The 576,716-nt window shown below is 42.2% G+C and overlaps 3 protein-coding genes across 4 annotated transcripts; 1 reads left to right on the top strand and 2 right to left on the bottom strand.

Annotated features, from left to right (window-relative positions):
- Positions 1-214,033: 214,033 nt before the first annotated feature.
- Positions 214,034-460,835, top strand: LOC126106456 (uncharacterized). Of its 2 annotated transcripts, XM_049912742.1 has the most exons (7): positions 214,034-214,167; positions 278,522-278,666; positions 295,213-295,461; positions 367,173-367,340; positions 374,208-374,456; positions 454,355-454,651; positions 460,247-460,835. In XM_049912742.1, exons 2-6 carry the CDS (start codon positions 278,573-278,575, stop codon positions 454,639-454,641), a joined length of 1,047 nt encoding a protein of 348 aa, XP_049768699.1. In that variant the 5' UTR covers positions 214,034-214,167; positions 278,522-278,572; the 3' UTR covers positions 454,642-454,651; positions 460,247-460,835. The 2 variants fall into 2 exon arrangements, with proteins under 2 accessions (XP_049768699.1, XP_049768700.1); XM_049912743.1 differs by lacking the exons at positions 454,355-454,651; positions 460,247-460,835 and adding an exon at positions 378,241-378,706.
- LOC126106455 (uncharacterized) lies at positions 418,824-422,901 on the bottom strand. The gene is made up of 2 exons (XM_049912741.1): positions 420,326-422,901; positions 418,824-420,043 (listed from the first exon to the last, which is right to left on the bottom strand). The coding sequence occupies exons 1-2, from the start codon at positions 420,610-420,612 to the stop codon at positions 418,915-418,917; spliced, it is 1,416 nt and encodes a 471-aa protein (XP_049768698.1). The 5' UTR covers positions 420,613-422,901; the 3' UTR covers positions 418,824-418,914.
- Positions 460,836-530,295: 69,460 nt separating the features above from the next.
- LOC126106226 (uncharacterized) lies at positions 530,296-530,877 on the bottom strand. The gene has a single exon (XM_049912454.1). It carries the CDS (start codon positions 530,875-530,877, stop codon positions 530,296-530,298), a length of 582 nt encoding a protein of 193 aa, XP_049768411.1.
- Positions 530,878-576,716: the final 45,839 nt, after the last annotated feature.

Raw genomic sequence — 576,716 nt, 5'->3', positions numbered from 1 at the left:
TCTCTTTGGCCCAAGCGTCAGTATTTTTACCGTATAAGATACGATAAACGGCACATTCTTCTGACAAAATGACCTTGGAACGGTTCACGGCATCTGGAAATTTAGTTAACAAAGCACGCATGCTAAATCGCGCTCATTCCGGTCTTTATCCGATAACTCATTTACCAGCGTCGGTCCAAAAGATCTGACCTTCAGGTCTTTTCTCACGCAATCTCGCGTAGAATATATTTGCCATTGACAGAATACGAGAAAGCGATCACAAGCAGATAGTCAAATGTAAAATTATTAAAAAATCGTAAGAACTTTCTATGAAAATGTTTAAAACTTTCAAAAAGTCCTATACAGGGTGAGTCACCTAACGTTACCGCTGGATATATTTCGTAAACCACATCAAATACTGACGAACCGATTCCACAGACCGAACGTGAGGAGAGGGGCTAGTGTAATTGTTTTATACAAACCTTACAAAAATGCACGGAAATATGTTTTTTAACACAAACCTACGTTTTTTTTAAATGGAACCACGTTAGTTTTGTTAGCACATCTGAACATATAAACAAATACGTAATCAGTGCCGTTTGTTGCATTGTAAAATGTTAATTACATCCGGAGATATTGTAACCTAAAGTTGACGCTTGAGTACCACTCCTCCGCTGTTCGATCGTGTGTATCGGAGAGCACGAATTACGTAGGGATCCAAAGGGAACGGTGATGGACCGTAGGTACAGAAGTATGTGGTATCAGCATAATGGTGCACCTGCACATTCCGCAATTAACACTAGGGTGACCCTTGACAGGATGTTCGACGGGCGTTTCATAGGACGTGGAGGACGCATAAATTGGCCAGCCCGTTTTCCTGATGTTACACCTCTGGACTTCTTTCTGTGGGGTACGTTAAAGAAGAATGTGTACCGTGATGTGCCTACAACCCCAGAGGATATGAAACAACGTATTGTGGCAGCCTGCGGCGACATTACACCAGATGTACTGCGGCGTGTACGACATTCATTACGCCAGAGATTGAAATTGTGTGCAGCAAATGATGGCCACCATATTGAACATCTATTGGCCTGACATGTCGGGACACACTCTATTCCACTCCGTAATTGAAAACGGAAACCACGTGTGTACGTGTACCTCACCCCTCATGGTTCAAATGGTTCAAATGGCTCTGAGCACTATGGGACTTAACATCTATGGTCATCAGTCCCCTAGAACTTATAACTACTTAAACCTAACTAACCTAAGGACATCACACAACACCCAGTCATCACGAGGCTGAGAAAATCCCTGACCCCGGCGGGAATCGAACCCGGGATCCCGGGCGTGGGAAGCGAGAACGCTACCGCACGAGCACGAACTGCGGACTCACCCCTCATGGTAATGTACATGTGCGTCAGTGAAAAAGACCAACAAAAAGGTGTTAGCATGTGGACGTAATGTGCTGTTCCAGTCTTCTCTGTACCTAAGGTTCACCACCATTCCCTTTGGATCCCTACGTAATTCGGTGCTCTCCGACACACACCATCGAACAGCGGAGGAGTGGTACTCAAGCGTCAACTTTAGGTTATAATATCTCCGGACGTAATTAACATTTTACAATGCAACAAACGGCACTGATTACGTATTTGTTTCTGTGTTCAGATGTGCTAACAAAACTAACGGGGTTCCATTTTAAAAAAACGTAGGTTTGTGTTAAAAACATATTTTCGTGCATTTTTTTATGGTTTGTATTAACCAGTTACACTAGCCCCTCTCCTCACGTTCGGTCTGTGGAATCGATTAGTCAGTATTTGATGTGGTTTACGAAATATATCCAGCGGTAATGTTAGGTGGCTCACCCTGTATATTGTCTCAATCCCATTTAACATTGAATTTTTCTTTACAAGGTGATGATTTGTTCCGATAGCTTAACTAGCATCTTCAGATCTGAAAACAGACAAATCAAACAACTGCGTAAAGTAAGAAAGATACGTAAAGATTGCTATTGGCTCATTAATAAAAAATTAGAGGGAATTAACATAGCACACGCAGTATTATAAATGCACTAGCGGTGTACAAGACCGTTGCATCGTCCATGTAAATTGTCAGGTAAAATGTGCTATGTACAGCGTAAAACGAACGTACGGGAAAATACCTCATGTACTGTCAAATAAACAAGAATAATAAATAATTATTGAGAGAAAAGACTGGTTTGTTGAACGTACCACGCTGTCTATGACATCTGCGGTTCACCTCTAAATGATTATTTCTTATTCTTAGTTGTCTGCCAGTGCATAGTATGTTTTCCCTTACGTTCATTTTAGGCTGTACTTAGCACATTTTACGTAAATGTTTAAAATAAGAATGTTATGAACGATGCAATGGTCTCGTGCACTGCGAATTCATTTGGAATACTGCATGTGCTACCTTAATTCCCTGTATTTTTTTAAAAAAACTAAGCCAATAGCAATTTTTACATACCTTTGTTACTTACGACATTTTTTTCTTTTTATTTGTCCTATTATAAGATCTGAAGATTATAGTTAAGTTACTGAAACTAGTCATCACTTTATATTCAAAAAATGTTAAATGCGATTGAGGCAACATGCAGAAAATTTTGAAAGTTTTAAAAAGTTTTATAGAAAGTTTGTAAAATTTTTATAATTTTACAGTTGGTGATCTCGCATTATTTTCCCCGGTACCCGGAGGTCTGAAGCACGTTTACTTCTCGACTTCATAATAGACTGTTCAATAGAAGCAGCAGAGACACTGCTACGTGCGTCTTTCCACTCTATGACCTGTTCTTGACACTGTCAAAAGCCAAACCACGTCTCTCCCTACCCAGTAGTGTTGCCTTTCGCTATGGAGCCTTACTAAATCTTTTCTTGGCTGCTCCCATAATCCGTCTCATTGTCTGCCCTGTGTGTTTTCGTTCGTTGCACCCACACACTTGTCACTAGGCGCTCCTCAGAAGCGTAACTGCGACCGCTCAAATCTGCCGTGGCTACAAATTAAGACTTGACTATGACTGTGACTGCGCAAACACCTAAAAGTGAATCCCGACAGTTGATTCCAACTCCTGATAAGAGTTAGAATAGCTACCAACGTGCATAATAACATTTGCTGCCCTGTAGGTTGTAATGGTCGCCTAGTCGTAGATATTGCTAATTGCTATAATCGCACTATTTCACTCCCATTTACGGAGCTTGTTAGCACTTGATGTTATGTTGGCGCCATTAAAATGCACTGTGGTAATCGGTGCTGCTTGCTGGATCGCTGCTGTGTCTCGATGCTGATGCTGGCTCCAAATCTGGTTGTCTAGGGTTAAAAACATGAGGTCCCGCGTTTTTTATGTGCTTTTGATGATAAAGAACGAGCGAAACCAACAAATATGTAAACTTCAAATATTTATTACTCTGGTGGCCATCTTAATTCCACTGTCCACCAAAGACCATGACACAACACAAAGTAGTACTTCCTTTACATGTTCTTTGCATTGTTTATCCATCTCAGACAATAACACACATAGTACGCACTTTACCAGAGTGACATTCCGACTGCGCCCTCAACCCTTCTTGCTGCTTGTATTTATAGCCTTGTCAAAGAACTACTAAAAAGAGATATAGTTTATAAGTCACATGTATATCTGTTATAATGTGTGCAGAAAAGTTATAATTTGCATCGAGTGACATAATTTAACATGTTATTAAAATGACAGACAGATTTGTTGACTTGACAGAATAATTATTTGTTACAAAAAGGCCGTTTTTTAGAAGTTTGTCAATTGACTTCTCTAATTTGCATAAATAAGCAAATAACATGAATTATTAAGAATTACATTGGTTTTCGTCTAAAATAGGATTGATTACGTGAATACTGAGTGAAAACGCTCCTAGTGAACAAATAGGTTTCACTGGGTGATTTTTATTTAAGGAGATCCAAAATACCTAAGTTGGCCACTATTTTTCGTACTTCACATTAATTATTTAAGATGAACTTAGTGTTTTTACATGATGACATTTGCTGTATCAGTGATCAAGTGATATTAACTTTTGTGTGGGTCAGTTATTCAGTATAATTTAATGGGTTGACTGTTTATGGAGACATGTTATGCAATCCTTGTTAACATACACAATAACTTTTCTATAATCATAAATACTCGTTAAACTGGTTACATTTGGAGGGTATCGCATACTTCGGTACAGTAAAGCCTATAATATGTTCCGTTACAAGGTGTACCTAGACTTAAACGGGTATAGGAAGGGCTTCAGCGCTGGGACAAATGCACTTCGAGGGGATGTTGGGGGAATACTGACAGACCCCAGTGCTATATTAAGTAAATGGAGGGCGCATTTTTAGCATCTATTAAATGTACACCAGCAAGCAGGAAATGAGCAGGCGTACGAAATACATACAGCAGAACCCCAGATACCTGAGCCAACGTTAAAGTAAGTAAGAGATGCAATCAACAAACTGAAAAACCAGATTGCATAACTGCAGAATTAGTTAAAAATGGGGGACAGAAATTGGTGGAAGTAGTTCACGAAGTGATAACTAAAGTATGGAACTCGGAGATGATACATGAAGAGCTGCAGGAGTCGATTCTGATCCCAATTTTTAAGAAGGGCTACAAAATGGATTGTAGTAATTATAGAGGGATATCGCTATTACCAGTATGTTCCAAAATTTTCTCGAATATTCTGGTAAGCAGGCTTACACCATATGCAGATGAAATTGTGGGGGATTACCAAGCCGGCTTTCGGAGGAACAGATCAACTATAGACCAAATATTCACCATGCGTCAAATTAAGGAAAAGAAATGGAAATACAATAAACCAGTTCATAATCTTTTCATAGATTTTACAAAAGCATATGATTCAGTATTGCAATCAAAATAGTACAGAATTCTTTTGGAACTTGGAATACCAGAGAAGTATGTTAGACTTATAGAAGCGAGTTTGAAAAACACAAAAGGTAGAGTACGCATGGGGAAATTGGAGTCAGGAGAATTTGTAATAAAGAACGGACTTAATCAGGGAGATACCCTGTCTCTGCTACTTTTTAATTTAGTCCTAGAATATACTGTACGAATGGCAGCAGGTAATTCAGAGGTTGTGGACATAAATGGAAATATTAAGATATTACGGTACGCAGACGATCTAAACATCATTAGCGATAGGAAAGAATCTGTAATAGCAAATGCGAATGTGTTAATCAAGGCTAGTGAAGATGTAGGTCTAAGGATAAGTGAAGACAAAACTAAATATCTGGTTACTACTGGAATGCCAACAGCAGTAGATCAGGAAATGTTAAGAGTTGGAGACATGCAGTTTGAAAAAGTGAACACATTTAAGTATCTAGGCGTGGACAGCACTTCGAGAAATGAGATTGAATTCGAACTGAAGAAGAGATTACGGGCGGGAAATGCGTGGTTCAAATGGTTCAAATGGCTCTGAGCACTATGCGACTTAACTTCTGAGGTCATATGTCGCCTAGAACTTAGAACGAATTAAACCTAACTAACATAAGGACATCACACACATCCATGCCCGAGGCAGGATTCGAACCTGCGACCGTAGCGGTCGCTCGGTTCCAGACTGTAGCGCCTAGAACCGCACGGCCACTCCGGCCGGCGGAAATGCGTGGTACTTCTCACTGAATAGATTAGTTTCATCACGGAACTTAAAGATTAGAATATACAAAACTATTATTCTACCAGTTATGCTGTATGGGTGTGAGACTTGCTCTCTCACTGTGTAAAATGAAAAGCCGTTTCCAGTATTAGAAAACAAAATTTTGAGGAAAATTTTCGGAGCAAAAAGGGATGACATTAGCGGAGAGTGGCGAAAACTGCATAACGAAGATGTTCACGATCTCTATTCAAGCTCTGACATAATCAGTATTATCAAATCACGTAGGCTGCGATGGGCGGGCCACGTAGGTCGAATGGATGAGGGCAGGGCAGAGCGCAGAGTACTGGTAGGGCACCTAGAGGGAAAACGTCCTGTGGGGAGACCGAGGCGTAGGTGGGAGGACAATGTGGAGGCTGATTTGAGGAGCCTAGGTATTGAAGGTGAATGGAAGGAAATAGCCCAAGACAGGGACAGATGGCGAAAATACGTTGCTGCGGTAATGGACTCTCGAGTCCGGTATGAGCAGTAAGTATCCTGTAGGTGTAGAACCACTCTATCGTATAGCTGCGAGTGAAAAGAAAAATGACTTGTCAGGGAACACAGTATGTGGGAGTACCAGCTTTCGATCAGCTCCCCCCTCCCCCCCCCTACCCCTTCTCAGGGAGATAACACATGGAGCCGGGCTGCTGGCACACTTTCGCCGCGCCGAAATAAATGTCTGCTGTCTTAAATAGCGCTCTGGCAGCGACCACGACGCGCGGCCGGCGTGGTCACCCAGGGGGCCAGCTTTCATTTTTCTATTGACCCGGCGCTCGTGGCGGACCAGCCGACCAATGAGAGGGCGCCACAGCCGTCTCAGCACGCTGTTCACATGTCACCGAGGCGAAAACATGTTGCACTCCCGTCTTCACTTTATTAGCAGACACTCACAGCTGTGCCGACAGTTGGTGAGGGGGGGGGGGAGGGGGGTGTTGTAAACTGCAGCTACTGAAACCGTGCCCTACGGAACGTGTTGGCAGCGTGCAACCGAAAGCCAGCAGTTAATCATTCTAAAAGTTGCCCTAATAGGTCCTATACTTAGATTTATTACGACGTTGATGCAAATCTATTAAAGCTTATTTTGCCACATAACCACACGCACTGATGGTTGATGCGTCTCTTTCTACACTTACTTTCTGAGCGTGATTAACAAGTTACCACTGAAGGTGCTGCAAAAGTACATTGCTGAACGGAGCATAGTTCAGGAGATATGTCATCATAAACAATGAGATGCCTGAAAGACTAGCTTCTCTAAAAACGCAAGACATGAATTTCTTTAAAAATCTGGGTGGGTTGGTGGGTGGGGGGGGGGGGGGGGGGGGGGGGGACGGGGGCCGTGTTACATGCCCGGTATCTGTATAGCGCAGGAAGTAACATTTAGCTTCTGCACTTCATCAAAAATGCGACAGAACGAATATACTCCAATATTTTACAGTGGAACAGCTAAATCTTGCTACATTCGCTTATTAATGCCAACAATGTTCTACTTAACGGGCCAGCAACAACGTATTTTCAACGCCTACCATGTGAAATTTACTGCTAGATAACAGCGGCTACTATGCGTCTTCAGTGCTTAAACTTTGTACAGGGGCTGAACAAAAATACGGAAACGCCAAAAAACACAACACATTACCATGCTTAAGACGGTGCAGGAAAAACGTTAAAACGTTGGTATTCAAAACACTTTCCATCGCCTTGGAATGTATAAATAGGTCCTGTATTGCTTTCAAGGGAGTGTGATACGACTCTTTTCTTATTTATATGACATTCCGAGAAGCAACTCGATTTAACCACCAATAACACATAGGTACAAAGTACATAGAATTGAACGAAATAGAACAGAAATGCACATTTACAAGTAGAGAAATCTCAAACCGTCACAGCTGCGTCCATTATATTTTTACAACAATTACATTAAAATGTAGCTAAAATTCTGCCGAGTTACAGTTCACACCATTACTGAAATATCTCCTGGGGCAAAACAGAAAAACAGAATTTGAACACCATTAAAAGCTACAGATTGTGCCCAGTACTCTTAAGGAAGTTGACAATTACTTTATAAAGGCCAATGTCTTTGTTAAATAAAAGAGAAGTAGCTGATTGAGGAAGGTGGTATTCCGTGCTCAGCAACGTCACCAGAAAGTCCAACCGTTCGCAGTCAGATCTGAGACACACAGACAAGTGGTGGTTGGCGTCGATTCAGAGTCACACCCACGTTGACGCGATGTAGGTGTTGAGGAAAAGAGGCGTGATTGAAGCGACGTGGTATGATAGTGGAAAGCGTGGATCGATCCAAACAGGCCCTCATGAACCACAGGTGTGAAGAAATCCAAGGTTGGAGTACTGCGTAAAAACCGCCTTTCGTTTGCTGGGAAGCGTTCCACATCTCTTGCCATTGTTGGTTTGCGTGATCCTTGACATCACATAAGTAGTCACTGTAAGAATATTTCTGGTCCAGGTGCATCTACATCTACATCTATATTTATACTCTGCAAGCCACCCAACGGTGTGTGGCGGAGGGCACTTTACGTCCCACTGTCATTACTTCCCTTTTCTGTTCCAGTCGCGTGTGGTTCGCGGGAAGAACGACTGCCGCAAAGCCTCCGTGCGCACTCGAATCTCTCTAATTTTACATTCGTGATTTCCTCGGGAGGTATAAGTAGGGGGAAGCAATATATTCGATACCTCATCCAGAAACACACCCTCTCGAAACCTGGACACCGCGATGCAGAGCGCCTCTCTTGCAGCGTCTGCCACTTGAGTTCGCTAAACATCTCCGTAACGCTATCACGCTTACCAAATAACCCTGTGACGAAACGCGCCGCTCTTCTTTGGATCTTGTCTATCTCCTCCCGACCTGGTACGGATCCCACACTGATGAGCAATACTCAAGTATATGTCGAACGAGTGTTTTGTAAGCCACCTCCTTTTTTGATGGACTACATTTTCTAAGGACTCTCCCAATGAATCTGAACCTGGTACCTGCCTTACCAACAATTATTTTTATATGATCATTCCACTTCGAATCGTTCCGCACGCATACTCCCAGAAATTTTACAGAAGTAACTGCTACCAGTGTTTGTTCCGCTATCATATAATCATACAATAAGGAATCCTTCTTTCTATGTATTCGCAATACATTACATTTGCCTATGTTAAGGGTCAGTTGCCACTCCCTACGCCAAGTGCCTATTCGCTGCAGATCTTCCTGCATTTCGCTACAATTTTCTAATGCTGCAACTTCTCTGTACACTACAGCACCATCCGCGAGAAACCGCATGGAACTTCCAACACTATCTACTAGGTCATTTATATTATATATATAATATATATATATTGTGAAAATCAATGGTCCCATAACACTTCCCAATGGGTCGCCAGAGGTTACATTAACGTCTGTAGACATCTCTCCATTCAGAACAACATGCTGTGTTCTGAAACTCCGCTGCAGAGTGAAAATCTCATTCTGGATGCTGTGTTCTGCTTGCTAAAAACTCTTCAATCCAGCCACACAGCTGGTCTGATATACCGTAGGCACTTACTTTGTTTATCAGGCGACAGTGCGGAACTGTGTCGAACGCCTTCTGGAAGTCAGGGAAAATAGCATCTACCTGGGAGCCTGTATCTAATAGTTTCTGGGTCTCATGAACAAATAAAGCGAGTTGGGTCCCACACGATCGCTGTTTCCGGAATCCATGTTGATTCCTACAAAGTAGATTCTGGGTTTCCAGAAACGACATGAAAAATGAGCAAAAAACCTATTCTAAAATTCTACAACAGATCGACGTCAGAGATATAGGTCTATAGCTTTGCGCATGTGCTCGAAGACCCTTCTTGAGTTAAAACGTACCAAGGTGCAGCGCAGGTGGCTTCAAGGTGGAAGGCTGGACCAGGAAAACATGCAAGGGCAGCAGCATTCACAATTATATGCACTGATTTTATTTTAAAACAGATTACAACAAAAAAATTCGCTTTCCAGTTCATTAGAAGCAGTGTCAAACAATAAGCAATTTTTCTCCTACATTCAAGACAATGAAATTGACACTAGAAGTATCGTACGTCAAAACAATTACTCGTAATAATAAGATTGAAATGTTTTCTTACAGGACAACTATCCAAGGAGTTCCACCCAATAATATCCAAACAGCAGACTCTGTACACAATTTATTAAATTGCCAATACAAAACTCTTTGAAATAACAACAAATTCATATAACTTACAAAACTTAACAAATGGTTAGAGAGTGAGCTTTAAAAACAATAACGGCGGCTTGCCACCATAAAATGAAGAACCTTTTACAATAGTCCCTTTAGAGGTTACCCAAAAGACAAAATCCAATAATAAGTTAACTTGGCATTACAATTTAAAATGATTTATATAAAAAACCCTGACAAAGATAATGACGCTTGCCACCTTAAAATGAAAGAAGCGCAACACACAACCAATAAATATAATAACAAAGTACTAATTTGATACAAGCAAAGGGCGAGGACAACTCCCAATGCAATTACAGACGAGCGAGCTCTCAACACTCCGGAGCCTTCCCACTAGAAACGGTCCCCGAAATAAACCGCTGAGAGCTCCCCGACGTGCCTCCCACAACTGCCCATCACTTACGCACCTTGGTTATGTTCTGTAACACACGACAGATAATATCAACACAAGATAAAATTCAAAAATACAGTATAACATCCCGACAGCACATGATAACCACGGCGCCGTTAACTCAGTCGCTCTTAGTAAGTGCCGGAAGCCAACACACACGAATCTGAAACAATTCTCGCTTCCTAAAACGAAACAATAAAAGCCAAGCGCACATGAATAGTCAAACCACAGTCTTAGAAGTGCCTTAACGACACCAAACGCGACTATTCCACCAAGTTAACAATAACACAGTAAAAAAATACAGAACATACCACTAAATGCTGTTACACAACCAAACTGACTAGATCGTGTTGTTCAGGTCCCAGAAGATCACCTATACCAAGCTATGTATATACTGTACAAAACCGCTCTTCTTAGACAGACTTTACCTAACACATCGACTGCCAAATGCACCATACATGAACGCAACTCCGGGCAGGACTCCAGTTGAGCAAATAAATTAGTACCAACAAATATCGTAACGAGCCACACACACAGCAAAAAGTTCCAACAACACCGTCCCACACCAGAAAAGTTCAGAAACCACTGCTGGAGCTTCCAGGGGGAAAATCTGAAGAGCCAACCGAGCCCACACCCTAACCTGGCAGACGACTCCAAAATTCAGCAACTAGTTGTCTCCGGGCCAGAGTATCACAGGACCCCACCGGACCTCCACATCGGACAGGCAGGCAGAACAAGTACGCCGACTCCAGTTAATCACCACCGCACGGCCAGCACAGCGGCGAGTCGCCTCCGCCCCAGACCACTCTGCTCTTATTGCGAGGCACAACAACCTTAGCGTTAGTCACCAGCAGGTCAGGCAGAGCGAACTCCACGTTCCGTGCAGTTCCCGGAATAACCAACTACCCTCTCGCTTTCCGCCGGCCACCGCAAACACACGCCAGCGACGTCATAGCAAATCGCCACCGGAGCGCCACCCGCACCAGGACAGCCAACTATAATCGATTACAGTGCGCGTTCTGAACAAGATCACAGGTTAGCGGCGCGCGCCATATCAAAGGTATTCAGACCATCAGTCGTTTTAAATAGCCAAAGGTCATATCAACAGTGACCAGTTAGTGATTTTGCCACACAAGTAAATGACACTCAGTCAGCCCTTTCCAATAACTAAAGGTTGTGCTAACAATAAACGTTTCGTGATTTTATCCCACAACAATAAATGACTCGGTAAGCCTTATTCCACAACAATAAATGACACTCAGTCAATCCTTTTGCATAGCCAAGGGCTATGAAAACGATAGACAGTTACTGATTTTACGGTGTATTGATAATTTTTACTTGTGGACCTTCTGACAGCAACTGAATAAAACACAATTTTAGTGCCATACGCGTTTCGCCTTTATTTTCAGCAAGGCATCATCAGTGGCAGGTTGCGTGGACAATTTCTTACATATTAAGCTCCTGTTGCATTTTTGGTGTTGTCCTTCTTCTTATGAATGCCAAATTTGCGGTTTTTTCCCACATTCCACAGCACTATGAACTGAACGCTTGTTTGAAATACCGGGGGCCGAACCGCACAATAACCTTGAAAGAGTGGTTCGGTGTGCGACGGCGGAAAGGTGAAAAAAAGTGGACTGCGGTAGTCGTCGTGGGGTTGTGGACCACTGCGGCTGCGGCGGGGACGCAGCTTCTCCGTCGTTTCTAGGACCACGATTAACAAACAATACAATACTTACAAAGGTCTTAACTTTGTCCTGTGCTACTGAGAGCTTACATGCGTTCAAACACGCACTCAAAAATTATTAAACTCGTCTGATAGAGTTGGTCGCAACCCCCCCCCCTCCCTCCCAGTCCCCAAGAGACGGCTACTTGCACTCTATAAACCTGCAACGCGCCACGGACTGTCTTTCTCGGTTTCGCGCAATGAAATGGCCCCTCAACCTGAAATTGGAGGAAGTGGCGTCACAAAACTTGTAGAGCGACACGTCAGCATTAGCAAACTCGTCCTGTGTGCTGACGGCTGTAATGTATGTGGACGCCATGGCGTGAATTGTAAAATAAGTGTAGGACAGAAGACTGCAAAGTGAAAGTAAACTTGTTTGATGTACGGGTGAAGGCGGTTCTCTTTGCGGACATAAGTAGGCGTGCCAGACGGGGTTTAGCGCCTGAGTGCTTCGTAAATACAGTTTACTTCGGCCGCCGAGATACTGACGCTGCATGAAGCAATTTCTCGCGTCGAAAACACACTCCTAAATCTCAGAACTTGTTGCGCGTGTCACCTATGAGGCCAGAATGTCCAGTAAAAATAGTTTGACTGACTTTGTTTTGCAAAGCGGACGGAATAGGGGGTAATAATTTCCAGCTGCCACTAGTTTGCTACACATCTGTTTGTGATGCGTACGGTACGTCTTGTTGTAATAAACATTCCAACAATAAAATAAAAAACCGATGGAATGAAGTCACCATTCATTGATTACAGTGGTGTTGTCTACACTATATGGTACGAGTATAATAAACTGTGCAGAGCACTAACGACACCAAAAAATTCTTAGGTTTTTAACCTACAACGCTTATAATAACTTTCTGACGCGAAAGAAAGGCGACAATGGAGCGTGTTTATTTTCTGTTGACTACACCAGACATTGACAAATAAAATGAGACAATGATTACGTCCATCTGCGATCTACAGGGTGTTTCAAAAATGACCGGTATATTTGAAACGGCAATAAAAACTAAACGAGCAGCGATAGAAATACACCGTTTGTTGCAATATGCTTGGGACAACAGTACATTTTCAGGCAGACAAACTTTCGAAATTACAGTAGTTACAATTTTCAACAACAGATGGCGCTGCGGTCTGGGAAACTCTAAGGTACGATATTTTCCACATATCCACCATGCGTAGCAATAATACGGCGTAGTCTCTGAATGAAATTACCCGAAACCTTTGACAACGTGTCTGGCGGAATGGCTTCACATGCAGATGAGATGTACTGCTTCAGCTGTTCAATTGTTTCTGTATTCTGGCGGTACACCTTGTCTTTCAAGTGTCCCCACAGAAAGAAGTCACAGGGGTTCGTATCTGGCGAATAGGGAGGCCAATCCACGCCGCCTCCTGTATGTTTCGGATAGCCCAAAGCAATCACACGATCATCGAAATATTCATTCAGGAAATTAAAGGCGTCTTCCGTGCGATGTGGCCGGGCACCATCTTGCATAAACCACGAGGTGTTCGCAGTGTCGTCTAAGGCAGTTTGTACCGCCACAAATTCACGAAGAATGTCCAGATAGCGTGATGCACTAATCGTTTCGGATCTGAAAAATGGGCCAATGATTCCTTTGGAAGAAATGGCGGCCCAGACCAGTACGTTTTGAGGATGCAGGGATGATGCGACTGCAACATGGGCTTTTCGGTTCCCCACATGCGCCAGTTCTGTTTATTGACGAAGCCGTCCAGATAAAAATAAGCTTCGTCAGTAAACCAAATGCTGCCCACATGCATATCGCCATCATCAATCCTGTGCACTATATCGTTAGCGAATGTCTCTCGTGCAGCAATGGTAGCGGCGCTGAGGGGTTGCCACGTTTGAATTTTGTATGGATAGAGGTGTAAACTCTGGCGCATGAGACGATACGTGGACGTTGGCGTCATTTGGGCCGCAGCTGCAACACGGCGAACGGAAACCCGAGGCCGCTGTTGGATCACCTGCTGCACTAGCTGCGCGTTGCCCTCTGTGGTTGCCGTATGCGGTCGCCCTACCTTTCCAGCACGTTCATCCGTCATGTTCCCAGTCCGTTGATTTTTCAAACAGATCCTTTATTGTATCGCTTTTCGGTCCTTTGGTTACATTAAACCTCCGTTGAAAACTTCGTCTTGTTGCAACAACACTGTGTTCTAGGCGGTGGAATTCCAACACCAGAAAAATCCTCTGTTCTAAGGAATAAACCATGTTGTCTACAGCACACTTGCACGTTGTGAACAGCACACGCTTACAGCAGAAAGACGACGTACAGAATGGCGCACCCACAGACTGCGTTGTCTTCTATATCTTTCAAATCACTTGCAGCGCCATCTGTTGTTAGAAATTGTAACTACCGTAATTTGGAAAGTTTGTCCGCCTGAAAATGTACTGTTGTCCCAAGCATATTGCAACAAACGGTGTATTTCTATCGCTGCTCGTTTAGTTTTTATTGCCGTTTCAAATATACCGGTCATTTTTGAAACACCCTGTACATACATAAAAAAAAGTTTTGCATCAACTCGGTTCCGAAAGTTCCTGAACCTGTACAGAAAATTGGAATAGAGATCATCATAAACATCACCTCCGCCCTTTTTATTGCTCATGAATGCCGGCCGGAGTGGCCGTGCGGTTCTAGGCGCTACAGCCTGGAACCGAACGACCGCTACGGTCGCAGGTTCGAATCCTGCCTCGGGCATGGATGTGTGTGATGTCCTTAGGTTAGTTAGGTTTAATTAGTTCTAAGTTCTAGGCGACTGATGACCTCAGAAGTCGCATAGTGCTCAGAGCCATTGCTCATGAAAAAACACATTGCATGTTGTACCACCATATAACGAAACTTTCAGAGGTGGTGGTCCAGATTGCTGTACACACTAGTACCTCTAGAACCCAGTAGCTTGTCCTCTTGTATTGATGAATGCCTGTATTTGTCGTGGTATACTATCCACAAGTTCATCAAGGCGCCGTTGGTCCAGATTGTCCCAATCCTCCACGGCGATTCCGCGTAGATCCTTCAGAGTGACTGGTGGGTCACGTCGTCTATAAACAGCACTTTTCAATCGATCCCAGGCATGTTCGATACGGTTCATGTCTGGAAAAGATGCTGGCCTCTCTAGTCGAGTGATGTCGTAAACCTGAAGGAAGTCACTCACAAGATGTGCACGATGGGGGCGTGAATTGTCAGCCATGAAGGACGAATGCCTCGCCAACATGCTGCCGATATGGTTGCACTATCGGTCGGAGGATGGCATTAACGTATCGTACAGCCGTTACGGCGCCTTCCATGACCACCAGCGACGTACGTCGACCCCACTTAATGCCACCCCAAAAGAGCGGGGAACCTCCACCTTGCTGCACTTGCTAGACAGTGTGTCTAAGGCGGTGAGTCTGACCGGGTTGCCTCCAAACACGTCTCTGACGATTGTCTGATTGAAGGCATATGTGACACTCATCGGTGAAGAGGACGTGATGCCAATCGTGAGAGGTCCATTCGGCATGTTGTTGGGCCCATCTGTACCGCGCTGCAACGTGTCGTGGTTGCAGTGATGGACCTCACCATGGACGTCGGGAGTGTACTCGCGCATCATGCAGTTTGAGTCGTAACACGACGTCCTGTGGCTGCACAAAAAGTATTATTCAACATGGTGGCGTTGCTGTCAGGGTTCCTCCGAGCCATAATCGGTAGGTAGGGGTCATCCAATGCAGTAGTAGCCCTTGGGCGGCCTGAGCGAGGAATGTCATCGTCAGTTCACGTCTCTCTGTATCGCCCCCACGTTCGCATAACATCGCTTTGTTTCACTGCGAGACGCCTGGACACTTCCCTTGTTGAGAGCACTTTCTGGCACAAAGTAACAATGCGGACGCGATCGAACCGCGATATTCACCGTCTAGAACCGGTTGAACTACCGACAACACGAGCCGTGTACCCCCTTCCTGGTGGAATGACTGGAACTGATCGGCTGTTGGACACCCTCAGTTTAATAGGCGCTGCTCGTGCATGGTTGATTACATCGTTGGGCGGGTTTAGTGACATCTCTGAACAGTCAAAGAGACTGTCTCTGTGATACAATATCCACAGTCAACGTCTATCTTCAGGAGTTCTGGGAATCGGGCTGATGCAAAACTTCTTTTGATGTGTGCATATTACAAGGTGCATTCAAGTTCTAAGGCCTCAGATTTTTTTTCTCAGGACTGGAAAGAGATAGAAACAAGCGCATTGTTTTAAAATGAGGCCGCGTTCATTGTCAATACGTCCCAGAGATGGCAGCACCGTACAGCAGATGGAATTTTACCGCCAGCGGCGAGAATGAGAACTGTTTTAAATACTTAAAATGGCGACGTAATCCTTACTTAAACAGCGTGCAATCATTCGTTTTCTGAATTTGCGTGGTGTGAAACCAATTGAAATTCATCGACAGTTGAAGGAGACATGTGGTGATGGAGTTATGGATGTGTCGAAAGTGCGTTCGTGGGTGCGACAGTTTAATGAAGGCAGAACATCGTGTGACAACAAACCGAAACAACCGCGGGCTCGCACAAGCCGGACAAGCCGGTCTGACGACATGATCGAGAAAGTGAAGAGAGAATTGATTTGGGGGATCGCCGAATGACTGTTGAACAGATCGCCTCCAGAGTTGGCATTTCTGTGGGTTCTGTGCACACAATCCTGCATGACAACCTGAAAATGCGAGAAGTGTCATCCAGGTGGGTGCCACGAATGCTGACAGACGACCATACGGCTGCCCGTGTGGCATGTTGCCAAGCAATGTTGACGTGCAACGACAGCACGAATGAGACTTTCTTTTCGTCGGTTGTGACAATGGATGAGACGTGGATGCCATTTTTCAATCCAGAAACAAAGCGCCAGTCAGCTCAATGGAAGCACACAGATTCACCGCCACCAAAAAAATTTCGAGTAACCGCCAGTGCTGAAAAAATGATGGTGTCCATGTTCTGGGACAGCGAGGGCGTAATCCTTACCCATTGCGTTCCAAAGGGCACTACGGTAACAGGTGCATCCTACGAAAATGTTTTGAAGAACAAATTCCTTCCTGCACTGCAACAAAAACGTCCGGGAAGGGCTGCGCGTGTGCTGTTTCACCAAGACAACGCACCCGAACATCGAGGTAACGTTACGCAACAGTTTCTTCGTGATAACAACTTTGAAGTGATTCCTCATGCTCCCTACTCACTTGACCTGGCTCCTAGTGACTTTTGGCTTTTTCCAACAATGAAAGACACTCTCCGTGGCCGCACATTCACCAGCCGTGCTGCTATTGCCTCAGCGATTTTCCAGTGGTCAAAACAGACTCCTAAAGAAGCCTTCGCCGCTACCATGGAATCATGGCGTCAGCGTTGTGAAAAATGTGTACGTCTGCAGGGCGATTACGTCGAGAAGTAACGCCAGTTTCATCGAATTCGGGTGAGTAGTTAATTAGAAAAAAAATCGGAGGCCTTAGAACTTGAATGCACCTCGTACTAAATGGCTAAAATCGTGCACGGACCCTGCAGCAGACTGCATATCTACTGTATTCCAGGTGCAAAGTAAAGGTATGATATTCAAAGTTACATATAGCTACTGACCGAATTTAAAAATTTTAGATGCTGTAATTATTTATTCATTAAGAGGCATACTATTACTTTATAGGTTTAACACAATATGTCAACCACTACAGTTAGAAACTGTCTATACAGAGTGACAAGATAAAGTCTGAGGTCCTTACGAGGATAATGTAGATGACGTTGAGAAATAATTTGAGCCGTGTATCGACTCGTGCTACACCCTGTGTTTAGATTGCATTGGATTTCCTTTTCTTCCCCTGACATGTTCGTTTGATATGTTGTCTGTCATTACGTGGCTGTTTGGTTGTCTTTTCTCTCTGCTATCGATATCTGCGTTTTTGCTTCCGGGCAACTGCTATGGAGGAAGTGAGATCTTTGACCGGTTGTAACCTCGTGTGGTGGCGTGGAAGTAGGGGCGTTGCGCTCAGAGAGAGTGTGGTGGACACGGGAGGGCAGTGTGGCTCTCCAGCGCGGACCAGGCGTGGTCGGTTGTACCGAGTCGCCACGTGATATATGTCGGTTGTGTGTAACCAGCGGGTCGAGTTGACGGAAGAGCTCCCCGCGTGTTGGTTGTATACAGAATCGCCCCACGAGAAGTTGCTGTTCATTTCACCTTGGTGGGACGTTAACAAGCTTCTTTAAGTCCTCCGTTTCTACACTGGAGTTTAAAAGGAGACACCTAACATGAAGGAGCGGTCACTACCCGTCAACGTTGCAGAGAAGACGTGAACTCCGGTGACAGAGCGTGTTGTCGCGTGACCGTGGCGTGTTGGGTACGCTGGCGACGCGTACGCGGTCGGATGTGTGGATCCTTGCCATCGGAGGTCGTGTACTGCCTGTTCAAGCATAATTGCAAGTTAAGTTCGTAGAAGGTTTAATCATTAAGTAATAATTTTGTGTAACCAGCGTCTCTTGTGCCCTGTGGCCTCCGGCGACCGGCTTTCCTGTCCCTGGCACCGGTGTAATTGAAGACAGTGATCTTTCCTCCTATTCTCGTCACTGTCCGATGGGAGGTGTAGTTTTGACAGTTTCATTGTTTCGCTATTATGTCGTGTGTTATGAGTAAATTCATGCTTCTTGTTGGTTGATCATGTGGTCGCTCATTCAGGACTTTGTGGTGTAATGTTTCCTTGCACGAGGTTAGCTCTAATTCTGTCAGCAAGTTAAGCCATCTTATAGCAAGTTTTCGCTGGCTAAAAGTCGGTACAGTGACCAGCCTGAGAGTGGCAATTGTGTTTACGGGCGTATTTAAATTGGTCAGTATTCTGCCTAGCCTGAGCATCCCTGAGTGGGTGATTTGTGGCCGCCTTACACGGGTCCGTCATATCTGTTATGTTCTAATGATATTCCAGGACACTTATGTTTAAATTTTTTTTAAATTCCTCCAAGTTTGTAAATGTCTTTTATTGCCGTTAATCGTGTGTTTGCTAAGACCTGCTTAATTTTTTTTAATGGCGGTGTTGGTAGCTTCACTACCTCACCGTACTTTGTTAATAAAGTTCTGTATTTACTTTAGTACCCTGTTTACTAATGTTCTTAAAATTTTTTTAAAACTGTTGTATTGCTATAAATTACTTGATTGCCGTTAGCGGCGTGTTTTAAAAGGTTGTTTATTGCCGTACTGCTAGCTTCTGTGTTTTTTAAAAGAAATTTTTTTTAAATTGTTGTATTGCTACAAATTAGTTTATTGCCATTAGCAGCGTGTTTAGAAGGCTGTTTATTGCCGTACTGCTAGTTTTTGTAAGATACGAATAAAACATTTGTGAAAATCTCAACTCGACAGTAAACTACTAGAAATTTGGCCCCGTTTCCCAACTTGTGGTGTGGCTTGTAGTAACCGTAACCACTGTGTGTGTCATAATTGTTAAGAAAAAACAAGATACTTTGTGCCGTTTTCGAGTTATTTAGAACTGCAGTTAGTCAATCAGATCTCTCCGCGTGCAGCCTGCCAGATACCATTACTGTCAGCTGTTATCACAGTGCAGATGACAGCGCACGAGACTGCTCAACCTTTGGCACGGGTTGGGTTCCTACTACCGCCCCATGTCCAATTTTTGTATTGCACTCTATTTTGATCTCAGCAAACAAAACCATCTGTGGCGAGCTGTTTGAAATAGCACGCGCGACGGCCTGATTTAGTAACTTCAATGCCAATTAACTCGGAAATTGAGAACGTATCGAATTTTTATCTTAACAATTATTTCTCAGCACTACCTCTACTGCAACACCCTTACAAGCTTTTCATACTGTTTCTGTATATATATATATATATATATATATATATATATACAGCCTACAGTTGCAGGTTAACTTTATCGTTTACCTAGGTTTCAACGTTAGTAATAACGTCTTCTTCAGAACATAAAACATTATTTAAATATTTGTCTAAAGCTAGCCATGTCCTAAGTCACTTTATAAAACTTGATGCATAACCATATGGTTATGTCACTTCTATTAAAACACGCTGTAGCAACTTCACTTTAAGCCCGTTGTATGGGCCTCGTCGTGTGACTACAGACTGGCATCAAGTTCTATAAAGTGACTTAGGACATGGCTAGCTTTAGGCAAACATTTAAATAATGTTTTATGTTCTGAAGAAGACGTTATTACTAACGTTGAAACCTAGGTAAACGATAAAGTTAACCTGCAACTGTAGGCTGTATATTCTTATATAAACAATATCAGTTGCTGTCGCTGCATAAAAATGTTAAAAATTATGACACTCTGTATATGTAACACATTGATTGAAGTACCGAATTAGTTGGCCTTACTAAAAAATAATCTTTTCACGGTGTCGTTTTTGACGTCATGTCATCAGTCTTCTGACTGGTTTGATGCAGACCGCCACGAATTCCTCTCCTGTGCCAACCTCTTCACCTCAGAGTAGCACTTGCGACCATTGTCCTCCATTATTTGCTAGATGTATTCAAATTTCTGCCTTCCTCTACAGTTTTTACCCTCTACAGCTCCCTCTAGTACCAGGGAAGTTACACCCTAATGTCTTAACAGATTCCATATCATCCTATCACTTCTTGCTGTCAGTTACACCAACCGCTCGTAAGCTCTCCCGATACTAACTCAAATTCCACGAATTCTACAGAACGAGTCCCGACAGTTTCTACTTTTTGGAGCAAATACCATCAGCTACTTTGACTAATCAGGACAGTAATTTTCGACCTGCTACTGCTCCTGACGAGTAACTACTCATTACAGTAAAGAGAGTACACCACATCTGAACAGTTTTATATCGACAGCAATTTACGGGTGCACACAGTATTTCCTTTGTTTTTCATCATATGAGCTTTAATAACCATAACTCACAATAACATCCTCTTCAGAAGAGCTCATAACTGGAATTGAAACAGAAACGTGATTCGTGCTGTCGTGCTGTTTGTCATATGACGAGCGACATCTCGCATTGCATTGTTACATGACAATTTGTTCCAACACCATGATGCAACATATAATGTAGCTACCGGTCACTCATGGCTGCACTTGCATATCAGTAGTTTTGTTATGATGAGGGATGGTGGGTAAGTTTCTAGTAATTTATAAATGTCTGTGTGTGCAGGGGGATTTCACTGTCCCTAACGATCCTTTTTATGCAGCCAGCACTACATCCGGTTTGAGGAACCGGATCCATGTAGGGGATACCCACGTAATCGATGTGTTCTCTCGCAGAGCTATGAGCGACTGTCCGCAAACGGAATCGTACTGTAAAAAATACAAATGATGACTGGCCATGGGTTACATCGTATTTTTGGGCCAAGATACATCTTATTTCTGTCAAGTTTATCCAAGTGTCTCCAGTCTTTCTTTGTGTAATTATCTGTGTATTCATAAAGGTTCTAGATTCTCTGTAAGTTTATTCCGTTTAGAGAACTTAATCTTTCGCAAATTGTTCAGAAATGTTGCTTTATAATGTTCTTTAACCATCGGAAAGAACGAAATTAACAGAAGATATTAAAATAGGATGCATGAAAATAATTATTTTCTGTTACATAACCAAATGAAAATGTTAATATATAACTCGCTGCGTTAATGTGGTAAAGAAGTCTCATAAAGTTTGTACAATAGGTCTAAGATGTCTTCGTATACTTTATCAGTTATTCTGTGACATTTCGACAGTGTGCTTCGCATGGCAGAAGGAAAGTATATCTTGGTCAAACTGTCCCACTACTTTGTTCTGTCTTGTGGGGTAGCATAAAACTACATCGGTAGGGCGAGCTAAATCACCCTTTGTTTCAGTTGCTCCTTTGGGTGATAAACCGGCAAGTTGTTACGTCCTCACTTCCCATTTTGGTAAGTCCTGTTTGTTTTTTGGCTTCAATGGCATAACACATTTTATAAGGCAACGTTTCTGAACTATGTAGGAAAGATCATACGCTTGCAGATACACCCAAGGCTGAATAGTGTGATGTACCTTTTGCATTTCCTGCCTTTATATTTTTGTTTTCTTCAAAGACAAGGAGAAAAGGGGAAGTGGTGGCCCAGCGAAGAGACTGCGCCTTCCGTAATGTATTTTCGATTTTCAAATGTTAAAAAACGTATGTTTTTCCTGTTCCTCGGTAAGAGGAAGGGCTCACTCCTTGTTAAGCAACGAAGGTAGACGCACGTTATTTTAGAGCGAAATCGGCGGTAGCCATTTTGGTTGTGAGAAAAAGTAAAAAGTCTGTATTTGTGATGTGTGTAGAAGTAATACAGTGATACTTCACAAGTCAAAAATTGACTTATTCTTCCAAGTAGTACCGTAATATAAAAAAAATCCAAGAAACCCACCTGTCTACTTCGGAGCTATTACGAAGATCAGATTACAAAATCAATGATGGACATGGTCAAGATTTCGTAGGTGGATACGGGTGGCGATCGGACGTAGTATTATTAATTAGTAAGCATAAATCTACAACAAGAGAAAGACTATTTCGTTAATGCGGACCTAATACGAAAAGATTGTTTACAAGTTACAGGCATAGCTCAGTTTATTGCGCTTGTCCGACACGCCGAAAAATCAATCTAATTATTTCCATATTGTATTTTCGACACTATCATTCCATATGATGAAGTCGGCCAAAGGTGAGAAAGGGAACATATACTGATTACGTGGCTATCGCCTGTCTGAATGCATCTCTCAATACAGATGTAGTGTGGGTTGCATAAAACGGATCGCCAATGACAGTTCAAATTGTCTGTAAGTGGAGTAGAGACGTATGTATACAAATGTGTGCTGTTCACGTATGTAGGTATATGTTGTTGTTGTTGTTGTTTCAGTCCTGAGACTGGTTTGATGCAGCTCTCCATGCTACTCTATCCTGTGCAAGCTTCATCTCCCATTACTTACTGCATCCTACATCCTTCTGAATCTGCTTCGTGTATTCATCTCTTGGTCTCCCTCTACGATTTTTACCCTCCACGCTGCCCTCCAATGCTAAATTTGTCATCCCTTGATGCCTCAGAACATGTCCTACCAACCGGTCCCTTCTTGTCAAGCTGCGCCATAAACTCCTCTTCTCCCCAATTCTATTCAATACCTCCTCATTAGTTATGTGATCTACCATTCTAATCTTCAGCATTCTTCAGTAGTACCACATTTCGAAAGCTTCTATTCTCGTCTTGTCTAAACTATTTGTCGTCCATGTTTCACTTCCATACATGGCTACACTCCATACAAATACTTTAAGAAACGACTTCCTGACACTTAAATCTATACTCGATGTTAACAAATTTCTCTTATTCAGAAATGCTTTCCTTGCCATTGCCAGTATACATTTTAAATCCTCTCTACTTCGACCATCGTCAGTTATTTTGCTCCCCAAATAGCAAAACTCCTTTACTACTTTGTCTCATTTCCTAATCTAATTCCCTCAGCATCACCCGACTTAATTCGACTACATTCCATTATCCTCGTTTTGCTTTTGTTGATGTTCATCTTATATCCTGCTTTCAAGACACTGTCCATTCCGTTCAGCTGCTCTTCCAAGTCCTTTGCTGTCTGACAGAATTAAAATGTCATCGGCTAACTTCCAAATTTTTATTTCTTCTCCATGGATTTTAATTCCTACTCCGGATTTTTCTTTTGTTTCCTTTACTGCTTGCTCGATATACAGACTGAATAACATCGGGGATAGGCTACAACCCTGTTTTACTCCCTTCCCAACCACTGCTTCCCTTTCATGCCCCTCGACTCTTATAACTGCAATCTGGTTTCTGTACAAATTGTAAATAGCCTTTCGCTCCCTGTATTTTATCTATGCCACCTTCAGAATTTGAAACAGAGTATTCCAGTCAACGTTGTCAAAAGCTTTCTCTACGTCTACAAATGCTAGAAACGTAGGTTTTTCTTTCCTTAATCTTCTAAGATAGGTCGTAAGGTCAGTATTACGTCACGTGCTCCAATATCGCTACGGAATCCAAACTGATCTTCCCCGAGGTCGGCTTCTTCCAGTTTTTCCATGCGTCTGTAAAGAATTCGCGTTAGTACTTTGCAGCTGTGACTTATTAAACTGATAGTTAGGTAATTTTCACATCTGTCAACACCTGCTTTCTTGGGGATTGAAATTATTATATTCTTCTTGAAGTCCGAGGGTATTTCGCCTGTCTCATACATCTTGCTCAACAGATGGTAGAGTTTTGTCAGGATTGTCTCTCCCAAGGCCGTCAGTATTTCTAATGGAATGTTGTCTACTCCCGGGGCCTTGTTTCGACTCAAGTCTTTCAGTGCTCTGTCAAACTCTTCACGCAGTATCCTATCTCCCATTTCATCTTCACCTACATCCTGTTCCATTTTCATAACATTGCCCTCAAGTACATCACCCTTGTATAGACCCTCTATATACTCCTTCCACCTTTCTGCTTTCCCTTCTTTGCTTAGAACTGGGTTTCCATCTGACGTATATAATGCATGTGTTTTTTTTATATTTGCTGTGTCGACTACGAAGTAATGCATTATATTTAAAAATGCCTCAATTCATTATATTCGTAGAGAAGTACAGTTTTCAGGGGTTCCTTTGGCTCGCCTAGTACTAGAATAAGATTTTGCCACAGGAGTGACACACACTGTTTCCTCCTTCCATTTCAATTCGTTACAGTGCTTGTATTTTTTCCCATCACCAAAAGATGACTAATATACAGTATGATTAACATAGGCCATTTATAGACCATAATCAATAGGATCCTCGTAAGAACCCTGCAACATTCCATGTGTAAAGGTACAGTGATTCTTTTTGTCTTACAGAATTTAAAGGACGCTGTAGTTTTGAGTCTTCAGGCGTCTCGGAAGTTGTAACAGATACGTGACACCCAGCGTCTTACAGGCGATGAGCCTATTATGACTGTTCTACTGCCACTGCAGCCCTCAAAGCCGCCTGACTTTCTGCATCCAAGTTCCGGCGGAGCCGACTGTTAAGAGGTTCGTTGCATTTATATCTCGAGCTTACGTTTACACGGCATATTTTAATAGTTTTAAATACGTTTATCGTGCATAACATCGGATATTATTATTGCATCTCCATAAAAAAAAACACTCTCAAGTGATGCCAGGCGTCGAACATTGGATCCACACTGTCACGGAATCCACACACACACACACACACACACACACACACACACACACACACACACACACACACACACACACACACACACACACACGCACAAGCGCGCGCGCATATGTATGCTCCTGTCAGCATAGGACGAGGAAGAGACCAATATGTCCTCCAGAGTTAGGGATGTAATAGAAGGGAACTTCTTCTTCGACATATATGGCAGCTTCAAAGACATTTAAATAAAAACACCTTGATATAAACGCACTTTTTTCCTTGTTAATACTAGTACCCATATCATGTAATATACACTAGTGGCCATTAAAATTGCTACACCAACAAGAAATACAGATGATAAACGGGTATTCATTGGACTAATATAATATACTAGAACTGACATGTGATTACATTTTCACGCAATTTGGGGGCATAGATCCTCAGAAATCAGCACCCAGAACAACCACCTCTGGCCATAATAACGGTCTTGATACGCCTGGGCATTGAGTCAAATAGAGCTTGGATGGCGTGTACAGGTACAGCTGCCCATGCAGCTTCAACACCATACCACAGTTCATCAAGAGTAGTGACTGGCGTATTGTGACGAGCTAGTTGCTCGGCCACCATTGACCAGACGTTTCCAGTTAATGAGAGATCTGGAGAATGTGCTGGCCAGGGCAGCAGTCGAACATTTTCTGTATCCAGAGAGGCCCGTACAGGACCTGCAACATGCGATCGTGCATTATCCTGCTGAAATGTAGGGTTTGGCAGGGATCGAATGAAGGGTAGAGCCACGGGTCGTAACACATCTGAAATGTAACGTCCACTGTTCAAAGTGCCGTCAATGCGAACAAGAGGTGACCGAGACGTGTAACCAATGGCACCCCATACCATCACGCCGGGTGATACGCCAGTATGGCGAATACACGCTTCCAATGTGCGTTCACCGCGATGTCGCCAAATGCGGATGCGACCATTATGATGCTGTAAACAGAACCTGGATTCATCCGAAAAAATGACGTTTTGCCATTCGCGCATCCAGGTTCGTCGTTGAGTACACCATCGCAGGCGCTCCTGTCGGTGATGCAGCGTCGAGGGTAACCGCAGCCATGGTCTCCGAGCTGGTAGTCCATGCTGCTACAAACGTCGTCGTCGGACTGTTAGTGCAGATGGTTGTTGTCTTGCAATCGTCCCCATCTGTTGACTCAGAGATCGAGACTGGCTGCACGATCCGTTACAGCCATGTGGATAAGATGCCTGTCGTCTCGACTGCTAGTGATACGAGGCCGTTGGGATCCAGCACGGCGTTCCGTATTACCCTCCTGAACCCACCGATTCCGTACTCTGCTAACAGTCATTGGGTCTCGACCAATGAGAGCAGCAATGTCGCGTCACGATAAACCGCAATCGCGATAGGCTACAATCCGACCTTTATCAAAGTCGGAAACGTGATGGTACGCATTTCTCCTCCTTACACGAGACATCACAACATTTCACCATGCAACGCCGGTCAACTGCTGTCTGTGTGTGAGAAATCGGTTGGAAACTTTCGTGATGTCAGCACGTTGTAGATGTCGCCACCGGTGCCAACCTTGTGTGAAAGCTCTGAAAAGCTAATCATTTCTTCATATCACAGCATCTTCTTCCTGTCGGTTAAATTTAGCGTCTTTAGCACGTTATCTTCGTGTCTTCGTGGTGTAGCAATTTTAATGGCCAGTTGTATGTATATATATATATATATATATATATATATATATATATATATATATATATATATATATATATATATATATATATATATATATATATATATTACTCCTGTCATCATAGGACGAGGAAGAGACTAATATGCCTCCACAGAGTTAGGTATGTAAAAGAAAGGAACTACTTCTTCGACATGCATGGCAGCTTCAAAGACATTTAAATCAAAATATCTTGATATATTCGCACTTTTTCCTTGTTAGTACTAGTACCCATGTCATGTAATATAACACACTGTACCAAGTAAAGTAAAATGTCATATAACATATCAGATGGCATGTCATCCAAAACGGCATTTTTCATGTTGTACAATATGATACAACGTGTCATTAAAGTTTACGACGCACGCATCCTCGTTCTGGGATACTTCCTTGTTGCAGATACACCTCCAGTCTCGGACACTTCCTATTATAGATAGATCCTACTATCTAGGAGCACATAAATTCAAGTCTATTTCTTGTTACACTGGTCGCTGTACATTTATCAGAGGTGGGTTTGGGGGACAATATGATCCCCTCGGGAAAAAAGTCAACACCTCCAACCAGAAATAAAAAAATTTATTTAGCGTTCCCTCCTGAAACAAACGCCCTCCTCCCCCTCCCCCTCCCCCCCAAAAAAATATTGTCACTCTCAGAAAAAAATTTTAGTTATTTCATGTAGGCTCGTCAGCCATATGGTACTATATATCGTTTACAATACCTGGTAAATCTTCTGGATTTTGGGTACAGGATCAGGGACTTAAACCTATAAATCGTACATTGCATGTGTGTCAACACCTTGCAGATAAGACAGCTCACTATGCTGGGAAAGTAGGGTTAACCCGTGAGAAATCTGTATGTCATGATGTTTTGATTTAAATGATTTTCTAACTGCTAAATAAGTCGAAACGCTAGTTACCTTCTCTTACATCCCTAACCCCGGCAAGGAAATATTCACCTTCTTCTTGTGCTATGATAGAAGCATTTTTCATTCTAGTTCCATTGTTCCCAATTTTCACTGTACCATAATTTTTACGCTAGACTGGCACAGCTCGGCATTGTTGACTCGGGCGACTACTGATCTGGTGCCAAATAAGCTTTTTTTTTTCTTTTCGAGCTATGTTGCGTAAGTTGAGCATCGTTTCTCTGTCTCCTCTACAGTTACCTGCCTGACATGGTCGAACCTGTCTAGTCTAGTCTACTGTGTGCTCAGTACATACAAGCCTCACAATCACGCCAAGATGTGACTCTCATGAGAGGATTTTTGTTTCATTTTTTATTTTTCATTTTTTATTATCTTGATATTTTGTTTTATATTCTTAATTTATTTAATTTTGTTTCATTTTTTAATGTTTTTAATTTTTTTCATAGGTACACACATTTTATTCACATGCGTATGAAACTCTTACGCAGATATATGACAAATCATCATAAACACTTAACAGAATACCGAAAATAATGGTTCACATAAATAAAATATCGAACGAAATGTTAATATATTGCCAAGTTTATGTTGACAATAATATATGTAAATAATTTATATGACGTAGATAAACCTACAATACAACTAAATTACATAAATAACCTTGGTTAAACGCTTTCTGTATCGCAAGCTTAACGATTTGCGCAACAGATAAGTTACAGAAAATCATTAATCTATACATCTTGTTATTCTTTCTTAAAACCATTTTCATTGTTTATTTAAAGTGTGCAGTAATAAAAATTGAAAATTTAGTAATTGCCTATAGAAAAACTCACGTGAATAATTTTGGCGCGAAATGATGGAGCAACGAGTCCGAATTAAGTAAGATTGGTGGAAGGAAGCAGAAGAAATGTAAAATAATGTATGCACGACAAAGTGCTGCCAACATTACAATCCTGTGCAAACTTAAGCTTGTTTCGTTCGAAAATAAATTTTCCACTACATGCTAGTTTTTAGAGAAAGCATAGTAAAACATTTTACGTTGGTTAGAAACAAGGTAACCTTTTTAGTGACAATTATTTTTATAGCAGTTTCCGGTTAGTTTAATTTCATGCGTTTTCATCGATAAAGTTTTAAATGCTCGATCAGTGTATCATTTTGTACGTGGCTGGATATAATCAGGTATATGCATTGTTTTGCACGTCAAAAGATTTTTCCATGATTTGAGCCACTGATGATTAAAATCTTTAACGTATAACCTACGAAACTACAAGCAACTGCAATATCTAGTTGTTTAATTATATCTAAATGTAGCGCTTAAAAAGCAAAGCAATTCTACGAAACAGAGATTCATGAGCAACGCATGGTTTTTCTCTTGTATAACCCGAACGATGAAGGAGTCTAGCAAACATTTCATATAACTACCCTAAGAATATATTTTTTATTACCATATGTATCACTTTAAACCGTCTCACCACGTGCGATTCCCGTAAAACCGGATTTTTCGTTTTTTTTATGTGCAAATTTAGATCGCTATATGGTGGCAACGTATAAAGCTTTCACAAAACAGGAAGGCCGTTAATTGCATATCCCTGTCTACCTTCTCACAAAATTGGAACCGAATTGCGCAAGTTTGAAACAGAAGTGGCGCGCGTAAAAAGAACTCACCAAAATTTTTCTCGTGTAAAATCTGAATGAAGATAGATTCCTTAAAACCAGTTTCCAATTTCATTCTAAGGCTGTATTCATTTATTTCATTTATTTTAAAATATTTCCGCGCATTCAGTTCACGTAAGAACGAATTTTACGTGGTAGGCTACGTTTAGCTGGACTGTAAACAATCGTATCTCGATAACGGATGAGGATTACTGGAAAAAAAATCATTCTGATTTTATCCATTTAACTATCTTTCTGAAAAGTTGGAAAGTGCTCCAAAAATCTTCCAGAAAAGGCTTTTTTGTATGAAAAAAAAAAACAAAGCAAGATTTCTCAAACGGTTAAAACGTATCTTAGTCAAGGCCCGATATATCAGTGGACCAAATTTGAACCTTCAGTCTCGAGTTATTTAAGGGAGACTGTTTTTCTACGTAAAATCCGAGCGGCGCACATACAAATTAGCTGTGCATTGCTTTCAGCCCAATTAAAAACTTTTGCAAGGTAAATTAATACATTCACGCAATGTGCCCGGGTGCCAGTCACGGTTGGTCGTTCAAACCTTGTTTAATGTACTGTAACATGTCTACACTAAGACAGATCTTCGAATCGTACAAATGGCTGCTGGTCTGGGCGGAACCAAAACCTTTTTCTCGCATGTTCCTTGCTCAAATTGGACCTCTGAGTGGCGTCTACCTCAAGCGGTCTTGCTTCGACTTACACTTTCCAGTGTATTATCAAATTCTTATTTCAGAAGCGTATCTCACACATCATCTTCATCTAATTCCTCTTCTTTTTAGATGATACTGCATTCAGATTCGTTTATATAACGCTTCTACCCGTGCTGATTAGCTAAGCTGTTCACCTCTGATGTTTCCTCAACTGCATGGGACGTCGTAATTCCGTTTTCACCTAGATTATTTGTGAGAAAGTTCTCACTGATAGACGTATAATCTCAACCTCGGTTCTACTTGATTCTGGCGTCTATGAAATTCCCAAATTTTTCGAGTGCGAGGGATGTAAACCTATACAGGGTGAAAATTATTTAAACCGACAAACTCTGGGAGGGACATCAAAACAAATATTTTCCCTAATGTCATTTTTTCCTATGAGGTGTATTTAAACCGGTAGAGGGATATTTCTCTGGCGGCAAATTAATTAAACCAACAAACTCTTTTCAATTTTTTTATGTCCAAGAGACAACACATTAACACAACCCAATTTCAATTACAGTAGATTTTCAAAACTGCCTCCATTGACACGCACACAAAGGTGTTCTGTCTGACACGGGCAAAAACCCCAGGAGTATCCTGAATTGTTCATGCTGCTGCTACTATCCGGGCAACCAGATCCTCTTTTGATGCAACAGGGGTTGCGTAAACAGGGTTGCGCTTCTCTCCCTACACAAAAAGTCCAGAGGGGGCATATCTGGGGACCGAGCAGGCCATGGTACAGGACCACCTCTGCCAATCTACGTATCTGGGAACCTTCGGTCCAGGAATCGACGCACGCGACGACTGAAATGTGCCGGCGCTCCGTCATGTTGGAACCACATGCGTTGTCTTGTAGGGAGCGGGACGTCTTCCAGCAATTCTGGCAATGCTCTGGCGAGAAAATTGTAATAGTTCCTGTCATTTAATGGCCTAGGTAGCAGAAACGGCCCAATTAAACAGTCCCCAACAACACCGACCCACACATTAAAGAAGAACCGCACTTGATGAGCGCTAGTATCCTCACTCCAAACGTGTTGAAGACTCCATAACGCCCGAACGTTGCTTCATCGGTAAACAACACAAAGGATAGAAATGTATGATGCATTTCACACTGTTCCCGGAACCAGTGAGAAAACTGTGCTCTGGGTGGATAATCAACTGGTTCCAGGTTGTAGACACGCTGTAAGTGAAATGCACGTAATAATTGCTCTCGAAGGACTGTGCTTACATTCGTCTGATTCGTCCCCATGTTACGTGCAGTTGCACGAGAGCTGATTGAAAGATCCCCCTCCACATGCTGCAAGACAGCTTCCTAGAATTGCAGCGTTCTTACCGTGCGACGGCGTCCCTGTCCAGGTAATCTGCTAAATGACCCGGTCTCACGCAGACGTTGGTACACAGCAGCAAAGGTCGTATGATGCGGGATACGGCGATTAGGATATTGTTGTTGATAAACCCGCTGTGCAGCTCGTCCGTTGTGGTGTGCTACGTAGTACGCACCAACCATATCAGTGTACTCACTCCAGGTGCATCGCTCCATCAGTAAACAGACAGCGCACTACTACACTGGTGGACAGCAGTTGCCTACAACTGAAGAGCGTAATATGCCCTCTAACAACTGAAATCGGTATATGGCCTCTAACAACTGCAGAGCATAATACAGCCTCTACTGGTTTAAATAATCCTCATAGGAAAAAATGACATTAGGGAACAATATTTGTTTTGATGTCCCCTACAATCTCCCCGAATTTGTCGGTTTAAATACTTTTCACCCTGTATATCACCTTCCATGATTAAAGTTGTGTAAACAAATAAAATAACTGACGCACTGAAGGTTAATTAAACTTCGCATAACGACTAAGAACTTCCTTTGAATATTTCTCAGTTTCAGGAATAATCACTGAAATGCTTTTTTTTTTAAATGAGCAATAAATGGTTGAAACTGGTATTTACTAGCTAAATTCTATTGCCAGCCTTACGGCTGCAGTTTCCCAAGCAGAAAATCTAAAATCTCGCTGTGACTTCCCTTGAAATTTGCAGACAAAACGTAGTCACCACTCCGTATTTCCGTACGTCTGTTATTTAGATACTTCTTTACCTGCAGTCGCTTTTGTCTGTTCTATTTCTGTCGCCTTTTGATCACAAGAAACGCAGTATAAGGTTCCCCCATGCATACATGCGTTTTCCCCGCAAATTTTTGTGTATTCCTGTACGTCTACGTTTGCGCGCGACGAAAGAGACATCGTGTAGATATACCTTTACTTTTTAAGTGGGGTAGGACGTCAAACGGGCCGACTTGGAGCAGGAGAGGCATCACAGGACATTTTAGTTTACAGTGTCTACAATTTTACAAATAAATTCTTAAAACTTTGTCAGCAACACCAGGAAGGATTCAGGCTTCACACTCATTGCAGTGGAAGTTCGAAAACATGGCAAAATATTTTTTTTTTCGTGAGAAATTTCATCTTTTTTTTCACTCACTAGTGGCTGCATTTGTTGCTATAGGTACACTTTTCTTCATAAGTTAGACAGATTCTTCGATGAATTTTGCACAGCATACATACCATACTCATAGGTGCACGAAGCTCTAGAATTTATTTAATTTATGAAAAAACCGAATGAACTGTTATAAACTTCATGTTTAGAAAAAAAACACAAATTTTATAGTTGATTGCCTCAATTTTTACCACAGTTTTTAATAGATTTGGAAAATTCTAGAGTTTCATACACCTTTAATATGGTTTGTCTGCTGTGCAAAATTCATCGAAGAATCTCTTACTTATGAAGAAAAGTGTACCCATAGTAACAAATACTGCAATTAATAAGTGAAAAAATGATGAAATTTCACATGTAAAAAAATCATTTCGTTATGTTTTCGAACTTCCACTCCTATTAGTGTGAATTCTGAATCCTTCCTGGTCATGCTGACAAAGTTTTATGGATTTATTTGTAAAAGTACAGACAGTGGAAATTAAAATGACCTGTGGTGCCTCTCCTGCTCCAACATTTGACGTCCTACCCCCCTTAATTGTGACCTTGAACTAACACCGTACAACGGTTTCAGTTAAGTATATTAAAATTCGTATCTGGTATGGACACACTGCATTCACATAAACGGATTTCGTGGTCCGTTTCGTCAGTGTCAGATTTCAATCAATGTGAAATGACCACGGACTATTTTGGCAGTGTCAGATTTCACTGAACAAGAAGTAAGCAACGAACTTCAACAAGACGACAGCCTCCGCCACTGGCTACTGGCCATTTACCCAGAAGTAAAATTATTCGCGTCGGACACATGATTGCTGGACTTCTGTTTCATAATTTCTACCACTGCTATCTCTTGTAAGGATATGGGACACTTAAAAAAACATCCCGTTATATCACAAGCGGTAAACATAACTGGCAGCCTGTTCTATTTCTTTCTAGAAAATAAAGATGGCCTAATTTCCGATGTTGCAGTTTCCACAGAAATAACTTTGTCGTGAAAGAGAAAAACGGTGCCCCACTTCTCGCAGAGGGGTTTCGCAACTCCCACGCATTGCGGTGGCGCTGTGTTTTCGCGAGTTTGCGTGGCGTCTGTCGTCGCTTGTGAAAATCGGTCGCCATTCCGTTTTCTGGCTCCATGGCTGTTGAGCCGCTTAGGTGTGGAGCAGGATGAGGTAACATATCCCGAGGACGTGTACGAGCTGTTGAAACGTGCCGCAACGTGATTTGTGAGCAGGCAAAAATATCCGGAACGAGGCTCTGCCTGGTAAGAACACATGTTCTTCAAAGAATTATTACGTGTTTCTCTTACTTAACTTTGAAAAAAGAAATTATATCGTATATTCAGTTCTGTACAACTGGATTGGGAAATTCTTTGTAGGAATGGAGAGTCATCGACAGATGTGGAAGTAATTTCTGCAGGTATGGCCCAGAGCAAACTTGGGTATTGCGCTGTTCTTGTCTTATATTAATAACAAAACAGACAATATTATCAGAAATTGAGACTTCTCACTAATGATGCAGTTGTCTACCATGAAATAATGTCTGAAAAGAGCCGTGGAGATATCAGTCAGATGTTGGTAGCAAGTAGTGGCAACTTGCTCTAAATATTCAGAAAGGTAAAATTGTGCACTTCGCAAAACTAAAAAAAAGAAAACATAGTATTGTGTGACTACAATATGAATCTTCTATCAGTTACAATCAGTCAAACCTTCCAAATATCTCAACATAACAATTTGAGGACATATGAAACTCAATGGTCACATCTCCGTTGGCAGTGGTTCCCAACCTGAAGATAATTACCCACTGAGGGAAAAAATGAAATTTTCTGAGGGATAAAAAGAAAAGGGTGTAAGTGTGTTAGGGTCACGAAACAAAATTATTCTTAAATGACCATTACTATAATCACTATCTCTAAGACTGTATACTGATTACACAATCCACCAATAAAACACACACTTTTTGCTTTGTACAGCGCATCTATGGCAATAAAATTGAGACATATACGCACATACGTGTGCTTCAATACAGCATGAAAATGCCTTCTTCAAATTTTATGTATTTTCCACAACAGAGAAATTGCTTGATTATTCATTTCACAACAATAAATGAACGAACTGATAGTACAACACAACAGTAACTTTGTAATGGCTAGTGTATTATTATCGAATTATTATGGAATTATTATTCTTATAATAATAATAATTATTATTATTATTATTATTATTCGTGGGAGAGGTCAGGCACAGGGCACTGCCAACCTGAAGTCTTCCAATTTCTGCCAGTCTATAAGTAAGAATACCAATAATCAAGTGTTTCACAAACAGTAAGTATAGTGCACACTGCTCAACATGGCTGATTTTAAATGCCAGTGCTGAATGTGAGTGAATCAAGTGTTGCTTGGAAGACGAGATGTGCAGAAGCATATTTTGTAACAATTATGGACCCCTCGCTGTGGATTGTTAGCATTCTTTACTGAGAAGGAATTACAGGTGGCACTCACGACACACTGAGAACTATTTCGCATCGGTCTCATTGATCCTTAGTTTGTGATTTAATAAAACACCCACAATACTAAATATTATTTATCTTCTGTCACTTAAAAAATAAGTTTTCAGAGAGCATTGTGTTTCATTCCAAACTTTAGTTACGCACTCATGTTAATGATGTTAGGGAAGGGGTGGGGGCTGTATGTCTGTGTGTGTATTAAACTGGGGACCTAGAAACGACGGAGAGGCCTCGTCCCGACCGTAGCCCTCAGTCGTTCACAACCCCACAACAGGCTACAGCAGTCCACCCACCCCACCGCCGCCCCACATCGAACCCAGGGTTATTCTGCGGTTCGGTTCGGCCCCTTGCCCACCCCCCTCCCCTCCCACAGTAACGTTTCATACCAGTAGAGTGTAACCCCAAATGTTTGCATGGTAGAATAATTACGGTGTACACATACCTGAAAATGGTGTTTGTACAGAAATCGCTGACGTGTTTAACGGAAGCAGAACATGGGGAACCAGCCCGCATTCGCCGAGGTAGATGGAAAACCGCCTTAAAAACCATCCACAGGCTGGCCAGCACACCAGACCTCGACACGGATCTGGGACCAGCATACCTTCCTGCTCAGGAAGCAGTGCGTTAGACCGCACAGCTAGCTGGGCAGGTTGGGGAGGGGGGCAGGTACCAGATATTATCTGGTTGCACTCTGGGATAATGGTCTCAGAACGGTTGTGAACCATTGCCCTGTGCTAACTCAGGGATAAAGCGAGTAGAAGATTCCTTTGTAGAACACAGGGGAAAACTGAATCATTGCACAAAGTACCTCGTATTCAACAGCCAACAACATTATTCAAGTGTGTGGTGCGTACAAAAACTCACTGTCCGGACACCCCTATATAATGTCGAATTGACCATCACCACATGTCAACAGATGTAGACCGGCCAGTATAAATGGCGAGCGGGGAGTACCGTGGTGTTGGTTGAGAAGCAGTAACAGCTAAATGGTCGTCAGGAGAGCTCAGTGACTTGGAATGTACCCTGGTCAGTGGATGTCACCTGAGTAACAAATCCACCAGGGACATTTCACCCCTTCTTCAGCTGCCCAAGTCGAATGTTTGTGATGTGACTGTGAAGTGTAAAAGCGAAGGAAGAACCACAACTAAACTACTGAGACCAGGCAGGCCTCATACACTGATGGACATTGAACGTTGAGCATTTCCAAGGGTGGGTGGAAGAAACCGCACAGAATCAACACAAGGACAGTCGCGAGTCCAAAGTGCGACCAGCAGTCCAGCTAGTCCAGTGACTGTCCGTAGGAGTTAAAAAGACTGGGATATGATGGTCGAGCAGCTCCTCATAAGCCACACATTACCGTAGTCAACGCTAAGCGATGCTTGTAGCAGTGTAAAGTCAACGCCACAGGATGGTCGGTTGGTTGATTATGGGGTGTGGCCAAACAGCGAGGTTATGGGCCCCATCGGCTAAGGCAAGGACGGGGGAGGCAGGAGGTCAGCTGTGCCCTTTCAAAGGAACCACACCAACGTTTGGCTGAAGCGATTTGGGGGAATCACGAAAAACCTAAATGAGGATGGGCGGAGGTGAGGTTGAACCACCATCCTCCTTAATAAGAGTCCAGTGTGCTGGACACTGCACCAGCTCACTCAGTCAACGCCAGTAGACAGTGGATGACTGTGAAACGAATGATTTGGTTTGATGACTCGCAATGCAACCCATTCGAAAACCGGTGGAACGTCCTGACTTGGTAAATATCTGGAGAACGTTGCACGCCATCATGTGCAGCGCCAGAAGTGAAGTTTAGAGGAGGCGGTGTTACGGTTGTAAGGTGGCTATAATTTCGCACCTTACAAGCACTCATCGACACACTTTGCCGTGAACTACAACCACAATTACCAGGTGTACCGGTATGATATGAGCGTTAAGATACAAATGTGTCGATAGGGAACATTTGTTGTGAACGAGCCTTAATTTTTTTTTGGTTGGTATGACATCTGTCAAAGATATTTAGTATGCATCAAGACATGGAACAAACATCATCATACGTTTTCATTGTGTTAACAATGTCGAATTTTGTGTCAGAAAGTGATGATTTGCGGAAAGCATTGTTTTCATTTGGAAAAAAGTGCTGCAGAGTCGCATCGAATGCTTTTCGAGGCATATGGTGATCATGCTCTATCAGAAGCAACATGCAAAAGATTGTTTCAACGGTTCAGAAATAATGATTTTGATGTAAGAAATGAAGAACATGGAAGACCACCAAAAAAGGTCGAAGACGCCCAATTGCAAGCAATATTGGATGAAGATGATACTTTGAGTCAGAAGCAAATGGCAGAAATGGTAAATGTTGCACGACAAACAATTTCTGACCGTTTGAAAGCTATGGTAAAGATCCAAAAGTGTGGAAAACGGGTGCCACATGAATTGCATGAAAGACTGATGGAAAACCGAAAAGCCATTCGTGAAATTTTGCTTCAAAGACATGAAAGAAAATCAATTTTGTATCTAAGTGCTGGAGATGAAAAATGGATTTATTTTAAGAATCCTAAATGGGGAAAATCATGGGTTAATCCGGGACAACCATCAACATCGACAGCAAAACCAAATCGATTCGGCAAGGAGACAATGCCCTGTGTTTGGTGGGATCAGAAAGGGGTGGTGTATCATGAGCTTCTAAAACCCGGTGAAACTGTGAATACTAATCGCTACAGACAACAAATAATCAATTTGAACTATGCATTGATCGAAAAGAGACCAGAATGGGCCAGAAGACATGGCAAAGTAATTTTTTACACGACAATACACCTGCACACAAAGCAAAACTGGTTCAGGATACAATCAAAACACTTGGCTGGGAGCTGCTACCCCACCCGCCGTATTCACCAGACTTGGCCCCTTCCGACTACCATTTGTTTTCATCAATCGGACACGCATTGGCTGAAGAACACTTCGATTCCTACGAAGAAGTCGAAAATTGAGTGTCTCATTGGTTTGCTTCAAATGACGAACATTTCTATTGGCGTGGTGTCCACAAATTGTCAGAGAGGTGGTCAAAATGTATAGAAAGCATTGGTCAGTCCTTTGAATAAAATGGTTTTACTTTTCAATTCAAAAATGCTCATTTCATACCAGTACACATGGTAGGTATCATTTGATAGGTTATACATCGCATATATGAATTTTTAATGGAGACTGGCATTGTCACGTACGCCTTGTAAATAATTGTTAACGCTTATTGCATGAAAGGTGACGGATTTTCTCTATTACCAGAACGACGTAATGAATGATTGTACTAATAGAGGTTGGAACGCCAGTGGAGATGAAACGGCAGGCAGAACTTAAGCGATGACCGGCAGGCCCGCACAGGTGTTGGTCCTGCATAAAAGCAGTACGTAGCCAGACGGACGTCGTGGCACCCGAGCTCTGGAGCACAATAGGGTGACGGCCGGCCGCTATTGTATCAGGACCAGAAGGATAACCGGGAACTCTGTAAATCTTGGACGCAGGTGAGAGGAATGAAGAAGTGGCAGCTGGGAAACCACACAGACTGCGTTATTTCCAAGGATTTTTACTCAGAAGCGTACCATTGTATGAGTGTAGGTACACTACTGGCAATTAAAATTGCTACACCACGAAGATGACGTACTACAGACGCGAAATTTAAACGACAGGAAGAAGATGCTGATTAGCTTTCCAGAGCATTCACACAAGGTTGGCGGCGGTGGCGACACCTACAACGTGCTGGCATTAGGATAGTTTCCAACCGATTTCTCATACACAAACAGCAGTTGACCGGCGTAGCCTGGCGAAACGTTCTTGTGATGCCTCGTGTAAGGAGGAGAAATGCGTACCATCACGTTTCCGACTTTGATAAAGGTCGGATTGTAGCCTATCGCGTTGGCCGAGATCCAATGACTGTTAGCAGAATATGGAATCGGTGGGTTCAGTAGGGTAATACGGAACGCCGTGCTGGATCCCAACGGCCTCGTATCACAAGCAGTCGAGATGACAGGCATCTTATCCGCATCGCTGTACCGGATCGTGCAACCACCTCTCGATCCCTGAGTCAACAGATGGGGACGTTTGCAAGAGAACAACCATCTGCACGAACAGTTCGACGACGTTTGCAGCAGCATGGGCTATCATGGCTGCGGTTACCCTTGACGCTACATCACAGACAGGAGCGCCTGCGATGGCGTACTCAACGACGAACCTGGGTGCACTAATGGCAAAACGTCATTTTTTCGGATGAATCCAGGTTCTGTTTACAGCATCATGATGGTCGTATCCGTGTTTGGCGACGCCACTGGTTACACGTCTCGGTCACCTCTTGTTCGCATTGACGGCACTTTGAACAGTGGACGTTACATTTCAGATGTGTTACGACCCGTGGCTCTACCCTTCATTCGATCCCTGTGAAACAGTACATTTCAGCAGGATAATGCACGACCGCATGTTGCAGATCCTGTGCAGGCCTTTCTGGATACAGAAAATGTTCGATTGCTGCCCTAGCCAGCACATTCTCCAGATCTCTCACCAACTGAAAACGTCTGGTCAATGATGGCCGAGCAACTGGCTCATCACAATACGCCAGTCACAACTCTTGATGAACTGTGGTATCGTGTTGAAGCTGCACGGGCAGCTGTACCTGTACACTCCATCCAAGCTCTGTTTGACTCAATGCCCAGGCGTATCAAGGCCGTTATTACGGCCAGAGGTGGTTGTTCTGGGTACTGATTTCTCAGGATCTGCGCATCCAGATTGCGTGAAAATGTAATCACATATCAGTTCTAGTTTAATATATTTGTCCAGTGAATACCCATTTATCATTTGCATGTCTTCTTGGTGTAGCAATTTTAATGGCCAGTAATGTATTTCCTCGCAAACGTTCCACACTGGACGAGAAAAGACTAAAATATGGTTGGTCGGCGTTCGGAAGAATCTGTAGAGAGGGAGAATATTACGTGGTTTCGGGAATATGATTCGTTTTCGGAATTCCGAGGGTGGGGAGCCGAGCCTTTCTGGGAAGCCAGCAGTGGAGAGACGAGGTTCTTCTGTTGTGAGCGCCCGTGTGTGACGGTCGCTCAGTATCAGCTTTGTTGGTACAGACGGACTTGCTGTCTTTGCTGACAGGAGAGTTTTTACAACAGTTAGGCACTGTACTGTTGCGAACCTATACGATTCTGGGCATCACCCACGGTTTGCAAGTCGTCGTCGAGTACGCAGCGTTCAGTAATTGAGAGCACTCCTTCGGCCTATACTTACGTTGAAACGTTATCTGAACTCCGTCCTTCTGGCTGGGAGTTCGCGTTTCTCGTCTGTGGATCACAGAGCGGAGAAGACAGAGTATATTAGTCAGAGGACCGCTTTCTGCCGTCCTAGTGTCTGAAAGAGTTTTATTTTGTGGCTGGAGTTCTTCCATCATCCCAGACGAATATGAGAACCATCACTTCGATGCACCGGACGCAGTACATACAGTGATATGGCAAATTGTTTCGGCTTATTAGGGCTATAAAGCTAAACAGCTGTGATCATGCTAGTGTATTACCACTGAGGTTCCACACCACTGTAGATCATCTTTGAAAGTATTGTCTTCTAGTGTTTGGTACGTAGATGATGTCAGTCATTTCGCGTTAGTGACATTAGACCGTGCAGTCATAATAAGCAGCAGAGATGGGCAATTGATTAATAATTTCAGTTAGAAATTAGACAATTGTACTTAAAGGGTTTATTTTAATGTATAACTAATATATATTGAACAACAACGTTTATGATTTAGTACACTACTGGCCATTAAAATTGCTACACCAAGAAGAAATGCAGATGATAAACGGGTATTCATTGAACTAATATATTATACTAGAACTGACAGGTGATTCCACTTTCACGCAATTTGGGTGCATAGATCCTGAGAAATCAGTACCCAGCACAACCACCTCTGGCCGTAATAACGGCCTTGATACGCCTGGGCATTGAGTCAAACAGAGCTTCGATGGCGTGCACAGGTACAGCTGCCCATGCAGCTTCAACACGATACCACAATTCATCAAGAGTAGTGACTGGCGTATTGTGACGAGCCACTTGCTCGAACACCATTCACCAGGCGTTTAAGAAATGCCGAACATCATGATGGAAGTGCGGTGGAGCACCATCCTGTTGAAAGATGAAGTCGGCGCTGTCGGTCTCCAGTTGTGGCATGAGCCAATTTTCCGCGGGCTACGCGTGAAACTTGCCCGCACGCGTTCAACCGTTTCTTCGCTCACTGCAGGCCGACCTGTTGATTTCCCCTTACAGAGGCACCCAGAAGCTTTAAACTGCGCATACCTTCGCCGAATGGAGTTAGCAGTTGGTGGATCTTTGTTGAAATTCGTCCTGAAGTGTCGTTGCACTGTTATGACTGATTGATGTGAGTGCATTTGAAGCACGACATACGCTTTCTCGGCTCCTGTCGCTATTTTGTCTCACTGCGCTCTCGAGCGCTCTGACGGCAGAAACCTGAAGTGCGGCTTCAGACGAACAAAACTTTATGAGTTTTTCTACGTATCTGTAGTGTGCCGTGACCATATGTCAATGAATTGAGCTACAGTGAATTTATGAAATCGCTTCAATCATTTATAATAGCCCTGTACTTTTCACCCTGTATAATCCAATATACAGTGAAAGAAAATCTACTGTGCTGGAGCGATAGTACGTAAAAACAGTATATTCGTAATTAAAAACTTTTATTGTATTTCTCTGCATGATAACTGACAAATTTTACGTAGTTCATGAGTTTTATGTAATCTGGAAACTTAGCCAATTTGGTAGGTTTTGTATTGAGTGAATTCCTAACGGACCAAGCTGCTGAGGTCTTCAGCCGTAGGCTTACACACTACTTAATCTAACTAGGCTAACTTACGCTAGGGACAACACACACACACCCATGCCCAACGGGGGACTCGAACCTCCGACGGGAGGGGCCGCATGAACCGTGACAATACTGCCACGACCGCTCCGCTACCCAGCGCGGCCATGCCTTCAGAGATACTGCATGCAGTGCACAGTATTGTAAATTGTGTTCACATCCTCCCGCTTTTAGCGTTTTTCAAAGTCCAACAAGCGAACCACAGCCTAACCACGAAAAATAACGCAATACCGTCCAAGATGCTACTCTAGGCGGGTGTAAAATGAATGTGCACAACGGAAAATAATAATGATGATTTGGCCTCCTCTGACTACCCCCTAAGCAGATCTCAGGATCTCTTAATGCTCTTATTTACATATAAATTACAATCTAAACATAAATGAATGATGAAGGCAACTAATACTACACTACTGGCCATTAAAATTGCTACACCACGAAGATGACGTGCTACAGACGCGAAATTTAACCGACAGGAAGAAGATTCTGTGATATGCAAATGATTAGCTTTTCAGAGCATTCGCACAAGGCTGGCGCCGGTGGCGACATCTACAACATACTGACGCGAGGATAGTTTCCAACCCATTTCTCATACACAAACAGCAGTTGACCGGCGTTGCCTGGTGAAACGCTGTTGTGATGTCTCGTGTAAGGAGGAGAAATGCGTACCATCACGTTTCCGACTTTGATAAAGCTCGGATTGTAGCCTATCGCGATTGCGGTTTATCGTATCACGACATTGCTGCTCGCGTAGGTCGAGATCCAATGACTGTTAGCAGAATATGGAATCGGTGGGTTCAGGAGGGTGATACAGAACGCCGTGCTCTATCCCAACCGCCTCGTATCTCTAGCAGTCGAGATGACAGGCATCTTATCCGCATGGCTGTATCGGATCGTGCAGCCACGTCTCGATCCCTGAGTCTACAGATCGGAAAGTTTGCGGACAACAACCAGTTGCACCAACAGTTCGACGACGTTTCCAGCAACATGGACTATCAGCTCGGAGACCACGGCTGCGGTTACCCTTGTCGCTGCATCACAGACAGGAGCCCCTGCGATGGTGTACTCAACGACGAACCTGGGTGCACGAATGGCAAAACGGCATTTTTTCGGATGAATCCAGGTTGTGTTTACAGCATCATGATGGTCGCATCCGTGTTTGGCGACATCGCGGTGAACGCACAACGGAAGCGTGTATTCGTCATCGCCATACTGGCGTATCACCCGTCGTGATGGTCTGTGGTGCAATTGGTTACACGTCTCGGTCACCTCTTGTTCGCATTGACTGCACTCTGAACAATGGACGTTACATTTCAGATGTGTTACGACCCGTGGCTCTACCCTTCATTCGATCCCTGCGACACCCTACTTTTCAGCGGGATAATGCACGACCGCATGTTGCAGGTCCTGTACGGGCCTTTCTCGATACAGAAAATGTCCGACTGCTGCCCTGGCCAGCACATTCTCCAGGTCTCTCACCAATCGGTCGTGGTGGAGATCATGATAAGCAATTCATGTCATGGCCTCCACACTCTCCCGACTTAACCCCATGCGATTTCTTTCTGTGGGGTTATGTGAAAGATTCAGTGTTTAAACCTACTCTACCAAGAAACGTGCCAGAACTGCGAGTTTGCATCAACGATGCTTTCGAACTCATTGATGGGGACATGCTGCGCCGAGTGTGGGAGGATCTTGATTATCGGCTTGATGTCTGCCGAATCACTAAAGGGGCACATATTGAACATTTGTGAACGCCTAAAAAAACTTCGAGTTTCTGTATGTGTGTGCAAAGCATTCTGAAAATATCTCAAATAATAAAGTTATTGTAGAGCTGTAAAATCGCTTCAATCATTGGTAATAACCCTGTATTTAAACCGACAAACTCTGGGAGGTTGTAGGGGACATCAAAACAATATATTTCCCTGATGTGATTTTTACTATGAGGAGTATTTAGACCGGTAGAGGAAAATTTCTCTGGTGCCAAATTAATTAAACCTACAAACACTTTTCCATTTTTTTTTTTTTGTGATCAAGAGACAACACATTAATACAACCCAATTTCAATTACAGTAGATTTTCAAATTGCCAACATTGACACGTAAACAAAGGTTACATCGTCGGATCATGTTCTGCTGACACGGTCAAACACCCCAGGAGTATCCTGAATTGTTCCTGTTGCTGCTGCTACTATCCGGGCAACCAGATCCTCTTCTGATGCAACAGGAGTTGTGGAAACAAGGTTGCGCATCTCTCCCCACACAAAAAGTCCAGAGGGGACATATCTGGGGATCGAGCAGGCCATGGTACAGGACCACCCCTTCCAATCCACTTTTCTGGGCACCGTCGGTCCAGGAGTCGATGCACCCAACGACTAAAATGTGCCGGCGCCCTGTCGTGTTGGAACCAAATGCGTTGGCCTGTGGGGGGCGGGACGTCTTCCAGCAATTCTGGCAATGCTCTGGTGAGAAAATTGTAATACTGCCTGCCATTTAATGGCCTAGGTAGCAGATATGGCCCAATTAAACATTCCCCAACAACACCGACCCACACATTAATGAAGAACCGCAATTGATGAGCGCTAGTAACTGTGGTATGTGGGTTATCCTCACTCCAGACATGCGAATTGTGCATGTTGAAGACTCCATCACTCCCGAACGTTGCTTCATCGGTAAACAACACAGAGGATGGAAATGTAGGATGCATTTCACACTGTTCTAGGTACCACTGCAAAAACTGTGCTCTCGGTGGATAATTAACTGGTTCCAGGTTGTGGAAACGCTGTAAGTGAAATGGATGTAACAATTTCTCTCGAAGGACTGTTCTTACATTCGTCTGATTCGTCCCCATGTTACGTGCAATTGCACGAGTGCTGATTGAAGGATCCCGCTCCACATGCTGCAAGACAGCTTCCTCAAATTGCAGCGTTCTTACCGTGAGACGGCGTCCCTGTCCAGGTAATCTGCAAAATGACCCGGTCTCACGCAGACGTTGGTACACAGCAGCAAAGGTCGTATGATGCGGGATACGGCGATTAGGATATTGTTGTAGATAGACCCGCTGTGCAGCTCGTCCGTTGTGGTGCGCTACGTAGTACGCACCAACCATATTAGTGTACTCACTCCAGGTGTATCGCTCCATTAGTAAACATAGACAATGCACTACTACACTGGTGGACAGCAGTTACCTACAATTGAAGAGCGTAATACGGCCTCTAACAACTGAAGAGCGTAATACCGCCTCCACCGGCTGAAATAATCCTCATACGAAAAAATGTCATTAGAGAAAAATATTTATTTTGATGTCCCCTACAACGTCCTAGAGTTTGTCGGTTTAAATGCTTTTCACCCTGTACGACGTTGGACTATTACAGTAACTGATAAATAACGCCGCTTTTTTCTATTTTTACTCGAACTTTAAATTCGTTTATTATCGTATGTACATACATATTATTCCGATGTTTATTTCATTTACATTTCACTTTTTTCGCTACATAACAAGGAGGGAAACGTGTTTTAATTTCCTGTTCAAAATAGTTCCAAGACGTCGGGTCTTTGCGTGTGCTGCAAATTGCATAACATCGTTTACGCACGCAGTGGCTCTTCAGGCGTATTAATTTTTCTAGGGACATCATTTTGCTCCTCCTCTTCTTCCTTTGTTTCTTCTTCATTATCCTCTGTGTTGCGTATTTCTATTAAATCTGTTGCTGAAGTGGAAGTGGAGTGAGCTGATAGAAAAAATTGATCAAATGGCTCTGAACACTATGGGACTTAACATCTATGGTCATCAGTCCCCTAGAACTTAGAACTACTTAAACCTAACTAACCTAAGGACATCACACAACACCCCGCCGGGAATCTAACCCGGGAACCCGGGCGTAGGAATCGAGAACGCTACCGCACGACCACGAGCTGCGGGCAGTTGATAGGCAGTCATCACTTCGAATGTAATCGTCTGCACTACTTGAAATGTTTCGCTTTTTCATTAATTGAGCAATGTCTGCTGCGTTGTCTTGAACTTCGATGGTCACAGAAGCGTTATATTGTGGACCCCCAAACCCGCTTTGTTGAAGCACTTGGTGACAGTTTCGGGGTTTTATTTCCGTTCCTGCCAGGCCAATGCAATTTGCTGCTTCCAGGACTGAAAGTGACCGTACAAGATCAAACGCATTTTCGGCCTCTTCAACAGTAAGATTAAGAGTTGCATCAGTAATCGCTTGTAATGGCTCTTGAATGTGTAAATAAAACGTTGCTATCCGGTGGCAGGTTGTACTGTCTAGGAAAAGGAGAACTTGGCGATTTCTTTTTTTCATTTTGGTGCTAAAAGAGCCCAACCATTCTTCCATAAGACTATTCACCACCCACACCTTTTTATTGTTTCGCCATTTGACTGGAAGCTTACTGACGTGTGTGTTTTTGAAACAACGCGGTTTTACCGCCATTCTCCATTTCACCTAATATGTATCCACACAGGAGTACAGTGAGTCTTTCCTTGGACATTTTTCAGACGGTGCACTTCTCATCTCGAATTGCTAGCGATTTTGAAGGCAGCCCAGTTTTCATCGGCATTGAACACGTATTTCGGGTCATAATTCACAATTAAGTTGGACAGTATTGTCTTCGAATCTGTTGCTACACTTCCCTGCACGTCCATAGCTTCCCCACACGATGTTGTGCCTAGTTTTGAATCTGTCCAGCCGTTCTGTGGATGCCTTAAACTCCGTAATTTCAAGTGCTTTAGCGGCTTTCAGAGCCTCGCTCCGCAACATGGGTCCAGATAAAGGTACGTTTTCAGCCCGCGCACTTACGAACCATACCGACACGATTTCGTTAATTTCTTCATTTCCGGTCTTCTTCGTCTTTCTTTTCATCTGCCCATTCCCTTTCATCCAGTCTTCCCCAATCTTATCCTTGCTTCTGAATGTTTTATAAATTTATGCTTTACCGCGTTTGAAACGCAACATAATTTCGCGCCAAAGAGTTTGTCTCTCTCATTCTCCTCGATAACATTAATCTTTTCGTTAAGTGTTAACGACACATACAGTTTGTTCGACATCATGTTACCGTATCCCTTAAAGTGCTACTAGTCAACTGAAACTGGCAGATAATAATGACCTTGCCGGGTAAAACCATTGTTTAACGGAACGATATCCACCTCTTTCAATGCGCACATTGCAGCAGAGCGTTGGTAGATGCGAAACAGTGTTCCTGCATCCTCCGGCGTGCGTCAGTAATGAAGAAAACGAGAAAGCCGACGAAAAGAGCGCTGACGAACGAACCGTTTCCTTTGTTGTACGTTACCGACACTGAGCGTAACTTATTCGTTGTTGCACAGAGCAGCGCGGTTTTAGGCCCACACCATCAGCGCCGCGCTGTGGTCGGCCTGTTTTCTTGGTTTTGCGCCGCTTACTACAAGTGTGAAAAGTAACGTCCTTGTGGAGTCGTGAATAACTAATGAACTTGAGCCGTGTGTCGACTCGTGCTACACCTTGTGTTTGGATTGCATTGGTTTTCCTTTTATTCCCCTGACATGTTTGTTTGATATGTTGTCTGTCATTAAGTGGCTGCTTGGTTGTCTTGCTTGCTGTGTTTTTGCTTCCGGGCAACTGCTATGGAGGAAGTGAGATCTTTGACCGATGGTAACTTCGTGTGGTGGCGCGGAAGTAGGGGCGTTGCGATGAGAGAGTGTGGTGGACACGGGAGGGCAGTGCGGCTCGCCAGCGCGATGCAGGCGTGGTCGGTTGTACCGAGTCGCCACGTGATGTATGTCGGTTGTGTGTAACGAGCGGGTCGAGTTGACGGAAGAGCTCCCCGCGTGTTGGTTGTATATAGAATCGCCCCACGAGTAGTTGCTGTTCATTTCACCTTGGTGGGACGTTAACAAGCTTCTTTAAATCCTCCGTTTCAACACTGGAGTTTAAAGGGAGACACCTAATATGAAGGAGCGGTCACTACCCGTCAACGTTGCAGAGAAGACGTGAACTCCGGTGACAGAGCGTGTTGTCGCGTGACCGTGGCGTGTTGCGTACGCTGGCGACGCGTGCGCGGTCGGACGTGTGGATCCTTGCCATCGGAGGTCGTGTACTGCCTGTTCCAGCATAATTGCAAGTTAAGTTAGTGGAAGGTTTAATCATTAAGTAATAAGTTTGCGTAACCAGTGTCTCTTCTGCCTTGTGGCCTACGGCAACCGGGTTTCCTGTCCCTGGCACCGGTGTAATTGAAGACAGTGATCTTTCCTCCTCCTCTCGTTACTGTCGGATGGGACGTCTAGTTTTGGCAGTTAATTGTGTCTCTATTCTGTCGCGTGGTATGAGTAAATTCATGCTTCTTGTTGGTTGATCATGTGGTCGCCCATTCAGGACTGTGTGGTGTAATCTTTGCTTGCACGAGGTTAGCTCTAATTCTGTCAGCAAGTTCAGCCATCTTATAATAAGTTTTCGCTGGCTAAAAGTCGGTGCAGTGACCAGCCTGAGAGTGGCAATTGTGTTCACCGGCGTATTTAAATTGGTCAGTATTCTGTCTAGCCTGAGCATCCCTGAGTGGGTGATTTGTGGCCACCTTACACGGGTCCGCCATATCTGTTATGTTCTAATGATAACCCACGACACTTTTGTTTAAAAACTTTTTTAAATTCCTCCATTCCTTTATTGCCATTAATCATGTGTTTGCTGAGACCTGTTTAATTTTTTTTTAATGGCGGTGTTGCTAGCTTCACTACCTCACCGTACTTTATTAACAAATTTCTGTATTTACTTTAGTAGCCTGTTTACTAATGTTCTTTAAATTTTTTAAACTGTTGTATTGCTATAAATTACTTTATTGCCGTTAGCGGCGTGTTTAAAAGGCTGTTTCTTGCCGTGCTGCTAGTTTCTGTAAGATACGAATAAAACATTTGTCTTCTCAACTCGACAGTAAACTACTAGAAATTTGGCCCCGTTTCCCAACTTGTGGTGTGGTTTGTAGCAATCGTAACCACTGTGTGCGTCGGAAGTGTAATACAATAATACTGTATAGGCCTTTTTCGGCATTATACAGCCAATTATTAAGTATGTTCTAAGATTTTCTTTCAGTTCCCGCGTTAGGCACGTTCCGTTTTATACAAAAAAAAACAGCATATATAAGTTCACTGAATGCGTCGTGACTGAAATACTTGTACGGTTTTGGCAGATTATGCATGAGCCTATTTGAGCAAATTTTACTGTACTTAGCCTGCGTTCTGTGAGTAGTTGGTTCAAATGGCTCTGAGCGCTATGGGACTTCACATCTGTGGTCATCAGTTCGCTAGACTTACTCTCTTTCAAATTCTAAAGGTGGCAGGGGTAAAATACAGGGAGCGAAAGGCTATTTACAATTTGTACAGAAACCATATGGCAGTTATAAGAGTCGAGGGACATGAAAGGGAAGCAGTGGTCGGGAAGGGAGTGTGACAGGGTTGTAGCCTATCCCCGATGTTATTCAAACTGTATATTGAGCAAGCAGTAAAGGATACTAAAGGAAAATTTGGAGTAGGTATTAAAATCCATGGAGAAGAAATAAAAACTTTGAGGTTCGCCGATGGCATTGTAATTCTGTCAGAAACAGCAAAGGACCTGGAAGAGCAGTTGAACGGAATGGACAGTGTCTTGAAAGGAGGGTATAAGATGAACATCAACAAAAACAAAACGAGGATAATGGAATGTAGTCGAATTAAGTCGGGTGATGCTGAGGGAATTAGATTAGGAAATGAGACACTTAAAGTAGTAAAGGAGTTTTGCTATTTGGGGAGCAAAATAACTGATGATGGTCGAAGTAGAGAGGATATAAAATGTAGACTGGCAATGGCAAGGAAAGCGTTTCTGAAGAAGAGTAATTTGTTAACATCGAGTATAGATTTAAGTGTCAGGAAGTCATTTGTGAAAGTATTTGTATGGAGTAGTATAGCCATGTATGGAAGTGAAACATGGACAGTAAATAGTTTGGATAAGAAGAGAATAGAAGCTTTCGAAATGTGGTGCTACAGAAGAATGCTGAAGATTAAATGGGTAGATCACATAACTAATGAAGAGGTATTGAATAGGATTGGGGAGAAGAGAAGTTTGTGGCACAACTGAGGCATCAAGGGTTCACCAATGTAGCATTGGAGGGAAGCATGGAGGGTAAAAATCGTAGAGGGAGACCAAGAGATGTATACACGAAACAGATTCTGAAGGATGTAGGTTGCAGTAAGTACTGGGAGATGAAGCAGCTTGCACAGGATAGAGCAGCATGGAGAGGTGCATCAAACCAGTCTCAGGACTGAAGACCACAACAACAACAGACTTAGAACTACTTAAACCTAACGTATCTAAGGACAGCAAACACATCCATGCCCGAGGCAGGATTCGAACCTACGACCGTAGCAGCAGCGCGGTTCCGGACTGAAGCGCCTAGAACCGCTCGGCCACAACGGCCGGCTCTGCGAGTAGTAATAGTGTATGAAAATACTTACGTGTAGGAATCAAAGAAAGCAATTATGTTTCTTTTCTTTTTAGAAATAAATTGTTCTGCTAATTTGAAAGTGTTATGTACAGATAATTTTGGATTCCTGCCCCAGCCATCACAATTTCTATCCTTCCTTGTTTGTGTCGGTGCTGACTCCCACAGTAGCCAACACAACAAGGGGCAGGCAGTCTTTCAGATCGATCTTAAAAGCTAGACTTCTACTTACTGAGATTTGAAAGTTGTCGGCCTAAAACGATAGTAATATCACCCAGGAAGTAAAAGATGATCAGCTTGTTCCAAATATTACAAGTACGTTGTTGGTCTTTCGCTCCAGGAGCGTCCAGGCCCTTCGTTACACGACTTTATGAAGTTCGCTGCGTGGTTCCTCGTTGCACGTAAAGCGCTCAGTCCGCAGGTTTGTTGACACAGCCGTGTTATCGCCGGCGCTCCTCGGGCTCCTATCCGGGGAGTAAACTGCCGAAGTGCTTCTCGCAATAAACACTTGGCCACCTGGGATCGCTGTTCAACAATATTAATGGCGGCGATGAAAGCCGTGTTGTGACCAGGACAAACTAATACTCGGTAAACGGTATAAAGGGCGATTCTAGCAACAGGCGAAAATAACAGCCAATCCCACTGAGCTCTCGCTGATCGTTCAGGATTCGCTTGGGCCATTAAAATTGCTACACCAAGAAGAAACGCAGATGATAAATGGGTATTCATTGGACAAATATATTATACTATCTGACATGTGATTACATTTTCACGCAATTTGGGTGCATAGATCCTGAGAAATCAGTACCCAGAACAACCACCTCTGGTCGTAATAACGACCTTGATACGCCTGGGCATTGAGTCAAACTGAGCTTGGATGGAGTGTACAGGTACAGCTGCCCATGCAGCTTCAACACGATACCACAGTTCATCAAGAGTAGTGACTGGCGTATTGTGACGAGCCACTTGCTCGGCCAACATTCACCAGACATTTTCAATTGGTGAGAGATATTCAGAATGTGCTGGCCAGGACAGCAGTCGAACATTTTCTGTATCCAGAAAGGCCCATACAGGACCTGCAACATGCGGTCGTGCATTATCCTGCTGAAATGTAGGGTTTCGCAGGGATCGAATGCAGGGTAGAGCCACGGGTCGTAACACTTCTGAAATGTAACGTCCACTGTTTAAAGTGCCGTCAATGCGAACAAGAGGTGACCGAGACGTGTAACAAATGGCACCCCGTACCATCACGCCGCGTGATACGCCAGTATGGGGATGACGAATACACGCTTCCATTGTGCGTTCACCGCGATGTCGCCAAACACGGATGCGACCATCATGATGCTGTAAACAAAACCTGGATTCATCCGAAAAAATGACGTTTTGACTTTCGTGCATAAAGGTTCGTCTTGAGTACACCATCGCCGGCCCTCCTGTCCGTGATGCAGCGTCAAGGGTAACCGCAGCCACGGTCTCCGAGCTGATAGTTCATGCTGCTGCAAACATCTTCGAACTGTTCGTGCAGATGGTTGTTGTCTTGGAAACGTCCCCATCTGTTGACTCAGGCATCGAGACGTGGCTGCACAATCCGTTAAAGCCATGCGGATAAGATGCCTGTCATCTGGACTGCTAGTGATACGAGGCCGTTGGGATCCAGCACGTCGTTTCGTATTACCCACCTGAACCTACCGATTCCATATTCTCTAACAGTCATTGGTTCTCGACCAACGCGAGCAGCAATGTCGCGATACGATAAACCGCAATCGCGATAGGCTACAATCCGACCTTTATCAAAGTCGGAAACGTGATGGTACGCATTTCTCCTCCTTACACGAGGCATCACAACAACGTTTCACCAGGCAAAGCCGGTCAACTGCTGTTTGTGTATGAGAAATCGGTTGCAAACTTTCCTCATGCCAGCACGTTGTAGGTGTCGCCACCGGCGCCAACCTTGCGTGAATGCTCTGAAAAGGTAATCATTTGCATATGAGAGCATCTTCTTCCTGTCGGTTAAGTTTCGCGTCTGTAGCACGTCATCTTCGTGGTGTAGCAATTTTAATGGCCAGTAGTGTATAGAGCTTTGAAGGCTAATTTAGTGAAACAGTTTTTTTGTATGTACAGTCCTCGTTTCATCTAGCTACGCCACTTGTCAGTGACACGTCATGCCAAAGTTAGCTTAGAGGTTTTGCACAACGGTGTAGGTGTAGATGGTAGGACTGAGCGACCGGGTCGCGTCGTAGTAAACGAGTGTGGCCGGTGTTTACCTGCCGGGCGCCGGGTGTGCGCAGTTTGCGTGGGCGTAGGCGCGTGTGGAGCTGACAGGATGTGCGCCTGGCACGAAAATAGTTTAATTGTGGAGCCACGTTTCCGTCGCACCAGCGGCGCACTGCGGTCTTGACCTTGGCCCTCAATGTCAGCTCAGCCAGGGATGGGCAAAAAGTACCGATACGTCAAAATAATGATATTTTTTCTCATTTTACTAAGGATTCAAGCTCCTCTTTTCGTTCTTCCGTGTTTACGATTTAAAAACTAATATCGGTATTTATCGTCGATATTTCTGTTACCAATATATTGATTAGTACGCATTAGTGTTTATTATCGAAACCGATGTTTTTATTACCTGTATGTTCTCATCAGCAGATTTCTTGCCCATTCCAACTATTACTAATCTTTGCAATCCCACAGTAAGTGTATTACAATGCACTTCGTCTTCAGGCCACGAGTGGCCTACCGGGACCATCCGACCGCCGTGTCATCCTCATTGGAAGATGCGGTTAGGAGGGGCGTAGGGTCAGCACACCGCTCTCCCGGTCGTCATGATGGAATTCTTGACCTAAGCCGCTACTATTCGAGTAGCTCCTCAATTGGCATCACAAGGCTGTGTGCACCCCGAAAAATGGCAACAGCGCATGGCGGCCTGGATGGTCACCCACCCAAGTGCCGACTACGGCCGACAGCGCTTAACTTCGGTGATCTCACGGGAACCAGTGTATCCACTGCGGCAAGGCCGTTGCCCAAATATATTACAATGGGGTGAATTTAATTATATATTCAGTAATAAATGAGCATGAGGTTTGAACATGAATATATCTATGGCGCTTATTCACGAAAGCTTGTTACTTCCGTGTGTTATTTCTACCATTCCAAATGACAGGTATACGTTTGGTGACAGCATTGTATGAGGAGGTTGGAAATTACCCATCCCTGCTCCCAACTGTCAGGCAGAATGTGAACTCTCCTTGCCCTTTGGCTGCCTGGATCGAGAAAAGTAGACGCACTGAAAAAGTAACGTCTACTCAGCACAAAAAAAACATACACAGTACTGCACTGGTATTTAATGGAAAATGGACTGTTTGCCGCTGCTGGCCTACCTTGTCTAAGGTTTCAAAATGACACTGAAGAAAAAAAAAACCGGCGAAGTGTGACAGGACCGCTGTTCTCCTCTAGGTACATAAATGATTTGGCAGATTGGGTGGTCAGCAATCTGCATTTGTTTACTGATGATGCTGTGAGTTGAGTGTCTGAAGGAAGATACACTCCTGGAAATTGAAATAAGAACACCGTGAATTCATTGTCCCAGGAAGGGGAAACTTTATTGGCACATTCCTGGGGTCAGATACATCACATGATCACACTGACAGAACCACAGGCACATAGACACAGGCAACAGAGCATGCACAATGTCGGCACTAGTACAGTGTATATCCACCTTTCGCAGCAATGCAGGCTGCTATTCTCCCATGGAGACGATCGTAGAGATGCTGGATGTAGTCCTGTGGAACGGCTTGCCATGCCATTTCCACCTGGCGCCTCAGTTGGACCAGCGTTCGTGCTGGACGTGCAGACCGCGTGAGACGACGCTTCATCCAGTCCCAAACATGCTCAATGGGGGACAGATCCGGAGATCTTGCTGGCCAGGGTAGTTGACTTACACCTTCTAGAGCACGTTGGGTGGCACGGGATACATGCGGACGTGCATTGTCCTGTTGGAACAGCAAGTTCCCTTGCCGGTCTAGGAATGGTATAACGATGGGTTCGATGACGGTTTGGATGTACCGTGCACTATTCAGTGTCCCCTCGACGATCACCAGTGGTGTACGGCCAGTGTAGGAGATCGCTCCCCACACCATGATGCCGGGTGTTGGCCCTGTGTGCCTCGGTCGTATGCAGTCCTGATTGTGGCGCTCACCTGCACGGCGCCAAACACGCATACGACCATCATTGGCACCAAGGCAGAAGCGACTCTCATCGCTGAAGACGACACGTCTCCATTCGTCCCTCCATTCACGCCTGTCGCGACACCACTGGAGGCGGGCTGCACGATGTTGGGGCGTGAGCGGAAGACGGCCTAACGGTGTGCGGGACCGTAGCCCAGCTTCATGGAGACGGTTGCGAATGGTCCTCGCCGATACCCCAGGAGCAACAGTGTCCCTAATTTGCTGGGAAGTGGCGGTGCGGTCCCCTACGGCACTGCGTAGGATCCTACGGTCTTGGCGTGCATCCGTGCGTCGCTGCGGTCCGGTCCCAGGTCGACGGGCACGTGCACCTTCCGCCGACCACTGGCGACAACATCGATGTACTGTGGAGACCTCACGCCCCACGTGTTGAGCAATTCGGCGGTACGTCCACCCGGCCTCCCGCATGCCCACTATACGCCCTCGCTCAAAGTCCGTCAACTGCACATACGGTTCACGTCCACGCTGTCGCGGCATGCTACCAGTGTTAAAGACTGCGATGGAGCTCCGTATGCCACGGCAAACTGGCTGACACTGACGGCGGCGGTGCACAAATGCTGCGCAGCTAGCGCCATTCGACGGCCAACACCGCGGTTCCTGGTGTGTCCGCTGTGCCGTGCGTGTGATCATTGCTTGTACAGCCCTCTCGCAGTGTCCGGAGCAAGTATGGTGGGTCTGACACACCGGTGTCAATGTGTTCTTTTTTCCATTTCCAGGAGTGTACGAAACGACTTAGACAAAATTTCCAATTCGTATGACGAATGGCAGCTAGCTATAAGTGTGGAATAATGTAAGTTAATGCAAATGAGTAGGAAGATCAAACCTGTACTGATCGGATACAATATTACTAGTGCCGTGGTTGACACAGTCGAGTCCGAGTCATTTAGATATCTGGGCGCAACGCTGCAAAGCGATATGAGGTGGAACAAGCCTGGCAGAACTGTGGCAGGGAAGGCGAATGGTCGGTTTATTGGGAGAATTTCAGGGAAGGGTGGTTCACCTGTAAAGGAGACCCCACGTAGTGGCGCTGGTGCGACCTACTGTTGAGTACTGCTCATGTGTTTGGGATCTGCACCACGTCAGATTAAAGGAAGACATCGAAGCAATTCAGAGGCGGGCTGCTAGATTTGTTACCGGCGATTTCGAACAGCACTCAAATGGGAGTCCTTGGAGGGGAAGGCGACGTTCTTTTCGAGAAACAGCATTGAGAAAATTTAGAAAACTGGCATTTTAAGCTGGCTGCCGAACGATTCTACTGCCACCAATACACATTGCACGTGAGGACCAGGATGACATATGAAATTAGAACTCATATGGATTCATGTAGACAGTCGCTCTATTTGCGAGTGGAACAGGAAAGGAAATGACTAAGAGCGGTACAGGTTACCCTGCGCCACATACAGTATGGTGGTTTGTGGAGTATCTACGTAGATGTAAGTGACGTCCGCCGCAAAGAAGCATAGATGGTCTGAGGTGTGGGGCTGATCTGTTATTCTGTTATTCTGCGCAACGGATTAATCTGAGATGTACCCTTTACCCTGTGGCTCCTGCAAGATGCAATTTCCACCCCCACACTACTACAGAAGTCAGACAGACGCTCCTAACTTTCTAAAGAGAAATGCCTGAAAAACTTTCAGCAATAAATCTCTTCTGGAGTCGTCTGCTGTAAGGTAATTACACAAAAATTCACAAAATTTCTTACGTAATTAGTGGGATACTTGGGTACTGCGGTAGTGCTAGTTAGTGTAAGAAAAACACGAACCTAACGAAAGTTATTATTTATTTTGCAAAAATTCTGAGAAATAACAATGGCACTTTTAGTTATAAATTGAACAAGTATATGTCCTGCTTCTTTTCGGAATGTGAAGTTACCTCTCAAGGATAGGATTCGCTAATGAAATTTCTATACAAAGTTTAAGATGGTAGTTAACTTGGCAGAATGGATGGGAGGCGCGCCTACTCAACCTGAATAATTATCCTTTAGACTGTTGCTAGGTACGGCCGAGGCATTAGTGTGTGAAATGCAGTGAAGTGTACTGTTGTGGAGGAAATATGGAGCTCGCAATAGCTGTAGCGCACAATACCGTAAGCTGCGATGACTGCTGTCTGCTCCGCTCGATGCTGCCAATTAAGATAACTCTCGTTCTATCTGGATTGACCTTCGCCAATCAAACTCTTCCTATGCCTTGAGGAAGTCAAGGATTCCTATTCGCCCCTAGTCTAACTATTGGCGTGGTACACCGGTCAGAGAACCAGTCCACCGTGATGCCACTCAAAATTCGCTCACAGGCGTTTAGCTATAACTCTGTCCATTCACACCGCACAATAAGTGTGTTGGCCAACACAGTGAACAATGCTTAATCGCAAGGACTCAATATAGAGTAGCACTTCGATTTGCTCTCGACAGAGGTGCTCTCCCAGTGAAGTACTGAGGAGAGACTTGTTCCTCGCTCCAAGAGCGACAACGAAATGGCGCCTCTCCATGCCAGACGTGAAGGGGTATATCTTTCGGTCTCTTCCATTATTCCTTCTGCTCAAGGCGTCAGAAATATCGTCTGCCAATCAGCACTGCTCTTCTAAAACGGGAGAATGACGTTTCGTTTAAGGCGACCAATCCGGGAACCTGTAGCACTGGCGTTTGGCGTTTGCTGTCTCCCTGTGAAAATCTCTGAAACTGCGTGCTATGTGTAAAGAATGCGTAGGCTGGCCACTCCCACACAATGTAGCGGAATTTGCTTTTAATGCGAACACAGGGTTGTTCCCCCCTTTCACTCGGGCCCACGTTGTCCGCTACATGTGTGGTCACCAGCCGACATAGGCTGAGTCGTCCTCTGAAGGGACCGGCGTCCAATTGTGCGGTTTCTCTCCCAAACTAAAAGCTTCTGTGACTGTTGTCTGGAACGTATGTGTGTACGCCAGCCTCGAGTATTTCAACCACGGTACGCTTACCTGTTAATTGCATATCATTTACATAAATTCATACAACACTGACTTTATCTTATAGAGTTTGGGTTCGAATGAAGCGTCTTGATGTGCGGAATATGATTGTGAGGGCGGAATATGTAAGCAGTGAAGGTCAGGAGACCACGACGTCATACAATGGTAGTAGAACTTTATCAGCTGTGTGAATTTTATCAAGTAGACTTTTATCAGGATATGAATACGTACGGAGTGCCTTTTATGTTTCGACTTTATGTAATGTACAAGAGCTATTCGGAAAGTAAGGAACGATAGGTCGCGAAATGGAAGCCACAGTGAAAATCAAAACTGTTTTATTTTCAACAGTTAGGTACAGCTTCCTGCTACTTATCTCCATAGTCGCCAACCCGACGTTTGTCGTAGTGTTGTACCAACTTTCCAATACCCTCGTTATAGAAAGCAGCCGCCAGTGATTTTCGCCAATTCTCTACGCTGGCCTACAGCTCGTTGTCTGTACCAAAATGTTGTCTTCATAGCTAGCGGTTCATGTGAACAGAGATGAAACTCAGAGGGAGACAATTACGGGCTGTATTGTGGGTAATCAAACATTTCCAGTTGAAAACGATGCAGGAACATATTCATTGCCCCTGCAGAATGCGGCTCAGAATTGTCTTGAAGAAGAAAATGCACGACAGTTATGTAATGTTGGCTGCATAGCTTCAGGCGAAATTTCTCACCAGACCCTCGTATTTGGTGGGAGACACTGTTGTTCTAGGTATCTTTATGTGCTCCCTAAGTGCTCAAAACTAAAATGAACTACGTAACGCGATTGACGGACATACTAGAGACACTGCCCAACACACCTGTGCAAAACTTCATCGTATTTTCACTGTGGTTGCCATTTCGCGAACCGATCGTTGATTGCTTTTCGAATAACCCTCGTAATACGGCCGTTTTGATAACAAGTTCGATAAGATAGTTGAAATTTGTGTATTGTATGTAATACATGATATGAATTGTAGTCTCCCTACGCCCCTACCTCCTTGTTATCTCTATAGGAGGTGACTTGATTTTTATTCATTATTGTTTAGCTGCACCACAATCAAGAAACGCAAGTAAGAGACTGATTGTGTCGGTCATTAAATAAAATTCCGCAGAAGCTATCTACAGACCGCATCAACAGCACACAATCTAATGAGTCACAGTACATTACAAGATATTGAAAACTTCACATGACCATTCACCAAGGATCTGTTCAAAACACATGGTGTATACGACCCGGGACAGTCGGAAGATCCGAGAAAAAGCCGCGAACTTTTTCATCTGGGAGAAAATCGGGATAAACCCGGGAATTTTTCGGAATTCCGGGAATTTTTTATTGTTTTAGTTTTCAGTTAAATTTTTGTTATTTTGTCGGGTAAGAACCAATACCCTAACAAAGGATATTACTGTATCCCGCTTCTGCAGTATAATACTGCAGCAACAAAACATGAACGGGAGAAAAACAAACTCAAGTCGCAAAAGAAATACGCCATATGCAACAATAAAACACAGTGCTCATACAAGCGTTTGCCAACTGCAAAGTATGTCAAAGGCTTTGGGAAGACTACGCAATGGTTCCTAACAACAAATTGTCTCCGATGAGCGTGACGTCACAACTGTTTACTTTAGATTCGTTTCGGCAGTTGATTTTTATTCATTATTGTTTAGCTGCCCTTGTGCGTATGCAGTTGAGTCACGTATGAGAAGCACCTTTTCCGGCTTCTCGCTAGACGTGTGGCTGGGCACCACTACCTAATATTGCCCCGGTTCGGAAATATCGGAGATCCGGGACTGATTCATAGAGCAGTCTTGAGTTCTAGTGGGGAGTCTCCACGTGACCTGTGTTTACGTTTAGTGATTTTGCTGTTTCCTCTTCATTTATTGCTCTCACGAAAACAAAACGGGTATCTATGCCCGTGAGCTATCAAATGAATTAAAATACGTTCGCATAATTATGGAAGGCTAATTAGTTTAAGGTTTTATCTCCACCTTTCTGACAGTCAGGCATTAATCGCCTTGCAGAACAATGAAGTTATTTTTGTCGGTTTGCTACAGAAATTTAGCTTTTATTAATCTTTTTCGCTGGGGCAGTCAATTTATTTGAAACGTAGTGTTTAATTCCATTCTATGGGCTAGTTTCAACTGTTCGCTGCATGTCAAAAGTGCATGTTTTCATCTTCTAGCACGTATGGCATTATACCATAATAAAGAACCAAACATGAGATAATACAGTGTCGGTACTCAAGAAAATTTACGTCCGAATCTGGACATACGAATGTGCACTTTAAGCCGAATTACGCATTGTAGAATGGTTCACGAAATTCCGATGTTCTTGGAGTATCCTCTAATGTCTTGTTTCTTTTATGACGTAGTGTAAGACCTTTCAATGTTTTGCACCTACGAACATACGGGCTTCTTGAATCATCGTAGCTGCGCAAGCGCGGTGACGCCTGTTATCTGGCGCTCTCTGGCAACTGCTGAAACGAACCTATTTCTAACAGGTCACGGAAAAATATTTCGAATGGTTGTTTCAAAAGCGTTACTTTCAAAGTAAATTTCCTTTTATGCGAGATGAATTATGTCCGAGGATGAACGATGAATTTCTTAAATCACAAAGCGTTTGACTCTCATGTAAAAATAAAGTCTTGGAGGATGTACATTTAGAAAAATTTCGAGCTCAGTAGATCAGACATTAATGTCTTTATTACAAATTTTACCTCAAAGTGTAACACGCACAAAAAAAATCTCCGAGACCAATATTGTATGTGAAAGCTTTGCTTTTCTTGTAGTAACGCTGTGTATGTTAATTTAAACCATTAACTTTTGCTGTTTGTGTGTACACGCTACTTCACACTGATATTGCTATTGGCTGACTACATCACGTATCCTACGCTAGAAGATCCGCTGTCATCGGCTGGCGAGATCACGTGATGAGCTATGACTGGCTACAAAAGCGCATTGCAATCTTCATTTCAGTGCTTTGGAGAGTAACATGCGGCGTTTGGTGGAATTTAATTTTGCACTATGTAATACATACGAAAATATGCAACGTACATATTGCTGCACATCAAAGATCTTTCCAAAACGTGTTTTTTACTATAACCATTCAAAGGATTGATAACTTTCATAGTTCCGAGGAAAAGTATACTGTCACTTGACAGGGAAAAAGTGTATTATCACCCGGGAGGAAGTGTAATTTTAACCGGGAAATCCGGAAATTTTTTTTCTTGTCCGCGTATACACCCCGAAACAGCAAATGATCTTCGGTAACTCGTCGCAGTAAAAAGCCCAAAGCAGGTGTTGCATTTGTTCACAACTGATGTAATACCTCTAATGAGTTGTTACACACAAAAGGTTTCCAAGGAAGTGTTAATTGCGACAAATAATTCTCGGTACCATAGTCCACCTGACCTCACCGGCACGTGTTGCCTCGGTCATACCGGGTAGAAGACTCGTAGTGAGTTGCAGTAACAGTTGATTCAAACGGTTCAAATGACTCTAAGCACTATGGGACTTAACACCTGAGGTCATCAGTCTCCCAGACTTAGAACTACTTAAACCTTAGTAACCTAAGGACATCACACACATCCATACCCGAGGCAGGATTCCAACCTGCGACCGTAGCGGTCGTGCGGTTCCAGACTGAAGCGCCTAGAACCGCTCGGTCACAACGGCCGGTTAGTAACAGTTGACGCCTGCTTATTAAGTACCTGTTTCTGATGCGTCCACTGTCTTCCACCAATAACGACTAAGTTAAAATGTTCTTCTCCTTTGCGTTTTTACTTTGGTTAATAATTTTGTTAAAGTATTATTAACCCTTCATGAGTGCAACTGATGTTGGCTGGAGGCTCGAGGAGCATAGTAGTATTCAAATAATAAATATTGACTAACAACACTGTACTGCTTCGCGCCACGTCCAGCATATGGTTCTCGACTGTCTATACGGAACCACCAAGCAAGGTGGCGCAGTGGACTCGCATTTGGGAGGACGACGGTTCAAACCCGCGTCCGGGCACCCAGATTTAGGTTTTCCGTGATTTCCCTAAAACGAGCCAGGCAAATGCTGGGATGATTCCCCCGGCCGCTGTGGCCGAGCGGTTCTTGGCGCTTCAGTCTGGAATCGCGCGACCGCTAGAGTCGCAGGTTCGAATCCTGCCTCGGGCATAGATGTGTGTGATGTTAAGTCCCATAGTGCTCAGAGCCATTTCAACCGTAACCCAATCCGAACCTGTGTTCCGTCTCCAATGGCCTCGATGTCGACGGGACGTTGAACGCATTGTTCCTTCCTCCTTTCCTTGTATATGGGGCTCCAGCAGAAACACCACAAGTTCTTGTTGTAGGCGGTCCATTCCACCACCAGCGTGGTTCCCAACTGTCGGGTTGACGTTGGTGGATGTGGACGTGTTTCAATACGTCTTCCCAACGCATCCCACAGGTGCTCGTTGGGATCGGGAAGACCAGGCCATTCGCCGTATATTCCCTCGTTCCAAGACCTCCTCCACCTGCGCTGTTGGAGGCGGTCGCGCTTTGCCACTCATTAAAATGAAGCTAGGGCGGAAGGCTCTCCTGAAAAGACGCAGTTTGGGAAGCAGTACAATCTCACGATAACATTGACTAGTGAGCATACCGTGTGCAAAGAATGGACGTCAGTACGTCCAAGTAACTTTTACCTTCCCACATCACAACACCTGGACCACAAAACTCTCATTTTCGGCAATGCTGCACGTACCATCATATGACGAGATGTGGGAACACGTAATCCAACCAGGAACAATGTCGAACCTGATGGTTTTGGTGGTCCCCATGTTGTGGGACAATACTGCATACACACTACTGGCCATTAAAATTGCTACACCACGAAGTTGACGTGCTACATTTAACCGACAGGAAGAAGATGCTGTGATATGCAAATGATTAGCTTTTCAGAGCTTTCACACAAGACTGGCACCGGTGGCGACATCTACAACGTGCTGACATGAGGAAAGTTTCCAACCGATTTCTCACACACAAATAACAGTTGACCGGCTTTGCCTGGTGAAACGTTGTTGTGATGCCTCGTGTAAGGAGGAGAAATGCGTACCATCACGTTTCCGACTTTGATAAAGGTCGGACTGTAGCCTATTGCGATGGCGCTTTATCGTATCGCGACATTGCTGCTCGCGTTGGTCGAGATCCAATGATACTTAGCAGAATATGGAATCGCTGTGTTCAGGAGGAACGCCGTGCTGGATCCCAAGGGCCTGGTATCACTATCGGTCGAGATGACAGGCATCTTATCCACATGACTGTAACGGATCGGGCAGCCAAGTCTCGATCTCTGAGTCAACAGATGGGGACGATTGCAAGACAACAACCATCTGCACTAACAGTCCGACGACGTTTGTAGCAGCATGGACAATCAGGTCGGAGACCATCGCTGCGGTTACCCTTGACGCTGCATCACAGACAGGAGCGCCTGCGATGGTGTACTCAACGACGAACCTGGGGGCACGAATGTCAAAACGTCATTTTTTCGGATGACTCCTGGTTCTGTTTACAGCATCAAGATGGTGTTTGGTGACATCGTGGTGGACGCACATTGGAAGCGTGTATTCGTCATCGCCTTACTGGCGTATCACCCGGCGTGACGGTATGGGGTACCATTGGTTACACGTCTCGGGGTCACCTCTTGTTCGCATTGACGGCACTTTGAACAGCGGACGTTACATTTCAGATGTGTTACTACCCGTGGGTCTACCCTTCATTCGATCCCTGCGAAACCCTACATTTCTGCAGGATAATGCACGACCGCATGTTGCAGGTCCTGTACGGGCCTTTCTGGATACATAAAATGTTCGACTGCTGCCCTGGCCAGCACACTCTCCAGATCTCTCACCAACTGAAAACGTCTGGTCAATGGTGGCCGAGCCACTGGCTCGTGACAATATGCCAGTCACTACTCTTGATGAACTGTGGTATCGTGTTGAAGCTGCATGGGCAGCTGTACCTGTACACGCAATCCAAGCTCTGTTTGACTCAATGCCCAGACGTATGTAGGCCGCTATTACGGCCAGAGGTGGTTGTTCTGGGTACTGATTTCTCAGGATCTATGTGAAAATGTAATCAAATGTCAGTTGTAGTATATTTGTTCAGTGAATACCCTTTTATCATCTGCATTTCTTCTTGGTAAAGGAATTTTATTGGCCAGTAGTGTGTGTTCTGACCCCCAAGTCGTTGAACACGGTACACTAACCGTCAGTGTTACTGTGTCAATTTACCCCTTACGAATGTGCGCCTTTTCAGGGTGCATTCTGCCCTGAGTCCAGTTGTATGGATGGGAATTCGCGACTGCGTCCAACTGCAGGTTGGAGGAGTTCTTGGAATCAGAGGATATTCGGCGACTGGACTGGCCTGCCTGGTCCCCCGACGCACCCTTTAGAGAACTTGTGGGATGACGTCCACATCCACCAACCATCATCCACAGTATCTCTGTTTGTCCATCATGGCCATCTGACATCAGATGGAAAGTAATTTTCAATGTCAACAGAATTCACCAACAGCCATATACATTAACATATTTTATTTTGTTCTGAAAGAAACCAGTTTCCGCAATTAATAATCTTCAGGCTCGTACGAAAAGATGTAGGTGTTCCTCCTTTCCGCGCGCTATACGAGATTGGAATAATAGAGAATTGCGAAGGTGGTTCGATGAACCCTCTGACAGGCACTTAAATCAAATGGCTCTGAGCACTATGGGACTTAACATCTGAGATCATCAGTCCCCTATAACATAGAACTACTTAAACCTAACTAACGATAGGACATCACACACAACCATGCCCGAGGCAGGATTCGAACCTGCGACCGTAGCGGTCGCGCGGTCCCAGATTGAAGCGCCTAGAACCGCTCGGCCACCACGGTCGGCGCCATGCACTTAAATGTGATTTGCAGAGTATCCACGTAGATGTAGATGTAGGACCAATACTCTACTATCCAAATAAACGAACTTGTCGCGTACCGCCATAAGTCACTGGATATTGTGAATTCCAATCGTTATACAATTGCTACATACCAGACGTGACAGCAGTCGTCAACCGCACTGGCGTAGGAATGAAACGCCTACCAAAAAACTCGTTTGCAACCTGGTGGTGAAAATGGCAGAAAGTTGCGGAATACGCACTGTCGTCCATTCTGACCCAACATCCAATTAAGAAACGTGTCTCGGTTTTTGTAATATTAGAGGAACGACCGTAAATCACAGTGACTTCTCTCTAATAATTAATAATTATTATTATTATTATCATCTTTTAAAAAAGTGTTACTTCTGTCGGCAACGCTGCGTATTTCTATCAGTTACCCTCAGTACTTGACTTCAGCACAGCTATGCTGGCACAGACATATCAAGTTAAAGTTACTTTCGTCGAAAAGTTTTGTATACCATTGTACGCCGAATGCCTGGCTAGATGTAAGAAGTGTCCTCATATAGCTAATATTTCCAGGGTAAAAAAAGCAATAACGATGTAACCAGCGTCTCTCTTCACTTACGACGATCTATATAAGTATTCATTTCTCTATCATTTGATGCAGGACATCTTCATTACTGACCCTACCAACGCATCTGATATTCGACAGCCTCCTGTGATATTTCAGCGCTTACAATCATTTCATTTCTGTCTCCCCGTATTGTTCATGTTTAGCAGTTGTACATTGTTGTTGTTGTGATCTTCAGTCCTGAGACTGGTTTGATGCAGCTGTCCATGCTACTCTATCCTGTGAAAGCTTCTTCATCTCCCAGTACCTACTGCAGCCTACATCCTTTTGAATCTGCTTAGTATATTCATCTCTTGGTCTCCCTCTACGATTTTTACCCTCCACGCTGCCCTCCAATACTAAATTGGTGATCCCTTGATGCCTCAGAACGTGTCCTACGAACCGATCCCTTCTTCTAATCAAGTTGTGCCACAAACTCCTCTTCTCCCCAATCCTATTCAATACCTCCTCATTAGTTAGTGATCAACCCATCTAATCTTCAGCATTCTTCTGAAACACCACATTTCGGAATCTTGTATTATCTTCTTGTCCAAACTATTTATCGTCCATGTCTCACTTCCATACATGGCTACAGTCCATACAAATACTTTCACAAACGACTTCCTGACACTTAAATCTTTACTCGATGTTAGCAAATTTCTCTTCTTCAGAAACGCTTTCCTTGCCATTGCCAGTCAACATTTCATATCCTCTCTACTTCGACCATCTATTATCAGTTATTTTGTTCCCCAAATAGCAAAACTCCTTTACTAATTTAAGTGTCTCATTTCCTAATCTAATTCCCTCAGCATCACCCGACTTAATTCGACTACATTCCATTATCCTCGTTTTGCTTTTGTTGATGTTCATCTTATATCCTCCCTTCAAGACACCATCCATTCCGCTCAACTGCTCTTCCAAGTCCTTTGCTGTCTCTGACAGAATTACAATGTCATCGGCGAACCTTAAAGGTTTTATTTCTTCTCCATGGCCTTTAATACCCACTCCGAATTTTTCTTTTGTTTCCTTTACTGCTTGCTCAATATACAGATTGAATAACATCGGGGAGAGGCTACAACCCTGTCTCACTCCCTTCCCAACCACTGCTTCCCTTTCATGTCCCTCGATTCTTATAACTGCCATGTGGTTTCTGTACAAATTGTAAATAGCCTTTCGCTCCCTGTATTTTACCCCTGCCACCTTCAGAATTTGAAAGAGAGTATTCCAGTTAACATTGTCAAAAGCTTTCTCCAAGTCTACTAATGCTAGAAACGTAGGTTTGCCTTTTCTTAGTCTAGCTTCTAACATAAGTCGTAGGGTCAGTATTGCCTCACGTGTTCCCATATTTCTACGGAATCCAAACTGGTCTTCCCCGAGGTCGGCTCCTACCAGTTTTTCCATTCGTCTGTAAGGAATTCGCTTTAGTATTTTGCAGCCGTGACTTATTAAACTGATAGTTCGGTAATTTTCACATCTGTCAACGCCTGCTTTCTTTGGGATTGGAATTATTATATCCTTCTTGAAGTCTGAGGGTATTTCGCCTGTCTCATACATCTTGCTCAGCAGATGGTAGAGTTTTGTCAGGACTGGCTCTCCCAACGCCGTCAGTTGTTCTAATGGAATGTTGTCTACTCCCGGGGCCTTGTTTCGGCTTAAGCCGCAAGAATCACTAAGCACGTTTAATACAAATCCACGGCGTGTCGTGCTAAGACGCCACGTCATCTGCTACGTAAAGACAGTCTGCTGTAACCATTCCATTCCTGACAAGCCTTGCAACCAATCACTGTCTGGTTCACGAGACGCCAGCGAGCCAGCGGTGTCGTCAACTGAAAGCATTCAGGACAATCAGTACCGCAGCAACGGGTTTGACAGGCGAGCTCAGAATGCAAAGTGATTGTCTGCGGCGCGGGCTCTGGCATTGACGTCTCGGCAACACGGAGTCCTGCCAAGAGCGGCCGGCTTTTCTTGGACGACGAATGGCCCGCCTCGCAGCTGCGCCAAGAATTACTTAACCGCACCGAACCGATGCTGACGAAAACTAACGTCACCGGCAAACAGCGGATACCTAACTGTTATCTGCCAGCACTTGGCAGGCTTCAGTTTCTCGGACGACCTTCCATCACTAACTCTGCGTTATTTCACGTGCTTCTAAAAAAAAAAGTTTAAATTTCCCTGCGGGCACCATTGATTCTGCTGAACATTAGGAATAATGCCCACCGCGTGACCAAAACATTTAAAAAAATCTGTGCAAACAAGTAGTCAACAATCTACATCTACATACTGGGTGATCAAGAAGTCAGTATAAATTTGAGAACTGAATAAATCACGGAATAATGTAGGTAGACAGGTACAAATTCACACACATGCTTAGAATGACATGGGGTTTTATTAGAACAAAAAAAAATACAAAACTTCAAAAAATGTCCGACAGATGGCACTTCATCTGATCAGAAGAGCAATAATTAGCATAACAAAGTAAGACAAAGCAAAGATGATGTTCTTTACAGGAAATGCTCAATGTGTCCACTATCATTCCTCAACAATAGCTGTAGTCGAGGAATAATGTTGTGAACAGCACTGTAAAGCATGTCCGGAGTTATGGTGAGGCACTGGCGTCGGATGTTGTCTTTCAGCATCCCTAGAGATGTCGGCCGATCACGATACACTTGCTACTCCAGGTAACCCCAAAGCCAATAATCGCACGGACTGAGGTCTGGGGACCTGGGAGGCCAAGCATGACGAAAGTGGCGGCTGAGCACACGATCATCAACAAACGACGCGCGCAAGAGATCTTTCACGCGTCTAGCAACATGGGGTGGAGCGCCGTCCTGCATAAACATCGTACGTTCCAGCAGGTGTTTATCAGCCAGGTTGGGGATGATGCGATTCTGTAACATATCGGCGTACCTCTCACCCGTCACAGTAGCAGTTACAAAACCAAAATCACGCATTTCTTCGAAGAAAAAAGGCCCGATAACGGTAGATGTGGTAAATCCAACCCATACCGTGACTTTCTCGTCGTGCAATGTTCTAGGATTTTCGGTAGCCCAAATTCTGCAGTTGTGGGCGTTGACAGACCCTCGGAGCGTGAAAAGAACTTCGTCAGTCCACAACATGTTACTCAACCAATCGTCATCTTCCGCCATCTTTTGAAACTAAGAACATTCTTTACAGTGCTGTTCACAACATTATTCCTCGACTACAGCTATTGTTCAGGAATGATGGTGCACATATTGAGCATTTCTTGTAAAGAACATCATCTTTGCTTTGTCTTACTTTGTTATGCTAATTATTGCTAATCTGATCAGATGAAGCTCCATCTGTCGGACATTTTTTGAAGTTTTGTATTTTTTTGGTTCTAATAAAACCCCATGTCATTCCAAGCATGTGCGTCAATTTGTACCTGTCTATCTACATTATTCCGTGATTTATTCAGTTTTCAAATTTATATTGACTTTTTGATCACCCGGTATACGCAACAAATATGTAACGTAGCTACAGCGAATATTGCTTATGTTTGTCTGTGAAACTGGACTCAATAAGCAACCTGAGCTATCAGCAAACGGAATCTAACCCACATAACACTGTCTGCGTGTTGTATGAGTGCCACTTTCACTGCCATTTAAGCAGTCGACAGATGGCTACACGAAAAACCTAAAACTAACATTTGGATGACTTGTCTGACTGGGTACTTGAACAAGAATTTACAAGTGAAACAGAATCTGACTTGCGCAACGGAATTTAGAGTACACAACAAGTTGTGGTGTGTCAGAGTCTTCTGTTTTGGCACGAAGTTTTGCACTCACCTCTTTAGATGACTGCCTTTTTCCAAGTGTTTTACAGCAATTCGCAGCAGCAACTGCTACAGCTTACTGTTATTCTAAGTGAATTTAATATAAGAGTTTCCTTCGGTCCTGTTAACTACTGAATATTTTTTGAGAAGGGCTTTCATCAATTAAAACTTCAGAATCGTCATGAACAAGTATTAATAGTGACATAGTGGAATGACATGTGTCAGTAACGGCAGATTAACAAATTATTTCAATTTCAAAGTTACATTAACATTTAGTAACCACAGCATAATATTTAGATGTGGAAAATAATTATTATTATTTGGAGGATAAGGAGGCTTCTTTCACTGAGAACCAAAAGATGCGATTATTGCAAACTCCGACTAACAATCACGAACCTAACACTGCAATTGCTTTCGCGCTGTGCTTGCGAATTTTTCCTTGAATTCCATCTTCAAGCATGTTAAAGCCATCTGAATCTCTCCTCGCTGTATAAATAACCGCTGGCTCACAGAAAGATCCGTGCCTAAAGAATGGATAATTACGCAAGTCACACCAATACCCAAAAAGTAAGCAGGAATAATTCGCTGAATTACAGCCCCATATCACTAAAGTCGATTTGCAGTAGGGTTTTGGAACATTTACTTATTCGAGCATTATGAACTACCTCGAAGAAAACGTTTTATTGACACAGTCAGCACGGATTCAGAAGATATCGTTCATGTGAAACACGACTGTATCTTTATACACATGAAGTAATGAGTACTATCGACAGGGGATGTCAAATTGATTCCATATTTTCAGATTTCCAAAAGGTTTTCGACACCGTTCCTCACAAGCGTCTTCTAACTAAAGTGCGTGCCTATGGAATATCACCTCAGTTGTGGGACTGGATTCGTGATATCCTGTCAGAAAGGTCACAGTTCGTAGTAATAGACTGAAAGCTCTTTATTGTTTCTGGTCTATATTAACGACATAGGAAACGATCTGAGTAACCGTCTTACATTTTTTGCACATGATGCTGTCCTTTACCGTCTTGTAAAGTCATCAGACGAGCAAAACGAATTACAAAATGATTGAGATAAGATATCTGTATGGCGCGAAAAGTAGCAATTGACCATGAATAAAGAAAAGTGTGAAGTTATTCACATGAGTACTAAAAGAAATCCGCTAAATTTCGATTACGCGATAAATCACACAAATCTGAAAGCTGTAAATTCAGCTAAGTACTCAGGGATTTCAATTACAAATAACTTAAATTGGGACAATGACACAGATAAATTTGTGGGTAGAGCAAACCAAAGACTGCGATTCATTGGCAGAACACTTGGAAGGTGCAACAGGTCTACTAAAGAGACTTCTCCGCTTGTCCGCCCCGTTGTGGAGTATTTCTGTGCGGTATGGGATCCGCATCAGGTGGGACTGACGGATGACATCGGAAAAGTAGAAAGAAGGGCACCTCGTTTTGAATTATCGCTAAATAGGCGAGATAGTGCCACAGACACGGTACGTGAATTGGAGTGGAAATCATTAAAACGAAGGCGTTTTTCGTTGCGACGTGACCTTGTCATGAAATTTCAATCACCAGTTTTCTCCTCCGATCGCAAAAACATTCTGTTGACATCCAGCTACATAGAGCAATCAGGGCTCGCACAGAAAAATTTGAGTGCTCGTTTTTCCCGTTCGCCGTTCGAGAGTGGAACGGTAGAGAGACCGCTGGTTCATTGAAGGTGGTTCATTGAACCCTCTGCCAAGCACTTAATTGTGAATCGCAGAGTAATCTCGTAGATGTAGCAGCCAGACCTCGAGTGTGGGAAGATCTGCCATCACCTACGTGAGGCCAGAGTGACACGTCTTCTGTCTCCGAGCTCTCGACCGACACCACTCTTCCACTATCGGAGACTGACCTGTAGACTTGGCCACTGTTTCTATGTTTCGATACAGTGTATCGATACGTGGAACTGTTTCAGTGTTTCGGAACGGCTGTGGTTCACTGTTTCGAAACAGTGGTGTTTCATTCCGCCCCCGTCTCAGATAACCGGACCAGATTCGATCTCGAGCCAGACACAGACACTGTATCGTTGTTTCAAAATAAGGCTGTTTCAGTCCACCTGTGCTTGGAACGGACTAATTGTATCGAAACAGTGATGTTTCATTCCGCTCTGTGTCTGGCGAGATTCGGGCTCGGCACACATACTGAAACACAACATAACACTTCATGAAACACTTTAGAGTGTTGAAATCTTTTTGACAAGCAATAGCATGAAGCTTAAGATATCCGTAAATAAAGCTTCGTTTCTAGCTGACTGTCCTATTACGAAATGGCGTAACATCTGCCTGGTCTCACGACAATGCTTAGAATCGCGCTCCCATGTTTCGCCCTCAGATTGTTACCATTGATATCTGAGTGCTTAAACAGTGCAAAGAATAGCGTTAAGTTGGATATACTGTTTTATGTAATGGAGAGTTCTGTCACACTCCTTACAGTATTCATTCGACCCCTTCACCGGGAGAAATTTTTGTAGAGATTGTTGCGCAAATTGCAAACACAGGTTGATTATAAATGCCATCAAACATTTTAAACAATCGGAATAGTTGAAAGGCTTAAGATAACGTTACGGCGATATACAGGGTGTAACAAATATGCATGGCACAGATTGCAGGACACATTCCTAACAGGTAGACGAAATTATGTTACATAAACATGGGAAACGAAACACTTTGTTTCCATGTCATAACTCATTTTCTCCAATTCATTAATCATGTGAAACACACGAGACAAAACGTTACAATCATGGGGAACACGCACTCTTGGCGATGTCTGTGCACAGCCCCTGTTGCGATGCGACGTGCGTCATTATTTGTTTACAGATAACATCAGCGATCAGTAAGACCTTTGCAAGCACACGGGTTACTGCGTAGAGTTAATCGCAGACTTTGTTCGTGCAATTGCAGAGTACTGAAATGCAGACAAGGCAGATGTCCATTTGTTGTAGGACGGCAATGGCGGTCGCACTCGACGTTTGTACCGCGACAGATTTCCAGGACGAAGGTGCCACGACAGGGAAACGTTTGAAGCCGTTGATCGCCGTCTTGGGGAACGTGGAGCATTCAAGCAAGTGCTCTACCGTATGAGCTACCCAAGCACGACTCACGCCCCGTCCTCACAGCTCTCCTGCGAAACTTGCAGAATTAGCACTCCATTCTTTCAGGAGTGCTGGTTCTGCAAGTTTCGCAGGAGAGCTTCTGTAAAGTTTGGAAGGTAGGAAACGAGATACTGGCAGAAGTAAAGCTGTGAGTACCGGGCGTGAGTCGTGCTTGGGTAGCTCATACGGTAGAGCACTTGCCCGCGAAAGGCAAAGGTCCCGAGTTCGAGTCTCGGTCGGGCACACAGTTTTAATCTGCCAGGAAGTTTCATATCAGCGCACACTCCGCTGCAGAGTGAAAATCTCATTCTGGATCATCATCATCAGTTTTCTGCTATATCAGCAGGTCCTTTGCCTCTCCATTTTCTGCGATCCATTGCTTCCTTATTAAGGCTGTTGTATGTTGTACCGTCCATCAGATCATCCAGTATCTGAAATCTCTTTCTTCCTCGCTTCCTTTTCCATTCTACATAACCTTCTAAAACTGTTTTTAGCAGTCCATCATTCTTTCTTAATATATGCCCAATCCAATTTCTTTTTCTTCTTTTTATTACATCTAGTAATTGTCTTTTCTCTCCCACTATTCTCAGTAACTCTTCATTTTTTACTCTGTCCATACAACTTCTTTCCATCCTCCGCCATGTTGACATCTCAAAACCCTCCAGCCTGTCTTTCTTCCTCAAAGTCCATGTTTCAGCGCCATATAGAAGAACACTCCATACAAGACATTTTATGAGTCTCTTCCTGAGTTCTCTGTCCACACCGCTGCAGAAAGTTCTCCTTTTCTTATAAAATGCCTCTTTTGCCATTGCTATCCTCGTTTTAATTTCTGTGGTGTACTTCCAGTCGGTGTCTAACCTGCTTCCAAGATACTTAAAATTTCGCACCTGTTCTAGTATTTCTCCGTTCAGCATAATTTTTGTTCCTTTATTTCTTCCTAGTGCCAATACTTTTGTTTTCTTTGTGTTAATTTGCATTACATAATTTTTTTCCTTTACCTTCAATGGTGTTCACCGAATCCTGCAATTCTTTTTCCCCTGTGGCTAGAAGAACCATGTCACCAGCAAACGCAAACACCCTACTCTTCTTCCGCCAATTTCTACTCCTTTGACATCTAATCAACATTGGTCAACAAGACACGTAGCTGGAACACTGAATATTGACCACATGACTGTGTGGCGAGTGTAGACGAGGGCCAGCTGTATCCATACCATTTACAACATGTGCAGGCACCATCAGCAGCTGATTTTTCCTGGACAGGTACTCGTCTGCAAATGGTTCATTCAACAATGTGTCAGTTCCAATTTTAGTGGAACGGTGCTATTCACAGATAATGCGTCGTTTCAACTAGATCATATTGCATATTTTTACAGTCGGCATGTATGGGCAGAAATCAACCCTCACGTAACTGTTGAAGCAAGTGATCAACTAAGACTTTTTTTGTGAATGTTTGGGCCGGCATTGTTGGCGTCTGTTTGGTAGGGCCTCACTTTCGTCCACTCTGGGTCATTCGTAGAGAATGTTCAGCCTGATCTCTTAGCAGATGTACCTGTAGCTGTGCCACAAAACATGTACTTCAGCACGATGGAGTACCTCCTAATTTTAGTGTTAATGTCCGTCGGCTTCTAAATACCAGATTCGGTGATAGATGAAGAGATGGACCAATTTCCTGGCCTATAATGTCTCCGGGCCTCAACCGATTTCACTTTAATTTGTGGGGCCATTGGAAGGCTGTTGTATTTTTAAACCAAGTTCAAGATGTCGAGAGTCTCCGTGCTCGTATTATGGAACACTGCGATACCATACGCAACACTCCCGGGTCACATCGGCGCATCCGAGGTTGACTGCGACGGCGGGTTGATGCAGGTACCAATGCCCACGGACGGCATATTGAACATCTCCTGTGAGGATGGCTTCCAAGTAGCGTTCTGTTCGTGTGTGTTTCCCATTATTGAGTTGGAGAAAATGAATTGTAACACGAAAATAAAGCGTTTGCATACCCACGTTCATATAACATAATTTCTTCGTCTACGCGTGAGTAATGTGTCCTGTAATTTCTGCCGTGCGTTTTTTGTTGCAGCCTGTACTACGTGGAAGGCTGTCTCCCAAAGGAGGTTTTTTTTTCAAAAAAACATGTTACAAGCCGACACCGGCACCACTGCCTGTAGTTGCTGAAATTGGCTGGCGGCGAACCACGTAAAAAGCGTTACGAGGTGCATTCAAGTTCTAAGGCCTCCGATATTTTTTTCTAATTAACTACTCACCCAAAATCGATGAAACTGGCGTTACTTCTCGACGTAATCGCCCTGCAGACGAACACATTTTTCACAACGCTGACGCCGTGATTGCACGGCAGCGGTGAAGGCTTCTTTAGGAGTCTGTTTTGACCACTGGAAAATCGCTGAGGCAATAGCAGCACGGCTGGTGAATGTGCGGCCACGGAGAGTGTCTTTCATTGTTGGAAAAAGCAAAAAGTCACTAGGAGCCAGGTCAGGTGAGTAGGGAGCATGAGGAATCACTTCAAAGTTGTTATCACGAAGAAACTGTTGCGTAACGTTAGCTCGATGTGCGGGTGCGTTGTCTCGGTGAAACAGCACAGGCGCAGCCCTTCCCGGACGTTTTTGTTGCAGTGCAGGAAGGAATTTGTTCTTCAAAACATTTTCGTAGGATGCACCTGTTACCGTAGTGCCCTTTGGAACGCAATGGTAAGGATTACACCCTCGCTGTCCCAGAACATGGACACCATCATTTTTTCAGCACTGGCGGTTACCCGAAATTTTTTTGGTGGCGTTGAATCTGTGTGCTTCCATTGAGCTGACTGGCGCTTTGTTTCTGGATTGAAAAATGGCATCCACATCTCATCCATTGTCACAACCGACGAAAAGAAAGTCCCATTTATGCTGTCGTTGCGCGTCAACATTGCTCGGCAACATGCCACACGGGCAGCCATGTGGTCGTCCGTCAGCATTCGTGGCACCCACCTGGCTGACACTTTTCGCATTTTCAGGTCGTCGTGCAGGATTGTGTGCACAGAACCCACAGAAATGTCAACTCTGGAAGCAATCTGTTCAACAGTCATTCGGCGATCCCCCAAAACAATTCTCTCCACTTTCTCGATCATGTCGTCAGACCGGCTTGTGCGAGCCTGAGGTTGTTTCGGTTTGTTGTCACACGATGTTCTGTCTTCATTAAACTGTCGCACCCACGAACGCACTTTCGACACATCCATAACTCCATCACCACATGTCTCCTTCAACTGTCGATGAATTTCAATTGGTTTCACACCACGCAAATTCAGAAAACGAATGATTGCACGCTGTTCCAATAAGGAAAACGTCGCCATTTTAAGTATTTAAAACAGTTCTCATTCTCGCCGCTGGCGGTAAAATTCCATCTGCCGTACGGTGCTGCCATCTCTGGGACGTATTGACAATGAACGCGGCCTCATTTTAAAACAATGCGCATATTTCTATCTCTTTCCAGTCCGGAGAAAAAAATCGCAGGCCTTAGAAGTTGAATGCACCTCCTATGTGTGCTACAATTTGGCCGTTGCACGTCGGTAGCGACTGTGCAAAGAGCTCTTCCGTGGCAAGTTTTACCATTTTGCAATATCGTAATGAACTGGTACAAAAAAGTCCAGGAGAACAGTTGATGTTGCCATGCAAGATTCTCAGGCTGACAGGGCGTGTCGCAATATTCAGTGGATCGCATGAGGGATGGGATGTTGTTGCCAAATTGCACAAAGCCTACTAATCGAGGTAGCGGAAAAGTGAACATCGCTCAGCCAGCACTGTGGAAAATCCTTCGTAAGCGACTTAGAGTGGATGCGCACAGAGTGCAGGTCCTGTGTGTCACAAGCAACGACGACAAATTCCGCCGGCTGCAGTGCTGCAGTGATACACAGAATTCGATGACGATTTCAAAAGCAAATTAGTCCCCAGTGACGAAGCCATTAGTTAGACAACCAGTCGTCATCTTCCGCCATCTTTTGAAACGCCCATACTAAATCGCCAGGTAGCAGTTCATGATGCCGATGGATTTTGTACAGATAGCATCGGAGGGTGCCAACCAAACAGTAGTGTATGGAATGCCGGTGCGACGTGCGACTGCACGAGCGCTGACTTCCCCGTGCATAGACGAACCCGCTACAGTCTCGATTTCCTCCTGAACTGTCTCAGCAGCATTACGCCTTGTGCTCGGTCGGCCACTACGGGGCCTATCGTCTAAACAACCCATGGCTTCGAACTTCTAAATCATTCTCGCCACAGATGCATTTGTCAAGGGACCTTTACCCGTTCGAATCCCCTTCCTATGGCGGTAGGATTGAGAGGTGGCATGAGCCCCCTCTCATATTTCTATCTTACGATTTTCCCCTCTAATTGCATGCAGTGAAAAGTCGCTATTCCTTCACACGCGGACTTCCCACGCAGCGTCTCTCGTCACCCGGGTGGTCCGGTGACAGGCGGGCTCTGCTGATCTGGAAAGGGTTAAGCCGACGGGTGTGAGGAAGTCGAGTGAATGCTTTGCAGACGCCGACATTGTCAAAAGACACGCCCGGAGGGGTCTGAAGTAGCGGCTGGGCTAGAGGTTCCGTTACTTCGCAGAAACTTAGCGAAAACACTTTCTGGCGGGCTACCAGCGAGGCGTGGGAATGACTTGTGTACCCAGGCAGTTGTGGCAGGAAAATTCCCGCGCTTTCTGCAAAATAGTAACTGTGATTGGCTTGCTCAGGGCATAGCTCCGTGACGTAGCAAAATCAGCGCAGAAATTGGCGCCAAGAATCGCCATTGGTGGAATGGCAGTGCTCCGGCAATAGAGTGGAATTTTCCGCCGGTTTTCGAGTTGCTGATTGGAACGTTTAACCACGGCCATTGTCGTGGGGGCGGGAATGTTGTGTGTTCGGCCTGTACAGGTGCTCTAGGTAGTCGGCTCTCGCCTTTCGGTCGAGGACGCCGAAGCAACCAGCCATCGCCTCCGGTACGCCAGATCGTGTTCTGGCAGTTAAGAAGACAGATTGGTAAGGTATGTCCGCAGCACCGGCAGACAGGGATTTTCCTAGGTGATAATCAGAGCTCAGCAGAGCCCGCCTGTTCGTCTTTTTCTAACTTTGTTCTGTCTTGGGTAGAAGCAATTAATGTTGGGTTGGTTATGTGTTTTCTGTTAAGATTTGAGTTGCAAGGAATTGGCTCCACATACCACTTCGTCATAATCCTCACAATCTAGTTTAGGGACAACTTCACATTCACAGCGTTTGTTTGAGTATCCAATTTGAGCCAATTTGATGTATTGTAAATGTTTCATGTGTTTTTGTTTATTATTTTGTGTTTAGTCTTAATAAATCATATTGTTATTTTGGACAGAACTTTCATTCTGTTAATCGGTAGAGCAACCCTATCATTCCTCAATGAAACCTTCGTTTATTTAACTTATTTATCAAATTAAATTATTGCAGGTGCCAAACTCTCTTCTAATCCACTGGCAGGGTTGATTAGAGTCAGTTCGCGTATTTTTTTTAATCCTTGTGCAACAGCAAAAGTCGGAATTAGAATGGGGGGGGGGGGGCTTAGAGCATCATTTACATATGTAGATTCGAGAAGAATTGAGTGTTAAATACACTGCTAGCCCCGGCACCTCGCAGGATCGTAACGCTGATCTAGCACATTCCCCATTCGGATAATACACTTCACTAAAAGCGCCTTTTCAGGTAACGTCAACATGCTGCGACTGCTGGCGCATCTGATTCTCTCTCTCATTGCAGCTCCTTTTATACACGATTGTCACGCGCAGTCACTCACATTTTGCTGTCCAGCGCCATCTGTCGGACATTTTGTGAAGTTTGTTGGTTTTTTTGGTTCTAATAAAACCCCATGCCATTCCAAGCATATGTGTCAATTTTTAGCTCTCTACCTACATTATTCCGTAAGTTTTCACATTTATACCGACTTTTTGATCTCCCTGTATATTCGACGAACTGCAGTAGTGTCAAATAGAAATTTGTTTCCCTGATGTTCTACAACTACACTGGCGAAAGTAACTTTCGCTTGATGTCTCGCTGCTAAGTAAAATAGTAACATAGGGCGATGAAAATCTGGTTAGGCGGTATTGTGGTAAGGTGTCCCATTCCACCATCAGAGCGGCTGAAAACTACTTGTTGACGGTCGCTGCCTGTGGATGTGCTGAGATACCTCTCTCCAACACCTGCCACTTGTGCTCCATAGTGTTCAGGAAGGGGGAACGGGCAGGTTGATCCATTTGCCGAACATCCCCTCATTACAAGAGCCCCTCCACCTGCGCCGTTCGATACAGTGAGTGGACTGGCCTCTCGTTTCCCCACCTGGGGGATGTACTGGGGAGACGTACATTGAAGAACCAAAGAAACTGGTACACCAGCATAATACCGCGGTAGGGCCCCCACGAGCACGCAGAAGTGCCGAAACACGTCGTGGCATGGACTCGACTAATGTCGGAAGTAGTGCTGGAGGGAACTCACACCGTGAATCCTGCAGGGCTGTCAATGAATCAGTAAGAGTACGACGGGGGCAGATCTCATTTGGGATTCCATTTCGGTTTTACAAAGAGTACGCTACTGCATTGGCTCCTTACTTAGCTTGCATTTATCGCGAATCTCTCGCCAAACATGAAGTCCCGGGAGACTGGAAAAAAGCGCAGGTGACGCCTGTATATGAGAAGGGTAGAAGGACGGGTCCTCAAAATTACAGACAAATATCCTTAACATCGGTTTGTTGGAGGATTCTCGAACATATTCTCAGTTCGAATACAATGAATTTCCTTGAGACAGAGAAGTTGCTGTCCATGCATCAGCACGGCTTTAGAAAGCATCGCTTCTGCGAAGCGCAACTCGCCCTTTTTTCACATGATATCTTGCGAACCATGGATGAAGGGTATCAGACGGATGCCATATTCCTTCACTTCCGGAAAGCGTTTGATTCGGTGCCCCACTGCAGACTCCTAACTGAGGTACGAGCATATGGGATTGGTTCCCAAGTATGTGAGTGGCCCGAAGACCTCTTAAGTAATAGAACCCAGTACGTTGTCCTGGATGGTGTGTGTTCATCGCAGTGCCCCAGGGAAGTGTGGTAGGTCCGCTGTTGTTTTCTATCTACATAAATGATCTTTAGGATAGGGTGGATAGCAATGTGCGGTTGTTTGCTGATGATGCTGTGGTGTACGGGAAGGTGTCGTCGTTGAGTGACTGTAGGAGGATACAAGATGACTTGGACAGGATTTGTGATTAGTGTAAAGAATGGCAGCTAACTCTAAATATAGATAAATGTAAATTAATGCAGATGAATAGGAAAAAGAATCCTGTAATGTTTGGATACTCCATTAGTAGTGTAGCGCTTGACACAGTCACGTCGATTAAATATTTGGGCATAACATTTCAGAGCGATATGAAATGGGACAAGCATGTAATGGCAGTTGTGGGGAAGGCGGAAAGCCGTCTTCGGTTCATTAGTAGAATTTTGGGAAGATGTGGTTCATCTGTAAAGGAGACCGCTTATAAAACACTAATACGACCTATTCCTGAGTACTGCTCGAGCGTTTGGGATCCCTATCAGCTCAGATTGAGGGAGGACATAGAAGCAATTCAGAGGCGGGCTGCTAGATATGTTACTGGTAGGTTTAACCATCACGCGAGTGTTACGGAAATGCTTCAGGAACTCGGCTGGGAGTCTCTAGAGGAAAGGAGGCGTTCTTTTCGTGAATCGCTACTGAGGAAATTTAGAGAACCAGCATTTGAGGCTGACTGCAGTACAATTTTACTGCCGCCAACTTATATTTCGCGGAAAGACCCCAAAGATAAGAGAGATTAGGGCTCGTACAGTGGCATATAGGCTGTCATTTTTCCCTCGTCCTGTTTGGGAGTTGAACAGGGGGAGAAGATGCTAGTTGTGATAGTACCCTCCGCCACGCACCGTATGGTGGATTTCGGAGTATGTATGTAGATGTAGAACAATATGTTGCAAGGCATCCCAGATGTGCTCAATAATGTTCATGTCTGAGAAGTTTTGTGGCCTGCGGAAGTGTTTAAACTGAGAAGAGTGTTCTTGGAACCACTCTGTAGCAATTGTGTGGATTGTCGCATTGCCTTGCTGGAAGTGGCCAAGTCCCTCAGGCTGCACAATGGACATGAATGGATGCAAGTGGTCAGACAGGATGCTTACGTAGGTGTCGGCTGTCAGAGTCGTATCTAGATGCATCAGGGGTCCCATATCGCTCCAATTGAACATGCCCCACACCATTACAAAGCCTCCACCAGTATGAACAGTTCACTGCTGACATGCAGAGTCCATGGGTTCATGATTGTCTCCATACCCGGTACACATCCATCCGCTCGGTACAACGAGACTCGTTTGAGCAGGCAACACGTTTCCAGTCAACAGTCCAGTGTCGATGTTGACGTTCCCAGGCGAGGCGCAAAGCTTTGTGTCGTGCAGTCATCAAAGGTACACGAGTGGGCTTTCGGCTCTGAAAGGCCATATCAATGATGTTCCGTCGGCTCGAAAGCTGACACTTGTTGATGAAGCAACATTGAAATCTCCAGCAATCTGCGGAAGGATTACACTTCTATCACGTTGAACGATTCGCTTCAGTCGTCGTTGGTCCCGTTCTTGCAGGATCTTTTTTCGGCCGCAGCGATGTCGGTCATTTGATGTTTTACCGGATTCCTGATATTTAGGGTAAACTCGTGAAATGGCCGTACGGGGGAAATCCCCAAATCACCGCTACCTCGGAGATGCCGTGTCCTATCGGTGGTGCACCGACAATAGCACCACGTTCAAAGTCATTTAAATCTTGATAATCTGCCACTGTAGCAGCAGTTACGGTCCTAACAACAACTCCAGACACTTGTTGTCTTACATAGGCGTTGCCGACCGCACCGCCGTATTCAGCCTATCTTTGTATTTGAATACGCATGCGTATACCAGCTTCTTTGGCGCTTCAGTGTATTTCAGCATATGTCCACAGGCAGTAAGGACCGTTCTGTAGCTGTCAGTTGCTCTGGTGGGGGAAATGGATCGCCCTCCGAAGAACTCCGACCCAACCTTGTGGTCAGCGTGGTAACACGTTGCAAAGGAAGCATTACCGACCGTGGTCATTACGCACCCTTTCAATAACCATATCCTGCCTTTTGTAGCGTCCAGGTGAGCATCATAAATGGTGGTGACCTCAGTGTAATTATTACCTTATTTTCTGTTCGCCTCTTTCCGTATTACTTTCAGTTACTTTCTGTACTATAGCAATTCTTTGTATGTGTGGTCCAAGTTTCATCGAGCTATGTTGCTTGGGAGTGACGCATCATGTGAAGGTACTATTGTGTTAACTGGGGGCCTAGAAACGACGGAAAGGCTCCGTCCCCGCCTCAGCCGCAGTGGTCCACAACCCCACGACGACTACCGCAGTCCATTTCACCCCTCCGCCGCCCCGCACCGAAACACTCGTTCAGGGTTATCGTGCGGTTCGGCTCCCGGTGGACACCCCCCCCCCCCCCTCCAAGGAACGTCTCACACCAGACGAGTGTAACCCCTATGATTGCGTGATAAGAGTAATGGTGGTGTACGCGTACGTGGAGAACTCGTTTGTGCAGCAGTCGCCGACAGAGTCTAGATGAGGCGGAATAAGGGGACCCAGCCGGCATTCGCCGAGGCAGATGGAAAACCGCCTAAATACCATCCACAGACTGACCGGCTCACCGGACAGCGACACAAGTCCGCCGGGCGGATTCGTGCCGGGGACCAGGCGTTCCTTCCCAATCCGGAAAGCTGTACGTTAGACCTCACGGCCAACCGGACGGGCATGTGAAAGTTACTTTCATCCTTAACGGGGGTAGGACGTCAAACGGGCCGACTTGGAGCAGGGGACGCACCACAGGACATTTTAAATTGCACTGTCTATACTTTTACAAGTTAATTCATAAAACTTTGTCAGCATGACCAGGAAGGGTTCAGGATTCACACTCGTAGCAGCGGAAGTTCAAAAACATAACAAAATAATTTTTTTACATGTGAAATTTCATCATTTTTTCACTTACTATTGGCTGCATTTGTTGCTATAGGTGCACTTTTCTTCATAAGTAAGAGAGACGGTTAGATGAATTGTGCACAGCATACAAATCATACTTACAGGTGTCTGAAACTCTAGAATCTATTTAATTTATGAAAAAATGAATGAGCTGTTACGTTTTAAACTTTATGTTTAGAAAAAAATCAAATTTTGTAGTTAATTATCTCAGTTTTTACCATAGTTTTTAATACATTTGGGAAATTCTAGAGTTTCATACACCTGCTATTATGGTTTGTATGCTGTGCAAAATTCATCAAAGGATCTCTCTTACTTATGAAGAAAAATGAACCTATAGCAACAAATGCAGCCAACAGTAAGTGAAAAATGATGAAATTTCATCTTTAAAAAAAATTACTTTGTTATGATTTTGCGCTTCCACTGCTATGAGTGTGAATCCTGAATCCTTCCTGGTGATGCTGACAAAGTTCTATGAATTTATTTGTAGAAGTAGACAGTAGAAAATAAAATGTCCTGTGGTGCCTCTCCTGCTCCAAGTCGGCCCGTTTGACGTCCTACCCCCCTCAAGTTTCGTACGCCAGTGTATTTATCGCCGTTTCTTGTCCCAGCGCAAGGAAGGGTGGGACATAACTGTCCCACTAGTGCTTCGACGTAAGACCTAGCTGTCCTACTTGTAATGAAATGAATGATTATACTGTGTTTTCGTTCACGATATTTATTTTTTGACAACCTTTAGGCTCGTATTTACCATTACAAATGCTTGACATTTCAATAGATTATTTCAAATGACAAGATCTTTATTACAGCATACAGTTCTGAGAGTACATTCTCACTGTCATATCGAACATCCCACTTGTGGTATGGCTTGGAACAGTCCTTGCGCAAAATACGAGAGCATAGTTGCTTTTCCTTTTTTTGCTTTGTGTTAGTACAGTGACGTGTCAAAGGTAATAGGATAGCGACATCCATATATACAGATGACGGTAACAGCGCGACAATAAAGGCAGCGCATTGGCGGAGCTATATTCTGTGCTCAGGTGCCTCAGGTGAAAAGGCTTCCGACGCAACAGGGGTATTAACAGACCCTGAAAGCGGAAGTGTAATTGGAGCTACAAGCCTGAGACATTCCATTTCGCAAATCGTTAGGGAATTCAAAATTCGGTTCTAGGCGCTTCAGTCTGGAACCGCGTGAACGCTACGGTCGTAGGTTCGAATCCTGCCTCAGGAATGGATGTGTGACATTTTCTAGGGGACTTATGACCACAGATGTTAAGTCACATCGTGCTCAGAGCCATTTGAAGCATTTCGAATTCAAAATTCCAAGATCCACAGTGAACCGAGAATACAAAATTTCAGGCATCACCCCTCATCGCCGACTACGTACTGGCCGACGGCCTTCCTGAGTAGTCTTGTCAGTGCTAATAGACAAGCAACATGGCGTCAGGTAACCGCAAGCTATAATATGGTTCGTACGCCGAACGTGTCCGCTAGGACACTACGGAGAAATTTGGCAGTAGCAGCAGACGACCGACGCGAGTGCCTTTGATAACAGCACGACATCGCCTGCAATGCCACTCCTGGGCTCGTCACCAAATCGGTTGATCCCTGTTGTTTGATCTGGTCTTCAGTCCAGAGACTGGTTTGATGCAGCTCTCCATGTTGCTCTATCCTGTGCTGGCTTCTTCATCTCCCAGTACCTACTGCAACCTACATCCTTCTGAATCTCCTTAGTGTATTCATCTCTTGGTCTCCCTCCACGCTGCCCTCCAATACTAAATTCGTGATCCCTTGATGCCTCAGAACATGTCCTACCAACCGATCCCTTCTTCTACTCAAGTTGTGCCACAAACTCCTCTTCTCCCCAATTCTGTTCAGTACCTCCTCATTAGTTATGTCATCTACCCATCTAATCTTCAGCATTCTTCTGTAGCACCACATTTCGAAAGTTTCTATTCTCATCTTGCCTAAACTATTTACCGTCCACGTTTCACCTCCATACATGGCTACGCTCCATACAAATACTTTCAGAAACGACTTCCTGACTTAATTTTTACTCCATGTTAACAAATTTCTCTTGTTCAGAAACGCTTTCCTTGCCATTGCCAGTCTACATCTTATATCCTCTCTACTTCGACCATCATCAGTTATTTTGCTCCCCAAATAGCAAAACTCCTTTACTACTTTAAGTGTCTCATTTCCTAATCTAATTCCCTCAGCATCGCCTGATTTAATTCGTCTACATTCCATTATCCTCGTTTTGCTTTTGTTGATGTTCATCTTATACCCTCCTTTCAAGACAATGTCCATTCCGTTCAACTGCTCTTCCAAGTCCTTTGCTCTCTCTGACAGAATTACAATGTCATCGGCGGACCTCAAGGTTTTTATTTCTTCTCCGTGGATTTTAATGTCTGCTCCGAACTTTTCTTTTGTTTCCTTTATTTCTTGCTCAATATACAGATTGAATAGCATCGGGGAGAGGCTACAACCCTGTCTCACTCCCTTCCCAACCACTGCTTCCCTTTCATACCCCTCGACTCTTATAAATGGCATCTGCTTTCTGTACATTTAGTAAATAGCCTTTCGCTTCATGTATTTTACCCCTGCCACCTTCAGAATTTGAAAGAGAATATTCCAGTCAACATTGTCAGAAGCTTTCTCTAAGCCTACAAATGCTAGAAATGTAGGTTTGCCTTTCCTTAATCTTTCTTCTAAGATAAGTCGTAAGGTCAGTATTGCCTCACGTGTTTCAACATTTCTGCGGAATCCAAACTGATCTTCCCCGAGGTCAGCTCCTACCAGTTTTTCCATTCGTCTGTAAAGTATTCGCGTTTGCAGCTGTGACTTATTAAACTGACAGTTTGGTAATTTTCACATCCGTCAACCCCTGCTTTCATTGGGATTGGAATTATTATATTCTTCTTGAAGCCTGAGGGTATTTCGCCTGTCTCATACATCTTGCTCACCAGATGGCAGAGGTTTGTCACGGCTGGCTCTCCCAAGGCCATCAATAGTACCAATGGAATGTTGTCTACTCTCGGGGCCTTGTTTCGACTAAGGTCTTTCAGTGCTTTGTCAAACTTTTCACGCAGTTTCATATCTCCCATTTCATCTTCATCTCCCATTTCATCTTCATGTACATTCTCTTTCATTTCCATAATATTGTCCTCAAGAACAATGCCCTCGTATAGACTGTCTATATAGTCCTTCCACCTTTCTGGTTTCCCTTCTTTGCTTAGAACTGGGTTTCCATCTGAGCTCTTGATATTCATAAAAGTGGTTCTCTTTTCTCCAAAGGTCTCTTTAATTTTCCTGTAGGCAGTATCTATCTTACCCCTAGTGATGTACGCCTCTACATACTTACATTTGTCCTCTAACCATCCCTGCTTAGCCATTTTGCACTTCCCATCGATCTCATTTTTGAGACGTTTGTATTCCTTTTTGTCTGCTTCATTTGCTGCATTTTTGTATTTTCTCCTTTCATCAAATAAATTCGGTATCTCTTCTGTTCCCCAAGGATTTCTATTAGCCGTCGTATTTTTACCTACTTGATCCTCTGCTGCCTTCACTCTTTCACCTCTCAAAGCTACCCATTCTTCTTCTACTGTATTGAAACGTCCCCTTAGAAAAATTATACAAGACTGTGCTTAAACTGACACACAATATTTTTTAGCGCAACGCAATCTGACTTTCAGAAATCCCTACAAAGGAATGGCCCTGACTAACATTAACCTGTACCTTTCACAAATCACTTACCTCACCAAAAATCTTCGTTACTCGAACTACTGCAATACAGCGAGCGCCACTACTGCCAGCTAAATAAAAGATTCAAACTACTGAAGGCACTAACTACTGATAGGCATAGTTAGCAAATGAAAGATTTTAATAGAGAACAAACAATGTATTTACCTTAATAATCATAATATATATGCCATCCAGTCTTACAAATTTCAAATCTCCGCCATTTCTCTCCCCACATCCACCACTGCTGGCGGCTCACCTCCAACTGCGCAACGCTACGCGCTGTTCACATCCAGCTGCCACTACCCAACACTACAATGGCAGACAAAAATGCAAACTAGCTACAGACTGCACACAGCACAGACAGTGATTTTCTTACCGAGCGCTACGTAACGTTGCCGATAAGAAAACATAAACAGCCTACTTACATAGCCCCCATGCTCCCCACAAAAAGTTTTACAAATTGTTTTGGGCAGTGGCCAATAATGATTTGATAAAATTTTTCATAATTACAATAACAAAGAAATCAAATGCACACACTTATTGATACAATGTTGGTCAAAAGCTAAAATTTTCTCACAGTCCATAAAGATAGTCCTGATCATTCATCATAATAGGAATTACAGTTTTTTTCACAAAGTCTCATTAGTAAAAGAAATTGCACACAGAAGTAGTGGATTTCCATGCAGTCTTGAAGAAGTAGTGTTGTCCTCCCAACAGAAAGACAGTGCTGACTCTTGACATGCAGACAGGTAATGGGCCACAACAGAGCAAACCCACAGCAGAGTCAGTCGAAGTTTTGAAGAATATTGGTAGGTAGGTCATCACAGAGTAGACCCACTGTAGTCCTGGTAGAGATTACGGTATTGGTGGGCCACCAGAGGTGCAGACCCACTGCAGTCCTTGTAGAAATAATGGTACTGGTGAGTCAGCAAAGGTGTAGACCCACTGTAGTCCTTGTAGAAATAATGGTATTGGTGGGACATCAAAGGTGTAGACCCACTGTAGTCCTTGTAGAGATGGCCAGCAGCCATCTGCTGCGACTGTGCAGGTGCACAATCACCAACGAAGAGTCTTGCAGAGAAGATAGCAAGTCCATAAACCACCACTTGTGCACTCACAAAGTTTTTGGAATTGTCCTTAGAACCAGCAATGCTGTTATCCAGTCCCTTGCTGAATTAGTAACACACGTGCAAACACTAACAGTCCCAACTTCTCACATATTGTGCATTACTATGACCAACAGAAATGTGTGCAGTGAAATGAATGCTTACAAGTTACTTAATTTGATGAACTGGTGTCAATTACAATATTATAACGTGAGAATACAATTACAAATGTACAAAATACATCATTAAAAACATAACAATACAGATAACATTTGTAGTAATACAGGCTTTACAAAAGAATAGAAATAACATATACATCAGTGTTACAGGAATTATGACATAAGTACATACATAAAAGATCAGAATAACTTGCGAAACATCAACTTCACACATGAGCATTAAAACAAAACAGAATAAATAATGTCTAAGCATATTTACGAGGTAAATAACATATTATTAATGCCAATTATATTTGAGGATAACAGTATTCCTCATCATAGTGAATATAGCTTAGTATTAGAAGAAGAAAAACTTCTATGAAACTACACAGAGACAGGAAGAAAACAAATACACAACGGTGCACAAACACATAGTGGGATAACACAAATGGAAAGGACAGGGTTTGTTTTCAGTGTAACATTTGGTACTGCAGTCCAACCCAAAACTTCATTCCATAGATCTTTCGCCTTATTTCAACCTTTGCTTCCACCAAAGAAATCCTATCCAAGCATGCTTTCTGTATTTTTCTCGCATAACCTCTCAGTGCATTTCTTCAAATTCCTCACAACTCATTCTCTTATGGGCTACTCCCTCTTAAGCTAACTTAAATCTACTGAGCTCAGATGCTAAACTAAAGGACGAAGCAATGCAGCAGCACAAAACAATTAACATGAACAGCAATGACAAAAAAATTCAAATTGGCAAAGTAAGCAACAATATTACAACTAATATAAGGCAATGAGCAGCAAACAAGAAAAATAAATCAGTAATAAACTGGCTTAGCAGAGTAAAACAAAGTCAAATTCAGTAACACTATGCCTGGCAAACAGCAGCAGCAAATGAAATAACTTATATCTAAACATGACATAGCTCAAGCAGAAAAAAACATTACACTAAAGACAACAATGCAGACAAGGGAAATGTATATTCACATCTTAATGTCTATGTAATTAAAGTGGTGCACCACAAATTATTCTACAAAAGAAATTACCAAGTACTTGAAAAGAAAATTCTGTATGCAATTCCTGTGAAGGGAAATGTGTTTTTGTGCTCCTTCGTTTATTTTGAAGTACATCAAAGTTATTCTTTACTGGGTCTGTAGGCATAAAATATTGATATTAGTACATCTATAAAATTTTATTTTAACCAATGCTGCAGGGCAGCTAGAAACTAGATATTAAACAAAATGAGTAAATAAATACATAAAGCAAGCCATATGGCATTTCTCTCAACTAGCAAGACAATAGCCGTGAAATGTTTCTCATCGTTTCATTAGCCATTTTAGTAAATCATAAATTAAGAGCTCCACAGGGTAATCATATGTTTTCAAGCTTGAGCGTGTCGTATTTGCGATGCTTTCTACAAAGGAATGTCAATAGCGGAGTTAATGGCCTCCCTTTTTTTTCTGCCTGTGCCTCTGAAAACGCACACACTAATGGCTTTTTCTCCAGGCGCTTGACGCAGCTGGGTGCCCACGACGCATTACGTGCAGGTGGTCACTTAACTTTCTTACGGAAATATTTACGACAGCAGTTTCCGCTACAGTGACAGTCTCATGTACAAAATTTCACGGGTCGAGAATTTGTGTTGCAAATGTGTAGAAACAAAATCTTATGAATATAACAGTGTCCAAAAAATTTTCGCCGGCATTGTAATACATTCACGCATTTACACACATTTCATAACTCTTAAAGTACGATTCTTGGTTTCCAACATCCTTTTTCACAAGCCAGAGTCCCTAACCACTACTCATTATTCCTTACCTTATTCGTCGACACTTCAATATTTCATCATAACAGATACGTAGCATAATCAAATAACTCATATAGCATCAGCTTATTGATCATAAACATACCGCAACAGCATAATACACATAGTCATCGTAATAATAACATCATAACACCTCAGTCAACTCTCAAAATCGTCGTAGCTTCCTCCAACAATTAAAAAAATTCTCTGCTCATGTCAAAAGTGTCATCTGCCTCAAATGTACTTTAAAAATCGTGATCCCATACCTAAGATATCATTCAAAGCTCTCATAATGTCACAATGGGTCTGAAAAAATATGAACAGTTCACAAAGTACAAACAAAATACAATTTCGTAAGTGTTAAGTTATCCAACGGTGTAATTACGTAAACATCTGTCACTGTCGTAGTAAAAAAGTTTCTCTGTCTTACTTAAATGATCAGATAGCTGTGTAATTATGTGTTAGAGAAATATGGTACCAATGTGTGAAGTTGTGTAAGCAAATACCATATTAGCTAGGGCTCCTTGTGCTTGCCAAACACATGATACACAAAGTAAGCGTGTACCCCCCTGAGGATCAATGTAATTATACCCTCAGGTGTTACAGATTACAGCAATGGAATGAAATGTATCACGGAAAACTTTCTTTGTAATTCAAAAATCTTTAAAAATAAATGTTTTAAGTACAAAATTAATCACTGAAATGCGTGTCCTGTAGCGCTAAATGTGCATCTTGTTGTAAGATAATCTCTGTGGAAGTGTCGTAGTTATTTTCCTCCGAAAGCTGAGTTCTGCAGAAACCAATGTACTTACCTCATGATAAACAAAAGTGAAATGCTTTGCGTAGAGATATCTTAGTTATTACGCTTATTGTTGTGATGATGAAAGTACTGTGCTGTAACGTATTGTTGTGCTACGGAAAAGGCTGTCTCCTTGTAGCTATACCACAAAAGTTACTACTAAAACATGTTTTACTTTCCAGAAGAATTCAGAAAAACTGTGCAGATATAAAACAGATAAACTGCAAAAGCAACATTGTAAATTGTCACTCATTAGTAACGTCGTGATATAATCGTGTAGCTGTCACATAAACTATCCACTGTGTCATCTGGTATCTCTCAGAAAGTACTTTAATTCAGAATGTATTTTCAAGTAAACCAAAATGTTGCATTAAAATCTCATTAGCAGTACTGGTAAATGTTCTAAGTATGTGAGCCTTATAGTCGTTACGTAATCGTGCAACTAATAAGCAAGAATGTACACACACAATAACACTGTGTCGTCTGTTCGCAATAACAATGCAGTGGTAATTTATGTTTAAATAAGTTCTCTTGGTTCTTGACTGGATATTTAACTTCAAACATTGTTGCATGTTAACAATTTCTAAAGCATACTAGTAACATGAAGTGGAAAGTTGTATGGCAAAGACAAAGTTAAAAAACAGATTATCTTTCAATAAACGGTTTTACATGTGAAATGTGGTGCAACCCTTTGCACACAGTACACAGAATTTCAACTTAAACGCAATTATCATGTGGTATACGTCAGTAAGGAATCTTGGAATTTTTTTTCAAGGTTAGCGTCTATGTTATTTTTCTCTGAGCCAGCCGGCGCACGCGGCAGCCTGCGGTGCGAGTCATTGTTTGTTCCTTTGTTGGTGCGCGTCGTTACTGGGATTAGGAGACCTAACTTCTACAGATTCGCCTTGCCGAGAGGGCCCAGCCCTGTTTAAATCCCGCCAGTTCTGATGAAATTCACGTCTGTCGTTACGATCACATCGTCTGTCGTCATGTCGGTAGTTCCTGTAGTTTCTTTCTTGTCGGTTAAGTGGTGGAGAATTTCTCCCTGAATTATCACTGCTCGGTGGACCGTTGCGTCTGAAGTTATTCTGTCTCCCGTGATAATAATTGTTCTGGTTGCCAAATTGTCTGTTTCTATGAGTGTCTCTGTCATATTCATTACTACGGAAATGCGATCTCTCTCTGTAACTATTACTCTGCCAGTGGTTGTCATACGGGTGGTGTCTCTTTTGGTCACGATTTACGTTGTAAGAATAGAATTGTCGTGTCCAGTTATTGTTTCTGTCGTCACGGAATTGTGATGGATGTGACCTGTAGTGATTGTTTATCTGTTTTCGCATCCCGCCACTATCTGTGTCAATTTCTAATTCTTGTAGGAGTCCCTGAAAAGCTTCAATGTCGTCTTTGCAACGCCCTGCCAAAATAATATTTCTTGAATGTTCAGGCAATTTCATTAAGCAAATGCGGATGAGTTCTGAAGGGCTGTATGGGTTTGACAGGTACTGATTCTTGTGCAACATGTCTTCAAAATATTTCACAAGACTGGAAAATTCAGATTGTTCGAAATGTTTCATCATTATGATGCTATGTTTTACTCGGTCTTGTGTAGCTTGAGACCAATATGCTGAGAGGAAGGCATGGTAAAATTCTCCTTCACAGTGGCAATCGTGATTGACAGATCGCATTCTTACAGCTGGTTCATTCTCCAAGTAGTCACACATAAATTCTAACATGTGCTCCAATGACCAGTTGGGAGGAAAGCAATGAGAGAATTGATGGAGCCACGCTTGTGGATGAATGTCGTTGGCAGAATTTTTAAACTTTTTGAATTTACGTGTAGTAATGAACAGCTTATAGTCAAAATCATCGTGTCGGCGAGTAGCATATCGGTCATTGTTATGTCGAGTTGGCGGTTCCATCTCAAAATTCGGTGTACCTTGCCAATTTCTTTCATAATTTCCGAAGTACCCTGAGTTATTATTTTGTGGCTGTTCCATATTTCTATGTCCCTCTTCTCGTATTGGAGTGCGAGTGGCCTCTGAAGTATGTAATTCTTGTATTACCTGTGTCAGCTGATCTTGTACTTCCCGGATTTCTCTTTGGTGTTGCGTATTAATTTGATTCTGATTTTGTTTGAATTTCCTAATTTGTTCACACTCTTCTGTGTCAGTGATGGCTACAGGTCTTGTGTCATTCAGATCATCATCTACCTTTTCAGATAAGTTAGTGAACTGATCCAAAAGTTCGGATACTTTCTGCGATAGTGTACTTATTTCCTCAGTGTGTTTTTCTGAACCAAATTTCAGAGTGTCCATTTGTGTTGAAATCGTATCTACTGTGTCCTTTAAGTTTTCTTGAGTTTTTGCAAGTTGCGTAACCGAATCGGCAGATGCAACTGAGTCAATTTTAGCTTGCAAGGTGTCGTTATTTTCATGAACAATAGTTTGGAGTTATTTTATGGCTGCTTCGTGATTCTGTAATGCATTTTCATGCCGCGAAAAAATAGGTTGAAAATGCTCACAAATTTGTGTTTTTACATCATTACAGACTTTTTGACATTTCGATTCAATGTTATGTAACTCAGTAGTTAAATCTTCACGTGTTTGTTCAAGCTTTTGTTCCATTGTGTCTAATTTTTGAAGCTTTTGTTCCATTGTGTCTAACTGTTGCTGTGTTTGTCTCTGATTTTGTTCCATTGTGTCTAACTTTTGAAGCTTTTGTCCCATTTGTTGCATTAATTGTAATAACAATGCACTGGTGTCTGAAACATGTTCCTCAGTGCTTTTCGGCAGTGAATTTGCACCGGCAACATTCACATTTTGACAAGCGGAAAATGTGTCTTGACTCAATTGAGAAAACGGTGAGAACCCAAAACCTGAGTCTACAGTATTTCCAATATTGTGTTCTGTCCTTCCCGATTCCTGAGGCGAGCTGTTGCCAACCGATCGATCGATAGTGCTTCCCTGTTTACTACCTGTTTCACTGTCTAAACCATTATTTGACGCCCGCTCCATTTCCCTATGCGCAGTTACCAAATTACTACTTTGAATATTAGTTAATTCATTACATGGTGGCGTTAGCACACTGCTTTCGTCTTCACTGTCATTTCTCAGTTTACTTTGGAGCCTAGTGTTACGTTTTTCACACGCCATTATTGTCACAATAATTCACACGACAACACAGAAAAACACAATTTGAAGAGCAAAAATAGGGGAACACATTAACATAGCACTGAAAATAATATCTAGTTAATTGCAAGCGCAGCTGCGAAATACTTGGTGCAAATCTACATGCATGCCACAACTGTTTTACTGTACAACAATGAAAGACTGCAACTACAAAGGAGATTCTCTCTACAATTACGCAATAGCAATAAACAAAATCTACACTAATTACACAAACTACAAGAAAAAATCAGAAGATTCCAGTGAGGTATCCTGGCAGGGTCGTCATATGAAACGTCCCCTTAGAAAAATTATACAAGACTGTGCTTAAACTGACACACAGTATTTTTTAGCGCAACGCAATCTGACTTTCAGAAATCCCTACAAAGGAATGGCCCTGACTAACATTAACCTGTACCTTTCACAAATCACTTACCTCACCAAAAATCTTCGTTACTCGAACTACTGCAATACAGCGAGCGCCACTACTGCCAGCTAAATAAAAGATTCAAACTACTGAAGGCACTAACTACTGATAGGCATAGTTAGCAAATGACTATGTAAGTAGGCTGTTTATGTTTTCTTATCGGCAACGTTACGTATGAAAATCACTGGCTGTGCTGTGTGCAGTCTGTAGCTAGTTTGCATTGTTGTCTGCCATTGTAGTGTTGGGCAGCGGCAGCTGGATGTGAACAGCGCGTAGTGTTGCCTAGTAGGAGGTGAGCCGCCAGCAGTGGTGGATGTGGGGAGAGAAATGGCGGAGATTTGAAATTTGTAAGACTGGATGGCATATATATTATGATTATTAAGGTAAATACATTGTTTGTTCTCTATTAAAATCTTTCATTTGCTAACTATGTCTATCAGTAGTTAGTGCCTTCAGTAGTTTGAATCTTTTATTTAGCTGGCAGTAGTGGCGCTCGCTGTGTTGCAGTAGTTCGAGTAACGAAGATTTTTGGTGAGGTAAGTGATTTGTGAAAGGTACAGGTTAATGTTAGTCAGGGCCATTCCTTTGTAGGGATTTCTGAAAGTCAGATTGCGTTACGCTAAAAAATATTGTGTGTCAGTTTAAGCACAGTCTTGTATAAATGTTCAAAAAGGGGACGTTTCAGTATTTCTTTCTCCCATTCTTGTCAATTGTTCCCTAATGGTCTCCCTGAAACTCTCTACAACCTCTGGTTTAGTCAGTTTATCCAGGTCCCATCTCCTTAAATTCCCACGTTTTTGCAGTTTCTTCAGTTTTAATCTACAGTTCATAACCAATAGATTGTGGTCAGAGTCCACATCTGCCCCTGGAAATGTCTTACAATTTAAAACCTGGTTCCTAAATCTCAGTCTTACCACTATACAGGGTGTGGCTGAACACTTCCTTTTTCCTTAAATAACGTAAATATACGGCGAACAGTCCGGACACTTGGATGATGTCGTCCATGATACCGAGCAGCATACATAGCACACGCCCGTCGGTCATTTTGATCACAATAGCCATACATCAACACGATATCGACCTTTTCCGCAATTGGTAAACGGTCCATTTTAACAGGGGTAATGTATCACGAGGCAAATACGGTCCGCACTGGCGGAATGCTACATGATAGCACGTACTTATACGTTTGTGACTATTACAGCGGTATCTGTCACAAAGCGAAGAAAGTGGTCAAACTAAAACATTCATAGTTCTTTACTTACTACACGAATATGTAATAAAAATGGGGGTTACTATTTAAAAAGCGCAGTTGATATCTCTTTGACCTATAGCAGCGCCATCTAGCGGGCCAACCATAGCGCCATCTGGTTTGCCCCTTCAAGGTAGACAAATTTCGTTCTTTGTAGTTTTTTCGTTTGACGCTTATTTCGTGAGATATTTGACCCGGCCACGATCAATGGACCACACTGTATAAGGTATCTGAAACCTTTCAGTATCTCCAGGCCTCTTCCATGTATAAAACCTTCTTTCATGGGTCTTAAACCAAGTTGGAAATCAGTGGTCCTGATTTCAATTGGTATGAGCTAATGGTATGGTTCGAGTGTGGCACAGATCCGACGAAACCACGAGCGCAAGTTGTCAATAAGGTACAGGTGGTGGCACCATAATGGTATGGGTTGTGTTTACATGGAATGGACTGCAAATGGTAGTGTTCGGCTACTTGGAAAGCTTTTGCAGTCACTCATGCACGTCATGTTCCCAAAAACCGGTGGAATTTTTATGAATGAAAGTACTCTACGTTGCCGAGTCACAATTGTTTGTGAGTGGTTTGAACAACATTGTGGAGAGTTAGATAGCATGGTTTGGCCACCCAAAACGTGAATACTTCGAACTTTTATTCGGCGTAATCGAGAGGTCATTTCACGCACGAAATACTGTATCGGCAACGCTTCAGCCGTTATGGACGGTTATAGAGACAAGGTTCAATATTTCTGCACGACATGTTGAGTCAATTCCGCGTCCAGTTGCTGCCGGGGAAAGGAGGTCCGACACCGTATTAGCAGGAATCCAACGACTTATGTAATCTGTTTTATTACACTTACAGGTTATTCCAGTTGGTTCTCTGATAACCTATCGTGAGACACATACGCTCCGATGGTAGTGAAAGGATTAAAGAATTGGCGGTTGAGGAAGTTAGTGGTTCGTGAGGAAAACGGGGAAGGTGGGAAAACGTTGTTGTTGTTGTTATGGTCTTCAGTCATGAGACTGGTTTGATGCAGCTCTCCATGCTACTCTATCCTGTGCAAGCTTCTTCATCTTCCAGTACCTACTGCACCCTACATCCTTCTGAATCTGCTTGGTGTATTTATATCTTGGTCTCCCTCTACGATTTTTACCCTCCACGCTGCCCTCCAGTACTAAATTGGTGATCCCTTGATGCCTCAGAACATGCCCTAGCAACCGGTCCCTTCTTCTTGTCAAGTTGTGCCACAAACTCCTGTTCTCTCTATTGTCTTCTTGCCTAAACTATTTACCGTCCATGTTTCACTTCCATACATGGCTACGCTCCATACAGACTTTGAGAAACGACTTCCTGACACTTAAATCTATACTCGATGTTAACAAATTTCTCTTCTTCAGAAACGCTTTCCTTGCCATTGCCAGTCTACATTTTATATCCTCTCTACTTCGACCATCATCAGTTATTTTGCTCCATAAATAGCAAAACTCCTTTACTACTTTAAGTGTCTCCTTTCGTAATTTAGTTCCCTCAGCATCACCCGACTTAATTCGACTACATTCCATTATCCTTGTTTTACTTTTGTTGATGTTCATCTTATATCCTCCTTTCAAGACACTGTCCATTCCGTTCAACTGCTCTTCCAAGTCCTTTGCTGTCTCCGACAGAATTACAATGTCATCGGCGAACCTCAAAGGGAAAACATTGTGGTACTCCAAATTTCCTCGGCCCGACACGGTAAGATGTCTCGGGAAGTGCAGTCGTAGCTGTAGATGCAGACCGCCCTCGGCGTTTGTTTGAGCGGGGCGGGCGGTTGGGGCAGAGGCGGATTGCAAGGTGTGGGAGTGTCCACGCCGGTGCGTGCGTCGGCGGCTCACGCGCGGCCGTCGAAAATAGCCGCGGGGACAGCTCGTCAGCCGTGCCGGCGTCTCAAAGTGGCGGCGGCAGCTGTCACACAAGCCGCGCGACAAAAGCGTCCAGCAGGGCAGCGAGCAGCCGTGTGAAGGACGCGGCCCAGCAGGTGTCTGGTGGGGGAGGCTGCCGACGGACGGAGATAGAGGGGGCGTGGGTGGCGCCGCTGCTCAGCCGAGCCGCGCTCCTGAGACTTCCTAAGGCCGGTATTACACTATCAAATTTCTTTGTCAAACAAATATTTGATCAAATATTCCGTCAAATATATTTGACAAACATCTTTGACGTAGCGCTAGAAGGGTATTACACTGTCATCATATTTTTCGTCAAAGTTCGGTATGGCTGACAATAACAACCTGTTATTAACCGCAGCAGTTGCATGTACCGCAATTGCACTGTGTGCACATGCAGAAGAGAAGCGGGGGAAAAAAAGGAAACACACCTGGGAGAAGCCGTAGGTTTTTCGACGACATGATAAAAGCATTCAACAAAACTTGTTCGTGAGCTTATAGTAGCAGACGTCAAGTCGTACATCAATTACTTAAGAATGGATGAGCATACATTTCTGTATGTGCTCAATGAAGTGTATCCACATATCACAAAGCACAATATTCACTTAAGAACTCTTTGTAACACTCCGATACCTTGCTACAGGAGAGGGTTAGGTTAGGATAGGTTAGGTTAGGTCAGGTCTCCAATCTACGTAATCTGTTTTTGTATTCAGCGCGCCTCACGTTGTAAAGCGCCTCATCAGCGTCATACATCTCTATTAATTTTGTAGTTGTCGGCAAACACCAATTGTATTTACCGGCAATGTTTATAAAAACACTACAGACGACAGAACGCTGCAGCGATGCTAGCGCTCCATGTGGTAACATGTCAGATTGCGGTGAACAGAAGACAAGCGACTTCTTTGATCAAATCTACAGCGAGGCCCTAGATTTGATCAAATATTGGACGACATTTGACATAGTTCCCTATTACACCGTCAAATATCTTTGACAAAGATATTGAACAAAGAAATTTAATAGTGTAATACTGGCCTAACTGGTCAGCAGTGGCAGACTCATCTACAGTCTTGGAAAAAAGTATTTGCACACTGTTGCTTCTGTAGAATAACTCTGCTTATCACAACCAGAGGTTTTGTTTTGCAGACTCAAAGTGTGGAGTTCTCTACCTCATCTGTACATATAAAAGATTTGACTAAGTTATCCTTCTGAAAAAAGTAAACAAATATTCTGTTTGGATTAGATTAAATTAGTACTTGTTCCATAGATCATGATTACGACACTTCAGGTCACAATAATGTTTTAGTTACGGATCGGTAGCATCCCCTTTACAGGAGTGTGCGCATTGATCACACTACTCTACGACTCTCACTCACCAGACATCACATTTTCCTTCTCATTCAATCCATTAATACACTAACAGAATAGATCTAGAAGTCAGCTAACCTTAACACCACCACACTCACGACAACATACCATACCTTTGCTCCCTTATACTCAACCACATAACACATGAAGCTGCTTCGGAGATAGCATTCCAGTTTCCGAATTCGTCCTTTCACTCTGGCACCTCTCTCCATCGGCTTACCTCTGCATTCAATTTACCTATTATTCATCCTGCTAAATATCAACTTAGAATTGCGACATTTCATCTAAGAACAAAAAATACACAAATTATTCATCCTGAAAAATAACTGAACACATTCTTGGTACCGTTTTGATTAGTTATACTGGTACCAGACTTCAACAACAAAAAATATTATTTTCGCCAAATTGCATATCTTATGGTAAGAATTAGATTTACACTTATATTACATCCTACGTCAGTATTCCACAACGTTCACCATCTGGATCTCATACTCCCTTTATGTCCTTTCACATGGTGCAGTTGTCCTCATCTCTTCATTCGTATTTCGGCTCTCCGTCCGTCCATTACTCCATCATTTCCTGGTCTTCCTTCGCCATTGGCATCAATCTCTATTGCAGCATACATAGGACCCTCTGTAACATACATCTAAGACATCTCCACATTATTAATTCTACTCACCTTTATTTACCACTGTTTCATCACGTCGAATCTCTTTTTATTAATCACACTGCTTCACGTCGCTTCTCTCCTTAAATATCACCTTTATCCTCTACTATTTATCACGTCGCTTCTCTATCTACCATCTTTATCTACTCATTAATCACCACGTCGTTTCTCCTTGATCCTTATTCATATGACAAAAAATACGTACATACACCACTCTGTCGACTCCTGTTCATGACTCATTCGACCAGTCTATTCCGTCATACTTCCTGACATCCCGCCTGAAAATTGTTATGTTCGATTTGACCCTGCACAACGTTACACACCACAAATAAATACACTGACTATCTACCATAAATTGCCTACTTTAGATCTATCCTTAACTTTTCCATAATTTGATGTTAGAAATGTGATGAAGCCCACGAGATTGTTTTCCCTTGATCGTCTCAATCAGTACAGCATTTTCATGGACAATCCGCCTCACTCTGAATGGTCCACTACACACCGTAAAGAATTTGCTAGTTAGGAATCTGTGCTTCTTTGATAATCGATGAGTTTTAATTAGAACCTTGTCTCCTACTGCCACTTCGATCTTACGGATCTTTCCTTTCTGCTTCTCCTGCCTATCCTTAGCTGCTTTCTTAATACGCTCTATCGCAACCTTGACAATTTCTGTGTGCCTCTGCTTTCCTGATCGCGGAAAATCTACCAGCTCCCTGACTCGATCTGGTGGTGGTTCATTCTTTAGTACCGTAATTGGTGATAAACCAGTTGCTCCATGTGGTAGCTCATTGAGGATGTCCTGAAAATCTTTGAGAAAAATACTCCAACTTCTATGTTGCCTATGGCAATAGATCTTACACAACTTTCCCAGTTCTTTTACCACTCTTTCACTGGGGTTACTTGCAGCATGGTATCGGGATATGAACACCGGTTTTATCCTTCTTCTCTTCAGTGTGGTTAGCCATTGTCTGGATCTATACTGTGGTCCATTGTCAGCTATGAACTTTTCTACAGTTCCTACTTCTCGCAAAAAGTTTTTAACGATCGCTGCTGCTGCTGCTACTGTCCTACCCGACGCACGTTTCAATGCGGTAAAGGTCACATACTTTGAAACCAATTCCACTGCTACTAAAACATATCTATATCCCTGCACTGACTTAGGTAGCGGGCCAAACAAATCTGTTGCTCAGAATTCCCTCAATCTACCTGGCACTATCGGAAAAGCGGTGCTTTGCATGAGATAGTTAACGATTTTGCCTTCTGGCACAATTTGCAACTACCAAGCACATTCTTGATCCTCCTCTCCATACTAATGAAATAAACTGATTCCCTTAACTTCTTACAGCATTTCCTTGCCCCGTAATGCCCGTAACTTAGGTGCGTGTACCAGATCAACTTGTTGACCATTTCATTTGGTATACACAACACCCAGTCCTGTGTGTTCGGATTTCTACGGTAGAAAAGGACCCCGTTCTGAATTGTATAAAAGCGCGCTATATTGGCAACTAAGTTCGCTCTAACTCTGTCCTTCACCATTCTCCATGACGCGTCTTTATCCTGCTCTTTCGCGATATTTGTGAGTACCGCCCCTATGTACTTCTCGAACGGCACGCCCTGCATATACAATATATCATATCTGTTCTCGTTTACCTCCTCATCAAATCATTGACCATGACCTACTGGGTTCCTTGACAACGCATCTGCCACTATATTCTGTGGCCCAGGAATATACATGACCGAAAACTGAAACTCCTGTAAATAGAGTGCCCACCTAGCGAGTCGTCTATGGTTAAGTTTGGCCGACATCAGAAACTGTAGTGACTTGTGGTCAGTATAGATTTTAGTATGCCTTCCATACAAATAGTATCTAAACTTACTAAAACTCCATACTATTGCCAAAGCTTCAAGCTCAGTTACCGTGTAATTTCTCTCAGCTTTGCTAAGCACTCGGCTCGCAAATGCAATAGGTTGTTGTATTACTTCTCCTCCTTGCTCTTGCTCTTGGAACAATGTTACCCTAAGTCCACTGCGGGAACTGTCCGTGGCCATACAAAACTCTTTCCCTAGGTCTGGATGCTCGAGAAGAGGTGCCGATAGCAGTGCCTTCTTTAACGCCTCATACTCTTCCTGTGCGACAGAGTCCCAATTCCATACCGTTTTCTTCCCAGTCAGCTGACATAGTCTGGGAGTCACTGCAACCCCAATCTTAATGAACCTCCTGTAAAAATTGATTAATCCTAAATAACCCCGTAGCTGACGTTTTGTTCTTGGCACCGGAAAATCTCTGATTGCTTCGAGTTTGTCTGGATTTGGTTTTATTCCCTCTGGTGTCACAATGTGACCTAGAAACTCGATTTCTTTACGTCCAAATTCTGACTTTCCCAAATTCACGGTTACCCCATGTCTCTCCAATGCACCGAGCAATATGCTTAACGTTCTATTGTGGTCTTCCCAGTTTCTTTCGGCTATCAGGACATCATCCACGTACTGTGTTACCTTATCTTTTATTTCATTAGGAATGACGGTATTTAGCGCTCTGATAAATGCCGCGGATGATACATTTAACCCAAATGGTAGTTTCCGGAATTGATACGATTTCCCGTAGCACAAGAAAGCAGTGTATTTTCTACACCTCCCATCTAACTCCACCTGCCAGAAACTCATTCTCAAATCAACTGAGCTGAGAACTCTGATCCCGTGGAACTTTTGTAGCAATTCGTCAAGTGTCAGCGGCCGATCTGTCTCTGGCTCTATTATCTTATTAATCCTTCTTGCGTCCAAAACTAATCTAATTGACCCATCCTTTTTTTCAACACAAACTAAAGGGCTGTTGTACGGACTGGATGCTGGTTCGATAATCCCTTGTTGTAGCATGCTTTCGATCTCAGTTTCACTCTTTCTTTGTACACAACAGGTATCGGGTACGCTTGGGCCCTAAACTGTTTATGTGGCTTGACCTTGAATCTATACACAAAATGTCTTATTGTACCCGCAGCATGTTTAAATACACTCCTGGAAATGGAAAAAAGAACACATTGACACCGGTGTGTCAGACCCACCATACTTGCTCCGGACACTGCGAGAGGGCTGTACAAGCAATGATCACACGCACGGCACAGCGGACACACCAGGAACCGCGGTGTTGGCCGTCGAATGGCGCTAGCTGCGCAGCATTTGTGCACCGCCGCCGTCAGTGTCAGCCAGTTTGCCGTGGCATACGGAGCTCCATCGCAGTCTTTAACACTGGTAGCATGCCGCGACAGCGTGGACGTGAACCGTATGTGCAGTTGACGGACTTTGAGCGAGGGCGTATAGTGGGCATGCGGGAGGCCGGGTGGACGTACCGCCGAATTGCTCAACACGTGGGGCGTGAGGTCTCCACAGTACATCGATGTTGTCGCCAGTGGTCGGCGGAAGGTGCACGTGCCCGTCGACCTGGGATCGGACCGCAGCGACGCACGGATGCACGCCAAGACCGTAGGATCCTACGCAGTGCCGTAGGGGACCGCACCGCTACTTCCCAGCAAATTAGGGACATTGTTGCTCCTGGGGTATCGGCGAGGACCATTCGCAACCGTCTCCATGAAGCTGGGCTACGGTCCCGCACACCGTTAGGCCGTCTTCCGCTCACGCCCCAACATCGTGCAGCCCGCCTCCAGTGGTGTCGCGACAGGCGTAAATGGAGGGACGAATGGAGACGTGTCGTCTTCAGCGATGAGAGTCGCTTCTGCCTTGGTGCCAATGATGGTCGTATGCGTGTTTGGCGCCGTGCAGGTGAGCGCCACAATCAGGACTGCATACGACCGAGGCACACAGGGCCAACACCCGGCATCATGGTGTGGGGAGCGATCTCCTACACTGGCCGTACACCACTGGTGATCGTCGAGGGGACACTGAATAGTGCACGGTACATCCAAACCGTCATCGAACCCATCGTTCTACCATTCCTAGACCGGCAAGGGAACTTGCTGTTCCAACAGGACAATGCACGTCGAATGTATCCCGTGCCACCCAACGTGCTCTAGAAGGTGTAAGTCAACTACCCTGGCCAGCAAGATCTCCGGATCTGTCCCCCATTGAGCATGTTTGGGACTGGATGAAGCGTCGTCTCACGCGGTCTGCACGTCCAACACGAACGCTGGTCCAACTGAGGCGCCAGGTGGAAATGGCATGGCAAGCCGTTCCACAGGACTACATCCAGCATCTCTACGATCGTCTCCATGGGAGAATAGCAGCCTGCATTGCTGCGAAAGGTGGATATACACTGTACTAGTGCCGACATTGTGCATGCTCTGTTGCCTATGTGCCTGTGGTTCTGTCAGTGTGATCATGTGATGTATCTGACCCCAGGAATGTGTCAATAAAGTTTCCCCTTCCTGGGACAATGAATTCACGGTGTTCTTATTTCAATTTCCAGGAGTGTACCTTTCTATTCTCGTATAAAATTTTCTGCAATTCCCCGTAGACCGTGGTCCCTCGTAAATGCCAGATTTTCTCCCTGATCTTCTCCTCCAAACATTTATGAATTTCCTTCTTCTTTTGTTCCAACCCCGTATTTTGTGCCTGTCTACCGGACTTTACCGCCAGGCATAATGCTAAATGTGCGTTATCTTTAGCATATAAGCAATCGTCGAATCTTAATGTAATTTCCTCCGAATCTCGTTTTACCTCCATCGATCCATTTCCCATGTTAACGACTGCTTTATATTGGTTTAAAAAATTAACTCCTAATATCCGTTCAACAATTAGAGATGACACAATCATGAACACTGTACTAAACCTCTTCGCCTGGCACACAAAGTCTACCTGCGCTTGTAACTTCACCTCAATTCCCTTTCCTGTAATTGCCCCTCTCACTGTTGTCCTTTGCAATGGCTACGTTGGCCATGGTTTTGTAAGACTACAACACTTAAACACATCTTCCCTCAAAACACTCATTACACTGCCTGTGTCGATGACACAAGGTACGATTATATTATTTATTTCTACGCTAATTATTGGGTGGACTTCACTCCCCACATCTCCTACCTCCTCTAACTGATTCTCCCTTAGTTTTCCGTAATCGATATACTTAATATTTACATCATTAATAGTCCTGGCTTGTACCCGTCTATCATGTAGTCACCTTCTTGTCCCTTCGTCATTGTGAGAGTGATTGTCCTCTCGTGAACCCAATGACTGCCTATCCTCTCTTCGCCCATCATTTTCATTTTCCCTTCTTCTTCCATCTCTGTCCCATCTTCTATTTTCCCGGTTTGCCGGTCGATATCCCCATGAATTCTGCCCCCTATTTCCTCGCCATCTTCCATTTCCGTCATTCCTCTGATTCCATGCTCTCCCGTCATTATGATAGTTTCTGCCGTTCCTATCCCCAACTCTGTCTGACCTATGAGTCGTGTCACCGTTCACAATGTTACTCTCATTACCCAGTTCCTGTAACAAGTGCTGAAATGACGCGGAATCGTCTATGCCTCTGCCTGCTATCACTATATCTCTGCGCAATCTCACTGGCAACTTCATTATACAGATCCTAATGAGCTCCCCAGTTTCGTATGGCACATCCAAATACCTGTTTCGTCTCAGCATTTCCTGATAGCACGACACTGGATCTCTTATACTACCTTCGTTACAATTTGGCATCATCAATATGCTTTGCTTAACCTGGTCCTGCTTACTTTTCGGCCAGAAGTCATTTAAAAACTTGTCACAAAATATCTTGTAGCTACTACAGTCTTTAATAACTTCCTGCATTTTCGCTCTAGCCTCATCCCTCAAATGGTTACACACAAACTTCATTTTGAGGAGCGGTCCCCACGATGAAGGTAATGAATCTTGAAATTGAGACAGCCACAGGCATGGATGTTGGTAATTATCAGGATCCGGAAAACAAGTGTACGTTTGTACCGACACGAAGTGCCTCCTACATTCTTCTTCCGCACTTATGTTTTCCGACCTTGGACTATACCCAGTTGGGTTTGCCACCTGTTTTATCCGACACAACCGTTCTTCTAGCTCTCTGAGTTCGTCTTCCTCTTTCTGCCTATTTTCGTTTTTTGAATTTATCTCACTCTCCCTCTGCAGTCTACCTGGTGGTGTCTCACCTTCGCTTCTGCACGCTAATTGCAACTGTGCAAGTTCTTCCCTATGTTTCCTATTTGTTTCTAATTGTGCCTCTTTAAACTGTAACAGTGATTGTATCTCCTCCTGGTCGGCATAAACCTCTCGCTGCGTACTGTCAGAGCCTGTTTCGCCTCTTATACTGATCTTTTCTACATCTGCGCTAATCGTATTCATTCTGAGCACTACCTCCGCAATTTCATCCCTGTATTTAGCGCCATTTCCTGCCGTGTGACTTGAGCTTCCACGCTGTCTAATGCCCCTTGTTTATCTGCAAGTAAGTTCTCCACTATCTCTTTGATTCGCTCATCCGGCAACACGTCCCTACGTTCTGTAATATCGTTCTCTATTGCACTTATTCGTACCTCCAAATCATTGGCTTTTTCTTTCACGGCATCACATACTTGCTTCAACGCACCCAGATTCTTCTCCCCCTCATCTAACCGATTATTAACTGCGGACAGACGCTCATCGATAACTGTTTGTAGCTTCCTCATTGCCTCTTTATTTCCCTTATCCATTGCCTCCAATCTTTCCTTATTTGCTTCCAATCTTTCCTTAGTCTCCCTATACATTGCTTCCAATCTTTCCTTATTCTCCCTATCCATTGCTTCCAATCTTTCCTTATTCTCCCTATCTCTCTCCTTAGCCTCCCTATCTCTCTCCTTAGTCTCCCTATCTCTCTCCTTATTATCTCTATTCATCGCTTCTAATCTTTCCTTATTATCTCTATTCATCGCTTCTAATCTTTCCTTATTATCTCTATCCATCCTCTGTAAAAACTGCAGTAGCACACTGTCATTTGCTACTTTCGGTGCGCTCACCTCGTTCGCCTGAGAAACCGTAGCTTCGCTAAGGGTAGATGCACTCTCACTGCATACCTGACCTAGTCCTGGCTCGCCCGCGTCGTCGGGAAAAGCCCCCGATAGTGAACAAAGCCCGCCGCTCAAAGGATCACCTTGCAGCGGTCCACTGAACAATTCAGCCCCTTCCAAGTGTTTGCCGTCCCCGCTCATTAACCCATGGTCAACAGCTACTTCCTGCTGCACTGCTACGTTCACCCCAGAATCGCTATTCTCCATGGTGGCTACACTTTTCGACTGTGACCTAGTTACTACGGACATCACGCAAAAAAAATTATACCACGATCTTCCAGCCTTGGACGATATAGCAATTAATTACATTAAAAAAAATAAAAGATCCTCACCAATCCAGAAGGAATTTGCAAACAAACAAAATTTTTACTTCTTAGCGCTATCACAATATATTCCATCAAAAATAAAAAAAATCTTAACAGCAAACCCTAACAGCAAAATATCCTGGCAAAATATCCTGGCAAAATAAATCCTGGCAGGATCGAAATTATGAGAGGCACCCACATGCCTTGCTCATACTGTGGCATCAAGCAGTCAGGCCTGCAAGATGAGTGGTCTGCCAAGCGAGTGGATTCATTCTTATTTATCGAGTAACATGAACTCTCGTACTCACAATTAAGTTACAAATTGTCCTCCTGTATGATTAATACGCAACGGAAACACGCATCTATCAGTAATTTACAGAACTCTGACTGTACACTACGCACTGGCAGTACCACATTTTCTTTTTGTCTTTTATTTAACGGCTTTTGTCAACACGTGGCCACCGCACTGAATATGAATGGCGCACACATTATAAATTCGGGACATTATGGCAACATACAATTCAATGGAAAAGTCCACCAATCTTTTTCTTTTCACTATCTTATTTATTCCGATAAATTCTCTAACCTAAACACACAAATTCTATAACCTACAACAAGAACACATGAGAAATTCCGCCCAGTGGGCATGGCTTTACATTGGTGAATCTCTATATTATGGTCTCTTAATTATTTAACGCTACAGTGCACTTTCTGGATAGGATGGTGGATCTTTTATTATGTCTCACACTTCGGCTCTCACAATCATCATCACGAAACTTTCCTCCAGACCGAGCGGTGCAGAAGGAACAAGCATAACCCACTAATCTTTTGAAGCTACCTTGCTACTCCATCATGCAAACCACACATACCCAAATTACATGACATACACCACACTACGACATGAAATGCTACACAGAGAATGGTCACAACATTATCACTTTCAGCTTTCCCACTTCAATTAATATTTATCCCAGTTTTACACGACACTGCCCCACTTCGTAATTCTACTTTCCTACTGTGAACTCTGGAGATATATGCACGTCTTCCTGTGCAATGCAAGCCAAGTGGCGTTGCTGGATAGACGGCCGACTCACCTTAATTCTTTCTCAGAGTTTAAATCTAGCGTCACACGGAATCATATCACGCAAAGTAATATTAAGGACATATTCATCACACACGCGAGTCCTCAACTGATACAATGGACGAGTACTTCTCTTTATCCTTTGTCTCATACACAGATTGAGACTCACACAGTACTCACCACGTGGAAGTACTCGTCTCTAATTTCAAGTCCTGAACACGCCATTACTTAACTATTTCAGCTTATGGTACACACGCTATTTCTTAAATATTTCAACTTATTGTACACACGCTAGTAATTCAGCTTAACTTAAGCACACGGAAGTATTTCAACTTATTGCTACACGTGGTTTCATTGTGACCGTTGGTCACTTCCGAAGATTACTACAATCCCATTAATGTTACCTGCCTGACATTTAATTCTCCCCACAAAAGTTCCTGAAATAGAGAAATTATTATTTCAAACTACTCTTAAATATTCCACATGCATACCATGTCTCCACTCTTTCGTCATTACGGAACACAACTAAAACAGGTCTTAACAGCACAAGATCCAGCGGCAGAGTGCTGAAACATGGCCGTTCTCGAGGTCATCTCGCACCTATCTCGAGGTGGGGGAAGACCATGCTACCGTATTGGTCAGCCACATTTCAGGCGCTCAAAGCTCAGGTAAATTTCATCTCTTTGGTACCACCAAAGGTGGCCAAAGGATCGACTCAAAGATGATCATATATTCACATTCACTATCTGCGGTTAGCAGACGACCATACATTCATTCATTTCACAGATCTCACCAAACTGGATGTAGGGATTTACTTTGTGGGAGTGCACATGTGATCAATTAAATAAATAAATTGTCATTCTTTCCCACACTGGTATCCGGCTTCGCTGTATTAACTGAAATTGAGTTATTTTACAAAAAAAAATGTGTTGTTCTGACAAAAATAATGAAGTATGTTGTACCTATTTTCAATGTCGGGCGGTACTGTACCCTTTCAAGAACAGCAGAGGACCCAAGACCGAACCTTGTGCAACCCCATTCTTGATTGTTCACCTGATTGAGAAGTCACCAGTTTTTCGCATTTTATATGAACTGCTTATTTCAACTTTCTGCACTCTTCCAGTTAGGTATGATTTAAACCATTGGAGCACTGTCCCATTCATACCACAGTACTTGAGCTTATCTAAAAGTATTCCATGATTTACACAATCAAAAGCCTTTGATAGATCACAAAAAATCCCAACAGGTGCCTTCCGGTTACTCAGAGCATTTAATATATTAGTGAAAGTACATATAGCATTTTCCGTTGAAAAACCCTTCTGGAAACCAAACTGACATTTTGTTAAAACTTTTTTACAAAGGTGTGAAGCTACTCTACAATACATTACTTTTTCAAAGATTTTGGATAAGGCAGTGTCACACAATGGGGTACCAATTAATCATATGTGTAAAAAAATTAAAACGTAAAAAAAATACACTGTAGTCACAAAGACAATGGTACACCTGCCTAATACAGTGTAGATTACCCGCGAGAACACAGAAGTGCCGCAACACGACTTGGTATTGACTCTACTAATGTCTGACGTAGTGCTGGAAGGAATTGACCTACTCCGTAGCAATTCTGGGTGTCGCATTGTCCTCCTGGAATTGCCCAACTCCGTCGGAATGCACGATGGACAGAAATGGATGAAAGTGATCAGGCTTGATGCTTACGTACGTGTCACCTGTCAGAGTCGTATCTAGACGTATCAGGGGTCCCATATCACACCAACTGCACACACCCCACACCATTACAGAGCCTCCACCAGCGTGAACAGCCCCTGCTGACATGTAGGGTCTATGAATTCACGAGGTTGTCTCCATACCGCTCGATACAATTTGAAACGAGATTCCTCCGAACGGGCAACATGTTTACAGTCATCAACAGTCCACTGTCAGTGTTGACAGGCGAGGCATAAAGCTTTGTGTCGTGCAGTTATCAAGGGTACACGCGTGGGCCTTCGGCTCCGAAAGCCCGTATCGGTGACGTTTCGTTGAATGGTTCGTATTCTTACACTCGTTGATGGCCCAGCACTGAAATCTCCAGCAATTGGCGAAAGGGTTGCACTTCTGTCAGGTAGAACGATTCTCTTCAGTCGTCGTTGGTCCCGTTCTTGCAGGATCTTCTTCCGGCGGCAGCGATGTCGGAGATTTGATATTTTACCTGATATTCACGGTACGCTCGTGAAATGGTCGTACGGGAAAATCCCCACTTCATCGCTACCTCGGAAATGATGTGTCCCATTGCTCGTGCGCCGACTATAACACCACGTTCAAACTCACTGAAGTCTTGATAACCCGCCATTCCAGCACCATTAAACGATCTAACAACTGCGCCAGACACTTGTTGTCTTATACAGACCCTGCCGACCACAGCGCGGTATTCTGTCTATTTACGTATATCTGTATTTTAATACGCATGCCCATACCAGTTTCTTTGTAGCTTCAGTGTGTAATGACAATTTTAGTATTTCGTAGCCATTCTTCTTGTATTTATCATTTCTGTTGTCCTCTTTGCCAAGGTAGTCACTGAGGTAATGTTTTGCCATTCAGGGTGCAGACACTGTTTCAGAGCAGTCGTACTTCGTATTCATGTTTCCTGGCCTTTCTTTCAAGCGTGTAGTCAAGATATTCAGGTGGATTAAGATTTCCGCTGTGTGATGGACATGTGAAAACTTGGAGTGTGGTACAAGAAATTCCGCCGAAAATGCAGCGATTTATTCTCGCCTGGCTTGTTAACGATTTGTAACTTTCAGAGAAGTGTCACTAATGGTGAATTTTGAGTAAAACCTACACATTTTTCTCGTTTCCATTTGAAAATTTCCTCTGTATCATTAGGGTCCCCGTCTTGTTCAAAGGAGCAATGTGTACCTAAACCGAAGCCAGCAATAGTTCTTTGCAGATTTGCCTTCAGGGTATTTAAATATTGACATCCGTTCATGTTATCTCCAACAAAAGCAGGTCGCCCAACACCAAATATAGCCGCACATCCCCATACCATAATTCCTCCACCATGCTACGGTCGCAGGTTCGAATCCTGCCTCGGGCATGGATGTGTGTGATGTCCTTAGGTTAGTTAGGTTTAAGTAGTTCTAAGCTCTAGGGGACTGATGACCTTAGAAGTTAAGTCCCATAGTGCTCAGAGCCATTTGAACCATTTTTTCCTCCACCATTGTGGTTTGCTGTGGGGTGAATGTGTGTAGGATCAAACTCAGTATTTGGTCGTTTTCACACCAGAGATCCGCCATCATTTACTGCTACGTGTCGATAGATGATGGTAGTGGTCAGAATTTAAGTATCCTAAAGGCAAATCTGCATAAAAGTGTTGCTGGCTTCGGTTTAGGCCAAGATTACTACTTTCAACAAGAATCGGACCTTAAACATACAGCGGAAATTGTTTACCTGTTCCTATTGTACCATACTCTCCATATTTTTATGTTTCCATCACGTAGCAGAGATCTTAATCCACTTGAACATCTTGGCTGTACGCTTTGGAAAATGATCAGAAAACATAAAATACGAAATAAGTCTGTTCTGAAACGAAGTCTGCACCATGAATGGCCAAATATTACCTCGTATCAGGTCCAGTCCTTGCCAAATAGGACAACAGAAGTGATAAATGCAAAGGGAATGAGTATGAAGTATTAACATTGTCATTATATTTTACATTTTACTTTTCTTTGCATGTATGGATACTTTTCCCCCCCATCGTGTGACACTCGCCGTTACAGAATATTTAATTACTTTTTGGATAGCCCTAGTTTAGTTAATCGTTTTGTATGTAGACATTAGGAAGGAAACCCCGTACTGTCAGTTTTCCAAACAACATCTTTGGCTGTGATCTTTATTTCCGACAAACACAGTTATTCTTCATGAACAACGTTATATGAATGTTTTTTTTTTCCATGACGGTGTGCTCGAACGATGCTGCCTTACACGATGACAGTCACAAAGTTTTGATTATCGCTCCGAAAAAATAGTGGTAAGCGTGCCACTCCTTTTGTAACTCTTAGAAAATCAAAGTCTCATGGAACTGATGGCTTTACACAGCTGGTCTGAATCATAGTTAAACAGAATGCAAAAAGCTATGGTGAATAATTTAGGCAGTGCCGTAGCGGGAGAAAATTTTTCTGACTGGGGAAAAAAAAAATCCAAAGGGGTTCCGCCAGGGTTCAATTTTGGACCCACTCCTATTCCTTACATATATGAATGTCCTTTCACTTACAGTTCAACAAGCAAAACTGGTACTTTTTACAGACGATGCTGATAATAAATCCCATTAGAGAGAAAACAACAGAAGAGTTGGTAAATAATATTTTCCGAAGAATTATTAAGCGGTTCTCTGCAAATGGACTCACACTTAATTAAAAAAAATACACTACATTCAGTTCTGTTAAATAGATAGAATCATCATACCAACCACTTACGTAGCATCTGTGCGGGCGTAAGTAGGGTAGAATGCTCCAAATTTTTGGGTGATGTCCTACATAGCCATGAAAATTTGAATTACAAGATGCATAATACCGAGCTTCTCAGTTAAGTTCAGCTATTTTCGCTTTTCATATAATTACTAATCTTTAAAACAAACGTATCAACCTCGTGACATATTTCTTATTTCCACTCAATAATGTTGAATAGAATAATTTTCTGGGGAAAGGAAATATTGATTAGACAAAAGCTAACAGTAAGAATAATATGAGATGTTCACCCATGCACATTATGTAGTGTCCTCTTCAAGAACCTATGCATTTTAACTACGCCGTCACAATACATGCATTCGCTAATAATGTAATTCGTCATAAACAATCTCTCACAATTTCAGAAGACTAGTGGTGTACACACATAGAATACTAGAGGGAAAAATTACCGTTGTTACCTACTGTCAAAGCTGTTGGTAACTCTGAAAGGAGTTCAATACGCAATAACAAAAATTTGTGATCATATGCCCCATAACATAAAATATCTGACCGGCAGCGAGGCAAGTTTCAAATGTAATTTAAAATCATTTCTCTTCGACATATCCTTTTATTCCATTAATGTATGTTTGCTTAAAAACTCGTTGTCAGTAAAAAAAATATAGTAACTGAATCTTAGTTTTCATTAACCTGTTTTCCCTGAAATATACTGCCAGACATTGAAACTGACCCATTACCAACGCAATCTGACTACAAATTCTATTGGGCTTCGAATCGCCTCAAGTGCTTTAAAATCCATCGGCTCTCTGCCCAGTGCTCTCCAGACATTATTTGTTAGTGATCCAGCTTTTATGCAATCTGCAGTGCCTTAAAACACCACACATGAGATTTTCATACTCTCACACTTGCTACAATAAGACTATTAGCCCTAGAAAAATTGAACGAGACCTTTTGGTAGGAAATTTAATGTAGTTACATGTGGTACTGGCATACATTTTTGCTGGAGGCTACGTTTTTCGATTTATTCAAGAAAAACGCGTTTGAAGTTCACGTTTGTACGTTTTTCTTGAATAATTCGAAAACTAGTGCCTCTGTCGTAAACGTATCCTAGTATAAAACTGAACTGCATTAAATTCCCTACAAAAAGATCCTGTTCATTTTTTCTGTAGGACAAACATTTTGCGCATAGCAAACGAGAGAACATGAAATCTTCCACATAGTATTTGAAGGCGCAGTGGGTTGCATGACACCCATTGGTAGGAGCGGCTGGAGCACCTTGTGCAGTGGTGCTGCCTTCTGTGACGTCACTGGTGCTCACCCCTGCGCCAGATACGGTAGTGTTTCCGCTCCGCACACGCTGCGCCCGCTTCAACCTTCCGATGGCCGAGTCCCAGGCTGTGCATAGCTGCAGGCTGCCGTCTTTATTGTGGCTGTTGACAAAAAATTTTATCTCCATCGCTTCGTTTATTAGGAGTTAGTGCTCAATTAGTGTTTAATCTGTGTAAACATACATTAGCACAAACCATTTCATATGAGAATAGCTTCAGGTTGTACCGAGACCTCATCTGAAATAGGTAGAAATAGGCCATTGTCAACCAACATTCTACTTAGACTAGTACACTACTGGCCATTAAAATTGCTACACCACGAAGATGACGTGCTACAGACGCGAAATTTAACCGACAGGAAGATGCTGCGATATGCATATCATTAGCTTCTCAGAGTATTCACATAAGGTTGGCGCCGGTGGCGATACCTATAACGTGCTGATATGAGGAAAGTTTCCAATCGATTTCTCATACACAAACAGCAGTTGACCGGCGATGCCTGGTGAAACGTTGTTGTGATGCCTCGTGTAAGAAGGAGAAATGCGTACCAACACGTTTCCGACTTTGATAAAGGTCGGATTGTAGCCTATCGCGATTGCGGTTTATCGTATCGCGACATTGCTGCTCGCGTTGGTCGAGATCCAATGACTGTTAGCAGAATATGGAATCGGTAGGTTCAGGAGGGTAATAGGGAACGCGATGCTGGATCACAACGGCCTCGTATCACTAACAATCGACATGACAGGCATCTTATCCACATGACTGTAGCGGATCGGGCAGCCACGTCTCCCTGAGTCAACAGATGGGGACGTTTGCAAGACAACAACCATCTGCACGAACAGTTCGATGACGTTTGCAGCAGCATGGACTGTCGTTTCGGAGACCATAGCTGCGGTTACCCATGACGCTGCATCACAGACAGGAGCGCCTGAGATGGTGAACTCAACGATGAACCTGGCTGCACGAATGGCAAAACGTCATTTTTTCGGATGAATCCGGGTTCTGTTTACAGCATCATGGTCGCATCGGTGTTTGGCGACATCGCGGTGAACGTACATTGGAAGCGTGTATTCGTCATCGCCAAACTGGCGTATCACCCGGCGTGATGGTAGGCAGTGCCATTGGTTACAAGGTTCGGTCACCTCTTGTTCGCATTGACGGGACTTTGAACAGTGGACGTTACATTTCAGATGTGTACGACCCGTGGCTCTGCCCTTCGTTCGATCCCTGAGAAACCCTACATTTCAGCAGGATAATGCAGACCGCATGTTGTAGGTCCTGTACGGGCCTTTCCGGATACAGAAAATGTTCGACTGCTGCCCTGGCCAGCACATTCTCCAGCTCTCTCACGAATTGAAAATGTCTGGTCAATGGTGGCCGAGCAACTCGCTCGTAACAATACACCAGTCACTACTTTTGATCAACTGTGATATCGCGTTGAAGCTGCATGGGCAGCTGTACCTGTACACGCCATCCAAGCTCCGTTTGACTCAATGCCCAGGCCTGTACAACTACCAAGAATCAAAGCAATTGGTTAAGACACAATGTACGTAGTCTTTTTTGTAGAATCTGATTCTGCAATAAAAAATGGGGGTTTCCATTTGAAATCTTAAAGTTGCCTCCCGCCCCAACCCCCAAGGAACTGGGGTGGCCGGCTAATTTTAGCACCAGCAGATGTCCCCCTCGAAAATAATCAACTTTTGATTCCTCACATTTTTTCGTGTGAAGCTTATTTTTCGAGTTATTCTGGTTTGTCAACTTAAAATTTACACCCTGTATAGTGGGAGCTGATGGGAACAGCATTATGCTATGAGAGACATTCTCCTGAGCTCGCATGGGACCTGTGGTAGTGTAAAGTTGATGCATTAAGTTGTTCTGAAAGCGGTGCTGATATTCAAGATAATAAAAGTCACACTGGGCGACCATGCCGGTGGCGAGGATGAAATGATGAGGACAACACCCAGTACATGAGCGGAGAAAATCTCAAACCCGGCCACGAATCGAACGCGGGCACGCTGCATGGGAGGCAAGCACGTTACCACTCGGCTAAGCAGGCCCGAGGAGCTAGGCAGGCGGTGGGAATTAGTGAAGTTCGCTGGCAGGAGGAACCATACTTCTGGTTAGGTGAATACAGATTTTAAATACAAAATGAAATAAAGGTAATGCAGTAGTAGGTTTAATAATGAATAAAAAATAGGAGCGCGGATAAGCTACTAGAAACACCATAGTGAACGCATTACTGTAGCAAAGATAGACACGAAGCCCACTCGTACCACAGTAGTACTAGTTTATATGCCAACTAGCTCAGCAGATGACGAAGAGATTGAAGAAATGAATGATGAGGTAAAAGAAATCATTTAGATAGACGAAAATTTAACAGTCATGGGGGACTGGAATTCGATAGAAGGAAGAGAAGGAAAAGTAGTAAGTGAATATGGAATGGGGGTAAGGAATGAAAGAGGAAGCTGCCTGGTAGAATTTTGCAGAGAGCGTAATTTAATCATAGCAAACACTTGGTTTAAGAATCATGAAAGAAGGCTGTATACGTGGAAGAGGCCAAGAGACACTGGAAGATTACAGATTGATTATATGATGGTAAGACAGAGATTTAGGAACCATATTTTAAATTGTAAGACATATCCAGGGGCAGATGTGGACTCTGACCACAATTTATTGGTTATAAACTGTAGATTAAAACTGAAGAAACTACAAGAAATTGGGAATTTAACGAGATGGGACTTGGAAAAACTGAAACAACCAGAGGTTGTAGAGAGTTTCAGAGAGAGCATTAGGGAACGGTTGACAAGAACAGAAGAAACAAATACAATAGAAGAAGAATGGATAGCTTTGAGAAATGAAATAGTGAAGGCAGCAGAGTATTAAGTAGGAAAAAAAGGCGAGGGCTAGTAGAAATCCTTGGGTAACAGAAGAGGTATTGAATTTAATTGATGAAAGGAGAAAATATAAAAATGCAGTAAGTGAAGCAAGCGAAAAGTAACCCAAGCTTGTAAGAAATGAGATCCTCAAGAAGTGCAAAATGGCTAAGCAGTGATGGCTGGAGAACAAATGTAAGGATATAAAAGCATGTATCACTACGGTTAGATAGATACTGCCTACAGGGAAATTAAAGAGTCCTTTGGAGAAACGAGAACCACCTGTACGAATATCAAGAGCTCAGATGGAATATCCATCCTAAGCAAAGAAGGGAAAGCAGAAAGGTGGAAGGAGTATACAGAGAGTCTATACAAAGGCGATATTCTTGAAGCAGTATTATGGAAATGGAAGAGGACGTAGTTGAGGATAAAATTCGAGGTCTAATAGTGGGTGAAGAATTTGAAATAGCACTGAAAGACCTAAGCCGAAACAAGGCTCCGGGAGTAGACAACATTTCATTAGAATTACTTATAGCCTTGGGAGAGCCAGCATTGACAAAACTCTTCCATCTGGTGAGCAAGATGTATGAGACAGGCAAAATACGCTCAAACTTCAAGAAGATTATAATAATTCCAATCCCAAAGAAAGCAGGTGTTGACAGTTGTGAAAATTACCGAATTGTTTATCTAGTAACTCACTGTTGCAAAATACTAACACGAATTCGTTGCAGACGAAAGGAAAAACTGGTAGAAGCCGACCTTGGGGAAGATCAGTTTTGATTCCGTAGAAATGTTGTAACACGCGAGGAAGTACTGACCCTACGACTTATCTTAGAAGATACGTTAAGGACAGGCAAACCTACGTTTAAAATACAGGGAGCGAGAAGCTACTTACAATTTGTACAGATACCAGATGGCAGTAATATATCAAGGGGCATGAAAGGGAAGCAGTGGTTGAGAAGGGAGTGACACAGGGTTGTAGCCTATCCCAAACGTTATTCAATCTGCATATTGATCAACCAGTAAAGGAAACAAAAGAAAGTTTGGAATAGGAATTAAAATACATGGAGAAGAAATAAAAACTTTGATGTTTGCTGACGACACTGTAATTCTGTCAGAGACAGCAAAGGAGCTGGAAGAGTATCTGAACGGAATGGACAGTGTCTTGAAAGGAGGATATAAGATGAACATCAACAAAAGCAAAACGAGGCTAATGGAATGTTGTCGAATAAAAATAAATATTGAGGGAATTAGATTAGGAAATGAGGCACTTAAAGAAGTAGATGAGTCTTGCTTTTTGCGAAGCAAAATAACTGATGATTGTCGAAGTAGAGATGATATAAAGTGTAGACCTGCTATGGCAAGGAAAGAGTTTCTGAAGAAAAATTTGTTAATATCGAGTATAGATTTGTCAAGAAGTCTTTTCTGAAAGTATTTGTGTGGGGTGTAGCCATGTATGGAAGTGAAACATGGACGATAAACAGTTTAGACAAGAAAAGAATAGAAGCTTTTGAGATGTGGTGCTACCGAAGAATGCTGAAGATTAGGTAGATTGCATAACTAATGAAGAGGTACTGAATAGAATTGGGGAAAGGGGATTTTGTGGTACAATTTGACTAGAAGAAGGGATCGGATGGTAGGACACGTTCTGAGGCATCAAGGGAGCACCAATTTAGTGTTGGAGGGCAGCGTGGAGGGTAAAACTCGTAGAGGAGACCAAGAGATATATAAAGTAAGCACATTCAAAAGGATGTACGCTGCAGTAGTTATTCGGTGATGAAGAGGCTTGCAAAGGATAGAGTAGCACGGAGAGCTGCATCAAACCAGTCTCTGGACTGAAGACTACAGCAAAAACAACAACAACGAGGGATGACGAGTTACGCTTGAAGTTATCGGAGGCTATAAATATGGCGATAAGGATTAGCTCAGTAGGCAGTTCAATAGAAAAGGAATGATAATTTTAAAAAAGGGCAATCACAGAACTTGGAAAGAAAAACATAGGTAGAAAGAAGGTAACTGCGAAGTAACCATTGGTAACAGGAGAGTTACTTCAGCTGATCGATGAAAGAAGGAAGTACAAAAATGTTTGGGGAATTTCAAGAATACAGAAATATAGAGACTTAGGAATGAAATAAGGAGAAAGTGCAGGGAAGCTAGGGCGAAATGGCTGCTTGGAAACTGTGAAGAAGTCTAAAAAGAAATGTGTGTCGGAAGGACTTACTCAGCATATAGTAAAGTCAAAGCAAATGTCGGCGAAATTAAAAACAAGGATGATGTGCAAGGATTGCCGAGAAAGTAATTCACGGCATGTTTTTCTTCACCAATTCTTTATTGAACTTAATGAGAATTACACACACGGAATAATGGTATTTTATATCCACATCCTATTTTTCCACGTAATCTGCACCCGGTTTAATGGCTTCCCTCCATCGCGAAAGAAGGGCGTTATGCTAGAATTCAGATGTCCTGCTCTTCCACCCAGAAACGAGGGAGAGTCGTTTATCAACATGTGACAAACCAATATCGTAACAACATAACTCAGTTATGAGTAACAGCCTACAATAATGAACGCAGTACAAACAACGTTTTATTGGCGCGCACTACAGTATTGCGTGTTAGCACTGTATGATAGCGAAACAAGGACTGTTGGAAAACTGGAACAGAAGAGAATCGAAGCATTTGAAATGTGGTGCTACACAAAAATGTTGAAAATTAGGTGGACTGATGAGGTAAGGAATGAGGAGGTTTTGCGCAGAATCGGAGAGGAAAGGAATATGTGGAAAAGACGGAGAAGGGATGGGATGATACCACGTCTCTTAAGACTGCTGGGAATTTCTGCCACGGCACTAGGAGCTGCAGAGGGCAAAAACTGTAGAGGAAGACAGAGATTGGAATGCATGCACCAAATAACTGAGGACTTTTGTTGCAAGAGCTACTCTGCCATGAGAGATTGCACAGGAGAGGAATTCGTGTCGGGCCACATCAAACCAGTTGGCAGACAGATGAGTCAAAAAAAAATTCTTGCACCTTTTACGCTTCTTTCAAAAGGTTCCCGAGGTTATCTCTGAAATTACTTAAGGTACTTTAAATCCATCTTTGCAACTACAGGAAAGTACTTTTTTTACTAAATGCGCTTCGTTTTATTGAACTAAAACATCAATGGTCTGTAGTAAAATATATTTACAATATGGCTTGCGAAAACAGACATAATGTCTGATGGGATAGCAGCAATCAGTGATTGTATAATGTTACTTGATTGCAAAAATTTGTTTATTCATATGCCCGGTTTCAGTTCATTCAGAACCATCTTCAGATCTGTAACGATAATGATACTAATTTATTATTTCACGAAAGCATATCTTTTTCATCCTATCTAATGAACATCAAAGGTACCAGAACGTACCTGATATTTCAGTTACAGGAGTAACCCGTCCAAATCCAGCAATCTTCACATGCTGCGTCACATAAAATTGGTAGGCTGAATGCACGTCATTTATATTAATTATAACACTATTACCGACAGGTGGCGTCTGGTACATTTGTTACATTCCATTTGCACATATTGTATTCAGTAGATTTTTTTGATTAACTTTTATCTCCAAAAATACTTAATTAAAATCTGTAGATGTCAAGGCTAAAATCTGTACTTATCAAAATTAAAAAACAGTACAATTATCATTTTATACGATCTAAAAGAACATAGGGCGATTTCTATCTCTATGGCGCTGGTGTGGACTTGTTTTCCTCTATGGTCTGCTTCCGTGGTTCCCGCCATTTCGGTCTTGTGCCGCGATCCGCTCAGTTGTCTGATGTTTTTTAGATCGTATAAAAATGATAATTTTACTGTTTTTTAATTTTGATAAGTACAGATTTTAACCTTGACATCTACAGATTTTAATTAAGTATTTTTGGAGATAAAAGTTAATCAAAAAAATCTACTGAATACAATATGTGCAAATGGAATGTAACAAATGTACCAGACGCCACCTGTCGGTAATAGTGTTATAATTAATATAAATGACGTGCATTCTGCCTACCAATTTTATGTGACGCAGCATGTGAAGGTTGCTGGATTTGGACGGGTTACTCCTGTAACTGAAATATCAGGTACGTTCTGGTACATTTGATGTACATTAGATGGGATGAAAAAGATTTGCTTTCGTGAAATAATAAATTAGTATCATTATCGTTACAGACCTGAAGATGGTTCTGAATGAACCGAAATCGGTCATATGAATTAAAAAAAATTTTGCAATCAAGACGGATTATAAGTAACAATATGGCTTGCTTTGCTATATCTGATTTTCACTCACATTACGAAACGCCGTCTGTGTGAATGTTGTTTCTTGAACCATAGTTGCAAAGATGAATTTAAAGTACCTTCAAGTATTATAAAACAGCTACGGACAATAAGTTCACACAAAAGAAAAAGTTTTCTGAACCTTTATTTCAAATTTCTTAGCTTAATTTTTGTAATACTTTGGTCCACAGTTGGAATATCGTCTCCAAATGTTGCAACCCTGTCTCACTCCCTTCTCAACTTCTGCTTCGCTTTCACGTCCTTCGAGCCTTGTAACTGCAGTCTTTCTCTGCATGTTATAGAGAACCTTTCCCCTTCCGTATTCTATCCGAAAGAACAGACACCACATATAACATTAAGGTGCTGACGGCCAATGATCTCTTCAGTGCAGATTTATAGCAAGCTCGAACTCTTACATCATTTGGCGAAATTAAATTAAATACTGCAATCATTCTCAATTCTATAACGACTGAAACACGAAGTCTCTTTACTTTAATTACTTATCAACTTATAAAATTTATTATTTTTACTAGTTTTGCATATATTTATAAAACTTAAAATAAGTATTGTTTTTCAATGCCAATTTCAAGTTATATTCTTTTATTAAAATAATTAATTGCACTTACACAAAAAATGTGAATTAAATAAATAAATAAATTGTACCTTGTAATGTTATGTGTGCCTCACTGCTTTTTTTTTTTTCTTGAACTAATTTGTGCCTGATTTTATTCTGAGAAGCTCAGTAATGTATGTAAATACCGAAAATGTAAACGTGATTCAAAAAGTACTTAAAGTACTTGAAGTGAAGCGAAGCGAAGCTGGACAGCAAGAAACTCTTTAGAGCGCAATCCCCGCAACGATATTATTAGAGAATCTTTGAGTATGGACTAAAAAAAATTGGTTTTATAAAAAAAAGACTGTTAATCTGTATCTTGTGGAAAGAGGACGTGTTGCTAGGCCGTCGCTCAGAACGTATTGTTACATTTGATGAAAATTGATATTTTAGTGATAAAACGGAGTGAAGTATGTGTAAGAGTCGCCAAACATTTATGTATACAAATTTTCTGGAGGTGAAGAATAGAAATATCTTGTTTTTGGAAAAGGAGGTGAACTTCTATTAATTGACAGAATTGTAAGTGTACAAAGTTCACTAAAATACAGGAAACGAAATACATTCTCTATAGTTTTCGTTCAATAAGTAACAACCTCTCATAATTTCTCAATTACAGTAATTGGCTTATGTTCTTGTACAGTAGTATGGTGCTGGACTCCACTGACAAATTTTGATGTAGCAGGACGTGTAGTTTGAAGGAAGTTTGTGTGTCAAGCAATCTCCTTTTCTCACGAAAAGCAGATTGCTGTTTGATCTTACTTACAACAGTGGTCCCTTAGGTATGAAAAGCTACGAAAACTTGGGCTCAAAGCTATCCGCAATACGGCCAAGTAACTAACAGAGTCGTATTTTAAATCTTAAAGAACAAAACTTCGTCCAAATTGCAATACGTCAACAACTGGTACAGAAGCTGATCATTCAAGGAGGCAGTAACCAAAAATTCAGGTACCAGTTACGACTTAAAGTAAAAATCTCAACCAAAAATCAATCTCTCTCTCTCCAAACACATATATAAATATTCATAATATTATTTTTTTTAAATGTCATTTTACATTGGCGCCCGAATAGGGACGCGAAACGAAATTAAAAATATTTCACGCTATTGTTCGAAACGCCTTGTATTTGTTAGTCTTGAAATATTTGAGATCTTAAAAATTTTTTTTTCTATTTCATCGTTGCTAATCGATGTCACTTATTTTCATGTACCACGACAAAATTATGCCGGAAACAATACTGATTTGCTGAGCTGGTAACTAAAAAGCGGGACGGATGATAAATTTTGCCGTGAAAAGAACATTTGGACTTTGAAAACTTCTTCAGCAGTTGCGTACACGCAAGAGTGTGTACCTTTTTTATTTCTGTTGATGTAGCAAGCTTTTGTGGTTTTTCCATCAACCTATCCAAATCCAGTAGAAAGTGCATGGAGGTATTTTGTGGGTAGACATTTTGTAACATCGTATAATTTCAGGTATTGTTACAGTCAGTATTAGCTTTAAAAAAAAAAGTCATTTTACAACCTGTGCATAAAAAGATTGAAAAGGATGGTGCAAGCCCTCAAGCAACCCGCCTGTCCTCCTAAGGGAAGAGAATGACAACTGAAAAAGGAGCACCTGACGAAGACTACCAGTTACCCAGTTACACATCGAGCGAGAGAGACACGGACAGCCGGCAGGAGACCTGATTATTCAACATCTAAAAAAAAATGGCTTAACTGCTTATGATTAGAGTAGTTGTACGCAATCCGCATCGTACGAAATTTGTAATGCTACCCATTCGCAGTTTAAAGCTATGCGAAATAATGTCATTGAAGATGTTACTGTCAGCCTCAGCAACTGTAAGAGTTCTCTCTCATTCCCCGTTAAGGCGAATAAACGTTGTGTTCTGCCTTACGGCAGGTCCTGTCATGGAGGAAGCCTCGTCAGAGAGGTCCACCGCGTTAGCGTATAGGGAAGTGATTCCAGTGGTGGTTTCCCGTTGCCTTCCACTGGTGATGATGAAATGATAATGAGGACACCACAACACCCAGTCCCTGAGCGGAGAAAATCTCCGACCCAGCCGGGAATCGAACCCGGGTCCCTTGGCTTGACAGACGCTACCGGGGCCCCTGCGATTTATCCATTCAGTCTAAGCGAATCAAGATGTCATTTGCAGTAACTAGAAAGAAGGAATAAGGACATTGGAATTGGTTGACAATGCTGTGTGCACTTTCTCTAACTCTTTTTTTTCCTTTTTCCATCAGTCTTCTGGCTGGTTTGATGCGGCATCTGAGTAGCATCTGACAGCAGCACTTGCAACCTCGTCCTCAATTATGTGCTGCATGTATTCCAATCTCTGTCTTCCTCTACAGTTTTTGCCCTCCACAGCTTCCTGTAATACCATGGAACTCATTCCCTGATGTCTTAACAGATGTCATATCATACTGTCTGTTATACTAGTCAGTGTTTTTCACATGTTCCCGCCCTCTCCGATTCTGCGGAGTACCTCCTCATTCCTAAATTATCAGTCCACTTTCTTTCGTAGTATCATATCTTAAATGCTTCGATTCTCTTCCGTTCCAGTTTTCCCACAGCCCACGTTTCACTACCATACAATGCTGTTCTCCAAACGTACATTCTCAGAAATTTCTTCCTCAAATTAAGGCCTGTGTTTGATAGTGGTACACTTCTCTTGGCCAGGAACGCTCTTTCTGCCAGTGCTAGTCTCCTTTTGATGTCCTACTTCCTCCGTCCGTCATGGGTTACTTTGCTGCCTAGATATTAGAATTGCTTAACTTCATCTACTTCCTGACCATCAGTGCTGAACATTAATCCTGATGTTAAGTTTCTCGCTATTCTTATGTCTGCTACTTCGCATTACTTTCGTCTTTCTTCGATTAACTCTCGGTCCACATTCTATACTCATGAGACTGTTCATTCCATTCAGGAGATCATGTGATTCTTTCTCACTCACTCACTCACTCACTCACTCACTCACTCAGGATAGTAACGTCATTAGCAGATCGTGTCATTAATATAGTTTCACGTTGAATTTTAATTCCACTCCTGAATCTTTCATTTACTTCCGTCATTGCTCCTTCGATGTACGGACTGAAAAGTAGGGGCGAAAGACAACATCCGTTTTTTTACACCCTTGGCATACACTCTTGACATACAGTATCTCAAAAACTATACACTAGGAAACCCGGCAATGATTGTCAATTTCTAAATACAGAAACACCGAAAAACAATTAATGTAGAGTAATTAAATTTCGGGAATGCATTTACGTACGTAACATACTGAAGTGATTTAGTTGATATGTCACTGCCAGGAGATCCTATGGATAATCTGGCTGCCTGTAATCACTGTTGCTCTAGCCGTAAAACACCAAGAAATGAAGACAACAGAAAAGATTCTAGCCAATGACCTGTCTGCATTAGATAATTACTTCAAAATCTGGAGACTTCAACCCAGTGTGAGTGAAACAGAAGTGTGTTGCTTCCATCTAAATAACCGGTTGGCGAACGTAAAACTGGAGGTAAGTTTCAGAGGCAGAATTCTTCGTCATAATTGGAACCCAAAATATCTTGGTGTCATCCTGGATAGTGGTACACTTCTCTTGGCCAGGAATGCTCTTTCTGCCAGTTCTAATCTGCTTTTGATGTCCTCCTTGCTCCGTCTGTCATGGGTTATTAGCTCAAAAGTTGAGGACTCGAAACAACATCCTCCATAAGCTAAGCGGAACTACCTGGGGATCTTCAGAAACCACCCTGCGATCTTCAGCTCTGGGCTTTGTGTAATCAAGTGCTGAGTATTGTGCACCTGTTTGAATGAACAGTCATCATACAAGGCTTGTTGATACCCAGCTGAATACGAGCATAATATCTGGCGCAATCAGATCTACTCCAGTTTATTGGCTTCCACTGTTAAGCGGTATAATGCCTCCTGATCTACGCAGATGTACTGCCCTTATGAGAGAATTCCACAAGATCTCCAGGAATTCTAACCTACCCGTGCATAGAGACCTGTCGCTTTTAAATCGTAAGAGACTGAAATCACGCCATCGAACTCTGTGTGATGCTGCTGACATGGTTGCTAAGGATTTCAAACCTCCTGAAGAATGGAAGGGTCGGTGGGAAGCAGTGACAGATGTGCACCTGCATAACATCTTCTCAGGTGCTAAACTTCCAAGTGGATTCGACCTACCACGCAAGACCTGGACTACTCTCAACAGAATCAGTACCGGCCATGGCCGATGCAGGGATGCTCTCTTTAAGTGGAAGAAGCTGTCTGATCCAGCCTGTGACTGCGGGGCTCCATACAAGACTGTTTGCCAGTGAATGCAGGATTCGAGCCTATCACGGCGCCAAAGAGGACTTCCTGCTAGTAACTCCAGATGCAGTGCGCTGGATTGAAGGACTGGATGTTCAGTTGTAAAGACAAAGTTAAGTTTCTTGTGTGTCAACTTGTACATATGTATATGTAATTTAATTTCATGATATGTCTGTATTAGCCATACGCTAAATAATAAAAAAAATGAAGTGATTAAGAAAGCAAGATCAGAAATTAATGTAAATGAGAGATAAGCAAAAAATGTGAAATGCTGGTACATTAATAACCGGTATCACCGCCAGAGTGTTGAATGCAAGCGTGTAAACGTGTATGAATTTTGTGGTACTCGTGACGCAGTCAGTTTGTGGGATGGACATCCACGCCTGTTGCGCTTCGTCAGTCAGTACGAGGACTGCTGATGCTGTTTCTGGATGACACACGAGTTGCCGTCCGGTGATGTCCCACGCGTACTCGACTTGAGACAGATCTGCTGATCGAGCAGGCCAGGCAACATATCGACACTCTGTAGAGAATGTTGGGTTACAACAGCTCTATGCGGACTATCGTTATCCTGTTGGAAAACACTCCCTCGAATGCTATTCATGAACAGAAGTGCAACAGGTCACATAACCAAACTGACAAACAAATTACACTACTGGCCATTAAAATTGCAACACCACGAAGATGACGTGCTACAGACGCGAAATTTAACCCACTACTCGGAGCATTCACACAAGGTTGGCGCCGGTGGCGACACCTACAACGTGCTGACACGAGGAAAGTTTCCAACCGATTTCTCATACACAAACAGCAGATGACCGGCGTTGCCTGGTGAAACGTTGTTGTGATGCCTTGTGTAAGGAGGAGAAATGCGTACCATCACGTTTCCGACTTTGATAAAGGTCGGATTGTAGCCTATCGCGATGGCGGTTTATCGTATCGTGACATTGCTGCTCGCGTTGGTGTAGATCCAATGACTGTAAGCAGAATATGGAATCGGTGGGTTCAGGAGGGTAATACGGAACGCCGCGCTGGATTCCAACGGCCTCGTATCACTAGCTGTCGAGATGACATGCATCTTATCTGCATGGCTGTAACGGATCGTGGAGCCACGTCTCTATCCTTGAGTCAACAGATCGGGACGTTTGCAAGACAACAACCATCTGCACGAACAGTTCGACGTCGTTTGTAGCAGCATGGACTATCAGCTCGGAGACCATGGCTGCGGTTACCTTTGACACGGAATAAGAGACAGGAGCACCTGCGATGGTGTACTCAACGACGAACCTGGGTGCACGAATGACAAAACGTCATTTTTTCGGATGAATCCGGGTTCTGTTTACAGCATCATGATGGTCGCATCCGTGTTTGGCGACATCGCGGTGAACGCACATTGGAAGCGTGTATTCGTCTTCGCCATACTGGCGTATCACCCGGCGTGGTGGTATGGGGCGCCATTGGTTAGACGTCTCGGTCACCTCTTTTTCGCATTGACGGCACTTTGAACAGTGGGCGTTACATTTCAGATGTGTTACGACCCGTGGCTCTACCTTTGATTCTATCCCTGCGAAACCCTACATTTCAGTAGGATAATGCACGACCGCATGCTGCAGGTCTTGTACGGGCCTTTCTGGATACAGAAAATGTTCGACTGCTGCCTTGGCCAGCACATTCTCCAGATCTCTCACCAACTGAAAACGTCCGGTCAATGGTGGCCGAGCAACTGGCTCGTCACAATACGCCAGTCACTACTCCTGATGAACTGTGGTATCGTGTTGAAGCTGCATGGGCGGCTGTACCTGTACAAGCCATCCAAGCCCTCTTTGACTCAATGCCCAGGCGTATAAAGGCCGTTATTACGGCAAGAGGTGGTTTTTCTGGGTACTGATTTCTCAAGATCTATGCGCCAAAATTGCGTGATAATCTAATCACGTGTCAGTTCTAGTATAATATATTTTTTCCAATGAATACCCGTTTATCATCTGCATTTCTTCTTGGTGTAGCAATTTTAATGGCCGGTAGAGAAGTAGTCAGGGTGCATGGGATAACCATTGGAGTGCTCCTGCTGTCATACGAAATCGCACCCCAGATCATAACTCTAGCTGTAAGTACAGTGTGTCTAGCGTGCAGATAGATTGACAGTAAACTGTGAACTGGCTTCCTCCTAACCAACACACGGTCGTCATTGGCACCGAAACGGAACCAGCTTTCGTCAGAAAACACAACAGACCTCCAATCTCCTCTCCAAAGGGCTCTCGCTTGACACCACGCAAGTCGCAAATGGCGGTGGTTTGGGGTCAGTGGAATGTGCACTAAGAGGCATGTGGCTCGCAGCTGTCCTTGCAGTAACCGATTTGTAACAGTCCATTGTGTCACTGTGGCGCCAACGTTGGTCAGATTGCTGCTGCAGATACAGAGCAATACGCAGAGCCATACGACGAACAAGATGGTCTTCCCTCTTGGCCGTCCAGACACCGGTCTTCCTGCGACCGTACATTCTCGTGACCATAGCTGCCAGCAGTCACGTACAGTGGCTACATTGTTTTCAAGCCCTTCTACACGTTGAGTGGTACTTAAGATAGGTAAATAAATTAGTGAAATCAGTGTGAAGTAGAAATTAGAAAATAAATGAAAAACTTAGTTTAGTTTAGAAGAGTTACACACTGGCAAACAGTGGGCAGGGCAGCAGTGACAGAAGAGCCAATGGCCACGAAGTTAGCAACTTCAGGAGAAGCCATCGCCCTCCCCACATAAGTGGAAGCTGTAGATTCAGCCGTCAGGGCATTGCCTGACTGGCTCACGTTGTAAGTAGGCTGTTTAGGTTCTTATATTGGAAACGCCGCCGCCACGTAGCGCTCTCTGTATGAAAATCACTGGCTGTGCTGTGTGCAGTCTGTGGCTGGTTTGCATTGTTGTTGGCTATTGTAGTGTTGGGCAGATGGATGTGAACAGCGCGTAGCTTTGCGCAGTTGGAGCTGAGCCGCCAGCAGTGGTGGATGTGGGGAGAGAAATGGCGGAGTTTTGAAATTTGTAATTCTGGATATCATGAACTGCTATATATATTATGACTATTAAGGTAAATACATTGTTTGTTCTCTATTAAAATCTTTCATTTGCTAACTATCCCTATCAGTAGTTAGTGCCTTCCGTAGGTTGAATCTTTTATTTAGCTGGCAGTAGTGGCGCTCGCTGTATTGCAGTAGTTCGAGTAATGAAGATTTTTGTGAGGTAAGTGATTTGTGAAAGGTATAGGTTAATGTTAGTCAGGGCCATTCTTTTGTAGGGATTTTTGAAAGTCAGATTGCGTTGCGCTAAAAAATATTGTGTGTCACTTTAGTGAATGTTTGAGTACGTTCATTTTTGCTCAGCTGTTTGAAAAGCAAATAGTGTAAGAGGTTTATCAGCACAGTAATTCAGAAATTGTTCTAAGGGGACGTTTCATAACGTGTTTCTCAATTGTCACATGTGATCAAAGGCCCTCGCCTACATTCCGAGAGCCAATGACCGACATTAAGAAGATTCTTCGAGAAGCTTTTCAACGTGTCAGAAGAGGCAATGACCGTGAAGTCGTTCACCTCCAGTGAACTGAAGTGAATAAATACCCGAGACGCAGTGGGCCCGACAGGAGGAGTAGTTTTCAGTTCCAGTACAGTTCTGTCGGTGCTGAAGACCGTCATGCAGGAAGTGACTACATCGCACACAGAAGCACGAAGTCCGCCGCTGTAATGGAATAGCAAGCAGCAGCCTCGCCGCCAGAAGACAGAAGTTAGAAGGTATTTGAAGACTGACTTTTACGTACCCGGGTGACTCGTGAGGACGGGAAGGAGACGGCCTCGCATCAGCAGTCACCTGTGAGTTGGTGATGAAGATCTGACAGCCGAAGACTGGCAAGCTGGAGTCCGTTGTTCGAGTCCGGGACACTGGCCTTCCCCCGCCTCGCCGCTCCGCTGGCCGACGCACAACACTGACACACGCGGCCGCATAGAGAAGAGAAACACTGGGACGCCACATCCAAGGTATCACCTTCCGATTCACGACATCGTTCTCAATAATTAAACGGGCCACCTCACAAGGCGCGTCTCCAGTCAACTCGGCGAGACGGCGACACGAGATACACACCGCCAGGCGTAATCAGACGCCGCCGCTGCCGCAGCAGAAGGCTTCACAAAAGACACAGCTGCCGCTCTCCCAGCCAGAACATCCAGTAAGGAAACCGTTGTACGAATCTTTCAATAAAAGTTATCTTATGTAAAAATGCTGTTTCACTCTACCTCATACCGGAGCCAAGGAAGAACCCACCCTGCCCACATGTTGTTAAGAGAGAAAAAGTAATTTATTTAGTGTTTTTCACCCTGACATAATGCTTTAGAATCAAATGCCCTTTGCAATAATGCTCATCCTGACAATTGACAAGCATCGAAAGAGGAAACCCAGTTACATACAGTAGTTCAGAAGGAACATCCAGCTTGTCGTAGTGCGCTGCAAGACCTCGTTCAAACTAGCTGGTGTGCTGACAATGGCGTTTTTGCCGCCTTGAAGGATTTCTTGACTAACAAGGGGAGGCCACGACGTGTGGAACGCGGATTTACTGTAAACGTCGCACACTCGTAGTACTCCATGAGGGCAACAAAACCTGTAAGCAGTAGCGCGTACTCCTCAAGCGTTATTGAGAAATGCAATTTTGTCATATGATGACATGATGGAGACCGTGGCTGTAGTTTGAATGTTGATGGTGTTAGGACAGCAACCAGCCACAAATTTACAATCAGTTCCTTTCTTCAAAGGGGACCGTTACCGGTTTCGAATCGATGTGATTCATCCTCAGATGGTTTACACGCTTTCTTTATGACATGTGGTGTGTTTTTTACAGATTAGCCGCCCGGAGTGGCCGAGCGGTTCTAAGCGCTGCAGTCTGGAACCGAGCGACCACTACGGTCGCAGATTCGAATCCTGCCTCGGGCGTGCATGTGTGTGATGTCCTTAGGTTAGTTAGGGTTAAGCAGTTCTAAGTTCTAGGCGACTGGTGACCTCAGAAGTTAAGTCGCATAGTGCTCAGAGCCATTTGAACCATTCTACAGATTAATTGTCCTAAAATAAAACTAATACACACAGATGGTTGCGTTACTGATTTTCGTTGCATGTGACTTACGTGAAACGTCGGTTTCGAGTGTTTGTTCTCATAACATTCGTCCAAGAGATGTAAATGCATTCCCACTGCGTTCTTATTGTTGCACACGTAAATTGTTCTCACTGAACACTTTAGATTTGTCACTGAGAAGATTTCTACCACGCACCACTGGTTTTGATACATACAAAGAGCTTACAAACATATGAGTATCACATGCTATGATATATCGTAACATTGGACGATGATGTCCTATGTTTGGAAAGGATCATATATTCATTTACACCACTGCAATGCCTTTTACACTAGTACAGAGCCATAGAATTTTTGAGTTGATATTGTCAAATTAATTATAAAGTTTTTTATTTTTAATATATATATATATATATAGAACTGTATAGGTAAAATAGTATATTTTTAATTACATTTAGCATCATGAGAATTATAGTAACATATAAATTTGCTACTCCATCTGCAGATAGGTGTACTAATATTACTTGCTTTGGAGGCTGGAAAGTAATTTTTGGAAATTTTTCAGGAAAGGGGTGTTAGCAGACTATATCCTTAATGAACAAACAGCGTTAGCTAACACCCATTTCCTGAAAAATTTCCAAAAATTACTTTCCAGCCTCCAAAGCAAGTAATATTAGTACACCTATCTGCAGATGGAGTAGCAAATTTATATGTTACTATAATTCTCATGATGCTAAATGTAATTAAAAAATATACTATCTTACCTATACAGTTCTATATACATACATATATATATTAAAAATAAAAAAACTTTATAATTAATTTAACAATATCAACTCAAAAATTCTATGTCTCTGTACTAGTGTAAAAGGCATTACAGTTGCGTAAATGAATATATGATCCTTTCCGAACATAGGACATCATCGTCAAATGTTACGATATATCATAGCATCTGTGATACTCATATGTTTGTAAGCTCTTTGTATGTATCAAAACATGTGGTGTGTGGTAGAAATCTTCTCAGTGACAAATCTAAAGTGTTCAGTGAGAACAATTTACGTGTGCAACAATAAGAATGCAGTGGGAATGCATTTACATCTGTTGGACGAATGTTATGAAAACAAATACTCGAAACCGACGTTTCACGTAAGTCACATGCAACGAAAATCTCTAACGCAACAATCTGTGTGTGGCGTATTTATAATTATGTATTATTTATATTTTAGGACAATTAATCTGTAAAAAAAAACACATCACATGTCATAAAGGAAGCCTGCAAACCGTCTGAGGATGAATCACAACGATTCGAAACCGGTAACGGTACCCTTTGAATAAAGGAACTGAAAGTAAATTTGTGGCTGGTTATTGAGAAAATCGCAAGATTCTTCTTCTTCTTCCGTGTCCGGATGCGCCAATTATATCTTCCCTTCCCAGTAATTAGCAACGTAGATTGCTTTGTCATTGACTTTCAAAATATCATCTTTAGTGCATGTTATAGACATATCTGGGCAGATCAGTAGGTGGTCAAAGTCCTGTATTGCTCCGCATTCACACCTGTCGCCATCACTGTAACCCCATTTAAATAGGTTTGATTTGCACCCAGTTACTCCAGTGCGCAGCCGGTTTAATGACCTCCAAGTTGTAAAAGGTAGTTGAAATCCTGCAGATCCCTCCTCAAGTAGTTCCATTGTGGAGTGTGGCACCATTTCTTCCCAAAGAGATAGCCGCCTTGCGGCGGGCTTGGTGGCGAGCTCTTCAGTAGTTTCAATGAAACTCCTGCGGGATTTCAGCCGGACACGTTGTTTTCGGTGCATATGCATCGGGTGTCGAGGATCATTCTTTTGTTTTGATCTTTCGATCTCGGCGGAAGCTAACAGGTTCATCGTGGGGAGCTCAACCACATGTTTTGCGCACCACGGGTCTGGTGCTGAGTATCTCAGCAGCGGAATACGCGGCGCCAGTTTGGAGGAACTCTGCTCACACTAAGCAAGTTGACGTCGCCGTAAACGAAACTGTACGTATTGCCACAGGATGCCTCAAACTAACTCCCACAGACATCATTTACCCCATCATAGGCATAGCACCACCCACTATCCGCAGACAAGTAGCCGCCGAGATCGAAAGATCGCAAGATAATTTCGCTCGTCAAATATACACCTGTGCGTGGCCAGTGATGCCACGCAGCGGCGCCAGCCAATTAGATTAGATTAGATTAGATTAGATTTACTTTTAGCATTCAAGCCCCGTAATCGCTGGACCGATGGATCGAGTCCCGTTCGTCAGGTTTTTTTAAATTTCCAACACAGTAATTTTGTTTACTATTTATATTACAATCGATATAATGGGAAAAATACGCGTAATCGGATGAACTTTTATTAAACTTACAATTTTATTTGGCAGTCTACAAGTTTTTACTATCACAAATAATGTAATATTCGTAACTATCGACTAGTAAACGACCAAACGCATAAAGTGATACTGAAAATGTATGCTTGTCCGTGATTTGAGAAATCCCTTATACCTGGAAGGAGCCCCCTAAACGACTTGTCACCTCCAAGTTTTGGCCGGCACAGACTGCTTTCGAAAGATGTACAATTAATCGTCGCTTTCGACATTACGAGTACAAGTTTCAGGATGGTAATTTTCGTAAAAACATGGAATCCAAAGTTAAACGACACCAGCTGAATAACAGTTATTTTTCTGCATACGCAAGGTCTTTTGAGGTTTTCCTTGGAAAAACAAACCTCGCTAAAATCTTCAAAATCTCTCTTTCAGACGATAATTTGGAAGTAAAAAATGCATAACGCAACATTTCCTTAAATATCGGCGCTGATAATTGGTCATGCAGTATCAACTATATTTTAATAGCGTCTTCACGAGAAGCAGTTTCTCGTTCTCTTTTGATTAAATACGAACAATTTTGAAGACACGGACAAGCATACATTTACAGTATCACTTTATGCGTTTGGTCGTTTACTAGTCTATAGTTACGAATATTATATTATTTGTGATAATAAAATTTTGTAGACTGCCAAATAACACTGTCAATTTAATAAAAGTTCATCCGATTAATCGTATTTTTCCCATTATATCAATTGTAACATAAATAGTTAAGAAAATTACTGTTAGAAAGTAAAAAAAAAAAAAAAAACAGACCAACGGGACTCGATTCATCGGTCCAGCGACTACGGGGCTTGAATGCTAACCACTTTTTTCTTTATATTTTTTTATATTTTTTTCCCCTGGGAGGAGAAAATTCCCCGACCCAGCCGGGAATCGAACCCGGGCCCAGAGGATTGGCAATCCGTAACGCTGACCATTTTTCTTATATTCTTTCAAATAAAATTGAAAAATTTGATCGATTTTGAAGAGAGAAAAAGTACACGAGCAGGACTCCAACACGGTACCTCCAGCGCGGTAGCTGTAAACCTTTTTTATCTCTTTTTTTGTTTTTTGTTTTTTCTTTTTTTATTCTTTTTAATTCGTTTTAATTGTAATTTTTTTCTCTACCAACTTTTTTAATGGAAAAAGGCGTCTTTCATTTACGACAAACAAAATTAGAATGTACATCCGTAGCAACAACAGAACAAGAGTTCCTTCTAAACTATGAAACAGAATTGATACTAATAGTATGATGATAGATAATAAAGAAAGAAAAATGTAAACAAATCCCGCTCGCCATTCCATGTTCATGGCCAATCTGCGTACAGATTCCATGTTCCAAAATGATAAAACATTTGGCAGCGTGTGGAGCTCCATGACGGCGGTCATCCTCTGCCCGGTACTCCCCAACTGTGAGGGAGGTTATCGAAGACACTGCGCAAATAGTTCGCAAAGAGTTGTCGGTATCGGCGTGTACACTCAAGTGTGCTACGACTGTCCTGAAGAAATTGCCAGTAATCAAGTACCATCTTCTCATCATCTCGAAAGAGGTAGAATATGGACATGCCTTTAAACTATGTGAGAGCGTGAGTCTTCGCAGGTGGGAAATAAGTATCCTCTGGACAAAGGAGGAGCCGTGACTCAATTGTGCGAGGCGCGATACGTAGGTAGCAGGCGAGGATCTTCTGCACTAGCAGCCATACCTCCAACGCCGATCCACATGTTAAACGGTGTTCGTCATTATCCACGAGGTGGCAACGTGGGCAAAGGGGGGAATCCGCCATCCCAATAGCGTGCAGCCTTTGTCGTATTACAACCTTCCAGTTGGACGTTGGAAAGGAAAACATAGGTATAAAGAAGGTATCTGCGAAGAAACCATGGGTAACAGAAGAAATACTTCAGTTGATTGATGAAAGGAGGAAGTACAAACATGTTCCGGGAAAATCAGGAATACAGAAATACAAGTCGCTGAGGAATGAAATAAATAGGAAGTGCAGGGAAGTTAAGACGAAATGGCTACAGGAAAAATTTGAAGACGCCGAAAAAGATATGATTGTCAGAACGACAGACTCAGCATACAGGAAAGTCAAAACAACCTTTGGTGACATTAAAAGCAACGGTGGTAACATTAAGAGTGCAACGGGAATTCCACTGTTAAATGCAGAGGAGAGAGCAGATAGGTGGAAATGATACATTGAAAGCCTCTATGAGGGTGAAGATTTGTCTGATGTGATAGAAGAGGAAACAGGAGTCGATTTAGAAGAGATAGGGGATCCAGTATTAGAATCGGAATTTAAAAGAACTTGGAGGACTTATGGTCAAATAAGGCAGAAGGGATAGATAACATTCCATCAGAATTTCTAAAATCGTTGGGGGAAGTGGCAACAAAACGACTATTCACGTTGGTGTGTAGAATATGACTCTGGCGATATACCATCTGACTTTCGAAAAAGCATCATCCACACAATTCCGAAGACGGCAAGAGCTGACAAGTGCGAGAATTATCGCACAATCAGCTTAACAGCTCATGCATCGAAGCTGCTTACAAGAATAATATACAGAAGAATGGAAAAGAAATTGAGAATGCGCTAGGTGACGATCAGTTTGGCTTTAGGAAAAGTAAAGGGACGAGAGAAGCAATTCTGACGTTACGGCTAATAATGGAAGCAAGGCTAAAGAAAAATTAAGACACTTTCATAGGATTTGTCGACCTGGAAAAGGCGTTCGACAATATAAAATGGTGCAAGCTGTTCGAGATTCTGAAAAAAGTAGGGGTAAGCTATAGGGAGAGACGGGTCATATACAATATGTACAACAACCAAGAGGGAATAATAAGAGTGGACGATCAAGAACGAAGTGCTCGTATTAAGAAGGGTGTAAGACAAGGCTGTAGCCTTTCGTCCCTACATCGAGGAAGCAATGATGGAAATAAAAGAAAGGTTCAGGAGTGGAATTAAAATACAAGGTGAAAGGATATCAATGATACGATTCGCTGATGACATTGCTATCCTGAGTGAAAGTGAAGAAGAATTAAATGATCTGCTGAACGGAATGAACAGTCTAATGTGTACACAGTATGGTTTGAGAGTAAATCGGAGAAAGACGAAGGTAATGAGAAGTAGTAGAAATGAGAACAGCGAGAAACTTAACATCAGGATTGATGGTCACGAAGTCAATGAAGTTAAGGAATTCTGCTACCTAGGCAGTAAAATAACCAATGACGGACGGAGCAAGGAGAACATCAAAAGCAGACTCGCTATGGCAAAAAAGGCATTTCTGGCCAAGAGAAGTCTACTAATATCATATACCGGCTTAATTTGAGGAAGAAATTTCTGAGGATGTACGCCTGGAGTACAGCATTGTATGGTAGTGAAACATGGACTGTGGGAAAACCTGAACAGAAGAGAATCGAAGCAATTGAGATGTGGTGCTACAGACGAATGTTGAAAATTAGGTGGACTGATAAGATAAGGAATGAGGAGGTTCTACGCAGAATCGGAGAGGAAAGGAATATGTGGAAAACACTGATAAGGAGAAGGGACAGGATGATAGGACATCTGCTAAAACATGAGGGAATGACTTCCATGGTACTAGAGGGAGCTGTAGAGGGCAAAAACTGTAGAGGAAGACAGAGATTGGAATACGTCAAGCAAATAATTGAGGACGTAGGTTGCAAGTGCTACTCTGAGATGAAGAGGTTGGCACAGGAAAGGAATTCGTGGCGGGCCGCATCAAACCAGTCAGTAGACTGATGCCAAAAAAAAAAAACCTTCCCGTTCACCACCTGGTACCACGCGGCTCGTACCCGCGTGCGGGCCTCTCGGCTGCCGCCGCTTCATGGTAAAAATGGCCACGCACCGGTATATAATTGACGACCGAAATTATCTTGCGATTTTCTCAATAACGCTTGAGAAGTACGCGCTACTACTTACACATTTTGTTGTCCTCGTGGAGTACTACGAGTGTACGAAGTTTACAGTAAATCCGCGTTCCAAACGCCGTGACCTCCCCTTGTAAGATCAATCACAAAGGTAACTAATGCTCACGACCGTTACAACGTGTATCTAAAGCAATCCTGATTTGCAACCTCGTAGTGCCGCCGCTAGCGCCACTCACATGCGATTGCGCGAAACTGGAACAATCATCTTTCAGCTAGCTGTACGAACACTTCAACAAACATTCGTTTACTTCGCACAACTCCTCCTTGGTGTTGCGATTTTTTTTTCCGTCAGTGTAGTTATTGAGTATTAAAACTCTGTTCACTATGTGAGGCCTTTTGGTCAAAAAATTTTACATTGAAAATTATACAGGTGAGACTTCCAAAAATCAGCAGCCAATATGGCCTTGTCATTTGCCTCCCATAAGTCATTCATTGTGCAGGGCTGGTCTAAATATGGACAGATAAGCAGGTGTTGAGGATCCTGGACAGAATCACACAGACACAGAATGTTCTCATTCTCTTTTTGGAAACCCCACTGCTGCAGGTTTGTCTTGCACTTTGTCACTTCTACCCTCATACGGTTTAGGGTTCTCCAGACTGTGTATGGTAGGTCTCCACCAGGCGCCAGTTCTTCTTTTACATCTTTATGGGGGTTTCTCAGGTCGATTTCCCACCTTTTCAAACGATTCTCTGCAGCCGACCCTTCCAGGGCTCGGGTACGTGTCAGGAAACTCTTCCTCGAACAAAGCCGTCGGTCAGCAGGCTGGTGTCCATATCAAGGGTGACGCACGTCCTCTTCTTGCTTGGTTCTTTCGGCTTCGGCAGCGATGTCACGCCGTATATTGGGCGGTGCGATCCCCGTGGTTAAGTACATCTTGTGCACTGGGGTTGGCCTCGAGCATCGGGTAACAATCCGTGCCATTTTATTCGCCCGGACATGAACTTATCTCGCGTGTGTTGATGCAGACCATACTGGAGCGGCATATTCCGCGGCTGACACACTGAGCGCAAGGGCTGAAATTCTCAGGACTTTTGGATTTTCACCCCAGGATCCGCTGGTTAGTTGCCTGATGATGTTGTTTCCAGTTGAGACTTTTTCCCTTGTGGCATTACAATGATGTTTATAGGTCAGCGTGCGATCCAACGTGACACCAAGATATTTGGGCGTTTTACAATGCTCGAGACGTTCACCTCTCCATATTACATTTAATCACGATTTGCCTCCCTGTTCTTTAAATGGAATGCACAGACCTGCGTCTTGGAAGGGTTCGGCCTTAGGTGGTTTGCCTCATAATACTGGGAGAGAATTTCCAAGGTACTGGTTAATTTCTCCTCTATATCCATAAAATTGTTACCTTGGGCTACGACTGCAGTGTCATCGGCATACATACACTGGCGCGTGATGTTTGGCCCTGGTTGGTCATTTGTATATATATTATACAGAGCTGGGGCTAGGACGCTTCCCTGAGGTACGCCATTCCTCTGATTTCTCCACCTGCTCTTCTTACCCTGGAGACAGACGAAAAATCTCCTACTATGCAGGAAAGTACCTATCAGTGATGTTAAATAGTAATCTCTTGTCACATTATATACTTTCCTAAGGAGCCTCCGATGGTTTACAGTGTCATATGCAGCTGAAAGGTCTACGAATGCCACTCCCGTGATCTCTTTCCTCTCAAACCCATCCTGGATATGTTGGGTCGGTTTCAGAACTTGACCGCAGCACGATTTGCCTGGTCGGAAACCTGCCTGCTGTGGGATGATCTGTTGTTCCAGGGCGCTTTCTATGCGACTTAGCGTCAGGCGTTCAAAGACCTTAAAACAGTGACATAAAAGAGAGACAGGTCGGAAGTTTTTTGGATCATCAGAGTCATACAGGTGATTATTAACAGTAGATACAGTTATTTAAATCACAGCCCACTTGATTTTTCAACTCTCAGAGCACAAATAGTCGTTGAGCCTTTGATCTCTATAGGACGCATGTCAGCTCCCACAGTGACGGATGATTCGCCACTTCCTCAACAAGATTTTTGCCATTTGCTTCAGGAAACGGAGTAGTCATCATGCAGGTGCTCTTCCACGACGGAAATCGCCAGCGACTATCGACTCCAAGTAGGCTTCTCCTGCACGGCTATTCGAGATTTAACGATCGTCGTTAACTCTGTCTCGGCAGACACTCGAAGCATCACAGCTCCGTAAGAAATGTAAAGCACTGGTGCTCTACGATTATCACTGCACGATCATTGTTGATCAGTATTCGCGATAGTCGCACCGAGCAAAGCGCACCTTTAATGCTGACCCGTATGTACAGAAACGTTTAAAGGTCAGAGAATGTGAACAAATATATGGCTGAAACTTCCTGCCACAGGGATCAGTGTTGGGGCCGCTCCTGTTCCTTATTTATATAAATGATACGCCCTCTAGTATTATGGGTAACTCTAAAATATTTCTGTTTGCTGATGACACTAGCTTGGTAGTAAAGGACGTTGTGCGCAACATTGACTCGGTTTCAAATAGTGCAGTACATGAGCTCAGTTCATAGCTTGTAGAAAATAAACTAACGTTAAATCACAGTAAGACTCAGTTTTTATAGTTTCTAACACACAATTCAACAAAACCTGACGTTTTAATCTCACAGAACGGGCATATGATTAGTGAAACTGAACAGTTCAAATTTCTAGGTGTTCAGATAGATAGTAAGCTGTCGTGGAAAGCCCACGTTCAGGATCTTGTTCAAAGACTTAATACTGCCATTTTCACTATTCGAACGATATCAAAAGTGAGTAATACTTCGACACGTAAATTTGATTACTTTGCTTATTTTCATTCATTTATGTCGTATGGTATTATGTTTTGGGGTAACTATTCCCATTCTAAAAGGATATTTTTCGCTCAGAAACGGGCTGTTCGGGCAATAAGTGGTGTGAGTTCACGAACCTCTTGTCGACCTCTCTTCACGAGTCTCAGTATTTTGACATCGGCCTCTCAATATGTATATTCCTTATTGTCGTTTCTTGTTACCAAGTTTATTCTTAAGAATTAGCAGCTTTCACTCGGTTAATACTCGGCAGAAATCACACCTCCATTTGGATCGGACTTCCTTAACTCTTGTGCAAAAAGGTGTCCAATATACTACTGCATCCATTTTCAATAAGCTACCATTCGAATTCAGAAATCTTAGCAGTAATCCACGCGCATTCAAATCGAAACTCAAGAGTTTCCTCATGGGTCACTCCTATTCTGTCGAGGAGTTCATTGAAAAATTAAGCTGACTCTTTATTGTATTGCTGATAGCGCTTACTTAAACTTATATATTGACTTTTTGTCAGGTTCATGAACATTTATTTTTATCTGTTTATTATTTTTATGTTGTAAGTTCATGTACTGACACGTTCCATGACCCTGGAGATTTGCTCCTCAATTTGGTCCTACGGAACTTGACGTGTAAATAAAATAAAATAAATAAAGTTAAAACCGAGCGATGTGGCGCAGTGGTTAGCACACTGGACTCACATTCCGGGCGACAACGGTTCAAACTCTCATCCGGCCACCCTGATTTAGGTTTTCCGTGGTTTCCCTAAATCGCTTCAGGCAAATACCGGGATGGTTCCTTTGACAAAACACGGCCGATTTCCTTCCCCATCCTCCCCTAATGCGATGGGAGCGATGGATCAAATGGTTCAAATGGCTCTGAGCACTATGGGACTTAACATCTGAGGTCATCACTCCCCTAGAACTTATAACTACTTAAACCTAACTAACCCAAGGACATCGCACGCATCCATGCCCGAGGCAGGATTCTAATCTGCGACCGTAGCGGTCGCGCGGTTCCAGACTGAAGCGCCTAGAACCGCTCGGCCACAGCGGCCGGCTGGGAGTGATGACCTCGTTGTTTGGCCCCTTCGCCAAATCAACCAGCCAACCAACAAACCAAGCAGATTAAAACTGTCGGGGACCAAGACTCGAACTCGGGACCTTGGCCTTTCGCGGGCAAGTACTCTAGAGATTGAGCTACCCGTGCACCATACGCGACCGCTCCTCACAGCTTCACTTCCGCCAGTGCCTCGTCTCCTGCCTTACAAACTTCACAGCAGCTCTCCTGCGAACGTTGCAAGATTAGCACACCTGGAAGAAAGGATATTGCGGAATGAAGTTTGCAAGGCATGAGATGAGGTGCTGGCGTAAGTATGCCTGTGAGTATTGGTCTTGCTTGGGTAGTTGGCAGAGCACTTGCTCCCGAAAGGCAAGGGACCCAAGTTCGAGTCTGGGTCCAGGTCACAGTTTCAATCTACTAGGAAGCTCCATATCACCGCGCACTCCGTTGCAGAGTGAAAATTCATTCTGGAAACTGTATGGCTATTTTCAGCAAGACGCACCGACGGAACACACTACCTTAAGAACCTTTCTGACGAGTGTATGAGGTGTTCGGCGAAGGGAGTATAATCAGCAGAGGCAGTGCAATCTCCTGATGTCTCAACCTGTGGAGGAAACTGAAGGGTCAAGTGTGCTCACCGGAAGAGCTACAGCAGAACACTGAAAACGCTATTGCTGCTATCCCTCAGGCAGTGTTGCTACACTTCTCACACTACAATAAATCGAGCACAGCGCTGCATCGCCGTCAGCGGTAACCATTTACAGCGTCATGTGTGATGTTCATTCACAAAAACAAACATCGTGTGAACAGGCCTCGAATTCCGGACGATACCAATCTGCCGCCGTGTCATTCTCAGGCGACAGCCGTAACGGATGCGGATACGGAGGGCCATGTGGTCAGCACACCACTCTCCCTGCTGTTGTCAGTTTTCCTGATCGGCGCCGCTACTTCTCGATCAAGTAGATTCTCAGTCCACTTCACGTGGACTGAGTGCTCCCCGCTTACCAACAGCACCCGGACCATGACCCACCCAAATGCTATCGAAATCTGAGAGTGCTCAACTTCGGTGATCTACATCTACATCCACATCTACATCTACATATAGCCACCCAACGGTGTGTGGCGGAGGGCACTTTACGTCCCACTGTCATTACCTCCCTTTCCTGTTCCAGTCGCGTATGGTTCGCGGGAAGAACGACTGTCTGAAAGCCTCTGTGCGCGCTCTAATCTCTCTAATTTTACATTCGTGATCTCCTCGGGAGGTATAAGTAGGGGGAAGCAATATATTCGATACCTCATCCGGAAACGCACCCTCTCGAAACCTGGACAGCAAGCTACACCGCGACGCAGAGCGCCTCTCTTGCAGAGTCTGCCACTTGAGTTTGCTAAACATCTCTGTAACGCTATCACGGTTACCAAATAACCCTGTGACGAACCGCGCCGCTCTTCTTTGGATCTTTTCTATCTCCTCCGTCAACCCGATCTGGTACAAATCCCACACTGATGAGCAATACTCAAGTATAGGCCGAACGAGTGTTTTGTAAGCCACCTACTTTGTTGATGGACTACATTTTCTAAGGACTCTCCCAATGAATCTCAACCTGGTACCCGCCTTACCAACAATTAATTTTATATGATCATTCCACTTCAAATCGTTCCGCACGCATACTCCCACATATTTTACAGAAGTAACTGCTACCAGTGTTTGTTCCGCTATCATATAATCATACAATAAAGGATCCTTCTTTCTATGTATTCGCAATACATTACATTTTTCTATGTTAAGGGTCAGTTGCCACTCCCTGCACCAAGTGCCTATCCGCTGCAGATCTTCCTGCATTTCGATACAATTTTCTAATGCTGCAACTTCTCTGTATACTACAGCATCATCCGCGAAAAGTCGCACGGAACTTCCGACACTATCCGATGGAAACCTGTGTTACCACTGCGGCAAGCAGGTGGATTACTTATAACAAATGTAGTGGTCAAAATAAATGTTTCATATTGCCAAATCTTCACTAATGAAAGTTGTGATCTAGAAACACATTGGTTTGCTTGAAGTGTAAATGTAGCAGAAACAGTCTATGTTTTTTGTCGCAAGGGGCAGTGTGTGCCGTCTGTGGCAGCTGCGTCACCTATAAACATTGCAGTACTTGTGCTATGTGTCATTACGAGAGTTGCGTTACCAAGGACATAGCCAGCTTTTTGTCAAAGGCTGGGGGGGGGGGGGGGCGGCGGCTCCCATTTGATAAAGTGGACTTTAATAGAGTCAAGCTTTTCTTAAAAAAGTATAAAATACATTCTCAACAGCGTATATCGCTAGTGCTTATCCATTTTTCGTCGTATGATTGAAAATCAGAATTTAAGGGTCGATCATAAAGTTTCCCTTCGACTGCCGTATATTTCAGAATTAGTATGCGACTTGTGAGCGTGGGATAGATCTGAGATTATGTTATGCTGCGCAACGGATTAATCTGAGATGTACCCTTTACCCTGTGGCTCCTGAAAAAGCAATTTCCACCCCCACACTACTACAGAAGTCAGACAGACGCTCCTAACGTTCTAAAGAGAAATGCCTGAAAAACGTAGAGCAATAAATATCTTCTGGAGTCGTCTGCTGTAAGGAAATGACACAAAAATTCACAAAATTTCTTACGTAACTAGTGGGATACTTGGGTACTGGAGTAGTGCTAGTTAGTGTAAGAAAAACATGAAACTAACGAAAGTTATTATTTATTTTGCAAAAATTCTGAGAAATAACAATGGCACTTTTAGTTATAAATTGAACAAGTTATGTCCTGCTTCTTCTCGGAATGTGAAGTTACCTCTCAAGGATAGGATTCGCTAATGAAATTTCTATACAAAGTTTAAGATGGTTGTTAACTTGGCAGAATGGATGGGAGGCGCGCCTACTCAACTTGAATAATTATCCTTTAGACTGTTGCTAGGTACGGTCGATGCTGTCGCGTGTGAAATGCAGTGAAGTGCACTGTTGTGGAGCAAATATGGGGCTCGCAAGAGCTGTAGCGCACAATACCGTAAGCTGCGATGACTGCTGTCTGCGCCGCTCGCTGCTCACAAATAAGATAACTCTCGTTCCATCTGGATTGACCTTCGCCAATCAGACTCTCTCTACGCTTTGATGAAGTCAAGGATTCCTATTCGCCCCTAGTCTAACTATTGGCGTGGTACACTGGTCAGATAACCAGTCCACCGCGATGCCACTCAAAATTCGCTTGCAGGCGTTTAACTATAACTCTGTCCATTCACACCACACAATAAGTGTGTCGGCCAACACAGTGAACAACGCTTAATCGTAAGGACTCAGTATAGGGAGTCATACTTCGATTCGCTCTCGACAGAGGTGTTCTCCCAGTGAAGTACTGAGGAGAGACTTGTTCCTCGCTCCAAGAGCCACAACAGAACGGCCCCTATCCACGTCAGATGGGAAAGGGTATATCTTTTGGTCTCTTCCATTACTCCCTCAGCTCAAGGCGTCAGAAATATCGTCTGCCAATGTGCATTGCTCTTCTAAAATGGGAGAATGACGTTTCGTTTAAGGCGACCAATCCTGAAATCTGTAGTATCGGCGTTTCGCGTTTGCTGTCTCCCTGTGAAAAACTCTGAAACTGCGTGCTATGTGTGAAGAATGCGTAGGCTGGCCGCTCCCACACAATGTAGCGGAATTTGTTTTTAAGACGAACACGGGGTCGTTCCTCCTTTCCGGCGAACAAGCGTACTGCAACCTACTTCCTTTGTTTTCGGATTCCATTCTTAGGATTCTTCCAATGAATCTCAGTCTGGCATCTGTTTTACCGACGATCAACTTTATATGATCATTCCATTTTAAATCACTCCTAATGCGTACTCCCAGATAATTTATGGAATTAACTGCTTCCAGTTGCTGACCTGCTATATTGTAGGTAAATGATAAGGGATCTTTCTTTCTATGTATTCGCAGCACATTGCACTTATCTACATTGAGATTCAATTGCCATTCTCTGCACCATGCGTCAATTCGCTGCAGATCCTCCTGCATTTCAGTAAAATTTACCATTATTACAACCTCTCGATGTACTACAGCATCATCCGCAAAAAGCCTCAGTGAACTTCCGATGTTATCCCCAAGGTCATTTATGTATATTGTGAATAGCAACGGCCCTACGACACTCCCCTGCGGCACACCTGAAATGACTTATGTCGGAAGACTTCTCTCCATTGAGAATGACATGCTGCGTTCTGTTATCTAGGAACTCTTCAATCCAATCACACAATTGGTCTGATAGTCCATATGCTCTTACTTTGTTCATTAAACGACTGTGGGGAACTGTATCGAACGCCTTGCGAAAGTCAAGAAACACGGCATCTACGTGGGAACCCGTTTCTATGGCCCTCTGAGTCTCGTGGACGAATAGCGCGAGCTGGGTTTCACACGATCGTCTTTTTGTAAACCCATGCTGATTCCTACGGAGTAGATTTCTAGTCTCCAGAAAAGTCGTTATACTCGAACACAATACGTGTTCCAAAATTCTACAACTGATCGACGTTAGAGATATAGGTCTATAGTTCTGCACATCTGTTCGACGTCCCTTCTTGAAAACGGGGATGACCTGTGCCCTTTTCCAATCCTTTGGAACACTACACTCTTCTAGAGACCTACGGTACACCGCTGCAAGAAGGGGGGCAAGTTCCTTCGCGTATTCTGTGTAAAATCGAACTGGTATTCCATCAGGTCCAGCGGCCTTTGAGCGATCTTAATCGTCGATTTCTATATCTACCATTTTGTCATCTGTGCGAGAATCACGTTCTTCATCCCCCGATGGATGTCCAACCGTATTTCCCTCTCGGCAGCGAAGAAAAAAATTACAGCACGTTGGTCTTGTTTGGACGCATTTGGTAACAGTTCACATTTCCGCATTTACCGCACACACGTCGGAGAGACTAAAACCACACTAATCCTTTGTCTTCATGTCGATGCTTATATACCAGCATCAGAGACTCGCCACGTTGCATATACGTTGCAGTAACGCCCTCGCCCCTTACATCTTTCAGTTTCACTATACGGCCACCCGGCCGTGTGTAATTTCATTTAGCTGATAGCGGGGGTCCAGACCCACTGGAAACACCCCCCCCCCCCCCCCCGCCCGCCTTTGGCTACTTCTATAGTAACGTACTGATAAGAGGCGCCGTATAGTCACTGCAGTGGGGCAACGAATGAGACAGGCGGATGTCGCAGCGAAAGTCGCTCTGAATCAGATGGTTCAAATGGCTCTGAGCACTATGCGACTTAACTTCTGAGGTCATCAGTCGCCTAGAACTTAGAACTAATCAAACCTAACCAACCTAAGGACATCACACACATCCATGCCCGAGGCAGGATTCGAACCTGCGACCGTAGCGGTCGCTGGGCTCCCGACTGTATTGCCTAGAACCGCACGGCCACTCCGGCCGGCTCTGAATCAGAGTGATGTCTCTAGGGTCTGGAAGAACTTTCTAGTGACAGGATCAGTTGAGGATCGTCACAGCAGTGGCGGCAGAAGGAAAAAGAACAGGTGTGCATGACTGGTGTCTGCGTATAATATCAAGTAGACACCCTCAACACAATGCGACTCCTCTATGGCGGCAGTGCCAAACAGATACAGGAGTGCAGTTGTCAACATAAACGAAACGAAACAAGTGCTCTACCAACTGAGCTACCCAAGCACGACACACGCTCTCTCCTCACAGCTTTACTTCTGTCACTACCTCGTCTCCTACCTTCCACTTGCCCGCGAAAGGCAAAGGTCCCGAGTTCGAGTCTCGGTCCGGCACACAGTTTTAATCTGCCAGGAAGTTTCATATCAGCGCACACTCCGCTGCAGAGTGAAAATCTCACTCTGGAAACATCCGCCAGGCTGTGGCTAAGCCATGTCTCCGCAGTATCCTTTCTTTCAGGAGTGCTAGTTCTGCAAGGTTCGCAGAAGAGCTTCTATAAAGTTTGGATGGTAGGAGACGAGGTAATGGCAGAAGTAAAGCTGTGAGGACGGGGCGTGAGTCGTGCTTGGGTAGCTCAGTGGTAGAGCACTTGGCCGCGATAGGAAAAGGACCCGAGTTCGAGTCTCGGTCCGGCACACAGTTTTAATCTGCCAGGTAGTTTCATATCAGCGCACACTCCGCTGCAGAGTCAAAATCTCATTCGGGATCTCGAGGCTTTTCCTCCAAATCAGATTACATCAGGACACGAGGCCACTCTTTGTGGACTAGACAGCAGTGGGCCACAACGCTCTTTTCTGATGGGACCACTCTCGGAATGCACGCTGAAAATACGGATGATATTCGTGTGTAAAGGCATCACGGACCAAGTTTACACCCCAACTGTATCGCAGACCACCACCTTTATCAAGGCGGTTGAGTCAAGTTTTTGGGGTGGAATCTGTACGACCACAGAACACACCCTGTGCCCACACATGAGAGATACTTGACGTGAAGAATTATCTAGATAAAATCCTCGCAAACGTCGCGGCTCCATTTGGTGAACATATTGGAGTGGGATTCACACTGATGGACGACAACGTACGTGCCCATCTTCACAATCGTGAGAACACCTTTCTAGGGGAGCGTATATACCGGGTGATCAAAAAGTCAGTATAAATTTGAAAACTTAATAAACCACGGAATATTGTAGATAGAGAGGTAAAAATTGACACACATACTTGGAATGACATGGGGTTTAATTAGAACCAAAAAACAGAGTTCACAAAACGTCCGACAGATGGCGCTGGACAGCAAAACGTCAGTGACTGCGCGTGACAATGGTGTATAAAAAGAGCTCTAATGAGAGAGAGAATCAGATGCGCCAGCAGTCGCAGCATGTTGACGTTACATGAAAAGGCGCTTTTAGTGAAGTGTATTATCCGAATGGGGAATGTGGTAGTTCAGCGTTACGATCCTATCGCCAAACGAAGAGGATTCGAACGGGTAAAGGTCCATTGACAAATGCAGCTGTGGCGAGAATAATTTCGAAGTTCGAAGCCACGGGTGTAGTGGTCGACCGAGCACAAGGCGTAATGCTGCTGAGACAGTTCAGGAAGAAATGGAGACTGTAGCGGGTTCGTCTACGCACGGGGAATTCAGCGCTCGTGCAGTCGCACGTCGCACCGGCATTCCATACACTACAGTTTGGTTGGCACTGAGGCGTACCCTCCGATGCTATCCATAGAAAATCCATCGGCATCACGAACTGTTACCTGGCGATTTAGTGAAGCGGAGGGCATTTGCGGTGTGGGCCGTTTCAAAAGATGGCGGAAGATTACGATTTGTTGAGTAACGTGTTGTGGACCGACGAAGCTCATTTCACGCTCCGAGGGTCTGTCAACGCCCACAATTGCAGAATTTGGGATACCGAAGATCCTAGAACTGTCGTGGAAACTCCACTGCACGACGAGAAAGTCACGGTATTGGTTGGATTTACCACATCTATCGTTATCGGGCCTTTATTCTTCGAGGAAAATCGTGATTCTGGTTTTGCAACTGCTACCGTGACCGGTGAGAAGTACGCCGATATGCTACAGAATCGCATCATCCCCAGCCTGGCTGATAAACACCTGCTGGAACGTACAATGTTTATGCAGGGTAGCGCTCCACCCCATATTGCTAGACTCGTGAATGATCTCTTGCGCGCGTCGTTTGGTGATGATCGTGTGCTCAGCCGCCACTTTCGTCATTCTTGACCTCCCAGATCCCCAGACCTCAGTCTGTGCGATTATTGGCTTTGGGGTTACCTGAAGTCGCCAGTGTATCGTGATCGACTGACATCTCTAGGGATGCTGAAAGACAACATCCGACGCCAATGCCTCACCATAACTCCGGACATGCTTTACAGTGCTGTTCACAACATTATTCCTCGACTACAGCTATTGTTGAGGAATGATGGTGGACATATTGAGCATTTCCTGTAAAGAACATCATCTTTGCTTTGTCTTACTTTGTTATGCTAATTATTGCTATTCTGATCAGATGAAGTGCCATCTGTCGGACATTTTTTGAACGTTTGTATTTTTTGGTTCTAATAAAACCCATGTCATTCCAAGCATGTGTGTCAATTTGTACCTCTCTATCTACATTATTCCGTGATTTATTCAGTTTTCAAATTTATACTGACTTTTTGATCACCCGGTACAGTGACATGTAACAGCCTCTATATTGTCTCATATATGATCCTTCTTTACAGTATCAAAACTATGGTTTAATCTAGCCTGATACACCCTCAGACACTTCCATCCTCCTCGACAGCTAGTAAAGCTCACAAGATACCTGTCTGACAGTCTTCAACTGCTCAGAATTACCTGGTTCGACCCATACATGAAAATAGAGAAATATTCTCCATACGTCATCTGCATTAAGAATACATGGGTTAGGCTGAAACGAGCGGTCAGCAATCGTCTTGGCACACCATAGAGCACGTAGAAATGGGTGTGTAGGACCGTAACAACATCCCACAGGCTTCTCTCGGCAATATCTTCCTCCACAGCTCAGTAGTCAGCGCAGCAGAATGCTATGCGAGGAGCCCAGGTTCGGTTCCCGGCTGGTTCGCAGATTTTCTCCTCTCGGGGACTGGTTGTAGTGCTGTCTTCATCACCATATCATCCTCATCGACACCCTCGTCGCCAGAGTTCCGTAAATTAAAAAGACTGGCACCAGCTGATCTGTCTACCCGACTGGAGGCTCCAGCCACACGTCATTCCATTTCAGTTCCGCAGTTTGGTAAAGAGTATGCATAACCGCATTCATAAGTGTATCTAGTTACTAGGAGGGCCAGTTGGTTCAAAAACAATGGTCCGTAAACACTACAATTTCTTCTCACGTCTTATAAGACATCAGAATGAGAAAAAACAGTAGTATCAGCAATGGAATCCTCTGTAACGTTTTGTTTATGATTTTTGTTTGTGTTCATCAATGGAAAATGTGTTTATCTTCTTTACCTTGGTTTTCTTGTGACTTTATCAGACCGAATAAAGCCACTTTTGTTCCTACAATGTCCAGTACTGAGAATAAAACAATACACAACATTTAGTATCATCAATGTATTTTGCGGCCTAGTTTCATTTACTGTAAATGAAGATCAGTACATCTACGTGGATACTCTGCAAATCGCAATTAAGTGTCTGACTGAGACTTCATACAACCACCTTCACAATAATTCTCCATTGTATCGGTCGCGAACAGTTCACGGAAAAAACGAACACCTATATCTTTCCGTGTTTTCTTTCATATTCGGAGGGAAAGTTGGTGATTGAAATTCCGTGAGAAGATCCACCGCAACGAGAAACGCCTTTGTTTTAATGGCGTCCACCCCAAATCCTGTATCATGTCAGTGACAGTCTCTTCCGTATTTCTCGATAATACAAAACGTGCTGCTCTTCTTTGAACTTTCTCGATGTACTCCAGTAATCCTATCTGGTAAGGACCCCAGACCGTTCAGCAGTACGCCAAAACGAGGATGCACGAGCGTACTGTAGGAAGTCTCTTTAGTAGGTCTGTTGTACACTATGTGATCAAAACTATACGGACACCTGGCTGAAAATGACTAACAAGTTCGTGGTGCCCTCCATCGGTAATGCTGGAATTCAATATGGTGTTGGCCCACCCTCAGCCTTGAAGACAGCTTCCACTCTCGCAGACATACGTTCAACCACGTGCTGGAAGGTTTCTCGGGGAATGGCAGCCATTTCTTCACAGGGTGCTGCACTGAACACAGGTATCGATGTCAGTCGGTGAGGCCTGCCACGAATCCGGCGTTCAAAAACATCCTAAAGGTGTTAGCACTCAGTTCAGGACCTCGTGCAGGCCAGTCAATTACAGAGATGTTATTGTCGGGTAACCATTCCGTCACAGGCCGTGCTTTATGAACAGGTACTCGACCGTGTTCAAAGATGCAATCGCCATCCTCGAATTGCTCTTCAACAGTGGGAAGCAAGAAGGTGCTTAAAACATCGATGTATTCATGTGCTGTGATAGTGCCACTCAAAACAACAAGGGCTGCAAGCTCCCTCCATGAATAACACGACCACACCATAACACCACCGCCTCCGAATTTTACTGTTGGCATTACACACGCTGTCAGATGACGTTCACCGGGGATTCGTCATACTCACACCCTGCCGTCGGATCGCCACATTGTGTACAGTCATTCGTCACTCGATATAACGTTTTTCCACAGTTGAATCGTCCAATGTTTACGCTCCTTATACCAAGCGAGGCATCGTTTGGCATTTACCGGCGTGATGTCTGGCTTATGAGCAGCCGCTCGACTATGAAATCCAAGTTTTCCCACTTCCCGTCTAACTGTCATAGTACTTGCAGTGGATCCTGATGGAGTTTGGAATTCCTGCGTGCTTTTCTGAGTAAATGTCTGTCTATTACACATTAAGACACTCTTCAACTGTCGGCGGTCTCTGTCAGTCAACACACGAGGTGGGCCTGTGTGCTTTTGTGCTGTACGTGTCCCTTCAAGTTACCACTTCACTATCACATCGAAAACAGTGGATCTGGGGATGTGGAAATCTCGCGTACAGACGTATGACACAAGTGACACCCATCCACCTGACCACGCTCGAAGTCCGTGAGTTCCGCCGAGCGCCCCATTCAGCTCTTGCACGATGTCTAATGACAACCGAGGTCGCTGATATGAAGTACCTGGCAGTAGGTGGCAGCACAATACACCTAATATGAAAAACATATATTTCTGGGGGTGTCTGGATACTTTTGATCACATAGTGTATGTTCTAAGCGTTCTGCCAATGACGCAGTCTTTGGTTTGCCTTCCCCGCAACATTTCCTGTCTGTTCCTTCCAATTTAAGTTGTTCGTACCTGTAATTGCTATGTATGTAGTTCAATTGACGGCCTTTAGATTTGACTGATTTATCGTGTAACCGAAGTTTAACAGATTCCTTTTAGTACTCACGTGGACGGCTTCATAATTTTCTATCTTTAAGGTCAGTCGCCAGTATTCGCGCCATATAGATATCTTTTCTAAATCATTTTGCAGTTTGTTTTGATCTTCTGATGACTTTGCAAGACGATAAACGACAGCCTCATCTGAAAGTAACATAAACGGTTGCTCAGATTGTCTTGTAACGTCCCCTTAGAACAATTATACATGACTGTCCTTAAACTGACACACAATATTTTTAGCGCAACGCAATCTGACTTTCAATAATCGCTACAAAAGAATGGCTCTGACTAACATTAACCTATACCTTTCACAAATCACTTACCTCACAAAAATCTTCGTTACTCGAACTACTGCAATACAGCGAGCGCCACTACTGCCAGCTAAATAAAAGATTCAAACTACGGAAGGCACTAACTACTGATAGGCATAGTTAGCAAATGAAAGATTTTAATAGAGAACAAACAATGTATTTACCTTAATAGTGTTGAAAAATCATAATATACATAGCAGTTCATGACATGCAGTCTTACAAATTTCAAAACTCCGCCATTTCTCTCCCCACATCCACCACTGCTGGCGGCTCACCTCCAACTGCGCAACGCTACGCGCTGTTCACATCCAGCTGCCCAACACTACAATGGCAGACAACGATGCAAACTAGCCACAGACTGCACACAGCACAGCCAGTGATTTTCATACAGAGCGCTACGTAACGTTGCCAATAAGAAAACATAAACAGCCTACTTACAGTCTTCTAAATTGTTTATATAGATAGATGTGTGTGTGTGTGTGTGTGTGTTGGGGTTTATGGGCGCTCAGCATTATATAGATAGAGAACAGCAGACTGCCTATAGCACTACCTTCGGGAACGCGAGAAATCATTTCTGTTTCACTCGACGACTTTCTGCCAATTACAACGAGCTGTGATCTCTATGATAGGAAATCACGAATCCAGTCACATTTTTCGTCCTTCTTAGTTTACGATATTAATGACCGCTTGTGTATGTTGAAGACAAAAATCCTGTACTGCGCATCCGATGCTCACTCCATAGATATTGCTGCTTTACGCGTCCCGCCAAAGGTTTGACACCTTAGTTCCTCGAAAATAGCGGTCTACGCCACTAAGCTACAACAGCGACAAACTGAAAGCTATACTGCCCGATCTGCGAGCGCCTGCGAGATTAACGGCCGACAGGTGAGCTCATGACATTCGGCGGCGAATGCACCTGTCGCCGTTCTATCGCCTACTAACGATGCGAAACTTGCCGCCACGTCAAAAAGGCGTGAAGGCCAGCTTAATATTATTCATGTGCAAATCGGCGGCGTGATTGTGATTTATTGTTATTTATTTCCACACAAATATAAATCTGAACCAAGCTATTACTCGGAGTAGCATTATTATCTCGTCAAATAAATTTTTACTGCTATTGACGAAGAAAGTCTGTATAGTATTCACGAAGAAGAAATAAAATCTTTGATAGTTGCCGTCGATATTGTAATTCTGGCAGAGATGGCATAGGTATTGGAAGAGCAGATGACCAGAACGGATAGCGTCTAGAGAAGAGGTCTTAAAATGGACATCAACAATGAAGCGCGTGGAGACTTCGGGAAGTGCGTTACACATGTCAAATGCTAAGACCATTCCGAAGCAAGAGTGGCGCATGGTCAGAGGAGACTACAAGGTACGGGTTTCCTGCAGAACAAAGTCCGCAGCTCTACGGATAACAGGGCCATCACAGTGTGCGATTCAAGTGGGGCAGCGATTGGAAACTTACTCCAAAATTGAAGTAAGCGGGACAGTTCGACTCAATTGGGCAAAATGTCCCAATTCCGTAGAGATTGACTGTGAAATTCTGGTGGTATATGGACAAAACACAAAGTAAGTAGACACTTTTTTCTCGGCTAATTTAGGATGAAAAAATATGTAATTTGTTTGGGACGTCGTGGAATATTTACGCTTCAGCCCCTATAGTTTCATGAAGTTCCGATACGTGGCGGGGCTAAACGTAGCCTTCAGATGGTTCAAATGGCTCTGAGCACTGTGGGACTCAACTGCTGTGGTCATAAGTCCCCTATAACTTAGAACTACTTAAACCTAACTAACCTAAGGGCATCACACACATCCATGCCCGAGGCAGGATTCGAACCTGCGACCGTAGCAGTCGCGCAGTTCCGGACGTAGCCTTCAAAATGGCGTTTGTAACAGAAGTGTATTCCAAGTAAAGGGCTGTCATTTTCTTTTACCAAAAAACTAGAGCATCGAAGTTGTTCATAAGCGCTTGCGCTACGGATGGCTGGCAGTGAACAAAAGCACGATGAGTCGTTGGGCGAGGCGTCTGTCATCATCGCAACAAGGTCGTGGAAACTTGTCCGATCTGCCGCGTGCCGGCTGGCTGCTCATAGCTGTGACTGCTGCAGTGCTAGAACGTGTGGACACTCTCATTCGTGGTGACCGACGGGTCACAATGAAACACCTCGCTGCACACCTAGACGACTCTGTCGGTAGTGCTCCGTTGGTAGCGCTACCTGACTTGCTTCTCTTTGGCCCTGTGAAACATGTACTCCGTGACAAGCAGTAGGTGCACGATGGGGAGGTTATCGATGCATCGAGACGTTAGTTCCGAAGTCGACCATTAGAGTGGTACCGTGTGGGCCTGCAGGCCCTGTCAGTAACGTGGCGTGAAGTCGTCGCAATGAACGGGGGTTATGTTGAAAAATAGGATTTTGTAGGCAGAAAAGTGGTGAATAACATGGTGTATTGGAATCCTGAATGAAACCAATCTGCTTTAACAAAAGAAAAGGAGATTACTCATTGAACGTCCCTCGTACAATATCAAGTCAACCAATAGTGAGATGGTGTCGATTATTTGACCAAGGTCACACAGATATTTATTCTCTAATGAGATTCACGAGAAATAATCCATCACAATTGCAGAATAGTGATGTCCCTACCTATAACACTGGAAGAAAAAATGATCTTTATTGCCCATTACATAGACCAACGAAAAAACTTTTTTTGTAAAACTTTTCTTATTTTGATAGCTGATCTTTATAGATTTTTATGAGCTGAATACAAATCTAGCCTTAGGTTTTCTGCATCACCCATAGTTTTCGAGCAATATGCTTTTTATTCTATAGTACCAAAATCCTATGCTATACAGTAAACGAGGATATTAATGAAATGCTTTCTTAAAACATAAGCATGGTTTGTATTTACAGTAAGCTACTTTCAGCAATGATATGTGTTAATAGACGTTTCAGTTGTCAGCTGGAATTGGTTTGTATTTTCTTTCTCTTTTCCCTTTGAAGTTTCTTGTGTAGCTTTCTCCACGATGAGTCGCTCGCTTGCTGAACTTCTTGGTGAAGTGAGCAACAGTAGTCCCCCATCATGTTGGTGTTCCAGCGGCCTTGGTAGCGTTTTTCCATCACTAGTATTGGATGAATCAATAAACAGCCTCCAGTCTTCCTTATTGTATTCAATACCAAACTCATTCATTAGATCGGGAATGTCTGAGCAGTACACTAAATCACCTACTTATGGAAAAAACTTGGGAAATTGCTGCTCTCTATTTCTATACTTGTATATGCTGGTTCCAACTGCCAGTAAGTTCTTTTCTTTTAACCTAGTGCCAAGCAGTTCAGCTTTTTCTTTCGTTAAGCCCAGATTCCTAACCAAATCGTTAAGCTCGGTCTGAGTAAACAATTTGAGCTCTAGACTTTCAGTATTAGAATGGAATTCATCATCATTTGGCTTATCTAAATCAGATTGTACATCAGAAAATACTTCCGTTGGAATAGAATTTAAATCATCTGGTGGTTCAGGAACTGGCAAATCTACACCATGTCCTACAGGTGGAATGGCGGACGGAAGATTAAGGTATCTTATTACCTTCTTGTTTTTCGAATTATGACCAGCAATATCAACACTGCAAAAGTGGCAATCATTGGAATGATTTCTTGGCTCCCTCCATATCATACGAACAGCAAATCTAAAGGCTTTTTTGTCCTTTTTGGACCATTTTCTCAGATCTTCAACACACACATAACATACCTTATGTGGCGCCCAATATTTATCTTATCATCAAATTTAGATCCAAAGTATGATAGATAAACCTGTTTCACAAAGTTTGTAATGTTTGTTTGGCGTTTTTAATCACAAATTCACCACAAATATAACAAAAACTGTCAGTAAAGTTTTTATAACCTCGATTAGACATTGTAGTGAGCACATGTACAGGAAAGGGGAAAGTGTGGTTAGGTTGACAGTAAACAAAACACCATCTGTTAACACAAAAATGGAATCGACCTTTTTTGGGAGCAGATGTTTTTCACCAGTGCTAGCAACATCATCTACATTCATTACACCTCCTTTTTAAATTATTTTAACTACATAAACACTGTTAAATTCTTTAAAAAATCGCTTAATTTAATAAATTTAATCCTTAAAATGTGAAGAAATTGTGGGTGATACAGTTTTTTATGTGTCATATTAGGATTTCCCACGCTAAAATATATAAGAATAAGGTATTTTTAGCTAAAAAGTTTTTCCATCTTTGGTCTGTGTTATTAACGCTGTCGGTGCATTATAATGGAGTTCAACATGCAACAACAAAAATTTTTGCTTGTCTGACCTAAAATCATTTCTCCTGGAGAACTGCTACTCCAAAGACGAATTTCTATTTAAAAATTGGTAACCTGAAGAAAAGGCAGCCAGCTTTTATGTGTGGAGTAGAAGTAAAAATAATGTCTTCATTAACGTTGATACTAATCATGTAATTGAGTCGTTCCACATCATTTCGATAAAAGAATCGTTCAAATGATTTATGCAACAGGTAAATAATTAAATAAGTATGTATTTCGGCGATAGTAAGCGAATTACATTGAAAGGGTACAGTACCGCCCGACATTGAAAATAGGTACAACATACTTCATTATTTTTGTCAGAACAACACATTTTTTTTGTAAAATAACTCAATTTCAATTAATACAGCGAAGCCGGATACCAGCGTGGGAAAGAATGACAATTTATTTATTTAATTGATCACATGTGCACTCCCACAAAGTAAATCCCTACGTCCAGTTTGGTGAGATCTTTTGAAATGAATGAATGTATGGTCGTCTGCTAACCACAGATAGTGAATGTGAATATATGATCATCTTTGAGTCGATCCTTTGGCCACCTTTGGTGGGACCAAAGAGATGAAATTTACCTGAGCTTTGAGCACCTGAAATGTGGCTGACCAATAGGGTAGTAAGGTGCTCCCCCACTTCGACAGAGATGGGAGATGACCTGGAGAACGGCCATGTTTCAGCACTCTGCCGCTGGATCCTGTGCTGTTAACACCTGTTTTAGTTGTGCTCCGTAATGACGAAAGAGTGGAGTCATGGTATGCATGTGGAATATTTAAGAGTAGTTTGAAATAATAATTTCTCTATTTCAGGAACTATTGTGGGGAGAATTAAATGTCAGGCAGGTAATATTAATGGGATTGTAGTAATCTTCGGAAGTGACCAATGGTCACAATGAAACCACGTGTAGCAATAAGTTGAAATACTTCCGTGTGCTTAAGTTAAGCTGAATTACTAGCGCGTGTACAATAAGTTGAAATATTTAAGAAATAGCGTGTGTACCATAAGTTGAAATATTTAAGAAATGGCGTGTGCAGGACTTGAAATTAGAGACGAGTACTTCCACGTGGTGAGTACTGTGTGAGTCTCAAACTGTGTATGAGACAAAGCATAAAGAGAAGTACTCGTCCATGGTATCAGTTGAGGACTCGCGTGTGTGATGAATAAGTTCTTAATATTACTTTGCGTGATATGATTCCGTGTGACGCTAGATTCAAACTCTGAGAGAGAAACAAGGTGAGTCGGCCGTCTATCCAGCAATGCCACATGGCTTGCATTGCACAGGAAGACGTGCATATATCTCCAGAGTTCATAGTAGGAAAGTAGAATTACAAAGTGGGGCAGTGTCGTGTGAAACGGGGATAAATATTAATTGAAGTGGGAAATCTGAAAGTGATAATGTTGTGATCATTCTCTGTGTAGCATTTCATGTCGTAGTGTGGTGTATGTCATGTAATTTGGGTATGTGTGGATTGCATGAGAGAGTAGCAAGGTAGTTTCAAAAGATTAGTGGGTTATGCTTGTTCCTTCTGTACCGCTCGGTCTGGAGGAAAGTTTCGTGATGATGATTGTGAGAGTCGAAGTGTGAGGTATAATAAAAGATCCACCATCCTATCCAGAAAGTGCACTGTAGCGTTAAATAATTACGAGACCATAATATAGAGATTCACCAATGTATAGCCATGCCCACTGGGCGGAATTTCTCATGTGTTATTGTTGTAGATTAAAGAATTTGTGTGTTTAGGTTAGAGAATTTATCGGAATAAATAAGATAGTGAAAAGAAAAAGATTGGTGGACTTTTCCATTGAATTGTATGTTGCCATAATGTCCCGAATTTATAATGTGTGTGCCATTCATATTCAGTGCGGTGGCCACGGGTAGACAAAAGCCGTTAAATAAAAAAGGAAAGAAAATGTGGTATTGCCAGTGCGTAGTGTACAGTCAGAGTTCTGTAAATTACTGATAGTCAGATGCGTGTTTCCGTTGCGTATTAATCATACAGGAGGATAATTTGTAACTTAATTGTGAGTACGAGAGTTCATGTTACTCGATAAATAAGAATGAATCCACTCGCTTGGCAGACCACTCATCTTGCAGGCCTGACTGCTTGATGCCACAGTATGAGCAAGGCATGTGGGTGCCTCTCAACATAGAAGTAAGTTGGTATCACGTGACTGCCTGGGAATTCCTATAGAGGGATGTTTCATTTGGACGCCAGTTCGGCACCTTGCACGCCCTTAACCTACTCCAGCAATGATACTGGGGAATGGGAAGCTACAGTTTAACGTGGAATCCGAACCAAGTATTATACCTGGCATATCTCGACATCAGTAGATGTGAAGGCTAGCGCAAAGCCAGACTGGAGAATTCCGGTGTCTGACAGGGATACGATCCCGCAACCTTAGTATCTATAGGCTCACACTTAAACGCCACACCACCAAGCCTGACTGAGAACTGAATTAGGAAGTGAGACATTACAAGTGGTAGACGAATTTTGCTATTTTGGCAAGAAAATAACTTATAATATACGAAGTAAAGAGAACATAAAATGCAGGCTGGCAACAACAAGAGAATCTTTTCTGAAAAACAGAAATTTGTTAACATCGAATTCAAATTTAAGTGTTAAGAAGTATTTTCTGAACGTACTTGTCTGGAGCGTAGCCATGTGTGGAAGTGAAACATGAACGATAAACAGATGAGACAAGAAGAGAATAGAAGCTTTTTAAACGTGGTGCCACGCAAGAATGCTGAAAGATTAGATGCGTAGACCGGGCAGCCAATGAGGAGGTACGGAATCGAACTGGGGAAAAAAAGGAAATTCATGCCACAGCTTGACTAAAAGAAGGGATCAATTGACAGGACACATTCTGAGAAATGAAGGGTTCACCAGTTTAGTGTTGGAAGGGAGCCGGCCGCTGGGGCCGAGCGGTTCTAGGCGCTTCAGTCCGGAACCGTCTACGGTCGCAGGTTCGAATCCTGCCTCGGGCAAGGATGTGTGTGATATCCTTAGGTTAGTTAGGTTTAAGTAGTTCTGTTCTAGGGGACTGATGACCTCAAAAGTTAATCCCATAGTGCTCAGAGCCATGTTGGAGGGGAGTATTGGGGAAACATTTTAGGGTCATCCCAAGGCCTGATTCATATCGTTGCATTTGTGGTTATTATGCAGAGTTGAACAGCCTTGCACAGGATAGACTGGCAAAGGAGTGCTGCATCAGACTGGTCTTCAAACTGAAGACCACAGCAATCGCAAGGCGAGATGGCGAAGTGGTTAGCACCTAGACTCGCGTTCGGGAGGACGACGGTTCAATCCCGCGTCCGGCCATCCTGATTTAGGTTTTCTGTGATTTCCCTAAATCGCTCCGGGCAAATGCCGGGATGGTTCCTCTGAAAGGGCACGGCTGACTTCCTTCCCCCATCCTTACCTAATCCAATGAGACCGATGACCTCGCTGTTTGGTCTCTTCCCCAAATAACCCCAACCACAGCAATCGGTACGTTTCTAGATATGCATCACATGTTGCAGATATATTTTGTAACGCCATATGCTCCTATAAATTTTATTTACGATATTTATGTTTCTTGCAACGAGATATTAAAGCGTTTCCAATCTTCTTGTCACAAGGGCAGTTCCCAGCATCACGATACGAAAGCAAATGTACGTGGTGCGGCGCTGAAATCCGGACAAAAGAAACTTTCTTTTAAAAGCAAATTTGTTAAAACAAAATACAAATGAAAATCCTTTCACATACAATGGAATCTTTCAAGAGTAACATTACTCGATGTAACGCCCTTAAACCGCAATGACCGCCTCCAATCTTGTCCTGAAGCAATTTTTAAAACAGCGCTGTCCATATTCGCGAGTGCTGCTTCGATAGCGGCGCGTGGAGATGCAACATTGAGGTGCCTCGTCTTATTGGTAACTATTTCAAAAATGCTCCAAACATAGCAGTCGAGGTGTTCGGGGGCCAGAATCCCTTTGACCAGAACACGTCAACGTTATCCGTGAGCCAGTTTTGGACTAAACGGCTCGTTGAGGTCCTCCTTTGCCGTCCGACGTATTGTTAGCTCACTGACATTCAATGCTGACGCCAGTTTCCTCAGTGACTGCCCCGGGTCCTCCGAAACCAGAGCCTGAGCCTTTTCGATAACTTCCGCAGTTCGCGACACGCGAATGAAGTTTCCTCGCCGGGTCAGCGAAGCCATCCCCAGACTTCTCCGAAGCATTGTACTTTTTTTTTTTTTTGGTCATCAGTCTACTGACTGGTTTGATGCGGCCCGCCACGAATTCCTTTCCTGTGCTAACCTCTTCATCTCACAGTATCACTTGCAACCTACGTCCTCAATTATTTACTTGACGTATTCCAGTCTCTGTCTTCCTCTACAGTTTTTGCCCTCTACAGCTCCCTCTAGTACCACGGAAGTCATTCCCTCATGTCTTAGCAGATGTCCTATCATCCTGTCCCTTCTCCTTAGGAGTGTTTTCCACATATTCCTTTCCTCTCCGATTCTGCGTAGAACCTCCTCATTCCTTACCTTATCAGTCCACCTAATTTTCAACATTCGTCTATAGCACCACATCTCAAATGCTTCGATTCTCTTCTGTTCCGCCAATGATTTTAGAAATTCTGATGGAATGTTATCTATCCCTTCTGCCTTATTTGACCGTAAGTCCTCCAAAGCTCTTTTAAATTCCGATTCTAATACTGGATCCCCTATCTCTTCTAAATCGACTCCTGTTTCTTCTTCCATCACATCAGACAAATCTTCACCCTCATAGAGGCTTTCAATGTATTCTTTCCACCTATCTGCTCTCTCCTCTGCATTTAACAGTGGAATTCCCGTTGCACTCTTAATGTTACCACCGTTGCTTTTAATGTCACCAAAGGTTGTTTTGACTTTCCTCTATGCTGAGTCTGTCCTTCCGACAATCATATCTTTTTCGATGTCTTCACATTTTTTCTGCAGCCATTTCGTCTTAGCTTCCCTGCACTTCCTATTTATTTCATTCCTCAGCGACTTGTATTTCTGTATTCCTGATTTTCCCGGAACATGTTTGTACTTCCTACTTTCATCAATCAACTGAAGTATTTCTTCGGTTACCCATGGTTTCTTCGCAGCTACCTTCTTTGTACCTATGTTTTCCTTCTCAACTTCTGTGATGGCCCTTTTTAGAGATGTCCATTCCTCTTCAACTGTACTGCCTACTGCGCTATTCCTTATTGCTGCATCTATAGCGTTAGAGAACTTCAAACGTATCTCGTCATTCCTTAGTACTTCCGTATCCTACTTCTTTGCGCACTGATTCTTCCTGACTAATGTCTTGAACTTCTGCCTACTCTTCATCACTACTATATTGTGATCTGAGTCTATATCTGCTCCTGGGTACGCCTTACAATCCAGTATCTGATTTCGGAATCTCTGTCTGACCATGATGTAATCTAATTGAAATCTTCCCGTATCTCCCGGCCTTTTCCAAGTATACCTCCTCCTCTTGTGATTCTTGAACAGGGTATTCGCTATTACTAGCTGAAACTTGTTACAGAACTCAATTAGTCTTTCTCCTCTTTCATTCCTTGTCCCAAGCCCATATTCTCCTGTAACCTTTTCTTCTACTCCTTCCCATACCGTTGTCGCTTCCCACGCCCGGGTTCCCGGGTTCGATTCCCGGCGGTGTCAGGGAGTTTCTCTGCCTCGTGATGACTGGGTGTTGTGTGCTGTCCTTAGGTTAGTTAGGTTTAAGTAGTTCTAAGTTCTAGGGGACTGATGACCATAGATGTTAAGTCCCATAGTGCTCAGAGGCATTTGAACCATTGAACCTTCCCCTACAACTGCATTCCAGTCGCCCATGACTATTAGATTTTCGTCCCCCTTTACATACTGCATTACCCTTTCAATATCCTCATACACTTTCTCTATCTGTTCATCTTCAGCTTGCGACGTCGGCATGTATACCTGAACTATCGTTGTCGGTGTTGCTATGTCGTCGATTCTGATTAGAACAACCCGGTCACTGAACTGTTCACAGTAACACACCCTCTGCCCTACCTCCCTATTCATAACGATTCCTACACCCGTTATAACACTTTCTGCTGCTGTTGATATTACCCGATACTCATCTGACCAGAAATCCTTGTCTTCCTTCCACTTCACTTCACTGACCCCTACTATATCTAGATTGAGCCTTTGCATTTCCCTTTTCTGATTTTCTAGTTTCCCTACCACGTTCAAGCTTCTGACATTCCACGCCCCGACTCGCAGAACGTTATCCTTTCGTTGATTATTCAATCTTTTTCTCATGGTAACCTCCGCCTTGGCAGTCCCCTCCCGGAGATCCGAATGGAGAACTTTTCCGGAATCTTTTGCCAATTGAGAGACCATTGCCTTCTGCATCCTCATGTCGTTGATCATTGCTGATTCTTCCGCCTTTAGGGGCAATTTCCCACCCCTAGGACAAGAGAGTGCCCTGAACCTCTATCCGCTCCTCCGCCCTCTTTGACAAGGCCGTTGGCAGAATGAGGCTGACTTCTTATGCCGGAAGTCTTCGGCCGCCAATGCTGATTATTTATCAAAATTTAGGCAGTGGTGGGGATCGAACCCGGGACCGAAGACGTTTTGATTATGAATCAAAGAGGCTACCCGTAGACTAGGCCGCAATTTTGTAAGCAGTTGATCTCAGGTACCCAGAGAATGGAATTATTTCAGTGGGCGAAATCCAAGCGCTAAGACTTCCGATAATCGCGGCTCTTCTGTTGCACTCCGTACTTTTCGTAACATCGCTGCCATTTTGAGCTCTGACTGTTTACTGGATGCCTATGGCTTTTAAGAACGCCAACCACGATCTCTGGTGGAACTACGATATGGCAGGAAATTCAAACTGAAATTTGTCCAAATTCAAGCGTCGCACCCTGTGTAACTTCTACATGCCCCATCCGTAGAAGAGTATGAGGAGGCTCGATAGCTACCCCAAAGGAACCAAAGAAATACTTCAGACTGACTAATCGGCGTTATAAGCATTTACATTCAGTTTATATAAACTCACAGGTATTGTATTGTATTGTATGTTAACCGCGAGCCTAGAAACGACGGAGAGGCTCCGTCCCCGCCGCAGCCACAGTGGTCCACAGCCCCATGACGACTACCGCAGTCCACTTCATCCCTCCACCGCCCCACACTGAACCACTCTTTCAGGGTTATTGTGCAGTACTGCCCCCGGTGAACCCCCCAGGGAACATCTCACACCAGAGGTGTGTAACCCCTATCAGTGGTAGAGTAATGATGGTGTACGCGTACGTGGAGAACTTGTTTGCGCAGCAATCGCTGACACAGTGTAGCTGAGGCGGAATAAGGGGAACCAGCCCGCATTCGCCGAGGCAGATGGAAAACCGCCTAAAAACCATCCACAGACTGGCCGGCTCACTGAACCTCCACACAAGTCCGCCGGGCGGATTCGTGCCGGGGACCAGGCGATCGTTCCCAATCCGGAAAGCTGTGCGTTAAGACCGCACGGCTAACCGGGCGGGCTCAGACACATTTCTACAATATCAATAGTGGATAAATGTAATATTGTGCAGTCTGGTGTTTGTGAACCATAACATGATTTTGCCGCATACGGAATTGTCCTGTGCTCACTGCAATACCCGGTTTCCTGATCGTTGGTCTTTTTAGGGTTCCGTACCTCAGTCGGTAAAAACGAACCTCTTAAAGGATCATTTCGTTTTCCGTCTGCCTTTATATCCGTGTTAAAAACCCATTTTCTACGAATTGAAATTTATGTTAGATTCTAAAGCCTACGATCCGTTGGCAGCGTTCAAAATTTATGCTTCTTAGTCACTGCAATGAAAGGATACGGCCACTTATGTCACATATTTTGTATCTGCAACCTCTGTTATCAAAGCCTGTAGGATGCTTCCCGTTGACCTAGAACCATTAAATTAGGTAAGAAACAAGGTTTCACAATACAAGCAAAGGAAAAAGATACTAAAATTGTGACTTAATAATTACATCACGTGAAAAAAAAATTGTCCTCGCTGTCCGCCCGTCCGTAAATTAAGACCTTCTTTTCTAAATTAAATGGTCCAGTAAAACAAAAGTAATATCCGGCGTTCCCCAAGGAATTGTTATAGGACCTCTTCTGTTCCTGATATATATTAACGACGTAGGAGACAATCTGAGTAGCCCTCTTAGATTGTTTGCATGTGATGCTGTCATTTACCCATTTACTGTCTTATAAAGTCATCACATGACCAAAACGAATTGCAAAATGATTTAGATATCTGTATGGTACGAAAAGTAGCAATTGACCCTGAATAAAGAAAAGTGTGAAGTTATTCATGAGTACTAAAAGAAATCCGTTAAATTTCGATTACACGATAAGTCACACAAAGCTCAAGGCTGTAAATTCATCGAAATACTTATGGATTGCAATTACCAATGACCTAAATTCGAACTATCTCATAGACAATGTGCTGGGTAGAGCAAATCAAAGACTGCGATTCACTGGCAGGACACTTAAAACGTGCAACTGGTCTACTAAATAAACTGCTTACACCGCGCTTGTCGGTCGTATTCTGGACTATAGCTGTGCGGTGTGGGAACCGCATCAGGTGGGACTGACGGATGAAATCTAAAAAGTTCAGAGAAGGGCAGCTCGTTTTGTATTGTCGCGAAATAGGGGAGATACTGCCACAGACACAATACGTGAATTGGAGTGGTAATCGTTAAAACAAAGGAGTTTTTCGTTGCGACGGGATCTTCTCATTAAATCTCAATCACCAGTTTTGTCCTCAGGTTGTGAAAACATTCTTTTGGCACCCACCTACATAGGGAGAAATCAGGGCTCGCACAGAAAAATTCAAGTGCTCGTTTTTTACGCACTCCGTTCGAGAGTGGAACGGCAGAGAGACAGCTTGAAGGTGGTTCATTGAACCCTCTGCCAGGCACTTTATTGTGCAGAGTAATCACGTAGACGTAGACATACACCGCTTTATTTTCAAAATTTTTATGTAGAACCACACCTCATAATGTTTCGATTCTCATGTGTTCCTGCTTTCCCACAGTCAAAGGATGTCTACTGTGCTCGAAACTACTTTCTCAGAAATTTCTTCCTAGGATTAAGAACGATATTTCATAACAGCTGGCATCTATTGACCTGGCATGCCCTCTTTGTCAGTGCAAATCTGTTTTTTATTCCACGTGCTTCGTTGATCATGGATTATTTTGCTGTCTAGGCAGCAGAATTCCCTCACTTCGCCTACTTAGTGCTCATCAGTTTCGATGTTTACCTCTAATGTCAACCTCTAACGCCACTTCTTTGGTCTTTCTTCTGTTCACTTTCCGTCCGTACTACGAGGTGCATTCAAGTTCTGAGGCCTCTGATCTTTTTTCCCCCGGACTGGAAAGAGATAGAAACATGCGCATTGTTTTAAAATGAGGCCGCATTCATTGTCAATATGTCCCAGAGATGGCAGCACCGTACCGCAGATGGAATTTTACCACCAGCGGCGAGAATGAGAACTGTTTTAAATACTTAAAATGGTGATGTTTTCCTTACTTGAACAGCGTGCAATCATTCGTTTTCTGAATTTGCATGGTGTGAAACCAATTGAAATTCATCGACAGTTGAAGGAGACATGTGGCGATAGAGTTATGGATGTGTCGAAAGTGCGTTCGTGGGTGTGACAGTTTAATGAAGGCAGAACATCGTGTGACAACAACCCGAAACAACCTCAGGCTCGCACAAGCCGGTCTGACGACATGATCGAGAAAGTGGAGAGAATTGTTTTGGGGGATCGCCGAATGACTGTTGAACAGATCGCCTCCAGAGTTGGCATTACTGTGGGTTCTGTGCATGACGATCTGAAAATGCGAAAAGTGTCATCCAGGTGGGTGCCACGAATGCTGACAGACGACCACACGGCTGCCTGTGTGGCATGTTGCCAAGCAATGTTGACGCACAACGACAGCATGAATGGGACTTTCTTTTCGTCGGTTGTGACAATGGATGGGACGTGGATGCCATTTTTCAATCCAGAAACAAAGCGCCAGTCAGCTCAATGGAAGCACACAGATTCACCGCCACCAAAAAAATTTCGGGTACCCGCCAGTGCTGAAAAAATGATGGTGTCCATGTTCTGGTACAGCGAGGGCATAATCCTTACCCATTGCGTTCCAAAGGGCACTACTGTAACAGGTGCATCCTACGAAAATGTTTTGAAGAACAAATTCCTTCCTGCACTGCTACAAAAACGTCCGGGAAGGGCTGCGCGTGTGCTGTTTCACCAAGACAACGCACCCGTACATCAAGCCAACGTTACGCAACAGTTTCTTCATGATAACAACTTTGAAGTGGTTCCTCATGCTCTCTACTCACCTGACCTGGCTCCTAGTGACTTTTGGCTTTTTCCAACAATGAAAGACACTCTCCGTGGCCGCACATTCACCAGCCATGCTGCTATTGCCTCAGCGATTTTCCAGTGGTCAAAACAGACTCCTAAAGAAGCCTTCGCCGCTGCCATGGAATCATGGAGTCAGAGTTGTGAAAAATGTGTACATCTGCAGGACGATTACGTCGAGAAGTAACGCCAGTTTCATCGATGTTGGGTGAGTAGTTAATAAGAAAAAAAATCGGAGGCCTTAGAACTTGAATGCACCTCGTATGTGGTCATTAAACTATTCCCTCCTTTCAGCAGGTCCTGTAACTCTTCATCACCGTCCCTGAGAATAGCAACGCCATTAGCGAATCTCATTGATATCCAGGCGAATCTTTCTTTTATTTCTGTCTTCGATGTGTAGATTAAACACGAGGTGCAAAGGACTAGATCCCTATCTGCACTGCGTTATTAGTGTTCTGTTCTTACAACACCCTCTTGTTTCTTGTACATACTGCGCATTACCAGCCTTTTCGCATCATTGTCTCGTGTTTTTCTCAGAATTTCGAACATCTTGCACCATTTTACATTGGTACATTTTTCTGGGTCGACAAATCCTACGAACATGTCTCGATTTTTCTTCAGTCTTGCTTCCATTATCAAATACAAAGTCAGAACTGCCTCCTTGGTGCCTTTGTCTTTCCTAAAGTTAAACTCATCATCATTTAGCAGATTCTCACTTTTCTTTTCCATTTCTCTGTACATTATTCTTATCAGCAAGTTAGATGCATGAGCCGTTATGCCTATTGTGCGATAGTTCTCGCACTTCACTATCTTGGGAATTGTGTGAATGACGTTTTCCCGAAAGTCTGATGGCATATCTGCAGACTCACAGATTCTACATAACCGCTTGAATAGTAGCAAGGTTGTCACTCTCCCCAATAATTTAACAAATTCCGGAACCTCTTCCGATCTATTGGATCGCAACTTTTCAGTACTTTTATTATCCACTCTGTTTCTAACACTGGATTCCATATGTGGGCCATTTCGGTCATTACACAGTTAAAATACTTAATCATCTATATATATATAGTTCATCCATCTCAGGAATGGAGAATCTCGACGAATATTGCCGGTTATGGATACCAATACAGGTAGGATGTGGGTCCGAGTAATTCCAATATTGTAACAAAATATCTACAGTAGGGAATTCAGTTTTAATGCGTAGAGAGAGGATTTAATGAAATTTTTTTTTACTTACGTAGTAAAACGTGACTATAGCTTCCAGTTTATGTTTGCATGCAGTAGTACATTTCTGTTGTGATTCTCACGGGTGACGAATGCAATGTGAAATCTAACCTCAAAAGATATTTTTCGTATGATATAATTGCCCGTTAACAGTTTTCGGAATGTCTACCTTACTTGCACAGTCAAAACTTGCGTCTTGTCAAATTTCATTATTTTAGGTGAAAGAGAGGTACCTTATAGGTCTTGATGCGTGACTTCTCGAGTATCAAAATGTGTGACATAAATAGCTGCAACTTTTGACTGCATAAACTTAAATGGCCGTAACTTTTGAGTGCACTGACTTGTAAGCTTAAATGTTTAATACCGCCAAAAGACCGTAGGCATTAGTACGTGACATTAATTCCAACCTCATACAACTGTCCGTTATTATGGAAAAGGTTTTTTACATTCGGACAGACAGAGGGACGGACAGCAAACCGATACTGTAAGAGTTCGGTTTTTGCCGACTGAGGCACGGGACCCCATAAAATCATTTTATGTATCAACTGATAGGGGAATACAGTGACGACAGGTGTGGTGACGAACGAAGATGTTGCGCATCTCGAGATCGGAAGAGTCCAAGTCACAGTTTGGGTTCCTTAAGGTTTCCGGTGTAGAGAAGGCTATTTACACGTACAGTAAGAATGTACTTAGTTCATTAGCTAATAAATTAGATGCTACTGGTATTTTCTGTGACCTGTCAAAAGGCTCTGACTATGTGAACCACAGTATTCTCTGAAGTAAATTAGAATATTGTGATGTCACCGGCAATGCTGCGAAATGGTTTGAGTCTTACCTACCTAGCAGGAAAAAATGAGGTTGTTGCGAAATACCTGTGCAGTAAGCAGTCAGTCCTCATCTGACTCGGAATTAATTATATGGGGTGTTCCTTAAGGTTCCATCTTGGGTCCACTGCTTTTTCTTGTGTACATTAATGACCTCTCATCTGTTACATTGCGAGATGCTAAGCTTGTTTTATTGGCAGATGATACAAACATTGCAATAAGTAGCAACTCAGGTACAGGTTTAGAAATAGCTGTTAATCAAATAGTTTAAAGCTAATTCACTGTCATTAAAATTTGAAAAGATCCAGTATATGCAGTTTAGAACCTGTATAAGATTTCCTTCTAGAATGTATGTTACGTGTGAAGGCACGCAGATCAAAGAGACTGACAGTGTTACATTTCTGGGATTAGAAGGTTGGTTGGTTGGGTGGTTTGGGAAAGGAAACTAGACAGCGTGGTCATCGGTCTCATCGGATTAGGGAAGGATGGGGAAGGAAGTCGGCCGTGCCCTTTCAGAGGAACCATCCCGGCATTTGCCTGGAGTGATTTAGGGAAATCACGGAAAACCTAAATCAGGATGGCCGGACCCGGGATTGAACCGTCGTCCTTCCGAATGCGAGTCCAGTGTCTAACCACTGCGCCACCTCGCTCGGTCTCTGGGATTAGAACTCGATAATAAATTCAGTTGGGAAGCTCATACCATAGAATTGGTGAAGCGCCTAAAAAAGTTTGTATTTGCAATGGGAATGATGTGAGATGTAAGAGATACAAATGTAAAGGAACTTTGGTACTTTGCTTACTTTCATTCTATTATGCCATACAGGATCATATTCTGGGGTAACTCGTCAAACCGGTCGAGTAAAAGTTTTTAGAGTGCAAAAGTGTGTAGTAAGAAGATCATGTAGAAATCTATTCAAGAAATTTCTGCATCTCAGTATATTTATTCCTTAACAACATTTCTTGGAAATATGTCTCTACTTCCAACCAACAGGTCGATACACAGTATCATTACTAGGAATTACAACACTCTACATAAAGACCTAAAGTCACTTACCTTGGTCCAAACAGGGATCCACCATTCAGGAACACACTTTTCAATAAATTGCCAGCAATCATTAAAAACTCGGTTTCAGATGAAGCACGTTTAAACAGAGTTTGAAAGACAGGCAACCCCTTCTACTCTGTAGATAAATATCATAATAGGGACTATTAGACCAACTCAAAAACGTCTGTTAGATTTCAGCACGTGGTCACAACAGTCAATATAAGGTAAAAAAATTTGGAAATTTGTGGTAGGATCTTATGGGACAAAATTGCTGAGGTCATTGGTCCCTAAGCTTACACTTACGCTAAGGAGAACACACACACACACACACACACACACACACACACACGCCCGACGGAAGACTCGAACCTCCGACGGGAGGAGCCGCACGAACCGTGACAGGACGCCCCAGACCGAGCGGCTACACCATGCGGCAGTCAATACAAGGAATTGTGTGTATTACAAATTTATTAAAAGTGCCTACTATGTTCCATTCTGACAGTCTTTTACTCTGTAAATATTAGAGATTCCACTTTACTGCAATGTATAATATTTTGACAATCTCCTGACATACGATCAGGGAAGTGGGTATTATATTCAAATGTTCTATGTTTCTTATGTCACACTTTCTGACATGCCCCACACCCACGAGGATCATCTCATTTCTGGGTCTATGGAACGAAAACTGAATCACCATCACCATCATTTAAGACTGATTATGCCTTTCAGCGTTCAGTCTGGAGCATAGTCCCCCTTATAAAATTCCTCCATGATCCCCTATTCCGTGATAACATTGGTGCCTCTTCTGCTGTTCAACCTATTACTTCAAAATCATCCTTAACCGAATCCAGGTACCTTCTCCATGGTCTGTCCCGACTCCTCCTACCCTCTACTGCTGAACCCACGAGTCTCTTGGGTAACCTTGCTTCTCTCATGCGTGTAACATGACCCCACCATCTAAGCCTGTTCGCCCTGACTGCTACATCTATAGAGTTCATTCCCAGTTTTTCTTTGATTTCCTCATTGTGGCCACACTCCTTCCCTTTTTCCCATCTACTAGTACCTGCAATCATCCTAGCTACTTTCATATCCGTTACCTCAACCTTGTTGATAAGGTACCCTGAATCCACCCAGCTTTCGCTCCCATACAACAAAGTTGGTCGAAAGATTGAGCGGTGCACAGATAACTTAGTCTTGTACTGACTTCCTTCTTGCAGAAGAGAGTAGATCGTAGCTGAGCACTCACTGCATTAGCTTTGCTACACCTCGCTTCCAGTTCATTCACTATGTTGCCATCCTGTGAGAATATGTATCCTAAGTACTTGAAACTGTCCACCTGTTCTAACTTTGTTCCTCCTATTTGGCACTCAATCCGTTTATATCTCTTTCCCACTGACATTACTTTCGTTTTGGAGATGCTAATCTTCATACCATAGTCCTTACATTTTTGATCTAGCTCTGAAATATTACTTTGCAGACTTTCAATCGAATCTCCCATCACAACTAAGTCATCCGCATATGCAAGACTGCTTATTTTGTGTTCACACATCTTAATCTCACCCAGCCAGTCTATTGTTTTCAACATATGATCCATATATAATATGAACAACAGTGGAGACAGGTTGCAGCCTTGTCTTACCCCTGAAACTACTCTGAACCATGAACTCAATTTACCGTCAACTCTAACTGCTGCCTGACTATCCATGTAAAGACCTTTAATTGCTTGCAAAAGTTTGCCTCCTATTCCATAATCTCGTAGAACAGACAACAACTTCCTCATAGGAACCCCGTCATATGCCTTTTCTAGATCTATAAAGCATAGATACAATTCCCTGTTCCATTCATAGCACTTCTCTATTATTTGCCGTAAGCTAAAGATCTGGTCCTGGCAACCTCTAAGAGGCCTAAACCCACACTGATTTTCTTCCAGTTGGTCCTCAACTAATACTCGCACTTTCCTTTCAACAATACCTGAGAAGATTTTACCCACAACGCTGATTAAAGAGATACCTCTGTAGTTGTTACAATCTTTTCTGTTTCCATGTTTAAAGATTGGTGTGATTACTGCTTTTGTCCAGTCTGATGGAACCTGTCCCGACTCACAGGCCATTTCAAATATCCTGTGTAGCCATTTAAGACCTGATATTCCACTGTATTTGATGAGTTCCGACTTAATATCATCCACCACAGCTGCTTTATTGCACTGCAATCTATTGACCATTTTCACCACTTCCTCAAACGTGATCCTATTTTCATCCCCATTCCTATCCCATTGTACATCGAAATCTGAAACATTACTGATCGTATTTTCACCTACATTGAGCAACTCTTCAAAATATTCCCTCCATCTGCCCAAGGAATCCACAGGATTCACCAGCTGTTTTGCTGACCTGTCGAAAATACTTGTCATTTCCTTCTTACCTCCCTTTCGAAGACTGCTAATTACACTCCAGAATGGTTTTCCAGCAGCTTGACCCAAAGTCTCCAACCTGTTTCCAAAGTCTTCCCACGATTTCTTCTTGGATGCTGCAGTTATCTGTTTGGCTTTGTTTCTTTCTTCAACATAACTTTCTCTGTCTACCTGAGTTCTAGTATGTAGCCATTTTTGATACGCCTACTTTTTCCTTTTACAGGCTGCCTTGACTGTCACTCCACCAAGCTGTTTGCTTCATTCTACCTTTACACACTACTGTTCCAAGACATTCTTTAGCCACTTCTACTACTGTGTGAAAACTGAATCTAAGAGTTAATTTTCGGATTGAGCGCGGGCGTCATAACGGTGTGTCCATAACCCCAGGGATAAACAGAGCCGTGGCCAAGGAGAAGGGGGACTCCTGGGCGCATATAGGCCGCACGTGCCCGAGGAGTCTATTCCGGGACTGAGAGGCGGCAGCGGGAGTCGACACCGCGGCGCACAGCACACTATTTTCTGGACACGCCCAGCTGATGTCCGGGACGCCCGCAGGTCGCAGTGGCTTGCGTCAGGCGGTGCCTCTTCCACCAGGCCACGGCCTAGAGATCCAGACAAGTGCCTGCCGAACACAATGATAACACAGCGTAAACACTGAGATATCACACCTAGAAATAGACAGTCTTGTTCATAGTTCACTGGTGAATGGCCCATTTTGGGACCCGTTCATTTTTAGTCGTTCATCGTTCCATTTCTTCTCCTTTTGCAATCACTCAGTACAGTATGTCACCATCAAATTTTAATTTATTAGATTGGTGAGTAAGTTCACGGCATTTTTCCATAAGTTTAATAAACACAACAGTGATCAACAGTATATTCTCCTTCAGTGTTTAAAACAGTCTGCGAAAGCCTGGGTTACTTTTTATCTCGGCGACTGTAAAAATGAGATGGTATTGGGACGAAGAACTCATCCAGCCGTGTTTGGTTGGTTGGTTGGTTGGTTGGTTGGTTGGTTGTTGTTGTTGTTGTTGTTGTTGTTGTTGTGGTCTTCAGTCCTGAGACTGGTTTGATGCAGCTCTCCACGCTACTCCATCCTGTGCAAGCTTCTTCATCTCCCAGTACCTACTGCAGCCTACATCCTTCTGAATCTGTTTAGTGTATTCATCTCTTGGCCTCCCTCTACGATTTTTACCCTCCACGCTGCCCTCCAATGCTAAATTTGTGATCCCATGATGCCTCAGAACATGTCCTACCAACCGATCCCTTCTTCTGGTCAGCTTGTGCCACAAACTCCTCTTCTCCCCAATTCTATTCAATACCTCCACATTAGTTATGTGATCTACACATCTAATCTTCAGCATTCTTCTGTAGCACCACATTTCGAAAGCTTCTATTCTCTTCTTGTCCAAACTAGTTATCGTCCATGTTTCACTTCCATACATGGCTACACTCCATACATATACTTTCAGAAACGACTTCCTGACGCTTAAATCAGTACTCGATGTTAACAAATTTCTCTTCTTCAGACACGTTTTCTTTGCCATTGCCAGTCTACATTTTATATCCTCTCTACTTTGACCATCATCAGTTATTTTGCTCCCCTAATAGCTAAACTCATTTACTACTTTAAGCGTCTCATTTCCTAATCTAATTCCCTCAGCATCACCCGACTTAATTCGACTACATTCCATTATCCTCCTTTTGCTTTTGTTGCTGTTCATCTAATATCCTCCTTTTAAGACACTGTCCATTCCGTTCAACTGCTCTTCCAAGTCCTTTGCTGTCTCTGACAGAATTACAATGTCATCGGCGAACCTTAAAGTTTTTATTTCTTCTACATGGATTTTAATACCTACTCCGAATTTTTCTTTTGTTTCCTTTACTGCTTGCTCAATATACAGATTGAACAACACCGAGGAGAGGCTACAACCCTGTCTCACTCCCTTCCCAACCACTGCTTCCCTTTCATGTCCCTCGACTCTTATAACTGCCATCTGGTTTCTGTACAAATTGTAAATAGCCTTTGTTGTTGGTTGGTAGGTTTGTTGATTGGGGGGAGGGATCCAAACAGCAAAGTCATAAGTACCCAAAGACTGGAAAGTTGCACAGGTCACACCAATACTGAAGAAAGGTAGTAGGAGTAATCCACTAAATTACAGGCCCATATCATCAAAGTCGATGTGCAGCAGGATTTTGGAACATATGTTGTGTTCGAACATTATGAATTACCTCAAAGAAAACGGTCTATTACACAGTCAACATGGATTTAGAAAACATCGTTCCTGTGAAACACAACTAGCTCTTTACTCGCATGAAGTGCTGAGTGCTATTGACAAGGTATTTCAGATTGATTCCGTATTTCTCGATTTCCGTAAGGCTTTTGACACTGTACCACATAACCGGCTTGTAGTGAAATTGCGTGCCGCGCGGTATTAGCCGAGCGGTCTAGGGCGCTGCAGTCATGGACAACGCTTGTCCGTCCTCTTTTAGAATACTGCTGCGCGGTGTGGGATCCTTATCACATAGGACTCACGGAGTACATCGAAAAGCTCAAAGAAGGGCAGCACGTTTTGTACTATCGCGAAATATGGGAGAGAGTGTCACAGAAATGATACAGTATTTGGGCTGCACATCATTAAAAGAAACGCGTTTTTCGTTGCAACAGAACCTCTCACGAAATTCCGATCACCAGCTTTCTCCTCAGAATGCGAAAGTATTTTGTTGACACCGACCTACATAGGGAGAAACGATCACCACGATAAAATAAGGGAAATCAGAGCTCGTACGGAAAGATATAAGCGTTCGTTCTTTCCGCGCGCTATACGAGATTGGAATCGAGATTGGAATAATAGAGAATTGTGGTTCGATGAACCCTCTGCCAAGCACTTATTTATGATTTGCAGAGTATCGATGTAGATGTAGATGTAGATAAGTGCCATATGATTAGGGTAGGCTGGGGAAGGAATTCGACCGTGGCCTTTCAAAGGAGAGCCATGTTGGGAGCGCATTTTCATCCGGAAAGCAGCTTCCTTGAAGGTTTTTCGATAGAGAGCGGAAAATGTGGAAATCGGGAGCTTTGGGTCTTTCTATTTTGGTTTCAATAACTCGGTCTCATGGTAACGATTTTTTAAACTCTTTTGATTTATCTTTATGTTAAAGTAGTTACACTACTGGCCATTAAAATTGCTACACCAAGAAGAAATGCAGATGACAAACGGGTATTCATTGGAGAAATATATTATACTAGAACTGACATGTGATTACATTTTCACGCAATTTGTATGCATAGATCCTCAGAAATCAGTACCCAGAACAACCACCTCTGGCCGTAATAACGGCCTTTATACTGAGTCAGAGTTTGGTTGGCGTGTACAGGTACAGCTGCCCATGCAGCTTAAACACAATACCACACTTCATCAAGAGTAGTGACTGGCGTATTGTGACGAGCCAGTTGCTAGGCCACCATTGACCAGACGTTTTCAATTGGTGAGAGATCTGGGGAATTGCTGGCCAGGGCAGCAGTCGAACATTTTCTGTATCCAGACCTGCAACATACAGTGGCGCATTATCCTGCTGAAATGTAGGGGTTTCGCAGGGATCGAATGACGTGTAGAGCCATGAGTCGTAACATATCTGAAATGTAACGTGCACTGTTGAAAGTGCCATCAATGCGAACAACAGGTGACCAAGACGTGTAACCAATGGCACACCGTACCATCACGCCGGGTGATACGCCAGTATGGCGATGACGAATACACGCTTCCAATGTGCGTTCACCGCGATGTCGCAAAACACGGATGCGACCATCATGACGCTGTATTCATCCGAAAAAATGACGTTTTGCTATTCGTGCACTCAGGTTCGTCGTTGAGTACACCATCGCAAGCGCTCCTGTCTGTGATGCAGCGTCAAGGGTAACCGCAGCCACGGTCTCCGAGCTGATAGTCCATGCTGCTGCAAACGTCGTCGAACTGTTCGTGCAGATGGTTGTTGTCTTGCAAACGTCCCCATCTGTTGACTCAGGGGTCGAGACGTGGCTGCACGAACCGTTACAGCCATGTGCATAAGATGCCTGTCATCTCGACTGCTAGTGATAGGAGGCCGTTGGGATCCAGCACGGCGTTCCGTATTACCCTCCTGAACCCACCGATTCCATATTCTACTAACAGTCATTGGATCTCGACTAACGCGAGCAGCAATGTCGCGATACGATAAACCAGTAATCGCGATAGGCTACAATCCGACCTTAATCAAAGTCTGAAACGCGTTGGTACGGATTTCTGCTCCTTACACGAGGCATCACAACAACGTTTCACTAGGCAATGCCGGTCAACTGCAGTTTGTGTTTGAGAAATCGGTTGGAAACGTTCCTCATGTCAGCACGTTGTTGGTGCCGCCACCGGCGTCAACCTTGTGTGAGTGCTCTGAAAAGCTAATCACAGCATCTTCTTTCTGTCGGTTAAATTTCGCGTCTGTAGCACGTCATCTTTGTGTTGTAGCAATTTTAATGGCCAGAAGTGTAGTTATGACTGTTTTTTTTTTTTTCACTAAACAATTGTTGGTGGTTGGTTCATTCTTTGACGTGTGAAGGTGCAAGATCATATGAATCAGGAGGGTAAGGAATGACTTCCCAAGCCAACTCCAGTATAGTCTTTTGAATCACTCTAGCACGATGTGGGCATGCGTTATCGTGGAGTAGTGTCACTTCATGCAGTCCTCCTGCTCGTTGTTCTTGGATTGTGTCTGTAAGACTCAGTTGTTGACAATAAAAGTGAACAGTGACGTGGTTGCAACTCGGGGAAGCAGTTCTTAGTACACCACACCGCCGCTGTTGCACCAGATGTATAACGTTATCTTTTTTGGATGCACGGCGATCTTTGCATGGAAAGTTATTGCCTTTTTTTGGGAGAATACTTCCCTTTCTTTTCGTTATGTTAGCATAAAGACAAAGTATTTCGTCGCCACTAACGACAGAGGATATGAATGGTTGGTGTTGTAAACGAACCGACTGATGACGAGCAAGCAGAGATGCACATATGGCCACCCACTGAATTTTGTGATTTTCGGTTAGAGCACGCGGTACCCATACATCCGATTTTTGAATCTTCTTCTCTGCATGCAAATGTTGCGTGGTAGTGGAATGATCGGAGTTCATCACATTTGCCAGTTCTCCAGTACACTGAGGTGCATCGTTGTGGATTAATGCATTTAAACGTTCTTCGTCAAACCTCGAAGGTCTTCGAAAGCGGGGAAAGTAACTAATGTCAAAACCAGCCTCACTGAAACGAGAAAATCATTTTCTTGCCGTTTTCTGTCCATTGAAATTATCACCATACAAGACTAAAATGTTTCTGGTTGCCTCCCGCGCTGTCACTCCTCTATTGAACTCAAACAGAAGAACATGTCGGAAATGTCCAGATTTCCCGCTCGGCACTCCATTTCCTTGCGTCCACAGCTCCACTCACTATCTGCAAACGACAAAATGACAATATGTGTACTCAAATAGCAACAGTGAACTACAGATAAAAACTAACATTCGATAAACAAACCCTTAACAACCGGAATAACACCGCGTAAAACAAAAGCAATACGACCTTATGAATCAGCCTAGAAGCGGGTGGTTACAATTAAACTTTCCCTATTATAACACGGAAACTAATCAACGTTTGAGGACAAAACTTGGTTGCATTAATGTCATGGACATGGGGAATTCAATCTGTATATTGAGCAAGCAGTAAAGGAAACAAAAGAAAAATTTGGAATAGGTATTAAAATCCAGGGAGAAGAAATAAAAACTTTGAGGTTCGCCGATGACATTGTAATTCTGTCAGAAACAGCAAAGGACTTGGAAGAGCAGTTGAACGGAATGGACAGTGTCTTGAAAGGAGGATATTAGATGAACATCAACAAAAGCAAAACGAGGATAATGGAATGTAGTCGAATTAATTCGGGTGATGCTGAGGGAATTAGATTATGAAATGAGACACTTAAAGTAGTAAAGGAGTTTTGCTATTTGGGGAGCAAAATAATTGATGATGATCCAAGTAGAGAGGATATAAAATGTAGACTGGCAATTGCAAGGAAAGAGTTTCTGAAGAAGAGAAATTTGTTAACATCGAGTATAGATTTAAGTGTCAGGAAGTCGTTTCTGAAAGTACACTCCTGGAAATGGAAAAAAGAACACAGTGACACCGGTGTGTCAGACCCACCATACTTGCTCCGGACACTGCGAGAGGGCTGTACAAGCAATGATCACACGCACGGCACAGCGGACACACCAGGAACCGCGGTGTTGGCCGTCGAATGGCTCTAGCTGCGCAGCATTTGTGCACCGCCGCCGTCAGTGTCAGCCAGTTTGCCGTGGCATACGGAACTCCATCGCAGTCTTTAACATTGGTAGCATGCCGCGACAGCGTGGACGTGAACCGTATGTGCAGTTGACGGACTTTGAGCGAGGGCGTATAGTGGGCATGCGGGAGGCCGGGTGGACGTACCGCCGAATTGCTCAACACGTGGGGCGTGAGGTCTCCACAGTACATCGAAGTTGTCGCCAGTGGTCGGCGGAAGGTGCACGTGCCCGTCGACCTGGGACCGGACCGCAGCGCCGCACTGATGCACGCCAAGACCGTAGGATCCTACGCAGTGCCGTAGGGGACCGCACCGCCACTTCCCAGCAAATTAGGGACACTGTTGCTCCTGGGGTATCGGCGAGGACCATTCGCAACCGTCTCCATGAAGCTGGGCTACGGTCCCGCACACCGTTAGGCCGTCTTCCGCTCACGCCCCAACATCGTGCAGCCCGCCTCCAGTGGTGTCGCGACAGGCGTGAATGGAGGGACGAATGGAGACGTGTCGTCTTCAGCGATGAGAGTCGCTTCTGCCTTGGTGCCAATGATGGTCGTATGCGTGTTTGGCGCCGTGCAGGTGAGCGCCACAATCAGGACTGCATACGACCGAGGCACACAGGGCCAACACCCGGCATCATGGTGTGGGGAGCGATCTCCTACACTGGCCGTACACCACTGGTGATCGTCGAGGGGACACTGAATAGTGCACGGTACATCCAAACCGTCATCGAACCCATCGTTCTACCATTCCTAGACCGGCAAGGGAACTTGCTGTTCCAACAGGACAATGCACGTCCGCATGTATCCCGTGCCACCCAACGTGCTCTAGAAGGTGTAAGTCAACTACCCTGAAGAGAATAGAAGCTTTCTAAATGTGGTGCTACAGAAGAATGTTGAAAATTAGGTGGGTAGATCACGTTACTAATGAGGAGGTACTGAATAGGATCGGGGAGAAGAGGAGTTTGTGGCACAACTTGACGAGATGAAGCGACCGGTTGGTAGGACATGTTCTGAGGCATCAAGGGATCTCAAATTTAGCATTGGAGGGCAGTGTGGAGGGTAAAAATCGTAGAGGGAGACCAAGAGATGAATACACTAAGCAGATTCAGAAGGATGCAGGTTGCAGTAGGTACTGGGAGATGAAGAAGCTTGGACAGGATAGGGTAGCATGGAGAGCTGGATCAAACTAGCCTCAGGACTGAAGACCACAACAACAAGAACAACATGGGGAAGAGAAGTAACGCATAATCAATTCAAGTGAAACACTTTTAGTGAACTGCCATTATGTACCGGTACCATTACTGCTACAAAAGGGGCTCAATATGGCGGACTTCAGTGTCCAGAAGAGTCTGAAAGAGCAGTATTACATTCTGCACAGAGGAACGAGGCATGTCTGTAGGTTTGCTGACTCCCTCTTTTGATATGCTGCTTTTCAGATCAGCACATGTGTAAATGTTCCACTGGTAAACCCTGTCGCATTTGGAAACGGTCGGCTGATAATTCGATCGTCTCCAAATGTGTTTCGGAGGAGCAGGTGAACTTCACGAGCGACGTGTGTTGGAGCCCCATCTTGCACCAAAACCGTCGAGTTCAAAAAAATGGCTCTGAGCACTATGGGACTTAACATCTGAGGTCATCAGTCCCCTAGAACTTAGAACTACTTAAACCTAACTAACCTAAGGACATCACACACATCCATACCCGAGGCAGGATTCGAACCTGCGACCGTAGCGGTCGCGCGGTTTCACACTGTAGCGCCTAGAACCGCTCGGCCACCTCGGCCGGCCCTGTCGAGTTCAATGCGTCTCTCACCTGTAGGGCGGGCATGATATACTGGCGAAGCATATCGCAGTAGCGCTGGCCAGTCACACTCCACATCTTTGGTCCTTGAGCGCCAGCCTGTTCAAAAGAGATTGGGCCAATGATGAACGTAGCCGTGAAGCCCTGCCATACGATGACACGTTCATCATACGGAGGAACTTCATGCACAGTGACTGGAGGTCAAGATCGCCACACTCGGCAGTTCTGTGCGTTCACCTCACTCCGTAAAGAAAAATGAGCTTCGTTTGGCCGTGGGGTGGTCCAGGGGCAGTCGTCGTCAACTTTAATCCTTGCAAGAAAGTAGAGAGCGAAGTCAACACGTTGTTGTGCATACCGTGGTGTAAGCTGCTGCACGATATGGATCTTGTACGAATACCATTTGAGAATGGTTCGAAGCACCTTCCGTACAGTGGACTGTGGGATGTTCAACTGTCGTGACGCAGCACGCAGACTGCCTGAAGATCGGGAATTGCGCGCAGCGTTGTCTGCCGTAGCAACAGCGATTTCATCAACCACCTGTGGTGCAACCGGTCGTCTGCCTCTTCACGGAGCGAGACCCAGTTCTTCAAATGGTTCAAATGGCTCTGAGCGCTATGGGACTTAACATCTGAGGTCCTCAGTCCCCTATAACTTAGAACTACTTAAACCTAACTAACCTAAGGACATCACACTCATCCATGCTCCAGGCAGGATTCGAACCTGCGACCGTAGCAGTCGCGCGGTCCCGGAGTGAAGCGCCTAGAACCGCTCGGCCACCAGCGGCTGGCGCCCAGTTCTCCAGTTGATTCTAACTTCTCCATGACGCTCCACACAGCAGGTAACAAAGAGGACCCCTCTGTAATCCTTCCAGCTGGCGATATCCTCCAAGTGCAGCTGCAGCATTGCTGTTTTGATAATAGAGCTTCACCAATAATGCCCAGCTCATTCTGTCCAAGCTCACGTTGACTTGTCAAAAAGTGTACTGTGACTGCTCATGTGTGTGAGACTACGAATCACGATGACTGATCGCAGGACTTGGTGGCCGTAGTTTGAACTGGACGGTGGCGCTGCGAGGCGTGGAAATGATGCACCCCATACTCTGGACATTAATGCTACCAAGTTTGGTACTTGTACGGTAACTATTTTCCGTCTTATAAATAGGGAAAGTTTAATTATAACCACCCAGTATTTTCATGTTATCAGTAATTAAAGATAAAAGACGTTATTTTAATTAAAATGTACCTCAACATTTGATAATTAACATTTAAATTCGTTTATTATTATTATTTTCTTGCTGCCATCTAGGACCATTTAAGTGTTGTAGTGTCGCGGAATAGTAAAGAGTTGGAAACCTGGAATATTGTCAAAGTTTCGTTGCCTATGCCGAGAGCCAGAGGCAGTAGGTTAGCCAAGAGGTAAGAGGATTGCACATACATCGGAATGTGTCGTCACGCAGGGGCAGTGACCTGGTTACACACAACAGGTGAGAGAGAACTGCTTAGCACGCGGGTTTGTGTTAGACGGAAACTTTCGTAGAGTGTAAGACAGAGGTATAGCGTCAGCTGTACTACATTTCACAACTTCATGTAAGTCTGTCGTAACAACAAGTAACTCTGTCACAAGAACACCTAAGGGGCGAGTACGACAGATGAATCAGCAGTATAAGTGGAACGAATGCATTCATTACAAACGAACATGAAATCAGGACTTCGCTCGTCTTCCTTTAAATACGCCAGCTTAGATAGCAACAGGGCACTCGCAGTTAGACTTGCAGTTAGATCTGTACTGGGTAGCTGCGCAGCGCTCAGCTCGGTGATAGACATGTTAATCTTTATTAAGGAGATGTTGCAGTAAGGGCGGCGCATCCAGCAGCAGACGTGAGGGGACAGTACCAGCTCTGGTCCTCTCTGCTGCCGCTGTCAATCATCGACCCAGGATTATCAGACATCCCGGCCGACTCGCTCGCCGCCAATGCTGACCACATCAGTGAGCCGTCGTCGAGATCGTGCGGGGCCTAGGCCCTGTGCATCCGCCGTCACAACCGGGTGAGCCGACGACACTGGGGGACTGCAGCCCGTTCCGCCCGTCCTCCGCGGACGAGCCACCAGGAGGAGCAGGGAAGGAGACGGGGTGGGATAGAGTACACTCAGCACTACGAGAACGCTTCTCGTGCTGACAGCGCCGGGACTCCAACCCGGAGCCTCCTATTGTCGGAGCGACTTTGACAATATTCCACATTTCTAACTCTTTACTATTCCGCAACACTACAGTGTTGTTGCTTTTGCCAGTGAACCTTGCCTTCTTTGAAGCTCGGATTTCCTTCATTCTTCGTGAGTGGGCTCGCTTAGGCCCCTCCATCCAAGGAGCTCCACGGCTTCCTCATACACTCCTGGAAATTGAAATAAGAACACCGTGAATTCATTGTCCCAGGAAGGGGAAACTTTATTGACACATTCCTGGGGTCAGATACATCACATGATCACACTGACAGAACCACAGGCACATAGACACAGGCAACAGAGCATGCACAATGTCGGCACTAGTACAGTGCATATCCACCTCTCGCAGCAATGCAGGCTGCTATTCTCCCATGGAGGCGATCGTAGAGGTGCTGGATGTAGTCCTGTGGAACGGCTTGCCATGCCATTTCCACCTGGCGCCTCAGTTGGACCAGCGTTCGTGCTGGACGTGCAGACCGCGTGAGACGACGCTTCATCCAGTCCCAAACATGCTCAATGGGGGACAGATTCGGAGATCTTGCTGGCCAGGGTAGTTGACTTACACCTTCTAGAGCACGTTCGGTGGCACGGGATACATGCGGACGTGCATTGTCCTGTTGGAACAGCAAGTTCCCTTGCCGGTCTAGGAATGGTAGAACGATGGGTTCGATGACGGTTTGGATGTACCGTGCACTATTCAGTGTCCCCTCGACGATCACCAGTGGTGTACGGCCAGTGTAGGAGATCGCTCCCCACACCATGATGCCGGGTGTTGGCCCTGTGTGCCTCGGTCGTATGCAGTCCTGATTGTGGCGCTCACCTGCACGGCGCCAAACACGCATACGACCATCATTGGCACCAAGGCAGAAGCGACTCTCATCGCTGAAGACGACACGTCTCCATTCGTCCCTCCATTCACGCCTGTCGCGACACCACTGGAGGCGGGCTGCACGATGTTGGGGCGTGAGCGGAAGACGGCCTAACGGTGTGCGGGACCGTAGCCCAGCTTCATGGAGACGGTTGCGAATGGTCCTCGCCGATACCCCAGGAGCAACAGTGTCCCTAATTTGCTGGGAAGTGGCGGTGCGGTCCCCTACGCCACTGCGTAGGATCCTATGGTCTTGGCGTTCATCCGTGCGTCGCTGCGGTCCGGTCCCAGGTCGACGGGCACGTGCACCTTCCGCCGACCACTGGCGACAACATCGATGTACTGTAGAGACCTCACGCCCCACGTGTTGAGTAATTCGGCGGTACGTCCACCCGGCCTCCCGCATGCCCACTATACGCCCTCGCTCAAAGTCCGTCAACTGCACATACGGTTCACGTCCACGCTGTCGCGGCATGCTACCAGTGTTAAAGACTTCGATGGAGCTCCGTATGCCACGGCAAACTGGCTGACAGTGACGGCGGCGGTGCACAAATGCTGCGCAGCTAGCGCCATTCGACGGCCAACACCGCGGTTCCTGGTGTGTCCGCTGTGCCGTGCGTGTGATCATTGCTTGTACAGCCCTCTCGCAGTGTCCGGAGCAAGTATGGTGGGTCTGACACACCGGTGTCAATGTGTTCTTTTTTCCATTTCCAGGAGTGTAGCTGCTCGTCTAGGTACATGTCTTTCGTCACTGTATAACGGATCATTTTGAGTCAGTCTCCATATCATATCATCCACTGTGCAGTTTTTTTTTTAATTTGGGGACTTTGAAACAGAGATGTAGTTTTACTGTCTGTTTTAGCTCTTTTTTTCCAATCAATTTCGTCAGCTTGAGATACAGTATATAATACTTTTTTATTTTAATTTATTCATTAGTTATTGCAAAAAAATGTGAGCAAAAACTCGGGCATGTGATGTTATTTATATGTATTTGACGATGCTGGTGCTGATTCCGCATTTAACATTTGACGATGCCACTGTGGCTGCAGTAGATTAGGACTTTGTTTTTATGAAACAGATCTGATGATGGTCATTAAAGACCGAAACCGGTAATCTGTTAACGAAAAGTTTGTGACCATGGACGTAAATTAAAGGAAACTTTGTAAGCGAAAACAGTTTATATCTCCGTTTCAACCCCTGTCGTTTTGTTTTTTTGTGAAATTTCAAGAAAAAATTGTGTTATTACTCCGTGCACAGAATCCTGCAGAATAAGAGAACTGTTTGATTTTTTATTTCAGATAAGATCTGCAGACTAGCAGGACTTCCGCCATGGACGCAACTCAGTTTGGACACAGCAACCTTAAATCCTCGGGTAGGAGGGTTAATGATAACTCATCATCATCATTTAAGACTGATTATGCCTTTCAGCGTTCAGCCTGGAGCATAGCCCCCTTATAAAATTCCTCCATGAGCCCCTATTCAGTGCTAACATTGGTGCCTCTTCTGATGTTAAACCTACTACTTCAAAATCATTCTTAACCGAATCCAGGTACCTTCTCCTTGGTCTGCTCCGACTCCTCCTACCCTCTACTGCTGAACCCATGAGTCTCTTGGGTAACCTTGCTTCTCCCATGCGTGTAACATGACCCCACCATCTAAGCCTGTTCGCCCTGACTGCTACATCTATAGAGTTCATTCCGTTTTTCTTTTATTTCCTCATTGTGGACACCCTCCTGCCATTGTTCTCATCTACTAGTACCTGCTATCATATCCTTAACCTCAACCTTGTTGATAAGGTAACCTGAATCCACCCAGCTTTCGCTCCCATACACCAGAGTTGGTCGAAAGATTGAACAGTGCACAAATAACTTAGTCTTGGTACTGACTTCCTTCTTGCAGAAGAGAGTAGATCGTAGCTGAGCGCTCACTGCATTAGCTTTGCTACACCTCGCTTCCAGTTCTTTCACTATGTTGCCATCCTGTGAGAATATGCATCCTAAGTACTTGAAACCGTCCACCTCTTCTAACTTTGTTCCTCCTATTTGGCACTCAATGCGTTTATATTTCTTTCCCACTGACATTACATTCGTTTTGGAGATGCTAATCTTCATACCGTAGTCCTTACACTTCTGATCTAGCTCTGAAATATTACTTTGCAAACTTCCAATCGAATCTGCCATCACAACTAAGTCATCCGCATATGCAAGACTGCTTATTTTGTGTTCACACATCTTAATCTCACCCAGCCAGTCTATTGTTTTCAACATATGATCCATAAATAATATGAACAACAGTGGAGACAGGTTGCAGCCTTGTCTTACCCCTGAAACTACTCTGAACCATGAACTCAATTTACCGTCAACTCTAACTGCTGCCTGACTATCCATGTAAAGACCTTTAATTGCTTGCAAAAGTTTGCCTCCTATTCCATAATCTCGTAGAACAGACAATAACTTCCTCCTAGGAACCCGGTCATATGCCTTTTCTAGATCTATAAAGCATAGATACAATTCCCTGTTCCACTCATAGCATTTCTCCATTATTTGCCGTAAGCTAAAGATCTGGTCCTGACAACCTCTAAGAGGCCTAAACCCACACTGATTTTCATCCAATTGGTCCTCAACTAATACTCGCACTTTCCTTTCAACAATACCTGAGAAGAATTTACCCACAACGCTGATTAAAGAGATACCTCTGTAGTTGTTAACACCTTTTCTGTTTCCATGTTTAAAGATTGGTGTGATTACTGCTTTTGTCCAGTCTGATGTAACTTGTCCCGACTCCCAGGCCATTTAAAATATCCTGTGTAGCCATTTAAGACCTGACATTCCACTGTATTTGATGAGTTCCGACTTAATTTCATCCACCCCAGCTGCTTTATTGCACTGCAATCTATTGACCACTTTCTCCACTTCCTCAAATGTGATCCTATTTCCATCATCATTCCTATCCCATTCTACCTCGAAATCTGAAACATTACTGATCGTATTTTCACCTACATTGAGCAACTCTTCAAAATATTCCCTCCATCTGCCCAAGGCATCCACAGGATCCACCAGCAGTTTTCCTGACCTGTCCAAAATACTTGTCATTTCTTTCTTACCTCCCTTTCGAAGACTGCTAATTACACTCCAGAATGGTTTTCCAGCAGCTTGACCCATAGTCTCCAACCTGTTTCTTCTTGGATGCTGCAATTATCTGTTTGGCTTTGTTTCTTTCTTCAACATAACTTCCTCTGTCTACCTGAGTTCTAGTATGTAGCCATTTTTGATACGCCTTCTTATTTCCTTTTACAGGCTGCCTTGACTGTGTCATTCCACCAAGCTGTTTGCTTCATCCTACCATTACACACTACTGTTCCAAGACATTCTTTAGCCACTTCTAGTACTGTGTCCCTGTACCTTGGCCATTCCTTTTCCAATGACTGTAATTGACTACATTCAACTAACTGGTACTTTTCTGAGATTGCTGTTATCTACTTGTGCCTGATTTCCTTATTCTGAAGTTTCTCCACTCTTATCCTCCTACATATGGACCTGACCTCCTGCATTTTCGGCCTCACAATCCCAATTTCACTGCAGATTAAATAATGAGCAGTGTCATCAAAGAATCCCCTGAATACACGTGTGTCCCTCACAGCCTTCCTGAATTTCTGGTCTGTTATTATATAGTCAATGACAGATCTGGTTCCCCTGCCTTCCCAAGTATACCGGAGAATGTTCTTATGTTTAAAAAAGGAGTTTGTGATTACTAATCCCATACTGGCACAGAAATCCAAGAGTTGTTTCCCGTTCCTGTTAACCTGCATATCCTCTCCAAATTTACCCATAACCTTTTCATAAGCTTCTGCTCGATTTCCAATCCTGGCGTTAAAATCACCCATGAGCAGAACACTGTCCTTGTCCTTTACTCTAACAACTACATCACTGAGTGCCTCATAAAAATTATCCATCTTATCTTGATCTGTCCCTTCACAACGCGAATATACTGACACAATCCTAATTTTCTTGCTAGACACTGTCAAATCTATCCACATCAGTCGTTCGTTTACATACCTTATTGCAACTACACTGGGTTCCATTTCTTTCCTGATGTAAAGCCCTACACCCCATTGTGCTATTCCTGCTTTGACTCCTGACAGGTAGACCTTGTATTCTCCCACTTCCTCTTCTTTCTCACCCCTTACCCGAATGTCACTAACAGCTAAAACATCCAGCCCCATCTTACTTGCAGCCTCTGCCAGCTCTACCTTCTCCCCAGCGTAGCCACCATCGATATTAACAGCTCCCCATCTCATTACCATTTGTTTGCCAAGTCGTATCTTAGGAGTCCCTGGTTTGTCAGTTAGAGGTGGGACTCCGTCACCTCCAAAGTTCCGAGGCATTTTGCTCTGATTGTTGCCAGCATCATATTTAAAGTACCAGGGAAGCAGGTTGCTAGCCGTACTTGCCCCGAGTCCCATTGGGTTTTACCCCTAACGGTTGAGGGACTAACCAGTGGATTTGGTAGTCTTTGCCGTATGAGCACAAAGGTGACCACGACTCAGAATATGTCCGAGATGCCCAGCCTTATTCCAAAGTAACTGGTATCCCGACTGTCGGGACCACTTACTTGGCCACTCATACATTGCCCGTGGTTCATGAACTAGGACATGACTACTGGAACCCACACCATGAACCACTAATGATAACTGAATTTCTTTAAAAAAAAAATCAGAAAATGTTGCCCAAGAATCAGTATAGAATGTGTAAAAATATTTACGTTGATCGCTTCATTATTTTTTACCGAAACAAAATCGTAGAAGTCGCTTATATTATAGGCTGACTGAGGAGGATGTGTTCCTAACGCCGCCCTGGGTCGTCCGACCCACCCGTCGGCTTCAACCCGTGACGTAAGGCTGTTGTGGTGTGTGACGTCACGACGGCGCGGAATTTAGTTTGTGCAGTGGCGTGTTTGTAGGTGTCGTTTTGATGCGATCGGTGGTGCTTTCTGGTGGTGTTTTAGGTGATGTTTTGGTTTAGTTTGTGAGTGTGGTCTCCTGTGTGAATTTTGGTAAATTCCTTTTTTTATGTCTTTGATAGGTATGGATATGACTGACAGGGTCAACAGTTTTCGGTTGTCGGCTATGATGGGGGACAGTGCGTTGTCTCTAATAAAAATTTCTTCAACTATTCGAATTTTTGGATGAAGTCGTGAAGTGTTCAGTATGTCGTGAAGAAATGAGGCTTACTTAAAGTTCCGGCGTCTCGGACCAGGTACGGCTGTATGTGGAGATGTCGTAAGGATAACAGGTCAAGGGAAGTGTTCGATCCCAATGTGTGGCTGAATTGTATCGGTATATTGGTATCGGGATATGTTTTTGAGCTTTATAGGTCAAGGGAAGTGTTAGGTCCTAATTTATGGGATCGGGAGCTGCTGCTGAGCTATGTAGGTCAGGGGAAGTGTTCGATCCCAATTTATGGGATTGGGAGGTGCTGTCGAGCTATATAGGTCAAGGGAGTGTCCGATTCCAGATGATATTATGTTTAGTGGTATTTGGGGAGATTTGTAATTTCGGTTTTTTTCGTCGTTTTGCGTGGTTTTGTATGCGGGTGGGTGTCTAAATTTCTTTATATTTACTTTGTCCCCACCAAAAAACCCCCTATTTCCCGCGCTTGTCCCGTTAGTGTCATTAGGCTTTTTTGTGGAACGTGTGTGTGTGTGTGTGTGTTTATTTTTCGATGTATTTTCGTCCTCATAATGTGTACGTAACGACTTTACATGCGCCATATTGGAATCGTGGATTTTGGTCGTTTCCTCCATATTTGTGACGTCATGGGTCATAGCAGACGGGCGGCATCGGACCCTTCCGTATTTCCCGCCGCCCCTTACCACTGTTGGTGACAGATAACACAACTTCCTGGCGGTTACGTCCTACACGGACGCTACAGTCAACTGCCGCAGTCGAGAAGCATTTTGAGCGAAAATCTACACTGCCAGTCCGTGAACTGCGTGCCTGAGAAATGCGATGCTCGAATCTGGTACTGTTTCTGCTATGCCATACCTACAGAAATTAGAGGAAGGGTCGACTGGTTGATCCATATGAACTCGTTTGCTGAGTATCTTTATGTGCAGGCTGTGTTTGGAGCTATTTGTAGTTACCTGCTGTGCGTTTTACGCTTCGTTTAACCCCATTGCCGTTAAGAGGCGTTCACCGGTAGTTATAACCTTGCCTTTATTTCACACGTATCTCTGGGTGTGTTGCTTGATAATCTGTGAATATAATGTAATGTGCATTTATCAGAAAGGCAAGTTCCACTTCCTTAGTTGAAGTCGCGTGGAGGTTCTCATTCAATTCATTGCTATATCTCCACCAAGAGGTGGAATTTGAAATCAAGCCACGTACACTGCTAATGATCTCTGTTCACTGTACATTGTCTGTTTACTAGATGCGAACCCATGTTATAATTTAAGAGTATCATTTACGCTGGCTTGGCTACCCAGGGTTAAATATGTCACTTGTCGTTGAAGCCAACTCGGTGTTTTCCTTTTAAATTTTATTTTACTGTCTTTTGTCGTTGCCCATTTGTTTTACAGTGTTCTTTAGTAATGGTGCATTGCCTGTCCTGAGCTGATAACTAAGTGTCCAATTTACGCTAGTTTTCAGAATGAGATTTTCACTCTGCAGCGGAGTGTGCGCTGATATGAAACTTCCTGCCAGATTAAAACTGTGTGCCGGACCGAGACTCAAACTCGGGACCTTTGCCTTTCGCGGGCAAATTCTCTACCAACTGAGCTACCCAAGCACGACTCACGCTCCCTCCTCACAGCTTTACTTCTGCCAGTATCTCGTCTCCTACCTTCCAAACTTTACAGAAGCTCTCCTGCGAACCTTGCAGAACTAGCACTCCTGAAAGAAAGGATATTGCGGGGATGAGGTACTGGCAGAAGTAAAGCTGTGAGGACGGGGCGTGAGTTGTGCTTGGGTAGCTCAGTTGGTGGAGCACTTGCCCGCGAAAGGCAAAGGTCCCGAGTTCGAGTCTCGGTCCGGCACACAGTTTTAATCTGCCAGGAAGTTTCATATCAGCGCACACTCCACTGCAGAGTGAAAATCTCATTCTGGAAACATCCCCTAGGCTGTGGCTAAGCCATGTCTCCGCAATATCCTTTCTTTCAGACTTCGTCAGACTTACTAAGGCTCTGCTAACGAAATACATACGTATCTGCAGTACCATTTTTTTTATAAATAAGTTTTTTTCTGGTTAAACATTATTTTTAATTTGGCACATTACGACTCCCAGCTTCTCCCTAGTTATAGCATTTCAGTGGCAGCAACTTTTCTACAATATCACGCTGTCCATTAAAACTGCAACACCAGGCAGGTTAGCAAATAACGAAATTGTACTTATTCTCCATAAACATTATTGCATGAAGCATACAAGCATAATTTTGTTGGGTGCGGAATTTAGTACACGGATCTGACAAGACTGGTAGCAGTAACGACCCTAAGCCGGCTGTTCACCGATTCGAACTGAGCTTGGACGTCTTTTCATTCCGCTTCAACTGCATGTGAGAATTCACCGTCCTTGGTGATTGGCGAGTGGTGGCCTGCAAGTTTCTCGTCAGCCCGCAGTGTGATGTACTGACGAGTCTGAAGATTGTTCTGGTCAGTGAGTAACAGCCGAACACCATCTGTATGGAGGTAGGATAGGACTGCACGAACAACATGGGGTCATGCGTTATCTCGTTGAAAGATAACGTCAAGGAGACGTTGAAGCCAGGACACAGTCACTGGCTATAACAAGTCAGAAATCTAACACCTGCTTGCTACCCCAGTTACCGGCTATGATAATCAAAGGTGATCGTCGATAATGGTGGAAGCTGAAGAAATGAATTAAAATTTCTCCCTATATTGTCACTATCGCCAGGGCTCTCCGGCACTGGAATAGCACCCCAGCGTTGGACGTAATGGGAGGTCCTGTACCACGGGTTATAGTGTAGATCAGGGCTTAACAACTGGCCGGTTTTGAGCGCGAGTACTCGCGTCTGCTCAGGCACGTGCTCGTGAGCAGGTGCAAGCTCGCGGAGTATGGAGGGAGGGGAAATGCGCGCGCACGTTTGAATGTGATCTCGCGTTCTTAGCAGATTTAACTAGCCATTTTACTACAAGGTAAAGATCTGCTAATTACTCATTTCATAGTTCGAATACGAGCTTTTAAAATGAAATTGACACTTTGGGTGAGTCAGCTGGAAACAGGAAACCTAGCTCATTTTCCTAAATTATCATCCATGCAAGATGTTCACAAAGACGGTGAACGTTATTCACATAGTTTAGTTGAACAGCACTAGACAGTGATTTTGATCTGTTCTCTCCATATTCAGCGAATATTTAAGAGATTCGTCCTGAGCGGCAGCAAGAAATTATTGACCTGCAGTGTGACAGAGAATACAGAGACAAATTTCAGAACAAGAAAAACATTTTGGAATTCTACAGACACTTCCCTCGGGATAGATTTCCTCGTTTGCACAAACTGGCGGCTACAATAATATCAATGTTCGGTTCCACGTATGTTTGTGAACAACTGTTCTCTGCAATGAAATGTAACAAGACGCGCCTGAGAAACGCATTGTCTGATCGAAATTTAAACTGCACGCTGCGCCTTAACTGCACAAGAACAATTACTCCAAACATAGACGTAATTGTAAAGGGCAAAAAGTACAAGATAACCGAGAATCCCACACTTCAGTTGTAACACCACAGCTCTTATGCTGTATGGATTTTTTTTTTCTTTTGCTTTATTTAATGTCACATTGCTGATCTTCTGTAAATGTGTTTGAATCGATAACACAAAATTGTATACTCTTTTCTTTGTTAAAACTTTGATGTCGTTGTTTGTTTCAATGCAAAGTAGTGTATCTGTACTGTAAATGCTTTGCCCCATTTGGAGGGAACAAAACTTACTGTATATGATTGTAATTTTGTGTGAATAATTTTTTGTAGAGATGTCAATATGTGTAAATGTTTTGTTTTATTTAATGTATTTGGTTGCTGCTATGTAAATTGCTGATCCTCACTTAGGGTTCTTAGTTAATTTGTATGTAAAAGGTGTAGTGGTTCCCCTCGGGAACGGAACTGTGTAGCGCGCGCAAATTGTGGTTGGCCTAGGTGGGAAAGGTGGAACTGATAGTCAGTCGTAGACGAGCTACGAGTCGGAGACGAGCTACCATTCGGAGACGAGCTACCAAACTGTGCACTGTCATGTAAATGTTGCATATCGTGCTGGTTTCGAGAGAGGCTTTTCCTCCCGCTTTCCAATGGCTCGGATGGGTGGATAAATAGCTGGAACTATTCTGGAATTGGTATCTGTCGTCGCCACCAGGAAATGACAGAGTCCAGCAATTCTGTCCGCGAATCCACCTACCAACATGCAGTTGCCACCACGTTGCGCAATCACTGTAACGTAATACTGTAATGATGTACAGTGAAGGATCAGCTTAATGGATGTGTTATTGTGCTCAAATATAAGGTAATTTATATCTGAATTTATGTACCTGCCCTGATTTTTCTCCTCATCATAACACCTCTTAGGTTCCTCTCCGTTTGAGCTAAAGTGATATCCGAGTGTCCTTACTAAAAGATCATTAAAGCCCAGTATTTTGCTCATTAATGCCTCTTCAGCACAGTAAAAAGAAAGTTAAAGTTAATGTGGCAAGAGAGTGAGTTAAAGTAAATGTTGTTTGCTGAAAATATTCCTATTAAAACTGCTTACTAAAGTGCTGTTGCCAACTTCAAAATTAAAAGTTCTTAAGACTGAGGCTTATAAAGTAAATGATCACATTGTTGCCTGTAGTAAATTCTAAAAGGTGAGTCAGTTTCTTGCAATTTTGTCAACATTGTGTTTCGTTGTAGTAAAGAGTGGGAAACTGCAATAATAGAAAACTATATGTTCATGATTGCTAAGTGTTTGTCTCTCTTGTGTATTAGAAGTGCATATTAAGAGTAATGTTATAAAGACCATTCACTTTGTGTAAGCACTGAAAGTAATAGTGCGTTTTGGTATATGTTATAATTAGCAAATAGTTCATGCAGCTCCAGTTGTTAGCTTCAATCTTAAAACATATGTGTGTCAGAGTTCATTGCGCTCGCGTGTGGCTAAGTCTAGGTTGTGTTTGTCCACTATAGTTACTTATACCTACTTTCATAAACGAGAACGTTAATCTTTCTCTTGCCTAATTCGACTGGCGACCGTTTCCCTTATTCTAGAAACAGTATAGCTAGGCAAAATTTTGTTTGTCACTATTCCAATATTTACGTAATTCTGACTTTCATTTCCGATAAGCAACCTCCGTTAGGAACAACACGGTCAATTTAACAAAATTCCTCTCAGAGGGTAACACTGTTCTGTTGCTTTATACCATTATTAATCCAATAAAATAATTCTGTTTTACAAATTGCCTTTAATTTTTTGGTTATGGTTTAACAGTAGCAGTTAGGAGTGTTATACAGTGACACATTTTATTGTGTAACAGTTCACAAATTAATGCGAATGTAGAGGCATACACTAAGCTAATAAAATTATGTGGCATGTGTACATTCTCCTTTATTTGTTTCATTTGTCGCAGTAATAATTCGTGAGTGATATCCCTGCAGGTGGCCGCGGATTTACATTGACTGGCGGCAGCTGTTGTGTGCCCCACGTGACTTTCCCCACTCTCCGCTCTGGTCGGTCCGGTAGTGGGGGTAGTGTGCTCGCGCTGCTCCGTGCTCGCGCCTTGCTGCTCACAGCTTGCTCCGCGAGCACGTATGTTGTGAAGCCCTGGTGTAGATCTTAAAATTAAATTTTCCCCGATTTCCCGAGGGGGAAAATAAGCTGAAGATGTGAACTGAGGTTTGCGTTGGGGAGGGTATTCGACTTGTGTAGTTTGTGCAGCTATGCTGAGCATAGTGCTACGGTGGTGTAATGGTCAGCATTTATACCACGTAAGTAAGAAGACCTGGGTTCAGTCCCTTCCATGGCACATATTTTAAGTCATTTCTTCACCTTCCAGCATTATCGTAGTTAAAGAGAAGACTTAAAAGTCTCGGGAAAAATTTAATTATAAGATGTCTGCGATCAAAGGTGACCGTATTGTGAACTCAATGCCACATCACACCAACACGCAAGGCGCTGAGTTTGTATCAAGATGGTGAATGCAACCTGGCAACATTCATTCTCCTAGGAGCCTCCACCCATGGAGACTTAAATCGTCATGATGTACGCAGAACGAGCAGTTGTCTGACAAGACGATGTGAAGCCACTCATGTGTTGTCGCTGACGCATCACACTATGCTACCACGTCAAGGGAAGCCGTCATAACAGTCCATGATGGCCGGCCGGGGTGGCCGAGCGGTTCTAGGCGCTACAGTCTGGAACCGCGCGACCGCTACGGTTGCAGGTTCGAATCCTGCCTCGGGCATGGGTGTGTGTGATGTCCTTAGGTTAGATAGGTTTAAGTAGTTCTAAGTTCTAGGGGACTGATGACCACAGCAGTTGAGTCCCATAGTGCTCAGAGCCATTTGAACCATTATTTTTTTTTTGTTTTGATAATCAAGTTCCTCCCACACTCAGCGCAGCATGTCTCCTTCAATGAGTTTGAAAGCATCGTTGATGCGAGCTCGCAGTTCTGGCACGTTTCTTGGTAGAGGAGGTTTAAACACTGAATCTTTCACATAACCCCACAGAAAGAAATCGCATGGGGTTAAGTCGGGAGAGCGTGGAGGCCATGACATGAATAGCTGATCATGATCTCCACCATGACCGATCCATCGGTTTTCCAATCTCCTGTTTAAGAAGTGCCGAACATCATGATGGAAGTGCGGTGGAGCACCATCCTATTGAAATATGAATTCGGCGCTGTCGGTCTCCAGTTGTGGCATGAGCCAATTTTCCAGCATGTCCAGATACACGTGTCCTGTAACGTTTTTTTTCGCAGAAGAAAAAGGGGCCGTAAACTTTAAACCGTGAGATTGCACAAAACACGTTAACTTTTGGTGAATTGCGAATTTGCTGCACGAATGCGTGAGGATTCTCTACCGCCCAGATTCGCACATTGTGTCTGTTCACTTCACCATCAAGAAAAAATGTTGCTTCATCAATGAAAACAAGTTTCGCACTGAACGCATCCTCTTCCATGAGCTGTTGCAACCGCGCCGAAAATTCAAAGCGTTTGACTTTGTCATCGGGTGTCAGGGCTTGTAGCAATTGTAAACGGTAAGGCTTCTGCTTTAGCCTTTTCCGTAAGATTTTCCAAACTGTCGGCTGTGGTACGTTTAGCTCCCTGCTTGCTTTATTCGTCGACTTCCGCGGGCTACGCGTGAAACTTGCCCGCACGCATTCAACCGTTTCTTCGCTCACTGCAGGCCGACCCGTTGATTTCCCCTTACAGAGGCATCCGGAAGCTTTAAACTGCGCATACCATCGCCGAATGGAGTTAGCAGTTGGTGGATCTTTGTTGAACTTCGTCCTGAAGTGTCGTTGCACTGTTATGACTGACTGATGTGAGTGCATTTCAAGCACGACATACGCTTTCTCGGATCCTGTCGCCATTTTGTCTCACTGCGCTCTCGAGCGCTCTGGCGGCAGAAACCTGAAGTGCGGCTTCAGCCGAACAAAACTTTATGAGTTTTTTACGTATCTGTAGTGTATCGTGACTATATGTCAATGAATGGAGCTACAGTGAATTTATGAAATCGCTTCAATCATTTGCAATAGCCCTGTACTTGCAGTGCAGTGACATACTAGACAAAAGAAGACATTAATGTATGAACTTAAGCGAACAAAAGATATGCTAATTGTTACTTCTTTTTCTAACGTCAGTTCATAATGACTGAATTAAAATTCGGAAAATAAGGCACTGAACTGTTGTTTTGTAGCCTTACCTTCTGTCATTATTATGATAAGTATATGAGGTGCGACAGTAAAGTAATGAGAGTGACTTTCTTTGCAAGATGTGGCAACCCTGCAGGCTCGCGTAGGCAAAATATCTTTGACCTTGGTCTATAAGCTGCTTCTAGTCCAAGCGGCACATCGATGCAACTGCTTAGTTACGAGTTGTGCTGCAATAAGTTAACACGTGTTTGTGTCTCTCATCACGTAAATGGAACCACATAATATTCCGCAGCGGTGTGCCTCATCTTTTTGCGTTAAATTGGGTGAAAACGCGACGACAGCTTATGGTAAGATTCAGAAGGCTTCTGGAGAGCTGAAGTTTTTCGTTGGCATAAAATATTTAGTGAAGGCAGAACGAATGTTGAAGATGAAGACTGCAGTGGACGACCATCAACCTCACAGACGGATGTCAACTTGGGCAGGATGCGTGAACTCGTACGACCTGATCGAAGATTATCGGTGAAAATGATTGCAGAAGAACTGAATATCAATCGCGTCTGTGCCAATATTCCTGATAATTGGATTCTGCATCACGATAATGCGCCATCCCATACTGCTCTGTCAGTACAGCAATTTTAAACCTCAAAACAAATTTCAGTACTACCACAGCCACCTTATTCATGAGATATCGCTCCATTCGACTTTTTTCTATTTCCAAGAGTCAAAACGACGGTCAAAGGACACCATTTTCAAACAACACAAGATGTCCAAAAAGATGCGACGAGGGCCTTGGAGGATATTACAGAAGATGAGTTCCAGAAATGTTACCATCAATGGCAGAAGCGCTGGAAAAAGTGCGTGCGATCAGGAGGGAATTACTTTGAAGAAGACCACACTAAACTTGACCAAAACGGTAAGCAACATTTTTTTTACATCAGTCTCATTACTTTATTGTCGCACCTCGTATAATTCCGTTTTTGGAAGAAGCTTCGACATAGTTAAAAATGACAACTCGTGGCAAAGGCAGGAATTTACATCTACAGCTACATCTTCATCTACATGATTACAATACAATTCACACTCAGATGTTTGACAAAGAGTGCATAGGACCACTTTCAAACCATATCTCTACAGTGCCGCCCTCGCATAGGCTGTGCTAAAAAATAACGCGTGAGTCTTTGTGTGCGCGCTCTGATTTCTCTTAGTTTGTCACGACGGGTATTTCTCCCTGCGTAGGTGGAACTCAATAACATATTTTTACATTCAGAGGACAAAGTTTGAGATTGAAATTTCGCGAAAAGATCTTGGCGCGACGGAAAATGCCTCTTTTTAATGACTTCCACCCCAACTTCTAAATCTTATCATTGACAGCCTCTCCATTATTTCGTGATAAAATAAAACTAGTTCTCCTTCTTTGAGCTTTTTTAATGTCCTCCACCGATCCTACATGGTAAGGATCTTGTACCGCGCAACTGCGTTCCAGATGAGCATGGACAAGCGTGTAGTAGGCAGTATCTTCAACAGATGTGTAGAACCTCCGAAACGTTCTACCATTGAAACCCACCCTTTGATTCGCCTTCCCCACAACATTTTCTGTGTGAAGCTCCCAAATTAAGCTGCTTGTAATTGTAATCCTTAGCTACTCAGTTACTCGTCGCCGTATCCGAGGCCGCTGACACACGGCTATGCGGTGGCACTCGACTTGGAGATGAGCCGGTTCGAATCCTGCCGGTGCCTGAAATTTTCACTGCCAGAGGTGGTTGCCTAAAGTCTCTGTTCACCTGTATTTGCGGTGATATCCGATTAAACCCCAAACTTCTCGCCAATGTCTCATTGAATGTAGGCATATGAGACTGTTGGTGGTGATCGGTCCGTCAGAGGGGGATGTTAACCTCGACTATCCCCATGGTGCTATGCGGCTATATGCCGGAACCGGGCACCGCCGTCTCCCTTCCCTTCACCCATAACGACACGAACTCAGTGCTGCGCTGTGCAACCACTCATCACAGTCATCCACATGACACAGTCACACACTTGACACAGTTTGGTGGGGGAAGGCAATGTCAAAGTACCTCCAACAGGATCTCGCCCAGAACGGCGATGCGTGTTTCACGCATCTACTCCCCAACACTCATTACCTGAGGAAGGGACTTGAGGTATTTAGCCTCAGGTTTTTATGATTTAAGGGGCTCCGGAACGCCCTATACTTGCAATGTTAAAATAACGCTTATAAATTACATCTTTCCTCACAAAGTATTTGAGGTAGGAAGTTGAACTTTTTACAGATTATTTATTGGAATATGGGCTACAACTTAACACAGGGATTTTACAAACTTTTAGTTCAGTTATTAAAGATGATTTTTTCCCAATTGTAATGAAAATTCACAACATTTTTTTGCAATTTTTATTTATATATTCAAAAATATACAGTTTTTTTGGAAAAAGGCTGTGTTAAATTATGCAGAAGGTACTGTGTAACATTTACTGAAAGTTTGAAACAAATATGTTTGGAAGATCCTTAGAAAACGTGTAATTAGTATGAGAAAATAAAAGTTTTGGGAATCGAGCGACAAAGATTGGATTAACTTTTTAGTGCATTCCAGGTCCATAGGATGGATTATCTTCATCCTCTGCAAACTACTCCTCCAGCTTCCTCTTGTTCCTCCTCCTGTTTACTCTTGCTTGTATTTCTAGACTCTTTACAGCCCTATCTGCAGCCCGAAGGCATTCCTTGTCTAAAGCAAGCATCGCTCGTACCATGTTAGAATGTTATTATTTACAGTAGTAACACATACCTTTGGCTTTCCAACATTTCTCCTTTTCTTAAAAGCCTTCAGAGGATTTCTAATAACTTTACTTTTACTCATTATTATACTTCAACAAAACAGAGACTCAAGAAACAGAATTAATTACGAATATTTTCGAGATAACGACAGAGTAAATAAACATGAAACAATCGACAATCACACCAGCGATATATATTGAACCATCACAGGTTAGCCACAACACATACTTTATTCACATCACTAAAATGTACCTGATGAACACGGACGTTAATAATAACACCATTTGACAGCAGTTTAACAGCGCCACAGTGGGTCACGCCCATGTAGAACACATTTCAAAAAAAATTTAAAAATAGTTGTAGTCTTCGGAATTGAATAAATTATATATCTATTAATAGGTAATAGTCTGCAGATTCATTAAAAACGCAAAAAAGTAAAAATTGAACTTTTCATGATTTTGAGCCTTTCCGGAGCCCCTTAAGGGCGTCCGGGCAGGTTGGTAATCCCTGTCTTAAATAATGTAAAATTTATCCATGTGAAAGGCACCTTTTATTAGAAATTATTGGGAACAAAAACTTGTAAAAAAACATGGCTTGTAAGTTACACATTTCTAGCCACTTTAACAGAAGGATTTCTAAAAACATTGATTAGTTTTAAGATAATAATTATTTTTGAAAAAGTGGACTTCAAAATAATGAAATATAAACATTTTTTCTGTTTATGTAAGACTCTAACTTCTTTGAGATTTACAAAACAGGAAAACCACTATGTAAAAATATGGAAAACACTCAGATTAGTACATCCTGTAATTCTGAACAAATTCTGGCAAATAGAACATGAGAAGAAGTACACTTCATTCTTAAAAAATACATTTTACGGAAAACAGCTACTAAAGCTGTCAATGCATTCCAGCTCAGTAAGAAGGATTCTCTTCCACCTCATCTTGCAGTGTCCTTCTTCCTGCTGGTCTGCGTTGTCTTGTCCTTGTTTCAAGGTCTCTAATAGCTCTCTCTGGTACCCTAACTCTGTCTTTATTTAAATTGTACATTTGTTTCATTGTGAAACCACCAACAGTTTGTAAGAGTCTTGTTCAGGACTTCACACCTTGCAACATTTCCTTCACTGAACGTTGCCATCACATCAAAAACACCAAAATGTAGTGTACTAACTAACACAAACACTACCTTGCGAATTCTTGCTCAGATTACGCTGTTGATGGACTCGTTAGGATTGTAGGTGCGGCCATGAAGAAATTTCTTCAATATTCCTACATCTGTCGAATCTCTAAAAGTTTCTTTCAAGACTTTAATTACGGCAAAAGGTATAGCTGGTTTGTAAATAAAGTTCTCATCATTTTACTGTGCTCTGTATCATTTGTACCATGAATAACTTCCTGGAGGGCATAGGCCATGAATGGGTTTATCGTCTGTTGAAGAGAGTTGAAGTAAAACTCCCCATACATCTTTTCCCATATCTTCTACGCTACTGACGCTTTGCCTGATGGCCATCACATAATAATTTTAGATTTTATCTAGGATAGATTCTGTGAGTCTATTCTTGCTCTCCAATCCTCTACCGTTTTCAAATTTCTTTCCCCTGTATGCAGTTTTCAGTCGTCACAGCCTCGTACCCAATCGCTTTTGTTCGAGGGTTGGAACTTTATTATTATTATTCGTTACAGTCAACTTTGGACTACGCTAAGCATCAGTCATTTCTTGTGCTTTTTCTTGCGTTCTTCCCAGTACTTCTTCATTTTTTCTGAGTGGGCTTCTTTACGTTCTTGCGACCAGGTTGTTCCCGTCTTCTTTGATTGCGTTCGGTCTTTGAATCCCTGTATTTTGTTGATGGCATTCCTATATTCCATTCTGTTGTAAACTGTCTCTGGTATAATGTTCATTTCTGCAATGTCTTCTTTTACTTCTTTCAGCCAGTTAATTTGTGTCTTTCTGCTTTCCATGTATTCCAGGATTTTCTTTGCCGTTCTTTCTGGTGCCATTCTTTTGACATGCCCATAGAAACTCAGTCTTCTCTTTTTAAAGGATGTTGTCAGTTTTTCAATTTTCTCGTATAACTCTTTATTGGATCGCAATTTATATTCTTGTCCATCCTTTTTAGGTCCTAAGATCTTTCTCAGTATTTTTCTCTCTTTTATTTCCAATTTCTCCAACAGACGTTTTCTGTTCAGTGGGATGCATTCAATCGCATACAAACTTTCTGGTTTTATTACCGCATTGTAGTGCCTGAGCTTGGCATTGATGGAGATCGACTTTTTATTGTATACATTTCGGCATAGCTGGTATGCCGTTTCCATCTTTATTGCTCTTTCCTGTAGTGAAACATTTGGTAACCCTGTCGGTGTAATCCATTCCCCTAGATACTTAAATTTATGAACTCTCTTAATTATTCCATATTTAGTTTGCAATGTCTGTGTTGGGTCTGTTTTGTCCTGTATCATCAGTTCTGTCTTTTCATACGATATTTGTAGACCTGTCTTCTCAGCGATCTCATGCAGCATTTCTATCTGAATCTTTGCTGTTTCGATGTCATCTGCCAATATTGCCATGTCATCAGCAAATGCCAGACATTCAATTTTTGTTTTATTTCTTCCTAACGTTATCCCATTTTTCACTCCAGCTTCTGCCAACTTCTTTCTCCATTCCCTGACCACTTTTTCAAGGACAATGTTAAACAACAGTGGAGAGAGCCCATCCCCTTGTCTAACACCTGTTCCAATTACAAACGGTTGTGACAATCTACCCAAAAACTTCACTTGCGATTTTGTTCCCGTAAGGGTTTCCTGGATTAGACTTCTGCTTTTATCATCAATCCCAAATTCTTCTAATGTGTTAATCAGAGTTGGTCTATCAATAGAATCATATGCTTTTTTGAAGTCTATGAATGTAATTACTAGATTTTTCGATGTGCGTGCGCGAAGTTGTATTATGGAGAGTAGACTGAATATCTGTTCACTGCATGATCTTCCTTTTCTAAACCCAGCCTGATATTCACCCAGTTCTTTCTCTACCTGATTTTCAATCCTGTTTTGTAGTGCCTTGGATAGGATCTTATAGGCCACTGATAACAATGAGATACCTCTGTAGTTATTTGCATTTGTCTTGGCACCCTTCTTATGTAATGGATGAATCAATGCTGTCTTCCATTCCTCCGGAATCTTCTCTGTATTCCAAATCTCTTCAAACAGTGCCTCGAAATTATTTATTAAGTTTTCTCCTGCGTATTTCAGTAGTTCCGCGACTAACGAATCTTTACCAGATGCTTTATTGTTTTTCAATCCTTTCAAGATCTCTTTAATTTCTTCTTTATTAGGTGGTTCAGAGTCTGGTAGCTTATTCTTAGGCTTCTCAAATGTCAAGGTTTCATCAGGTCTTTTGCAGCTTAGCAGCGTTTCAAAGTAGTTCGCTAGGTGTTGGCAATTTTGTTCCACGCTGGTGATCAGATTTCCTTTTTCATCTTTGAAGCAGAGTGTCGGTGGTTTATATCTTGTTATTGTAGTTCTGAATGTTTGAAAGAAATTGCGTGTATTGTTCTTAGAAAATTCATCTTGTATTTTCTGTATTTGTTGTGTGTCATATTTCCTTCGTTCACTTTTAATGATTTTCGTCGTTTCACGTCTTTGCGTTTTGAACTGCTCCCAGTCAGTTGGCCTTTTGGTTGAGTTGTATTTCTCCCAAGTTCTGGCTCTTTTCTGTAGTGCTTTCTCACAGACCTCATTCCACCAGGGATGCTTTTTCTTTTTGGTTAGTAAAATTGTTTGTTCTGCTGCGTCTCGTATTGAGGTTGCAATTTCTTCCCATTTGTGACTTTTGATTTTATCTGTCTTTTCCTTGTAGTCGTCTAAGACTTGCTGATTGAGCATTAAGTCCTGTACTCTGTATTTGGCTATTTTTGTTTCGTCACTCTTGTGACTTCTTTCTGGTGTTAATTTCATCTTAATTTTGGTCAGATAATGGTCAGAATCAAAGTTGGCCCCTTTCACCACCTGTACATCTTGAATGTCCCTTGAATTATCATAACTTATTGCCACGTGATCAATCTGGAACTCGCCAAGTAATTTGTTCGGTGATTTCCATGTTGTTTGTTTTTTGGGATTCTTCTGGAATTTAGTTGTCATAATGTTCAATTTGAATTTCTCACAAAACTCTACTAATCTCTGGCCATTCATGTTAGTTTTAGTGTGTGCTGTAAACCTCCCTGTGCTTTTTGATAATTCGTTTCTTCCAATTTGTGCATTAAAGTCTCCTAACAGAATTGTAGTGTGTTGCTCAGGGATCTTCCCTATTGTTTCTTCCAGTTCCTCCCAAAATGTCTGCACTTTCTCTGGATTTTGTTGGTTGTCTTTATTTATTGGTGCATGGGCATTTATAAGTGTGTACTTTTTATTTTTATTTCTGAATGTTATCAATGATATTCTTGGTGATTTAGATTTAAATTCTAGTACCTTAGTAGAAAATGAGTTATGTATCACAAATGCTGTGCCATATACCCGAAGACCTTTTGTATTCTTTACTATCTGTGCTGGTTTCCCTTTATAAATCCTGTACTGGTCTGCCTGTACTGTATCCTCATCTGGGTATCTTGTTTCTTGTATAGCCAGAACTTTTAGTTTGTGTTCATCCATTAGTTTTGTCAGTTCTTTTTGTTTACCTGTTCTCAGCATTGAGTTCACGTTCAGTGTTCCTATGAACGTTTGATGTCTGTTCCTATGTTTAGCGTTAGGGATCCTAGGACCCTCCGACTGGTCTGTTGCGCAATGATGCTGGGCCCCCGGATCCGAATGCCCAGCTTCGGTGGTATTACCACCACGGGGAGGAAACTTTCTCATTGCACCTTCCATTTCTGATACTTGGTTAAAGCTGTTGTTTCCAGAGGTATACACCTCCTTCCACTAAGACTTAGTTCGCTACACTAAGAAGTTAATTCAGGCCGCTCCTCTGGAGTACAGACGCCTTTCGCAGCCGCTTCTCTGAAGTGCAGACGCTGCTGATTGAAGATAACTCTTCCGCTCCAAAAGCCGTTGGGACATATAGTGTCTTCTTCCGCCTTCTAGACCGTTGGTTAATCTTCACCTCTTCCGCCAGTTCCGCCGTTCCGATGATCTTCATCTCCGCCTTCACTGCCGTTGAGGTCTTCACCGTTACCCTGGCAAGGGACCCTTACGAGGTACTATCACCCGGGCCAGGTGAACCAAGGTTTTTTAACGAGGTTGTTACTCCTCCCCCTCCTCCTTTTTCAACCGGGCTTGGGACCGGCTTTGGCGGAGTTGTTGGAACTTTAATAGTGGTAACTATTTATTTACAGCTCGTACAAAATAGATACGTGTTTCTAAGTTTTACTGACCTTCAGAGTAGTCCCCAGCACTGTGTATAACCCGTTGCCAGCGATGTGGAAGTCGTAGGATACTCTTAGCAGTGCCAGCTGTGTTGACAGTTCGAACGGAGCGGTCTATTGCCGACGAATTTGTAGCACTTCTGAAGCGAATGCCGTGAAGTGTTTCCTTCAGTTTAGAAATCGAGTTGAACTTACGAGGGATTAAGTCAGGAGAGTGCAGTAGGTGGTATAGCACTTAGCATGCCCATCAGTCAAAAAAATCACTAACAACTTGCACTCTACGTGCTTGAGCACTGACCGGAAAAATAATGGTCAGGTCCTGCAGAAAGTGTCATCACTTCGGTCTCTAAGCTGGTCGGAGGTTGTGTTCCAAAAGTGAACCGCATAGGGAAAGAAGTGGTGACACTTCCTGCAGTATCTGAACATCATTGTACAGGAAAGTGTGTGGATGCAAGCTGTTACTGATTTGATTGACTGATGGGGCTGCTAAGTGCTATACCACCTACTGCACTCCCCTGACTTAAGCCCTCGTGAGTTCTACTCGATTTATAAACTGAAGGAACACTGCACGGCATTCGCTTCAGAACTGCTACAAATTCGTCGGGCAAAAGACCGCACCGCTCAAAGTGTGAACACAACTGGCGCTGCTAAGAGTATCCTACGACTTCCACATCGCTGGCAACGGGTTATACACAATGCTGGTGATTACTTCGAAGGTCAGTAAAACTTTGAAACACGTAACTATTTTGTACAAGCTGTAAATAAATAGTTACCACTATTAAAGTTCCAACCTTCGTACATGACCTATGCCCTCCACTTTAGTGACAGTAACATTTCCTCCACGTGGCATCTCTTCCTCAGTTGCTTTGAACGCTTTTGAATCCCCATCTCTCAAACAATTGACGAATATTACGTTCTTCAACTTTTCAGATTCTTGGAAAATGGTCACGTCCAGATAGTTTTTTATTTATATAAACGAATAAACCAGAAATCAGACAATAATACCTATGTATATTACATCATTCGAAAGAGGAAATTCCGTATATTAAGATCAGTGCAAAAAATTTGAAAATTTTAATGTTTCAACAGTTGTGCAGCCCTTTAAAGTGCACCGATATTTAACAGAAGCTTTAAGTTCTCGTGTAGGAAACTCACATTTTTATTGCTTGGAGTCAATTGCCACTTTTCTCAGCACTTAATGGTAAATCATTTAGTGTTTTTGTTTGATCTAAGAGAGCTGCTCAGATTCTCTCCTAAATCGTTTACATAGATTAGGAACAGCAGAGGGCCTATAACACTTCCTTGGGGAACCCTAGATATCTCTCCCGTTTCATTAGATGACATCCTGTCAGTTACTAGGAACTCTGACATTTCTGACAGGAAAACATGAATCCATTCGCATTGCTAGGACGATACTCCATAAACGTGCAAGTTGATTAGAAGAAGCTTGTATGCAAAGGAGTCAAAAGCCTTCTGCACATCTAGAAACATGAAACCAATCAGAGATCCTCTGTCAACAGCATTCATTGCCTCTTGTGAATAAAGAGACACTTGTCTTCACGAAATCCCTGATAACGACATTGTTTAAAAGATAAATTAAAACACTTATCCGTGTGAATCGATTCTTTTTTTTTTTCGTTTCGATTTCTGACACCCTCATCTTCAGGTGACAAAACGGTTTACTTTGTGTTTTCGGTCGCAGGAACTAGCCAGTTGCCTGTTTTGAGTTTCATTTCGCTACAAATATGGTATATTTTGCGCTTGTTAAAGTAACAGGGCACTGAAATTATAGATTTTAAATAATAATAAACCTACTTACAACATGCTCCAGCTGAAATATCCCTGAGGGTTGCCATAAACACACGTTTTCTTCTTTAGACGGCACTGAGACACGAAATAACAACATAAGCAATCCAGTGTTGCACAGATTTGTAAATACAGTGCCTCGTAAATGAAGAAGCACTCACTGCCAGCTTACACTGCGAATCAAAAATTCAGAAAACTTGTATAAAACTATTTAAATCATTACAACATTTCGTTTAAGAATTTGATTATAGCAGAAACAATAAAAATAAGGAACTTCTAAATCTATATTTCAGCATATTTGTTTGTTAAATGTATTGATTTGGAAGTTTTTTACACAAAAATTGTTGATAGCAAATGTTACTGTCCATCATCTAGTTGGCCTGAGAAGTTTCTAAAAATTTTCGTTGCCATTGTCTTAGCTTTGTCACTGAGTAAGTTTTCCCCATGTTTTCTGTTCCGGATGCATATATCTGGAAGAGGTTCAGTTTGTGTCCTTTATTTAGTTTATGAGTCTTATTAGATTACTATCTGTGTTGTCAATACTATGACCTGTGTCGTTAATGTAAGTACACTCCTGGAAATTGAAATAAGAACACCGTGAATTCAATGTCCCAGGAAGGGGAAACTTTATTGACACATTCCTGGGGTCAGATACATCACATGATCACACTGACAGAACCACAGGCACATAGACACAGGCAACAGAGCATGCACAATGTCGGCACTAGTACAGTGTATATCCACCTTTCGCAGCAATGCAGGCTGCTATTCTCCCATGGAGACGATCGTAGAGATGCTGGATGTAGTCCTGTGGAACGGCTTGCCATGCCATTTCCACCTGGCGCCTCAGTTGGACCAGCGTTCGTGCTGGACGTGCAGACCGCGTGAGACGACGCTTCATCCAGTCCCAAACATGCTCAATGGGGGACAGATCCGGAGATCTTGCTGGCCAGGGTAGTTGACTTACACCTTCTAGAGCACGTTGGGTGGCACGGGATACATGCGGACGTGCATTGTCCTGTTGGAACAGTAAGTTCCCTTGCCGGTCTAGGAATGGTAGAACGATGGGTTCGATGACGGTTTGGATGTACCGTGCACTATTCAGTGTCCCCTCGACGATCACCAGTGGTGTACGGCCAGTGTAGGAGATCGCTCCCCACACCATGATGCCGGGTGTTGGCCCTGTGTGCCTCGGTCGTATGCAGTCCTGATTGTGGCGCTCACCTGCACGGCGCCAAACACGCATACGACCATCATTGGCACCAAGGCAGAAGCGACTCTCATCGCTGAAGACGACACGTCTCCATTCGTCCCTCCATTCACGCCTGTCGCGACACCACTGGAGGCGGGCTGCACGATGTTGGGGCGTGAGCGGAAGACGGCCTAACGGTGTGCGGGACCGTAGCCCAGCTTCATGGAGACGGTTGCGAATGGTCCTCGCCGATACCCCAGGAGCAACAGTGTCCCTAATTTGCTGGGAAGTGGCGGTGCGGTCCCCTACGGCACTGCGTAGGATCCTACGGTCTTGGCGTGCATCCGTGCGTCGCTGCGGTCCGGTCCCAGGTCGACGGGCACGTGCACCTTTCGCCGACCACTGGCGACAACATCGATGTACTGTGGAGACCTCACGCCCCACGTGTTGAGCAATTCGGCGGTACGTCCACCCGGCCTCCCGCATGCCCACTATACGCCCTCGCTCAAAGTCCGTCAACTGCACACACGGTTCACGTCCACGCTGTCGCGGCATGCTACCAGTGTTAAAGACTGCGATGGAGCTCCGTATGCCACGGCAAACTGGCTGACACTGACGGCGGCGGTGCACAAATGCTGCGCAGCTAGCGCCATTCGACGGCCAACACCGCGGTTCCTGGTGTGTCCGCTGTGACGTGCGTGTGATCATTGCTTGTACAGCCCTCTCGCAGTGTCCGGAGCAAGTATGGTGGGTCTGACACACCGGTGTCAATGTGTTCTTTTTTCCATTTCCAGGAGTGTAGATACGACAGATTTACTGGGTTGTTGAATCTAAATGCGATATGTTGTTCCTTAAATCTAGTTCAGATGCTTCGTCCGGTCTCACCTACATACTGTACTGGGCACACTGCACATTATCTTGTAGACACCTGAATTAGAAAATTTGTCTTCATTGGATTCTTTCTTGTGTGGCACTATTTTTTTTTCTTTTTTTTTTTTTTTTTTTTTTTTGCTGGTGTGAAAAGAAAATCTTACATTCTATGGTCTCAGTAAATCAGCAGTTTTCTGTAAAATGGCACCTGGTGTCTGCCTACCATCACTGCACAGTAACTTCTACTTCCTTACACTTTTAAGTGACCTAAATTACGAAAAAAACTCCCGGATCACCAAAGCGATACAATAATAAATAAATATCCTGAAATAGTTTCATATTCTTCTTGCAATAATGATACTTTTTAGCAAAACATTTGTACAGATTTAAGCACATACAGGGTGATTTTTTTCCTCCGTGTACAAACTCTAGGGACTGACTGATGAGAGGATACGGGACAAAGAATTTCTAATGAACTTATGTCCGGAAATGCATGGTTTCCATGCTAGAATCCATTTATTCAAACATTCTTTGTTAAAATGACTGCGGTCTAATACGTGCTGTACCACAGCACAGTATGCATGGTTTCCTCCTAGAGGGTGGTGGTCTTCCTCATACGTCATGCCCTAGCGCCCTCTCCTGCCATAGTAATTGGTAATATTGTGTCAGATGCAGTTCTCTTGCTGACTCACCTTGTAGTGGGTGTGGTACAGCACTGTGCACAATGGTTCCGTATTCGAGTCGAGAGCTGGCCGACATGGTCTTCACTTACGGAAACACAAATGGCAACGGGCGGCGGGCAGCAAGGTGGTATCAGGGAACCTATCCCCGTCGACGACAACCACAACGGTCAATGCTTGCCACAGCGTTCGCCGTTTGTCTGAGAAAGAGTCGTTTCAGGAAAATACAGGGCTATTACAAATGATTGAAGCGATTTCATAAATTCACTGTAGCTCCATTCTTTGACATATGGTCACGACACACTACAGATACGTAGAAAACCTCATAAAGTTTTGTTCGGCTGAAGCCGCACTTCAGGTTTCTGCCGCCAGAGCGCTCGAGAGCGCAGTGAGACAAAATGGCGACAGGAGCCGAGAAAGCGTATGTCGTGCTTGAAATGCACTCACATCAGTCAGTCATAACAGTGCAACGACACTTCAGGACGAAGTTCAACAAAGATCCACCAACTGCTAACTCCATTCGGCGAGGGTATGCGCAGTTTAAAGCTTCTGGATGCCTGTGTAAGGGGAAATCAACGGGTGGGCCTGCAGTGAGCGAAGAAACGGTTGAACGCGTGCGGGCAAGTTTCACGCGTAGCCCGCGGAAGTCGACGAATAAAGCAAGCAGGGAGCTAAACGTACCACAGCCGACGGTTTGGAAAATCTTACGGAAAAGGCTAAAGCAGAAGCCTTACCGTTTACAATTGCGACAAGCCCTGATACCCGATGACAAAGTCAAACGCTTTGAATTTTCGACGCGGTTGCAACAGCTCATGGAAGAGGATGCGTTCAGTGTGAAACTTGTTTTCAGTGATGAAGCAACATTTTTTCTTAATGGTGAAGTGAACGGACACAATGTGCGAATCTGGGCGGTAGAGAATCCTCACGCATTCATGCAGCAAATTCGCAATTCACCGAAAGTTAACGTGTTTTGTGCAATCTCACGGTTTAAAGCTTACGGCCCCTTTTTCTTCTGCGAAAAAAACGTTACAGGACACGTGTATCTGGACATGCTGGAAAATTGGCTCATGCCACAACTGGAGACCGACAGCGCCGACTTCATCTTTCAACAGGATAGTGCTCCACCGCACTTCCATTATGATGTTCGGCATTTCTTAAACAGGAGATTGGAAAACCGATGGATCAGTCGTGGTGGAGATCATGATCAGCAATTCATGTGATGGCCTCCACGCTCTCCCGACTTAACCCCGCGCGATTTCTTTCTGTGGGGTTATGTGAAAGATTCAGTGTTTAAACCTCCTCTACCAAGAAACGTGCCAGAACTGCGAGCTCGCATCAACGATGCTTTCGAACTCATTGATGGGGGACATGCTGCGCCGAGTGTGGGAGGAACTTGATTATCGGCTTGATGTCTGCCGAATCACTAAAGGGGCACATATCGAACATTTGTGAACGCCTAAAAAAACTTTTTGAGTTTTTGTATGTGTGTGCAAAGCAATGTGAAAATATCTCAAATAATAAAGTTATTGTAGAGCTGTGAAATCGCTTCAATCATTTGTAATAACCGTGTAATGAAGGACGTACCCCAAATGTTCGGACACCAGACTTGGAGGAAAATGTGATTAACACTGTACAACGCATCCGCCATGTCAGTACTAGGCAGTTACCCCGCCAGAGCAGGGTAACCCGGACGACCACGCGGAACATTCTCCATGACACTTGTGACTTACAGCGTGTGCAGGGCTTACTATCGACAGGCTTTCCACATCGGAAGCAGTTTTGTCACTGGTTTCTTGACCAGGCAACCACGATTCCAGGATTTGTCTCATCCATCACAGACGAGGCCACCTTTATGCGGAGTGGTATCTTCAACTTTCATAACAGTCATCAATAGGATAGTATGTGTAGCCCCCATGGTATGGTGACAACGTTCATAACAGTAATCTCTGAGATACGAGGGCTATCCACAAAGTACATTACGTTTTCATTTGTGTCCGTTAGGGGCGGGGCTAGCGCGGCCATCTTGGTGCCATGGCATTCCGCCGCTCAGTCGGCATCCTGCCGTGCTAGTGAGAGGTTCGTGCTGTACTCCGTTGAGTTACTGTGACAGTTGAAATGTCAGCGTTAATTGAAAATGCCGCGAACTGTGAAGTGCGTGCTGTAAAAAGGTTTCTGACTGCAAAAAACTGTACACCGATAGAAATCTATCGGCAGCTTTGTGAAGTGTATGGGGACAACATAATCACTGAAGGTGGAGTGCGTCAATGGGTCATAAAATTTAAAAATGGCCGGACTAACGTTCACGACGAAGAGCGAAATGGAAGACCCAGCATTGTGACTGCCGAACTTGTCGAAAAAGTCGATGCCGCGGTCCGTGAAAACCGTAATTTCACAATAACAGAACTCTCTATGAGTTTTCCACAAATTTCACGAAGTTTGTTGCACGAAATCATTACCGAAAAGCTCGGTTACCACAAGTTTTGTGCAAGATGGATACCAAAAATCTTGACAGAGATTCACAAAAATCAGCGAATGGCTGCAGCGTTAACGTTTTTGGACGCTTACGAGAAAGATGGCGACTCATTACTCGATCGCATCGTTACTGGTGACGAAACATGGGTTAAGCATGTGAACTGCGAGACAAAATTGCAGTCAATGCAGTGGGGGCACACAAATTCCCCCCAAAAACCCAAGAAATGCAAGACAATGTCGGCAAGGAAGGTGATGGCGACTGTCTTTTGGGACAGAAAAGGTGTGATTTTTGTGGATTTCCTGGAAAGAGGCACTACAATAAACTCTCAAAGGTATAGCCAAACTCTGCACAACCTCAGAAGAGCAATACAAAAAAGCGCAGGGGAAAGTTGGGCTCAAAGATCTTGCTGATTCACGATAACGCCCGGACCCACACGGCAAATGCCACTCGTGAAGTTCTCGAATCTTTTAAGTGGGAGTTGTTTCATCATCCGCCGTACAGTCACGACCTGGCACCGAGCGACTTCCACTTATTCCCAGCAATGAAGAAGTGGTTGGCTATGCAGCGTTTTGATGACGACGCACAGCATCAAGAAGAGGTAACCACGTGGTTGAAGGCGCAGGTGGCCGAATTTTACGACGAAGGAATTTCCAAGCTCGTCCATCGCTACGATAAGTGCCTTAATTTAAATGGCAACTATGTAGAAAAGTAGTATTTAAGTGTGGCTTTCATCTGTATATAATAAAAATATTTCCAATACTTTATTTATTTTTAATTCCAAAACGTAATGTACTTTGTGGATAGCCCTCGCAGTATGCAGATCTCCCATGGTAAGGTGGCAGCGAATCACGAGCATCGGTGCAGCCGGAATGTGTGGGCCGGGGTTATTGGCGACCGTATTTTGGGATCAGTCTTCCTTCCACGTCGCCTAACAGGCCGGAACTAGCAGCGTTTCTTGCTGGCCACATTGCCTCCCCTGGTGGAAGAAGTGCCATTGAAGATTCGAAGAGTTATGTGGCTGCTACATGACGGTGGCCCAGCGCACTTCGCCGTTAACGTCCGGAAACATCTCAGTCGTGTCTTGCCTGCTCGATGGTTCAGACGGAGTCCAGGTGCTTGGGCTACTCGTTCACCGGATCTCAACCCGTGCGATTCCTGGTTACGGGGCCATGTAAGAAGTATCGTTTATGTAGAGCCCATTCCAGATGTAGAGACACTGGAGCAGCGTATTCGTGCTGCCTTTGGCGCTTCGGATGCAGCCTGGCCGATGTGAACGTGTGAGACAGAAATACTACGGCGCGTACACCCATGCGTTGAGGCACATGGAAACCATTTTCAACACATACTGTAAGTGTGGTTCCATGGTACAGTGTGTATTACACAGCAGTCTCCGTAACAATGTATGACTGAATAAATAGTCTCTAGCATGGAAACCATGCATTGCTTGGCATAGGTGCATAAGACTTTCTTTCCTTCGTATCCCTTCATCGATCAGTCCCTAGAGTTTGTACACTGCGGAAAAATCACCCTGTATATGATACATCTACATCTACATACATACTCCGCAATCCATCATAATGTGCGTGGCGGAGGGTACCTCGAACCACAACTAGCATCTTCTCTTCCTGTTCCACTCCCAAACAGAACGAGGGAAAAATGACTCCCTAAATGCCTCTGTACGAGCCCTAATCTCTCTTATCTTATCTTTGTGGTCTTTCCTCGAAATGTAAGTTGGCGGCAGTAAAATTGTACTGCAGGCAGCCTCAAATGCTGGTTCTCTAAATTTCCTCAGTAGCGATTCACGAAAAGAACGCCTCCTTTCCTCTAGAGACTCCCACCCGAGTTCCTGAAGCATTTCCGTAACACTCGCGTGATGATCAAACCCACCAGTAACAAATCTAGCAGCACGCCTCTGAATTGCTTCTACCTCCTCCCTCAATCCGACCTGATAGGGATCCCAAACGCTAGATCAGTACTCAAGAATAGGTCGTATTAGTGTTTTATAAGCGGTCTCCATTACAGATGAACCACATCTTCCCAAAATTCTACCAAAGAACCGAAGACGACTATCCGCCTTCCCCACAACTGCCATTACATGCATGTCCCACTTCATATCGCTCTGCAATGTTACGCCCAAATATTTAATCGACGTGACTGTGTCAAGCGATACACTAATAATGGAGTATTCAGACATTACAAAATTCTTTTTCCTATTCATCTGCATTAATTTACATTTATCTATATTTAGATTTAGTTGTCATTCTTTACACCAATCACAAATCCTGTCCAAGTCATCTTGTATCCTCCTACAGTCACTCAACGACGACACCTTCCCGCACACCACAGCATCATCAGCAAACAGCCGCACATTGCTATCAACCCTATCCAAAAGATCATTTATGTAGACAGAAAACAACAGCGGACCTACCACACTTCCCTGGGCCCCTCCAGATGATACCCTCACCTCCGATGAACACTCACCATCGAGGACAACGTACTGGGTTCTATTACGTAAGACGTCATTCTGTATTTGTGATTAGAATTGTAACTTGGTAGTGCCCTTTGACTTGGAAAGCGCAGTATTTCTCTATCTGCACAATCTCTGGCCTTTCATGTTCCCATTTCGTGTTTGTGTGACATCTGATGAGGAAAATATATTTTTATAACCACCCTCTGGATTTTTCTGTTGGAACACACTGTAAGTATCGTTACTATCGCGTAACATTTCAAATTTCTGTGCCGCATGATGTTAACAAGTGCAAATTATATCTAGTTTATAGCGAAATGAAAGTCAAAACAGATAACCGTCTACATCCTGCAAACAAATGTGTAACGTAATCCGCTAATAACTTGAAGATGAGTGTAGGGAACCCTCGAAACGCGTTGTGGGAAAAAGTAAAAGTGACGGAAACAAATGATTGTTTTTATCTACATTTTACGACATAAACAGCCGTAGTTTCCATACCACAGTTAAACAGCGACGCTCAAGGTAAAGATATTGGTACGAACACAGTGCCCTGGATTGCTCGAAAAATGTCACAGCAGTATCACTAACAAAAGCCTGAGAAAGTGAGTGAAATCCCGCGTTCCGCCGAGCAGATACAAGCATGGCGTCGCACATGTGGAGCGACGACAAGCGAGCGGTGTGACGCGGGTCATGGTCGACGGACGGCGTAATAAGCGGAGCTCCGGCGGCGCCGGTTGCATCAAGGACGCCGTCCGCCGGCCCCCACCGTCGCGACGCCGCCTCCCCCTCCCGCCCCCACCCCGGGGACCCTGCCGGACACAGCGGCCGCCGAGAGGGCCCCGCCGGTAGTCGCTCGGCAGCACACCGCCAGCACAGCACACCACCTCGCGACACCGCTCCACAACAGGTAGGCAACCCACCGCCCGTCGCCGTTTCGCAGGGTAGCCTGCATCGCAGGCGTAGCTGTCAGTTCTGGCCACGTTACAGGTGGACGTTTCATACTACACCTATCTTTTCCTTATGCCTTTTCCCGTTTGTCTAGGGGGTCGTAATTGTTATATAGTGATTTTGGCAGTGTTCGTGACTTTTGATAGCCGGATTCCATTCCCGACGCCACTACTCCCTCCAGGGAACGAATCTGTGTACCCAGTCTATCTGAATCTAGTGTAGATCTGATGTTAAAGTGTGATAACGCCTTCTAAGTGTTTGTGTAGTGTGTGTGTATAGGAACTAGGCCGGTATTTACCTAGTAAGAAGTGGGAAACAGCCCAAAAACTACATCGAGGCTGGCCAACTCAACAGTCCTCGTCATTAAGCAGCGAGGCAGATCCAATCCGGGGTATCTCGCCTGCTTGTGCCCCAGATGTGGAATCTTTAGCGCTCCCAGGTATCTGAGAGGCTGCTTTTAGTCCTGGCTGTACAGAAGTGAAAATAATTATAGTTCCTCTGTGGCTACTCAAGTTGTCAAGACAAAAGTGTTAGAGTGCTGTAGTGACACGAAGATAGCTTTCCATTCATTGCAAAAAATACTAGTGAATACGAACTGTGTCGACACTTTTGGCTTGATCTTTTTTTCCTCGAGCGTTTCGATACGATTGCCCTTTGGCCTCGCTCGAGTCGGTGAACAGTAATTTTCGTTCTCTTTTGTCACTCCAATTGCTTTTGTGTTGAATTCGTAATAGACACACAACGAAAATGAGTGCAATACTGAATATATGTCTTGTTTATGATTCACTCAGGGTGCTTACTGTTGACAATACCCTTAAATGACCTCTCAGCATTCGACCTTAGACTTCAATTAAACCGAGCGAGGTGGCGCAGTGGTTAGCACACTGGACTCGCATTCGGGAGGACGACGGTTCAATCCCGTCTCCAGCCATCCTGATTTAGGTTTTCCGTGATTTCCCTAAATCGTTTCAGGCAAATGCCGGGATGGTTCCTTTCAAAGGGCACGGCCGATTTCCTTCCCCATCCTTCCCTAACCCGAGCTAGCGCTCCGTCTCTAATGACCTCGTTGTCGATGGGACGTTAAACAACACTAACCTAACCTAACCTAACTTCAATTAAGTACTGCCCAGTCTTGTGTACGTTATGTTGTCGGCCAGAGTATTTGGGTGTCAACTGATTTGACGATGTGCTTCCTCTATTTCTATCTGCTACTGTCTCTGTATGTATCTACGAGAGCTTTTTTCTTTCTTTCTTCCTTTTTTTTTCAACGTCCGATAGGTCACGAAAATAAGAAATGTTTTATTTGCAGTATTCAACTACGCCTTGCATTTACAAAGTTACCACTCTGACTTAGGTAGCATCTCATCCCCAACGACGCGCAAGTAGCCGAAGTGGCGTCGAAAGACCAGCACCAAGCGACCGGTCTACCAGGCGACACGCCGTAGCCACACGACACTTCATTTCACCAACTTACCAATATCCCCGTCGTAGACGAACGTTGATTTCTGCCAATTTCATACGTTGGTCAGCTCGCTGTCTGTGCCAAATTGCTTTCCTACTAGTCAACGGTTCGTGTGAGTGAAGATATGGCAGTTAGAGGGAGCCGAGACCAGGCTGTATAGTGGGTGATCAACACTGCCTATCGGAAACGCTGCAAGAGCGTCGGTATTGCACTTGGAATGGGCGGCCGAACATTGTCACGAAGAAGCAAACGCATGACAGTTACGTCGGCTGCAAGAACCCAAATGCAACCCCTCAACACGCTCTTCACATTTGCCGGGATTTTTCTAGGCATCCTTGTGCGCTCACCGTCTCCTCCGAATTGGAAGGTGCGACGTGACACGATCGGCGAGCATACTAGAAACACTGCTCAATACATTTGCGCAGAGCCTCGTAGCATTTTTACCGCAGTTTTAAATTTGGGACCGACTAGAGCTTGAAAGAAAAGCAGCCCTCGTACTGTACCATACATACAATATAATAAGTTCTACACAGTCTAGTCTGTCTCCCCTCCTACTGTTCTTCCCTAGTGCCAGGTCAGCTGTCTCTGGTAAGGCTCTTCCAAATTCTTCACTCACCTCTCCACGTTACACTGTGCAACTGATGGACGTCCGTAAGCTTTCACGGCAAAAGGTGTCCATAAAATTGTAGACCGTACCACAGTTTCATCAGTGTATGTAATAAACTCAGTACATCACATTATGATACGGTCCACAGTCTAGGAAAGTTTTATGAACAGACGACAATAAACGCTGAGAATCGTAAGTAACGCCGGATGTTCCCCAATTAATAGTATCAAGATCATTAGTTAAAATGATGAATGAGCATTTTATCAGTCGTGTAATTGGGTGAATATTTTGCTTACGATGCCGTCTACAGCCCAAGACATTTTTGTGGACACAGGACATGGAATGTTCAGTATTGAAAGTATTGTCGGGTACTCCTGAAGAAATAGTATTGCGACCATTAATGTATTCAGTATACATCAGCAATATACCAGATGGGCACGGCAGCGCTTACGGAATATTTGCTGTCAATGCTATCGTGTTCAGGATTGACAGTCGTACGAAAATGCGTCACGACATAAAAATTTCCATAGCAGCTCTCTTTAAAAGTGACTGAACCCTAATCAGTTACCTTAGTAAAGGGAAACAACCTTCCGAAATCCGATGAGATATTTAGTGGTAAACATCTACAGTTTGGCCCATTATTTTTATACGTAGGATAACTCTACCGAAATTGGCAACGAAAAATTAATGGAAGAAGTGAAATAATTATTCAATCTACGAAGCGGTGTTACACGTGATGGCTGAAGCAAAATACATATTACAAGTAGATTAGTGCATATAAAGCTTACTTCAATACAAGAGATCCACTGGTATCCGATTCTGACATGAAAATGAGGAGGAATACCTGCAAGTATACGTCTGGAGCACAGTATCGTATGGAACTGAAATGTGAGCGGCCGGAAATCCGGAAAAGAAGAAAAGGGAAGCGTTTGAATTTTTTTTATCGAAGAAAGTTAAAAATTAAGCGAACAGACGAAGTGTAAAGTGGAGATACATGAGAGAAGACATTTATGGAGGACCATTGCCAGCAGAAGAGGCTGGTTCACTGGACGTCTTGTAACGAACCATTCTTTCAGTCAATTTGTGCTACAAATTTCTTTTCTCCCAGAATCAATTGAACCGATCTGCCCATCTAATCTTCAGCACTCTTCTGCAGCACCGCATTTCAAAATTTTTTTATTCTCTTCTCGTCTCTGTCTATCGTCCCCGTTTCACTTCCAAACAAGGCTACGCTCCAGCAGAATAACTTCAGAAAAGCGTCCTTACCACATAAATTAATATTCGACTAGCAACCCCCCCTGGCTATGCTTGTACAGAACTAAGTTCTACGAACGGACGACTCGTCTGCCGTAGCGATAGTAAATTATACATGCAAACCTTTCTCGTGATTCAATTTCTCTCTCAGTGTAAACCGTATCAAAATCCCAACGGAAGTTTCTGAGATTAGCCTTTACGTATAGAGAGAAAAACGCAGTGGAGTAGTTTAATTTTGTAATGTATATAGAAGAAAAACGTATGTATATATGTACAGGTTCTGGTAATAATAATTTCATGTGGCTTACTTGGCTGCTGCTACTCTTTCTATTGGACGCCGCTTCGGCCACTTGCGTGTCCCTAACCTACCTCAATTATCCTGCTGGGGAAAGGGGACCTACAGTTGAACGTGCAGTCTGAGCCGCGTATCGAGTCTCCAAATCATTGAGAGGAGAACGCTAGATTGGAACACAAACTGAAAAATCCGTGGCCCGACCGGAATTCTATTCGACGATTTCTTCGTTTTCAGGCACGCGCTTTAACGCTAAACCACAGGACCCACGTAGATTCTGGTTAAGCTTTGCCGTCTCTGCAGTTGCGGCGTCTGTTTACTGCTTTTCCCGCCAGGTAGCGCCACTGTAGCTGACCAGCAGGTAGCACCCCTCACCCCCACTCCAAAGGCAAATTGAATATGGAACAGGTAAGTCCTTTAGCGTCTCTTACACCGCCATCGGCAAACCTTTTATATCTTCTCTCTGGACTTTAATTCTGCTTCCTTCACACACAGGCAGAAATCGCAGCAGGGGACTTTGTAATATGTATAGATAGTAAAAACATTTCTTTTTTTCTAAAACGGTTTCCTTGCTGTTACAACATTACTGTATATATTCTCTTAACTTACGCCCTCGTCAGTTACTTTGCACCAAAAAAAGAAAATTTCATCTATCACTTTCATTTTCTTGCATCGTGACCTAATTCCTTTAGCGCCAGCTGTTTTAATTCGACTACACTACATAGCACTCCTTTTACATTGGTTGATATTCATCTTAAAACCTGTTTGGTAGTATTACTCATTCCACTCAGTAGAAGTTTCAGGTTCATTAGTATCCCTTGCAATGCTGTCGGCAGACCTTTTATTTCTTCTGTCTGAACTTTAGTTTCGCTTCCAAACTTCATCTTGGTTCCTTTTACTGCTTGTCAGTGTACAAAGTAAATTATATGGGGAATAGGCTAGAGTGCTACCACCTCCCTTTCATTCACATCGACTCTTATAACCGCAGTCCGGATCTTGTATAAGCTGAAAACAACATTTCCGTCAATGTCTTTAATACCTGCTACCTTACGAATTTCAAATAATGTGCTCCAAAAGGTACTGGCAAAAGCTTTCTCTAAACGTTCAGATGCTTTAAATTTTTTTCTGTGTTTTTTCAACCTAATTTCTAAGTCGGAAATCTAGTACTGCTTCGCTTGTTCCTGCGTTTCTCCTGAATCCAAACTGACCTTCTACGTGCGAAAATTAAATTCAGAACAGGGCAGCCCGTCGCCATTGAAGTGCCATCACTGAAGTCCTACACTAGACGCACTACCGGAGAACGTAGCCAATACCTATAATTTGTTGTATCAGGTGAAAATCGAAGTAAGTGCTTCTTTCTCTGTCAGGCTCAACAAAACTATCTCGTTTCGCAATGCCTTTCCTCGTTGACACTAATTTTCTCAAGCAAGGGCAGAGTGGTTCGGTTTAAAAGTAGGCTGAAGAAATATACAGTCCGCCCATTTATAAGTCGGCAGGGAAGGGTAGAATATATTTAGCCACCTCCGAGTCAAGTGGATCCCTTTCGAATTAGGCCAGACGTGTGTCAAGTTACCTCTTGGGCAAGCGTTCTGCGACTTGAAGGTTGGTGCTAGCATTCCCTGTGGATGTTTCGTGTAGTAACAAATACCATGACGAAAATGATGGAAAAGCCGTATCAAACACCATTTTAGTAAATTGACTCAATATTTAAAACGGATAGCAATTTACTGGTTTTAATTAAATTTGTTCCTCATATCACTTTAATTAGTTGAAATTTCGGTGGCTTTGACGGCACTGTGTAGTACACCTTGTAATTATGGACAAACTCTTTGTAACTATGTACATGTGAAAAGAAACCGTAATCACCTTTTGGCATTAGGTGGGACCTAATGAAACCGTTTCTGAAAGATGAACTGAAAAGAATGGAGAACGATTCAAGTATCTCCTTCCTCTAGCAGAAGGGAAAAGTAAAAGCGAAGTGAACCTGGAAACTTGAAAAGCGAAAAATGATGTTCCAGTTTTGAATCAAAAAATTTCCGTTTGTGGGCTTGGTTATCCTTCAAAGTGGTCGTTACTGGGTACTTAGGTACCAAAAATGATTCACATTATATTTTCCTTGAAGCCTTACACCGGAAAAGTTAGGCTGTTTGCTGAACCTCAAGATTCACTTACACGTTTTTCCCTGAAAATTTTAGATGAAGAGAAAGATATGAGAGTAACTTTAAGATGACCACAGGAATATCAGTTTTTTGGGAAACAACTTTTGATCACTCTATGGAGACGTATGACAGGCTATTCAGGGTGGGGGTGGGGGGGGGACTAGAGTCATAAAACTACTGTAAGCTACTGTAGACTATCTTAGGCAGGTGTAGACAATGGTAGTTTTTCTAGCAGCTTTGGTCATGTCATGTCATACCTGCATTACCTGTAAGTTGAGTGTGTTGCATACCTGTCAGGCGTTATCTCATTTAAAGCGCCTTTTTACGTATGTTATCAGTTTCACACTGGGGATTCCCCTAAAAACCGGAAGCAGAAAGAAACTTAGTGACGGTACAAAGGGCTGGGTAACATAGGGAACACTTTTGTTCCACATAATTATGCTCCTGTCCATTACTTAAAAGTATACAGTATTTATAGCAAAACTATCACTGTTTAACGCAAGTTTTATTAGAAACTGGTGATTTGTAAGTGAAATAGAGAGATCTATTAAAAATAGATGAAACAATACAGATTTATCACATAGCGCTGGAAAACGCAGTTTCGTCAGCAAAAAGGTAAAATAAAAAAGCGCAAAACAAAAATATACCGAAGCTGCTGTTTGTGGGGTATTTGTATTGAATGTTACATTGTAGAAGAGTGAAATATGGACGAAAACAGATTAGGCAAGATAAGAACAGAGGTATATGATGTACGGTTTTCTGAAGAGTGCTGAAGGTTAGGTCGGTAGACTGAGTAACGAATGAAGAAGTACTGAAATGAATTAGAAAATAAATTGCTGCCTGAAGGTGAATAAAAGAAGGTATTGGTTGACAGGCCTAATTTCCCCAGGCATCAAGGATCGAGTCTTTGGTAGCGGAGGGAAGTGTGCATGTGGGGGGGGGGGGAGGAGGGGGAGAGGGGTTAAACACCGTAGAGGGAGAGCTACTCATGAATAAAGTAAGTATATTCAAATGGATGTAGGTTCCAGCAGTTATGTGGAGATGAGGGGCTTGCCGCATAGTAACTAACCTGAGAAGCTGCAACAAACCAGTCTTTGGACTGAGTAATTCAAGAATAACGACGACAACGACCTCTTCTGGCGATATGACACACACAGCTCTACAAATCTTTAACATATTGCAGCGTGTCAGCAACTGTGAAATGTACAGCAAATAAACAATGTTTTCAGCCTTCAGTTGCAAGGTAATTTTATTCGTTTACCTAGGTTTCGATTCCAGTAATGGAATCTTCTTCAGAACCTATAAATTAAACCACATATGGACATATATTACTCACTAAATTGCATTATCAGACTGATAATGCAATTTAGTGAGTAATATATGTCCATATGTGGTTTAATTTATAGGTTCTGAAGAAGATTCCATTACTGGAATCGAAACCTAGGTAAACGAATAAAATTACCTTGCAACTGAAGGCTGAAAACATTGTTTATTTGCTACACACAGCTCTACCCTCCTTCGCGCCCTCCACTCCCCCCCCCCCCCCCCCCCGCCCCTTACATCCTGCTCCAATGCTCCCCTATACCAAGCACAGCTCACGTCACCTCCTGTTTTGAATCTACGCAGACTACACTACGGTATTTGGCGAACGGGTATGTACCACTATGAACCTGCATCTTCGATGTTCCTTTCTCAAATGAGGCGTGGGAAGAACGGGGGTCGGTTAGCCTCCGTATGACAAATAATTTTTCTCACTTTCTCGCGAGGCTTACCTGCCACACTCTTTTTGGAAAACATGCTCTCAAAATTTTAAAAGTAAACCGCACAGTGATCCACCATGCCCCTCGTGTAGCGTCTCCCACTTCGGACAGGGGGGAGCCGCGCGAACTGCGACAAGGCGCCCAGGACCGCGCGGTTGCTCCGCGCAGCACTGTATGTCACTCCTTAGTGTCTTAACACATGTGCTACCATCCTGTCCCTTCATCTTGTCATTGTTGTTTGCATGTTTCTTTCTGAAGACATCATTTCTTATCATAACAGTCCATTTAATTTTCAACGTCTGTCTATAGCACCACATCTCAAACACTGCATTTATCTTCTGTACGTGATAAGAGAAACTGACGCCAGTACCTAGGTATTCAGCTGGTTACTTCTCCTTTACTTCCATTGCTAATGCAATATGTCTGAGAAGGACATTGTACCCTCTCTCATTCGTTGCACAGTCGTTTCTGTCGTGTAGGACGCAGTGGAACTAATTTTCTGTGGCGCCTTCCAGTGAAAATACAAAATGTTCTCCCTCAACCCTGTTGGATAATGGTTATTCGAGGTATCGTGAGCGGCTACCTCTCCTATTTTCTCCATTTTTAGCCAATACTTATGCTTATATTCTCTCAACTAATACTGTTAATAATAAATAATTTTTCACGCTGCTTAATATTACTATTATTATTAGTGTTCTATTATTATCACTATTACGATTACCATGCTGAGATACAACTTTGTAATCAATAATAACAAGTAACAACTTTCAAAAAAGTTAAAAATACGTACTGTTGTATAAAGAAGAGAGTCTAAAGGAAGCAAAAAATAAATACAATTACATCCCTCACATGCCATGAGAATCTATAACAGAAATTAGGCCACTTACGAAGAAATAATTGCGATGGATTTTCTCCTTCCCCTTACGAACGGAATATGACAGGGTGTAATATGATGTGTGAAGAAACCTTCCCCATTCACTGTAAAGTGGCCTTCGGAGTATACATATGTGGATGAGTTTGTCTGTTCTCGCCCTGAATTCTCGAGACGCAGCGCAGCATATTAAATAGAGCAATGATCCTGTCATTATAATACAGTTTTGTTACAAAAATTTACGGCTGATGCAAGGGAAAAAATCAGTTATATCCAGACGTAAAATAAAAAGAATTTTTACATTACCACTATTAAACTGAAGATTGGTTTTGCTTCTGCAATTATTCTCATACTTAGTATCCTCTGGCATTTATTGTCAAGTTTTGTATGACTATGTTCTGAAAGTTTTATCACCAAATTCCGCCCACTCACAAGTGGAACTGATAAAAATTTACATTATTTTAAGGAATGTATAATTTATAGCTTTTAAATATTTTTGAAAAATCATGAAGAGGCACACTGCAGCTGTCGTCATAAATCATGATTTTGGTCAAAAAGTTATGTAATGCAGTTTTTTTTCCATCGTTAGATCTCTTTTTGTTTTGTCACTGTGTATGTCCGGTAAAATTTTTCAGTTGACTTTAAACTAACTTCATGCAGTGCTAGAAGCTTGAAAATTTAAACATACGTGAGAACTGAATAAAAACGCAATATTAACTCGCTATCTTGTCTGCTGTGTGGCGGAGAATACTTTGCGTACCACTTCCATCTCCCCCGCCCTCTCTCTTCTTTTCTTTTTTTTCAGTCGTGAATCATTCGTAGGAAGACCAATAGCCTTCGTATGAGCTCGAATATCTCTAACTTTTACCTTCACGGTCCTTTTGCGAGATATACACTAGGTGATCAAAAGTATCCGGACATCGCCAAAAACATACGTTTTTCATATGAGGTGCATTGTGCTGCCACCTACTGCCAGGTACTCCATATCAGCGACCTCAGCATTTATTAGATATCGTGAGAGGGCAGGTTGGGGCGCTCCGCGGAACTCACCGACTTCGAAAGTCGCCAGGTGATTGGTCTCACTTGTGTCATTCTTCTGTATGCGAGATTTCCGCGCTCCTAAACATCCCTAGGTCCACTGTTTCCGATGTGATAGTGAAGCGGAAACGTGAAGGGGCACGTACAGCACAAAAGCGTACAGGCCGACCTCGTCTGGTGACTGACAGAGACCGCCGACAGTTGAAGAGGGTCTAATGTGTAATACGCAGACATCTATCCAGACCATCACTCAGCAATTCCAAACTGCATCAGGAGCCACTTCAAGTACTATGACAGTTAGGCGGGAGGTGAGAAAACTTGAGGATTTCATGGTCGAGCGGCTGCTCATAAGGCACACATCACGCCGGTAAATGCCAAACGACGCCTCGCTTGGTGTAAGGAGCGTAAAGATTGGACGATTGCACAATGGAAAAACGTAGTGTCGAGTGACGAAACACGGTACACAATATGGCGATTCGATGGCAGGGTGTGGATATGGGGAATGCCTGGTAACGTCATCTGCCAGCGTGGGTAGTGCCAACAGTAAAATTCGGAGGCGGTGGTGTTATGGTGTGGTCGTGTTTTTCATGGAGGGGGCTTGCACCCCGTGTTGTTTTGCGTGGCACTATCACAGCACAGGCCTACATTGATGTTTTAAGCACCTTCTTACTTGCCACAGTTGAAGAGCAATTCGGGGATGGCGCTTGCATCTTTCAACACGATCGAACACCTGTTCATAATGCACGGCCTGTGGCGGAGTGGTTACACTAGAATAACATCCCTGTAATGAACTGGCGTGCACAGAGTCTTGACCTGAATCCTATAGACAACGTTTTAGAACGTCAACTTTGTGCCAGGCCTCACCGACCGACATCGATACCTCTCCTCAGTGCAGCACTCCGTGAAGAATGGGCTGCCATTCCCCAAGAAACCTTCCAGCACGTGATTGAACGTATGCCTGCGAGAGTAGAAGCTGTCATCAAGGCTAAGAGAGGGTCAACACCATATTGAATTCCAGGATTACCGATGGAGGGCACCACGAACTTGTTAGTCATTTTCAGCCAGGTGTCCGGATACTTTTGATCACATAGTGTACGTAGGGGAAAGCAATATATTGCTCGACTCAGGTGAACAGAAACTGAAATATGCCTCAAATTTAACACTCGTCCCTGTTTTAATCTCATGAAAATGTTTGAAATAGATTAAAAATTTTGCAAATACTAGATTAATAACCTGAAAATAATTACCTAAAGAAAAATAAGTTTATAATGTACCGCGTATACAGATCAGATTAAGAAGTATTAAATAATTTCTCCTAGCCTCATACAGATTCCTATACGAATACAGATTGTCGTGAAAATTTGTGACTTTTTAATAGCTATGAAAATGCCTGTAAGATGTAAAACGAAAAATGTTGGACCCATACAACAGATGATAGTAAGGAGGTGACCTATTCATGCATCAGATATCTACTGCAGAAGCCCCACGTTTTTCGTTTTATATATTAGAAGTATTTTTACAGCTATTAAAAATTCATGATCAAAATTTTCAGGATTGTTTGTATGGTATTAGGAATCTGTATAGGAGTACGAGCATTATTTTTCACTTTTTACTGTCATTTAAAAACGTGGTATATAAAAAACTGACTTTTTATTTAAATCATTGTTTATAGTACTCGTATATTCTGGAGAGTGCCAATTTATGGGCGAAAGAAGTAATGACTGTATTCTGTCATTAAGTCTAAAATAAAAAAGGGTTTTAAATTGTTATAACTTTTTTATTTATAGCTATTTCTTGCTGTGTAGGTGAGAGATTTTGCACCATAACCCTGCCTGAATATAGATATGCATTGTTATAGTTCTATAAATCGAGATGAATCACTCGATAGAGATATCTGTAAAATACTGAGAGGACACAAGGAACAAAATATATTAGTAAAATACTAAAGGTATTGCGTTATCTTATTGTTGGACCATTTCCCTCTTGGATTGTTCGTTTAAGGAGTACGCCACCAATGACTGTTCGAACAACTCTCATTTCAAAGAAGTTACTGTACCCAAGTGACAAACGACGTTGGTGCGCGGTTTGGTCGGAATCCTGCGACTGTCTTGCAGATATGGAATCGATGAGTGGGGGCCAAAGTCAACACACTGTAGAATTTCCAAGCTCCCACGCGACTACTCCCCAAGAGGTCAGATACTTCGAGGTGCAGGATCGTACAGTCACGTAACGTACCTTCAGTCATGAAATGGGCTTGTTTGTGGCATGACAAGCACTTGCATGGATAGTGTGACGACATCTGTACCACCACGGCCAGTCAGTATGGTGATACCTGTTGAGGCTTTCCTTGAAATGACACTAAAGTGTGATGCTCCGACAGTGATGCGTCCAACAACAACATTGGACGCAGTAATGGCACCACGTCGACTTCTTCCAGTTCTAGATACACCACCACGATGGATGTATCCGTCTGTGGAGACACGGAGAATGAACGAATATTGCGAGACGGCATCGCTCATGGTCATACGGGTCATCATTTAGTCTGATCCTAGGGGTGCCATTGGATACACAACGCAATCACCCCTGGTTTCATTTATGACGTGTTAAAGGCGGGACTGTATCCCAAGTTCGAGGTTTCCATGACGTTCTGTGACCAGATAACGTCAGACAGCGTGTTGACCATGCTGCCCTGGACCTACCACAACACTGAAGGTGTTCGACTGTTGCCCTGGGCAGCAAGTCCTCCACATCTCTCAACCTCTGAAAAATTCTGGGCGTGGACTGCCGAGAGCGTGGTATGCCACATCTCTCCAGCCACTACAGTTTATGAACTCTGGTGTGCAGATGAATCAAGACGGCATTATGTACCCGTATCTGTCATCAAAGCTCATTTCGACTCGATGACCAGTCGGGTTAGTGCCAGTATTGCTACCAGTGCGGGAAGCCCTATGTACTAAATATTGGACCACATCTATCGTCCAGTCACCTATAGATTTACTTCTTTGTTGTTCCTACTGTGCCGCATCCGCTCGATGAACAAAATTATTTTGCAAAGTGTTGCCGCCGTTGGCGTTGCAGCGTTAATGGCCGGCAGTGTCCATTCCAGCCTGCGTAGCTGAGAGTTCAGTGCAGCTGGCTACAGTGTGAAGGACCCGGGTTCGATTACCGGTACTGTCAGGGAATTTTCCATGGTGAGAGGACTGGTACGGGGTGCACTCAGCGACGTGAGGTCGTTTTAGGAGCTACCCGAACGATCAGTAGCGGCTCCAAGGTCAAGAAAACAACGGTCGCGAGATTCTATCAGGTTCTATGTTGAACTTGCGGCTGAGTTAGCCTCTCTTTTAACTATAATGTATCGTAGATTCCTCGAACAAAAAGGTGTGCCCATCTCTTGGAAGAAATCACAGGTCACACCCTTGTACAAGAAGGATAGTACACGTGATCCACAAAACGACCGTTCAATATACTTGACATCGATTTGATGTAGAATCTTAGAACGTATTCTGAGCTCAGACATAGAGAGGTATCTGGTACAGAATGACCTCGTCCATGCCAAGCAGCATGGACTCCGAAAACACAGATCATGTGAAACCCAACTCGCACTTTTCTCACATGACATACTGAAAGCTTTGGATCAGGCCAATCAGGTACGTGCAGTATTTCTTAATTTCCGAAAAGCATTTGACTCGATACCGCGTCTACGCTTATTTTCGTGAGTACGGTCACATGGGATACCAAGTGAAATTTCTGACTGGACTGAGGATTTTTCGGTAGGGAGGACGCAGCATCTTATCTTGGATGGAGAGTCATCGTCAGATGTAGAAGTAACTTCAGGTGTGTCCCAGGCAAGTGTGTTGGGACCCTTGCTATTTATATTGTATATTAATGACCTCGCATACAACATTAATAGTAAGATCACGCTTTTTGCAGATTATGGAGTAATCTATAATGAAGTACTTTCTGAAGGAAACTGCGAAAATATTCAATCGGATCTTGATGATATTTCAACATGGTGCAGAGATTGGCAACTTGCTCTAAATGTTCAGATATGAAAAACGGTGCACTGCACCAAATGAAAAAAACGTAGTGTCGTATGACTATAATATCAATGAGTCACACTTGGACTCGGTCAACTCGTACATTCCATGGGAGCAACACCTTGTAGGGATATGAAATGGAATGATACCTTAGGCTGAGTTGTACATGAAGCAGATGATAGACTTCGGTTTATTGGTAGACTATCCCAAAGTGCAATCAGTCTACAAAGGTGGTTGCTCGCCAATCACGTGTGCGAACGGTTCCAGAATATTGCTCAAGTGTGTGGGAGCCACACTAGATAGGACTAACAAGGGACATTGAACATATACGGAAAACGGCAGCACCAATGGTCACAGGTTTGTTTGAACCGTGCGGGAGTGTTACAGTGATGATGAAGAATCTGAACTGGGAGACTCTTGAAGGCAGCCGTAAACTATCCCGAGAAAGTCTACAAATAAAGTTCCAAGAACCGGTTTTAAATGATGATTCTTGGAACATACGATAGCCCCCTATGTGTAGCTCACATAGGAATGGTGGGGATAAGATCAGAATAAATACAGCACACAGAGAGGCATTCAAACAGTCATTCTTCCCGCGCACCGTACTTGAACGGAACAGGAAGAAACGCTAATAACTGGTACAGTGGGACGTACGCTCCGCCGTGCACTCCACGGTGGTTGGCAGAGCATGGATGTAGATGTAGATGTAGAGCGGTGTGCTGTCTCACTCCCCTCCATACCGCATACAGCCTTTGGCAGAGGATGACACGGCGGTCGGTCGGCATCGACGGGCCAATCAGAGGCTATGAACGGAATCCTACAGTCTTTCCCACAGGCTTGTAGCGGTGAGGGAACCCATCGAGCATTGGCGCATGCACATTGCGAAAATTTGTGAGATGGTGAAAGTGGTGAAAAGAGAGTGGAGGGGAGAAATGTTGTGGACTCCCTTGGAGCATACAGGGTTATTACAAATGATTGAAGCGATTTCACAGCTCTACAATAACTTTATTATTTGAGATATTTTCACAATGCTTTGCACACACATACAAAAACTCAAAAAGTTTTTTTAGGCATTCACAAACGTTCGATATGTGCCCCTTTAGTGATTCGGCAGACATCAAGCCGATAATCAGGTTCCTCCCACACTCGGCGCAGCATGTCCCCGTCAATGAGTTCGAAAGCATCGTTGATGCGAGCTCGCAGTTCTGGCACGTTTCTTGGTAGAGGAGGTTTAAACACTGAATCTTTCACACAACCCCACAGAAAGAAATCGCATGGGGTTAAGTCGGGAGAGCGTGGAGGCCATGACATGAATTGCTGATCGTGATCTCCACCACGACCGATCCATCGGTTTTCCAATCTCCTGTTTAAGAAATGCCGAACATCATGATGGAATGCGGTGGAGCACCATCCTGTTGAAAGATGAAGTCGGCGCTGTCGGTCTCCAGTTGTGGCATGAGCCAATTTTCCGCGGACTACGCGTGAAACTTGCCCGCACGCGTCCGACCGTTTCTTCGCTCACTGCAAGCCGACCCGTTGATTTCCCCTTACAGAGGCATCCAGAAGCTTTAAACTGCGCATACCATCGCCGAATGGAGTTAGCAGTTGGTGGATCTTTGTTGAACTTCGTCCTGAAGTGCCGTTGCATTGTTATGACTGACTGATGTGAGTGCATTTCAAGAACGACATACGCTTACTCGGCTCCTGTCGCCATTTTGTCTCACTGCGCTCTCGGGCGCTCTGGCGGCAGAAACCTGAAGTGCGGCTTCAGCCGAACAAAACTTTATGAGTTTTTCTACGTATCTGTTGCGTGTCGTGACCTTATGTCAATGAATGGAGCTACAGTGAATTTATGAAATCGCTTCAATCATTTGTAATAGCCCTGTACTAGCGTTCACCCGCCTCCCGTCGGTAGCGGTCCAGCTGGTAACCGCCTCGGGAGCAGGCCTCGCAGAGGCACAGAAAAGTTCCGCACGCTGGCAGCGGGGGCGGAATGGCGCCTTGCGAAACGCGGGCCGTCGCGCGGACGTCACTTATAGCCCCGGCGCCGCGCTCGGACGCTCTGCCAGCACTCCGGTCCAGGAATAGCGCTCCTCGTCACCATTACGACACGCGATTACCGAGGAGCAAACAGCACGAGAGCGGCGCGGGGCTAAATCCTTCGCTACGACCTGAATCACCGCGGCCCAAAATCTGCCTCTGACTAAAGTGCCCGTGGGTGTGAGGCGTGCCTCCACTGGATGTCTATCCGGTACCACCCACCGGGAAGAAAATTACCCGTGTAAAAAATCTTCGCTTTTCTCGCGGCGTAAAATGTAGGAAAAATTTCAAATTTTCGACGATCACCAGCTTCTTCAGTTGCACCTGACGAAGAAGATAGTGGTGATTGCCGAAGGCTTGAGGTTTTGCACAGATTTGATGAGACGCGAAAACAGAGGATTTTGATCAAAGAATATTGTTGTGTTGGCAGAAGAGCCAACACCGTGTTGCTAGTGGAGGCCGAAATGCACGCGTTTTAGCTCACGCAGGCTGGCGTGAGGAGGGAAGGACTATACCGACGTGAGGTCTGGAACATGACAAGGAATTAGAATTCAGAAAGCGGCCGTAATTAGTTTGATACTTAACTTGAATCCATTAACGATGAACGTCGCTCGTGACGGTACATGATTCATAATTTTATCTTTTCAGAATACATTCGTAGTAACTGAATATGGCGCCTTGCTAAGTCGTAGCAAATGACGTAGCTGAAGGCTGTGCTAAACTGTCGTCTCTGCAAATGAGAGCGTATGCAGGCAGTGAACCATCGCTACCAAAAATGGTTCAAATGGCTCTGAGCACTATGGGACGTAACATCTCAGGTCATCAGTCCCCTAGAACCTAGAACTACTTAAACCTAACTAACCTAAGGACATCACACACATCCATGCCCGAGGCAGGATTCAAACCTGCGACCGCAGCGGTCGCGCGGTTCCAGCCTGAAGCGCCTAGAACCGCTCGGCCATCGCTATCAAAGTCGGCTGTACAACTGGGGCGAGTGGTAGGGAGTCTCTCTAGACTAGACCTGCCGTGTGGCGGTGCTCGGTCTGCAATCACTGATAGTGGCGATACCCGGGTCCGACGTATACTAACGGACCGCGGCCGATTTAAAGGCTACCACCTAGCAAGTGTGGTGTCTGGCGGTTACAGCACAAACATCGCCGCTTGAATCTTCATTGTAACAAAACCAATGACACCTCCTATCCGAATCGTAAGAGATTCAAATTCCCATATACAGGACAGCTTTACTTCACTTAATGTACTGGGTGATTAAAAAGTCAGTATGATATGAAAACTGAATAAATCACGAATAATGTAGATAGAGAGGTACAAATTGACACACATGCTTGGAATGACATGGGGCTTTATTAGAACCAAAAAAAGTTCACAAAATGTCCGACAGGTGGCGCTTCATCTGATCAGAATAGCAATAATTAGCATAACAAAGTAAGACAAAGCAAAGATGATGTTCTTTACAGAAAATGCTCAATATGTCCATCATCATTCCTCAACAATAGCTGTAGTCGAGGAATAATGTTGTGAACAGCACTGTGAAGCATGTCCGGAGTTATGGTGAGGCATTGGCGTCGGATGTTGTCTTTCAGCATCGCTAGCGATGTCGGTTGATCACGATACACTTGTGACTTCAGGTAACCCCAAAGCCGATAATCGCACGGACTGAGGTCTGGGGACCTGGGAGGCCAAGCATGACGAAAGTGGCGGCTGAGCACACGATCATCACCAAACGACGCGCGCAAGAGATCTTTCACGGGTCTTTTTTTTTTCTTCTAATAAAACCTCATGTCATTCCAAGCATGTGTGTCAATTTTTACCTTCTCTATCTACATTATTCCGTGGTTTATTAAGTTTTCAAATTTATACTAACTTTTGATCACCTGGTATTACATATATAGCACAGAACATGAAAAACGTTTGCAGTTACAGACGAAAAATCCTGCGATCAATTTTTTTAAAAATATAATTTTTCTGGCATCACAATGTATACGTCGTCATATTTCCTGAATTATGTCTGGTACAATTATACAATTTTGCAGATACATTCGGTGGTATATGTGGATACTGTCTGCCAAATGTGTCACGACTGGAGCTGTTAGTAAGGGAGTTGCAAATTAAAACGTCTTACGCTGAAGTTCTGCTGCATCAACAACGAAAATGTAGCAGGTGACAAACATTCTGCGCAGGGTGTCGCCGAGAAAAAGTTTGTAAAAGGTTTGAAATTATCTATAAGGTTCCTTGCATTTCGGTAAGCTATCTAATTCTCAAATGGTGGATGAATATAGTCTGAGTAACTTGGGCGCCGTGTGTTCGAATTTTTTATATGAAAACTCTTATAACTTTTTAAAATCATTATCAACGTTTTAAATCTTTTGTCTTCATGTCTACCAATTTGCACCCATCTGCCGATAAAGGGCTCCGAATTGTAGTGTGTAACATGGTGGTGAGTAATGTAACTATACGAGAATCACATTCGCGTTTGCGAATATTACTCAACTATGGCTGCGCTATGCATTGGTGACACTGAAAATTTGAGTGTAGCGCGGATCTTCCATTTGACACAAGCGGTCGCCGTCACTGCCTCCCCAGACCGACCCAAACTTCCCCATGTCGCCGCTTTCGTCTGCATCCTATACTCGCTCAGATACTGTGAGGCCAGTGCAGGAAGAGACGTATGATTAAAGTCCAGTTATTAGGCTTGAAATACTGTATTACAGTGCCTGTGTCGTTCTAATGTACTTTGCAGTGTCCTTCAGACGTGCATGTACGAAGTAATATCTGCGGTAAGCAGGGCAGTGCAGTAGTACGACAGATGTTCATGTTATACATGTTGTTCGCCTCGAACTTGCACCCTTTTTTCTCGTGAGAGGCTCAAGATATCGAATGGGGTTGTCACCACATGGTAGTGTCCAGACGGGCATGTAAATCTATTCCATGTATAATCCACTTAACTTCAGTGTCAACCGAAGTACTGGAGTAATCATGGCTTTCCAAATGGCGCGGCATATTTTTCAACGCCAATCGAAAGCCTTTGAAAAGTCAATTACAAGGATTTGGTAATTGTCCGAAGCAGCTGAATGTGTTGAAAATAAATAAATCGCCAGGTCCTGATGGGATTCCAGTTCGGTTTTACACAGAGTACTCTACTGCATTGGCTCCTTACTTAGCTTGCATTTATCGCGAATCTCTTGCCCAACGTAAAGTCCCGAGCGACTGGAAAAAAGCGCAGGTGACGCCTGTATATAAGAAGGGTAGACCAATAACCTTAACATCGGTTTGTTCCAGGATTCTCGAACATATTCTCAGTTCCAATATAATGAATTTCCTTGAGACAGAGAAGTTGCTGTCCATGCATCAGCACGGCCTTAAAAAGCATCGCTCCTGCGAAACGCAACTCGCCCTTTTTTCACATGATATCTTGCGAACCATGGATGAAGGGTATCAGACGGATGCCACATTCCTTGACTTTCGGAAAGCGTTTGACTCGGTGCCCCACTGCAGACTCCTAAGGTACGAGCGTATGGGATTGGTTCCCAAGTATGTGAGTGGCTCGAAGACTTCTTAAGTAATAGAACCCATTACGTTGTCATCAATGGTGAGTGTTCATCGGAGGTGAGGGTATCATTTGGAGTGCCCCAGGGAAGTGTGGTAGGTCCGCTGTTGTTTTCTATCTACATAAATGATCTTTTGGATAGGGTGGATAGCAATGTGCGGCTGTTTGCTGATATTGCTGTGGTGTACGGGAAGGTGTCGTCGCTGAGTGACTGTAGGATGATACAAGATGACTTGGACAGGATTTGTGATTGGTGTAAAGAATGGTAGCTAACTCTAAATGTAGATAAATGTAAATTAATGCAGATGAATAGGAAAAAGAATCCCATAATGTTTGAATGCTCCATTAGTAGTGTAGCGCTTGACACAGTCACGTCGATTAAATATTTGGGCGTAAGACTGGAGAGCGATATGAAGTGGGACAAGCATGTAATGGCAGTTCTGGGGAAGGCGGACAGTCGTCTTCGGTTCATTGGTAGAATTTTGGGAAGATGTGGTTCATCTGTAAAGGAGACCGCTTATAAAACACTAATACGACCTATTCTTGAGTACTGCTCGAGCGTTTGGGATCCCTATCAGGTCGGATTGAGGGAGGACATAGAAGCAATTCGGAGGCGAGCTGCTAGATTTGTTACTGGTAGGTTTGATCATCACGCGAGTGTTACGGAAATGCTTCAGCAACTCGGATGGGAGTCTCTAGAGGAAAGGAGGCGCTCTTTTCGTGAATCGCTCCTGAGGAAATTTAGAGAACCAGCATTTGAGGCTGACTGCAGTACAATTTTACTGCCGCCAACTTACATTTCGCGGAAAGACCACAAATATAAGATAAGAGAGATTAGGGCTCGTACAGAGGCATATAGGCAGTCATTTTTCCCTCGTTCTGTTTGGGAGTGGAACAGGGAGAGAAGATGCTAGTTGTGGTATTATGTACCCTCCGCCACGCACCGTATGGTGGATTGTATGTAGATGTTGACGTAGAATGTGCTAAAGTTGGAAAGCAAGACGGCAGGAACCAGGTACTGCGCTGAAAACATCGCCATCTGCGCCTCTCGTGGCAGACAAGGGTGTTATAACAGGAATGAAGTTGACCTACGGTATTAAAACGTATTTCCTCCCGTCGTTCGTTTGTAGGCCGATGACATACATACAGGGTCATCTATGATTACAAATAGAGCTAAAATCACTGACAAAAACATGAAGCACCCAAGAGACACGGTCGGGTGTCAGTTAACTTCGAGCACTTACATACCACCGGCAGGTACGTGATTCATTTGGGCTGCAGTTAACCGAGCGAAATGAAGCAGTGGTTACCACAGTCCACCACATTCGGGAGGACGACGGTTCATGCCCACGTCCGGCCTTCCTGATTTAAGTTTTCCGTGATTTCCCTAAATCACTTCAGGCAAATGCCAGAATGGTTCCTTTGAAAGGGCACGGCGGACTTCCTCCCCAATCCTTCCCTAATTCAATGGGACGGATGACCTCGCTGTTTGGTCCCCTCCCCTAAATCGACCAACCAACCAAGCTGCATTTCTCTGTGACCGGTAGAACGGCCACTAGACAACATTAGTGTTCTTCCTGTTTAGTAACCAGGCCTGTTACCGTATATAACGGGTGTAGACAGCGTGACATGTTTAGTGATCACCCTGAGGGACATAGAGATGCCTCACAGTCGGGTATCAGCACCTGACAGAGTTTGAAAGTGGTCTCATTATGGGTCTGCAGTTGGTTGGATAGTTGAACCGTCCAGTATCCAGATTAACGGGGCATTCCGACAAGACAATGCCCCATTGTTGGAGTGCATGATAACGTGAGGCCAGACGTACCCGTCCTCAAGATTCTGGTCGGCCATGTTTGACCGCCACTGGAGAGGATCAACGTGTTGTGCACCAGGCGCACAGTATCTTCTTCAGCTCTGTGTCTGCCATCCGAGAACAAGTATTGGACTCCCTCCGACGTTCGGTGTCGTCCCACACCACTAGGAGCCAGGCCAGAGAATTGCAGACCCATGCCTAGACTGCCGTTAACACCACAATAATAAATCGCTGAGTTCGGTAAGCAAGGGCCTGATCAATGGCGTCGCACAGTGTTCAGCGATGAATTGAGGTCCTGCACTTCCCGGGCTGACCATCTGGCAGTAACCTGTGAAGAGGCCCCATCCTTCCACTGTTTTTGAGAGGCACAGCGATGTCACTTCTGGTGTAATGGTGTGGCGAACCATCAGGTATGACTTCAGGTCACTGCTGGAAGCAACTGAGAGAACTCTGATAGCATAACAGTATGTCACGGTCTTCCCGCATCCTGATGTGCTAACCCTCGCGCCAATGTTTCGTGGTGTCATTATGCCATTTCAACAGGACAATATCCTGTCCACACGTGGCACGTTTGTCCGTGAACTCAGCGTGATGTTGAGGCACTCCAGTCTCCATCAAACTCCCCATATCTGTCTGTCTTGTGTGGGATAAACTCCGTCCAGTTGTCAGTACCCAGGCTACGGAATAGTTACAACAGTTGTGAGCCACTGATGAATTCTTCTAGTGTTATCAGCCTAGTGGTGGCGTCGTCTTGTCGCTACGTTTCAATGACTTTCGAGTCCGCAGCTCGTGGTCTTGCGGTAGCGTTCTCGCTTACTGCGCGCGGGGTCCTGGGTTCGATTCCCGGCGGGGGTCAGGTATTTTCTCTGCCTCGATATGACTGTGTATTGTGTGACCTTCATCATCATTGACTCGCAAGTCGCCGAAATGGCGTCAACTAAAAAAGACTTACCATACGGCGGCCGAACTTCCCCACATGGGGCCTCCCGGCCAACAATGCCATACAATCATTTTTTTTCATTCAATGACTTTCGTACCCATCATCTTTTGGCGAAGTCCATCATCTTCGCCAGAAGATGATGGGTACGAAACTCATTGAGACGTTGCGACAACACGACACCACCACTCAGCTGATAATCCGAGAAGAATTCGTCAGTGGAATACGCCGAGAAAGACTGCAATCGGATATAGTTGTGAGCCAGTTTGCCTACGGAGAGGATACAATAGCTCGATGGCTCGCTTCCCATCTGAATTAGTGCGTGCATCCAGGCTAAATGGGGTTTAACGTCACACTGATAAGAGGACTGATACTATCAAGTTCTTTGTAAATTTGACTCCATTTCGAGTGACTGAAAGAACGCCACATACCTTCCCAACTTGTGGAGTTTCATTTCGTGTCCTTCCTCCCGTCTGAGTGTTTCATTATTTTTTGTCAGGTATGTCTATCTATGCTAACTTCTAGTTCGACAGCAGGGATTAGGAAAACTATTTCAGATGTATTTACATATTCACCTTTAAGTCGACAGCTTTAGTTGAAATAAGTAAACAATAGAAAGACTTGATATATTGATTAAGTCTGTCATGAGAACTCCATTTAGCAGTGTTTACACCACAGTACCCGATTCTGACACCCTGCCCTTCATCTTTAGCGCATACCTCGGAAACTTGAACGAAAAAATTCTTCGCTAAAATAACAAGCGTGAAGACGGTCCAGTCACATTAATGTCACCGCCGCCTACGCTCGACGTCAATGCGCAATATCCATTTTCAGACGGTAGGTGGCAGCACCTGCATTGAAGAGTATATAAACCGTGCTGTGGATTATAGAGAAACTTTCCACAAAAAAATCTCGTGATTGTGAATCCGAACACTGCAGCAGCAGGGAAAACTGTAACTTAGGCGCTCACATGTAGATTCTGAAAGAACCTCGGCTCAGGCAGCTCGGTGCCAGGAAACGCTTGTGAGTGCCAGAGTAGAGAGGTCAGGAGTGGTAGGGTCCCGGATGTAGACACAGACCGCCCTGCCTGTTTACGCAGCCGACTGCGTCTATTTCGAAGCTACACCGCCCAGATTCCACAGTCCGAGAGCACCTAATGGCTTCCCTATCTTTATCGCAGAGTATTTTTAGAGTTCTTCTGGCAGTGACGTGTGCTCTGTTCAGTATGTCGATAAAGAGTGGGGAAGATGTCTAGCTTGTAGGCTGTTCTTGTTTACAAAAGTAACTTCTGCTGTCGGAGGTGAGATTCTCGCACTCTGATCCGTATCGCTACGTGACCTGATTCGCTGAGTGAACCCATAGAGACATAATCATCTACACTCCTGGAAATGGAAAAAAGAACACATTGACACCGGTGTGTCAGACCCACCATACTTGCTCCGGACACTGCGAGAGGGCTGTACAAGCAATGATCACACGCACGGCACAGCGGACACACCAGGAACCGCGGTGTTGGCCGTCGAATGGCGCTAGCTGCGCAGCATTTGTGCACCGCCGCCGTCAGTGTCAGCCAGTTTGCCGTGGCATACGGAGCTCCATCGCAGTCTTTAACACTGGTAGCATGCCGCGACAGCGTGGACGTGAACCGTATGTGCAGTTGACGTACTTTGAGCGAGGGCGTATAGTGGGCATGCGGGAGGCCGGGTGGACGTACCGCCGAATTGCTCAACACGTGGGGCGTGAGGTCTCCACAGTACATCGATGTTGTCGCCAGTGGTCGGCGGAAGGTGCACGTGCCCGTCGACCTGGGACCGGACCGCAGCGACGCACGGATGCACGCCAAGACCGTAGGATCCTACGCAGTGCCGTAGGGGACCGCACCGCCACTTCCCAGCAAATTAGGGACACTGTTGCTCCTGGGGTATCGGCGAGGACCATTCGCAACCGTCTCCATGAAGCTGGGCTACGGTCCCGCACACCGTTAGGCCGTCTTCCGCTCACGCCCCAACATCGTGCAGCCCGCCTCCAGTGGTGTCGCGACAGGCGTGAATGGAGGGACGAATGGAGACGTGTCGTCTTCAGCGATGAGAGTCGCTTCTGCCTTGGTGCCAATGATGATCGTATGCGTGTTTGGCGCCGTGCCGGTGAGCGCCACAATCAGGACTGCATACGACCGAGGCACACAGGGCCAACACCCGGCATCATGGTCTGGAGAGCGATCTCCTACACTGGCCGTACACCACTGGTGATCGTCGAGGGGACACTGTATAGTGCACGGTACATCCAAACCGTCATCGAACCCATCGTTCTACCATTCCTAGACCGGCAAGGGAACTTGCCGTTCCAACAGGACAATGCACGTCCGCATGTATCCCGTGCCACCCAACGTGCTCTAGAAGGTGTAAGTCAACTACCCTGGCCAGCAAGATCTCCGGATCTGTCCCCCATTGAGCATGTTTGGGACTGGATGAAGCGTCGTCTCACGCGGTCTGCACGTCCAGCACGAACGCTGGTCCAACTGAGGCGCCAGGTGGAAATGGCATGGCAAGCCGTTCCACAGGACTACATCCAGCATCTCTACGATCGTCTCCGTGGGAGAATAGCAGCCTGCATTGCTGCGAAATGTGGATATACACTGTACTAGTGCCGACATTGTGCATGCTCTGTTGCCTGTGTCTATGTGCCTGTGGCTCTGTCAGTGTGATCATGTGATGTATCTGACCCCAGGAATGTGTCAATAAAGTTTCCCCTTCCTGGGACAATGAATTCACGGTGTTCTTATTTCAATTTCCAGGAGTGTATTCAGAACCTCAGTGGTTATTTCAAAATTGCAGGCGGCGTCCAATTTTTGCAGTAAAATATTCGGTTTAGCTGAAAGTTTTAGGCTGAAACTTGGTAATTGTGTGTAAAAGAACCTCTTACTTAAGAATGCTGTGTATTTTGTACACTTTAGCAGTTCGATGAACTTTTACTGTTATGTTTCTACAACAATGCAGCGTCTCGATGTATCGCTGGAAGTCTCAAAGCAAGTGTTCTAAATTCCGGTTACAATTTCGCCCGTATAATCTGATTCAGAATAGCCTTTACTACACTACTTTCAAATAAGGACATTAACTGTGTAAATTACTGTCTACGTGCGTGGTGCCAATTACTCTAAACTACATCTGACTATGTCTATCGTACACACAGTGGCTTCCACACAAACAATCACAACACAGTGGCGAATTGAAAGGTATTCAAACTGTGCGCTGTAAGAAAGTGCGTCTACTGAATTATGAATACAGTTCGTAACTTCTCTCAGAAGATTCGTTTATGCTCTACAGTTGTTTTTTGCCTCCAACGGATAACTCAGCTGTACATTGTTTGCCTGTTTATTATGAATTGCCGAAGTGCATCTTGCCTAAATAAATCTCTGCGTGGTTAATTACCACATTATTTACTCTAAGACGCCTCGGCAAGTGAGAATTTTGCTCTCTCTTCAAAAGTGCAGCTAGCTCCAATTACTGTGAGGATAAATTTAGTATAATGTTTGCAAATGAATGAAAAGAATGGTTTAACCTTAGTAATACCAAGGCATTTTTTGTTATGAGCATTGACAAGTGTGTGTCTGGAGGGGGGGGGGGGGGAAGGGAGGGGGGGTAAGGTGTAATTTGTTCCCATCCTAAAAAACAAGAATTAAAAACCACCAAATTCGTTAACCATTGTCTACTTATATTAACGACACACTTAAAAAGGAGGTACTGATTTGTTAGTAGAGTCCAGAACATGAAAATATCTTTTATCCCACTCTTGCCAACATCAACGCACTTCCAGTAACTTGTGTTTATGCCCAACCTAAAACAAAATTTTTAAAAAAATGCAGATTTCGTTAATTGTTGTTGACTTTTACTCAGAACATACTTTTTAAAGAGATGCTGATGTGTAAGCAAGGTAATGAAAACTAAAATATGAAATATGATATTTATTGGTGAAAGTGACGTTTACCACTACTATTGCTTTAAGATTTTCGGGTTCAGTTCAACTGAAAATTTTAAAACCTTTACGGAATCAGGTAGGAGAATTCATTAAAAACAATACATATTTTCTTTGGAGTTTTAAAATATAAAGTAATTGACTAGATTACAATATTCTCAAAAGGTGGGCATAAATTACCTCCCCCCCCCCTTTCCTCGGGTTAAGTTGAAATGGTATTAGGATCCTTTTAATGATACAGGAGTGAATCGCACTAACATGAAACTATGATCTTCCTTTGCATTTTCGTAAACAATGAACACTAATTCAGACAAACATTACTTAAGTTACGAAGTTTACTATTTGCTTTTCCCAGAAAATACTTGTAATTAAAAGTGGAGGATGATTAATGATAGTTAAGATTCTGAACACATGACCGATAACTCACCCTAGATACCAAACATAGAAATTGTTGTCTACAATGCAAACTTTACAGTACAATACTTCGCAAAATCTAAATCTTAATTCCTGTTGGTATGGCAATAATTATTGTTGCTGATGTAAAAGATGCTCCTGTATCAACGTCTGTTCCTACTGTGAATATATGGTGTGCTCATACAATAAATGCTGTTAGCCTAGTTGATAATATAGCATAAATCATTCATAATGTTCCAAATGATTTGAGTTTTCCACTTTGCATCTGGATAATCAGAGTATCATCGTGGTATTTATGCTAATCCTAGGAAGCGGTGAGTGAGGAAACTTAAGTTTACCTCAATAAATATAATCGTAAATTGGATTTTTAATCTTGTATTATTTATAGTTAATCCTGTAAATAAAGGATATCATTGGATAACACCTCCCGTAATTGCAAATAATACTTTCCTAAATAATACATAAAGGAAGTATACTACTAGATAATAGGTTTCATGAAGTACAATATCAAGGGACGAATTTGCTGGTAATAAACCTGTTAACCCTCCGATTGTAAATAAGGAAACGAATCCTGGGACTGGGGCTAAATGGAGATACTGAAAAAATTCCGTTCCACTCATATTTTACATTCAAGGATTGTAGAACATTTGTATTAGTAACATCATTACTAATTATACTAAGCTCAATTAACCCTATTTCCAAAATTATTGTTATTAAACCAAACTGACTTACAATAGAAAGAGCAATATTCTTTCTTTAAATCAAATTCAAAATTAGCCGCTAAACCCACTACTAATACGGTAATACAACCGATCAGTAGCAACTACGATTTTGGGTTATCAAGATTTTTGTTTACAACGGATCTGATGGTGAAAAACTGTTAATGAATGTGGATTTGACAGCAATTTAATTTTGTTACCTTAACTGATATTAAAAAAATTGATTAATGGCTGGCAAAAAAGATTACCATTCGAATGTGGATTTGGTCCAAAAAGATCAGCAAGAATATATTTCTCTCTTTAATTTTTCTTGATTACCGTAATTTTTTTGATCTCTGATGAGGAAATTGCATTAATTTTACCAATTGTAGTCATTATAAAACATCAGACATTATAATCTGGACAGTACCAACAATATTCTTCACTCTGTTCCTTCTTCTAGTGAAAATATGTGGAAGTAATGGTATGAAATTGTTGAACAGTATTATAATAAAGATTGAAGTGAAGATAAATATTCTGTTAAATGATTTTCGACTTAATATAACTTCCGCCATCTTACTGCAAAAAAAGAACATTGATAAAATTATTTGTTTGAGCAAAATTAGGACAATCTGCTCCCTATTTATTATATTCTCAGCCACTTTAATTTTATTTCACCAAATAAACTTTTCCTCTTTTAAACTTAACCTTATTAAAAAGGGAGCAATTGAAATAAAAAAGCTAGTCGGAAAATATAACAGATTTATTTTCAATATTTGACAAAAACTCTATTCATGTTACTTTTCTTTAAATATGCTGTCACTCATCTCAACAACATCCCCTATCCTCAATTACATCAGGGAGCATCTCAAATACAATTAATTCTCTATTCAGTATGTTCACCATCACAACTCCTCATCCATTGACCATACAACACTCTCTCTCACAGCAGACTGCTTCTCCTTGTCATCCACTATTGTCACAACCTATGGTAGCCAAAGAGTAACATCCAGGCTCACGAAGGCACTCATAATTACAAACATTCCAAACAAAACTGTCATCTCTCATAGTGTAAACGGTGAATCAGATGCCCTTACTTACGCCTTTTATGCAATCCGCAACATCTTCAAAAACCACAAGCGGTATTTTCATATTCTCTTGCTCACTACACGCAAACTATTAGTTCTGCAGAAAAAACGAATAGGACCTTTTTGAAGGAAATTTAATGTAGTTATATTTTGTACTAGAATATGTTTTTAATGAGACCACGGTTTTCGAATTATTCAAGATAAACGCGTTTGAAGGTTACTTTGTTAAGTTTTTCTTGAATAATTCGTACACTATGACCTCTAGCGAAGACGTATCCCAGTACCAAATACAACTACATTAAATTTCCTACAAAAATGTCCTGTTCAATTTTTCTGTAAGACTAATAGTTTGCGTGTACCTAGGAAGAGTGCATAAAAATCTTGCTCAGTGTATCTGAAGGTGTTGCAGGTTGCATAAAACCCACATTTGAATAGCTGTGTCTAAACCTTTCAGCCCGCTCAAAAGACCGCACTGGTCGCTTTGGAGCGCTATGAGAGAACAGAAATCGCAATAGGCGCTCACTGACGTCAGACATGGCAGGCGTCTATGGGTCGACGTAGAGACGTGCCAGAATGGCCTACAGTAGCTGTCGTGTTTGGATGTGCCCATGACAACGCTGTGAACGAAATTGTCCGATTTGGTGGTGCATCAACGCGGAATGTCCCACGTGTCTCCAAGGAATGGTCTACCGTATGGCATAAGAGCAGTGCTCATAAGCAGATCCTAGCCTACAAGGACCAGGAACTATATTCACACCCACAATCGTTTTTAAGCCCTTCAGGAACTGTTGCTGACAGTGAATTCAGGTTACCGAGCAAACATTGCGAAGGTATCTGCATATAATGGACATTTGGAGTCAGGTACCTCACAAAAGGGCATTGCTCTCAGTTAAACATAAAGGTGAACGTGTCCAGCGAGGCAAACAATACAGAGCCTGAATAGTACCGGGCCGGAGTCGCGATTTGTCCTATTTTCGAATGACTCAAGGTATCCAGTGAGTGAAGCGTTTAACTGCATTTGAATGGTGTACTTCAGCTCGACGTGGTCCTGTGATGTTTTGGGGGAGCTTTTCATACCATAACTTGGGCCCATTCATTCAGGTTACTGTGAATATGAGGGAGGATGCTTATGTAAATATTATCGAGAACCATGTGTTACCCTTTTTCCTACATTTCATAATGAGTATGCCCCCTTAGTCCAATATAACAACCATGTTCCTGGTTTGACTGACACTCATGAACCCACGAATCTCGACTAGCCCACTAGATCAATGCACTTAATCCTTTCGAAAATGTCTGGAACTATATGGAACAGCGAGTGAAACACAGCAATCAACATCCCCGTGATTTGGAGGTTCCACACGATTTAATTGTCTATGACTGATACAAGCTGAATATGGCATTCTTGAAGAAACTTGTTGACCCTTTTTCACGCCGAATTCGGCCCATTATCATGGTGGTTACAAGTTTTTGTACAATGTGCTTACGAGCCCAGATGCATATCTAACATCACTTCTTACAGTTCAGTCATAATTTCGGCTTACCTCGTGAGCGGAGAATGTTTGCACTTACGTAAATTACATTAATTTCTACAGAATAAAATCATAAGTTACATTTAATGAGACGTTTAATGCCGCTGTATTTTTGGTGGTAATGTTTAAAAATTAAGTACGTAATTATTCCTTTATGCATTCCTAGCTGAAACTACTTAATTTCTTTACAGGATTGTATTTGTATTTCTGTCTGTTCTCGCACTCGTAGAGCGTTTCGCTCTCTCTCTCTCTCTCTCTCTCTCTCTCTCCCTCCCTCCCCACTCTCTCTTACACAATATAGTTATTGCCAGCCCTTCAGGTAATCCGTCTACATTGCTGCAGATGAAATGGTGGCCGAAAAGCGTCGAATTCCACGCGTGAAATTTAAATGCGATAATGGCCACGTTACTATTACAGTAATTTGAGTTTCGAAACGCTTTTCTTGCAAATTTCCGTAGCTAAACTTATCATCTCATCGTTAATTTGATCCTGAACGAAATAACAGTACATATTTTATAATATGTACTGAATTTATTAAGCCCTCAAATACACATGTGACAGATCACAACAATTAAATTCAGGCGAACCCTTCCCTCACGTGTTACATACCAATAGAATCAGGAATATCCACAGAAATTAGGCCGCATTTACATTATTATTATATTTAATAATTAATTTATTATACTTAATAATTTGTTCCTTGTAAAATTTACAATTGAGGTAAAGAAGCAAACAATTTCCATCAGTTCACAGATATGCCACCTTCTCACCAACATATGTAGTATCACTGGCCACCGTACTGCACTGTACCAATTCAGAAAAGAAACAAAGAAACAGATAGTCCAGTCTTATTACTAGGCGCTGTGAAATTTATGTACAGGAAAAGTGACGATCAGTGTTCATTTGACTGGGGCACTCACGGTAGTGACGTAGATCGAATGAAGAGCAAAAAAAAACTTAGCCCAGCGGACCGTGACTCAAAAGAAGTAGCGGAAAGATTATGTGATAGACAAGATTCCACAAAAACAATTTCTGCAAACGTGCATTAAGTACAAAAAGGTAGGGCAGATTATTGCAATAAATTTATATGGACAAACTGCGATGCGAGTGTGGAAAATCGGTAAGATCGAAGAAGAGTTACAGGAATCGCAGACAGCTTGGATTTACGCCGGACATAAAAATCCGCAGAGGACGAGAAAGCAGAGCACAAAAATTTAAGGCGGTTTTCAATTTAAAATAAAGAAAAAACAGAAAAAATCACCTCTTTCAAAAGTTTCGTACTTTTTGTACGCAAAGACGTCTTTTGTACGTTTCAGCTTCTTGAATATTAAATACGTATTACAATTTTATAATTATTTTAGCACTATAGTGCTCATAGCATGTAATTATTATGAAATACGATTATGTGGCTACTAATTCGTAGCATCGGCAGTATAATTCTGTTGAAGTAGAACAGCATAAAAGAAGTAGATATAAAAATGAAGAGATCTGCATCTACATTTATACTCCGCAAGCCACCCAACGGTGCGTGGCGGAGGGCACTCTACGCGCCACCGTCATTACCTCCCTCTCCTGTTCCACTCGCTTATGGTTCGCGGGAAGAACGACTGCCGGAAAGCCTCCGTGCGCGCTCAAATATCTCTGATTTTACATTTGTGATCTCCTCGGGAGGTATAAGTAGGGGGAAGCAATATATTCCATATCTCATCCAGATACGCACCCTCTCGAAATTTGGACAGCAAACTACACCGCGATGCAGAGCTCCTCTCTTGCAGAGTCTGCCACTTGAGTTTGCTAAACATCTCCGTAACGCTATCACGCTTACCAAATAACGCTGTGACGAAACGCGCCGCTCTTCTTTGTATCTTCTCGATCTGTCAACCCGATCTGGTACGGATCCCACACTGATGACCAATACTCAAGCATAGGTCGAACGAGTGTTTCGTAAGCCACCTCCTTTGTTGATGGACTAAATTTTCTATGGACTCTCCCAATGAATCTCAACCTGGCACCCGCCTTACCAACAATTAATTTTTTGTGATCATTCCACTTCAAATCGTTCCGTAGGCATACTCTCAGATATTTTACAGAAGTAACTGCTACCAATGTTTGTTCCGCTATCATATAATCATACAATAAAGGATTCTTCTTTCTATGTATTCGCAATACATAAAATTTGTCTCTGTCAAGGGTCAGTTGCCACTCCCTGCACCAAGTGCCTGTCCGCTATAAATCTTCCTGCATTTCGTTGCATCTCAGTTCGATCCTGAAACAAAGTCGTTTATTGTTTTACGATTACGTGGCAGTGAACATGACATTATCAAAAGCTTATGTTTTTAATTTATCATAAATTTGTATTAAATAAATATTTCTAAGAGTCACGCAATATTGACAATATCATGCAAAGAAACTGCGTATCATTGTAACCGATAGCTACTCGTAAAAACTAAACAGCAGATATGTCTCAATGTAAGAATAAACCGCTGGTGTGCAAATTAATATGTTAATGTAGCACATTATCTTTTGGGAAAATGGTATCTTTTGCGTGAAAATAGTGACAGACTTTTTATTGTACACTTAATATTTTCTTTCACAGAATCAATGATGATGTTATATATCAGGCACCACTGGCCATCATCAGATCTAGAAAAGGGAAGGAAAAGTTTATCGATTTCATTTTCATAACTCGACATACCTTGTCACATATGCGTAGAGTTGACAAATAAAATAGATATCCATTTGTTTTCTGTTTTTAGTCCCGATGACGGCCGCTGGTGGCCGACATAAAGCAAGTCGCGAAATGAGGCATCTTTACAAAGGCTGCGTTAACAATAAATGGCAGATTTACAATGCGATAACGAATCGCACTTGATATTTGATTGTTGTTTTTTGCGCTGTACATCTTAATATATTATAACTCCGCTGGCTAAATGTGAGCCAAATCTGTGTTGAGTACATCCTCCTTGATCTCATGATCTCAAGCTGTTTTCGCTTCTAATTTTATTACTGACTGGTTTCTAGGCGCCCAGCAGAGAAGTCTTACAACACTGGTACATGACGCATACATGGCATTCATAACGAGGACATGGACTCATAGACTCAGTGGAACATTCGAACAGATGGATGGATGGATTGAAGAATTCGCGTGTTAAAAAATTCGGTTTGTCTTTCTTTACAAGAAGGTATTATAATCGCAAGCATAGACGGCGTCTGGCATCCCGCAACGGTCGTGTGCTAAGTCAACTGCTCTTCAGGAAACATGTAAATGACCTGGAATTGACGTCTGTAAGGCTCTTTGAGGCTGTTCGCAGACGACGTGGTGACATCCTCAGTGCTTTGATAGTTGTAGTGTTATCAGAATACTGTTACTTAAAATCCGTCTTGATTGCAATTTTTTTTTTTTATTCATATGATCGGTTTCGGTTCATTCAGAACCATCTTCAGATCTGATATTTCAGTTACAGGAGTAACCCGTCCAAATCCAGCAACTTTCACATGCTACACATGCTAGTTGCTGAATTTGGACGGGTTACTCCTGTAACTGAAATATCAGATCTGAAGATGGTTCTGAATGAACCGAAACCGGTCATATGAATAAAAAAAAATTTACAATCAAGACGGATTTTAAGTAACATTATAAAATCACTGATAGCTGTTATCCCATAAGACATTATGTCTGTTTTTGCAAAATTATCAGAATACATCACCCACACCAAAGGCCAAATGAACCGACTCGTCTCTTGCCAGCTTTCAGTAAGGTGCGCAACAAGGTTGCACAGTACTGGGTTACTGAAATCTCTTTCAGGAGGATGCTGGTGCCAATCTATCTCCAGCCAACCAAATTCAGGTTTCCCATCATTTTCCAAAAATCACTTAAATGCTTGGATGGTTCCTGAACACTGTCGATTTCCTTCGTCATCTTTCTCCAGTTCGGCGTCGAGGGGCCTTTAAAGCCTAATCTTCCGTCCTTCACGTTACGCTTTCATCATTTACAGCCGTAACTGAATAAGAAAAACTCTGTCACTCGTCTGTTCACCTTTTATGAAGCGATTGTTTTTCTTTTCATCCATGAATGTTTTCCAATTAAGAAAGGAAGGATGGCTTGGGTTGACCAAATACATGGAGTCTGACATGGATGGGAAAACTAAAACAACACAGTGTTTTTCAAATGAACCATCCCATAATTCGCCTTCAAACATTTAGAGAGATTGTTGTTGTTGTTGTTGTGGTCTTCAGTCCTGAGACTGGTTTGATGCAGCTCTCCATGCTACCCTATCCTGTGCAAGCTTCTTCATCTCCCAGTACCTACTGCAACCTACAGCCTTCTGAATCTGCTTAGTGTATTGATCTCTTGGTCTCCCTCTACGATTTTTACCCTCCACGCTGCCCTCCAATGCTAAATTTGTGATCCCTTGCTTAGAGAGATTATGCTAAAACTATTATTTCGGTGGTGTCCAACATATGCAGCACTGAGCAGAAGTCACTTAAACAGCCATTGTGACCTACTCGTGTGCGCACAGTCTTTCCCAAATCATCATATAGCAGTTTGGTAGCGACAGGGTGTAAAAATCGAAGCGTCTGAGATACGGTGCTATAAAAGGGTGTTGAAAAGAGGTGGACTGATAAGAAATAATCTGCGAAGAGAGAAACATGCGTAAAACATTTACAAGATGAGGAGACAGGATTACAGGACATGTATTATTACATGAAGGAAGAACTGTGGAGGTTAAAAACAGCAGGGGAAGACAAATACCGAAATACAAAAATGGTTCAAATGGTTCTGAGCACTATGGGACTTAACATCTGTGGTCAGCAGTCCCCTAGAACTTAGAACTACTTAAACCTAACTATCCTAAGGACATCACGCACATCCATGCCCGAGGCAGGATTCGAACCTGCGACCATAGCAGTCGCGCGGTTCCGACCGAAATACATCCACCAAATAATTGACGACGTAGGTTGCAAGTGCTACTTGGAGATGAAGAGGTCAGTACAGGCAAGGAGGTCGTGGCTGGCCGCTTGGAACCAGTCAGAAAACTGATGACGCAAAGAGAAGGTAGAGCATTTTTTTGCTGAAGATAGTCGACAGTGCTGCATCGTAGGGAAACAAACAGTAGCATATGACTGGACGGTAGGGTCTCTTTTGTCCGGCAATGAGAGACGATAGAAAATATATGAAAATTTCCAGTCTGTGTCACAGAAACATCCATCACACGAAAACACCCACGCCAGCAGCTCGAATCCAGGCGACAATGATACGCCTGCTAAATAGTTGATGCTGTCCAGCTCTTAACTGCTTTACCTCCCGTCTATCTACTATCACAATGCACTATATTTGATAGCGGCCTCTGTGACTATCGCGTTGTTACCTGTGACAATTTACTCTGGATGGCAGACTTTTTCCTGAATGAGGTGCGCACTGCACACCTCAGACGAGGAACCACGTTCAAAGCCCAGTGCGCTCACGACCAGCTACCTGACTATAGCCAAACATGCGGGTAGACCATTCTGTCCCGCGGACGGCCAGGGCTAACACCAGATTAGTGACGGGGTGCTCGTCGATGCGACAGGTGCGCAGTTATTCTATCTGTAACTCAGCATCTAACTCTAGTCGTGGCGAAATACAAATTTCTACTACCCCTTACAAAAAATTGAAGTACCCGAAACACAATGTCACATGTCATTATTTGTTCATGAGACCCAGAAAATATTAGATACAGGCTGACAGGTAGATGGTATTTTCCTTGACTTCCGGAAGGCGTTCGATACAGTTCCGCACTGTCGCCTGTTAAACAAAGTAAGAGCCTACGGAATATCAGACCACCTGTGTGGCTAGATTGAAGAGTTTTTAGCAAACAGAACGCAGCATGTTGTTCTCAATGGAGAGATGTCTACAGACGTTAAAGTAACCTCTGGCGTGCCACAGGGGAGTGTTATTGGACCATTGCTTTTCACAATATATATAAATGTCCCAGTATATAGTGTCGGAAGTTCCATGCGGCTTTTCGCGGATGATGCTGTAGAGTACAGAGAAGTTGCAGCATTAGAAAATTGCAGCGAAATGCAGGAAGATCTGCAGCGGGTAGGCACTTGGTGCAGGGAGTGGCAACTGACCCTTAACATAGACAAATGTAATGTATTGCGAATACATAGAAAGAAGGTTCCTTTATTGTATGATTATATGATAGCGGAACAAACACTGGTAGCAGTTACTTCTGTAAAATATCTGGGAGTATACGTGCGGAACGATTTTAAGTGGAATGATCATATAAAATTAACTGTTGGTAAGGCGGGTACCAGGTTGACATTCATTGGGAGAGTCCTTAGAAAATGTAGTCCATCAACAAAGGAGGTGGATTACAAACCACTCGTTCGACCTATACTTGAGTATTGGTCATCAGTGTGGGATCCGTACCGGATCGGGTTGACAGAGGAGATAGAGAAGATCCAAAGAAGAGCGGCGCGTTTCGTCAGAGGAACAATTGGTAAGCGTGATAGCGTTACAGAGATGTTTAGCAAACTCAAGTGGCAGACTCTTCAAGAGAGGCGCTCTGTATCGTGGTGTAGCTTGCTGTCCAGGTTTCGAGAAAGTGCGTTTCTGGATGAGGTAACGAATATATTGCTTCCCCCTACTTATACCTCCCGAGGAGATCGTTGCTGTTGTTATTGTTGTTGTTGTTGTTGTTGTTGTTGTGGTGGTGGTGGTGGTGGTCTTCAGTCCTGAGACTGGTTTGATGCAGCTCTCCATGCTACTCTATCCTGTGCAAGCTTCTTCACCTTCCAGTACCTACTGCATCCTACATCCTTCTGAATGTGCTTAGTGTATTCATCTGTTGGTCTCCATCTACAGTGGCACGTAAAGTGCCCTCCGCCACACACCGTTGAATTAAGCTGTATTGAGGTTAGTGGGGCCCTGCATTCGGATGTTGAGCTACATTGGAATGTGGGTTGACATAACCGTCTTCAAGATTCCGCTTCAGCATGAACGATCCCCACAAGGGGGCGATCCCCATGTTGTGCGCCAAGCATACCCTAACCCCTGGACACCTCCGCCTGCCATTCGAGAACATTATATTCTGTCTGATCTCGCATGGTTGGTTGCAGACTAGCAGCACTTACAGTAAGGAATTACTGTTCCTTGTGCAGGCTGTCATTAACATCACAGCCGGCCGGAGTGGCCGAGCGGTTCTAGGCGCTACAGTCTGGAACCGTGCGACCGCTACGGTCGCAGGTTAGAATCCTGCCTCGGGCATGGATGTGTGTGATGTCCTTAGGTTACTTAGGTTTAAGTAGTTCTAAGTTCTAGGGGACTCATGACCTCAGCAGTTGAATCCCATAGTGCTCAGAGAGCCATTAACATCACAAGTGCCTGAGTGTGAAGAGGTGCTGTGACCAGGAACCATAGACTGTTGACGGATGGCATCACATTGTCTTCATCAATGAAACGCGGTTCCGCACTACCTTGTATGACCATCGTAAATGAGTATGGTGGTGACTTGGGGAGAGGTTTCATTCTTCTCGGAGAGGCACGGCAGTGTTACACCTGGTGTAATGAGGTTGGGAGCCATTGGGTGTTACTTCGTGTCACGGCTGGTAATGACTATCCCTGACAGCATAACGGGACATCACGGACATCTTGCGTCACGTGTTCTCTCTCGCGCGACAGTGTCTAACACAGGTTACACACAGCACGTGTCTCTATGAACTGTGTTGAGCTACTTCTGTGGCCAGCAACATCGCCAGTTCTGTTGCCGATAGAAGATTTTTGGGACCGGCTCAGATGTCAAATCCGCCTCTGACCCAGTTTTCAGGACGCCGAGGACCTGTTACAACAGTTAAGGGCCAACTCTCCTCGGGAAAGGACCGATGGTTCTAAGACACTCCTCGCAACCGAATCCGCCCATGCACAAAGGCCACAGAGGTTGCAACATCATACTGATAAGTGGGCTAATACTGCCAAGTTCTCCGTAAATTTGGCTCGATATTGTTATCTCTGAAATAACGTCTACATACCCTCTCAATCCGTGAAGTTTCATTTCGTTTCCTGCTTCCCTTCCCTATTTCAGTTGCCGACCAGGGTGGCCGTGCAGTTCTAGGCGCTACAGCCTGGAACCGCGTGACCGCTACGGTCGCAGGTTCGAATCCTGCCTCGGGCATGGATGTCCTTAGGTTAGTTAGGTTTAAGCAGTTCTAAGTTCTAGAGGACTGATGACCTCAGAAGTTAAGTCCCATAGTGCTCAGAGCCATTTTTGAACCTATTTCAGTTGCTTTGTCATGCAGTGTGTTTCGCATTATTACCACATCACCTAGCACAACTGACGAACATGTGTAGAATAGCATAAACATATATCGCAAAGAATTTATAATCATCAAAGAAATTAATTGCCAGTAATAAATTTACAAAATAATACATACCGCTAAAATAAATAATTGATGAATCCATTTATAATGGGGCACAAAATAAGAAAGATTGGTCATCAGATCATACAAGAATCATCAGTCAGCTATGGTAGTATCAAGAAGTGGAGAGCGACTGGAACCTGAAACTCTGTGGCAGATCAGAACTGCCTGCCGCACCGGGATTCGAGCGTTGTCTGCAATGGGAAAATGCTCTTTCCATCTGAGGACCGCCCGTAAAAAGCGAGGTCCCGGGTTTGAGTCCCGGTCTAGCAGAAAGTTTTAATCTGCCAGGGAGTTTCGAAACAGTGCACTCTCCGCTACAGACTAAAAGATTCAGTCTGGTATCTGAAGTTTGATCATTCAATAGGTTGGGGTTGGGTTGTTTTTGGGGAAGGAGACCAGACAGCGAGGTCATCGATCTCATCGGATTAGGGAAGGACGGGGAAGGAAGTCTGCCGTGCTCTTTGAAAGGAACCATCCCGGCATTTGCCTGGAGCGATTTAGGGAAATCACGGAAAACCTAAATCAGGATGGCCGGACGCGGGATTGAACCGTCGTCCTCCCGAATGCGAGTCCAGAGTCCTTCAATAGGTGATAAGGATGGTTCTTGTAGTGCCCTTCGTCACCAGTATTTCAATCTGTAATAATTTCTGTCCATTCTGCCAAGATTGCAGAACTTTTACATCTACTACATGTAGTATATTTAGTGTTAGTAATTTCTTTATTTGGTGCTTATGAATTCTTTGCTTGTACCTCTAATGAATTACTTCTCGGCGTCTGTATATGTCTCGTGTGTGAAACCCAGTGCAAGCACACAGAGTTCACCTCTCAAATAGTACCGAAGAAACCGCTTGGCTTAATATTTCCATGAGATGAACAGTTACCAGCACCAGTAACGCCTCACTAGACACTGCAGAGAGGTTTTGGGATTTAGCTCTGGGCTTTAATGCTCAGCCTGGTGCTCAGGAAAAGTACCGCCCCCTTATCCCCAATTTTCCTGTTACTGTTCGTTTCGTTTCGTGTAATGACGTAGGTTTCCACGCCAGTGTAGCATGAGACATTTTTGGCTGTTAAGTCACCTTATTATGGAACAAAAATAACTGTAAAGCCGGCGTTTCGACCGCCTTTGCAGTAGTCCTCTTCAGGGCTGGAACATTCCTTTTCAAAAAAGACTGGGTGCCAACAGTACGTTTGGCACTGTTTAGCCGTGTTCTTTATTTTAAAGGAACGAAATTAAGAGTTAAATTAGATTCTGTTACTGAGGACGAAAGAAGAAAGTGCAAAGACTAGACTAATATTCAAGGTCAATAAAACAATAGTGATGGCAACTACACGTAGAGATGCAGGCATGTAGGACGAGAAACAATAGAGGTAGTTCCTATTTTCATCTACCTCGGTTCGCAGATTTATGCTAATGATGACTGCCGTCACGAAATCAAGAGACGCTTGTTACTTGGTATAAAGTTGATGTCCAAACCTGACATCGTTTTAATGAGTAAAAGCATAACTTCAACGACATAGATCCGTACATTGAGGGCTGTGGTTTTCCAGTTGTGATGTACAGGAGTGAGATAAGAAAGGCTGAACGTCCTAGAATAGACTCCTCTCAATTGTGGTGCTGGAGGAATGTCCGTAGAGTTCCAAGGCTGCAGATAGAAAGAATATCTCGGTACTAAAGGTAAAATAAAGGTTGTTTCTTGGAAGGTATGATACTGAAACAATAACTTACATACTTTGGGCCTACCATGAGAGGACATGATTCGGTGGAAAAGACCTTAATGCTGGTGAAGATCGAAGGCACAAGGAGAAGAGGGCGGTAAAGTATGAGACAGATTGATGGCATCACAAAGGTAGTGGATTCCAATCTAGAAACTTTTCGGGAATAGTGCGGGATAGAATAAATTTGCGTGCTTTAGTTAGCCACATAAAGTCGGAGTCGACTAAACGACGAGAAAGAGAGAGAAATCTAACAGTGGCTCTAATGACAACAAATGTACGAAATGACAGTTGCTAAAGTTCTAGTTATACAAAAATATGGTATTATCGTTGTTATGAAATACGCAAGGAGGGGGTCACTTCAAAATTAACGAATATTTGACTTTCGAGTCAAGTTTTTAAAAGGCAACTGACACTGGTTTTCAAAAAGTTTCCCTGGAACGGTTTAGGAAAATCACAGTAGTCCGAGGATGCTCAGATAGGGATCTGAACTAGCGTATTCCCAAAAACTTGGTCCAATGTGCTAATTACTTTCGTTCTATACTATGTAATGCATTCTTAAGATATATCTTTCTTCATTACTGGATCTAGAATGTTTCTTCGTTGCAAGAAACCTGAAGTTCATGGCTTTCTAGATAGGCTGAGTACGTGGTTCATAACATATTTACATGACAGCAAGCAAAGAGTAATATTAAATAGCTCATGCAATTATCATGATTAATCTTCTTCTGAACGAGGACAAATTACTACTGGTGTTCCACAGGGTTTAATATTGGGACCGCTCTTGTTCTTGCTGTATACAAATAACCGTCCCATTTTCACTGAAAATGCAGAAACATTTCTCTTTTGTGACAGGGCAAGCATCATAATCAATCGGAATACTGATGCAACGATGAAAAACATGCGAGGTAGGAAAGGGACTACGGGGACGAGTGGAAATGGGATACTCGGACCCAACTGAAATCAACCAGTGCGGTCACAGTCGAGTGAGAAGCGGACCTGAGAAGATGAGAAGGGGGCCCGCGTTGCTGAAAGTGCGAATTGCGAGAGTGAGTCGGCCGCCCCTGGACCAGGAGAGCTATTTTGACAATGAGCAGGCGGCGCCAAAAATGGTCCCCCTCCTCTACCACTCCCCCATTCCTTCCTCCCCTCCCCCCTTATCTTGGCGGGTGATAGTTTTGCAGCGTCCCTGGCTCCCGAGGACAGACGTCTGCTTCTTCCGAAGTGCTTCGCATTACGTAACCAGGACGCCACACTGGAGGAGTATTATTTCTAGCACTGGAAGCTGTAGAAAAGATTTTCTCAGGTATTGGGTCAGTAGCAGGATTTCAGAAGGTCCTCTCCGCTAAAAGCATCACCGTCTGCTTCATCGAACGGTTATTAAAATATCTAAGAAACAAAAACTGTTATTTTTTTGTGATATGTCGTATGCATTCGATTGTACAAATCGCTACATTCGTTTCGAGAAACCTGAAGTTCGTGGCTTTCTAGATAGAGTACGTGGTTCATATCATATTTACATGACAGCAAGCAAAGAGTAATGTTAAATAGCTCATGCATTTATCATGATTAATCTTCTTCTGAACGAGGACAAATTACTACTGGTGTTCCTCAAGATTTAATATTGGGACCGCTCTTGTTCTTGCTGTATACAAATAACCCTCCCATTTGCACTGAAAATGCAGAAACATTGCTCTTTGGTGACAGGGCAAGCATCATAATCAATCGGAATACTGATGCAACAATGAAAAACACTATAAACTAAATATTTAGACAAATTATTAATTAGTTCTCGATTAATAAATCGTCAATTAACTTACGAAAAATATCATTCATCAAGTTCTGCACAAAGCAGAATGTACCATCATCAATAATAGTGGAATGCAAAATGTATAAAAGAAAATGTCGTTACTTTCTGTGTTACATACCTGTATTGATTAGGTCATGAAGTGGAAATCATTTTATACATCGTCTCAAACGGTCAGAAGCGTTTAATCTGCTTTTGATTGCAGGTTTTGGTGATGAAAGCATCAGAGAGTTGGCATGCTTTCTATACATTCATGCATTAATAGAGTGCAAATCAGTTTACTCTTGCAGTTCTACACGTAGACACAAAGCACTGTAAGGATAATACCTGGCATCCAGCCTAGAACCACGCATAGACAACCTGTTTAATAAACGCAACCATACCAGCAACTGACAACAGCCTCGCAGTTTTACTCTTTCATGTGATCTGTTGAGAAGAATCAGTCACAATTTGAAAATAATAGGAACATTCACAAATGAAGGGCCAGGAACGAAAAGAACCTCCACTATCCACAACTTAACCTTACTGTTGCGCCCTGTATATCATTTTCAAGGCATAACGACTTAGCACCGTGGTAAGACGTTGGACTTGGGAGAACAATAGTTCAACCTCCCTACCACCCATCCAAAGGAAGGTTTTCCATGATTGCTTAAGGGGGCTGCCGGGATGGTTCCTAGGAAACACCAGGTGGAATTCCTTCCACATCCTTCCCTGCGTGGACGTTCCTTTTCTTCCTCCATTTTCAGTACATTCGCAGCTAAGTTCCCCACTCCAGTCTGTTCGCTGTTCCACTTGTTTATTTTTCCTGTCTCTCCTGGCCATCACAAACATGCATACCCTCACTACTCGCTGAGGCACTCCCGGTAAGATAACACAGTCAGTACACACTGGTTGTAAACTTCCCTTTCCAAACAAACTGCAGTACTTTCGTGTAGGCCGCCGCCGTTCTAGGGGGTGCCGGGACTTCTCTTCTTGTTAATTTTAATTTTTTTTTCTGCTTAAAATTTTCATTTTCAGAGCTCCTGCACCAAATCTTGTGGCCTATGTGCCAAGTAGAATCATTCTGGTGACCTGCTGACTGCCAAGTCTTCACGCGACAAGGGCGAGGGGGGGGGGGGGGAGGGGGGGGTAGAGAGAATGACGAGCAGGCTGTAGGGTGCGACCACAACGTCAGACGAAAAGACAGACGCTCTCACTTTTCCAGCCCCCTGCGAAGCATGGTGTCTTCACTTACTAGTCTCTCTCTCTCTCTCTCTCTCTCTCTCTCTCTCTCTTGAAGGTTCCCGAACTTCGTTCCGACATCGAACGACACCAATCATGATCATGTTAACTGTCAGGTGGTCCGACCTACAACCCCAGGGCGCACCCAGCTGTACTCCATACACTTAAACTGATTTTGACCATTGATTTTTAGACTTCCTGTATTATTTACAAGTTCCTCTGGATGCCAACTCTCCTGGTAATCATTCCAGTCAGCACTCTGAACCTGTACATGTTTTGAAAACATTAGTTAATTAACCAAAACCATTTTACATCACTTACATTCTGGTAATTTCTATTCCAATCCATACACTCATTATGTCCAACTTCTCTAAATAAAATAAAGTTCTTCAACTCTCGTACAATTTTTGTAGATGTCTTCATAAATCCTTCTTGTAGTCTTATTACAACTGATATTCAAGCCTATTTTTCACCTTGCTGATTAAGCTCTTCCACTCTCGTTCAAGTTTACATGCACCAGATCAGTGCTTCACAATCTTTGGGATAATTACTCCCTGAGGAGTAAAATGAAATTTTCTGAGGGGTAAAAACAAAAGGTTCAATTGTGTTTTAATCACGACACTAAATTGTTTTTAGAAGATCGTTACAATTACCGCTACTTCGTAGGACTGTAATACTGATTACAATTACCAGAAATTACATTTTTATTTATAATTCTAGCAATAAAGCGAGATACAATGCGGTTGGGGTTACAGTTTGTGAAAATAATGTGTGGGCATATATTCAGATAGTTGGCATACGCTTAAATATCTCTTGAAAATGCCTTCTCCAATCCGTAGGTAGCTCCAGCAGTGGATCAGAATTAATGACAGCACGATACAACAATAACTATGTAATGCTGCCACACTGCTGCAGGTCCTTTAAGATTTTATTTTAGTGGTGGGAGTGGTCAGATACAAAGCATAGGCAGCCTGCAGTCTTCCAATTTTTGCCAGTTCAGAAAGGATTCCAGCAATTAAGTGATTTGCAAAAAGTAAATATAGTGCACATAACTTGGTTGATTTTATGTGGGGATGTCGCTAGGTCTCTGTGTGGTACAAAGCACATCTATCCTCAATGTGGATGGTTAGCTTCCTTTTAAGAGGAGGAATTATAGGTAGCACTCGCGGTACACTGAGAATTGCTTCATCATTCCATAATAAAACGCTTGTTAGAAATAACCAGTGACAATTGTCTCAACGACCCTTTAGTTCGCTTTAAAAAAAAAATTACAAGAAATAAATTTATTAATCATTCTTCATCTTAAAAGTGTTCAAAAAAAATTTTTTTTCATTTTAAAGTTTAGGTGGTAATGTTAGTGAAGGTGGGTGTAGAGAGGGGGGGGGGGGTTGGAAGGTCTCATAGCCACCATCTGACTGCACTGAGAGGTAATAGTCTCAATATGGTTGGAAACCACTGCACTGGATGCACACAGTGGAAGGTAATCGTCAGATCTAAAGTAGTCCCATCAACACAAATACCTTCTACGTTGTTCCAATATAAGGTTTTGAAGACTTCCCCTAGCTCCGCTGAGATTAGTTTTGGCAGTGTGGAATCTCCTGGTCCCAGACTTCGTTCAGTCCTCGATTTCCCGCTGTTTCCTCGACGAAGGTCGCAAAAGAAGGTAAGATTTCCATATTCTTGTCGAGAAGATTGACAAAGGAATCTGTGGTGTGAGGTATTACATACCAGACAAGATCGCTAAAATGCAACATAGGTCCATGTCAATATTTTCTTTTAATCTGCAGCCGAAAAATAATTTTATTTTCTGTTCTATCACGCTTACGACCAATAATTATATGTTGGGTTGGGTTGGGTTGTTCTGGGGGAAGAGACGAAACTGCGAGGTCATCGGTCTCATCGGATTAGGGAAGGACGGGGAAGGAAGTCGGCCGTGCCCTTTAAGAGGAACCATCCCGACATTTGCCTGGAGCAATTTAGGGAAATCACGGAAAACCTAAATCAGGATGGCCGGACGCGGGATTGAACCGTCGTCCTCCCGAATGCGAGTCCAGTGTGCTAACCACTGCGCCACCTCACTCGGTAATTCTATGTTGTAATCAACAAATAACTGACAACTCGTTATCGGTTTCACATGCTGTACCTGTTACTCTCCTGTACTTCATTATTAAAGACGGAATTCTAAATTAACTGAAACATATGCAACTGCCAGAACACCTTGTACTTCGCCAATGATGTACTTTAGTGACGTCGGCAAGGGAGTTCAGATCCAGTAGATATTACCACAGAGAACTTGTGGAAACCGATTAATGCAACCGTTGAAAACACAGTTGGCACACTCTTTTTCATTATAGGCTCACATTTTTTCTTCAATCAGTCTGGACACATTAAGCTTATAGTTGACGGATATTACATAATACGTCACTGTGTATTTATGGCCGTGATAGAAGTTCAGGCAGTCATTGAGGTTTCTGAAGAGTTGTCATCGGCGACGTGGGTGTTCAGATTGTTCCCATCTACTCTTCCATAATTTTCTGGCTGAAGTTCCAAATGACCGTAGCTGAAAAATTTTGTCTCTTGGATGGGGATTGAATCTATTTTTAATTTTGTGTTTGAGAAATTGCGCCCAGACAAAAATATGAAGGCATAATGTGCGTATGTGTAACTACGCCAGTAAAAATGATGACTTGGTAGACATCTAGCGCCCTGTGAGTAGATTTTTATTTATTTATAACTTTGTAACTTACGTTTCCCCTGTTGGCGGTGGACTCTCTTCAACATTTTGTTTATAAATGAAAGGAACACAAATTTTATTGTGATTAAAAAAGTGAAAACGACATCACATGGTGAAGGTAATGTGTGTTTGTTTCTCTTCATCACTATGACAGTAATGGTGGGGACTCCTGGTACGATGAAGAATTTGGATGAGGAAGGTATTGGAAATAATGTTACATGGGAAGGGTTGTGGGATATGAGAGCTGAAATTGGTAGCTGGGAAGTAGGAATTAGGACAGAGAAGGGTTTCACTTAGCATAGGAAGAGGCTGGGCTGGAATCTTCATTTGTAATGAAATAGGTTAGGGTAGGTTAGATTTGACAGCATGAGTTAACTAATGGTCTGGAACAGGCATTTTAAAATTTTGCAGGGAAAGGGTGGGGTTTGTTTGAATGCAAAAGGATGGTGCTTTGTGCTGATATCTGTGTGGCAGTAGGTGAAGGGACTCAGGGCTGTGGATGCAGCGAAGTGTTGGGGGTCCAGTTTATGGAAGACGCTTGATGCAAGGTGGAGTTTGAGGGGGTGTAGCAACTGTATTATCTGGTACGGGGCGTGGCTGTGAGTATTTAGTCAGATACTGAAAGAGTGACGCAATGTATGTCGTTGAAACATTTAAAGGAGCCAGAGAATTTAAGAGGAGCACAGGACTGTGCCGCATTTGTTCAGGAGGGCTGGAATTCATGAAGAATGTAGGGATGATGCTCGTGGACAAGTTAGTCATTTTTGCAATTTTCGTCTACTGTGGGTTTCCTGCAAATCTCAACTTACTAATCATCCAAAGCGATATCCGCAACAAAGGAAAACTTAGTTTTTGATTACGTGTTTGTGTTCCAATCGGCTGGAGTGATTGAGGGCAATTAGGTAGAGGAAAGCATTTCTGAAGCAGAGAAATTTGTTAACATCGGGTATAGATTTAAGTGTCAGGAAGTCGTTTCTGGAAGTATTTGTATGGAATGTAGCCATGTATGGAAGTGAAACTTGGACGATAAATAGTTTGGACAAAAAAGGGATAGAAGCTACCGACATGTGGTGCTACAGAAGAATGCTGAAGATTAGATGGGTATATCACATAACTACTGAGGAGGTATTGAATAGAATTGGGGAGAAGAGACGTTTGTGGCACAACTTGACTAGAAGAAGGGCTCGGTTGGTAGGGCATATTCTGAGGCATCAAGGGATCACCAATTTAGTATTGGAAGGCAGCGTGGAGAGTAAAACTGGTAGAGGGAAACCAAGAGATGAATATATACTAAACAGATGCAGAAGGATGTAGGTTGCAGTAGGTACTGGGAGATGAAGCTTGCACAGGATAGGGTAGTATGGAGAGCTGTATCAAACCACAACAACAACAACAACAACAGATAGGGGTGAAAATAGAATACACGTTGCAGTAACTATTGCCTGGGTTTTTCCAGGATCGATGAAGACGCAGTACTGGTATACACTACGGGCCATTAAAATTGCTACATCAAGAAGAAATGCAGATGATAAACGGGTGTTCATTGGAAACATATTATACTAGAACTGATATGTGATTATATTTTCACGCAATTTGGGTGCATAGATCCTGAGAAATCAGTACCCAGAACAACTGGCCTTAATAACGGCCTTGATACGCCTGGGCGTTGAGTCAGACAGAGCTTGGATGGCGTGTACAGGTACAGCTGCCCATGCAGCCTGAACACGATACCACAGTTCGTCAACAGTAGTGATTGGCGTATTGTGACGAGACAGTTGCTCGGCCACTATTGAACAGACGTTTTCAATTGGTGAGAGATCTGGAAAATGTGCTGGCCAGGGCAGCAGTCGAACATTTTCTGTATCCAGAGAGGCGCGTACTGGACCTGCAACATGCGGTCCTGCATTATCCTGCTGAAATGTAGGGTTTCGCAGGGATCGAATGAAGGGTAGATCGACGGGTCGTATTACATCTGATATGTAACGCCCACTGTTCAAAGTGCCGTCGGTGCGAATTAGACGTGACCGGAACGTGTAACCAATAGCACCCGATACGATCATGCCGGGTGATACGCCAGAATGGCGATGACGAATACACGCTTCCAATGTGCGTTCATCGCGATGTCGACAAACACGGATGTGACAAACACGGATGCGACCATCATGATGCTGTAAACAGAACCTGGATTCATCCGACAAAATGACGTTTCGCCATTCGTGCACCCAGGTTCGTCGTTGAGTACACCATCGCAGGCGCTCCTGTCTGTGATGCAGCGTCAAGGGTAACCGCAGTCATAGTCTCCGAGCTGATAGTCCATACTGATGCAAACGTCGTCGAACTGTACGTGCAGATGGTTGTTGTCTTGCAAACGTCCCCATCTGTTGACTCAGGGATCGATACGTGGCTACACGATCCGTTACATCCGTGCGGATAAGATGCCTGTCATCTTGACTGCCAGTGATACGAGGCCATTGGTATCCAGCACGGCGTTCCGTATTACCCTCCTGAACCCACCGATTCCGTATTCTGCTAACAGTCATTGGATCTCGACCAACGCGAGCAGCAATGTCGCGATACGATAAACCGCAATCGTGACAGGTTAAAATCCGACCTTTACCAAAGTCGGAAACGTGATGGTACGCATTTCTCCTCCTCACACGAGGCATCACAACAACGTTTCACCAGGCAACGCCGGTCAACTGCTGTTTTTGTAAGAGAAATCGGTTGGAAACTTTCCTCATGTCAGCACGTTGTAAGTGTCGCCACTGGCGCCAACCTTGTGTGAATGCTCTGAAAAGCTAATCATTTGCAAATCACAGCATCTTCTTCCTGTTGGTTAAATTTCTCGTCTGTAGCACGTCATCTTCGTGGTATAACAATTTTAATGGCCAGTAGTGTATTATGAAACGATGTTGCTGAGGTGAAATTGGAAGTTAACACTAATGGAGAGTGGGTGAACAGCGAGTGCTGCAGTGTCGTGAGGGTGGAAAATACAGAACGTGTGTATCTGGGTGGACGTGGAGGCGGCCCACGTACGAGAACGTTAAGTCCTGATGCCGGCCTGGGCTATTCCTGTGAGTGCGGCCCGTGTCCCACGTCAGTGAGCACCCACGGCCCGGTATTCTTGGACCTCTCGCGCGCTCTGCGAATCCACTGACGTAACCCGGCGGGCGCTCTGCGCGGCGCGTTTTGGTAACGGGCGACGAACACCTTGGGGCGTGCCAGCTGCAGCCGCTCGTGCATTGAGTCTATGCAGAGAGGACTGACGAAATTAATATGGCCGCTCCGTGGCGAAACGTGCACTGCCTGGAAAAAATCCAAAGCACCCAGAAGCAGAAAAGAAAAGGAAACGTCAAGGGTTGAGAGGGTATTTTAGCGATCACAATATAGAGTCAGATTTACCAAGAACTTGGCATCTACATCTACATACATACGCCGCAATCCACCATACGGTGCGTGCCGGAGGGTGCCTCGTACCACAACTAGCATCTTCTCTCCCTGTTCCACTCCCAAACAGAACGAGGGAAAAATGACTGCCTATATGCCTCTGTACGAGCCCTAATCTCTCTTATTTTATCTTTGTACTCTTTCCGCGAAATGTAAGTTGACGACAGTGAAATTGTACTGCAGGCAGCCTCAAATGCTGGTTCTCTAAATTTCCTCAGTAGTGATTCACGAAAAGAACGCCTCCTTTCCTCTAGAGACTCCCACCTGAAGCATTTCCGTAACACTCGCGTGATGATCAAACCTACCAGTAACAAATCCAGCAGCCCGCCTCGGAATTGCTTCTATGTCCTCCCTCAATCCAACCTGATAGGAATCCCAAACGCTCGAGCAGTACTCAAGAATAGGTCGTATTAGTGTTTTATAAGCTGCCTTCTTTACAGATGAACCACATCTTCCCAAAATTCTACCAATGAACCGAAGACGACTATCCGCCTTCCCCACAACCGCCATTACATGCTTGTCCCACCTCATATCGCTCTGCAATGTTACGCCCAAATATTTGATCGACGTGACTGTGTCAAGCGCTACACTACTAATGGCGTATTCACACATTGCGGGATTCTTTTTCCTTTTCATCTGCATTAATTTACATTTATCTATATTTAGAGTTAGCTGCCATTCTTTACACCAATCACAAATCCTGTCCAAGTCATCTTGTACCCTCCTACAGTCACTCAAAGGCACCATCAGCACACTTATCAGTATGAGCTTATACCCACTGTCGCGCGGATGCATGCTCTGATCTGATTGTGAGGGGCGTCGTGAAGTATCTGTACCTCCTCCCGAAGCAAGCTAATCCACAACTGTGGTAACTGTCCCTTAATATCCTGGGACTGAGTTGATACCTGGGCTGGTCCCACACGTGCTCCACCAAGCGAGGTGAAGCACACTGGACTCGAATTCGGAGGGACGACGGTTCAATCCCGCGTCCGGCCACCTGATTTAGGTTTTCCTTTCAAATGGTTCAAATGGCTCTAAACACTATGGGACTTAACATCTGAGGTCATCAGTCCCCTAGAACTTAGAACTACTCAAACCTAACTAACCTAAGGACCTCACACACATCCATGCCAGGATTCGAACCTGCGACCGTAACAGCAGCGCGGTTCCGGACTGAAGCGCCTAGAACCGCCCGGCCACAACGGCCGGCTAGGCTTTCCGTGATTTCTCTTAATCGCTCCCGGCAAATGACGGGATGTTATTGTTGTGGTCTTCAGTCCTGAGACTGGTTTGATGCAGCTCTCCATGCTGCCCTATCCTGTGCAAGCTTCTTCATCTCCCAGTACCTACTGCAACCTACATCCTTCTGAATCTGCTTAGTGTATTCATCTCTTGCTCTCCCTCTACGATTTTTCCCCTCCACGCTGCCGTCCAGTACTAAACTGGTGATCGCTTGATGCCTCAGAACATGTCCTACCAACCAGTCCCTTCTTCTGGTCAAGTTGTGCCACAAATTCTCTTCTCCCCAATCCTATTCAATACTTCCTCATTAGTTATGTGATCTACCCATCTAATCCTCAGCATTCTTCTGTAGCACCACATTTCGAAAGCTTCTATTCTCTTCTTGTCCAAACTATTTACCGTCCATGTTTCACTTCCATACATGGCTACACTCCATACAAATACTTTCAGAAACGACTTCCTGACGCTTAAATCTATACTCGATGTTAACAAATTTCTCTTCTTCAGAAACGCTTTCCTTGCCATTGCCAGTCTACATTTTATATCCTCTCTAATTCGATCATCATCAGTTATTTTTCTCCCCAAATAGCAAAATTCCTTTACTACTTTAAGTGTCTCATTTCCTAATCTAATTCCCTCAGCATCACCCGACTTAATTCGACTACATTCCATTATCCTCGTTTTGATTTTGTTGATTTTCCACCTGCTGGAACGTACGATGTTTATGCAGGATGACGCTCCACCCCATATTGCTAGACACGTGAAAGATCTCTTGCGCGCGTCGTTTGGTGATGATCGTATGCTCAGCTGCCACTTTCGTCATGCTTGGCCTCCCAGGTCCCCAGACCTCAGTCCGTGCGATTACTGGCTTTGGGGTTACTTGAAGTCGCAAGTGTATCGTCATCGACCGACATCTCTAGGGATGCTGAAAGACAACATCCGACGCCAATGCCTCACCATAACTCCGGACATGCTTTACAGTGCTGTTCACAACATCATTCCAAGCATGTGTGACAATTTGTACCTCTCTATCTACATTATTCCATGATATATTCAGTTTTCAAATTTATACTCACTTTTTGATGACCCGGTACATATTCCACAAAACCATCTGCTGCATGGCGTAGGGTACACTGTGTCAACGGTAGTCACCCTCTTTCCTGTTCCACTGACAATTGGAGCGAGGAGCAAACGAATGTCTATAAGCTTCCGTACGAGTCTTGATTTCTCCTATCTTTGCCTTCCTTACGCTGGACGCATGTTGGACGTCGTCCAGGCATCTCCAGTTGAGTTCACGAAGCATCTCCGTGATACTCGGCGTTGATTGAACCTACCGGTAACAAATCCAATAGCATGCCTGTGAACTGATAGTCCCATCTAAGGATATTTTCACAGGACTCGAGAAATTGTTTTTGATACAAAATCAGCACAACCACTCTGTTACAGTAGCATCAACATCTAAAAGTATTTTTATCTGCCACGTAAATCGCCTGTCAATAACGAAAATTCGTCAGATTTTATAAACACCGTTCATGGATTAAGCCTTAGACCTGTACCAACTGCTGCCTACATGGCAGTAAAAGGAACGATCTATTATCGTGGTACATGTGATCAGAAAGCCGCCACTCCCCACAGCCGTTGTTGTCAGTAGATGAATCTTGATAATGCCACTGCTACTTTCTTCACGCAGCTCCTCATTTGGCATCTTGGATTTTTCTTCTACACATACTGTAACGTCCCCACCGTATTCCCTTGCCTGTATGTGAAGCGTAATCTCTGGAAGTTTTCTGAGGTTTTTGATACAATTTTCACTAAAAGACTGATTCACTGGGAAGATTTGTGTATATCATATATTACCACTAGGCCAGACAAATCGACCAGCCGTAGATACGTAGCGGTACCCGTGCGAAGGTGGAGCGGGTCGTTTATCTGCGTATAGCGTTTAAACTAAAATTATCACTACATTTGCTTTACGTAAAGTAACCTTCGGAAACTACAAACAACTTGTGCTAAAAAGTTATTTTGATCGGTTGAGAACCCACCCTCTCCTGAGGAATTGAAATAACAACAGAATAAACGAAAGCCTATTACCTCACGTCCCTAGACCCACATCCAGAGATCCCAAAGATCCAGCTCCATCTCCGTCAGTTTACCTCCTATTTGTAAACAACTTCTCTTCCTAACATACAGTCAAAAACTGTTGGACGAATCAGCTGCAGTTTCCGACCCCATAATTTCTACATCACCATATACAACTGTCCTACCCAATTATACTTCCTAAAATAACTGAGCTTAACATCTAAATTGCATCCCTCCGTTCTCCGCACCTACAACTTCACGTGCCGACCCATCGTATGCCAATGTCATCTGGATTTCCGCTCCACTTCCTCCAAATCCTCAAATACTATGCACGCTGCTCACTTTCCACACCCACCAATCTTTCCCCATACGAATCTTGTAGCAACTCCCTCTTCCCTCTCCCCCATTGAACACCTTAGAACCTCATCTACTTTCAACAAACTTGATACCAATAACGTAACACGACTGACTTCCAATTCTTGTATTATGCTGCGCCAATCTATACCCACTCCATAACATATCGGAATGAAACATTAATCACCAGTCACAACCCAGCTGTGAAATCCGTCTGTCTCCTCGATTTTACCTTACAACAGGTAAATTCCTTTTTTATCCCACTTCCATTCCAAAACACTATAATAAAACCGATATCGTCCACCCTTCCGTACCAAACCCAAACCCACCACTCACTTCATTGTCAAAATCAACAAGTCTTCCTCTTCTTCCTCATTTACCCCCTGGTTGTCATTAAACCATGTGCGAACAGTAGCAGTAACAACGCCGAACAATTAGTGGAATATATCTTAACCTGTCTAACCATCAATATAGCCGGATTTTTATCTTATAAAAACGCAGAAAAATAACCTAAATTTTAATTTATAAACTGCATGTAATTCAACACCTTTTATATATTTTTAAGCTACTTTGATATATTTTTAAATCTCTGTAACTGCTCGATGAGTGCCCATCACTCCATTCATGTAACGTGACGGGGATGAAACCAACGCAAACAGAAAAAAAAATTCCACTGAGGACAAGTTCTTGGTGTCCACTTAGCTGCTACGTGAATGCCTTTCAACTGCAAACCTCTTAGGGGATAAGTATATCTAGAGCTTATGTATCTTGTTTCATGTCATTCATTACATACCTAAGTTTGTCAAGCATGATAGTAGAAGAAAAAGGCGAATTTATTAGCAATGACATTAATGCATTAAAGAGGATTGTTGCTTGTAATAGGAAGAACAGTAGCACAATAGTGTTGACATTAATATGTATATGACACCATTCCTTAGGTTAGTGATGCAGTCTAGTCCAGGGATCGCCAAACTATTTTGGACAAGTGACCCCTTTTCCAAAATGAACTGTTACCTCAGACCCCCATGGCCAAATTACCTACTTTTAAGATCAACCCCCTTATTCATAATGGTCCGCTAACTTAAAACAGCTGCTGAAGAGTGTTATTTTTCATTCTGACTTAGGTCAATAGAAGAAAACAGAGTGAGAATTAGCAATGCTTTAAGTTAGCAGACTCTTATGAATAAGGGGGCCTACCTTTAGTTTTTTCTTATTGATACAAAATACCTAGGTACTAAGCTACCAATTGGTAAACTTTGCACTTGGTTAAGTGAGTAAAGTTGACTTCATTTTCTCATCAAAATTTAACAAAATAAAAAGACATACAATTCAGTAAATATCAAGTTTAATTTATAATGATTATTACAAATTAAGTACTTAAAGAATCTTAAGTAGGTAGGAAATTATATTTAAAAAAATATTAATTCGCAAAGAGAATATAAAACATTCAGTGTGATGGATAAACCTGGTGACTATCTACCAATCTAGCTACATCTGGTTCAATATTGGTGAGTTGCAGCCTTAAATCTCCATGTTCGTTGATTTTGAAACGGTTTCTTTGTTTCGTCAAAATGTTTGTTATCTCACTGAAGCTTTTTTCAACTAGGTATGATGATGGAAACTTGTCCACACAGACTTGCCGAGTTTTTCATCTTGTACGAACTAGAGGACTTTACATTACTACAACAACGCTATTTCCTACAAAAATATTAATTATTCTTAGTACACGTAACACAACATAAACAATACAGTAGCTACCTATCTTGAAAGTTTTAAATAAGAACTTGTGTTAATTTAATAGCGGTCGATTTTTAGACCTCGACGACCCCCAAAATCAGTTTTCGTTTATGTCGACCCCTAGGAAACACGACTCACGCCCCGCCCTCACAGCCATTCTGGAAACATCCCTCAGGCTGTGGCTAAGCCATGTCTCCGCAATATCCTTTCTATCGGGAGTGCTAGTTCTGCAAGGTTCGCGGGAGAGCTTCTGTAAAGTTTGGAAGGTAGGAGACGAGGTACCGGCAGAAGTAAAGCTGTGAGGACTGGGCGTGAGTCGTGCTTGGGATGCTCAGTTGGTAGAGCGCTTGCCCGCGAAAGGCAAAGGTCCCGAGTTCGAGTCTCGGCCCGGAACACAGTTTTAATCTGCCAGGAAGTTTCATATCAGCGCACACTCCGCTGCAGAGTGAAAATCTCATTCTGGAAATTGTACATTACATCAAAAGTAACTGTTAATACATTTATCCCACTGTGAGAAAACATAGTCAGTGCCACCAAGCAAATATTTTTGGGGTTGCCTATGGAACATTGAGTGCACCCATGCGCGAACCTCTTCATCTGAAGCAAATTGACACTTGAGAATATCTTTCTTCAAGGCTCCACAAATATGGAAATCACATGGGGAGAAACCGGGATTGTATAGAGAATGTGTAAGGCTTCCCTGCGCACAGTCGAAACAACATGGCCAACATATGGGCGGGCGTCATCCTGCAACAGCCATTTCAAATACGCTGCAGAAGTTTCGCTGGGAAACGCTTACACATGCTCCATACAATTCCGATCTCTCCCCATACGATTTCCATATATTTGCAGTCCTGAGAAAAAAACATCGTGGGCATGGATTTGCTCCGGACAAAGAGATATATTCTTTGGTACAATCATGTTTCCGTGGTCAACCGAAAACATTTTTTCGTGAAGGTGTGTATTAGACCGGGGGCGAACAAACGACAGAGAGGCTTCGTCCCACCGTAGCCCTCAGTGGTTCACAACCCCACAACAGGTCACAGCAGTCCACCCACCGCACCGTCGCCCCACACCAAACCCAGGGTTATAGTGCGGTTCCGCCCCCAGGGAACGTCTCACACCAGACGAGTGTAACCCCAAAATGTTTACGTGGAGACTGTTTGTGCAACAGTCGCCGAAATGGTGTAACTGAGGCGGAATAAGGGGAACCAGCCCGCATTCGCCGAGCTAGATGGAAAACCGCCTTAAAAACCATCCACAGGCTGGTCGGCACACCGGACCTCGACACGAATACGCCGGGCGGATTCGTGCCGGGGACCGGCACGCCTTCCCGCTCGGGAAGCAGCGCGTTAGACAGCGCGGCTAGCCGCTTACTTTTTCTCCACTCTCTCGTTTTCGTTTGACTTGCCCTTATACAGGGTGAAAATTATTTAAACCGACAAACTCTGGGAGGTTGTACGCAACATCAAAACAAATATTTTTCCCTAATGTCATTTTTTCCTATGAGGAGTATTAAAAGCGATAGAGGAAGTAATTAAACCATCAAATACTTTTCCATTTTTTATGCTCAAGAGACAAAACATTAACACAACCGAATTTCAATTACAGTACATATCCAAAAATGCCTCCATTGACACGTAAACAAAGGTTACACCGTCGGATCATGTTCTGTCTGACATGGGCAAAAACCCCAGGAGTATCCTGAATTGTTCCTGCTGCTGCTGCTACTATCCGGGCAACCAGATCCTCTTCTGATGCAACAGGAGTTGCGTTAACAGGGTTGCACATCTCTCCCGACACTAAAAAGTCCAGAGGGGACATATCTGGGGATCGAGCAGGCCATGCTACAGGACCACCTCTGCCAATCCACGATTCTGGGAACCGTCGGTCCAGGAATCGACGCACACGACGGCCGAAATGTGCCGGCGTCGCGTCATGTTGGAACCACATGCGTTGTCTTGTAGGGAGCGGGACGTCTTCCAGCAATTCTGGCAATGCTCTGGCGAGAAAATTGTAATAGTGCCTGCCATTTAATGGCCTAGGAAGCAGATACGGCCCAATTAAACAGTCCCCAACAACACCGACCCACATATTAACAAAGAGCCGTACTTGATGGGCGCTAGTAACTGTGGCATGTGGGTTATCCTCACTCCAAACATGCGAATTCTGCATGTTGAAGACTCCATCACGCCAGAACGTTGCTTCATCGGTAAACAACACAGAGGATGAAATGTAGGATGCATTTCACACTGTTCCAGGTACCACTGCGGAAACTGTGCTCTGGGTGGATAATCAACCGGTTCCAGGTTGTGGACACGATGTAAGTGAAATGGACGTAACAATTGCTCTCCAAGGACTGTTCTTACAGACGTCTGATTCGTCCCCACGTTACGTGCAATTGCACGAGTGCTGATACAAGGATCCCCCTCCACATGCTGCAAGACAGCTTCCTCAAGTTTCAGCGTTCTTACCGTGCGACGGCGTCCCTGTCCAGGTAATCTGCTAAATGACCCGGTCTCACGCAGTCGTTGGTACACAGCAGCAAAGGTCGTATGATGCGGGATACGGCGATTAGGATATTGTTGTTGATAAACCCGCTGTGCAGCTCGTCCGTTGTGGTGCGCTACGTAGTACGCACCAACCATACCAGTGTACTCACTCCAGGTGTATCGCTCCATTAGTAAACAGAGGCAATGCACTACTGCACTGGTGGACAGCAGTTGCCTACAACTGAAGAGCTTAATACGGCCTCTAACAACTAAAGATCGTAATACAGCCTCTAACAATTGAAGAGCGTAATACGGCCTCCACCGGTTTAAATAATTCTCATAGGAAAAAATGACATTGGGGAAAAATATTTGTTTTCATGTCCACTACAACCTACCAAAGTTTGTCGGTTTAAATACTTTTCACCCTGTATTTTAGCCAGTGAGTTTAGAACAGTATTGCTGGACGCAGTATTGCAGACCCTACTCCAGCAGTGGATGTTGATCAGTTAATGACGACGACAAATTCAGGCCGTGTGAGATAAAATACATCCAGAGCGGAGTGTCGTGTAGGACGACCACACGAGGGGACAGCGCAGGCCAAAGAAGGAAGGCTGACAAGGAGACGGTCGGGGATTTGTCCGCAATTTTTTGTGGTGAAATAGGACTCCTAACACCTCACGTGGTTAAAGTATTAGGACGCACTGCTCGGAAAATCCCGAGAAAAATGGATCCCAAGTTTCTTAGGTACCGATGAGTATAAACTGTTGGTCCACTGGCGAGCCGCCGTCTGGGCTACACGGTTAGCCCTCGGACACTTACGGCAAAGGTCTCTGGTTCGATTCCTCTTCCGGCACTATATTTTTTCTTCTGTTGCTTGCAAAATTGCAGCGCATTGCTACAGGAGAATCGTGAAATTAATTCCCGGGAAGATTGTACAAAAATTCATTCTATAATTCACCATCAATTATCGTCACCAATATTCCGAGACATGATTCAATATGCCTGGTTTGCCTCAAAATTGTCAGAAACTCGAAACATTTTCGTAAGTGTTAATGGGGCATGTTTTTGTACAGATTTACTGCAAACGCCCTGTGATTGTAAAAAATCCGCTTTTATATGTTGCGCAAGATGTCGCAAAAACTATTGCTTTGTTTGTTTTTACGATAATTACCACTGTGGTTCTTGTTTATAATTCTTATATGTATAAAAATTGAATGTTTTCCAATAGACTTTCTTATTCTGATTAAAAAGGCAATGTTTCTCCTCGTATACTTTACAATGAAAAATGGAAAACCCATCGCCATGAATTGTGTTGTTGGACAAAAAGAAAATAATTTTTATTCAATAACTAAACTAATTTGTTAAAGATAATGTAGGTTCGGGAAACTTTCTGAATAATTAGTGGAATAACCAAGGAAAATGAAACAGAAAAAAAGTGCAAGAGGAGGAATCAAACTCGAGACCTCTGGCGTAAGAATCAGAGCCCTAAACACCTAGGCCAGACGGCGGCTCGCCAGTGGACTAACATTTTATGCTCATAAGGCACCTAAAAAACTTTGGATCGATTTTTCCCGGGATTTTCCGGGTAGTGCGTCCTGATATTTTAACCACGTGAGGTGTTAGGGGTCCTCTTTCACCACACAAAATTGCGGACAAATCCCCGACCCCACGGTCGTGCCGTCTCCTTGTGAGCGACTTCTATACGCAGCCCGATGAATTCCGTTGACGGTGGTCGCCAGTGGGGCAGCTCTTGAATAGGAGGCCCGCCGCGTCGCCTGCAGAGTGCGTGAGTGCGTAAGCGCGTGGGCCCGCCGCCCCTGCGGGCTATTTCTGCCTTCCCGGCCAGGAATAGTCGGACTCGGCAGAGCGCAACGCACATTAGGAGTGGTCGCCGGCAGCTGGGGTGGAACGCGGCGTTCCTCTGCTCTGCTCCAGAAATACCCCCAGCCCGCTCCGTAGCGGCCGGACGCCGATAGCGCGCTCCGGTTCCCTCTGTTGTTCACTTCACCTCCCCCCCTCCCCCCCACTATACATACGGCTGAGGGGCAGTGGTCAGGGCTGCTGTTGTTGTGGTCTTCAGTCCAGAAACTGGTTTGATGCAGCTCTCCATGCTACATTATCCTGTGCAAGCTTCTTCATCTCCCAGTACCTACTGCAACCTACATCCTTCTCAATCTGCGTTGTGTATTCATCTCTTGGTCTCCCTCTACGATTTTTATATTCCACCCTGCAATACTAAACTGGTGATCCCTTGATGCCTCAGAACATGTCCTACCAACCGATCCCTTCTTCTGGTCAAGTTGTGCCACAAACTCCTCTTCTCCCCAATTATATTCAATACCTCCTCATCAGTTATGTGATCTACCCATCTAATCTTCAGCATTCTTCTGTTGCACCACATTTCGAAAGCTTCTATTCTCTTCTTGTCCAGACTATTTATAGTCCATGTTTCACTTCCATACATGGCTACACTCCACACAAATACTTTCAGAAACGACTTCCTGACACTTAAATCTATCCTTGATGTTAACAAATTTCTCTTCTTCAGAAACGCTTTCCTTGCCATTGCCAGTCTACATTTTATATCTTCTCTACTTCGACCATCATCAGTTATTTTGCTCCCCAAATAGCAAAACTCCTTTACTACTTTAAGTGTCTCATTTCCCAATCGAATTCCCTCTGCATCACCCGATTTAATTCGACTACATTCCATTATCCTCGTTTTGCTTTTGTCCTTTCATGACACTGTCCATTCCGTTCAACTGCTCTTCTAAGTCCTCTGCTGTCTCTGACAGAATTACAATGTCATCGGCGAACCTCAAAGTTTTTTTTCTCCAGTGGTGATGGCTAGCAGCGGTCTAACGGCATAACAAATGTTACATAATATTGTGCGGTTAAAAAGAACAAAAAATGTGCACTTCTTGACCAACTCAATACGCTATTATTAAATTTACTGTGAAAATGGAAAAAAAATTGAAATAATGCCCCTATTTAGGGAGTTTTCGTTCGTTGTAAAGCGGATAGCTCATTAGGACATGCTGTTTATCACAAACCGATATATCAGTCGAAGTAGTAGTATTTGCGAACCAGCATGCTAGAAATTTAATGGAAATAAAAAATCATATGGTTCAAATGGCTCTAAGCACTATGGAACTTAACATCTGAGGTCATCAGTCCTCTAGACTACTTAAACCTCAGTACATAAGGACATCACTCACATCCATGCCCGAGGCAGGATTCGAACCTGCGACCGTAGCATCACCGCGGTTCCTGACTGAAGCGCCAAGAACCGCTCGGTCACAGTGGTCGGCTATGCAAGAATATCCTTCTTTCTCAAACATAATTGTAATATTTGTGGATTTCAAGAAGGCATTTGACTTTTATACGGGCTACACCCACTTCTTTAGGGAAACACTGTGACTGACTAGCAAAACTTTTTAATATGCACAATGGTTATAAACCGAAAAGATTGTAAGGGTGTCGCAGGAAGATAAAGAGTGGTCAGAAACAGTCTGAAAAGCTAGAAAGCTTGTTGGAGAATAGGTTGCGCTGAGAAATAATTCTTGAGAAAAAATAATTCCAGGGGTTGGGCCGTTTCCGAGTTAGTTAGCTTTGAAGTTAGACAGTCGGACAGTGGCGCGCAAATTCAAGCGGTCCGCCATATACAATTATAGTCAGTTGTTGTCATAGAGTAGATGATAACGCAACCTCGGTTTGAGATCGATACTCACTCCGTCCCACGTCCAATTTTTGTATCGCGCTCTTCTTCGGCTTTAGGAAACCAAACGAAGAACACGTATGGCAACAAGTCTCCCGCGGGATGCTTGACTTTGTAAGAAGTCGAAACGGGTAATGATACCATGTGGGTACCCTGAGTCCGACGTGCGTAACGGCCTGATACGCTAACTTCAGTGTTGATTAATTTACACAAAGAATAATGTATTTGTTCTGCCCGAGCCGGCTTGAGTGGCCGAGCGGTTCTAGGCGCTAAAGTCTGGAACCGCGCGGCCGCTACTGTCGCAGGTTCGAATCCTGCCTCGGGCACGGATGTGTGTGATGTCCTTAGGTTCGTTAGGATTAAGTAGTTCTAAGTTCTAGGGGACTGATGACCTCAGCAGTTGAGTCCCATAGTGCTCAGAGCCATTTTTTGTTCTGCCCAACTCCGTCTAGACACTGCAAAAACAAAATTGCAATCATCTGCCGAAATGCCCTACTAAGAGCTGTCAGGCGCATTTTTCTGGTATTTCGGCAGATACTTGCAATTTCGTTTATACATATATCTAGCCTAGCACTGAATTATATATAAGGCTAACTTAAACAGAAGAATTATCAGAAACATTTTGAGTCCAATAAGAAACATAAAACTCTGGAATCAAGAAGCAGTGATGAAATGTATCAGAATACACTAAAATTTAAAGAAACGCAATAAGGGAAAGAAGACTGATATTTTTCGCCGTTTGCACAGAATTAACAAGAACATAGTAACAGAAAAGACGTCCAGGTTATCTAGTACAAGAAATCCACATATTGTTGGTGCCACGAAGCTCAATAAGGTTCAGAAATGTACGTGACCGAAGAAAAGAAGTCACATCCTTTGTGAATGAGTCACATTTCCTTAATATTCTTCCTGCGAATTTCAGTCTGGTATCTGCTTTTCGTGCTATTTATTTTATATGGTCATTCCAGCAACTTGTCATCAATAGTATAGTTTTGCAGTAGCAGGTTTCTTTACCTACGTTTCCGCAATTTGTTACGTTTATTTACGTTCTGGGGAAACTGGCAGAAACTAAAATGGTTGAAGTGGCTCTAAGCGCTATGGGACTTAACATCTTAGGTCATCAGTCCCCTAGACTTAGAACTAATTAAACCTAACGTAAGGACATCACACACATCCATGCCCGAGCAGGATTCGAACCTGCGATTGTAGCAGCAGCGCGGTTCCGGACTGAAGCTCCTAGAACCGCTCCGCCACAGCGGCCGGGCTGCCAGAGACTGCACGATTTAACAATCCTCTGAGGTTATTCTGCAAATCTGTAGTGTCTTCTGGCGTTGCTGCCATCTTACAGACAACCGCATCATCTTCAGTCTTAAGGAGCTTTCGACATTTTCCACTAGATCTTTTACATACATTGCCGGCCGCGGTGGCCGAGTGGTTCTAGACGCTACAGTCTGGAACCGTGCGACTGCTACGGTCGCAGGTTCGAATCCTGCCTCGGGCATGGATGTGTGTGATGTCCTTAGGTTATTTAGGTTTAAGTAGTTCTAAGTTCTAGGGGACTGATGACCTCAGAAGTTAAGTCCCATAGTACTCAGAGCCATTTGAACCATTTTACATACATTGTAAACAGTATCGTTCCTGTCACACTTCTGTGGGGTGCTCCAGAAATTATTTTTACATCTGTCGAATTTGTTCCGTTGAGAACGACGTGTTGAGTTCTGTCTTGAAGGAAGTCTTGAATCCACTCGCAGATTTGGTACTATATTTGGTAAGCTGGTATTTTTGTCACTTCCTGCAGTCAAAGAACACAGCATCAACCTGAGTTTGGGGAATCTGTGCTGATTTTTTATAGAGATTTTTGTTCTCCACAAACGCGGTAATACGTAAACTCAAGATATGTTCCATCGTTCTACAACAGATTGACGTCAACAACATAGGTCTATAATTGTGTGCATCTGTCCCACAACCCTGCTTGGAAACGGAAATGAGATGCGCTTTTTTCCAGTCGCTAGGTACTCTTCGTTGCTCCAGAGAACTACGATAAACTGGTGCTAGAAGAGGAGAAAGTTCTTTGTCATAATCTCTGTAGAATCTTACAGGTATCTCATCAATATGTGCCATTTCAATGTTCATACGATGACTGAAAGAAGGCACCGAGTTTCGAGCTTCGGCTATGAAACAATTTCAGAACACCGAATTCACTATTTCGGCCTTCTCTCCGTTATATTCCGTTTCGCTGTCAGTATGGTCACTGGGTGAATTAATAGAGGACTTAGAACCGCTTCTTGAATTTACGACCGGCCAATGCCTCTTTCGGTTTTTTCCTTAGAGTATGTAATGTATAAGAAACTATCAGCCTCGATTGCGATAATGAAACCAACCTTTACCTAGGTTTCAGGCCAAGTAATTGAATCTTCTTCAGAAGATAAACCTGATTCTATAATATGTCTACGAGGGCACGGTCTAGAAATAAAACTAAAATTTCTAGTTAAAAAAAAAAGTAAAATAAAACTGAAACAGCCTGAATAGGCGTAGTCAAATTTTAAAAGTGCGGTACATTTCTAGACCATGCCCTCGTAGACATATTATAGAATCAGGTTTATCTTCCGAAGAAGAAGGCTCAATTACTTGGGCTAAAACCTAGGTAAAGGTTGGTTTCATTACCGCAATCGAGGCTGATAGCCTCTTATATACCGGGTGATCAAAAAGTCAGTATAAATTTGAAAACTTAATAAACCACGGAATAATGTAGATAGAGAGGTAAAAATTGACACATATGCTTGGAATGACATGGTGTTTTATAGGAACAGAAAAAAAACAAAGTATTGCTAGACGCGTGAAAGATCTCTTGCGCGCGACGTTTGGTTATGATCCTGTGCTCAGCCTCCACTTTCGTCATGCTTGGCCTCCCAGGTCCCCAGACCTCAGTCCGTGCGATTATTGGCTTTGGGGTTACCTGAAGTCGCAAGTGTATCGTGATCGACCGACATCTCTAGGGATGCTCAAAGACAAACCGAGCGAGGTGGCGCAGTGGTTAGCACACTGGATTCGCATTCGGGAGGACGACGGTTCAATCCCGTCTCCGGCCATCCTGATTTAGGTTTTCCGTGATTTCCCTAAATCGCTTCAGGCAAATGCCGGGATGGTTCCTTTGAAAGGGCTCGGCCGATTTCCTTCCCCATCCTTCCCTCACCCGAGCTTGCGCTCCGTCTCTAATGACCTCGTTGTCGATGGGTCGTTAAACACTAATCTCCTCCTCCCCTCCTCCTCAAAGACAACATCCGACGCCAATGCCTCACCATAACTCCTGACATGCTTTACAGTGCTGTTCACAAAATTATTCCTCGACTACAGCTATTGTTGAGGAATGATGGTGGACATATTGAGCATTTCCTGTAAAGAACATCATCTTTGCTTTGTCTTACTTTGTTATGCTAATTATTGCTATTCTGATTAGATGAAGCGCTATCTGTCGGACATTTTTTGAACGTTTGTAGTTTTCTGGTTCTAATAAAACCCCATGTGATTCGAAGCATCTGTGTCAATTTGTACCTCTCTGTCTACATTATTCCGTGATTTATTCAGTTTTCAAATTTATACTGACTTTTTGATCACCCGCTATTAGATTGTCACGATTCCTGACTGGGCAACAATGTTGAAAGTACTTAGTGTATGTGACAATAGCGTTAACATTATCCAGACTGGCCCAGGCAGTTGATTGCCGTGACATTGAGTTAGGTATCACCCTTCATACTATGGATATCCGATCAGTTCTCTTTGTGTTTTTCTACGTATCTCAAGTGTGCGCCTTTGTCGGTGTGTTGCAGCTGTTGGTGCCGGATTGAACACCTGCAGACGAGCGAGACACAGCCGCAGCCATGCTGTTCCATAACAACCTCGACATGATAGGCAGGAACGAGCCCATCACAAGGAAGGCCAAGTTCTGGCAGTCCTACGTCCGCGCCCTCAAGGGTGAGTTTCATCTCTCTGGATTACAAGTAAAGTTGTTGTCAACATTCCTCATGCTCGAATTAAGCTGGTCGGAGCACTAACAATGATATAACACTGAACCGCATGGTAAAAATCCTTCATCTTACCCAGCAACACGTCTCCAGCGTCAAAGCTCTAGCCAATTTTTCAGCACTCAGATCGCATCATTAACAGTCCAAAGCAATCGAAACACAGGATTATTTAAGTACCTTCGTAGTTTCAGAAGACGGTTGCAGTAGAACTACAAGGCTTAAGGTAAATAGACACATCAAGTGGATAGAGAACCTCTTAAGGATTTTAGTGTACCCCAACTGTCTGCATCCAGTGTAAACCACAAAATAGTGTGAACGAGTTTCAAATGTCTGCAAGGCTTATAACTGAGGCGGGACGTGGGGACCAGCCCAGTATTCACCTAGTGGGACGTGGAAAACCGTCTAAAAACCATATGCAGGCTGGCCGGCAGACCCACCCACGTCCCACCTCTGGTACACGCCTTGCAGACATTTGAAACTCGTTCTCACTATTTCATGGTTTACATTAGATGCAGACAGCTGGGGTACACTAAAATCTTTAAGAGGTTCTCTGTCCACTTGATGCGTCTATTTACCTCATATTAATCTGGCCACACAGCGTGACGGACTGCCGTCCTAAGGGGCCTGGGTTCGATTCCGGGCTAAGTTGGGGATTTTCTCAACTCAGGGTCTGGGTATTGTCTTCATCATCATTTCATCCCCATCCAGCACGCAGGTCGCCCAATGTGGCGTCGAATGTAATAAGACCTGCACCAAGGCGGCCGGACTTGCCCCGTAAGGGGCCTCCCGGCCAATGGCGCCAAGCGCTCATTTCATTGCAATCTGAACACCGCCTATCTTCGACGCAAACATGCAATAACCACTCACAGACGGCAAGTGGCAGTACTGACAGTGAATGGTACATAAAGCATGTCGGGGGGATGTCGAACACATTACAGTCGTTGGCGTAATACGGAAACGGAGCGACATATCTGAGGTCAAAAAGGGCACAATCATTGGTTTTCGGAGCAAGTGTGGAAGCATTTCACAAATAGCTGAATTTGTAAGCTGCCATGGTAAAACTATATTGTGCATGGCACAATGACACTATTGAAAACGGCGACTGAGTCATCTGTGGTGCACCATGGGCCAGAGATGGCAGGGGAGAACAACGGCTGTGGAGATGTGGACAGTGGACAGACCTGCCACTGTTGAGCAGCTGACGGCCCACATGTAACAAGAGGCCATGAGTAGTGTCTCCTCGAAGACCGTTTGGCGAATGTAGCTGCGTAAGGCCCTCCTTACTAGGCAGCTGGTTCAAGCATATATGCTTCTAAAACACTAATACGACCTACTCTTGAGTACTGCTCGAGCGTTTGGGGTCCCTATCACGTCGGATTGAGGGAGGACATGGAAGCAATTCAGAGGCGGGCTGATAGATTTGTTACTGGTAGGTTTGATCATCACGCGAGTGTTATGGAAATGCTTCAGGAGCTCGGGTGGGAGTCTCTAGAGGAAAGGAGGCGTTCTTTTCGTGAATCGCTACTGAGGGATTTTAGAGAACCAGCATTTGAGGCTGACTGCAGTACAATTTTACTGCCGCCAACTTATATTTCGCTTAAAGACCACAAAGATAAGAGAGATTAGGGCTTGTACATAGGCATATAGGCAGTCATTTTTCCCTCGTTCTGTCTGGGAGTGGAACAGGTAGAGAAGATGTAAGTTGTGGTACGAGGTACCCTCCGCCACGCACCGTATTGTTGATTGCGGAGTATGTATGTAGATGTAGATGCTGACTGCTCTTGATCGACGTTGTAGGCTGGAATTTGCATGAAAGTACCGCAAATGGACCTCCACAGAGTCTTGACAGATGGCCTTTTCAGATGAATCACGTTTTGTGCTCCGTCTGAAAGCAAACAAGAAACCCGCCAGGTTAGCCGAGAGCGCTAATGCGCTGCTTCCTGCACTCGGGTAGGCGCGCCGGCCCCGCATAGAATCCGCCCGGCGGACTAACGACGTGGGCGGGTGTTCCGGCCAGCCTGCGTGTGGTTTTTAGGCGGTTTTCCACATCCCACTTGGTGAATACTGGGATCGTCCCCACCTCCCGCCTCTGTTACACGCCTTGCAGACATTTGAAACTCGTTCACACTATTTCACGGTTTACACTAGATGCAGACAGTTGGGGTACACTAATTCTGTCCCGGGGGGGGGGGGGGGGGGGGCGGCTACGGAGCGGCGGCAGAAAGGGCATCCGGCCACTGCTTCAAATTAACCATGCCACATCCGATTTAACTGTGCCTACCCTGCGCAAAGATGCGGGACAAAGGCGCTATCAAAAGCAAAACCAGAACCAGAAAGCCAACAAGAAGGGAGCGTTACTGTCTGGGAAGTTTTTTTGTTGCATTCCCTAGGTCATCTCATCATTCTCTACCGTACAATGGATCGACACAAGTATGCAACCATTCCTGGGTACCATGTTCATACCTACATGCAAGTACTTGCACAGACACGTTGGGCACTGTGTCTAGTGCGCCCGTCGATTGTATCGTGTCTCTCTTTTCAGTTCTGAGCTCACAGTGAGAACGTAAAGATGGCTACAAATTAGTGTCTGTTGCCAAGTATGAGGCTCTGGTGAAAGGTTTCGCCTGAAGCTATGCAATCCACATAACTGTCATGTGGTTCGTTCGACACGACAATTCTCAGCTGCACTCTGCAGGGGCAATGAAGATGCTCCTGCAGCGTTTTCGATGGGAAGTGTTCGATCACCCACAATACAGCCCGAAATTGGCTACCGCTGAGGTTCATCTCTGCTCAAATGAACCGCTGGCTATGAAGACAATATTTTGACATGGACAACGAGCTGCAGTCCAGAGTAGAAAATTGTCGAAAAGTACTGGCGGCTGTCTTCTATGACGAGGGAATTGAAAAGTTGGTACAATGCTACGACAGATGTCTAAGTCTGAACGGCGACTGTATAGAGAAGTAGCTGGAAGGTGTAGCTAACCGTTGCAAATAAAACAGTTTTGATTTTCACTGTGGTATCCATTTCGCGGCCCATTTTTCCTTACTTTCCCAATAGCCCTCGTAGTTTTTTCTCGACAAAGTGACATCTACCAGCAGGACAATGCAAAGTGTCACACAGCTTGCAGAGTACATGCATGACTGGAAGAGCACCAGTATGATTTCACCGTACTCCCCTGGTCACCGAACTCATCGAATTTAAACCCACTCGAGAAACTATGGCACCACCTCAATCGGGCTGTATGCGCCATGTACCCTCAACCGAGAAACCTGGTGCAGCTGGCAAAGGCATGGCTCTACACCCCTGTCGGTAGCTACCAACTCTCCCTGAGTCTCTTCTTCCAGGTCTCGCAGCAGTCTGCAGAGGTCTGCAGAGCAGAAGTTCGTTATTTGTGCTTTTGATAAGTGGTCAGTTTAATGTGGCTAAACAATTTAGATGCTTAATATTAGCATTGCTTTTGATGCAGCTTTTTGGAGTAGCAATTAAAATCCATGGAGAAAAAATAAAAACTTTGAGAATGAAATTTCCACTCTACAGCGGAGTGTCGCTGATATGAAACTTCCCGTAAGAGTTTGGGCAACCTGTGCGCATTCGCACAGACAAAGGTCAATGGCTGGGTAGCCTTTAAGTATGTATATGAAGACAGTTACGGGAATCGCCAAAGCGTGTGCGAGTAATGAGTGGATGGGCAAATGTCTGTAAGGTACATTATATACGTAGAATTGTGGGCAGTTGGGAATGTGAGTCTCACGGGAAGCGTGCAAGGGATAAGTCCCTGCAGTCGCGCTATTCATCTGTGTCCTCGGTGGCTCAGATGGATAGAGCGTCTGCCACGTAAGCAGGAGATCCCGGGCTCGAGTCCCGGTCGGGGCACACATTTTCAGCTGTCCACATCGAAGTATATCAACAACACCTGTCGGCAGCTGAGGGTTTCAGTTAGTCAACAGTTGTTCTTCCCATGCACCACTCACATGTGGCATATAAGGTCGATTACAGGGTTTAGATGTAGATACAGATAGATGATATGAAAACTGTAATAAACTGAAGGTGGTCTGAGAGTAATGAAGAGATCCAATTTATTGAGAATTACAAGAGCAAACAGAGTAATAAAACAAATGGATTAGGAAGTAGACTTGACTGGAAGACATAATCGCTACTAGTGAGAATGAAATGAAAGTGAGTAGAACAAGATCAATGGTTGGTAGATGGGCCAAGAAAGGTCTTCACTGGATTCCCTGAATTAAGCGGAAATTGAGATGACAACTGAAGGACCGTGGTTCTTTCCATTCCTCCTTCTCCACATTCTCCTTGTTCATATGACCAGTTTGACAGTCTGACAATTTCTTCCAGAACTAGGCTACAATACTAACAGAGTATGGAAGAGTGAAGATTGTCCAAAGAAAGGTCGCTGTCAAAAAGAATTAAACGTCCAGAAGAAGAGCTGGAACAAACTGAAAGTTCGTAGCTTCAGAGGTATGTGATGTTACAAAATCGAAAATCTGGTCGAATTTACAAAGAACTTGGCAGTACGAAGCCATTTATCGGTATGACGCTGCACCCGCTCTGGCATGGCTGCATCCACTGATTCGATTGGGAAGAGTGTTATAAAGCAGCTGTATCCTCCCCTGAGACAAGCTGGCCCACACTGGTTGTAAATGGTCCTTGACATTTTAAATTCTGGCACTGGGTTGGAGTTGACGTCCTAGGAGGTCCTACTCATGTTCCATTGAGGACAGATCTGTAAATCTTGCTGGCTCTGCATCTTGCAGACAGTACATGGAGACACATGCCTTTTGTGTACGAGCATTGTCCTGTTGAAAAATGGCACCACGATATTGTACCATGAGAGAACACATAAGGATGCAAGGATGTCCGTGAGGTACCGTTGTGTGGTCAGAATTCCCTCTATCACTACCAGCCATGATCTGAAGTTATCCCCAATAGCTACTCACATCACGACACAAGGAGTAACATCACGGTGTCTCTCCAAAACTGTACCTGTCCACTCTCACTGACAATGATCATCCGACGTAGCGCTGAACCACGGTTTATCGCAGAAGCACGATTTATTGCAGAACCATGATTTATCAGTGAACATAATGTGACGCCACTCATCTGCAGACCACACTCTCTGTTCACGTCACCCCTACAAATGCAGCCGTTTCTGTTGCGGTGATGTTGTTGTTGTTGTTGTTGTTGTTGTTGTTGTGCTCTTCAGTCCTGAGACTGGTTTGATGCAGCCCTCCATGCTACCCTATCCTGTGCAAGCTTCTTCATCTCCCAGTACCTACTGCAGCCTACATCCTTCTCAATTTGCGTTGTGTATTCATCTCCTGGTCTCCCTCTACGATTTTTACCCTCCACGCGGCCCTCCAATACTAAATTGGCGATCCCTCGATGTCTCAGAACATGTCCTGCCAACCGATCCCTTCTTCTAGGCAAGTTGTGCCACAAGCTCCTCTTCTCCCCAATACTATTCAATACCTCCTAATCTTCAGCATTCTTCTGTAACACCACATTTCGAAAGCTTCTATTCTCTTCTTGTCCAAATTATTTATCGTCCACGTTTCACTTCCATACATGGCTACACTCCATACAAATACTTTCATAAACGACTTCCTGACATTTAAATCTATACTCGATGTTAACAAATTTTTCTTCTTCAGAAACGCTTTCCTTGCCATTACCAGTCTACATTTTATATCCTCTCTACTTCGACCATCATCAGTTATTTTCCTCCCCAAATAGCAAAACTCCTTTACTACTTAAAGTGTCTCATTTCCTAATCTAATTCCCGCAGCATCACCCGACTTAATTTGACTACATTCCATTATCCTCGTTTTGCTTCTGTTGATGTTCATCTTATACCCTCCTTTCAAGACAGTATCCATTCCGTTCAACTGCTCTTCCAAGTCCTTTGCTGTCTCGGACAGAATTACTATGTCATCTGCGAACCTCAAAGTTTTCATTTCTTCTCCATGGTTTTTAATACCTACTCCGAAATTTTCTTTTGTTTCCTTTATTGCTCGCTCAATATACAGATTGAATATCATCGGGGATAGGCTACAACCCTGTCTCACTCCCTTCCCAACCACTGCTTCCCTTTCATACCCCTCGACTCTTATAACTGCCATCTGCTTTCTGTACAAATTGTAAATAGCCTTTCGCTGTCTGTATTTTACCCCTGCCACCTTCATAATTTGAAAGAGAGTATTCCAATCAACATTATCAAAAGCTTTCTCTAAGCCTACAAATGCTAGAAACGTAGGTTTGCCTTTCCTTAATCTTTCTTCTAAGATAAGTCGTAGGGTCAGTATTTCCTCACGTGTTCCAACATTTCTACGGAATCCAAACTGTTCTTCCCCGAGGTGATAGCGGCAGCCTATACTTAGGATGGTAATTCCTCAGTCCATGTACTGCTAGTCTCCAACAAATGACAGAGAATGTTGCAGGGAATACATCACTTGTTCTCGGATGACAGGCACGGATGTGAAGGAGTTACGATGTTCCGTGGCATACCTCCTTTGTAGTGGTCTGACGTGGTCTAGTGTAAGCTTGACGATTAAGTATGCCTGACCTCGTGTTCCCAAGCAGTCGAACATCGGGCCACTGTTACATCTGAGTGCCCTACAAATGTGAACACTACACGATTCAACTAGCTGGTGAAAAAGAGCCCCATGGTAAGACGCTTTTCAAAAGGTGCTGAGAATGCTGTCTCACACGATACGCAGTATCTCCTTGTCCTTCACAGTCATTACTCAACATCAGACGCAGCACACGCTGCTTACATACCCTGCATGTCAGGTAACAACAGTAAACACTAACAATACTAACGCGTTCTGGTGGTCTCGTTCTACTTTTGACGTCCGACCATGTCTTCTGGATGCTCCAGTCTTTTTGTAACGCAGTCTATGAACATATCCACCTACCGGGGAAAGACAGGCTAATCACTATTGTGCTGTTTATGAAACAAGGTGTGATTGGACCGTGAGTCGTGCTTGGGTAGCTCAGTCAATAGAGCATTTGGTTCAAAATGGTTCAAATGGGACTTAACATCTGAGGTCATCAGTCCCCTAGACTTAGAACTACTTAAACCTAACTAACCTAAGGACATCACACACATCCATGCCCGAGGCAGGATTCGAACCTGCTACCGTAGCGGTCGCGCGGTTCAAGACTGTAGCGCCTAGAACCACTCGACCACACCGGCTGGCCAAGATCAGAATTAATTCCAGAAATCGATCACATAACAAAAATTTTTAGAACCATCCTGCAGCCAGAAGCTATTTTATTTATCATTCCCAACCAGTCCTACAATATACACGCACCTTAAAGATGCTGCTTTAAAAAATTTACTTGTTTAAGAATGTGGACGGTGCGAAGAGCCATGCACACAAAATAATAAAATCATTCACTGTTCGAGATGGACTCCACTAGTAAAGATAACAGCGTGAATTTTCTACGTTAATGTGAAAGCTCACTATATCTCAAATATTGTGGGTCTTTTAGCTACAGGTATGGAAACCAGGAGAATTTTCCTCCATACTTAAACTACACGCACAAACTCTCTCTGTAGCCAAGGTCACTTAGTGGCGTGATGCTGACCTGAAGATGGTTGGTTCAAACCTTACTTCTCCGCTCCCACCCCTGTGTCGCATAATTAGGGCCACCTGATCCGTCCATCGCTTTGGGACGCGCCTTTCCCAGCCCCCTTGACGCTGTTCAAGATGATCAGATTCTGTGCCAGCACCAGGTCGCATCCTTATTTTCTGTAAATTGTTTCGACAGCTTCTCCCCCCACCCTCTCTCTCTTGGAAGAAGGGGAGAGGCGCACCCCAATTGGACACACATGTGGACGTCTAATGCATTCTCTCCGCCGGCCGGTGTGGCCGAGCGGTTCTAGGCGCTTCAGTCTGGAACCGCGCGGCCGCTACGGTCGAAGGTTCAAGTCCTCCCTCGGGCATGGATGTGTGTGATGTCCTTACGTTAGTTAGGTTTAAGTAGTTCTAAGTCCTAGGGGTCTGATGACCTCAGATGTTAAGTCCCATAGTGCTCAGAGCCATTTGAACCGTAATGCCTTCTCGCTGTGTACTGCTCTAAACACCAAGAACCTGGGGTGACCTAACTTCGGCATGGGGCAATCTGGGTTTGACAATGGGAGTTCCACACTTTTTGTATGGATACTTTGGCAACACCCCTTCCACGTGGTTCCCTGTGGGCATTGGATGGCAGTTTTCACAGCTGATTGAGGGATATAGTTGCTCTTCTTGAAATATCCAAACCCTTTAAAAGTGGATACATACTTAGCAATTCCGTGGCTGGCCATTATTAAAGAGATAAGAGTTCTCAGAATGAGATTTTCACTCTGCAGCGGAGTGTGCGCTGATATGAAACTTCCTGGCAGATTAAAACTGTGTGCCCGACCGAGACTCGAACTCGGGACCTTTACCTTTCGCGGGCAAGTGCTCTACCAACTGAGCTACCCATCTCGGTCCGGCACACAGTTTCAAGCTGCCAGGAAGTTTCATATCAGCGCACACTCCGCTGCAGAGTGAAAATCTCATTCTGGAAACATCCCCCAGGCTGTGGTTAAGCCATGTCTCCGCAATATCCTTTCTTTCAGGAGTGCTAGTTCTGCAAGGTTCGCAGGAGAGCTTCTGTAAAGTTTGGAAGGTAGGAGGCGAGGTACCGGTAGAAGTAAAGCTGTGAGGACGGAGCGTGAGTAGTGCTTGGGTAGCTCAGTTGGTAGAGCACTTGCCCGCGAAAGGCAAAGGTCCCGAGTTCGAGTCTCGGTCCGGCACACAGTTTTAATCTGCCAGGAAGTTTCAGATAAGAGTTCTATTTATGGGAATTACCACAAGATATTAGTGTTCTTAATACAAACATTATGACCCAGCCAGCAGTGCTATGTGTCTTCGGTACGAGGACGGTTCAGTAAGTAAATTAATAAGCGTATCGGTCCTATTAAACAAGAGAAGCTAAAAAGGAAGGCAGGAAAATTGGGCTTAACGTCCCGTCGACATCGGCGCCATCAGAGACGGAGCACAAGCTCGGATTGTGTCAAGGATGGGAAAGGAAATTGGCCGTGCGCTCTCGTAGGATCCATCCCAGAATTTGGCTAGTGCGATTTAGGGAAATCACGGAAAACCTACAACTGAATGGCAGGACGTGGGCTTAAGCCGTCGTCCTGCCCAGTGCGAGTACAGTATGCTAACCAATGTGCCACCTCGCTCGGTTTAACAGAAGCTCCACAGGGCATTGTGCCTGCTGACTTCTGGTTGTGCTATAGATGATGAGAAAAATTATCGGATATGATCTGTGTATTACGTTACTGTTTATGCAGACTGTAAACGTGTGTAAGTCAAAAAAGTTTCGTATGAGAGCCATCTGTGGTATTTCCTGAAGCGAATTTAGGGGTTCTTGGCCCAGAGAATTCACGAGCTTTTTCGGCGAAACCTGAAGGACTTGCTGTACATGATTTAGTAGATGGATGGTTGCCCTAAATATTGCCTAATGTGAGTGTTGAGAGGGTAGTGGAAATCGTCCATTATAAACCGGAAATTTTGTTTTGAAGATTTTTTAGTCTTCTCAAGCGTTTGTCAGCGGCTTTTGACCAACTTCCGAATCATAAAATATGGTTACGAGTAAGGTTACAAGAGTTTTCACAGGTGTATAAACCGCCCCATGGGAATTACATGTCTAGATAGAAGAGATAATAAAACCTTTTAAATGCCAGTAGATAGAGGTAGTTATTCTGCTGCGCTTCGTAATACAGTTTCAAGATGGAGGCGTCGCGAGATGGATACCCGGCGATTGAAGTGCGAAGTGCAGTAAGGTTTGTTGCCTTTAAAGATAACTTCCACAGCTACAGCTCATCGCCTTCCAGTGTATGTTAATAGAGCACGTGAAATATCAGGAAACAGGCGTGAATTGGGTGCTACGAATTTCATAAGGGCAGAACAGATGTACGAAACTAGCAAAGATAAGGGCAGTCAAATGGTTCAAATGGCTCTGAGCACTATGGGACTTAATATCTGAGGTCATCAGTCCCCTAGAACATAGAACTACTTAAACCTAACTAATCTAAGGACATCAGACACATCCATGCCCCAGGCCGGATTCGAACCTGCGACCGTAGTGGTCGCGCGGATCCAGACTGAAGCGCCTAGAACCGCTCGGCTACACCGGTCGGCTAAGGGCAGTCAAGGTTGCCCTCTTCGTACGGCAATGTGTGCCGCGTCCCAAGGATGATTCAAGCCAACCGTCGCATTCCAGTGAGGCAGACATCATGCAAACTCAGTATCGCCATTGGTAATGTAGAAGAAATTGTGCACAACACATTCCACTAGAGGAAGAAGTATTCTCGCAGCGTACTGTGCCAACTCTCAAACGACAATAAAGCTAAGCGTTTAGGGTTGTCTCTCCAGCACTAAAGCGGTGTCAGGCGGAGGGTATTCCTGTCTTGTCTCATATTGTCACAGTGGACGAAATGTGACTGTATCATATGAAGAAAGCTCCAGTATCATGGAGACACTTTTCATCTCTCCAATATAAGCGGTTCAAAACTACGGGACGAACGAAGAAGTTTATGGTTCAAAATGGTTCAAATGGCTCTCAGCACTATGCGACTTAACTTCTGAGGTCATCAGTCCCCTAGAACTTAGAACTACTTAAACCTAACTAACCTAAGGACGTCACACACATCCACGCCCGAGGCAGGATTCGAACCTGCGACCGTAGCAGTCGCTCGGTTCCAGACTGTAGCGCCTAGAACCGCACGGCCACTCCGGCTGGCGAAGAAGTTTATGATCACAGCCTATTTGGAACATGTGGGACGTACAAGAAGTTGATTTCCACAGGCATGGAGAGACTTTGAATGCTACTAGGAATTGTTCCGTACAAACAGAAAGCGATTCGGAGTGACCGATCGGGTTTTCTTTCGGAAGGTATCGTGATGCACGACAACGTCCGAAATGACACGGCCCTCGGTTTCACGTGATTAGGTCCACCGTTTCCGATGCATTGTATTGGAACACCCTCCACACAGCCCGGATCTCGGTTCAAGCAGTTCTCATCTGTTCGTACCGCCAATGAAGCACCCGGCCAGTTGCCATTTCAGAACAGATGCGGACGATCAGGAGACACGAACTGCGACAAGTGGAAAGTGATCTGAGGAGCAATGGGTACTCCACAAGTTATATTAGAATGTAACGGAGCCAAACACTCGGCGAAGTAAGAAGTCAGAAAAAGAAATGTCGGTTACGGCCTTTCTGCCATACATCCCCAGAGTGACGGACAGAATCGGCCGTATATTGCGCGGACACGGCGTAAACACTATTTTCAAACCGGTAAAGAATTGTTGTTGTTGTTGTTGTTGTTGTGGTGTTCAGTCCTGAAACTGGTTTGATGCAGCTCTCCATGCTACTCTATCCTGTGCAAGCTTCTTCATCTCCCAGTACATACTGCAACATTTATCCTTCTGAATCTGCTTAGTGTATTCATTTTTTGCTCTCCCTCTACGATTTTTGCCCTCCACGCTGCCCTCCAATACTAAATTTGTGATCCCTCGATGCCTCAGAAAATGTCCTACCAACCGATCCCTTCTTCTAGTCAAGTTGTGCCACAAACTTCTCTTCCCCCCAATCCTATTCAGTACTTCCTCATTAGTTATGTGATCTACCCATCTAATCTTCAGCATTCTTCTGTAGCACCACATTTCGATAAAGAATATCGGTTTGAAAATACAAGAGTGTCTTGGATCGGCAAAGGAAAAAAGGGCCCATTTGCAATGTCAGGAATATACCGCATACTCTGTATATGCGGAAAAATTTATGTCGGAATGGCTGGAAGATCAATCAACACCAGGATCAAAGAACATAAGCGACATTTTAGGTTGGAGCACGTGCAGAAATCGGCCGTGGCGTAGCAAGCACTGTGTGAGACCGACCACGTAGTAAAATTCGTCTACGCGGAAGTTCTGGCTGTAGACAAGAACCTGCTTGTTCAGAGAAGCTATAGAAATACAAAAACACGGGAACAGCTTCAACAAGAAAGAAGAAAGTCTCTAGGTAAACAGATCTAGTGCTGCAGCGAACGGCCATCGCAGGTAGCCTGAGGAGAACCGCACCTGAATGACCGCGGAGAAGCCCTAGGACGTTGGCGCGCAGGATATATACAGTCTGCGGTGGCGAGTTGGGCTTTCACCTTTAGCAATGGATGGTGAAGCTTTGACAATGCCAGCCACTCGTGCTGGCAGAACGTGAGAAAAATCATCAGACGAACGTGGGCCGGAGAACCCGAGACAGAAGCCAATATGAAGTTTGTTCAAAATGGTTCTGAGCACTATGGGACTTAACTTCTGAGGTCATCAGTCGCCTAGAACTTAGAACTACTTAAACCGAACTAACCTAAGGACATCACACACATCCATGCCCGAGGCAGGATTCGAAACTGCGACCGTAGCGGTCGCGTGGCTCCAGACTGTAGCGCCTAGAACCGCTCGGCCACTTCGGCCGGCCTGCATTTTCTGATCAGGGGACTGACTGTTGTTAAGCGGCTCCTATATCTGGTCCCAAATTTCTTTATTGCCGGTTTCGACAGAATGGTTTGCCAAATGAACAAATGCTGACTATGTGGAAACATAATATGTACCAGGTCACTGTCTGTGCTCGTGACCAAACGTATCTCGGTACTGCTACGTACTGGGAATTTGACTTGTCTCTAGAGAAATGTCACAGCAGAATGTGGCAGTCACGAGAGCTAAGTGACATCGAAGGTGGACTAGTCATTTGATGTCACCTGAGCAACAAATCCACCAGGGATATTACATCCTTTCTAAAGCTGTCCAAGTTCACTGTTGGCCATGTGGATGTCGGTAGCGGGAAAGCGAAGGAACAACCACAGTTAAACCGAGACCAGACAGATCCCATGTACTGATGGACAGGGGCTGTCGAGCGTTCAAGAGAGTGATTATAAAAGACTGCGTCAGCGGAAGGATTCACTCTTGACTTACAAAATACTGCTAGCAGCCCATCTAGCACAATTGCTATGTGCAGGAGCTGAGAAGAGTGAGGTGCGAGGGTCGATCAGCTCCTCATAAGCCACAAATTTCTGTAGCCAGTGCTAAACGATGCTTGAAATGGCGTAAATAGCGACGCCGCTGGACAGTGGATGATTGGAAACGAGTGATTCGGACTGATGAATCACGCTATATGCTATGTCAATCCGACTGATGGGTTTGGGTGTGGCAGATGGCTCGAGAACGTAACCTGTCATTATGTGCGGCGGCAACAGTGAAGTACGGAGGAAGTGGTTTTTACATTCCGGGCGTGTTTCTCGTCCTTAGGTTGTGATCCCCTTAATGCACTTGAGAAAACGCTGTATGCTACGTACGTTAGTGGAACAGTTTGGAGACAATGATTACATCACCATGACAATGCATTCTGTCATAAAGCAGCAGGTGAGATGATGCTTTATGGACAACAACTTTCCTGGTATGGTCTGAGCTGCCCACAGTCCCGAATTGAGACCAACTGAGCACGTATGGGATGAAGTTAGAACATCGACTTCGGTCCAGACTCAAGCGTCCAACACCACTATTTTCTCCCGTTTTGGATCTTGAGGAACACTGGGTTGCTACTCCTCCACAGACGTTCAGACACCCCACTGAAGAGTGTCCCCAGCATGTTTCAAGCCGTCATAATGGCGAATGGTTGACACACCCCATACTGAAGTGAACTAATAGGTCTCCGGATGTTTTCTGATCAGATGGAATATCTTTTTGATTTCCTGGACAAACTTTCTCTTGCAGATTACTCTCGTACATCGTTTTCTGGCATACAGATTTACTCTTTGCTCTGTCGCAGAAGGAAGTTTTTCATCAGAAAAAGGAACAAAGACTTAAGTTTGCTGCCACAATAAAGGATATAAGCCCAGGTAGCCAAGAGTGGATTGAGCACCTACGATTTTCAAATTTGTGTCATGTCCTATAGAAATATACAAAGCTCTGTTTCAACTGCGGGTGATTTTCAAACACCTGTAATACTTTCAAAAATGGTGGCATTGGTTTGTATATGGTGAGGCGCTTAAATCCAGACAAATTTCCATTTGAATTTGCCGTCGGAGGTCAGAAACTCATAAATGGTTCAAATGGCTCTGAGCACTATGGGACTTAACTTCTGAGGTCAACAGTCCCCTAGAACTTAGAACCGTAGCGGTCACGCAGTTCCAGACTGTAGCCCCTAGAACCGTTCGGCCACCTCGGTCGGCCAGTCAGAAACTCAAAATGGCCGAGATGTTACGCACAAGTGCGGAGTACAGCCAAAGAGCCGCGATTATCGAAAATCTTCGCGCTGGGCGTTTGCCCACTGAAATAGTTCTATTCTTCAGGTAACCGAGATCAACTGCTTACGATATTGTGGCCAAGTATAATGCTTCGGAAAAGTCTGGGGTTCACGTCCTATGTGTTACGTCCAGTGAGGGTTATATCATGCCGACACATTTCTTTGGAAAGGAACAAACTGCCACAAAAGAAGTTTATTTGCAAGTTTTGACGAATGTTGTGAAACCGTGGATGGTAATTGTGGCCTCGGGTAGACAATATATCCTTCAACAAGACGGTGCACATTTAGTTCAAAACTGGTTCTCGGCTAATGTTGACATGTTCTGGTCAAAGAACTTCTGGCCCCCGAATAGCCCTGATTAACCTCTCAACTACTTTGTTTGAAGCGTACCCGATAGGGTTACCAATAAGACGAGGCACCCCAAGGTAGCATATCTACGCACCGCTATCGAAGCAGCATTCGCGAATATGGACAGCGCTATTTTAAACAGTGCGTGCGATCGCTTTAGGACAAGACTGGAGGCGTTCATTGCGGCTGAGGGGGGTTACATCGAGTAATGTTACTCTTGAAAGATTCCACTACTTAATACGTAATTTCATTTGTATTTTGTTTTAATAAATTCCATTTTTTTTTTAAAGTTTCATTTGTCCGGATTTAACTGCTGCACCCTGTACACAAATTGTCTACAAGCTCTCGCATGTACATATACTTTATAAGTAACATTACCTACATATCTTAAGCTTCCATCGCCATTTCTAATACATCACTGGTGCATGTGAACAGGTGTACATGGTATTTCTCTGCATATATGCCATAAATACAATACAATAATGTACATGATTACGTCCACTAGCCAACACAAACAAAAATCTGCCATATCATAGAACAAGCACAGCTGTTATGGTGTAACCAAGGATATTTAGAATCCTATCTGTGGGTGGTTGATAACATTAACTAAGCTACTGGTGCCATATTCACTGACATATTCTGTTCGTTATTCTCATATGTGTTATATTTTTAAAAGTAGTGGACTGAAATTCATACATCGTATGTCACACCAAAAGTAATATTAGAAATTACAGTACAGAGTCCAAACTAGAAAATATTGTATCAGACATGATTATACTTTCAGTTTATTACTCCCATTATTACTGTAATTTATAAAATAAATGTTAGTGTTATTTAATACAACTGTATTACAGTGTTGAAAACGTAGCATCATGCTTCGATGTGACAGAGGACTTGATGACCCTAAACTTATATGATTAAAAAAAACAAATAACTTAAAAAAACTCTGTCAATTGTTAGCCATCCTAACATTGAACCTTGAGGTATAACTGTGTCAATTGACTGTGTCTCTTCTTGAAATCCTCTTTGCTCATACTCAGTACTGTTATTCCAAATAACCCTTCATACATCCAAATCTGTTTTCTAATTACTCTTTCAATTCATTACTATCAATATTACCATAGTGCTATGGTTAACACTAATACTTATAATATAAATGTTACCATTATTTAACTGAACTGCAATCAATTTACAAGGTATAGCACCCTAGTCTGATGATCCTACACTTATCTGGTTAAAAAACAGAAAGCTTATAAAAATGTCTGACAACTACTATTGGTCCTAATTTAGAATCTTGATGAACATCTGTATTGTTTGAGGATTTCTCTCTGCTAGAATACTCTCCAACATTTCTGTTTCAAAGAACATTAGATGTATGCGTATCTAGAGTCGATACATTCTTTTACTTCTATTGCTACTATTATTACTCTTACTTCTAATGTTACAATAATTATTGTTATTTAAATTACTGGAATGCAATAAGTTTTGCGAGTGTAAGACCTTGATATCATGTAAGCTGATGAGATTATTTAAATAGTAAACAGTGTACAGAAATCTGTTCATTTACCAGTGGTCCTAGAATTGAACCTTGCGGAGCACATGTATAGATTATTTAAATAATAAACAGTGTACATAAATCTGTTTATTTACCAGTGGTCCTAAAATTCAACCTTGAGGAGCACCTGCATCGGTTAAAGGTACTTCTCGCAAATTTTATTGTTTTGTTGGGCGTCATTTTGCTATGTATCGAGGAATGCACTGTGCACTGTGCCGTATACGTGTGTTGTTGTTGGTGTTGTCGGCAGGCACGGACGACATGCGCGCGCCGGACCGCGTGTCGCACCGGCCACGCGGCCTCTTCCGGCCGCTCTTCTCCGACTTCCCCGACCTGCCGGGCGCGCCCTGGCTGTCGCCCAAGTCGATCTACGACGAGCCGTCACACGCCGCAGAGCGCATCTCCACGCCCGGCTACCGCTACCTGCCCGTATCCAGGGAGATCTACGGCTACTCGCCACGCAACCTGTACCCGTTGCCCTCCGACAGGTACCGACCCGGTACGTGTCCCAGCCGAGCGCTGGCCCCCTAGCGGGCTACCGTTGTCCTGCAAAAAGAGCAGATAAAGCAGCAAAAATTTGGGTGTTGTGTTAAAGCGGGCTTAATACTGGTCCTAATACTGAATCCTGTGGGTCGCAATCTTTAGCTGTTATACAATCAGGCCTTCTGCTCCACATTAAACAGCCCACAAATAGGGAGTGCATTTATATCTACATATATACTCTGTTAGATACCCTACAGTGCATGGTGGAGGATACATTGTACTATCCATTATCTATGCGATTCCATTCATGTACTGCGCAAAGGAAAAATGACTGTCTATATACCTTTGTACATTCCTCAATCCTTCTTATCTTATTGCCATAAGCCTTTTTTTTAAATTCTTTATTTCCAAAACAATACTAATTATACATGTTAACCCACCTCCTAACATGATTAGTGGGTCATAAGGTGATACATAAATTGGGTTACAATGCAGCTTACCTATTACAGTTATGTTAGTGAGCTACAGTTTAAACTACTACAGTGTGTTAGTTTTCTACAACAATGGGCAGTTTAATTTAACCTACTTGTTAATTAACTAACCTAGAATGACTACTACCTGCAGCGTCACAGGTGTGCCAGTAAAGTACAAACCTACTTGGAATAGCCAGGCTCCACGAGCTAACCCCGAGGAGCATGCCCCTGGCACTGGGCTGGCCAAAGTTAGTATTCGCTGCAGTTTCCTAAATTGATGCCCTAAATCTAATTCCTACAAAAAGCAACTTAGCCTACGTCAAATCCGGTTCTTTTGTCATAATCGGTGGTATTGACTCCACCCCCCCTAGTCCCGTGCGTGGCGGTTTCCAACTATGATGGAAGTCGGCCATTCCACGCACAGGCAGTATGGGAATGGGATCTGGTCTCAGTCGGTTGGTCTATGAGTTGGTACCTATTCTTGGTCCCTCAGGTATTCTGCTAACACTTTCCGTGATGCCTCATCTGCCAGTGCATTCAAAGTGTGAAAAGTGTCTTCTTGTCTGAGTAGTTGGCATGTGTCGTTGTTCGGAAGTCTGTCTCGGAGTGTTGTCGCGACATCATTGAAGAGAGGGCACTCGAAAACCACATGGTCGGGAGTTCCCTCTGCCGCATCACAGTCACACTCGGGGGTTTCCCTTTTCCAAAACAAACATAAATATGTCGGATAGGGTCCATTACCAATGAGAAAGTGAATAAGTCCTCGTGTAGGTGCAAAATATTTCATACCCCCACGCTCTTTCACGGCTGGTAAGAACTGGAAGGTTCTTCTCCCCGTTTCTTCTTCCTCCCAAACCCTCTGCAACAGTTCCTCCCCTCTGTTTCGTATTTCCCTCTTATCCTCCTCGCTCACACCCATGATCTCTATTATTTTCTCCCTGTTCCCCTTTTTGGCCCAGTACCACGCCGCTTGCTCACGTATCTTGATATCTAGTGGGCAGAGCCCCATTATGACTAACAGAGCTCCCCCCGGAGATGTTCTATAGGCCCCCACAAATCTCAAAATCATACTTCTTTGGACCCTTCTCACTGTCATGGCGGGCACGACTCCACAAGCCTTACCTAAGACACGCGATGGTGGGAGCACAATAGAAGTACAGTGTTCTTAGAACATAGGTTCTCTAACTTTACCTCAACATGATTTCTCGGAAACGGCGTTCTCTTTCTTCAGAGAAGTCCCATTGTTACGTTCCAGGACATTTCCGTTACTCTTTCTTATAGGCCAAACCCACCTGATATGATCCTAACAACGTGTATATGAATTCGTTCTCTGTCATGCCTATTTGATAAGAAGTCGAAATACTATATCAATAATCTCTAATTAGTCATAGCTTCTTGTATGTGATTTCCTTCATAGATGTATTATACTCCCCTGGCACTCTTCCAATAAATCTAAATCTTCCATTCGCCGCCTCTAAAACTGGTTTTATATGATTATCTTGTTTCACGTGGCTTCCTTGTATCACCCCTAAATATATAAACGTTCTTATTTGTTCAAGATGTTCACCAGTAGACTCGTAAACGGACACTATCGAGTTAGTTTATTTTTATTGACATTATGTGGCATTTATCCATTTCTATGAGGAGCTGCCTGCCATTCATTGCATCAAATGGAAAATTTTGTCCACATCTTTCTGCGTTTCATTACAGTTTCCTGTACACAGCAGCTTACTATACACGGTTTTCCAACGTCGCAGCACTCAGATTCCTCTTCTCTGAAGCCAAAGTCATAAAACAACGATTGATTTATCTTAATACCCATGTAGTTCCTATCCCTCCCATAAAGTAATCTGAGATATTTTCACTCCCTAATACAACCAAATTTATATTATATACAGCAACGAAACTCTGTCATTATGATGAAGTGACCCTAATAATGAACCCTGAAGATCACAAGTGCCTCCTGATAATCCTCTTCGTTTTATATCATCCAATTCCGAACACTAACCAATTTCACCTTTCACACAATCACGACTCTTTTGCCCATTCATTAGACAGCACTGAAACACGAAATAAGCCAGTTTCACACAGGCAGGTTTTCATCACCACAGTATTCGTATTCCACTCACTGGAACTGGTGTCCACTCATTTCACACCCTGCACAACATGGAGACATTTTAATCCTCTAACGTTCCAAATAAGAACTGCATATAGCGACAAAGCCTCTGATATTGTGATACAGCTGTTCTAATAATGAACCTTGATGGCCATCCGTATCAACTGAAAACATCCCCCCACTGAATAACTCCTCTTTCTGAATATGAAAAAAATTTATCTCTAACACAGTCTAGTCTTTCTTTACCCACTCGAATGTCATATTAGATAGCATAGAAACTGGGAATTCGTCAGCTCCCCGGAAATATTCAGAACTGCAAATTCATATTTCTCTTCTTAGGATCTGCAATGGCGACACAAAACAGGACTTGCCCTTATACGTGTTTTTCCAACTATTAAGCAAAAATGTATTCACAGCTTCTACATGCCTAATTATCGCTCGCTCAATCTGAGCTGTTTTCATTTTTCGTCCGCTTAATTCCTCTCTCATAAATTAATTTCACAGAATTTTTCTTTGCCCATTATATTTTTTCGTCTATCAGTATTCTTCCTTTCAAGCTCAGTCGGAATCCAAAAAAAGCAAAACATTTACAGAGGACAGTTCTAACAGTTTGACATATCGAATGACTTAAAAGTATCTGAAAAAGTAAAAATTCAAAATAATTATCTGTAGCGTGTTGTAATTTCATGAAAATGATCAGAAAGATATCGAACATTTTTGCTAATGATAAAAAAAATCCATTTGGTCCGCATTATTTTCAGTCGGCATCAGTGAGCAAACTAGTTTAAGGAAAGAGAGGCTGCGGCTCTGAGGACCGTTAACTAGTTATCTATAGACCAAAAATGTATTTGCTGCGCAATAATGTTCCTTTATTTAAAAAATCACTATCTTTCTGCTCATTCCTGCACTCATGTTTCGCTTCGTTATTCTTGAGCAATCATGATAATTTAGTGACAAAGATATTTCACGAGTAAACAAAAGAGTCAAATCTTTTTATACTGGCAGTCTTTCTTATCTAATACCAAAAGATTTTGCATAATAAACAGATTGTCTCACTCATACTTCCTCCCCCACACCAACTATATTTTATTGATTAGAATACATTATATTTGAGTTGGGTATATAGGATAATCTTCCCAAAAGTGAAACATCAGACAGTAAAAGAACAAACAAAACTGTTTGGGTTAAACTTCACTTGAGCTTCAAATAATAAACTGATCTTCTTCTTAATGATAGAATTCATGCAATTTTTCTCGTAATTTTAAAAGTTCTTGTATAAAGTTTTCAGCTATGTGAAAGAAAATCGACTGCTCTACCACTAGCACTTTAACACACAGGATTCGTAAATATCGGTAAAGGTGGTACATGAAGAGGATAGAGATGTCAAATATGACCAAAAAAAACATAACATGGGATATCCACCTTTTGTTTCCAGAAATGTGGTTTCTGAGAGCAGAGAATAATGTGATGGCTCTTGTGAGTAATGTTATGAATAAGTGACGACTGATTTAACCATTTCAATTATGAAAAGAAAAATAATATGAAAATTTCATAATGAGACTCTATGCACGTAGACAGCCACAAGTAGTAGTAGCCTCATAAGATACAGGGCTATTCTATAAGGAGGACAGATTTCAAATTTTGTTTTCATCAGAAACTACCAAAGACACAGAGAGTACTACAACTTCACTTTAATGATCAAATATAGTCATCATTATGTGCCATGGTATTAAATGAAGGTATCCAATCAACTGGTGAACCGGCACGGTCTGTCCTACGTGTCTGCAAGGAATGGTGTACAACTCCCAGCCATGTAACAAGGGATAACAAGAGCGGCCACAAAAACATCGTAACCGACACGGACCAGGTATGGGTGTCTCCCCTTGTTAAGATGTTTCAAAACGATGGGACTGTCTGTTGTCGGTGAGTACAGGTCCATCTCGACTAGTTTCTGAACAGATATTACGAAAGGAGCAGTAGGCGACGGACATTTGGAGTCTGATAACTCGCCAGCGGGCCTTACCTCGCAGTGCCACGTGAAGCTGCATGTTTTCAGTGCACCAGACTGCACGGGAAATGGACAGTAGCTGACTGCAGGTGTGTCGCAATTTTGTCTCTTTTCAAATAGTGCCACGGGTCAAGGGCACCGATAGTAGGTTACCATGTACATGAGTCAGGATGTTTGTTTCATCACTCTCAGTCAACAAGTTTTGCCTTTTCTTCCAATCTTGATGATGTTGACGGCATTGACACCTTCCAAGATGACAACACTCATGGTCACAGGTCTCTTCTGAGATGGGGGGAGGGGGGAGGCCGACCGTGACATGAAGCCCTGAGGCCACGCGGCTACCCAGCGCGGCCAAAATTATTATAATACAGGTACGCAACGTTACAGGAATGATATTCAGGCTGTGCACTGCAGGACCTGTGTTGTTAGTAGCGTTATTGTCACGACTTGCCGCTAAGCACCGATACTGGTACCGCTTGAAACACAAGCATCAGTCTGAATTACATTTGCAGACTGTCACATGTGTCTGGAAAAGGTAAGCAGAGGCTTATCGACACATTAAGGGAATGTGGAGAAGTCCTCTTTCCACACCGGGACTGAATACCATGATTCGGAAGTTGGAATTAACTGGTGGTTTGGGAATAGCTCCTAGGAGAGGCCGACGGCTAACTGCTCCATAAACTGTTGAAAAAGTTGCTGTTGCCGTGACTGAGAATGCTGGCCGCAATGTGCCACCTTCAAGTTGTGCACGAGGTGTCATGGCACGCGAACATTCCATGATCCATCGTTCGAAAAGTGCTGCGAACAGTTGTGAAATGCGGTCCCAGGCTATCGTGGGTGAAGATGGCCGTCGCATTGAGCAAAGTTTGTAACCTGGAACGTAAACATGATACGCAGTTAACAAATGTTACCGTCTGATGTGGAAATTAAAATGTATTTTTTTCAATGGTTCATTAGTTATTTCTCTTCTGAATGTCCTTACAAATGTTTTCACAAACTTTCACTGTCCTACGAGAAATCGTTTTTCATGAGAGCCCTCTGAAGTAGCAAAAGTTTAATTACACCACCCTGTACACAAAACCTTGTCGTGAATCAGTTATCCAGTAGTCTAAATGGTATTAAAATCGCTACAGTACTTCCAGAGATTAGCCTTCACAAATAGACAGAAAGACACGGAGCGAGGAGTTTAATTTATAACACGTATAGATTCTGGCCAAGCTTCGCTGTGGCTGTTGTTTATTGCCTTTCCCGCCAGATAGCACCACCAGTTCGTAGCTCCCATCATTTCCATTTAGATGGCATTCAATTAAACATTGACCAGATAGCAATACACATTCATCATTGCCATGAATGATCTCTATATATATAAAAGAAAATGTTCTGACAGACTCATCATCGCACAGCCCAAATCGCTAAGAATAAAAAATTCAAATTTGGAGAGGCTGTTGATCTCTCACTGTTTACATCCTTCAAGAAGGGATTTTTCGAAATGCCACTCCTAAGGTGGTGAACTATGGGATGAAAGGTTTTTTTGAAAATATGTTGCTACTAGGCTAGAACTACGAAAATTGGTATTCGGTTTCTCTGTCAGAAATTAAAAATGTGTGTTTTAGAATTTTTGGCAATTCAAGCCTTAGGAGGGTCAAATAGACTGAAAGTTTTTTTAAATAAATCATAATTAAATAACCGCTCATTTTTAAAGCTACATCAATGAAAACTGGTATTTCATCGTTCGAAATTTAAAAAAAAATTAAAAATTGAAAGAGAGTTCGAATCACAAGATTGAAGTATAATTTTGCAGTCAGTGAGCGTGGGGTAACAATTAGAATGTTCCTGCTGTCATAGGAAATCGCACCCGGGTGTAGGTTCAGTGTGCCTATCACGCACCACTCTTAAGCGACGGGCGCGAAATTTGAATATACATCTTTCAGATCCAGAAACACACCTACCAACTTTTCGTTTACGTCTCACAACTCCTTCTTCTGTTGAGATTTTTTTCCGTCAGTGTAAGTTTATAAAATTGTTTTTGTTGTAACTGCCATGCAAACGTGAGCGAAGCAGCGAGCAGTTAGCTAGTAAATTGTATGCACAAACCTTCCTCGTGACTCGTTCTATTTATTAGTAATAATAGTATCATAAAACCTAAAGAAGTTTTCGAGATGAGCCATACGTACATACAGAAACAAAAACGAGGGTGGAGAGGGGGGGGGGGCAGTTTAAAATATGTGTAAACTGCAAGCTGGCAAACTATTCTTCACAATTTTGCGGTTTCCCCTGCTTCCAGTAATCGCAATTTTCACAATCATTACCGTAGTTTGTGAGAAATAAAATTATGAAAACTGCACTTTCTGTTTGAATAGCCCTGTTAATATACATAATTTTAAAAAGATATGTCATCATATGAAAGATTCAGACACTTTTTTTCATTTTTTCGTACAAGGATGGTGTAGTGTTTCGCTTGTCTCTTTTTTATCATTTTTTTGTCTTTCTGTGTTGTGGAATTTTCAGGAAGGAGCGTGCGCACGCGGTCATCGAAGCCAACTGAGTGATCTATTTTTTTTTTTCTGCCCTCTGTATTTCAGGCCGACCATCTCGCTACGGCCCGCTATTCTACTAAACCCCTTCTCTTCTCCATCCCTAAGCGTGCCGCCGCAATAGAAACCGAAGGCGGGACCTCGAACAGTTGCATGGCACAACTCACACCCTGCGGCCACTCTGCCACTTCTTCTGGACAATCTCTTTGAACAAAAAAAAAATGAAACTCAAAACAGGAAAAACAGACCTATGAGATTTGTTGCTCCGCCTTCACGTGGCCAGCTAATGGCAAATGAAACATCTTTGGGGCAACGAAACGCTGAAAATCGCGTGTGCCTGTGTGTACGAGGGAAGGCAAAAAAAAAAAAAAAAAGGCAGCTGAATAGTTCGGGATGTGTCACCTTAAACGATAAGTACACCGCTGCAGATGAAATATTTAGTCAGAATTTCTTTTTATCTTAGAAGAAGACTGCAGCAGTATATGTTTGTTGTCAACTGTTAATAGTGCTTAACTAATCAACTCTTACGAATAGGCTGTGTATTTTGAATGTTCTCTCTTTTTTATACACGTATATATATACTGTCTAATGACTTCTCTTTCTCGAATTTCCGGGTCCTGCAGAAATATGAAAAGGAACGACGTGTGTTGCTGGACGGATGTCGGAAAAAAATATTGCCAGAGAGCTAAATTTTTGAAATCTCGGATGAAGAGACAATATTTTGGCTGAAATATACATACATTTAATATTTTCTGTTTTGAAGATAAGTCTCGCTCCACTTCGCCAATAAATGTGTCTAAATGTGAGGAATTCTTCTTTATTTCAAAATGTCCCCTCCGACATTAGTGATATTAGAATGTTCTGAACGTATTTCATTGTACAACACATCAGCATAAATCGTAAATTACTTTTTATTACGGATAGGATGTGTCACGAAAGATTTTTTTTTCTACGTGTAACTATTAGTCGAGTCAGTACAATCTCTGGACGTGCCCAAGGAAAGTGAAGGAATAACATGGAAGATCTGGAATGACTGTCAAAAACTCTGTCCTGTGAAATGACTGTTGGAACACATGTATAACAGTAGTAGAATGAATTGCATTTCCAAGTACCAAAAAAAGTAACGCTGTGTGCTAAAAAAAGTATGTCTATGTACATGTTTATTAAAACACTGACAAATTTTGTTTAATTCGACCTCATTACATTTCCTAATGTTCAGGTCATTTAATCGTATACTTTACACATTATGTAAGATCATTTTAGCGAAGTGCAATAATCTTTTTGAAATACAATAACTTTGTTAAATTGTTTTTGGCTTGTATATAAATATTTATCACTGATAAATTTTATTTTTTCTACAAAAGATCATGAGAAAAAAAACAGAAACGCATTTTCATGTACTTGGGACATGGCATTTTTGTGGTCAATAAAAATGTTTTGGCCAAAACCAGAAATGAATGAGACTTGAGAGAGTTCCTTGACAAGGGTTCGAAGGATGTCCATGTTTTACTATTCCGATGAAACCTTCCAGCTTTTGTCGAGGATTCCATTTTTATCTTCTTTTTTCTAATAATTTTACCAAACACCCGTTTTATAAGCCTACCAATCGTCAAAACACACCCAAAAGCTCATGGTCGAAAGCTTCTCCAGTGTCTAACAAAACATTTTTTCTGAATAAACAAGATGTTCTAAAATCTAGAAATTGAGTAGTAGCGCTTAAAACATTTCTACAATTTTGTTAGCAGTTCGGTATTGCCATAGGAACACTGCACACTCTAGTAGGCAGTTATCTTACACATGTAGGAGAACAGGCAAGTCAACGATACTGAGCCATCGCAGATATTTACTTGGTTGCCCAAAAAGTAAACCGAAAAACAGCTGCTAAAAGTAATGGCTACATACACTTCAGCTAAAAGCTTTGCAACCCTTTAAACCGTATAAGAAGAGTGTTGAAACCACATGGCACCTTTCCTGAATATTACATATCATTTCTGGTTTTATCGCGTTTTACGTTAGCTTTTGTGCAAGTCACTTAGAAATGTTCAAAAAGCTCTGATTAGAAGAGCATAAGAGTAACTGTTAAAGAAATTACAAAATAGGTAATCGGACTGGAAACTCATTAAAGCTGAGACCATGAGAAAATGCCTTTCCTTAGCACACATTTAAATTACTGTAATCGGGCTTGAGGTTCTACTTACAGCAAATATTAATACGAAAAACGTTTAACTTTAATGCTTTGTCATCTGTTACTTTTTTTGTCCCGTCATTTGTTCAAGCTTTTCTCTAATTGCATTTAATGAATGCTATGGAATGGCAGGATGTGTTGTACCCTTCATCCTTTCCCCACCTTGTCGCTAAAACTGATACGCAAATGCCAATCCTAACGGAACCTTTCCAGATACACATGAACTATCGCCCATGCAAACTGAGACGCAAGAAAAAGTTGAACATGTATAACTAGACTTCAGCCCAATGAAAAAGTGCGAAACTTGTTTCGTGGGCGATAGTTTCTGTGTGTCTGCAATAATCCAGTTTTACTCATGGCAATATAACAATGAATGGTCCACCAAATGTACTCCATACAGAGACCATTTTCAAGATAACTGCTGCTCGCTGACCGACGACAACACTACAGTAACAGCTGAAAAGACTACGCTACGCAGTAATGGTAAACAAAATCAAAAGAAGATAGTATGGCACAAAAGACGAAAATTAATACATTTTTTCGAGAAGAAACAAAACACAAAACCTGAATTCGTCAAAATACCAACGAACCTTGTTTTTACACACGAAATAGTATTTTTGTTTTGTTTATCGCTTGCAAGAGCGAATTTTTTTTTAGAAAATACGGATAGTTTTTTATTGAAATGTTTCCTTTGAAAGTGTATGTGCTTTTTCACTTTTTTATTTTGATAAGATCGCATTTTTCACAAGAAGAAGAAGGAGAAACCTTGTACCAGCATGATGACTCAGAATTTTTGGTAAGAAATGTTTGGAATGGTTTTTTCTCTTTTTTGTGTTTTGATATTTCTCTTGTGTTATGCGAAATGTGTTGGAAGAGATGGTTTCCATGGTTGTGCATGCAGCATGAAGCTGTAGCAACTGTTTTTCGCACTGCAAAAAGCATTCATAAAGACTGACAAGAGAAAGCTAGCAAAGCTATGATTTTTTTACGAAAGGAAACGAAAAAAAGACCTCTAGGAAACGAGTAATCTTGATTTAAAATTCACCCAGATTGGGACGTACGATTGAAGTATCAGATAACTTGACGATTTGTAGCAGAAATAACTTCAACAACTGATTGTTCTATGCTGAATAGTAAGCTTCAAGCAAAACCAAAACTAACGCTTTTATGGCTGGCTTCCATAACTGCAGCATGCGAACCTGCACGTAAATTAATGCCAAATATTATAACTTGCAGCAGCGTTATAGTCCTTAAAGACAACAGAGGTGTAGATTTTGACAGTTGTTTCTCTCACCATCAGAATTCACTACTTTAAAGTGTACATTGCTTTATTTAGCAAATTCTCAAAACAGGTATTTTAATACTAATGATCAGAAGCACAACAGGTTGAAATCGCAGAAATACTTTGGTTTTGCACACTGCCCGGCCTTTTTGCCCAAGAATATATGCGTACTTGTGTTAATCCCTTGCGCCTTCCGGAGTTGAGATCACCCAGGGAATGGCTTGAAGTAAACAATTTGTAACAGTTCGTTGTGTCACTGTGGTGCCAACAGGTGCTCAAATTGCTGCTATGCGCAACGGCCACAAGCAGAGCACGATACCCTTCCCTCTCAGTGGTGACACGTGGTCATCCGGAGCCTGCACTACCTGCGACCGTACATTGTGATGTGTTGGCAGAAGAGCCAACACCGTGTAGCTAGAGGAGGCCGAAATGCACGCGTTTAAGCTCACGCAGGCTGGCGTGAGGTCTGGAAAATGACAAGGAATTATAGTAGTCAAAAATAGTACATAGCTTCTGGAATACTTAACTTTAATCCATAATTGGAGAACATCGCTCTTGTTGATACATTATATAATCTCAATATAAACTGGTAATGGCGCCTTGCTAGGTCGTAGCAAATGACGTAGCTGAAGGCTATGCTAACTATCGTCTCGGCAAATGAGAGCGTAGTTGTCAGTGTAGCATCGCTAGCAAAGTCGGCTGTACAACTGGGGCGAGTGCTAGGACGTCTCATTAGACCTGCCGTGTGGCGGCGCTCGGTCTGCAATCACTGACAGTGGCGACACGCGGGTCCGATGATGATGTTTGGTTTGTGGGGCGCTCAACTGCGTGGTTATCAGCGCCCGTACGATTACCCAATCTTTGCTCAGTCCAATTTCGCCACTTTCCTGGATGACGATGAAATGATGAGGACAACACAAACACCCAGTCATCTCGAGGCAGGTGAAAATCCATGACCCCGCCGGGAATCGAAACCGGGACCCCGTACTCGGGAAGCGAGAACGCTACCGCGAGACCACGAGCGGCGGACCATACACGCGGGTCCGACGTATACTAGCGGACCGCGGCCGATTTAAAGGCTACCACCTAGCAAGTGTGGTGTCTGGCGGTGACACCACACATTGTCGTGACCACCAGCTACCAGCAAACACGTACAGTGGTTACGTCCGTGCCAAGTCTTCCTGCAGTATCGCAGAAGGAACATAGCAGCTTCTCGTAGCCCTAATAGACGTCCCCGTTAAATCTCAGTGAGGTATTGACAACAGCGTCTTAGCCGCCTTAAAGGCATTCTTGACTAACATCAACTCACGACTTCCAGTATCAAATGTAACTAACGCTCATGAGTGTTACAGCGTGTATTTGAAGCAAATATGATTAGCATCCTCACAGCGGCACCCTTATGCGACCCCGAAATTTTAACAGACACCATCTTTCAGGTACAGAAACAGGCCTACCAAGTTTCGTTTATGTCGCACAACTCCTTGGTGTTGCGTTATTTTCCGTCAGTGAATTTTGACAATTGCAGACTCACCCATCAAAATCTATAGATGAACTATCTATACAGGGTGTTACAAAAAGGTACGGCCAAACTTTCAAGAAACATTCCTCACACACAAAGAAAGAAAATATGTTATGTGGACATGAGTCCGGAAACACTTACTTTCCGTGTTAGAGCTCATTTTATTACTTCTCTCCAAAACACATTAATCATGGAATGGAAACACACAGCAACAGAACGTACCAGCGTGACTTCAAACACTTTGTTACAGGAAATGTTCAAAATGTCCTCCGTTAGCGAGGATACATGCATGCACCCTCCGTCGCATGGAATCCCTGATGCGCTGATGCAGCCCTGGAGAATGGCGTATTGTATCACAGCCGTCCACAATAAAAGCACGAAGAGTCTCTACATTTGGTACCGGGGTTGCGTAGTCAAGAGCTTTCAAATGCACCCATAAATGAAAGTCAAGAGGGTTGAGGTCAGGAGAGCGTGGAGGCCACAGAATTGGTCCGCCTCTACCAATCCATCGGTCACCGAATCTGTTGTTGAGAAGTGTACGAACACTTCGACTGAAATGTGCAGGAGCTCCATCGTGCATGAACCACATGTTGTGTCGTACTTGTAAAGGCTCATGTTCTAGCAGTACAGGTAGAGTATCCCGTATGAAATCATGATAACGTGCTCCATTGAGCGTAGGTGGAAGAACATGGGGCCCAATCAAGACATCACCAACAATGCCTGCCCAAACGTTCACAGAAAATCTGTGTTGATGACGTGATTGCACAACTGCGTGCGGATTCTCGTCAGCCCACAAATGTTGATTGTGAAAATTTGCAATTTGATCACGTTGGAATGAAGCCTCATCCGTAAAGAGAACATTTGCACTGAAATGAGGATTGACACATTGTTGGATGAACCATTCGCAGAAGAGTACCCGTGAAGGCCAATCAGCTGCTGATAGTGCCTGCACACGCTGTACATGGTACGGAAACAACTGGTTCTCCCGTAGCACTCTCCATACAGTGACGTGGTCAACGTTACCTTGTACAGCACCAACTTCTCTGACGCTGACATTAGGGTTATCGTGAACTGCACGAAGAATTGCCTCGTCCATTTCAGGCGTCCTCGTCGTTCTAGGTCTTCCCCAGAAGCGAGTCATAAGCTGGAATGTTTCGTGCTCCCTAAGACGCTGATCAATTGCTTCGAACGTCTTCCTGTCGAGACACCTTCGTTCTGGAAATCTGTCTCGATACAAATATACCGCGCCACGGTTATTGCCCCGTGCTAATCCATACATCAACTGGGCATCTGCCAACTCCGCATTTGTAAACACTGCACTGACTGCAAAACCACGTTCGTGATGAACACTAACCTGTTGATGCTACGTACTGATGTGCTTGATGCTAGTACTGTAGAGCAATGAGTCGCATGTCAACACAAGCACCGAAGTCAACATTACCTTCCTTCAATTGGGCCAACTGGTGGTGAATCGTGGAAGTACAGTCCATACTGACGAAACTAAAATGAGCTCTAACATGGAAATTAAGCGTTTCCGGACACATGTCCACATAACATATTTTCTTTATTTGTGTGTGAGGAATGTTTCCTGAAAGTTTGGCCGTACCTTTTTGTAACACCCTGTATACATACGAGGGTCACTCCAAAAGAAATGCACACTATTTTTTTTAAACCCATCTTTTATTCTACATGTCTGGAAGTTTTACAGTGTGTAGATACATCCTTTAGGAACAATATTTTCATTTCTCCACATAATTCCCATCCCTCTCAACTGCCTTACGCCATCTTGGAACCAGCGCCTGTATACACGCACGGTAAAATTCTGGACCGACGTGTTGGAGCCACTGTTTGGCAGCGTGCACAAGGGAGTCATCATCTTCAAACCTTGTTCCACGAAGAGAGTCTTTCGGTTTCCCAAAGAGATGACAGTCACATGGAGCCAGGTCAGGACTCTAACGCAGGTATTTCAGTGTTGTCCATCCGAGTTTTGTCATCGCTTCCATGGTTTTTCGACTGACATGTGGCTGTGCATTGTCGTGCAATAGCAAAACATCCTGCTTTTGTCGATGTGGTCGAACACGACTCAGTCGAGCTTGAAGTTTCTTCAGTGTCGTCACATATGCATCAGAATTTATGGTGGTTCCACTTGGAATGGTGTCCACAAGCAAGAGTCCTTCGGAATCGAATAACACCGTAGCCACAACTTTTCCAGCAGAAGGTGTGGTTTTGATTTTTTTTTCTTGGGTGAATTTGCAAGGTGTCACTCCATTGACTGCCTCTTTGTCTCTGGTGAAAAATGATGGAGCCATGTTTCATCACCTGTCGCAGTTCTTCCAAGAAATTCATCTCCACCATTCTCGTACTGTTCCAAAAGTTCGCTGCATACCATTTTTCTTGTTTATTTGTGATCCACTGTCAACATCCTGGGAACCCATCTGGCACAAACCTTTTTTAACGCCAACACTTTCAGTATTCTGCAAACGCTTCCTTCCCCTATCCCAACGTAGCGTGACAATTCGTTCACTGTGTTACGTCTGTCAGCAGTCACCAATTCGTTAACTCTCTGCACATTGTCTGGAGTGTGTGCAGTACGAGGCCTGCCGCTATGAGGACAATCCTCAATATTGCAGTGCCCGCTTTCATCACGTAACCTGCTTGTCCACCGACTAACTGTACTGCGATCGACAGCAGCATCTCCATACTCCTTTTTCAACCTCTTGTGGATGTTTCCCACTGTCTCGTTTTCACAGCACAGGAATTCTATGAGAGCACGTTGCTTCTAACGAACGTCAAGTGTAGCAGCCACCTTGCAGACATGCTGTGACGGCGCCACTCACGGGAACAGGTTGAACTAAGTTTGAAAACAAGCGGGAAGGATGTATCTACACACTGTAAAACTTTCACACATGCAAAATGAAAACTGTATTTTTACAAAAATAGTGCGCATTTCTTTTTGAGTGACTCTCGTAATTAAGAACGTATTCGCACTTGACCGGTTTTTTTTTTATTTATCCTGCACTTGAGATCTTTCAGACTGAATTTCCGTAGCCAAGTGCATTGCTGATGCATTCAACGCTATCATTACTATCAAGCATCTAACTCCAAAACTGTATGCAAGCCTGCTCTACACTCTTCAATGCATTCCAGTCTTCAAATAAACTTATTCCTATCTCTGCCGGACGGTTCGTAATCTCATCTAATCCACTCATCTCCTCATGGCACGTGGTCTTGCGGTCGCGTTCTCACTTCTCGAGCACACGGTCTCGGGTTCCATTCCCGGGGGTCAGGGGTTTTTCACTTGCCTCTAGATGATTTGTGTTGTCCTCATTATTTCATCATCATTCATGAAAGTGGCGAAATTTGACTGAAAAAAGGTTGGAATTTGTACGGGCGCTGATAACCGCACAGTTGAGCGCCCCAGAAATCAAACATCATCATCATCATCATCATCATCATCATCATCATCATCTCAATGTCTAGCGCCATTTCATTTTCGAAAGTCTCATAATAACGTCTTCCCCTTTAACCTGTTCAGCTGACTTATTTGTTCGTTTTTCTGTCTCTCCGGTTAATTTACTTCATACATCTCTCTATTGCTCGCTGAAAAACTTCACTTTTTGAACGGCTGTCGCACTGCAAAAAGTAAAAGTCTCAGTGCTGTTAGTCAAAACTGTTTATACACACCTTCCCCTTTGACACACATCGAAATCTTGGTTTAGGAAACCTTACTTAGTTTACCAAACTCATTCCGAATCATACTATTCGTTTCAGTTTATTTCATTATCTGTCTAGTCGTCTTCAGGTGTTCTAAATACAAAAATTTACTGAACTTGCTCTATGACTTCATCGTTAATTTGAATTATTTCCCTTTCGAGATGTACATCAAATTATATTTCCGGGACAATTTCAAACTGGATATGCTAAGTTCCTTCATTCTTTACAAAAAATCGTCTGTACTAGTGGTAGAGAATACAGTGTCATAGGAACATTCTATGGTCACTTAAATGTGGTTGTTGCTTCACGTGATCTACTGCAACGTTGCAAAATTTCGCTGTAATGCAAAACTGAAAAAAATATTACTACCGACGTTCTATGCCATGCAGATACAGAAAAATGTGAGGCTAAATTTACTTACGTAGCTCTGAATATCCCGTTACACAGGAATTCGCACGTGCTAATCATCACTTACACAGTTCGTTTTAGTACGTGGTCAACAGAAACGTAAAGAAACCAGATGCTAGAAACAGATGTTCACGACAAAAAAATTAAAAAAAAACGTAAACAGATCAGAGATAGAGATATCTTTTCTGGATCAGGAGTGGTCATCCTTTTTTACTTACCAGCATCTTCTGTATCTCTGTTAGTAGTTATATTTTCTGACCGCCCACCCGTCCCTCAGTATTGTCTATTCATAAAGAAGGTCAGTAATTTCACTTTATAAAATTCGTTTTAGCAGAGTTTGAGCAAGTTAAAGCATATAATAATTTTAATAATAATAATAATAAAAGTAATTACATATCAAATATACATCAAAATTTTAGGAAAATCTAATGAAAATGTTTTTAAAACCCCTACTGCCTACCGCCCACCATGAAAGCTGGATCGCTCATTCGTGGGTGGTAGAGATCAGATTGACTACCACTGTTGCAGATCGTAAAGCTTAAAACTTATTTTCTCACTAAAGTTTTAGCAATGTAAAGAACTTTATTTGCCTATATAACAACTGCATAATCACCTTTTCTACTCGCTATTGTTTTAATTTTGATTTACTTAAAAACGCTATCGACACATCTTACAATATTTGGTGAAACAATTTACAATTTTTCGTTCAGTACTTTGTCTTCAGATTTTTGTGTATTGTCTATATGTTTCCAGTTCTTCCTGCATTTCAGGCTTTTATTTAGTTGGTAGAATACTTAAACGTTTTGTTCTGTTTCCAAATGAGTGTCATGTGTTGTATGTAAGTGTGGCTACTACTGTTGTGTGTGTGTTGTGAGTTCCGAATACCTGGAGTTGCGAGTTTCTCCCTAGTACAACAGGAGTGTCCTGACATGTTATGTTGTAGTTAACAGCACCAGAAAATATGTCAAAGTCACCTGCTGAACTACATTACCTGATGTTGGCGTTTGTTAGATGTAGAAAATCCTGTGTTTACCTTGAATGTTTTGAAATTTTGTGATGAATTACCTGTTCAAAATTTAAATCTTTAGGGTCAAATTCATAGAGGATTTTTTACTAAGTTATTTAAGGTATGGAGTTTATTGCAAAAAAGTAAATATTTAGGTTCTTGACAGTAACACACCCGCACCTGAGTATTTAAGAAACCGAACTCCAATGTATAAAACAGTTTTTCACTCATCTCAATGTTTATGGCATCGTATCTCCTGATCCATGTCTCGTAAAATGATATAATTTTGCAGATACATTCAGTGGTATATGTGGATACTGTCTGAAAAACGTGTCGGGAGTATAAATAGCAACAAAGGAGTAATAGTAAATTAAAACGTCATGATGTTGAAGTGTATTACATGGACACTGAAAACCTAGTAAGTGATAAACGTCTTTCCTTTCATTATTCTGCGGCGGATAACGCCAAAAAAACTTTCCGAGTGGCTTGAAATTATGTGTAAAGTTTGTTGCTAGTTGCTAAGCGGTTTCATACCCAAATACACGACAAAGATAGTCTCGGTAATTGGTGCAATATGAGTTACACTGCCACAAGATACATTGAAGGGCAAAAAGATTATGACCATCAGCTTAATAGCTTGTTTGTTCATCTCTGGACACGCAGGAAAATCATGTTATTTCTGTCTCATGAAAGAAAATTTGAAGTGTAGAAAATGTTTATTGTGAAAGGAGAGGAGAGAAGCGTTGTGGTGAGATAATACATTTTATGGTTATCAGCCGTCATAGATAGTTAATAAAAATATTGTACACTGATGACGACTTGTTTAATAGCTTGTTTGTCCATCTGTGGAACGGAATACATCACTGATTTTGCGCATCAGGTATCAGACAGTTTGTTGGTAGGTTTGCGGAGATATATGGCACTATATCTCTACGCACAGGACGTGTAATTTGCGAGAATAATGGGCCGCTGATATGCCGTACGTGGTGATTGTGCCCGATAGCGACACAGACGGGTTCTGTAGGATTTACATCAACCGAATCTGGTAGCACAGACGTCAGTGTGAGTTCACTATAATGCTCCCGAAACCACTGTAGCACGGCTCTGGGGGACAAATAGGTGGTTCGCAGCTAACAGGGAGTCATCGATTACCACCACAGATCCCCACGCAAGCGCAGCAGAATGTCTCTCACTGCACAACAGCGTCCCACCAGCCTGCGTCAGTAGCGCGCTGCAGGTTTCGAGCCGCCGTTCGCCTCAACGGCGGCGTTTGTGGAGACGACCCCGTTCCAGTGCCCACTGCAATCATAACTGACGATGTCAATGGGTCAACATGTGAACACGTAGGGATGGGCTGCTGAGAAACTCCATGTTCAACGATGTACGATGAACAGAGAGCTCCGAAACCCTTGTGCGTACACCAGCATTGCGCTCTTTCGTCGGAGATACCACAGATCACCATCTGTGCTACCTTACGGAGCAGACAAGCCTCCGAAAACCACCACCTGTAAAGAGTCGTGGACGTCCAACCGTTTAGCCCCTTAGTAGTAGCTTCACTGTCTTACCTCTTTCTGTAGATGCTCACGACAGTAGCACGTGAACATTCGACCACCTTCGCCGTTTTCGAGACACTCATTCACAGCCTCTGCGTAATACGCTACTGGCCATTAAAAGTGCTACACCACGATGATGACGTGCTACAGACGCGAAATTTAAGCGGCAGGAAGAAGATGCTGTGGTATGCAAAGGATTAGCTTTTCAGAGCATTCACACAACGTTGGCGCCGGTGGCAACACCTAAAACGTGCTGACATGAGGAAAGTTTCCAACCGATTTCTCATACACAAACAGCACTCGACCGGCGTTGCCTGGTGAAACGTTGTTGTGATGCCTCGTGTAAGGAGGAGAAATGCGTACCATCGGGTTTCCGACTTTGATAGAGGTCGGATTGTAGCCTATCGCGATTGCGGTTTATCGTATCGCGACATTGCTGCTCGCGTTGGTCGAGATCCAATGACTGTTAGCAGAATATGGAATCGGTGGGTTCAGGAGGGTAATACGGAATGCCGTGCTCGATCCCAACGGCCTCGTGTCACTAGCAGTCGAGATGACAGGCATCGTATTCGCATGGCTGTAACGGATCGTGCAGCCACGTATCGAACTATGAGTCAACAGATGGGGACGTTTCCAAGACAACAACCATGTGCACGAACAGTTCGACGACGTTTGCAGCAGCATGGACTATCAGCTCGGAGACCGTGGCTGCGGTTACCCTTCACGCTGCATCACAGACAGGAGCGCCTGCGATGGTGTACTCAACGACGAACCTGGGTGCACGAATGGCAAAACGTCATTTTTTCGGATGGATCCAGGTTCTGTTTGCAGCATCACGATGGTCGCATCCGTGTTTGCCGACATCGCGGTGAACGCACATTGGAAGCGTGTATTCGTCATCGCCATACTGGCGTATCATCCAACGTGATGGTATAGGTGCCATTGGTTATACGTCTCGGTCACCTCTTGTTCCCACTGACGGCGCTTTGAACAGTGGACGTTACATTTCAGATGTGTTACGACCCGTGGCTCTACCCTTGGCTCTGAGCACTATGGGACTTAACATCTATGGTCATCAGTCCCCTAGAACTTAGAAATACTTAAACCTAACTAACCTAAGGACGTCACACAACACCCAGTCATCATGGCTCTACGCTTCATTCGATCCCTGCGAAACCCTACATTTCAGCAGGATAATGCACGACCGCATGTTGCAGCTCCTGTACAGGCCTTTCTGGATGCAGAAAATGTTCGACTGCTGCCCTGGCCAGCACATTCTCCAGATCTCTCACCAATTGAAATCGTCTGGTCAATGGAACCGAGCAACTGGCTCTTCACAATACGCCAGTCACTACTCTTGATGAGCTGTGGTATCGTGTTGAAGCTGCATGGGCAGCTGTACCTGTATACACCATCCACGCTATGTTTGACTCAATGCCCAGGCGTATCGAGGCCGTTATTACGGCCAGAGGTGGTTGTTCTGGGTACTGATTTCTCAGGATCTATGCACCCAAATTGCGTGAAAATGTAATCACATGTCAGTTCTAGTATAATATATTTCTCCAATGAATACCCGTTTATCATCTGCATTTCTTCTTGGTGTAGCAATTTTAATGGCCAGTAGTGTAATAATTTGGCCTTTGTCAAAGTCGCTTATGTGAGTGAGTTTCCCCATTTGCAGCCCAATCTTCGCTAGGACACCGTCCGTGTCTGATCCGCTTACATAACTCTGTTAGGACGTCACATGCCCCCAACACCATCAGCGGCATCCAACCTCGTAGTGGGCGGAGGTCATTATGTTTTGACTCATCTCTGCATGTACGGGTTGGTCGGAAACAGTCTGAAGAGCTGGATGCTGGAGGCTGGGGTGTGCTGAGAAGGAACTGTTATGATAAAAATTCGATACGTTGCACCGTTCCCGTATTAATTAGCACTGAATTTAGCACATCAGCGCGTAAATTCAAGCTGTCCACCAGATGTAATTTGTGGCAGTTGTTCTCACAGCGTAGCCTTCAGCGCGTGAGATACTCAGCCTTTGGCTCGGGTTCGATCGTGTCCAATTTTTGTATCACTTTGTTGTTCAGTCTTAGGAAATTAAACGACGAACTCGTTTGGCGACACCATCTCCGGTGGAACCCTTGAATTTGAGCGCGCAGCATCCTGATTGGCCAACTTCAGTGCTAATTAACTGAGAAATGTTGCAGCGGATACAATCTTTTTCTTAACTATTATTTGTCAGCACATGCTTACAGTCTTTTTAGACTATTTCATACCACCCTGTACACGGGTTTCTAACTTTAATACTTACTACGTTAAACATTTAACGTAAGAGTATACCTCTTAATGTGTAGATGCATTTTAAATTCGGTGAATAAATATATGAAATATTGAAAATCAAATCTCTGTCGCCCTTAGAAATCGTTAGCCAGGCATCTGGAACCGTACGCCATTTTAGGTATTTACTGATAGCGTCTGATACACAGAGGTTAGACCTTAAAGTGACTACTTCACCTCGTAGTAACTGATCAAAGTGATGTTCGCTAGTCCCAGTGCAATCATTAAAATGGCTGCATTCTCTCAAATATCCTCATTGTCTGCTGTACAAAAAAAAGAAGCAATGAGACCCACCTAAGCAGTTTCTCTTCAGTTTACGCCGGGGACTCATACACTGACGACTCCACATTAACACCACAGGAAAAAATCCACAGCAGGAAGAACCGAAATTGGTGGTGGCAAGGTGTGGGACCCCCGCCTTCATTCGAACGGTGGAGGTATGTGTAGTTCATGTGCTCTCACATAATAATGTTGATGCCCGATGTCGAACTGTCATGTTGAAACCACATCCTCTCAGGGACAACAACCGGTACAGTGGCAGCATATCTCACGTGCACAGCAGGAGAAGTTCACCATTTCAGTGGAGTGACAGTGAAAGGTAAGATCATCTTTCCAGCATGAATTTCCAGTCTGCTGAACTGAAAATTTCTGGCAGATTGAAACTGTGTGTCGGTCTGGGGCTTGAACCTAAGGCATCTACTTTTCGCAGGCAAGCACTCTATCAACTGAGCTATGCTGACACGACTCGAGACCCGCCCTTACAGCCTTACTTCTGCCGGTACCTCATCTCCTATCCTCTTATTGGTTGATGTCGTGCAGCTCATAGCACGTGTTGACTGTAGAACACGGTCCAGTCACATTAATGAGACTAGCGCCTATGTTCGACGTCAACGTGCAGTAACCAATACTGCAGAGGACAGCACTAGCAGTGGAGGGCATATAAAGCACGTCAGTGAGACGAGGATAACGGCGCAGTCGTTGTCATAGTGTGAAAACGGAGATATTGAGATATTTATCTGACATCCAAAGGGGCATGACCATTGGCTTTCAGGCCACGGGTGGAAGCATTTCCAAAACGGATAAGCCTGTAAACTGGCACATGACACTATGTTTAAAGTACGCTGTGCATGGCAAAATGGCGCTATCCAACTGAGCATCCACATGAACCAAGATGCTACCAAAAGGGTCTCATCAATGACCGCTCAAGAAACATTGCTGCATGTGGGCTACCCAGCAGATGCCTGTTTCATGTGCCCTTCATCGGCGACGAAGGCTGGAATATGCTTGCCAGTACTGCAGTTGGACATCCACTGGTGGCCTTTTCAGATGAATCACGTTTTGTGTCCATCAGACAAACGGCAGATGGCATGTACGGCTGGAGGAGGAAGCGTTATGATCTGGAGAATGTTTTCGTGGCGTTCCCTTGGTGATCTCGTCATTATGGAAAGACACAATAGATCAATAGAAGTGTGCATCGATTATGTGTACCGTTCTATCCCCTACATCCTGTTTTTTTTTCCCCTCGGGCCAGTGGCACTTACCGGCAGAACAATGCAACGTATCACACAGCTGATCAAAGAGCATCATGATGAGTGTTTACCACGCTCCATTGGCCACCAAACTCGCCGCATTTAAACCACCTGGATCGGGCTGTTCGCGCTATTGATAATTAACCAAGAAACCTAGCACTGCTAACTGGCCATGGCACTAGAGTTAGCATGGCTCCACATCTTTGTGCCTGACAGGTTTCAGATAGATCATATAATGGTAAGACAGAGGTTTAGGAACCAGGTTTTAAATTGTAAGACATTTCCAGGGCAGATGTGGACTCTGACCACAATCTATTGGTTATGAACTGTAGATTAAAACTGAAGAAACTGCAAAAAGGTGGGAATTTAAGGAGATGAGACCTGGATAAACTGACTAATTGACAGGAACGGGGGAAAGAAATACAGTAGAAGAAGAATGGGTAGCTTTGAGAGACGAATTAGTGAAGGCAGCAGAGGATCAAGTAGGTAAAAATACGAGGGCTAGTAGAAATCCTTGGGTTACAGAAGAGATATGGAATTTAATTGATGAAAGGATAAAATATAAAAATGCAGTAAATGAAGCAGGCAAAAAGGAATACAAACGCCTCACAAATGAGATTGACAGGAAGTGCAAAATGGCTAAGCAGGGATGGCTAGAGGACAAATGTAAGGATGTAGAGGCTTATCTCACGAGGGGTAAGATAGATATTGCCTACAGGAAAATTAAAGAGACCTTTGGAGAAAAGAGAACTACTTGCATGAATATCAAGAGCTCAGATGGAAACCCAGTTCTAAGCAAAGAAGGGAAAGCAGAAAGGTGGAAGGAGTCTATAGAGAGTCTTTACAAGGGCGATGTAGCCTACTTGAGGACAATATTATGGAAATGGAAGAGGATGTAGATGAAGATGAAATGGGAGATACAATACTGCGTGAAGAGCACTGAAAGGCCTGAGTCGAAACAAGGCCCCAGGAGTAAACAACATTCCATTAGAACTACTGACAGCCTTGGGAGAGCCACGCCACACAAAACTCTACCATCTGGTGAGCAAGATGTATGAGACAGGCGAAATATCCTCAGACTTCAAGAAGAATATAATAATTCCAAACCCAAAGAAAGCAGATGTTGACAGATGTGAAAATTACCGAACTATCAGTTTAATAAGTAAGCCACGGATGCAAAATACTAACACGAATTCTTTAAGACGAATGGGAAAAGTTGTAGACGCCGACCTCGGGGAAGATCTGTTTGATTTCCGCAGAAATATTGGAACACGTGAGGCAATACTGACCCTACGACTTATCTTACAAAATAGATTAAGGAAAGGCAAACCGACGTTTTTAGCATTTGTAGACTTAGAGAAAGCTTTTGACAACATTGACTGGAATACTCTCTTTCAAATTCTGAATGTGGCAGGGGTAAAATACAGGGAGCGAAAGGCTATTTACAATTTGTACAGAAACCAGATGGCAGTTATAAGAGTCGAGGGACAGGAAAGGGAAGCAGTCGTTGGGAAGGGTGTGAGACAGGGTTGTAGCCTCTCCCCGATGTTATTCAATCTGTATATTGAGCAAGCAGTAAAACAAAAAAAGGAAAAATCCATGGAGAAGAAATAAAAACTTTGAGGTTCGCCAATGACATTGTAATTCTGTGAGAGACAGCAAAGGACTTGGCAGAGCAGTTGAATGGAATGGACAGTGTCTTGAAAGGAGGATATAAGATGAACATCAACAAAAGCAAAACGAGGATAATGGAATGTAGTCGAATTAAGTCGGGTGATGCCAAGGGAATTAGATTGGGAAATGAGACAATTAAAGTAGTAAAGGAGTTTTGTTATTTGGGGAGCAAAATAACTGATTATGGTCGAAGTAGATAGAATATAAAATGTAGACTGGCAATGGCAAGAAAAGCGTTTCTGAAGAAGAGAAATTTGTTACCATCGAGTATAGATTTGAGTGTCAGGAAGTCGTTTCTGAAAGTATTTGTATGGAGCGCAGCCATGTATGGAAGTGAAACATGGACGATAACTAGTTTGGACAAGAAGCGAATAGAAGCTTTCGAAATGTGGTGCTACAGAAGAATGCTGAAGATTAGATGGGAAGATCACATAACTAATGTGGAGGTATCGAGTAGGATTGGGGAGAAGTTTGTGCCACAACTTGACTAGAAGAAAGGATCGGTTGGTAGGACATGTTCTGGGGCATCAAGGGATCACCAATTTAGTATTGGAGGGCAGCGTGGAGGGTAAAAATCGTAGAGGGAGACCAAGAGATGAATACACTAAGCAGATTCAGTAGGATGTAGCATGCCGTAGGTACTGGGAGATGAAGAAGCTTGCACAGGATAGAGAGGCATGGAGAGCTGCATCAAACTAGTCTCAGGACTGAAGAACACAACAACAACAACACCTTCCAAACCTCATCAAAGCACTGCTAAAGGTTGTTATTCAGGCATTTGGCAAGTGGTCTCATTAACGTGACTGTACAGTGTAGTTGCTAGTAAACTGATATGAGCATTTCACATGATTTGCATTATTCCAGGTATGCCTATTGTAACAGTTCTGAATTTCATTACTGTCTAAAGAAGTCCCACAGGGAGGAGGATCTCTATGGGGGCATGGAGAACAGTTCTGGCCACCATCTTACAGCCAAGGGAAATCTATGAAAAGCATGCTTGGAGCCGCTCCGATATCGCGAAAAATAACATGGATAGGCCCAGCACTGCAATAGGTAGATGGATTCAAGAGAAACGCACCAGTAAACCAAAACATTATGACCGACTGCTCAACAGCGCGTTGGTCTATCTTTGGAATGTAGTAGAACAGTGATTCTGGGTTACATGGATTCGACAAGTCACTGGTAGGTTTCCGGACTTACCTGGTACCAGGCGTATATGCCCAGGGCATACAATTCCAATTTAGGGGTAAATTACAGGCCGATGGTTTCTGGACGCTCTAACAACTCTACTACAACAAAGGTCAAAAATTAATTATGATTGTAGTGTTGCTCACGCTGCTAGATATTGCATTTTCGGGCAACAACAAAGTTATATTATGTGGCAGGTGTCATTAGAGCACAGTTAATAAAGTCATTTCTTGAAGTAATGGATAAACTAGGCACTCATCCTTTCGTGTTTCCCACGCTGGTCTCGTTGTGAACTCATGGCTCAATCGTCGAAAATCTAGGTAGTGATGATTCCAAGCTCTGATGCAAAGAGTCCTAGGTGTTATTCTGCGATATTCAAAAGTTTTATAGATGTGTTTCATAAACCATTCTTGAAGATGAAACTTTTGCAAGTTAGGACAATGGTGATATAAAAAAGTAATCAGCACACCGAATTTAAGTTACACTTCATTTTTTTATTACTTTTGTTACAATATCACGTAACTCGTTCCAAAACATCACTTCACAATATAAAACATGCTTGAAAATATCTTCCTCACTGTTAAAGTTCACATTTCATAAACTGACTACAATTTGCGTCTTTTTAACATGACGACCAAAGCTTGATTCTCTAATAAGCGCTTACACGCCCAAAAATCAGAGTTACAAGTACGTCAAAGATCATAGTGAGAAAAGAAAGAATACACATAATATCATTGCAATATATACATATCGATGTATCGAAGTACCTCTACATTAATGAAATCAAATGTGAATGTTGTCACAGAAATACGCTAACTATTTTACAGAAACACAGTAGAATATTGCTGTTATCGAGAGGTTGAGGTGAGGTGCCGTAATGGTTACGTAATTCAAGTACCATTACAGCGCGGACCTAGTGACCATTACCGTTCCAGATGTGTTCCATCGCGTTCAGATAGGCAAATTCAGTGGCCAAGACATCAACATGAATTCATTATCAGGTGCCTCAAGCTACTGTAGCACAGACAGTTATCCTGCCATTGCTTTTGGGGAAGACCTCAAGCACAAAGGTTGGTTGGTTGGTTGATCTGGAAGAGGGGACCAAACAGTAAGGTCATCAGTCCCGTTGGATTAGGGAGAGGCGGGGAAGGAAATCAGCCGTGCCCTTTCACTGGCACCGTCCCCGGCATTTGCCTAAAGTGGTTTGGGGAAGTCACGGAAAACCTAAATCAAGATGACTGAAATCATGTATGAACCATCGTCCTCCCACATGCGAGTCCAGTGTGCTGACCACTGCGCCACCTCACTCAGTCAACCACAAAAGAATGCAGGCAGTCAATAATAATGTTCAGATGGTCCACAGCCTACTTGTTATTTTCGATGACTTCCGCAGATCTTATGGAATCCCAAGTGAATCTCCCCCACAGAGTTATACTGCCTACACCACAGTGCATGTTATGAGCAGCCATTCACCTCGATGAGGGCGCATGGGGCCATGACTTTCGAAGTGGTGTAACAACAGCTTACCAAGCGACGTGTTTCCAATCATCCACAGTCTAATCTCGATTATTCCTCGCCTACTGGAATCGTTATGTAATAAAATATATGACAGTGGTGAATGGCCTGAGGACTTTCAGACAACAGTAATGATTCCATTACCGAAAAAACAAGGAACAAAGAAATGCAGTGAGCACAGGACAATCAGCCTCATTTCACATGCAGCCAAAGTGATGTTAAGAATAATTAATAGAAGACTTGAAAAAGTAATGGAGGAGAATCTTGGCGAGGAACAGTTTGGCTTTAGACGGAATACGGGCACCAGAGATGCAATAGGGCTCCTACGAATCTTGGGAGAAAGGTTTATTGAAAAAGGAAAAGACCTATATATGTGCTTCAACGATCTAGAAAAGGCATTTGACAATGTGGTTTGGGACAAGCTGGTGACTATAATGAGGGAAAAGAGAGTGGACTGCAAAACCAGAAGACTTATAAACTCATTATATTTTAATCAAAACGTTTCAGTTAAAGTGAGAGGAGAAAGTACAAACTGGATCAGACTATGAAAAGGAGTAACACAAGGATGCTGTCTATCACCTACTCTTTTCAACCTGGGAAAATATGATTGAGCAATGCTCATTAGATGACAAAGGAGTAGAAATTGGAGGAAGAAGAGTAGGGTGTTTGAGTTTCGCTGATGACATGGTCCTTCTAACCACAGGGGAGAAAGAATTACAGGATTTGGTGGACACCATTGCAACTAATGGAAAAAAATATATAGAATGAAAATTAACACAAATGAAACAAAAGTATTGGCACTAGGAGGAAATAAGGAAGTAAAAATTATGCTGAATGGATAAATACTAGAACAGGTGCAAAATTTTAAGTATCTTGGAAGCAGGATAGACACCGACTGGAAGTGCACCACAGAAATTAAAACAAGGATGGCAATGGCAAAAGAGGCGTTTTATAAGAAAAGGAGAATTTTCTGCAGGGGTCTGGACAGAGAACTCAGAAAGAGACTGATAAAATGTCTTGTATGGAGTGTTCTTCTATATGGCGCTGAAACATGGACTATGAGAAAAAAAGACAGAGAAAGGCTGGAGGCTTTTGAGATCTGGACATGGCGGAAGATGGAAAGAATAAGTTGGATGGACAGATTAAAAAATGAAGAGGTACTGAGAAGAGTGGGAGACAAAAGACAGTTACTAGATGTAATAAAGAGAAGAAAAAGAAATTGGTCTGGGCATATATTAAGAAAGAATGACGGACTGGTAAAAACAGTTTTAGAAGGTTATGTAGAAGGGAAAAGGAAGCGAGGAAGGAAGAGATTCCAGATACTGGATGACATGATGGACGGTACAACATACAGCAGCCTTAAGAAGGAAGCAATGGATCGCAGAAAATGGAGAGGCAAAAGACCTGCTAATACGAGGTGCATTCAAGTTCTAAGGCCTCCGATTTTTTTTCTAATTAACTACTCACCCGAAATCGATGACACTGGCGTTTCTTCTCGACGTAATCGCCCTGCAGACGTACACATTTTTCACAACGCTGACGCCATGATTCCATGGCAGCGGCGAAGCTTCTTTAGGAGTCTGTTTTGACCACTGGAAAATCGCTGAGGCAATAGCAGCACGGCTGGTGAATGTGCGGCCACGGAGAGTGTCTTTCATTGTTGGAAAAAGCCAAAAGTCACTAGGAGCCAGATCAGGTGAGTAGGGAGCATGAGAAATCACTTCAAAGTTGTTATCACGAAGAAACTGTTGCGTAACGTTAGCTCATGTGCGGGTACGTTGTCTTGGTGAAACAGCACACGCGCAGCCCTTCCCGGACGTTTTTGTTGCAGTGCAGGAAGGAATTTGTTCCTCAAAACATTTTCGTAGGATGCACCTGTTACCGTAGTGCCCATTGGAACGCAATGGGTAAGGATTACGCCCTCGCTGTCCCAGAACATGGACACCATCATTTTTTCAGCACTGGCGGTTACCCGAAATTTTTTTGGTGGCGGTGAATCTGTGTGCTTCCATTGAGCTGACTGGCGCTTTGTTTTTGGATTGAAAAATGGCTTCCCTGTCTCATTCATTGTCACAACCGACGAAAAGAAAGTCCCATTCATGCTGTCGTTGCACGTCAACATTGCTTGGCAACATGCCACACGGGCAGCCATGTGGTCGTCCGTCAGCATTCGTGGCACCCACCTGGATGACACTTTTCGCATTTTCAGGTCGTCATGCAGGATTGTGTGCACAGAACCCACAGAAATGCCAACTCTGGAGGCGATCTGTTCAACAGTCATTCGGCGATCCCCCAAAACAATTCTCTCCACTTTCTCGATCGTGTCGTCAGACCAGCTTGTGCGAGCCCGAGGTTGTTTCGGTTTGTTGTCACACAATGTTCTTCCTTCATTAAACTGTCGCACCCACGAATGCACTTTCGACACATCCATAACTCCATCACCACATGTCTCCTTCAACTGTCGATGAATTTCAATTGGTTTCACACCACGCAAATTCAGAAAACGAATGATTGCACGCTGTTCAAGTAAGGAAAACGTCGCCATTTTAAGTATTTAAAACAGTTCTCATTCTCGCCGCTGGCGGTAAAATTCCATCTGCCGTACGGTGCTGCCATCTCTGGGACGTACTGACAATGAACGCTCCCTCATTTTAAAACAATGCGCATGCTTCTATCTCTTTCCAGTCCGAAGAAAAAAAATCGGAGGCCTTACAATTTGAATGCACCTTGTATAGCAGATAACTGATGATGATGATGATGACTGGAATCGTAACTGAGGATATTTTTGGGTCGATATGGAAAAATATAGCAGATGTCTGGTGCAGAGACCCATGTTCAACAATATGCTCTGAACCATGTGCTCTGAAACACTGGTGCCTGCACCAGAATTGTACTCTGTCGTCACATCCGTCACAGATAGCCCCTTCCGCTACTTTACAGAGCAGGCAAGCCTCCATCCTCCTCCTTTTGTAATGAGTGGTCGACATGCAACACCTTGACGCCTACTTGTGGTTTCATAGTCCCTCAGATACTTTCCATGTATGTCCACGACAGTAGCATGCAAACATGCGACCAGTTTTGCTGTTTCCAAGGTGATCGTTCTCTGGGCCACAACAATCTGCTCTTTGGTTGGTTGGTTGATTTGGGGGAAGGGGAGCAAAAACAGCGAGGTCATCGGTCCCATCAGATCAGGCAAAGATGGGGGAGGAAGTCGGCTGAACCCTTCCAAAGGAACCATCCCGGCATTTGTCTGAAGCAATTTAGGGAAATCACGGAAAACCTAAATCGGGATGGCCGGACGCTGGTTTGAGCCGTCGTCCTCCCGAATGCGAGTCCACTGTGCTAACCACTGCACCACCTAGCTCGGTAATCTGCTCTTTGTCTAAATTGTTTATGTCCGCGTATTTACTTGCTCGGGACGCCTATAGTTGCTAGAATTATTCGCCACTAGTCTCTGCTCTGCTCTGCCTTTCTTATCGCGTCTCATGCCCACAATGTCACCATGTGGCACTCAGTCTTGCCGAGGCAGCGGTCATAATGTTTTGGCCGATCAGTGCAGTTTCGTGGTAAGAGGGATCTGAGGCAAGGTTACATCGAATCACCGTTACTGCACAGCAGGCATGTCGCAGAGGTGAAAGAAAATATCGGAAGAAGAATAAAAGCTCAAGGGCAACAGACAAGAATTGTAAGGTTCACAAGAAGAAAAGTTTAGAAAACCTGTTGAAAGGATTTCATGGCATAGTTTACACAAATATCAGGTGTACCAAAGAGGACTTTACATCTTTGAAAACTCATTTCTCTATTTAACATGGATTTGGCGTTATATTATAGAAAAATATATCAAGCTCTGTATCTTATACCGAAACAGATTCACTGTAGCCTCCTTTGGCTATACAACAAGCATCCCATCTGAAGTGATTTTTTCGGCAAGCTCACTGCAATATGTCACACATGACTTGTTCAACAGTGAGGCGGATTCTAGCTCTGAGATCTGGTAGAGAAGCCGGCAAGGGTAGAACAAACACGGTATGCTCAATGTATTCCCGTGGCGGCCACGGCAATTGGAACACCCTCTTACCTGGAACAGCAATCCTATCGTGAATTTTTAGTTCTTGTACTATTGTAAACTTGTATGGTTTCAGATCCAACCGTTTTTTTAGAGAAACATGTGGGACGCCCAACTTTCGAGAAGCAAGCTGGGTCGCTCTTTTGGTACTGTACACATAGCTTTGTCTTTTTGGCGATCTCAGGATTTGTTATGTATTACCGAACATACTGTTTCAATAAGACGCTTACGCCACTCATAAACTGTAGGCCTCCTGGGAGGATCTTTACCGTACTCGGTAAGAAAATCACATTACACAGTTGTCTCAAAGTTCGATTCCTCAAACCAAAACACAAATGCAGTACACTTTGCACAGTTAAAGACAGCCATCTTTCCTGCAACTTCCGTTAGATCTTGCGGTGGTACGATACCGTACTAGCGAACCAGGGAGTCAAAGCTTGATTTATTTTCCTTCAAGATGTCACCAAGACTAAGTCAGCAACTCATATAAGTATGTTTATACTACTTTTAATACACCCTGTATAGATTAACGACAAGTAAACCAAAAAAGACCGCTACCGTCGCAGATTCGAATCCTGTCTCGGGCATGGATGTGTGTGATGTCCTTAGGTTAGTTAGGTTTAAGTAGTTCTATTTTCTAGGGGACTGATGACCTCAGATGTTAAGTCCCATAGTGCTCAGTGCCATTTGAACCATTTTTTTTAAACCAAAAAAGGTGACAAACAGTAGTCAAAGGAAGTATTCGGAGTGACGCAGTGTAAAACGTGTGAACGAATTCTCTTATCGAGGAAGGTAGTTACATGTCATGACAAGCCAAGGAACATATCATATGAAGACTAGTGCAGGCAAAGGAAATGTTCCAGAATGAGAGGGCTCTGCTGAAATCATATACTTGCATGGAGATAAGAAAGAAGTTGCTGAAAAAGTACGCCTGGAGCACAACATTGTGTGGAGCATGGACCACTCGCAATGAGGAAAAGAAAAAATTGTAAGCCTTTTAAATCAGGAGCTACTGATGAATGTTAATTGGTTTGAACACCACATCACTTTACTAGGCATGAGCCTATTGGATACAGCACACCATTGTCTTCCTCCGACTCTTAAACAGGCTTACACAGCCAGTTGTAGGGGAACCTACAGTTTAACGTGAATTGCGAACCGCAGGTCGACATTTTTGACATGGTCGCATCATTGTCAGAGGCACAAGACAAGTGACCGAAAAAAGCATCCAAGACAGTATATTGAATCATGCACCTCTAAATTTAAAATGTGACAGCCATTCGGCATGGAGAGAGAGGTAAGAGAAAGTCGATCGTTAAAGTCACAAAGAGATACTAAAAACGACAAAGAGCTGTTGGCAAAGTAGAATTTGAAAAGAAGCTATCCCATCTGCATGATGCATTTATCACTAAGCACCTAAGTCCATCCCGCGGAATGTATTCTTGAAGTAACACAGAGTGCAGAATAGAGGTGGAGCAATAATCAGCAATACTAACTTTGATTCTTTAAAGAATCGAACTAGCAAGTATAACACACCGTCAAACACTGGATGTATACAGTCTGGTAATTTGCGCCCCATTTTAAGAGCAACTACACTGACGAAAAAAAATCGCAACACCAAAAAATAATTAATGTAGAGTAATGAAAATTCGGGAATGCATTTGTCTAGGTAACATATTTAAGCGATTAACGTTGTAGTATCACAGGATGATGTAAGTGTGAGCTAAACCACTACAAATGTGAAATCCTGGCAGAATAACAACCAGTGCTACTGCTAGAATGTTGAATGGAAGCACGTAAACGTGCACGTATTGCGTTGTAGAAGTTCTGAATGTCAGTTTGTGGAATGGAGTTCCATGCCCATTGCACTTGGTCCATCTATAGAGGGACAATTAATGCTGTTTCTGGATGACGCTGGAAATGTCATCCGCTGATGTTCCACATGTACCCAACTGGAGACAGATCTGATGATCAAGCAGGTCGAGACAACATGTCGACACTTTGTAGAGCATGTTGGGTTGCAACAACGGTATGTGGGCGAGCATTATCCTTTTGGAAAACACCCCCTGGAATGCTATTCATACGGATTGCGCGGCCCCTCCCGCCGGAAGATCGAGTCCTCCCTCGGGCATGTGTGCGTGTCAGTTATTCTTAGCATAAGTTAGTTTAAATAATGTCTAGGGAGCGATGACCTCAGCAGTTTGGTCCCATAGAAATTAACACACAATGATGTTCGATAATGGAAGCACAAAAAAGTAGTTTGATAAGAATGACGTACAATTTCGCAGTCAGGGTGTGCGACATAACCAAAAGAGTGTCATACGAATTTGCACCCCAGACCATAACTCCAGGTTTAGGTCCAGTATGTCTTGCACACTGCCAGGTTGGGTGCACGTCCTCAACTGGCATTCTAACCAACACATGGCCATCACTGACACCGAGCCAGAACCACCTTTCATCAGAAAACAGAACAGGTCTCAACCATCCTCTCCAATGAACTCTCGCTCGACACCAATGAAGTTGGTTTGGAGTCAGTGGAATGCAAGCTACAAGGCGTTTGGCTCGGGGCTGTCTTTGAAGTGGCCAGTTTTTAACAGTTCTTTATGTCACTGTGGTACCAGCTCCTGCTCAAATTGTTGCTGCAGATGCAGTGCGAAGTGAACACGATGGACTTCCCTGTCGATAGTGCTCAGGTCGTCTTCTACTGACCTTCGATTCCTGTTAACGTCATCTGCCAGGAACCATGTACAGTGGCTACATTCCTGCCAAACCTTTCCACAGTCTCACAGGGGGAACGAACATCCAGCTTCTCCTAGTCCTATCACACGTCCTAGTTCAAACTCAATTAGGTATTGATATTGGCGTCCTTTTCGCCTCAAAGGCATTATTGGTTAACATCAAGACACCACGTCCAATCTCAAAGGTAACTACCCCCCCCCCCCCCCCCCGACCGTTATAGCGTGTTTCTAAAGTTTTTAAAGCTTAAGAAACTGGCGATACATTTGAGTAGATATCATCTACAAGATGTAGAAACACGCCTACCAACGTAATTTTATGAACAACTCCTTGATACTGCGATCTTTTTCCGTCAGATTAGTTTTTCACGCATCTCTATAACACCATATCCCCTGAATTACAGTGATCTGACTTTGCATACACATTCAGTGGTATATGTCGATAGTCTAAAAAATTTATTAAAAATGTAGTTGTTGTGGTGGTCTTCAGGCCTGAGACTGGTTTGATGCAGCTCTCCATGCTATTCTATCCTGCGCAAGCTTCTTCATCTCCCAGTACCTACTGCAACCTACATCCTTCAGAATCTGTTTAGTGTATACATCTCTTGGTCTCCCTCTACGATTTTTACCCTCCACGCTTCCCTCCAATACTAAATTGGTGATCCCTCGATGCCTCAGAACATGTCCTACCAACCGATCCCTTCTTCTAGTCAAGTTGTGCCGCAAACTTCTCTTCTCCCCAATCCTATTCGATACCTCCTCAATTAGTTATATGATCTACCCATCTAACCTTCAGCATTCTTCTGTAACACCACATTTCGAAAGCTTCTATTCTCTTCTTGTTCAAACTATTTATCGTCCACGTTTCACATACGTACATGGCTACACTCCACATAAATACTTTCAGAAACGACTTCCTGACACTTAAATCAGTACTCGATGTTAACAAATTTCTCTTCTTCAGAAACGCTTTCCTTGCCATTGCCAGTCTACATTTTATATCCTCTCTACTTCGACCATCATCAGTTATTTTGCTCCCCAAATAGCAAAACTCATTTACTACTTTAAGTGTCTCATTTCCCAATCTAATTCCCGCAGCATCACCCGATTTAATTCGACTACATTTCATTATCCTCGTTTTGCTTTTGTTGATGTTCATCTTATATCCTCCTTTCAAGACATTGTCCGTTCCGTTCAGCTGCTCTTCCAGGTCCTTTGCTGTCTCTGACAATTACAATGTCATCGGCGAACCTAAAATGTTTTTATTTCTTCTCCATGGATTTTAATTCCTACTCCGAATTTTTCTTTTGTTTCCTTTACTGCTGCTCAATATACAGATTGAATAACATCGGGGAGAGGCTACAACCCTGTTTCACTCCCTTCCCAACCATTGCTTCCCTTTCATGTCCCTCGACTCTTATAACTGCCATCTGGGTTCTGTACAAATTCTAAATAGCCTTTCGTTCCCTGTATTTTACCCCTACCACATTTAGAATTTGAAAGAGAGTATTCCAGTCAACATTGTCAAAAGCTTTCTCTAAGTCTACAAATGCTATAAACGTAGGTTTGCCTTTCCTTAATCTATTTTCTAAGATAAGTCGTAGGGTCAGTATTGCCTCACGTGTTCCAACATTTCTACGGAATCCAAACTGATCTTCCCCGAGGTCGGCTTCTACCAGTTTATCCATTCGACTGTAAAGAGTTCGTGTTAGCATTTTGCAGCCGTGGCTTATTAAACTGATTGTTCGGTAATTTTCACATCTGTCAACACCTGCTTTCTTTGGGATTGGAATTATTATATTCTTCTTGACGTCTGAGGGTATTTCGCCTGTCTCATACATCTTGCTCACCAGATGGTAGAGTTTTGTCAGGACTGGCTCTCCCAAGGCCGTCAGTAGTTCTAATGGAATGTTGTCTACTCCCGGGGCCTTGTTTCGACTCAGGTCTTTCAGTGCTCTGTCAAACTCTTCACGCAGTATCATATCTCCCATTTCATCTTCATCTACATCCTCTTCCATTTCCATAATATTGTCCTCAAGTACATCGCCCTTGTATAGACCCTCTATATACTCCTTCCACCTTTCTGCTTTCCCTTCTTTGCTTAGAACTGGGTTTCCATCTGAGCTCTTGATATTCTTGCAAGTGGTTCTCCTTTCTCCAAGGGTCTGTTTACATTTCCTGTAGGCTGTATCTATCTTATCCCTAGTGAGATAAAGCCTCTACATCCTTACATTTGTCCACTAGCCATCGCTGTTTAGGAATAGTGGTAGCAATAAGAAAAGTAAGAAATTAAACCGTCATACCTGATGCTGAAGTTGTAGAGCGCGAACAGCGAAAATGTAGTAAGCCATAAACCTTTCTCCTTTCATTATTTTATGGAAGGGGGGACGGCCAGAAAGAAAAAGTTTCAAAATGGGTTAAAATATGTATTAAGTTATTAAGTTTGTTGTAAGTCACTAAGTGCTCTTATTCTCAATTAATACAGTCTAGACGATTAGCGCGCCATGAGCTACTCGACTTATTGCATGCAAACTTCTCAGTGAGTTTTCAGTTGATTATGACAGCGTTATAAATTTTTATTTCGGTCAGTAATGATATGAAATACTGAATATCAAATTCTTGTTGCCTTTGGGAGCCAATAGACAGGCTAGCTGCAACCAGACTTTGCACCATTTAGACGTATGAGCAGTGGGCCCAATCCAACAGAGAGTTCATTTCTTTCAATAAATCATGTTGTAATGCACGCACTGAGGATGGCGACTGTCACATTCATATCAATAAAAAACTACACCCCAAAAAAGCATTTAGAGAATCTCTTCTTTTGATGAATTCCTGTTACTCCTGTTGCCAGTAACCCTTGTAAATCTACTTTTTACTGAATGTTTCCTTTCCACGTGCTACCCGTCTTCTACTTTCTCTTTTCAACTTCCATCTGCATTAAGAATGCTTTCTAATTTTTAGAAAAGTACTTTACCTGTCAAATTTTCTTAGCAACATATAATCCTGGATAAATAGTCAGTATCGTTACAAATAAAGGGATTAGCGACCACAAGGCAGTTAGTTGCTGCTAGGCTGAATACCGTAACACCTACAACCATCAAACAGAAATGCAAAGTATATCTATTTAAAAAAGCTGATAAAAGTGTTCTTAACGTCTTTTTAAGAGACAGTCTTCACTCCTTCCGATCTGATCATGTAAGCGTAGAAAAGTTGTGGAATGATTTCAAAGAGCTGGTATCGACAGCATTTGAGAGATTAATACCACATAAATTGATAAGTGATAGTACTGATCCCCATGGTACACAAAACGGGTCAGATCGCTTCTGCAACAGAAGCAGCGAAAAAAGCATGCCAAATTTAAAAGAAAGCAGACGCCCTAAGACTGGTAAAGTTTTGCAGAGGTTCTAAATATAGTGCGTACTTCAATGCGAGATGCTTTTAATAATCACATCGAAACTCTCTCTCGAAATCTGGCATAAAACCCAAAGAGATTCTTGTCATACATAAAGCACACCAGTGGCAAGACGCAATCAACACCTTCACTACGCGATGACAACGCTGAAGTCACTGATGACAGTACCACTAAATCAGAGTTATTAAACACGATTTTCCGAAACTCATTCACCAAAGAAGACGAAGTAAATGTTCCTGAGTTCCAATCAAGAACAACTGCCAAGATGAGAAACATAGAAGTAGATATCCTCAGTTTAACGAAGCAGCTTAAATCACTTAATAAAGACAAGGCCTCCAGTCCAGATTGTAAACCAGTCAGGTTCCTCTCACAGTATGCTGATATAATAGCTCCATATTTAGCAATTATATACAACCTCCCGCTCACAGAAAGATCCGTACCTAAAGACAGGAAAATTGCTCAAGTCACACCAATACCCAAAAAGGGAAGTAGGAGTAATCCGCTGACAAACCCTTATCACTACATTGATTTGCAGTAGGGTTTTAGAACATATACTGTATTCGAACATTATGAAGTACCTCGAAGAAAACGATTTATTGACACGTAGCACGACTTCAGAAAATAGCGTTCTTGCGAACCACACTAGCTCTTCATACTCATGAAGTAATGAGTGCTATCGACAGGGGATGTCAAATTGATTCAATATTTTTAGATTTCCAGAATGCTTTCGACGCCGTTCCTCACAAGAGTTTTCTAACCAAACTGCGTGCCTATGGAATATCGCCTCAGTTGTGGAACTGGATTCGTGATTTCCTGTCAGAAAGGTCACAGTTCGTAGTAATAGACGGAAAGTAATCGAGTAAAACAGAAGTAATATCCGGCGTTCACCAAGGGAGTGTTATAGGCCCTCTATTGTCCCTGATCTACGTAGGAGACAATCTGAGTAGCCGTCTCAGATTTTCTGCAGATGATGCTGTCATTTACCGTCGTGTAAAGTCATCAGATGACCAAAACGAATTGCAGAATGATTTTGATACGATATCTGTACGGTGCGAAAAGTGACAATTGACTCTGAATAAAGAAAAGTGTGAAGTTATTCACATCAATACTAAAAGAAATCCGCTAAATTTCGATTACGCGATAAGTCACACAAATGTGAAGGCTGTAAATTCAACTAAATACTTAGGGATTACAGTTGCGAACAACTTAAACTCGAACGATCACATAGATAACGTTTTGGGTAGGGCAAACCAAAGACTGCGATTCACTGGCAGAACACTTAGAAGGTGTAAAAGGTCTACTACAGAGACTGCTTACACTACGCTTGTCCACCCAATTCTGGACTATTGCTGTGCGGTGTGGGATCCGCATCAGGTGGGACTGACGGATGACATCGAAAAAGTTCAAAGAAGCGCAGCTCGTTTTGTAATATCACAGTGCCACAGACATGATACGTGAATTGGAGTGGCTATCATTAAAACGAAGGCGTTTTTCGTTGCGACGGTATCTTGGCATGAAATTTGAATAACCAGTTTTCTCCTCCGATTGCGAAAACATTCTGTTGGCACCCACCTACATAGGGAGAAATGATCATCACGATAAAATTAGAGAAATCAGGGGTCGCACCGAAAAGCTTAAGTGTTTGTTTTTCCCGTGCGCCGTTCGAGAGTGGGAAGGTAGAGAGACAGCTTGAAGGTGGTTCACTGAACCCTCTGCCAAGCACTTTATTGTGAATAGCAGAGTAATCACGCAGATGGATAGGTAGATTTACTGTGGTGTTATATTTTGTGGAATTTATATATTTATTGTTTTCATTATTATTTCGTTCGGTGTGATGTGTGCCAACGAAAATACAGTTTACGAAAAATTTCAATATTTAATAATTAAATGGTTCAAATGGCTCTGAGCACTATGGGACTTAACATCTGAGGTCATCAGTCCCCTAGAACCTAGAACTACTCAAATCCTACTAACCTAAAGACATCACACACATCCGTGCCCGAGGCAGGATTCGAACCTGCGCCGTAGCGGACGCGCGGTTCCAGACTGAGGCGCCTAGAACCGCTCGCCCACAACGGCCGGCATTTAGTAACCACCCACAGTTTGTGGGTAAACTATCGGCGACATATGATTGCTTTCTGTATCCCACGACAATTGTACCCAGAGTTTAAGAGGCAGCTGTATCTTATATTTCTTTCCATAACCTATTTTTGTGTTGCTTTATTATTTTAGGTTTATTGTTGCTGTTAGTAGTAATAGTAGTAGTATTAGTGGTGGTTACTGTTGATGTTTTTATTGTGGCGGTGGTTTCTGCACAAAATCAATCTGCAAAACATATTGAGTTCATCAGAACAGCTTCAGTTGTTTAATATGCATAACCACTGAACGAGGAAAAAGTACACCTGCAAACTAATACAACTACTTAAAAAAAACAGATTATCTGCTAGACAACTTCCCCTTACATCATGTCACCAATTCCGACAGTTACTTCTTATGTCAGTGGCATATTACTTGCACATTCTTCCGGCCCATATCCACTGTTTGCTGCCACTAGCCTCCGCATTTTATAAGAGGGTTTCACCCGTATGAAACTATCGCCAGCATGTTGATCCAAAAAAGAAACGCAGGGGTAACAACAAACGCACTGACGAGTCCCTCAGACCGAAAATTGGAGCAGAGAAGGAACTGTAACTTTCATGCAAAATAGAAGGCATCACCATTACCGACAAACCGAGATTTCACTGTATGTAATAATTCAGAGTCACACACTGTTAATTTAACACTGAGTAAAACGCCCCAAGCGCCAAATCTGACATTTGCCATGAGAGTGAAAGAACAATATGTCTCTGGACATAACACATTTATATTCAAAAAGCTGAGAAGGTATCCTGATACTAGTGATGGGAAAACCAACTGGTTTCAACAACCGATTGAACAGCCTGTTCTTTTTCCGTTCAGTCGATTTTTCAGTGGAATACGACAGGCGAATGAAACTAATCTGCAGCCAAGTCCCACTCCAGGTTTGAATGGTTTCACGTGATGCGAGACAACCAACTGACAGAAGTATCTGTCGGTTTTCACTCAGGCTCTGTGTTTGAGTGATTTCACTTACATACTATTTTCACGCGTGGGGTCGAGGGGGGGGGGGGGGGGGGGAGGCGACGGTCGTTGGTGCGCTCGTGTGGCACGCCGCCGTAGCCTCCTCCTGTCGCTGCCAGGACTAGGATGCAGCCAGTGCGAGGAGGTGGCGTCGTGGCTGATGTGAACTAGAGATGGGCCGACTCGTTCATCCTTGGGAGCTAGTTCACTGCTGATCGTTCTTTTTTGGGAACAGTTCATTTTTACTCGTTCACCGTTCATTTGTGCTTGGTACATGGTTCTTATGAAAAACTGAAAACTAGTAGTGTAGGTGACTGAAGGATGGAGGGCACCAAGAGGGGGCACTTGCCTCCCCCCTGGAGTATAGAGCTTTTATTCATTACAGAATTCTTACACACTTTTAGAAGTAATTTCTGTGATTCTGCAGAACCTGTCGTTTAGCCAACTGTAGCGCTGTGTGGCTGATCGCAGGGAAATAATATCGGGTGGCGCACGGAAAACCGGCCCCGAGTACAGACTGCTCGACAATTACGGACGATATGTTGCCCGCTACGAACAGATACAACAAACAGACAAACATGTAATAATTAGGCAGTGAAGAAATAACAAGCTAATGCAAGCAACAATGGCGAAACAATCAGTGACGATGTGTAGAGAGCTGGAGAAGAGAACATGAAAATGCCACGCGACATGCATGGGCTATAGCTCATGTAGTCTTGTAAACCTGTTGGTGGCTGTTTCCCAACTTAATAGACCACCAGTGTCTTGTATAAAATTCTGCATTTCGACTTCCACTACATAGCTATGCTACGTTGTAAACAATAATCGTTTACACCGTATATATACTTCACGTTGTCTCTGAGTTCGCAGGCGAAGTAGAGACTTTATGGAAGCATAAAATGAAATGTGGTTCTCTCATCATACTTGCGTCACACGCTTAGTAAAAATTAGGTTTTTATGTTGCATTATTAAAGTTAATGCAGCAATAATAATAATAATTAAGTTTGCAGTAAAAAAGTTTTTGGTTTGAAAGCTCCTTCTGAAAAAATGTTTTTCAGATAATAAGTAAATACGATTTTATGGCAAATGGAGAGGCACTGCTTTTGCTACTGAGCCAAAATGACCCACAACCCACTTTTCTTTTTCTTTTTTTTCTCAAAGAAACTAAACTAGCAGGTAACGCAAATTGGAAACAACCAAACTTAAAAATAATTAGAGCCTTCCTAAAAGTAATGTTTTGTATATGGAAGATACACGAAAATCATTTTATATGAATTTTCTCGCACTAAAAATTAAACAAACTATTGAAAGTTAGTTGCTAAATCAAGTCGATGAAACCAAAAAATATATGAATAACAAAAAAAAACTTGCCTTGTTATAAGTATGTCATCTGCTGTTTATCGATATAATCAAGCGAGCTGATATACCCTTTTGTTACCTGAAAAGACATACCTATTACATGCGACGTAATTTTTATGTAATTTACGTAACTATAAAATACTTTTTGATTACCGGTCGTGGACGCTGAATAGCCAGAACCAAGTGCAAGAACAGTTTGGAACACATGTAAAATGGGCGAGCGTAGTGAACGAAACGAACAACTGGATACTGAACTAACTAGGAGCAGTCGGCAGTGGAACTGAGACAGGTGGTCATGCGAAGAACGAGTGCGGCCGAGGGAGACCGAGACTGAGACGAGCACGCGACCGAGGCTGGAACGAGAACTGCCCAAGTGACCGCCGCGACCGAAGTTTCTCGTTCCTCGGTCCTTTCGTTCATCTTGGTGAACCGTTCCTTTGCATCCGTTCGTTCGCGAACTACCCATCTCTAGTGGCACGCTGCCGTAGCCTCCTCCTGTTGCTGCCAGGGCTAGGGTCGCAGCCGGCGCGAGGAGGTGGCGTGGCGTCCGACAGAAGCACAGTATTGCCACGACTTGGGCTAGGGTACACCCGGCGCGAGGAAGTGCCGTGGTGGGCAATGCGAGCGCAGTTTGGTGAGACTTGGGCTAAGGCTGCAGCCAGCGCGAGGAGGTGGCGCGGTGGCCGGTACGAGCGCAGTATTACTGGGACCTGGATCAGGGTTACAGCTGGCGCGAGGAGGTGGCGGCGTGGCAAGTAGGAGCGCAGTACTGATGGGCCTGCGCTCGTGGTAACTGACTACCTCCTCACGCCATCTGCTGCCCTGGCCCTAGCAGCAGTATGACGCCGACAAGGCACGTGCGGGACTCGGGCGCAATAAGACAGAATCAGACCTTTTCAGTAAAATGGACTGCAAACAGTCGCAAAAACTTGACAATGTTCCTTTCTTCTTCACATACCGCTAAGAGATCTTTTGTGCATGCTCAACTTTGTACACCCAATTAAGTTTCTTTCATTAGTTATGTGTTGATTGCACCTGGAACAATTTAATGCACAGTCAGTTTTAAATGTTGAAAAGAATAATTAGTCTTTCAGTATGTAATTAAATGAATATGTAGACTAGTTAGTTAATTTAACTTTGGTATACCCACTGAGACATCTTCACATAGACCAGGGGTGGAGTTACCCTATGAGGGTATTTTGCACTCTGGTTTGTATTGTGTACCACTGCTTAATTCATTCACCTAATGAAAGTACTACAGACTAATACTCAGAAGAATAGCTGGTTAACTCAGATGACTAAACAATTACACTTTGTTTTCAGTCGGATGAACAAATGAATACATGCTTCAACCAACAGAAAGACTAAAGACTGGTTGAAAAGAAATAATTAATAACTTATTACTCGAAACACCACCACATTTTGTCGACTGATTTCATTCGGTTGCTCCCAGAGACTGGTTCATATGAAAGAAATGAATGATTGATAATCCAACTGATACCTGAAACTAGGATCGACTGACTCGAATATTTTCATTCGGTTGTTCCCATCGCTACCTGATACCACAGAATTATTCTACTCACCACAACATCACAAAAAATAATGAGACAAATTAGAAAATAAACAATATTGATGAAAGCTGAAGAAATGCATTAAAATTTGAACCCTGGCCAGGACATGAACTGCGCTCTACTTGCTTACTAGGCAGGTACACTAGCCAGTCACCAGAACAGACTGCCCTCGTCCAATCCCCTGCCTAACACACACTTCGAGTCACATCTTCAGGAAGTATTCCCTTACTCAGATCGTCATTATTACTGAGGCTCTCCGGTATTGGAACAGCACCCCGGCGTTGGAAGTAATGGGGAAATCCTGCCTGTACCTCACGTGTAGATGACCTATAGATCTGACATAATTAAATTTTTCCCAAGAAGTTTGAGTCTCATCTTTATCTACGATAGTAATGGAAGCTGAAAAAATGAATTAATTTATGTGCCATAGCTGGGACTTGAACCCAGATCGCCTTGCTTACAAAGCAGTGATGCTTATCATTACACCACCACAGCAGTACAGACCAAACAGCTGCATGGACTAAAGTAGTCCAATGGCCTCCGTACCACACCCTTCACATCTTCAGCTTAATTTCCCCTTCTTAGATAGTCACTATCGGAACAGCTTACTTTTCCCTTCTTAGTCACTACAGTGAAGACGTGAACTGAAGTTTGTGATAGTGAAGGCATTGGATTAGAGTAGTCCGTGCAGGTCTCGTTGTTATAGTACTGTATTGGTGCAGTGGCAAGCATAACTTTACACTAACAAAAAGCACCAGGTTCGAGTCCTGGTCATAGCACGAATTTCAATTCATTTATTCAGCTTCCATCATTGTTGTAGATAAAGATGAGACTCAAACGTCTTGAGGAAAATTTTATTATACCAGATCTAGAGAAAATAAACAATTCATTAAGCACATTCCATGCACCTTGCCAGGAATCTGTCTGGCACTGACGTCAGTGTCAATAAGGAAGTTGTTTCGAACCAACATGTTCATTTTTATATTACATTTATTGTTGTTATGTTAGTTCCTGGTTGTTTTTGTTCCAGTGTCTCCAGCATCTTCTTTTTTCATAATACCTCTGTTCTGTCAGTGACTTTGGCATTATATTTCAACAGAAAATGTTCTTCTTATATCCAAATCCTCATGACATTCATTTCAAAAAGATGGAGCCCACTTACATCATATTCATAACCTCTACGTCTTCTTTGTTCTGTCAACACCTGCTAGACAGTAAAATTCAACAAGACACCTTCCACCAACAAGATCCTCAGGACAACCATGCCTTCTTTCATCTTCTTGTCACTCCCTCTCTACATTATATTTCAGCCAGAGAACATCCAGTCACACAGTTCTCAACAAACCCATACATTTTTCGTCAGTCAGCACCTTCTTCAGTCTACTTTTCAACAAAACAATAGCCAACATAGAATATTCGGAATACACGTAACTACATTGTACATTGCAACAAGGCAAGAGCCATCCATATAATGTACAAAATATTCTTACTGCCTACTTTCCTACTAGCAACATCTGGACAATATATATAGAGCACCTAACCACAGGATACTCATTATGTTTTTCTGTCAGCATTTTCTTGGCTATACATTTTGCCAAGGCAGCATGCAGTTACACGACATAACAATCTTCTTTCTTCCAGTAAAACAACCCCCAGTCAAATGAAAGTCAGAATACAAATAACTACATTTTAACAAAGCAACAGTGATACATATCACTTAATTCTGTTAGCAACATCTGGGCACTACATTTCAACCATACAATCCCCAACCACACGATGCTAGAATACTCACACCTTTTCTCTTCTTCTACGCCACACTCTCACAAAATTACTTTGCAATATGGGAACGGCCAATCACACGATATTCAGAGTACCCATTTCGACTATCTTCTACTGGTTACACTCTCTCGGCAATGTATTTCAACAACATAAAATCTAGTCACATATTCATCTCCATCACTATTCTGCATATCACACTCAAGTGTCTGGTAGAGGGTTCAGTGAACCACCTACACACTAATACTCTGTTATTCTCCTGTCGAACAGCGCGTGGAAAAAACGAACAGCTATATCTTTCCGCGCGAGCTGTGATGATGATCGCTTATCCCTATGTACGCCGGTGTCAACAAAATATTTTTGCATTCTATGGGGAAAACTGTCGGCTGAAATTTCGTGAGAAGATCCCGTCGCAACGAAAAACGCCTGTGTTTTAATGATTTCCACCGCAAATCCTGTATCACATCCGTGACACACTCTGCCCTATTTCTCGACAATACATAACGTGCTGCCCTTCTTTGGACTTTCTCGATGTACTCCACCAATCCTATCTAGCGAGGATTTCACACCGTGCAGCAGTATTTCAGAAGAGTACAGCCAAGCATAGTGTAGGCATTCTCTTTAGTTGATCTGTAGCATCTTCTAAGTATTCTGCCAAAAAAACGCAGTTTTTGGTTCACCTACCCCAAAACATTTTCTATTATACTCAGAATCTTAGTATCTTCTTAGTAATATACTTCAACAGCAACATATCAACTACCTGATTCTCTGAGCATCCATGTCTTCTTCAAACTGGCAACACTTCTCCCTTAACCATCCTATTTATCGGGATGAGTTTTTATAAAAGACAGGGTAAGTTAGGCTGTTTTCACACTTATTTCTCAACATAATCTACCCTTACTTCGATTAATGTTTTCAAGTTAGATAACAATTTTTCTAATGTATAACTCTGCATAACACTAATGAACAGTACACATGTCGAAAGAGAATTCCAACTGAATATTTTTGGACATTGTTCAACGATATTTTCCTAGTATTTTGGTATAAGGGACTCATGATCTCTGGTGGCTCTTTATATAGTAGTTTTATTTCATTTGGAGAGTAATGAACTGGTCGACGTGCTCTGGTTCATTGGTCAGCAGGCTCACCAGTTGTGGACGCCTTCTTATGCGGGGCAGTGGACGCCCCCTTATGAGGGGACGTCTCCTTGCATGGGCATATTTTACGAGACTCAGGTTTGTACTCACATGGACCTGGTTGCTAAGATTATCGTCTCCTTGGAAGTACAGGGTGCATAAAATAAAATGGCCCGAAAAACATTTTATCCACCTAAACACAGGCGCCACAACTTATATACAAGTTCAGTTGCCTATCTTAAGATACGGCACATAAAATATTTTCCGGCCCTGTTATATTTTGCCTATACTGTAGTACGCCAGACAATTAGGATTCTTGAGCGTTGATGTTAAATCGCTGTACACTCTGCCATGATTATGGTGGTCGACTTTTTGAATAATACCTGTAAGGGTACAGTTCCACATTTACTAGGGAGTTAAGCAACACATTCTTTTCTTGAAAGCAGATTCGTTTCATTCAGGGTTCCAATACACCATATAATTCCCCACTCTTTTGGCTACATAACCCTATTTTCCAACAAAATCTCTGTTCAATGTGACGGCCTTACACCACCATAGCGTGTGAGACTGTATGACCGCATGCTACCACACTAATGGTCGACGTTGGAGCCGAAGTCTTGCTGCATAAATAGCCTCCCCATCATCTACATATTGCGCTATAGGGTGGATGAAGAAGAATAGTCGAATTAAGTTTTATGAGCTCCTCTCAGGTGCACCCATGGGCGAGACCTTGCATTGTCATGGAGAAGTTCGTTTGCATTTTTGTGGCGGTGAAGGCAGAACAAAACACTTTATAGTTCATTGTTACATCATGTTGGATGACATCAAACAGAATAACCCTTTCAGTATCTCAGAAGACACTCGTCATGACTTTACCAGCTGAGGGTGCGGCTTTGGACTTCTTCTTTGCAGGTCAGGTGGTGCGGCGCCACTCTACCCTTCCCATTTTGTTTCTGGTTCGAAGTGACGAACCCATGTTTCGACGTCTGTGACGATGTTCCACAAGAAATTGGCACGACCAGCCTCTAAACGTACAAGCAATTCCACATAGATAGTCCGCCGTTAATCTTTATGTCTTCTTTTATGTGGCAAGGAACCCAGCGGGTACATCCCTTTGAGTACCCCAACTGGTAGATGAATGTGTCAGCACTATCAACAGAGGCGTTCAACTGAGCAGCGAGGCATTTGATTGTGATTCATTGATGGCCTCAAAAGGGAGTATCCGCATGTTCCAACATTGCAGGAGTGTACCAAACAGAATATATCATAATTAAATTATTACTCTGTAATGAGCCATCAGAGATCACAGTTCCCTTGTAACATAATATTCAGAAAATTCACCTGGACAACCTGAAAAATTTGTTGGTGGAGACCAGGTTCATCCAGTAGTTAACCTCTCCATTAGGTGAGTACCTCTAGCCTCTTTTCTTTTAGATTAGAAAACAAGCAGTTCGACTCGAGGAAGAAGGGTGGAGAAGTAAACTTCCTTACAAAAAAGTGAACCACCCAGAAAGGGAAGAGGAAACGAAATGGAACTTCACACTTTGAGAGGGTATATGATGAGTCATAACGCCACTGTATCCTCTTCTGAAGCAATCTGGCCCACAACTGTTGTGACTGGTCCTTGACATCCGAGACCAGAGTTGACATCAGAATTGGTCCCGCATATTTACCATCGGGGACAGACCAGGTGATCTTCTTCTGCATGACACTACCTCAACATTACGCATACTGTTCATAGCGACACATGACATGTCAAGAGGAGCACTGTACTGTTGAAAAATGGAATCACGATACTGTCACATGAGAAGTACTATATGAGAACGCAGGGTCTCCGTAACATACTGCTGTGCCACCAGTGTTCCGTCAGTAACTACCAGCCATGAGGGTAACCCACACCTGAGGGTCTCCTCACACCACCTCTGTGCCTCTTCAAAACATTGGAAGTATAGGACCTCTCCCGAAGTCACCATCATACTCGCAGACAATGTTTATCCAGGGTAGCACAGAATCATAATTCATCGCTGAATAAAATGCGACCCAAGCATCAGCAGCATCCTGGTCATGACTCGGCTCCAGATGCCGCCGTTTGTGTTGAGGGATTAATGACACCACATGCATGGGATGGTAATTTCCTGGAGCGGCTACTGCTGGTCTCTGACCAATGATACAGTATTTTCCAGGATCTCCATTATTTGTTGTAGCATGGCTGGCGGAGATGTATGGCAATCCTCCACTGTGGTGGTCAGGCAAGGTTGACAAGAACCTAGACGATGAGTGTGCCTACCATCATGTGCCAATGCAGTCCAATATCAAATGCCCATTGCAATCCAATGCCACTGTAACATCTAAATGCTCCGCGTATCTGAAGATTGCACGATTCGACCAGCTGGTCAAACAAAGGCCACAATGAGACTTCACTTCAAACTCTATCAGGTGCTGATAATGCCATAACATAAGAGTTTGTCGCATCTCCGCATCCTTCACAGTGTTCACGCCCCTTAGTACCCTCCCATGCTTGGTATCAACTCTAAACACGAAGAACACTAATATATTCTGACGGCAGTTCTACATATCACGGTGAGTCGTACCCCCCTAATCATATACACAGACGTCAATGGTGTATACATCTACGAAATTACATCGACATCCAAACACATCTTCTGGGTGCCTGACCTTTTTTATCAGGTAGTGCATTTCGTCATGTTTTATCATCGGAACGATTGGTGGGAGAGAAGGTCCATTGTCCTGCTTCATACACACTTTCTTGCTAATCAATCTTGGTCGCTTCCACTAACTATGTAAACGTTTCAACGAGTTTCGTGGTGAAAATCAGTCATTTGTTTTCCCTTTTCCACACTACCATCATCATCAGACAATTGGCATCACTGCTGAATAAAAACTTTCTCTAGATTTTTCCATACACCTAGAATATTCAGATATAAGAACCCCCAGTACCCCTGCATGTTACTTATGTCATCCAGTCATGTTCCGTCAGGTCACGTCAGTCTTTCCAGATGACTTGGCATCCAACAGAGGACTTCCTTGGTACACTCATTGCTCATTCACCTACGTCCATTTCATTATTACTACAGTCATAATTACCCAGTCTATTCCCTGATCAATTTTGTCTCCTAATTCCTGTCACACGTTTCTCCAGTACTCGGTGAAAATTTTTATGTTTTCACAAAAAAGTCGAATTGTTATAAGAGTAAGTCGAAACTAGTAATATTCATTGTAAACTCTCCATTTCAAAACAAGATTTTGTTTAGTTTACTGACAGTACTCCAGGCCATATTTCTGTTATTTTCTTTTTGTATCCATCCAGTCGCTGCCTGAACTGCGCTAAATACACTCACAGAAATGAAAAGAATTACACCATGAAGTACCAGCCCACATTTATCGAACTTTGTGTACATGTCCATCTCATAACGGATATTAAATGAGTAATATTTCGTTCCTTTCAGAATTGATGTCCATCGTTAACATCAGTATGAATGTGCCCCCCCCTCCACCTCCCAAATTGCCCGTCAGCACATATACAGTCTTTTGTCCGTTATGTCATGGAGAGACTCTGCATTTCATATTGAGGAATTTCTTGACAAGGCTGAAACACATTCTGCATTACTTCGTGAAGACTACTGGCAGGAGGCTGGATTGAAAGTATACATCTTCCCATGGCAACGCAGACCCGCTTTATGAATTATAAATTAGGGGATCTAGCAGATCACTCATGGATCTGTATGTTTGTCAAGGCGCTTCTGGTGTGAAATGCAGTGCGGGAGCTTGCGTTATCCTGTTGACAAAACGCCGTTTAGAACACTGGTCATGAAGCGTATGCAACAGGATTTACATTCTACCGAATACTGGCGAGCATTCATTGTCCCTTCATTAATTAGCAAATCAGTCATTCTGTCATGCCCGATATCGCCCCACGCCATGATTACAGAAATTGGTGAGGGATGTCTCGAGAGTAGGTGCTTCCTCTGACCTTTCACCTTCGTCTACGGATGCGTTGAAGTGGATCTGACGCCACAAACAGAAGCGACGACTACAGTATGTCACTCAATGCCCCATTTGTCTTTGGCTCTATGGCACGCCAAAGTATGGCGACAGCGGTAAATGACATACCGCAACACGAAATCTCAACCGACCTGCCAGTAATCTGTTCTCGAGACTCTGTGGTGACACTCTGCTTGTAACCTTTCCTAATGCAGTCTAATAGAAGCTCCAGTATTTACATAATATGAAGTTTCACTATTCCTCTTACAGGCTTCTAGGGGCAGTAGAGGGCACTTAGGAGATACAGTTTTTTTATGTTTATAAGGTCTGTATTTATACAGTGTCTGTATCTCCAAATTAGAATGTCCTTCAGACTGTATAAACACAGACATTGTACAATGAAGTCTTTCACAACTGGACGTATGACCATGGTCGAAGAAATTTTTCTGTTCCTGAAGTTTCGTCCAGAGCTGCGCTGGACATCTCTAGAGGTGGGCATCTTCTACCAATGTTGAGTTTTGCTGACTGACAAGTCGGACGTCGGAGAGTGAGAGATTCTGTCAAGTCGGCGTGGTCGAATTTACATGTGACCACCAGAGGTAATCTTTGTCGGAGATAAAACTGAACAGGCAGTTGCCGCCTGTCAAGGATAAAACTTATCTATGCATACTGCAGAGCTACTGTCCATATATCATTGAGTTTCATTGTTTCTGCTATGCTGTTAAAATTCTCATCATGTTTATATATTTCGATGGATCCTCTATATAGTCATGGATAACAATTTGTCATAGTAGATAAAATTTTGGTTTCATAAAACTATGAGGAACTTTCACAACTTTATAGAGAGGCCATCCAAATATACAGGGTGTTACAAAAAGGTACGGCCAAACTTTCAGGAAACATTCCTCACACACAAAGAAAGAAAATATGTTATGTGGACATGCGGCCGGAAACGCTTACTTTTCATGTTAGAGCTCATTTTATTTCTTCTCTTCAAATCGCATTAATCATGGATTGGAAACACACAGCAACAGAACGTACCAACGTGACTTGAAACACTTTGTTACAGGAAGTGTTCAAAATGTCCTACGTTAGCGAGGATACATGCATCCACCCTCCGTCGCATGGAATCCCTGGTGCGCTGATGCAGCCCTGGAGAATGGCGTATTCTATCACAGCCGTCCACAATACGAGCACCAAGAGTCTCTACATTTGGTACCGGGGTTGCGTACACAAGAGCTTTCAAATGCCCCCAGAAATGAAAGTCAAGAGGGTTGAGGTCAGGAGAGCGTGGAGGCCATGGAATTGATCCGCCTCTACCAATCCATCGGTCACCGAATCTGTTGTTGAGAAGCGTACGAACACTTCGACTGAAATGTGCAGGAGCTCCATCGTGCATGAACAACATGTTGTTTCGTACTTGTAAAGGCACATGTTCTAGCAGCACAGGTAGAGTATCCCGTATGAAATCATGATAACGTGCTCCATTGAGCGTAGGTGGAAGAACATGGGGCCCAATCAAGACATCACCAACAATGCCTGCCCAAACGTTCACAGAAAATCTGTGTTGATGACGTGATTGCACAATTGCGTGCGGATTGTCGTCAGCCCACACATGTTGTCTGTGAAAATTTACAATTTGATCACGTTGGAATGAAGCCTCATCCGTAAAGAGAACATTTGCACTGAAATGAGGATTGACACGTTGTTGGATAAACCATTCGCAGAAGTGTACCCGTAGAGGCCAATCAGCTGCTGATAGTGCCTGCACACGCTGTACATGGTACGGAAACATATGGTTCTCCAGTAGCACTCTCCATACAGTGACGGGGTCAAAGTTACCTTGTACAGCAGCAACTTCTCTGATGCTGACATTAGGGTTATCGTCAACTGCACGAAGAATTGCCTCGTCCATTACAGGTGTCCTCGTCGTTCTAGGTCTTCCCCAGTCGCGAGTCATAGGCTGGAATGTTCCGTGCTCCCTAAGACGCCGATCAATTGCTTAGTACGTCTTCCTGTCGGGACACCTTCGTTCTGGAAATCTGTCTCGATACAAACGTACTGCGCCACGGCTGTTGCCCCGTGCTAATCCATACATCAAATGGGCATCTGCCAGCTCCGCATTTGTAAACATTGCACTGACTGCAAAACCACGTTCGTGATTAACACTAACCTGTTGATGCTACGTACTGATGTGCTTGATGCTAGTACTGTAGAGCAATGAGTCGCATGTCAACACAAGCACCGAAGTCAACATTACCTTCCTTCAATTGGGCCAACTGGCGGTGAATCGAGGAAGTACAGTACATACTCTCGAAACTAAAATGAGCTCTAACATGGAAATTAAGCGTTTCCGGACACATATCCACATAACATGTTTTCTTTATTTGTGTGTGAGGAATGTTTCCTGAAAGTTTGGCCGTACCTTTTTGTAACTCCCTGTATAAACATAGTGATAATTTTATCACAAAAGAAGAAGTTGAGAAACTCAATTATTTCTGGACTGTGGCTCTGTAAAATCGATAGAAATATTTTTGACATTGACAGACAACAATCGATGCTTAAGTTTTATCTCTGAGAAAGATTATCTCTGCTGATCAAGTATAAACTCGACCACACCCGCTTTACACACTATTTGTGTCGCTCTCAGACTCATCAGTCTTTCACATGTCGCAAACAGCAGACGCCAATGGAGTCTTTCAGGGTGGCATGACTGAATAAAATCTTCTTGATTTTTAAGCCGCATCAATTCCAATAAAATTCTCGAGCTATCGATGGCTAGCTCAGCCATCATCGTCAGGAGTAAAACTACTGAATACCAAGACTGGCACTTGGGTTCGTTATCAAAACGCTCTATTCACAGTTCGTGAGGGTATCCTGAAGCTTGAGATTTGAAAATGATCCGACCTTTACATTTATTTTACATCCACAATGAATTTCCCAGACTTGGGTTCCTTATCAAAACTTTTTCTACGAAGTCCACTCTGCAGTCCTAGAAGCTGTATATTTTGCCGTGCATTACAATAGTTTCAACCAATGTCTGTTTTCTTGTGCGGCATCGCGTTTGATTTTGTTGGAAGTGCAACATATGCCTTTCCAAAATCTAAGAATCCCACTCAAAGAGACAGATCAAACCCAATGTTGTGATCTAGAATTTCCCTCGTGATTTTAAAATGCTTCGTTGTCCTGTATCGTCTTTCATAGCCAATTTGTTCCCTTGTCTGGTTAAAATCCAATCATGCCACGAAGAAAAAATGTTGAAGTGTTCCATGTTAAATGGATGACCTAAATGGATACGCAATAATAATAAAGTTACATATTCTTACCTTCATCAGACAAACTTCTAATTAAAGATGAAAACATAATTTCTTTTTAAGGTAAGTCAGAAAGTGGTATACTTATTTGTCTGAAACGTCACCAATAGTTATTTATTTATTTATTGAATCTGATCTGATTAAGGTCATCTGGCCCTCTCTTACAACGGACCAGTGTTTAACACATGCAATACATTCTTAACATCATAGATTCCTAAGAAATTACAATTTTGATACGACAAGTAATATTAAAATGAGATGAGCATCTAAAGTGCAATATGAGTAAGTAATACTACAAACTAATGAAGTTAATGATGGCAGTACTTATACTATTGTAGCTGCTGTCACTAACAGTAATAATAATAATAATAATTATTATTATTATTATTATTATAACAATAATGATAGTGGCACATGTAAAAAGAATTTATAGTGTAGATGTTAAGATAGATGATCACTGATATAGCGAGTTCTGGGGAAAGGAGACAGCATCAGCTAAGAAAACTGGGAACAGAGCAATATCTGGTTCGGCAGACAGATGTAATGAGTGTATGCTGGGGCAGTGGTAATCATTATTGTTGCTTTCATAAATACTTCATTAACTGTCTTCTGAAGCTGGAGGTGTTATTCATTAATAGACATAACGTTAAATAAATTCCTGTAGCAAGTGGCGAGAATTGAAGGGCACAGCCAAGAGAAAAAAAAAAGAACTCATTAAAGAATGACCAGTGACGAAGAATAAGCAAATGTAGGTGTGTAGTGCTTTAAATCATTAAAATATTGAGCGTAAAGTCCTTATAGTCACAATCCATAAAAAGACATACCTTCACATAGGTCAATTCAAAGCTTACATAATTGTAAAACTACTAAATAAGTATGGGACAGATGAATATGGACATACTTTCATTATAAAGTACTCAAACGTACATATAAATTAGCACTATTGTGATGAAAGCGGCACACAAAATATACAGGTATAAACTTTAGAATTTTTTAATACCCTTGCATAAATCTAGGAATAATACTTCTCAGCTATTTACTACAAGTAGCTTGATGTTGTTGTGGTCCTCAGTCCGACGCCTGGTTTAATGCAGCTCTCTGCCCCACTCTATCTCTATGTCCCCCCAAAACTACTATTACCTAAATCCACTTGAATCTGCTTACCGCATTCATCTCTCAGGCTCCCTCTACAGTTTTTACCCGCCACAGTTGCCTCAATCAAAAATCTGGCACCTTCCTGATGTCTCAGGATGTATACTACTAATTGATGATTTCTTTTAGTCAATTTGTGTCAAAAAATTTCTTTATTCTCCAGTCCATTTTAGTGTTTCTTCATTATAACCCGTTGTACCCCAGCATTAATCACCAGCACCACTTTTCAAAAACTATTCTCTTCTTGTCTTAACTATTTATTGTCTATGTTTCACTTCTATACAAAGCTACCCTTCAGACAAATAACTTCAGAAAAGATTTCCTAAGGCTTAATTTTATATTCGATGTTAAAATATTTCTCTTTCCAGAAACGCTTTTCTTGCTATTGCTAGCCTACATTTTATGTCTTATTTTATATCATATCTACCTCGGCCATCACCAATTACTTTTCTAGTCAAATAGCAAAGCTCATGTACTACTGTAACTCATTTCCTAATCTAATTATCTCGCCATCGGATGCCTTTATTCGAATACGCTCAGTTATTATTGTTTTACATTTGTTGGTGTTACAAATAGATTCAGAGTAATAAAATATGTAGCATAGGTTTCACAACGTTCATAATTCCCATAAGCTGCAGAAGTGAACAGATACCAGAAAATGAACAGCGTAAAATTTATTCTCATTTCACAAAAACCTATAGGGCTAGAGCTCATGGGAAAAATGAGTTTGTTGAAATACCTAGTCAAAATTAATGATAATACCACACCCATTTACCTAGGAGCTGTATTACGTTTTATGAAAACAGAACTCAGAACCTGGTGCTGCCAAAAACCCACAAAAATAATCTAATAATGTATTCAGATTTTGACTCGCTGCAGAACACTACCGGGAATAATACTCTCCCATTACATCGTAACATATAGTAAAGTAGTGAAAAATTCAGTTGATAAAAAAATTGTTAATATCAGGTTAAAATGCCAAACACAGACCTTTAATATGGAAGTAGAAACTTCCTGTCATGTAATTTTTATCGCCACATAATTAAAAACTAAAACTCTTTTAAATAATACATATCAATACAAAAAAATTAATCGGCGACTCACATATTTGTAGATAATAAGGCAAAAATTAAGAAAATAGGAAAAACATGAATAAACTCTTACAGTTATGAACTATAGCCACAATAAGTGTCTTAACATTAAAAAACTGAAGAGAGAAATTTATGCCTTTCGATCGTATACTCGTGGGAGATGGAGAATCTGCCTATACTTAAGAATATCTACTGAAACGCATTTGGGGTTTTTTTAATGGAGAGTTAAGTGTTAATTGTTCAGACTACCTGGGGAAGGTGGACATTTAACATAGAGACATGAAATTCCATGTTTTAGGTAAGAAAAATGAATTTCCGAGCACGGACATTTCTACATTTATCTATAATGAAATCATCATCAGAGGAGTGAAATCATGAAGATAAGTCGGGAGAGGGTCAAACACTTGCTAGAGGTGAGAACTCTATAAATCAATCTCCTTATATTTACATTTGTTATCGTCTTTCAACATTTCCTAACTTTTTTAATCTTCTCATTTTCTACATCTACATCTACATACATACTCCGCAATCAACCATACGGTGCGTGGCCGAGGGTACCTCGTACAACTAGCATCTTCTCTCCCTGTTCCACTCCCAAACAGAACGAGGAAAAAATGACTGCGTATATGCCTCTTTACGAGCCCTAATCTCTCTTATCTTAACGTACTGCAGTCAGCCTCAAATGCTGGTTCTCTAAATTTCCTCAGTAGCGATTCACGAAAAGAACGCCTCCTTTCCTCTACAGACTCCCACCCGAGTTCCTGAAGTATTTCCGTAACACTCGCGTGATGATCAAACCTACCAGTAACAAATCTAGCAGCCCGCCTCTGAATTGCTTCTATGTCCTCCCTCAATCCGACCTGATAGGGATCTCAAATGCTCGAGCAGGACTCAAGAATAGGTCGTATTAGTGTTTTATAAGCGGTCTCCTTTACAGATGAACCACATCTCCCCAAAATTCTAGCAATGAACCGAAGACCGCCTTCCCCACAACTGCCATTACATGCTTGTCCCACTTCATATCGCTCTGCAATGTTACGCCCAAATTTTCTCATACGTATTATCCCACTGTCAACGATAAATATGTTTTTTCTAAGATTTCTCCCTCTGTTGATCATTCCTCTGGAATATAACAATTCTTTTAGAAGTTACGTAGTGTCTCATGATCCTTTATCCCTCTTCCAAGGTATTTCACATTGTCATATTTCGCCGCGTTTTTTTGTCTCTTGATTTCGTGCCAGCCCACTTAATTTATAGCATCTCTCTTGCCGATTCTCTAACTTGGTCCTGTTCTCCCACAATCCTCTTCTAACTAGGTTCTATAGGCATAATTTCACAAACTTCTTCGTTAATTCAATAACGAGATTTGATATTACCAGATCTCCTGCATGTAAGAAAGGTATCTTCACCAGTGTTGAATTACTACTGATGTCTTCCCAGCTTCCCTGCTTCAACGATTTTCTGGAGTTTTGCTTCTACAGTCCCGCCACCCGACCTTGTCGTGCACGATGTCATCATTCTTTCCATTTTACTGGTCTTCAAAACTTCTGTCTTCCGTATGTTTAACCCAAAGAATACATATAGTCTGTCTATTTTATGTTATTTATTTAGCAGTAGACGAGGAAAACAGCCTGTAATCCAACGAAGAACGCCGACGCACGTGAAGTGCTAATTGTCTTTACTGGTCCAAAAGGAATATCACAATCGCGGAGAAGGGACTTTTATTTCTTTTCTCATTTTAAACACAAAGAAATATAATTTCAAGAATTAGTATTTAAAAAAGGGAAGGTGAAAAAAGAAAAAAGAGATGTAGAAGAATGAAGCGTGTGAAACCAAGCAAAGAAGGAATTTTTAGAGATTGGCAAGATGGACTATTAAGGGGAGATGGAAGGCACACTAAAACCAAAACCAAAACAAAAAAAGATGATAAGAACATGGACCACGAAAGCCAAGATTCCAAGTTCGAGTCATCCTCTGGTACATAGTTTTAATCTGTTCAAGAAGTGTTGACTTTTTTTTACATTGTCATTCTCTACGCCCACAAATTCCGCGAAGGAATTTTTAATTCTCCCTTGTTCTTGAGTGTTTCTTTCTGTTACTGTCAATCCAGTCGTTGGCTTTAATTACCCGAAATACAAAAATCCATCTTCTATTTCTATGACTGCGCTGTTAATTTGAGCTATTTTCTTCACGAGATGTTGGTAATAAGGGGAGGGTATTACACCTCGGTGCATTTTTCGCACTTTCGCCTTTGGCCAGCCCTGTAATAGGATACCATGAAGGAATTTTTCATTTGTTGTTCTTGTGTGTTTCTTTCTTTTCCTGTACGTCCAGTCGCTGGCTTCTTACTCCATTTTTAAACGATGACGTTCACTTTTTTTAAGTGCTGCAGGCTGTTTCCTGCAATTACATAAATTACTCCAGAAAATTAAGGTTTTTCCAGATGTGAAAACATGTTCCACGGAAGATCATGGTCATGTTTATAGGAACAAACGTGCGATTGAAATTTAAAAGCGTTGATACTGAGAAAATTTCGTCAATACTATATTTAATAGTCTGTCTGTTACATTATTACTCTGCTACATACCAACGACCAGTAAGTTAAGTCAACTGAAGCAGGAGTACTACCGAAGACCAGTTAGAAGTTAAATAGTTGATGAAATAGAAGCTGTGGATATTTGGAAGCGCGAGTACGCAGAATATATATTCAGATACTGTTGCCACTAATAGAATTGTGATTATGCTACCTGTAATTACATCAATCACGCAATTATACCAAATCATACGACGCCGTACAATGCCGGAAGCAACATGAGAAAGAAAACAAGTTCGATAAAAACAAGCAGTTTTTCATTCTTTATATTATCGATTTGATAGTCGATGTTAATCTCGGTGATCGACGATGCCACAAAGCTTTTGGAAACTAACACAGATTTCAATGTTCAGGATAGGTAAAACTGTTAAGACATTAAAGAAACTCAGTTAATTTGCAACTTTCACAAGAAACGTGGCAAAAGACCTCCTGTTCCAAGGTACACGATGCTACACAACCGATGAAGTATAGCCTAATTGTCCACGTGTTTTATAAATAGTTCTAAAAATATATACCATTTGAACCACCATAAAATTCTGAACCTGAAAAACTAACAATACATTCTACATCTGCATCTACATCCATACTCCGCAAGCCACCTGACGGTGTGTGGCGGAGGTTACCTTGAGTACCTCTATCGGTTCTCCCTTCTATTCCAGTCTCGTATTGTTCGTGGAAAGAAGGATTGTCGGTATGCCTATGTGTGGGCTCTAATCTCTCTGATTTTATCCTCATGGTCTCTTCGCAAGATATACGTAGGAGGGAGCAATATACTGCTTGACTCCTCGGTGAAGGTATGTTCTCGAAACTTCAACAAAAGCCCGTACCGAGATACTGAGCGTCTCTCCTGCAGAGTCTTCCACTGGAGTTTATCTATCATCTCCGTAAGGCTTTCGCGATTACTAAATGATCCTGTAACGAAGCGTGCTGCTCTCCGTTGGATCTTCTCTATCTCTTCCATCAACCCTATCTGGTACGGATCCAACACTGCTGAGCAGTATTCAAGCAGCGGGCGAACAAGCGTACTGTAACCCACTTCCTTTGTTTTCGGATTGCATTTCCGTAGGATTCTTCCAATGAATCTCAGTCTGGCATCTGGTTTACCGACGATCCGCAGCACATTACACTTGTCTACATTGAGATTCAATTGCCATTCCCTGCACCATGCGTCAATTCGCTGCAGATCCTCCTGCATTTCAGTACAATTTTCCACTGTTACAACCTCTCGATGTACCACAGTATCATCCGCAAAAAGCCTCAGTGAACTTCCGATGTCATCCACAAGGTCATTTATGTATAATGTGAATAGCAACGATCCTACGACACTCCCCTGCGGCACACCTGAAATCACTCTTACTTCGGAAGACTTCTCTCCATTGAGAATGACATGCTGCGTTCTGTTATCTAGGAACTCTTCAATCCAATCACACAATTGGTCTGATAGTCCATATGCTCTTATTTTGTTCATTAAACGACTGTGGGGAACTGTATCGAACGCCTTGCGAAAGTCAAGAAACACGGCATCTACCTGGGAACCCGTGTTTATGGCCCTCTGAGTCTCGTGGACGAATAGCGCGAGCTGGGTTTCACACGATCGTCTTTTTCGAAACCCATGCTGATTCCTACAGAGTAGATTTCTAGTCTCCAGAAAAGTCATTATACTCGAACATAATACGTGTTCCAAAATTCTACAACTGATCGACGTTAGAGATATAGGTCTATAGTTTTGCACATCTGTTCGACGTCCCTTCTTGAAAACGGGGATGACCTGTGCCCTTTTCCAATCCTTTGGAACGCTACGCTCTTCTAGAGACCTACGGTACACCGCTGCAAGAAGGGCGGCAAGTTCCTTCGCGTGCTCTGTGTAAAATCGAACTGGTATCCCATCAGGTCCAGCGGCCTTCGCTCTTTTGAGCGATTTTAATTGTTTCTCTATCCAAATAGTTTTAATATATTATACAGCGCTAAAATGTGAAGATCGCGAAATATTTACAAATGCTGCACAAAACACAGCCTCATGCCTAACAACAGTGAAAACTGTAGAAAACTGCGTAAACTGTTTATAACGATCTCTAGTGTGCGTTCCATCATGGCACTAAATTTAGTCACTAGACTGAAATACTGACCAAAAAATATTGTGTTTCCCTAGGTATACTCTTATTGTAACTGGTACTCATGCCTACTTCCAAACTTGCTCTTTTGCTCTTCCATTTATTTTTGAAGTGTATCTGCACTAGAGGCAAACTGTACACTCTCATGCACAAAACGAGCGTGCTTAAGGCACGTTTCACTAACATGTGTATATTCTCAATGATTCACCAGTTTACGAGTATGAAAATTTCCTATAGAACTGCGGCAATAGTTTTTAAGATACACAATCTTCTTGTTTTAGCCATACAATCCTGAAATTATATCTTTTCACATTATTACACTATCTGTACTGTATGGATCCCATGGAGAGTGGTCACTGGAGGGTGGAAAGGAGACAAAGATGTACATTTTATTTCACTCAAGAGCAATACAGTGACTGACTTTACATTACCGTATCACTGTGTTACTTCTAATTACAAATGAACTTAAAGCTTTACAATTAAGATTTTCTGTAAAGATACTCTTCAATGGAGTAGGAGGAGTTGCCCAACAGAAATTTCTTTAATTGCATCTTACACTCCACCAAATTATAAACATGACATTTTATGTGCTCTGGTAGGTTGTCCAATACATTTGTAACCATGTATCTAAACACTTTCTGTACTAATGTTAAGCCACTGAAGGCCACTTAAAGGTTATTTTTTGGACCATGGGTTAATGTTCTTAACTGGTTTTGTGAAAAGAGAAATAGTAATAATGGTAGTAGACATAAATGAATTATTATAGTGGTATTCATTAATAGCTACCGTAATTACCAACGTTTCTCTGTTTACAAAAAATAGTTAAAAGAGTGAATATAACACTTCAACCATCTATATGATGTTCTGGAATTAACACCACATATACACTGTTCATTCACATTGAAGTGACCACCTCCCAAAACCCCGAATAACCACTTTTGCACTGTGGACCACTGTCAGATGTGCAGGAAAAGAGTCAGTGACGTTCTGCAGGTACCGACAGGAATGTAGAGACACGGGCAGCTGCGCTAGGTTTCAAGATGGAGGATCCAGGTGCAAACAGGCCGATCGGTGTGGTCTCACAGATTCTCGGTCGGCTTTATGTCTGGAGAATTTAGTGGTGTTCGTGGCCGAGGGAGTACAACAAACTCTCGCTGGTGGTCTTCGAACCATGCGTGTATGCTGCGAGCTGTGATAACGTTGCATTCTCCTGCTGGTAGATGCTATAGTGCCAAGAAAAAAAAACTGCATGTAAGGTGGTCATGGTCCCCAAGCATTCTTGTGTTAATCCACTGTTCCTTCCAAAACGACGAGACCATCCGGGGAATGGTACGAAAACATTCCCCAGACTACAATTTTTCCTCCTCTGGCCTAGCCGTCTGTCCAATGGAGCATGAAACGTGATTCATCTAGAAAGAGTCACTCATCGCCACTCAGTGGATATGCAGTTGCAGTTGTTGATGTTGTTGTGGTATTCAGTCCCGAGACTGGTTTGATGCAGCTCTCCATGCTATTCTATACTGTGCAAGCTTCTTCATCTCCCAGTACCTACTGCAGCCTGCATCCTTCTGAATCTGCTTAGTGTATTCATCTCTTGGCCTCCCTCTACGATTTTTACCCTCCACGCTCCCCTCCAATACTAAATTGGTGATCTCTTGATGCCTCACAACATGTCATACCAACCGATCCCTTCTTCTAGTCAAGTTGTGCCACAAGCTCCTCTTCTCCCCAATTCTATTCAATACCACCTCATTAGTTATGTAATCTATCCATATAATCTTCGACATACTTCTGTAGCACCACATTTCGATAGCTTCTATTCTCTTCTTGTCTAAACTATTTATCGTCCATATCGCACTTCCATACATGGCTACACTCCATACAAATACTTTCAGAAACGTCTTCCTCACACTTAAATCTATACTCGATGTTCACAAATTTCTCTTCTTCAGAAACGCTTTCCTTGCCATTGCCAGTCTACATTTTATATCCTCTCCATTTCGACCATCATCAGTTATTTTGCTCCCCAAATAGCAAAACTCCTTTACTACTTTAAGTGTCTCATTTCCTAATCTAATTCCCTCAGCATCACCCGACTTAATTCGACTACATTCCATTACCCTCGTTTTGTTTTTGTTGATGTTCATCTTATACCTTCCTTTCAAGACACTGTCCATTCCGTTCAACTGCTCTTCCAAGTCCTTTGCTGTCTCTGACAGAATTACAATGTCATCGGCGAACCTCAAAGTTTTTATTTCTTCTCCATGGATTTTAATACCTACTCCGAACTTTTCTGTTGTCTCCTTTACTGCTTGCTCAATATACAGATTGAATATCATCGGGGAGAGGCTACAACCCTGTCTCACTCCCTTCCCAACCACTGCTTCCCTTTCATGTCCCTCGACTCTTATAACTGCCATCTGCTTTCTGTACTAATTGTAAATAGCCTTTCGTTCCCTGTATTTCACCCCTGCCACCTTCAGAATTTGAAAGAGAGTATGTCAGTCAACATTGTCAAAAGCTTTCTCTAAGTCTACAAATGCTAGAAATGTAGGTTTGCCTTTCCTTAATCTTTCTTCTAAGATAAGTCGTAGGGTCAGTATTGCCTCACGTCTCCCAAAATTTCAACGGAATCCAAACTGATCTTCCCCGAGGTCGGCTTCTACCAGTTTTTCCATTCGTCTGTAAAGAATTCGCGTTAGTGTTTTGCAGCTGTGACTTATTAAACTGATAGTTCGGTAATTTTCACAACTGTCAACACCTGCTTTCTTTGGGATTGGAATTATTATATTCTTCTTGAAGTGTAATTACAATACTAGGACTAAGACCCATTTTTCCAAAAACTTCAAAGGTTTGAAATTAGTACAGAAAGGAATGGGTACACATCTATTCAACAGCCTACAAGAGCATTTAAATAGGTTTTGGGAAGTAACGTTGTTGTCAAGTTTGGCACAGGGCTTTACTAAGCATTGTCGTGTTGGATATGGTATGCTCTTGACTTCCTTTCACGTTTGGGATGACTTGCCAGTCATTGTATGAGCACATGCTGCGAGGCATTTTTCACGATACAATTCATTGCCAGGGGTGCAAGTTCCGACACGTGACAAGAAAATCTACGACTGAGGACTGAAACTTGTGGGTAATCTAGTGTAAACGAAGAGTGAATTGATAAACTTTCTATAGACCACCTCACTCTACTCTATTGAAGAGTTTCTTCAGAAACATTATTCATCGGTCATTTGATTTCCACTGCAAGATAAACTACTGCATACCGTTACCATGGGCGTCTATAGATATCTATCCAGGGGGTTAGAGGGGGACAAGACACTAAAATTGTCATGATTTTATGCAAAGAAATTGGTCTGGTTTCGAGACGTGTAGTGCCACAAGAACTAAAACCCTTAGGTAACGCAGAAAGCGTATTACATCCCAAAGAAATGGCTATCCAATCACTTCTAGAACTGTATGAGGATTCTGTAGTGAATAAAAAATTTGTACTGCATATTCCAGAGGCTGCTTCTTCTTGCTTCCCTTGCAGTCGACTATGATCGATGACCGTTTCACATACATTCGTGAGCAGTTTATTTAAAAACACGTACCTGTAACGCGTAGCATCCCACGGCAGCACGTCATGGTGTAGAATCCACGAGGTACCAAAACGTCGGCGAACTAATCTGGTACATGAGCACTCAAGCACGATCTACAATTCACGTAGCTAGGTCCAAGGCGCGCACGTTCCTTTCGAGGAAGTACTTACTACACTAACTTGCAAATTGCAGTGCAGGTAATATTCTGAAACTTGCTGCAGTAAGCAACAGATTAGTACTGAACCGAAAAGTGCGCAGGGATCAATAGGAAAATATAATGCTACTCGTCGAATGCGTTACTAAACTGGCTCATCATTTCATTTGCCACCGTAACCGCATCTGTATTGCGATAATCTTCAGAACACCAGAGAGTATCGCAAAACACAGTCAACTACACGGTCAAGTAGCATAAAATATATCTTTGTTGATGTGTGTTCTCGAAAGCTGTGCAGAAACTCAAAAAAATATTATTTTAAACAATATGTATCAAATGTGTGTTTTCAGTCACTGAATTAATCTGACTTAAACATGATACCTTACCACAGAGGTGTACTGTGCAAAGGTACTTCATTAACTTTTTCTTTATTTTTCCAGGAAAATTATGCCAACACACAAAAAATTCATCTAAACTGTCACGATGTAAAAACTGTATTTCTTAGATTGCATGTAGTTTCCTGACAAGCGTAAGTTACAGGTAATACTGATGAACGTCGTTATTACGGTTTCAAACAACGTAAAATTCAACAAACACTGCCTCCTTTGAAAAATAAAAAAAAACAAAGAGATTCCTTTTGTTTTACCTTTTACACAGTTTCCTTCACTTTGCACAATATTTTCGTTTATTATAGAAAGCTCCGAAGTTTAACATTACTTCCACAATTTTTTTTATTTCTATTATTCTCTTTCTTTCTATTCCTTCGGAATAAGATGACAATTGCGCACCTTTCTCTGTGTCGTTGTGGCTAGAACATTTATGGTCCGCATTTAGCTTTAAATACTGACAACAGACATCACTTACGTCCCTAACTCACTTTTTTCTACAATTAGTGTAACTTACAGTATTTCAAACAACTTGTACGTGTAAATACAGAGACGTGCTACTGCTCACATACCTTCTCCCTTGGTATCCAATACATGAGCTCAATAGTATAAATGCAACGTCATTTCTGCGGGGCGCACCAATCTGCAGGGATTTTGCCGTCCCGTGCGAAAAGTTCCAAGTACAGCTTCAGACATACCGTGGTCAGCCTCTTTCACAGCGTCATTCATCCATGACGTCTTATTTTCACGTATCATACGTATCTCATTTCAGAGCCGGATATTGGACTCTAGTCAGTGAAACGTTGATAATGCATATTTTACTTGGGTATTTTTTATTTATCTTTTAGAAAGTGTTTTTCTCAGAAACGGTTATAGATGTTCAGGGTTACTGTGCAGGAAATGTTAGGCCATCACATGCTCATATTCATTTTTTTATTAGATACCTTTCCGCTTCACTAGGGGCTTTCAACCTTATGTAACTGCATTTCGAGTGTTGTGCAGACTCGTGGTAAAAAATGAGTTTTGCATACTGCCGCTGGCAAGGTTTGCTGTTTTCAATTACCACCTAAAATGGCTAACTCCTGAGCTTCATTTGTCAGACAGTTGCAGATGCCGCAGATAACTTCTAGTAAAACACTAAATATTGTAAATAATTTGTATTTCCAACTTATTCTTGAACTTCTTCATTTATGCAAAACTTTCGCTGTTTAATTCGTCCGCCGGCCTGTGTGACCGAGCGGTTCTAGGCGCTACAGTCTGGAACCGCGCGACCGCTACGGTCGCAGGTTCGAATCCTGCCTCGGGCATGGATGTTTGTGATGTCCTTAGGTTAGTTAGGTTTTAGCAGTTCTAAGTTCTAGGGGACTGACGACCTCATAAGTTAAGTCCCATAGTGCTCAGAGCCATTTGAACAATTTTTTTTTATTCGTCCCTTCGGAACCACATTAAAATTTAAAATTCTGAAAGCCCCAAAACCCTGTTCGCCCACTGAGTCTTACACAATTTGGGGTCGACAGGCGTGGATCCAGGATTCGGTTCTTGGGGAGAGGGAAGACGGCCATTGGGGGGGGGGGGGGGGGGCAGGGCGCGCAGCCCGTAATGTCTCTCTTCCCCCCCCCCCCCTCCCAAATATTAACTGCCATAACCCCCACTTTTAACGTACCACAGATGAAGAGAATTTTATAAGTGTCGATCACATAATTTCAATTTGACGGCTTTGCTGCAGCAAATAGGCAACGCAGCGCGAATCCGATGCGAGTATACAAACACCAACATAGAGGCAAGGCATTAGTGTTGAAGTCGTGTCTTTCAGACATGCGTGAGGTAAACGAGGAGACGTGAACTATGGCGACGTTATTACCAAATGCGTCCAAACACGACAAACGTGGTGTTATACGATTCTTCATTGTCGCATGGCAAACATCGATAGACATCCGTCGGAGAATTAAGACTGTGCAAGGGACAGCATGTCTGTCGAAAACGGTTTTGCTGCTTCATGATAAAGCACGTCCCTCATATCGAAAATGTCGTGATGCAGAAGTTACGCCAGCTCGAGGGGGAGTCTCGAGCACCTGCTCTATAGCCCAGATCTCCCCCCATGCTATTGTTACGCTGTGGTACCTTAAAAATGGGCCTTAAAAGCTCGACGTTTGCTGTCGGATGAGTTACAGCCGGCAGTTTCTGACTTCTACACGAAGCCGGACACGGTGTCTTACCAGACGGACATCATCACCTGGTGTGTCGGTGGAATGATTTGCTCAGTGTTCACGGCCCTTTTGCATGATTGGCATACCGATTCTGGACTGTGCGGCTTTCGAAAGGAAATTTTTTGATCGGCTCCAATAATTATATTAATAATAATAATTATTAACTGTTTAATTACATTACTGGCCATTAAAATTACTACACCACGAAGATGACGTGCTACAGACGTGAAATTTAACCGGCAGGAAGACGATGCTGTGATATGCAAATGATTAGCTTTTCAGAGCATTCACACAACGCTGGCGCCGGTGACGACACCTACAACGTGCTGACATCAGGAAAGTTTCCAACCGATTTCTCATACACAAACAGCAGTTGACCGGCGTTGCCTGGTGAAACGTTGTTGTGATGCCTCGTGTAAGGAGGAGAAAAGCGTACCATCACGTTTCCGACTTAGATAAAGGCCGGATTGTAGCCTATCGCGACTGCGGTTTATCGTATCGCGTCATTGCTGCTCGCGTTGGTTGAGATCCGATGACTGTTGGCAGAATATGGAATCGGTGGGTTAATGAGGGTGATACAGAACGCCGTGCTGGTTCCCAACGGCCTCGTGTCACTAGCAGTCGAGATGACACACATCTTATCCGCATGGCTGTAACAGATTGTGCAGCCACATCTCGATCCCTGAGGCAACAGATGGGGACGTTTGCAAGACAGCAACCATCTGCATGAACAGTTCGACGATGTTTGCAGCAGCATGGACTATCAGCTCGGAGACCATGGCTGCGGTTACACTTGGCGCTACATCACCGACAGGAGCGCCTGCGATGGTGTACTCAACGACGAACCTGGGTGCACGAATGGCAAAACGCCATTTTTTCGGATGAATCCAGGTTCTGTTTACAGTATCATCATGGTCGCATCCGTGTTTGGCGACATCGCGGCGAACGCACATTGGAAGCGTGTATTCGTCATCGCCATACTGGCGTATCACCCGGCGTGATGGTATGGGGTGCCATTGGTCACACGTCTCGGTCATCTCTTGTTCGCATTGACGGCACTCTGAACAGTGGACGTTACATTTCAGATGTGTTGCGACCCGTGGCACTATCCTTCATCCGATCCCTACGAAACCTTACATTTCAGCAGGATAATGCACGACCGCATGTTGCAGGTCTTGTACGGGCCTTTCTGGATACAGAAAATGTTCGACTGCTGCCCTGGCCAGCACATTCTCCAGATCTCTCACCAATTGAAAACGTCTGGTCAATGGTGTCCGAGCAACTGGCTCGCCACAATACGCCAGTCACTACTCTTGATGAACTGTGGTATCGTGTTGAAGCTGCATGGGCAACTGTACCTGTACACGCCATCCAAGCTCTGTTTCACTCAATGCCCAGGCGTATAAAGGCCGTTATTACGGCCACAGATGGTTGTTCTGGGTACTGATTTCTCAGGATCTATGCACCCAAATTGCGTGAAAATGTAATCCCAAGTCAGTTCTAGTATAATATATTTGTCCAATTAATACCCGTTTATCATCTGCGTTTCTTCTTGGTGTAGCAATTTTAATGGCCATTAGTGTACAATAAAATATGCATAAACGTTTCGTATAATAATAATAACAATAATAATAATAATAATAATAATTTGTTTATATATTCTGCATTTGGTACATCACTTTAAATTACAAACAAGAAACTGCAGTTCGTAATATTTGGGAAGTACAAGAGTTGCACAGTTGATTCAAGAACTATAGCAGCAACAACCTCTCACAACTTTGACAAAGTGGTATTTTACAAAATAACTGCGTGGCTATTTGAGTGTTCAAACGAATGAAATAATGTCCTTTTTATTATTACTTTTTAAGCGGAGAGAGTTTCCATATCTGCCTTGTCTGTGTCGGATTTGCTCTTAGCAGCAGATATGTTTAGCCTGGGACTAGGCGTCTTTCCTTGGCTGGAATGTTTTCTGCAAGCTGTCAGATAACAAGCCTTCCCACGAGGACTAGACATGGAATAGCATCCTCGTTGAATTTAGCTTGTAATTTCTGAAATTCTTTGCCATTTTCGCGTCAGTTTTCGTGCTACTTTATTTTCTGAAAGCCAACTGACAAATAAAATTGGTATTGACAGAAATCGCTGTTACCCAAATGGCTTTGGGGGGGGGGGGGGACTTGATATCTAGACACGCCCTCGGATCTGCACCTGGAGAGGAAGTGAGTAGTGGATCTGCCGTAGGATGTGGTAAGCGAAACAACGGATACTCACGACTGACAGTAGTTTCCCGTATCATTCCCCTGTGAGGGATGGTTGTAGAAGTACCTAGAGACCAGTTTCATGCCGTGTAACCATCCCCCACACGAGAATGCATCCTCAGCCTACCTGGACGTACACTGAGGGCAAGTGCGGTGCACTGACTTATTTGATTTGCCATCAGAGTGCATGAAGGAGGTGCTGTAGCTTACAAACTTGGTCCACCTTTTGCATTGACCATCCAGTGGTGGTTTTCCCCAAGTGTGGTAATCTCTGCACCTTGTGGCTTCTGGAGAGCAGATGTAGGTATGTTGGACAACAACTTCTGAATCTCATAGCGAGAGGTTGGTTGTGGAAACAATGACCAGTTATTGATATGATCCACTGTGACCTAAGTGCCTGCTGTTAAAATTCGAGATTGTGGATGGCGACGCGTCATAAAAACGTTTTTTCCCCGTGGCAGCGTGCCCTGATGGAGGCAGTACCCCGGAATCTCATGGTAGACTGTATACACTACGGCATGTGAAATATCCATTGTGTTCAGAGCTTCAGGGATAGTGTGTGACAAGTGTCAGAAACCCACCATCTGTTCCTTGATCAGCTATGGTGATGCCCATCCTGCATTCCACTGTCACATTGACAGGCAGTACCAGGTCTGATGTCATCCCAATCACATGAGAACTGAACTGCTCCACTCCCTGATGCGAAATGAGTACTCTCTGCTCAATACATCACTATCTAATTTCGTTCCTAACGAGTTAATACACAAGCTCACAAGACAAAATATTAGTCACCACTTTAAAGGAACACAAAGTTGCACTAAAGCACTGTAGGTGATGCAGAAATGGTGCAAGATGGTCATGTGACCCTCCAACTCAGACCTAAGTCACGGCAGCGAATTGCTTTGTGTGTGCCAGTAAGTTGTGTTTAATCAGCATAGTAAGATGGGTTGACTTAGGAACATGACAGATGACAAGATGGAGGTTTGTGTTTGGACGTGACCATGGCCAACACCATGAATGAAGTTGCCCAATTTGTCAAAGTATCAACATAGAATGTCTACAGTGTCTACAAGTGATGGTATACCATTCATAGTCATGTAATATGGCTTAGAAAACAGTGGTCATGAATAGATCCTGACCGATAAGTACCAGAATGGGCGTACACGTTGTCAGCGACAATCAGTTTCGAACCTGATAATAATGTTGCTGAATGCAGGTCCATCTCAATCTGTTTCCCAGTGAACATTGGGAATGGAAAGCCACGCAATTGTTATTTGGAGTTGGTTGCCCCTCAAAAGAATTTTGCTCACTGAGGCGCCATAGCTACACATCTTGAATCTGAACAGTAGCTGACTGGAGAGGGGGGGGGGCGGTATTGTCGTCTGGTGATTCACGATTTTGCCTCTTTCCATCTGAAGGAATACGCTCAGTGCTCCTATGGCCCAATGAGGCGTTCATCCTGCAGTCTTTGGAGGATGTAGTCTGGCTGGAGGTGTTCTGTGATTTTTGGGAATTTTTTTTTCATACCACAGCCTAGGCCCACTCATTTATCATCAATATGAATGAAGATGTTTATTTCGATATTCTCTATTGCCACATGTTGTCCCACTCTCTACATCTTCATGATGAATGTCCTGTGGATACACCAATCTTTCAAGACGACATCAACCATGGTCGGAGCTGTTTGCAAATGTACACTCAGGCACCTTACAACATCTCGATTTGTCTACAAACTACCCAATTATAATCATATTGACAACCTCTCGGATTATTTTTAAGTATCTGATATCTACCTATAGCACTGTTAAAAATAATTTTGCTGATATCAAGTCGCACTGCCTGTCTTCTCTTTCAACTATGAATTCTCATTTTCTTGTTTAAGTCTATTGGAAGCTGTATTGACGTACGTGATATAATCTTTAAAGGACTAACCTAGGTTGCAGGCTGTCAGTAAAAAATTTTACGCACTTCCATAGCTTATGCAAGCTACTGCGATGGTGCTCAGCTCACAGGTAGGCGGTTCGATTCTTAATTGTGGAAGAAATTTTCACCTATAATGACTGGCTTGCAGAAGGAGGTGGTGGCATAAGATACAAAACTTCCCAGAGTAATGTTGTTGGGCTGAACTGTCCCTCAGATAGGGATGTTAGTTCAGTAGACCCCTTAGTACTATTCGACAGAAGTAGGTACTGGCTTTCACCCTCTCGCTTCATTCATTGTAACGTAACGCAAACATCAAACCAAACTATACACACACCATTTGCAGTAATCTACACAACACAGATACACTTTAGACACAATTCTCGTACATCGCAAAGGAAAGGCATCATTGTATGCAGAGAAAGAAAATCATTTCCAAATAGGTGAGCGAACCTACCCTTCAAGGTTTCTCAGCCAACCATGCTATATGATTTTACTTTGTTTTAGAACAGATTTTGTGGAACCTACATTTTATTCCAACAGTTGTTCTCAAAGAGTGTCATGATTTGTACAGGTTTGATCATCTATCCCATGTGAGTTTCGTTCTGTGCCATAATGTAATGAATCGTCTTATCCAGATGTTCTATAAAAGAACAGCCATCAATACCAATGCTGGCTCTGGGGGAACCTGTTGGCAGAGCTGGGCACACTTTTTATGTGGGAGAGCACTAGAGTGACATTTCTGTGTGACGCATTCCCACAGGACCGTGGTCGTCCCCCAAGGCGCTGAGTGACTACCTGGACCGCATGTGGGCACTGGACAAACTGTACCCACTCAGGGGGCCATCTCCTGCGACCGTGCGGTCCACCCCCGCTCGAGAGTACACGCCCACGCCAGAGGGCGGCAAGACGCTCGGCTACAACTATGCAGGTATGTATACTACCTTACAGAACCACACTTCTCACGATGGATCTTCAGATGTACAGGGAAAAAAATCACTGCTGATATTCCACACGGTTCATTTCTTGGGCCACTCCTGCTCTTTCCACGCACACTGACAGAAAAGGAAGGTTTTACACCACAAAGCACCAGTCTGATGTTCATAGAAATTTGGTGGAGATGTTCATCATATAACGGGTATTAAATGATTAATTTTTACTTACAGTCTGAAATGATGCTGTCATCAATATGAGAGCAAAGAGTGTCCCTATATGTACTAACGCCCACTTTTATTTCTTATAGCATTGAAGGAAACACCCTCCGAACGTATCTTGAGGAGTTTTTTTGCAATGCATCAAGAAAACGTTGACTGAGGTGTGGCACGAATTCGTGATGAAGTAACCCTTCAAAGTCAAAGAAGGCTATCATTATGGCTTTGACATTTGATCTGACAATCTTTTTTTTTTGTGTGTGTGTTGGAGAACCTTTCCGGACCGACTGTGAAAATTAAACCTTGGTCTCGACAACATAACCGTCGAACCACACCTCATCGCCAGTTATGATTCTCTTAAGGAGGATCTCGTTCTCATTCGCGTGATCCAAAAGTTCTTCACAGATTGAGAGGCGAAGGTCTTTCTGGTCTTGACTCACGAGCCATGGGACGAACTTGGTGGCAACACGATGCATTCCAAGATGCAGTATCATGATTTCATAACGTGATCCAACTGAAATGTTACATTCTTCTGCAGTCTCTCAGACAGTCTGTCTTCGATTGGCACGCACAATTTCGCTGACGTTCCTGACATGTGCGTCGTCGGTAGACGTCGAGGGGCATCCTGAACAAGTGTCATCTTTAACTTTCGTCCGGCCATTTTTAAGTCGCGGGGGTTCGAGTCGAGTCCTCCCTCGGGGATGGGTGTGTGTATTGTCCTTATCGTAAGTTAGTTTAAGTTAGATTACGTAGTGCGTAAGCTTAGGGACTGATGACTTCAGTAGTTTGATCCCATAAGACCTTACCACAAATTTCCAAACACGTGTGAATTATTCGTAACACCGAGTATGGGTTAAGCAATCGTTACTTGCATCATTTGGTGTGGCCCTGCAATGGTTTCCTCGAGTTCCACACAAAATTTAACGCAGACGCGTTGCTCCTCTAACTCTGCCGTCTCGAAATTCGCAGACTCTGCGACACAACGTTCTACTCAATACAGCACTGATCAGTAACTGATATACACTCCTGGAAATTGAAATAAGAACACCGTGAACTCATTGTCCCAGGAAGGGGAAACTTTATTGACACATTCCTGGGGTCAGATACATCACATGATCACTCTGACAGAACCACAGGCACATAGACACAGGCAACAGAGCATGCACAATGTCGGCACTAGTACAGTGTATATCCACCTTTCGCAGCAATGCAGGCTGCTATTCTCCCATGGAGACGATCGTAGAGATGCTGGATGTAGTCCTGTGGAACGGCTTGCCATGCCATTTCCACCTGGCGCCTCAGTTGGACCAGCGTTCGTGCTGGACGTGCAGACCGCGTGAGACGACGCTTCATCCAGTCCCAAACATGCTCAATGGGGGACAGATCCGGAGATCTTGCTGGCCAGGGTAGTTGACTTACACCTTCTAGAGCACGTTGGGTGGCACGGGATACATGCGGACGTGCATTGTCCTGTTGGAACAGCAAGTTCCCTTGCCGGTCTAGGCATGGTCGAACGATGGGTTCGATGACGGTTTGGATGTACCGTGCACTATTCAGTGTCCCCTCGACGATCACCAGTGGTGTACGGCCAGTGTAGGAGATCGCTCCCCACACCATGATGCCGGGTGTTGGCCCTGTGTGCCTCGGTCGTATGCAGTCCTGATTGTGGCGCTCACCTGCACGGCGCCAAACACGCATACGACCATCATTGGCACCAAGGCAGAAGCGACTCTCATCGCTGAAGACGACACGTCTCCATTCGTCCCTCCATTCACGCCTGTCGCGACACCACTGGAGGCGGGCTGCACGATGTTGGGGCGTGAGTGGAAGACGGCCTAACGGTGTGCGGGACCGTAGCCCAGCTTCATGGAGACGGTTGCGAATGGTCCTCGCCGATACCCCAGGAGCAACAGTGTCCCTAATTTGCTGGGAAGTGGCGGTGCGGTTCCCTACGGCACTGCGTAGGATCCTACGGTCTTGGCGTGCATCCGTGCGTCGCTGCGGTCCGGTCCCAGGTCGACGGGCACGTGCACCTTCCGCCGACCACTGGCGACAACATCGATGTACTGTGGAGACCTCACGCCCCACGTGTTGAGCAATTCGGCGGTACGTCCACCCGGCCTCCCGCATGCCCACTATACGCCCTCGCTCAAAGTCCGTCAACTGCACATACGGTTCACGTCCACGCTGTCGCGGCATGCTACCAGTGTTAAAGACTGCGATGGAGCTCCGTATGCCACGGCAAACTGGCTGACACTGACGGCGGCGGTGCACAAATGCTGCGCAGCTAGCGCCATTCGACGGCCAACACCGCGGTTCCTGGTGTGTCCGCTGTGCCGTGCGTGTGATCATTGCTTGTACAGTCCTCTCGCAGTGTCCGGAGCAAGTATGGTGGGTCTGACACACCGGTGTCAATGTGTTCTTTTTTCCATTTCCAGGAGTGTATGTACGAGAGATAGTCATAAAGTTTCAATTATCTCTTGGAAAGAATCAAGCTGTGTGTCCATGAAATTTGGTGATAGTGTGATTTCTTCCCCTCTTGTTCAGATTCCAATGCGATAAATGTGTCACAACAATGGGTGACTGGGTGGAGACCTCGGTTGTAGACAGCTACTGTTTTGCTCTTTGGGAAACTTTCCTCTTCAAAAATTAGCTTATGTTCTTTGTGTAAATGTCTGCAGTGCAATGGCCTCTTCGTCCTAGGAAAGTGGAAGAAGTCACTGGCTGCCGTGTTAGAAGAATATGAGCTCGAGGCAAAATTTTATAACCCAAAGAAGCAGCATGTGTGATTGTGTCATGGGACATTGTCGTCGAAAAATACGCAGCCTCATACAACTTCCCATGACACTTCGTATTGAAAGCCACTCTAACCCCATCAAGAGATTTTGGTAATAATGCTCCTATGACAATTTGGTCTTTACCAGCATAATATACACTATGTGATCAAAAGTATTCGGACACCCCCAAAAACATACGTTTCTCATGTTAGGTGCATTGTGCTGCCACCTACTGCCAGGAACTCCATATCAGTGACCTCAGTAGTCATTAGACAACGTGGGGCACTGCAGAACTCACGGACTACAAACGTGGTCAGCTGATTGGGTGTCACTTGTGTCCTACATCTGTACGCGAGATTTCCACACTCCTAAACATCCCTAGATTCACTATTTCCGATGTGATAGTGAAGTAGAAACGTGAAGGGACACGTACAGAGCAATAGCATACAGGCCGACCTCATCTGTTGACTGACACAGACCGCTGACAGATGAAGAGGGCCGTAATGTGTAATAGGCAGACATCTATCCACACCATCACACAGGAATTACAAACTGCATCAGGATACACAGCAAGTACTATGACCGTTAGGCGGGAGGTGAGAAAACTTGGATTTCATGGTCAAGCGGCTGCTGCTAAGCCACACATCACACCAATAAATGCCGAACGACACCTCGCTTGGTGTAAAGAGTGTAAACATTGGACGATTCTGCAATGGAATAACATTGTGCAGTACCGAATAACGGTGCACAACGTGGCGATCCGATGGCAGAGTGTGAGTATGGCGAATGCCTCGTGAACGTCGTCTGCCAGCATGTGTAGTGCCAACAGTAAAATTCGGGGGCGGTGGTGTCATGGTGTGGCCGTGTTTTTCATGGAGGGGGCTTAGACTCATTGTTGTTTTGCGTGGCACTACCACAGCACAGGTCTATATTGATGTTTTAAGCAGCTTCTTGCTTCCCACTCTTGAAGAGCAATTCGGGGATGGCAACTACATCTTTCAACACGACTCAGCACCTGTTCATAATGCACAGCCTGTGGCGGAGTGTTTACACGACAGTAACATTTTCAGCCAGGTGTTCGGATACTTTTGATCACATACTGTATTAACACCATATTGTGGTACTTCCAAAAATGACTCATCAGCACCTCCAACCACACCCGAGGAAGCAACCAGCTGCTTGGAAAAGTGGCTACTACAACAAATCCCCCAGTGATGGCACTAGAGTGCACAGGAGGTTCAATTGGCTCTGAGCACTATGGGACTTGACTTCTGAGATCATCAGTCCGTCCCCTAGAACTTAGAACTACTTAAACCTAACTAACCTAAGGACATCACACACATCCATGACCGAGGCAGGATTCGAACCTGCGACCGTAGCGGTTGCGCGGTTCCAGACTGTAGAGCCTAGAGCTGCTCGGTCATGCACAGGAGGTCTGCACTTTTTTCAGTGGTGATAAATCCAAATATTTTCACTGCTTGCTTTGCTCCTTTATATCGAGGTTATTGTGATACATTCAGCCACATCCATTGTCATCAGGCGGCTAAAGAAGTCATCTCGATTGTTCCTGACGCGGCTGCAAGATTTCCGCTATCGCCTCGGTTCGGTGGGAGTTTTGAATGGGTGTGGGCAGTCGCGAAACCTAGCAGGTGGCGACCTTTTATCACGCTCAGAATGTCGTGCAAGGTGTTGGAAACTGATTGATAATTGATTTTAACTTCTTACACTACCACCTAGATAGTGATACGCCCATCTTCAGTGCGTCTACCCTGTTATGATTGACATTTCTTCACAGAGATATGACACGCCACTGCATTCTGCGTCATTCAGAATTTTGGCCACAATAGAAGTGTCTGCGTGACCTAACCACTGTCTCATAGGGTGGTGCATTATTGCCTTACACTTCCACCAACTCGGCATCGATTGTTACTGCGTTGTTCCCCTTCAAATGTAGAAAACCACTTAACACACTGTACGCCAATTCACCAATAGGCCGCGCCATTTTGTTTTGGACCCTCCACCAGCGTTCTATTGTACTGTGGCGTCGTTCATTTCAGTGTGTATCAGGACTGCATAAACGTGACAACAAATAAAAAGTAATTTATGTAATTTTTTTGGAAGTGATAATTAAATCTTAATGACAATCTCCATACGTGGTACAGTATATTTTCTTCTGTGTACCTTAGATTGGTTTGGACAGTTTACAAGGTGTATGACAAAGGTAATGATACTACCAACACTATGTAGACTGTTGTGTTCATCCCTTCCAGATGCTCAGCCCGATTTTCAGTTCCGTACACCCATCATCCATCAGCGAAGTTGTGTTTTTGTTGTGTGTTACAAAAATGGAACAGCGAAATTTAGAGCAACGTTATGTCATCCAGTTTTGCGTTAAACTCGTGGAATGCACGAGGGTGACCTTTGAAAAGTTGAAACACTCATGTGGGGAACATTCCTTACCAAGTCACATCTTTTCGCTGTCACAGATCATTTTTGGAAGGCCGAGAACACATTGTAGACAAACCTCGCTCAGTGACACCTTCAATTTCAAAAACCGACGAAAACGTCGAACGAGTGCGTGAACTTGTGAGACTGTTCTTCCACGACAAATTGTCAACGAAGTGTTTTACAAGTATGTCTGCGAAAGGCTCAGGAAAAGGGCGAATCGAGTGAGCCCGTACATTGCAGACATGTGGATGCTGCATCATGATAACGCCCCATGTCACACAGTCACTTCCATCTCGGAAATTTTGACCTCAAAAGGCATTCCTGTTGTTCCACGTGCCCCTTATTCACCTGATCTGAGTCCTTGCGACTTTTTTCTTTTTCCTAAATTGGAAAAAGTCTTAAAAGGACGTCATTTTGGGACTCTGCAGAACATTTAAAAGAATGTGACCTGCCAGTCGAAGCCTTTCAAGACTGGCGACAATGATTCCGCCAGTGTACAGCTGCCAAATGGAACTACTTTGAAGGGGGCAATATTGATGTTGGAAAAAATATAAAAACTTTGGTAGATTAAAAAATCAGCGTCATTACTTTTCTAGCGCACCTCGTAGACGTAGATGAAGGAAATCCATCTTGGCCTGCTTGTATAGCATAACATGCAGCGCACTAGCCTGCAAGACAAATCGAGTCTATGCAGAGCATTAACGACCGTGGACTGGTACACTGGCCAGCCTGTGTGTGGTCCCCAATTTCCGCGTCCAAGAACATGTTACACAAACAGTTAAAATAAGATAACTCATAGAACAAAGCTCAGGTTACCTCAACAAAAGTGACATCAGGTAGGTCATCTCACCACATAGTTAAGTACTCATAATAAAATAAAATTACCAAAATTCTGACATAAGGAACCCACACTAGGTGAGATAAACATTAGGGAGAAGAAAAGGTAGGAGATCCCCTCCAGACACTGCTCACAATGAAAACCAAAATTCTTGTGTAATCTCCGATATGCTGTGTGTCTTACATTGCTTATCATCATGTTCACTACACATCTGTGACACCAACCGCCTCGCTGCATTGGAAACGCAAATTTCCATCTGATCACTGAAGTTAAACGTCAGGCCGGGTTAGTGCTTTGATGGATGACTATTGGGTATGCCGTATGGCACCTGCTCAGGGACACACAGGTCGCTGACCTGGTGTCCAACTGAAAGGCTTGCACCGTGCAGTATTTTTACTACTACACATCTGTCTATAGCAGACTGCTCAGATACATAAATGTCCTGCCATACCCACAATATTTACATGATGTACACAACACATCTTCAAATGGGACTCCCCTTCCAGTGACTTTTGGGCACTCAGTTTATTATCGTTATCTGACGTTCATGCACACCTCATTGTTAAGTACTTGTCGTGTTGCAGGCCAGCCGATCTACAGCCGGGGCGGCAGCCTGGTGCGGCGACCCCTGTCCGAGCTGTTTGAGCCGCTGACGACACTGCCACTGTCTCGCATCACGCGAGACCCCTGGTGGTGGGACTACCCACACCTGCGTCCCTACGAGTCGCCCTACAACTGGCTCTGGCCCAAGACGCCCTTCTACCTGCGTGACAGCTACCTGTCCCCCGTCAAGAGGACCTACCTGTGGTACAAGCACCCCATCCGGCCCTTCGGTGAGCGCTTACGCCTGGCCAGCCCTGAGATAGTAGAGGTCACCGTTTCGAGCCACATCGAGCGGCGTGCGCATTCCGTCCTCTAAGCACAGATTCTCTCTAACACACACACACACACACACACACACACACACACACACACACACACACACACACACACCATGAGCACACTTCACTGTTCTCAAACTGGATCCAAATCAAGCACCTTTAAATCACCTTCATAATATGCTGACCCTGAACCTATCTAATCAGTTCATTCAGTGTGCAACTGGTGGCCAGACAGAGATTTCTTCTCGTCCAAGACTAGAGCGGTAACAGTCAAACACCTCAAAGCACAATGTGTGAAGGACATCTGTTGTGTGCTGAACTGCATGTTAGCAAGTGTTGTTGTGGAACAGCAGGATGGCTTCTCTGATTGTATCACACCTTTTGTTCTGAGTGAATTGTTCCAGTTTCCAGGCTGTGATTATGTTCAGCAAACAGATTCCCTAATCATAAAGTGACAGTGCCAATGATAAACCACTGCACCAGATTCATGTGCTTAAACCAAGTGAAGTGGTAAGACACTGGATTTGCACTCGGTAAGGCAGTGGTCTAGATCCTCATCTGGCCATCCAAACACTTGCATTGCAAATGCCAGGATAACACCCTTGGAAAGCACATAGCTGATTTCTTTCCCCACGATTCCTCAATCACCTGTGCTCCATCTCTAATAACGTCATTGCTGAAAGAATGTTAGACCATAACTGGTCTCCTTCCTTCTTTTTGTGCTCAAACGAGATATTATCCAACTGTTGTCCTTCATAGTAGATGGTACCAAGTACACTATTCTCCCTTAATTAACAATTATGATACTAACCAAAAGCTGTGCTGATGGGAAACTGCACTGTAGAATACATAACACAACCGGGATAGCTCTATATTTACAATTATTACATGAGAGATGACATAGCTAACTTTGGCTTTTAGCTTACGATACAATTCTGATCCGGCACTAATACAAGATTTCAGAGCATAATCTGCCGTCACGTAAAGCACTTCTCTTTTAAATCTAGCAAGTCAGCTCATGTGAGAAGTCCAGGAGACAATAAAATGTCTCCTAATGGCTCAGTGTTATACTTTTGACTCTCGAGGTGAATTAACTTTCCATTGTGCAGGCCTTCTCCCACATTTTTATTTTCTCCTAGTCAACATGTCTTTATAAACAAAATAACGACAACAGTGAAGTGTCCTCATCAAAATATACACTAATATGAAGATATATTTATCCAGACACTCTAAAGCAAGGAAGAAAAACAGAACCGAAAACATACAGCACTTCCACATAATACATATAGCCCAATGACATTAGACGATATGTAGCTGTGGTACTTGCTATGCCACATATTAGTAGTAACAAATATATTTGTGCTGAATTGAATTCATCCTAAACTTTTTAAGCAAATTCAAGTCATCATGAACAAATCTGAAGAAATTTTGTACAAATCAAGACAGATGTCAGCTGTGAAGACCTGAGCAAGTGATGGCATGTCAGCCTTCCAGTAGATCACACCACATCATGTGTTACTTTAATCTGACTCTCTATTACTTCTCTCACCTCTCTCACATCCCTCTCCCATCCTCCCTACCCCCTCCTCATCACCATACACGCATTGGTCCCAGACACCACCTCATTTTCTCGTAGTACACATCCAGCAGAAGCACGTGGGGTCACCAGCGAAAACACGCCATCGCCCACCAGCTGGTGAGGAGGTTGAACAGTCTGCTTCCATGTTCTCTGTTTATGTTTGCTTCTCCTGTTCGCCTCCCAGTCACGAGTTGACTGTGGTGCGGCATGTGACAGGAAACAGCAGTTGCGTGTATGCATGAAGTTTTGTTTGATGCAACCTGGCTGTTCAATGTATCCCACCTTCAAATTTTTCAATCATACATCAGCATTGACTTTTCTGAATTATGTAAAAAATACTACAAGTCATTTCTTTTCAGAAATGATCTAGTGTTCTATGGAAGTGTTAGGTTCAGATGAAGAAAATACAATAGGGTAGCTGCCAAAAAAGACTGTACTCTTCAGATGCTATGCAACACTCATTAGAATCCCTTAATAAAAGCCATATAGAGATTTCAATAGGTAATGCAAGTAACAGAGCATTCTTCCATGGAGAAGATTAAACAATAGGTGTGCATCATACCCTTAAGAACCAGCTTCTTAAACAAATGATAAGCAACTGTAATGAAAGGTCTGAATACCGACAAAATAATTAGTTGTTACTAAATATCACTGGGGATATTTCTGTATGCAAAACAATTGGGGAAAACTCCATAATACAAATTTTCAATTTCAATGAAGAAATAGCAAAATAAAGATTGTTCCCCAAGAGTTAATGTTGAAACATTTAGCAGTGTGCTCAGTGTGAATGATTCATAAAGAAAAGTAAATATGTTTATTGTTATACAGTGCATAAAGAGAAGCATACACAAATAGCAATGGCTAAACTGTTGTTAAAAAAATACTAATAAATAAACAATATCCCAGGTGAGAGGCGTTTGCGATTCTACCTTAGCCGTCTCTTGGCTAAGGTAGAATCGCAAACGCCTTTTAATGGTATGTATAAATGTTTGTGAAATCCTTCTAGATGTCCTTAAGCCAATCAATAACATTTTACATTATTTTTAGTATGTATATCACTGGCAGTCTTTGGGGGCTTTGCATTGTCCCACAACAAGATTGTGGACTCAGATTAATTCAGTTACACATTAAAATTTGCTATACACACTGAACATGCACTTCCTTCTTGTACATAATATTTTACTGTTAGCATGAAGAATGGCAAGCATTTTAAATGGCATTGCCAAAACAAAAACCTGCAAATTCGCAACTCTTGTAGAATATTTGAGTTCCATCTGTGACTGGAGAAAAGGAATGTTGCTTAACTACATCTATATCTGCTTTACTTTTCATAGTTGAAAGCAAAAAATTCCTTATGTCATCACAAAGATAAACACTGCATGCAACATTAGGAACTGAGTGTAAACAATTCTCTTTGCACTGTTGAAATGAGGTTCTTGTGATACAAAACATCTACTGAAACACAAGTGCCTTTCTGTCTGTGCTACAATAGTCTTTCTAGAATTGAACATGGTTGTCTAGAGAAGCCAAAGCGTATAGATCTGTTTCAAATCTTATGTAAAACATTATACTTCTTGTATGTTTTGTTTTTGTATACTTCTTGTATGTTTTGTTTTCGTTATGTGTTTTATTTTGTTTTGTGATTTTTATCTGTTTCATGTTCTACTTATTGTTTCTGTACCTTTTTTTTAATTTTTGGTCTTACCTTGGTTTATCAGTTTCATTTAAATGACCTATGTTTAATGCACACTTTTTGTTTACTCTGCAATAGCACACAGTGTCTGATTTTGTGTTTTGAGTTTGTTTGAGTTTTACTCTTTTAACACGTATACTGTGTGATAGACAAACAGGCATGAATTAGTTATAATGCATATGAATGCCATAATTTCAACAGCTAATACAGATGGCTGAAACTTTAAGTGCATTTTTACTGCTCTTAGTTATTCCCAATTTTTTATCAAGAAATTATATTAAAAATATTTCTCTTTTTTATATTTTTAAATTTTTTATTTGGAATTTTCAAAAAGATAACAGTAGGCTACATATTGAAGAACAGAGCAAACATTCACTTTTGAAATGCATTCATGTACACGTTTTCTTACCTTGCCTACCTATGTGTGATGTGCTGTTAATATTCTAACATTTCTGTTGTTTCAGCTCACATCCGCTAAAAAAGATAAGAAAAGGAAGATATCAACTGCATCAAATCTTTAAAAAACATACAGAAAGCAATCCACAGTACTCTTTGTGTTCGGATTGGACTTTCTATATACCTTTTACGTCATATTTAATATCATTTTTGAAGCCACCATAATTTTGAGAGTAATAATAATCAAATATATTGGGCAAAAATGTGGAGCTAAGACCAACACAAAATATAAAGCATGTACACATAAATTATGTGACATATAGATCTTTCAATCCGATCACTGCTTCTGTGCATTTTTTTATATTTTAAAGAATTTTCAGTACAAACAAAAGCAAAATATTATGGCTTTAATATTTTTGAGAAAAATATTGCTAAGTTTGCATCTAATAATTCGTGCCAGTGTGCATGTTTTCTGTTACCTATCAAATGTAAATGTCAAATTTTGAAGTCAATAAAAACCTGTCTGGATGAAAAGTGTTTGTTTGAATTAGAGTAGCCCTGACAATGCCTCACTCATGTTTGAATAAGCAAAATGAAAGCAAAAAAATCTTCCTTTGAGACGGAAGCTCCCAGTTATTAATTGCACTTGGTTTTTCCCAATAATGAAGCATTTTGTGAATATTTTTTATCAAATCTTTGTTGAGTGAAAAAACTTATCAAATTGTTCATGTGTATGTGTATTTGTATTGATAGATATTTTGTTAGCAAACAGAAGTTTTCTGGTACTGCAATTGTGCTCTGCACAGTGATCATGTATGTGTAAAGAAAGATTTGAAGATATTTGAAACATGATAGTCCTATCCACAAACAGATGCAGAAGGTATGTAGCTGACACCTGACGTAGTAATTGTGCTAAAAACAGGGCAATGCTTTTAAGATCACACCTCTTAAGACATAAGACATAAAACTGTTCTGTGTATGTGACTGCACTGTGATGTTATTACAGGGATGAGTGTTTTGACCACTGTAGTAATGGGCCTTCACCAGGGTGGTATATTTACTACGAGGCCAGTGCCACACTTATATGCTGTTTCATCCTATCCTCTAGAAATAGTAACACAGGTCAATTGAAGTGGAACTGCAAAAACTATGACTCTCTTTAAGAGATAACAGCTATGATAAAAGAACACTACATAATTTTATAGCAAGACAAAATTGCCAAAACAGACCAGGGATGACACAACAGTGCATAGCCCCCACCCCATTCCCCATACTGTACATGCAGGGCATCAGTGACCACGTTGTAGAAGATGTACGAATGCACAGGGCATCAGTGAACATGCTGGAGAAGATGCATAAATGCAGAGACATATTTAGAATCTATAGACCTCTTAAGCTGAATTGTAGTGTGGGCCCTTTTGGAGCAATTTTCAAATTAAAAGTCTATAATGCAGCATTTAAGGTTCTTATCAAACTGTATACAATTTTTATATAGGGTGTTTGTCTATTATAGGTACACAGTGACAGCCTTACTTTGCTGTTATGTTGTTGTTATTCACTAAAGATGATGGGTACAGCTGCCACAGTGGTTCTCTATATTGCAGTATAATTTCAGATAAAGCCCTCATAGTGGCAGATTTTATATATTTTTGAAGTTGTTTCCAGTTAGTAGTAGTATAATTACTACAACTACTAAATACTTTTTATGGTAATCTATACTCCTATAGAAAGACAAATCACTGTTTAACATTGTTACCAAAACTCTTGCAAATTTCTTGACATATTTACCCTTAATTTAACGTGACACTTTAATAAACATTTGGACAGATATAGGCCGCATATTGTTTTAAAAATTTAAATGAAAATTACATACATAACTACGTGCTGTCCTGTTTTCTCCATTGCAGTCAGTTTTGCAGAAAACGGGAAAGATGTATTTATGGGTTAACAGCTTATGATTAGAATATTACCAAGTAATCTGAATTCTCTGAAACTTTGTAATACAACCTGTTCACAGATCTGGCAACTGGAAAGGTCCCTCAAATGTCCTATACCAATGATGTCAATTTATTTACCCATTTATTTTAAGCCATTTCAATTCCCAATCAATGTTTCATTGGCTATAACAATTAACAAGCCTCCAGGTCAGAGAGAGGGTAGCGGAAGAAATGATGATGATGATGATGATGATGATTGGTTTGTGGGGTGCTCAGTTGCATTGTCATCAGCGCCCGTACAAAGTCCCAATTTTTTCACAATTCAATCAAGCCACTGTCACCAATGATGATGATGAAATGATGATGACAACACAAACACCCAGTTCCCGGGCAGAGAAAATCCCCAACCCAACTGGGAATCGAATCCAGGACCCCGTGATCCAGGGGCAGCAATGTTAGTCACTAGACCATGAGCTGTAGATGAAGAAGAAATGGGCAGAGAGGGGTGGGGGTGGACACACAGAGGGGTAAGGAGCAGATGCACACAGGAGGGAGGAGGAGATGGAGAGAGGTAGGGAGAGGAGGTGGTGGATAGAAAGAGAGGGGGAGGGGGAGGAGGAAGATGATGAGGAGGAGGAGATAAACAAAGAGAGCAGACGGAAGAGAAAGGGGGGAGAAGGCCTTCAGGACGTATATCCAATTCTGACACGTGTTTAGTAATTACAAGTCATTGCCTGGTTTACTAGTACAGTTACGTTTAAAAAAAGTGTGTTTGTATGTTTTACTTTTGAATTTTCCACTAAAACACAGTGGTCACTGGAAATTTCTATAATTAGTGACCCACTTCAGCTTCTCGTGGGTAATTCTAAGTATATAGAGCTGGACAACTTGTCTGGCGTTGCAGTGATTTTGTTTACAAGCCATTGCATAGAGTTACGATTAAAATTCAAATGATATGTTAGGAAACTGGATTTAAGCAGCACATAGCAGGAAAGTTCTGAGGAGGCACGAATGTTATCTGTTTCATATTTAATTGGTGTCGGGAATGACATCTCACTGCAATTATGGGAGCTGTGAGCTACCACACTACTCTGTCTGCCTGGCTGCAGCACCAACTTGGTACAAGATAAAGCCACTTAGTAGGCAGTAGCTTGTGCCTGGCTGCTGGCAGCAATAGCTTGTGCCAGCCTGCCACTACTGCTGATAGCCTTATGTCTATCTACTACGCCCACAAATCTCCCAGATGCTCATTTGGACATGTTCTTAGGAAGCAATTTCTCACTGGTGAATAGGAAAATCTACTGCAGCCACGATTGCTTCATATTTTTATTCTACTCACAATGGCCGGTTTCACCAGAATCTTGCTGTCATCATCAGATCTTCAGATAATTCTTATTAATATGCATTCATGCTACCAAACCAATGAGATCAGTTTAGACTCATAGGAAACAGTACTACATTGGCTTGTCAACCACATTAAAAAGGACATGTAAAATACCCACTGCACCAACTGTGTGCTCAGGAGTACAGTCATGGAAAAAGCACATCATAGGGAAACCTGAGTGGGCAAGTAGCCTATGCCAGAGTGAGCTGTTACACAAATGGTCAATGTACCCAGCATGCTGATTGTTGTCACTCAGACTATTTTCTGGTGATCTGGTTGTTTGACTTGTAGGAATGGTCTTGCTTGTACTTGTATTTCAAGTCTGTGAGGTAATACTTAATTAACCCCACTATGATGTGCATCACAGTATTCTAGTTTAGCATACAGTGTGTGTTCTACCTGTTCACACTACAGCTGGCAGTATTTGTCTGAAGTTACTACGTATGTGAATGTCACATACGCCGTGCATCATGTGGTATATTTTGGATCCGGTGGTGTAATAATTCTCCAATGTTGATTTTGTAAGAATGTCAATTATTGATTCTCCAGTGTATTTCTGCAAGAAAGTCAAGTATCGATATGTGCACATATGTGCCACCTACTGACCATTCATTTCATGGTTCACTGCTGTAGGCTGCTTGCTGGCTCAGTTTTTCCTGTGATGTGCTTGGGCCATGGCTACACTTTCTACATTTTCACCTTCAATCCTGGGCACAGAGTTGGTGCAATGGATATTTTATATGTTCTTTTTTATGTGATTAACAAGCCAACATGGTGTCATTTCCTATGAGCTGAAATTGTTCTCATTTTATTGATGGCATATATTTGTTTCAATAAGAATTTGCCAAGGACCTGATGCTGACAGCAAGATTCTGTCAAAACTGGTCATTGTGAAATAAAATAAAAATACATAGCAGTAGTGGCTGAGGTAGATTTTCCTATCTTCCACATGAATCCGTGAATATGTTAGTAAAAACCAAATGTCAATCATTACAATAGTTCCAGTAATTAGCCTTCACATACTGGCACAAAAATATGGTGGGGAACATTAATTTATAATATGTATAGGTAATTTCAAGGATTCCTGCCATTCACCATTAGGTGACAATGGAATTGTTTTTAGAGTGGTGGTGGATTTAGTTTTTCATACTGTAACCAATTTGCATGAAATGTTTATAAATCATATACACAAACCTTCTTTGTGAATCACTTCACTGCTCTGCAAAACTTAAGCAAGCTAGATGAAGTAACACAACATATTAATTACTCAGTGGAAATGAATGAAAGTGCAGGAGTTGGTTGCCAGAGATCTCCCAGTCATGCACAGAAAGTTGGACGCCACATGGCACAAGATCATTGTGACTATAGAACCAGGCAGGGCTGGCCCCACAACACGAGGAAGTTGAAGGAATGGGCAAAAACAGTGAGCAGTTACAGGGTACTGTGGTAGTGTTCTCCATTACAGCATGGTCCAGAGACAACATTTGGATGACTTCATAGGGACAAAAGTCACCACAATAATTGATGGAGGACAATGTGTGATGAGCGCAGCTCAGGAGTTTGGTATGCCTAATAGAATTGTTTCACGTGCATGGCGAGCATTCTGAATAACAGGCACTGCTGCCTGAAAGAGGAGAGATGGTCAGCTATAATAAACAACAGCTGCAGGTGACCACTATATTGTGCAACAGGCAAGAAGGAACCCACGTCAAACAGCAAGTGCAATTGCAACCACATTTTACACGTGCACAAGCTGCACAATCTTGTACAGAGCAGTGATGTGACAACTGCATGGGGGTGGTCTCTTTGTCCGACAACCACTATGTCGTGTCCCTCTGGCTGGACCGACAATGAGTGGGGACATGTGCTCTCCTCAGATGAGAGCAGATTCAGTCTGAGTACTGCTTGTGGATGCACCCTGACATGGTGGAAGGTGGGAACATGTGCGAACATGATTGTTCTGGTGGTCCATGTGCTATGGTGTGGGGAGCCATAATGCTGCATGGGAGTACTGACCTCCAAATCTTTGGAAATGGTGCACTCACCAGTCTACACGATTGTGACACTACAGTCCTTCCACCAGTGGATCTTTTCAGTGGTGCAGTCAACTCTGCCTTCACTTTTGTAGATGTCAAGGTGTAAACACATGAAACGATGGAGGTGGAGGATCTCTCAGAATGAGAGAATATTTGGCAAAGGGATTGGCCTGCCCATTCCCCACGACCTAAATCCTACCAAGCATCTGTGGGATTTATTGGGTAGATGTAGAAAGTGAAAAAATTCTCTTATCATCATCTCCTGCAATTGCCAGTGACCACCTCTTAACTTTGCAGGCTATTTTTGCAGTGAGTCATGGCTTCTTTACCCCATGACCACTTCTGATTTTTGTGCTGCTAGAAGATCAGGTGTGGAGTCAATTCAGCTTTTTGTTGCTTAAATCAAGCACAAATTCATAGACAGAGCAAAAAGCATCATGGGAGTCATGAACCCCATCAACAAATATTTTATTATAAGCATTTATATTTTTATGGACACTGGCTGGTCAAAAGTATCCAGATACCCTTACATAATGCAGAATTGACCACTACATGACATGTAAAGTGGACCTGCCATTATAAAAGGCGGAAGGGAGCATTGTGTTGTAAGTAGAGGAGTATTAACACCAGAATGGGTTGGTTAGGAGAAAGAAGTTGACTTCGAACATGGACTAGTTACTGTGTGTGGTACAGGGTACCCTCTGCCACACACCATGTGGTTGCTTGTGGTGTATGTAGAGGTAGATGTAGATGTCACCTGAGTAACAAATCAATAAGGGACATTTCAACCCTACTAAGGCTGCTCATGTCGACTGTTGGTGATATGATATGTGATTCCTAAGTAGAAATGCAAAGGAACAACAGCAGATCTCTTTTACTGCTGGAAAGGGACTGTAGAGAATTCTGAAGGGTGGTTGTAGAAAAAATGTCATGATATTAGCATAAGAACTCACTCCTGAGTTCCAAAGTGCTACCAGCATTCCATCCAGCACAATTACTGTGTGTAAGAAGTTAAAAATAATGGGGTACATTGGTCAAACAGCTCCTCATATGCAGAAATTGTGAAGTCAATGCCTAAGTGTTGCTTGAGGTGGTGTAAAGAGCAAATGTGAATGACTGTAAATGAGTCATTTGGAATTATGACTCATGCTATACCCTTTGGCAGCCCAATGGAAGAGCTGGGGTTTGGCTATTGCCTCGAGAATATTAGCTGTCATCATGTGTAATGCCAACAGTGAAGTATGGAGGAGGTGGTGTTACAGTGTAGGGACGCGGTCCCTATAATATGCTTATGATATTGCTAAATTTAGAAGGATATGAACACATTTTACAGCATTGTGTCCTGCGTACAGTAGAGGAACAGTTAGAAAATTGTTATTTTTATCAGTATGACAGTGCACTGGGCAATAGCACTCCTGAAATGGACTAGCCTACACAGAGGCCCAATCCGAATCCAGTGAAGCACTTCTGGCATGAAGTATAAAGTCGGCTTCATTCCAGACCCCAGTGTCTGACATCACTACTTTCTCTGCTTTTTGACTCTTGAGGATTAATGGTTCTGTCATTCCTCCACAGACATTGAAAGTAACCCAGCAGAGTTCAAGTCATCTAAAGGTGAATGGTAGACACACTGCATAATAATGTCCACAATAGGTGCCCAGATACTTTAGTTTCGATCGGATAATGCATATCAATTTCCAAAATTCACAGCTAACTCCAAGAGAATGAAAGGCAGGTCTCAAAAATGACAAGGAATTCTATGAATTACAATCTACATTTAACAGAGGATACATTTCACTTGCTAGCGTGAGAGCCTGCCACGGGGATTGGCTTGTGGCCTCACCAGCTGCAGAAAACATTCCACCTGGGCAGAGGTGCATATTCACAGGCTAACTGCATGTCCTGCTGACAATAAATCTGACACAGTTCATGAGTACACAGTTACAACTGCCAAACCACAGAAAGGTGTGTGTGGGAAGACAGAAGGGGAAAGACGTTCCACTTCGCGGACATAGATGGAAATGACTATGCTTACATGGCCACAGTCTGCACACCAGTTTTCACAAACATAGTGTATGTTGCTATTACAGTTCTTAAATAAACTGCATAACATATGTACTGCTCAAACATTCCCGTGTGACAGTGTGTAGTGGAGGGCACAGACATGGGGTATGCAGTATTTTTAATATTTTGAAAGATGAATGGTGACTTGTAAGTAGCCATAAAGAAGTTCCAGTTCCGACCCTCTTAAAAACCTGCAAAATACTTGCAGAGGGGCTTGGTACTACTCAGATTTTCAGAATAATGCCTTTCAAATGCTGCACTTCTCTGAATTGCAATTTCTTGGATGTTATTCTAAAGCAACGTAGTAATCTTTAATGTAAAGAAATTATTATTATTATCATCATTATTATCACAATCATTATTATATTAAAACAGTTTATGTAGGTATTTCATTTTATTATTAATAAGTAAGAGCTATACATGACACTTTAAAAGCAAGTTTGGAGGGGAGAGGGGGGGGGGGGGGGGGAAGAGAAAGTAACAAACCCTAACACCACCCCCCTCCCACCCACCCCCCCAACCCCCTCTCAGAACTAAACCCTGAATCTGACTCCTGGCTAAAGCAACAAAGAAATGAAACTGACACTCAAGTTGCTGTTAGTGAGGTCAAAATGAAAGGTTTTCACAAGGGTGGGAGCACCGTGCTGTGCTCTCCCAGCTGTTGTCAACTTTCTTGTCTTTACTAAAAGTGGCAGAAGTGTCACAATTTACAACAAAAATAATTGTATAACTATGCACGAAAATATGGATTTATACTGTAGTTAAAATACTATCTCACATCCATCATACCTACAGTAGATCTACATCTGCATATGTCTTTAGTGCTATTGAAAAAGAACATGATATGTTAAGTTGCACATAGACACAATTAAAACACTTACACATATGATTTTGGGCACAGCACAGCTTTCACTGGAAAAAGAAAGAGAAACAAAAAAAATTATATATGATATTTAATGTCATATGGATACTCTGCACAGAGCATATTGTGAAACAGCATTAATGAAAAATGTACTTGAAGGTTAAACATTTTAAGAAAATGTTGAATTTCAGAACATAAATTTACTAGTTGCTGTTGATGTTAGCCAATAATGCTATACACAAATAGTTAATAACCACATCATCTACCAGGGACACAGCATCAGTAAAATAGTAAGGTAAGTAAATATGAATTAAAAGGAGTGGAACACTATATTCTTGAGAGACATTCTGCTCTGTCCTATTTTTTTGAGCACATATTGCTTGCTGCATAGAAGGGATCTTCAAATCTTCACTAAAATTAAATCTGAGAACATAACATCTCTTCTCATGTTTCAGTTCTAATCAAACACCACATGACATACATCATGTTCACAACTGAACAGAATTATCATACATAAATACTGTTGTTTTCAAAATGCGAAACTTTTTCATTTTACTCCACACCAGTAGAAAATTAAGTTACTGTTCTCATAAAAATATTTAATACAAAATATATTCTAGTAAATGCCTTGTTTTTCTCTGTGCTCCTACAATAAAAACTCATCTACTGGCCCTGTCACACCATTCAGAACAGATCAGCTGCCTTGTCGTTCTCTGCCATAAGACTTCATTCAAATGCAGTATGGGAGGACACAGTGTCTTGTCCAGCAAGTGGTCTCGACACTTAAATGACATAGGAGTCTGAGTCAGCTAATGTGGAGAAGATTAATTGAATATTTTGAAGGAGTTATGGAACTCAGATGGGAAATATAGGGACAAATAGGCAAGACTTGAATAATTACAATCTTTAATGCTCATCTGAGCAAAACTGAAAGAAAGTACATTATTCCTGATTGTCCAAAAATCCCCTGGAGGGAGGTGTGAATGTGAGCAGAGCCAGAGTGAATACTACAAGTCCAAATCATGGGCCTGACCTGCACAGATGTCCCTCGTGGACGGCAATCTGAACTGAAGTCACTCTTTCAGATGCCACCATCTCTGCCTTTCCTACTGTGCAGTAGACCACGCTGCTCCTTCCACACTGGTGCTTCCAGCCTCCACCCTGCATGGTCTCGTGTGTGACTATATATGGTCACCGTGACTCACGGCTCTCCACATGAGCTCATATGATACCTCACGAGTCTACGTAATGCTTCCAGCCGATGCCCAAACCGACACCCTTCCTGTGGCATCCCCTTTGTACTCTGAGAACTTTCTAGAAAACTTATTCATTCTGGCTGCTGTTCTGCTGCCTTTCAGGCATTGCATTTTTAAATATGTGACAGTAGGGTCAGCACACCACTCTCCCAGCCTTGATAGTTTGCCAGCCCATGGAGCTGCAACTTCTACCTCAAGTAGCTCCTCAGATGGCATCATGAGGCTGAGGGCACTCAGTCCAGTCCTTCCATCAGGGAAAAATTCCTAGCAATACCAGGAATCGAACCCAGGTCCTCCGTGTTGCATCGAGATATGCTTACCACTAGCTACAGATGTGGATGTGCTCCTACACTACAGTATTATTATTGTACAAATGGAAAGAGCCAGCCAGAAACTACCAAGCAAAACAAAGCAAAGCTCTGCATTCTGGTCCTGATGGCCAGTCACGGCTGACTGACCATCACATCCATCTCTGCTAGTGCCATCAACGGATAGGGTATGGAGAAGCGTGGGTTCCGCAAATCACTCTCCCAGCTGTTGTCAACTTTCTTGTCTTTACTAAAAGTGGCAGAAGTGTCACAATTTACAACAAAAATAATTGTATAACTATGCACGAAAATATGGATTTATACTGTAGTTAAAATACTATCTCACATCCATCATACCTACAGTAGATCTACATCTAAAACCATACTAACACAAACATCTAAACTGCCACTTACAATAATTTTACAAACCAACTATGTTATCTGCTAGACCTTATCAACATCTTCATATTTTGGGCTGATGGCTGACTGACCATTACATCCATCTCTGCTAGTGCCATCAACGGATAGAGTATGGAGAAGCGTGGGTTCAGCAAATCACTCTCCCAGCCGTTGTCAACCTTCTTGTCTTTACTAAAAGTAGCAGAGGTGTCACAATTTACTGTAAAAATAATTGTATAACTATGCATGAAAATATGGATTTATACTGTAGTTAAAATACTATCTCAGAGAATGATTCCATCGTATCTACAGAAGATCTACATCTAAAACCATACTAACACAAACATCTAAACTGCCACTTACAATAATTTTACAAACCAACTATGTAATCTGATAGATCTTATCAACATCTTCATATTTTGGCCTATTTTATACTGTTATACATCATTTAGTTATAATTTTGTTGTGTTGTCCATTATCCTTTCATTTTTCTACTTCCATTCCTCTCTGTCTTCATAGTAGCTGCTACTGACTTCGAAACTTCCTGGTAGATTAAAACTGTGCTGGACTGAGACTCAAACTCTGGACTTTTTCCTTTTGTGAGCAAGTGCTATATTGAAAGAGCTATCCAAGCACAACCATCCTTACAGCTTTACTTCCACCAGTACCTCATCTGCTGCCTTCCAAACTTCACAGAAGTTCCCCTGTGAAACTTGCACGACTAACACTTCTGGCAGAAATGATATTGTGGAGACATGACTTAGTCACATACTGGGAGATGTTTCTGGAAACATCTCCCAGGTTGTGGCTAAGCCATGTCTCTGCAGTACTCTTTCTTCCAGAAGTGATAGACCCGCAAATTACACGGGAGGACTTCTGTGAAGTTTGGAAGGCAGCCAACAAGATACTGGCAAAAGTAAAGCTGTAAGGATGGGTGGCGAGTTGTACTTGGCTAGCTCTGTCAGTATAGCACTCACTCACAAAAGGCAAAGGTCCCAAGTAAGAGTCTCGGTCTGGCATACAGTTTTACTCTGCCAGGAAGTTTCTTATCAGCACATATTCCACTGCAGAGTGAAAATTTCATTCTACTATTGTAATAATATAATGAAAAGGAGAGTTGCTATTCACCATAAAACATAGTCAAAAATGGCTGTTGCTTCTCTCTAAAAGTAATTAATATGGACACACAAAGAAAAAGGGGCATGCAATGAAAGGAAGATAATTTTTTAAAGTCAGTTATTTACAGTTTCTACAATTTTCATGTTTAGGATTTTTAACCATCAAGCAGGTACATGGCAAACTTTGTATACACGTAAACAATAGCTGTCTTTATGTTATCAAGGTAAACCTATATGAGCAAAATTGCAGTTTAATCTTAGTTTAATTCAACAACAATAAAATAAACTTATGTTAAATGAGCTAAATCTAAATTTAATTAAACAACAATAAAATAAACTTTCATTGTATCACTCTTTTGCCACATGTAAGTGTTACCACACAATAATGAGCCACTTGAGGCATTAAACAGTGCAGCTGCATCATATCCCGGCCAATCGCTTATTCAATTATTAATTGGCTCATTCATAGCTGCCTCATTGTGGGAGTGTGCTGCTCAGTCAAAATCTGAATCTTTTCTTGCACAGATTGTAAAATTTTTTGCCCTTGGAAATTGTTTATTTTATATTACTGCCATTCATTTGTACATCAACCAAATTTGTATTTTCATATATAAATACCAAAACTCGATAATTTTCATTTAAACCACAATTACAGTACTCATCACAGACACAGTTTCAAACTTCTCTCTCAAGATTTAAAACTTTACACTGAAACCCTATTGTACATGAGATTAAAAATTTACAATTAATTAAATAACACAACTTGCTAAATATGGAATTTGACCAACTAAAAAGACCGTTATTTAATACACTAGTGGAAAAATGTTATTATTCAATTGAAGAATTCAACAATAAATTGTTAATATGTTTATAAATTGTACTGCAAAGCTGCAAAATGACCATAAGTATTATATATGTTCTCGTTAAATTGTTCATGTCTAAAAATTCAGAAATTTCTGCTTAAATATGTTAATTATTATAACGTTTTTTTAAGTAGTTTGAAGTGTCTCCAGTGCAAAAACTTTGATTTGTAACTGTACATTATGAGATGAATAAATTACATTCTACACAAACATTCTACACATTCTGTTTAACAACACAATTTATCACTGTGTTAGCTGAAGCAAAAATTAAGGAATAGGTATGGACATACAATTTTTAAACAACATTAGAATGGTACAAGATAAAGTTTTTTGTGTTGACACATTTTATACATAAGTGCACCCACTTGAGGGTTGAGAAAGATGACTACAAAATAGGAAGGAAAATTTGCATGATAAGGAATGCTCTAACAGTTAAACTATGAAAGGAACTCATAGCTGAATTACTTCAAAGACATTATAATCACCACAATTTGCTGTGTACATTTTGCACAATCATTATAACTACTCAATTTTTAACCTAGATCTAAAAACAATGTTAACATTATTTTAAACCTAGGAAGAGGTTCTAACTAACAGCTGTACATATTCCATTGATCCATTTGTGTTTTATGTGGAATCGTCGAAGATAAAAGTTACACAGAAAATAGAATAAGGGAACTTCCATTGAACATTTTGAGGACTGATGCAGAGGCCTGAGTATTAAAAAATTTTTTTTTTTAAATAAAGCACTGTAAAATTTGGAGCAGTGCAAAGATTATCATCTGCTGTGTAACAGTTCAAAATCTAAAGCGACATCAAACAAGTAAAGGGATACAAAAAAGAAACTACTGTCTCTCTTCAAAAATTCATCTAAAGAATATTTTTTTTTATAATATATGGTTAGGTTGTAAGCTTTCAATGCTTTTTAGCGGGGAGTTGAAGATTTTAATAATACTTCATTGTGAAACAGAATTAAATTCTTTAAAGCACAATGAAGGTCACCCATCATTCTTGTGTTGTGATTATAGTAGATTTCATTACTTTCATGGTGTGCAGTGCTGGACTGTTAACCAAGATGGAAAGTGGTCATAAGTAAGTCAGCTTTCTTAAAGAGGCCACAACATAGTTTTCTTGGGGATACCCTGTCAGCAATTTATTTTTAAATTCATTATAACCTTGTTCAACATTTCTCATATCATCTTCCCGTTTGTGCCTGATTTTCTAAACCTTTCCATGTATTCCTTTTCCATCTGTTTTTAATACTAGCTGTTACGGCAGATATTCTGCTTTTTTCTCTCTCTCTCTCTCTCTCTCTCTCTCTCTCTCTCTCTCTCTCTCTCTCTCTATGCCATTATCATCTTTAAGTATTTATCAGTCTTCCATTATAGCCTTTATATTTGATGACTTCACACAAAATTATTAAATTATTACTGCTGCACTCTGCCAATCTCTATATGTAATTTGTACAACTTCTTTTTAAGACAGAATAATTTTAATTAATGGGTGGATTGTTAAAATCAAATGGGCTTGTGAATGAATAGATTACCAGACAGGCAACATCTCCTTCAGTCATTGATGGCTCACCTGAAGATGACAGCGGGAGCCCAGTTGATATATCATGTACTGTAGTTAGTGATAACTGACAATAAGCATGAAACTTCTTCGGATAGGTTTAACTTTCCATTTTCCATTCATATTGAAGCGGAGACGTGTTGTATCTCCGCTTACAGTCTCCGCTTTATCGCCGCGCCCACGCACTATGCTCAAGGGAGAGAGAGAGGCTTTCTAGCAATAACGAGTAAAGCGGTTTCTGGACAGGACACATTTATTTTTCCTACCGTTACAAAATGACAAATAATATACCTCGCTAATGTCCGTCTATACAGGCGCGTTGCACTGGCGGCACGGCTCGGTCACCGATCCCGGAGGGTGTACACTCCAGTGACGAACCGTGGCGCGACCGCGTGGACCGAGCGAGACAAAAGGCCACGTCACAGAATGTTCTGCTCTTGGCACGACCGGAGGCGCCGTAACGTCCGCGAAGAAGCGAAAGACAATTTAACGGCGACTGCGTTTACGAGCGCGCATACGCGTTTACGGTGGAGTCGCGTTGACTCGACGCACGTGGTCCGCGGCAGAAAAACTGGGGAGACGTGTGTCGCGTCGCGTCGACTAGCTCGCACTGGTCCCTGCTTTGTTCCCGTACGGCCCGGTGTCCGACGCACCGTTGCCGAAATTCTGCGTAACGGTACAGCTGCCCCTACTTGTGTCGGCAGTGCCGTAGTTGAGCCCTTCGTGCGTTGGACAGTGCTGCGCCACACAGATCCCCCCTTGGAGAGGGGAGCTCCGTAGCTGCGAAAACGCAGCGATCGTTCGGTGGCGCGCGTGTGTTTAAAGTTCACGCGCTGCGTGATGGCAGTGCGGCAGCTTTGGTGGGGGTCGGTCAGCGTCGGAAGGGCGGCGGCCCGTGACGTCAGCGCGCCGGACCGGCGAGCGTGCGGTGGGCGTGTCCTCGCGCTGGCGGCTCGTGACAACGGCAGCAGGCACTGGCAGCGACTGTGCGTAGCGATGCACGGGAAGGCGCGCGTTGCAGGACATGGATGGAGACGTCTTGAAGGCGCTTGCACGAGTGCGGTACCGTCGGAACTCGAACGCAGGTCCGGGAGCTGCTACGAACAAGCCGGGCGGTGTGGAGCGCGATGTCCGGAGCTCGACGGAGAAGTGAATGCGGCGGAGGCAACGACGCGAACGCGGGTCCAGGAGCTGTGACGAACGCAGGAGACGGTGTCCGGGGCTCGACTGGAGTTACCGGCCGAAGGCACTTGCAGCTGGAAGTCGGGTCTCTACAGCGGACGGCGGCTCGTGGGCGCCGAATTCTGACGGCGTTTGGCGGCTCGGGCGCGTGATTGCCGGTTTGGGTGTCGTGGCAGCACAGCCGTTTGAATCGGACGCGGCGGCCAGCGCGCGTGACGTAGTCCGCTGGTGGCTGTGGTGGGGGCGACCAGTGCGCCTGTGGTGGGCGCGGTCCGGGCGGCCGTACCAGCTGCCTGGGCGTGGTGGTGGGAGGCGCACGTGGCGGCGCGATGACAGCAGGCTGCAGCTGTGTGTCACCGGCGGCTCCGGGTGCGGGTTCCGTCTGACCGCTGGAAGAGGGAGTGTCGTCCGTGAGCAGATCTTCTGCCGGGTCGAAGAAATGCGTGGCTGATGCAGCGGGCAAGACGTAGGCTGGTTTGACGCGGTCGACTGACACTGTCGACGGCTTTCCGTTGCACTCGAGGACCAGCGTTTTGTCTTCTCGGGCGATCACGCGGTGCGGTCCACTGTAGGGCGGTCGGAGAGGTGGCCGTACTGCGTCGGTACGCAACATGACGTGCGTGCAGCGCTGCAGGTCGGCGTGGACGAATATCTTCCCGGTGCCGTGCCGCGTCGGTGCGTGCGCTCGGAGGCCGGCCATGTGACTGCGCAGACGTTCTGCCAGAGTGGGTGCCACGGCCTCACGTGGGAGTCTTATATCTTCGACAAAATCGCCCGGGATTGTCAGAGATTGCCCGTAAACGAGGTCGGCAGGTGACGCGCCGATCTCCTCCTTCGGCGTGACTCGCAGGCCGAGCAGCACCAGTGGAAGCGCCTCTGGCCATGAGGTGTCGTGGCAGGTTAGAGTGGCTTTGAGAGTCCTGTGGAACCGTTCGACCATGCCATTCGACGCCGGATGGTAGCTGGTTGTCCTGTGTAACTGGGTGCCACACAGTCTGGCGACGTGCATGAACAACGCGCAGTCAAACTGGCGGCTGCGATCAGTTGTCACGTGACTGGGACATCCGAAGTGTGCCACCCAGGTGTCGACGAATGCGGTGGCGACGGTCTCGGCTGAGACGTCCGCGATGGGCGTTGCTTCCGGCCAGCGAGTGAAGCGGTCCACCATAGTTAAGAGGTACCGCTTGCCTTGTGAGAGAGGAAGCGGGCCGACGAGGTCCATGTGAACGTGCGCAAATCGGCGTGTCGCGTCCGGGAAGGTGCCCACGGGTGCGTGGGTGTGCCTCCCGACTTTGGCGCGCTGACATGCGGTGCAAGTGCGTGCCCATTCGCGACAGTCCTTCCGAAGACCGGGCCAGACGAAACGTGCAGCCACGAGCGTCGCAGTGGTGTTGGTGCCGGGGTGTGACAGTCCGTGGACACGGTCGAAGGCACTGAGCCGGAATTTCTCCGGGAGGAACGGTCGGCGCGTGCCGGTTGAGGTGTCACACCAAATCTTCCGTGTGGAGCCGGGGACAGGCACCAGCTCCAGTTGCAGGCCGCTGGAAGTGTTGTGACGGAAGCGTTGCAGTTCTTCGTCACTCTCCTGTACTTGGGCCACGTCCTAAAAGTTCACAGGGGGTGAAATAACGGCACACGCTCGGGACAAACAATCGGCGACAATATTGTCTATCCCCGAAATGTGTCGAATGTCAGTCGTGAATTGCGACACGTATTCTAACTGCTGGAGTTGGCGCGGTGAACACTTAGTGTGGTTGTTCTCGATCGCGTGTGTAATGGGTTTGTGGTCGGTGAAAAGGATGAATTGTCGGGCTTCTATGGATGGTCGGAAGTATTTCACCGCCGCGTACACCGCAAGCAACTCTCGGTCATAAGCGCTCCAAGCACGTTGCGAATCGGAAAGCTTTTTAGAGAAAAAACCGAGAGGCTGCCAACTCCCGCCGACGCGCTGTTGTAACGCCGCGCCAATGTCGGCCTGGCTGGCATCCACGACTACCGCTAAGTCCGTGTCATGAACTGGGTGCGCGAGCAGCGTCGCTTCCACGAGATTCCTTTTTGAGTCCGTGAAGCTCTGCTCCATTGCGTCTGTCCAATTCACGAGGGTCTTTCCTTTTGAGGTAGGACCTTGTAACGCCTTAGTCAGTGGCTCTTGCACGGCAGCGGCGTTGGGCAGGTGTCGTCGATAAAAGTTCAACATGCCGAGGTAACATCTTAATTCTTTGTGCGTCTGCCGACGCGGCATATTCTGTATTGCCTTCACTTTCTCCGGTAGCAGTGTCAATCTGGTGGGCGTAATTAAATGGCCGAGGAACTCAATTTCAGTCACGGCGAACTCGCATTTAGCGGGGTTAATGACGATGTCGGCTTCACTCAGGCGCTGAAAGATGGTCATTAAGTGGCGGCGGTGGAGTTCGGGCGACTTGGAATACACCAAGATGTCGTCGAGGTACGCGAAGCAAAATGGCAAGCCTCGCAAGACGCCGTCCAGGAACCGCTGCCAAGTCTGGGCAGCATTCCGAAGACCGAAAGTCATAAACAGGCTTTCGAAAAGCCCAAAGGGCGTTACGATGGCTGTTTTTTCGATGTCTTCGGGCGCCACCGGAATTTGGGTGTACGCCTTTGCGCAGTCAATCTTGCTGAACACCGCGCAGCCCGCCAAGGTGTAGCTGAAGTCTTGAAGGTGTGGGACTGGGTATCGGTCCGGCACCGTTCGCGAATTAAGGGCGCGATAGTCCCCACACGGGCGCCACGAATTGTCTTTTTTTGGGCACTAAATGCAACGCCGATGACCATGGGCTGCTCGATGGTCGCACGATGCCTTGCTGCAGCATGGCCTCAAACTCTGCCTTTGCTGCTGCAAGACTGTCTGGCGCGAGTCGACGTGGGCGACACGATGTGGGGGGTCCGGGTGTGGTTATTATGTGGTGCACCGTCGAATGTTTGATGTCTCTCGGTGCACCGGCTGGGCGGGTGAGGTTGGGGAATTGCTCAAGAATGTCAGCGTACGGTCCGGGGCACTTCACGGGTTTAACGCTGTAGTATGCGGCCTGCCGGCGCTGTCCCGCTATCTTTAAATTAGTTGTGGCGTCGATGAGCTGGCCGTTTGCGATGTCGGCTAGTAGCCCGTAGTGGCCGAGAAAGTCTGCGCCCAGGATCGGCTCATTGACGTCGGCCACGGTAAAAGTCCACGAGAACGTGCGCCGTAGGCCTAGGTCTATATTGCGGCTGTGTGTGCCGTAAGTTTTAATAGCGGAATTGTTCGCCGCAGTAAGGCAGAGTGCCTCGGCCCGCCTGCGGTCTCGTAACATAGAACGGGGGAATATCAAGAGGTCCGAACCCGTGTTGACGAGGTACCTCACGCCTGCCCCCCGTTCCCCAACAAACAGACGCTTCGAAATCATATTGCAGCCGGGTGCGCCTAGGTCCGGTCGCAGCTGGCGTTTGGGTGCGAGCAAGGAGCGCGGCACCTGGTTTGCATCGTTGCCGAAGCGGGCGTGGTACCAGCAGTAGCCACTTTGTGCGTGCTGCGACGTCGGCGGGGTACCGTTGGAGCGGCTGTTGCTGCGTTGCCGGCTGTGCGAGCCGCGCCGCCTGTCGCCCGGTCTGCTGCCACTGCGACGCGTGCTGCCCTCTTGCTGCGAGCGCGCCAACCGGTCGACTTGCGTCGAGAGAGCTGCCACCTGTGCGGTCAAGTGTTGCACTAGCTGGTGCAGGTCGGCATCCTGTGCGGGTGCGGGAGGCGCTGGCCGCCACGGAGGTGGGGGGACGGAGTCGTAAACTGCCGCAGCCGCGGTGCTAGGCGTCGTTGTCAGCGCGTCGTTCACCCTGTCGGCCAAGTTAGCGACGGCGTCCAGCTGCATCTCCGTCTGTGCGGCTATCACTGCCTGCACCTGAGCTGGGAGGCTGCGCACCCAGATAGTGCGTAACAGCAAATCTGGCACCGTGTCGGACTGCGCGAGGCTCCGCAAGTGGTGCAGGAACTGCGAGGGCCTCCGATTGCCGCATTCCTCTTGCCGCAGCAGTTGGTGCACTCGCTGTTCCTCTGACGACGAAATCCGCCGGATCAGCTCTTCCTTGAGCCGTTTGTAGCTTGACTGCGTCGGCGGGGCGGTGATTATATCGCGCACTTCGGCCGCATAGTTCTGGTCCAGCTGGCTCACTACGTGCCCAAATTTCGCCAGGTCGCAGGTCACGTGGTTCCTCATAAATACCGCCTCAACCTGGCTGAACCACATTACAGGGTCGCGCGGCCAAAAGGGAGGCAGCCTGATCAATGCCCGTCCAGCGTTTGTCGGCATTCCGGCGGTCGTAGGAGGCGTCGGTGTGGCGGGGATTTGCACGCCAACATTGTCCTGAGCTGTCTGTGGCTGCGCGGCGTCCGCGCGTGTAGTCCGTGCCTGTAGCTCACTCTCTAGCCTCGTGTTGCGTGCGAGCAGTTCTTCGACGGTCTTTCGCAACTCCTCTAGTGTCGCCATCTTAGTTCAGAGTCGAATCCTCGTACAAGGGGAAAGTACACAGTGAAAATAACACAAGGGAAACACACGGGAAAAAAATAACACTAAGCAGTCTGCGATCAAAACATACGCGCACAAAAACAATACAATAAAAAGTTAGTTCAAAAAAAAATTTTACTACGGAGCACTGTTCGGCGCGGGCGAATACGAGCAAGCCTACTCGCGGTTCCACGTCTCTCGTACCGGCGAACGTTCGTACCGGTGAACGTTCGTCACCACGTGTGGTTTTTTTTTTAGCCTCAGATCACGTCGGGGTCACCAGGTGAAGCGGAGACGTGTTGTATCTCCGCTTACAGTCTCTCATGTGCAGTGAACCGGCTTTATCGCCGCGCCCACGCACTATGCTCAAGGGAGAGAGAGGCTTTCTAGCAATAACGAGTAAAGCGGTTTCTGGACAGGACACATTTATTTTTCCTACCGTTACAAAATGACAAATAATATACCTCGCTAATGTCCGTCTATACAGGCGCGTTGCACTGGCGGCACGGCTCGGTCACCGATCCCGGAGGGTGTACACTCCAGTGACGAACCGTGGCGCGACCGTGTGGACCGAGCGAGACAAAAGGCCGCGTCACAGAATGTTCTGCTCTTGGCGCGACCGGAGGCGCCGTAACGTCCGCGAAGAAGCGAAAGACAATTTAACGGCGACTGCGTTTACGAGCGCGCATACGCGTTTACGGCGGAGTCGCGTTGACTCGACGCACGTGGTCCGTAGCGGAAAAACTGGGGAGACGTGTGTCGCGTCGCGTCGACTAGCTCGCACTGGTCCCTGCTTTGTTCCCGTACGGCCCGGTGTCCGACGCACCGTTGCCGAAATTCTGCGTAACGGTACAGCTGCCCCTACTTGTGTCGGCAGTGCCGTAGTTGAGCCCTTCGTGCGTTGGACGGTGCTGCCGCCACAATATGTTCTGGTTTCTCTCTTCCTTAAAAGTTCCAAAAAATGACAAAAGCAGACAAAACCAGTCAATCTGCCTGTCCATCATGAAGGCTCTCCATTATAACCTGGTGCATAGTGTCTACAGTTCCATGAAGCTGCTCATGGATGCTGCTGTTGTACATAGGAAAGTCTCAATTCTAGGAAATTATTGTCAGATTTGGAAACAGATGCAGAGGATTAATATCTAGTGCACTGACCGATTATTAACTCTCGCCACTAAATATATTGTATGTAAACAAGCATACAGACTCATTACTCTCAGATGACACTCTTGGCAAAAATAAATGGAAACAGCAAAGACAAAGGGCTGCATATTTCATTCTGGCTTAGATTTATCACATAAGAGTGTTCTGGAGATGTTCATTCAAATCTGGTGGCAGATGCTACAAGACCGACATCCTCAATCATGGAAATGTTCATTGTTAAAACTCTGAGAGGGCAGAAAAAATCCAAAAATGTGTCAAAAACTATGTAGGGTTTTTTATTTTTGCATCAGTAGGTTCCTTGGTTTTAAAAAATGTGAGGGGAGGATATATGCTATTTAGGGCATTAAGTTAATTTTAAGGGAGCTGTGCACTCCTAAACTGCTAAGTGTAAATGTGTTGCTCAGCAATAAATTGAAAACCATTTCCAATAAGGAAACGAAAATTTGAAAACAGGAAAATGTTCAAAAGACATATTAAAGTACAACAAAGATTATACAGACTAGAACTCTTCACACATGAAACAGCAGTTTACATACCACATTGTCTAGCATTTTACAGAACTGAATTTGAAACAAATTTATACTATAATTAAGAGGCAGCACACAAAAAACAAGAAAAAAGTCATTTTCGCAGTAAACATCAATGCAGAAATCACAGTTTTAAATGAAAAGGAATTAGGTAGTCCATGCTTGTGTCATACTCTATCCTAGCAGTCAGTGCCTCTGAATGTGGTTGAGCTATATATAACCAATCAATAATCTGGTAGCACAGTTGCAGGGGTCATACGTAGTGGGAACATATCAGCACCATTTGCTATAATGAACTTGTGGAGCTGACACAGTGGAGGGCGGCAGAAGTCATCGTATGAGCATCAACTTTGCAGCCCTGTTGTGAGTCATTGGTGTGGCAGTAATGTCGCTAATAACTGCACAATAGTCATTAAATGTTGAAACAGATTTAGTTATTTGTCACTATCTTGTATCACACTGCTCATGCAAAAATCTTGTCCACAATTGTAAGCACATCAGAGGGTCATCCAGATAAGATGGTGGAAGTTGCAGTCCAATATGTTTTGACAGTGGCAGGCAGTTGTGAGCAGCAAAATCTTGATTGAGTTGACCTATGTATCCAGTGGAGTCATCACCCAAGGTCTTCACAGTGTAGAGTCCACATAAGAGACGATGTAGTGGATGTGGGGCACAGTTGACAGGCACAGCGGTAGTGATCAGTATCACTGAGTGCAGGTGTGATAAGAACGTGTTGTACAGTGGGTCACTTGATGCCTCCAAGGAGGGGGCGATCAGGCGTGAAAGCTCAGTCACCTATTAAGGCTTGCACAGCCATAACTGTGGTTGACGTGAATGTCTTTACTGAACACCAGAACTACACCACTGGGACAGCCGTGGTCACCACGTGCATTTTCGGAGCCATGCAAGATGTGATGTGTTGACAGAGGTCCTGGCAGAGCAGCAGTGTTTAATGTGGACATGCAGTAGCCTGTCACAGCAGGCACGGCAATGGCTGTGGTTGATGTGAATGGCAAGTGTGAGGGAAACAGAGAATACATGGCCTCACACATGGAATGCTGCAGATTAACAGTTTACGCAGTCACGAGCACTGAATGTCTGTTCTGATACACGGCATATGTTAGGTGCAAACTGAGTAGTGCAATCAGGTCCAAAATTCACACAAGTCTGGGGTTGAGACATTTAAGTGGGTACAAAGATGCCCAGTCAAGACGTAAACACAGAATGTGGGGCACCAAGACCATGCCGTCGTGAAGTCGTAGAGCTTAGGGCATGCAACTGTGGTGAGCCACGTGGTGCACATTCACATTCCAATTTTACAGTCATTTGCGCCGAGTGTTGCACTGGAGCCTTATAATCCGGATTCGGAATGTTTTGTGAAAGCACTGCGTATGACATCAGAAATGGCAGACAATCTATCGTGCACAGTAAACAACACTGTGCAATAAATAATCTTTGTAAAGTCAAACTGTCTAGCAAACAATATTTGGCATCTCCACTGTAGTACCGAGGCCAATGAACACTGGTGGCGACAAATATTCAGATCACAACGCACAGTAATGTCAGGTCCCATGGCAACAACAGTATGAAGAGTGCCATTGTTTATAACACATTAACACTGTGGGAAAACATAAAAGTTGAAATAGCCAATAGAAGAACACAATATACAATGCACCTATATGATATGCCTATTGTACACACATGTTGAAAACATGGCAGAAGACTGGGGAAAAAGCAAAGATATACCGGGATATCTATTTCAAAGTTCTCTTTGAGGTCGACCATTGCCATAAGTAAATGGTCTTCAATGCAGTGCAGAATCTGCATGAACTTCATCCAGATCTGCTTTGATTTGTGTGGCAATCCAACCCTTCAAATAACGATGTTTGATAACAGCACAAAACTCAGTTTTCTTGATTTTCAACCACAGTCAACGTTCTGACAAATTCAGATGGCTGTCAACTATGAAATATATTCTGTGCACCACTGAAATTCTTTACATAGTCCTTGCAGTAATCAAGCTTACCAACCATGTATGTACAACAAAAATGTTACATTCTTTCATGAAAATTTACCAGACCTATCAAATCATCCTTGTACGAGTTTAAATAGGAAAAATCATCTATTTAGAAAAAAATCAAAGGTTAACATTTTCTATTTCATTTAAATGGATATTTGCAAAAAAATCATCTGTAGACAGTGAACATGCTGACGTGTGGCTCATGCATAGTTCCTGATGATCATCCACAGTGTAATCAGGTGTCCTTACTATTTCATCAGGAACTGGCAGAGGTTTTTTTTTTTTACTTCCTGTTGTTCTGAAAGCTGTAACTCATCACAGGATTGTACTGTGACTTGGATCTGCACTCTAAGGATGAAGACAATGTGCATAAGCTGACAAAATTAAAAACTGCTGTTCAGCATGTGTGAAACCACAAGCACTGAACAAGGAGAGAAATGCAAGGTTTGAATGTATCTGAAAGAAATAGTTCACCAAACAATCTGACTATAAAGCCCAAGAGGTTTAGGTAAGGCCAGTAAGAGTAATAACATAATCAATTCAGCTGCTCAGTGGCCATAATGGCTTCAAACCAGAAGATGACAGAGAGAAGTATGGAATATTAAATTCAATATTCCACAATTCTTTCGCCACATAAGATCATAATATAGCTCTTCCTTTCAGTAATTACACAACAGCTGAAATGGCTGATATTGCCATAAGTGACTCAGAAAACAGCAAATCAACTAAAATTGCTCAATAGTGAAATGACATCTGGACCAGACGAGAAGCCCGTAATGTTCTGTATAAAATATGTAAAAGAACCTGTTCATTTCCTAGCAGTAGTTTATCATAGGTCACTCGAGTAGTGACTGAAAAAAGCACAGGTCATTCCTGCGTTCAAGAATGGCCACAGGACAAATGTGCATAATTATAGGTGGGAGAACTTTTAGTAGGTGATTGTCTGCTGCTCTAAAATAATTTGGAAAAAGCATGTTTGTGCTATCAGTCGTACAATTTTTTGCTTATTCTCTACCAACTTCAATTGTTACAATCATCTTCAAGGAGGAAAAAAGTGTACAGCAATCGATCAACCACGGATTTCCATCATATATGAGCCATACAAACTACAGCATATCAGGACAAGTAACTCTTGAGACTTTTCTCTCTCCCTCAGCAGTTGTGGACATTTACACAACTGAACTGAAACCATCACCCTGCATATGTTCTACATTGGCATGTCTGATATATGACAGAAATGTATGGTTGATCCCTTGATGTACACTGTTTTTCTCCTTGAAGATGATTTTAACGATCAAAACTGCTAGAGAACAAACATAAACATGCATTATCACTGAAGTCAACCTTTTGTAGAATTATGCTTTACGCTCACAAATTATGACATTTTTCTGAGGATGAATGTCTCCTAATAAAAGTCAACATGATTCTGCAAACATAGGTCCTGCAACACGCAGCTCACTCTGTTCATCCATGAAATTTAAAGTGCCATAGACAAAGGCATCCAGGGTGATACTGTGTTTCTTGAGTTCAGAAAAGCATCTGATATACACTCCTGGAAATGGAAAAAAGAACACATTGACACCGGTGTGTCAGACCCACCATACTTGCTCCGGACACTGCGAGAGGGCTGTACAAGCAATGATCACACGCACGGCACAGCAGACACACCAGGAACCGCGGTGTTGGCCGTCGAATGGCGCTAGCTGCGCAGCATTTGTGCACCGCCGCCGTCAGTGTCAGCCAGTTTGCCGTGGCATACGGAGCTCCATCACAGTCTTCAACACTGGTAGCATGCCGCGACAGCGTGGACGTGAACCGTATGCGCAGTTGACGGACTTTGAGCGAGGGCGTATAGTGGGCATGCGGGAGGCCGGGTGGACGTACCGCCGAATTGCTCAACACGTGGGGCATGAGGTCTCCACAGTACATCGATGTTGTCGCCAGTGGTCGGTGGAAGGTGCACGTGCCCGTCGACCTGGGACCGGACCGCAGCGACGCACGGATGCACGCCAAGACCGTAGGATCCTACGCAGTGCCGTAGGGGACCGCACCGCCACTTCCCAGCAAATTAGGGACACTGTTGCTCCTGGGGTATCGGCGAGGACCATTCGCAACCGTCTCCATGAAGCTGGGCTACGGTCCCGCACACCGTTAGGCCGTCTTCCGCTCACGCCCCAACATCGTGCAGCCCGCCTCCAGTGGTGTCGCGACAGGCGTGAATGGAGGGACGAATGGAGACGTGTCGTCTTCAGCGATGAGAGTCGCTTCTGCCTTGGTGCCAATGATGGTCGTATAGGTGTTTGGCGCCGTGCAGGTGAGCGCCACAATCAGGACTGCATACGACTGAGGCACACAGGGCCAACACCCGGCATCATGGTGTGGGGAGCGATCTCCTACACTGGCCGTACACCACTGGTGATCGTCGAGGGGACACTGAATAGTGCACGGTACATCCAAACCGTCATCGAACCCATCGTTCTACCATTCCTAGACCGGCAAGGGAACTTGCTGTTCCAACAGGACAATGCACGTCCGCATGTACCCTGTGCCACCCAACGTGCTCTAGAAGGTGTAAGTCAACTACCCTGGCCAGCAAGATCTCCGGATCTGTCCCCCATTGAGCATGTTTGGGACTGGATGAAGCGTCGTCTCACGCGGTCTGCACGTCCAGCACGAACGCTGGTCCAACTGAGGCGCCAGGTGGAAATGGCATGGCAAGCCGTTCCACAGGACTACATCCAGCATCTCTACGATCGTCTCCATGGGAAAATAGCAGCCTGCATTGCTGCGAAAGGTGGATATACACTGTACTAGTGCCGACATTGTGCATGCTCTGTTGCCTGTGTCTATGTGCCTGTGGTTCTGTCAGTGTGATCATGTGATGTATCTGACCCCAGGAATGTGTCAATAAAGTTTCCCCTTCCTGGGAAAATGAATTCACGGTGTTCTTATTTCAATTTCCAGGAGTGTAGTTCTACGAGCTTAATTGAGTATTGTACCAGATTTGTAACTTGATTCAGGAATCTCTAGGAGATACCATTCAATATGTTGTTCTTAATGGGATGAAACTGACAAATGTAAAGATAACTTCTTGGGTACCCAAAGGAGCTGTAGTAGGGTCATTATTGGTTACAAAATACAGGGTAGTTCACAGATCCTATTACAGATTTCTAGGGATTTTAGAGGGGACTTAGTAAACAAAGTTCTGATAAAGACTCCATGTTTGGAAATGTACTGATTCGTTGAAAAATAAGATTGAAGACCAGACCACTTTCAAATCTCTTACTTTATACCACACATACAGCAGACACAATGAGCTCTGACCTTTGTGACTGCAGGAGACAGTGACCACTCGAGTGTTGGGGATCCCCACCAGGTCAGATTAAAGGAAGACTTCAAAGCAATTCAAAGGCATGCTGCTAGATTTGTTACCTGTAGGGTCGATCAACATGTGAATATTATGGACATGCTTCATGAATTCAAATGGGACCTCCTGGAGGGAAGATAATGTTCTTTTGATTAAACACTACTGAGAAAATTTAGGGTACTGGCATTTGAAGCTGACTGCAGAATGGTTCTATTATTGCCAACAGACATTTCACATAAATACCATGAAGATATGATAAGAGAAATTTAGGCTTAAACAGAGGTACCAGAAGTACTTTTGTGGCGGCGTTCGTAGCGACAAACACTTTGCTGTAGAAACGGCTTACGAAGTCACCGCCACACTTTTAATAGCGGGCCGACCGGTCCGCTGGAACAGTGAACAGAAAGATGAAAACCCAAACACTCTGATTAAATAAAAGTCGGTACTTATCTTTATTAACGAAGATACAGAAACACAGTAGTGAACTCCGTGTCTACAGAAATCTGTCTAGCTCGAGTCGGAGCAGCTAGGTCAGCGTCGGCTGACGACAAACAACAACTCTGCTGCGATGAACACACAACTGACTAGCAAGTACACAAATCGGTGGCGAGTATACAACTGAGCGGCGAATACAGAACTGTCCTAGCGCTCACGACTCCAGCGCTTAAGAAGCCAGAAGCCAGCGGTGGCGCGCGCAGACTTGCGGCGATTTCCTGTATCGCTGGCGCTGCTTATGCGGACGGCGTCCGGACTTTGATGCTGCCAACCTTTTGGCAGCGGGCTCGGTTGGCATTACTGGCTAGGATATAACAAGTACCCTCTCAGATTCAGATTCAGATTCAGATTCTGTCACACACAGTAGGATGGCTTGCAGAGTATAGATGTAGACTTAGATTAAAATCTACTGTGTTGCATTAACAGACCCAGCGCTTAGGACGTAGGTTCTGTATGTGACACAGGATGTCCTTTCGTCCACTGTTCCATTACCACTGAAACAGTGGACAGTCCTGAAGTGAATGACATGTGTGCCATCTCTTTCTCACTGCTGGCAGCGGTGTACTATCCACTCTAAAAACATTTGTTTCCCACAAGCCAGCCTGTAATTACACACAAAGATAAAGAGTGTCCTGCTTATAAGTTGTAGAATGTAATTAAGAGATCACATTCCTATTCCATTTGGTTCATCTAGTCTGAAAGAATAGTATTATATTAGGGTGGTTTGAAAAGTTCTCCGAATCACCACAAGAGGTCAGCGCTAACGCAACGAGTTGTTCACATGATATTCATTGGACTGTTGCCTGTGAATATGTGCCACATCAGTGCTCTTGGAAGAGAGCTGTGGCGGTGATGTGGCTCTGTTGTTCCCGTGCAGTGATTTTCAAAGATGGGAAAAATCAAGATTCGAGCAGTGATTAAGTACTTCGTAAAGGTGGGTATGAAATCAAAGGACATTCAAACTGATTTCCAGAATACAATGGGGGATTCCGCTCCTTCATATTCAACTGTTGCCAAGTGGACAAATGAATTTAAATTCGTCAGGAGAGCTTAGATGATAATCTGCACAGTGGTAGGCCAAGATGTGTCACTACTCCAGAAATCATTGCAAAAGTGCACAAAATGGTCTTGGAGGATCACCGACTGAAAGTGCATGAAATTGCTCACACTTGCCAGGTGTCATCTGAAAGAGTATATCACATTTTAACTGAATAATTAAAAATGAAAAAATTATCTGCAAGATGGGTGTCGCAAGTCTTGACACGGGATGAAAAACATGTGAGAATGGACATATTGGAACAATTTTTGCCCTATTTTAGGAGAAACAAACAAGATTTTATGCGCCAGTTTGTGACCACAGATGAAACGTACTATATCCCAGAGACAAAACAACAGTCAGAGCAGTGGAAGCATGCTGATACTCTGCCACCAAAGAAAGCAAAGACAATTCCTGCAGCAGGAAAGGTCATGGCATCAGTGTTCTGGGATGCGAAGGGGATTCTGTTTGCAGATTACATCCCCACTGGGCAAACAATTACTGGAGAATACTATGCTAACATCCTGGACAAATTGCAAGACTAGATATACGAAAAAAGGCCAGGTTTAGCAAGGATAAGTGCCCGCACACATGTGCTGTCGCTATGGCAAAATTACACGAACTAAGGTATGAATTGTTGCCACACCCACCTTATTCACCTGATATGGCTCCATCAGAGTTCCATCTCTTCCCAAAATTGAAATTTTTTCTTGGTGGATGAAGATTTACTTCAAACAAAGAATTGATAGCCGGAGTTGACAACTATTTTGCAGGCCTGGAGGAAACTCATTTCGAGATGGACTCGAGGCACTGGAACATCGTTGGACCAAGTGCATTAATAAATAAAAAAAAGTTTCAGTGATGTAAGTACTTTTTTTGTATTCTGTTCTGAGAACTTTTCAAACCGTCCTTGTAGCATTATATGTTACACAGCATAAAAAAAGTGTATTATATAATAAACACAAATAGCATATGAATAACAAACTGAAATACATGGGAAGTATCTGCATCTATTACAAAATTAATATAGGGAAAAATTTTTTTTTTTTAATGCAAACACACTTTTAACTTATTTCTGGATGAGTTATTACCTTGTACAGGCTTGATATCAATTGACAGGAGGTTTTGGAACTAGGGACAATTTCTTCATGTCACATTTCTTTGCAGTGTTAAATGTTTATTTTGTTGGGAAAAGGACTGTCAGTTATGAACTCATAATTGATATGTTGTGAGGTGGTGTTAATTTTGTAGGTTTCTTGAGAGAATTTTCCTTGCTTAACAATGTCCTTTCTGTATCTGCTGACCTTCGTATGCAATAAAAATCTCCAGTGGTCTCCTGTGATCAGGATGGAACTGGAATCTCTTATTAAAAGCAGGTAGCATATACCATGTGAAAACCTGCCAAAATGGCTTAGCATGTTAAATTGCACACTTCAGGGAAGGGAGGTGCACTGGCCCTGGATCAAATCCACCTGACATTTCAGAGTGAAATGTGGGTTTGCCTGCACTAATTTATTTGCTTTAGGTCAGAGGCATTTACTGAGATATCAGTTCATATGACACTCACAGCATGACATGCCTAACTCCCAGACAGTAAAATAATCATTTTTCAACTAAAAAAATGTGATTTCTACAATAAATGTGATGGAGAACCACCTTTAGGATTGTGCAATACATCAAAGTATATTCTACAATAAGACGAAGACATTTTGGAAACTTGCTCTACATACTATTATTAATCTACATATTATATTAAAACTAAACTGTATCTCTAATTGTTAATGCTAGTTACACTTGTGGCATCTAAATTTGAACTAGCAAATTAGTAAGGCAGCTGCTAATTTCAAAAGATCAGCTGCTTACAGGGTGTCTGACTGTTGTATGTGCAAACAAAAGAGGTGACTAGAGGACAGTAAAACACCCTAATAATCCTAACAGACATAGATTGGGAAACCAACTACCTCCCCACCGCAATGCATTATTACTGAGTACATGAAAACCTTACAACAGACTCCCTAAGGTTCCAAACTGCAGGTATGCACTGGAACATGAATACATTACAACAAGTGTTCAACAGGACCTCCATTAATGTGAAAGCAGACTACAACACATCTCCCCATCAATGCTGTACACATTCAAAAATTCCAGGCATGTTTGAATGTACTGACAGCACTGACAATGTATACCAAGTTCACTGACAGACACCACCAGCAGGGCTTGTATAAATCAAAGCTTTTAAATATCCCAACACAAAAAAGTCCAACAGGTTCAAGTCAGAGGACATCAGAGGCTGCGGTACTGGCAAGTTGTGACATTTGTTTTCACAACAATATTTACCTCTACTTAGGTCTCCAGAATGATGATAAAATCAAAAGAGAACTTTATAATTTGTGCATCACTAGCAGTGTTTCAAAATAAAAATAGCCTCAGACATTAACAGTATTTTAAAATTAGCATTACTGCATTCGTGCATACATTGCATTAGGAAAACTGCTGGTTTCTGGACCTGAGTTCACTAGCATTAATTGTTTGATGATCCTCTACTCATTCCTTCTGTCTGCACATATAATAACCAAGCTGCTTACTTCTGCTAAGCAAACGCTTTATTTATTGCCCCAGAAAGTAATTCCATAAGACAAAAGGAAGAGAAAATATTTATTTATTTATTTATTTGCTTGCTCTACTATTTACAAATGACCTGCCACCTAGTTACTAAGACAGGTAATATTTTCACCATATGAAACTGTACTTGCACCGAATGAGAAACTTATTTGATATTTCTTATTTTTAACAGGGATTAATAATATAATGACTTTAAAGTAATGAAGAAATAAAAATCTTAAAATTAACAATTTATGAAAAGAAGATAGAAATTTAGGAAGATGAAAAGAGGTTATGACTTACTTTCACTTTATAAGATATTATAAACTCAGAAAAATTTTCTAAAATAACAAGAATCTTGCATTTAAGGAAGAGAAATAAAAGATATACATAGATTTTTATTAGAGAAAATATGCAAAATAAACCAACATTCCTGTCTGCATGTCAACACAGTGACAGACCCCAGAATGAAATTTTCACCTTGCAGCAGTGTGTCCACCAATATGAAACTTCCTGGCAGATTATAAAACTGTGTGCCATAACAAGACTCAAACCAGGACCTTTGCCTTTCATGGGCAAGTGCTCTACCAACTGAGCTACCAAAATATGACTCACAATCATCCTCACAACTTTACTTCTTCCAGTATCTCATCTCCTGTCTTCCAAACTTCACGGAAGTTCTGCTGTAAAACTTGCACGACCACCACTCCAGGACAAAAAAATATTGTGGAGGCATGGCTTAGCCACAGTCTTGTGGATGTTTCCAGAGTGAAATTTTCACTCTGCTGCAGATTGCGTGGCGATGTGAAAATTCCAGGCAGATTAAAACTGTGTGCTGGACTGAGGCTCAAACTTGGGACCTTTGCCATCTGTGAGCAAGTTCTCTACAAACTGAGCTACTCAATCACAACTCACAACCCATCCTCACAGCTTTACTTCTGCCAGTACCTTGGTAGAGCACTTGGCCACAAAAGGCAAAGGTCCAGAGTTTGAATATCAGTCTGCCACACAGTTTTAATCTGCCTGGAAATTTCACAGTGAGAGATGTTTCTAGGGGCATAACACACTTGATTAATTTATCCATGTGTTGACTCCTTTTTAACTTGTTAACCAGCTTGACTCTGTAGGCACTGTGCCTCATTTAGTGTATGACCCTTAATACCATTGTTGCTTGCTTGAAACTACACAATAGGAGTCTTTATGAGGTTAAAACTTAAGATATTAACTGTGAACTTTTGCACACCACTTTCCAACAAGTTACACATGTTCAGTGACAAGGTTATGACCTAGCTCAGAGTACAACCCCCTGTTTAATTTAGTCTCTACAATGCAGAATTGTGTGGTAATTTGTCCAGCTAAACAGCTGTATCCAAATGTTTGTTGTTCTATGGCAAGTACAATGGTGTCCAAAATTAAAGCAACAAACAGAAATTTTGCAATAAAGAATATAGAACATAAACAACTGCAACTTGTATAATGGTAGGCAAAAATATCCTTTGCATTTTTTTTTCCTTCAACTTAACAGATTTGCACACACATTCCAAGAACTGGGTAATGTCCTCAGTATGGGATGTGACTACCTCTGGAAACAATGCATGCCTGACACCATTGGGGCATGCTATCAGTCTAATGTTGAGGCAATAATGTTCATTCTTCCTGCACGACTGCTTGCTAGTCTTGGAGAGTGGTTGGTGGATGCCGATGTGATGCAACCAGTCTCCCTGGTGCATACCAGACATGCTCTAAGTGCAATGTCTTTCATTTCCAAGAAAATGTCAACATCCTGTGCTCTACCCAGTTGAACATTATCGTCTATCAGTACAGAGCATGGGCTCACAGCATCTCACAACACATGAGGTTCCAAGACCTTGTCACAATATCTGACACCAGTTAAATCTTGCCAATTCACCTGTACAATTTCACAAAGGGCTGTTCAAGTGATCAACATAATTCTCGCCCACATCATTAGGGATCCTCCTCGATATCAGTCTTTTCCCGCAATGTTTGTGTCCCAAAATCATGTTCCACATTCCATCAAAACACGAATCCATTGATAATCACTCTCCAGACCAAATTGGGATCCATCTATGAAAAGAACATTGACCCACTGTTCAACCACGTTGATGACTTCTCTCTAGATGTTTACCCCCTGTGAAGGCGCATCAGAGGCACAGATACAGCAGGTCTCTGACAATAACAGCCACTCTGCCATTATCCTCAATACAATACGGGCAGTGGGTGCTGGGAGCTCAGATGCCAGTTGCCGTGCAGTACTAAGGTGGTACCGTTGTGCCCTTATAGCCAAATAACGGTCCTCTCTCTCTCTCTCTCTCTCTCTCTCTCTCTCTCTCTGATGTTACATATGGTTGGCTCCGCCCTGGTCTTCGGGATACAGTTCCAGTCTCTATAAACTGTTGCCACATCTTAAAGAGAACAGAATTGTTCACAGTAAGCCATCAGGACAATTAGCTTGCGACTGTCCTACCAGAAAGTCTGGTAGGCATCTTCTTTGTGCCATACTGCACTGTCTGTGACTGTGTACACAGTGATTGTAGATATGGGACTATCCACCAAACTCTACCCCATTTGGTAGGTGCCCTGATGTCATCATTGGAGTGGTTGTCCATTGACTGGGATGCCACCTTCCATGCAGAACATGATCGTACAGACATCTGTTGACTGTTTGTATGATTACATCGTGAATTACATACAGGACAGGGAAATAGCAGTTTGTTGCTTTAATTTTGGACACCAATATTGTTCCAGAATGAGATTTTCACTCTGCAGCGGAGTGTGCGCTGATATGAAACTTCCTGGCAGATTAAAACTGTGTGCCCGACCGAGACTCAAAATCGGGACCTTTGCCTTTCGTGGGCAAGTGCTCTACCAGCTGAGCTACTGAAGCACGACTCACGCCCAGTCCTCACAGATTTACTTCTGCCAGTATCTCATCTCCTACCTTCCAAACTTTACAGAAGCTCTCCTGCGAACCTTGCAGAACTAGCACTCCTGAAAGAAAGGATACTGCGGGGACATGGCTTAGCCACAGCCTGGGGGATGTTTCCAGAATGAGATTTTCACTCTGCAGCAGAGTGTGCGCTGATATGAAACTTGCCCATTTATATCTGAGAAATGCACTTCAAAGTCTCACAGTTACGTAGTCAGTCAAAGATTGTCTACGGCATCAATGCAGGGAAGACTTGTCACGTACTGGTGCTGCAAGATGTCGCAAAGAATGCTGACCTCTGAAACCGGAAACAATTGCCATTCAATTTTTAGCTGTCTTTGAGTAAGGCTTGGCTAGTTGGGTCCCACTTTTGTTTGTCTGCAAGTGTGCTGTAGTCAAGTGTGAAGATCATCTGCACTGAAGAAAGGTGGTCGGCAACGATGTTACCTGCCCTGTGCAGGTGTCGGATGTCAGTGGAGTACTGGGCAATCAGGTCAAGGTGACAGCACTGTCATGTATGAATGTGGACAATCCGGTCAGGATAACAGAATTTTCATGGGCTGACTGTCTTTGAAAGGTGTTGTACAGTGTCCACCAGCGGTTTGCAATCAGCGTAAATGATGAAGTGGTATCCCGCTATGTCTTCCCAGAAGTGTGTACAACATCATACACAGCAAATAACACACGGTTGAAAGCTGACCATTTTGTTTGGGATTCTGTTAGCTTCCTGTAGAAGAATCTGAGAGCCTGATCATCACTTGCCATTTCTTGCCGGAGAGCTGCCCTGATACTTGAGTCACTAACATCCATGGTGACGGTGGTCTGAGCATCTGGTATAAGGTGTGCTAATGAACCTGCTGTTGCAACACATTTTTTACAACAGTCAAATGCTGTTTGCATGTATGTGATTCATACTAGTTTTCATTTACCGTGGGTGTGTGGGCCTGCCAAAGCTTCGGTTAGGGGTGCCTGAACTTCCGTGGTGTGCAGCAAGTGCCACTGGTAAAAATTCAGGATGTCAAGGAAACAGTGAAGATTGTGATAGGGTGCTGGCAGTTGGCTCAGTCTGGTGTTGATTTGGACCCCTCTACATTGAGAGTATGTCCAAGGAATGTAACTTGCTGCTTCCACAATTATGATCTGTCTCTGTTAATTACCACTCCTGGGCAGTGAGAAGGAGTTCAAATTGTTGTTTGTGGCTGTGGGAATCTGTGGAGAAGATCAAGTCATTAAAAAGTCATCAAGGTATGCATAACAGCTATCAATGTTGAAAAGCACTCCATTGATAAATCTCTGCACATTGTTTTTGAGTCGATATGGCACTACAAGGAACTTGTATAAGACGAAGGGTGTAATGAGTGTAATTATGGCTGTCTTACTGAGATCATCTAGCTGCATGGGAATCTGGTAATAAGCTTTTCAGCAGTTGGCAATAAGCTTTTTGGCAGTCAATCACACTAAAGACCTTAGCTCATTGATCAATGAGTGAAATTGTGTGTGCTAGAATTAAAAGTTCTGTAGTCCCACAGAGTCTTATAGAACTGTCTTTTCTTTAGTACTAATTTTATGGGCGATGCCCAAGCATTGTCTGAGGGATGGACAATGCCTGCTCACAACATTTTCTTAATGGCTGCCTTAGCAACCTGGAGGAAGGCAGCTGCGAGGCGCCATGCCTTAATGGCAAACAGGTAGACCCAGGGTTTGTGTCATTTTCGGGTTGATGGCAGTGGGGGTGGGAGGAGGGGTGGCAATATGTGCCAATGCTGCTGTTGTGTGTGACATTTGTCAGAGCTGATCATGCACAAGCAGAAGTGTAAGGGATGTCTCGTGTATTTGCTGGCACTGGTTGTTGTTGCAAAGCATAGCTGTTGCAAATTGATGAGGGTTTTGTGGAGTCATCCTTGTATTGTGTGGATTGGTTTGTACGGTCATAAAACAATCATGTAGTCAAAGACCACTGTCAGTAAAGGCCATGATGTAGGTTGAAGACATGGTCAGGGCAAAAAGACCCAGGTCGGAGCTGATGGTGTTAGCAGTCGTGTGCATGACTTGCTTGCTTGTGTGAATGTGTGTGTTTCCTTTGCTGAAGAAGGCTTTTACTAAAAACTAGAATGTGCAATAGCCTTTTTTTGTGCCCATCTGCAACTCAGTGGGTCATCTTTATGGTAAGTAGCAAACTATTCTTTTCCTAACATTGTTGTCAGTATGGCATCTGCTTTTCCTACTACCCCCTTTACCAGGGGGTACGCATGGGCCCTACTTGTCTACCCAGGGCGGGGGAATTATGCTTTATCCCGTCACCGGCTACACGTGCGAACGCGTGGGTCAGCCTTCAGGCAAACACAGGGAGGAAAGAAGAATAGGGAAAAAAAAGGGAGAGAGGGAGAGAAAGGACAGACTGTCTCAAACACCAAGGCTGAGACCATAGGGTGGACAAGAAGGCAAGGAGATGAAGGCAAGGTAATGGGGAACATGCCCTCTGCCCAGATGTGGTTGTACGCATGAAGGAGAAAGTGCTTGCCCACAAGAGAAAGGTGGTACAATGTCTAACTACGAACATCGTCTGGCCCTGGAGCAAAGGATCGAGATGAAGTGAGAGCACGCTCTAGCTCCCTCACAGTAAAGGCGGCATTGTAGCACTCATGATTCGGAGAAGAGGAGGGTATCACTCAAGCCTCTTCTATTCATTTCCGATGGAGGAAGGCAGGATGATAGTGGGAGGAGCTCGAAATCTCTGCAAAATGGCAGCCCAAGGTGTTGGAGACAGCAATACTATTCACTATGGCATCAGCTGCTACTGTCAGGCCAGAAATTGGGGAATGGACCTTGGTCCCAGAGAGCTGTTTGAGATTGGCCCACGTGACGGAAGAGGAAGTAGAACTGTTAATAGAACTAGTGAATGAAATCCAGCTAGCTTTCTTGTTATCCCGAAGAACGCGACGACTCTTTGCATTGATTGGCGACTCCATGTTGTCTTGTGCACTACGACCAGGTAACAGGTATACTTGAAAAAAGAGACAGCATTGGTCGTATATTTTTCTATTGCAAAATCGATTTTCTGTCACTGAGTGACCATCTTCAGTGCTATATTGTATAACAAATTGGGATGCACTGTTGTTACTAAGCTTACGGCAATGTAAACAAACTTAACAGTTTGCACTTATACACCAACAAATTGGACAACTTCATTCGTGGTGCGGTCATCAGCATGGCGCACAAACATGACAGTTTCTTTTTGCATTCTATGACCTCCCACACTGACCATCTCACTGTGCTGATTCCATGCAACCAACCACCACATACACCCTACTTGACTGTCATTATTAAATGTGCAAAAACAAAGTTGAAATGCAGTGTGCTGGCTGACAGGAGCGGCTATAAAAGGGAAATGCCTTTGCAGTCACTCCAGCCAGCCACCACGCTGAGTGTCAACTTTGTTGTTTAATACTTACATCGGCGGTGGATGGTCATATGACTGTCTGGTATCAGTTCTAAGACACCTACAGTGCCCCAAAATGAAGACCAGTGAGCTCTTTCAAGTGAGTAATTGATATTTTATCTGGTGAGCTTACTATCACTGTTCACTGCTTCTCCTGCAGCACAGAACCACCTCTGAAACTGATATGCCTAAGGCTCAGTTGTGCAGCAGTGCTTGCCCGAGAGATAGCTGTCTTTAACCCTGGTGGTGGAAGGAATTGCCAGTACTTGTCTGGGAAGGGGAAAGAGAGATGGCATACAGTTCCTGATCACCATACTTTGTGCCAATGTCAAGAGTTAAATTCCAAGCTTCTCCATGTCATCTCATGGTATGGAGACATATGACACATACTTAATTCTCAATCCAAAGATTGGTTGGTATACCTCATATGAGCCTGCTCCAACATCATCTCTGATCTACCTATAGTATTGCAGTCTAGGTCTTTCCCTAACTCTCTGCTTGAACCATGCAGCAGTTAACAAGTAAACTATTTCTTCAGTGGAAGTGGTAAATTAAGTGATCTCTCCTTATCTGTAAAGTTTGTAGCACAGATCATTACTCACTTTTTCTACTCAGAATATCTTCATTTGAGAGATTTGCTATCAACAAGATCTTTTCTATCCAGCACCATATTTTCAATGCCTTCAGACATCTCATCTTATGCATTAGTAGTTCACACTATAGTGATAACATCTGTCATGTGGGATGTGAGGTTCAGCAGTCCCCTTGCAGATAAGTAGGCTACGTGTCAGCACCATTTTCCCTGTACGGACATCCATAACAGACACCCATACGACACAAATACACACTGGACACATTATACCAAGTGGGAGGAAGACAATAGCACATCACTGAGACCTTGCCCAGGACAGGATAAGGTTCCCACTCTCAAAGCTCCAGTTCTAGTGTTAGTCTCACAGAGGTGCACATTATGCCATTCCAAGCCAATAGCAACAACCTGTTAGTGCCAATAATAGACAATAATTGTCACATACTACATGAAACACACTGCATGAAATTCCTTGTGGTTTAGTAGGATGGAAAGTTAAAGTAGACTCAACACACAGACAAAACAATCAAGAAGCTAGGTTCAGCATGTTATGTCCTTTGAAGCCTCTCTTATTCTGCTTGCCTAAATACGAGAGTATTGGATTATTTTGCATCTTTTTAATCTTGACGTCTTATAGAATTACCTTCTGTGGCAATGCAACTAAAGTAGATTAAGTGTTTCTTTAGCAGAAGTGAACAGTAAGAATATTGTTTAAAGCAGATAAGTGTACATCTTGTAGAACACTTTTTAGGCATTGGAATTATTGCACTCACTTTCCAATATATTTATCATACTCTTAATCATGCCCCCCCCCCCAATTAAAATCAGTTTCAGCTGAATCACAATACAAGACACAAACATAATTTTTCATGTAGACATTGCCTCCTTCTTTAGGATTCAGGAGGGAGATGTGTACTTATGTACTCTGCAGGTAAGAGTTTGATTAAGTGTGTATGTAACATGAAGCAAGAAGCTGTGAATCCCTCTTAATTCAAAAGAAAAAGAAAACAGTACCTCATTGGAAACTACTTTTACAAATTATTTGAATATCCAGATTCAGGGACTCTAAGGTTCTGTTAGATACATGCCACTAGCACAGTTTATCAAGCTGGAGGACAAGTAATGATGCACTATAAACAAGATTCAGTATTTACAGATGTAAAACATATTTTCTTTGGAAAATATCTTTGTAATCGAGCAAATATTATGCTGCTTATAATATATAAATGCAGCAGCTTTCTCAATAATTGAATCTATTAAATTTAGATGGTATAAGCATGACTCACATTAAGCACTATAGTGGTATTTTATTGTTAATGCTGTATGCAGATTAAGTTTCTATCATTTCCTTGTATTTTGGTACAGTATACCTCGACTCAGTCTACATCCATGAAAGTTGTCATCCGTGATGGGATTTACAAAACACAATGAATGAATAAATGAATAGAAACTTAATACCTGTATTGTATTTACAGTAAACTATCATTATACTGTTTAGTATTACTCGTGTTCATTCTAGCTAAATATAACCAATTACAAAAAAAATGTTGCCACATTGAAAGAAGATGTTGTCTTCTCAGTTATATTAATTAGCAATTGTTCATCTTCTGTTGTCAGTATAATATTTACTTCACATCATTATTAGCCTTTTTCCCTGTGGTTGGCACATATATTGTGCACATCTCTTCTCTCTTCCCCCCCCCCCCCCTCCCCATATCCTCATCTTCCTCCCACATCTACCTGTCCATCTCCTCCTCCATCTTTCTTTGTCCATCTTGTCTGTCCCATCTTTTACAGCATATACTCCTCATTCTCTCTCTGTCCGTCTCATCCTCCTCCACAATCTATCTGTCCTTCACCACCTCCTCTCTCTCTCTCTCTCTCTCTCTCTCTCTCTCTCTCTCTCTCTCTCTCTCTCTCTCTCTCTCTCTCTCTCCATCTATCTTCTCCTCCTCCATCTTATACTCCCCCCCTCTCTCTCTGTCTGTCTATCTATCATCCCCCCCTCTCTCTCTCTCTCTCTCTCTCTCTCTCTCTCTCTCTCTCTCTCTCTCTCTCTCTCTCTATCTATCTATCTATCTGTCAGCCTTCTCCTCCCTCTTTTCTCTATCCATCTCGCAACACCCCCCCCCCCTCAGTATCCAACTTCAAGCTTCCTATCTATGAAAAGCTGTGTCCTTCCAAACATGTAGCCCCTACAAGGCATGCTGATACTACCCACACAACATGCCTGTCGTGCAGGCACACATATCTCAGCTACTAGGGGATCTAGGAAGTTTCAACAATGACCATGCTGATTTTTGTGTAGGAAGCAGTATGTGTACCAAATTTGGTTAAGTCCAGTCTAGCAATGTAGAAGATGCTGGATATACATAATTTGTTTTTTAGCAAATCATTACCCACATCTTTAAATAATGAGTCCTGTTTACAGTACATTATTACTTATCAGGCACTTTTACAGTAGACAATGCTATGTCCTAGTGGTTACCAAAACTTTTCAATCTCTGGATCTAGATATTCGGGTAATTTGTGAAGAGTGGCTAACAAGCCTTACTTTTCCTTTCTAGGGCTGTCAATTTCTAGCTTAAGATTAGATAAGAGTTAGTTGAATATCTTTGCACCAAAGTATAAATCTCTACTCTGAACTCTAGATAAGGAGGCAAAGTCAATAGTTTCTTCACAAATCCTGAATGAATTCTCAAGGGATACGGGGAGTAGAGTCAGCAAGGTCGGCCCCCTGACCCGCCCCCCCCTTTGGACAAATAGATAAATAAGGAGTGAGCGGTGGCGTGGCGGTGATGAGGGGCGAAAACTCACTTTCTCACGCATTGCCCTGACCGTACACATGTGCGTACTGCTTTATATCATGTGTCCTTGAAAAGACTGCAGGATTTGTGAAATCAAAACTGACATGTTCATGTTGAATTGTGGTGCTTATTGCTACCAATTCCATATCAAATGTCATAGAAAATTTGATGTTCAAAAGGGCCAGATGTAAAACTCACAATGTGTCATCGAACAAAATTATTACAAATTTAAATATTTATTAACATTTCTAATGCTGAATTGCAAAAACAAATAACTCAATCAGAATCACTTTCATTGTATTCATCATCTGTGCATAAATCCTTATTATCGTCACTACTGTCCGATTCAGCAGTGTTAATCATGATGTCTTCTATTGCATGTTCAACGACAGCGTCACGCCTCCAGTAATCTTCTTCCAGTTGTTGCATGTTTGTGCAGTACCCTTCCCAGTCATCAGCAGTAACTAACAGAAGGGTTTCACTGACAAGCTGAAGCAGATCATCATTCAACAAGTCACTTGTAACACTGAGCTCCCTAAACAATCTTTTCACTTTCGCCCATGCCAATTCCATTGCACTCAAATTACAGTTGTGTGGTGGCAAGCGGACAACCAAGTGGCCTTTCTCTTTAGCCATTTCGTCAATCACAAATGACTTCTCACTAGGGCAGTGTTCTTGAATTAATGAGAACAGAACCTGTTTCCTCATGCTTTCACTACAAGGGACGTGCCTCTTTTGGAGCCACTGCAGCATCCTCATCTTTGTATGATAACATGTGGGTGTTTTGTCCACCTGCCTGTTGTGATATGGAGCATTGTTAATCACTATGACTGCATTTGGTGGAAGATTTGGGAGAACCATGGTCTCAAACCACTTCTCAAAGATTTCCGAAGTCATTTGACCATGGTAATCTCCTTTTGCAGAGTTTGCCCAGAAATTTAGCTGAGCTTCCCTGATGAATCCCTTTCTCGATCCAACACTTCCTACAATAAGTCTTTTAGAGGAAGTTCCCCATCCTGCAACGCCTGCTGCAGCATTTTTTGGCCAGCATTTCCCAACTGCCAAATTGCTGTCTATCCAAGTTTCATCAACATAGAATATTTCTTTGGCTGCTGCTCTACTATGTCTCATTTGTACAATGAAATGTGACCGCCAGCCAGCAATATCACTACGTTCTAGCAATAACCTTCTCTTATACTGCCTATCTTTCCATATGAATCCCATGGACAGCAAAGTATTCCTCAAAGATGTAACAGACCATGTCCAACCAATCTTTTCCTTAAGTATTGGCCGAAGTTTCCGCAGACTGGGAGCGATCTTCTGCACCAAATAGAAGTCTTCAATTGTTTGTTTCACAACACTCCTATCAAATTCATTCCATTGGATTCTCCCAGTAGCTTTTGGCCTAAGTGAGAGAGAATTAAAAAACAAAACAAAAAGTTAGAAAGCAAGACTGTGCTTTGTGCAGAGCTACAGGTAGTGAAAGAGAATTTAAAAAACAAGAAGGATGGTTAGAAAGCAGGACTGCATTTTATGCAGAACTAGGGGATATTATGCTAAGAGTTCCTACAGTCAGCATGATGATTTTGCACACACAAACGACAGAAGGCACATTTTAAATAAATTCATACATGTCTCGGTCTCTTTAAGTGATCTTTGGAAGTGAAATATTTGAAAAGAGATTTACCTCTTTTTGCCTGGAGTTTCTGGTAATTTCCCAGGATTTTCTATGCAAAATTTCCGAATTCTTCTTACGGTGCTGATGCTTGCTCCTGTGTACGTCGCTGTTCGGTTCGCCGATTGAGTGAGAGGTTGGAATAGGTATTTTCTTTCGCATTCCTGTTCGCAACATTCGACTATGTTATTAATTATTCGTCGGGCTTCACCCCGTAAAGTACATCTTCTGCTCATGCGAGGAATGGAAAGAATAGAAAGTGCTGCTTGCGACGGGCCAGGATGCACTTCGTTACTCATTAAGAGATTATTAACTTGCGACTCAGCACGACGTTGCAGAACAATTCCTTCTTTCTTCGTAGTGGCTAATGGCTATTTAGTACACTAAGGAGTGAGGTACTGCGTTTTTAGGCCGTTAATGTTGGCAGTGGCCAAAAACAAAACAGTTTCGCCCCGAAGTCGACTAACCTGTGCCGAATGCCGAGAGCCAATCAAGATGTGTGGAGTTCTAGTGGATCAAGACGTTGTGAACAAACAGTAACTGAAAATTGTTTTTGTGTCTTCTGTCGTGATTGTGTAGATCACGGTACAGCTGAAAATGATTTTCTTTTATCAGCAACAAAAACCCTTATGGAGCATATGAACGGAGAAAAAAAACACTGAGGAATAATTGTTTTCGTAAACCAAATTGTGTTTTCAAAAATAATATCCTAGTATGTCTGGAACAGAAAATTTTTCAAATGAGTGTGTTCTTTGGCGATTTTTGCGATTATGGGACGTCTCACCATTGTACTGTCACTCAGATACATTTATAGGTTAGACACAGCTGTTTATAACTTCGTGGTTGCACAAGCTCGTGCATTTACAGCTCTCTGTGCGGAGATGATGTGTTATAGTATCAAAACGCGACGCACTGTCGTTGTTCAAAAAACCAAAGTTTTAATAGCCGAGTTTGTGGTACAAACAATCAGCAGATTTGTGCAGTTAGTACTTTTGTGTAACTTATATGGAACTATTAGACTATTTTCAACTGACAAGCTATTACGATTTGTGCAGTCTCTTTGATATAACCGATTCTAACTTTTGTGTAACTTATACGGAACTACGAGTTAGATTATATTCAACCGCCAAGCTATTACGATTTGTGTAATGGTTTTGATATAATCGGCCTCCGTTTCTGTGGCAGTAAACGTTGCATCTATCGTGAAATCTTTGCGAATAGGTAGTTAAGGTGAGATAAATTGTACTTACAAACCATGGGAACGTTTTCTTTCATTAAAAAATGGTGTGATCATCAGACAAGAATGTGACTTTCGCTATAATTCTGATAAATATTTTTTATAAACAATTTTATGTGATCTCTTTAAAGCACTCATTATGATACTTGCTCACATTTCTGTAGAGTTGGTACACATCATCAATGTCTTCAACATTAAAGGTTTCGAGCAACTCTCTATTGATTGGCCCAAAAATCAAGTAGGATTTTGCAACAGCTGCATGTCTTTCAATAGACACCAATATCTGTCAGCTCCTAATCACTTGAAAAACCTCATCCCAACTTCCATTAAATCTTTATCGTCATCATATTGTAGAACGACTTTTGCATCGTCCCAAATAGTATGTTTTTTCATGAAACACTGCATAACTTCTTGATTTTGTAATGTTTGCTTTTCTTCTTCTTCATAACAGTTTTGGTAGCCGTCTTGGACTTTTTAATTTCAGATTTGGTCATATCAGGTTGTAGGTCCAGCTCATATTTTTTGAGCATACGTATCTAAAGAACTGTAGGCTAATTGGTACTGCTGTTTCATCACCTTGGTGTCCGTTTTTTTCCCTATGTTGAGAGTGACAATATTTCCTCAAGGAGTTTTAAGTTCCTCAAATCTTAACTTGAGGACTGCTCTTTGGGCTTCTTTGCAGAAGTGTCAGCAGTTTATTCAAAAATTTGGGTACTCCAGTAAATGCACAACAGCAAGCACAGGTTCTGTGGAAGACCAAGCTCCTACTACAGTAAGTCCTTGTACTACAGAATGGTCGTCTTCGGTAGGGCCTAATGTGAGAAGAGGATGATGCCCTATTTTGAACAATAATTGAGTCTTAATCTCAATCCATATTTGCAGATGCTTATTGGGTTGTTTGGAAGATTCTTTTATTCTTTGCCGCTCTAAGAATATTACTGAAGTCAGTTTTGGATACACTTTTAATATTCTTTCTCTGTCATACTACTAAATGCTTGTGCAAAGCAAGTTTTATCTCATGACTGCAAGAGACATGTAAAATGTGGAGACAATTTAGTGATGGAGATGTGTTTTCTGCTCTAAGCACCTCAGTCAGTTTTATATTCATGTGGGTTGCATGACCATCAGACAGAAGCAAGAGGAGACTCCTTGATTTCTAGTGTAAATAGACTGATTAAAAAAGTTTAGTTCAGCATGTTGTGATCTACAAGCATCTTTGATTGTGTTGATCTAAAGACGAAAGTGTTGGCTTGTTTGGCATTTTTTCACGCACTGTTGTCTTATGAAATTAGCGTGTGGGGCACTGCACCTAAAGTAAATGATGTGGTTTTCAGTCTGAAGACTGATTTGTTGAAGCCTCTTCATCTCTCAATAACTGCTGCAATATAATGCCCCCCCCCCCCCTCTCTCTCTCTCTCTCTCTCTCTCTCTCTCTCTCTCTCTCTCTCTCTCTCTCTCTCTCATTTATACTATCCGTTTGAGACAGTGTCCATTCCATGCAACTGCTCTTCCTTGTCCTTGTTTGTCTCCATCATGACTACTGTAACATCGGTAAACCTAAAAAATTGTACTCTCATTTTACAGATTGAATAACTTTCGGGATAGGCTACAATCCTGTGTCACTTCCTTCTCCAACACTGCTTACCTTTCATGCCCTTTGACTCTTTATAACTGCCATCTGGGCTCCGTTGAAGTAGTAAATCATCTTTTGCTTCCTGAATTTTTCTGCTGCTAACTTCAGAATTTTGAAGTTTATTCTAGTCAACATTGTCAAAAGCTTTCTCTAAATCTACAAATGCTCTAAATCTAGATTTGCCTTTCCTTAACCCATCTTCTTACAGAAGTCATAGTATGAGTATACCTTTATTTGTTCCATTTCTCCAGAACCCAAACATCATCTGTCTGATTGACTTCCACCAGATTTTCCATTATTCTGTAACAATTCGTGTCAGTGTTTTGCAGCCATAGCTTATTAAACTGATAGTTTGGTAAAATTCACACATGTTACCGCCTGATTCCTTTGGATTTGGAATTATTACATTCTTCTTGGAGTCTGAAAGTATATTGCCTGTATCATTCATCTTGCACACCAGGTGTAGTAGTTTTATCAAGGCTGGCTCTCCCAAGGATATCAGGAGTTCTGAGGGAGGGTATGTTGCCTATGCCAGGGGCCTTGTTTCAATTTAGGTCTTCCAGTGCTCTGACAAATTCTTCTCGCATCATCTCTCCTGCCTCACCTTCACCTACAAGTTCATTTTCCTTGTATAGCCCGTCCTCTGGCCATTCCTGCTGAACTGTTTGGCATTTTCTATCAACCTCATTTTCTCAGCATATGTATAAAGCATTTATTCAGCAAAAGTGAGCAGTAGGAATATTGTGTAAAGCTCATAACGTTACATGTTGCAGAAGCATACTTGGAAGTTTTATATGTAGGGTGATACCACCAATAGTTGATCGATTAACAATTTGAGTTTACGTTTATATTTTTTATAGAACATCTACTTGAAGGAGTAAGTTGGTAACAACACATATTACAGAGAAAAGTTTCCTGTAAAGAATGACATACATACAATTAACCTTGAAATGCTTATTCCCTACATTTTCTGAATTTCAGTTACAGTGGTCAGAAATTACCAATAGTTGATCATACAGTTCCACAAAATGATCGCCCATAGTCCAGTAGTTGATCAATATGCAAAAATAAAATCATCTGACATTAAATTGATAATTACATCTGGGAACTTAATTTTAACACACTTACATGAATGATTAACATATTGAACAATTTTTTTCAATGAAATAAAACAATATAACATAGTAGCCTACACACAACAATAGACTGTACACAAGTCTGCTCAGTTTCATTCCAGTTTTCCAATATCAACAGGACGTTGAAACTTGTAACGCAGCCTGCCTCCTGTAGAGATAATAGAGGGTTCTGGAAGTATTGCTAAAATCTGTGAAGAGTGAACAGTGCTTATATCATCTTCATCAGTCTTAAACAGTGTATTTCTTTCATCGCAGCTTTTCAAACCCATTACCTCAATGTCCTCTTCTGTGGTAACTCTTTGAACAGTGCACAGAAATTTATACTTATTATTCTTTTGGCCTGGAAACAAGATCAAAGCAAAATCTCCTTCTTTGAATGCAGGCCTTCCAATGTCATGCCTCTTCTCAGTGGTAGCAAGGTTTTTATTACAGTCAGGCTCATTTTCTGATGTGTCTTCACGAGGGCTCCATTCATCACTGGTGGATTCTGACTCTGAACTGTCTTTTCTTACAGGTTTCTTTTTTGGTGGTTTTTCCTTCTCAGCCTCTGGAAACAGTTTCCTTCCTTTTCTTTTTTTCTCATTTGTCTGTTTTGCCATTTTACGTTGTTCTATTCTAGCTCGTTTGGCAGCTTCTGTGTTGGCTTTTAGTTCTTCCTTTGATTTGTTCCAGTCTAGCCACTGTTTGGATGTTGTTGCATATGGTATGTACTCTTTTCCTTCCAGCCTTTATAGGGGATTCAGTAGGCCAAGTAATATGATTATCAAAATGTGGACTGATTCTGTTTTTCTGAGATGATTGGGATGAATGGCGTTTTGGAGTGTCTGCTTCAGGTTTGACTGGATGTGAAGAGGGCTGAGGAGGACCTGAACTGTCATTATCTTGTACTGAGTCTTGATCTCCAGACTTTTCATTATGACATGTGGATGATTCATCTTTTGAGTCACAAGATATTTTGCTGTTAGTACACACTTGAGGATCTCCTGCTGGATTTTCTGATGTAGGGATGGATTGTTCTGTACTACACAAATGCAGAGATAGCATGTTAGCATCTGTAGTTTTATTTGTTGAAGGTGATTTACAAGTAGCACGAATTTTACTCCAAACCTGAAACAGTTCTTCTGCTCCTGGATCACCTTCCCATCCATTTTTCTCTGCTGCACGGAATTCTTCTGCTCTACCTCTCTCCATTAAAGATTCAAAATGCAAAAGATGTTCAACACCAAATGATGATGGTTTTATTGCATTACCACACGTTATAGCAGGTGCACAATGTCTAGATTTGCTGGACATACATCTAGCATAGTCCACTGCATCAGGATCATAAGGGAAAAGACCACACTTCCTGAAACCATTTTTCACTGTTTCAGGAGTAGCCTTTTCATTGAAAACGGTCTCAAGCAATGGGCCAAATACAGTTTTTGTTACAACTTTGTTCCCAGTTTTGTGTTTCCAATTATATACAGCATCTCTCCATCCAGATTTCAGGGGACGAAATATTGCCACATCAGCTGGTTGAAGCACATGAGTCGCATTTGGATACAATGCAAATTGTATTATCCCATTGTCGGCACAAAATTTAGCAACTTTATATGATGTATGAGATTTGTGCCCATCTACCAATAAAATACAGGAAATTTGACTCTCTTTCTTCAGCCATGGAAGGAAAATGTTGGCAATGTATTCAAAGTAGAGGGCTCCTGTCATCCAGCCTTTTTTTGACCGCCCAATGCCCCATTCACTGTTCAAATTCTCGGATATGTCCCTTGAAATTTTCTGAAGTGGAAATACGACCATTGGGGGTACAGTGTCTCCAGCAGCATTGAAATTTGCCATTACAGTAATGGCCTCCTTTTCATTGCCACTTTTGACTTCATACAGGTTGTCAAAAGAAATTGGACCCAGAACTTTCCCAGTTTTAGGACATGTTTCAAATCCTGTTTCATCTGCATTATAAATTCTTTTTGGTTCATTTAAAATGTCCAAATTATTACCCTGCTGAAGATGCTGATGAAGTTCATTGAACCACTGCCTGATATTTTCCTCAGTAACAGCTGCTCTGGCAGTATTTATGCTCTCAGCATGCCGTTCTGATACATCAGGGTGACGTCTCATGAATGACTTAAACCATTTTTCACCAGGCCTTCCATCTTTGAATGGTGTAGGTCTTCCATCTGCCAAAACAATGTCACTCACAGTTTCATACAGCGTCCTTCGCTTTATTGGAAAGCCTTTTTTAGCATTGGCATGGATCCAGCTAACCAATAAATTTTCTTCAGCCTCTGTCAAAACTGAACTTGGTCCCATCTTACGCTGCATAGGTACTTTTCCTTTAATTTTGTTATTTAGCGTACTAAATGGGATACCAAAATGTTTTGCAGCTTTCCTCATACTACTGCAACCCGCTTGAACTGCTTCTACTGCACATTGTAAGTCTTCCTCAGAATACTTAAAAAATTCTTTTTTCGACTTATCTTCTTTTGGAGCCATTTATTAATTCAGTCTGCAGATTTCAATCCTGTAAATAGAGGGATGAAACTAATGACTGATAAAAATTTTATCTGTATGCCTCAATACTTGTTGGTTGATCATATGTAAACCAGTAGATGATCACCTCGATCAACTACTGGAAGCCATATAAATTTCACATTTCCATCAGTATGGGACAGAAGAAAGGAAGGCCTACTTGGTCTATGGTTAAAAGCAACTCTTTGAGAGAACATTCTAAAAATTACCAGTAATTGATCATTATGACCAACTACTGGAAAATATGCTTTCATGCACTCCAGTAGTTGATATCCCCCCCTTAAAGAAGACTGAAGCAATAATTTACACTTCCTTTATGGTAAATGATAAAATCAATCATTCATAATGAGTTATCTGTTAACACAGTTCATCATATTTCAGTATTTAGTACTTGTGTCAATAAATATCTGTATCACTGTAACCTACCTTACAATTAGTCTAGACGCCCTGACACTCCACTTCTCAGCACAGCACAAAAGGAAAGATTTTCTCAAAGCTATCAGTTCCCTCCAATTGTTGTAACAATAGAAGAAATAAGTTTGCCAACATATGTTCTTTATATGCTCTTACATTTTTAAAAGTGTCAGTACTGCCAACTCTTATAATTTAAAGATTAGAGTGAAACTGACCAACTACTGGGTGGTGATCAACTACTGGCTGGGGCACCCTACCTCCCAATACATATACTCCATGATGGTTTTTGTTTCTGATTAAAGTCAAGTTCAGCTGAGTTATGGTTTACACAAACACAATATGAGGAAAAAAAAAATAATTTTCATGTAGACTTTGTCTCCTGGTCTGTGGTTCAGAGCGGAGTTTTTACTAGTATGAAGATATTCAACAAACTCCTGTCCAATATAAAGCAAGAAATAGCAAAACATTGCAAATTAAAAATAAAATTGAAACCATACCTCATTAGCCGCTCTTTCTGCAAATTACGTGAATATCTAGATTCACACAATGAAAAATTCCTATAGCTACATGGCAAGTAGCAGTGCTTGCTGGAAAGCTGCAAAACAAACATGCTGCAAATAGAACTCAGTATTCACATGTGTAGGTACTTGTTTGCTTTGAAAAATACAGTTGTAATCTAATAAATATTAAGCTTTTTATATCAGATAAACAAGTTCTATAGTACAGCGTGTTCGTAAAAGAATCTTCTGCACTGTATATTTTAACATTTTAATTTTCACTATTTACAATAAATTGTACATCGAATTGAAGACAAACTTTTCCTAGTTTTTCTTGCAAATGTTAAGTATATAACCGTTACTTATATGGCATCCAACCTAAAATCAAGTTCTTCCCACACTTTGGTTAACAAATCTGGGGTAATGGAAGCAACAGCCTCTTCACCTTTGTGTCTCATCTCTGCCAAATTATTAGGTAGTGGCAGAAGGTAGACCTGATCATTTATGAAGCCTCAAAGGAAAAAATTATATGATGTGAGGTCAGGTGAATGTGAAGGCCAGTGGGAAAGAGCTATGTCATACTGACCATTAATGACCAATCTAACGGTCAGGGTCTGCAACATTCAGTCACTCTCAGACAAAGAGATGCCAATGGGGAAGGGCACTATCTTGTTGCCAAATAAAGTTTTCAGGTTCACCTAATTGGGGAAAGAGCCATTCTTGCAACATATTCAGGTAAGCCACCCCTGTAACAGTAGTTTCAGTGAAAAAAGTGGTCCTTACATTTGTGTCGGGGCACAGTGCAGAAAGTGGTTAATTGGGGAAGCACTTTAATATTTTACAAGTTCATGAGGACACACTATCTCCCAGATATCAACAGTATGGGTACTTATTGTAAAGCACATAGTAAATAATAAAGCAGTAGCACATGGAATTTACAGACAGACATTTAAATTTTTAATATAATCTAATACACAAAGGGATTAGAGACCTTGGTTGTGAGTGGGCATTGATGGGAGTCAATGGGGAAAGTTGAAAATTTGTGCCAAACCAAGATTCAAATCCGGGTCTTCTGTTTACTAGACAGATGCTCTGACCAGAAGAGCCATCCGGATACAGTGGTCATTGCAATTGCACAAACTATCCTAGCATGCCTCCCATCTGACCCAAATTCTCAGCTTATCCACACACTACAAATGTAGTGTCCCATGCCCATGATCCTCATTACTTGTGGCATTTCACTGATTCTCGTAAGATTTTGAGTCTGGTGTGCTTCTGTACTGAATAGATCATTGGCACACACACACGTACGTGTGTGTGTGTGTGTGTGTGTGTGTGTGTGTGTGTTTTATGGGGGGGGGGGTATTGTGTTTGAGAAGGAGCTTTACCCCAATCTATAGTGTCTCCACTCTTCTGTGTGTGTGTGTGTGTGTGTGTGTGTGTGTGTGTGTGTGTGTGTGTGTGTTGTGTGTATTGTGTTTGAGAAGGAGCTTTACCCCAATCTATAGTGTCTCCACTCTTCTGTGTGTGTGTGTGTGTGTGTGTGTGTGTGTGTGTGTGTGTGTGTGTGTGTGTGTATTGTGTTTCAGATGGAGCTTTACCCCCCATCTATAGTGTCTCCACTCTTCTGTGGGGGTGGGGGCATTTGCTATGACCACTGTGTCCAGATGGCTCAGTGCTCAGAGCATCCATCTAGTAAGTAGGAGACCTGGGTTTGAATCCTGATCGGGCACAAATTTTCAACATTCCCCATTGATTTCAATCAAGGTCTGTAACTCCTTTGTGTATTAATACACAGTAATTCATTGAAAATTCCATGATTTGCCCTGCTGGGACATTATGGAACAATGAGATGAGCAGTTTGTTTGGCTGCTCCACAATTGTGCTTTAGAGCTGGAGCTTTACCCCATCTATAAAGAATCTCCACTCTGCTGTTATGATTGGTGCATATTTGTTAATTGTTGTCCATATTCTGCATGGCTGGTTGAAGGTAGTATGTTTCCTTCTTACAAAGGGCAAGTTATGGCAATGTGTAGGACAAGCCTCTTATATTCTCATTTAGATGAAGGGCTACCTCATCACTGAATACCACGTAATCAAGAAAGTCATCTTCCCTCTGCAACACTTTATCGGTGAAGTTATAATGCAGACAATTGTCATCTGCTTTAAGCATGTACCAACTTCAACCAGTATGGATGCATTTCAAAGTTTTCTTAAAACCTACTGTACTGTTGTCTTTGGTGATTGAAGTTCAAGACATGCTTTCTGAGCAGACTTCTTAGGACTACAAAGGTAAGATGCTCTGACACATTCAGGTCGTCCTTTGCTTTTCCCTTTACACTCACATACAGTCATTTTGGATTGACTATACCATCGACAGATGTTTTCGCCACATGGGAGATCACTGTTAAACTTTAAATGACACGCATGTTGAACTGAAATTACAGATTGATGATATTTCAAAATAACAGGAATCTTTCTAATTTACTTGATTATAACAAGATTTCTTAAATGCGAATAACATTATGTTGTATGGTGATAGTCTATTCCTAATACAGCATACAGTTTTAATTTTCTTTTGTTTCCTTGTTTTGTTGTTTGTTCACTCTTGATGGGATCCATGGAACATGATGAATGAATCAGTGAACTAGTTTTGTTTTGTGGCAGTTATACTTTTATGTGGAAATCAAAAACTTGATGGCTGCATGAGCAAGAGAAAGGTGTGTGTTGGAAATTACTGGGAGGAACATGAAAACAAACAAAATGGATCAAGGTACGGACTGAAATTGAAAACTTAAATGTGATTGTAATGGAAGTGACATGAAGGTGGCCTGGTAAATGAATGGCAGATAAGCGAAGGAAGTGTTTTGGTGAAATCCGAGAGATGATAAAAGTCCATGGCAATGTTCCAACTGAAATTAGTTAAATGAAATGTAGGAGCACTATACCTTTGCATTACTGTCAATTGTGAAGCATGTCAAATGGTTAATGATGATAACTCCCGTATCAGCTGTACGATTTTCTGAAGACGTGTTGTGAAGCGAAATGCAGCCTGATCATTTTACTTCCTTTAATACACAGAACAGTGTCGCTTTCAGTATTCAGTTCTCATGTGTGCGTCCGTAACACTTTTTATAAATCTCATAATACTACTTTGAAATAATTTCTCAGTACTGTCAGGTGACGGCTGATGGTTACTGCTGGCAAGCAGCAACTGGTAGTGTCCATACAGAAATGGACAGTCTTCTTATGGAGGTCTTATCCAGAAGTCACCTGTGCACAATTCGGTCAATTGCAGGGGGGTGACAGTAGCGTGTTTGGAGCGTGCTACTGAGAGTGGAGCTGTGGCCTTCCACTCATGCATCTGATCACTGGTGCTACTACTGAGTGTCACTTTTTAAATGTGTGCCAGCTTTGAGATACCTTTTTTTTCCAATAATGCATAGTTTGAACAAACAGGCAGAATTTCCATGGTGCGTAATTATTTTGTAGAGGATTCTTAAGAGAATGCACTGCAGCTGGCTGCTTAAAACATTCTTGCCTTTAGTGGTACACAATAGGACAAAAACAAAAAATGAACTATGAAGGAATTACTTGCATGGGTTGGAAACTGGCAGATGTGATGTACACGTATAGACAAACAAATGATTACAATTTCAGAAAAATTGGAAGTTTTATTCAAGAGAACGAGATTTACAAACTTGCGAGTAAGTAATGCATTGGTTCAGCTCTGGCCCTGATGGTTTGGCATTGTTGACAGAGTAGCTGTATGCTCTCCTGAGGGCTGGATTTTCAAAATCCCGTGCTGGTTTTAGGGCCCTGCCTATAATACTGCAAACATTCTCAACTGGGGAGAGAACCGGTGACCTTGCTGGCCTAGGTAGGGTTTGGTAAGCATGAAGACAAGTGATAGAAGCTCTCACAATGTGCAGGCAGACATTATCATGCTGAATTGAAAGACCAGGAAAGCTTGCCAGTAAGGGCAACAAAAAAGAGCGGGGCGTACAATATCACCAATGTACCGCTGTGCTGTAAGGATGCTGCAGATGAGAACCAAAGGGGTCAGTCTTAAAAATAAATGGCACCACCCATGCAGTCCTTCCTGGTTGTTGGGATGTATGGTAGGCATATCCCATCACTGTCTGAGGCATCTCGAGACACATCTTCACTGGTCATCAGGGCTCACTTCGAAGCAGGCCCCATCACTGAAAGCAATTTTACTCCATTTGATGAGATTCCAGGCCAAAGACGTGTCTGGAAATACCCAGGACAGCGGTGGGATACCAACCTGAGTGTCGCCTAGCTAGTAGAGTTGTCTTCAGGCCATTCTTACAGCACAGCAATATGTCGATGATATTCTGGGGCCTGTTTTGTTGTTCCGTTAATACCCAGCTGCCCACAGCAAGAGTTTCTGTTGCTTGTATTTGTGTTCACCAGACCCTGTCTTTGTCAGTAGGGTCACCAGATCCCTCACCTATTGAGGACGTGTGGAGCATTATGGGCAGCACCCTTCAGCCATCTTGGGATTCTGATGATGTAAATTGCCAATTGGACAGAATCTGGCACCATATTCCTCAGGAGGACGTCAGACAACTGTTTCAATCAATGTCAATGTGGACTTGCTCAATTTGTGGAGCTCATTCTCTTGAAGATATCATCCAATTTTTCCGAAACTGAAATTGTAATCATTTGTTTGTCTATAAATGTACATCATATCTGCTGATTTCCATCTTATTCAGATAATCTGAATGGCAAGTTCATTGGGCATCCTATCAAAAACTTGTCCAGTTGAGGGAACAAAATGAAGAAACGTAGGCACCCTCTGTCACAGCCTTTGTCCTGTAGTTTGGTTTTATTTCCTCACATATTTAAGGGTCCTCAACAGAAAAAGATATTTGATGTATATTTGTCTCCTGGCAGAACTAAAGAATTTGTTGGGTCCTGTCAAAGAGATGTCAGCCTTAGAAAATGGGGTGTAGATGTGATTCTTGTGGGTGTGGAATGGCGTATATTGGCTAGACAGGTGGTGCAGCGGAAGACCAATGCAAAAGACTGATGTGATGAACACTGTTGTCATACAAGTCCAGGCCCTCTGCAAATAGGAGAGCGTAGCATCACGTGATGTACAAGAAGATGAAACATTAATATCTTCAGTTTTCTCTTTCTGGGATTGTGCGATAAGGGAAGCATTACGTGTTTACTTGTCAGATAATCTCATAAAAAGGGACTTTTTTTATTTATTTTATCTGCTGCAATTTAGTTTTGGCCTGCCATCAACTAGCAAACAGGTCGCATTTTCACAATATTAAATACTTAAAATGATACTCACACTGTGGACACCAGGAGCTGCTACTTACTAGCGGCACCCATTTCAAAATGCCGAGCAGTTGCTTCGAAGAAATATTGTAGGATTTACAAAACATGATCCGGTGGCAGACCGTAGTGTCTGAAAATACTCCCTGGGAAAGCCTGAAGAGTTATTAATATCACATTGTTTACAGACGTAACCACAACACTACGAAACACTGTAAAATGGATCACTAATAGGATATGCAAATAAAAAGATTTTCTAGGAGGTCTCTGAACAAGTTTAATGCACGTGTTAAGGGATTGGTATACGAGACTAGTAGAATCTGTTCTAGAGTACTTCTTGACTGTTTGTGGTTCTGATAGGTGTTGAAAGAATCTAGAAGCACACTGCTAGGATTGTAACAGGTTAGTAAAAAGAGATGCTCACTGGAGGAAATTAGATTCAGTAGAAGAAAGGTTCTTGCAAATCCTTTCTGAATTCAGAGAACTAGTATTAAAGGTAGACTGGGCAAAAATTGTACTACCAGTACCTCAGTCGCTTATCTTGTATGAAACCCAGCTAAGGAGTATGAGACACATGGAGTTATAGGCACGGTAGTTTCCTCCATTCTTCATTCGTGCATGAAGCATAATAAGTGGCAGTAACAGTTGTATAAAGTCCCTGCATCGTGAAATGCAGTATATGCTTAAGTAGATGTGGTGCTAATATATTGTTTTAGAACAAAAGTTTTAGCTAATTGCTGGTGTCTCTCAGATCAGTTCTTAACTCTAATTGGCCAAAAGTATGCAGAAACATATTTCTGTTTGCTCAGAGATAGCAGTCTCATAATTAATGGCAAGTAGGACCATATTTTGTTATTATTCTAAAATATAGTGTGTTAAGATGTACTGCCTGACTGAAAAAGTTGGGGAGCTTGGAACAGTAGGTCAGTTGGGTTCTGGAGTATTGACATAGATGTACTACTTGACAGTGTAGCCCCAAAGAAGATTAGAGCTGTATTTCAGACTCAGCAGAGTTTGAAATGGTGAAACTTTGGAGCTCTGGGATAGATATCTTGTCTGAACAAAAAAAGTAGGAGAACAAATATGAAAACTGAAACAGCGGGTCAGCCAGTGTAGCTTCACAATGGACCACCCACACTCTAACATCAAAGTGTGTGTTGATAACACCTATGGCAATCAGTAATGGGAAGTTCTGATAACAAAACAGATGTTCTGTACGGTCAATGAGGTAATGATGTTTTCGATTTACTGGAACAAGAAATATTAAGTACGTAGTGTAAGAACAGCCTTAACATAGTGGGTGCTAAGTGCAATCAGACTGAGTTTTTGGGAGAAAATCACTTGGTTTGCTGAGACAAAGACACACAAATATGTAATAAATAACCTAATACCGAGTTTTCATTTGCTGCTTGTGCTGAATCTTTGTGTTTCTGTTACTGGCATATATAGGACTTCGGATTTGACTAAATGGAAAATAATTAAAACTGAAACTATTAGCTTCTATGTTAACATGGACACCCCACTCCACAACAAAAGTCTGCCACCACAACCTAAATTTTATATCCATGTTCATTGCCTTCACCAACACAACTAGTCACCATCCAACCTAACATAGATCTCAGGATACACTGCAGACCACTGTATCATCACGACATAAATTCTGCGTTTGAGACAAAATCAGTAATAATACTTCAGCATGGATAGTGCTTTGTATGTCAGTAAAAGAAATGGCTGTAAGTGAAAGGGCCATCAACAATGTTAATGTTGACATTATCTGGCAGCAATCCTGAAACTTCATGGAATACTCTTTTGCCAGGAAAATTTTAAGAATCACATCAGAGAAATACAACAACTGAGATTTCCTAATTCAATCTGTGACCCTAAATAAAGGGTGTACAGTAACGTATGTATAGTGAAAAGTGTTATGTAACAATACACTTTGCATTAAGTAGCAAAGTAGGTATAGTCAGTGAACCCGAACTCCATTGTCAAAAATTTGGATGTCATTTAGGGATATTTTGTGAGTATTTTTGTATAAGAAACCTGTGGTCTCCAGTGGCTCATAACCGAGTAATAATGTAATTATGATTTTATTATGAAAATATGATGTAATTGGATAGATTAAAAAATCTACTCACCAAGTGACAGAAGAACACAGAGGCATTGAAATTCACAAGCTTTTGGAGCCAGTGGCTCCTCCTCCTGGCAGAAGGGTTGAAGGGAAAAGAAGAGAGGTCAAGGAAAAGGATTGGTGAGGTTTAGATATTAGAGAGAGCTTAGAAAAGTCTCCCAGAATCCTGGGTCAGGGGAGACTTCCTGGATGGGATGAGAGGGAAAGACTGATTGTTGTGGACACACCAGATGGGATTTGGAAACTTGAAAGCTTAAAGGTGGAAGATAGGGTAATATGAAAGACAGAGATTACTGGCAAAGCATCATGCATGAGTTAATAAGAGCAGAAAGCTATGATAGGGGTGAGGAGACATGGTAGCGGTTGTGGGTGGGGAAATATTGACGAACAGAATTGTTACTGATAAGAAATGCTGACCCTGAAGAAATTAACATAAATTAAGGTCAGGTGAGTGAGTGACACAAACCAAGGACATGTTGTAACACCAGTTCCCACTGGCGAAGTTCTGAGAAACAGGTGTCTGGGAGAAGAATCCAGATGACATATGTGGTGAAGTACGCACCGAGGTCATTACTGTCATGTTGTAGAGCATGCTCTGAAACAGGATTTTGTGTGTTTCCTGTATACACCCTCTGCCTATGCTCATTCATCCTCACTGATAACTTGGTGGTAGTCATGCCAATATAAAAAGCCTAATAGTGTTTAATAACAGATGGTACATGTTGTTGTTGTTGTTGTTGTGGTCTTCAGTCCTGAGACTGGTTTGATGCTGCTCTCCATGCTACTCTATCCTGTGCAAGCTTCTTCATCTCCCAGTACCTACTGCAACCTACATCCTTCTGAATCTGCTTGGTGTATTCATCTCTTGGTCTCCCTCTACGATTTTTACCCTCCATGCTGCCCTCCAATACTAAATTGGTGATCCCTTGATGCCTCAGAACATGTCCTACCAACCGATCCCTTCTTCTAGTCAAGTTGTGCCACAAACTTCTCTTCTCCCCAATCCTATTCAACACCTCCTCATTAGTTATGTAATCTACCCATCTAATCTTCAGCATTCTTCTGTAGCACCACATTTCGAAGGCTTCTATTCTCTTCTTGTCTAAACTATTTATCATCCATGTTTCACTTCCATACATGGCTACACTCCATACAAATACTTTCAGAAATGACTTCCTGACACTTAAATCTATACTCGATGTTAACAAATTTCTCTTCTTCAGAAACGCTTTCCTTGCCATTTCCAGACTACATTTTATATCCTCTCTACTTCGACCATCATCAGTTATTTTGCTCCCCAAATAGCAAAACTCCTTTACTACTTTAAGTGTCTCATTTCCTAATCTAATAACCTCAGCACCTCCCGACTTAATTCGACTACATTCCATTATCCTCGTTTTGCTTTTGTTGATGTTCATCTTATACCCTCCCTTCAAGACAGTGTCCATTCCGTTCAACTGCTCTTCCAAGTCCTTTGCTGTCTCTGACAGAATTACAATGTCATCGGCGAACCTCAAAGTTTTTATTTTTTCTCCGTGGATTTTAATACCTACTCCGAACTTTTCTTTTGTTTCCTTCACTGCCTGCTTGATATACAGATTGAATAACATCGGGGAGAGGCAACAACTCTGTCTCACTCCCTTCCCAACCACTGCTTCCCTTTCATGACCCTCAACTCTTATAACTTATGGTACATGACGTGTGTCATTTGATAGTATATGTTTTGCTAGTTACAGGGCTGGTATAGCTGGTGGTAGGTGAGTGCATAAGGCAAGTTGTACAGTGGGAATGGTCAAAGGAGTAGGAGCCATAGGGTAGGGAAATGGGTGCAGAAGGAGCATAGGATCTGACAAGCCTATTGGAGAGGTTGGGAGGGCGATCAAAAGCTATTCTAGGAAAAATGTCAGACAGAATGGACTTCATTTCAGGGCATGATTTTAGAAAGTCATAGCCTTTTTGATGTAACTGATTAATACATTTGAGGCCAGGATACTCTGAGTGAAAAGAAATGTACTCCTAAGTTGCTTTTTGGAGGGATCAGATGATTTATTCTGTTTGTTAACTCATTTACCTTTGTTCCTCTGAAAACACTTTCACAACAGTGAATGTAATAAGCAGTCACCTAAACATACAATGCAAAACACACAGTAATGCAACAGTCATCAGACATGTACAAAATTACTGACAAGTGATTGACGTCACTGAGGGAATGATTCAGTATAATACCATTTTGCTGCTCTTTTATTGCATTCACTGAATTCTTGCTGAGGAACTTGCCAGCAGACTCTTCATTAGTAAACAGTTCCATATTGTTGTGTGCCACTGTTAATGTACAACTAACACTACCAGAAAAACAAATCTGAGACAGAATGGAACATACTGAATGCAAGCTTGATAGCAAATAATGACATGGGCATTACTGTTGTCAACAGCTTGCATCACTAGGGAATGTTTGTTTCTAAACAAGACATACACCGCATCTTGTCAAAATTTGGCCTCTTGTGCACATTTTCAGTCCAATACAAAAATAAATGGAGGTAAGAAGGCAAAAACAAATGAAATTAATCTGCAGATCTCATATAGCAAAATACTCATAAATTTTGTTGATGGAATTAAAATTCAGTTCCACTATATATAAATTCAAGCAAGACAATATTAACAGTTTGATCCATCTACAAGTTATGCTTGTAGACTTTTATTTTGTGTTGTTCTTATTTTCTGTTCTCATTATGTGCTGTCTTGTGGACATGAAGACATAACAAAAGCTCTGGTAAAAAGTGATATAGTTCTGTTGTTAAAGCACTGGTACTGTGTCAGCAAGGAGCAAGATTCATGTCCTTGACAGATCATTCTGTTTGATCTTTCTGTGATTTTTCTAAATTGCTTCAGTTGAATGTTGGGTTTTTCCTTTGAAAAGCCCAGAGATGATTTCCCTGTCCATCCATACCAAATCTGGTCTTGTGCTTCTTGTCTAATGTCATCATCAACAGCAAGTTGAAAACTAGTCTTCTTTCCTTGGTGTTACGAAATCTAAACTTGTTAAAAATTCCAGAATGAATCTTTCACTCTGCAGCAGAATGTGTTTGGTTTTGGAACTTCTTGGCAGATTAAAATTCTGATTTGGGCTCTAACCAGGAACATTTTTTTTTTTTTTGGGGGGGGGGGGGGGGGGGGGGGTAGTGGTCTTACAAACTCAACTATCCAGGCATGTTCCACAACCTGTCCTCTCAGTTTAATTTCTGCTTGCTGGATGAGCTACTCACTATAGTCTCTTTAAGCACAAACAAAGCATACTAGCAATAATGCTTAAATTGTTAGAACATCATATGAAAGTGTTATCTAATACCTTCATTCAACATCCATGTAATTTCTTCTTCACGCATATTTTATATGCAGATTATAATGAATGAGACAATTGTAAATGCTCACACCATATATACAGGGTGTTACAAAAAGGTACGGCCAAACTTTCATGAAACATTCCTCACACACAAAGAAAGAAAATATGTTATGTGGACATGTGTCCGGAAACGCTTACTTTCCATGTTAGAACTCATTTTATTACTTCTCTTCAAATCACATTAATCATGGAATGTAAACACACAGCAACAGAACGTATCAGCGTGACTTCAAACACTTTGTTACAGGAAATGTTCAAAATGTCCTCCGTTAGCAAGGATACATGCATCCACCCTCTGTCGCATGGAATCCCTGATGCGCTGGTGCAGTCCTGGAGAATGGCGTATTGTATCACAGCTGTCCACAATACGAGCACCAAGAGTCTCTACATTTGGTACCGGGGTTGCGTAGACAAGAGCTTTCAAATGCCCCCATAAATGAAAGTCAAGAGGGTTGAGGTCAGGAGAGTGTGGAGGCCATGGAATTGGTCCGCCTCTACTAACCCATCGGTCACCGATTCTGTTGTTGAGAAGCGTACGAACACTTCGACTGAAATGTGCAGGAGCTCCATCGTGCATGAACCACATGTTATGTCGTACTTGTAAAGGCACATGTTCTAGCAGCACAGGTAGAGTATCCCGTATGAAATCGTGATAACGTGCTCCATTGAGCGTAGGTGGAAGAACATGGGGCCCAATCAAGACATCACCAACAATGCCTGCCCAAACATTCACAGAAAATCTCTGTTGATTATGTGATTGCACAATTGCGTGAGGATTCTCGTCAGCCCACACATGTTGATTGTGAAAATTTACAATTTGATCACATTGGAATGAAGCCTCATCCGTAACGAGAACATTTGCACTGAAATGAGGATTGACACATTTTTGGATGAACCATTCACAGAAGTGTACCCGTGGAGGCCAATCAGCTGCTTGTAGTACCTGCACACGCTGTACATGGTACAGAAACAACTGGTTCTCCCGTAGCACTCTCCATACAGTGACGTGGTCAACGTTACCTTGTACAGCAGCAACTTCTCTGACGCTGACATTAGGGTTATCATCAACTGCACGAAGAAATACCTCGTCCATTGCAGGTGTCCTCGTCGTTCTAGGTCTTCCCCAGTCGCGAGTCATAGGCTGGAATGTTCCGTGCTCCCTAAGACGCCGATCAATTGCTTCGAACGTCTTCCTGTCGGGATACCTTCGTTCTGGAAATAGGTCTCGATACAAACATACCACGCCACGGCTATTGCCCCGTGCTAATCCATACATCAAATGGGCATCTGCCAACTCCGCATTTGTAAACATTGCACTGACTGCAAATCCACGTTCGTGATGAACACTAACCTGTTGATGCTATGTACTGATGTGCTTGATGCTAGTACTGTAGAGCAATGAGTCGCATGTCAACACAAGCACCGAAGTCAACATTACCTTCCTTCAATTGGGCCAACTGGCGGTGAATCGAGGAAGTACAGTACATACTGACGAAACTAAAATGAGCTCTAGCATGGAAATTAAGCATTTCCGGACATATGTCCATATAACATCTTTTCTTTATTTGTGTGTGAGGAATGTTTCCTGAAAGTTTGGCTGTACCTTTTTGTAACACCCTGTGTGTGTGTGTGTGTGTGTGTGTGTGTGTGTGTGTGTGTGTGTGTGTGTGTGTGTGTGTGTGTGTGTGTTTTACATTCCTATTTACGTACATTAGTAACACTGAAAGTACCTCTAAATGCCAGTGTTTTGGCAGTGATGTAGTCTGGTTTAAAAACATATCAACAGCATGAGAAAAATGAGGAACGGGTTAACTGAAGCGAAAATCTAGGTAATGGAAAGTGCAAATTGGAATATCAACAATATTATAAAAAAGATAGATTGCTACTCACCATAAATATGCCATGCTGAGCTGCAGACAGGCATGGTTAAAAAGACTGTCACATATAAGCTTTCAGCCAAATCCTCCTTCAGAAAAGAGAAATAACAGTTTTTTCATTGTGCCTGTCTGCAACTCAAGGTGTCATATTTATGGTGAGTAGCAATCTACCCATTTCATAATACTGTTGAAATTCTAAGTAAAATCGACCTCATTTAGCACATGAATCCATATTTAATTTATTTTGTCTGTGATTTCATCATTTTCGTTATTGATGTAACGGTACGTTTTGAATTGAAGGATGATTCAACATGATATTGCATAGTAAGATTAGATACTACAAAATTATGTTCATCTATTCATGAAGTATGCAGTAACGTTTGTAGTATCAAAATACCTATAAAAAAGAAATGTGGGAACATTATAAATGAATGTAACCTTAAACTGATTTTAAGATTTCTGCTGGTTAATTAAAAGTAAAAGCTAAGTTATTCAACACATTATATGTATATGTTTGTTGGATAAAAACTTTACTTTTGTCATCACACTTGTTTTTATTTGTAATAATATTTGCTAATAAACAGAAAAAATATTAATTACTAACAGGAATTTCTCTGGTTCACTACAGCTTTTAAAAAATACTAGGCTGCCTAATAAAGCTTATTATGAAAAAGTCATCATGTAGACATCACCTGCTATGTTTTTCTCGATGACAATTGTTCACCAGAGACAATGTTATCATCAGGAGTGCCCCAGGGAAGTGTGATAGGACCACTGTTGTTCTTTATGTACATAAATGATTTGGTGGACAGGGTGAGCAGCAATCTGCAGTTGTTTGCTGATGATGCTGTGGTGTACAGTAAAGTATCGAACTTGAGCAACTGTAGAAAGATACAAGATGACTTGTACAAAATTTCTCGTTGGTGTGATGAATGGTTTCTCGTTGGTGTGATGAATGGCAGCTAACTCTAAATGTGGAAAAATGTAAGTTAATGTGGATGAGTAGGAAGAATAAAACTGTAATGTTCAGATACAGTATTAGTAGTCTCGTGCTTGACACAGTCAAGTCATTTAAATATCTGTGCCTAAAGTCGCAAAGCGATATGAAATGGAACAAGCATCTGAGAACTATGGTAGGGAAGGTGAATGGTTGACTTGGGTTTATTGGAAGAATTTTAATAAAGTGTGATTCACCTGTAAAGGAGACTGCATATAGGATGCTAGTGCGACCTATTCTTGAGTTTTGCTCAAGAGTTTGAGATTTGTACCAGATCAGATTGAGGGAAGACATTGAAGCAACTCAGACACTGGCTTTTAGATTTCTTACCAGTAGGTTCAAACAATATATAAGGGTTACGGAGGTGCTTCAGGAACTCAAATGGGAATCCCTGGAGGAAAGGTGACGTTCTTTTTTAGATACGCTACTGAGACAATTTAGCGAACCAGCATTTGAAGCTGACTGCCAAACAATTCTACTGCTGCGAGCATACACTGCATTTAAGGATCATGAAGATAAGATACGAGAAATTAGGGGCTCGTATGGAGGTACATACACAGTCATTTTCCCCTCACTATATTTGCAAGCCAAATGAAAAGGAAATGACTAGTAGTGATGGGGTACCCTCCATTGTGCACTGTATAATACAATTGGATAGATAAAAAAAATCTACTCACCAAGTGGGGGCAGAACACACACATAAAAAAAGATTATACTTGTGCAAGCTTCTGGAGCCAGTGGCCCCTTCTTCCGGTAGAAGGGTCGAGGGGGAAGGAAAGACAGGTGAAAGAAAAGGACTGGAGATGTCTTGGAAAAGGGGTAAATTTTAGAAAAGTCACCCAGAACCTTAAGTCTGGAGAGACGTACCGGACAGGATGAGAAGAAAAGAACAAGAATATATGAAGATGTAGATTATCTTTTCTTATATTCATTTACTATTGTCTGCTAATAAAAGGCACAAGGACTGCTTGAATTTTAGGGAAATAATATCAGATGCTTCAGTCTTGAAAATTTGTATATTTGTTACACTGTGAAATTGTGTTCTGGGCCAATATTCAAAGAGAGATATTGGCAGTTAATTGTCTATCCACTGCACCAGCTGGACATAGCTTATGGATTGCTTCAAAGCTTTCGCTCATTGCCAGTTCCTCTCATTGCATTAAGAACGTAGCACACATTGCGCTAAAAGTAAAGACGTTTCGTATCCTCCTTGGTTTATTTGGAACCTCACAGTAAATGTCATGTAAATATTTTTATAAGCAAAATTACGAACACCAGAAAACTTGCTGTGCTTAACTAAAATATCACAAGCCACTGTGCTTATCCAATATCTCACAGCACCAAAATAACAATGAGAAATGAGACTTCACTGACAGAGAGACAGGTAAGGTCATCTATTAATACTAGAGAACACTAAGACATGTGTGGTACTTAAAAAAGATCTGCTTGGTTGGCAAAAAACATCTGCTTGATTATCAGTATTAACAAGCAAGCTGAAGTATTGAACTGTTAACTGACTGTTTCCACAGACAACTGGAAAATGTGGGACAAGTTTTCCACTGTGTTAGCAAAGTATTGATAGAACAACTACAGAATCATAATATTAACCACAAAGGAAAGGCTTGTCTTTTTTTCTTGTTTTTAATGTACAGGTACACACATTCACTTATTTATATATTCCTTGTATCACTTGTTTAACATGTATGAGTGACATGGTAGGTCTCAATGTACACACTATTTAACATAACTGATATTCAGACACAGTTACGTTCTGCCTTCTTACACATGAGTTCATAAAACAGTGAAATATATTTAGTTTAATAGTAGAAGTAGCTCTTTGTTAAAAGAGCCCATACCAAGAGCTGCATTAAAAAAAATATTCAATTGCGGTCCAGTATTAAATATTTTACATGGAGCTCATGGTGTAGAGCAATATGTCATTTAGAAAATACAACCTGTGGAACACCAAGCAACAAGTTTTTCACAGACGTATCTCTGTGATTCTTCTGTGCTACATAAAATAAAAAATTTGAAAATAAAAATCTTTCTGTAGAACAGAGGGAGTTACAGAACAACTCTTTTCAGCTGTACATCACAATTATAATGTTACCTCAATCATTTTATATATTCACCTCACAGTGTTACTTCATCACACATTGCTACATAAAAATAAATTACATTTCTATGTTGATTGTACCCCTAATGAGACTGGTAACAAGAATGGCTGAAATGAAGAGTTTTAAAAGCTCCAAGCTCCAGAACAAATTGATTTCATTTTTGCAGATCAGATCCTTGTCAACATGTATGTCCAAGCAGTTTGTCAATTCTGCCTTAGTTGTTAACACTTGGATACTACTAAATATGTTATTGTATTTTTACTCTGTGGTGCGCAGAGAGAGAGAGAGAGAGAGAAAGGTAATAATTAAAAGAGGGGCGATATATAGAGAAAACAAGGCAATTCCACGAAATAAATTACTTTTAATTCTTCTGTTGCTGTATGTCTGTTAGTATTGATTATTATAATCAATTCACATACAAAATGGATGATTCTGTTGCCTGTTAATGGAATATATGTTTCTGGAATTTAAAATAGCTCTGTCACATTTGCTGTCCTAGAATAAGAAATGTCTTAAGAGATGCATTGTTCGCTAACTAGAATAGTAAAGTAAATAACAATACAAAATTAGAATTAAATAGATTGATATTATAATGAAGGAAAATGTGAGATGTGGCTATCGCATACTGAACTTCAAAACCTGGTCTTCTGCCACACAACAAGGTTTGTTTACAAACTGAAAATGCTATACAGCTGACAGACAATAATAGTTGTAATATTTCCGGCATACCCTGACTTGCTGGGGCAGCATATTGAGGTCAGTATATATCAGTATTTCAGCATCTCACATCCGGAACTCTTGGGCTCACTTTCTGTAGAAGCAGCTAATGAGAATAAAAGTGTTGGAACATCACTCAGATACTACAGCTTCCGTATTTTATTCTTCTTAAATTAGCTATAGAAGTGACACAGAACTATTTGGTGTGTCTGAAAATGCAGGTAAACACCTGTGATTTCAGGAATACATTGGTCTACAGAAAAATCCTCAAGGTCAATGTATGACTCTCAGAGCTATTGTTAGAATGCACACTCACTACAAATGCCTAGCCAGATTCCTCTCAAGTTTCTCACAGGCAAATAAGGAATTTCTGGGAACATTCCAAATTCTCCTCTCCTGCAAATTAAAATGTTAAACATTCTTTCACAATGTAATTGTTTCACATCACAGTTACTTCTCACAGTGAAAGTGTTGTGTGTGTAAAATTCTTTAATGGATGATGATGATAGCTGTTTATGTGTGAAGCATCCACAGATGAAACAATAAATTCATGAAATATCCATTTTGTGTTGTGTCAACACCCCTGATACTTGTGCAGATGACTGCAAATCACATTACTACAGACTTAAATGGTGATTCTCTGAAAGACAAACTGCAGCTATCCTAAGCAAGAAAACATCATTTCATTTTTTATTTTCATGTGGATCGAATCTGTACAAGTTTTTGTGGGATAGTTCAGTACAACACACACACATGAAACACAACCACATAACAAAAGTATTTCTCCTGGAGATAATACATGGAACTGTACTGGCAAATATTTCTTACATGTCTGCTTTATTAAGTAAGCATACAAAAATTAAAAAAAAAAAAAAAAAAAAAATCACTGCTGCGTGATTGCAACAGAACACACAATATATATTAAGAAGAATCTGAGATTTTAGGAAAATTAATTTTTTGTCAGAAGTATAGCAACAGAATAAAAACAATTATTTAATATAAGTTGTTCCACTTTGTATGATATTTTACTTGAATATTGGCTGACCTGATGTTTGCTGGGAAGTAACTTTATTTTTTCCATATATTCAACAAATTTATTTTTAGTTTTGTGGCATGTGTTACAATAAAATTGTGTTTTGATTTTAGTGTCATGGTGGTAATGATGTAGATTTCTGAGTAGAAATTCTAAGTGTTTAATTGTAAAATATGTTCATTCTATTATATAGATGGATGGCAGTGGTATACAGGCAAGATATGGAGGAATTGTGTCATATTTCTAATTTTTACATGAGAAAAAATTACAAGTGACTATTTACATTAAAACTTTGTCTTGGTTTCTTGTCCTATAAAATGACAAGCTGATACTGCTTGAAATTTCAACACAAAGATATTGACAGCTTGTAAAATTTAGCACAAAATGTAAAAGCTACATGTTATGTTTACTGAGTATATTTCATAGGTTGTCGTAATGGGAAACTGAAGTAGGGCTTAATATGGTTAAAAAAAATCTTTAAAGTAAAGAGATCAATATAGAGCCAATTAGACAGGCGTAAAATCTGGCACGGTGGGAGTCCTTTGGTGCCAAAGTCATGGAGAGTTAGTGAAATGGCCGGACAGAGGCCAGTGGTACAATAGTTGCGTCACAGGCATTGTGTGGAAACCTTTGTTGGCACCTTCAGGGGATACAGTTCGGCTTCCCACTAGTGGCATTGGGTCAGGGCAGCCAATCAGGAGGGGGAGGTCTCCTCCCACAACAAGTCTATAAATACAGCCCCAGCAGCTCACACGTGTGCAGTATACGACTGGCCACCCAAGTGTTCAGTCACCATGAGATACCCTCTTTCATACAGAGCCGCCATCACTGGCAGTGGTGAGTAGACAAGAACAAATATGTCACGCTTCATGAAAATAATACTGTATCCAATCTTTCATTCCTACACATAATGGAAATGGCCACAACTACTCACATAAGTGTGTCCCACAGTAGAAAAATTGGCAGAAGTCATCTGTGTTTTTTTTATGTCCTTCATTTTTTATTTCTGTTGCAGCTGCTTTTGCTTTGAAGTTCTATCTTATTTATTTCTACTTTTTTTTTTTCTTTTTACTTGATGCTAATAATGTCTGTCAGTTCTGAAGTGTCATAGATAGTATGATCCAAAATGTCAGACAGTACTAATGTGTTTTTAAATTAACTGTGTCACATTACATTGCCAACTATGTGGGTAGCATTTATACTTGCCTACTGATCTCCCTCTCTGTAATGGGTGAATACTACTTTTCTGTTTCTTAAATGTTCTCTACTGAAATATAATCTGATGTGCATACAGGATTACAATCAGTGGCAGTGATGAATAGACAAGTGAAAATACGTTACACATTGTGAAAATGATACTCTATCCTATCTTTCATTCTTTCATATAATATGGAGTACCCATCTCTACTCGCACCGGTGCATCCTGTAGTAGAAAAGATGGCAGAAGTCATCTGTGCTTTTAGAAGTCCTTCATTTATTACTTCTAATGCAGCTGCTCTTGATTTGAAATTATGTTATATTGTATATGTTTCTAGTTCTTTTCTTTTCCGTAATGCCTATTGGTCCTAAAGTGTCATAAATGGCATGATAAAAAAAATTAAGCTGTGTTACATTACACTGGCAGCTATGTGGATAGCATACTCCCTCTATATAATGAGTGAACTTAACATTTCATTTTCTTAAATGAACTGTGCTGAAATATAATCTGTTTTGTATATGGGTTTACCATCACTGACAGTGATAAGTAGCCTAGTACAAATGTGTCATCAATCACAAAAATTATACTGTATCCAATCTTGCATTTCTTCACATAATGTCAAATGGCCAACACTACATATATATAGATATGTGTCCCATAGTAGAAAAGTAGGAAGATGTCATATGGGCTTTTTGAAGTCTTTCATCCATTATTTCTGCTATAGATGCTTTTGTGCTTTGAAGATCTGTCACTTTTTTTCTACTACCTTTTTTCTTGATGCTAACAATGCCCATTAGCTCTGAAGTGTCACTCGTGGCATGATCCCAAATATAAGGAAGTGGTTAAATATTTTTTAATTAGCTGTGTCACATTACATTGGGATCTGTGTGGATAATATTTATGCTTGAGTATTGACATCACATACACTGGATGAGTCTGTGTGTGTGAAGTTCCTCAGCACTCAGATGAATGATAAACTAAAATTGTCCCAGCATGTTATAAGTTAACCAAAAAACTAAATTCTTGCTGCTTGGCACTTCCAAATATGTCTTATTCTGTAGACATGCAGAAGGGAATGATAATAACTTTCACTTAGTGCATGGTTGACACACAAACTTCTGGGGCAATACTACTGAGGTCAAACAAGTATTTATTTTACAGAAGTGTGAAGGTGAGTACCAGTCTGCTATTCCATCCCATAATTTATCAGTTTTTTTCACCGTATTTTCCAATGAGACAATTAATAGGTTTTTATATCCTGTGATCCTTTTTATCAAATCTTGATCATAATTGTGATCAAACTATGGGCATGGCTGTAACAACTAATTCATTTGTTTCCTGTAAACATCTATTTTACTAATTTTTCTTCTTCATGTGATGTTCGGATCACATTGTGCTATGGTTTCCTTTCACTTTCTTCTTTTAACAACACTATCTTATTACTCTAAGTCTCGATGTTACAAATTCTTATTCTCTCTCTCTCTCTCTCTCTCTCTCTCTCTCTCTCTCTCTCTCACACACACACACACACACACACACACACACACACACGTACGTACTGATGAAGTCACACAGTGAAGACTACTTTTTGTATGAGATTTATCACTATCAGCTATCCAAAACACTGGGTGAAACAACAGCCTCTATATTCTGACTGACACCGAAACTCTCATAGTTCACCTTGTTTGTGAGAAAAAGAAATAGCTACCAATCCAGTGCCAACTTTCTCAAATAGAGGACTCTGTGTTAGGAACAGAGCAGTAGTCTTGCCTCAAAACTGGAGTACAAAGAAGACTTTCATGCAATGTGTTAAAATGAAAAGCTGTGATTAGGATGATAGATGTTATACATTAGCTACACCATCTTCTTTCATACCAGAAAAAAAGACTTCTCTAATTTTCACACATGAGAGTGGAAACATAGCACCACTGTACTTTCCACACATTCTAAGTATGGTTTTTTTTTAAAAAAAGAAAACACACACACACACATAAATAGTTTTGTTTCTTGTTTAGTATATCACCAAGTGTACCATCCTTTTTAAAATTAATCCCAGTCAGTTACTTTATTACATAATTCTGTTTCTTACTCTCTGAGTTGGCTCACTCATAGTGTCTCCAAAACAATAAACAATTATTATTTTATAAAAAACATATATTTTCCATTATGAACTGACTTGAGGCTCATTCTAAGACCATGATCTCTCAAATTCTCCACACACACAACTGCATCTTAAGCTTTTATGTTACAGTCTATTTTAGAGTTCTAATCATACATCCTTTTTCCGTAGCCCAGAGACATTCATGAATGAGTGCAAATCATCATCTAGTCAGACATTGAGACTTTCATGTCATGTTCACTATTTAAACAGGTACAAAAGAATATAAAAAATTAGGACAAACTTCATATAACCAAGAAAAAGCTCTGCTATATTAAATGTAGCTACAGTTACAATTAAAAATTGCAGAGACAAGAAGTGCAGTGGGTTCACACAGATGTGGGTTGCAACAGTCATTCGGAGATGCACAGATGGAGAGCTGTATCAAATCAGTTTTCAGACTGAAGACCACAACAACAATAACAACACATCATTTCATTTCTAAAACAAATTCATGAGATTTCCATGTTATATGCCATGGTTTAATCTTCATTTTCAATTTATCCCAGACAATGATTTCAAGTCATTTGGCACTGAATGATGAACCAATTGATCTCTTGGAATATATCCTATTTGCTGGCAATTCAGCTTTGTGTTGATCATATGAGAGGGGGTTGTGTGTTACATATTGGTATCTATGGATCTGCATATTCCCAATTGTAACTTTAGTATCATCTCAATTATCATAATGATTTGTAACATGCAGAGAGAATAGTGGTCAGAATATTAAAACTAATAAGCAGTTTTCTGTGTGATGTTCTTTAATTTTGTCATAATTCTTGTTGCTCTCTTTTGATAGAAAATGAGCTTCCTCAAACTAGTTTGGCTGCTCCCAGTCCACAATACAATTCCATAAAACAGAAAGGGGTACACAAATCCAATAAAAAGATAGGAAGCTATTCTTCTTAGTACATTCAAACAAGATGTTAATTTACTACTTAAATGACTTAATTATTGATTCCACTAGAAAGTATCAATTATATATATTCTCAAAAACTTCCATGTAGAACAGGCATGTGTCAGAATATCCTCATTCTCATCAGGCAGTTTACTTATGCCACTTGGTTTAAAATAGATGAGATTGGTTTTCACTAAACTTAACTCATAACTTTTAATTAGGTACTCAAGATGAGTTTTCAGTGAGATTCTGTACTTCAGTATTTTGGCTAACTGCACTCTGTCCCTAGCATATTCCAGATATGTCACGAGTGTAAATGTAATAAGGTGGTGCTTGTTGTCGACAACACTTGGGAAGTCGTTCAGATAGCATGTAAACTAGATAGGACACAAAATGGGGCTTTGTGGCCAATCAAAATTTATATTTCTTGTATTCAATCTATTTTTTAATAACCTCTCCATTATCACCACATCTTCCAAACACTGTTGTCTACCTTTTGAGTAAGATTCTAGTAAAAGTGGCAACTTCCCAAAGGTACCACTGTTTACAAGTTTGGTAAGGCTCTGTCAGATGCTTTTGAGAGGTCTAAAAATATTCCTGCTGTTATGTAACACTCATTTATTTTCACTAACACACAGTGGATGAACTTCACTGTTGCAGACAGCCTTTCTTGGGACCACTTCTGACCCATGCTGAAATCATCTATAGTGTTACTCTGCTCCTTATGATTTTTAACATGATTACTTTACTAAGATTGAGGTTGAGGCAGTTGGTCTGTAGTTATGAGTTAGTGGTAATATACTCATTACAAACACAAATTTATTATGTAGACTAAGGTATATCTACATATATACTACACAAGCTGCAATATGGAGTGTGGTGGAGGGTCCATCATACCAGTATTACATATTGTCGGCCTTACTTCAGTTGTGTATTGAGAGAGGGGAAAAATGACTGTTCGTGTACCTCTGTACGTGTCCTAATGCATCTTATTTTATTCTCATGATTCTTGCTAATGATCTGGCTAGCTATTGCATGCATTTCTTCAATATACAAGAAGTAACTTCATCCCAGCCTGCTGATCATTTATTCTTGTAGCTTTTGATTAGCTGCTGAATGTCTCTAATAGCAACAGAAGGTAACTTGCAGAAGTTTAGCTCATAGTTGCTCTCATATCTATACATTTTCTTCTGCTTCGTGCTAATATCACTTTCAAATGGCCTGTATAAAGTATTCATTAAATTTATTGAAACTTCCTCTGCTGGACCTGGACTGAGACCCATAACCTTTTGACTTTTGAAGGTAATGTTCACTGACTGAGCTGACCATGCATAACTCATGACCTGCCCTCACAACTCCACTTCTACTTCTCCATCTACAAACATACTTTGCAAGCTACCATATGGTATATTGCAGAGGGTACCTTGTGCTGCTAGTAGTTATTTCCTTTCCTGTTCCACAAGCAAATGGAGTGAGGGAAAACACGTTTTTGTACTTCTGCCAGTAATTTTCTTCTAGCTTCCAAGCTTCACAGTTCTCCAGCAGACCTATAGCTTCATCACAATGAACTTTCACCCTGCACTTATGGTATACTCTCTCTCTCTCTGTGATGATTTGGGTGCTAATTGGGGAATCCACTCACGTAAGTGACTGGCAAATAGCAGACTGACACAACCTGGTGCCTGGAAACGAGCACCTCAGAAATGGTGTACCAGCCAGTTGTTAATGTGCTATTGTCATGAGAATCTCTGGAAAGAGGATGGGATGGAGAAACCACAAGTAGATGTCAAGCTCTGGAAAACAGTACAGGCAGTCATCTGTGGCAGATATGATGATAGAGTGCAATACTGGTCCAGGAATAATTTTTTCAGAGCACATGGCTCAGCACATGATATTGAACATGGTGTGCCACAACAGATGACCTCTATATGCTCTCACATAGTCACAAGAAAATCGTCAATTACAATGGGCATGGGATCATCAAGATTGGGTCACTGGAAACTTATCACCTGCTTGGATGAATCACTTTCGTTGTTGCACCAGACCCATGGTTGTGTCTGACTACGTCATCAACTATGAGAACGGCTCCTAATTCGTGCCCTGCATCACAGATGCAGGCTGGTCAAGGCAATATAATGCTTTTGGGGACATTCACCTGGGCTTCAATGGGACCTGTGCAATAATCAAAGGTACCATTAAAGCTGTTGACTGCATAAAAATTACTGTCGATCACCTGCATGCTTTTGTGCTCAATGTCCCCCACAGTGGCAACGGCATCTTCTAACAGGTTAACTGTGCATGTTAAAAGACCAGAATTGTGCTACATTGGTTTGAGGAGTATGATGTAATGGCCACCAAATGCACCTGTTCTGAACTCGATGGAACAAATTTGGGATGCTATCAACCAGCTTCATGAATGAGATTTTCACTCTGCAGCGGAGTGAGTGCTGATATGAGACTTCCTGGCAGATTAAAACTGTGTGCCAGACTGATACTCGAACTCAGGACCTTTGCCTTTTGCGGGCAAGTGCTCTACCAACTGAGCTACCCAAGCACGACTCATGCCCTGTCCTCACAGGTTTACTTCTGCCAGTACCTCATCTCCTACCTTCCAAACTTTACAGAAGCTCTCCTGCGAGCCAGGAGCTTCTGTAAAGTTTGGAAGGTAGGAGACGAGGTACTGGCAGAAGTAAACCTGTGAGGATGGGGCGTGAGTCGTGCTTGGGTAGCTCAGTTGGTAGAGCACTTGCCCGCGAAAGGCAAAGCTCCCGATTTCGAGTCTCGGTCCGGCACACAGTTTTAATCTGCCAGGAAGTTTCAAACCAGCTTCATGTCCATAAACCACCAGCCCATAATTTATTGGAAGTAAACCAACACCCCACCCCCTCCCCTCCCCTCCCCACTGCCAAAGATCTGTCATGCAAAATCACTGCATTGTGTTTCAAAGGTTAACTAACACCCTATTACACTATAAAACTTTGAATGTTTGGTGTTCTGTAGCTGTAAGATATTTAATGAAGGACATCTTCTGTGCACCATTAACTGCACCTGAAATGTTCATTCGCCAAACCGGTATTCAGATATAGATATAACCCATTGTTATCAGCATCTGATACAGAGAAACAAATAGCTCTATGTAAATCAGTTTCTATAACATTACAACTGTATATATAATAGCAGAAATATACGTCTACTTGTATTATGTAACTCTGTAGCAATGACATGTGTCAGTTAATACGACAGGATATGAAATCCATCCTATCACTTAGTACACAGGCTATCATGTATGTTACTGCATTCAGATCTTAGGTAGTAACACTTCTTGATCATGTCTGACATGTCACAAGGTGTAAACATGGAAGTTACAGGTCACATGGTCTACATTACCTGTCTTTTGTTATTTCTAAGATAATATCTGTGTACATATGTGATGTACATTTATAGAATGTACGGAATATACATAAGAGCCAAATATATAACATGTTAGGTGTCTATAAAATAACACATGATAAATGTGATAAAATTTATGTTGGGCAAACAGGGAGAAACATCAAAACACAATTTAGAGAATATATTAATCTTAGTGAAACCAATCCAGCATTCAGTGCTCACTTACAGAAAGCATTCTGCCAGTGGCGTTAATGAAAACATACCATTCTTCATAAAGCAGAAAAAGGCAGATTCTTAAATATCCTAGAAGAAATTAAACTGTACACACATACAACGAAACAAGCAGACAACACACTTAATGAACAGTTACAGAATATGATAAATATACAAAAGTTCAACAGTGTTTTAACTTAACAAATTTGATTTGGAGCCCCTCCATACCCTGAAAGTAAAATGGTCTATTTTGACATAATATGTTGGATTATTTTGCAATTTTATACCTTCTGTGTATTCTACCTTCATATGCCATTTGTTCAAAGATTGCATTTTATATACATATCACACACATTGCCCTGTCAGTTCCTTGTTTAGACTATGTGGTGATGATGATGATGATGATGATGATGATCAGTTTGAGGGGCACTCAACTGCACAGTCATCAGCACCCGTACAAAGTTCCAATTTTTACACAGTCGAGTTTTTACACAGTCCAATCTAGCCATTCTCACGAATGATGATGATGAAATGATGAGAACACCACAAAACACCCATTCCCCGGGCAGAGAAAATCTCCAACCCGGCCGGGAATGAAACTGGGGACTCCGTGATCCAGATGCAGCAACGTTAGCCACTAGACCACGAGCTGCAAACTTGTTTAGACATGTGACAGTTATGTCAGATGTGATCAACACTTTGCCACTGCCTAATATTTAAATGCAGTAACATACACAACAAGCTGTATGCTATGTGATAAGACAGATTTCATATCCTACTGTATTAACTGAAATACATATCATTGCTACAGAGTTGCTACTTCTACTGTTATATACACAGTTGTCATGTAGTAGAAACTGATGTAAACACAGTTGTTTGTTTCTCTGTATCAGATGCCACTGACTATGGGTTGTACACCTTAATACCAGTTTGGCAAATAAATATTTCAAGTGCAACGCATGGTATATAGAAATGTCCTTAAATAAATCCTATTAAGCCTGTGGTCATAATATTTTGCCTCCTCAGTATATATTCCAAGAAGAATATAAATCTAAACAGAAACTAGAATGCATGTATGGAAATGCTGTGGCAAGCTGCTGCAGCCATCATTTTTGATTACTGCATTCCTTGTTAACTCCTGGCTTTTACTTTTCAGACTGGCCCCTCTACACACCAAGTGGAGCGCTGTACAGGAGGCCCCTGTCAGTGATGATCGACCCCTTTACCATTGAGCCCCTGTCATGGGACCGCCGTGACCCCCTGCTGGACCCATACCCCCAGATTGGTGCCAAGTACCGCAGGCCTGAGGCGTGGGAATACCCCAGGCACCGGCTGCACGCCCCCCTCCTCTGGGACTACCCGGCCCTGCGCCCCCACGGACAGTCGTACGGATACCTGTGGGCCAAGTCCCGGTCTTGGCTGTCTGACTGGTATAACTTCTAGAGCACTGCAGGCAAGTACCATTGCATTCATTTGACTTGATTATATCCATCTGCTCCAGATACCATCACTCTTGTGTATGATATTTATTTTTTCTGGGAGTACCATATTATAAGCTTAACGTTTTTCTTCAACTAAATATTTAAAGTTAAATTTAATTGCATATGACTCTAAATAACAGATATGTTGCAATATTTTAGAAATATTTGAGAGCAGTAAGCACAAAATATATCTGCTTATCTTTTGCATCCAGAATGAATTTTCACTCTGCAGCAACATGTGCACTGATTTGCAACTTCCTAGTAGGTTTAAACTGTGTGCAGGAGCAGGACTCGAATGAGGGCTTTTGCCTTTCAACTGAGCTACCCAAGGTCAACCAACAACTTACCCTCACAACCTTTTCTGCTGGTACTTCCTGTCTTACCTTGCAAACTTCTCAAAAATTCTCCTGCATGTCTTGCACAACTAGCAGGTCAGGAAGAAAGGATGTAGCAGGGAAACCAGCTGAGCAACAGCATATGACAAGTTTAGAAAGTAAGAGAATAAGTAATGGCTGAAGTAAAGTTGTGAGGGCAATTCCTGAGTTGTGCTTGGGTACTTTATTTGGCTAAGGTATTTTTTGTATTGTTGATTTATGTGAAAGTCCATAGTAAATAGATGATTTGCAGTTTCCGTTATAGTGCCAGATTCATCTAGATTTTTGTGCTGCAAATGAAAACATGATTTTTTTTTTTTTTTTTTTTTTTTTTTTTATGAATTGATTCCTTCAGTTTTATCAGATATGTTATTTAATTATAAAATCCTAGTTTCAGCTTTGTAACTTGACATCATTCGGCTTTGTAACTTAACATCATAATCAACTCAGTCTAACTCCAGACTTAAACTGATTCAACTGAATATATATGCTTGCCAAAAATAGTTCAGTACAATTCAAAAATATAAACTGAGTGGTTCAAAAAATTAGTCTTTTTCAAGTAATTTACATACAGTTTAAATTTTTGTATGATTATAAGATGTAAATAAAACTTTTTCAAATATATACACTTCTATAAGGTGATAAAAAAATTATTGTACAACATTTTAATGGTTAATGAACACTGCCTCAGCTGTATTATTATACATTTATGATGTTACAACTGGTTTCATTTTTAGAAAATCTTCACGTTGCTCAGTTATGCTAAAGTCATTACATAAATGGTCTGATTGTCATGTATAATGCTAAAAATGAAATCCAGAAACAACGATCACAAACATTCTGCTGCCGCCTGGCAGAAGTATGACGAGCAGGCGTGGCATGCTGTGTACAGTACGGAACATGCCATGTCTGCCCACCATACTTCTGCCAGCCAGTCAACACGGCGTTTGTGATCACTGTTTCTGAATTTAGTCTTCAACAGTACATACAATGATCAGACCATTTATGCCATGACTTTAGCACATCTCCGCAACCTGAAGATGTTCTAAAATCAAAGCCAGTCATAAAATCATAAAGGTGTAATAATACAGGTGATGTGGTGTTCATTAATCATTATTTAACATCAGCTGTGGTGCTCAACATGATCATGATTATTGTATATTAGGTTTGGATGGGACAGATATACACACACAAGTGTTATTTAAATGAAAACAACTTCAAGAAGAGAGATAAAATCCTCCCATTGAACCAAAATTCGCAAAAATTATGAAATCAGTTAATTGATATCACATTGCAATAACAAGTGAAGAGACCTATACCCAATAAGATTAAACCCTATACAGCCTAGAATGATTGTAAAATGTGGGACATGTCATTTATCAATATTTTTACAAACTTTGCAGCTATTAATTGACCTAAGGTTGGTAAGTTATACAACAGAGGAGTTAGCATAGGCTTTGTAAAAAAAAAAAGTACATTTCTGTGTGGGACACATATTCCATGGATCCACGTGTATAAGTAATTAACTTGGATGTGCCATGAGTCAATACACAGAATATAAATATCAGGTTTTGGTATTCTCTAATACTTTGTTGTCAAATTATTTATGGAATATGCCACTGTTGTGCCATACATTCATAATTTGAAATACTTTGTTATATCAAGTTTATGTTTACATATACACATTTTTCATCTTAATGATAATTAATTGCCTGCTGTACTTTACAAGAATGCATTCAACTAAATCTGTTGGAATTCTTGTAAATCAAATCATAGTTATTTTGTTTCAGCATAGATTAACATAATTTATATATTAATTTTGTAAAATTGTATCTCATGGCTGCTAAAATTGCAGTGTTGTCTCATTCTTTCAACCATCAATTACTTCATTATATTAACATATCACATAATAAACATACAGAAACTGTATGGACACGATCTGTGAGGTGAACAAAATTGAATGAGGCAAAATTCCAAGTAATGTTGACTGACTCATTGAAAAGTCGGAAAAAAATTCTGAAAAAATTGTCACATGTAGTGTAAAATGATTTGCCCAAACCTAAGAAAATAGATTATAGTGACATTTAATGCACCTTTGAATAATGATTAAAATCATGTATAGCAAATGAGGCATCTCAAATGTTTCATTTCTCTCTTTTAGACAAATCATTTCATAGAACAGCTCACCATCCTTTTTTCAGAAAGCACGAAATATAATATATTCAAATATTAAATTATTAAGAGTATACAGATCAAGAGAAAGAAGAAAGTTTCAGTGTATGCTATAATTTGATATTTTTTATATTTTTTCAATATGAAAGAAAGAATTGCACAATTTCTACACCGCTGTAACTTTTTATGTGCAAAATATCTAGGTCTTGACGAGGTGAACTTTTTGACATTTCATTTACTATAGCTAATCGCAGCTGATCATGAAATATTTCAATTTTTTCCCATATCACTAATTACATTTTTCTTAATTACCTTTATTACTTACAAGCAATGAAATATGTTTTGCAAAACTAGACCTCACTCTGGTCAGTTTCATACCCCATGTGTCCATTTACCTTTCTTCATTTAGTTATGAAAATCCAGACAAAAATTTTCCCTCAGATCACTAATTAAATTTTTCTTTATTTCCCTGACTTTCAAGCAATTAAAACTTTTTTGGAAAAACTAGCCCACACTCTGGTCAATGTAATACTCCATTTGCTCACTTCCAAATCTTCATTTGGCTGTGAAAATTCAGACAAAAATCGATTGTGTAATTTCTAGGGAGTGTCCCTTTCATCCTGAGATCTGATTGACTTGCTCTTCCTTTTTCATTTTTGCCAATCTATTTCTCCTCCTCGAGGAAGGAACTATTACTTCTGAAAACTAGAATAAAGTTAAGTATTTTTATATGTACCTGAAGGTAAGTAATAGCCAGAAATTCTGTATCATAATTTTAGATTCCTCATGTGAATTTTCCTTTTGATAGTGTTACATTCTCACTCAGTTACTCTGTTATTACTATTCACGTTCCTACTTGTTGAAAAAAAAGTGGTAATTGACCTGAAGAGTTGATGTTCTTATTCGACTGCTTGCTTCCAGATAATATCTACAAGGCAGAACTTTGTTTACATACTTGCAGATGCACCAGTTTCTCAAAATTTACACTTCCTCTATACAACTTTAAACAAGTGTGGTCTTACAATACAAGTTTTGACTTTGATAAGCTGAGAAAAGACTTTACTTAAAAAGGAAACTGTTTGCATACCTGTGTGTCATGATCACACTAAGCTTGTGTTCCTACAATCCATTAATCATTTACAGTGTGTGATATGATTAAAGCACGAATGAATACTGGTACATAAATGTGTTAGTTGCGATGTCATATACACTTTGTAGTAAATAGTTAAATATTTATTGAATTTTCATTCAAACACAAATACTTCTTATGGCTTTGGTGTAATAATGGTTTGTTGTTGTTGTGGTCTTCAGTGCTGAGACTGGTTTGATGCAGCTCTCCATGCTACTCTATCCTGTGCAAGCTTCTTCATTTCCCAGTACCTACTGCAACCTACATCCTTCTGAATCTGCTTGGTGTATTCATCTCTTGGTCTCCCTCTACGATTTTTACCCTCCATGCTGCCCTCCAATACTAAATTGGTGATCCCTTGATGCCTCAGAACATGTCCTACCAACTGATCCCTTCTTCTAGTCAAGTTGTGCCACAAACTCCTCTTCTCCCCAATTCTATTCAATACCTCCTCATTAGTTATGTGATCTACCCATCTAATCTTCAGCATTCTTCTGTAGCACCACATTTCAAAAGCTTCTATTCTCTTCTTGTCCAAACTATTTATTGTCCATGTTTCACTTCCATACATGGCTACACTACTCCATACAAATACTTTCAGAAATTACTTCCTGACACTTAAATCTATACTTGATGTTAACAAATTTCTCTTCTTCAGAAACGCTTTCCTTGCCATTGCCAGTCTACATTTTATATCCTGTCTACTTCGACCATCATCAGTTATTTTGCTCCCCAAATAGCAAAACTCCTTTACTACTTTAAGTGTCTCATTTCCTAATCTAATACCCTCAGCATCTCCTGACTTAATTCAACTACATTCCATTATCCTCGTTTTGCTTTTGTTGATGTTCATCTTATATCCTCCTTTCAAGATGCTATCCATTCCGTTCAACAGCTCTTCCAAGTCCTTTGCTGTCTCTAACAGAATTACAATGTCATCGGTGAACCTCAAGGTTTTTATTTCATCTCCATGGATTTTAATACCTACTCCAAATTTTCTTTTGTTTCCTTCACTGCTTGCTCAATATACAGAATGAATAACATCAGGGAGAGACTACAACCCTGTCTCACTCCCTTCCAAACCACTGCTTCCCTTTCATGCCCCTCAACTCTTATAACTGCCATTTGGTTTCTGTACAAATTGTAAATAGCCTTTCATTCCCTGTATTTTACCCCTGCCACCTTCAGATAATGGTTTACAATTCCAAAAATTTAACAAATCTACAAAAAGAGATATCAATGATGAAGGCACTGACTTCTTTTGGAAGCATACAGTAATTAATCTCCTCAGAATGGAGGATATCTTCTTAGAAACATTTATCTCAGAGCACATGAATCCACCATTTATTTTTTGAAGCGAAGCACAGTTGTTATGACAGTTGTGATTATATTTTAACTGGTGGCTCTTAATGTAATGTTACCTGAAAACTGTCCCTAATACTGGAGGGAAACGCCATCAACAAATATATTTACTGAGCTGTAAGTGAGACCAGTCTCATCTTCCATTCTTCACAACAGAAGATTTGCCAATGCTAACACCATTTATGGAAAGTCGTTCCATGCACCATAAAAGAATATGATTATGCCATGGTTTTTGCATTCCTATCAACACTATGAACATGTAGCTGTTATTATTAAAATTCTTTTCAGTTTCTATTGCATCTATCATAGTTTTTATGTTTCTTCTTCTTTTATATTAACTTCTGGCAAATGACAAGAACCTGAGTACTCTTTTATAATGAGATAAGTCATATTAGCACATAAAAAGGTCCACGGGACAAGAAACATTATTATTATTATTATTATTATTATTATTATTATTATTATTATCAGTATTGAGTCTTACTGCTGACCAATAAAAAGTATCTGAATATTTTTTTTTTAAATTACAGCTGAAGCTACAAACTCTGCATGGAGGAGATGAAAGAAGAAAAAGCGATGACTACAGTTAACTCTCTTCCACGCAAGATCACATCAGTAGTCTCAGTGTTTACCACCAACTGTGATTATTTTTTAATTCTGTGTCACATACAGCCTCTTATTATTATTTTTTGTTGCTTTATCCTAATAATCTATGCGAACTGATGGAAAAGTAACATCATGTCAGAAATTCAGAAACATCCATGTAAATAAAATGCACTGCCTCTTCTAATATCCTTATATTTTATATTTTTCATAAAATCATGGTAAGATCAAATAAACAATCATCACAAAAAATCATTCTGTACATGCCAGTCCTGAAATGGGACTGGATGATGTGCACCATAAATTACAGTCAAAACTTACATTTTACATTGACAGTAAGTAAATGTCCATAAGTTCTGTCAGGTTTCATTTTCTAATTCATTAACATATCATGCTTTCATTGTATTATTTCATTATGAAACTCCACAACTGCATACAATAAGCTGTATAACATGCATTTTTGTAAATATCTTGCATATTTATTGTATGTAATGCAAATAAAAATATTTTTCAAAATTGTTTTTCTTCATTTTATGTCCATACCATTTTCAGGCAAAACTGTAATAACAAAAAAGAATTAGAATGGACAGCTCGTCAATTACTGTATTAAAGTAGGTCATAGAGTAGATGTGAGATCTTACTGTTGCTTAGCTTGATATCCCACAAACTATGGAATACTGTCGTACTGAAACATTAACTTTGGTGTCTTTATGAAGACTCACAAAATATATTTTTCTTGACTCCGGCAAACATTATGATCTTGTTAATGGAGCTGCTCAACAAATGTATTTGATGTTAATTTACATCAGCAAGTTTTTAGATCTCGCTACTGGAATGCATCAGCCCTGGTCTGATAGAATTGGATAATACGAGGCCTGTTTTTTAAGCAAGGTCCGTTTGAACATAAGTATACAATGAAAAGTTATTTCAAAAAAGTAAATTTATTTTCAGAAAGTACATACTTCACTCTATTTTTCAACATGGTTGCCAAGTTTTTTAAAACGTGTATCACACTTCTCAACCAATTTTAAAATACCCTCTCCATAAAAACTTGCCACCGGCTCCGATAACCAAGAGTTCACTACCGTTTTCACGTAGTCATCATCATTGTAACGGTTGGTACTGAGGTGTTGTTTGAGGTGCAGCAGCAGATGGTAATCACTCGGTGCAAGATCAGGACTGTAAGGTGGCTGGTCTAAAACTTTCCAGCCAAACATGTCCAATAAATTGCGGGTCAGAACCGCAGTGTGAGGTCTCACATTGTCATGGAGAAGGACGCATGCCGCATCGTTTGTTTTGAATCACTCTGCGTAGCTTTCTCAGGGTTTGGCAATATGCTTCTGCATTGATAGTGGTTCCTCATTGCATGAACTTGACCAACAAAACACCATGCCTATCCCAAAACACCGACATCACGATTTTGTGCTGGGACAGTGTCTGTTTGGCCTTCACCTTTACAGACGAGTGTGTATGTGTGTATCCATACCATGCTCTGTTGCTTCGATTTGGGCATGATACGCGAAACCCATGTTTCACCTTCAGTTATGATCTGACTCAAGAAGCCGTCACCTTCTTCACAATAATGAGTCAAGAACTTCATTGCACACTCAAATCTTTGGTTTTTGTGGTCCTCTGTTATGAGTTTCGGGACCCAATGGGGGCACAGTTTCCTAAACTTGAGATTTTCAGAAACAATGTTGTAAAACACTGATCTCAACACATCAGGAAATTCATTTGAGAGACCTATTATTGTAAAGCGCCTGTTCTCACGAATCCTCACTTCAACTGAAGCCACCAAATCATCTGTAATCAAAGAAGGGCGACCGGAGCGGTCCTCATCACGGACATTGTCACGGCCACTTTTGAATTCTCATACCCACTTATGCACTTTGCTTTCACTCATAACTGTATCACCATCCACTTCGCAAATCTGTGGATGAATTTCTGCTGCAGACAGGTTCCTTGCTGACAAAAACCGTATCACTGAGTGAACCTCACATGCAGTGGGCGAGTTCATAGTCTTAAAAATTTTGAAAGCACAGAACAGAACCGTACAGGTTAGATACAGAGCTGAAACTGAGCACAGTTGTTTTCGAGGCATGCCGGTACACAACGCACATACTCATTGTGGTATGCACACGAACTACTAGTGTCTACAACTACTAGTGCCTACTATGGACCTTACTTAAAAACACACTTCATATATACCTATGGGATTTCTTAATGTTAGCAGTAAAATGGTCTGATTGATATTAGCTTCCTTGAACATTGTGTATGGAGATACTTGTAGATCCAGGACAAAATTCACTGTTGGATAAGATGGCTGGGAATAACTGCCTTAGTTAACAACATTGTTATTGAATGCTTAACTCTTCCTCAGATATTGACGAGTTAACTTGTCATGCTCCTCCTCTCCCCAGGACACTGTTGACAAGTTTAAGCATTGCCTCTGGGGTTTCCTTGTCCGCTACTGACAAGTTAACTTCAGCCTCCCTGCTTTTCCCTGAGTGCTAATGATAAATGTACCCATCCCATTACTTATATATGCTGTTGTCGAATTTAAGCATACAGTGGATTTTCTGCCCCATACCACAGTAGCTTTCCACAGTTCTGGTTGCTAAACTGTGTTTGAGCACTTTATCTGTTGTGATCTCATTTTGCTGTATTTGACTTCGCTTTAGCTCTTACCGTTCATCATGACAGGCATCATGATTTTCTTATCAGCTCTTCTATTGAGGAAGAGATCACAGTGACATGAAGAGTCTCACAGAGAATGACTTATTCATTATCAACATAAGTGATAACTCCTCCACAGATTCTGAATTATGTGTGGCTACTGATGACGACATAGGCCTTAATGGCCGAAAGCTATAATTGTGTGAATCTTTTGTTGTGCCTATCATGACTCAGCATCTCTGCTATATGGTGAGTAGCAACTTTCCTTCTCTGGTATTGTTACATTCCATCCTGGATTTTCCATTGTTTGAAATTTCTATCTCTTTATGATATACCAACAAAAAATATTTGTACAGCTTGATTTCCATTGCCCTGAAGATTTATTGCATAACTTCACATAAAATGTATCATTTCTGTGCATTTCAGTAGACTGTTAAGGCCAATACAAGTCTTGACTTATGTCATTGCCTATGGTTGAGTTGTTGTGCCAGAAAACACACAAGAACGGATGAACATATTGGATTATGTACGCCCAATTTCAAAAATTATATCAAAGTTATGAAATATTACTAACAGCGTGACAGAGCCCTGTATTGTACATCTCCAAGGGACAAGATGTTACCACAAATTTAAGAAACCATTGCCAAATTTTTTAACAGCATTAGAGCTGTTTCATGGATGTAATGTTTGCAAAGTAAACTTGTGCATATTGTAGATACTGAAACTGTCATTCTCTGTGACTAAGCACTCCTCTTAGTCTAGCAAAAAATCAATCATGAAGCTGCTAAATAAGTTTCATGCTACAATAAAAGTCACTTTACAATTTTTTTAATGTGGTTCGCAATGAATTCCAATACCTGAGAATGATGTCATGGACAATCAGTATATTTTTTTCACCACAGTAAGAGACGCTTATGGTTACAAAAATACTGTAAATGAGGACTTTATTATTAAGAGCTTTCATTCCCGATGTGCAACAAAATAGTATAATCTGTACATGTACAAAAAGTGGCTGACAATGTGTGATCCAATAATATCTGTTTAACTAAAATCCAATCACAAACTCGCAGCACACTGAAATAGCTGTGGGTCAGCAACTTCTGTTAATCAGTACAACGAAAAAACCATTCCAAAGTTGCAAATTTCACTTTTTTTGTATTCACTCAATGACTAGCTTCGGACCAGAACCCATTTTCAGATCATCGTAACATAGTCAAAAATGGTATTACTGAAAATGCAGAAACCATATCAAAAATGTGCAAATGAACAGTTACAGTGCATACACATAACTCTTATACTTATCTGCGTGCACTGTAACTGTTCATTTGCACATTTTTAACACGGTCTTTGCATTTTCAGAAATACTATTTTTTACTATGTTACAATGATTTGAAAATGGGTCCCAGCCTAAAACTAGTCATCAAGTGAATAAAAATAAAAGTGAAATTTGTAACTTTGGACTGGGTTTTTCATTGTAATAAAATCAGATTTCTTAATTTCTTTGCTTAATAGCACAAAGACACATGGAACACAATTTTGTATTATCAAGATGTAGCTATGAAGAAGCACTGAACAACTGATGTGATTTGAAAGTGATATTATCTATGAGAATGGGTTACTGAAATTGCATCAGAAGCTATTGAAGGAAAAGCCAATCTTTAAATTTAAATATCTGCAGATTTGTAACAACCATTAATTTGAAGTCAACACTCAAAGTCGGAAACAAATTTTTACATCTACAACATTGTTCCTTCCAATGGTGACAAATCTTAGAGTGTGACAGAAGGAGACGTTGCAGAAAGTACTCCAGAAATATTCAGCACTGGGTGAAGCTGACAACCCAGTCAGGCCCAGCATTGGTAGAAGCCCAGTTGTGTGCTCAGTGCACGTAGATGCCTTAGACAATAAAGACACAACACTCAGATTAACATGCGGCAAACACATCTGCAGCAGCCAAATGATTAAAGACACATATTGTATCACGATGAAGAGAAAGCAGCAACTCTCGAAATATTGGGTACATCATTCAGAGATAGGACATACCCAAGTAAAGTGTTACACTGGTACAGGTAATGTTAACAGACTGCAATTACGGCATACCCTGCTTGGTTTCCTCTGGTGTGTGCTGCAGTTGGTAAGTGAGCATGATGATTCATGAGCCAGTTGTCAGCAGTCAGTGAGAATCACTGAAAGTAATGATTTCTTTTTGCTCTTCTGATCTGAAGAGTGGGAAGAAAACTACATGTGCTGAAAGACTGACTTGTAGCGAAGCCTGAGGCCTAGATTAGGTAGGAATGTGACAAATTTGTTGTCACTTGGCAAAAGCAATGACTTTCAACACAAAAATATTATTATTGCAATAGGCTGATGTGTTGCATAGCCTGAGATATATGTTTGATAACCTACCTGTATGCCTTATTTCCAATTTTGTCAATGATGTGGTTAAATTCTAATCAGGTTAAATAATAGCTAACTTTATTTATGAACCATAGGAAATTACAAACAGGCTTTCTGATTGGCTACTGAGAACCAACTTACGATTTGTATGGTGTTCACTCTCTATGCAACTGCAGCATAATGCAAGAGCCACATATACCCCAACTGCACTTCTGCAACTGTATAATGCAAGGAAAAGGTTGCCAGTCTTCGAATAATTTTGTACAACTGAGAAACATGTCTGGGAGAATATCTGCAAACTTTATCTTGAATGCTAATGAAGACTGGTGGATGTGTTAAGAGTACTCAAGCTCTATCCAGAACAGACTGCAGCAGGGAAAGAACCATTGTAGAGAAAATGCTTTGCCTTTTTCTTGTAGTTCATCCAATCTACACATGCTTCAAACACTGAACATTTATAAAATTATAAATGACACACTGTGGTACAGTTCTATTGAATTCTTGTGTTTTTCTAAATGAAATATCAGTAAAGTGCATTTAAAGTATACTTGCTCTTCTGTTGTGTATTACAGCTGTTAACTGCTCAGAGAATTATGAGAAATGAACACCTACAAATCATCAGTCAATTGTCAGCAGCCAGTCAGAATGCTCCTTCATGATTTCCTAATGTTCATAAATAAAGTTAATTATTATTTCATTCTATTAGGTAAAAATTCAACCATATCATCAGAATTATCATCAAAATCACAAATGAAACATCCAAGTAGGTTACTACAATGAAAAAAATATGTGTCAATCTATGCTATTATGACAATCCTGTTTATGTGTTTTAATTCATTGGCTTCACCAACTCGTAACAAAATTGGTGCATTCCAACCTGCTGTACAGGTCAGTCTTTCAGCACATCTAGTTTTTTCCCACTTTCCATATCAAAATCAAATGTCATTAATTACCAACTTTCTCCACCAAATGCGAAAATATTTGGTGATGCCGACCTACTTAGGGAGAAACAACCATCATAATAAAATAAGGGAAATGGGAGCTCACACGGAAAGATATAGGTGTTCATTTTTTCCACTTACTGTACAAGATTGGAATAATAGAGAATTGTTTATGAAGGTGGTTCAATGAACCCTCTGAAAGGCACTTAAGTGTTATTGCAGAGTATCCATGTAGATGTAGATGCAGACCATGTTCCACCAAAAGAAAACATTACATCTGGTGACTCTCATTAACTACTGACAACTAACGCATGATCCATCATATTCACTACCCATCGTTTATCATGCACTTACCATCTTTAGCATGCAACTGAAGAGCTGGATACAACAGAGCTGTACTTAAGCCCAAAAATCAATTATGAGCATGCACTCTGTACTAATCATTTGCTTCAGGATGAAAGCTGTGGGTCAACTCAGTCAGGTAGATGATGTCTTTTCTGGAGTCAATACACAAAAAATATTTGTTTTGCAAACACAAAATGTGAAGACCATGATACAATTGCCAGCAGAAAAACAACCTACCAAGTCAGTCTTCAAAGAAATGGGAGTATTACCTGTAAATGTAAATTGAAGGTGGAGGGGGGAGAAAGAAAAGGAAAGGAAAGAGAAGGGACTATTGATGTCAGCTGCATCAAGACTTTATGCACATTTTTACTTATCACTGCTGATTCCACATAAAGCCCCAATGCAGTTGACATCAATAGTCCCTTCCTTTTTCTTTCCTTTCACCTCCCTCCACCTCAATTTTATGTACTGTGTATCACAGCTGTGGATTCCATGTGATGTCTGTTCTTTCAGATGTGTCTGAAACAACAGACATCAGACATCTGTATAATTATTATCTGTCCAGTGCATGTACATCTAGAGACTGATTCACGTGTAAATAAGAATCTCCTGGCAATGTGAGGCACATAGCCAGCACACACTGCAATAAGTTTCCTTGTTCAGTCTAAAATAATGTGAATTCCTTCAGGAAGAGTGTTATGTAAAATAGCTGCAGCATTGTTTTTATACATCAGAGAGAGGGACTTATACTTCAAAATGAAAAACCATTTCACAAGGAGTACCCCAAGGCTCTGTCTTGGGTACCATTCTGTTTTTGTTTTACACAAATGATCTGCCACTTAATATTGAGTGTCATTCAGTTTTATTTGCAGATAACACATCCTTAATCATTGAAAGTAACATTACAAACCAAATTCCACAAACTGTATTAAGTACTTTAGAAAACTTAGATACCTTGTTTGATTTAAAAGGGTTAAAATTAAACATGGAAAAGACTCAGTTATTGCAATTTAAAACAAAACAAGCAAAATTAAATGATATTCATGTCAGTCACAGAAACCAGGATTCGCAGGAAATTCCTAGGAATGCAACTATATAAAACTCTATCATGGGGGTCACACATACAGTAACTTGCCAAATAAATTAAATAGCCTAGCATATGCAATGAAAATATTGTACAATGCTACCAGTATGGGCATAAGAAAAATAGTATATCACACCTTCTTTGAGTCAGTAATAAGGTATGGAATTGAATTTTGGGGTACCTCAAACCATATGTGTCGAATACTAAAATTTCAGAAAACCATCATTAGAAATGTGCACAATGTAAGGCGAAGAAAATCATGTCACCCACTCCAAGTTATATGGCTATGAAAATTTATAACAAAGTAAAAGGAAGAGAATTGCTCAGCATAAATTTAGAAACACTGAAAAAATCCTTATGTGAGAAACTAGTACAGAAATGTTACTATTCAGTAGAAGAATCCATAAATGATAACCTGAAAATTTGAGCAGGAGAGAGCAAGTACTAAGGACTGTTAATCTTAAAAGTTTGTTACTTTTGAATAAAAATTATTAACTGCTTAATTAATTATTCAGTACTGTATATTATGTTACTGATATTATAAGGAAAATTGTAAACCAGTTTTTGTGTTTTGGTGAGTCTCCTGTACTTTTAAGTCAATGGCTTGAAATTGTATTTTATGAGACAATAAACTTCTACTTCTCCTGCTGAACTTATGGAGATCAATTTATGTCACATGCAAGAGCATCCATACCTAGCGGCAAACGAGTGCTACACGTGCCCCCAACCCTAGCCATCAGAGAAAGAAAAAAGATAGTGTGGTCAGGTGGTTTTCTTTCAAGTACATGATTTAAAATTAGGTATTATGCGGGCTTTTAACAGGGTCAGAACTTGAACTTTTTTATGGCTACTTACAAGTCACCTTCCCTCTTCCAAAACATTAAAAATACTCCATACCCCCAAAGTTAACCCTCCCTCCTGTTACAAACTATCATATGCTATCATATGGGTGTCTTTGGTCACATATAACTTTAATTTTGTCCAAAATGTATTTCTCTCTCTCTCTCTCTCTCTCTCTCTGTCTCTTTGCCCTTTACAGAACACACTTATATTTGAAAATAATACAGGGGGTCACTGTTTACAAATTATAGTAACAAAACTGGGCATAGAATATTGTCAATGTACCTCTGTGCTGTGAGGCTGCAGCAGATGACAACCTAAGGGTCATGCTACAAAAAGAAATTTCACCCCAGATCAGCACTCCTGGTCGTCTGACCGCAAGGTGAGTAAGAGTCAGGTTGGTATCTCACCAATGTCTATGGCACTTTCAGACATGTCTTTGGCCAACAATTTCACTGACTGTAGTATAATTGTCTTCAACGATGAGTCCCACACCGATGAGCAGCAAAGGCATGTCTGAAGATGACTTGGACGGTGTTGGGATACCAACCTGACTGTGAGCCATCATACAGCCTGACAACCAGGAGTGATGGTTCCTCATGCGATTTCATTTAATAGCAGGAGCCCTTTGGTCACCATCTGCAGCACCCTTACAACACAGCAGTACATCAATGATATTCTATGCCACATTTTGTTTCCCTTCACGGTAAGTCATCCTGTGCTTATTTTAGCAAGATATTGCCTGCCCAGACACAGTAAGAGCTTCCACTGCTTGTCTTCACGCTTGCCATGCCAAAACATACCTTGGCCAGTACATTCACCAGATCTCTCTCCAGTTGAGAACATTTGGAGCATTACGAACATGGCCCTCCAACCATCTTAAATTTTGACAATCTAATATGCCAATTGGGCACAATTTGGCAGGATATCACTCAGTAGGACATCCGGCAATTCGATCAATCAATGCCGAGCCAGATAACAGCTAGCATAAGGACCAGAGGTAGACCAACATGTTACTGACTTGCTCAATTTGTGAAGCTCTTTTCCTTTATGGGGATCGGGATGTTACGTACGGTAATTTCGAACCCAACATTAAGTATTCACTAGTTTATAATGAATTGACTTTATTTTGATCATGTCAGTACAAACACATCCGCTTGAATACGGAGTTCGGAACACACACTGAGATCAACAGTTTTCAAAGAAGTTCGTTCTCAAAGATGAGGCGGTCGACTCTTGCAGTCAATAACTGCCACAGAGCCCTGCTGGTAGTGCGGAGGACAGTAAGGATGATGAGAGGTGTGTGTGCACCTGGCAGGCTGATGGCACAGGTGCGCGTGTCCGATTGTGTCATGTCAGGTGCTAGTGTGAGGCGCGATCGGACCATTTCTCGATGTCTTGGCAGGCACGATCAGCGGAGGGAAGGAGGTGTGGAAGGCATCCACCGATTGACTGTGCCATGCTGCTGATGGCACGATGGGAGCAGAAGGCGGCGGCATGTCGGTGGGGAGAACATCAACATGCCGAGGCCGTGCAGCGCAGCGGGGTTTTGATCCGGTCAAAGACGCGAAGTGCGTCGAAGATGCGATGTGATGTATTGCCAAAGTATTTGCCGGCAAGCGCTGCAGTAAGTGCAATGTGTCCAGTAACAGTTTGTTATTGGCCGTATGACATAAAGCAGCAAGCATGCTGTGGGTTAACAGGTTGCGTAAGAGATGCCAGATGAGCAACACTCGTGGTAATGACACAGTTATAGAGGCGCTTGATGTCGCAGTAGGGGAGAAAACAGCAAGCTGCACATGACTGACCTTGGTGGCGGATGACTTCAGTGTAGACGGAAGCGTCACCTCAGAGTCCGTGGATGGCAGGATGTTCCCAGGGGAGTTGACAGTGTCGGTGTTTTGATGTGCAAAACAGCTGTGATCGAAGTTTGGGGGGAGTAGCCGTGAGCCCTGAGCATGAGGCATGGCGATGGCGAGAGGTGGTGGCAGGCGGACGTGGTCGGCGAAACCGTGGTCGGAGCAGGAAGGCGATGAGACGTAATGTGAACGTGAAGAAGTCGAATCTGCGGATGAATGTCGGGGTCACCAGTATGGGGATCGGGATGTTACGTACGGTAATATCGAACCCAACATTAAGTATTCGCTCATTTATAATGAATTAACTTTATTTTGATCATGTCAGTACAAACACATCCGCTCGAATACAGAGTTCGGAACACACACTGAGATCAGCAGTTTTCACAGAAGTTCATTCTCAATGATGAGGTGGTCAACTCTTACAGTCGATAACTGCCACACCTTCAAAATATCATCCAATTTTCCTCAAATTGTTACAGTTTTTTTTGTTTGTACATTGACATCACATCTACTAATTTCTGCCTATTCGGATAATTCCTTTGCAGTGCATTGTTTTCTTTGTGTTAGAGTTTGTTAATGACCTGCCAGACAATATTAATAGAACACTCAGACTTTCTGCAGATGATATGGTTGTCTATATTGAAATTCTGTCTGAAAAAAGCTGCACAAGTATTCAGTAAGATATTGATATAGTTTCAAAGTGGTGCAAAGATTGACAACACATTTTAAGTGTAGTGGAATGTAAGTTTTGCAGATGTAGGTGTAGAAGGCTCTTCATTCATCATAACCTAAATTTTTGCATAGTAAAATTTGGCTCTGATGTAACATATCAGACACACAACATAAAAATGCTTGAAAGCACAGCTGCCTCTTGTTTGCAGTGGATTAATGGGTTCTCTGGATGATAGTTAACTTGCTTACTATTAGACACTTCTTTGAAAAGTGAGCTGAAGTATCACAGTGAATGTGCAAGACTGAAAGAGTAATTTGATAAGAGTAATTTGTTTTACCCAAAAGACAATGTTTTATAATATGAATTAACTAAACCATAGATACAAAAGCATCAATAACTCAAAAGATACTTTGCCTTGGCAAAAGCAAAGTCCAAATTTTATTTTAGTCCATTGAATCATACTGAGAATTGGCCTTCAGAATCATTGGAAATTGTACAAATGATCATTCAGTTCTCATGACGCTTAGTAATTCTAACGTAGGGTTTGGCTCATGACATGGAAATGACATCTCGAGCCCATATAATAGAAAAAGCCATATTAGCCAAAGGTAGGCAGTTGTGAGCAATTCTGGAGAGTTTTCAGTGAGTTAGGCCAGAGGCAGGAGCAACAGTTTTGGATGATTCGATTCCAACAAATAGCATGGTGTCAATACTGACAACATGATATATTGACAACACCATACTGAAGTAGAACAATGTTTTGTGTTGAATAATAATAAACAAATATTATGCAGTATTTATGGTTGTTATTTATAATTTTAAAAACACTTTAAACATTACCTGAAGCTGTAGACCTGCAACCTTACATAAATTAATGATCACAAGGTAACAGACTAGAATCCAGGATTTCATACAAATTTTGTGTGCTGACTCCAAATTCTCTATAGTAGATTAAGGTGTTTTCTTAATCTATACTAGCATATAAAGACAAGTTGTTTTTTAACATTGTTACCTAAAATATTTAAAAATACTTGACTGATTTGCTTCAACTTTTTACTTGATACCCTACACTGGCAAAGGCTATAAATTTATTTAGTCTATATAATAGATCTGTAATACATAAAATAGAGACATTAATACCACATATCTTGGAAAGTTCTTGCCCAATTTACTTCAAATTTTTAGACAATCCTTGAACATCAACAGGTTGTAGTAATACTTAGAAAGTGTAATTTGTGCAAACATACACTTTCTTAAATGGAACAATACCTATTGATATTAACAAACTGAAAGTATGGTAAATAAGAAAGTCACTGGTGTCTGCTGCAGGATTCTAGTGCGAGTTGTTTCCAGGATACTATATTTTGAAAAGTTTCCACAATGACACTTGTACAAGACTTGTAGTAGCACAAACTAAAGAACAAAACAAGTGCATACACTAGTTATATGGATTATGACCAGTAACTAGACAGTTGACCATCATAGGCTGTATTGAAAACCACTATCAGCAGTGGCAATACACGCTTCCAGCTGCATATGGAATGACTGCTGCATATGTGCTAGTATTTCAGTGGGGATGTCCTAGCAGGCTGATGCAATACATCATTACATATAATTGAGTGTAGTTGGCATGTCCTTGTAGATAGTGTCTTTCAGCTTTCCCTACAGAAAAAAGTCTTCAGGTGTCAAATCCGAGGAACAGGCCATCCAAGATACAGGTCCTCTGTGTCCAATCCAACGATTCGGAAACAATTAATGAAGACATGCTGTAGTACTTCATGCACTATGGTCGGAACAGCCATCATTTTGGTATCATAGGTTCCTCTTCATCTACAGAGGAATGACTTCTAGCATTTGTGGAAGACGGTCTGTTAGGAAGCCGTGATACCTGTGGATGTACGGTGTTCCATCTATGAAAAACAGGCCTATGAGCTGTTGATTCACTATCTAACTCCACACATTTACACTCCATGGAAACTGACGTTCCAACTGATGAAACCAATGGGCATTGTAAACATACCAATAGTCAGCTTTTTAGCTGGCCATGATTTGTAAATGTGGCTTCATCACTAAAGAAGATACATGAAACAGTAAATCTAAAGTATCCTGTCTTAAGGCCAATGTACAGGAGTTAACACGATTCTTACAATTGTTTCCATGCAGCTCTTGATTAAGAGAGATGTGATAGGGATGGAACCTGTGTCGATGAAGAATGTACAGGACACTTGCCTGACTCATGCTACTTCCTTGTCTGATTGCATGTGTGTATCAATAGCAGCAGCAGCAAGAACATTAATTTCCACCTCTTCTGTCATCACTTGTTTCCTTCTGTTGTGTTATGTAAGTATTACACAACCACTTTCATGTAACTGGTTATGAGGTTGATAAATAATTAGCAATACAGTCGATGTCAAGGGAGTTATCTTGTAGCAGACACTCTAGAAGAATGAACTGCATGTATCAGTACTCTCCATAAGCCATGAACATGTCAGCTTTTTCTTTATTGGTAAATCCTATCATTCACTCACGATGAACTGCTTGGACTGTTACACACTAACTGACTAGCAGATTGCAGTGCACTCAAGGAACCCACACAGGCACACTATAAGCAAACATAACAATGTCATACCCAGCTACTACATGGGTTGAAGGCACAAACAAGTGCCGGAGTGGAAACTTTTCAAAACATATCTTGTAAATGACTCACACTACAATCCTGCAACAAACACCACTGACATTCTAATTTACCCTATTTTTATTTAGCTTGTTAATGTCAAAGGCATTTTTCCATTTCAAAAAGTGTATGTTTGCACACAAAATACACTTTTGAAGTATTATTACAATCTGTTTATTGGCTAACAATATGAGTCCATGACTACCAAGCCATGCTGTGAAAACTACACATCAATAGCATTTCCCATTTCTGCAATATCTGTGTTGCAAACATGCAAATGTTTGGTGATTCTCCCCCTGCGTGTAATACATAAAGGGGAAGCATTGCTGCCAAAAGTCTTGAAAGCTCTTGACTTCTTACTTCAAATTTTTACATGATACTCTAATTAACATTCAGACAGACATAGGCATTTTTTAAAATGTATTTAATGTATATAATATTTACACTTAATATGTAAATGGGAAATGTTAGCAAAAAATTTTGAAGCGTTATTGACTGATTTACTTCAGATTTTTACACACTATACTAATAAACATTTAGATTGACATTCATAAATGTCCAGTTTTGGTTTTGAAACTGACTGTGAAGAAGAAAATGATGCACTGTTCTGTGAAAATGTGCAGTTTCATTACCTTTCCTGCCTTCAGTTTCAGGTTTGATAGCAAGGCATGTGAACCATTAGACATATCGTTTCTCATATATTTATGTTCCTTCCCCTTAAATGTAATTTCAAACAGTAATTGTATACACAACAATGTGGTGTTTTGGTTTCTTCCTTGCTCTTCATTTTACAGAAAATAGGAAAGGTGTATTTATAGCTTAGTGGCTTATGATTAGAACAGTCCTACCACTATGGAATCTGAATCATCCAAAACTTTGTAAACTTACCCATCTGCAGATTAAAACTATGTGAAATACTGTCATTGTAGCTACTGTCCTCACAGATAATCCAGCTGGATAGGTCTATCTCATACCTCATATACCAATGATCCCACCTGATGCACCCACTCATTCCAAGTGACTTCAATTCCCAATGAAGGTTTCATTTTCAACAATAATAAGGGGAAGGGGGGATGGAGATAGGTTGGGGAGAGGGGGATGGGCAGAGAGATGGGGAAGGACTTTTCATACATACTTAGCAGTTGTGAAGCATTGCCAACATTGATAGTTTATTTATAAAACCAAAAACAATACTGTGAAATATCACTGCGACTGTTAAGACTGAAACATACATTACAGATTTACTGCCCCCCCCCCCCCCCTCCCTCCTCCAACCTACTGAATTCACCTTTGCAAGATAAATATATCCATGGGAGCTGTGGATTTGCGAATTTACTGATAGAAGCTCACCTTCACCTTCACTTCCACCTACACCTCCTCCACCTTTTTACTGGCCTTTATCCCACATCTTCATGGGGTCAGCACGTTGGTTTTGATTTGGCAGTGTTAGTGTACAAGGTGAACTGATACCCTTACTCTCACTTTTAACCTCTCAAGTCGCAAACTGTATTCCCATCTATATGTGTCTAGTGTTAGCCATGTGGAAGTGTTAGAAAGTTTTTGAAATGTTTGCCAATATTTTAAATGATATGGGACATGGGTACCAGCCCAGTGTTCACCTAGCTGGATGTGGGAAACCACCTAAAAACCACAACCAGCCTGTCCAGCACCATGGCATTCATTGTTAATCTATTTGGCGAATTCAATATGGGTCTGATGCACCTCCCCATATCCAAGAAGTAGCATGTTAAGGCTATGGCTATCCAGCCAGGTTGATAGAAACTCATCTGCTATGATACAATAGAAAAAACCATAGCTAATGCTCAACACACTTCATTGCCCATTGTAACCTTCCTCTCTGAGAAGTCAATGCACCAGGAATTGCTTCACAACTCATTTCAAAACAGGCAAACTAACAACACAATACTCAGTGGCTGTCACAGTGCTACTGTGCACGGTGTTGCTTTATTACTAAGGATGGCATCCGAAAGAAACAAACAACATCAGCTTGAAATTGCAGACTTATACTGATTCAGAACTAGTGAGATAATCTATGAACAATAAATTTAGAGACAGTACACCTGTCCAAACTACAGATGGAAAGATGATGCAGGATTCTTGATACAGTGAGGAAATTTCTAGCATCAAATTCTCAGAACAGCTAGTGGGAAAAATAGGGGTAGTATTTGTGATATTTCTCAACATCACAGTTGTGCAGTAGCTGTGATCACCTATTACTGACTGGACAGCATTTACTCCCAAACAACTTCTATAGACTTCAACATTTATTGAGAAAGAGGATAATTACATGGTGCACATACTGTGTCACATTTCTTCTATGATCAACATTTTGAACCCTCTGCTGGAACCCTCTTCAGGATCTTGTGGTGTGCGTAGCTGATGAACCACTGATAAGGAACATAAAAAATGATGTAATGCCAATCTTTGTTTCTGAAGAGTTTAAGCCTCAGACATTGATGCATTTATATATGTATATAAAATCATTTCAGACAAGCTATATGATTTACAATTCAAGTTTCCTCCAAATATATTTAGCATATTTTTGCCCTGGGAAAAACTTGTTGGCTGAATTTAAGAGTTTTAGCAAAAGTACAGCATAGTTTGGGCACCTTCGTGATGGATGGACAAATATTTATGAAATACATGTATGTGGCGCTCAATATGGCTACTTTCAAACAATTGACATTTGCTTTACCAACAACTTTCCCTCACTTTCTGTTCACCTGCTAATGTACTCTACGACAAAATGAGATTTTCACTCTGCAGCGGAGTGTGCGCTGACATGAAACTTCCTGGCAGATTAAAACTGTGTGCCTGACCGAGACTCGAACTCGGGACCTTTGCCTTTCGTGGGCAAGTGCTCTACCATCTGAGCTACCGAAGCACGACTCACGCCCGGTACTCACAGCTTTACTTCTGCCAGTACTCTATGACAAGATTATGCAGAAATATCTGAAAGTAAATTAGTGATTTAATTCTGAATAATAGCAGCTTATGACAATCTCTTAAAATGAAAAAAATACTTGATACCTTAATACTGTACAATTACACTTACTTACACAGGAATTGCATACTCCACCACCAGGCATTAGTTCTGTCAAACCATCTGACAGAGAAATCGCAAACATCACAAAGTCACTGAAAAGCAGTAAATCTTTTGGATATGTAGGTATATCAGCTGCAGTTGATAAAATGTTGTGCTGGCTTAAGTCACCTTTATAATCAGTCTATGAGTAAAGAGTATTTACTAAAAGGGTGAGGTATGTGGTAGTAACATTTATTTATAAAAGCAGAGATGAGTAAGTGGCCTTTAATTGCAATTAATTGACAAAAGTCATAGGATACCTCCTAATACTGTGTCAGACCTCTTTTTGCCAAGCATAGTGCAACAACTCTATGTGACACGGATTCAACGACTCGTCATAAGTCCCCTGCAGAAATACTGAGCCATCCTGCTTCTATAGCCATCCATAATTGGAAGGTATTGCTGGGACAGGACTTGGTGCATGAACTGACCTCTTGATTATGTCCCATTAATATTCAAAGGTATTTATGTTGTGTGAGCTGGGTGGCCAAATCATTCACTCAAATTGTCCAGAATGTTCTGCAAACTAATCGTGAACAATTGTGGCTTGGTGACATGTTTGGGAACATGGAGTCCATGAATGGCTGTAAATGGTCTCCACGCAGCAAACATAATCACTGCTAGTCAATGAGCAGTTCAGTTTCACCAGAGGACCCAGTCCATTCCATGTGAATGTAGCCCACACCATTATGGAGCTGCCACCTGCTTACACAGAGCCTTGCTGAGAATTTGGATCCATAGCTGCATGAAGTCTGTGCCACCCCTTATCATCACCTCTTACCAACTGAAATCAAGGCTCATCTGACCAGGCCATGGTTTTCCAGTTGTCTGGAGTCCAAACAATATGGTCATGAGCTCAAGAGAGGCACTGCAGGCAACGTGTGTTAGCAAAGGCACTCATGTTACTCGTCTGCTGCCATAGCCCAGTAATGCAAAATTTCACCATACTGTCCTAGACACCTTTTTAAGTCTCACACTGATTTCTGTGATTACTTCATGCAGTGTTGCTTGTCTGTTAGCACTGAGGACTCTATGCAAACACTGCTGCTCTCGGTCAGTAAGTGGAGACTGTCGGCCACTTTGTTGTCCACAATGAGAGGTAACACCTGACATTTGGTACTTTCGGCACTCACTTGGGAGTGTGCATCTAAGAATAATGAATTCCATAAGGATTGCCAAGATGGAAAGCCCCATGTGTCTGGCTCCAACTACCATTCCACATTCAAAGTCTGCTAATTCCCGTAGTGTGGCCACAATAATGTCGGACACCTTTTCACATGAATCATGTGAGTACAAATGACAGCTCCACCAATGCATTGCCCTTTTACACCTTGTGTATGTGAAACTAATGCCATCTGTATATGTGCATATCACTAGCCCACTACTTTTGTTACCTCAGTTGTATAGACCTGTCTTCCCCTTCCCATATTCTCAAAATAGAAGTTAGTAAACAACAGAATATTGAACCATTTCCATGAGTATAACATTTGAACAACAACTTAATTCAGCTTCCATAATGGCTTCTCTAATAAGAACGCAACATATGGTATTGTTAACTCAATTCTTATATAACCAAACAAGAGAAATTAAGCTATTAGCATTTTCTGTGGTCTTTATTGTGTGGATGAAAAATTTAGTATGGAAACTAAAATGGTAATATGTTAAAGGCATTCACTTTGCATGGATGGAATCACATCTTAACAATATAAAATAGAAAGTCACCGTAAGAAATTATATGACAGGAATAATACTACATTCAGGATGGGGAAACATTAAATATGATGTCCAGCAAGGTTCAGTGCTTGACCTGCTCCTGTTCTTGACCTACATAAATGATCTACTTGGAACTTTGGAGTACTATTCAAAAACTCCGAGGTCTGCTGATAATGTAGTACACTGATTACAGATCCAAACACATCCTTATGACACACAGCAAGAAGAATCATGAAACAAGCTTACAACTATTCACAGACGACAATTTAACCCTTAATCTTACAAAGACTAATATTTTGAAATTCCAAGCAAGGGAAATTGATTTATAGGTACCAGAAGTATAGGTCTATGGACACAAACTGGGTGAAAATCAGAATATGAAGTTTCTAGGCATCCAGAATTGTGATTTATTTGCCTCATTAACATACAGATGCTAATCGTTTGATTGGAATGCAGGAGAGACATAAAAAAGGGGTGAATTCAATGACACTGATATAAAACTATAGTTAATAAGACAGAGCAGTACTTAAACATCAATGAAACTTTTTTTTTTGAAAATACAGCTAAATTTTCACAAGGCAACTGATAATCTACTTCTTGCTCAAATGTTCAGTTCATCCTATATGAAAGCTTCAGCTTAGATGTAGAACTGAAGTGGAGTATCGTGTAGCATTTTCTTTCCAGTAAATTTAGGTTCAGATGTTCCTATCTTTCAATTTGTTGTAAATTTTCATTCCCATGTACTGGGGAGCCTGGGAATATAAGTTTAAATGATGAGCAGAGAACATAAAATCATCTTTATTTCTTGTAGAAAATGAGTGATCAAATCAGTTTTCTCAAGTAATTCTAAATTACTGCATAAAAATATGATAATCTTATGGATGTACAGGGAAAGAACTGTCAATATACCCATAGTATTCAAAATAGCTACAGTATGCAATTTTCTTCCCGCCAATGTCAGTGGCACTAGCCAATATTTGCACTGCAAATGTAAAGCTATGTAATTTGTTTAGTTGATATTCAATATATTTATTTCAATTTAAATCCTTATCTATGTTTAACCCTAAAAATTTCACAGAACCAACTTCTCCTAGTTCTTGATTTTTATGGCAGTTTAATTTCCTGGGATTTAGACTGTTTCATCCTGAACTGAATCATTTGGGTTTTCGGGCTGTTGAGGGTTAATCTGTTGGTCTGAAACCATGTTTCTAGATGATTTACTGTATTGAGGATACAGACAGGTATTTTTTCTGACTCATGGTTGACAATAAAAACAAATGTGTCATCTTCATTTAAAACTGATGGGGCACTTATATTGATGGGTAGGTAATTCATGTCAGGAAAAATAAAGCAAAACAGGTCCTAGATTAGAACTTAGAGTGATATCTTTTATTACTATTTTCTGTTTGGAAGGACAGTTTGCTCTATTTCCAGAGACAATTATTGGTTTTTACTGAATAGGTATGAAGTAACACAACCCAGAAGACTGCCTCCCATCCCATACCATTCAAGTTTATAGAAAAGATGTGCACAGTTTACTGAGTTGAAGGCTTTTGTGAAGTCACAGAAGATTCCTACTATCTTGTTTTTATTGTTTAATGATATGCTAATCTTGTCAAGAAACTTGTTAATTGCATATATAGTCCTTTTTCCACACCGTAAACCAAACTGATTTATCAAAATAAGCTCGTATTTTTCACTCAATTTTGAATGCGGATGGCAGCAGCTTTCTCAAATACTAGGTTATTATAAATAGCTGAAGTGATTTCATGGATTTTCTGTACCTATATTATTTGACATTTTGTCATGAGGCTTTGCACACACACAGAAAAAATTAAAAAAGTTTTTCTTATAGGTTACTAGTACTCCATATGTGCCCCATACTGATTCTGCAGATATCAAGACAATAATCATGTTCTTCCCATGTTTGGCAAAGCATGTCCTTATCAGTCTGTTAAAAAGCACTGTTTATGTGAGCATCCATTTCTAGTAGGTTTAAAATTTTGTATTTGTGGTGGTCCACAGCCTCCAGATGTTTAAAATACATAAACACGGTCCATAGAAGGCTGTAAAGTGATTTTTATTTAATCGTGCAATTAGCTAATTTCGACTACTTGTCATTGTCATGCACCTCACAAATTTCTTACAATCACATGGTTTGTGAATTTTATGTCTAAACATAATCTTCCTTGGAAGGTAATATTCATCTGACCTACCAAACAATAAAAAATAACCGTCCTTCGAGCGTGATATTCATCTGACCACCCACAAAAATACAAATAATATAGCAGCAGTTAGAGCTGTATTTTGAAATTAATATGTTGGCCTAATAACTGTGTAGGCCTTTTGCAAAAAAATTAAATGAAATAAAATGAAGAGCATTGGATCCTTCGAGGCATAGAACCGACAAGTCTATGGAAAAAGTCCTTATCCATGGAACTCTCTCCCATGAAGAATGAACCAAAATGCACAGGGCATTCGCAGTTCTTGGAGGAGGGTCTGGCCAATTGTCTTGCAGAGTCTTCTCAAGTTGAACCCATATGTGCTCTATCAGATTGAGATCAGGTGACTTTGGAGCCCATAGAAGGCAATGAAAAATATCCTCCCTCCTTTGAAACATGCCCTGAATAATAATGCTGGAGTGTGATGAATGATTATCATGTTGGTAAGTGAGATGTCCTTTTGGGTACCAATGTCGAGCTCCAGGGATGATTACATCTTCGAGGAAATGTCCAAAGGATGTTGTATTGATTTTGCTTTGGATACATTTTAAAGTTCCTGCATCTATGTACAACATCCAGCACCAACACTTCACACTTATACAGCCACTTCTAGTGCATGTGGCAATGAAGCGCATGTCATATTGTTGCCCATCTGTGTGGTAAACAACTGCAAGGACCTCTGCTCATGGACTCAGTTGCGCACTTGTCACAGAAAATCACTTTCCTCTAATCGACATCTTCCCACGAACACACAGTTGTTATTCTATCCGTGGCTTGTTTATCAGACAATTGTTCTTTGATAACAGCATGACAAGACCTGATTCCATGGTCTTTTAATCTTCTAGGAGCAGTTCCCAACGAGCCCAGAAAATGTGAAGCTCTCCTTAGTTCCCAGATGAGTGACAAAGCAGCATTTCAGGATGCCCTGGCCAATTCTTGGTCTTGCCTCCATCCTTTCTTGTAGTCTTTCAGGTATTGTACATCTTGTTACCTCACCATTATCTCTAAATCATCTAATCCATCTCCTAGCAGTGAAAGCATCAACACCACTATGAAATCCTGCCTCAGATGCACTAACACAATTTTCAGAGAAAGCAATTATTTGCTTGCAAATATTCAGGTCAGCTATTTTGAAGCAGACTTATGATGCATGCCAATCAGCTGATACATTTCTCTTAGCTGAAAGCTGTAGGCACACCAGGTGGCAGTCAAAGTAATTACAAATAAATACATCCATTTTCAATATTTTTACTATGACCATTTGTCTGAAGATTAGACTATTATACAATGGAATTTTTTGAAAGAAAGCGTAACTTAGGAAAGCCTACAACTGCACAGTTTGTAGTGAATTGAGGTTTAAAATATTAACTGCAAATGTCTTAAAAAATGTCTAAAAAAAGTCAATTAACCCTGGTTAGATTCAAATGCTCATCCTTCATGTTTGTAAACCGTCAGCTTATCCACTCAGTCATTGGAATGGATGTGAAACACTCCTTGTTGTAGTAATTCTGCCAACAGGGAGTTCTCATATTTCAGTCATTCCTACATGCTCGAATAATGAATTTCTAAAGAAATGATATGATGAGTTAAATTGCAATGAATCTCAACATATACTCTATCCTAACTATTATGTTGTTGTTGTGGTCTTCAGTCCTGAGACTGGTTTGATGCAGCTCTCCATGCTACTCTATCCTGTGCAAGCCTCTTCATCTCCCAGTACCTACTGCAGCCTACATCCTTCTGAATCTGCTTAGTGTATTCATCTCTTGGTCTCCCTCTACAATTTTTACCCTCCACGCTGCCCTCCAGTACTAAATTGGTGATCCCTTGATGCCTCAGAACATGTCCTACCAACCGATCCCTTCTTCTGGTCAAGTTGTGCCACAAACTCCTCTTCTCCCCAATTCTATTCAATACCTCCTCACTGGTAGTTATGTGATCTACCCATCTAATCTTCAGCATTCTTCTGTAGCACCACATTTTGAAAGCTTCTATTCTCTTCTTGTCTAAACTATTTATCGTCCATGTTTCACTTCCATACTCCATAAAAATACTTTCAGAAACGACTTCCTGACACTTAAATCTATACTTGATGTTAACAAATTTCTCTTCTTCAGAAACGCTTTCCTTGCCATTGCCAGTCTACATTTTATATCCTCTCTACTTCGACCATCATCAGTTATTTTGCTCCCCAAATAGCAAAACTCCTTTACTACTTTAAGTGTCTCATTTTCTAATCTAATTCCCTCATCATCACCCGACTTAATTTGACTACATTCCATTATCCTCGTTTTGCTTTTGATGGCGTTCATCTTATATCCTACTTTCAAGACACTGTCCATTCCGTTCAACTGCTCTTCCAAGTCCTTTGCTGTCTCTGACAGAATTACAATGTCATCGGCAAACCTCAAGGTTTTTATTTCTTCTCCATGGATTTTAATACCTACTCTGAACTTTTCTTTTGTTTCCCTTACTGCTTGCTCAATATACAGATTGAATAGCATCGTGGAGAGGCTACAACCCTGTCTTACTCCCTTCCCAATCGCTGCTTCCCTTTCATGTCCCTCGACTCTTATAACTGCCATCTGGTTTCTGTACAAATTGTAAATAGCCTTTCGCTCCCTGTATTTTACCCCTGCCACCTTCAGAATTTGAAAGAGAGTATTCCAGTCAACATTGTCAAAAGTTTTCTCTAAGTCTACAAATGCTAGAAACGTAGGTTTCCTTTCCTTAATCTAGCTTCCAAGATAAGTCGTAGGGTCAGTATTGCCTCACGTGTTCCAACATTTCTACGGAATCCAAACTGATCTTCCCCGAGGTCGGCTTCTACGAGTTTTTCCATTCGTCTGTAAAGAACTCAGGTTAGTATTTTGCAGCTGTGACTTATTAAACTGATAGTTCGCTAATTTTCACATCTGTCAACACCTGCTTTCTTTGGGATTGGAATTATTATATTCTTCTTGAAGTCTGAGGGTATTTCGCCTGTCTCATACATCTTGGTCACCAGATGGTAGAGTTTTGTCAGGACTGGCTCTCCCAAGGCTGTCAGTAGTTCTAATGGAATGCTGTCCACTCCTGGGGCCTTGTTTCGACTTAGGTCTTTCAGTGCTCTGTCAAACTCTTCATGCAGTATCATATCTCCCATTTCATCTTCATCTACCTCCTCTTCCATTTCCATAATATTGCCCTCAAGAACATCACCCCTGTATAGACCCTCTATATACTCCTTCCACCTTTCTGGTTTCCCTTCTTTGCTTAGAAGTGGGTCTCCATCTGAGGTCGCGCGGTTCCAGACTGTAGCGCCTAGAACCGCTCAGCCACTCCGGCCGGCCAATGCTCTGTTCTTGGACTCTAAAATTATGCAGGCTGGGCAATCTTTTAGCCTCTCATTGTACACAACACACACTTATAAGCAGCATGTATTATGTAAGAAGTAAGAAAATGTTAAAAGAATTGGGTTTTGGTGGGAAAAAAAATAATAGCAGAGTGTCTGAAGTCTACTGTGTTACACAATGGGTTTCACAGCCAAACAAAGAGTGGCCAATGGATAAATGGAATATCAAATTGACCAGTGTGAGGTCAAGTTTGCAAAACATATTTAATTGCTTATAATTAATCAGGGTAATTATAAAAAAACTTAGGATTTGAGGAAGAATTGTGATTTGAGGAAGAACTGTGATTTGAGGAAGAATTAAAATATTTTGTGAATAGCTGCTGCTAGCTATGTAAATGAAGTGTCAAGAAGTTAATCTCTTATTGGCCTACCTATTTTCCAAACAAAACATTACACTGGCGTGTTACTTCATAGTCAAAAAGAATTCATTTGAATCAAGTACAAAATGTAGGACATTTTGAGAACAAAAGACACTACAAAATGTGGACGAGGAGTCAACAAGATCACTCTTATGAAGAAAACTTGAAATAAAAAATAATTTTGAATAATAGATCAGATGAACTTTTGATATGCCTGTGAGTGATGCTGAAAATCAAATACAGCAAATGAGGTGCATCAGCTGTTTCTCTAATCTAATTTATTTCTTTCTTTTGACAAATCATTTCCCAGAACATTAGACTGATATTTTATCACATTTTCTTCTTTTTAACGTCATAATTAAACTTGAGATGCTATATTAAATGCTTTTAATCCAAAAGTTGCTCCAGCATGACATTTTTGCAGGTTACATATCAAAAACATGCTGCTGGTAGGGCCCGTGCCACAGGTTCAGTTTAGGAGCCTATACATCCTAAACATATCCCTGCTGAGAGTAACAAATAAATGGATGAAAAGAAATGTAATTTCAGAGGGACAATGACCGTAGATCTCAATAATTCCCATATCAAAAAGTTTCAAAACTAGCCCTTTAACACACTGACAGAAGACAGTGTAAGGATGTATGCATAAGCACAGGGAGCACCAATCTTCACAAGCCGGTGTGTCAAGAGACAGCATCCTTATATTTGGAGCTGTGCAGCTGGCACTATTCTGACCACAATCATTACAACACCTGTTATTTCAGCATAGACAGCAAGTTAGAACAATGAGCAAATGTTAAATTCTGTGTGAAACTGGGGAAAATCCACCACAGACACACTCAATACAATTTGGCAAGTGCATGGCAGTGCTGCAATGAACCGTATGAGGTGTTTCTAGTGGCATATGCACTTCGAGGAGTGAAACACAAATAAATGTTGAATCCATTTGACAGCTTGTGCATCAGGATTTAAAGAGAACAATCCACAACTTTGCTGCTGTTATTGGTGTGTCAGATGGGGCAGTACAGGAAATCCTAAAGTGTGACCTTGACATGTGGAGCGTTACTGCTGAGTTGATGCTCTTGTTTCTGACCGGGAACAGAAGCAAAATTGTGTCAAAGTCTACTGAGAACCCCATCAATTTATCATGGGCAATCTGTCCTTCATGTCAAATGTCGTTATGGGTGACAAATAAGGTGTATGGGTATGACCATAGACAGTCTTCACAGTGGAAAAGCCCATCACCTCCATGACCAAAAAAAGATGAGGCAAAGTTATAGCACGACTGAGTGCGAGCTCATCATCTGGGTGCTGTGGGACATGAAACACTGGTTGCATAACACCGACAATGCACTCTATCACTGTGGTCTCTTCACACAAGAAACTAGGTTGTCACACTGCTGCACTTACCCTACCACTCAACTTTGGCTTCTGTGGACTTTGACATAGTCCCTAAACTGAAGAATGAGCTTAAAGGTTGGCATTTTGCCACTACTGCAGCACAAATCGCAGAAAGTGCTCGATACAGTTCTGAAAGAAGATATCCAGGTCACGTACAGCAGTTGCAGAAGCACTGTGAACACTGTATTGCTGTACAAGGTGACTATTTTGAAGGTGATAGTGTCTATACATAGACATGTAGAAGTAATGTAATGTCTTGCAAAAAAAAAAAAAAGAAAAAAAAAAGCTAGTCCCAAAATTTTTTTATATCCCCTCATAACTTACGAACTTGCAGCACGCAGAAGGTGAGTTCTGTAATGTCCATCCCGTGTGATGTATTTCAGTGTTGTTGAGTCAACCATACACACACACACACACACACACACACACACACACACACACACACACACACACACACGTTTTTACATTAAGTGCATTGTGCTGCCCCCTACTGCCAGGTACTCCATATCAGCAACCTCAGTAGTCATTAGACATCATGAGAGAGAGGAATGGGGTACTCCACGGAACTCACGGACTTCGAACATGGTCAGGTGATTAGGTGTCACTTGTGTCATACATCTGTATGCGAGATTTCCACACTCCTAAACATCCCTGGGTGCACTGTTTCCGATGTGATAGTGAAATGGAAATGTGAAGGGCCGATCTCATCCGTTGACTGACAGAGACCGCCGACAGTTGAAGTTGGTCATAATGTGTAATAGGCAGACATCTGTCCAGACCATCACACAGGAATTCCAAACTGCATCAGGATCCACTGCAAGTACTGTGACAGTTAGGCAGGAGGTGAGAAAACTTGGATTTCATGGTCGAGCAACTGCTCATAAGCCACACATCACACCGGTAAATGCCAAACGACACCTCACTTGGTGTAAGGAGTGTAAACATTGGATGATTGAATAGTGGAAAAACGTTGTGTGGAGTGACAAATCACAGAACACAATGTGGCAATTCGATGGCAGGGTGTGAGTATGGCAAATGCCTGGTGAACATCATCTGCCAGCATGTGTAGTGCCAACAGTAAAATTCGGAGGTCTGTTTTTCATGGATGGGGCTTGCACCCCTTGTTGTTTTGCATAGCACTATCACAGCACAGGCCTTCACTGATATTTTAAGCACCTTCTTGTTTCCCACTGTTGAAGAGCAATTTGGGGATGGCAATTGCATCTTTCAACATGATCAACCACCTGTTCATAATGCACGGCCAGTGGCACAATGGTTACATGACAATAACATCCCTGTAATGGACTGGCCTGCACAGAATCCTGACCTGAATCCTATAGAATATAACACCTTTGGGATGTTTTGGAATGTCAACTTTGTGCCAGGCCTCATCGAACAACACCCAATACTGATACTTCTCCACGCTGCAGCACTCCATGAAGAATGGGCTGCCATTCCCCAAGAAACCTTCCAGCACCTGACTGAGCATATGCCTGTGAGAGTGGAAGTTAAGGGTGGGCCAACACCATACTGAATTCCAGAATTACCGATGGAGGGCACCATTAACTTGAAAGTAATTTTCAGTCAGGTGTCCGTATACTTTTGATCACATAGCATATGACAGAATTGTTTGAAAATGGACACAGGTGTCTGAAACTAGACACCATCAAGAAATAAAAAAAAGATACTTCTCAGTGCAACTTATGATGGAGCTACAACCATTTATTTCATCTCCTCCTAACAACAGATTGGTTAGCACATGAGGGCCTGCATTTGCAAAGATTGGTGTCTTTAATACTAAGCAAGATGTTTATTTAGATGTAAAGTGGCAAATGAGAACTTGTGCAAGGAATATGACTCAAACCTGAATCTCCTGTTTTTTGTGATTAATGCATCATGATGTTCAATCTACACTTGCCATGAAAAAGAAAAATTAGTACATCTGGAAACACGTCGCCAATTTTGATCCAGTGATGGCATATGCCACTGATGTACTGATAACAGTTGCAATGTCATCCACCAGCAGATAGCATAGTGGTGTAGCTATCAGAACACTTTCTGTGTCCAACAGGACAAGCTCAGTGATAGAATGCTCAGTGTGGTACAAACATGTGAAGCAAGCAGGCAACCATACCATGGAGATGCAGTCATGTTCCTACAGACAACTGAGTGATTCTGAAAGGGATCAAATTGTGGCCTTACGAGTGGTGGTATCGTCTTTTTGGAGAACTGTGACAAGTTGGACATTGTAATGGTACTTGAATTACGTAACCATTACGGCACCTCACCTGAACCTCTCGATACCAGCAATATTCTACTGTGTTTCTGTTAACTACTTAACATATTTCTGAGACAACATTCAGATTTGATTTCATTTTTGATACATCGATATGTTTATATTGCAATGATATTATTCTTATGTGTATTCTTTCTTTTGCCACTATGATCTTTGTCCTACTTGTAACTCTGATTTTTGGGCATGTAAGTGATTGTTAGTGAGTTAGAGAGTTGGACCTTGAAAAAGTCAAGTCTTGGACGTCATGTTGGAAAGACGCATAACGTAGTCAGCTTATAAAATGTGAACTTTAACAGTGAGGAAGATGTTTTCAAGTATGTTTTGTATTGTGAAATGATGTTTTGTGTGTTACATGATATTGCAATAAAAGCAATTAAAAGGAAGTGTAACTTAAATTCGGAGTGCTGATTATTTTTTTTACATCACTGTTGTGCTAACTTTGAAAGGTTTAATCTCCAAGAATGGTTTGTGAAGCGCATCTACAAAACTTTTGAATATAGCAGAATAAAACCTAGGCCTCTTTGCATCCGAGCGTGGAATCATCACCACCTAGATTTTCGACGATTGGGTCATGATTTTACAACGAGACCAGCGTGGGAAACATGAAAAGATGAGTGCCTAGTTTATTCATTATTACATGAAATGACTTTATTAACTGTGCTCTAATGACACCTGCCACATAATAACTTTGTTGTTGCCCGAAAATGCAGTATTTAGCGGCGTGAGCAACACCACATTCATTAAATTTTGGCCTTTGTTGTGGGAGGGTTGTTAGAACATGCTGCATCAGTTGTGCAATGGTGCTGGTAACAATGGTCATGTGAACATTCTCACACCTGTAGACGAGGTTCTGAATGTCCACACAGCACAGACACCCATCAGGATCATCATATTGGAAGGATGGCAGTGACTGAACCTACAGCTACCATGGCATAGGTAAGAGGGCCTGTGAGCAGAGATGTGTCATCATGAACTGTTGCGAATCAGTTATTAGCAGTGGTACTATGGGCACACAACCCTCTAACCTGTCTTCCAAACGCACACCACAGCATCGACATGCCTGGCTCAACTGATGCCATCAGAGGATTTCTTGGAAGATGGAGTGGTGTACCATAGTCTTCAGAAATGGAAGTAGAGTCTGGCTGCACATAAGTGATGGTCTTTTGCATATATGACACAGACCCGATAAGCACTGTCTCAGAGGGCATTCATCCACGACACACTGGCCCCACCACATGCCTTATGGCCTGGGGTGTGATAAGCTACAACTCTCATTCACCTTCAGTGTCTGCGGATGGTATACTATCTAGTGCCTGGTATGAACTGAATGTTGGTAGACTAGCCCTTTTGCCATTCCTGCAACAGAAATGTGATGTGTTGCTTCAACAGGATAATGCTCACCTACACACTGCCCTTGAAACTCAACATGCTCTCTCTGCAAGGCACGGAGCAACTTCTCTAGTCAGCACAATCTCCAGACTTGTCTCCTATTGAGTACATGTGGGATATGATGGGACAAGATGTTACTAAGCAACTAATAACTCTTATAGAGCTATGTGAACAGGTCAAGCAGGTGTGGCATAACATACCCCAGGACAGTATTCACCATCTGTACATGCTGTATGCTGCTACTAGCGCATGTGAGTGAGAGTGTGCTGCCCATTGTGTCGCTATACGTGTATACTTAAATCAACCTCCAACTGTACAGTGAGGACCGCCCACTAGAGGCAACATCTACATTTACATCTACATCCATACTCCGCAAGCCACCTGACGGTGTGTGGCGGAAGGTACCTTGAGTACCTCTATCGGTTCTCCCTTCTATTCCAGTCTCGTATTGTTCGTGGAAAGAAGGATTGTCGGTATGCCTCTGTGTGGGCTCTAATCTCTCTGATTTTATCCTCGTGGTCTCTTTGCAAGATATACGTAGGAGGGAGCAATATACTGCTTGACTCTTCGGTGAAGGTATGTTCTCGAAACTTTGACAAAAGCCCGTACCGAGCTACTGAGCATCTCTCCTGCAGAGTCTTCCAGTGGAGTTTATCTATCATCTCCATAACGCTTTCACGATTACTAAATGATCCTGTAATGAAGCGCGCTGCTCTCCGTTGGATCCTCTCTATATCCTCCATCAACCCTATCTGGTACGGATCCCACACTGCTGAGCAGTATTCAAGCAGTGGGCGAACAAGTGTACTGTAACCTACTTCCTTTGTTTTTGGATTGCATTTCCTTAGGATTCTTCCTATGAATCTCAGTCTGGCGTCTGCTTTACCGACGATCAACATTATATGATCATTCCATTTTAAATCACTCCTAATGCGTACTCCCAGATAATTTATGATATTAACTGCTTCCAGTTGCTGACCTGCTATTTTGTAGCTAAATGATAAAGGATCTATCTTTCTGTGTATTCACACCACATTACACTTGTCTACATTGAGATTCAATTGCCATTCCCTGCACCATGCGTCAATTCGCTGCAGATCCTCCTGCATTTCAGTACAATTTTCCATTGTTACAACCTCTCGATACACCACAGCATCATCTGCAAAAAGCCTCAGTGAACTTCCGATAACATCCACCAGGTCATTTATGTATATTGTGAATAGCAACAGTCCTATGACACTCCCCTGCGGCACACCTGAAATCACTCTTACTTCAGAAGACTTCTCTCCATTGAGAATGACATGCTGCGTCCTGTTATCTAGGAACTCCTCAATCCAATCACATAATTGGTCTGATAGTCCATATGCTCTTACTTTGTTCATTAAACGACTGCGGGGAACTGTATCGAACGCCTTGCGGAAGTCGAGAAACACGGCGTCCACCTGTGAAGCCGTGTCTATGGCCCTCTGAGTCTCGTGGACGAATAGCGTGAGCTGGGTTTCACATGACCGTCTTTTTCGAAACCCATGCTGATTCCTACAGAGTAGATTTCTAGTCTCCAGAAAAGTCATTATACTCGAACACAATACGTGTTCCAAAATTCTACAACTGATCGACGTTAGAGATATAGGTCTATAGTTCTGCACATCTGTTCGACGTCCCTTCTTGAAAACGGGGATGACCTGTGCCCTTTTCCAATCCTTTGGAATGGTATGCTCTTCTAGAGACCTACGGTACACCGCTGCAAGAAGGGGGCAAGTTTCTTCGCGTACTCTGTGTAAAATTGAACTGGTATCCCATCAGGTCCAGAGGCCTTTCCTCTTTTGAGCGATTTTAATTGTTTCTCTATCCCTCTGTCGTCTATTTTGATATCTACCATTTTGTCATCTGTGCGACAATCTAGAGAAGGAACTACAGTGCAATCTTCCTCTGTGAAACAACTTTGGAAAAAGACATTTAGTATTTCGGCCTTTAGTCTGTCATCCTCTGTTTCAGTACCATTTTGGTCACAGAGTGTCTGGACATTTTGTTTTGATCCACCTACCGCTTTGACATAAGACCAAAATTTCTTAGGATTTTCTGCCAAGTCAGTACATAGAACTTTACTTTCGAATTCATTGAACGCCTCTCCCATAGCCCTCCTCACACAACATTTTGCTTCGCGTAATTTTTTTTTTGTCTGCAAGGCTTTGGCTATGTTTATGTTAGCTGTGAAGTTCCCTTTGCTTCCGCAGCAGTTTTCTAACGGTTGTTGTACCACGGTGGCTCTTTTCCATCTCTTACGATCTTGCTTGGCACATACTCATCTAACGCATAATGTACGACGGTTTTGAACTTTGTCCACTGATCCTCAACACTATCTGTACTTGAGACAAAACTTTTGTGTTGAGCCAACAGGTACTCTGAAATCTGCTTTTTGTCACTTTTTCTAAACAGAAAAATCTTCCTACCCTTTTTAATATTCCTATTTACAGCTGAAATCATCGATGCTGTAACCGCTTTATGATCGCTGATTCCCTATTCTGCGTTAACTTTTTCAAATAGTTCGGGTCTGTTTGTCACCAGAAGGTCTAATATGTTATTGCCATGAGTCAGTTCTCTGTTTAACTGCTCAAGGTAGTTTTCAGATAAAGCACTTAAAAAAATTTCACTGGATTCTTTGTCCCTGCCACCCGTTTGAGTCTCCCAGTCTATATCCGGCAAATTAAAATCTCCACCCAGAACTATAACATGGTGGGGAAATCTACTCAAAATATTTTCCAAATTATCCTTCAGGTGCTCAGCCACAACAGCTGCTGAGCCAGGGGGCCTATAGAGACATCCAATTACCATGTCTGAGCCTGCTTTAACCGTGACCTTCACCCAAATCATTTCACATTTCGGATCTCCGTCAATTTCCTTCAATACTATTGCACTTCTTATCGCTATAAACATGCCTCCCCCTTCACTGTCCAGCCTGTCTCTGCGGTATACATTCCAATCTGAGTTTAGGATTTCATTACTGTTTACATCGGGTTTCAGCCAACTTTCTGTCCCTAGTACTATATGGGCGTTGTGACCGTTTATTAATGAGAGCAGTTCTGGGACCTTTCTATAGACGCTCCTGCAGTTTACTATTAGCACATTAATATTGTTATTCCCTGTTGCATTTTGCCTACTCCTACCTTGCCGCGTCTCAGGAGGCGTCTTGTCGGGCCTAGGGAGGGGATTCTCTAACCTAAAAAACCCCCATGTGCACTCCACACGTACTCCGCTACCCTTGTAGCCGCCTCCGGCGTGTAGTGGCCTGACCTATTCAGGGGGACCCTACATTTCTCCACCCGATAGCGGAGGTCGAGAAATTTGCACCCCAGATCTCCGCAGAATCGTCTGAGCCTCTGGTTTAAGCCTTCCACTCGGCTCCAAACCAGAGGACCGCGATCGGTTCTGGGAACAATACTACAAATAGTTAGCTCTGATTCCACCCCGCGAGCGAGGCTTTCCGCCTTCACCAATTCCGCCAACCACCTGTACTGAGTATGACCTCTGAACCCAGACGGCAGGAGTCATTGGCGCCCACGCAAGCAACAATTTGCAGTCGGGTGCACCCAGTGCTCTCTATCGCCGCCGGTAGGGCCTCCTCCACATCTCGGATGAGACCCCCCGGCAAGCAGACAGAGTGAACACTGGCCTTCTTCCCCGACCTTCCCGCTATTTCCCTAAGGGGCTCCATCACCCGCCTAACGTTGGAGCTCCCAATAACTAATAAACCCCTCCCCCCGTGTGCCTGCTCGGACCTTGCTGAAGGAGCAGCCACATGTCCACTCACAGGCAGAGCGGGCGATGCCACATGGCCAGCCTCCACATTGACCCTCCGCCTCGTGCGCCGCGAATGCCGCTGAACCCGCCACTCCCCTTGCGGAGAGGGTGGCCCAACCACGCCCGGTACCCGGGAAGATGTCTCGACAGCAGGGACAGTGGATGAAGCATGTAACACCTGGGGTGTACCTTGCGATGCACCAGACTCCCCACTGCCGCTACACTCCGAGGCAGCAGCCTGAAGACGGCTGACCGCGGCCATCAACAAGCTCAGCTGTTCGCAAACAGTGGCCAGCTCCTCCTGCGTCCGTACACAGCAGTCACACATCCTATCCATCCTAAGGAATCAATTTACTGAAGAGAGTTAATCAACCTTTAACTAGACTGCTAACTCACTAAAGGCGGCTGTTTATTCACTAAACTGTGGTTGCTAGCCACTTCTTGTAGAAAACAATGAAAATAGCACTACCTGTCTCTGGACTGTATTGAAAACAAACACTAGCACTACTGGCACTATGGTTGACTAAAGGGACTCTCTCTGACTGTATTCAAAACAAACACGAAATCTGTGGAACACTATTAATAGCAACCGACAATTAAAGCTTCCTAAAAGCAAATACACACGGAAGAAGAAGTGACAAGTAAGAAAAATACAGTTAATACTTAAATTAAGGTAGCTCGCTGCACAGCAGACGTGAAGCAGACGGCAGTTACGACGACACTGTAGGAAGTGTACTAATGGCACGGACCCTGCTGCATCATCTACCAGTGACTCGCGCCTGTATATGCCCAGAGCAGTGCTGACTCACCCTCACTATGTTCTTTCAGTTTCTACCACTCACATCATTTGTACTGTATACTGATTATGTTGCACCTTCTCTACGATTCTTCTGTTTTACTACATGTGGCGCCATGAGACTTATTTCTGTTATTGTTCAAAGGCTTATTAATAAAGCCATATTTGTGTTACCTGGATTGGTTTCATGTCTTACTTGGTTACTACATGACTGGTGACGAGGATGGGATGGTTTCCGTGTGTCCAGTCTTTAAATGCGGTTTTGTCAGGTTTAGTCATTATAGGTGCCATGCTTCTGGCCTTGATTGAACAGCTTACTTTGGCAGTGACCACCTTGTCAGTTTCCATTAACAGGCAGGGTGCCATTCCACCAGTGTATCCACCCACTTTTCCTCCATATGATAATTCAGTAGAGGATTAGGAAGCTTATGAAAAGAAACTCAGACAGCATTTTTTGGCTGTCAGTGTGACAAACTCGAATTTATGCAAAGCCTTATTTCTCTAATGGATTCCCCCTAAGGTGTATCAGTTACTGTGTAAGCTTGCCCCTTCACAAGAACTGACAACTATTACTTTTGATGACATGTGCAGTTTATTGTCCAACTACAGTTGCAAATGAGTGCACATCATAGTGGTGCAAATTGAATTCCACCAATGCTGCAAGAAACCAAGCCAGTCATACAGGGCCTGGGCAGCCAGACTTCACAGTCTAAGCTATTTAAGTGTCAGTTCATTACTGATGCCCATAATGACTCTTATGCAGACTCTGTGGTGCGCAATACAATCATCTGTTTACCTCCGGACAAGGAAGTGCACCAAAAGGCTATAATCTGTCAAAAACCCCAGTTGGCAGAAGTTTTGCAAATAGCAAAAACTTTTAAAAGTTTCTTGGGCAGTGAGTGACCAAATTGAAATGTGGGGCAATGTGGAAGTAGTATTACAAGATGTGCCCACTATGACGAAAGATAGCTTGCACGAAGGAGCATCAGTGGTTGCGGTAAACATGTGGGACCATTGCTCTCCCTGAAACTCTGTACAACCTCTGATTTAGTCAGCTTATCCAGGTCCCATCTCCTTAAATTCCCACCTTTTTGCAGTTTCTTCAGTTTTAATCTACAGTTCATAACCAATAGATTGTGGTTAGAGTCCACATCTGCGCCTGGAAATGTCTTAAAATTTAAAACCTGATTCCTAAATCTCTGTCTTACCATTATATAATCTATCTGATACCTTCTAGTATCTCCAGGATTCTTCCATGTATACAACCTTCTTTCATTATTCTTGAACCAAGTGTTAGCTATGATTAAGTTAAGCTCTGTGCAAAATTCTACCAGATGGCTTTCTCTTTCATTTCTTACCCCCAGTCCACATTCACCTACTATGTTTCCTTCTCTCCCTTTTACTACTATTGAATTCCAGTCACCCATGACTATTAAATTTTCGTCTCCCTTCACTACCTGAATAATTTCTTTTATCTCATCATACATTTCATCAATTTCTTCATCATCTGCAGAGCTAGTAGGCATGGGCTTTGTGTCTATCTTGGCCACAATAATGCATTCACTATGCTGTTTGTAGTAGCTTACCCGCACTCCTATTTTTTTATTCATTATTAAACCTACTCCTGCATTACCCCTATTTGATTTTGTATTTATAATCCTGTAGTCACCTGACCAAAAGGCTTGTTCCTCCTGCCACCGAACTTCACTAATTCCCACTATATCTAACTTTAACCTATCCATTTCCCTATTTAAATTTTCTAACCTACCTGCCCAATTAAGGGATCTGACATTCCACACTCCGATCCGTAGAACGCCAGTTTTCTTTCTCCTGATAACGACGTCCTCCTGAGTAGTCCCCACCCGGGGATCCAAATGGGAGACTATTTTACCTCCAGAATATTTTACCCAAGAGGACGCCATCATCATTTAACCATACAGTAAAGCTGCATGCCCTCGGGAAAAATTACGGCTGTAGTTTCCCCTTGCTTTCAGCTGTTCGCAGTACCAGCACAGCAAGGCCGTTTTGGTTAGTGTTACAAGGCCAGATCAGTCAATCACCCAGACTGTTGCCCCTGCAACTACTGAAAAGGCTGCTGCCCCTCTTCAGGAATCACACGTTTGTCTGGCCTCTCAACAGATACCCCTCCGTTGTGGTTGCACCTACGGTACGGCCATCTGTATTGCTGAGGCATGCAAGCCTCCCCACAAATTGCAAGGTCCATGGTTCATGGGAGGGGGGGGGGGGGGCGGGAGGCATTTTTCATAATTTTATGCATTTTTTTGTTTTACTACATTTACATCATACTTTGTACACTGGCGACACAAGCTGGTTTTTTTGGATATTACGCAGAGAGGTACACTTCGTCGGATTCATCTGAAGCTGTGGTCCACGCAAATACTGTATGTATCACTAGGGTGACCAGACACCCGGATTAATCCGGACATGTCCTCCTTTTTCGCTCTTTGTCCCGGCGGATTTTTACAGTGGCCGGCTTTTTCACAAAGTTGAGTGTAATACAGTTAAATTTACAATTCGTCCCGTTCTATTGCTCTTTTCTTAAACACTTTAACTATTGGCAAAGCCTTCATGATAAACACACATGAAGGTGGTGTTAGTAGGTGGCATTAGGATCGTCGATGTTATCACCTAGAAGTGAATGCAAATATTGATTATTTAAAATTTTCGTTTCGTATCTTTGCTTTGTATTGGCTTGGCTTCCTGTAGTGCACGTGTGATTTGTGAGTGTAATTTTGATTTAGAGAATATTTTCTCTAATTACCACACAGTGGAGTGATGAGAGGAATAGATTAAACTTTGAATCAGTGAAAGGTCTGTTGATGTCCAATATAATTTAAAAGACTTTTCATGTGTGTCATTTTACAATTATCTGTTAAATAAGCCTAAACATCTGCAAAAAATTGGTTCCCCCGAGAAGTATCAATAATTGTTAAGGGATGTATGTAATGTCTATAAATAATAAACTCATTTATTAAAATTGAACGTATGTTTGATGGGGGATACTGCAGATGAGGATACCACCCGTCAGCTTACGACAAGTCACATGAAAGTAGCCAATCAGGAGTGGTGTTTAGGCAGCCGTCTTTGTTAAATCTTAAATATAAATATAAAAACAATTGATGGCATACTGTCACCACAATCAATGTTTTTAATTTAAAATAAAAAATAGTGTTCTGGGAATCACCACCTGACCACCAGTAACAATTAACTACTAGTTTTACCGGTAATTCCCGGCAGTCATGTGACTTGTCCAAAGCTGACGGGTGGTATCCTCATCTGCAGTTGGCCCGTTTAATGTGTCCTCATTTTTCTTCCTTTGTCCTCCTTTTTGAAGCCGTTTGTCCTCCTTTTTGAACAACTGCATCTGGTCACCCTACGTATCACATTACTGTATAGAAGGTCATGGATGCCATCAGCCAGCAGTAATATATACTGTCTGGTAGCCAGCGAGTGATGATCTGCATCTTATGGTTTAATGTTTCAAGCTTACTATCATGCATTATTATTATTTTTTTTTTTTTTTTTTACTTTTTTTATTTTAAAAAAATTAACAATACCCTTGCTACGAGTGGAACACGTCGACATTAGAGTGAGCGTTTTGTTGGAATACTGTAACAGTTTTGAGTAGACATGTATTATCAAAAGAGCCATACTATTGTTGTTGAAAAAGCTGGAGAAACATTTTATGTTCCATCTACACCATACCAATGTTCCTAATGGAATTACTGCATACGACTAAGCTGAATTTGACAGCTGTGATCGAATGCAAACTATTATGTCTGTATACAGTTGTAATTCTTTAATGTGGAGATCAAGAGTTTTGTGTAGTCATATCTTGGAGCATATGGCTGATCTTGTTACTCTGTTTTGTGTATATCTGTGTTCTGTGTGCTTGTACTAAAATCGAGACAGCCCACATTATTTTGTAAAATAACCATCTTAGATCTGCACATTATGACCACCCTCCATGCCAGAGTAACTTCCAACATTATCATTATGTGGTTTTTTTACACCTGTTCTTCTGTGCAGTAGCCAGCATGTGATGTACTGTTCATTTGGGAGTGACACCTTTCATTTTAAGACATTGTGACTGATACTTCAATAAATATACACCACTAAATTTCCTCCCTTAGTATTTCTTCTGGCGTGTAGAGGAACATTGTGCATAAAAGAAACACATGTTAGTTGCTTGTCATTCCATTCCTGCATCCTATCCATGGCCCTGGGGTCTACACAATGCAGCACACACACTACTGTGTAGTTGGGAAAACAGTTTACAATTGGATTGCAAATACAATGAAATCTAGCGGGTATTACTTTAAGTGCTACCATCTTGTACCTTTAAGAGTATACGATGCCCATGTGACACTACTGTCGTCCAGCAATATTGCCTCAAACTAGTAGGAGGAGACTTAAAGATGACATCGGTACTACACAGTACTGTCAAATATGTATCAAGGGTTCAGTCATCACTGAGGATGAACTGAGGCAATCACTTAGGCTCACTTCACATGGTAATATGCCGAAAAGCATGTGTAAATTACTTTATGTGTGCATGGGGGCACTACTACCTGCTGACATGTTGAATGTATTAGAAGTGCAGGAGGAGAACTATGATTGGATGCATCACTATGTTTCATACATAGAGATATTGCATGCATATAGGATGTAGACAGTTAGACAGTGGTTCCCACTAACTTGGATTATTTCAGTGCTTATGTCATAAGGGGTTGTTAGTTCTTCATTTAACCATGCTAGACAGTCCAAGTCTGAAGCATAGCCAGAAGCATACATGTCTCACAATGGGAAAATCTGGGACGTTAGAGCTAATATGGTGGTTTACCAAAATTAAAAATATTTGAACATTATTTGAAGTACACTGTTGTCATCGCCAAACATTTGCTCGAGTTCTTGAACTGATGGGCAGTTGTGCTCTTTGAGATTTCAAACTGATGAGCTCTTGAAGATCTCACACAACCAAAACACTTATTCATTGCCTTTGTTGTAAACTAGGCAGTGCACATGAAAAGCAGAGGGGCATTACAGATTCTTTTCTGAAGACTAATTAATATGTAGTTAGGCATTTTTACACAAAATGTTTTAGGTAGGATGAAATAATTTACACACCTGAAAATGTGTGTCTTGTAAGGGGACAATGTACTCATATTGTGACAAGACAAATCCTACATAATAAATAACAATAAAAGGAGATGAATGTCGAACTGGTGGATCACTTATCAAACCATACTGTGAGGGCTATAAATGGAACAAATAAAATAATTTTGTAAAACACGTTTTTTTTCCCCTTTTGCAAAAATGTGCAGTCAATGTGGTTCAGCCAGTTGGTGGGGTGACACTAATGGGACTATTCTACATCATGCACGTTTATGAATCATACTACCTAATTCGTTGAGCTGCATTGGCCGCAAAACTTTATAAACTGTTAACCCATATTAAATGACAAGATAGGATCATAATGAGGTTACTCTATGAGCCATAGAGTTGAAGGGCTGCATGCAGTGTGCTAGCTTAACAACATTGCCATACTCATCATTTACTGGTTTACACACTGCACCTGACGTGAGCACGGGACAGATCTCATATTGGTGTCCAGATGCTTTTGATCATATGTAGTTGTATAATATGAAACCAATATTAGTTCTACACACACATAACAACAATATAGGGAAGGGAGCTGCTGACATGTATCCATGAAGAAATGCTTGTAGTATCTATCAGAAGACGGCTTGCTGTCAAGAACAAAACATGGCGGGGGTTCAGTGATGATTTGGGCACAGGATGCAGATTAGAAAATTATTTGACCCAAATACAATGTCACTCTATTTAAATAGTGCAACCTCACTCACTTTGTTCCTGGCATACAAAATTGTTTTAATTATATATTCTTCCAAAGAATGTTTATTCACAATGTAAAAAGCTACTGCTACACTGCTCATTCATTCCTAAACACCAGTTACTGCACACACACACTATCAACTGACATCAGGAACATCATGATGATGTTTCATTCCCATTTACTACACATTTTGTGTAGTGTGTGTGTGTGTGTGAGAGAGAGAGAGAGAGAGAGAGAGAGAGAGAGTGTACTTGTCTGTCAGTCAGTCAGTCAGTCAGGCAGGCAGGCATTCATTCATTGCCTATAAAGTTTCTTTATTATGCCCAGTAACCCATAAAGGTCTTCCTTTGTCAATGGAAGAAAATACCACCCATTTCATTTTTCTTGTGTACTCATTACACAAGCTCCTGCATCACATTATAGAACCAACCTCATAAATATAAATAAAACACACACACACACACACACACACACACACACACACACACACACACACAGCAACCCAAGCAGCAAAAATTAGATTTTTTGCATCTTTTTTTGTGTCGTCTTCATTGTCCTTAAAGCCCTCAAACTTGTGTACATTACAAACACTGCAGTATGCACTACAGTTACAGGAATGTAATCAGGACATTCATAAGTCAATACGATTTATGAGGTGTGAGCATTCCCTTACCTGTTTGCCTTGTATAATTTCCATTCAAGGCAAATTCTCTCCATGAGGGTTCCTTTCTGGATGACATCTTGATATTAATATTTGTTTAAGCTATTGTTCATGTAGAAATTTTTAATGTGCTAGACAGGCGAAGTTCAAAGCTTTGTCTGACAACATGGCAGCAGGCTTACCAACTGTAGGCATGTAATCATTTACAGTTCTTTTAATGATCAGACCTGGTGCAGTAAGCTGTTATATATATGAGGGTCATTTTTAAAGCAAGAACAGAGAGTGCATCGTATTTGCGTATCCCGTCACGACATCTGTTCACGTTCGGGCACTCTTGGCAGTCTCCCACTACGCCCCCATTATGTTCCCCATCTCTGCCAGTGTTGGTTGTATGGTTACACTGCTACATTTGTCACCACATCAATGAGTAACCCCGCCTATTCTAAAGTGCACTTGGTTATTCAGTTTTTAAAAGCAAAAGAAGTCCTTCCTGCTGAAATTCATCGGCAGCTTGTTGAAGTTTATGATGCAGGTGTAATAAACCATGGAAATGTGTGTAAATGGTGTAGGTTGTTTAATGGAGGAAGGACAAATGTTCGTGATGAATGATCAGGACAGCCTACTCTCATGAATGAGGACTACACAAGAAGTTGATGAGGCAATTGGTCAAAACAGGTGCTTTACTATTGACGAGCGGTGTCAGAAATTTCCACAAGTTTCACGATCAGTGGTTTCTCACACTGTTACAGACAAACTTTCCCCCCTCCCCCCCCCCCCCACACACACACACAAAAAAAGAAAGAAAAAGTTTGTGACATGGGTGCCAAAAATGTTGATGGAAGAACACAAAACAGAGAAATGGCACATTCTTTGCCTGTTTTAGAGTGCTATCACGAGGTTGATGAGTTCTTGAATCACTTTATGGACAGTGAAGAAATGTGGATTACGTACTACACTCCAGAGAATAAATATCAATCCAGTGAGTGGCATCATTCAAACTCTCCGACAAAACCATGAAAATTCAGTAAGAACCTTCCATGTGGAAAATCATGGCCACGGTTTTTTGGGACTGGAAAGGCATTCTTCTGTTAGACTTTTTGCCAAGATGAATGTCAGTACATTCTGAGAGGTACTGTGAAACATTATTAAAGCTGAAGCACAATTTTGAAAATCATTGGGGGGTGGGGGGTGGGTGGGGTGGGGGATGAAGGGGCTGCTGTCTAACAGCATCATTCTGCTTCGTGACAATGCTCAGCCTCGTGTTGCGAAAAGAACAAAGACACAACTGATCAAATTTCATTGGGAATTTCTTGATAATCCACCATACAACCTGGACTTACCACTATCAGACTTTCATCAGTTTTAAAAACTGAAGGAGTTTCTTGATGGAAAGTGCTGGGAAAATTATGACATGTTGAAAGAAACTTTTACTAACTGGTTGAATGGTCAGGCAGTAGAGTGCTTTGATGTTGGGACCCAAAAGTTGGTGCCATGACTTGCAAAAAATTTTAAATATCCATGGTGACTATGTTGAAAAGAGAGAGAGAGAGAGAGAGAGAGAGAGAGAGAGAGAGAGAGAGAGAGAGAGAGCACACTAGTTTGTTTGAGATACAAGCTGTGATCACAAATAAAGTTTCGCTTACTCCATTACAAATTGATTTTTACTTTAAAAATGACCCTCATAATTTAACATGTAAAAATGTCATAAAGAGCTATTGTTATATATTTATCTCCTTCTCTTGTAGAGAGCAAAGATCGTGCAGTATCAACTGAAATGATTTCTAGCATTTCTGTTGGTATGACTACATGTAATTCTGCATGGCAGCATTTGTTAGTGGATTTTGTTTTCTGACATACTCTAAGCAGTTCTTGTACTTGTCTCCTTATGTTAGGAAAAGAGCAGTACAAAACTGATGTTTCTTACACATTTACTTGCACCATAATGCTCCCACATGATACTCATACCAAATTAGGTATCTTCACGAGTCCCGAATGCAAACACACAATGAGTCAGATCATATATCATGTTTACAGCTTTACACCGGCACTGGTTAACATTTTGCAATTCAGTAATATTTTTGCACAAATCTAGACAACACTGTCTGTAATTACTGCCTTTCATTAGCAAAACATGATAATCAGTAGTTTTTGTTCTATATACAATGTATATTCAGGTGAACCTTGTGGTGGACGTGACAGAGGGTCTTTTCCTGAATTGTGCACAATTTTCAAACTGTACTCTTGCAAAAATAGTGATCAATGCACTAAGCAAGCACGCAGTTGTTTGCATGAGACAGGAAAGTTTAATGTCTGATTATCACACAAGCCTTTGATGCAGTTTTCCCATAAATACAGGAAATGAACTTCCTAAATTGCCCACACTACAGCTAGTTTTCAACACAGTAGCGGGGAAGACTTGCTAACATTCTGACAAATTGTAGTTAGCAAAAACTTATAACAAGAATATCTTGTTTGTCATCCTATTATTAACTCGTCTCGTCTCCAAACTTATCTCCCCTCCAATGATGACTTCTGGATCAGGTCAGTCATTTCAATGAAAATTACAGGTATTTTATCCTTTGAAAACATTAGATGGCAAAGGAAAAAGCGATCTTAGATCGTTACTTCTAAAACTTAATTTCTTGTGACTGGAATATTATCTTGCTGTCAGCGGTGGAATGAACAAGTTCCCATAGCAGTAAATGAGGCAGCAGTCTCAATACAAAAATCTTTGTATGATGTAAAATATCAGCATTAATTAAAGCATCTTTTATTCAATAAAAATCCTGCTGTCAGTCACTTTTCCATATCCATGGTGGATTTTTCTTCATTAGGTTCAACAAAGTTGTGCGTTTCAAAATTTAATTTGGCATGAAATGTTTGAAAAATGAATGTTGTGCAAGAAAAGCCTTAAGCTGTTTTCTAGTTTAGGGATAAAGAAAATTCTTTACAGCACAAATTTTGCCTGGATCTGATGTTATTACAGTGTAAGTAGTAATATGGCCTAGAAATTTAATATTGTCTCTGACAGATTTTGACCTTTGCAGATTTGCTGTAACTCCTGCTTCTGAAAATTTGTGCAATGCTCCTTCCAACAGATCCATGTTCTCTTCCCTTGTAGGGGTGGCTATTAATAGATTATCAACATACAATGTTACAAGGATTGTAGTGGGGGGTGGTGAATGGTCAACTTCAGTTTATTGGGAGAGTTTTAGAAAACTGGTTAATCTATAATGAAGACTGCGTATAGAACACTGTTGACTACCTTGTTGAGCACCGCTGGAGTGCCTACAATCTCTACCAGGTCAGATTAAAGTATGATACTGAAGCCATTGAAAGGTGGGCTGCTAGATTTGTTGCTGGTAGGTTAGATAAACACGCAAGTATTTTGGAGAGGAGATAAGTTTGATAACGAGACCATGATAATGTTTAGTTTCAATACAACAAAATTATGTGGATAATAACAACAGTTACATATAAATGGTTTGAATCTTATCTTCAAGACAGAACTCAGGTTGTAGAAATCATCTTGGATCATAACCAGAAAATTAAGTTGGTTTCAGATGCAAAGAAAGTTGAAATGGGGACCCTGCAGGGCAGTGTTCTTCGTTCCTTATTATTCTTGTTTTATATAAATCACATAAGAATCCAAATAATGATACCAAAATTGTGTGACCTTTTTGGCAAACATTTTCCTTTAATCCCTAAAAATTTATAAAATTCACACATGTGCGAATATACAATGGCGACAAACCGGCCCAACATCTGGTGTGTGTGTGTGTGTGTGTGTGTGTGTGTGTGTGTGTGTGTGTGTGTGTGTGTGTGTGTGTTTTATTGTGTGTGAATCAAATAAAAACTAAGTTTGACCGCCAACTCCTCTTTTATTAATCCAAACAAATGAAAATAACAGAGTGATAAGTCCAGACTGTACGGAAGATGTTTTAGTGTGGTCCAGAGCAATTATCGAACTTTTTGTTTAGTTCGGGCAGCTGTGTGGAGGCAAGCATTGTCATATAGCACGGTTATATCCCAGATTGGAAATATACAACTTTTCTGATTATATCTTTATTCATTTGGTTCAAAAGTTGGCCATAGTACGCGGCATTCGCAGTATGATGTTTGTGGAGAAAATTTTGATGAGAAGAACTCCTATAAAATAAGACTGTTGCAAGAACTTTTCCTGCAGAGAGACCACTTTTGGCTCTGACGGGTGCACATTTGTTCTTTTTGCGCTGTTCCGTGTTGCTTTCCTTAGATTCTGGGGTGTAATGGTGCACCAATATTTCATTGCAGGTCCCAGTCCAGTACAAAAAATGTTACTACTCGGTTTGATGGTGTGTCAGTAGTAGTTTCCACAACTCGCAACGATGAAATTTGTGCTCTGTGGTGAGAAGACAAGGCACCCACATTTCGGACACTTTCTGACAGCAGAGTTTGTCAGTAATGATCCCTAGGGTACTATCGTAGCATATTCCAACCTCAGTAGCAATTTCAGAAACTGTTCTTTAGTGACTGTCTTCAATAACCTGACTAACAATGCAAATATTCTCCTCAGTCTTGCTGGTTCCCAGGTGACATTGGTGAGCTGCATTCTCAACTGCTTCTCTCCCCCATAAAAACTGTTTGTGCTATGCGTACAGCTGAGTCTTTCATAGGGTGTTGTCTCCAAACTGTGCTGCAAGTCTTTTCAAAATTTCAGACAGTTTAACACCCTCTGTTGTGAGAAACTTGATTATAATGCCTTGCACAACAGGTGACTGTATTTCTTGCTCTGGCATTTGGATTCTGACTAAAGAAATGCTATTATGATTATGATGATATTGATGATGATGATGATGATCTAGCTGTTGGGGACAATCACTGGAAACAAAAGTGACAATGAGCAAAGATCAAACTTTATCATTACACTCTCACACACACACACACACACACACACACACACACACACACGCGCGCGCTGCATAATGCACAGCCGGTTGATCACGACAACAACGACGACGATGATGACGACAACAACAACAACAAAAACAACCAGTGGACCTGGCAAATGTGGACCTATAATAAACCAAAAGCGAGGAATAATCAAAATATACAACACATTTTGGTACAAAACTGTACTCTGAATCCAACTGGTGGACACAAGATCCTGCCGTGAATATTATTGAAGTGGTGGAAAAGTCTAGCCTCACTATGTCGGATTTAACAGACTTAAGTTCAGCTACATTATGCCCTCAAATTTTAGCTGTGGGGTAGTGTGGAGGCAATGTATGCAACTCTGTAAATCTATTATGATGCATCAGTGACATGGATATTAGTGAAGAGTTAATGACTGACCACTGCAAATGCAGTGACCATAGTGAAGAAATTATTTAAGCTACTGTATGTGGCTGTCATAAGAAAGGTACTATCTTCAGTTTTTCTGGACATGGGTTGTAAGATGTCATCCAATTTATTTAGTAAGATTCATGAGCTCACAACATCCTCGTTTCCTGTACAGAATTGTACGATTATTGGAGCTATTGGTGTTAAGTTCACAAAATATGAACATGCAAACACTGGTGGAAGTTTTAATAGGGGTTGGACCTATAAAATGGTCATTCCTAATAGTAAGTGGGTTGATCGTAGAATGTGTTTTGACCATTGATTCCTAAGGGAGAGAGATGCAGTGACAGGATTCTCAGGCAAATCCTTTCTCAACATCAATCACTAAAATATTGTTGTTGGCATAGTAAAAATAAAGATAGAGCATGGTAAATACTCCCAAGTTTTAAAGGTGAAGTTAATTAGGATGAAGGCAGCAGGCACTGAGGTACACATGCACACAATAGTGAAGTTGAGAGGGTACCCTCCACCACATACCATATGGTGGCTTGTGGAGTATGTATGTAGTTGTAGGTGTAGATAAAAAAATACAGAAAAATACAAGGTTAAAGAATCTGCAATCATTAACTCCTTGCAACAAGCAGTTACAGAAATCACTTTTAAAAAATCTACTCACTAAGTCGTGGCAGAAAACACACACAAACTAGGGTTGTAATTAGGCAAGCATTTGGAGCTAGTGGCTCCTCATTCATGCAGAAGAGCTGAAGGAGAAGGAAGAGGGGTGAAGGAAAAGGACTGCAGAGGTCTAGCAAAAGGGGTAGATTTCAGGAAAGTCACCCAGAACCACAGGTCAGGGGAGACTTACCACATGGCTTGAGAAGGAAAGAGTCTTGAGTGGGAGACTTACCACATGGCTTGAGAAGGAAAGAGTCTTGAGTGGGAGACTTACCACATGGGATGAGAAGGAAAGAGTCTTTCCTCCTCATCCTGTGCGGTAAGTGTCCCCTGACCCGTGGTTCTGGATGACTTTCCTGACATCTACCCCTTTTCCTAGACCTCTCCACTCCTTTTCCTTCACCACTCTTCCTTCCCCTTCAGCTCTTCTGCCTGAAGGAAGAGCCACTGGCTCGAAAAGCTTTCCTAATTACAACCCACTTTATGTGTATTTTGTCACTTTTGGCGAGTACATTTTTTACCTATCTAATTGAATTATTTAGTCAAAAATTGATTGTTTTTGTTGTTATAGAAATCGCTTATAGAGTTGTGTACATGTATTTGAGAAGAAACCTGGTATTATCAACAAATACTAGTATCAAGTGTAAGTTTTTCCCCTATGAAATTCCCTGTCAGAATACATACTCCATCCTTAGGACCAAGAGAGCAATGGTCACTTATGAAATAAGATAAATGCTTGAGTGGAGGAGAATTGTAGAATGCTCAATATCACCATATTGCAGCCCTCTAGTAGCTGTGGCAAAGCCTACTTCTAAATGCAAGAGAAACAAACGAAATTGCTATTCCGTACAAACTAAACAAGAGAATTCAGATGAACAGTTGCAAATTTTTCATGATGTTGAATACCTTACCAGCTCAATTTGAGATGTTCATATTGGCAGGCAAACCTGTTGAAGAATCCACAAAATATATGGTCTTCATATTTGGTGGAAGGATTATCAATTTTGTGCATTGCCATTCAGATTGAACGTCGATGGAGAAGTATTCATTACTGTCATGGACAGTCTTAGGGCCTGGCATAATAGATAAGGTACATCTACATATGTACTCCATGAGCCACCATCCAGTGCCCAGCAGAGGATATCTTGTACCACTGCTAATCATTTCCCTTCCAGTTCCACTCACAAATTTAGTGAGGGAATGCCTCCATATGAGCCCTAATTTCTCCTATATGAAGTTTGTGCTCCTTACCCAAAATGTGTGTTTGTAGCGCAGGATCATTCTGCCATCAGCTTCAAATGCCGGTCCTCTAAATTTCTCAGTAGTGTTCCTAGAAAAGAATGTTGCCTTCGCTCCAGGGATTCCCACTTGAGATCCCAAAGCATCTCCAAAATACTTCCATGTTTATCTAACCTACCAGCAACAAATCTAGCAGCCCACCTTTCAATGGCTTCATTATCATGCTTTAATCTGACCTGGTAGAGATCGTAGGCACTCCAGCAGTGCTCAACAAGGTAGTCAACAGTGTTCTATACGCAGTCTTCATTATAGATTAACCAGTTTTCTAAAACTCTCCCAATAAACTGAAGTTGACCATTCACCACCCCCCACTACAATCCTTGTAACATTGTATGTTGATAATCTATTAATAGCCACCCCTACGAGGGAAGAGAACATGGATCTGTTGGAAAGAGCATTACACAAATTTTCAGAAGCAGGAGTTACAGCAAATCTGCAAAAGTCAAAATCTGCCAGAGACAATATTAAATTTCTAGGCCATATTACTACTTACACTGTAATAACATCAGATCCAGGCAAAATTTGTGCTGTAAAGAATTTTCTTTATCCCTAAACCAGAAAACAGCTTAAGGCTTTTCTTGCACAACATTCATTTTTCAGACGTTTCATGCCAAATCAAGTTTTGAAAAGCACAGCTTTGTTGAACCTAATGAAGAAAAATCCACCATGGATGTGGAAAAATGACTGACAGAAGGACTTTTATTGAATAAAAGATGCCTTAGTTAATGCTGATATTTTACATCATACAAAGACTTTTGTATTGAGACTGCTGTCTCATTTCTGCTATGGGAGCTTGTTCATTCCACCAATGACAGCAAGAAAATATTCCAGTCATACGAAATTAAGTTTTAGAAGTAACGATCTAAGATCGCTTTTTCCTTTGTCATCTAATATTTTCAAAGGATAAAAATCTTTAATTTTCATTGAAATGACTGACCTGACCCAGAAGTCAAAGGAGAGGAAATAAGTTTGGTGACAAGACCGTGATTAATGTTTAGTTTCAATGCAACAAAATTATGTGCATGATAACAACAGTTACATATAAATGGTTTGAATCTCATCTTCACAACAGAACTCAGGTTGTAGAAATCATCTTGGATCATAACCAGAAAATCAAGTTGGTTTTAGATGCAAAGAAAGTTGAAATAGGGTCCCTGCAGGACAGTGTTCTTGGTCCCTTATTATTCTTGTTTTATATAAATCACATAATAATCCAAATAATGATACCAAAATTATGTTGTTTACAGATGACATGAGCAGAATTATAGTGATGATAAAAAATCAGTATCTACCACAACTCTCAGTCCTGAAATTCATACAACAGTGGTTTAATGCAAACACGTTAACACTTAAGTAAAACAAATTATGTACAGTAAAACAAATTATATACAGTATGGCAAAGCAACCCAAGGAAATGACATCCAGTTAAAACTGAGTGACAGAGAGAGAGAGAGAGAGAGAGAGAGAGAGAGAGAGAGAGAGAATGTGCAATCCACGAAGTTTCTGGGCATGCACATTGATTAAAATTTAAGCTGAAAAGACCATACCCAATATTTATCCCACAGCCTTAATTCGACATGTGTTGCATTGAGGGTAATGTCTAGAGTATGCAGCATAGATTGTGCTAGATTAATGTATTTTGCTTACTTTCAGTCTATTGTGTCTTATTGTATAGTATTCTGGGGCACAACAAAATCATGCTTAATGGATACCTACAAACTGCAGAGGAGAACTATTCAAATTATAACACACAATTCTCCAAGAACTCAATATAGGCTCCTCTTCAAACAATTACAAATACTCACAATACCATCACTGTATATATTTAAAAGCATCCTATGTACAAGAGCACACTTGACCAATTTACATGCCAATGAGGACTGCCACAATTATAATACTTGCAACTGTAAAAATTTACACATAGAAAGAATAAGGATAACAGAAACCCAAAAGCGTGTAAGTTATTCTGGAATAAAACTTCACTATGCTCTGTCAATGTACATGAAGAAAATAACAGATTATGTAAAATTTAAGACTGAGCTTAAAAATTACCTTTTAAGCAAAAGTTTCTATGACACAGATGAGTAATTTGAGTCTGTGTAAAATTATTGTCTTAACATTTATGTGTATGTTCATGACAAATATTGTACTCTAAAAAATGCATTGAAAATAGCTATATGAAATGAAAAGTGATAATCTGACTTCGTAAAGAACATCAGATTCCAGGCTCGACTTTTAGAAATGAAAATACCTAAACAATAGTATGCTGCGGCACATGATTATTGTGACAGAAAGCCCACCTCTTCCAACAAATTTGACAAGCTGAAATATTAGTATATGTTTTATACAATATTAGTAAAAGGGTGAAGTACACAGCTAAAGAATGAAAACTTAACTACACATAAATCAGTTATTATTCAAGCATGAGTACAGAAGTAACAGGTACATGACCTTAAAAAACATGACACTGTTGTAAATAGGGAAAGAAAGGTTAATTAATTACATTGTTTTGAGCATACAATTCTACCTCAGATATAGTTAAGTAAATTGATTCATGACTACATGCAAATTCTTGTTCACTAACATCAACAAGCTATTATTCATTGGGGTATATAACTACACAGAATACTATAAATATAGTCCACCACCAGATTCCTCTTTCTTTATATAATATAGAATTCACTTTTTCCACATTATTAGGCTTTATTTTCAATTTTATATTCTAGTACTATCCAGATTTAGTATAGTCCAATTGAACAGAAACAGGTTGCATTATTTTTTTAATCTTGAATGGTTCAACATAATACTGATTCAATTTTTATTTCTTCATTTACATCCAATTTTATATGGGTAGCTATTGGGTTTTCTAATCAGTCTAAAGCTTTCTGCTGGTGTCCATTACTCCAAATCCATAAGCTATGTTTCCTGTCATTGACAAAAACTGGTGACCCTTAATAATCTGTTAGTCTGCACAATATCCTTCACCCCCCGCAAACTGGGGGAAAAAAAAGTGTTATCTTCTTTTTACACTAATGAACTAGAAAATTTTGTACTACATGTAAAAACAATGAACTGGCAGGATGGAATATAAGAGATCAAGAAGAGAAATTGATAATGACAATATTTTGTATGTCCAATTCTGTGGCCTTGTAATGTTTGCAGCTCGCTTTCTGTATGTACTCAGTCGCTTCCCCAACTGCCCAGATACATAGTCACACATGAAAGTCCCCATGTGATTTCCTATTGCAAGCTTCTTACAGGTGTGTTGCCTGAAAATTGCTACTGCTCCACGCACCAACTCTGCCAGTTCACACAAGGAAAAAATACTGCTGCATACCAAATTAACTAACACACTTCTTTCGTACAAACTGCTGCTGTTCTGAAAAACATTCTGTCATACTCATGCTGACCAGGTCATTTACCCTCTCTGCAATGGGTTGCAAATTCAGATAACAGAAAAGTTCCTCTCCAACAATCATTCTTCACAGCTTACTAGCATCACAATTTACACGAATTGGAGAAATTGCATGGAAAACTGTCTTTGGAAAATTTCATGAAATTGAATCTACATGTCACATGGTATTTAAAATGGATAGCACCAAAGAAAACAGTCAATTGGAAGTTCAACTTACAACATTATTATTATAAAGTCGTTCAGCAATCAAAGTCTGATAGTGGTCACAATTTGAATATAGCAAACCTCTACCACATCTGGGGCAGTGCATGGAGACTACGTCATGTCAACTACAGGACACTCTCCTCCCTGTAGCAGTCCACAGGAGCCAATTTTGTTCACAGGTGCACACACACATGAAACATACTGCTCCTAAATAAATTGTGCCCACAGCTGCCTCTAGTAACCACGTCCATTCTGAGTATTGAAACTGATGGTACTGTTTGGATTTTGCAATGATACAATCATTTTATACTGGAAGGGTATCTTTTAAAAAGTATCAGCCTAACTTGTACACAAAACTAAGACATCTGGAAAGACATGACACGAACAGTGTGTGCACTGAAATGATCCTTCAAATGTGAATTGCAGCTGAAATATTTATAATGGACTAGCTACAAGACACATGACAACATCAAATCTTGGACTCTACAATAGTAAAATTTCAAGACAAGTAAAACCAATATCTAGATAATTTACAGAGATCCTATTAAATTTTAGTTTTTACCAAAATTACCCATTAAGTACTGAAAGTAAGGGAACTTCAACCTAATGAAAATATACAGTACATCAAATTTCATATTTCTGCCAAATTTGTACCTCGTATCTTTATTGCCTGCCTCAAAAAAAGTTACTTCATTATCTTGTCTCCTGTGAGATCACCAAAGTTAAGCACTGTCAGGTGTGGTTGGCACTTGGATGGGTGACCATCCAGGCCGCCATGTGCTGTTGCCATTTTTTGGGGTGCACTCAGCCTCGGGATGCCAATTGAGGGACTACTCGACCGAATAGGAGTGGCTTCGGTCAAGAATACCATCATAACGACCGGGAGTGCAGTGTGCTGACCCCACGTCCCTCCTATCCGCATCCTCCACCGAGAATGACACAGCGGTCGGATGGTCCCGGTAGGCCACTTGTGGCCTGAAGATGGAGTGGCCCTCCCCCCTCCTTTTTTTCCTCCCCGTTATCTTGAAATTTTGCCAAGTATTATCTCTTACTCTTTACTAAAACTTCATAAAAACGAAGTTTTAATAAAAACCACTATTATCGCTGTCAAATGATTGAGCAGTTAATTTGATATGATATGGTTGTGCTGGGTACAGATGGCAAGAGCGATCACTTGCTCTCATAATCAAAAAAGCAGCAGAGATTGAATATAGAGAACCATCCTAATATCAGCGAATGAGAATCTCTAAAAGAACCTGATTCAGTTCTTTCACTGAAAATAGGTGGCAAATAAATTCAATTTATTCTTCACAAACCCTAATTTCTCTAAATTTGTCAGTCATATCATTCTTCTGGAAAGATATGATGCTTTCAAGACATTCCTCTCACCACATTGTGCATATTAATATTAGCAACAGCTCTCCCAGCAATTTTCTTAATATGCTCAAACAGTACATGCAGGTCTAATCGCACAACCACAATTTTTTTTAATTTTATTTATTTCATCTCTGAGTATTTTGCATGCTATTGACGTTAATAGCTTTTACAAACTGAATATACATACTGGTACATATAATAATGAAAAAAGTTACATCACATAGATCCGCATAGAAACGTATAGTGAGTACAAGTTAAAATTTGAGATATTCCTTTGCCAATCAAAAAATTCCTCTATGGCATAGAAAGGCTTCTGTTTAAGCTAGGTTTGTAGAACATTTCTAAAGGTTTTTAATCATGTAGTGTGCACTTCTGGTGGCAGTGCATTGAACAGTTTTACTCCAATGTATAGCTATTGTGAGTCTTGCTTATCTTGTGAAGGGTTGGCCAATCCTTCCTTTGTGAGGTGTATTGTGACAATGAAATTATTGCCTTAATCTGTATTCCTCTAGGTTTTTAAGTGTAGACTAGGCAAAGTATCGATAATGATAGGACTGTCACGACACCCAGTATCTTGAAAAGTGGCCGACAATGCACACTGTTTTTAAAAATACCTGCTACACATCTGGTAGCCTTTTTCTGCTGCATAAAAACTGTTTTTGCTCCAGTGGAGCTGCTCCAAAGCAGTCTGCAGCATGTTATGTACCTATGAAAAAATGCATAATAGAAGCTCAGCATCATGTTTTCACTCACTCATGCTTTAAGTTTACTTAACAGCTATACAACTCTTGATAATTTGGTGCATGTAGAAACCATGGAGAATTTCAAAGTTTATTTGGAATTCAGGTGTACACCAAGAGGTTTAACCAACATACAATCATGTCGATACTGCATAAACTAAAAATTAAATTTTCAGTTTTATTTTATTACCATGTTACTAGAAATTCTTATGTTTTCTTTGCTTTGTTCCTTTAGAGGTCCATTTGCAATGAAAGTGGTATCATCAGTATCCAGAAGAGATTTACATGGCTTGATGGTAGGTATGTCATTAATATAGATTATAAACAATGTGAGTCCCAGTATGGAATCTTTAAGCACACCTCTTGAAACATCTAGAAATCCAGTGCTAATACCATAAAAGCATACCTTCTGCTACCTATTCTCAAGGTACGCTTCTATAAGGATGAGTTCTGTATCTCAAATGCCATACCACCTCAGTTTATCAATTAGAATCCAATGACTCACAGAGTCAAATGTCTTGCTTAGGTCACTCAGTAGGTTATCAACAGATGATTTTGCTTCAGAGGCAGTGTGTGCTGTCAAAACAAGATTTTCAAGAGAATTTTCCCTGAAGCCATATTGAATGTGTCACTGTCTCACTGCAGGTGAAATGTTTATAAATGTATTGGTACATGCAATGTTCAACTATTTTTTTAAAGTACTGATATAAGGGAAATAGGATGGTAGTTATCAATGTATGCCTTGTCTCCTTTTTTATGTACAGGAATAATTACTGTTATCTTTAAGCAGGGTGCAAACCAACAACTAATAAAAATTCAGTTTATTAGTTCACAGAGTGGTTGTAGTATAAAGCCCTCTTTTTAATAACAAATCAGTACTGCATCAGTAACAATAATTTGTGCCCATCTGAATGAGGACATTGCAGTTTTGTTGTGTGACATGAATAACTGTTGTTTCTAAATGTTTATTAATGCCCAATTTATACCTGTGATTTTGTTGAGTTGGCTGACCTTTGTTACCAGAATTAATAAAGAAGTTGATCACTCCATCTCGTATGATTTTGGTAATGTCACAAGTGGCACTATTAGTATTACACAGCTCTGCTTTGCAGAGTCTCCAAACAGCCTTTTGTTTGTTTTCTGATTGCTAAATATAGTTATCATTTGCCATTCATTTCTGCTTAAAAATTTCTGATCTGTACCTTTTCTTTAGTTGACAGGCACTGGAGGTCATCTTCTTCACTGTTCTTTGAAATGTTGTAGAGATTGTTGAGCTGTGTTCTTAATTTTCTGAGGTCAGGTGTGAACTGTCGATATAAACTTCCATGATTATTTTTGCTTGTTTTCCCCTTATGCCTTTTTAATGCCATAGGGCAGCATTTATTAAACATATTAGAAACAAGAGTGACAAAGTTGTCAAAAGCTTCAATGATTTTCAGGCATAGAGATGACATACAAGACATTTGTTTTAAAAACTCAGAAAAATCACTCAGAAAGATGTGGAAGACAATATTATCATTAAAAAAACACAAAAATCAGCTGGATGGGATGGAATACCTTCCATGGTAATCAAGGCAGTATGCGATATTATTTCATACCAACTGACTTATTATTGTAACCTAGTCCTTTGAACATGGGTCTTTCCCAGATTTCCTACAATGTGCACAGATTAAGCCATTATTTAAAAAGGAATCACCAGAAGTTATGGGAAACTACCAGCCTATGTCTCTCCTTCCTGCTTTTTTCTAAAATATTTGACAAACTTGTGGCAAAAAAACTAGAAAATTTCCTTACAGTAAATGACATTTGTAAAAATCAGTTTGGTTTTCAAAGAGGAAAAAGCACCATAAATGATATCAGAGAATTTACACAGAAAATAAGCCCATCACTATATCAGGTACAAAAGTCTCAGGAATATTCTGCGATCTAACGAAAGCCTTTGACTCGGTGAACCACTCATTATTACTTCACAACTGAAGAGCTATAGGATCGGAGATACTGCATTACAGTGATTCAATTCTTATCTGACAGAAAGGAAACAAACAGTTATTTTAACATTCAGTTAACTACCACTCCAAATGGAAAACAATTTCCCAATGAGTTCCACCGGGTTCAATACTGGGTCCTTACCTGTTCTTGTTGTATATAAATGATTTACCATTAAATGCTGATGCTCATTCAGTCTTGTTCGCAGATGACACCACAGTCCTGATAGAAAATCATACAAATGTACAAATAGCCCATAATAATCAACTGATGACAGAAGTGAGCCATGTGAAATTCTTGGGCCTGAACCTCGATGGAAGACACATATAGACTTCCTGGCAAATAAATTAAATTCCCCCACTTTTGCAATGTTTATTTTATCTGGTGCCACTCATATGGACACAAGAAAGACAATCTACCACAGTTATTTTGAATCTGTTATTCGGTATGGGATAATTTTCTGGGGAAACTCTAGAAGCAGTACAAGGCTATTAATTCTTCAGAAGAAAATCATTAGAAATATGTGTTCTGCCCATGAAAATAAGTCATGTTGCCCATTGTTCAAGAAATTAAAAATACTAAAAATTACTTCATTGTACATTTTTGAAATTTTGATTTTTGTATATAATAATCAACATAATCTTGAAAAGTTCCATTTTAAGCATAGCTACGGTACTCATCACCAGTGTCACTTAAAGCTTTATGCTCAGACACCACTGTACATGGGGCTAATAATATACAACAAATTAAGAGGAAGAAACATATTAATAATGGACCTTGGTCTGCTGAAAAGTTTACTCCAAATTATTTTAATAGGGAAATGTTACTACACCATGTAAGAATTCATGGAAGACAGTCTGTCACTTTGAACAATAAAAATCTATAGCTAATATTGCACTGTTGTCTCTGTACAACAAAGGAAACTGGTAAACTGTTAATTTATAGTAAATATTGTAGAGTTTTATTTATTGACATTATTCTTAAAATAGTGTAAAAAGAATTTCTGTAAATCATGATACATTACATTTTTGCTAAACTTGATGTGTCTCCTGTACAACAGATCATATGATTGGAACAATGTATGTGATGAGACTAATAAATTATATTTACATTTATAAATTTAAACAGGGGGTTAGACCATTCTATCATACACAGCTATGATCCGGAAGAATCGATATGAAGGTCGTTAACAATTCCAATGAGCCCGAGTTGTACACATTGCTCTGTGGGGTTTCTGCCACCAGTTTTAACCACATCACTATCAATAGATACATGGTTTTAAGAAGTCTGTTGGCTTCTTAATTGTGCAAAACATATTGTGTAATCAGAGGACATTAAGCAAATCTGCGAGCTTTGTTGTTTTATCCAAAAAGTAATTGTTAATGATCATAAAGATTTTTCCCAGTGGAAGGTTTGTTCATCTAGTACCTTTGTCAAGACCTCAATATTGCTGTCAGGGGTACTGTAAATAGACACTACAATTAGTTTGGTACCTTGCAAAATAGCAGGTGCCTCAAATACACTTTCTACACAGAAATTACTGATGTTACAATGAACGAATTTTGCTGAAAGATCATTGCTGATGTATATCAAAGTACCCCCATAGTTGTTCAGACTTCTGCAAAAACTAGATACTAAACAATAGACTGACGGCAGCAAAAATGGCAAATCAAACGCTTTTCAGCTGTCTAAATTTCCAAATCGTTATTTTATTGGGCTACCATTTTCGGCAATATATTGCGCCGTCTTCAAGCCCTTGACTGATATGTAGTAAGATTCCCACCTCTGGTCCTGACAAGATAGGGGGCAGCATTTAATGACTGGTGACCATAGATTTCTACTCTCAAGTAGCCCTCACTTCAAACATCACCTACCTGTTTCAAGTAATCGCTGTCTCGAGTAGAAATCTACAGATACCAATCATTGAATGCTGGCCCCTGTTTTGGCTGGACCAGATGTTGGAATCCTCCTGTACATTGGTCAGGGGCCTGAAGATTGCATAACGTCACCAAAACTGGTAGCCCAATAAAATAACAATTTGGAAATTTAGACAGCTGAAATGCGTCTGTGGGCATACAGAGACTTGATGGCAGCAATGTCCATAGATACATAACCCTGCCAAGGTAAAGTCTAGTCAAGTCTTTCAAAATTTTAAATCTGTGAAATAATCTTTCTAAATTTTCTAGTTTGTCTCAGTGTTGCAATATTCAACACACTGTACAAATCGAGATAATAAAACGTATTCTTCCACCTTTCTTGTGTCCCATGTGTAGGGCATTATTATAGTAATCATTAATGGAGCTATCAATTGCGTTGTTTTGCAGCATTCATCTGATGTCTGCATCTGCATCATTATTCTTGGCAAATGGTATTGAGTAACAGCTTATGTTTCCAAACCTTTGATTTACACATAAGCCTCTTATTAGTCCTCTTAGGATACTTCAGCATTCTAAGTCAGTCTTGTTTCTTCACTTCAAACAGGATAAATTTGTAAACTGCTACTGAATTTGTAAAGTTGTATCATTATTGATTTCATCGTTAACAGTGCTGATGTCTTCTTTGTAACTATTTGGATCAAACTTCACCAACTTCTGCAAATATGTCACCTGTAAATTCAGGCCCACAGCACTAGGTGTCATTCTTCCCACAAATTCCTTAAAATTTATTCTCTTATCTTAATTACATTTCTTAACTGCCACTTTGTTGGAAAAAATTGATATAAACCACTATTACATCAGTCAAGATGTGTCCAAGATGAAGCTAAATGTTCAACGACAGCAAAACTATAACATCTAGAGCATATTCTCCTCCTCAAATTTTTAAACACAACCAACTAATCTTTCACTATCTTGCTTTTGTTTCCTATCGCACTGAAAATTCTAATGCTGCTCCTGGGAAAGGTAAGCAGGTCACTTCATTGCATCCTACATACGGTTGCTTCAACACAACAATTCTACCATGCCTCAGCCATGAAGTGTTAAATTTTGCAGCCCATGTCTGGTGTACGACAGTTTACGTTTCTTTGTCTGCTCCCATATTATTTAAAAAATTGAACGGTCCTACATTTCTATGTATTTGTAAGCATTTTGCGTACACCAAGTTTTTTTTTTTTTACATTCAAGTGACAGTTGGCAATACTGAATGACACATGCTGATGCCTTACTCAATGTATTATTTCACTTGTTATTTGATTGACGATTCTTATTTAATTTATAAGTTAGTGACAAGCTGCTGTTAACTATTCTGCCCATTAAATTTATTTTTTGTCAAGCATAGTTTAATGGTGGCTTGAAAATATCAGTTTCACTGTTAGTCAAAGCCATACTTGAGTATGTAAGTAGAAGATCCATCATGGCACACCAACAAGTTTATGAGCCCCATCATGATATATCAATGACTTACTGCCCTCCCACTATGAGACAATGGAAAATGTGTGCATTGTTCAGTATTATCAGCATAGTGTTATAAAATTTAACACAGACCACCAAATTTTCAACTCGTTCCATTTATTTTCTGACAATCTTTTTGAGTAGAATAATGAAAACATCATAACTGAAAGAATCAATAACGATAACGTTTATACTAATTTTGCTTACATAAATAGACTGACTGTTCATAATAAAATTATACAACATACATCAGTGTGCAGAATTCTAGTATGAAAGTAACTTTTTCATTATGTGTCACTGCCAAGCAATGTAGCTCAACGAAACTTGGACTAAACACAAAAAACTGCCACAGTACAGTACAGTACAGTACAGTACAGAAGAAAACAAAGATAAGTGCAATGACACCAACAGCAATGACCCTTTTATTGAAAGGCAATAATACAGTGAAGTCACTGCAATTCCTGGCAGTCCCCTGGACATTAGAAATTGTGGGACATAGTTGCTAATACAGTGTGTGATCACAACAGATGGCAAGGAACACACAGATGTGCTCCCTTGCTAACCATGAGCTTGGAGAGGGATTCATGTGGCATGCTGTTCCATTCCTTCACCAGTGCAATTAAGAACTGCTGGATGGTCGTAGAGCAAGTGGAGGTGCTACAATCTCCAACACGTCCCACACGTGCTCGATGGGATTTTTGTTAGGGGAACCTGCACTGTTCGATGCAGTCGCATATCTTCATCCACAAAAATGAAGTCGGAAGTGAATGCACCCCCGAAGACACATGGGGAGGAGTACCGTGACAATAACGTTGACTAGCGAGGGTACCACACTCAAAGACTTGGAGGTCTGTACATCTGAAACATTACGCTTCCGAACACCGAACACGTGGACCATCAGAACAATCATCTCTATGAATGCTGCGCATATGTTTATATGGCAAGAAGTGGGAACACAGAATGCACCTGGGTACAGGGTCAAATGTGAACACTTTGGTGGTCCAAAAGCTACTGCATAAGGGGGGCATAATGTTGCACTGGCATACTGCCCTCCACATCTTAGAATACAGTACACAATGTTGCTGAGATGACGTCAAAGGTAAAAGTTCAAAATGTGTCTCTCTACAAAAACTTAAATTTTGTGACAAAAAGAAATCATGTGAAAACTGCAAGGGCGAAATTACAAAGCTAAATGAACGAATTAGTAGCCTACAGTTTGTAATCAATGCCCTGAAAATGGATATTACTAAAATTCAAGAAAGAAAAACTGAAGTGAACACGCCATATTTTCTGCAAGATAGTTCCAACAATTTCCGAAAAGTGGACAAAGGTGAAGTGCAGCGGCCACAAACAAAAAGTACCAGATCAAGAGAATTGTGAAATAAATGTAAGCTTCGTGCATGACAACGTATTTCAAGTACTTTCCACAACAGATTGTGGAAGTGCAGTGTTTAGTGATAGTGCTCATGAACCATGTGAAAAGCAAAAGGATCTTGTAAATAAGCCAGAACAAAAAAAATTCGTTGATGCAGAAAAATAAGAAATCTGACGTAAATTTAGTAAACAAACTTCTGCCAACCTTATGTAGTTCTGATGGATTATCGGCTTGTGTGAAAAAGAAAGAGGAAATAAACAGCACAGTTAGGCCTACATTTTGTAGCTCCAAAACAATTACAAAAATCGAAATATATTCAGACAGCCAAGGGAGAAACATAGCTACTGACTTTCGTAACAAAAGCAATGTGAACTTAACTTCCAAGGTGAAACTAGGTGCGAAATTCTGCACAGCAACTGCAATAAGCCACGAAAAAATTCCCACATTAAGCAACAAAGACTTTGCTGTTTTCCTGGCGGGAACAAACGACATCACAAGAAACGAGAAATAAGATCTGTTGCTTTCAGTAAAAAGGCAACTGTATGAACTAAGATGTACTAATGACATTGTATTTTCAGTCATGACCTAGCGGAATGGTCCTGCATTAACAAAGAAGTGGAAAGTGCAAATAGTGACATGAAACAGATATGCAGATGATTTGGAAATGTGACTTTCATTGACACATACAGACTGGTGTCTGTATGTACGCGGATGGATATATCTGTGTGTGTGTGTGTGTGTGTGTGTGTGTGTGTGTGTGTGTGTGTGTGTGTGTGCGAGCGCGCGCGCGCGCGCGCGCGCGCGCGCGCGCGCGCACGCACGCACGCACGCAAGTGTTTACCTGTTCTTTCTTCCCTCTAAGGTAAGTCTTTCCGCTCCCGGGATTGGAATGACTCCTTACCCCCTCCCTTAAAACCCACATCCTTTCGTCTTTCCCTCTCCTTCCCTCTTTCCTGATGAAGCAACCTTGGGTTGCGAAAGCTTGAAATTTGTGTGTGTGTGTTTTTTATTGTGTCTATCTACCAGCGCTTTCCCGTTTAGTAAGTCACAGAATCTTTGTTTTTTATACATAAACAATCAATTTGGTTTCTAGCAGGGGAAGAACACCATAGACGCAGTAAACAGTTTCATTGAGAAAATAAGTACATCTTTAGACATGAGAACTAAGGTGGCAGGAATTTTCTGCACCCTCGCAAAGGCATTTGATTCTGTAAACCATGCATTGCTTGTTTACAAACTTGAAAAGTATGGCATTTGCGGCAGTGCCCTACAGTGGCTTAAAACCTAATTATCAAACAGAAAGCAAACAGTTAGCATCCCTTAAAATGCTGCATATTATTTTTCTGACTGGAAAAAAAAAATATCTCAAGGTGTTCCATAAGGCTCCATATTAGGCCCAGTCCTATTTCTCTTCTATGTTAATGATTTACCATTAAATACCAGCTCCCATCAGTTCTGTTTGCAGATGAAGGTTCTGTCTTAGTTGAAGATCAGGATTACGAAAAAAAAATTCCCAAATCTGTGATCAGTACCCTTAGTACCTTAGAAACTTGGTTTCAGCTAAATGGGTTGAATCTAAACGTATCTAAGACTCATGTGATGCAGTTAAAAACCAAACAGTCAAAATGTGAGCAGATTAGGAATGTACATAACAACCATGATATAGAAGAAGTTGGCTCAGTCAAATTCTTAGATTTAAATGTAGATAAAAATTTGAGCTGGTAGGCACACATTGAATACCTGGCAAATAAACTGAGCAGCTTTACATTTGCAAGCAAATATTACCAACTGCAACTCACATGGACACACGAAAAGTAGCATATACAAGCTACTTTGAATCCATTATTAGGTATGGTATTGTTTTTTGGGGTAACTTGACAAACATAGCGCAGATATTACAAACACAGAAAAAAAATCATTTGAAATACGCGCACAGCAAATCACAAAGAACCATGTTGACCATTATTTAGAAAACTTAAAATATTAACTCTGGCATCCTTATACATATATGAGATATATTTTGGTACACCAGACATGAATTATTTGAGGGAAACAATTTCGTCCATTCACATGATACTAGAAACAAAGAAAATTTTATGCTCCCCATCCACCACCTCAGACTGTATGCCCAGGGACCTCAATGCATGGGAATGAAAATTTGTAACAAATTAAAAGGAAACAAGTTGATGCAGACGAATTTAGGTTCACTTAAAAGAAAGCTATATGAGGTACTGACATTTAAGTGTTATTACTCAGTGGATGAATTCATGCAGGACAAAATGGAAATTTGAGCTGGATACAATATGTTAAATATTCCAAGAAATATCCTTATAGTGTTTCCAGAATGAGATTTTCACTCTGCAGCGGAGTGTGCGCTGATATGAAACTTCCTGGCAGTTTCATCCTTATAGTGTTGTTATTTATTGTAGAGCTATTATTTATTAATGTAAAAATCATTGAAACTGTATTCTAAATTTTTGACATTACGCCCGTGCGCAAACCAAATGGATTGCAAATGTACGTCATGAGATGAATAAAACAATTCACAACTGAAAGACTGGAACACCCAATAACAAGAATTTATTACCAACCTCACGGTCGGCATAGAAGTACATTTCAGAGCTGGCATTCCCATACAAAATGATCACACGCTATTAAGAACCATTTTCTATCTTTCATAACGCCCAAGGGAGTGTCTCAAATTGCACTGACTTCAGTTTAATTATTGTCTTTGAAAAAAAGTGCAATCTCTGTTCATCTCATTGCACATTTCTATCAATTATTTTCTGTATTACACTGTAAGTCTTCTTTCTATGTACTGTCCAAATTTCCTCGACCTCTGTCAGCTGGCAGTGACGTGTGAAAGTTACTTCCACCCTTAAGTTTCGCACACCAGAGTAGAATCGCAGCATACCAATGGAGAAATGAACAGTAAGTAAACCACTTAACATATGGAAAAGTATTCCTTTATTTTAAAAAATCAAAATTACTTGGCAAAGCTGTTAACAAATACTTTTAACATCAGCTTGAATCTTCACACTACCATCAGGTACTTCAAGTTGCTTAAGACTTCTTACACTGTGATATTAAACCCATGGTGTCAAACAGCATAAAATCTGTCACAAGTTATTGCAGGTATCTGTTAAATACTTATGAGGCATGGGCACCACCTACACAGAATACATTCTTTTATTGCCAGGCATAGCTGTATGTAACTATTGAAAATTGAGATTTTGGTAAAATTTTAATGGTTCATCACTGTTAACACCCACCCTATCGCACTGTCATGGCCAACGTGCATCCAGAGAAGCAGAGAAGTGTCTGTGTCGGCAACACCTGTTGAGAGGGTGTTCTGTCTGCTCCAGTGCTGCTGCTTTCTCATAGGGCCAAAAATAATGTGTGGCAGCCAACAAGTGAAGACGGCAGAGACAACTCTGCATGGGCACATCTTGCTGGACGTGCCAACCTGACATGTATCTTCCACCCAGAATATTGTGTCTGGATAACAGACCGCTCTGTTTCAGTTATTTGCGTGCAATCTTCGGCTTGTTGCAATGTTAATACAGTGGCAAGCTGTAATAGGTCACTGATGTTGCCTTTTCATAAAAAAGTGAATGTGTACATTATAAACTGGCCATTTATAATTACCTGACGTGAAGAAACTCTTGTTATCTTGTGTTTCCTGTCAGATGGCCATCACTGTGCATTATTTAAGAACATTCGTCGGTATCAGAAGATTAATTCGGGTCCCTGTATATTTTTCTTGGCCTTTTTATTTAAACCGAGGTTCTGTTACACTTAACATGGGGATTGATTTGAAGTGCTTGGTGTAATTGCTGACATGGAAGCTAAACTGTATAAGACCTACTATGCTGTCATAGTAGGAGGAGAGGTGATACTCCTACGTGGCGTGTCCCAGGTGGCGGATAGGGAAGTCCTCACCGGTTTACTGGCGGACTTGAGTGAAATAAAATAGCTCTCGCGGACCAAACACACCCTCTGCGGTTAACAACCGGAGTTGTAAATCGGAGCTTGCTCCAACTAAGGTTGACAACCTTCGACAGTCAAAATCGGAAAGGTCTTTTAGGAAAAAATTTCCACCGTCCTGCTCAAAAAGGCAGGAAAAGGCTACATCGGATTCGGTGGGTAGTCAACTAGAAGATAGCAACAAATCGGAGCGTTTGCAACCATCCAAATGCACACTAAAACACAAAAAGAAGATTAAACATGAGCAAATAAATTATATAGCAACACACAACATAAACTCACTACTTCAGACCGGAAAACTCAAGGAGCTCACAGATGAACTAAATTAACAAAACATTTTAATAACAGGGATACAAGAAATGAGAAACACCACAGAGGACCCGTTCGAATCACAAGGATACAGAATTTATAATGGGAAACCAGGACCGAGGGCAATGAAACAATGTCCCCAGTTTGGAACAGGGTTTTTAGTAAACATAAAAATAATAGATTCAGTAACGGATTTCCAAGCAGTATCACCAAGAATTGCGACTCTAAGCTTTAAAACAATGAATAAAACCTATACAATAATAAATGCTCATGCCCCAACAAATGAAAAACAATTGTCTAACAAAAACAAAGGAAGAGGTAGATAAATTTTGGGACCTTCTAGAACAAACTGTGAACAGAGTAAATAAAAAGAATGTAAAAATCTTATTGGGAGATTTCAATGCTCAGTTTGGAAAAGAAAGGAAATATAAAGATATAATTGGAAAATGGAGTCCACATAAATTTACAAACAAAAACGGTCAAAGACTTGTAGAACTCTGCAGAGAACACAACCTTATATCTAAATCAACATACTTTAAGAGGAAGCCAAGTAAACTTAAAACATGGAAACATCCAGACTGGAGGAAGGGCAAGTGGCAGCTAGACCATGTCTCTATGGACAAAAATTTTCATAAGGAGATCCACAATGTTAAAGTACTGAGAGGAGTAGACACAGGCTCAGACCATTATATGGTTAAAATTAAAATCAAATTCACACCGTTAAAGAAGAGGACCGGAAAAACTAATAAAATAAAAAGGAGGTTTGACCCACATCAGCTAATTAAAAATAATAAGTACCAACAAATAACACAAACCATCAATTAACAGATGATCTAGAACAACTAGTGCCTAATCTTAAAAAAGAAGCAGAGAATCTAGCTCCCTTGAACCCACGAAGGAAACACGCATGGTGGACATCAGAATGTGACAAACTCCATGAAGATAGACACCAAGCATGGTTAAAGTTTCAAACACATAAAACTGAAGAAAATGCCATCAACCTAAAAAATGAAAGAAAAAAATTCACTCAAAATATTAGAAGAATCAAGAGAGGATTTCATAAAGATATTATAAAGTCTATAGAAGGTAATTATCATAAAACCAACTCCAGGAACTACTACAAAATCTTTGGGAAACAACTACAACAATATGAGGCCCCTACACTAATACTGAAAGATGAATATGGAAGAATGACACACAGTAACAAGGAAAATGCAGAAATCATGGCAAAAGCATTTTACAAACTTCTGAATTGCGAGGAACCCAAAGAACCCTTACAAATCAACATAAATACCCCAATAAAAACCAAACCTAACAAACTAGACCCTCCAACTTTCCAAGAAGTAGAAGAAATTCTTAAAGAACAAAAAAATTATAAGGCATGTGGAGAAGATCAGGTTTTTGTTGAAATGTGGAAATATGCAAGTGACACAGTCAAGACCTCCTTACACATGGCTCTAACAAAAATTTGGGTAACAGAACAATTTCCCGAACATTGGACCACAGCTATCATCCACCCACTACACAAAAAGGGAGATAAGAGCAACCCAGACAACTACAGAGGAATCTCTCTCCTAGATTGCACATATAAAATTCTATCCAAGATCCTATATGAAAGAATTAAGGAGCAATTAGAACAGGAGTTAGGGGAATATCAGGGAAGTTTCAGACCATGGAGAAGCTGTGCAGAGCAGATAATTAGTTTAAAATTGATTATGGCATACTACAAGAAACGGAACAAACCTCTGGCAATAACATTTGTAGATTTTAAGAAGGCATATGACTGTCTCCACAGACCTTCAGTATTAAAAATTTTAAGAAATCTAGGACTCCATCCAAAATTAATTAAAATAATACAACTCACTTTAACCAACACCAAATCAAAAGTGAAGTTTAGAGGAGAAATTTCGGAACCATTCCTCATAAAAACAGGCTTAAGACAAGGTGACTGCCTATCACGATTACTTTTCAACTGTGCACTGGAATACATAATGAGAGAATGGTACAAGGACAATCCAAAGAGGATAAGAATTGGAAGTGCAAAAGATGATATTAGCTTAAACTGCTTGGGATTCGCTGATGATCTTGCTCTCCTAGCCAACACCGTTCAAGAAGCCAGGCAACAAGTGAAATCACTACAAGAAATAGCAGAGAAAGTAGGCCTTAGAATATCATTTGAAAAAACAGAGATTATGCTAACTGATCCACCACTTGCAAACAAAATTACAATAGGAGAACAGGAAATCAAAATTGTTGATAAATTTAAGTATTTAGGCGAAATAATAACATACAATCTAAATGAGAACCCATCATGGCAAAATAGAATAAAAAAACTGAAGTATGCAAATTACATTACCAAAACTACGTACAACAAAAAAAGCCTATCTATAGATGCAAAATTAAAACACTATAAAACAGTTACACAACCAGAAATAACGTATGCAGCTGAAACTATCTTCAAAACAACTAATACAGCAGAAATTGACAGAATACTAAAAATAGAAAGAAGAATAATTAGGACATGTATAAATAAACAGTATAAAATAAATGGACATTGGAGAATAGCATCAAGTGAAACAGTATATAAGAAAATAGAACCAGTCATGAGCACAATCAGGAAGAAACGCATCTCATTCTTTGGACATCTGATGATAACTCCAGAAAACAGGATTAGTAAAAAAATAATACAAAAATTGTGGAATAGCAAGAGCGACATTAAATGGATCACAGAAATTAAGGAAGATATAAAAGAACTTCAAATTACAGTAGACGACCTAAAAAACAAGACAGAGAAAACCAGAATACTGCAAGACCCGCAAACCAGACTACAAATGAAAATCAATAAAAGGAGTACAGGAAGAGTTGTCTCAGATGAAGAAAGAAAGAAAATATCTGAAAGAATGAAGAAATATTGGGCAGACAGAAGAGCAAAACACCTTTCATATAAGAATAGCCTCTAACACACTCCTGGAAATTGAAATAAGAACACCATGAATTCATTGTCCCAGGAAGGGGAAACTTTATTGACACATTCCTGGGGTCAGATACATCACATGATCACACTGACAGAACCACAGGCACATAGACACAGGCAACAGAGCATGCACAATGTCGGCACTAGTACACTGTATATCCACCTTTCGCAGCAATGCAGGCTGCTATTCTCCCATGGAGACGATCGTAGAGATGCTGGATGTAGTCCTGTGGAACGGCTTGCCATGCCATTTCCACCTGGCGCCTCAGTTGGACCAGCGTTCGTGCTGGACGTGCAGACCGCGTGAGACGACGCTTCATCCAGTCCCAAACATGCTCAATGGGGAACAGATCCGGAGATCTTGCTGGCCAGGGTAGTTGACTTACACCTTCTAGAGCACGTTGGGTGGCACGGGATACATGCGGACGTGCATTGTCCTGTTGGAACAGCAAGTTCCCTTGCTGGTCTAGGAATGGTAGAACGATGGGTTCGATGACGGTTTGGATGTACCGTGCACTATTCAGTGTCCCCTCGACGATCACCAGTGGTGTACGGCCAGTGTAGGAGATCGCTCCCGACACCATGATGCCGGGTGTTGGCCCTGTGTGCCTCGGTCGTATGCAGTCCTGATTGTGGCGCTCACCTGCACGGCGCCAAACACGCATACGACCATCATTGGCACCAAGGCAGAAGCGACTCTCATCGCTGAAGACGACACGTCTCCATTCGTCCCTCCATTCACGCCTGTCGCGACACCACTGGAGGCGGGCTGCACGATGTTGGGGCGTGAGCGGAAGACGGCCTAACGGTGTGCGGGACAGTAGCCCAGCTTCATGGAGACGGTTGCGAATGGTCCTCGCCGATACCCCAGGAGCAACAGTGTCCCTAATTTGCTGGGAAGTGGCGGCGCGGTCCCCTACGGCACTGCGTAGGATCCTACGGTCTTGGCGTGCATCCGTGCGTCGCTGCGGTCCGGTCCCAGGTCGACGGGCACGTGCACCTTCCGCCAACCACTGGCGACAACATCGATGTACTGTGGAGACCTCATGCCCCACGTGTTGAGCAATTCGGCGGTACGTCCACCCGGCCTCCCGCATGCCCACTATACGCCCTCGCTCAAAGTCCGTCAACTGCACATACGGTTCACGTCCACGCTGTCGCGGCATGCTACCAGTGTTAAAGACTGCGATGGAGCTCCGTATGCCACGGCAAACTGGCTGACACTGACGGTGGCGGTGCACAAATGCTGCGCAGCTAGCGCCATTCGACGGCCAACACCGCGGTTCCTGATGTGTCCGCTGTGCCGTGCGTGTGATCATTGCTTGTACAGCCCTCTCGCAGTGTCCGGAGCAAGTATGGTGGGTCTGACACACCGGTGTCAATGTGTTCTTTTTTCCATTTCCAGGAGTGTAATTATATTACCTAAATATATTAAGTTATTGTCGAACCAAATTGTATCCATTTGTAACAACTTGTTTAGAACTTTGTATTTTTGACTACAGTGGTCCAATGAAGGCCATAAAATAAATAATAAAATAATAATAATAAAAAGAGTTATGTACTGTAATCATTTTACAAGAAAGGGGGTGTCAAGTTATTTCTTGAATTTTGTTCTTGCTTTGATCTTAACAAATTTTGAAAGAGTTGGGCAACTTTCTAAGTAATAATATTATCACTGTTTAAATTATAGTATATTGTAGGGTCATTATAAAATTCCATTTGGAATGATTTAAATGATTGGGGGTCATGGTATATGCTCATTCTAAAACTAATTCTGTGGTTCAACTCTTGGTTGTGTATTCAACTTAATGCTATTGTTTTTGTGTATGTTAATCGAGTGTGGTTATTTGTGGAATACTGTGACACAAACATCTCGAACTCAGCACTTCCACTTCTTATACCATCACAAAAATGAACTCTCCTTTCCTAAGTTAAACAGTATGTATCATATGTACAAATAAAATGCAATGATTTGTATGTTGAAACAACAAGCAACCAATGCAAGTACTTTTAACAGCCTACGTCGATACAAAGCCAGATCCAGGAGGAGGACAGGAGCTATGTATTTTAAGTCACTGCATCTAGTATACTGTCTCATATTCATTCTTTTACATTTGTGTGTACAATCTCTATCATCACTAATACTGTACCACGCAAAGCCAGCTATCGCCGACATTAAAAAGTTAAATGAGTAGTAAAGTATATTTTTCTGGCCAAATACAAATTTCCGCAGATACTTCTTAAAATATGGAGTGAGTAAGACACAGTTCCAATTTAATTTTTATTTATTTCAAAAGTAAGAAAGTTAAAGAAATACATTAATGCACAGAACTCTACATTTAAAAAAAAGGACTGATTTTGGCTTACATAAAATTAATCACTGTTTAAAAAGAAACCTGGAGCATATACAACTTACTACACATTACTCTATTAAGATCTGGAAAGGAAGTTTTTTGATTGCACCCGAGTAGGAGACCTCGTCGGGCTTATCAACTTGAGTGACAAACGAGAGGCAGCCGCCAGCGGCTGCCAGTTCCTGCAGTGACTGTCGGTAGTCGGACACGTGTCCTTTGTAGAATGCCCCATCCGGCTCCTGTCTGACTTTGAAACGGTACCGAGCTCCTGCAGCACGCAAACCCTGTGCCACGTGGCCCACGTGCACGTAATGTGACGTGAAGTCTGCCACCGTGACAGATTCGGCGCGCAACACGAAGAGGGCAGAGTCGAACTCGAGGAGAGCCGTGGAAGAAGCGGCGGCAGTGAAGGCACCGTCCGGTGTCACGACCAGCTCGTCTCGGTGGTGATCGTGGACGTGCTCCTCGATAGCTCCCAGACTGCCCAACCAGGAGCACGAGTACACCAGCGGACACTGAGCGACACTCGCACCTGGCCCGAAGCCACACGTCTCCTCGTGGTGCTGCTTGGTCTTCGGTCGGAGCAATTCAGGACAGCCCACGTCACTGAACTCGCACGGAATTCGCACTAAGTCTGCTAATCGTTCCATCGAAAGAGAGCGAAGGTTAGGCTCCAGCTGTTCTCGGCACGAGGGACACTTTGTGAGTGTTGGAAAGCACTTCGGGCAAAGCAAGTGCTCAAACTTGCATCTGTAAATAGGGTGTGTTAGGGTTTCCCAGCACACCTGACATGTAAGCATGTCTGACAACTCTTTCATCTGGTGGTTTATTGCATAACGTGTATCCGGGAGGTAAATACACGTAAGCATCTCCGACAACTCTTCTGTTTGGTGCTCCATTGTGTAGTATGTATCCAGAAGGTACAGTGAAGCAGAAGTTTCTGGAAAGAATGGACACATCTCATCAGAGAGAGAGAGAGAGAGAGAGAGAGAGAGAGAGAGAGAGAGAAGATAGTACATGTCTGCAGTCCTGGAACACACTGAGATCCCCTCATTGTAGTACTAGTGCACAGGTCATTGGTAATATGGAGTATCATGTGGTAATTAGTTATTGGCAGCATAAAGAAATTTTATGCATACAGCTGAAAAATCCAGAATTTCCTTTGCATCAACAAAAATAAATTTTTGAAAATATAATGAAATTGGATAGATAAAAAAATCTATGGGTCTTTCCTTCTCATCCCGTCTCTTCAGTCACCCCTGAACTGGGGATCTGGGCGATTTTCCCCAAACTCGCCCTTTTTTCATAAACTCTTCAGTCCTTTTCCTTCACTCCTTGTTTTATCCCCTACAGCCCTTCTGCCAGAAGGAGACAATGGCTCCAAAAGCTTGCAAATTGTAATACCTTCCATATGTGTGTTCTCCTGCCACCACTTTATGAGTAGATTTTTTATCTGCACTGGTTGGTATGTAGATTTTTTCATCTGCCCAATTACAAAAAATTTCTTTAGCTACCTGGAAGACCTGATGCCTGAAATATATCTGCTTCTATTGGAAACAAAATTCTGACCAATTATGTTCTCTTCAATGAGCAGTGACATTTATGTTTATGCTTCTCTAACGATGTAATACAGCACTGTGGTAAAGGCGATTTCAACATGTACCAGATCTGCAGACACACACTGCCACAAAATAACTAGTCAACATCTTTTCACTGTAATAAATATTTACGAAACTCTCATAGATGTTAAAATGGTAAACTACTACATTGGAAATAGATGATCTTAAAATATTTTCAATGTATAAATTTATGAGCAACAAAAAGACTGTCATCAAACATTAAAAACAGTGATATAACTTTACAAGGGAATAGCCACACTAACCTTTAATTTTTTGTTGGTAGTACCTGTCAGAAGTGATCATGGGAAGTTATGATGGCAGAACACCTGATTTATATAACATCTAAAGTAACCACACGTTTTAGTTTCAATGGTGGGAAATTAAGTTTACATTTGCATCTATACTCTCCAAACCACTGAAGGGCAAGGGCAGAGTGTACATCCCACAGTACCAGTTATTAGTGTGTCTTCCCATTCCAGTCACATAAGGAGCATCGTAAAAATGATTGTTTAAATGTGTGTGTGTGTGTGTGTGTGTGTGTGTGTGTGTGTGTGTGAGAGAGAGAGAGAGAGAGAGAGAGAGAGAGAGAGAGAGAGAGAGAGAGAGAGAGACCTGTGACTATTAATTCTGCCCTTCTCTGAATACACTATTCCCCTTACATTTGTTTGGTACAGGTCCCACACACTTTAGCAATATTCTAGAATGGGTCATACAAGTGATTCTTAAGCAATTTTCTTTGTAGACTGACTGCACTTCCCAGCATTCTACCAACAAACTGAAGCCTATCCCCTGCTTTATTCATGACCGAGCCTATGTGATCATTCAATTTCATATCCCTACAAAGTGCTACACCCAGGTATTTCTATGAGCTGACAGACTCCCAACTGTGACTAATTGATATTATAGTCCTATGATAGTTTTTGTTTTATTTTGTGAAGAGCACAATTTTACATTTCACAACATCTAAAGTGAACTGCCAGCCTTTGCACAACTTTGAAATCTTATCAAGATATGGCTAATATTTATGCATCTTCTTTCAGACAGTACTTCACTACAGACGACTGCTTCATCTGCAAAAAGTCCGAGATTACTATTCATATTTTACGACAAGCCATTAATGTGCAACAAACAGCAAGAGTCCCAACACACTTCCCTGGACACACACAAAGTTGCTTCCATATTTGACACAGTCTCCATCCTGGATAATTTGCTGTCCTCCTTGAAAAGTAAACTTTCAATCCAACCACAAATTTTACTTGATACCCCATATGACTGTACTTTTGACAATAAGTGTAGATGTGGTACTGAGGCAAACACTTTTAGGAAATTAAGAACTACTGCATCTACCCGACTGCCTTGTTCCAAGGCTCTCAGTATGTCATGTGAGAAAACTGAGTTGGGTTTCAATCGATTGATGTTTTACGAATTCATGCTGTTTGGCATGGACAAGGTCGTTCTGTTCAAGATATCTCACTATGTTTGAGCTCTAACATGTTCTCAGAACTACAAAAAAATCAATGTCAAAGATATTGGGCGGTACTTACGTAGATCACATCTGCTATCTTTCTTGTAAATGTGTGTGGCATGTACTTTGCTCTAAGTACTGAGCATGGTTTTCTGTTTGGATGTACTGTAGGGTATTGTTAGAAGAGGGGTTAACTTCTTTGCAAAATCAGTATAGAATACAAATTCCATTGGGCCCTGGAGATTTGTTCAAAATCAACAATTTTAGCTGTTTCTCAAAACTATTGAAACCAACACTTATTTCAAGCATCTTTGATGTGGTATGAGTTTAGTTTGTAAAGGAACACTTGAAAATTGAGTTAAGCAGTTCACCTTTTGCTTTGATAACCCTCAATTTCAGTTGCTGTCCCATTCTCAAAAGACTGGACACTTAAGTCTGGTGCCACTAACAGCCTTAATCATAATTTGTTTGGTTTATGTGGAAGACAGTTTGACAGTATTCTGCTACACTAGTCACAGTAGGCTTCACAAATTGTTCTCTTGACTGCCAAAGACATTTCAATCAGCATCTCTCTATCTTAGTTGTTCTTTGTACTTTGGTGATCATGGTTGTTACAATTGCATCCGAGTCATTGATACCAGTTTCAATTTGGACATCCTTAATGTTGTCAGATTTTGTGGCGCCACTAGGAAGATGCAGATCAGATTTGCTATAAAGCTCGTGGGCATTAGTTACCTTTGAGACTGGACATCATGAATTTACGTCTGTCAAGAATGCCTTTAAGGAGACGCCATTTTCAACACCTCACTGAACTTGAATGAGGTCATGTAACAGCGCTATGAGAATCTAGATGTTCCTTCCATGATAGCGCAGAAATATTTAGTAGGACTGTACCCGCTGTACACAATTGCTGCCAGCAGTGGTCATGAGAATGTACAGTTGCAAGAAGAACAGCCTCCAGATAGCCACACGGCGCTACTGAGACGAAAGACCACCTTGTTCGGTGTAAGGCTCTGGCACATTGTACTTCATCTGCAGCATCAATCTGAGCAGCAGTCAGCACCACAGTGACAATGAACTGTTGCAAATCTGTTACTTGAAGGATACTCTGAGCCAGACACCCTGTAGAATGCATTCCACTGACCTCAAACAACACCGACTCAAAGAAGGCCTCGGCGCTTGTTGGTGACGTCACGTCAGCCAGGCACGGCGAACGCCAGGTCTGTTGCAGGCAGAAACGCCTGGGCATGCTTATCACTATAAATCTCTTATTTTTGGACAAAATGTTTGGTATTGTTTTGGATTCTGCAGTTTTATTTAGACGAAAGATTTTCTTACTATTGTAAAGCTACAAATGAAGATCATAGTTCTGTATTACTGAATCCTGTCGAAACAAATGTAGATCAATATGAGAAGATGCTTTGCCCCATTGCAAGCTTCGGAAATTTTACATTCAAGTAACTATATTTACTTGATCCATTTTGTTACCGAAACTTACCCCAATCCCCTCACAATTAACTCTTTTCTTTTATTTTCGTTTGACATCATCACTGGAAATGTGAACTAATTTACATGTGTAAATGTCCAACTGTTGCCAGTCATTAGATTACAGTCATTTTCAACGAAAGGAATTCTAAACAGGAAACAAAATAGCTTCATACATCAAAAATACTGCTGAGCTTAAACTTTTTTAAACATGCACATTAGAAAAAAGGAGAAACTTTATAAGATAAAAAAATTTTATTTGATAAAACAAGTATCTCTCTTTTGCCTCTTCTTCTGTCCCCCACCCCCTCCCCCAACGTGTACAATCGCAAGATATTTCATTAACATTCAGTGCTCCTCACCCCCATAGTCAACCAAGATACCTAAAGAAGAGTATCAATATGTTCACAGTTTCTCGTAAATGCAACCCAGTACAAACGTAACTTCCTCAGATTTACAAATAAGGTAAAGCAGCACGAATTCTGTTGCTGCTGTACCATGAAGTTGTTTTTGTATGTCAATCCTTAAAACAGGTGGAAATTTAAGTTCAGGAGTACACTATTTGTTAAGAAGTATAATGAATTGCACAATTAATTGATTGCAGAAATCTCTCAGAACAATGTGTGTTGGTCAACTACCGCCAATACTTTCACATTTTCCTGTGTCAGAGAGGGAGACACCACCATTATGAGCATGCCTGCAACAGACGTGGCGTCCGCCGTGCCTAGCTGACGTGACGTCACAAACAAGCGCCGTGGCCTTCCTTTGAGTCGGTGTTGCCTCGAACCACTACCATTTGCAACTACTAGACACATTGTACCTATACCTGGAGTCTGGTCTGGGGTGTGATTTAGTATGACAGCAGGAGCATTCTCATGGTTATCCCATGCACCCTTACTGGAAATCTGTCAGTCAGTCTGGTAATACAACCTGTTATGCTGCCATTCATGAACTGCATTCCAGCGCGTTTTCCAACAGGACAACACTGGCCCACATACTGCTGTCATAACACAATACCCTCTACAGTGTGTCAACATGGTGCCTTGGCCTGCTCAATCACCAGATCTGTCTCCAATCGAACACATACAGGGCATCAGACGACAACCCTCGCGTTTTCCACAAACACCATTACGTTCCCCTTTATTGACTGACCTAGGGCAACAGGCATGGAACTCCTTCCCACAAACTGACATCCAGCACCTTTACAACACAACGCATGCATTTCCGCATGCCTTACACTGGTTATTAAGGTGCCAGCATTTTGCATTTGCCAAGGTTTATCTCGCACTTAAATTCACCTCTTAGGCTGCAATGTTAATAACTTACATATGTTACATGGGTAAATGTATTCCTGAAATTTCATTACTCTGACATCAATTATTTTTGGGTGTTGATTTTATTTCATCTGTGTGTTTCCATCACGAGTGGGGTTACAAACTGCATGTTCTAGGTAGTTTTCAGAGAAGGCATTTAGTAATGTTTCACAAGACGTCTGTCCACACCTGCAACTAACAAAACTAATTTCCCGAATTGATTCTTGGGTGACTGAAGTCTCCACTGATGATTACAGTAAGTCTTGAGGGTAATGGTAGTGTGACTACGGTGTATTTTACTTTCTGACATACCGGGAATAACATTTTTGTGACATTTCTTGGCAAATTGTCTGCCTCTGAATGCCACATATTCCAGAGCTCTCTCGGACTAATATGTTGGCACCCAGCAGCACTGTATGTACTCTTCCTTTAGCAAAACTGCCTACCGTTGCTGATTGCCTTGGATAGTTTAAAATGCTTTACTGTTTCTGAGTGGTGCTCCACAAAAAGTGTCTACAATATGCATTTCACGCTCTACAGCAATGGAGGCAGGTTACCTGTTTCATATTATGAGTAAGAACTGAATAATAAGGAGAACAAAAGATAGGCTTCTTTACAGAAAATAGGAAGACACATGCCGCTGTAAATTTGAAGAAGGAACTTTGGTGTCAAATATGTATACGGACAGTACAAACATCCACCATCCATCAAAACATTGCTTGCTTCTAGCAAAGACTTTTTTATTATTTAGTTTTAGTATTGGGTTGTGGATTATTTTTGTGAGCTGTACAGTAATTAAATATTCCAGACTTTTGCACAGGGTGAATTCTATGTACCATGCACATTCCAAATGAAGTAGTATGGATAATTAGATAGATCACAGGTGCCGTCTCCATGGGGCCTGACAGGGGCCAAGCCCCATCAAAAATTATTTTGGGTGGGGTGGGGGGTGGAGTGGGAGGGTGGGAGGGGGGCAGAGTCCCCTCCTCCCCCAATAATTTAAGAAAATTATTAGTTATATTATGCTTTGTAAAATCACAAAATTATGTTGGAATTTTTTATTTTCCTTGTTTGACGATAGTTAGCTTTCAAAATACATTCAGTAATGAGTTAAAACAAGTAATTATTATGGTAGTAAGCAGGTTAACTGAAAACGAGTGGTGTGAATCATGATATTGTTACGGTGCTGCGGGCACACTTAGAATTTGTCCTGGTGAGCGAACCTTCAGGTAAAGGGTGGCGCCGGTGGGCCAGCGCTGTGGCCGCAGAGACATCAAAAGGACTGGAGCAGAAGCACCTGGAACCCTCCGCCTTGATGCTTTGAGCCATTATGACGCCATGGCTGTATTAAGCACACCCTGCTGTCGCAGTCATTCAGTGTGGATAGGTTCGTTCAATGCATGCTGCAGACGTGTTTAATGTTCCGAATTTAGTAACTAGTGGACTATTTTACATGAGAGTCATTCCATGTCATATCAACACACTTCAAATAAAAATTTTACCTCACCCTCTTAGACTTTGCTGAAAGTTGGTATACTTATAGTGGGTGCTGAAACTAAGAAAAACACCAAATTTCAATTTTTTACCTCAAACCATTTCTGAAATATGGTCATGTAAACTTTTCAAATTTGGCCAAAAATGTGTTAACGGACTTTTCTTAAATTGCCCTAGGAGCTGCTCTAATTGAGCTAGAGAACTGGGAAATCTGTCATTTTGCAGCATTTTTCATGCTCTTTCCAGTGATAGACAAAAAAAACTTCTAATTAATAACCTTTTTCAAAATGGTAATTAATATTTTGATTTAATTTTTTTACAAAAAGTACATAATTGAAAAATTTCAAAATATTTCCATAACTACTTCATACTGTTGTAAATCACATGGCAAAATATAAATGTGGGATGATGATGGGTTCATTGTTAAAAAAAATTATTCCAGACTCTTGTTTTTCACTAATGGCCCTAGTTTGACCAAACTGACCTTTAAGGTAGTAAGTCAGTAGAGGAGCGTATACATTGGGCTTGATGTCTGTACAATAATTCAGAGACTGGAGCCATTGTTGAGATTATGTAGTCTGCATTGTTACCTTCTAAGGCTTTGTGTACCTACAGCATTATTGTGCACTGTGGTTTTAGTGCAAATCAATTGTTACCTCTGTGTTGACCAGTCTGTATCTAATATATTTAATAGTTCATTTTCAAGTAAATCTATACATTGAAGGACAGTTTATAAGTGGTTTTTGTATAAATATGGAACCAAGTAAAAAGTGCAGTGCTGTAAGAGTGCAGTGTTGTAATCCACTGCAAAAGTCAAATCATTTTATTAAATGATAGAAAAAAACTGAGAAATGTCACAACATGGATGCCCAAATTATTTCCTCAAATACCAAGTGGTGCCAAGATTTGTGATAAATGTAGGAAAGATGTAACCAAATTGAAAAATACACCAGAGCCCATCAGTGATGAAAGTGTGGAAGAAGAATCTTCTGGATCAGAGATAATCATCAGAGACCAAGACCCTGACTTCACTCCAACTTCAGTAGCTGTTAAAACATTTAACACAACACTTTGATTCTTACAAGTTTACCTGTAAAGTGGAGTGTCAGGGAAATAATGAGGGAATTTAATGCTCGTAATTACATTGTTCGGCAGTCCAAACAAATTTTGAAAGAGAAAGGATTCATGGAAGGTCCAAACCCAAAACCAGGTAAGTGTTTACCAACAGAAACTGTCAAAATTGTACATTCATTTTATGAAAATGATGAAGTTAGCAGTGCAATGCCAGGTATTAAAGATTGTGTGACAATTACAGAAACAAGTGGAAATAAAACAAAAATATAAAAAAATACTTATTTTGTGTAACCTTAAAGGACCTTACAAGCATTTTAAAGACAAGTTTCCTAATATAAAAATAGGTTTCTCTAAATTTGCTGAGTTGAGACCAAAACATTGTGTATTAGCTGGCCAGAGTGGTACGCACACTGTCTGCGTGTGCACAACTCACCAAAACATAAAATTAATGATAGAAAATGCCAAACTGAATACAGTAACAAACAGCAGCTTAAACAATTATAAGCAATGCATTGCAAAAATGCTTTGCAACCCATCATCAGTTGATTGCAACATGGGAAAATACTGCCCAGGAGAAACTGTCATAAGTAAAATTTTAAAAGGCTCTTTTCATGAAAACTTAATTGAACAAGTTCAGTTCCGACAGTGGATGTCAGTTGACCGATGTAATCTGGAAATTGTTCAGAAAACTTCTGAAGAATTCATAGATTTATTTTGTAGTAAGATGTCGACTTTGATTCGGCATGACTTCATTGCCAAGCAATAACGAACATTCCTTAACTCCACAAGAGAAAACCTTATGGAATCTGAATTTGTTGTCATATGTGATTTTTCAGAAAATTATAGTATAGTTCTACAGGATGAAGCTCAGAGTTTCCACTGGACAAGACAACAGATTACCAATCATCCTTTTGTTATATATTACAAACAGGAAGACAAAATTGAGCATATGAGCTTTGTCATTGTTTCTGATTGCCTGAAGCACAATACAACTGCGGTTTACACCTTTCAAAAGAAGCTAATCTCATATCTAACACATAAATTTCAAAAGATTCCAAAAAAGATGTACTATTATTCTGACAGTTCTGCCACTCAGTATAAAAATAAGAAAAACTTCCTGAACCTTTGCCTTCATGAGGAAGACTTCAACATAAAAGCTGAGTGGCACTTTTCAGCCACAGCACATGGGAAAGGGCCTTGTGATGGAGTAGGGGGTTCAGTAAAGAGACTGGCAGCTCGTGCAAGTTTGCAAAGGCCATACCAAAATCAGATCCAAACCGCACGAGATCTATTTGAGTGGGCAATAGATAATATCACAAATGTTGATTTTGCATATTCCACTCAAGAAGACAACGCTGCTTCAGAAATATTCTTAAAAAGCCGACTTGAAGAGGCATTGACAATCAAAGGAACACAGCAATTTCACGCTTTCATTCCCAACACTACATCAAAATTAATAGTCAAATACTTCTCAGGTGATATGCAGAGTTGGGAGAGGGAAGTAACTACATCACCAGACAAACTGAAGTTACAAGATGTATCAGGCTATGTCACCACTGTATATGGCAGAAACAGGTGGCTTGAGTACATTTTAGAAAAAAACGAAGAACTTGATGAAGTGAAAATAACTTTTCTTCATCCATGTGGACCAGCTAAGTCATTCTCTTATCCTGAACATGCAGATGTCCTGTGGGTGTCAGTTGTGGATGTTCTCACAAAAGTGAATCCATTTACTCCGACAGGGAGAACATACATTCTTAATGAAAGTGATGTAAACCAAACCCAGTCAGCTTTATTAAAATGTAATATGTGAAGTTCCAAGACAATTTATTGGGAAACTGCTTTCAACTCTAAACTTAATTTTTGTCTCAAGTTAGTGTTAATGTATATTTTATAGAAAGTTGTTTCAAAATTATTGTTAGTACCTATTGTGTTAAATTTAGCTATGTACAAATACCTGTTACTCAAAAACAAGCATTAGGTATTTAATTTGTTTAATAGTTCCATTTCAAACATCATGGACCAGAACTATTATGTAAATACTTGTACTTATTCATACTTTATTTCAGTTTGTAGTTAAATGCTCAATTTCTTGTTTTTGTTATATCGGTTAGTATACTGTTAGTGAAGTTGTATGAAATTAAAATAAGCAATCAACTTAATTATAAAATATGCTGATTGGTTTTGGTCTAATAAGGTGATGTTTTGATATTTCTAATACTTCTTTTACTTACCTTTCAGTATATTTTAAAGAAATTCATGTTTGTTAAAGGTCAATTTGGTCAAACTAGGGCCATTAGTGAAAAACAAGAGCCCAGAATAATTTTTTTTAACAATGAACCCATCATCATCCCACATTTATATTTTGCCATGTGATTTACAATAGTATGAAGTAGTTATGGAAATATTTTGAAAATTTTCAATTATGTACTTTTTGTAAAAAAAAAATAAATCAAAATATTAATTACCATTTTGAAAAGATTTTTAATTAGAAGTTATGTTTTTTTGTCTATCACTGGAAAGAGCATGCAAAATGCTGCAAAATGACACATTTCCCAGTTCTCTAGCTCAATTAGGGCAGCTCCTAGGACAATTTTAAAAAAGTCCGTTCACACATTTTTGGCTGGTTTTTGAAAAGTTTACATAGCCATATTTCAGGAATGGTTTGAGATAGAAAATTGAAATTTGGTATTTTTATTAGTCTCAGTGCCCACTATAAGTATACCAACTTTCAGCAAAATCTAAGAGGGTGAGGTAAAATAGGTGTGTTGATTTGGCATGGAATGACTCATGACATATTGTATTCGTTTACCTTAGTCTCTTAGTGTATTGTGAATTCAGTTTGCAATAGATAAATTTGTTACCATAAAGGCGCGATTGGAATTGATGATACTGCAAGTCAACCTCCAACAATTATTGTGTTTTCAATTGCTTTGTCACCTTCAACAGAGAACCGTTCACAGCTGAAACCTGGGCAATCCGGTAAGGGAAGATAATTTCAGAAGTCTTGGTTGACCAAATACACATGGCTAGAATATGAAGCATCTATCAAAAAAGTTTTTTGCAAAACCTGCTAAGAGGCAAATGCTAAAAATCTATTACAATTTTCTTCAAAAACAGAAGATGCGTTTACTTCCATAGGGTTTTATAACTGGAAAAAGGCTTTGGAAAAATTCCGTCTTCATGAAAATACGTTTACACATAAAGAAGATGTTCTGAAATTAAAAGTCAATCAACAACCGAAGTGTGGCCTCCCAACTGAATGAACAGTTAAGACATTGATATGAAGAAAGGCCGTTTAGCTCTTAAAACAATTTTTACTGCCATGCAATTTCTATTCTGACAAGGACAAGCAATTAGAGGGCACGAAGATGTAAACTCAATTTTTTTTTTTTCAATTGTTGGAACTCCGAAAGAATGACATACCTGAGTTTAAAGATTGGTTAGGGCATTGGGGGTATAAATGGACGTCCCACGATATTCAAAACAAGATCAATCTACTAGGAAAGTCTGTGTTGAGAAAAGTATTGGCTTCAATCAAGAAGACTGAACATTTTTCTATTATGGTTGATGAAACAAGTGATTCTTCGATTCACGAACAAGTGTCATTTTTTATTCATACTGTTGATGATTCCTTAATCATCAACAAAGACTTTATTGGCTTATTCGAGCCCCTCAATACTGAATCATGAACTCTGTTTAGTATTTCAAATGACGATTTTACTCGTCTTGATTTGTCAATGGGTAACTTAAAGAGGACAGTGCTATGCTGGTGCCTCGAAAATGAGAGGTAAGTTCAAAGGACTAAGCAAGTTTGTTTTGGATATAAAACCAAAAGCAAGTTATGTGCACTGCACTGCTCACAGTTCAGACTTGGCAGTTGTGGACAGTCTCCACCATCTTACATCTATGAGAGATAATATGGCTTTAGCCAAGGACTTGATAAACACCATAAGGGAATCCAACAAAAGGATGGGACATTTCAGAAGCATATGCTGTGAGAGCGCCAACAACCAAGCTGGTCTACCACCCCTTTGCCCGACTCCATGGACTATGCAAGCTTCTAATATCTCGAGAATATTGAAAAACTTTGAAGAACTTCTACAGTTTGATGAAACATTTTCTGCAGAGGACAAAACAGAGGCAGAATACAAATGTGCAGGTTACCTTGAGTCAATGATACAATTCAAGGCTTATTTCTTTTCTTTTTTCTTTATTGGCATGCAAGGAACCCAGTAGAGGATGTCAATGAAAAAATTAAATGCCCTCACCAAAGTGTTGCTGATCTGGATAAAAAATATATATGAGGGCTTGATTTGTATATTGAATGAAAGGCACGATAGTTTTGAACAGTTCTGGGAATTGTGTTTAAAAGAAAAACCTTAACAAGTTGATGATCCTCCGCTTTCTTGGAATCTAAGTATACCAAAGAAGTATGAAAACAACAAAGCCAGCTCACAGCACACTTTCAAAATCCCAAAGGAATACTACAAAGCTATTTACATTGAAGTTTGTGAAACGGTGCAATCTTGCATTACTGAGCAGTTTGCTTCAACTGGACTCACATAGGTCATTGCAGTTGAACAAGAGTGTTTGATTTTAGTAAACAGAGGTGAAACAAATTGGGAAAAAATCAACTTAGTTTTTCAAAAATGACCTAGACACTGAGAGACTGCACTTACACTTGAAAATGTTAGCCAATATCGCAAATAAAAAACAACTGGTCTTAAAAAAAAACGTGTGTGGTGTAAGAAAGTACAGTACACAAGAGCCTGCAGTTGGAGAAATGTTATGTGAAGTAGCGAAGTGCATTAAGCTCCTCCAAGTAGTTCCAATCACAACAGCAACAGCAGAATGCTCATTTAGCACCCTTAGACGTCTTAAGTCATATCTCCGCTCAACAATGGGACAGGGGCGATTGAACAACTTGGCTTTTCTTCATTCCCACCGATATATTTTGGATGAATTGGATATCCAACTAGTCATCAAAGGCTTCATATTCAGTAATCCAGTCAGACGGCTGACATTTGCACCTTTCTAAAGACACTAGCCCTAATAATGGCATTTGGAGCATTATTAAAAATCTTTATAAAATAGAGAGTTAAATACATACATATTGTTAAATTTTCAGTTTCAAAATATTAGCATTAGTTTAGTACTGTATTACTATAGCACTCCATTAGTTATTTTCAAATAGGCCCACTTAAATATTTTTAGGGTGTAAGATCCAATTAAAACCCACCACTTACATACTTTTTGACTGAAAGTATTAGGCCCACTGTATTAACTTTATTAACTGTATTAAAGCATTAACTTCGAGATATTGTTTTTATTTCATGAACCCTGAGCCTTATTTAAAGTAAGCTTCAATAACCTATTCCAATTATTAATCAAAGTGCTATTACTGTGCGACGGCAATATTTTATGTTTTATTCTTTTAATGATAGTTTAGGATTTGTTTAAATATAACTTCAGTCTTTTCAGAGCTCACTGCTCTCTAATAGTCTATAAGCATGATTATTACTGTAAATTAAATTAGCTTTTTACGAAAATACCATGCGTGTTTGTTTTGTTTCTTTTGTCAAAGCCAAAAAATGCGTCAGACTTGTTAAGTTTCCCGGAGTGTCGAGTTATCGAGAGTCCAGTTTTCGGGGCTCCAATGTTGATCAAATGACTCACTATTTTCATCTGGAATTTAGAAAATTTCCCAGGACAGGACCCCCAGTATGAGACACCCCCCCCCCCCCAATATTTTTTATAAGTTGGCACCCCTGAGATAGATAAAATATAAAATAACTTTACTTAAATGAGTAAACCGGGAAACATGAAGGAAGAGAATTTTTAAGTGGAGTTATATTACTGAAAGCTATGAAATAATGTGTAATGGAAAAGGAGGTGAAAGATTTTTGTTGACTGGTGGCAACATTAGTCAGTAAGGGAGTAAGACTATGTGAAGCTAAACTATTGTTTTAAGTGTTTAGACAGGAAGAACTAAGTATCACTCACAGGGGAGGGTTACTGTTTCCTATTTTTGTTGTCGTATAAGTGATGTACAACTGATTGTTATTCTATTGACGGAAGAAAAAAGAAATGGTTTATTAATTAAAAAAGAGGAGCCTGAAAGAGGTAATTTATGAAGCAAAGTTGTGGAGAAATAATAAAGAGGCTATTTATATTTGTTTAGTTTTGGCACTAAGAAACTGGAAGGTTTGAAGGGGCAATATTGAACGCTGATCTATTAGGAGGAAAGTGGTGTTGAGGGAAAGCAAAGTACAAATAGGAGTATAAATGTGAATGTGATGTGTGACAACCTCTTAACTTGATGTGACTTTCTCAAATGAATAGTTGCCTGTTGATGTGAAGCTGATTAACCGGAGAAATGTTCACCAACAACCATAAGAATTCATACCTTTTCCTGCACCATGTGGACTAGCGCAAAAGTGATTATATCTATGATAAAAAGTACTAAGTAATGTTATTAACACAGTCACAAAATTAAGTATTTTTTCTGATTAATCGGAAGAAAAAATGCATTTAATGTAAAAAATAGTACTAACACAATTAAAGCTTTCGGCCATTGGCCTTTGTCATCAACACACACACACACACACACACACACACACACACACACACACACACACACACACACACACAAGCAGACATATTTAAAGACAAAGAGTTTGGGCAGAGATGTCAGTCGAGGCAGAAGTGCAGAGGCAAAGATGTTGTTGAATGACAGGTGAGGTATGAGTGGCGGCAACTTGAAATTAGCGGAGATTGAGGCCTGGTGGATAACGGGAAGAGAGGATATATTGAAGAGCAAGTTCCCATCTCCGGAGTTTGGATAGGTTGGTGTTAGTGGGAAGTATCCAGATAACCCGGACGGTGTAACACTGCGCCAAGATGTGCTGGCCGTGCACCAAGGCATGTTCAGCCACAGGGTGATCCTCATTACCAACAAACACTGTCTGCCTGTGTCCATTCATGCGAATGGACAGTTTGCTGCTGGTCATTCCCACATAGAATGCATCACAGTGTAGGCAGGTCAGTTGGTAGATCACGTGGGTGCTTTCACACGTGGCTCTGCCTTTGATTGTGTACACCTTCCGGGTTACAGGGCTGGAGTAGGTGGTGGTGGGAGGGTGCATGGGACAGGTTTTACACCGGGGGGCAGTTACAAGGGTAGGAGCCAGAGGGTAGGGAAGGTGGTTTGGGGATTTCATAGGGATGAACTAAGAGGTTACGAAGGTTAGGTGGACGGCGGAAAGACACTCTTGGTGGAGTGGGGAGGATTTCATGAAGGATGGATCTCATTTCAGGGCAGGATTTGAGGAAGTCGTATCCCTGCTGGAGAGCCACATTCAGAATCTGATCCAGTCCCGGAAAGTATCCTGTCACAAGTGGGGCACTTTTGTGGTTCTTCTGTGGGAGGTTCTGGGTTTGAGAGGATGAGGAAGTGTCTCTGGTTATTTGCTTCTGTACCAGGTCGGGAGGGTAGTTGGTGTAATGCTTCAGGGATTCCGGACTGGAGCAGATTCATTTGCCATATAATAGAAGGAAACATTCCACGTAGGAAAAATATACCTAAAAACAAAGATGATGTGACTTACTTGATATATAACAGAGAGAGACTTTGTTCAGGTTGGGAATAAGTGTACTCATTTGATGACTCTGTTTCTAAGTAAGATGCTTCCAGTGAAGACTTTTTGTTTTCTAAATGTTTTGACAGAATAACAATGAAGATAGTATCTGAACAAGGTGAAGCCTGCCATGGTGCAGATGATGCAGATCTTCCATCACTAGAGGAAGAATTAAATACCTTGAATCAGTCTGCTACAGAGGTAGTTGTTATTCCTGTTAAGAAACTGTGGTCGGTGAAGTCGAGTCATAAGCTTTACGCATCAATAAAGCACAGAAATTACTAAAGCTATGGGTGAATACACTACAGCAAAACTGACCACACTCTTCAAAACAGAAATTCCATCTTCAAAAGAAAATGAATCAAAGCACTCGTGCACCTCTTGGCAGGAATTTTTCACAAACACGTTCCATCAGTATCAAAGCACACAATAGAGAAATCAAGAAATGTGAGGTCTGTAAAAGGAGTCTTTGGAAGAGCAGATCCCTATTATGGTCATCCTGTAGAAGCATCTCAAGTTCAGATAGTGCAGTCATTTTATCTGGAAGATAAATGGGACTGTTCTCGCCAGAACGCCAACAAAAAAGACACTATGACTAACAATTTAAGGTCAAGAAGTTGTGAGAGTGAAGAGGTACACGACTTGCAGTATTAAAGAAACTTTTGCAATTTATAAGAGCAACTATACAACTTCACATGTTGGAAGATGAAAATTTTATGCACTACAACCTAAGTGGGTAGTTCCACACCCACCTAGAGATGTCTGTTTGTGTGGTAACTTTGAAGCACTTATTTAAGCATGTGACATATGACATATTGGTTGGGCTCGTGAAGTCATTAGTAGTCTGTGGCGTAAACCAAGAGACTTGTTTGTTTCAAGAATGTGGTGACTGCCCTGGAAACTGAAGACTGTTTTTACAGAAACTTGGCCTGGAAGACATAGCAGATAGCTCTGCAGAAATTACATCTGCGACATGGGAGGATAATAAACTAATTAAGAAAACTGTAGCCTTTGACAGTTTCATTGATGAACTTGATTAGATTAGATTAGATTTACTTTCATTCCAATTGATCCGTAGTGAGGAGGTCCTCCAGGATGTGGAACATGTCAGAAAAACAACAATACACGACAAATATTTACAACTAAAACAAGTAAGCTAATGTACCATTCCACAGGTCCCAAGTGGAATGATCGTCATTTTTTAATGAATACTAAGAATCATTTTACAAATACTAACGCACTGAATTTAAAATAAAAAAGTTTTTATTTATTTATAAGGAAATAAACCTGTAATACAACTACTGTAATACTTATTTACAATGAACACATTACTGCACTGAAATGGTGCAGAAGTTATGTTGTACTTATATACAAATCAGTTGGTTTTACCAAGAAATTCATCAATGGAGTAGAAGGAGTTGGCCACCAATAAATCCTTCAGGCTTCTCTTAAACTGAATTTAATTGGTTGTTAAGCTTTTTATGGCTGCTGGCAAGTTATTGAAAATGTGTGTTCCTGAATAATGCACACCTTTTTGTACAAGACTAAGTGACTTTAAATCCTTGTGAAGATTATTCTTATTTCTAGTATTGATTCCATGAATTGAGCTGTTGGTTTGAAAAAGTGATATATTTTTAATGACAAATTTCATTAAGGAATAAATATATTGGGAAGCAGTAGTTAGTATCCCTAGTTCCCTAAACAGACTTCTGCAGGATGTTCTTGAGTTCACACCACATATAACTCTTACTGCACGTTTTTGTGCCTGGAAAACTTTAGCTTGGCTTGATGAATTACCCCAAAAAATAATCCCATATGACATTATGGAATGAAAGTAAGCATAGTATGCCAACTTTTTCATTTTTATATCCCCTATGTCTGACAAAATTCGCACTGCAAACAGAGATTTGTTAAGATGCTTCAGCAGTTCTGTGGTGTGCTCCTCCCAGTTGAATTTATTATCAAGCTGTAATCCCAAGAATTTAACACTGTCCACTTCTTCTATCTTCCTGTCATCATATGTTAGACATATACTCTTGGGACACCCCTTACAAGTTCTGAACTGCATGTAGCGTGTTTTTTCAAAGTTTAGTGACAAAGAATTGGCTAGGAACCAGTGATTAATGTCCACAAATATTTTATTGGCTGATCTTTCTAAGACTACACTTGATTTGCTATTTGCTATGGTCAGTGAAAACAATAACACACCAGCAACTGAAGGAATTGCAACAGCACATTGCCGAATTGAAAGGGTGTGTACAGGCTGAATAACTATGTTTAGTGCTTCACTGTGATTTTGATGAAAATTGGTCTGCAATTTTCCCACAAGAAGTACAAGGGTATCATTGGAGTAATGACCAGGTCTCAATTTTTACAGGAGTAACATATTTTCAAGACAAGAACACAAGTGTTGCAGTTATAAGTGATCACACAGGACATGACTCAACACATGCTTTGCTAGCAATGTGCAAAATTTTTCAACTGCAAACAGGGGCAGAGAAGATCATCATTATTTCTGATGATGCTCCCAGTCATTTTAAAAATCGTTACCAGCTGTTTAAATTGAGTAACTCGCTTGTGCCAACTGACTGGGTATACAGTAATACTGGTCACAGGAATCAGCCTTGTGATGGTGTAGGAGGCCTGCTGAAGTACCATGTTACGAAACATAATCTTTCCAGACCAAATACAGCTGTGATTCAGAATGCTGGGGATTTTACAGGAGTTCTGAAATCTTGCACACCCACAGCCCTCCAAAGAGGAAATCACTGAAGTCTGTGAGCAGAAAAAAGAAGAATGGCCCAAACAAACTACTCATTCGAAAGCAATTCAGAAGATACATTTATGAACTCAAAGTGATGGGCAAACTCTTACTGCATGCACTTTAAAAAGCAAGAAAGAAGAAATTTCGTTTGTTCGGCCAACACCTCAGAAACAGCAGGAAAACATTCACAGTAACAATAGTGAAGGGGATGTTTGTGGCATGTGTGTATGACTGTGATTGACGGATTGCAGATATTATAGACACCAGTTATGAGTTAAACAAAACTGTAGTGAACTTTTTGCTACCACATGGACCAACTGCTGGATATAGGTTTACAGCTGAAGGCTAGTAACAACACAATCAGTGCTCACTTCCTGTTCACAATGTCTTGAAGATTGTAAGTGCTCCAGTTCCTATTGGTTCAAAAGGAAGGCATCATTCTATATCAAAGGAAAATGCTGAAGAAGTGGAACACATTTTTATAGTCCATTGACTGGCTAATTGAAGTACAAAACAGAGTGCACAGGAGTTGTATAAATTGAAACCTTTAAGTCTTTTGACCTTTTACATACATTTTGGAACCATTTAAAATGCTTGAAAAATGAGTCACTTACTCATCTTTCAAAGCTAAAATTATGTTAAATGAGGTTAGGTTTTGATTTTTATCAGCCTTTTATGTGAGGATGTGGTAACAAAACAAGTTTTATGTATGGCAAAAATTTCAGTTTATAAAACCTGTTCAACCTACAAGTAGAAGTTCTTTTCAGGTAATGTAGAACTATATGGTACTAATATAAAAATTATGGATTGGTGTCTTGAAAAAAAAAAAAAAAAAAAAAAAAAAAAACATAAATTATAAAAAGTTCAGAAAACTATATTAAAAGAACTTTGACAGAGGATTTCTTTGTAATCATAAAGCAATTACCTTTCAAATAAAAAAATCCCAACAAAATATCTATAACTGTTCAAGAGATAGAGCATTATAATTTATTTTTTTTCAAAATTCGCATCTTCAAAATGATATGCACAGTGTCATCTTTGGAGGGCTGTAACTAAGAGCAGAGATTTTTTTGGAGAAAACAATAAAATGTGTGTTCCTTACTTAGCCTTTCATTTTAACATATGCTAAATTCAGTAACATCTGAGACTATGAAAAGGTAAGATTTTTTCCTAGCCTGCCTGATTTGATATGGACTATGCTAGCCAATCCTAGAATTCTTTGTCATTGGCAGCTCAGATGATAACTTAAGCAGGACTACAACTGGTTCACAGTCAACAGTTTATGCCTTAATCTCACGAATATTCAAATTATGTCATTTTGAACAAGTAAAAAGGACCTGCAAGCACCAGCTGTAGATAATAACAAACCTACATTGAATTAAATCCTTCATATACAATTTACTGGAATTCAGCTGGATAATAGGCTAAACTGGGAGCAACAAATGCATACCGGTAATCTGAAAACATTAAACAATGGAAACAGCAGGTTGGAACAACAATAAAAGTAATAGGATTGATTGCTACTCACCATAAAGGTGACCCGCTGAGTTGCACACAGGCACAACAAAAAGACTGTTATACACACGACTATTGAGCAAAGCCATCCTCTGCAAAGAAAACATTCACACAAGTAAGAACACATGCACGCTCTGCATACCCCCCCCCCCCCCCCCCCCCCCACACACACACACACACACACACACACACACACACCACACACACACACACAGAGAGAGAGAGAGAGAGAGAGAGAGAGAGAGAGAGAGAGAGAGAGAGAGAGAGAGCCGCCAACAGCAGAACCTAATAGAAAGCGAAGTCACATTCCGGTTGGAGCTGCTTGTGGCAGTGGCAGTGGCGGTGGCGGTGGTGGCAGCAGGCAAGTGTGTAAGAGGCGTGCATGCTGATGTGTTTTTGTTTTCTTTGCTGAGGAAGGCTTTGGCCAATAGCTGCATGTGTAACAGTCTTCTTGTTATGATTGACTGATTGATTGATTGATTGATTGGTTGGGGGTTATGGGACTAAACTGTGAGGTCCACAATTCAAAATTACTTGCCTAAGATAGAGGGTCCACTAAAATTTGGAGCATCAAGGAGTCAAATTATAAAGCGAAGAAGTTAAAACATATACAATAGAGGGCATAAAAGAGTAAGCCAAATCTATAAACTGGAAAAACTGATGGAGAAAAGAGTGGTCTTTGCACGGGGAAGTGGTTGTGGGTCCCAGATCTAGAAAACACCAAGGGCGGCCCCAGCTACAGCTAGCCTGCTCCTGCTGCAGGAGCAAAGCAAAACCTTATAACTGAAAATAAAAACCATTTTCAAGTAGGAAACTGAGGACCAGTTCAACCATCCATTAATTTTCTGCTAATATTAAAGAGGAAGGCTATACTTAGTATGAAGGGCCAAAAGAAGGGGACATTCCACAGCCAAGAAAGCCAGCGACAGCCAGACGCACCCCATAATGATCAATAGGATCAAGCAGTCTGACTGAAAGGAGCTGCTGAGCCATAAAACTGACAAACACAATCTAAACTGAACAAAACCAGAGCATGATAAAAATGGAGAAGAGTAGTACTGTCTGCACCCCAAGATGTGTGAGCTAGGAGATGGAGAGCATTAAGGCTTCCACATGCAGAGAGTCTTTATGCGGTGAACATGGGGCAGCCGTGTCAGCTTTTTATTTAAAAAAAAAAGAAAAAAAAAATGGCTCAAGAAAAGGGACTGCTACAACATCTAGGCACTGGTCATCTAAATGAAGTTCTGGATTGGCGTGTACTGTGGAACGATGGCAAAAATGCATAATCCACACTTTGGGTGGAGAAAACTGGAATTCATGGGAAAGGACCCATGCAGAAGCCCATCAGATGGTGGCTTGAAGCTGGTGTTCAGTAGATGTTACCTAGTGGGAGTTGCACAAGATGCAAAAATTGTCAAAATACAGCACTGGGGTAACCAGAGGTCCAACAGAGGTCACAAACCCATTGATGGCGATGAGGAAGAACATGACACTTAAAACAGAATCCTGTGGGATACCATTCTCCTGGGCCCACAGGGTGCTCAGTCAAGTGTCGTACACCTTTTGTAGGTCAAAGAAGACCTTAACACGATGCCAACCATTCACAAAAGCTGTTTCTAATCTGAGTAAATGGTCAGTTGTAGAGCATCCTTCCCAGAAGCCACACTTATATAGGGATGGAAGACCCTAATGTTCGAGCACCCAACATAATCTGAAGCTAACCATCCTCTTGAGCAGTTTCCAAAGTACATTCATCAGGGCAAATGGGCAGTAGCTGGCAAGAGACAATGGGTTCTTCCTCCAGCTTAAGGATGGTGTTAACTATGCAGTCTCAGCATTGTGAAGGGAAGGCACCTGTGAGCCAAATGTGGTTGAAGATGCCGAGATGTTTCATCTGGGTAATGTCCAAGTGTTGGATCATATGGTTGTGGATGGAATCCATGCCTGGGGCTGTAACATAAAGTGCCTGCAAGAATTCCAATTCAACGAATGGTTCATTATAGAATTTGGCTTGGTGGAAGTTGAAACAGAGAGGGGTTTGTTAGACTCTGTGTTTGTGCTGGAGAAAGGTAGCAGCATAGGAATAGGACACTGATTTGTCACAAAGCGTGTCACGAGATGTTCCACAAGGACCGATGAATCAGTACACAGAGAACCCTGTAGGTTCAGATCCTGGACAATTGATTGCTGCTGGTGGCCCAGAAGGCTATGGAGCTTGGACCCAACCTGCGATGAAAAGGCGTACATACACAGGGAGGAAACATAGTGCTCCCAGCATTCCTATTTACTCTGCTCAATAAGGTAGCAAGCCTTAGCACAAAGATGCTCAAAACTGAGGAGGTTGGTCTGTGAAGAGTGTAGTTTAAATTGCTGCAGCACCCATTTTGCACAACCACATCAATGCAACCCAAGTGAGGTGCCAAAATGCAAAGCAGACACACAAAAAGGCCAACTGGTTCTGCAGATTGCCAGGGCAGGGGCCTGGTGGCAGCAGCGAAACAACAGAATCACTCAAAAGTGGTCATTGTCACAAAGATCATCACAAGGTGACCAATGTATGGAAACCACGAGAGCAGGGGAAGGAGATTGTGAGATCAATAGCAGAGCCTCACTGAAGTGGGTAGGGGTACCATCTTTGAGGAGTAAGAAAGTCTGTAAGAAGTTGGTCAGTTAGAAGATCTCTACAAGTCGAAGTGGCACTCCCCTTATGGGGGGGGGGGGGGCATTTAAGTCCCTGAGTAGGAGGTATAGGAGCCACACTATTAAGGCAGACAGGCCAACAGAAAAAAGTGGCTTATCCACAGGGAGGTAGACATTGCAAATAGTGGTTGCTGGGACCATTTGCACTTTTATCACAATTGCTTCCAGACTAGTATGAAGGAGGATCCAGCCACTAATGACATCGGTGCAAACTAATGCAGACCCCTCCAGGCACAATTCCGGGGCCAGCATGGTCCTAAAGAATGTCCGATAACCTCGAAACATCATTACAGATGTGTGTTTCGTACAGAAAGCAGAGGGCAGCAATAAGAGTCAGAGGCATCAGAGGTAGCAGTTAGAAGGGAGTGAAACAGTGTTGTAGCCTACATGTGGTGTTATTCAATCTGCACATTGAATAGGCAGTAGAGGTAACCAAAGAAAACTGAGGTTTGCCTACAGCACTGTAATTCTGTCAGAGACAGCAAAGGACTTTGAAGAGCAACTGAGCGGATTAGACAGTGTTTTCGAGGATACTGGAATGTAGTCTAATTAAATCAGGTGATGCAGAAGGAATTAGATTAGCAAATGAGAAAGTAGTAGATGAGTTTAGGTATTTGGGGAGCAAACTCTAGGAATCTATTTATTGAACATTGCTTCTCGTGCCAATTATATCCTTTCACAAAATACTGCCATATAACACCATTATTCAAATTATTTTTCAGTACCAGCTTCATTTGTGACTTGTACACGTCACTCTTTCACTATGAAGCCACTAACCTGCACTACTCTAGGAATTCCTTCTTAGGTTTTCAACTGTACAAAAATTTAAGATCAAACAGCTGGCTCAATTTTTGGTATCAGTAAAACAACTCCTTGAAAACCATAAGTTTGTGTGGTCGGTAACCAAACTATTCAACTGTTCAATAACAGCCAAAGCAAACACAAAAGAAGTTCCAGAAAGGAAGCTAAGATCTAATTTTTATATATCACACCTGTACCACCAAATAATTGCTTTTACAAACTGTACAATGTAAAGTGTTCATTCTGTAACACACTGCTGTCAACATACAGTGTACTTTTAGAGGAAATTATAAAATGAAAACAAAAAAATGAGCACTGTACCACGACATACATTTAACAAAATACGTATCACTTAACCACTTATCTGATGTGGTCAATTTCCATTCTGGGGGCATCGGGTGATTTTTGACTATGATACAGAGATGACTGACTGGGGGCATAAAATTCAACATTTTTAGACGAGCACTTTAAAAATGTTTCAAATATGGGCTATTATTTATTAACACCTACCAACCTAACTCAGATTTCAATGTAATGTAGACCTCAGGCTGTGCTGCAATTTAGTTTGTTACCACAACCAGGGTTTTTTTTTTTTTTTTTTATCAAGTTTGTTGACTTCGCCAACTCACAACCAGTCTTCTGCCTTAATCCAAGCCACAGACTAAGCTACAGATCAGTCTCACCTCAATCAGGTCTTTTGCTTCCACAGTTGTTGGTTTCAGCGACTTGCAGCCAAACAGTCATCCACCAACCCAACCTAGCCCTCAGGCTAAGATACAGACCAGTTTGACAACAGTCAGGTTTATAACATTCACATTTGTCAACAACTTCATGCTACTTTACAAGTGAGTGATGAACTGCAAGGTCCAAACCTACGCCTTCATTCGTATTCCACTACTTATTAAGAATTTCGAACACTTTAAGATACTGTTTGTGTGAGCAGAGGCTGAGAAACACAAAAGATGATCATTACAAAAGTCACTGCAACCTCTTCGGTTTATTTGGTGCAAAATAGCATACTTTCGTGATCTCCTGAATCGCAATGCAAGAAAGCATTCTTAAAATAGAAGTAGCAAATTCCAAACCATTACTAATGAAAGTTTGGTTATCTACAGCCATACTATGCAAAGTACTGGATTGGATGACAGATGACACCTCCCACTGTAGCAATCCTCAAGGCTCCTTTCCGTACCACTTACGCATGGAGCGCGGGATAATTACTGCTTAAATGGCACTACATAATTAATTTTCTCCTCACGATCACTAAGGGTACGATATGTGTGGCATCGCGTAATCCTACATTCATCATTTAAATCTGGCTCTTGAAACTGTATGAGGGCTTTATCGAGATAATTTGCGCATATTCATAATGTTTATGATAGTGCTTTAAATTATCTTCTGAAGTATCACAGTCAGTACTTTCTCATATTTCCCGAGGCACGAAAGGTAACAAAAGAAGGTATACCCGTTCGATCGCAACTATCATTCCAGTTAACATTTTGTACTGATAACCGCCACCGTAAAATACAAGTAACATAGTAACATCTCTATTAGAATTATGTCTACAGTGTTTTCTAATTGTTTATGTTGGAGCAAGAGATCTATTCCGTTTGACACCATTAGCTCTGCAGCCGCAACACTTTTCATGTTGACACGTATTCTGCTAGAGGTCCTACACACGTTTATTACTTTTCTAGATTGGCTTTTCGTCCACTAAAGGCGTCGAAAACTTAAGGCTAGTACTGGCTACTCTGACCTGACGTTTATACCGTACGTCATATTATACTCCGAAAACATATTCTTCGTCATATTACCAACATACTATCCATTTATAGGGCACTTTCGTCAACGACAATTTACACAAAAAATACATAAAAAAGACCATTTGCATGACTCAAAAAGAAAAAAAAAGTCATGGTACAGCCTACGCCACAACGCATTTCATTCTTACCGCGTAACTAAATGTGATAATGGGGCAGGGGTAGGGGTAGACTATAGTATAGTTTTTAGGTATTTCAGTTTTTCACCTGCTACGTATAAAGATCGAGCAAATTCATTATTTATGGCTGTTGCGGTATTCTTCGAGCCTAGTGATATTTTCGGACCGGTACGCAACATCTTGGATTGAATATGCCGTCACACACTGCAGCCGTATTCGACAATGTACGTAACATAGTCTTATCTCAAATGTAGTTGGGTTGTTCAGCAGTATACTTAAGCAGTGTACAGTACGTATCCACAAGTATTTTTCTTAAACGATCACATTAGCAAATGATGTAAATATTTCAGTGACTCAGTTTTTGCTCTCTTACCACAAGTGTCTATACTTCCTGACAAACCAGGCCATGAAAGCAATTTATCATACAGTTACTATGCTATGTCACGAATAAACCAGCTGATAACGAAATACAGTGCATCACAAAGTATGAAACAGACCAAGACACTATCATTAAAAACAATAACACTTACTGCGCACACGTGTCCCAGTATTGCACCTCCAATAACATACACAACCGCCCAGAGTCAAACCGTTCCACCCAACGCAATAGATCAACGCTTGTGTTTATGCAGCGCGTCAGTTGACTAGGGGAACAACCGAATGGGAACAATCGATTCATTCCGTTGTAGTTTTTCGTACCGGTTGGACTATTCATTCATTCTTTTGTGTGAAACCAATCGATTCAATCGGTCGTAGTTTGACGTATGCGTACGATTATTATTCACTCATTTCTCTGGATGAAACCTATCTGTTGAAGCAACCAAATGAAAACAGTAGACGCAATTAGGCGCACTCTGTTCTGAGCGGTAACATTCGATAGTTTTGTCATCATCAGATAATTGTTGCAGACTGCACTTGGTTATCGACTGACGTCATTTTTATTCCTGTTCAGATGTTTGCCTTTCATTGAGTGCCAATAAGTAGCATTTTCAGTTTTTCATTCATGTTTATGATTAGGCGTTTTCTTAATAGTGAGCTTTGCCTTTCATTGAGTGCCAATAAGTAGCATTTTCAGTTTTTCATTCATGTTTATGATTAGGCGTTTCCTTAATAGTGAGCTTTGTGTCCAGGTCAAACTGCTGAAACACTCAATTTTTTTCGTATGATATATTTACAGATTAACAATTTACTGATTTTTCCCCTTTATTTCTACGCGAAACCTTGCTTCTTTCCAAATTTCATGATTCTAGATCCAAGGGAAGTACACTATCGTTTTGGATGAGTGAGTTTGCGAGTATCAAAACACGTGACTGAAACGGCGTATCTTTTGATGGCACTGACTTACGAAAATTTTATACACCGCCAAGGGACCGTAACCTGTGCGACATAAATGTCGATACGTCTACCCATTCTTGAGAAAAGCGGTCTTAACAGACTAGTTACAAAATATATTTTTTTCGTGTGATATGGTTACTTATAAACACTTTTCTGATTTTTTTTCCTTTACTTGTACTGTTAAACCTTGCTTCTTGCCAAATTTGGGACTTAAGGTATAATAGAGTCTGTATACGCCTCTAACGGCTCAAATCGTAGGAGAGTGAGAAGTGAAGTGTTACGAGAGTGAATCACAGTCCTTCATACTAATTCACGCCGAAATGTAATATTAGGGGAGACTTCAGTAGCGTAGTAAGGAGAGAATACCAAAATGCTGATTATAACTTCTGCTCAGAGTCGAAAACTTCGACAGATGGCTTAGAGCTCGAACACTCCTGGATCCACCTCCGCCCTGATTTACACGTATCGTACCTCGATTCTCCAAGTCTTGGTCACTCAGTTCATTCCAAAAAGAGAGTCTGCAAGATTTCAGGTTTAAATCTGTTTGCATATGTCGCCGTAAAGTCGTTAATGGGATGTTCGTGTCCCGCGGTTGCTTGTGTTGCGACTAATTTCCGCTGGTGCTGCAACTTCCACACATGTGTCTGCTCTTCTTCTCAGTCTTTCAGAGAGTGGTCTGTCTTTTACACAACCGTTTTCAAACAGCTTCTTCTCCCAACGTAATATTGTTGGTTTCGGTGGTGCAGCCATATTGCCGGCCGGTGTGGCCGTGCGGTTCTAGGCGCTTCAGTCTGGACCCGCGTCACCGCTACGGTCTCAGGTTCGAATCCTGCCTCGGGCGTGGATGTGTGTGATGTCCTTAGGTTAGTTAGGTTTAAGTAGTTCTATGTTCTAGGGGACTGATGACCACAGATGTTAAGTCCCATAGTGCTCAGAGCCATTTGAACCATTTTTTGCAGCCATATTAAATCTAATCATGAAATTATTTAGAATCTCTCTCAGTGTTTTACTAGTGTGAGGTCGTTTATGAAACCAAGTACTTATGATGATTTGTTGTTCCAGGTATGTAATTAGACTTATCAGTAAATCTTCTCACAAATCAATATCACCTACAACAAGAAAAAGCTGTGTTATGGCGGGGGATGTTGACCTAGAATCGTGAAATGTGGCAAGAAGCAAGGTTTAACAGTACGAGCAAAGGAAAAAAAATCAGAAAAGTGTCAATAAGACAGTAAGTCCGCAGCTCGTGGTCTTGCGGTAGCGTTCTCGCTACCCGCCGCCGGGGTACCGGGTTCTATTCCCGGCGGGGTCAGGGATTTTACCTTCCTCGCGATGACTGGGTGTTGTTCTGCCTTCTTCATCATCATCATTCATCCCCATTACGATCGGAGGAAGGCAACGGCAAACCACGTCCGCTTGGACTTGCCTAGTCGGCGGTGCGAGTATCACGCATCGTCCCCTACGCTCCTCGGAGTATGGGATCTCATCATCATCGTACGTCAGTAGACAGTCTGCCAGTAGACTAATAATTTATACCTCCAAAGACATATTACATAACCTACAAGAGTGCGAGACATGGCCGTTGCGCTTGCCATATATAGCCGTTACGCACACAGGACAGAAAACCTTTCTAGGGCGTGGCGTACGGCAGCTGAATGTTTCGCTACTTGACGATAATACATTAAGGCAGGAAATTCAAGACATTTGCAGGGTGTCCGCCGCTCGTGGTCTCGCCGTAGCGTTCTCGCTTCCCGAGCACGGGGTCCCGGGTTCGATTCCCGGCGGGGTCAGGGATTTTCACCTGCCTCGAGATGACTGGGTGTTTGTGTTGTCCTCATCATTTCATCATCATCCAGGAAAGTGGCGAAATTGGACTGAGCAGAGACTGGGTAATTGTACGGGCGCTGATAACCACGCAGTTGAGCGCCCCACAAACCAAACATCATCATCATCACATTTGCAGGAAATGTTGAGATAGACGAGACAGGTATCGAGAAAGAGTGCTGTGGTGAACGGACTGGGCAAAGTCGCAAATAATGAATCATCCATTTCGTACTGGAGGAAAAGTGCAATATTACTTTATAATTTTACGATTACTATACGATGAACCGAACGCCCTAATGGCCAATCTAATTAAAGTTAAAAGAACTGAAGCACGATTAACAGTTTGCGAAACTTTACCTGGTATTAAACTATGGGCTCGAGATATCAAGGGCAACGGCCTTGCCACCATGGATACGCCGGTTCCCGTGAGATCACCGAAGTTGAGCGCTGTCGGGCGATGGGTGACCATCCAGCCGACATGCGCTGTTGCCATTTTTCTGGGTGCACTCAGCCTCGTGATGCCAATTGAGGAGCTACTAGACCGAATAGTAGCGGCTCCGCTCAAAGAAAACCATCATGCCGACCGGGAGAGCGATGTGCTGCCCACACGTCCCTCCTATCCGCATCCTCAACTGAGGATGATACGGCGGTCGGATGGTCCCGATGGGCCACTTGCGGCCCGAAGACGGAGTGCTCGAGATATCAATGACATCAGCTGCAGCCGTCTATCACATAATCAGAGAAACCAAAAGGCCAAACAGAAATTGATTACTAAGCTTGTAGACGTTGGTGGAAATAAATATATTCAACAAAGCACCATCAGTGAATATGTTGCGAGATTTTATGAAGACCTCTTCTTAGCACCGAATGCAAAAGAGACGTCAGCAGATTATTTTTTTTTAACAATATCCAACCGTGTCTTGACTCAACGTTTAACGAAGAACTAATTGCTAGGGTAAAAAAAAAAATGAGAACGTCGGACGTATCATTATCGCCGCTTCCAGGAGGAAAGCTACTGGATTAGATGGATTGCCGTCGAATTTTAAGAAATTTACAGTGAACTCATAGTAAATAATATCTTCCCCCCACAATTTACGGAAGGTACGATAGTTGGTTGGTTGGTTGGTTTGGGGAAGGAGACCAGACAGCGTGGTCATCGGTCTCATCGGATTAGGGAAGGATTGGGAAGGAAGTCGGCCGTGCCCTTTCAGAGGAACCATCCCGGCATTTGCCTGGAGTGATTTAGGGAAATCACGGAAAACCTAAATCAGGATGGCCGGACGCGGGATTGAACCGTCGTCCTCCCGAATGCGAGTCCAGTGTCTAACCACTGCGCCACCCCGCTCGGTGGTACGATAGTTTTCATATCAAAAATTCCCAGACTAATTTCCGTCCTCGTTCGTTACTCAACGCTGACTTTAAAGCTCTAACGCGCGTTATCTCCAACAGAATAAAACAGATACTCCGTGAAGTAATTGGACCGTACCAAGCCAGTGCATCTATATGGAGGTCAATGATAAATGTTTTAACCGAGTGCAGAGATATTGTACATTTAACGTGTTTATGCAAACCGAGATTATCAATAGCTTTTCTAGGTTTTAACAAAGACATTGACAGGGTTAATTACCAATTTTTATTTCAAACTATGGAGAGAATGGGTTTTAGTGGGCCATTCATAAAGCTGATTTAAAATATGCGTAGCTGACATAGGATCGAGGCTGAATATTAATGGGTAACTGACAGCTTCGGTGCCGATTGAACAGGGAGTACGACATGGATACCCGCTCTAAATGCCGCTTTTCGCCATAGCAATAGGATCTTTATTGAATAAATTTCATAGTTCCCTACAAGGCCTTCAGACACTTAACCCCATACTTACCAGAAAATCTGCATAGCGTTGCCTAACAGTCAGGCCCCTCAGGCCCGTGTTGTTTAAATTCACATAAAGTGACACTATTGTGTCTGCTTATGTGAAAGAATTTTGAGGTATGCATGTTTTTGAGATCATTTTATATGTTTTAAGTTTACGTTTTAAAAACACCATTTTTATGCTTTCACTAGTGGCTTTTATTCTTATTGCAAGTTTGCGCAGTGCCTACATACAACAGTATAATGTTCCGAATATACAAGTTTGGTACATTTATGACACGTAATTAGACTTTTTCTATCTTTCTCTACTACACACTATGCACATCTTCTCCTTTTCTTACCTTGTGTTTTCACGCCCTTTCTGGGTCCGGTGCTAATTCACTGACTTCTTAACCCTGCTAGTTGCTTTTCCAAATTGATGATGATAGTCCGATGTCTCATTTTTTAATTGGTAACCAGTATCATCCAAATTATCTATGCATTCATTACACTTACATCAATCATGTTGAAGATTGCGCCTTGTTTTTCTGTTCACACTGTAGCATTGCGTCCTCTGGTGCACGGTGTCGCCGCCCGCTGTGGCCGAGCTGCTCTAGGCGCTTCAGTCCGGAATCGCGCGACTGCTACGGTCGCAGGTTCGGATCCTGCCTCGGGCATGGATGTGTGTGATGTCCATAGGTTAGTTAGGTTTAAGTAGTTCTAAGTTCTAGGGGACTGATGACCTCAGATGTTAAGTCCTATAGTGGTCAGAGCCATTTGAACCATTTTTTGCACGGTGTCAACGCCCCGTTTTGTAGCGTTCTATGTAATTATGACTTCAGGCTTCTTTACTTGTGATGATGACATCGTTGGTTGGTCAGGAAGAGAGCTGGGGATGACATCAGTCTCGTTTTTCTTAGGAACATAAGAGGCTGTCTTCACACCTGATTAAAACCAAATAATGTAGAATATACTTCATGTCCTGTAAGTGTACTAAAAGTGGCAGGCAATTCATCTTTGATTTTTCGGATAGCACCGACTAGTGTAAGATCTTTTGACAGGAAAAACTGTTGACCCAGCACTGATATCTGCAGCAATTTGCGGAAGGGTTGCGCTTCTGTTACGTTGAAATGTCCCTGAGCACTATGGGACTTAACAGCTATGGTCATCAGTCCCCTAGAACTTAGAACTACTTAAACCTAACTTACCTAAGGACAGCACACAACACCCAGCCATCACGAGGCAGAGAAAATCACTGACCCCGCCGGGAATCGAACCCGGGAACCCGGGCGTGGGAAGCGAGAACGCGACCGCACGACCACGAGATGCTGGCTCTGTTACGTTGAACGATGCTCTTCAGTCGTCGTTGGTCCCGTTCTTGCAGGGTTTTTTCCGGCCACAGCGATGTCGGAGATCTGATGTTTTACCGGGTTCCTTATGTTCATGGTACACTTGTGAAATACTCGTGCCGGAAAATCCCCACTTCATCACTGCCTCGGATGTGCTGTGTCCCTTCGCTCCGACTGAAAACATCACATTCAAACTCATTTAAATCTTGATAACCTGTCATTGTAGCGGCAGTAACCGATCTAACAACTGCGCCAGACACTTGTTGTTGCCGACGAATGAGTCGTATTCTGCCTGTTTACATATCTCTGTATTTGAATACGCGTGCTTACACCAGTTTCTTTGGCGCTTCAGTGTATAAAACCAGTATGCCAAGCTTACACAGGTGACATGAGTGCGAACGTCAGCTCCAGGCAAGAGGTCGATAAAATTAGACAAATGATAAAAAAAAAGCACGAAGATGCAACGGGAGCAAAACTTAGTTCAAACAGATCAAAAGAAATGCTCCAAGATACCCGAACTCAATACATGGACAAAACCTAGCGACAGCAAAAAATGGTTCAAATGGCTCTGAGCACTATGGGACTTAACATCTGAGGTCATCAGTCCCCTTGAACTAAGAACTACTTAAACCTAACTAACCTAAGGACATCACACACATCCATGCCCGAGGGAGGATTCGAACCTGCGGTAGCGCGGTTCCAGACTGTAGCGCCTAGAAACGCTCGGCCACCATTTTTTTTTTTTAGTCTCATTTTGTTCGTTTTCGTTCGTTGTATCTGCTCGGTGCGGACGTCGCAAGACACCCGTTTCAGTTCGTAGTTGATCCATTATCTCAGTTTTTTTTTTTTTATTACAGAGGGCAACTAACCCTCTGACCGAACACGCTGAGTTACCGTGCCGGCATTACCTCGGCCGGCAGCGACAGCACACGAATGACATTAAACGTCTAGGGACCACGTTGGTCCTAAATCAGAAGGATATGATCAAAATGAACTGGGAAATGAACACCATACTACGGCATACTATCAAAGAGCACATCATGTGACATTTAACCGAACACAAAGCACCGCCCTTCTCCCTATGTACGTATTTATCAGAATGTACCACACGGCTGCGGTACTATACAACTATTATAGCACATAAAATATTAGCCCTCGCCTGTTGGTATATCTGGAAAGGGAATATCTTAAAAGTTAGCTACAGGACAACAATCTTATTGCAACTCAAAAGGAGACAAAGGATCAAAAATATCGAATCACAATGCACAACAATCATTGTTAAGAGCACTGCTGGAATACTGCGAGACAACCGCCCAAGCACAGAAAAAATTTATTTTATATTTTTGATCCCAAAGAGAGGACTCCACCAACGAACATCGACAATATCAACATGTCATTGGAAAACTTTCACGCAAATCGGTTATACGCCAAACTGCCCACAAAAGCTTAATACCAGGCAGATATGCAGCCTTATCACCAGTTCACGGACTAAAACCACATCGAAGAGAAATACCCTCGCAGGAACTGGAAATTCACGTGGGGCAATATTAACAATCCCACGCTAAATTCTATTGTACGACGTAGTGAATGAGACAGCCCGGTTCCCACAGGTGAAAAGCTGTATAACATACACTGGAGCGCCAAAGAAACTGGTGTAGGCGTGCGTATTAAAATACAGATGTATGTAAACTGGCAGAATACGGCGCTGCGGTCGGCAACGCTTATTCAGGGTGAGTCATCAATTATTGCCACCTAGGAATAACTCCGAAAGTATGATGGTAGCCGAAAAGTTTGTGGGACAAATGTTGCGTGCGAGAACGGGGGCCATAATTAGACGTCGGTTTTTTGTTGGTAGGTGGGGTCGCATCAGAGATATGAAGGTCAACTTTTTTTTTAAATGGGATGCTATAGTTTGGTACTTATTTTCTGATAGCGACTATCGAGACAAATCCAATGATGTCTAACAGTAATGCCTGTGAAGGTCAACGAAGATCGAAAATGTGTCATGAACGTTCATTTGCAGAAGGTATTCGAAGTGATGACCATTGGTATCAATGCAGTGCTGCAATCTTCTTATCATGGACTGAGTACCATTACCAGATGCCAAGTTTGTTTTGTTTGCCGATGATACAAACATTGCAATAAATAGCAAATCAAGTGTAGTCTTAGAAAGATCAGCCAATAAAATATTTGTGGACATTAATCACTGGTTCCTAGCCAATTCTTTGTCACTAAACTTTGAAAAAAGACACTACATGCAGTTCAGAACTTGTAAGGGGTGTCCCAAGAGTATATGCCTAACATACGATGACAAGAAGATAGAAGAAGTGGACAGTGTTAAATTCTTGGGATTACAGCTTGATAATAAATTCAACTGGGAGGAGCACACCACAGAACTGCTGAAGCGTCTTAACAAATCTCTGTTTGCAATGCGAATTTTGTCAGACATAGGGGATATAAAAATGAAAAAGCTGGCATACTATGCTTACTTTCATTCCATAATGTCATATGGGATTATTTTTTGGGGTAATTCATCAAGCCAAGCTAAAGTTTTCCGGGCACAAAAACGTGCAGTAAGAATTATATGTGGTGTGAACTCAAGAACATCCTGCAGAAGCCTGTTTAAGGAACTAGGGATACTAACTACTGCTTCCCAATATATTTATTCCTTAATGAAATTTGTCATTAAAAATATATCACTTTTTCAAACCAACAGCTCAATTCATGGAATCAATACTAGAAATAAGAATAATCTTCACAAGGATTTAAAGTCACTTAGTCTTGTACAAAAAGGTGTGTATTATTCAGGAGCACACATTTTCAATAACATGCCAGCAGCCATAAAAAGCTTAACAACCAATGAAATTCAGTGTAAGAGAAGCCTAAAGGATTTATTGGTGGCCAACTCCTTCTACTCCATTGATGAATTTCTTAGTAAAAGCAACTGATTTGTATATAAGTACAACATAACTTCTGCACAATTTCAGTGCAGTAATGTGTTCACTGAAAATTTGTGTGTCTGTGTCTGTGTGTGTGTGTGGTTGCGTGTAAGTATAATCTAACTTCTGCACCATTTCAGTGCAGTAATGTGTTCATTGTAAATAAGTATTACAGTAGTTGTATTACATGTTTATTACCTTATAAATAAATAAAAAACTTTTTTATTTTAAATTCAGTGCATTAGTATTTGTAAAATGACTCTTAGTGTTCATTAAAAAATGACGATCATTCCACTTGGGACCTGTGGAATGGTACATTAGCTTATTTGTTTTAGTTGTAAATATTTGTCATGTATTGTTGTTTTTCTGACATGTTCCACATCCTGGAGGACCTCCTCACTACGGATCAATTGGAATGAAAGTAAATCTAATCTAATCTAATCTAATGAGTGGTATTCCTTATCAAATGGTTCAAATGGCTCTGAGCACTATGGGACTTAACATCTGAGGTCATTAGTCCCCTAGAACTTAGAACTACTTAAACCTAACTAAACTAAGGATATCACACACATCCATGCCCGAGGCAGGATTCGAACCTGCGGCCGCAGCGGTCGCGTCGTTCCAGACTGTAGCGCCTAGAACCGCTCGGCCACCCCGGCCGGCTATTCCGTATCACTTCGGCACTTATCGAAGCACATGCTCTGACAATTCTCTCTCGTATATCGTGCAAGTAGTAAATATTCGCCGAATACGGCGCATCCATCTGACGTGCCATTGACATGTAAACACCCTTCGACAGTTTCGCAATACAACACTAATAGGAACGGTAAGACTAGTATCGTCGAATTACGCTAATGTGAATGATGTATTCCTTCTAAGAACAAGTCGATATGCTTCTCATTTACGGAGAATGCCAACGAAATTCAGTGAGAGGTAGAGACTTGTCCGCTGAAAGATATCCTCAACGCACTCACTCTACACGTCGTACATTTAAATATGTGTATGACAAATTAAGAACAACTGGATATTTAACACATCGGAAACATATCCGGCAAAGGAAAGTTACGAACAACGAAACGGGAATTGGTACTCTCGCCACCGTGGTTCGAGATCCTTGTGTTAGTTCGCGTCAAATCGCAACTAAATCTGGCATGAGCAGAGTAGTGTTGTTCGTGTTCTGCATCGCCATAAATATCATCCTTACCATGTCAGCCTCCACCAAGAATTAACTGGTATGGATTTTATGCATCGATGGGGGATGACACATTTATTAATTTGATTTTATTTACTGACGAGGCTACATTCACGAACCATGGAAACGTTAATTTGTGCAACATGCATTGTTTAGCAACTGAAAATCCATGTCGGCTGCGGCAAGTTGCGCATCAAAAACCGTTGTCGGTGAATGTATGGCGTGGGATTCTGGAGGACAGAATTATAGGCCCCTATTTCATCGAAGGAAATCTTAATGGTAGGAAGTACACCACATTCCTGCAAGAAACATTAGGTTTATTATTGGAAGAAATAACTTCTGGGACAGAGAACAGGATGTGGTATCAACACCATGGGTGTCCGGCACATTTTTCGCTGATGAGTAGAAATGAGTTGCAGAGACAATTCCCAAATCGTTGGATTGGACACGGAGGAGATGTGTCGTGGCCGACTCGTTCGCCAGACTTGCCGCCTCTGGATTTTTTCTTGCGGGGATTCGTAAAAGTCGTTGTTTACAAAGACGTTCCAACTACACCTGAAGATATGAGAGAGAGAGAAGTGTCAGAGCACGTGCTTCGATAAGTGACGATGTGATAAGCAATACCACTCAATTCATGATAAGAAGATTGCAGTACTGCATTGATATCAATGGTCATCACTTCGAACTCCTTCTGTAAATGGACGTCGATGCCATCTTTGTGACCTTCATTGACCTTCAAAGACCTTACTGTTACACATCATATATCGTCACCATAGTTGCTATCAGAAAATAAGTACCAAACTACAGCATCCCATTAAGAAAATGTTGTCCATCATATCTCTGAAGGAAACCAACCTAGCAACAAAAAACCAACGTCATATTCTGGCCCCCGTTGTCTCACGCAACTTTTGTCCCACAAACTTTTCAGTTCCTATCATACTTTCGGAGTTATTTTTGATGGCAACAGTTAGTGACTCACTCTGTATTAGGCAACAAGTGGCTGATGCAGTTGCTAGATCGATTACTGTCGCTACAATGGCAGATTATCAAGATTTAAGTGAAGCTGAACGTGGTGTTATAGTCGGCGCACGAGAGATGGCACACAGCATCTGTCCGCAGCTCGTGGTCGTGCGGTAGCGTTCTCGCTTCCCGCGCCCGGGTTCCCGGGTTCGATTCCCGGCGGGGTCAGGGATTTTCTCTGCTTCGCGATGACTGATTGTTGTGTGATGTCCTTAGGTTAGTTAGGTTTAAGTAGTTCTGAGTTCGTGGGGACTGATGACCATAGATGTTAAGTCCCATAGCGCTCAGAGCCATTTGAACCATTTTTGAACACAGCATCTCCGAGGTAGCGATGAAGTAGGGATTTTCCCGTGCGACCATTTCACGAGTGTGCCGTGAATATCAGGAATCTGGTAAAATATCAAATGTCCGACATCACTGCGGTCGGAAAAATATCCTGCAAGAACGGCACCAACGACGATGACTGAAGAGAATCGTTCAAGCTGACAGATTGCTGCAGATTTCAATGCTGGGCCATCAAGAAGTGTCAGCGTGCGAACCATTCAACGAAACATCATCGATTTGGACTTTCGGAAAGCTTTACGCCTCGCCTGGCCCCGTCAACACCGACGTTGGAGTGTTGATGGCTGGAAACATGTTGCCTGGTCGAACGAGTCTCATTTCAAATTGTATCGAGTCGATGGACGTGGTACGGGTATGGAGACAAACTCATGAATCCATGAACCTTGCATGTCAGCAGTGTCTGTTTAAGCTGATGGAGGCTCTGTAATGGTGTGGGGCGTGTGGAATTGGAGTGACATGTGACCCCCCTGATACATATAGACACGACTCTGACAGGTGACACGTACGTAAGCATCCTGTCTCATCACATGCATCCATTCATGTCCACTGTGCATTTCGACGTACTTCGGCAATTCCAGCAGGTTCAAAAATGGCTCTGAGCACTATGGGACTTAACTTCTGAGGTCATCAGTCCCCTAGAACTTAGAACTACTTAAACCTGACTAACCTAAGGACATCACACACATCCATGCCCGAGGCAGGATTCGAACCTGCGACCGTAGATTCCAGCAGGGCAATGCGATACCTCACAAGTCCAGAATTGCTTCAGAGTGGCTCCAGGAACATCCTTCTATGATTCGACACCTCCACTTATCGCCAAACTCCCAAGACATAAAACATTATTGAACCTATCCGGAATGCATTGCAACCCGCTGCTCAGAAGAGATCTCCACCCCCTCGTACTCTTACCGGTTTATGGACAGCCCTAACAGGATCTATGACGTCAGTTCCCTCCAGCACTACTTCAGACATTAGTCTAGTCTATGCCACGTCATGTTGCGGTATTTCAGCGTGCTCGTGGGGGCCCTAAACGATATTAAGCAGGTGTACCAGTTTCTTTGGCTCTTCAGTGTATATCTCAAACAGTATTGCAAAATGTGTCACCTCGTCACCAAGTTAGCACACTTTCATATGCAATGATCACAACCACGCATGGAGACTGACAAGGAAAAAACCAATCGTTAACCGGATATTGGAGACATTGATCATGGTCAAAAACATTATAAGATCCGACTGGAAATTATACCCTACTACGAAGAATAAGTTACACCTGGTCCGCTTGTCAGTATCTTCATTATGTGCTGACAAAAGAAGAGCCAACACTATTAGAATATACTTGTAACTTGAAGAGATAGTCACCATCGTATACCTAAACATCCGAATACCAAGATTGTTCCGGAGATTTTTATTTGTTGTGTTATCACAAGAAGCAGAAAATGTGTTTACCACTACTTATCTCAAGAAGAATGGCTTCTTTCCCTTCTACAAAAATGGTTCAAATGGCTCTGAGCACTATGGGACTTAACTTCTGAGGTCATCAGTCCCCTCGAACTTGGGACTACTTAAACCTAACTAACCTAAGGACATCACATACATCGATGCCCGAGGAAAGATTCGAACCTGCGACCGTAGCGGTCGCGCGGTTCCAGACTGTAGCGCCTAGACCCGCTCGGCCACACTGCCCGGCTTTCCCTTCTACAATAACTGAGTGAAGTTCTACAATAATTGAGTGAAGAACATCACTTCACAGACTCACAAGAACTGTTAAGTGTTAGTATTAATTTTTCTCCTTATTAAAACAGAAAGAAACATAATTTATATTATGCTTGGTTACCTAAATGCAACCATACGGCCTCAAATAACGTTTTCAAAGAATGCTGACAAGGGACTCGTCATTATTTCATTTACTATCCATTTACAATAAGGAACATTTTAATTTCCAAAAGTATAATTAAGTTATTTCGTACGAAGAATGAAGACTTTTAAGGAGATGCCTGTGAAAATAAAAAAATATATAACAATAAAAATAAATTAAAAACAGACTTATAAAAGAATAATAGCCTCTTAAGAAGACGAAGTTTTGGTTTTAACAAACAGAACTATTTAGTTAATCTTACGAAGAATTTCGTTAATTAAGGAAAATACGAATTTGGCTGAAGGAAGTTAGCCGACGTAGGTAATATCTGGGGAGGGTAAGAAAGCGCTGTAGGGGTGGATGGAGCTCCGACAGAAAGGGAGTAGCATCACTGCCTCTGGAATGCGCGGTCCATGGTTCGATTCTCCGCTGGGTCGGAGTTCTTTTTCGCCAGGGGAATGGGTGATTGTGTTGTCCTGATCATTTCATTTTCGTCAGTTGACACGCGGAATTTTCTCGGCCGCTGACTATACACAGCCAGAACATTACGATCACCGACCTGTTATCGATATAAACACGTCCAGACGATAGCAGCGAAACCTGGCGAGGAATGACTGCTAATCAGACACACGCACGGGTCACTTACAAGGGAACCTCCCCATCGCACCCCCATCAGATTTAGTTATAAGTTGGCACAGTGGATAGGCCTTGAAAAACTGAACACAGATCAATCGATAAAACAGGAAGAAGTTGTGTGGGACTATGAAAAAATAACCAAAATGTAAAAAAAGTGAGTAGTCCATGTGCAAGATAGGCAACATCAAGAATAATGTGAAGTTAGGAGCGCCGTGGTCCCGTGGTTAGCGTGAGCAGCTGCGAAGTGAGAGATCCTTGATTCAAGTCTTCCCTCGAGTGAAAATTTTACTTTATTTATTTTCGCAAAGTCCGTTCGTTCGTTCATTGACTTCTCTGTTCACTGTAATAAGTTCAGTGTCTGTGCTTTGCGACCGCACCGCAAAAGCGTGCGATTAGTAGACGAAAGGACGTGCCTCTCCAATAGGAATCGAAAACATTTGATCGCAAGGTCAGATGTCAACCGATTCCTCCACGGGAAAGCACGTCTGATACATTCTATACGACACTGGTGACGGCATGTGCGTGACATGACAGGAATATGTTGTCGTCCCACCTAACTTGTACACTTGGCGAATGGGTAAAATGATTTTTCTACCTTGCCCGATTTAGGTTTTCTTGTGGGTATGATAACCGCTCCCAAAAAGGGATGAAAACATAAGAGTTTCTCACATAGACTGGAAATGAAGAATTAAACTTTTCACTCGAGGGAAGACTTAAACCAAGGATCTCTCGTTCCGCAGCTGCTCACGCTAACCACGGGACCACGGCGCTCCTAACCTCACATTCTCCTTGATGTTGCCTATCTTCCACATAGACTACTCAGTTTGTATATTTTGGTTATTTTTTCATAGTTCCACACAACTTCTTCCTGTTTTCTCGATTGATCTGCGTTCAGTTTTTCAAGGCCTATCCACTGTGCCAACTTATAACTAAATCTGAGGGGGGTGCGATGGGGAGGTTCCCTTGTTAGTATCAATGAACATGCTTGTCGTGTGTAGAACGGGGCAGGTGCGCGATCTGTTTGAGTTTGACCGAGGACAGATTGTGATGGCTCGGAGGTTGGCTACAACAATTTCGGAAATGCTGCTGTGGCGAACGTCTTCAACACATCGGCGAAACCAATATAAATAAAATAATAAAGTATCAATACTATTTGTAGAAAAAAATCTACGTAAATGAATTTCAAATTCAACACATTAGCCTGTCAAAATAGTACTATCAATCAATAATTTTAAAAAAATCATCCACATGGTCCTTTCGTACTAATGTGGATAAATAATCTTAGGATAGAAACCAACCTGGCTCAAGTCGGTCTGAACTCTGATCATGTAAGAATTTAAAGGACGAACAGACTGGGCTCCTGAACCCAAAATTTTTCTTAATCCAACATCGAGTTCGCAGTCTGCTTTGACGATATGAGGCAATTACACATTTACCCCTGTTATCGCTAACATATCTACTAACATGTGTCCTATGAGAGCACTTGAAGAGCAACTTCGATGAATCAAATCCATGCACAACACTGGAAATGAAAAACATTAACCGTGAAGTTGTCGCCACAGATATCCGAATTTTACGCCGGGTGTATCTGAATACGCACAGACGAGCACCACTATTTATTGATGTTGCAGGCGGTCATTTTCAACATGTTTTATAAATGTATTTTTCACTGTATTTTTCATTTTAAACAAACGGTAAGTCTATTTCAGCTCTTCGTTTCTGTAATTTCTCTGCATTTCAAAATATGGTTCAAATGCCTCTGAGCACTATGGAACTTAACATCTGAGGTCATCAGTCCCCTAGAACTTGGAACTACTTAAACCTAACTAACCCAAGGACATCACATAGATCCATGCCTGAGGCAGGATTCGAACCTGCGACCGTAGCAGTCGCACGGTTCCGGACTGAAGCGCCTAGAACCGCTCGGCCACCGCGGCCGGCTCTGCGTTTCATTTATACTTACACTGGCTATACTTTTATCTGTGCCACCCTGTGCTTTCGTCGGCGAATAAATTTCGGAAGTGTTTCGTATAGCTGATCGTCAGCACTGTCCTTTCAGACACGCATGTAGGTATTATACAAGCCTAGGTGGGCACGTGACGATAACAACAATGGTCTCAATTCCTTCGTTGCCTGATTCTGTTTGCTACAGGAATCGAAGTAATGTTGTGAATATTCGGAGATGAATTTAGTAGACTACGAAAAGCGCCGGCACGGTAGCTCAGCGTGTTCGGGCTGAGGGTTATCTGCCCTGTGTAATAATAAAAAAAACTGAGTTAATGAATCAACGATGAACTTGGAACAAGCGACAAAGGACATCCGCCCCGAACAAATTCAACGATCAGTTACGAATAAAATGAGATTAACAAAAAAAAAAGCGGGGTCGGTCAGACCTTCCCTCTTTAATAAAAAACTGAGTGAACGGAACAACGATGAATTTGAACGGGTGTTATGGGACGTCCGCCTCTAACAAATGCAACGAACAAAATGAGACATTTGTTTAAAAAAAGAAAGTGGTGACGGCGACCACTAGTGTAAACGGGAATTCTGGGTCCGAGGATGTCAAACTAAACACCTTTCAGCTGTAAATTTTCAACATCATTTTATTAGGCAATCAGTTTCAGCGCTTTATTACGCCATCTTCAGGCTCTTGACCGACGTGTAGGAATAAGCTATCTCGCTTGTGGTTGAAGCAGGAGCCAACAATACTGTTATTAGTAGATATTTACTTGCTACAGTGACAATTTCAAACATCACCCGCCGACTATCAGATAAACATTCAGGGGCCTGAAGATGGCGTAATAAAACGCTGATACTGGTTGCCTAATAAAATACTGTTGAAAATTGACGGCTGAAAGGTGTTTAATTTGACGTCCTCAATCGAACAGCCGAGTCCCGCGACCATCGTTAAAAAGATGGACATACAGAGTTCTGGGTTTGAGTCTCGGTCAGGTACAAATTTTTGCATATCATCCTCGGTAGTAGATCTGCACCTAACACCGCCGATGTAAGGGAATTCGCAGTCCGAATGTACGAGGCATCAGTGTGCATCAGTGTGCATCAAAACTGTAGAGAGTCAACATTTACATCTACATTATACTCAACAAACCACGGTGAGGTGCATGGCAGAGGCTACATCCCATTGTACCATTTGTTGTTGTTGTTGTTGTGGTCTTCAGTCCTGAGACTGGTTTTGATGTAGCTCTCCATGCTACTCTATCCTGTGCAAGCTTCTTCATCTCCCAGTACCTACTGCAACCTACATCCTTCTGAATCTGCTTGTTGTATTCATCTCTTGGTCTCCGACACATCAAAAAATGTTTTGCATCACCACAGTTCCGAGGGTTCCGGAACCTGTACAGAAAATTGGAATAGAGATCAACATAAACATCATTTCCGGCCTTTTTACTGCTCATGAAAACCACACATTGCATGTTGTACCACCATACAGCGAGACCTTCAGAGGCAGTGGTACACATTGCTGTACACATCGGTACCTCTAATACCCAGCAGCACGTCCTCTTCCATAGATGCGTGCCTGTATTCGTCGTGGCATACTATCCACAAGTTCATCAAGGAACTGTTGGTCCAGATTGCACCACTCCTCAACGGCGATTTGGCGTAGATCCCTCAAAGTGGTTGGTGTGTCACGTCCTCCATAAACATCCCTTTACAATCTATCCCAGGCATGTTCGATAGGATTTATGTCTGGAGAACATGCTGGCCACTCTAGTTGAACAATGTCAAAAATGGCTCTGAGCACTATGGGACTTAACTGCTAAGGTCATCAGTCCCCTAGAACTCAGAACTACTTAAACCTAACTAACCTAAGGACATCACACACATCCATGCCCGAGGCCGGATTCGAACCTGCGACCGTAGCGGTCACGCGGTTCCAGACTGTAGCGCCTTTAACCGCTTGGCCACACCGGCCGGCTGAACAATGTCGTTATTATGAAGAAAGTCATTCAAAAGATCACGATGCGGGCGAGAATTGTCGTGTCGTCCGTGAAGATGAATGCCTCGCCAATATGCTACCGATATGGTTGCACTATCGGTCGGAAGATGGCATTCACGTTGTCCAGCCGTTACGGCGCCTTCCATGACCACCAGCGGCGTACATCGGCCCCACATAATGTCACCCCAAACCAGCAGGAACCTCCACCTTGCTGCACTCGCTGGACGATGTGTCTGAGGCGTTCAGTCTGATCAGGTTGCCTCCAAACACGTCTCTGACGGTTGTCTGGTTGAAGGCATATGCGACACTCATCGGTGAAGAGAACGTGATGCCAATCCTGAGCAGTCCATTCGGCATGTTGTTGGGCCTATCAGTATTGCACTGCATGGTGTCGTGGTTGCAAAGATGGACGTTGCCATGGACGTCGGGAGTGAAGTTGCGCATCATGCAGTCTATTGCGCACAGTTTGAGTCGGAACATACGTCCTGTGGCTGCACGGAAAGCATTATTCAACGTGGTGGTGTTGCTGTCAGGGTTCCTACGAGCCATAATCCGTAGGTAGGGGTAATCCACTGCAGTAGTAGCCCTTGGGTGGCCTGAGCGAGGCATGTCATCGACAGTTCCTCTCTCTCTGTATCTCCTTCATGCCCGAACAACATCGCTTTGGTTCACTCTGAAACGCCTGGACACTTCCCTCGTTGAGAGCCATTCCTGGCAGAAAGTAACATTGCGGACGCGATCGAACCGCGGTATTGACCGTCCAGGCATCTACAGACAACACGAGCCGTGTACCTCTTTTCTGGTGGAATGACTGGAACTGATCAGCTGTCGGACCCCCTCCGTCTAATAGGCGCTGCTCATGCATGGTTGTTTACATCTTTGGGCGGGTTCAGTGACATTTATGAACAGTCAACGAGACTGTGTCTGTGATACAATATCCACAGTCAACATCTTCAGGAGTTCTGGGAACCGGGGTGATTCAAAACTTTTTTTTATGTGTTTATTAGAGTTTTTTCCTGTTCCGTTCTATGGAGGACGGGAAGAATCATTGTTTGAATGCCTCTGTGCAGGCAGTAATTATTCTGATCTTATTCTCACGACCCCTATCTGAGCGATACATAGCGGATTGTAGTACATCTCTAGAGTCATCATTTAAAGCCGGTTCTTGAAACTTTGTTAACAGTCTTTCTCAGGACGGTATACGTCTGTCTTCAAGAATCTGCCAGGTCAGTTCCTTCAGTGTCTCTGTGACACTTTCCCACGGGTCCGCAGCTCGTGGTCTAGTGGCTAGCGTTGCTACCTCTGGATCACGGGGTTCCGGGCTCGATTCCCGGCCGGGTTGGGGATTCTCTCTGCCCGGGGACTGGGTGTTTGTGTTGTCCTCATCATTCTATCGTCATTCATGAAAGTGGCTAGATCGAACTATGTACAGATTGGGAATGTGTACGGGCGCTGATGACAGCGCAGTTGAGCGCCCCACAAACCAAACTCTCCCACGAATTAAACAAACCTGTGACCATTCATGCTGCCTGTCTCTGCATACGTTCAACACCCCCTGTTAGTCCTATCTGGTACGGGTGACACACATGGGTCTGAATAAGATGAGCAGGGATTTGCTCGTGAAGCTGTTTTATGAAAACGACGCCAATGCTGCCACTGCTCTTAGAAAGTAGCAACAAATTAAAGGAATGCTTAAGATTTTCTCTTCCCGCACCGTAGTTGAAGAACATTATTCGGAAGTTGAAATTAACCTGCGACTTGTGAATTGTTCCTAGGAAAGGCCGACGGCCAATTGCACCACAAATTGTTGAAGAACTTATTGCTGCCATGGCTGAGAATGCTGGGCACAATGTGCCAGTGTGCGATCTTAACCCTCTCGTGGGCAAAATTATTGAGCAGTATTTTTTTTTGAATGGAGATCAGATAGTAGTTAACAGATAGGTATACAGGGTGTTACAAAAAGGTATGGCCAAACTTTCAGGAAACATTCCTCACACACAAATAAATAAAAGATGTTATGTGGACATGTGTCCGGAAACGCTTAATTTCCATGTAAATTTTCACAATCAACATGTGTGGGCTGACGAGAATCCCCACGCAATTGTGCAATCACGTCATCAACACAGATTTTCTGTGAACGTTTGGGCAGGCATTGTTGGTGATGTCTTGATTGGGCCCCATGTTCTTCCACCTACGCCTAATGGAGCACGTTATCATGATTTCATACGGGATACTCTACCTGCGCTGCTAGAAAATGTGCCTTTACAAATAGGACACAACATGTGGTTCATGCACGATGGAGCTCCTGCACATTTCAGTCGAAGTGTTCGTACGCTTCTCAACAACAGATTCGGTGACCGATGGATTGGTAGAGGCGGACCA

Source organism: Schistocerca cancellata, chromosome 10 (genome assembly GCF_023864275.1).
Source record: "Schistocerca cancellata isolate TAMUIC-IGC-003103 chromosome 10, iqSchCanc2.1, whole genome shotgun sequence".
NCBI lineage: Eukaryota > Metazoa > Arthropoda > Insecta > Orthoptera > Acrididae > Schistocerca > Schistocerca cancellata.
This window is presented reverse-complemented; position numbering and strand designations above follow the sequence as displayed.

Excerpts from the sequence above, each read along its gene's own strand:
- LOC126106455 (XM_049912741.1), bottom strand. The coding sequence starts at position 420,612 with ATGAGTAACGAAGTGCATCCTGGCCCGTCGCAAGCAGCACTTTCTATT. Across the intron at positions 420,044-420,325 it reads GAAACTCCAGGCAAAAAGAG|GCCAAAAGCTACTGGGAGAA; the intron begins GTAAATCTCTTT and ends TCTCTCACTTAG.
- LOC126106456 (XM_049912742.1), top strand. The coding sequence starts at position 278,573 with ATGCTGTTCCATAACAACCTCGACATGATAGGCAGGAACGAGCCCATC. Across the intron at positions 278,667-295,212 it reads CTACGTCCGCGCCCTCAAGG|GCACGGACGACATGCGCGCG; the intron begins GTGAGTTTCATC and ends TGTTGTCGGCAG. Across the intron at positions 367,341-374,207 it reads GCTCGGCTACAACTATGCAG|GCCAGCCGATCTACAGCCGG; the intron begins GTATGTATACTA and ends GTCGTGTTGCAG.
- LOC126106226 (XM_049912454.1), bottom strand. The coding sequence starts at position 530,877 with ATGGAACGATTAGCAGACTTAGTGCGAATTCCGTGCGAGTTCAGTGAC.